Genomic DNA, 539814 nt, shown 5'->3' on the forward strand with positions numbered 1-539814 from the left:
TACAGTGAGCCTCACCGGCCCCCTGCAGCCGCCATCCAACCTGCCTGCCCCACCTCTGCGGGAGGGCGTTGCTCCTGCCTCTGCCCCAGGGAGGACTTGTCTGAGGTCTATTCCAGGACCCTGTGTGGCTGGGTGACGTCACAGACACCTGCCTACCTGTCTTTTTATCCCAGCTACAATAGGAGCTCGCTGGGGCCAAAAGCACATCCCTGAGGACCAGCTCCCTGCCAGCGTCTTCTGAAAGACAGAGGGAAGACCCTCCGGAGAACCGGCAGCCTCAGATCTCCCATGAGCCGCTGTTCATGTCTGATTCTGCCTCCAGATTCACCCCTGCCCCTCCGCCTCTGGTCTGGCCGCTGCCCTGCTACTTTCCTCTCCCTGGTAACTTTATGAGACGGGGCCTCCCATCAAGCAGCCCAGGGGCCGAGGCCGCCCAAGTCACTGGAGAGTGGAGGGGAGGCTGAAGGTGGCCCCAGGCAGGTGGGCGAGGCTTGCTGTGGGACTTGGTCCTCCTCCAGGGGCGCTGGGGGACGCTGAGCTCTTTCAAACAATTATTAGAAATTTTCAAGGTGTAAACACCGCCTTGAGCTCGAAGACGCTGCAACCACTTGCCATGTTTTAGTGCTAGAGACCCTTCCTCACCCAGCGTCCGGGGTGCAGGGCCTGTCCTGCCACGTTCCGCAGACACAGAATGGCCAGGAGGGGAGACCACAGCTCCAAGATAGATATGTCTTCAAGGGAGAGAGGAGAGAGGAGAGAAGAGAAGATGCATAGATGATAGAAGATGGATGGATGGATAGATTGATAGATAAATGGATGGATGGATAGATTGATAGATAAATGGATGGATGGCTGGGTTGATAGATAAATGGATGGATGGATAGATTGATAGATAAATGGATGGATGGCTGGGTTGATAGATAAATGGATGGATGGATAGATTGATAGATAAATGGATGGATGGATGGATGGATGGATGGATGGATGGATGGATTGATAAAAGGAAGGATGGATGGATGGATGGATACATAGATCATAGATAGCAGATAGGGGATAGATAATAGATGATAGATGGATGGCAGACACTGACAGACAGATGGTAGACAGATGATAGGTGTAAAGACAGGTACATAGGGAGATGTTGCTAGAGAGACAGAAATAGGTAGGTGGGTGATAGACGAGACAGCTGGACAGATCCACAGACAGGTAGACAACTGGTTAATAGACAGGTAGGTCACAGCAGTGGAGAACCGGAGAGTCCTTGTGGCAGCTGATTTGCCACCTGCAAAGCTGGGCTCATGTCCGCTGTGCTGACGTCCATGATGAGACCCCCAACAGGAGCCTGGACACCGCAGTCCTTCTCACAGTCTGGAGCCTGCGAGGGCAGGCCAACTGGCAGGACTGTCTCCTGGCTGTGGACACACCTTCTGTGACCTCACGTGGGGCACAGGGGTCACCTCTCTGGTGATTCTCCGTGGAATGGCCCGATCCCTTCAGGGCCCCACCCTCCTGGCCTCGTCCAACCCTGCTCCCCTCTCCAGGGCCACCTCCAAATCCACCACCTGGGGGCTCAGGGTTCCTGAGTGTGAAAATCCAGCTCTCCCTGCTGCCCACGTGGCGCTGGTGCCCAGCCGCTCTGCTCAGGGACGGAGAATCCCTCAGGCCTCCTGTGCCCAGATGGGAGAACCCAGTGTCGTTACCTACCACCTCGTCCTGGGGTGACGCGAGGCTTTCAACGGGTACAACGGCGGCTCCCAAAAGACTCGCCCAAGCCCTGATCTCTGGAACCTGGGCTTGATGTTCTGATTTGGAAAACACGACCTTGAGAGCAGATGTGATTCGGTCAAGGTCTGGAGGTGAGACTGTCCCGGTCATCTGAGTGGTCCTACACCCAGGGACAGGGCCTCTACAGGAGCCCAAACAGCACACGGTGAGAAGATGGCAGGGGCCAGCCGCTGCAGAGCCACAGGGACCTTGAAGAGGCACAGGGCTCTCCCAGCGCCTGAGGGGCACGGCCCTGGCCCCCTTGCTGAGGGGCTCTGCCTCAGTGAGAGCGACTGCCGCTGTCCTCAGTCCAGGGGCAGCTCCCATGGCGCCCAGCAAACCCACACAGGGTCAGGCACTGAGCCACGGAGGCCCAGGTGAGGCTCAGACTCGCCCCTGCTGCCTCTGGGCCAGAGAGCGTGGCTTGCACCGTGGTGGGCGCTAAATAGAGAAACCATGACAGAAGAATCAGAGTTGATTTTGTAAGGAAATCTTGTTTTTGGAGAGTTTAATTTTTCGTTGTTGTTCCTTTGGGGTAAAAAATAAGAAAACAGATTTCCCCATTCCCAGGCAGCATCATTAAGTCAGTGTGGATAGCAGAGGCTTAATTTGTCCCAGCCCTGTACAATTTCATCATTCTAGACTATTAAAATTTTTAATCAAAGGTTTCAGTTATTAAACTGCCCGAGGTTGGCAAAGATTTGCTGTTATCTTACATTAAAATCCATCAGGATCCAAATAAAATGAAATTAATTTGAGATACTGAAAGGAACTCAGGCCAGAGGAGCACTGGTGTTTCCGGGGCTGAGCCAGGCATGGCAGGTGCTGGAGGGCCCACCACGCAGCCCCCAGCACCAGGAGGGCACTGAGCCCCCGGGAGACCTGGAGCCCGAGCTGGGGAGGGGAGGATCCTGGAGACCGGGCGCAGCCGATGGCTGTGTCAATGTGCAGGCGCCCACCCAAGGCCCCACCCCTCCTCGCTTCTCCGTCTGTCCTGAGCAAGCCTCTCCACTCCCTCCTTGGTCTCTCAGCAACTCACAGGTCAGATTCCCCTCTGTGTCCTCCCAGCAAGGTCCCCGGCACCCTTGTCCCCAGCGCCAGCCCCAAGCCAGCCTTCCAGGGAGCTGCCCAGGCCGAAGGAGGGTGCCTTCAAGCACAACTGCCCGAATGCCATTAGCATGAAGCTAGGCTTGTCCCCGTGGGGGGAGCAAGTGTGGCCATCGCAGCTCAAAGCAGAGTATCCGCCTCAAGACCAGCAGAGGCAGCACTGGAAAGGAGCCTGTGAGCTGGCGACTCTGAGCCTGGGCACTGCCCCGCTCCCTGCTGAACGCAGCCTTGGCCTGTGGACCGAGGGCTGATCACATCATCCCAGCCCTGCCCCGGGGTGCAGAAGAGACCAGTGCCCTGCGCTTCCATTCAAGAAACCGAGACCCCCAGCGGCCCAGGCCTGAGGGGCCGCCTGTGTGTGCCATTAGATTCCAGCACCTCTTCACCACACCACACCCACCTTGTCCCTGTCCCCGAGAGCTGCCCTCCGAGAACCACAGAGATGGCTCTCGGGACCACCCTCAGCCACCTCTGTCTGTCCAAAGGGAGCCCCAGGATCCTCCCACACTTTTGTTATCTGTGGCCTGTGCTTCTGTGGTGGTCAGTTCTGTGTCCACCTGGCCGAGCCACGACCCAGGCCAACAGTTAAAGGCTAGAGTGGCTGTGGCTGTGAAGGTCTGGGGAAACAGAGGGCCCTCCAGAATGTGGAGAAAGAAAGGAGGGAAGGAAAAAGAAAGACGGTAGACAGACAGACAGCTCTCCCGCTGCCCTGCATCCCTGGAGCCCTGGGCTAGCACAGCCTCCACCTCAGGCACAACAGCAGGAGGAGACACTTCCAGGGAATCCGGGAGCTGTCCAGCACCTCGTGGGCTGGCCTGTCGGGCCATCCTGGGTCCAGTCACTTCCCCTCACAAGGGAGGTGTATCTGCCGCAACTGCACCACCCACAGGGCAGGCGGGGTGCTGGGCATGGATGGACCAGGGTCATCGCCAGCATCATGGGTGGCAGTGCCCACTCCTCAGCAGATCCAACCTGTCGGGGTCCTGGAGGGCCGGGTGCTCCCCCACATGCTCCACCCGCAAGCCCCTGAGCAGCCCCCTGCCACACGGTCCACCTCACGTGGGCTCGGAGCTCTCTGGCCAGCTTCAGCACTGCCAGAGCCGGCCTGAGCCTCACCGGAGTGCTTCCTCCGTGGGTCCTTCTGACCCCAGGACAGGCCTCCCTGCCCCCTCCACCCTGCGCTGGGTACCACCGCTCCAGACCGGAGCTGCAGGCTGGAGACCACGTCCACACCCAGCGTGGCAGCCCCAGCTCCCTGAAGCTGCAGTCTGCCCAAGGCCTGGAGAGTGTCTGCCATCTTGGGGCTCCTCTGATATGCCGAGGTGACCCCCTGAGCCCCCGTGCCCAGCTCCCTGTCCCCAGCAGTCAGCAGAGGAACATCCTTGGCAGCCACCCAGGGAGGCCACGGCCCAGGTGACAGAGTGACTACCCTCCAGGGGCTCAGCCCTGGTGGAATCCTGCTCCACAAGGACCCAGCAGGCACCTGAACCCACAGTCCACCCTGCCTAGGCCAGCATCCTGCGCAGGACAGAGAGGCTCCCTGGTCACCTGCCCCACCTCCTCTGTGGGTCAACCACGTGCCTCCTGGAGGAGGCTGGTTCTGACCCGTCCATTAAGCTGGGCCCGTGCGTCGCGTGTGACTTGCCATGGCTGAGTCCCTGCCTCCGCGGAGGCTTCTCGCCTCAAAGGGGGCTTCCCGCCAAGCCAGAGTCAGCAATTATCCTCTAGACAGAGAAGGGAGACCCAGGGGCGTCCCGACAGAGAGCCACGGGAGCCATGAGAAGGGGGCCGGGGAGGGGAGACCCTGAAGTACGGAGTGAGGGAGCCTCCTGGGGAGGCTCAGCGGAGCCTGGGTGTGGGAGAGCCGCGGACGTGCACGGGCAGGGAAGGAGCCCAAACAGCTCGGAGGTGGGAGCTCAGGGAGGCCAGGACAAAGGCCTGGGCACAGAGGCGGGAAGAAGGGCACAGCCCCGGGACTCGCAGGCCGGATGAGCAGTTGGGGTGTCCTGGTGAAGCCCTAAGCAGAGCTTCCTGCAGACCACACCTGCAGGTGACCACTGTGGCCCCGGGTGCGAGGAGCCGTGAGGGAGGCCTGGGAGGGGACAGTATAGGAGGCCCCACAGGGAGGGGGCTGGGAGGTAGGTGGCCGGCCAAGAGGTTAGACCCTCTGTCCCTGGTCCAGATGTCAAGGTGAGGTCACCAGCCACAGGGACAGGGCAGGGAACGAGCAGACGGCTCCCCTAGAATTAAGCCGGAGACCCCAGATGTAGCTTGAGGGCTGTAGAGAGAGGATCTGACTCCGGGCAGGGGAGGGTCTGGTGTCCTAGAGCTCTGTCCACCTGAGCTGCGAGGAGACCTGGCCCTCAGCTGCGATGCGGCAGAACAGACGGAAGGGACCAGAGGAAGGCCGAGCCTCCTTGAGGGGACGGGCACCTCCTGACGGGGACCTGGCTGTCCAGGGGGAGGCCTCTGGGCAGGTGATCCACCGGCCAGTGGCGGCAGAGACAGGCAGAGGTGGGAGGTCAGGCTGGACTTTCTCAGGGACAGAAAGCAAGGCCAGAACCGGGGGCCTCCGACTCACGGTGGGGGTTACACACAGGGTGGAGGGGCTTCAGGCTGTGGCATCTCGGAGTGTCCAGGAAAGGTGGCAGCACACGGGGAGGGAGGGTGCTTCTGCAAGGCCCAGAGAGGTCTGCAGGGCGGCCAGGGCAGGATCTAGCAGGATGGGGGTGCTTGGAGACAAGGGCACTCTCAATGATATAAGGGTCCATTGACCCCCAAGACCAGCACCTGGACCTGGGCCACCACCTGGCTCCACACTTGACCCCACTGTCCACACAGGGACGCCAGGCACTTCCCTCCTCTGGGTTTCTCCTCAGGTCAGAGCAGCAGGGACCGGCCAGTCGCCTGCTTCAGAAATCCGCACGTGTGGGGAGGCCTTTGATAACGAGCACATGTTGGCCAGCCTGGGGCCCCCAGACCCGCCACCTTGGCAGGAGGCCGAGAGGAGAGGCCCTGCTACAGGCGCGGCGACAACGGGCAGCCTTTTAAAGAACAAGAAGAGCCGCGGCCCCTTGTGTTAGTTTCTGCAGATCGCTGCGTCAGAGGCACCAAGCAACAGAGCGTCACCTTGGGCTTGGTTGTACTTGATCAGAGACACAAAATCTAATAAAAGAGTTTGTCAGGGCGACCTCATCTTATTACAGAAAAATCAGCATCCCTGGACCCCACGCCCACCCTGAGAAGGGGTGTGCTTGCCGTGTGTGTGTGTGTGTGTGTGTGTGTGTGTGTGTGTGTACATGGTGGCTGCCACTGTCACTAGCTGGGGGCCCCTCCTCACTGCCTGTCCTTGCAGACCCCCCTTTCTGTGCTGTCCTGACTGTAGGATGAGGAAAACAAGCAGAGCGTGGGCCTCACAGGCTCAGGACGAGACCCACCCTCTGCATGGGGTTCAGCAGACACCTCAGCTCAGCCCACGCCCAACCCATGCAGACGGCTGGCTGTCCCCTCCTGTTTCCATGGCCCTGGCCACATCAGGAACACCCATGACAAGGTGCCATTGAGGGGGCTGGGACACCTGGATGGCTCCTGCGATAGCAAGGAGCCCTACTGCGTCCTGGCCACCGTCCTCCCACCTAGGGTCTCAGAACCAGCAGGCTCAGAGCCCAAGTTAAGGCCCCAGCCCATGAGGACACAGACCTCCAAAAGGTCTCCAAAATTAACCCTCTGACACTGTCCCCAAGCCCTTAGGAGCAGAGCTAAGGAAGACGTAGCCCTTACCCCCCCTCAGACACAGCTCAGAATCGGTCATTTTAAATAAACCCTATCATGGATCGTAATTAACCATGGAAACGTGGAGTGTGAAATGGAAACTATCTTTTTGCCAAGCACACGCTGGTTGGAGGTCTGTTTACTCTCCATTCTCTGGGTGACATGCGAGGTGTCTCAGGCTTGTTTTCTCTGCTGTCTGCTGATGGGTGCTGAGGCCCAGGAGTGGGGTAACCGCGCAGCCCTGTCTTGCAGGACACCAGGTGCCCGCGCACTGGGCTTTGCCGGGGCATCTCCTGGCCTCGCTGGCTCGCTGCCAGAAGCTCCAGCTCCCATCCTCCGGGCTGCTCTGGCTCTGACCTCCGCATCATGTTACCGCCACTCTGCGGGTTTGTGACTTCCAGAGTGTTCATAAGAACTTTAGTGTTCACTGGGCACAGTGGCACACGACTGCAATCCCAGCGCTCAGGAGGATCAAGGTCAAGGTCAAGGCCACCTCAGCCACTTAGTCAGGCCCTAAGCAATTTAGTGAGACCCTGTCTTGAAATTTTAAAAAAGGGGGTGTGGGGCTGGGGATGTGGCTCAGCGGTTGGGCACCCCAGGGTTCAATCTCTGGCACAAAAATCAAAAAGTTAGTATTCCCAAAATTACGATTTTGTAAAAACTATCCTTGTGTCCATTTGAATCTTTATTTTTTTGTGGTTGGAGAGTGTAGTTATTTATTGACTCTTAGAAATGTGTGGATGCGTTATGGCCCCAAGTGTGACGCGTTCTGCTCCTTTGTGTGTGCATGCCCTCTGTGTGTCAGGGAGGCTCTGTGTCCGCCCAGGAGGCTACACCTCTGGGACTCGGACTTGTCCCCACGGGTCTCCGTACTTGGCCTCTCTCTCTGCCCTTTTAGAAGCTATGCCTCTGGGTGAGTAGGTGATGGACAGAGCTGTGGATACAGTTGCATCCTATGCTCTTCTCTTGTTTCTGAACCTTGAGTCTGGGTCTTGCCTATGTTTTGTGGACTTCACAATGATGGTGATGTCCCCCCGTGAGGCAGCCTGAGGGGGACATGTGGGCATGACGCATGAACACCCAGGTTCGAATACAGCAGCCTGTTAATGTCAACTTGTAGCTCTTCCAGTTTTAGTTCCCACAAGTCTCCAGCCTCAAGTGCCATGGCACCTCGGACAGTCTCCCAGAGGTCCTGCCTGGGTCTCTGCCAGCACCAGGGGACCTCTCTCTGCTGCACAGAAGGTGCACAAGGGGCTGGAGAAGAGACAGAAAGTCTGGGCTCCATGACAACCCCCCTCTGGTGGAAGTCAGAAGACAAATGTCCCTCCAGAGCCCAAGAAGGAGCACAGGTCAACCAGAGAAGCTCTGCAGATGCAGACGCAGCCTAGGAAGACCCGGCAGGCACCCCATGGTCCCCGTGACTGACAGCTGCAGCAGGAGCCTGAGGGTGAGTGGGGAAAGAGCAGCCAGCTTCCCCGACAGCTTTCCAGAAGGACGGCCCTGCCTCATCCATAGGCAGAGGAGACCGGCAGGGAGGCCCAGCTCCAGGGAGGCCCAGCTCCAGGGAGGCCCAGCTCCAGGGAGGCCCAGCTCCCCTTGGAGGGGACCCCACCCACAACCAACCTTTAGCTCCACGGCTCTGTGCGAGGGAGCCTTCAGGGTCCTGAGTTCATGGGGCAAAGGGGGCCTGTGAGGCCATCTGCTTAAGCTGCAAGGACTTGTCACCAGGACCTGCCTCCCCTGGTGTCTTGTGAACAGCTGTTGGGGGCTATTGGCTTGGGAAGAGCTAGCTCATGTAGATTGACCACAAGGCACCAGATTTTACAGCCAGCGCGCCATCGCGGGAGGCCCCAGGACCTCCCTGTGCACCTGAGACTCAGAGGACCAGCGGTTACCTGTGTGAGAATCCACTGCCGACTTCCTCCCCGTGCAACCCGTCTCCACGGCTGAGGAGCATCGTGTTGCTATAGCATGAAACAATCGCTACAGTATCAAACAGGTTTATGTATGGAGGGCTTCCATCTGTCCTTCCATCCAGACGACACCCTTCACAGTTCCTCCAAAACTAGAGCCTAGGAGAGCGATCATTCTGGTCTCCTACCCTCCTTCCTGAGTGTCCCCAGAGCTCCATGCTGACATCTGAGTCCAGCCCTGGTCCCCGCAGCCTGCCCTGGAAGCATTGCTCGGAGCCTAGAGCACTGCCGTCCTCTCTCTCTGGCTCTGGGGCATCGCCTGAGCTATCCCTGCAACTTGCAAGGGTCTAAGCTGACAGTCCACCCCACCCAGCTCCTGCAGCCTCAGGCACTGACTTTCCCAGGAAGCCACAGCCAGCTGGTGACCATCCTGGGTCTGGACACTCAGAGCCCAGACTCACCAGGCCAGCACAGAGAGCCCCCAGGAGGACAGCTGGATGCTGGGCAGGGCCACACCAGTTGCCCTGTGTCCTGGTCTGCAGGACCCAGGAGTCCTAGGAGGCCTCCTCTCCTACCTGAGGAGTGAGCACCCGGTGGCTGCTCTAACAGATGGCCACCCATAGGTGGCTTAAGGGAGCGGATGCTTGTTCTCTTAGAACAGGAGGCCAGAAGCCAGAGCTCACGTATGGCGGGGGCGGGGGGCTGTGCCTCATGAGCCTCCTGCAGCTCCTGGTGCATCGACAGTCCTGGGCTACTCCAAACCACCTTATCTCTGCCTCCCTCTTCCCTGGGCCTGGGTCCCTGTCCTCTCTCTACAGGACACCACTCAGGGGGCCCTGGGTCCCATCTCCTCTTCTCACAGGACATTGTTCAAGGTGTTCACAGCCCATCCTGATCTGGAATTACTTCATCTAAAAACTGCATGTACAAAGTCCCTGTTTCCAAAGGCTACCGGCTGGGTCCAGGTGGCCAGAATTGAGGGACACCCTAGAACCCACTGCAGGAGTTAAGAACAGGGGAGAGTTGAATCTGGGCTCGGGTCTGGAGACCACTCCTGCACTTTGTACCCACGGGTCTCTTGCTGGTGACCCCACTCCTCAGCCTCGCTGAGCCTTCCTTCTGTCACCCTGAAAAATTAAGGCTTAACTTGTTTTATGGAGCTGAGAGGATTGAGTGTGTGGGCGTGGTGTTTAGGAAAGCAGAGGAGAGGGTGGATGAGGGCGAAGAGTGAGTGAGTGAGAGTGAGTGGGTGAGTGAGTGAGTGAACAACTGAATGAGTGAATGAATGGGTGAGTGGGTGAATGAATCAGTGAGTGAGTGAGTGAGTGAATGGGTGAGTGAATGAGTGAGTGGGTGAATGAGTGAATGGGTGAGAGAGTGAGTGGATGGGTGAGTAAATTAGTGAGTGGATGGGTGAGTGAGTGAGTGAGTGAGTGGGTGAGTGAGTGAGTGAATGGGTGAGTGAGTGAGTGAATGGGTGAGTGAGTGAGTGAGTGGATGGGTGAGTGAGTGAATGTGAGTGAGTGAGTGAGTGAGTGAGTGAGTGAGTGAATGGGTGAGTGAGTGAGTGAGTGGATGGGTGAGTGAGTGAATGGGTGAGTGAGTGAGTGAGTGGGTGAGAGAGTGAGTGAGTGAATGGGTGAGTGAGTGAGTGAGTGAGTGGGTGAGTGAGTGAGTAGGTGACACGAGTAGAGGACTGCAGCGAGGTCCCGTGATCGTCCCCAGGTGGTCCTGGAGTCAGGATCACCTCTGCCCCAGGTAACCGCTCCCAGCCTACGATCCGTGTCTTGAAGAAAGAAGCCGCTGCACACCATATGCCTTTTCGAATGCTCGGTTTATTCACGCCAGGTTCATTACATCACACGAGGCACAGGAACTGGCGGGGTTCAGTTCGCTCGATGTTGACCCACGGACATCGTGGATCTGAACTGACCAAAGAGCTCAGCCTTCTTGGCCCTTAAATACTATAGTTGTTTGCAACACTTCAAACCAAAAACATGTTTACATCGTGGCTTCTATCTCTTATCCTATCTTAACAGATTGTGTCTATATTGCATCACAACTCGCTTATCCTAAACTATCACACTTGTTTGTGCTAAAATACACCAAAACATGTTTACCTTATATCCTTATCTAACTCACACATATTTCTAACTTATGCACCTTTCTTCATCAAAATATGTTTACTTCAAACTCTCCTGTCATTTGTTTACTTCAAACTCTCCTGTTAGTGGGTGAGTGAGTGAGTGAGTGAATGGGTGAGTGAGTGAGTGAGTGAATGGGTGAGAGAGTGAGTGAGTGGGTGAGTGAGTGAGTGAGTGAATGGGTGAGTGAGTGAGTGAGTGGATGGGTGAGTGAGTGAATGGGTGAGTGAGTGAGTGAGTGGATGGGTGAGTGAGTGAATGGGTGGGTGAGTGAGTGAGTGAGTGAGTGAGTGAGTGAGTGAGTGAGTAAATGGGTGAGTGAGTGAGTGAGTGAGTGAGTGAGTGAATGGGTGAGTGAGTGAGTGAGTGGATGGGTGAGTGAGTGAGTGAGTGAGTGAATGGGTGGGTGAGTGAGTGAGTGAGTGGATGGGTGAGTGAGTGAGTGGATGGGTGAGTGAGTGAATGGGTGGGTGAGTGAGTGAGTGAGTGAGTGAATGGGTGAGTGAGTGAGTGAGTGGATGGGTGAGTGAGTGAGTGAGTGAGTGAATGGGTGAGTGAGTGAGTGAGTGAGTGGATGGGAGAGTGAGTGAGTGGATGGGTGAGTGAGTGAATGGGTGGGTGAGTGAGTGAGTGAGTGAGTGAGTGAATGGGTGAGTGAGTGAGTGAGTGGATGGGTGAGTGAGTGAGTGAGTGAGTGAGTGGGTGAGTGAGTGAGTGAGTGAGTGGATGGGTGAGTGAGTGAATGGGTGAGTGAGTGAGTGAGTGAGTGAGTGGATGGGTGAGTGAGTGAGTGAGTGAGTGAATGGGTGAGTGAGTGAGTGGGTGAGTGGGTGAGTGAGTGAGTGAGTGAGTGGGTGAGTGAGTGAGTGGGTGAGTGAGTGAATGAGTGAGTGGGTGAGTGAGTGAGTGAGTGAGTGGGTGAGTGAGTGAGTGAGTGGATGGGTGAGTGAGTGAGTGAGTGAGTGGGTGAGTGAGTGAGTGAGTGAATGGGTGAGTGAGTGAGTGAGTGAGTGGATGGGTGAGTGAGTGAATGGGTGGGTGAGTGAGTGAGAGTGAATGGGTGAGACAGTGAGTAAGTGAGTGGGTGAGTGAGAGACTGAAGGAGCCTCCCATGTGCATGGCGCAGGTGGGGGCTTCTGGAACTGATGGCACCACCTGTCCTAGCGCAGCCCCTGGCTTAGGCATTCAGGGTCCCTGCTGTCCCTGGGGAGGTGGCAGAGGCTCGTCCCTGGACCTGGTGAGCAGTGTGATCTTCAAAGTGGGGTGATGTCTGGGCAAACTCCACCACTGTCCCCTTCGTCCCCGCTGTGCTGCAGATGGCTCGGAGTGGGCGGGGAGAAGGGCTTCTATTTTCCTGGCCAATAGGGTTTATTTTTGCTCTAGTGAATGACACATGAGCGTCTGAACAAACTGCAGTGTCTCCTCCGGGAAGCACTTTGCCCCTCGCCCTGCCCTTCCTGGCTGGCTGGGGCGGCACCCTCCTCCCCGCACCCTCTGCCATTCATCCTGCGGAGGTGGGTGGAGTACAAACGGGGGCCTGGGGGGCCTGTGAGCTCGAGAGCACGTAGCGTTAGGAACTGGCTTTGCAGCCATAAATCGCATGAGAGCTTGGGACCACCCAAGCTGCTCTGTAAATAAAAACACTAAGTGGTTTTCCAAGTGTTTGATTTTTCAGCTGAGTTCTATTCCCCTACTAAATTTTCGTAAAGGCCCATTTATTCATCTTTGGAGGAAAATATATTTAGCAGTGTCCACTTGGTAGCGAGGGCTTGAGCCTGAACCAGGGAGAGCCGCACAGCTGACCCACAGCAGGCCATGCTCCCAGCCTCGAGGCCGGTTTCCCCACCCAAAGAACAGGAGCAGAATGGCCGCCTTCCGCAGGACTCCTTTCCCCATGGAAACACGGACACGGGGCCAGCAGGACACACATCGGCACCCGGGACGTGATGCTGACTTCTATGAGAAGTCGACTGGGCAGTAACGTGGACGCATCCTGGACCACAGCCAGAGGAGCCCCAGGACTGGGCTTAGCAGCAGCGCAGTGACCAGGGCTGCGTGCTGACCCAGGGCAAGGTGGCCATTCTGAAAGACAAAGGAGCTCCTTCACACCCAGACAGGGCACCTGGCCAGGAACACCTTGTGTGGTACTGGGTCTTGGTGGTCCTGTCCCATCCCACTCCGCTGACCACACACCTGCCGAGGGACTGCAGGCCCCTCCTCCGGCCGAACCACACCTGAGTGGCTCCCTCCCTGACTTGCTGTAGCCAGCCCCCGTGGCCACCCCACAGTGGACACCCAAGCCCAGTCCATGCGGGGCTCTGACACACACAAGCTCGCACTCTCTCTGCCTCTTCCCTTGTCGGAGAAGAGACTGAGACAGAGCCTGGCCCTGGGGTCCCCTCAAGACTCAGCAGCGCCCTCGGGGACTACCATTGCCCCCATCAGGGACACACAACTCCCTCCAGCTCAGGGTCCTGTGTTCTGGAAATTCCTGGGTCACAGAAATGGAGCCCGCACCTCCTGCCCCAGGGTTTCTCTTCTGGTTCTGGAACCCAGTGAGTCAAGAGCCGGAGTGGGAACCCCAGAGTCACTCTGTGTTCAGGACGTGGTGCTGGGGGTCAGACCCAGGCCTGCGTGCTGGGCAATGCTCTGCGCTGAGCTACCGTAGCCCCGGGGCTGGTTCTTCAACCAACATGTCATCTGTATTTTCTTCCAGTACTGCTCTGTTGTTCCATGGCAGACTGGGACCTCGTTGATCTGCTCCTGGGGCTCCGTTTGTCCTTTGACGAGGCCGGTGAGGTGCAGTGGGATTGTTTGGCCTTGCCTGACCTGGCCACACACGATTGGTCACCATGTCACCGTCTTTGACAGGGACCTTGGGTGAGAGATCTGGGCTGCTGGGATGGCTTTAGAACGTCAGCGCTATGATCCACGTTTGAGCTCCGAGCCCCTCGGCCACACTTCGTTGTTATTATTATTATCAAATTATTTTAACCACGATTAGTTATAAGTTCTCCCAAGCAGAAAGGCCACCTGGAGTATTCAGCAAAGGCAGAGAGGACAGAGGCCGTCCCTGCCTCACCTTCCCCACTCGACGCCCTGGGAAGGCAGGAGAGCTCCCTGTGGACACGCCAGGCAAGCTAGCTGGGGTCCGAAGGACCTTCCCTGGGGACAGAGCTCAGCTCTCAAGGCCAGCACGACTCCCTGCCTGCTCAGCTCACCCTCCCGGAGGGCCCCGTGGAGCCAGGAGGATGCTGGGCATCGTACACAGGCTCAGGGCCAGCCCAGAGCCCAGGGCCGCCTCCCTCCAGCCCCGCACAGGCCAAGTTTGGATCCAGGTGTGATGCTGCCCGCCGGTGGCACTGCCCCTTTTCCTCCTGAAGACAGCACTAAAGCTCCTCCTCAGCATCAGAACTTACTGGGCTGTAGCCATGACCCCTGCCAGGCTGGGCCACGTCTCCCAGATGACTCTTTAGCAAGACAGCCTGCCTGTTCCCCTTCTATTAACACCCCTCGGGCCACCCTGCTGGGTGACAACAGCGCTGTCCTTCAAAGCATCCAGCTGCCTGCCAAGGCCGCCACACAGCAAACTCCCCTGCTACAGGGAGGGAGAGCCATCCCCCACCACAGGACCAGGTGCCCCAGGGCCTTCCCCCTGCTGCCCCTCCCATGCCATCCACTCCCCCCAGCCATGCCCTCCCCCGATATCCCCTCCTTTTGCCCTCCCCCATGATGCCCTGCCCTCCCCCCAGGCCCTCCTCCACCATCCCCCACCCAAGCCACACCCTCCCCCTTGGTAGCCCCTCCCTGAGGGAGCCTAGCCTGACATGGCCTCTCCAGAAGTGACCCTGGGAGCCGTATTTGGAGCCCCCATGCACTGTCCTTGGGCCCCTCTTGGCTCCTCGACCGCCATCCCTCGGGACCCTAGTCTTGTGATGAGACCCCTGTGGCTCAGAGGAAGTCCACGGAGGACCAGGTGGCAGGCTGAGTACAGAGGCCACACCCCCCGCGGCTGCAGTGGAGCTGCTGAGCTGGGCCAAGGGGCCCCGGGGAGACCAGAGGGCACAGTGTCCAAGGCCGGGCAGCTGGCGTGCCTCCGCCAAATTCAATTTATGAAAGAATACGCTCTCCCTGCACTGGGGGCTTCTGTGGCCCACTCTACAGGTGCACAGCCTCTGGCTGTCACTGGGAATGAGCTGTCAGAAGTATTTAAGTGAGATCTCCCAGCCTGGCGGAGGAGGCCCAAGGCCACTGTACAAACCACAGGTGTCCTCCAGCACGGACAGCCCTGTCCCCCACCCAGGGCTCACGCATCATGACCAGAGGCAGAGACCCACAGCCAAAGACCCTCTGCCGCCTACCAGGCCATCCTGTCCCTGCCTCCTGCCCCGGACCCTGGGTGCCTTCCGCTGTGCTGTCCCCGCACCTCCCTGCCCTGGCCCTGACATGCCACCTCACCTCCAGACCGACTCAAGCCCAGCCTCACCAGGAGCCTTCTCCACCCCTCCCCTGTCACCTCCTGTCCCCCTCGGAGTCCTTGCCCCAGCACCACCCTTGCTAGGGTGTCCCCTACAGAGCTGGGATGCAGACACAGGGCAGGGTTGGCCTAAGGGCCGATTCCTTGGGGGTGAGGTTGAGGGAGCAGAGGCCAGGCCAGCAGGAGCCCACTGTGGTCAGGTGGCATGGGAGGCAAACCCAAGGGCCTGGGCAGCACCCACCCCAGGCCCAGCCCCTTCCCTGACCTTGACCCCCAGGGGCCTCTGGGAGGGAGAGTGGGTCAGAATGCTGAGATGGGCACCAGGGCCCTCGGGTGTGTGGGAGCTGTGGGGAGGGACTCCTGGTGCTCCTCCACCTCAGGGGGAAGAGGGGACGCGTGGAGGGAGAGTGTCCCAGGGGCCGAGGCTAATCAGGAACCCCGCCTCCCCAAGGGACCGCCGCTGGCCTGAGGAAGCAGACATCTGCGCGTGCGCCACCACGGAGGCCCCGGCAGGAGCGCCCACCCGAGAGCTGAGCGCAGCCCAGGCAGCAGCCAGCTGTAGACAGGACCCCTGTCCAGGCTGGGCCACGTCTGGGCCAGCAGAGCGGGACACTAGCCTGCCGCCATGGCCTTCTGCTTCTCCAGCCCGGCTGCCAGCCCTGGGAGACACCAGCAGAGGACCTCCTGACCTGTGGGGAAAGAATCCCCAAACCCACCACCGCTGGTCTCCTCAGCAGTGTTTATTCCTCCCTCCTCATCTGGGAGGTGCCACAGGTTTCTGGGAAGTGACCCTAAGCAACAGACCAGTTCCCCCACCCGAGACCCTTGCCATAATAAAGCTTCTCTTCTTGTCAGAAGGATTTTCCGAAGGGTGTCCACAGGAGAGCAGAAGCTTCCTGCAGAGGGCTTTGTGGATGGTAGCTCTCTCTCTTGTAAGCGCCAGGTCTGCAGACAAGACGTGTGAAAGCTCTGTGTGGCCCAAGACTACAGGACAGAGAGCAACCGCTCCCACCCACTGCCACAAAACCACCCCCTGAGGATGAGTCGAAAGCAATTTCCAGGCTCAAGGTCCAGAGGTGTCTGGGCGTGAGCCCCTCTGCACCGCGGCAGTCTAAGTAAACCCGCGTCCTGCGACTTCCTCCGGTGTCTAGCCTCATGTGTCCTGCGTCACAAGGACATCACAAGGTCATCACGGGCAGCGCCTCCTCCTGTGCCACACAGGCTTCAATGCAGTCTGTAGGATTCCTGTGGCTTGGCCGGCTTCGAAGCTCAGAGTTGAAGGCCCCACATCCTGCCTCCTGGCCATGCAGCCTGGTGACGATGGCGTCTGCCCAGCCCCTTCAGAGAGTGTCACAGGGTTGGCTGGTTTTGAGTCCCTGTCCTGCGGGACTATTTGGGTGGCCTTGGAGGTGTCTTCTGAGGTCAAACTGTGCAGGCCCGGGAGACAAGGAGGGTGAAGATGTGGGTCCAGGAGCTGCTTGGGGGTGTAGGGGACAGGCAGCCTGGGGACCTGCCCCGGGGCCCTCCTGTCCAGGACCAGTGTCAAGCCTGTGTGTGCCTCCTGCCAGCAGGTCATTTCGTGGTTTTATACACTGCTGCTGGTTTTGGCTTCTGTAATAAGAAAGCTCAGGGGGCGGTTCCCGGGGCTCTTGCCAGGCCCTCAGCAGCTCAGCTCTTGGCTGCTGTGGTCCAAGTACGTGGGGTTGAAGGGCGGCTGGGCCTCCATGCAGAACGCTGAGCACGGCCCCAGGATGACACGGAACGCTGGCCTCATGGCAGAAGCGGGGAGAGCACCGGCAGGGCCAAGTCCAGGTCAGCACATATCCTCCTCTCCATGTCCCTCCTAGAACTGAGACTCCGAGCAGAGGTGGGCCTCTGATCCCCAGGCGCCCATGACATGTCACTCCTGGTGCTTCCCCAGCACTGCATCGTGACTGTTGGCGACTCCCCAGCAGCTCAAAAACATCCCCAAATGCACCTGGAGAAAGTCCATGGGTCCAATCAAAGGCCAGGGCTCAGCTGTGTCGCTCAGGCCACCTGGGAAGTAGGGCTGGGTGCCCCTTTGTACAGGCAGCTCCCCTGAGACCCATTTCCAAACCAGAAAGCAGGGCTCACTCCCTAACAGAGGGAGAGAGGAATGCCCCCCTCCAGTTTTGCTGAGCAGCTATTTGGTCCCCTTCCAAAGCCGTGCTCTAGCCAGAAAAATAGAACAAGAGCCACTGTGGGGGGAGGCACCGGCCTGCCCACGCTGCCCAGACCACTTGATTGTAATCCTCCTTTAAACCTCCAAGAAAGCCCGACTGTTTCCCTCGTTTCACAGACAAAGCAACAAGCCCGAGATGGAGGAGTGGCCCGTCAGACCCCACTGGAGTGACTAAGGACTGGGCTGCTGGTGCCAAAGGTCCAGCCGTGGCCGCCATCTTTCCGATAAAGAAGCAGTTTTTTTTTTTTAAATTTCATCCTATTTACTAAAATCACACTTTAGATCATTTTTAAAACAGAGAAGTGAAGAAACCTAAATCCAGACCCACGCCCCCTCCCCCGGCCTCACCAGCCCTGAGGATGCAACTGGGGGAGTAGCACCCCCCCTCTGCTCCCGCGACCTTCCCCCTGCTCCCGCCACCTTCCCTCTGCTCCTGCGACCTTACCCCTGCTCCCGCCACCTTCCCTCCAGTTGCTTCCCCCTCTGGGGGCTCCGGGGGGCTCTTCTTCCTCCCCACAGCACACTGGGCTAGGACACAAGCTAAAAACCTCACGTTACTTGAGGACCCCTCAAAAGACCCTGTCTCCACACTCAGTCACATTCGGGGCCTGAGAGAAGATGTCTTGTTGCCCTGAGTTGCTCTCGTTTCTTGACCATACCTCTCCGTCCTGCGTGCCTAATCCTAGACCTTTGAGACAGATGTCCAGAGGAGGGTGGTGCAGGGTGGGGACATGAACTTGCTCTCTTTCCCTGTGCCCTCCGTAGCAGGTGGCTTTCATCTTCAAGGTTGCAAGATGGCTGCATAGTCCCAGGCATGGCGTGCACATCCCAGCAGGAGGAAGGCAGAGAGGCGAAAGCCACCTCTAGTTGACGATTTCCTTTTGCTTTTGAAGGGACGTCTTCTGTAGGGACTTCTGCCTACACCTGTTTGGCCAGGATGAGAGCCCCGCTCCTTCCTGGCTAGCTGCAGAGAGGGCTGGGTGGTACCTGTTTCCAGGGTGCTTCCCTGATCACAGAGGACAGCGGGAGGCCTCTGAGACGCGCCCTGGGTCCCCGCATCTGGGAGTGTTTCTGGGGGACACAATCACGTGATACGATATTAAAGGAGAGCATCCCCTTGGGCCGCCCTCAGCTGCGGGTGGCTGGGACGGAGTCCATGCCAGTGCGTCCTCTCCTCTCCATCATGCTCTGAGCCTCATCTATTGAGTGAAAACCCCCTTCTGCAGGGGTGGGCTTGTCCCTTGGCCACTGCCCCTCCTGTTTTATAGGTCCCCACACTCTTCCTGGGTACTTGGCTTCCTTCTGTTGAAGGGGGCTTGCTGTGGTGAGCTGGGCTCCTGGCAGGGGGCGTGGTCTCCGTGTGGCCCCTCCCCTCCCCTCCGACACCCGCCCTGCCCTGTGTCTGGACCTCATCTCCCAAGCCCACACAGGGTGCCTGAGGCATCTGCTGCTGTTCTCCCTCTTTGAGGTCCTTTCCCCCAAGCCTCACAGGAAGAGGCGGGAAGACTGAGCAGAAGGGACTCCTTGGCTGGAGGAACAAGGACCTTGGGGCTCACAGAGTGGACGCCTTCTTCCTTCTAAACAGGGACTGACCCGCTGCTGAGGCACTTGCTTGGAGGAGCCCTGCCTGCCCACCACGGCTAAGAGCCCACCGTCAGCTCCCAGTGACCTGGGCACCCGTCCTGAATGGAAGGCCAGGTGATGGGTGGAAACAGGGGAGGGAGGGAAGATGGACAGACAGATGATGGACGGATGGAGAGATGGATGGGTGGATGGATGGTGGATAGATGGACAGGCGAACAAACAGAGAGATGATGGATGGATAATGGATGGGTGGATGGGTGGATGGAAGGACAGATGGAAGCCCTCCATACATAAACCTGTTTGATACTGTAGCGATTGTTTCATGCTATAGCAACACGATGCTCCTCAGCTGTGGAGACGGGTTGCACGGGGAGGAAGTCGGCAGTGGATTCTCACACAGGTAACCGCTGGTCCTCTGAGTCTCAGGTGCACAGGGAGGTCCTGGGGCCTCCCGCGATGGCACACTGGCTGTAAAATCTGATGCCTCGTGGTCAGTCTACACGAGCTAGCTCTTCCCAAGCCAACGGCTGTTCACAAGGCACCAGGGAAGGCAGGTCCTGGTGACAAGTCCTTGCAGCTTAAGCACATAGCCTCACAAGCCCCCTTTGCCCATGAACTCGGGACCCTGAAGGCTCCCTCGCACAGAGCCATGGAGCTGAAGGTTGGCTTGGGGTGGGACCCCTCCAGGGGCCCAGGGATGGAGGCTCAGCGTCCAGGTGCAGGAAGCCCAGCGATGCAGGACGAGGCTCCTGGCCGAGGCCCCCATGGCCTGCAGGGCAGAGGTGGCTCTCGTCACCACCTGCACTTCCTCTGCCTTCCTGGAAGCTCCCGCCTGATGGCACCCGGGGGGAAAGACTTCATTACAGCAAATGAATCAGACGTGAATACCACTCGGACTTCCAACAGTAGCTGCTCCACATGCTAAGGAGCCTGCGAGGCAGCAGGTCTCCCACCTCCAAGCAGAGCACGTGAGGGCCGGCAGTGCCCAGCAGGCACGTCCACACCTCCTGCCCGCCGCTGTCCTCTCCAAGTAGCCCTCCACCCACAGGACAGACTGGCAAGACAGAGGACTCCATGTGTGACCCTGGTTTTCCTGTGGCCTGTGTTGCTCCAAACAACGCTGCATCTACACCGAGGAGATGCCCTCTGCCCGCTGGTGGGAAGGGCTGAGGGGACGGCTGCTCCTGGCTTGGCACGGAGCAGGGTTTCCTGTGGGAATGAGGACTGTATCCTGCCTGGGGCCTTGTCCCCAGAGGGACCTCAGGTTGTGTGCACTGAGCTGGACGGACAGCGTTGCCTGGGCCTGCCCCACACGCCTGTTTACAGTGGTCACCCCTGAAACACAGACTCCTGAATGGCCCACACCCTCATCACTGGTGGAGACCCATTCCTGCCCCTCTCTGACCCCATGGCCTCCTACCCTCTCCACGTGGACCTTTGGAGCCCACTGGATCTTGCCCTCTTGCTGTGGTTGGAGGCCTCGGGCCTCCACATGCCCAGGCCAGTGTGAGCCTGTGGGAAGATAAGAGGCCCCCTGCAGGAGAGGCAGGTAAGAGAGGCCGCGCTAGACCTCCCACCACTAGCCAACCTGCCTGGAGGCCACAGACACATCAGCTGGGCAGGGACCAGAGGGCCCTCCACGGCCAGCCACAGAACCAGGAGAGGTCACCAGGGTTGTGTGTGTAGTTTGGAGCTGCTGCATGTCTGGGTACCGTGTTGGGCAGCTGAAGTGAACCCATGTGGCCTGGACACCATGGTGGAGGTCAAGGGGGCCAGTGAGCCCAGCGCAGAGGCCAAGGCGGTGGGCAGGAAGGTGGCCCCTCTTGAGAGTTTGCACAGGTGGGTGTGGAGAGGCAGCCGCTTCTAATCCTCCCTCCCCTCCTGACGCACACAGGCCATCTCTTGGTGCTGAGAGGGGCCAGGGGACCCTGGGGGGCCCACCCCATAGCAGATCTAGAAAGCCCCCTCCTCTGGGGCAGTGCTGCCAGTGGCCCGACCTGCAGCACCCTGGATGCAGGAGCCTGGCTCAGCGCAGTCCTTGCCCCTCTGCCGAGAGCTCTCCTTCCAACTGATGGTGCCCTCCCTCACCAAACCACACAGGCCCTGCTGCCCAGTGCACATGCAGGAGAGCCAGGCCTCCCCTTGGAGAGAGCAACAGTGGGGGTTGGCAGCTTCTGACACAAACTCAGCTCACCGTCCTTCCTCCTTGTTTTAAGGTCAGAGAAAAATGGCTTCTCAGTTCTGCGTTGAACACACCACTGACCTTGGTGCAAAATTAGCAGGTATTTTCTTCCTTATTGGAGCTGTCACAATAGGGATTGGCCCCAGTTCCTCCTGGGCATTGCTCCATATCCCTGTCCCAAGTCCTCCAGGATGCCATAGGAGGTGCCATCTCTGGAAATGTGCTGGGATCCCAAATGCCCAGGCAGCTCCGTGCGCACACACCTGGGATGCGCTGGAGAGGGAAATGGGCTGACCCGAGGTGCGGTGGAGGACTCTCCTTTGCCTGAGTCCTTGGCCGTATGGCCAAGTGTTTAAACACATGAATTCCATCCAGAATCCTAGAGCCCAAATCCCAGATCAACAACTTACTCTATAGGATCTTAGGCAAATCCCTGCCCTCCCTGAGTCTCAGCTTCCTGACTGTAAAACAGGATGACGGTCCCAGTCACCAGCCCTCCAGATCCCGGCGAGAGCTAATGAGTGGTACATATGGTGCCCTGTATGCTTAGCACATGACAGCAATTGCCCCTGGCAGTTCAGAGGCACAGGAAGGGGCGGGCGAGGAGCTGGAGCCGTGCAGGTGACCACGTCTCCCCGCTAGTTTCAAGTCCCGGGTCTGGTACTCCTCGTCCTCAGGAGTCCTTCACTAGCACTCTCAGCCCAAGCTCTACAGACGAACAGCAGCAGGAGAGGGGCACAGAGGCCCGGCACTGACTCCTTTTGGTCTTTATTTAAAGGAGGATTTGGAAATCCGCAGAACCGAACAGCCTAAAGTGAGGCTACTGAGGGGATAGGATTTTTTAAGTAGAGATCAAAGAGGGAGGCGGCTCGCGGTGCCTCCACATCTGTGGCGGCTCTGAGCCACTCTCCAGACTGCCTGGAGTTGCCGTGCGGACGCGTGGCCCATCAGTCCAGCCCACGTGCTTGCTGGGCCATGCAGAAACCGAGCACAGGGCAGCCCACGGGGAGAAGGAAGAGGAGCCCACTGCATTGAGGGCCATGTCCTGAAGGGGCCCGACCCTGGTGTCACCACACCAACCCCGTGACCAGCTGAGGAGGGCAAGAGCTGTGCCCTCTGCACATAGGAAGCTGGGGCTCAGAAGGACGTGGTGACCCGTTCAAGCTGCACCTTGGACAAGTGCACAGCCCCGACACGAGCTTTTGTGCCCTGACCCTGAGAAGATGGCCTGGGCTCCCAGGAAAGGCACAGACAATTGGGGAACTTTTCACATCCCCAAACCCGGGGTCCCTCATTTTCCCTCTGGCAGAGCGGTGACTGCTGACTGGCCCTGTGCATGGGGAGGACTCAGGAGGCCCTGGCCTGGGGCCACCTGCTTGCCACCAGCTCCTCTGCCTTCACGTCCTCACGTCCCGCTCGGTCCCATCTGTGATGAGGCCTCTGCGTGAGCAAGGTCAGGCTCAGCACCTCTCCAGAGAGCCACGGCAGCCCCTGGCCAGCGCTCCTGGGCCCCTCCTTTGTGAAGGGGGAGCGCTGTGTCCTTTCTCCGGTTGGGGAAGCTCAAGAGCGGCAGGCAGGAGAGAAACTAGGGCAGGCTTCTCAGAAACGCAGGAGAGGAAATGCCCTCCCAGGTGATGTGCTTAAGCCATCCCACGGGGAGCACTTTGTTTTTGATGGGCCAGCTGACGTTTCCTTCCAGGAGCCCAAACTGAGAAAACTGGGGCAGGCGCTATTTATCCCAGCCAGAGACTATAGCATCCTGTCCCGCCCTACCCAGCCTCCAGCAGACTACTCGACCGAAATGCAAAAACAGGAGTCGGTGCGAGGCTCCTCCCACGCCGGGCAACAGCGGGCAGGCCGCCTTCCCCTGTGCCAACAGGAGCTGACAAACAGGTCACCAACAGGGCCCAGCTGGTCTGCTTCCCTCCGCTCTCCAGGTACAGGTGCGGTCCCCCCACCAAGAACGCAAGTCCCTGGGGAGTCAGGAGCTGTGTTGAAAGGCCGGGCAGAGGTCGAGGAAATCAGCACTGTTCAACAAAAGCATGAAGCACAGCAGGAAGACTTCAGGCTGTTGAGAAGGTGTTCAAGTATTTCAAATCCATTCTGGATACAAATCTGCACCCTAGTGGGCACAGGGGGCCTGGTGGTACTCCAGGCTGTAGCCCCGCAGCCCACCTAACTTCAGTACCACTGAGGTGGACAGTTTCCCGGGGCTGCTTGGGTGCACTGTGTGGCTCTGCTTTGGGGTGCCAGGTCAGGGCTTGCTGGGAAGCAATGGAGGCCCCTTCACCTCAATATCATGGTTTGGATCCAGAGTGTCCCGGCTATTGAAGGCTTGGTCCTGCTGTAGCAATGTCAAGAGTCGGGGCTGTCGGGAAGTGACGGAATCATGAGAGCTCTGTCTGTATCAGTGGCTGATCCACTGGTCGCTGAATGGACTACTGGGTTGGTGGAGGCCGTAGGGGGGCCTGGTGGGTGGAAGCGGGTCACTGGAGCTCTGCAGTCGGGAGCTATGTCTGCCCCTGTCCCCTTCCTGGGATTGACCTCCCTTTAAAATATCTGCACCCAAGACCTTGTCCGAGGCTCTGCTCCAAAACCAACTTAGAGAGTGAATCTCAGGTGGCTTCTGGAACTGGATTGTCCACCTGATGGAGCCCTAGGTGACACTGCTCCCTAAGCCACCCTGCTAAAGTTGGCATGTCAGGGGGCGGCAGGGGGTGGTGACCCTCTGAGCAGCATCAGGGCTCCAAGTCTCCCACCGAGAGTGTGTGTGGCAAGGTGCTGGCAGGCAGTGGACACAAGCCTCAGCCTAGGCAGTGACTGGCACTAGAGCAGGCAGCATGGTGACCGCAGGGCCAGGAGAGCGGCTGCCCTTGAACAGCCTCAGACTCCACAGAGAGAATGGAAGCCGGGCCCACAGATTCAAGTTCCAGGTAGCTGTCAAAGTCCGGACACCTCCGCGGCACCATTTAAAGTGACCCCTGTGTCTCGCAGCCAGAGGACAGATGGTGCTGAAATCAGGCCCATAATTAAATCGAAGAGTGAAGAAAACATAAAAGAGACTGAATGAATGGCTCAGGGGTTGGGGGGCACTGAGGAAGGAGCAGGTCCCGTGTCCAGGCCTGGAGGCGAATGTGGCTCAGAATCCTAGGCTGTGCAGCGCCAGCTGTGAGAAGTGCCGTATTCCCTTCCCAGAGGAAAGAGCCCCGGGAGGGGCTGAAAGGCAAGGCTTCGGCGGATGGCATCCTTCTCCTTGGGGTCCCCTGTCCTCCCATTACCTCCAGGCCCATAGCGAGTGTCGGCTATCAGCACAGCCCGGTCAGGCGGTGAGCGACACAGGGGAGCCGGAGGGCAGGGCTGCCGAGCTGTGGCTGTGTGGGGCAGCTGCAGATCCCAGCCGAGGTGGACTGTGGCAGATGCTCTGGCCTGCCCAACTTCAGCACCACCCTCGTGGACAGTTCCCGGACCATGGAAGGGATCCACTTCAAACCATAACTCCCGCGTTCCCCACCAGGGCTTTCTCCAAAGCTGCGGAACGTGCCCCCACCGGGCGCCCCTCAAGCAGTGAGGATGGGGGTGGGGGGTAAGCGGGGGCCCGGGCAGGCTAGAGACAGGAATGTAAATGATCAGATTCCACTTTTGAATCGCCGACTTCAATGGTCAGAGATTGAGGAGACGTTGATCATGAGGATGGTCGACGTCCTCCTTTTCTGGGGATAATATTTCAGCTGACCTCAGTGACCTTGGCTCACATGACTGTGGCTGTCCCCGCCTCTGTGACCCCCGTCTCCTCCTCAGTCCCCTCGGGCCCTCCACGTCCAGTCACGGAGAGCGGCACAGGTCCTTGGCTGCCTCACGCTCTCCCGCCTCCCAGCTCAGGCCCCAGGACTCGGCCCCTGGAGGAACTCCCTGCCCACCTGTGACCGCCCTGGGCTATTCTAGCCTGACCACCCTCCCAGGGCGCTGGCATCCCTCTGCCCGAGGAACACCAGGTGCTCCTAGGACTCTCTCCTTGGGTCACCTGCTGTCATTATGGAAACCTCGTGACACTGTCTATGGACTTGGGCGCAGGGACCCTGGACAGGAAGCTTCATGAGAACAAGGACTGGGTCCCTCCTGCTCCTGTAGCCCCAGAACCTAGTGCAGCTCAGGGTGCAGAGCAGGGGCACAGTGACGTCTGCTCAGAAACAGGGTGGGTGTGACGCCGTCACATCTGAAAGTTCGAGAGCCGTCCACTCGGGAGCGTTTGGTCTCCCAGGGATGCCATGGCTACACCCCATGGGTCCAGCGCTTCAGCCAAGAGAACCATGAGCTCCCCCGGTTGGAGGTCTATAACCCAGGTCTCAGCAGGCCACGCGGCTGGTGTGTGGCGGAACCTGCTGCCTCCCTGGCTGCTGGTGCCCCTCGGCTGGCGGCCCTGTCGTCTCACGCCTTTCCCCCTTCGTCCTCACTCGACATTTCCCTCTGGTAAGAAGGGCCCTGGTCACGTTGCAGCCAGGGCTGCCCCAATGGCCTCACCTTAACCGCATTTCCACAAAGACCCTTTCTCCCAACAGGGTCCCTTCACGGGTCCTAGGAGTCAGGGCTTGGGCCTTCAGCGTGGGAGACATGGTTCCACTCTGAGCATTGCCTGCGTGGGGACGGAGACTGTTATGTCTTCACGGTGGCCAGCAGACTGTCAAGACCCCCGGCATCGGCCCAGGGTTCAGCAAATGTGGTGGGCTCAAAGCCAGGCAGGAAGGGAGGGCCCGGGTCAGCGGGCCATGCGTTCTGCCCTGGACTCAGGGCGCTCACCCAGCACACTGCACCGACAGTCCTGTCCCCTCAGAGTCCCCCTGCAGCTGCCCTGCTCCCTCGCATGTAGGGTAGCAGGTCATTTGGCCAACAGAACATGGGGGGCTTCGAGTTTGTCCTTCTAGGCCAAAGCCATTAAAAGCAGGGTGCCCCCCATTCCCTCCCAGTGATGGTGAGGCCTGGGACGCGGCTCTCGGCCCGAGGGCTGTGAACCTGGATGAGATGAATCGCCTGCTGATGTTTACGAGGCTCCTCTGACACAGCCCCTCCTTCAGCTGAGAAATGGGCCACAAACCACAGAGGCTCCTTGATGGTACCCAGGGCTCAGTCACAGCCCGAGATCACAGGCATATTCGTGTCACAACAGTGACTGTAGACACATGACACTCCTCACTCCCTCAGATTCCTGGAGCTTAATTAGACCTTCATCTGGTGTTGGACACATCCATCAAAAAGCCCTGCGTGACTCCTCAAATACGTGTGTAGATATTCTCACAAGGACCTTCGGCGTTTCCTTTGTAATCATGTATTTTTACTTCATTAATTTTGAAATCTTATTTTTCAAGGGATCCACAGACTCCCCCTGGCTGCTTCATGTATCCATGGCACCAAAACAGGGTCAAACAGAATGCCTGACCTAGGAAGAGAAGGCAGAGGTGGGGGGAGTCAGGACCCGCATCCTGTCTGGGAGGGCGGGAGCAGGACCTGCATCGTGTGTGCAGAGCCACTGTGGACCAGCACACCTGCAAAGGATGGTTATGAGGGGGGAAACAGAAGCCAACTTGGCAAAGCCACTGTCAGGACACATTTGTTACAGCAGCTAGATCCTCCTCAGCCTGACTGGTAAGTTGCCGGACCCACTGACCACACAGTTGTATCCACAGGCTAAGCTACCATGTGTCTTCTCATGGAGAGGAGTCCACTGCCCTGAAGGATGGCCAGGAGCAAGCTCCACTCCCCCAGGAGCCCAGGACCCACCCAGGGGCCTCCCAGATGCCACACCTCTCCTGTTGTGAGCTGGCGCCAGGTAATCACGGCCAGCTCCACTCTTGATCCTGGCATGAAACCAGCAGATGTCAGTGGCCAAGGAGCTGACGCTTAGGAGGAGGGAAACGTACCCCAAGACTCCGACCTTGCCCAGTGATACTGTCTGTGGGTCTCTGGCGTGCGCGGCCTGTCCCACAGAGTGGCCTGACTGGAGAGTTCTCTTCGTGCCTAAACCAGGTTTTCATCACTGTGACCAAACATCCCAACAAGAACAACTTAGAGGAGGAGAAGTTTATTTTGGTTCCCAGATTCAGAGGCACAGTCCGTGGCCAGCTGACTCCCTTGCTCTGGGTGCGAGGTGAGGCAGAACTCTGTGGGAGAAGGGTGTGTGGAGGACATCTGCCCAGTTCATGATCGCCAGGAAACAGGGACTTCCGATTGCCAGCCTAAAACAGAAACCCAAAGCACACCCCAGGGACCTAACTCCTCAGCCAACCCTTACTGGCCTACAGCTTCCATCCATTCATTCAAACTATTAATCTGTCAAGTGGATCGATCCATGGATTAGGTGATGGATTCTTGTGACCTGATTACCTCCCCTCCGAACATTCCTGATGTCGCACACGTGAGTTTCAGGAGACACCTCCTATCTAAGCCATAACAGTCCCCCCCTGGCACCCCGGAGCTCATGTCCATCTCCCAAAGCCAAACACGCTTAGTCCCTTTCCAGGAGTCCCCATGGTCTTGTTCCAGCATTGCCCAAAAGGCCAAGTCCAAAATGCCACCTGAGACTCAAGGCGACCTCTGCTTGTGAGCCCCTGTAAGGATCAGAGTGAGTCACATAATATAGAATGGCACAAATGAACATTCCACTACAAGAGGGAGCAGTGTGGTTGTAGAAAGAAGGCATGGGTGCAGGACAAGGCTGAATTCAGCTGGGCACACGTCCTGCAGCTCCACGTCCAGCACCTGGGCACACGACCTCGTGATGAGCTCTGTGTCTGTGGCCTTGCTGTACAGCCCACGCAGCCTCTCTGGTGGCCTGTTTCTGCTCCGTGTCTGCTGGTCCTCTAGCAGATGTCCACTTTACTGGCTTCTAGACCCTGGGGGTCTCCATGGTCACTGCTCCTTCCTTCTCACATCTCATCCCCACCTCGAGGGCTGCCTGCTGGGACTCCCACCCTCTCCCTTGCTGGCCTCCCAGGCCTTTCTTTGAAACTCTGGGGGATGCCCCCAAGACCTTCTAACTCTAGCACCCTGCACTCCTGCAGAGCCGGACCCTCGTGGACGGTTGTCCAAGATCTGCCACCATCTGGAATAGTAGCCAGGCTCCCTGGGACCACGGCTGCAGTGACCTCTCAGTGCCTGAGTGGCTCCACATAGTGGAACATCTTCCAAGGTCCCCTGTGCCAGCAGGATGTCCCCATGGTCTTTTCTCAAAGGTATTTCTCCTTTTATTCCCTTGAAACGCCCTGAGCCATCTTTTTTATGGTCTCTGCACAAAGCCCTTAGTGTCTCTTTAGGAGACGGAGTCTCTTTAACAACCTCCCTTTCCTTGGCCTTCATTGTAAACACACTTTTCTGGTCAAATCGCAAGTTTTAAAGACCCTTCCTCTCTACTTTCTGCTCCTGTTCTCGCAGTGAACCTGCTACACCCACACCCCGACGAAGTGCCGGGCTGCCTGGAAATTTCTTCCACTAGATTGATGCGTCCATCGCTTTCAAATGCACCCTCCCATAAGGTCTCAGAACCTGGGCCAAGTGTAGGAGCTTCTTTGCTGGAAGGTAAAGTGAGTAGCCTGAAGTCTTACACCCAGTCCTGTCCTCCTTCCCTCTGTGACCTCCTGATCCCAGCCATGACTGTCACAGTCTATTGTCATTCTGCTCGTCTAAGCTCTCACCAGAGTCCCTGCAAGCTCTGTTTACAGTGGCCTAAGTCATCTCCATCCCGCATCTCCAGACTTTTCCAAGCTCCTCCCACAAACCATCTCAAAGACTTCTGAACCACGTGGTCAGATGGTCTACAGCACCAAGCCCACGTCTCGGGGCACATTGACATCACTGTGGCCAACACGTCTAACAGAAAAGAAACTTGGAGGAGGAAAAGTTCACTTTGGCTCCCAGTTCAGACGTTCCATCCATGGTCAGCTGACCCCACAGCTCTGGGTGCGAGGTGAGGCAGAACAGCACGGCACAAGGATGGCAGAAGCTCGGGGGAGCAGCCCAGTTCGTGAGAGCAGGAAGAAGAGCGAGCTCTGCTTGCCAGAGACAAGAGGTAAACCCAAAGCCCTGCCCCAGGGACCTAATTCCTCTATCCACCCCCTAACTGCCTACAGTCACCATTCATTAGTCCATTCAAATTATTAATCCTTCAAGTGAATTGATCCACTGATTGATTAGGCTATAGCTCTCCTAATCTAAAGATGTCACCTCTGAATACTCCTGCGTTGTCTCACATGAGCTTTCTGGGGATGCCTCATATCCAAACCACAGCACCCAGCCGGACAGCTGTGACTCTCTCGTCCCAGCCAGGCCTGAGCGAGGAGGCCACGCAGCCTCAGAACACAGAGCATCCTCTGAAGCCCAGGCTGCTGCTGGTCAGTCCCCTTCACCGGTGCCTCCACACAGGTTCCCACTGTGGCCTCTAGCCCTGCCTCCCCTGTGGGAAGGAATGCAAATCCCCATAAAGGGGACCAGCACAAGCCACCCTTTATATGCCATTGGAGCATAAGGACTATTTTGAGCTGAAAGCAACTAAAAAATCGCAAAACAGGGAGACCTCTCTGCCCTCCCCTTTTGGGCTAAAAGCAGAGAATAAACTTCCCTTTTACAAGGGAAATTTACATTTGCAAAGGTGTCTTCCTGCCCCCAATTCATCACCTGATGCAACTTGAGTTTACATAACAGATCTTATTAGACAACTGTGTGAGTCAGCTCTCAGTCACTGTAACAAAACACCTAAGACAATCAACTTAAAAAGAGGAAAGATTTACAGATTTACGTTGACTCCGGAGGGAGTTTCACAGGTTTCATTCCATCCATGGTCACCCTGCCAATGGCTCTGAGTCTGTGGTGAGGCCGAACATCATGGCAGAGACTTCAGTCAGAATTTTTGTTGCTGAACCAAATGATTTGACAAGAACAATCAGAGGAGGAAAAGTTTATTGGGGATCACAGATCCAGAGGTCTCATCCACAGATGGCTAAGCCCATTGCTCAGGGCCGCAGGTGTGGCAGGACATCAGAGTGGAAGGGCGGGGCAGAGAAAAACAGCTTAGGACATGGCAAACAGGGAGCAGAGCGGGCTCCACTCACCAGGGACAAAATATACCTCTCATGCCCCCAGGGACGTACTGCTCCTGTCCCGCCCCCAGGGTTACCACCCATTGGTCCATCAGGGGATTGATGCACTGATGAGGTCACACCTCTCATAATCTTATGATCTCATCTCTAAACCCCCTTGAACCATCTCACACATGAGATTTGGGGGGACACCTCCAAAGCTGATCACATCATGGTGGCATGGAGGCAAAGACAGAGGAAGAGGCCGAGGTCCAAGTGCCTCTTCAGGTTACACCTCCAACAACTAAGCAGCTGAGTTTTTAAACATATCAGAAATAATACATAACTGTCCCTGGTCCCTCCTAAAGCTTCCACACCTCCCGGGGCCACCACAGGCTGGGACCAAGCAGGATAGGACTCCGAGGCAATGCCCAGCTGGGAGCCCCAGGCCCCAGGCTGCTCCCCTCCTTGCCTCACAGAGCGGGCTCAGGGGCCTCCTGCCGAGCCGGGTCCAGCCTGCTTGGGGGATCTGACCTGAGCTTGTGTTGACGTCTTGAAACAGAAGCACCTTCCTCCTAGTGGCTCACATTGCACCACCACACCCTCCAGCCCCATTGCTACCACACGAGCCTCAGCACCTGCTGCTGCCCTCCGCCTGCAGGGCCTGGGAGCTGTCCCGGTTTTCCCCATTGGGTCACTGCCCTGGCACGAAAACAGGAAGACACCAAGCCTGGGCCAAGAAGGAGCTGCACCCCTCACCCTCACCCCTCACCCCCACCCCCACCCTCACCCCTCACCCCCAGCCCCACCCTCACCCCTCACCCTCACCCTCACCCTCACTCTGACCCTCACCCTCACCCCTCACCCCTCACCCTCACCCCTCACCCTTCACCCTCACCCTCACCACTCACCCTCACCCTCACCCTCACCCCTCACCCTCATCCCTCCCCCTCCCCCTCACAACTCACCCTCACCCTCACCTCTCACCCCTCACCCCTCACCCCTCACCCTCACCCTCACCCTAACCCTCACCCCTCACCCCTCACCCTCACCCTCACCCCTCACCCTCACCTCTCACCCTCACCCCTCACCCCACCCCGCACCCTCACCCTCACTCTAACCCTAACCCTTCACCCTCACCCTCACCCTCACCCTTGCCCTCACTCTCAGCCTCACCCCTCACCCTCACCCTCACTTCTTACCCTCACCCTCATCCTTACCCTCACCCTCAGCCCTCAACCTCAGCCCTCACCCTCACCCTCACCCTCACCTCTCACCCTCATCTTCACCCTCACCCCTCACCCTCACCCTCACTCTAACCCTCACCCTCACCTCTCACCCCTCACCCTCACCCTCACCCCTCACCCCCACCCTCATCCTGAGCCTCACCCTCGCCCTCGCCCTTACTCTCAGCCTCACCCTCAGCCCTCAGCCCCTTACCCTCACCCCTCACCCTCATCCTCACTCTCACCCTCACCTCTCACCCCTCACCCTCACCCTCACCCTCACCGCTCACCTCTCACCCTTCACCCTCACCCTCACCCTCATTCTCACCCTCACTCTCACCCTCACCCTCACCCTCACCCTCATCCTCACCCCCACCCCCACCCTCACCCCTCACCCTCACCCTCACCCTCACTCTGACCCTCAACCTCACCCCTCACCCTCACCCCTCACCCTTCACCCTCACCCTCACCACTCACCCTCACCCTCACCCTCACCCCTCACCCTCACCCCTCACCCTTCACCCTCACCCTCACCACTCACCCTCACCCTCACCCTCACCCCTCACCCTCACCCTCACCTCTCACGCCTCACCCCTCACCCTCACCCTCACCCATCACCCTCTCCCTCACATTCACCCTCACCCCTCACCCCTCACCCTCACCCTCACCCCTCACCCTCACATTCACCCTCACCCCTCACCCCCACCCCGCACCCTCACCCTCACTCTAACCCTCACCCTTCACCCTAACCCTCGGCCTCACCCTCGCCCTCACTCTCAGCCTCACCCCTCACCCTCACCCTCACCTCTCACCCTCACCCTCATCCTTACCCTTACCGTCATCCCTCACCCTCACCCCTCACCCTCACCCTCACTCTCACCTCTCACCCGCACCCCTCACCCTCACCCTCACTCTAACCCTCACCCTCACCCTCACCTCTCACCCCTCACCCTCACGCTAACCCTTACCCTCACCCTCACCCCTCACTCTCAGCCTCACCCTCAGCCCTCAGCCCCTTACCCTCACCCCTCACCCTCATCCTCACTCTCACCCTCACCTCTCACGCCTCACCCTCACCCTCACCCTCACCCCTCACCTCTCACCCCTCACTCTCACCCTCACCCTCATGCTCACCCTCATCCTCACCCTCACCCTCGCCCTCGCCCTCACTCTCACCCTCACCCTCACCCTCACACTTGCCCTCACTCTCAGCCTCACCCTCAACCCTCAATCCTCACCTTCACCCTCAGCCTTCAGCCCCTTACCCTCACACTCACCCCCACCCCTCACCCTCACCCTCAGCCCTCATCCTCAACCCTCAGCCCCTTACCCTCAGCCCTCACCCAGAGCCCTCACCCTCACTCCCACCCCTCACCCCTCACCCCTCACCCTCACCCTCAACCCCACCCCTCACCCTCACCCTCACCCTCACCCTCAGTCCTCAGCCCCTTACCCTCACCCCTCACCCTCACCCTCACCCTCACTCTCACCCCTCACCCTCACCCTCACCTCTCACCCTCACCCTCATCCTTAACCTCACCCTCATTCCTCACCCTCACCCCTCACACTCACCCTCACCCTCACCTCTCACCCTCACTCTCACCCCTCACTCTCACCCCTCACCCTCACCCTCACTCACACCCTCACCCTTCACCCTCACCCTCACCCTCACCCTCACTCTCACCCTCACCCTCACCCTCACCCTCGCCCTCACCCTCGCCCTCACTCTCAGCCTCACCCTTCACCCTCACCCTCACCCCTCACCCTCACCCTTACCCTCACTCTCTCCCTTACCCTCACCCTCACTCTCACCCCTCACCCTCACCCTCACCTCTCACCCTCACCCTCACCCTCACCCTCACCTCTCACCCTCACCCCTCACCCTCACCCCTCACCCTCACCCTCACTCTCACCCTCACTCTCACCCTCACCCTCACCCTCACTGTCACCCCTCACACTCACCCTCACCTCTCACCCTCACCGTCATCCTTACCCTCACCCTCAACCCTCACCCTCACCCCTCACCCTCATTCTCACCCCTCACCCTCACCCTCACCTCTCACCCTCACTCTCACGCCTCACACTCACCCTCACCCCTCACCCTCACCCTCACTCTCACCCTCACCCTCATCCTCACTCTCACCCTCACCCTCATCCTTACCCTCACCCTTACCCCTCACCCTCACCCCTCACCTTCAACCTCACCTCTCACCCACACTCTCACACCTCACCCTCACCCTCACCCCTCACCCTCACCCTCACTCTCACCCTCACCCTCACTCTCACCCTCACCCTTCACCCTCACCCTCACCCTCACCCTCACCTCACCCTCACCCTCATCCTCACCCTTCACCCTTCACCCTCACTCTCACCCTCACCCTCACCCCTCACCCTCACCCTCACCCTCACCTCTCACCCTCACCCTCACCCTCACCCTCAGCCCTCAGCCCCTTACCCTCATCCCTCACCCCTCACCCTCACCTTCACCCCCACTCCTCACCCTCACCCTCACTCTCACCCTCACTCTCACCTTCACCCTCACTCTCACTCTCACCCTCACCCTTCACCCTCACCCTCACCCTCACCCTCGCCCTCGTCCTCACTCTCAGCCTCACCCTCACCCCTCACCCTCAACCTCACCTTAACCCTCACCCTCGCCCTCACTCTCAGCCTCACCCTCAACCCTCAACCCTCACCCTCCCCCCTCACCCTCACCCTCAGCCCTCAGCCCCTTACCCTCACCCTCACCCCCACCCCTCACCCTCACTCTCACCGTCACTCTCACCCTCATCCTCACCCTCACCTTTCACCCTTCACCCTCACCCTCACCCTCACCCTCACCCCTCAGCCCCTTATCTTCACCTTTCACCCCGAGCCCTCACCCTCACCCCTCACCCTCACCCTCAGCCCTCACCCTCAACCCTCAGCCCCTTACCCTCACCCCTCACCCCTCACCCTCACCCTCACCCTCAACCTCACGCTCAGTCCTCAGCCCTTTACCCTCACCCCTCACCCCTCACGATCACCCCCACCCCTCACCCCCACCCTGACTCTCACCCTCACCCTCACCCTCACTCTCACCCCTCACCCTCACTCCTCACCCTCACCCTCACCCCTCACCCTCACCCTTAATCTCACCCTCACCCTCACTCTAACCCTCACCCTCCCCCTCACCTCTCACCCCTCACCTCACCCTCACCCTCACCTTCACCCCTCACCTCTCACCCCTCACCCTCACCCTCACCCTAACCCTCACCCTCACCCTCATCCTCACCCTTCACCCTTCACCCTTCACCCTCACCCTCATCCTCACTCTAACCCTCACCCTCACCCTCAGTCTAAGCCCTCAGCCCCTTACCCTCACCCCTTACCCCTCACCCTCAACCTCACCCCCACCCCGCACCCTCACCCTCACCCTCACCCTCACTCTCACCCTCACCCTCACCTCTCACCCTCACCCTCATCCTCACCCTCACCCCTCACCCTTACCCTCACCCTCACCTCTCACCCTCACCCTCACCCTCACCCTCACCCCTCACCCTCACCCTCACCCTCACTCTCACCCTCACCCTCACTCTCACCCTCACCCTCACCCTCATCCTCACCCCCACCCCTCACCCTCACCTTCACCCTCACCCTCACCCTCACCCTCACTCTCACCCCTCACCCTCACCCTCACCTCTCACCCTCACCCTCACCCCCACCCCTCACCCTCACCCTCACCTCTCACCCTCTCCCTCACCCTCACCTCTCACCCTCACCCTCATCCTCACCCTCACCCTCACCCTCACCTCTCACCCTCACCCTCATCCTCACCCTCACCCTCACCCTCACCTCTCACCCTCACCCTCATCCTCACCCTCACCCTTACCCCTCACCCTCACCCTCACCCTAACCTCTCACCATCACCCTCACCCTCACCCCTCACCCTCACTCTCACCCTCACCCCTCACCTCTCACCCCTCACCCCTCACCCTCACCCTCAACTCTCACCCTCACCCTCATCCTCACTCCTCACCCTCATCCTCACCCTCACCCTCACCCTCACCCCTCACTCCCCCTCTTGTCTGCACAGGAGGAGAAGGACAGCTATTATGCACGCCCTGCAGGGCAGTAGGCTGCCCGCCCTCAAACTAGGCTGGCTGAACACAAGGCATGGCCATTTCTTGGAGGGAGAGCCCCAGTCCCATGTGTGCCCAGTATGCAAGGGGGGGCTTAGAGGAACTGGCCCCTGAGTCCCCCCACAAGTCTTCACAGTAGGGACTACTGCCTGCTGCCTTCCAGATGAGGAAACAGGCCGAGAAGTTAAACACCAGACCCAGGCCACCTTCCAGTGGAAGGAGGGGCAGGCGTCCCCTACAGGCACAGGCGCACCCTGGAGGAAACGGTGCAGCCACGCCTCGGGCACGCTGGCCCCCTGCCCTGGACTCCTGCACACTCCGAAAGCTTCTGGAGCCTCTCCTTGCTCCCCTTCCACATTTGCCAGGTCAACTCAGGGCCCGTCTGGGGCCTCTGTTGAGCTTGGCCCTGGGAGGCTCTGGGCTTCTTCTGCTGTTTGAAAACCACCCTCCAGCTCAGCAGATGGGTCTGCCTGGCCACAGACTCAAAGCAACAAGGTGAAGTGACCATGGACTGAAATGTCTGAAACCATGAACCCAAATAACCATGTTCTCCTTAGGATGTCCCCCTTATCTATCTCAGGCATTTGTCTATCACAGTAATGGAAAGCTGACTAACACAGAAAATCGGGACCAGGAAGCAGGGTTGTTTCTGTGACTGTATCTGAGGATGTGATTCAGAGACCTTTGGAACTGCCTTACAGTGGGAATTGGGGAAAGTCTGGAGGAGAAGGTTAGAGAAAGCCCAGATTGCTATCAGCAGATCTTGATGTGCAATTCTCGTGAGGACCCAGAAGACCAGAATGCTGACAGGTATGCAGACAGTAAAGGTCAGGTTGATGAGGTTTCCGAAAGAATGAGGACTCCATTGGGATTTGGACTAGAGGTCATTCATGTTCCATTCTGGAAAAGAACTTGCCTGTGTTTTGTCCATGCCCTGAGACTTTGTGTGAGGCCAAATTTAAAGGTGATGAACTAATTTATGTAGGAAATTTCAAGGCAGCACAGTATTTGGACAGTGGGATGGGTGTTGTTGCTTTTATCCATATTTACAGTGAAAATTGGGAGCAAGATACAAAGCCGAAAGATTTGAAAAACTTGCTGTATATCCAGAAAAGGAGTACTAAAAGTTGTATCCAAGGAGGTTGTGGTTGCTAAAGAAATTAACACTATTAAAATCAAGCCGAGCACTGTGGACTGGGTAACAGGAAGAAAACTGTGAGGGCATCTCTTGAATCAGCAAGACCCCATCTTTGCAGGTCCAGAGATTTGCCTGAGAAGAGAGACCCAGGGAGGGCAGCATACTCACACAGAGCTGTCCAGGGATGATTTTCCCAGGATCTTTTCCCTGTGTTTGGCTATCCAAGCCCTCAGGAGCTCCTGCAGTGGTGGTCCATGCAGGCTGGCTGATGTTCAGGCCAGTGGCAGACCTGGTGTGCAGATGTGCAGAATGCCAGGGGTCCTGCAGGCTTCTGGGATTTCCAAGGGAGGCCATGCAGGGTGTGGCAGGGTCAGGATCCCTGCAAGCAACCTCTGCCGGGGGGGGGGGGTACACAAAACTGAAAGAGAAAGGAACCCAGCAGTGTGGACCCCAGGAAGTCAGAGATGCCAGCACCCCGGAGCTTGCTGAGAGCAGCCGCAGGTAATGTGGAGGGCCAGCCCAAGAAAGAGGCCATGGGCTGCAGCCAGGCCACAGGGGGACGCTGCCCAGACACTTTGGAGGTCACGTTCTGCCACTGTGTGCTCCGGGTGCCACACGTGGAGCTACAGGATTTCATGTTTCCCAGCTGGATTTGATCTTTCCTTTGTTCAATCTTTCTTCTCTACTCCCTTACACCTCCCTTTCGGAGTAGGAATGCCTACCCTGCGCCCCTGTATCTTGGAATCATATAACTTGTTCTTTTGATTTTCATAGCTGGGAGTTGCCTTGAGTCTCAGAGACTTGGGACTCGGCTTTTGGCAAATTCTGGCACTGTTTAGACTTTAGGGAGCCCCAGAGATTGATGCTCTGCATTTTGCATATGAGATGGACATGGGGGCAGGCAGGACCAAAATGTCATGGTTTGGATCGTCAGTTTCCTCCAAAGACTGTGTGTTTAGGGCTTGGTCACGGTCCTGAGGCACTACTGGGAGATATGGAAACCTGTAGATGTGAGGCCCAGTGGGAGGAGGTCTGGTCCCTGGAGGAGTGCCCTCCAAGGTAGTGCTGGGGGCCTGGGGCCCTTGTCTCTCTCCTTGCCTTCCAGCCACCATGAGGTGAGCAGCTATGCGGCTCCATGCTTCTTCCATGACGTATCACCTTGCCACAGTCCACAGAAACCAGGCACTGAAACCATGAGCAAAATAAGCCTTTCTTCCTTTTAAGTTGTTTGTCTTGGGCATTTTGTCACAGCAATGGACTCTGAGTAAGACATCAGGGTCAGATGATGTCATGGGGGGTCCCACCTTGGCACTGGTGGCCTTGTAAGAGGAGCAACATGCTCACTGTGTCTCAGCATGTGACAACCCAGCAGGAAGGCCCTCACCAGATACCTGTGCCACGCCCTTGACCTTCCCACCCTCCACAACCAGGAGCCAATAAGCCTCTGTTCTTTGTGTATTATGTGGTGTGGAGTATTCAGTTTTAGCAACAGAAAATCAACTGTGATGGTCAGTTTAGCCGCAACCCCTCCAGCCCTGACGTTCACTCTTTGCCATCGACCCTCTTCCCCTGAGTTTCTGCCTCTGGCCAGAACCTTTGCCTCGTCCTTTCTGTACAAACGTCCTGTCTAACGGGGGCGTGAGCCTTCTGCTCCGGCTCCTCTGTGGGTCTTGGTTTTCTTGGGAAGACTCCTGTGCACGTGGACGATTCTAATATAAATGTGTGTCCTTCTCCTGTTAATCTGTCCCGTGTCGATGTAATTCTTAGCCTCAGCCAGAGATGTCAGAGGGTAGGGAAATTCCTCCCCACACACCCTCACAACCAGTAGGAAGTGACCGGATGGCTGGGAGACCCTGTCCCTTCCCCTGGGCTGCCACCATAACCTGGTGGACACCCAGCCCCGCCTCCCCACTGACACCAGGATCTGGGGACAGGACCACAGTGGGATGTGCCCACATCTCCTGCCCTCCCACCCACCAGGTCTGTGCGAGGAGATAATGATCCATTTGTATTCATAATCCTATTGTTCAGAGGATTAATTAAAAGGCAAGAGTATTTTTAATCATCTGTACTAATTTAGGGGAAGAATTTAGGAATATAATTGTGTTATCTATAACTGAGGAATTCACACAGATCCCTCTTGGAATCAGAATATTAATATCTCTCCATGAGACTCTGTGACTTGAGCAAATCATCGCAGTCGTTCCTTCTAAATTAGCCAAATTAAATGAGGATAATTTAAAATGTTTGCCTGGGCAGACAGCAGCCATGTACCAGCAAAAAGACGGGCTTTCTCCCCAAGTTTAGGAAACCCACGTCTCGGACAGGCGGGCAAAGGAGTTCCAGCCCCACCCAGGACCTGAGCTGGGGCTCAAGCCACAGGGCAGAGGACAGCTGTGTCCCTGCAGATAATGCAGCAGGGAAGTCAGGTCACAAATGGGCTTGGGAGGAGGGATTCCCCCCTGGGTTTCCACCTGAGCAGCTCCTTGAACCTTGGAGTGGGTGACCCACAACCTCTGTCCCCTAAGGCCAGCAGGAAGAACCAGCCCCCTGTGCAGCCAACAGACACAGACAACAAGCAGCCTTATGGGGAGGCGGCTCAGCTGGCCAGCACAGAGGACCTCAGACTGTGCCTGGGTTGGTGCCAGCAGAGCAGCCAGCCTAAGGACACCACCTACCTTCTGGGGGGAGTGAATGAGACCAGGTCAGAGACCCCGCAGCAGTTCCAGCCACCAAAGGGCCGGGGACAGGACCTTACGCATACCAGGCCATGGGGAGAAAAGGAACTCAAAACTCCGGGGCTCAGCTCTCTGCCACAGTCCTCCTCCTGGAAGGACTCCCCACACAGTCCTCCCCGCACAGTCCTCCCATGGCCTCGGGACTCGTGACTCGGAGCTTCTTGTCCTTATTGGTGCACACAGGTCCGTGGCTCAGCCAGGGATAGAGGGTAGTGTGATTTAAACACTTAACTGCATACACACACATGCACACCCACTCCGGCCATCATACATGTTAATGCACACACTCACCGGCTCACGCCAATCCTGCTGCTGGTGTGTACCTGCCAGGGACTTTGGGCCTCTGACCCTTTCTGTGAGGTGAGAGTGATATGGCTGGTCCAGTCTGGGGTGCAGCTGGGTCCACACAGCTGAACCAGTTAAAGCTCAGCACCATTGGCAGGCAGGACACTGACCCAGTGGCCCTTACCTTCTCCTGCACCCCTCCACTGCCCTCCACTGCAGGGACTGTATGCCCTCTGCCACCCGGCACTGTCAGGGTGGCCCTGTGTCCCACCCAAGAAGAAGGGATGTTTGTTATGTGTCTAAGTGTTGAGTTGTGGCCAAAGGACTAAGGAGGGGAGGAGCTCAGGGACAATAGAGCAGCAGGGACTGTCACCAGGGCAGGTGTCCTCTCTCCTGACTCTGTGAAGGGAGGCATTCCCCGGCACCACCCAGGTCATGTGACCAGGGAGGAAATGAGGAGACACCACGGCTGAGAGCTCTCGAGGACACTGTACCTGCAACGAGAGGGCCCTGTGTGCACCAAGGACCAACAGCTCCAAAGCACCTGTGTCCTCCTGGGCCCCCACTTCACAGGGGCCCACGGACTCCTCCCCAGGCAGCTCCTTCTGGCCTGAGGCAGAACCCACGTGTTGATCAAGCGGAATCAGCACTCATGAACACACAGCCCTGACCTGGGCAGCTGGGGAAGGCCCGCTCTCCGCCCAGCCCTGAGCTCCGGGGATGAGAGGCCAAGGGGAGACGTCAGCCAAGTTGTGATCAGAGAGAGGACACCCGGGCCACCAGGATGGAGCCAGAGTCAAGTCAGCGTGCGTGCCGGGGCCCAGCCCCCTGGGGCCCCTGCTCATTGTCGTGGAACAGAGCGAACCACTCTCCAATGCAAAACCATGGCTCCCAGGTGAGCAGAGACCAGGGCAGAGCTCAAGTTCAAGGTCACATCCTGAGCCCCTCTGCTTTTGAGTTCTTCAAGCTGTCTAGGGGAAAGGGGGTCCCTGGTGCACCACACCTGGCTGACCCGGAACAGGAAGCGCTTCCTCTGCCTGCTGAGACCCATGCAGGGCGTTCTCAGGAGCTCTCTGCAGGCCAGCATGGAGCCCGGGCACACAGCCTGGTGTGGGGGTCTGCCCTGAGAGCCCCCCGCCATGTCTGCACTAGCCTGTGCTCACCCAGCCTGTCCTGCCCACCACACACCCAGAGCTCCACTGCCCACGGACACTCAGTGAGAGCCGCCCTGGGCCAGCCTTCAGGATGGGAACGGAGAGGCCACCCTGGCCTGGTCCATGCCACCCTGGCCTTGTCCATGCCACCCTGGCCTTGTCCACACCACCCTGGCCTGGTCCACGCCACCCTGCAAAAGGAAACCTGGCTTTGCCTAATTCTTGAGAAGCTCACAAAGCTATGGCCACAGCATTGATCCCCTCTGTGATGGCCCCTGGTCTGGCGGTGATCCTCCCCCCCACAACTCAGCACCCAGTGGCCACAGTCTCCCTGGGGAGAGAGTATGTCACAACAGCACAGCGGAGATCTGAGAGATCCTTCTGGGCAGAGCAGCAGGGCGGGGGGAGGGTGCTGGGTGTGAACAGGCACAAGTGCAAGGGAGGGCGACAGGAGGCAGGAGCCAGGGATCCAGGGAGGCCTTGCGCACCAGGTGGGGATTCAAGGGGCTCCACTAGCCCAAGCACCACCCAGGTTGGAGGAGGAACCCTGTCTGTTGCAACAATCAAGTGCAGGTGGAGGTATGGACCAGGGAGTGACAGTGGCCATGGAGAGAAACCCTCAGAAATTACTGTAGAGATAGGAGGGGAAGGGGGGAAGGGGGGAAGGAGGGGAAGGGGGAGCAGGAGGAGCAAACAGGGATGGCATTTTAAATGACAAACCAAAAACATGGCAGTCACCTGCCACCTGCCACACAGAGCCAAGGTGTGCAAAGTCACGCAGCTCTAACAAAAAACAGCGAGCACAGACAGCTTAAGTCCAGCTGCTGAGGCCGTGGTCCTGGAGAGCCACAGGCATTGCTCGACACCAGGCAAGAGAGGTGCCCACTGCCAACCAGGTACAGCTCCAGGCTGGGCCAACATCAAGGTGCCTGAAGGAGAGAGAGGCGGAGTGTGCACCTAGGGAGGGCGACAGACAGCAATCAGCAAGAGGCCAAGCACTGGTGGTTGCAGGCTGAGGGAAGGGCTAGGCAGGGGAGGCTGGGGTAGGCCGGCAGCCAGGGAGGCTCACCGGAGGGTGTTTGGACTGAGGCCCCTGCAGGAGGCAGGAGGCGCCAGGGGAGCAAGCCCTGGAGGAGCCACAGGCCTGCTGCTCTGGTCTGTGGTCCCCTGACCTGGTACCTGGAGAAGCTGCACTTGGAGTGAGTGGGGAAGCACTTTCCCCTCCTCTCCTGCCCGGGAGAATTTTGAAGATCTGACGTTAGTTCCTTTAGTCCACAGTGAAGGACAAAGGCTGGGAGGGCACGGGGGACACGTCCAGGAAGAACCATCAGGAGGTCATAACTGGGGCAGAGGTGGGCTGAGGTCCCAGGCAGCGGCCTCATCAGGGCCCTTAGCTGAGATAGGAGCTGGAGGACATGATGCGGAGACAGGTGCCAGGACCCCCCTGTGCTGTGAAGGGGCCTGGGGCACAGAGGCCCCAGGACAGGTGCTATTGTGAGGCCACTCTTAACACATTACCTGTCAGGGTGCGCTCGGAAACGGGTCCCCTGGTGGAGTCCAGGATGGTCCAGGGTCAGGCCTGGAACCAGTCCAAGGTCAAGCTGGAGAAAGGCTCCAAGCAGGGGACTCCTCCCGCCCACCTGGCTTCTTCTGCCCAGCAGCTGGCCCAGGAAGTGGCCGGCCCTCCAGGACTCCAGAGCCGCTGTGTGTCTTGTGCCATATGGAAAAGGAGCCATGCTCACTGTGAACCGACAGCCTCTTCAAGCCGTCAGAGCCGCTGCACGTGGAGTGAAAGGGGGGGAAGACAATTTACAATTGCAGATTGGAGCTCCTCTCCAGAGCCAGCGATGATCTCGCTCCGGAGACAGATGGCGAGGAGTGTTCCAGGAACGCATTTCAACACATGGCGGAACAGCAGAGAGGTGGGGCCAGTGAGGCCCGCTGCCTGTCACTCCAACTTGAGGGGACGCAGGGCTCCCTGCCCACCTGCTTCAGAAGCCCACCATCCCCCTCCACTCTCACTGCAGAGGGGGCCAGAACCGCAGAGCCCCAGGGCCCGAAGCCCACAGGCGCAGACCCCAAACTCATGTGCCACAGCTGTTGGCAGAACAGGTGGGGACAAACCAGACCGACTCTCTCTGTGGCTTTTAAGTGAAGGACAAGGAGGACAGACGGTCCAGGCTGCGTGCCAGAGCTCAGGCCCATGTCTGTCACACAGGAGCCCCACTTGGAGAGGGGACATGGAAGGGAAGGGGAGGAGCCCACAGCCCCTGGGCCTCAGGCAAAGAGAAGGGGTGCCCATCCTGGGCGCAGGGCCACCCTTGCTCCCAGTGCTGCCTCTCTGCAGCCGGCATCGCTGCGAATGGGTGGTTAGCAGGACTGGGCTGTCCCTCCCAGAGCCCCCTCACTATGCAGCTGCCCGAGGCCCGCCACATGCAGCAAGAGTGGCTCCTGCAGAGAGAGTCCTGGACAGGTGGAGGGAGGCCACCCGTCAGGGTCCAGGCTCCGAGGAGAGGAAACTTTGGGAGCCTGATGCCAGCCCAATGCCACAATGCAGGTCCAGCTTAGGGGCCTGGGGTGGCCAGGTGAGTGAGGACAAGGACACAGCCCCACAGGATCCCAAAGCCTGGGTCAGGCTGGTCAGGGGAGAGGGAGTGGGAGGAGGATGTTCCCTGCGATCAGAACTCCCTGCTCGGAGGCTGGGAGGGGCAGCTGCAGTGCGGCCAGGCTGAAGGGTCAGCCAGCTAGAATCTTCCATGAGACGATAACAGAAAACGTCAGGGAGATGCAACAGACACACAGTGGTGCAAAGGGCCTGGTGCCCACTGGACAGAAGAAAGGGGAGAGAGGGAGGGGACGGGCCTCCTGACCCAGCCCCTCAGCCACTGCGAGGTGGAGAGAAAGGAAGCCCTGAGGACCTGGAAGGACCCCAGGATGCAGCAGCCTCTGTGGAGGGTGGACACGGTCAGCACCAATCCAGCAGATTGCACGGGTTTGGGGTGTTCGTTTTTAATGCACCCCCTGCTTCTCCCTAAGGGGTAAAAGGTAATGAATAATGCCTTAGCATCACTTTTGAAGAGAGACATTGTAAAATCCCAAAAAGACCTTCTGAAAGGCACAAGAAGAGCCAGGGTGTGCCAGGGTGCGCCAGGCCACACTTCCGCACGGATCTGGCTGGCGCTGCCCTTCTCAGGGAAGACCCTGGGCAGGGAAGGTGAGGCCCGGCTGCCTGGCCACCACGGCTCTGGGTGGTGTGTGCCCGACTCTGCACCAGGCTCTGCCCTCATGCCCCAGGCCGTCTGGGCCCGCAGGCCCCATCGTTCCCGGAGGCTGGGCCAGGAGGCTCTGGCAGAATGGTCCCATGGTGCTGCCCTGGGAACCTGTGCCATGTCAGGGCCCTTGAGGAGGTCACAAGGCCCAGGGACTTGGGCCATTGTGGTCACCAAACACGCAGGCTGCCGCTGGGATAGCGTCTTGTTTGAGACACTGTCCCGAGCAAGTGAGACCGGCCGATGTGCTCAGTCGTTCGTTTATTCTTTCGTGAATTGGGAAATTAATCCTGCAAATATTTACAGAGAGCTTTGCAGAGTTCTTTGAAGGGGAAATGAAGTTGCTGGCGGAGCTCCCTCCCTCGCCCGCCTCCCGCCACACGCTGGCTCCATGGGAGGTTTCAGGCCACTTACAAAACCTGCTCCTTGCTCCTCCAGCCGGACCCTGAGGCTGGACGCTGAGGCCAGGAGGTCAGAGCCCCCCCGCTGTGGTTGAACCTGGAGAAGAGCCTTGGTCGGCTCCTTGGGGCTGACGGAGCAGCCCTGTGGCTGGCGGCTTCCACAACAGGGTGCGCGTCCCCACGGTTCCGAAGGCTGAAGCCCAGGATCAGGGGTCCCCGGTCAGTGCCTCCTGGGGCCCCTCTGCTTGGCTGGTAGCTGCTGTCTTCTCCTGGGACCTCACATCATGTGCCCAATCTGTGTGTCTGTGTCTCAATGTCCCCTCCCTATAAGGACATCCATCAGGTTGGATTAGGGCCATTGTAATGACCTCATTTTACTTTAATCATCTTTGGAAGATCCCGTCTCCACACGAGGTCACAGGTCAGGTACCACAGGTGAGAACCTCAGACCTGGGGCTGAGTCACCAGGGTCACAATTCAGCCCAGAACCATCCCTGAGCCTCACCCGGAAAGTCGGCATGATGGCTTCGGCCACACGGTCCCCAGGCAGACCTCCTAGGTGGGGCAAGGGCAGCACTGTGAGCTTTAAAGGGCCGTGCCTAGGGTCACCCTTTCCTCTCCAGGGACAAGGAGCAAGACAGACAGGGCTCCGATCTCCCTGCAATCCTCTGGACACTAGGTCTCGAGGATGGGAGGGGACACTAGCATGTCCACCAGCAGAGAAAACCCTTTAAGAAAGGCCAAGTTTCCTTGAGAAGACGTGACCATAAGGTCAGCGCTGTCTCCCCAGACAACCGCTTCCCCGGCTAATTATGCGGCCTGCCTGGCTGATGGCACTGGATGCTAACAAGATGAGCTCTTCAGAGGTAATAAAAAAAAAACGGAAGTAAAAAAGGCGTCCCTGGGTGGGAGGGCTTTGGCGTTCCATCTGAATTCCATAATGAATAATTTATATAAAAGCTTTATTGGAGCCCCGCGCGCGCCACAGTAAATGTTCCACGAGAACATACGCAAATATTTCAACACCGATGTGTCTCTGGTGGCTTCAGCTGACGGCCCGAACCAGATTTGAGCTGCTGCATTGCTTATTTACAAAAAATATCATAATCTTGCTTTTATTTGCATTTTCCCGGCTTGCAAGGGGTGACGGATTCTCTAGGCAGGGCAGCCGATGCAGCTGCTGGGTGGGCTCAGGAGGGAAGGCGGGCGGGATGGGGGCAGGAGGTGAGGAGAGGGCCTCAGCACCCTTCACCCACACAGCAGCACCTAGCAGAGGGACAGAGGGAAGGAGCCCGTGCTTTCCAGAACGTGGAAAGTGCTGGGCCACACATCCTGAGGGGTTTGGGGGTTTGAGGAGACCCAGTCGCTCAGCTTTGAAAGAGGAGCCCAGAGAGGAGGGTTGGGAGCAGGAGGCCTGGCAAACCCTTCTCCCAGGTGGTCACGTTCCCAGGTTCAGCACAGGGATGGAGAACCAGAGCCCAGTAGACCCCAGAGTGGATGGGTCAGAGCTGAGAGTCCAGGGAGACCAGGCCAGCTAGAGTCTGGAGGACAGGTCAGAGAGGAGGCAACTGACTTCTGGAGGTGTGCAGAGGGTCCCCTTCAAGGGTCAAGCAGAGCCACAGATAGTGCGTGAAGGTGAGGAAACCACCCAGGGCTGGGAAAGGAGCAGCCAAAGGATTAGAGGAAATGGTGCCCCTTGATCATGGGGGGGGACGGACTGTCACTGTTCCTACCAGTCAGACTGAAAAAGCTCAGCTCCAGGGCAGCTCTGGGTAGAGATCAGAAGGAAGTGCCTCAGTCCCAGGAATAATTAACCGTGGATCATACACTGATCTATCTCATCTATCAAGTCTTAAACATAAGATCTGCAAGGATCAACGTGTTCCCACATAAGTCAACTGCATCTCGGGTAAGCTCAAAAAGAGTTTGGAAAGACAAAAGCAAATTCAGCACCAAAAATGTAAAACTTCAGTGTCTGACACCTGATCAAAAACTTTAGTCAGGCAAAGAAGCATCACTATTATCACCATTATAACTCATCGTAAGCTCATAAGTGGCATGAACATTAGAATTAGCAGGCAAAAACATTCAAGAAACTATTATAAGTATATTCCACATGCTTAGTTAGAAGCATGAAAAATATAAAAAGGCCCAAATCAAATTTCTAGGCATGAAAAATACACTGAATATCATTTAATAGCAGATTAGACACTGAAGAAGGAAAGATCAACAAACTTAAAGAATAGTAATGAAAGTCTCCAAAACAAAACTCAAAGAGAAAAATAATTTTTAAAAATTGATGTAGCCAATGATGAATCAACTGGAAGAGAAATTAGGAAAACTCTCTCACCACAATAGCTTCAATAAAATAAAATAAAATGCTTGGTAATCAATCTAACAAAAGAGATTAAAGACCTCTATAAAGATAACTATAGAACACTAAGGAAAGAAATTGAAGAAAACCTTAGAAAATGAAAAGATCTCCCATGTTCTAAGATGGGCAGAATTAATATTGACAATATGGCCAGACTACCAAAGGCACATACAGATTTAGTGCAATTCCTATTAAAATCTCAACAACATTCTTCATAAATAGAAAAGGCAGTAAAAAAAATATTTGAAAAATAAGAGACCCAGAATAGCCAAAGCAATCCTTGGCAAGAAGAGTGAAGGAAGAGGCATCACAATACCAGGCCTTAATTATACTACAGAGCTATAGTAACAAAAGTGGAATGGCATTGGCGCCAAAACAGACATGAAGACCCATGGAAGAGAACAGAAGACACAGAGACACATCCACATAAATCCAGTTTTCTTATTCTAGTCAAAGGCGCCATAAACATACATTGGAGAAAAGATAGCCTCTTCAATAAATGATGCTGAGAAAACTGGAAATCCATTTGTAGCAAAATGAAATTTAACCCCTATCTCTCACTTTGCACAAAACTCAACTCAAAATGGATCAAGGACCTAGGCTCTAGACCACAGACCCTGCACCTACTAGAAGAAAAGGTAGGCCCAAATTTACATCATGTTGGCTTAGGAACCAAATTCCTCAACCAGACTCCTAAAGCAAAGAAGTAAACTCAAGAATCAATAAATGAGATAGTATCAAACTAAAAAGAGAAGATAGAACCATCAAGAATGTGAAAAGAGAGCCTATGGAATGGGAGAAAATCTTTGCCACCTTCACCTCAGAGAGAGCATTAATTTCCAGGATATATAAAGAATTCAAAAAACTTAACACCAAATAAGCAAATAACTCAATAAATAAATGGGCAAAGGAACTGAACAGACCCTTCACAGAAGAAGAAATTCAAACAGTCAACAAATATATGAAAAAAATGTTCAACATCTCTAGCAATTAGAGAAATTCAAATTTAAACTACACTGACGGCTGTGGTTGTGTCTCAGTGGTAGCGCACTTGCTTAGCACGTGTGAGGCACTGGGTTTGATCCTCAGCACCATATGAAAATAAGTAAATGATATAAAGCTAAAAAAAATTACATTGTGATTTCATCTCTCCAGTCAGAATGGCAATTATCAAGAATACAAGTAACAATAAATCATACATGGCAAATAGGACTGGGAATTGGTGCAACCACTCTGGAAAGCAGTATGGAAATTCATCTGAAAACTTAGAATGGAACCAAAATTTGACCCAGTTATCCCACTCCTTAGTATATACCCAAAGGACTTAAAATCAGCATACTACAGTGATGCAACCACATCAGTGCTTACAGAAGCTCAATTTATAATAGCTAAGCTATCGAAACAACTTAGGTGCCTTTCACCAAATGAATGGATAGAGAAAACATGGTATACATACACAATGGAATATTACTCAGCCATAAAGAACAATGAGATTATGGCATTTGCCAGTAAATGGATGGACCTAGAGACAATCGTGCCAAGTGAAATAAGCCAATTCCTAAAAACGAAAGCCCAAACGTTCTCTCTGATATGTGAATGTTAACACACAATAAGGTGGGAGGGGAGAATAGAAGTTCATTGGATGAGACAAAGGGAAATGAAGGGAAGGGAGGGAGAATGAGAAAAGAGAGGAGAATGAACCAGACATCACTTTCCTGTGTTCATATATGAAGACATGACCAATGAAACTGCACATCACGTACAACCACAAGAACGGGATCCTAATTACACTCCATGTATGTATAATATGTCAAAATACACTCCACTGTCATGTATGTCTAAAAAGAACAAATCAAAAAAATGAGTATAGAAAATTTATGTAGGATTAGTGAGCTTGGGAATAACTCCAAGCTGTCTGATGTCAATGTAATTAGAATCTCAGAAAGAGAAAAGGAGGATAGAAAATCTATTTGAAGAAATAATGGCTAAAAACACCCCAGGCTTGATGAAAACCACATATTTACTATTCCAGAGGCTCAATGTACCACAAGCACAAAAAAACATAAAGGCACATCATAATCAAATCCCAAAAGAGAGTTACCTTCAAAGTAGCCGGAGGAACACTATCACCTACAGAGAAACCTAGTTTAAAACGACAGCAGATTTCTTACTGAAACAATGTGAGCGAGAAGACACTGGGTCAACAATTCCACAGTAATTAGTTGAAAACTATCAACTAGAATTTCATACGTTGAAATGTCCTTAAAAATAAAGGCAATGATTCAATCTTCAGATAAGATGGCGTAATGATGCCCCATCTGGTTTCCTCCTTGGGATACAACTACAAGACCTGAGCAGATGTGTGGCACACAAGGGGGTTAAGTGCTTGGCCTTGAGCAGCAGGCTATGTGTTCAGCCTTGAGCAGGGTGGGGAAGCGCTTAGCCTTGAGCCCGGGCTTGGGCGTTTGGGCTTGAAGCAAACAGGTGATAAAGAATCAGACAGAGGATTTGAGCGGCCAGGTCATCCTGCAGCTAACTTTGTTTGGCATGCCCTGCAGACAGCTTACTCAGCCTGTCCTGCACCTAACATATATGATTGATTGATTGATTATTTATTTAGTTATTTATTTTTAGTAGACGTAAAGAAAGCCCCAAAGAAGAAGTCTTGCTTTCTTTTTTTCCTTCCTCAGATGAGCATTTCTCAACTTCACTTCTCCTTTTGGTCCTGGGCTGATTACAGATTTTGAAAAATACTTTACGCTCCAAGGTTTCCCGTGTGAACCCCTGCCTTGAGTTAAGGGTGGATGACCAGGGTTGGGGTCCCACATTCCCTGGCAAGCTCTCCTTCTGCCAAGAATTCCACTCCGAGATTTCCTCACTGGTTTTGATGAGAGGGAGCAGAAATATGCCAAAGCAGAATTCTTATAAAAATTATTTCTGCCTGTGGATCTGGTTGTCTTAGAAATAATTCCAATTCAATAATAACTTTTCTATTCAGAAATTAATAAGTAAAAATTAGTAAAAGTTGTAAGAGAGAAAAATCTTACTGCTTCCATAGCTGATTTGTTTTTGTAGCTCTTATGTGAGACTGCATCTCATATCTGCATTAATTATACTACTGATGTTACTGGAGTCGGAGGCCAGAGGACCAACTCTGGGAAGTCCCATCAAATCCAATCTGGTCACTTAACCCTAAAAATTAAATGGAAAGAGGAACCATGAAAAGCAGAAAAGGAATGCCAACCTGCATAACTATACTGGACAAAGAGGATCAGGGTTTCCCTGTCTTGGGGGGTACTGACATGAGCTTCCAGATTAAATACACAGGGCAGCAGAAGGGTGCATAGTTAAGCAGTCTTGGCCAAACTGTGGTGTGGTTGATCATCATCTCAGGATTGGTCAGGTGGGGACTTCTGGGAGGCAATAAGAAAATTTTCTGGGGGCGGTTTTGATTCTTAACAACATATTTATCAATCAGACCTGTTGTTCCTGCAACTCAAGGTGAGAATTAGAGCAAATAGTCTTGGAATTATAGCCAAAGAGACAACTGTAAAATGGGAAAATTTTTTTACATTTGCTGGCCCAAGTGAAGAGTCAACATTCTTTAGCAGCAGCAGCCTCAAGGTCCTTGTTGAAGTGCTACTCACCCACATTCTAATTTACAGAGATGCTTTCACCAACCCTGCTAGGTGGACAACATCATGATTTTCTCTTAAACATGATTTTCCAAGGGTAAAATTGTTTGTACAGTAATTTGACTACTGGGGGTCTCTCACTGGATCTCAGTTTCCGAATCTACAAATGGAGGGACTGGCCTTATCATCATTTCCGAGGTCCTTCCCACAGTGGGCATCCTCAGGTCCCTTGTGGAATTGCGTGGATGCATCTAGGTGTGACGTTTGGCCCTTGGGTCTTTGAGGGGTGATTCTTGTTGTTAGTCTGAGATCTGAGAAAGTTTGGTCATTTCTGCCAAGTGGCCTTCTCCTGCATTCTTCATTCTCACTTCTTTCCTTGACAACTTCGTTCCTACCTGGCAAAGTCAAGCATTACCTAACAGAAGTCTAAGTAAGGAACTGGACTTAGGAAGAAATGGCTCCGCCTTGGGTCCTGTTGCAGTGCTGGATTTCTCTGGTGCTCAGGAACATCTCTCATCGACATTTAATCCAGGATTTTATAAGTATTTTCTTTCTGTTATAAACAATTTCTCCTGCTGGTAGTAATTTGTAATCCAGTCTTAAGAACACACTGAGGTTCTTTTGAAATAATAATAAGAAAAAGAACATAAAGTCTGCTCGTTATTATAGGGGAAACTCATCTTGAATTACATCCATCTCTATAATCTGATAATTGGGTGGTTTCCCAGGAAAGGCCCCATGTTTGGGTGAGAAATGGGAGCATGAATCAACAGTTATGGCTTTCAGAGGTCACTCTTAGCCTTTAATACAAGGCCTCTACAGAGAAGTAGCAAGTCATTTCTTCTTGTGATTTTGTAATTCTGACCCACTCAAGTGGAGGTCACACTTTGAAAGGTGAGATTTCCATGGGGCACAGCAGCCTCCTGGGGCAGGATGTGATCTCTGTGGCCTGGACTTGGTTTGCTGTTCACTGTCTGGTTGCTTTTATCAAACACATTTAGGTCTTCTTCTCTAAAAGGGATGTGACCCAAAAGGCACTGAGTTTATTTTATTCTTCAATACATATTTGTTGAACTTGCTCAGACTTTATGATAGGTCATGAGGATTAAATGACAATGTTTGTGGAAGGGATTTTACTCTAATTCTTCGTGATATAAGCAATGTTATTTTTTCATGGTAGATTGACCTGTTGATGACTGTTAATCCACTTTGAATCTTCTCTCATTTGTAAGGACATGAAATTGAAAATATCTAGAAGGTTCTATGATCAGGAACTATTCTCCTCAATTTTATGTGTTTTTTTTTCCTTTTTTGGATATTCTAATTTAATTGGATACTTGTAACTTTAACGAGTTTTCAGCAACTTGTGATGTGATTTGCTACTTGATTTCAAATCAGTAGTTTTACTGATTAAAACGAATTTCCTTGAGATTGGTTGCAAACAGGTGCACAGTCCTGATTTCCAAGGTCATAAGAATCTTTTCCCTTGTTTACTAGTACATCACATTTATTTCTATGCATGACATTTGCAAAGTTAAGTAAAATGTAGCAATGTTCTCATTTTCTAGTCAGAATTAAAGTCTGCATTTTCCCATGATGTTAGAATGGTCTGTGATGGACTTGCAGGGAGGTTTGGGTTATATATTCATGGGAGAGCAGCTGGCCCCAGTGAGTGGCAACTTCAGAGAGGAGACCCCAGAGTCAGTGATTTTAAGAGGTTTCCAGGTGGTCACTCACTCTGAATATCACAGCAGGAAGACATTTCCAGGAGCCCTATTTTTAAAGGGGAAAGAAAATCCTTTCGAAAACATTTGCTGTTATATATTTAACTATTCCCTTAGAATTGCACTTCATATAATTTCTTTTTCTTTCACTGATGCCACTCCTCCTTCAAGACGCCCTGGACTCTCACTCCCCGCTCCCTCGCCCCTGCTGGGGCTGGACGTCGGCATTTGCTCATCTTTACTTTTTTGGAAATATATATATATATATTTTTTTTTTGGTACTGGGGATTGAACTCAGGGCACTTGGCTACTGAGCTACATCCTAGCTTTATTTTGTATTTTATTTAGAGACAGGGTCTTACTGAGTTGCTTAGCACTTCACCATTGCTGAGGCTGGTTTTGAATTTGAGCTCCTCCTGCCTCAGCCTCTCAAACTGCTGGGATTATCGATGTGTGCCACCACGCTCTGCTAAAAATAAATTTTAAAACATTGTACATCTCCTATTTTTCAGGAATAACATGGCTCTACACGAAATTAAAATAAAAACAAGTATACTGGGGGAAATACTTCTTACAAAATGATTAAAAGTTACTATTTAAAACATAAATCATGCACAAAAACGAAGAAGACAGTAAACACCTTTAATAGAAAAACAGATAAAAGTGTTAAATATTCAGTGCACTGAAGCCCTTGCCCTCTGAATCCCAGATTCACATAAAAAGGGCTCTTTGGCTCCTCTTCCTAAGTGTGATTGCAACCAGAGTGTGTACTTCCCCTAACCATGAGGAGAAGCCACCACTCACTGGCTACTCCTACCAGTATCCTGCAAATCTTCCTTGAATGTCTCTCTGTAATGTCCCCTTGTTATAGTCAGGTGGGGGGAGGTGCAAAAACATGGAAGTGACTGTCTGTGTTGTGTATAATCTCTAGGAATTAAGGGTGTCCCTCAGGGACAGAAGTCCTCAAGATGTCAAAGCATCAGATATTGAGAAAACAAAAGGCAAGTCTAATACAATTCAAACAATTCATAACAGGTCTTCAGTCCACATCCCAAATGGTTCTTGAAACTGTCTGCTCCTCTCTTTCTCCAAAACCACCTTTTTTAATTGGTAATTTTCCACCCTCGTACTCCTGAAATGTTTATCCTGCAGCCAGAGGGCTCTTCGAATTTCCAATTCCACTTGTTCATTCCTTGCACATAGGAATACGATTAGTGTTTTATCATTGCATTTTACAACCTTGTTATAATGTCTTTTTAGTTCCAATTTATTTTTTTTATTTTTCAGTTCTTTTGGATTTTCTACATTGACAATTATGTCATCTGAGAAAAATGACGGTGTTATTTCTTCTTCCTCAATTGGTTTACCTTTTATTTCCTTTTCTTGGCTCATTGCTTTAGCCAGGACTTTGGTACAGTGTTGAAAGGAGTGGTGAGAGAACAGTGCCTTGCTCCTGATCTTTGTGGGAAAGCCTTCAGGTTCTTACCAGCAAGTGTGATGACAGCTGGAAGTTTTTCTTTCTTTCTTTCTTCTTCTTCTTCTTCTTTTTTTAATAGCTGTTCTTTGTTAAGTTGAGGAAGTTTCCTTCTACCCATCTCTCTCTCTCTTAAAAAAATGCTTATTTTTTAGTTGTAGTTGAACACAATATCTTTAATTAATTAATTTATTTTTATGTGGTGCTGAGGATTGAACCCAGGGCCTTGCCGGCGCTAGAGAGGCACTCTTGCGCAGAGCCACAACCCCAGCCCCACATATTCTCTTTATTTAAAAGTTTTTCCAGGTTTCAAACTGTAGCTGATCACAGGAAGGTGAATGGCTTGGCCTTTTTAAAAGAAATGCAGGACCTGGCCGAGGACATTTGTGAAACGGTGGACAAAGCAAAAAACTTACAGAAACTGGAAAGAAAGATCAAAGACACCAGGCAAGTAAACCTCTTGAAAGGGATACTGCCTACCTGGGCACTGCTTAGGAAGAGAGGGGTGAAATCCTTACTGAGCGGGCACTGCCTGTGGGTCTTGGGGAAAGGTGCGCCCTCTGGTGGCCAGCGTCGGCCCCGCGGCTAGTTGTGGAGGGACGGGAAGATCCTTCCTCCTTGCGGGAAGGAGGCACATTGCACAGAGCTGAAGCTACCTTACCTCCCCAGGGGCAGTCTCCCATCAGCCTAGGCTCAACAGGTACCCGCTCTCTACTCCCTTCTCACGTTTCTTCTGTTGTCTTCTTTTTTTTCCGCTTCCTCATCCTATCTTTAAAATCTGTCTGCACCCTCTCCCAACATGCAAACAGATCCCTCTGATTGCTTTCCTCCCCGCTGTCGCCAGGATCAGGTTTAGTTCTGGCCTTGGGTGATTAGCTTTGTCAATCTTTTGAATTATTAGGGTAGATTATTTTGTAAATGAGAATAATATCTTTTCATTGTGAAAAATATCCACATGATAAGAGACTTCGACTCTTATTTATAAACCTCTGATGGAATTAGAATGGGTATAGATCTTAGAGAGCTCTCACAAATGAAGTGTGCACCTCTAAGAGGGCAGCCCAAGGCCTGTCTTCACACGCCCTAGTCATCAGGGGCTGCAAGCTTTATGGAAGGAGGTTACGCAGTGATCAACTCTGCCCGCCCCACGACCCCCACTTTAATCCTACGAACCCCATGTCTGCCAGACACCATATAGGACAGAGAATCAAAATTTAATTTTGACTAATAGATAGTTTTAAAAATATTTTTGTGTCCCAAATGCTATATATACATATCATGAAACAACCATTCATTTTAAAAAGTCTGAACTTCAAATTGAATACTGTATGTGTTTTTATTTGGTAAATTTGGCAACCTTAGGTACCCATCTCAAAATTATTCTTTGTTTATTTTTCTTTCTGTGTTGCTAGAGATTAAGCCCAGGGCTACATCTCTGTCCTCATTACATATATAATATATATGCTCATATAGGCACATATATATGTTCTTCTTCATGGAGTGCATACAAATAAATGGAGTCAAGAGTTTTGCAGAAAAATGAAGAATGAGCTCTTCAGAGAATGTAGCATTCATTATTATTTCTAAGAAAATGTCACCTTTGGGGCCTGGGGTTGTGGCTCAGAGGATGAGCACTTGCCTAGCATGCATGAGGCACTGGGTTCGATCCTTAGCACTGGTAAAAATAAAATATTAAGAAAAAAGAAAAAAAAAAGAAAGAAAGAAAATGTCACCTTTGTCCTGGGTGGAATAGGGTAAGGTGGGCCATGGCCTCCCAAAGCTGATTTCATGATGAACCCAAAGTGCTCCACAAAAGACTTCTGACGCTGAATGAAGGAGTTTCTTATAATAGGCTCCATTATAAGATTGTTCTGCTTTTATAGAATTTGTTTCTTTAAAAATATTTTTAGTTGTATAAGGACACAATACTTTTATTTCATTTATTTTTTATGTGGTACAGAGGATTGAACCCAGTGCCTCACACATGGTAGGCAAGCCCTGTACCCCTGAGCTATAATCCTAGCCCCTAGAATTTGTTTCCTAAATGAAATTTTTCACACGTTCTTGAAGAAAGAACTGATTTTTTATTTTTGAGGTGAAGTCTGTTTTCAACTAGCTAGCATTTGAGCCATTTCCTGTGGTTCATGTAATTAAAAACTTATCTGAAAAATCATAATTTCACGTTTTGTTCTCCTTTTATCTTTTTCCTTTCTTTGTTTTTCTCTGTTTTCCCTTCATGGTCCTTGTCCTGTCTTGAATGTTCGCAATGCCCACTGGAATTAGAAACCTTTTGAAATTTTTTCAAAATTTGGTTTACCAGTTAAAAAAATTTTCCCCTAAGAAATTACTTAATATCTATGGGATTTGGAGATCATCAGTGATGACTTTCTTCAGTTTTATTCTTCTATCTGGGTGTCGCCATTTGGGAGCCAGGGCTCTGATACTTCCTTTGACTTGAAAACTGGAGTGGTAACGTGGCAAATGGTTTTTGGGTTTATGACTGAACTGAAATCTCTAAAATTTGCTCTATTGTAGGTCCTTCTTATGGATCCAGTTTTTTAACAGTAAGTATCTTAACAAAAAGTTTAAAATTGAGTGTCTCAAGATGTATGGTTGGCAATGGTTTTTAAATTTAATTTGTATATTAGACACTATTTTTTAAAAAGGATTTGATTTTCAGTTACAATTGTGTAGGTGCTGGATTTTGAGAAAGCTAAAGTCACTCCAAGAATGGATTGAAAGATGAGATTTAATTTTAATTTAATTTTCTAAAATAAGGTCAGTGAGAAGCAGTTGCTGAGTTGAGGCCAGCAGGTGATGGAGGTCCACAGATTGCTTAGTAAGATGGATCAGAGCCCATCCAAAGTCAAACTTAGGCCATGGTTTGTGTGCCTGCCATGCAACCTTTGACTCTAAGCACCAGGGCCTTCACTTACAACATAAGTTTTCAATGGGGGTGACTTACAAGTAACCGAAGAACTTAAAAATAGAATAAAGCACCATTGCAATGATTAAATTAGCATTTAAAGGAAATTTTGATATTCAGTGCTTGTGATATTATAGGCCATTGATAGGAATCATGTATGCCTTGTGATGGAAAAAAAAATTGACACAATGACTTTTGAAAAAGTTACTTGATGTCCTTTGTCTCAGTAGTTGTTCTGACAATTTGTCGTATAATGCAAAAGAAATAAAAATAAAGTCTCATTTCTAATGACGGATAATTTTAATTATCCCTAAGTAGGGCAAGTAAATGTTGATAGCCTCCTTAGCAGAGTCACTTAATAATTAATATGGTGCCTGTCATGTCAGGTGTGAAAAGCAGAGAACGGCATCATAGTTGTAGCACAATTGTGATGTGCAGACTCTCAGGCCCTGTCTACAACGAGCTGAGGAAGAGTGGCCACAGGAAAGCAGTTCTGTTTGTTAAAGGGAGACAATTCTAGGTAACTTTTCTGTTGCAGAATTCTGGTATGATATTTAGTTTCTGATTGTGATATATAGTTTCATTTGGAGTGAAATGGTCATTCAAATACTCTGAGCCGGAGGAATGATGATACATAAATTATGTTTCCAGAGAATCTTTTTGGCCATTCAATTGAGCATAGAACGAAGGTGACCAGAGTGTAATCAAGAGGCCAGTTAGGAAATAGATGAATTCATGGCTACAGTAGGTGATAGAGGCTTAGCACCGTCATGTGGTTACTGACAGAGGGGGTGGCATGTGGTGGGATTCTTGATACAATTTGAAGGTTGAACCAGTAGACTCCTCTGATGAATATAAGTTATCACAGAAGAGTCAAGAGTGACTCTTATTGGAAATATGGAGTGGCCATTGATCGAAATAGGGAAGGATTGGAACAGTTTTTCCTGGTGGTGACGTGGGGAGAAGAAGGAGATGGGGAAATCAGGAGACTTAATTTGGGCAAGTTAATGAGACACCCAAGTGACACTGTCAAGGAGGCTGTGGGTGATGTGATACCAGTTTGGAGCAGAGGTGAAGAGTCTGGTTGGATACATGAATCTGGAAGATTTTGGTGCAAAGGTGACTTTTAAATTCTGAGCAGGCAGAAGGTACAGAGGGAGAAGAAGAGGACTTGCATCCGAGATGGGGTTTCAGGCCAGCAGGGGAGGATGAGGTGGATGTCCTGGAAGCCAGGAAAACCCTTTTCAGGGAGGTGGAAATGATCGGCCTCAACTCTGCTGTTGATCAGAGTAGGAAACGGATGGAGAAGTGACCCCTGGAAGTAGCAGCATGGAGACTGTTGGTGACGCTGACAAGAAACACTCTGGTGAAGTGACCAGAAAGAAAACATGACTGGAGTTGTTTTGGAGGGCGGGGGAGGAGGCCAGGCAGCACACGGCAGGGGGCAGCAGCGAGGCCTGGGTGGAAACTGAGGGTGTCCTTCCACGACCCACTGAGGGCCTCATTTGTCCTCAGCTAAAGTAGACAGTTCAGGAGGTTCCAACTGCTGGTCTCACGTCCCATCACAAGCACATGTTGAGTGTTGGCTTTCTGTATCTCTGAAGCAAGGTTGGGACAGGGGTGCAGATACCCCAGAGAGACCCACCTCCGGACGTCCCCCACTCAGGTCACTTGGGACAGAGCCCTTCTTCTCCCCCCACTTGCCATCTTGTCCACCTCCCTCTTTTTTTATTATTATTATTGGTTGTTCAAAACATTACAAAGCTGTTGACATATCATGTTTCATACATTTGATTCAAGTGGGTTACGAACTCCCACCTCCCTCTTCCCTTCTTTGCTGTTTTTCTTCTTCCTCCTTCCATCCATCCATCCTTCCTTTACTTTCTCTTTTTCATCCTTCCCTGATTCATTTTCTCCTTTTTTTTTCTCTTTTGAGAGTTTGCAGTTATTTTAAATTGTAGATTTTTCTGATTTTATATTTTTGACTGGATTTCAAACTTGTGTGTCCATACTTAAAAAAACACCCAACCAGAATGACTAACATCCATCCAAGACAGACCCACATGAACACATCATCCCACACCAGACAAAGGCGCCATGAACATACGTGGGAGTAAAAGATAGCCTCTTCAACAATGGTGCTGGGAGGACTGGAAATCCATATGCAGCAAAATGTGATTAAACCCGTCTCTCACCTGCCCCAAACTCATCTCAAAGTGCATCCAGGACACAGGCATTAGACCAGAGACCTTGAGCCTATGAAAGAAAAAGTAGGCTCTACTCTGCATCATGTCGGCTTAGGAACTGAGTTCCTCAACAAGACACCTAAAGCACAAGAAGTAAAATCAAGAAGGACTAAATGGGATGGTATCAAACTAAAGGCTTCTTCATAGCAAAGGAAACAATCAAGAACACGAAGAGAGGACCTACAGAATGGGAGAAAATCTTTGCCAGCTGCACCTCAGATAGAGCCTTAATCTCCGGGATATATAAAGAACTCAAAAAACTTAACACCAAAAGACAATAACCCTATCGATAAATGGGCAAAAGGAGTGAATAGACACTTCACAGAAGAGAAAGTACGACAGACAGGTCAACAAATATATGAAAAAATGTTCCACATCATTAGCAATTAGAGAAATGCAAATGAAAACTACACTGAGAGTTCATCTCACTCAAGTCGGAATGATAATTATCAAGAGGATAAGTAACAATAAATGTTGGGAGGGTGTAGGGGAAAAGTACAGTCATACAGTGCTGATGGGACTGCAAATAGGTACAACCACTCTGGAAAGCAGTATGGAGATTCTTCAGAAAACTTGGAATGGAACAACCATTTGACCCAGTAATTCCACTCCTTGGTATATACCCAAAGGACTTAAAATCAGCATATTATAGTGACACAGCCACATTAATGTTTATAGCAGCTCAATTTACAAGAGCCAAACTATGAAACCAACCTAAGTGTCCTTCAACAGGTAAACGAATGAAGAAAATGTGATACATATACACAATGGAATATTACTCAGTCACGGAGAAGAAATGAAATTATGGCATTTGCTGGTAAATGGATGGAACTGGAGACTATCATGCTAAGCGAAATAAGCCGAACCCCCAAAACCAAAGGCCAAATGTTCTCTCTGATATGCAGATGTTAATGAACAATTTGGTAGGGAGGGAATAGAAGTTTATTAGGTTAGACAATGGGTTTGGAGGGAAAGGAGGGGGGGATTCGGGAATAGGGAAAAAGTGGAATGAATCATGCATAACTTTTCTATGTTCATATATGAATTTACAACAGTGTAATTTCTCATCGTGTATAACCACAAGAATGGGAAGTTATGCTCCATGTATGTATAATATGTGAAAATACATGTATATATACATCTAAAAGGAACAAACAAAAAACAAACTTTTGCTCAACAGGGTGACATATTAAGCCTGTAGGAGTCTCTTCCTACAGATGTCCTACCTACATTTCTTGCACTTTCTCTCTTGTTCAGCTGATAAATAAAACTAAAAAGGAAAATTTCCGGTATTTCTTCCTATCAGATGGACCTCAATAAAACAGAGGAGGTGATTTCAAAATTGGAAAGCCTCCACCAGCAGCCTCACCTCTGGGATTTTTTACTTTCATTGCCAAGACTACGTGAAAACCATGTTCATGTGGAAGACATCCTCCCTGTCATGGTCCACTTTCTCCAGGCCGTTTTGAATTAGGTAAAAAAAATAAAAGTATAAGTGTTGGTTTTTCCTCCTCATTATTTTTAACTTTAAGTAATTCTATTTTAAAATTTTAATTGTTCTTTTTAGATATGCACAATAGTAGAGAGTATCTCCCTCATTTTTAATGGGTAAATAAATATACAATAATTGAGAAACTGTTTGAAAAAGAAAAATGTTCATGGTAATGGTGCTCTGAAACACCTGGAGCTCCTACACGTCTACCTCTGTCCCCTTCTGTCTGTAAACATAGCTTGCACTACTGCAGTGATGTTGTTCACATGCCCCCCCAATTTAGAAAGCTTCATATTACCTTAGGAGCATTTCCATGGAGTCCTGTAGTCCTAAAATAAATATTTTTAATGACTGCATAATATTCTCTTTGCTGAGGTATTCTATACCACAGATAATAATGTTAGCATTAGACTTTAGGTTGTTTTCCACATTTTTACCATTAGACAAGCAACATAAACATAATAATTTTAACTGATAAATTATACTATAGTTGTCAATAATATCCTGAAGACCTGATAAATTCAGTTCCTTCTCTTTAGAATCCACTGAGTTGGGCATTAGTCTTCTGCAATGGACCTGACCCCATGTTACCCACAGTGGTGCCTTTAGGAAAACCTCTTCCTAGAGTGGGGTTTCCCAGTTTTTAATCATCGTGGTTTTTAAAATTAAATTATTTTGCCAAATTGTATGAACATGGCGTTTTATTAGGAAAAGTTCATGTTATTTTTTTTTCAAGTTTTAACTTTTATCTCTTTCATTTGCAGTTGGTGGGAACAACTCACATTGCCTTAGATCAGAGTACAAGGGGAGCCCTGTCTTGGGACCTGTGGTTTGGGGACTGTGTCCAAAAATCTCACTCCTCCCAAAACCCTTTCATCCTGGAATTCTGTACTCCAGAGACCAGAGCCTGGGCGGGCCTCTTCCCTGGTGCCTCCTTCTGAGGGCAGGTTTTATCAGTGTGGTTACATCCTTAGGCTCAGGGTGAACCAGGACAGCTGCAGCCATTGGCAGGAGTGTCGGGGGCTGGGGGTGGGGTGGGGTGTGGCTGGTCTGGGCTCTGCAGGCTGTAATATCCACAGTCCTGCACTGAGGTCCCTTAAGGTACAGAATGAGCTGAGGCCCCAGATAGGTGTTCCCCAAACCCCACATTCTGGAGCACAACTCTCAGAATCAGAAAATTGTGAATTTGAACATGACTTTTTAGGTTTTTATGAAGGCATATTTGTCATTGTAGGAAAAGGAAACACATTTATTTTGACAGTTTGTTAGCTTAAATATTTTAACATAGTTGGTATCCCTACCTTTTTATTCTCGCTAGCCTTGAATATATTATCAGTGGATGATGAAAACCACCAGGTTGTTTTGAAAGAGGAAAAAGGTTGAAATGAGAAGATATTAATGACAGTTGTTGAACCATATCAGCTTCGGCATAAATTTAATTTCTATACTTCAGTGGCACAAAATCAAGAATGTCTGCATTCATACTGCATTCATAGAACAGTACCGGTTTTCAGTGATGTATTTTATAGCCTTGGGATTCTCTTCAACACACAAGGAGGCCATGAGAGAGTCTCCTTAATGAGAAACTACAGGAAGTTTACCTGTTTGGAACCACAATGAATGGTTGCGTTGGTCTTCAGTTGTTGAAATGTAAATGCATTCCTACTTCAGCGGAGTGTATTTTCTGACCTACAGATTTCATTATTTATAAAATAAAATATTGATATCTCAAAACAATTGAAACCCATATACACATGAACTCCCTCTCTCCCCAAAGTTCCTCATTCTGCAAAATAGTTTGAAAACCACTGATGGACTGAACACACTCAGATCCATGGGCTAAAGCAGAGTGGAGGGTTGGGGTATGTGTCCTTCCAATTTGGCTGCTTTCTAAGTGTTAGACTGATGATCTGAACCTGAAGCAGCCTAGATGAAGGTTCATTTGCTCCTCTGAGATAATAGCACTAGTGCCCTGTGTGGCTTGGTCAGCTGTCCTAGTCGGGCAAGAAGACCCAAGGCTAAATGTAAGACAGCACCCATGGGAGAGCCACACGAAACCCAAGGTCTATCAAAGGCCAAAATTCTTAAGTATTCAGGAGATGGATTTACCTCTCAGGCTAAGTCTTTAGCCTGAGGAATTAGGATCACGTTAAAGCTGTGAGGAATGCTGACATATAAATAGTCCAGACAACATAGTGCAACAGGGTGAGGGTGCAGTTGGTGGAATGTAAGTAAATCTGGGATGGATTCTGCTTGTTTGACTCACCAATGGCTCAGACTGCTGTGGCTTTGTTCTAGTTCTAGTTCCTTAACATCTCTGGAAGATTTAGACTGGCTACCACTCAACCAGACTTTCTCCCAGGTTTCTGAACTTGTACTGAATGTGACCATCTCGACACTGACATTTCTGCAGCAAAATGGAGTATCATTCACTGGTATGGGCACCTTAGGGCTATTGCTGTCTTTTAAAATGTCTCATTACTGATTGACAATCAACATAGAGTTAAAATGCTGTTTGGAGAAATGTTTTAATTTTAAGTTTTAATTTAATTAAATGTTTCAATTAAATGAAGAAAAGAATCGTTTGCTTTAATAAAAGATAGAAGTAGAATGAAAACTTGGAACTCAACTGATTTGACTTTTAACTTCTGCTGAAATTCTGTAGTCATTCATAATGAAAATATTTATAATTAAAAATAATTCAATTTAAAATTCTTTGACCTAATATCTTGGAAGATTATACCAATCACTGGTTCTGGGATTTCAACTGTTCCTCTTTCTAAACTCCTATTGGGAATAAACATTTGGAAAACAGTAACCCTAGTAAGAAAAACCAGTTGATGTGGACTTAAAGAGTCCACTAATTAAATAAGGAGAGCTTCCACAGGGAAGGGAATGGAATTGTCTAGCTCCTTCCTCCCTCCCTCCCTTCTTCCCCCGCCTTTTGTTTGTTTTTCAGTTCTGTAGATGAAACCAAGGGCTTTGCACATGCCAGCAGGTGTCACCACTAAATTATACATGACTAGCTTTTCTCTTGACCTAGGATATTATTTTTCAAATTGTTAACTGCTATTCTCTTTGCAAATTTTTCTAGGGAAAATACATGCAATGAGAGAACAGTGAAGTTGGATGTCATCCATTCATCCATTTGTTTATTGGTCTCTCCCTCTTCCCACACATCCATCCAATCACTCACCCATCTGTCTATCTGCTCACCTATGCATAAGTGCACTCACCTACCACTCCACCCATTTACTCACCAGTCCACCAACACATCTGTCCATCCATCCACTGTCTGTTCATCTATCTGTCATTCATCTATCCATTCACTTATTTATTTATTTTAAGAGAGAGAGAGAGAGAGAGAGAGAGAGAGAGAGAGAGAGAGAGAGAGAATTTTTTAATATCTATTTTTTAGTTATCGGCAGATGCAACATCTTTTGTTTGTATGTGGTGCTGAGGATCGAACCTGTGCCATGCGAATGCCAGGCGAGTGCGCTACCGCTTGAGCCACATCCCCAGCCCTCACTTATTTATTAATTCTCTTATTCAGTAGACACTTACCAAAGACTTTCTATGGACCAAACACTACCTCAAAGAGTGGGAATAAAAAGCTGTAAAAGAAAATAGTTCTTGCTCTGGGGAAGTCATGTTTGGTGAAGGACAGAGATACATCAATAAAGGAAAAATAATGACTACAGAATAGAAGTCTGGTAACTTTTTCAGGTAAAGCTTCAAGGAGGAGATTTGAAGGATGAGTTAGAGTCCATCAATGAAACCAGGGAGCATTTCTAGTCAAAGAGACCAAGCAGAGCGTGATATGCAGGGCCCTGCCAAGAGTGCTCCTGCCGAGGTGCTTCTGGGGTTATAGTGGACAGCAACAGAAAGTGGTCCTGAAAGAGAGCCCAGACCAGCTTTAAAAAATGGCCAAAAGAATGAGGTCTGAGTTATAGAAAGATACTCCTTGGGCAGGTGTGAGGGTTGATTAAAGGCAAGCAAGCCATGTTGCAGGGTGTGGGGATCAGGTGCCCAGGATCAAGTTTTCTACTGGCCTCTTTCTTTCAAAAACTCTTACTCCTGAGCTGCATGATGTGATGATTACACAGACATGTCTACAGACCCAGCCAGATTTCTCCTGCTGCATGGAATAATGGAACATGACCCCTTCCATCACTTCAGATTTCACCTGCTCTTGTGACCCAGCACAGCGAGTCCCCCATAGAGTGGAAGGGTTTCTTTCAGTGCTCTGTAGAAGGGAAAGTATGATATTATCAATTAACTGGATTTCAAGTTTAATTTAGTTGCAGCAGGAAGTACTATTTCTTATGTTCAGAACAGCACCCAGAGCCGGGGTGGGAAATGTGTAAAACACCTCCTTGAAATCTCAGTGACCTCAATTTTAACAAACTCATTTGGAGGCTCAGGTTTTTGTATATCCTTCAAATTATAACAATCAATTTACCCTACAATTGGAAATGTAATCACTGCTAAGAATGTAATTAAAATAAGCAATTTTCTATCCATTTGCCAGTGAGTCAAAGCTAAGAAATTACTATTGCAAAGGCATACTTCTAGAAGCCACTAAAAAATTGTTTTCATTTTTCTTGTCTCCCCCCAAAAATCCTTTCTGTCTGATGAACAGATTATGATGTGCGAAGGAATAAGGATGGGTCATGGCAGTAGCTTTGGGCTCTTGGTCCAAACACGTCATTCACTGAAACTTTTAATTCACGAACATGTCATTCATTGAAATTTTTTAATTCGCGTATTTTGAGCACCCTGCTGTTTAGTCACACAATTTGGTATCAAGATTGTCTTTCACTTTGTTAGGAAGTTTGTTTTTATAGCTAATCAGAGTCTGATGCCACAATTCTTTTCTCTCCTTTTTGGAACCCCATGAACAATTCTAATAAACTCTGAGAGCAGTAGAGATAATAATTACAATTTTAGCTCGGGAACCAGCTTGGGTGTGAATTCTGGCTTAATTTAAAGGTGTGACTGAAGTGACTGTCTGTTTCCTTCCCTCTTGGAGGAAGTATCCGTGTTCGTGCTGTTGGTTGGCAACTCAGACCTGGCATGGGAAATGCTTAGCCTAGGGCTTGGCATCTCTTCAACATGCAATGGTTGCTAGTTTTAATCTCAGAAACCAATCTTTTTTTCCACCCGGATGATGTCATGGGAAGACAATCAGATCGAAAGCCAGGGGTCTTGGATTTCTGGGATCCACCCTGTTTTCAAAACCTCCCTGAAGTCCCCTTTAACTTTAACTCCACTACCCCCTTTTTAAATGTCATGACCATGTCTGATCATACATGTGAACATGGTTTTACCATGGCTGTCACATGGAGTGCTCAGTGGAAGGACGTGGGATCATGATCCGAAATGACCTAGTTACTAGGTTTTCAGTTGAAGGTTCATCTGAAAGAACGCAGGAGGATGTGTGTAGGTCATGTGCAAGGTTCACCTGAAAGATACACTTGCCCCTGGAGTATCTTTCTATAACTCAGATCTCATTCTTTTGGACATTTTTAAAATCTGGCCTGAGCTCTCTTTCAGGACCACCTTCTGTTGCTGTCCACTATAACCCCTAGAAGTGCCTAATGTTGAGCACTCTTGGCAGGGAACTGCACATCACGAACTGCTCTCTTTGTCTAGAAATGCCCCCTGGTCTCATTGATGGACTCTAACTCATCCTTCAAATCTCCTCCTTGAAGCTTTACCTGAAAAAGATACCAGACTTCTACTCTGCGGTCATTATTTTCCTTTATTATGCATCTCTGTCCTTCACCAAACAATTTTGTGTTTATAATTGCTGGGATAAGTTCCTTTGAGATCTCATCAAACCTTGGGAGTTTTGGACTTAGATTTTAGGTGTTGCTGGGTTGAGTAGCTTTTGTGTTTTATACCTTGGTTACCTTAGTTAAAGGAACTTAATCCCATGAATTTAAATAACTTTTAGAAATATAGTTTTAAGATTTCCATTGTGTTTTATATTAGAACTGTACTGTAAATTATTCTTTTCCCTGATGCTAGATGCTTAATTGATTTTTAATATTTAATTTATCCAGAAAACCAACACAATAATGCTGTTGAACATTAATTTTTGTTCAGTTATCTGATTAGATTTCTTGAGATAGAATTTTAGAAGTGAAATCGTTGGGTTGAAAGATTGAATTTTATCAAGTTTTGAAATATGTTTTCAAATTACTTCAGAAATTTTGTAACCATTTATGTCAGAGTGTGTGAAATCTCACCGCACTCACTATAGCATCAAGTACAATAGTCTTCCCATATCTATGATTTCATTTTCTGTACTTTCAGTTATCCATGATCAACTTCAGTCCAAAAAATGTTAAATAGAAAGTTCTAGAAATAAATAATTTGTAAGTTTTAAATTATATAACATTCTCAGTAATGAGATGAAATCTCATACCATGAGATTTTTTTTCTGGATGTGAATTGTTACTTTGTCCAGTGTATCCATACTGTATATATTGCCTGACCATCAGTTGTTTAGTTTAGCGGTCTTAGTTAGCGGAATGACTGTTATGGTATCACAGTGCTTGAGTTCAAGTAGCCCCCATCATAGTTAATAATGGCCTCAAAGCACAAGAGTGGTGATGCTGGCAATTTTATTACAGCATGTTGTTATTGTTCTACTTTATTATTATTATTTATGATCTCTTACTGTGTCTGATTCATAAGTTAAACTTTATTATGTATGAGTATGAAAAAAACCAGTATATGCAGGATTCATTATTATGTATGGTTTTAGGTATCCACTGGGAATCTTGGAACCTATCTCCTTTGTATAAGGAGAACGACTCTTTTAGCTTTTGTGCATTGTTCCTGTTTGACCCCCAAATGGTATTCTGTCTTCATAAAATGACATTATTTTCTGAATTACTTTAGACACATCAAAATATTAAAATTACTGACAGTATAACTTGTTGATTGTTTTGTAGAGTCAGTTTATCAACTGTCCCTGCAGAATATGGTGTGGGATCCACAGAAAGTCCAGTCTGATCTCAAATCCAAGTTTGGTTTTGATGATCTTCAAATGGAACAAATCCTGAATTATTCAGCTGAGCTAAAGGAGGTATGCGCAGTTGACTGCTTGTCACACTGCTGGGTCTCTCCTTGGGAGTGTGTCTAGAATACGGACAGCCCTCTGTATCCATGGGTCTGCACCCTGCATTCAACCATCATATTGAAAATGTTAGAAAAACAAATGGAGTCTGTACTGAACATGTGCAAGCTTTTCTTCCCCCTTGTTGTTATTCCCTAAATAATACGATGTAGCAACAATTTACACAGCATTTTCATCTAGAAATTGTTCAGATGTCATCTAGAAATCGCTCATCTCATCTGCTCTCAGAGACCCAGAGCATCTGGGCAGGGATGGGTCTTATTTTTCTAACATGGTATGTGGTGCCACAGTACTTGTTTTCTTTCTCTCTCTTTTTTTTTTTTTTTTGGTGGTACTAGGGATTGAACCCAGGGCCTTTCACATGCTAGACAAGTGCTCTACCACTGAGTTATATCCCCAGCCCATTTTTCAATTTTATTTTGAGAAAGAGTCTCACTAACTTGTCACGACTGGCCTCAATCTTGCCATCCTTCTGCCTCAGCCTCCCACATAGCTGCAATTGCAGATATGTGCCACCACACTTGCCTTATTTTCGATCAAAGGGAAGAAAAAGCAGAAAACATGAGACATCTTGTGGCTTTGATAATCATGAGTGAACATTTTCTTTTTAAAATATGGGTTTTAAAGGAGAAGTATAAGACGAAAAAATAGGACTTTAATGCTTTCTGATTGTTGCCATTGTGTTATTCTGTTTGTATGGTTAAAACAAATTCCCCTAGCCTTAGTGGCTTATACAAAAGGAATTTATTTCTCATAGTTCTGGAGGCGGGAAGTCCAAGGTCAAGTCTCCAGTGCCCCTGATGTCAGGGAAGGTTCACTTTCTAGCTCCTAGACAGCATCTTCTCACTGTGTCTTCACATGGTGCAAAGAATGCAGGAGCTCCCTTGTTGGTCTTTTGTATGGGCACTAATCCCATTGCAAAGGCTGCACCCTTGTGATGTAAGCACTTCCTGAAGGTCCCACCTCCTCATTTCATCACCCTGAGAGTTAGTTAGGATTTCAGTATATGAATTTGGGGGGGGCAGAAATGTTTAGATAATAGCAATAATCAATAAAATTCCTGAAACATAGCACCACTATAGGGGAATGTAACTCATTCTATGACAGACTTAAGTATTTAGAGAGCAGTTTTAGAGAAGTTTGTGTATAAAATAAATATTTGATGTAAAAATGTTAAACAGTTTCTATACCAGGCCCTCAATTTGAATCTTCCCAATTAAGCAGGTTTTGATAATTAGAAAAGAAAATTTTTCTCAGAAAAAGCAATTTTGTTAGTGCAAAGTATCAATTGAACTAGGCTGGCCTCTGTTTGCTTTGGTGGGAGAGTGAAGATGAACCATGTTTGTGTCATCCTCATGTCTTCTGCTGGAATAAACAGCTGTTTCTGTTGCTTATGGCCAGTTCTGAAAAATAGAATCAGTTTTCTTCCTTAACTACAAAAGTGTACCCTCAGGATAAATCACACAGACACTACAAGCAACACTTTGTCACCTGGTTACTTCTTTAATCAGGCAAATGTAAGAGCTTCACTTTGAAAAGATTGCGGTATTATTTTTAGAAAAGAAATGTTCTAGGAAAAAACAAAGGTTTTACTTTTAAGCATTTCTTTCATATTGTTGCCAGATTCCCACAGACAGCTCCTTAGAGAGGATGGTGTGTTCAGTCTTGTCCAGCATATCCAAGGACGAAGCGGAGAGAGATGGCCATGGTGGAGACTGTCCTCCCGAGTGGTCAGATGCCAAGAACTATCTCATCCACTCGGTCAGCTGGCTTCGACTGTATGGGCAGGTACAGTCCTGCATCTGGACACTGTGACTTGGAGCTACTGGTTTGCAGTATCTAAACTCATTTTTTTCAACACCATGTTCTTCACCTTTTGATTTCATGATTCTGGGGAAAGGCCTGAGGACTCCCACATCCTGGCCACTGTGTATACCTTCTTCCATGGGTGTCCACCAGCCTCAGGTCAAAAGGCCTTCAACACAAGTTGCCAAAAGTTCATCTGTGTTTTAAACACACACCTGACAACTAAGAGGTTCCTACATCCATACTGCTATTGGGTTGTGAGATTTCTGACCACAGGCTGCTTTGATCAGGTCCTTGGATATTTGTGCACACACATTCCACTTGCTTTGTGCCTTCTGTCTGGTTTTGCTCAGAAGTATTATATAAAAATGGTGACTGGGGTCAGGTTCAGTGGCACACATCTGTAATCCCAGTGGCTTGGAAGGCTGAGACAGGAGGATCCTAAGTTCAAAGCCAGCCTCAGCAATGGTGAAGTGCTAAGCAACTCAGTGAGACCTTGTCTCTAAATAAAATACAAAATAGTCATAGGACTGGGGATGTGATTCAGTGGTCAAGTGCCCCCATGTTCAATCCCTGGTACCAAAAAAAAAAAAAAAAGAGAGAAGAAAAGAAAAGTTGGATTTAAAGCCAAACAAAGAGAATGGAGGCTTTGATCTGTTTTCAGAAATGCTGATATGAAGTAGCACACTTCCAGTCATTATACCTGTCTGATGGCCTTGGAAGCCTGAAGAGGCCCTGGCCAGCTCATAGCTTTGTGTTTCTTGGGCATTTTTGGAGGCTAAAGGAGGGATTCTTTAGCACACCCATCACCTCCCAATCTTAGATGTTACTTTCCCATCTTGTGATTTTTTTCCTTCAAGAACACAGCCCTTTAAAACTTTCATCTCCCCTAATACGTTTAGCTGATATAGGTTGAATATTCAAATATTCTTACAGCATCCTTCAAAAATATAAGAGTGATTCACTTGCTGGCAGTAACTTTATCAAGCACTAAAGTTATCAAGGGATGGCATTGAGATGACCAACATCAATGTGCACTTTTGCTTTGTGCATTATCTGAGTTACTTGAATACATGGTTAATTCAGGATCGATTGGCTCACATACCTTTGCATCATGCAGGTCCCATGCTCATTTGAGTATGGAAGATCTATTTTGCTTTATTTTGATGGATGATAAACTATAATACTGATGATTTTTTTTGGAGGGGTACTGGGAATTGAACCCAGGGCTACATAATCACTGACCCACATCCTCAGCTCTTTTTATATTTTTTATATAGAAACAAGGTTTCACTGAGTTGCTTAAGACCTTCCTAAGTTGCTGAGGCTGGCTTTGGTCCTTTCTTTAGTATCATAACTACCAGCCCCATGTCATAAAGTGGTATTTAATGACTATGTATCAATGATGACATATATTTTAAAATACCTAAAGCACATTTAAATTATCCTAAACAGCTTAGTTTCATATTCAAATAATATTTAATTTAAAACAATGTATGCTATTGCCCTTTTCTTCTTTCTCTCTTTTGTTTCTCTTTTGTGGGGGAGAGAAAGAACTAAGGTGCTAGCAGTATCAATTATTACAATTTGTCAACTTTAATTTATGAGTGAATATGAGGTCAAAATGCAGTTATTAATAGACACTTTAATTTTTCAACAAAATAAAATGTTATCTGTCATTTAAATTGGTCTGTTAATATTTTTTTTTACTAAATATGTTATTTGTAATGCTATTATTAATAATCATATTTTTGTTTCTGAGTTTGTAGGTGTTTCACCAGTGGCAACAGGGTGGCCTGCTTCAGAAGATACTCACAGGTGCTGGCCATAGTCTGGGGGCCCTCAGGAACCAGCTCGAAGAAGGGGATGAGCCATGGAAAGTGGTGGAAGCCTTGCACACTGGACTGCTCATCCTGAGTGACAGCTTGGCATCCAAGGGGCCTGAAGACAGTCTTCACTCTTCACAGATGTAAAGCACATTTCTCTCTTTTGTTACTAACAAGGATAGACAATGCTGAATTTTCAAGAATGCCTGAGGATACTGTCAGAAACAATTTTTTTGAAACTGCAGCTAAACTAATTCCTAGTTAATGTCAGGAGCTTCTCTGGAAATACATGCCCTTAAGTCCTGAGCAAGAGATACCAAGCAATTATTGTGCCCCACCATAACTTGGGCTTTACCTCTACTAGAATAATGAGTTGTGGCTCCAGGAGTAGGTGTCACCCAGTGGGGATGAGTTACACTCACCTGATCCTTTATAATTCTGCCCCTTTGCCCTTTTAGGGATAGAATGTTCCATGGAACCTCCCCTTGTGTGTCCCCTATATAAGAATAAAGAATTCCAGAGGCTTTCCTCTCTTTTACCATAGACCCCTAAGGTCAGAGAGGTCTCCTGGATTTTGAGAAGCTACTTCTGTATGTTTGCATGCTTTCTTCACTGTTTTCTTAAGTTATTGGGATAGTCAAATTTGGAAACCCAGCATACGTTGCTAGCTAGAATAGATGGTTGATAAGTTAACAAAAGGAAAATCCCAGACTTTCATATTGGACCACAATTAGGACAGAACATTTTGAAAAATTCTGAACACCAGTTCAGATGTGGAAGGCAATCTAAAGGGGGAATGACATTTGAGAAGATACCAGATTCCTGGCTTTTAAGTTTTATGTCTTGGTATTTTAAAATGAAGAGTACCTCTAAAATACATGTCAGAAGTACTGTTACACAAGAAACTGCCTGTTTTCATATTATAAAGTTGCAAATATTTGAAATGTTTACATTAAGTCTAGAAATATTTTAGAAGTGGGAAAAGTGGAACTGGTATTGTTGTTTTTAATTTGTAGGGAAATCAAATTAATTCATCAAAATGGTCAGTTCTGTAAGATTGGGTCTCTTTTCTCAGTAAGTGTCATAATCTGAAGTAAAATGAATTTTATTATATGCCTACAGTTAAAATCTTTGTTGGAAGAAAACAATTAGATTTCTCAATATAATCTCAAAAAGGTTTATTTCACATCATGAGCCACATGAGCTCTGGCTCTTTAATTCCATGAACATGGAATTATGATGTCAGAATTGTATGGGAATATATTGGTTTTTTTTTGTAATTATACCACAAATAGCAACTCCCAACATTTCCTAGTCTCTCACATTTTCTGGAAGGAGTTAGGAAATAGGATCTTGCTATGAAGGTCTTGTTTCCTATCTTTTACTAAGAGTTGCCCAGGGGCAGAGGTATTGAAGCTGCAGGCAGCAATGAAATTTCTATCAAGGCTATAAAAGCAACAGAAAGTGGCTCTGTGGTAGAGCGCTTGCCTAGCATGTGCAAGGCCCTGGGTTCAATCCTCAGCACCACATAAAAATAAATAAAAAAATAAAGGTATCGAGTCCAGAGAGAGAGAGAGAGAGAGAGAGAGAGAGAGAGAGAGAGAGAGAGAGAGCACGCAACAGAAAGGAGAAAGGTGAATATCAGTAAGAGCAGGTACACCTTGAAACAATGAGCTGAACAAAGGACAGTTACACAACATGCTGTCATCAATTAACTTCAGATGCAGAATATTGCGATGTAAGACTTTGCATTGGCTTATTGAAAGCTTCTCTGCTGGGTGGTTTGGGAAGCTTAACAAGTATGTAAGCACTACTCATTCATAGACCCAGCATATTTAGTCACCTTAATTACCTTATAAACCTCAACTGCCCCTGGCACATTAGCCTGGGTTGCAGCCTGCTCTCTGACTTAGGGAATGAAGCCCCTGGAACCTGTACTTGGCTCTTCACTCATATGAAGATTAAGGAAGCTTAAGATTACCCCAAGTACCAGTTGAGGACAACTGAGCTCGCCTGGCCCACACACATAATTTCTATACACACTCAGGGTCAGAAAGATGAGGACCCTAGCACAGGCTTTGCCATCCACCTGTTATGTGCACTTGTTAGCACAAAATAGACCAGGATGAAAGCAAACTTCACAAATCAGCTCAGATCTTTTATTCAAGAATGAAGTTTCACACGGGAACAGGGGATACAGGGACAAAATGACACCATGGGACCCACTTTCCTGGTGGAAAACGAGCCCCAAAGAAAGAAAGGGACTGGGCTTACCTAGGTCATCCTGAGAAGTGATTTAATTATTGCCAGAGTGTGTCTAATGGAGGGTCTGGGTTAGCAGTCAGTGGGTCAGATGAAAGGTCTAGGGACAGTGGTCAATATTCACCTCTGGGGTCTCATTGTACTGTCACTGAGAAAGGACTCATCTGGGGAAGGTTTAATACATTGGTTCTTCCTAGAGACTGTCAGTCTAGGCTTGGATGGATAATTTCCTCCCCAGGGCTGGTCTTGTCACTGGGAAAGGATTTTCTGGGAAAGGATCAATGCTGTCAATGTATGGTTTTTCTCTTTCACTCCCTTTCCCCAGGCATCCCTATTCTGGGGTTTGTCATTTTTCCATATCTAATAGCACTGAATAAGCAATTGGCCTCTGAATCGCTTATGTAAGCAATTGGCCTCTATGTCTCTATTTAGATGCCACTTTTGCCTTGGGTAATAAAAAACTGCAGCCCCATGGTCTGTCTAGGTGACAAGAAAGTCTACTGCCTGTGCATCTGATGTCCTCCTTGGGCTTTGGCCTCCCCATCTGGTAATGACATTACTAGACGATCTCTCAGTCTCTTTCTAGGTATCAACCCTCTGGTCTTTTGGAGACTTTGTACAGGACTGCCCAGGAGCTCTGTGTCTTCACCTATCAAAAAGGAATAATCTGCACACATCTCTAGGCTGATATGAGGCTTGACAGAGATGCCTGTGTGGAGGATGTCCCCCCACCCCACCCTTGAGCAGATACTCTTAAACCTTGGCCCTTCTCACCTCTGCCACTGACAGAGGTGATCTCCTAAACTCTCTCCTCCTTCTTTGCATTCTCATTTTTTTTTTCAGATTCACTGGTTTTGATCCCTAGATGTCAAATGTCTCCTCAAAGGAACTATCAAGACTTTGTAATCTCTTTTATTAACTTTACTATTTTTGGAGTAGATTTTTTTTCTTTTGTTTTTGTATGGAGTCATGGTCCTATTCCAGTAGGAGTGTGTGTGGTTGATGTTCCTATCACTTTCCCTCTCGGCTGCACACTTTAACCCTGTACACTGTCCTCCTTGTTTAGTCTCCTGAGCATTGTTGCTGCTTCCTTTCCCACCTTAGTATTTTTTGGTGGTTGATTTTGTTGCACCTGTTGATGTCTCTGTTGCCTCTCTTTCAAGGTTTTGTCCTTGTGTCTCCAGTTTGAACATTCTGATGAAATCAATCAGCCACTCGCCTCCAGGCTTCTGCAAATGTTTGTATAATTCCTGTTCATGTGTGGCAGGAAACTATCACAAGTCTTGGTCCAGGAAATCTCTCTCCTTCTTTCCATCCTGTCTCCAAACCCAATTGTTCATTTCTCTTCCTCCATCACAAATTCCAACCAAAAGAAATGAGAACATCATCAGGCTCTCCGTTTCCTTCTGAGCACCTTACAGACCCTCTTCCCTGCTGAGGTTTTGTCTGAGGTTTTGTCTGCTCCTGTCCAGTCACATCGGTCAGGTGACTGGGCAGTGAGAGCTCTTCGTCTGTGTTCCTGGTAAGCCGAGGACTCAGAGAGAGGCTCCAGTAAGGCCTGGCTCTGCAACATATACGTGGCTATGAAGTGTCTGCTCACAGAGGTGGCCATGTGATGTCCTTGCTGGCCAGAGCGTGAACAAATTCGACAGCCCAGATCTAAGTTTCAGGTCGCACAGTTCATCTTTTTTTTTTTTCCCCTGGAGAGAGTAAAATAAAGTACAGTTGCCTCTTGTTCATAAACTCCAGGTCTTTCCATAAGCCCCAGGCTTCCTCCTCAGCGTAATCCAAAGTGTCAGAGAGTGAGTACTCTAGCCCTTCCTCATCCTGTGGAGGCTCAGACCAAGAAGCTGTCTCTGACTTCAGGCTAGAGACAGGCATATGTCCATGGTGATGGATGTGGGGATGGTTTTCCTCCTGCTGATCTCTTGTAGGAGAATTGTCATCAGAACCCTCCTCCATCTCTCTATACCCTCTGCAGTGCTCAGATCCATCAGCTTACAAACTATAGGACAGCAGCAACTAGTTATCAAACTTGCCTTTAACCCAGGCCTACTGAGATTCTGTGAAGACCAAGCGTTGAAAAGTCCAAATGCAGGCTAGAAGCTGAAAGCCGTGGCATGGCCAGAGCTCTGCCATTGGAGCATTTTGCTTGGCATTTTTAGAAACCATATCTTTCTACGCTTCTCTCCTTTGTGCCTGCCATCTTTGTCATGGCTGAGAATGCCCTGTGCTTGCAAGAAGACTCAGCCTGGACTTTCCTGCTCTGGGCAGTGGCCTCCCCACAGCATGACCTCCCACTTGGCTCTTCAGTCTTCCACATTCACTTCCATTTCTATTTCCTCTCATTCTCAGACTCACTTTCTTTCCAGCTTCTCTGCTGAGTTAATTCCTGCATTTGTTTGAGGAATATATTACCTTGTTTAAAAGACTGGAGTCTAGAGATGGAGAATCCTTTGTCTCTTCTGCCATCCCTAGTGAGATGCTCTGGTAGGAAGGCAGATGCATCTCTAATGGAGTAGTACTTGAAATATTTCCCCTGGTGACTTTTCTGCTTGGCTTTGAAGGTGAACATCTCAAAAGTATAGTCTTTGCAGCTGGCCTCAATTTCATTACTCCATCTCCATCGTCAACATGTCTTCCATCTAAAACTCCAGGTACTGCAGGTGTCAGGCAGCCTGACTATCCCCCTTTGACTTCAGAGACTCTTACAGGTGTTGTTAATTTGCCCTAGTTGGGACCACTTGGATAGATCCTGTATATCATCACCATACAGCTTTTCAATATTTTGAAACTTTTCTCAAATTGTTCCTACATCTCATAACCAAAGGTGATGAATTCCACCTGGAACTTTATGCCAATCCTCACTTCTTTTCCATACTGTTAGGAGTATACTTTCTTGTTCTGGGATAAAAGAGAATGTCTAGTTCATATTCAGTACCTAAAAGAATCTACAAATCAGCTGATTCAAATAATGCAATTTGTCATGAACCTGGTTAGATGGTGAAATGAGACTTTCAGTCCATGAACACAGTTTTCAAAGTAGTGAGATGTTTTCATTTGCATGGGAGTTTTATTTCCCTAGCTGGTGCCTTAAAAGACTTTCATTTCATTTCACTCATTTCTTTTTGCTCTTAGATCACAGAGTCTGCAGAAATTGCAGAGTGTGCTGCAAAGCCTGCCCCAGTGGCCAGACCTAAAGAGATTGCTGCAGCTGGGTGGTGCTCTCAGGAATGCAATAGCCCAGGATTTGCATTTCATCCAAGGTAAAACAACTCTAGTGTTATTTGTCACTGAAACTCACTAAGAGCAAACATGACATTTATTGGAAAACGAACTTGCAACTGCCTGACAATGTTGTAAAGTTTGGAGCTAAGTTATGCTGCTGTTGTATGTATATTTATGCTTTGTTATGAAGCCTTCTGGGGTATTTCACATACAGCATGCCATGACTGAATACACAAAACTGTCACAGTCACAGGTGTATCCTACTGTCCAATATATGCCTACAGTGTGAGCTAGATAGGCAGTTTCCTAGGACTGAAGTCGGACTTTTACAATCACATCAGCACAAATAGTTCTCAGGCTAGAGAGGGACCAGGGTGCATTGTGAGTAAGTGAATCATTATGTTTTATATCCCTCCCCTCTGCTTCTCAGTATCTGATAGAGATCTTATTTCTCCTGGGTATACAGCATGTCCTTGGAACTTCTGTTGACTATGGTGGATGCTTTTCTTTCTGCACTCTTCTGAGGAAGTCAAGTTTTCATTTTTGCCTGAGTGGACTGTCTTTTCGTCATCTGATGGAGGAGGGAGAAGAAATGAGGAGGGGATGTTGCTTTAAAGGAGCAAAACTCTCCTCTAACAAGGAACCCATATTCATGTGTCTTCAAAAAGGATAAGACAGGATTATAATGTCTTTCCCCGTTTTTCCTTTCTAAGGAAGATAATGAAATACCTCAGGTCAAGTTTACTGAAATATGTGTTCTTAGAATTTAATTTATTGATTCACACTGTACATAGAAATCAAGCTTGAATAAGCCTAACTTGGGTGAGGAATAAATTGAATTGTTGATCTTGCAGCAATCCTCATTCACCTGGAGACTTCAGCGAACAATTCTATGCAGGGCAGACCTGATCGATGGAAACTAGAAAAGAATGTGTTCTTTGAAGGGTTAAAGCAGGTAAATCACAGCCAAGGATTATACATAAACCATTTTCATAAAACATTGAAGAAGCTCATGCAATATTAAGCTTTGCCTATTGTGGATTGTGCTAGCAAAAATAAAGAGAATAGACACATTTTGAAGAACTTTAGGTTGCATTTTAACATTTTGATTGTTTGTTTCTATTTGTAGTTCTTGAGCTCATGGTGAGCATGACTATACTCTTTAAATGTTACCCTTTTCCATCTTCATTAATCTTTTAGATGTTGACGAAGAATGCTACTGCTCCCTGCCTAAATGAACGCTTGTCTGAGAAGGAGGTCCCTCTGCCCCCTGGGATCTGGAGGGACTCCTGGGGACTGTTATGCAACCATACCTCCTTCAACGAGACCAGTATTTTCAACAGGTTACTTGGTACAGTAAAGGATGTTGTAAGTACTACACTATCTGATCTCTTTCATGGGCACCAAATGGGCTCATATCTAAGGTTAATTTCTTAAATTAATTGAAATTAATTTTGGTTAATTTCAGTTAATTTAACTGAAGATGCTAATATTGAATTAATTGTTCATACACCTAAAGGAAACTGACTATCTGAATTGTGTTCCTCAATTCCATCCCTTCTGTCTGACAGCTTGGGAGTGGGTATGCCCTCGAGTCTACCAAAACCAACTTGACCTTTCCCAAGACAATCTCAAACTTTCTAACCAGGCACTTCTGCTTCTCTGGTTTCCTGGCCTTTTATACTGTTCCATTTCTAGCTGCATATGGGGAGAAAAGTGGAGGGATAACTCTGGTGATCAGTCAACTTATAGCAGAGCTTTGGCTTTCAGGGTCACAGACTTTGAAAAATCATGTGTTTGTCATGTCACAGCCCAGAACACTTCTGTGAGCGCTCACCTTTGTAGAGCACTCAACTTGGGACTATTCAACAATTTTTTGGGAAAGATTATTATGTCAAGTCTAGTTTCTATTTTTCTTTCTGAGTACTAAACATTATAGTAATATGTTTTTTCTTCATTTTTTTCCTTCCAGAATTACCTATTTCTTTTTTAACTTCTTCCTTACATGCCATGAGATAAAACCAGTGAAAGAATGTCATAGGAAAATGAACATGGAATGGTCATGTGTACATAGTTCAGCCATCAATGCTTTCTCAGTGTCTGCTTGGCAAGGTGGCATGTGGAAGAGAGTACAAACATGAACACAGTCTCTTGGCTGAGCAGGGCAGATGGCATGAGTGCACAGGGGCTCACCATCTGTAAATCTCTGCTAAGATGTTGATGAGACTTACTAAAATGAGACATAAGATTTGGAAGCAGTGAGAAGTCAGAGAGAATGCTAGGCAGATGGAAAAGTGTGTTTGAAGTCATGCAAGCACATGAAAAGACTCTACCTACTTGCACATTTTTTTCCCCTGCTAGTAGGTATAAATTCTTTTCTGGCAGAAAGCCCATTTCAAATTTCCCTGTGTCTATATAGCCTAACTCATAGTCTCACATGGAGCTGGGATCCAGCGGGATCTGCTGCAGTGATGAGTGTTTTTCTAGGTCACATATATGTGAGATAGCCTTTCTAAGGGTGCTCAGATATGTCAGTAGCAAACCATTCCATAAATTAGTGGTTGAAAACAAAAAAATACATCTGTTATCTCTTGTGACTCTGTGGGTTAATTAGGCTTATCTAGGGGGTTCTTCTGATGATCTTTCTGGGTGCTTCTCCTGTAGTTATAGTCAGAGGGCCATGGGGGGGGGCGTGGAATCTAGATGCTCAGCTGGGATGTGGAGGACTGGAATCTCTCATTTTCCACTGAAGTCACAGGCTTCTCTTCTCTGGGGAGCCTCCTCATATAGTTTCTCAGGAGGATAGATAGACTTCTCACATGGTATCCAGGCATCCAAAAAATAGGCCAGAAGGAAGGCTTTTAAAGCATGTAAGGACAGCTTAGAAAAGGTAGGACTGGAATTAGCATAAGTCACCTGTGCTTCACTTTGTGGATTAATATGAGTCAGAGCCAGGCCTAGATGAATTGTGGGAGGCATTACTGAGAGTTCAATTTTCAGAAGACTTGGTTTATTGGGAACCTATGGGGATACAAGCTACCACAGCTGACTATAATACTTAGGTCCCTGCTTATTGGGTTCCTAATAAAGTGGGTTATAAGTTACCTGACTCTATTGCTGTATAAGGTTTTATTTTGGGGTCTATAATTTTGGAAATGAGTAAAGATTTGAGTCTAGCACTATGACTTAGTAGTCATGATCCTATAGTTCATGGTCTTTGATGCCCAATTCAAGTGGAACCCTGGATACACAAGACTAGGTAGATTACATTTCAAATACCCACATTTGAATGATTTTATTTATTACAAGTGATGTTTTATTCTCTTATTAAGGACCGTATTTTGCAAGAGGTCATTACTGGGCACATAGACATGCCAGTTTCAGTACCGGAAGAGTATTTGGGCTGGCAGGAACTGGAGACACAGCTGTCAGAAGTGAGCCTTTCCTGTTCTCGGCTCTTCCAGTTGAAGGCTGCTGTTGCCTCACCTGGGACCCGTGTCTCCTCTGGTGGATGTGAGCACCAGCTTGTCTCCACCCTGTGAGTATGCATTGGATGGAAAGCTTCCCAATCCTTGGACATCAAAATGAGGTCAAATGCTTCTCATTCAAATGATAGATCAATATTTAGATTCTTTTGCTAATGAATGAATAGAAAGATGTTTATTTTGAATCTAACTTTTGGTATAGCAGAAAGCATCTAAAAACTATAACATATTAAACAGTTCCCTTATATTTAACTATTGGTTGAATCTTTCATAAGAAATGCAGGAACTAATTGAGTCTAAGGAATGCATATGTTTGAGATTCTTGTTAGAGCTATACTCATAATTATCACATTAACTACTAATGGGAGTCTTGCCTTGGGAGTCCTGCTTCTCCAGAAAATTTGCCTTGTTTTTATTTTATGACTCTGAAAATTATATGTGTGATCAATTTCTACTTTCCTCAGCTGCTAGGAAATTCACACTCAAATACATCAAGTAGGGAATGTATTCTTGGCCTCAAAGTTCATTTTATTTTATGTTCTTTATTTTTCCTCTTTCTTTTCTCTTGATTTACTCTTTCTTGTATTTTATGTGGTCCCATAAATGGTTTTCCCTCACTTTGTAAATCAGGGTGGAGGAACTCCATAAACAAACAAATAAATATTAAGTGAACCATTTCGAAGAATCTAATTCTTTCATATGAGGACTGCCAGACATTTGCCTATGTCTCTGTTTAGATGGATTTATAATGATCTGCCATCTGGAGCATCATTATCATCTCTGGCTTCTTTTTGACTGCAGGATGTTTCATATGCTTGAAAAAGTACAACGTCCCTGGAACAAATATCCTATGGGAAGGCCTTCCTAGGGCTTCTCAGGAAGGCTTGTGAAGTGGCTCGATGTGTGAACATGCAAGGAAGTTTCCAGAACAGTCTTCTGGGTAAGGCTAGAGACAAGAATGTGGGGTATTTTCTTCAGTTAGTGAGGTAAGATGATCTCATAAAAGTCCATCCTACTTCATGAAGGGCAGATTAAAATGGAAGGTTCTCCAAGAACAATTCACTCTTATGATTACTATAGTCAGGCTTTTTCCCTTCCATTATGACAAGACCCCACCCTCTCTGGGTCCTTGCAGAACTTTCTCTTATGACTCATTTTCCTCTTGGGATTGTTCTGGTTTAGATAAATGCACATGCAGACTAATCATGATCCTCCTCATGACAGTCCTGATGGACTTCCTATGTGGCCTATTCATTTGATTTAGCACTAAGTCTATCCCTCATACTGAAGAAAACGTCTCATGCTGATCATGCTCAGTGTGATCCTGAAATCTCCGTCCTTTTCCCTGAAGCTGCTCCAATAGTGAGGACAAGGTTTTGAGCAATAGGAAAAAGAAATTTTATTGCTTTGCTATGGGCCTCCTGTCTAAGAGGCTGTGATTTCTCATTGTCAAGGGGCATTGTGGGCTTTTAAAGAGAGGTTACAAAGGCTAACTTCCAGGTGAGACCTCACAGGAGTCATAATTCCTATCCAAGAAGTAGCTTTGAGAGAGAGCCACTGGTTTAGATCCACTGGTGCCAGTCATGAAGTCTGAATTCTTTTATTTCTGAGGTCTCTGAGCCAAAGAACAGATAACTTGGTCTCGGATGAAAAGAAGGTTAATCTTGCTTCTGCCATGGTTTGGGAATGGAAAACGGAAAAGAAGAAGGGGGGAAAAAAAACAACAAAATCCACTTCCAGTGGTGGTGTAGCAAGGTTTATCTTCAAAGCATGAAGTGGACCTGTTATAAGTGCAGAGAAAACAACAACAACAACAAACCCCCAAAACAACAATTAAAAAAAACTGAAGTTTTCTCTATACTCAGCTTTTCTGATTTCTGTGCCCAAATGTGTGGGTTTTTTCCATACGAAGCAATTTTCCAATTCTCTTTGGAGACCAGTTGGTGACCTATAATTCAATTCAGTTCCAACACTGTCTACCTGGAGATAGCGTCAGATGTCACAGGTTAAGTTCTCAGTCTCACACAGTCTGTCCTTACTTTAGATGACAACTCCAAGTTTGGGCCTCCCTTTTGACTTCTGACGATAGGCTACAAATTAGGATTCCTGTGACCCCTTCCTCAAGTTCTACAATTTGCTAGAACAGCTCCCAGAACTCAGGGAAACAGTTTTCAGACAAGACTACTGCTTATTCTAAAGGACATAACTGAGGAACCATAAGAGGGAAGAGATACATAGGACAAAGTATGGAGGAGGCAGGTCAGGGGTGCAGAACCTCCATGCCTTCTCTGGGTGCACCACCCTCCCAGAACCTCCAGGAGTGCACAACCTGCAAGCTCTTCGAGCCCCTACTCTTTGGGGTTTTCATGGAGGTTTTGTTAGGCAATCAAGATTAATCATAGGCCATTAGCCATTAATAAAATCTTGAGCTTTTCTCCTCACCTTAGTGATTGGGGGAAAGTAAAGGAGAGGGTACAAGGTAGGGTGAAACTTGGAACCCATTAATTACATGGTTGGTTCTTCTGACAATCAGCTTCTATCCTGAGGCTGTCTAGGAACCACTCCCCCCAAGCAATGTTTTTTTAAATAGAATTTTTAAAATTGGTGAATTAATAGTTACACTCAGGTGTGGAATTCATTGTGATACGGTTTGGTTAACTTCATTCTGCTGTTTCTCTCCTTTCCCATCCCCACTTTCTTCCCTTCACTCACCTTCTTCTACCCCACTGTTCCTCCTATTTTCATGAGACCCCCTCCTTTTTAAAATTTCTTATTTCTCTCTATCTTCCATATATAAGAGAAAACATTGGATTTTCTGCTTTCTGAGTCTAGCTTATTTCACTTAGCACGATGTTCTCCACTTCCATGCATTTGCCAGCAAATGTCATAATTTCATTCTTTTTTCATGGTTGAGTAAAACTCCATATATATATAATTTTCTTTATTCGGTTGTCTATTGAAGGACAGTGAGGCTGATTTCATAAGTTGGATACGGTGAATTATGTGGCTACAAATATTGGTGTGCATGTATTGGTATAGAATGCTGATTTTAGTTCTTTTTGAATAAATACCAAAAGAGTAGGATAGCTGGGTTATAGGTTGGGCCCATTCCTCATCTTTTGAGGAATCTCCATACTGCTTTCCATAGTGGTTGTGCTAATTTTCAGTCCCACAAGCAATGTATAAGTGCATATTTTCCCCCACATCCTCATCAGTATTTATTATTATTTGTGTTTTTGATTATTATCATTCTAATTGGAGTGAGATGAAATCTCAGTGTAATTTTGATTTGCATTTCCCTGATTGCTAGGGATGTTGAACATTTTTTCTTATGTTTGTTGGCCATTTGCACTTCTTTTCAAAAGTGTCTGTTTAGTTCAATTGCCCATTTATTGATTTAATTGTTTTTTAATGTTAATTTATATGTATATAATTTTTAATGTTAATTTTTAAACATTTTAAAATGTTAATTTATATATATATTTGAGTGATATATATATATATATATATATATATATATATATATATATATTTCTGGTTATTACTCTAATTGACAAAGATTTTCTCTCATTCTGTAGGTCCTCTCTTTATACTCTTAATTGTTTCCTTTTGCTGTGCAGAAGCTTTTTAATTTTAGTTTTTGAAACTCTAGCCAGAGCAATCAGGCAAGAGAAGGAAATTAAAGCGATACAAATAGGAAAAGAAGAAGTCAAATTATCTCTGCTGATGACACAATTCTATACTTAGAAGACCCAAAATACTCCAGTAAAAGACTTCTAGAGCCAATAAACAAATTCAGCAAAGTAACAGGATGTAAGATCAACATACAAAAATCAATAGCTTTTCTATACTCCATTAACAAATCTGCTGATAAAAATGTCAGGAAAACAATTCCATTATAATAGCCTAAAAAAAATCTGTAGGAATAAATCTAATAAAGGAGGTGAAAGTTCTCTACAATAAAAACAATAGAACACTGAAGAAAGAAACTGAAGACCTCAGAAGAGGCAAAGACCTTCAATATTCATGGATAGGCAGAATTAATATTGTTAAGATGGTCATATGCACTATATGGATTCAGTGCAATCCCCAATGAATCCCCATTGAAATGCCAATGATATTCTTCACTAGAAACTAGAAAAAATAATACTAAAATTCATATGGAGGAATAAAAGACCCAGAATAGCCAAATCAATGCTGAGCAACAAGAATGCTGTTGGTGGCATCCAATACCTGGTCTCAAATTATACTTCAGGAGTATAAAACAAAATCAAAATCAAAATGGTATTGGCATAAAAACAGACATGAAAACCAATGAAATAGAACAGAAGACAGAGAAAAATGCACATAAATATAGTGTCTGACCCTTGACAAATATATCCAAATATATATATATATATATAAAACTGGATCCCTATCTCTCATCCTGTGCAAAATCAACTCAAAGTGGATCAAAGATGTAGGAGTTAGACTAGAAACATGTCAACTACTAGAAGAAAATATAGGGTCAACACTCCAACATACTGGCTCAGGCACAAGACCCCCAGCTATCTTATTAGTATTTAAAAGACACTTATCTCTTTGAGGATTTTGGAACTCTGTGCCAAGGAAACAAAAGCAGTGACCAAATATATGTATTTCTTATTGTATCATAGCTTTCTTCTCCTTGCCAGTATCATAAAGTAAAAAATTCCCTAAAATTTATAAACTCCACTGCATGACTCACAAGATCTTCCCACCTCCTGCCACATATGCTTTTTTGAACCCAAGTGAAATGTGTACTTCTGACTCTTTCTGCTCTAGGGCTGGTTGTCTGTTTCCACATCTCCCACTTTCCTGGTATGTCCTGACCCTGCTTCATCTCGTTGGGGTTGTTAGTTCCTCCTTGGAATGCCTGCATATGCAATGTGGAGGGCTTGGAACTAGCAATGGGTATTTACCTTTTCTGCTCTTGTGGCATGGCCACCTTGTGTTCTTTCCTTCATTCCTCTTCAAATTGCTGCTCTTAGAGGCTTCTGGAATTAAATGGTCATATGCACTATATGGATTCAATGCAATATCAAATCTGCATGCCAGAGGATGGGTCCTTTTGTTTGCCACTTTAAGAAGCTCAATACTTTTGTTCACAGTGCTTTGTTGGCCACAAGTTCTGGGTGGGGAATCATCCTCTTGTAGGATGATTCACTTTCTCTCTTACCCTTGTCTTCCTTTTATATCACTTATTTTTGCTGGTGGTAACTTATTCTTGATGTTCTCTAACTTATTGATTCTTGGTTTTATTTCTTGAGCTTAAAGGTCTTTTTTAGTCCGTGTCCACACCAATATGAGAGAGTGTTGGCCCTATTTTCTTATAGCAGTTGCAAGGCTTCTAGTCTATAATCCCTGAGCCTTTGATTCACTTTGATTTGACTATTGTGCAGGGTGAGACATAGGGATCTAGTCTCTTCTTCCACATAGGGATATTCAGTTTTCCCAGCATCATTTGTTAAAAAGGCTCTCTCTTCTCCAACATACAGAGTATGCATTTTAAGAAAATGCCCAGATGACTTATAAGCATATGAAAGTTTAAGAAGCACTAAATAACTACAAAACAACATGAATAACAGCAGAACAATCCTGTTCTTATGCATTCATCTTTCCTGTATCGATTTTTTTTCCTTTAAAAAGAAAACAAACAACAGTGCATCCTAAGAATGTGGTATGATAGAGATGAATTAAATGTTCTAATGTAGGTATTTAAATTTTCTGAGTGTAGTTTTATCATGCAGCTAAAACATGGTCTCAGTTTGGTATTTTGGCATGGATTTTGAAAGCAGGTGGACTTGAGATCAAACGTTGCATCTGATGGGTTTTATTTGAGTGGGCCCTCATTTACCATTTTTATTCTTGGTAAAATACAAATTATATAACCAACTTTACTTGGTTTTTATGAAGGCTAAACATGATAGTGTATGTAAAAATGCCCAGCATAGTACTGTAGTCATGTATGATGGACGTAGCTCCCTTTCCTTCCCCAGTGTAATGAATGTCAAAATTATGATGAATTGCAAGTAACAGAAAATTTGCTATGAGGATTTTCTTTTCTTCTTTTGTTTAAAAAATTTTTTGAATACTGTTTTTTTTCTTTTTCTAGTACTCATCCTTATCAGATGTTACTCACGTACCTATTGTGCTAATTTTCTAAATTATTTTCATCTCCCCCCACCCCCGCTATAAATGCTTACAAAATTTCTGACACATAGCCTTTCTGTTTCCATGGAAAATTAGTGAGGTACAATGGGTGCAAGTTTTATGCAATTTTACTTGTGAAATAAAGACTACAGAGGTTAAATTATTTGCCTCAAATTAGAAGGATTTTTGTCTTAAAAATTTTATTGAAATAGGCGTATGCCTGTAATCCCAGTAGCTCAGGAGGCTAGGCAGGAGGATCTCAAGTTCAAAGCCAGCCTCAGCAAAAGCCAGACACTAAGTAACTCAGTGAGACCCTGTCTCTAAATAAAATGCAAAAAAGGGCTGGGGATGTGGCTCAGTAGTCGAATGCCGCTGAGAACAATCCCCAGTACCTCCCAACAAAAAAAGTTTTATTGAAATATAGTAGACATTCAATAAAACATACATATTTAAAGTATACAAGCTGGTAAGTATTTAAATATGAATATATCAATGAGACTCATCACTACCCAAAGCTACCTCCCATTCTTTGTGTTCCCCTCTGTCAATTCAAGCCCCTCCTCTGTTCCCAGGCAATCACTGCTCTGCTTTCTGTCACCATAGTTTTAATTTTCTAGAAAATTTTGCAAATGGAATTATGCAATATGTACTTTTTCTGTCCTGTTTCATGTAGCATAATTGATGAGCATTGATGATTTGAGATTCATCCATGCCTAGTGTGGTCATTCACTGATTACTTTTCAGATGAAAGGATGTATCATAGTTTGTCCATGCCAGTAATTCATAATTGGATTATGTAGCATTTCTGGCTATTTCAAATTAAGTTGCTTTGAACATTTGTGTATGTTTGACTGAAAATATGATATATTGTCTTTAGCAATAAAATAACTGGATTACATGGAAGGTGTATGTTTAACTTTAAAAAAAAAATTAAAACCCCAACAAGCTATTTTTTCAAAGTTGTTTTATAATTTTACATTACTGTCAGCAGTATATGAGCATTCTCATACTACACATTTCTCCAACACTTGTTATGTGCAGTCTTTTTAATTTTAGTCATTTTATTAAATGCATATCATGGATTATGGATTTAAGTTGCATTTATGATTTATGATTTTAAACATTTATCTTTGATGTGCTTATATGCATCTGCATGTCTATCTTTATGAATTGTGTGTTCCAATCTTTTCCCTACTTTTAAAATCAAGTTATTTGGAACTGGGGTTGTGGCTCAGTGGTAGAGCATGTGTGAGGCACTGGGTTTGATTCTCAGCACCACATATAAATAAATGAATAAAATAAAGGTCCATCAACATCTAAAAAAATTTTTTAAATCAAGTTGTTTGTTTCTATATTTACTGAGTTTGAAAGTTCGTCATGTATTTAAGTTACAAACCCTTTGTCAGACATATTGATTTCTAATTTAATTTCATTTTGGTAAGGGAACCCTCTTGGTATGTTTAATTCTGTTGAATATATTGAGGCTTATTTTATGGTTTAGAATATAATCTACTTTGGTAAATGCTCCATGTGCACTTGAGAAGAATATGTAGAATGTTCTATATATATAAAGTAGATCAAATTGTGATAGTATTGTACAAATTTTCTATATACTTACTAATGTTTTATTTTGTGGGGTACCGAAATCTCTGAATATAATGTATATTAGCCTATTTTCCCTTGTATTTCTATTAGTTTTTATTTCATTCCGAAATTCTGTTGTAATGTGCATATGTGTTTAGAATTACTCTTCTTTTTTATTTAATTGATTTTATTTTTTTAAATACAAAACAGTGGAATGCATTACAATTCTTATTACACATATAGAGCACAATTTTTCATATCTTTGCATATAAAGTATGTTCATGTCAATTCATGTCTTTATACATGTACTTGTTTATTTTTTGCATTACAATTCTTATTACACATATATACCACAATTTTTCATATCTCTGTTTGTATATAAAGTATGTTGACACCCAATTTGTATCTTCATACATGTACTTTGGATAATGATATCTATCACATTCCACCATCCTTGCTAATCCTCTCCCCCTGCCTTTCCCTCCCACCCCTCTTCCCTGTCTAGAAATCTTCTGTTCTTCCCATGATCCCCCTCCCTACCTACCCCACTATGAGTCAGTCTCCCTATATTAGAATTGCTCTATCTTCTTGAACAGTGGATGTCTTTATCATCATGAAGTGATATTATCATCTAATCTACTTTGATAACTTTTTGCTTAGTGTTAGGGTGGTATAACTTTTCCATCCTTTTCATTTATGACTTCATGTCTCAAGCACATTTCTTATGTATAGCATGAAGGCAGGTCTGATTTTATCTGAACTGACAAGTTTTTCCTTTTCACTGAGCTGAGTAAATTATATAGCACACATTAAATAACATTAATCATTTAACGTGATTAATGTTCCTTGCTACTTCCACCATCTGTCAGTTTGATTAATTTTTTCCCCCTAAGTATGGGTCATAATTCCCTTCTTCTTTGCATGCCTGGTAATTATTGATCGGATGCCCAAATTGCAAGTTTTTAACCTTATTTTGTGCTGTGTTTTTCCATTTGTATAAACATTTTTGAGACAAATTACTGAAAACAGTTTAGTCCTTTAGGGTTTTTCTGTTTTTCCCAGTACTGGGGATTGAATTCAGTGCATGTGAGGCAAGAGCTCTTCCATTGAAATACACTCGGAGCCCTAGAGTCTTACTTTTAAGATTTCTTAGGCAGGACTGGCAATGTACTCAAGTCTGGTTGGGAATATTATCCACTACTGATGCAAAACCCTTATATATACTCTGCTCACTGACTAACGAATTGTAAATTGTTCCAGTTGGCTAATGGAAATAGAGTATATTGCTTGTCTTGTGTGATGACCAAAGACTGCTATCTTTAATCATTTGGGGATTAAACTACCTGGTCTCCAGTAGTTCTCTCACATGTATGGATTAATTTGTTTTCAGCTGAATACTGGAGGGAAGCATGTGGTGATATTCTTGCTTTGTACAGCCCTCACTTGTTCTCTGTGTTGTGTACTTTACCTGTATTCAGATGCTAAGCTTCATATTGTAAGCTCAGCATGTCCACTGAGGTCCATCTCACTTCTCCCTTCTTGTTCCAGGAATTGGACCCTCTCCTAAGCCAACCAGCTAGGTTTCACCTTGTTTTCTGTCTTTTATGAGTCAGTGTTCTACATTATCAGTGGCTTGTGATAATTCACCTTGGATGAAAGCAGAAATCAAATCACAAATTTCCAATCCATCTTTTTCCCATTTTAATAATATTAGGTGAACTACTAAAACATTTCACGTGCCTAGATTTGTCTATGACATTTTATATCATTTTTTAGCTTTCTCTGAGAAATCTCCCTGTTACGCAGAAAACATGGATTGGAAAATCATCAGTGATAATTATTTTGTATTTTTGAATGACTTATTGACTTCTCCAAAAACTTCCATATCCAGGTAAGTTATTGGAATTCAACTCCCAGGTCTTAATTTAACTATCATCTGAAGATAAACAAGACCTAATTATAGGACATGCATTCTTTAATGTTTATGAGCTTGATATCGACACAGTATTTATTAGGTGCTTAATAAATATTTATCTATAGACCAAATGACTCAAGTTTTCATGGTATTTTAGTCAGCTATCTTGCTGCTGTGACCAAAAGACCTCACAAAAACAATTTTAGAGAAGGAAAAATTCTATTTGGCACTCATGATTTCAGAGGTATCAATCCATAGATGGTTTGCTCTATCCTCAGAGCCATCATGGTGGAAGAGTGAGACTGAGGAAAGTGACATAGGACATGGCCCTAGGAAGCACAGAGAGAGGGAGGGAGGGAGGGAGAAAGGGAGAGAGATAGAGATAGATAGATAGATAGATAGATAGATAGATAGATAGATAGAGACTCCCTTTATCACAGACAAAATATAAAACCCAAAGGCATGCACTCAGTAACCACCTCCTCCAACCATACCATACCTTTCTACAGTTACATCCAAATAATCTTTATCAGGGAATCAATGCATGTGTTAGGTTAAGACTCTCATAACCCAATCATTGCACCTTTGAACTTTCTTGCATTTTCTCACACATGAGCTTTGGGGGATACCCTATATCTACATTGTAACATGTATTTTGAAAGGAAATACAGATTAAACCAATTCAATTTTCATTAATGGTTATGTGATTCATAACAGATACCTCAAGTATTTCTTTGAAAAAATTATCTCATTTTTTAGAGTTTAGATTAGAGTTTAGACATGGGATCAATGATTTAGGTGCTGATAGTTCTGGAGACTCTAGGGAGTGGAAGTGATCTTTGGAAAGAAATATAACAGATTATTTGCTGCTTTGTTATTTCAACATATATTTTGAGATAGGGATTTTTTTCTATATAATTACAGATGTTGTGTCCAGTTTAAAATCATGGTTTTATTGTTTGTGGGGCTGCGTTGGAACTTAATGGGAAAGAAACTCTTGAGAGTGGTTTTCGAACTTACCTGTGAAGCTTGCTAAGAATACAAGTGTTGTACCTTGTACCTAAATCTTGCCCTGTGTGTAGGGTGCAGGCTTCTGCATCTTTATCAAATTCCACAGATGATTTTGATATATACCAAAATTGGAGGACAATTTGGTTATACCTTTATAGACCTGAGGTTCACCACCATGGTGAGACTTTCTAAGCCCAGTTATCAGCACCCACAAAAAAGGGGGGGACGGGGACAATGTAATGGACTCTGAAAAGTCAGCCCTGATGCTGATGTCAAATTCATAATTCCCCATTTTACTGAAAGTCTCAAATATTTCAAAGCAGTAGAAAGCCATTATGGTTTGATGTGTGGTGTCCCCCAAAAGCTCACTTGTGAGACAATGTAAGAAGGTTCAGAGGAGAAATGATTCAGTTGTAAGAGTCTTAGCCTAATTAGTGAATTAATCCAGGATGGGATTAATTGGTGACTGGAGGCAGGTGGGATATGGCTGGAGGAATGGTTAACTGAGGAAGTGGCTATGGGGTATATATTTTGTATATGGAAAGGCTGCTTCCCTCTGCCATACACTCCACTGTGATGTTCAGCCTCGTCTCAAGCCCCAAGAAATGGAGCCAGCCTTCTATGGACTAAGATCTCTGAAACCGTGAACTGTCAAATAAAATGTTCTGTTTGGATCCTTAGTCACAGTAGCAAAAAAGATGACTAAAACAAAAGAGGACAATAAAAGTAGTCTAGATGTGTTCCGATGATATTCATTTTTATACCCATTACAATCAGTGCAGTGTCTTTTGTGAAAGAGGCTAGATAATTAGACATTGATCTAATAACCAACAACAAAAAAAACACATTGGAAATTAAGTGCAATTAATGTAGAAAGTTAAATTCAAGGGTATGTGTGTGGGTGTGGCTCAGTGGTAGAGTGCTTGCCTAGCATATAAAACTGAATTCAAAATCTGAAAACTTGGGCCATGTCCTGTTCATGCTATGTACTAACAGTATGATTAAATTAAAAAGTTTTTGAAATATTTCTTTTTCTATGAAATAGAAATAATGATGTGTACTTCAAAAGGCTGTTGTAGGAAAGAAATAAGATTATCCTTGTGAAAGTGCTTCATTAACTGTAAAGTGATATGAACAAATGTGGTAATGTTATTACTGGTACTGATGGGGAATTTTTTTTTCAAACTAGCCACTCTATTTTACAAACAACAATTGACACCACAATTAGGCATATATACATATGTGTATGTATATGTGTGTTGTATATGTGTATACACACCTGTATATATGTTAAACATGTGCACACATGTGTACATGTATGTATGTATACATACATATATGCACATATATAATGCACTAGATATATAGTGCTCTGATATTAGAGAGGTCAATAACATTACTGTATTTGATCTTCTCTATATTACCCTATGCCAGAGCATGGAGTGTTAAAGAAGTTAGAGAGGAATTTACCTATCTAGGCATTAATATCCAAAAAAGTCTGCAATTCTTTATCCATAATTCTGAACTCATTTGAAGTCTGGCAATAAAAGCTGTTCTTATGGCTGGCATCATAGAACACACAGCAGGGATACCACCTGAACCATGTGCAATTGTTTCAGTTCTGGTGACCCAACATGGTGATATCTTTCACAGGTGTCACTGCAGAGGTATCAATATGTTGGTGTCAGGGCTGCCTGAGCCAATGCAGTGTAGACACTTATCAAATACTCATATCACATAACCTTTCTAAAGTCTTAATGATCTGACTTTAGATCATTCAGATCTAAAGTCAGATCATTCATGGATTTCCAAAGTGGCTGTGACTTCTGAGTTTTATGTTAGTTCTGCAAGAGTGCACATCTCACAAACTCTGATTTGCTTTTCTGAGAACTCTTTGTATTTTAAAAATAAAAACCTGGAGAGGAAGTACCCCATCTAACATAAAAGAGAATTGGAATTGCCTCCTGGCACAAGGAATCCCAGAAGTTTTCCTTAAATCATACAGGCACCATTTCTGATGCATCTCAGTATTTAAACTACCTTAATAGCCCAAGACATTTTGAGATGAAATGAGAAAATGAATCCTAAGATTCTTTTAAAATAAACAGCAATCTTTTCTTTAACAATGAATATCCTTTACCTATGAATTCACAGAAGAAAAATTTTAGCACACATTCTTTTTGATTGTAGGAAACATTTAAATCTAAAGATATGCAACTGTGTTGTGGAATTCTAAAACATTTTCAAATGATCACATTGTTTTTTATGTCTACTGGAAAATGTATTGTCTAGTAAATATTTCACTTAGGTTTACTGTGACTAGTACCTTAGAAATTTGATACAATGAATAATTTTTTCTTTCTGATACTGAAACAATTCTATTAATATTGTAGGGCCTTAAACTGCACAAAGCACCTTCTGGTGATGGAAAAGAAGTTTCATGCCTCTGAGGGTGAACAGATGAACTTTCTTTTATCATTTGTGGAATTTTGGGAGAAATTATTACTACCTAATCCTTTCAACTCCTTCAGGGTTCCCAAATTCCACAACTCATCTCTCAACAAGAAAGTTCTAAATAGAAGTGTTTTGTGGAACCTAGAGACAGACCCACCTGCTTTTGAAGCTCAGGAGCTTTTAGAATTTGGGAAAGAGGTGATTGAAAAACTGCAAACTGGTGGAAGTCACTGGATGAAGAACCAACCTGAAAATATTTTGAGATTCATGGAATTAATACTGCTTGAAATTAACCCCAAACTTCTAGAATTATGGCTGCGTGACATTTCTAAAGGAGAAAAGGCTAAACTGGAAAATTTTTCTTCACTTTTAAATTCTTCTGTTCCAGAAAATGAGAAAATTTTTAGTAAAAGCATAAACTTTTCCCATTTATCCCATTCAAATTGGTCAGAATCACCAGCAGTAAACATAGATTTTGTACATTTAAGTGAAACTGTGATGAGTAGTCTCTATGAGTTTGGATTACTTAGGCAGGAACAAGTCTCAGAAGCTCTGGACACAGTCTATGTTGTAAAGAATGCATCTGATATTTTCTCAGCCCTCTCTGAACCTCAAAAGCAAGAAGTTGATAACATTTTGACACGCATGTACCTAAATGTCTTCAAAGACAAGGATTCAGCTTTACTTCTGCAAATTTATTCTTCCTTTTACCAATATATTTATAAATTCTTGAGCCTACGGAGTAGAGATTCTCTGCTAATGTACCTTACCCAAATCTCAAGACATATTTTGAACATCATAAAGCAATTTAATTTCCAAAACATCAGCAAAGTGTTTGAATTTTTATCTGAGACTGCAGAGATTCTTGGGGGAATTTCTGAAGTATCTTATTGTCAGCAGTTGTTTTCAGTTTTTAACTTTTTGGAGCTTCAAGCTCAATCCTTGATGTCTACAGAGGGCCAAGAATTGGAAGTGATCCATGCTACCTTGACAGGCCTCAAACAGCTGCTCATAGCAGATGAAGATTTTCGCATGTCTTTATTTCAATATGTCAGTCAGCTCTTCAATGGTTCAGTAGAAGCCCTGTTGGGTGATGAATGTTTTGTTTTGGATAATGAAACCATTTCCTCTAAGAATTATTTAAGAGATAAGGAATCTTCATTTAGTCTTCCATGGTCACAAATTTTTTCAGACATCTCTGCAAATGTCAGTGTGTTGAATGAGTTTCTGGCCGTTCACTGTACCATTTCATGGCTTCAAATGTGGACTGAAATCTGGGGAAGCATATCTCAAATACTTAAGTTTGACCTGAATATCTTCACTTCTCTTCATGTAGGGCTCACTCAGCTTTTGGATGAATTGGAATATGATATGAAAATTTCTGAAAGCTGCCAGGGAGTCTTTCCCACCCACCATGCAGCTAGACTCATAATAAATTTGTTTAAAAGTGTGACTCAAGCTGATAATTTTCAGGATTGGCATGACTTGCTGGATCTCAGGGATCTCTGGGTAGCATTAGGTGATACATTAGTTGCAGTAAAATCACTTACCTTGGGCCAAGTAGAGAAAACCCTTTTCACCATGGAAACCACCCTGCACCAGCTAGAGACACTTCCATTGAACACAAACACAAGCAGAGAGTTTTTATATTCTCTGCTGGAGGTTTTCATTGAGTTAAGCCAGACCTCAGAATATGTGGGTAGTAATGTAGACCTGATAAATCATTTTCTTTTAAATAATCTCACAGATCACGGAAATAACAAATTTCAAAGTGTCATCACTGAGCTAAGAGAAACAATATTATTTCTTAGAAATGTGTCCCATGATCAAGATTTATTGTCCTGTGCTGATGTTTTCCAAAATGTAACTGAGTTGATTTTAGAAGAAGGCTTATTTCATGTAAATAGCTCTCGGCGGATGGTACGTATTCTGGACATGTTAAATTGCACATTCTCCTCTGAGAACACGGTTAGCAAACTGAGAGGATGCATGGCATGGATAGATGCCATCAACCGTTTGTATGTAATGTATAATTCAAGTTTTTCACAAGGCTATCTTCACAATATTTTGGGGAGTTTCAAAGATATGGACAAAACAATGAACTCTACATTGAAAATGGTAACTTGGCTGATACATATAAAGAAACCGCTTTGTTCCTTGGGTGAGTCCAACATAAGTTGTGTAAATATTTACTTGAAAGACATAACTGACTTTCTAAATATTGTACTTAATACAGTCTTTGAAAATGGGAAGGTACCAAAATTTGAGATTTTATTAGCTCTTTTGAATGATTCCACAAACCAAGTAAGGATGATTATAAACAACTTAACAAGAGACTTTGATTTTGTTTCCCAATCCAACTGGAAGTATTTTAATGAATTAGTTTTAAGACCCATATAAATGTCACAGGAAATTCCTAACCAGTTTCAAAATCTTTGGCTGCACTTGATAGCACTGGGGAAGGAAATTCAGAAACTTGTAAAAGATATTTTCTCTAATATCCTGGAAAATAATTCCTCTTCTGAAACTGAAAAATATTTTAACATATTTGCTACCAGTCCAAAGGAAAATGATATAAAGAGTTTAGGCAATTCAATTTATCATTTAGCTAGTTACCTTGCCTTCTTCAACTTATCTCATGATCTTCAAAACCCACCAGAAACAATTTCACATGAACTAATGAGAGCTGTGGATCTTGTTATTCAGTTGATGAAGAATGTGTTCAATTCCTTAGTGCCCACTGTTTCTCACAATATCCCACAAAATTCAGGTCATGCTCAAGTTTTAAAGAAGGTGGCTTCTCTCATGCGTACTCTCAAGAAGGCAGACATAGACCTTTTAGTAGATCAACTTGAACACATTAGTGAAAGCCTTGGGGATTTCTTCAAGAATCTCAGTAGATTAGATACCAGCAATTCAGGAGTCAACTTGCTTTTTGGCTTGATGGAGAAATTTGCAGACAGCTCCCATGCTTGGAATGTCAATCATCTGCTCAAGCTCTCTCGCCTGTTTCCCAAGGATGATGTGAACACAGTGGTGGACCTGTATTATGCTCTTCCTCATGTTGTGAGTCTCCTGCAGAGAGTGGCTGACAAAAACATCACAGAGGCCCTCAAGGATGTCTATAACTTCACACTCCTTCACGGCATAAGCATTTCAAACATCACCAAAAAGGACTTTGCTGGTGCGATAAAAGCTCTTCTGCATACAATTACATTAATATCAGACCAACCAGCCATTGTCTCAGAGGCTTTAAACTGTCTTCCTGTGGTTTGGTGCTGGAATCATACAACTTCTAGATTTCAGCAGAATCCCAAATTGGAAGCCTGTGAAGTCCATGGGCTTATGTCTTCTTCTTCCTTTTATCACCAAGTGGCCACAATACTTGACCATCTCCACCTGTCTCCCCCACGTGAAGATTCAAAATGTTCAAATGAAAGTTCACGAATGGAAACGAGTAGGAAAATGATTTGTGTGATTCATGAATTAGCAGACTGGAATTCCATCCTTCTAGCACTGTCTGAAGTCTTTCATGCTAAAACCTCTCTGATGAAAACTGTGCAAGAATTTTGGCAGAAGGTGTTACCCTTTGTCTCACTTTCTGGAAATCAAAGTCATGACAGCATTGCCGGACATTGTCCTGGTGGTCCCATAAAGCAAGTTGCTTTGCAAATCATAGAAAAGCTAAAACGTGTCAATTTTACAAAAGCTGCTTCTGGGGAAAACATTCTTAACAAACTGGCTGGTGTAAATAAGATTTTTAACACGACTGACGGAACAGAGGCATTTGTCCGAAATAATATTTCCTTAAATTTGGAAAGGATGATCAAGTTGATTTCTGGGGATTGGAGTCTAGAAGATAACAGGCCTTATTCACTCCTTCCACTGACAATTCTTCTGAATGCAAGTCTCATGGGTAGTGGTTTAGAAGCATTAACAAGTTTTATTAAAAATAGTGAAGCTATTTACAACCTTGAAGAACTATGGCTTGACTTTAAACAAACCATGAAAGACCTAACCCATGACTTTGGTATTAGGCACCTGTTCTCTATAATTAAAAAGGAAATCCAAAGTATCAACTCCGTGGCCCTTCAAAGCTTAGTTTTACAACTTTCCCACTTTCTGGAAAGCCTGGATTCCTCATCATTGGGGATATTAGAAATTATTGAAAATTTTCTGTTGGACACAAAAAACTGGCTTCATGAAATTGAAAATAAAGATTACTCCAAATTGACACAAACATTATTTGTGACCATCGAGAGTTCAACTGATGATATAACTAAAGATATGACTAGCTATTTGCATTATCTGAAAAACATTTCTGGAGAAGGTGATTTGGATGTTGACTTTCTTACTCATCTGCTAAATCAAGAGCAGCTAACCAATTTCTCGGTTGTTCAGTTGCTTCTTGAAAGCATTCTGATTAATTCCGTCAGTAAATTAGCTGGGAGGTCTCAAGAAGCATCCCCAAATTTAAATGACGCTGACCTTCAAATAATGAATTTAATTAACCTCACCTTGAACCACAGGCCATCGGACAGTAGTGGGAAAACCATTCTCCCTTCAAGGAGCACAGTGGATTTCATAGAACAGTTTTTGAGAACATTCTTTTCCCCTTTACTGAAGGGAAATTCTGAGAACAAAATATCCCTTTTGCTAAAAGACTTCCACCCAGATGCTATTGCAGAGATGAGGTGAATGGTTTGGTTTGTATTTTTTGCTTTGTACATAGTTCATTCAATTGCAGTACATCTCAAACCGCTTTCTTTTCTGGAGTACAGAAATGCTAATAAACAGCAATTGTACACTAAAAATTTTGAATAATGTTTAAAGTGAATGTGCCTTTATAATAATTTTATCAAAATTTCAAAGTAAAATAATTTTGGTTATTGCTACTTAAATAGTAAGCATTTAGGCCTATCCTGTGATAAGTAGTCATATATATTTTTTTCTATTTTTTAGATGATAAAAACAATTATTGAATACAATTTAATTAATTAATTTATTTTTGAGGTACTGTGGATTGAATTCAGGGGCACTTGACCACTGAGCTACACCCCTAACCTTATTTTGTATTTTATTAGAGATAGGGTCTGTTTGAGTTGCATAGAGTGCCTCCCTAAATTGCTGAGGCTGACTTTGAACTCATGATCCTCCTGCCACCGCCCCCTGAGCTGCTAGGATTATAGGCGTGAGCCACCCCATGTGGCCTGAAATTCCATTTTATATGGAACTGAAAAATTAATTTTTATGGATGAATATTCACATATAGGAGGGTCATAATCTGAATTGCTGTATTAACTGTATTAACCCGTCACACATAAAGGGTTTATATATTTTTATCCCAGTTCATCTAGTGTGTTGTTTACATTTGGAAGCACTAAAATCAATAGTCACATTACTTTTTCCATGTATTTTAAAAAAATCTCTTTGAAGGTTATTAGTAAAATGTTGGAGGGAAATTACAGTTTATTCCATTTTGTTACAGTCCTGACTGTAACCATGGAACCAGCAAAGACTGAATTGAAAGAATGGGTTTATATAAATTTGGGCACTGGATAAGCAAGTTCAAAATCACTAGGGAAGGCTGTCAGGGGGGAAATGTCATAGCTAGCTGGAACACTAGAGTCATGAAATCAAGCTTGTGGCCCCAAGTGGTGGTCAAGAGGAAGACTCAGGGGCAGGAGAGACCAAGTGCCTACCCAGCTGCGGTCGGAGTCTTTAGGTAAGGCAAGACCCACACTCTTTTACAACCAACCTTCTAGCTGATTATATGAGGCCCACCTAGGATAATGACTCTTCTGGCTACTTTGAAATTAACTGAGTAGGGATTTAAATCACATCTGCCAAATCTGTTTTCTAACACTAGATTAGTGTTGGATTGAATAGCTGGTAGGAGGCATATTTGTGCTACAAAATGGCCTCTGACTCCTGTATATCCTTCAATACAGGAGGGACTCTTTCTTGGGGGCCATTAAGCTCAGAGACATACAAAAAAGGGCATTCTGGGCCTATTGTCTAGCCAAGTCTGGTTGATGGATTGCAAAATCATCAGTGTTCAAGTGACCTGCTATTATTTTTTTAAAATTCAGAAAAATATAAATAGGCTTTCTACTTCTTCAGGACCACTTTGTAATCATTTTGCCTCTTTTCTAAATACAAAAATAAGTGGCTTTTTAAATTGTTAGGTTCGAGGAATTGTAATAGAATTCTTCATGAAATCCCTTCACTCTTCATTATTTGACAACAAAAATATTAATTGTGATATGGAGTTATTTTCACATCATCTTTCATTCAATGGTATAATTTCATGACTTTATTTTATTATAAAACAAATAAAATAATAGTCACTATATATTTAAGTCATTTTATTGCTAATGTATTAAATATGAAATTAAAATATATATGTATATATATATTTATAGTTTTTTTCCAAAAGATAAAATTCTAGAAGTTCTGAAATTGGATCAATATCTTACCTTGAAGAATGAAGACAAATTGATGGATTTTTTCTCAAGTTTAAAGGAGACTATACATCACTTAATCAGAAGCTCATTTATATTAGACAATGGAGAACTTTATTTTGATAACCATCAAGGACTGAAATTCATAGAAGATTTATTGCATGCCTTTGCAAGGGAAACCTCAATGAAAAATAAGTCTGAAGATGATTTCCTTACAGTGGTGAGTCAGTTGCTTTTCCATATAAATAGTACTGAGGAGCTCTTCAAACTTAACCAAAATCTCAGGTCAGTTCTTCATCTCATGAGAGAAAGTTCCACAGAGATAGCCAATCTTATGGATACTCTTTTAAACTCTCTAAATAAGGACTTCCATACCTTATGTCCTACTCTCCAAGAAGTTATACTTTCTAACTTAACTGATTTGCTTTCCTTTATACATAACTCAAATCTTCTAAGAAACAGAGAAACCTTAGAAATTACTAAGAGATTACTTGGTATTATTTCTAGAGCTTCTGAAAATAGTCATGTCCTAGAACCTCTCTTAGAAATGTCTAGAACTCTGACCATGCTTTTGAGTGACAGTGCTGAGCTGAGAGATATTGCCATATCAATGAACTCCACTGTGAAACTTCTCAAACTAGCTAAGAAAGTTTCAGGGCAGATGGCCATGATTTTTGACACTCATTTCATCTCTAGTACCAAGGACACCATGAAATTCTTTGACGCTCTCTATTCCTTCATGCACCAAAGTGTTCAACATCTTGTGAAGAAAATAACTACTTTGAAAAAAGTAGATCATTTTATATTTGAAAAGATAAATGATTCATTACTGCCATTTCTTGACTTGGCCTTTGGGATGATTGGGGTCAAACCTAATATTTCACAAGACTCTGATATTTTCAGTATGTCATCTATCATACTGTCCTATGTGAACCAATCCAAGGACCTTTCTGGTATTTTGGAAGAAATGGCTGAATTTTTAACTTCTACAAAAATTGATTTGGGGGTTTTGGAGCATCTTATGGTGGCATTTAGAAATGTGTCTCAAGTATTTTCTAGGGATTCTGTCAATTTATGGGAAGAAATTCTAGATTGATTAGTTCCTATAAATAACATTACCAGTCAAATGGACTTTTTACAGCTTAATCCAAATTCTAGCCCTCAAGATACTGAGCAGGAAAGGATTCATGAAGTGATTCTTTTCTTGGATAAAATGTTAACAGAAAGCAGCACAGAAATAGGAATTTACTGGAAAATGGCGGTTAATTTTACTTTAGAAACTCTTTGGAATAGCTTGAAGAAGGATAACTGGAATGTTTTTAAGCTGTTGCCGACATTTGCTCAGCATCCAGATAACCTTTTGAAAACCATAGAAAGAGTTGTACAGGCCTCCAGGGGAATTGAAAGTGAATATGGAGATTATTTAAGTAAAGGTTTATCTTTCAATATGTCTTTGATTGAGAATATAACCCATCATCAACTTGAGAAAGCAACCCAGTTTGTGCTAAGTAGAATAGCTCTCTCCAGGAAAGGGCTCCTCTCCAACAACTCCCAGTGGGCAAATTCCATTAGAACTGTGTTTCATCCAGTCTTGGAGATTTTTCTTCAGGAAGCCATTGGAAAGAATGGCATGTCGGCCCAAGAAGACTGGCCCCAACAAGATATGATGGATTTTCCTTATGGCTTCAAACCATTATCATGTTTCAAGAAATACCTGAGGAGATTATTTGTGTTGATTGAATACTGGCAAAAAGTCTCACTGACAGATGAAAGGTAATCAAATACCTAACCCCATTTCCCCCCCCCCCTCACTTCAGTAGCTTTTTAGGAGTAAGAGTGAATCAGGGTAAGTGACCTTTGACTTTCATCACGCTCTGAAGTTGGCTTCTACCATGGAGTGATTTGAGTCCATCCAGTCTTTTCTTTTCATTATTTGGCATTCAGATGATTTGGTTTCCCTCAAAAAGTTTTCAGAAGTAAATTATTTTCAAAAGCAAAATCATTGTATTCTATTTACTTGGCACATCAACAATTTTTTTTTTCTGTGCACATACTCTATCAAACAAGGGTCCTACTATTGGATATTTAGCCCAAGAATATGTCAACCACATCACACAGAATATTGCAGTTGTAGTTTTAACCAACCACAGGAATGCTCCAGGCAGCTGTTGGCTTCTGCTTTCTTTAGGTTCAATCTAACTCTAAATGATTGATCACCTCTAAGCCCTTCCACTCCTAAATGTTGGGTCAAAGAAAACCTGTTCTTAAAGAGTTCCAGTCCTATTAGCTGCTGTACTCTGGAAACAATCTGCTGCCTTAGGTGGGACAACTTGCTTCTCTTGGTGTGCAGAGCCCCAGAGGTGCTGCATTTTCTGTATCTGCCCTTCCTGAATGTGAGGAGGCTTTTCAGAGAGTCCATTGTCCCATCCTGTCTCTGCCTTTCTCTCAGCCCCACATGGAGATTAGAGATACAGTATGAACCCTTGTTCATTTCTCACCAGACATACTGAGCTATTTTCTTTGAGTTCTGTTGCTGTGAAACTGTCTCTCAAATCCAATAATTTTTTATAGCTTGGAAGGATGTCCTTAGCTCATGAAACAGGTATCCCTTGGGCAAAAGAACTGTCAGTACCTCAAAACCTGAATGCTGGCTTCCAGATATCCCTGGCTCATCTCCTCTTTGCTTCTGATCCAAAACTATACTGTGTGTGACTTCAGTGTTTGCTTGGAATTTTCTTTTGAGCTGGAGGTGGTCTTGACAACCCTGTTCTCCTTCATCTCAGCTTTGTCTCAAGTTTTTTTTTTTTTCAGTTTTCCAGAGAGGGAATTTAAACCATAGCTCTATATACTATCATGTTTTTAAGACTTAGTATTTTACTTTTTGATTGATGTATATTAGTTGTACATACTTAGGCTGTACATGTGATATTTTAATATTTGTATGTATTTTATAACAATCAAATCAGAATAATTAGCATATGTACCTCTTCAAACACTTACCATTTCTTTGTGGTAAGAACATTCAAAATTCTCTCTTCTAGCTATTTGGATATAAACAATGGACTATTGTTATCTGAAGTTGTCCTGCTTTGCCATAGAAAACCAGAACTTCGTACTCTTACTACCCATGGAACATCCTCCCCACATCCCTGACTGGTCTCTTTCCAGCCTCCGGAAACTATTCTGCTCTGAACTTCTATGGGGACAACTTTTTTTATACTCTACATATGAATGATAACATGGAATATCTGTCTTTCTGTCCCTGACTTTCCTCACTTAACATAACCCTCTTCCAGATGTATCCAAGTGGTCACAGAGGCTGCCATTGTGTCTTGAGACCCTTTAATCACTTACCTTTTCATTTTAAGAGAACCATACAAGTAGAAAACGGTTTTCTGGAGGTATAGACTGTGTTATCTGAGCTTTCCTTGTGTTCTTATACAGTATCTGTGATTCGGTATAGGGGACGATTTGTATGTGTGTACTGCCCAGCCTACTACTACACAGTAACAATGCTCATGTGTTGCAGATTTTTATCCTTAAATGCCATTATCTTTTTTTTTCCTTAAGAATTGTTGAGATGTGTCGAGTTTTGCAGCAGCTGGAGAAGCCCTCTGAAGCCATTGAGATGCTGCAGAAAGTGAAGATGGTGGTTTTGCGTGTGCTCATTATCTTTGCAGGTGGGCTGATTATGTAAGATGTGCCTGATAATGCCGCTGTGCCAGTTTTGAGAGCTGGGCTGTCAGAGAGATACACAGATTTCCCATGAATTTCTTTTAGGACAAAGAATAACCTTCTTAGCCTGACTTTGAGACTCAAGACCTGGAGGGGTCTGGTCCAGCCTCTCCAACCTGTGTGCTCCAGTAAAATTGGACAATGTCTTCATAATACTGTGTGGGCTTTCTGGTCTCTGTGTCCTTGCTCATGGAGTATGCTTCCCTGTCTCTTCCACCTAAACTCAAGCTGTGCTCTGTGTCCTAGAGCTGGGGGCATCTTGTTCAGTAGGACCGCCCCTTCCTCCTTTGCTGGCCAGATATTTAAGGAGACATTTATCAAAGGCAACTCTTCATGCTCTTATTTCTTACATCTACCCACTGTTCTAGAGTCACCTTTCCTGCAGGCCGCAATTGTGTCATAACATTTGTGTGTCTGCAGTGCCTGACATGGACTATACAGTCCCCTAGTGTAAGCTGAAGGGTCCATGTAGTGACCTGAATTTCCTCTAGCCTTGGCACTTATTGCCTACAATTTCATTTCTGAAACCTCCTTTTCTGCAGGACTCTGTAGCTTCACTGACAGCGGGACTAGTTTCTTTTTAAATCCTGCATCTCCATGATATTCAACATAGTACCCAGCAATCATGAATAGTTATGTTGTTATTAAATTAATTCATCTAGTAAGGTCATACTTGATGCATTCTTAGCTACACATTTCCTTTAAATGCTACTCTTGATGGAGAGTAAGTACTGTGAGCTGCATTATAGGGTAATTATTTTAGGGCTTTCTCTAATGTGTAGGCATTAAGTTGTGAGTCGTGGAATGGACCACCAATGTTCACACTAATTCTACTTGAACACACATGCTGCTGCCTTCCTATGTCCTAGTCTCCCAGACTGGGGTAAGGGACTCTAAGTTAACTCTGAGTTAACAAGGACCTTGAGAGACTAGGTAAGAGAGATGAAGAGGAGGGTCAGGGAAGAGAAATGGCTGAGCAGAGGGTGGGTCTGATCAGACCAGAGAAGAGTGAAAGGAGGACTGAGCAGGCCTTAATCTACTGCTGCATGGAGTTCCACCATGGCTCACCTTACACCTTTAGCTCCCTGCTTCACCTCAGTTCATTTGATTCCATACTCTCACTCTCTTACATTTTCTGTTTTATTATTAGATTATTGCTTTTATTTAGATTACTATTTGAATCTATTGTACTACTATTTTTAGATTATTATGTCCTCTGGAAAGCTCCTCTGGACCCACCCCATCAGGTGTTAGGTGGCCCTACCTGGATTCCAATCTCAGGGCTTGATTTCCCAGTTACGGCCATGACCCTATGTGCTATTCTGAATTCATCTCTTCTCTGATCATAAGGGTTGTGCCTGATGGTAATAAACTTGGCCTATGGGAAATAGAGCATAAGATGCTGATATTTGATGCTTGTTAAATGAATGAGTGAGTGAATAAATGCCAGGGGCCCTTATGGGCTCATCTCTTGGTTCCTAAGCATTCCCAAGTGAGCAGTCTGTTCATATAGGAATGTTCAGCTATTAGAGAGAGTAGATGGGCTGTCTGTGTGCTCTGGGACCATTTTGTACAATTGAGTAAACTGTGGGGCTGGGAGGACATCATAGAGAAAAGGGTCTGGCTTACCCAGGGAGGGCAAAATCCTCCATCAGATGAGAAGAGCCCCTGGCCTCAGGGTGGATTCACTGTTGGGTGTGGGTGGCTGAAGCTAGGGGCCAGGTCTGTAGAATAGCATGCACCTGAGAATAGAAAGGAGGAAAAGCGAGTCTCAGGCAGGAACCTACATGCCAAATTCTATTTTAAAAACATACTAGGAAGAAGCTCAAATATGGTGATGGGGGTGGGAGTGAGGGCGGGTGGAGAGGATGAGCCCTTGGACGACTCATCCCTGGAATGCGGAGCATGTCAGGTGAAACCTGAGTACTAGGGAGGTGTGCCTGCATGGCCACCATTGTGTCTCTCCAGGGTCTAGAAAAAATGCTGACATAGATACAGTAGACACCAGAGTGATGTGTTTAGAGGACTGGGTAGGTGAGTGAGTGAGTGCCACCTTATGCCAGGCACCACGGTCCACAGGGTGGAGGCCTGTGTGTGGGCCCCTGGCCTACAAGTCTGCTGCATCAGACAGCAAGGGACTGCTGATCACGATGCAGCATTATGTCTGGCAAGGCTTCCTTCATTGTCCCCAGGTGGCCCCAGGCACAGAATCACACTGACCCTTGTAGTAAGTGATGCCAGGGGAAGCGTACAATGAAGGAGCAGGTGCTCTGAGAACTGCCAGGCTGAGTTCAGCATCTCCTGCTAGCTGAGCAACTCAGGACAGGCTGCCAAGTCTGTTTCAGCCTTGAACAAAATGGGCTTCAAAGAGTATTGAGAGGATTTAATGAAACATGACAGTGAACACAGGTGACCCCCATGGGCCCTTGCTCAGGGCAGGTGCCTCACGCATGACAGTCCTCCTCCTCTGGTTCAGTGCAGGCTGAGGTTGGGTCTCCTGCATGCCATTGGGAGACCACTTCCCAATGTACAAAGAACTGGTTCTCAAGTGCAAATTGGTAGTTTAGGGACAGGATTAGTTTTTATGGCTCACTCATCTCTTTTTAAAAATTAATACAAACATTTCACTGAATCAAAGGAGGGGTTAATATTCTGAGACAAAAAAAAAAAAGAGAAGAATGGAAGGAGAAAGTGGGACATGATTGAAGTACAGGAAACCCCAGTGGACTGACAGCTGGGGACTTTGTGTAGCCTTTTAAAAAAGGAAGTCCTAATTTCTAATTTGGAATATATTACGAACAGTGAAAATACCATCAAAGACAAAGCATTACCTATCTAAGTGCACACTAGGATGGCCATAAATGATTTCAGCATGGGGGACCATGCGTGGGTAAAATTTGAATCAAACTTCTTTCTGATTCTTGAATGCTTCTCTGGCATATTGAATTCAGCCCGTGTTTGAAGACATAATTATTTTTGACATTTCACAGTCAGATAAATTAATGGATTTTAAATGAATTAAACATTCCTTGGTACCTGAATTTGTATTTCTTTTGCCATTCTGTGTTACAGCTGCTAATGTACTTAAAATGATGTTAGAAACAGAAAGTTAATTTTTAGTTAATTTTTACAATTTTATTTCAAGGAAACCCAAGCATGACTGTCATTTAAACTGCCACCTCACCTTCCCTATTAGACTGCCATTCCATTCTGTAGCATTGGAAGGCAGTGACAAATTTAAAGAAGGTAGAAGGGCCAACCAATGAAGAAGATGTAGAGCTTAATGGACCAAAATAGGCAGATGGCTCTTGTTTCACACAAAAGGATTAGCAGTCAGATCTGTTACCATCATTGTTAAAGCCATTTTTTTTTTGCCATGTTCAGAATTGATTCAGTGTCTCCACAAAGGAAGTTGTCATTTTCCTCCTCCTTGTGGCCTTAAGTCTGTCAATAATGATTGCATGAGCGCCTGCTAAGCTCATGGAAATAGAAGAAATCTCAGTGGGCATCTCTGTAATCTTCTAGTTTCTCAAACTAGCTAATTGTGGCTCATAGATTGTGAGTTAGTTGTCCAGGGTTTTGCAATGAAGAAGAGCCTTTTCCAGCTGAGGATAATCACAGGGCTTCATAAGGCTCGGGGGAGCTGCATGAAGGGTGTGTAAGAGAGCCTGCAGATCAGAGAAGCCAGAGAAGGTGTCTGAATGTGTCCTCAAGGCAAGAAGAGGCACCAGAGCAGCTAGAATGGACTGGAGCTGGGGCTTTGAAGAAGCACAACTGGGAGGAGGAAGAGGGCATTCTGGGAAGTGGGGGGACCCAGGCTGGGCTGAGCTCTTGCAGGTGTCAAGACTTGTCACGTGTTCTTGCAATGATTCCTGTATGACATTGTGGAATCCAGGGTCAGAAGGGGACTAGACGCCTAGGCAACCTGGCCTGCTTTCCTATAACCACATCACTCCTGAGCTAATATTGCAGAAATGCCAGGTTGGTCTGCATTGGACTCTCACCTGGAGAAAGCAAAGGTCCACAGAGCTTGTCTAATGCCATATGTATGAGCTTTCTCATGGTGCATTCTCCTGCTTTTGGGTTTGAATGGCATCATTTCTACACACTTCATGTTTTTTCCTAAAGTAGAGGGCCCATTTATACTCAAAGATAAATTCTGGCATGTTTGACAATTTTACTTTCTCACTCCACATTTTAATAAGAAATTACTTAAGAGACACATTTAACATTTTCTACAATAAAGAGAACTGTCTTAAGAATTGTGAAATATATATTTAATGGGAAAAGATAAACAAGGCATCAGGGTTGGATGTTTCTAGAAAGCATGAACATTCTGTATTGCATATGTTCAAAACTGTTTTTTAATTAATGAATTTTATTTTTTGGGCAGTTTTATGTTTGTAAGAAAATTGAGCAGGGAGTACAGAAAAATCCAGTATACTCCCTACACAAGGAGCACAGTACCCTCCCCCACTGTCAACAGCCTTTATCAGAGTGGCATGTTTGTTACAATTGATGAACCTACAATGACACATGACTATCACCCAGAGTCCAATACAGTTTACTCCAAGTGTTGACGTTCCTTGGATTTTAATAAATCTACGTGACATATATCCCCCACCTTCGTATAATACAGAATCATTTAACTGTCCCCTCAAAATCCTCTGTGCTCCACCTACTCATCCTTTCTTTCCTCCTAACTTCTGGTAACCACTGATCTTTTCACTGTTTCCATAATTTTGCCTCTTCCAGAATGTCATAGGGTTGAAATCTCATAGTGCACAGCCTGCTCAGATTGGCTTCTTTTATGCTCAAATTGTTTTTAAAAATGACTTCTGAGAAATAATGTAATCATTTGTCAAAACTAAGTTTTCACTATTTGTTGGTCATAAGGATGAATTTTATTTTCTGTAATGTCCAAGCATCTAGGAGGTGCAGAGCCACGTGCTGTGTGCTGGCCACACATGACAGTAGAGGTGAGAGTCCTGCAGTGGACCCTTATGCAGAGCTGAGCTGACATGGATCTGCACAGACAGGAAATGGGAGGGCTGTGGTCAGGGTGGGTAGGAGGACTGTGTTCCTGAGGCTGAGCTGTGAAAGGAAGGTAGGTTTGGGAGAGAAAGCCCCAGTAGAAGGTGCAGACAGACTAAGCAGAAGGGAGAGACCCTCTAGGAAGTGAAGGCAGCCAGTGGCTGTGAAAAAATTTTGAATGCAATCTTGAGCCTTTGGGCAGATTTCCCTTTCTGACCATTTCTTTTATTGAAGAAGAGTCCTGTGGCTCAGAGCAGAAGGCAGATTACAGAGGTGAGATATGGGTGGGAGCTGCTAGGAGTTTGGCATGTTACCTGGGGGTGCTGGATGAAGGCACAGAATCTAGAGAAACTGGGAGGTAGAGTGAAACAGATGGAGAGATTGGTTGTATGGAAAGACCTTGGGGAAGTTTTATGTTTGTAAGAAAATTGAGCATGTGGGGCACTTGAGAGAAAGAAAGAGGTTACTGTTTACTTCAAGACAGAAGGTAAAAACCAAGACTGTCCTGGCCAATCTGGGGGCAAATAGGTATTGTTTTATTCAACTTTGCATCTCTGTGACCCAAAGACAAAAATAATTTAGAGAAAGAAAAGTTTGTTTGGCTTGCTGTTTCAGAGGTTCAGTCCATGGTTGGTTGACTCCAAAACTCTGGGCTTGAGTTTATGAGTTTATGCAGAACATCATGATAGAAGGGCATGGCAGAGGAAAGCATCTCAAGAGAAGGAAACCAGGTAGGATAGGATAGGGAGAGAGAGAGAGAGAGAGAGAGAGAGAGAGAGAGAGAGAGAGAGAGAGAAACACTATGCTTATAAGAGATGAAATATAAACCCCCAAGTCACACTCCAAGTGACTTACTTTCTCCTGTTACATCCTACCTGATTCATCCACTGATTAGGTTACACCTTTCATAATCTAATCGTTTCACTTCTGAAAATTCTTGCCTTGTTTCACACATTAACTTTTGGGAGATACCTCATATCTGAATCATAACAGTACCCCACTTATAGGAAATACAGGAAGAAGGGCCAGTTTGTGGCAGGTAGAGGTTGGAAATGGATTTCTATAGAATAAATTCAGCTTGGGAAAAACTCTTTAATTCCATCTGTACCTTAAAAGACACAACTTTAATGGATGAAGGAAATATGGTGTGTATAAACAATGAAATATTACTCAGTTGTTAAAAAGAATAAAATTATCATTTGCAGAAATATAAATGGAACTGGAAGACTTTATTTTAAACAAAATAATCAGGCACTAAAAGATAAATATTTATTATTTAACTTATCCATAGAAGCTAAAATATTGATCTCATAGAGGTAGAGAGTTGAATAATGTTTACCAGAGACTGGGGAATATGTTGAAACAGGATGTTTCATGAACACAGAGCTGCAGTTGGATAGGGGGAGTAACTTGTGGGGTTCTATAGTACAATAGACACAATTAGTTCAATGTTGCAATATGACTAGTAGAGAGGGTTTTGAACATTCCCAATATAAGGAAATGATTAATATTTGAGATGATATATTGCCAGCTATCCTGATCTGATGGTTAACCCTCATAAATGTACTAAAAAGCTGCCTGGTATCCTATGCACACGTACAATTACTTTGTGTCAATTAAAAAAATTAAAGACATAGCTTTTTCCTTATCATCTGAAAGTTCATCTTGATTTAAGAAATTTTTAGGAATTTGTTTTGAATCTTGAAGAAATGATTCTGTGGGGCTGGAGAGTTCTAGAAAGGACTGCTTACTAATTACTTTTCTCTGTTTCCTCTGGCAGAAAACCCTTCCTTGACTAAGGACATTTTGTGTGCTACTCTGAGTTGCAAGCAAGGTGGGATAAGGCATCTCATTTTATCTGCTATCCAAGGGGTCACTTTGGTGCACAACTACTATCAGGTTTGTCATCTTCTATTTTTCAGAGAATGTCATATTCATTCCTGAGGGCCCCTGCGAGGTAGTCAAGGTATTGCAAGCTTGCAGTGTGGTCCTTATAACCAGAGCAATTGTGTCACATATAGTCATGGTGAAAGTTAGGCTTGCAAAATGAGCCTTCACCCTTTCTGTCATTCAGATTCTTTCAGTCTGTGCAGAAGTTGACTGGCATTGAGTTGTGGGAGCTGCTTTTTCAAATACCAGGAATTTTGTGAGCTGGTTGTTTAGCACCAACATCATTAACAATCAAATTATGTAAATATATGATTATATAAATTGGGTTAAAAATAAAGTTAATAAATACTCATTAACTCCAAACTATTTTAGTATATTTTACTGGTATCTGTTTTCCTGATATCATTTGCTTCTGTGGTATCTACCTCATGGAAACACTATATGGTCACATTTAGCGATGTCATGTTGACAGTGTGAACTAGGCAATGTGGGAGTGCTTACACCCTGGGAAGTGGCAAGTACTACAAATCAGATCTTTTATTTATTGATTTTTTTTTGAGACCTAGTTTTTAAACATTTGCCAGTCCATCACCAGCTCTCACTAATCACGAACACTGCCATGTTCAAGAACAATAGCTGAGGGGAAACCAGTATAGCACTTTGCTTCTTATTAATTTGGACAAGTGCCCAAGATCCCCAGGGAGGGACTCCAAATAACATTGAATCTTAGAATATGACTTTCATCTGGGGCCCACTCTTTTGCTTGGAATTAAGGACCACTGGGCCCACACATAGGCTCAATGGAGTTTTTTCCACACAGCCTGCCTTTCTTCTAAGACCAGCTCTGAACTTTTTTTTTAAATTGTTTTTACACTGACTGTACCCAATGATATGTCCAGTGAGTGTGGCATTATCCCAGAGTGAAAAGAGGGACGATACCAAAGTAGCTCAGTGGTGTTTGTGCCAATCTCCTGGGACGTGTGAGGGCACCAAAGACTGGGCTTCTGCAGTAGGTAAGGAGAGGATGAGAGCTGTTGATCCTTATATTCTCCAGCTTTTGGAGGAGTAGCATATGTGAGCTGATATCCTTATGAATCCTGAGAGATAATTGCTAGTGCAGCCCCTGTAGTTTGTCAGATTTTCATTGATTTACTTAGGCCATCAAATTATTATTATTATTATTATTATTATTATTATTATTATTATTATTATTATTATTATTACTGGGGATTGAACCCAGAGCCTTGTGCATATGAGGCAAGCACTCTACCAACTGAGCTATATCCCCAGCCCATTAGACCGGTCAAATTTTTAATTTCAGATTCTGCAGATCTTTGTTAGGTATGGGTTGAGCATGCTTAATCCAAAAATCCTAAATCCAAAATTCTCCAAAATCTAAAACTTTGAGCACCAACATAACAGACACCACAGATAGAAAATACCACACCTGACCTCATAGGAGGTCAGGTGTGGTATTTTCAGTCAGAACAAGGACACTCGAAAGTGACTTCCAGGCTATGTGTACAAATTGTGTGCAAAGCATAAATGAATTTCATGTGTAGACTTGGATCCCATTCCTAAGAAATGTATGTGCATTGTGTATGTGCAAATATTCCCAAATCCAATAAAATCCTCAAAACTTTAGGTCTCAAGCATTTTGAATAAGCATACTCAGCCTGTATTAAATGTGAATAAAGAAAAAATACTTGCAGCTTTTGAATGCTGAGAGAAGTTTGTGATAATAAAACAGGCAAGACACTTCAACTTTTGAAACAACTAACTCAAAGATCATATTTTTATTTCAAATTATTATATGGTTGTCAAGAATTCTGACTGGTAATAGGTTAGCTTTGATGAAGAGCGGAAGTTCCTTCCTCTGATGACAAAGAATGTTGCTATCTCAGGATGCAAAACCGTTAGAATGTGCCCATTAAACCATCAAATGGAGACTTTTAGAAATGTAGTTCTTTTCCAGGATATGGGATGTAAAATCTCCTGTGCCTGATAAAGGCAGACAAAGGGCACAGTGCCATCTTTAGTGTTTCAATATCTAAATAGTTTAACACACAGTTTTCCCAGTTCCTTTTGGAATGAAAGTCCCCACCGGCTGAATTGATAAGCTCAAGGTTCAGTGTCTCAGCTCCTTACTCTGCTGTTTTGCTTTCCTGATGGCAGAAAGTAGCCATCAGGAGCTAAATGGGGTTCAAAAATGACCCCAGGACCCAACCTGTCTTTATACTTCTGAGATAAGCTAAAATGGAGAATGTGCCCAGATTCCAGGTCAAACTGCAAATTTCTGACCACTTCTCTAAATCAAGACTTTTGGACCCATCTGTGTCCACTTACTTGAACAGTCCCTAGATGATACAGGCTTGTTCTAGCCACGGAATGAAGTACGATGTGTGCTGCTTTTTCCATGGGGTGGTATTATGTTATCCCAAAGGTTTAACTTAATGGATGCCAGTCTCAACTGTTCTAGATACTACTTTCCTGGACCCTAGTAAACCTGTGCTGAGAAAATTGGAACTTTTCTCCCATTAGTTATTGCTGCTGAGGAGAGAGGTTATGCACGTTCCTTCTTTATAAGCCCCTCTGTGATTATCATTTTGTTAAATTTAAGAATAATATCCATAGTGGGAATGCTATAAATGTATTGGATTTAATTTAATTTGCATATAATTACAAGTTATAAACTAGAGGTTCTTTTCTATGAGCCAATGTTCCCTGGGCAGAGCTCCCCATGAGATAGGTTTAATTCAACCTATATTCTTAAAGTGAGTTGGCTCTAAGGAGCCACTTGTTTGTACCTATATGACTGGTTGTCTCTGGGCACTGGCATGCTACAAGGCGGGGACATCTATCCAGGAAGGAGAATATTGGACCTGTGAAATATTTTAGTGAGTGCACTGGGGAGAGTTTAGAGAGCTCCACATTTGGAAATAAGAATAGAAGATGAAAGTGGAAGGGAATACTTTGCATGTCACTAGAAATGAGCACACAGACTGAAGCCTTGGGACCAAACCTGGGCATCTTCCTGCTTTTCAGATGCATGCCTATGATTGCTACTGTTCTTTTCCTTTCTGCTTGACTGTGGTTACACTTTGGCCTTGAATGGGTTCTGTGCACAGGTCTTCAGGGTCATGAGTGTTGGGGAGGCTGGAGGGGATTTGTCTTTAAGGATAGTATAGACGCTGGGGATCTAAGTAAAGAAAACAGAGAGGTCTGTGGGCCCTGAGTCCTGCCTTGAGAAAGACAATGAAGAAACTGGCCTGAGGCAGCCACTCCCTCTCGAACCCCTGCAGGTAGCAGGCAGCACTGCTTAAAGGCTGGCTGCTTCTACCAATGCCCCATGAAGTCTTCATGGCTGGATACTCACTGGTCACCTTACATCTAAATGAGGCTTTTTTCTCTTCTTTTTTTCTTCTGTGACTCTTAGTGTTTCTTCTAGGTTTATCCATGTCATTGCAGTTGGCATGACTTCCACAGACCTTTTTATTTATTCATCTTTTAAACTTTGAGACAGGGTCTCATTAAATTGCTGAGGCTGGCCTTGAACTTGCCATCCTCCTGCCTCAGCCTCCCCAATCTTTGGGATTACAGGTGTGCACCATTGCACCTGAGAAAACTTGTAAGTATCTCTTGTTGTTTTGATGACAGTCATCTTAATATGTATGAAGCGACATCTCTCTGTGACTTTTATTTGCATTATCCTGCTGATTGATGATGTTAAGCACCATTTCATGTACCTATTTATCATTTGTGTGTTTTCTTTAGAGACATGTCTATCTAACACTTTGACCAATTTTTATAATTAGGTTGTTTACTTTTGCTACCGAGTAGCCCAAGTTCCTGAGAACCATATTGTAGTAATCTAAATGCAGGTTGGTCACTCGGGAGGATGTTTTTTATTCTCTGCCATGTATTGAAGAACATACCATCTTCTTGCGTCTAGGAAGAGCCAGGAATAAAACCTGGGCTCCCCTACTTTGTAGCTGAAAGCTCATTCTACTGCTCTGCAGTGACAGAGGCAATGGCCATGACTTTCCATTTCTGTTTCCTGAGTCTACCGAGAATAAGTAAAAACCTGACAATACATGTAACTGTGATGGCAAAGGTTAATTTTTAAGTGTGTGTTTCTGACCTATATCACTGCTGTGTTTTCTAGGAAATTGAAAAGTTATGGTCCTCACCTAATCAGATAAATTGTGAAAGTCTTAGCAGAAATCTTTCTAGCACCTTGGAAAGCTTCAGAAGTAACTTGGAAAATGCCACTGACCAGGACTGCACATGCCAGCCCCCACTAGAGACAGTTCAGCAGCACATGAGCACGTAGGTACCAGCGGGATCTCACGTCTTCTCCTGCTTCATAAAGAAGTCGGGCATTCCTTAAAGATGCATTCCAGCCAGATAAGGGTCTTCACTAAATGTTATTAATATGCATATGAATACGTATACATTTTCTAACCATCATAGTTTTCCATAACTAAGTTTTTAAATAGCAAAATGTAAGAGCAGCATTCACCATAAGGCTCACTTCACTGGTGATCAAGGAATTAGAATAAAATGTCATGATCCAATATCACAATATGGTATTAAATATGAGTGGATGAACAGTATAAAGTATTTTTGATTGCTTCATATTTAATTAATTTATCTCAGAGTTCTAGAAATATAAGCCCTCAGATGAGGATGTCGGGGACTTTGTATTCTACAAATGACATTCGCAGAGAGATGTTCATCTGACTCTAGATATCCTAATTTCTCAAACATCTCCTGATAGATTCTGCCTGTTCCTTTCACATTTGTGTAAAGCTACTTATTATGCATCTTTATTTCCTGATTTTTCTTGCTTGGCAGGGTCTCTGAGAAGGAAATATTGCAGTGTTGGTATTAATGGATATTCACATACAGATGGTGTGGGGAGAGATTGTGTGTCTAATTATCAGAGGAATTTTATGGAAATGTGATCTTGTTATCCGTCTCATCTCCTGGGCACTAAGGCAGGATTATTCACACCAAAATTGTTTCTGGTATTTTATCTTGCCTAATTTAGTTTTAATTTCTTGCCATCTTAGGTTTGCCAAAAGTTTTGAGAAGACTTGGTTGTCTGGGAATTCCATTATGACTTTTCTTAGCAATTTTACAGTTACCGAGAGTAAGTATGTGGCTTTCCAATTTTTCTTGATTAAAAATTAAATTCACTTTTTTTCACTCAAATGTTATTAAAATAAAACATACAAAGGAAACCTTAGAGTATATGTGAAAATGACAATAGAACTTGGCTGGTCTGATGTTTGAGGGCTTTATAGAGAAAATTCTCAAATCCTGGGGTACCAAAAAATCAAGCAGAGAAGGAAGAGAAGTGTCTGTGGTCTGGATTTTGCTCTAGTTCTGTCTCCTTGGACGAATGTCGCCTATTAGTTTCTGCTTCTCTGTCTTCTCTGTATATACAACTCACAAAGCTGCTTGCAGAATCAATATGCTAAATCTGAAGAATTCTGGAAAATCCTTAACTGACCCTCCTCTTGCTACAAAATGAGATAAACAGATACAGGTGGAGAAGTGAGTTTCTTATGAGACTTGATCGTTGTTCCCTAAGATAAAGCTCTTTTTCAAGTCAATCTTAAAATACAGAGGTCTTCGAACGAGTAAACAATTGACCAGATAATACTATATATTCTGGGGTCTTGATTTACTTCTAGTATAAATGATCTCAGTTGCCCTAAGAGGACTAAGATGGAACTTTATTCAGTGTCTTCTCTAAGTTGGTCATCGTGGAGGAAACCATCCTTGTCAGATTTTAATATCAAATTTTGTTACCACAAAAATATTCAGAAATAATTGGAACTTTTTTAAAAAATAAAATTTTATTCCTTTTGCTCATTTTTTAGATGTAAAAGTAAAAGATTTGATGAAGAATGTCACCCAGCTCACAAAAGATCTTCGCTCTTCTATCCACATCTCAGATGAGACCATCCACAGTATCTTAGAAGCAAATATTTCCCATTCCAAGGTACAGGCTGCTGCTTCTGTGCTTGCCCACCTACGGGGCCCTCAGCCTGAAGCTGTTGGTGTTGTGTTATTCTCTCTCCTCTTCCTTCTGTCCTCCCCCATGGCTAGGGGAGCGGGTTGCTGCACAAATGATATAACCGAAAGCAGAAAGGGAATGAGAAAACGAGCAAGGAACCAAAGGATATCACTGTCTCATGACAAAACCCTGGGAGTCTTTAATTTCATAATATTGTCTTCATTTGGGATTAGAAAGGATAAAACTGGTGATGATTTTTTTTTTTCCTTGTAATCTCTAACTCTGATGCAGGACATGCCAGGGTGCCTCTGCTTGTTTCCATAGCTGTTATCAAACTGAAAAAAATATCCCAAAGCAAAACAGCTGAAAATATTTTTAAAATGGACTCCAATATCCTTTAAGTGGAGAGTGACAGTGCACAATCTGACAGTGTGCTGTGGTAGTGACTTGTGAAGGCAGATGAGTAATGACGGGCCATGTCATCTCCAAGGTGATTGAGACGCTCTGGTGAAGGCAGCTGAAAAAGTGATGAAACTATTAAAAAGCCATTGCAAAAAACCCAAGGATGAGTAACACATATTGGGTTGCATTGAGGCGTGGTTTATCTCAGAAGAGGGGAGCAGGGAAATTATGCGTGGGCCACAGCAGATATCCCTGGGGTCCTTTGCAGTTGCTTTTCCAGACGCCTTTTCAGCATTCCCAGTTGGAGTCTTACTCTATTCAATAGAGAATTATTAAATTGGCTTACAAAAAAATGCATTGATTATTAGTTGGGACCCAATACACACTATTTTTATGTCAGTTATGGTTAATTAGGGGGGGGTCGCTAATGCACCTTGAGTACCTTAAGAGTTAGTCTAAATTAAGAAAGAAGTAGATTTGTATCTAAAATTCAAATTGTAGTATTACCAAGTTAGTAAGTAAGACACATAATACCTACTTTTCCTAGTATCTATTCAACTCAGTAAATACTACATATGCATGAAGATGTTGGGAGTGATAGTGGAGGTGAGGAGAGTGATGAAATTTCAGGGAGTAGTGGTGAAATTTCTTCACTCAGCTCATGAGTAACCTTAGATAGAAATAGTGAATAGCTTTCCTTTGAAATCTTAAGAGTTACTGGAACTTGTAACAGGTAAATGGACTAGTGACTAAATTAATTTGAGTAGCTTCCTAGGATGGCTTTAAAAGGAACATCAGATCACCTAATTTCTGGGGTCCTTTCAGATCCAAAGTCTTATGATACATCTTAGGTTTGGACATAGGTGTTTTTGATGCTTGCTGCCTGCTTAAGCAAGCAGCCACCAGGTGTCACTGAAGTTCTATCATGAGTGGGCTATGTCCTTAGGAGGCTTGAATTAAATGGTGATATGCCCTATGGAAAGGTTTTGCAGTGATTTTTTTTTTGGTAGTTTGTGTATCTTCCTCTGCATTTTTGGCAGTATAATTCATTGTGGTCACCTAAATGGGTGGACCGTCAAGTAAAGGGGAGGGACATAAAAAGTTGCTTTTATGCTTTTCAAATACATAATGAAGTTATTTGCTTTTATATGTAAGTCTATCCATGAACCCGCATGTATGCACAGATCATAGGCAAGGGATTTTATGTCAGGTTAGGAGGTAGCACTTTGGGAACGAGTTTTTTATAGGTTGTTAGGTGGGCAGCAGCATCATATAATTTGTGGTACCCTTTCTTTATTTTTCTTCCTGGGCTTCTCTACTGTAGTTGTACTAGTCAGTTTGCAAACTGACCACATTGTATCCATCATCCAAGTTGTTGGTGGCCTGCAGGGAGTACCTGAAGTGAGGTTAGCCTAAGTGGTGGTAAGGTTCTGGAAAAATTGCAGAAAACTTTCTTTAATTAATTAATTCATTCATTTAATCATTCATTTAAGAGCTTCCTGCACTTCAGGCATGATTTCAAAAGCTGGGGCTTAATTTGCTACTCTAGGGAAGTTAACCTTCTGTAACAACTCAGTAAATATGTAACAAATCATGACAGTGTAAGTGAAGAATCTGGAAATTTCTAGGATGTGCATTTATCACAGGGATGGGAATAGGTGGTTCTAGGAAGCCTCCCTGAGCATGTGACATCTAGGCCAGACTGGAATGATCTGAGAGTCACAGGGCTTGGGACATTGCATCAAAGGACCAGGAGCAGGAATGAGCAGAAGGAGGCCAAGGCAGGTTGACACCTTGATACCAAGTCGTTTTCTTTTCCACCCTTGCTTGGCTGCAGAGAACCAGCTGTGGGTATCTATGAGAAGCTCCTCTCTTGCAGAGCTTCATTCTTTAACATCAGCACCACCCAATTAAAATCCCAGTCGCAGACTCTGGAGCCCAGCTAGCCCTGCCACCTATCCTGGGCTGCTATCCCTTCTACCCTGTCCTGGTAGCACCTCTTCATTTTATGCTGGATTCCTGTGTCTTAAGCTTTCATCCACATCAACGGTGGTGTGCTTCTTTGTGTTAAGCCAATTTTTTATTCTTTTAAAATCAACAGTGAGGTCAAACAAAGAATCAGGACGCAAACAGAGAGTGATCAAGGGGTCTGTTTACTGCCCCTTTGTTTTCTATGCTAAACATCTGAGCAGCATTGGGAGGAAAATTCCACAATTTTCATAAATTTGTTCCACCTCCACCCCTGCCATAGTTCTTAAGGAGGAAGGGAGAGGGGGACACCCACAGAGTTTTGATCTCTTTCTGGAGATCCCTTCAAAGGAAAGGTATTCCGAGTCTCGTCGTTATTTCTTGTGAGTAGAAGTGATGGAGTTTGGCGAGTCTGGTCACCTTGATAGGGCTGGTTATGTGGATGTCAGCTGTTGGCTAGCCCACAATCAGAATTGTTCCAGGGCTGATATTATCACCCGTCAGTAATTTCCAAAGTCTATTTCAAACAAGAAAACCTAGGTTGTTTTCATTTTCTCCATAACTTCTTAAAACAACTATAGATAGAACCATGACCCTTCCTGAAGACAGGAAAGAAGAGAGGGGTCTGGACTTGGAGGCAGAGGGATCTGGGTAGGGAGGGTTGCCAGATGGTGGCTGTGGCTGCTATCGAGAACTGCAGCCGGCCAAGTTCTTGTCTCAGTGGGCTACCCTACCCTAGAGGCCACCTGCCAGGGTGCAGTGCAAGGCTGGGCACAGCATTTGATGGTAGCCCACAGACCCCAGATGAGTGTTATACATTCCAGTGCAGAAATGGTTCTCCTTAGCAATACTGGAACAAAGATGGAATTAATCAGCTGTACCTCCTCTCTCTTTTCTAAAATACAATTATCTTTCTCAATCAGTGGCTCTATCTAATTCTTATTCATCTTTTTCTTGCAATATGCTGTAAGCCAAAGCTGTATTTTTTTCTGGTAGTTGCTTAAGAGCATATCAGTAAGAACGGTGGTTGCTGACCACTTAGAAGTACTCTTCTCTGTCCCGAGAGCTTTGTATCTCATTTAATTATCCCAACAATCCTTTGGCATCTTGTTGTCACCCCAGTTGTTAGTCATGTAGCTGAGACTTGCAGATATTTGGCAACTTTGATGTCAGCATCAGATGGAGTCAATCCAGCTAATACTGGCCTTTCTGTTTCTCCTCCAAATTCATTACCACAGGCTCTCCACCCAGTGGCTTCAGTCCTTCTGCAGCCTCAGAGCTGTCCCTTCCTTTCTTGCACCTGTCTCTTTATCATGTCAGCAGATTTGAGCTCAGTTGTAATGCAGAATAGAGGGCCACACTACTTCTCTTTGAAATGTGAAGAACTGTTTCTCCTATTTGACCCGATTTTGTTTTCTTGGCTCACAAAGCTTAAATTGATAGAGCAGCTCTTCCTGATAGTCCTAGATCTTGGGCATCACTGTGAGTGTTTCCTCCATCCTCACGATGATGCTGAGAGCTGCCATCCTGTTCAGATTTTCTCTGTACCTCTGAGTCTAAAATCACTAGGTGGACAACACCAAGACCATCTCCCATGTTCTGCTCTGAACAGGACTAGACTGTCAGCAGACATCTGTTAAACAAGCTCCTGCTAAAAACTGCAAATGCCTCCCCTGGGGATGATCTTCATTTATAAATCAAATATCTTAAAGCTGCTGAGTAGGTGTGCATGGCTCATGGAGGTGGGGTGATGTCTTCTCTGGGACCCTGGTCTTCTTGCAGCTGTCTAAGCCAAACATGGACCCATAGGAAAAGTATCAGGAACTCAGCATCCATGTTCCTGGTAATTTACAAAAATCAGCCTGAGCACAGCTTAAGTTGAAAGATGCCTGTTGAGCTTCAATCAGAAATCACACATTTTGCTTCCAACCAAGAAAAACAGTGTTATCGTAGGTTTATTTTTACTCATCCTGTTCCCACTTGCTTCAGGTGCTTTTCAAACAGGAAAAATGGTCACAGGATTTTAAAAAGACAGATGATAAAATTTGAAAAACCATAGAAAAGCAGTAGAAGCAAGTATGTAGCTAAAACTGTTGCTCTTGTGAATCCCCTGGAAGGTGTGGGGCACTCCCTGCTTGGTAAAAAAGATGTAAAATATTTCAAGACAAATATTTGTGCCGTGGCACTAAATTCCAAGCCCTTGCCTTGGAATCATGGCATGGTGAACTGGCCAAGGACCAAGACAAAGGCTCTATGGCAAACAGAAGGACTTTCACTGGGCCAGTTTGGGTTGATGCTCACAAAAGCTGGGAACCACTCCTGTGGGGTCAAGTCTTTGGATTTGGATGAGTCCCATTTCCCAGGAAAATTTCATACCTTAGCTCATTTTGTAGTACTGACAAAAGAGGGACCGCTTTAATTAAAGCCAGGGGTAGATGCTCATATTCTACTCCTAGCAGAATACCCCCAGAACCACCCTTCCCTTCAGAGGCATTAAGAAAAACTTTGCCAACTTGTGTTTGCAACATGCACAACCCATATATAAAAAGGATTATTGATTATTTAAGTATGAAAGCAAATATTATTCCAAATGTCCCCGTGAAGGTTATTTTTTTTAGGTGAACATTTTAGGTTAATATTTAAATCAGCAGACTTTGAGTAAAGCAGACAACACTCCCAAATGTGATGGGCCTCATTCAATCAGTTGAAGACCTTACCAAAAAAAAAAAAAAAAAAAAAAAAACCAAGTTCCCTCAAAGAATAAGAATTTCTGTTTTTAGGTGGTGTGTTAGTCCGATTTTCATTGCTGTAACCAAAAATAACCGACAAGAACAACTTAGAGGAGGAAAAGCTTATTTTGGTTCAAGCTTCCAGAGGTTTAGCCCATTGCTCTGGGCCCAAGGTGGGGGGCAGCACATCACAGAGGAAGGGTGTGGAGGAGAAGAAGCATTGCTCCATTCACGGAAGCCAGGAAGCAGAGGAGAGAAGGTGGGAAGGACCACAGGGAAGATGCATCCTTCTAGGGTATGCCCTAGTGACCCACTTCTTGGAGCCCTGCCCCACCTGCCTATGGGTACCACCTAATTAGTCCATTTAAACTAGGGTGGACTGATCCGGTTATAGCTCTCACAATCCAACATCTTACCTCTGGGCATTCCTGCATTAACAGAGGAGCTTTTGGAGGACACCATATCCAAACCACAATAGGTAGACTTTGGACTTGAGCAGCAACATCAGTTCCTCCTGGGCTTCCCGGTCTGCTGGCCCCCCCACGCAGATTTTTGGCTGGGCAGCCCCTGTAAATGAATGAGCCAATTACTTAAAATAAATTTCTCTGTGTGTTCTCCTTACTTTGTAGATGAAGTACACACACACACACACACACACACACACACACACACACACACACACACTTGACCTATTCTTTTTGACATTTTGTGGCACATGAAGGCATTTTAATTTTATAAGCCCCACCTGATTGCATGGCTCCTATAAAGCGAGAAGTAGCTCTTGTCAAAAGTTTTATGCGTTTAGACCTCACTTGGTCTGCAAGCTTCACAGCAATATTATCCAATGGGAGTGTAAACACACAAAAAGAATTGCAGGTTTTGTTTTATTTTATTTTATTTTTTTTAAGTGGAGGTCTTACAAAGTCATTAAATGAAAGGCATGCTGAAATGAAGACGCACCTCAGGGCCTTTGACAGTGATATGTAATTTTAATCAGGTGTGGATACAGGCTGTCCTCAGTTCTTCCTTCCAAGTTTATTTGCTCTATTTTTTTAAAATTATGGTTTTATTAGTGTACTATAATTAGAAATAGTAGTGGGATTCGTTGTGATATATTCACAATGCACTCAACATTATTTACTACATTTCATTCCCTAGTAATTCCCTTTTCACTCCCCTCTTCTCTCTCCAGTCCCCTCCTCTACTGAGCTCCCTCTCTCCCCCCCCCACACACACCCTATTTTATTTGTTCTAATTTGTTATACATGACAGTAGAATGCATTTTGATACACTGTACACAAATGGAGCACAACTTCTCTTTCTTCTGGCTGAATATGGTTTAGATTTATACCAGTAGTGTAATCATAGGTGTATATAGGGCAATAATGTCTGTCTCATTCCACCGTCCTTGCCCTCCCCACGCCTCCTCCCCTCCCCTCACTCCCCTCTGCACACCAAAGTTTCTTCATTCTTCCTTGCCTCTCATTATGGATTAGCATCCCATTATCAGAGAAACACATTTGGCTTTTTTTTTTGGGGGGGGGGTTAGCTTATTTCACTTGGCATGATGTTCTCTAGCTCCATCCATTTACCTGCAAATGCTATAATTTCATTCTTATTTAAGGCTGAATAATATTCCACGGTGTATATTTTCTTCATTCATTCATCTGTTGAAGGGCACCTAGATTGATTCCATAGTTGAGCTATTGTGACTTGCACTGCTGTAAACATTGATTTGGCTGTGTCACTGTATGCTGATTTTGAGTCCTTTGGGTATAAACAGAGGATTGGTATAGCTGGGTCAAATGGTGGTTCCTTTCCAAGTTTTCTGAGGACTTTCCATACTGCTTTGCAGAGTGGTTGCACCAATTTGCAGTCTCATTAGCAATGTATCACACACAGTATTTTTAATTAGCACATTATGATGATGCCTAAAGTGGGATTTATTATGATGTATTCATACCTACCTATTGAATAATTTGGTGGATTGTATTCACCAGTTTTTTCCCTTTTCCTTCCCTCTTCCCTCCCCTATGATCCCCTGTCTATTCTGTGGAGTTCCCTTAGGTTTCCATGATATTTCTCTTGTTTTTAATTCATTTTTTTCTTTCTAGCTTCTGCATATGAAAGAGAACATTAGACTCTTGACTTTCTGAGTCTAAATTATTTTACTTAGCATTGTGGTCTCCAGTTCCATCCCTTTAAGAGCAAATGACATAATTTCACTCTTCTTTATGACTGAGTAGAACTCCATTGTGTATATACATCACATTTTCTTCAGCCATTCATCTGCTGATGAATACTAACTAGGCTGGTTCCATAACTGGCTCTTGTGGATTGGGTTGCTATTCCACTCCTTGATATTTACCTAAGCACCAAAGTCAGTGTATCATAGTGATAATGCATTCCAATTTTTATAGCAACAAAATTCACAATTGCTCTTACTTTTAAAAAATTAAGACAAGCCTGGGAATACTGTTTTCAATCCAAAAGTGGAAGAGGCAAAAAAAATGATTATATATCAGTTTACATCACTAACAGTGAAAAGACCCAAAGGTAGGTGTAATGGCATTACCAGGAGGTGAGCCCTGCAGAGAGATGAGGTTTGTAACGAGCTCCCCATCCCCCAAATAAGAGTAAGCTATAAAGAAGTCACAGGGTGATGTACAATTTCAGAAACATTTCCATTTCAAATGTTTAAAACACAGTGGAGGGTTGAGCTCTGCCATACTTTGGATCTTGAATATCCCTCAGACTTGAGCTTAGTCTGCAGCCTGTGGCGCTGTCGGGAGGTGGAGGAACCTTTAAGAGGTGGAACTTAGTGGAAGGAAGTGACCTCATGGGAGTGTGGCCCTGAAGGGGATATTAGGAGCCTGCTGCTTCCTCTCTCTCTCTGTTTTCCTGCTGCCATGATTGGGCAGCTATGGTCCCCCACCTGCTCCCTGCATGAGGTTCTGGTTAACACAGGCCCAAAGGCAACACAGCCAACTGACCATGGACTGAAACTTCAAATCATGAACCTAAATCAGTCTGAGACATTTTGTCACAGTGATAGGAAGCCAACTAACAGGCAGGCGAGTCTTCAGCACCCTGGGGTTCTGTTCCCTGGCAGATCATGCTTGAGAAAGCTGAGACTGCTGGACCCCAGGTATAAGGTACTGAGTGTAGTCACTTCTGACCCTCCTGCTTTGAAACAGGTTCTCTCCAGTGCCCTCACCATGGCTCTGTCTGGAAAGTGTGATCAAGAGAGTCTCCTGCTGACATTTCCTGAAGACGAAACATCTTTGTTTGCAATGAAGGAACTCTGTGGCCTTCCCGGGTCGAAAGTGTATCCTCTGATTGTGGTGATGAGTCAGAACCTGAACCTGCGGACTTTCATTTATAAAGTAAGGAGAATTTGCTGGGATGTGTTAAGCTTCAGAGGAGGTGATTCCATGGATGGGCAGATGAGACTGTAGTTTATGCAGTCATCCTCATCCTTGGTATCCTATCCTGTTGGGCCCCAGGTATAAGGGGGAATTTACTTCAAGACTTGCTGGAGGTACTAAAACCTGAGGATGATCAATTCCCTTATATCAAATGGTGTGGTATTTGCATATAACCTACACAACCTCCTGAATATTATTTATTTATTTGCAGTGCTGAGGATGAAACCCAGGGCCTCCCACAAAGTGCTTTAACTGAGTTGCACCTCCAGCTCTATGTACTTTAAATAATCTCTAGACTACTTATCATAACTATTGTGACATGTTAGGTAAATAGTTGTGGTACAATATTGTTTAGACAATAATGCCAAAAAAATCCGTATCTGTTCAGTATACACACATTTTTTTTAATGTTGTTTGTCTTTGGGTTGGTTAAATCTATATATGTCCACACCCGACTGTACCAGCTACTATAAGACTTGTTGGTCTCTATGTGACTCTGTGGCAGCCTTGGCTACCTGTAGTGTCGTCTATTTGCTGGTTCTGGGGCTCAATGAAACTTTTTTATAATAAAGGGGTGTTTAGGAGACCCTGCAGGGTGACCTTGGAGACAGGGTATGGGGACTTCTGTCTCTTGGATAGTGTTGGTGGTAGGTTATGGAATCAATAAGAAAGGAACAACAAAACCACCATGACCCTAGCACCAGGTTTCCCTCTTTACCAAAGGCCACCTTTCTGGAGTGTTTGGCAAAGGTGGTCCACTCCTGAGCCTCCCAATCAGGTGCTGCCCTCTTTCACCATGGCTCATGCTTCTCTACTCCTATGACAGCTGAGGCTGAGGTCTCTATTAAGCCCCAGCCCAAGATGTCCTAGGGAGAGATGGAGGATGGGCAATGCCAAGTCTCTGTGTGGCCAGTTCTTCACCTAACCCCATGACACCCTGGCACACAGTGGCAGGGTAGGGAAGCATCTGAGATGGTAATGTCTGCCAGATAGAACTGAGAAGGGGAAAGGCCAATAGAGTTAAGGCAAACCCTAGTTCTACAGGTCCTAGGCAGCCCACTGGGACCAGCCTGGGTCTCCTGCTCTTGGGTTCCTCCTTCCCAAAGTCCCAACTTTCCTGGCCTCCACAGTTTGAATCTTTACTCACATTTGCAGAAACCTCAGCCTTCATTCTTGGGGCATGATCTTGGTTCAAGGTCCATCATTTTCCCTTTAGGGATATATTTTATATTTTACAATGTCTGAGTTGCAGTATAGCAAGGTTACTGTGGATATTTCAAGTCACAGAGAAGAGTTTTGGGGTCAGCAATGGGTAGAGACACTGTTCCATCCATTCATGGTCTCCTTCCCTTATAACATCCAAAAAATTCAATGGATAATTGGATAGTGTGCAGGTGTGTACACATGCCAAGAACAAATATTAATTTTCAGAATGAGTGCATTTTAAAGCCTTGAGGAGGATGAATATTTCTTAAATGTCTTCATAATTTGTAAGCCCACATCTTTCTTGGTGGAATGAATATTTAGTTTCTTCATTCTCTCACCACAGCCCTCTCTGCCAACTTTACAGTATGCCTTTGGGGAAGCAGATATAGGGTCATCAGTACACCGGCATTTCACTGGCCACTCTATTATGTGCAGGAAGTCTCTGATTTGAAATTAGTGCTTCAGAGCACCTAAGTAATTATTTTGACAAAGGCCATCATCCATGCCAAGATTTCTTCAGAGGATAAGATAGTAGATTTGATTCAGTCTTCCAGACACAGTGAAGATGTTATCACCGTTAATAACAATGCTCTTATCTGTCAGGAACCTTTCATGTACACAGCTTTCTGAAAGTTGATTTGATACTGCTCAGAGCTGGGAGGGAAGACCAAATTCCAGTGCCATGCATTGGCACGAGGGTTCCAGTGTAACTCCAGTGCACCCAAGCCCATACACTATCTGTTTCACTTGGCTGACAATGAATTCTTGAAGGCTTTTTCTAAGAAATGCTTTGCTGGATTGCTTGTGCACATTCATCCATCGGTGCCCTGACTAAATCCCAGTCACTTCCTACCCCAAGTCAGGGGTGCTGTTGCCACTTCTAGCTGTAGCTGTAATTAAAAAGTCAAATATAAAACCTGACAAGAGCTAATGCTGTTTCTCCTGCCTAAGTCAACTTTATTGTCTTAATGGACAGGACCTCATTGTTATTAGTAGAATGTTAGTGAAGGAAGGTACTGTGATTTTACGTCCCCAAAATTTAGCCACAGAACTTACAGCTAAGTGGCAGGAGCAGAACTCTAATGAGCAGAAATATAAAATAGTGACCTTGGGATTATTTGCTTCAGTCTGCAAAGAACCCTGTTTTCAGTATGCAAATGACATGTGGAAGAAGGAGATTCCCTCAGACGGACTTTTCCCACCTATAGAAAGAGGTGGTGTTTGCTAATTTAACCATTCATTCAATACATATTTATTGTGAAACTAATATTGTCACATGCTTTTCTATCTCTGTTAGCTACATATGTGATCAACACAGGGAAAGTAAAGTCAAGCTTCCAGGGAATTGGCATTCTAGAATGGAGAATATGCAAATAATACGTAGGATGCATACCATGGCACAGAGTGATAGCACAAGTAGATTTTTAAAAAAATTTATTGATTCTATTTAGTTAGGCATAACATTAGGATTCATTTTGACATAATTGTAAAAGCATGGAATATAATTTGCTCTAATTCAGTCTCTTCTTCCTGCCCCTTGCTCCCTTCCCTCTGCTTTACTGATCTTTTAAACTGTTTAACTTTTTTTTCCTTTTTTTATGATTAGTGTCTTGTAGATGTATGTGATGGTAAGATTCACTGTGGTATATTCATAGAGGTACATAGGAGAGTTAGGTCAGATTCATTCTGCTATTCTTGAAGAGCACTTATGTTTTTAAAGAACCTAGGTTAAATTCCCAGCTCTAAACCATGCTGAGACTTAAGGAAACGTTTCCTGTCTTTGAGTCTCAGTTTTCTAATCCACAAAATGAGCATTACCATGCACAGTCCCCAAAGTGTTAGAAGGCTTGAGATGATGAGTGCATGTAGTACATACAGTGGAGCAGTAGATAAATGTAAATTGCTTCACACAAAAGCATTGTGTTCTTTTCAGCCTCTTCTCAAATTTCCACCTCAGGCACCCCAAAGATACAAAAATAAATGTTTTAAAATGATTTGAGTTTTAACCATAGATCACATTTGTTCCTGGTTTACATTTTAACAATACTGGTGCCACTTAATGAGCTCAAAAAAAAAAAACCAGCTTTATCTACTCTAATAAAGAGGATTTTTTATAGAGTACAGCAAAGATGTCTGTGAAGTTGAAGAGAGAATAAAATCAAATAGCAAAGTTTTCAGTGCTGAAAAGATGCTTGTGAGAGTAAAAATACAATGTTGGTTATTTCATGATTTTTTTTTGTCCTGGAAGACTCTTATACCTTCTGAAGCAAATGGCTTGCTCAACTCCCTGTTGGATGTCATTTCCAGCCTCAGTGCCCTACTTGTCAGAGCCCAGCATGTCTTCAAATACCTTCCTGAATTTCTTCACACATTTAAAATTACTGCCTTGCTAGATATGCCGGACTTTGGACAGGTATATGTTTGATCTTTGCTCCTGGGGAAATGTTCAAATTTTCTCTTTCTTTGAATTTGTTCCATTTTCCCTTTATTTCTCTTCCAATATCTAAAATTCACATTGGAAAACAAAATATAGGGATGAGAGTGTCTCTTGATGTCTCTGGAGGCAACAACATAATGGAGTGAGGGATGCCATCTCCCTAAAAGCCAGATGACAGAGTTGCTGTTGATCCACATCCCACCATTATGGAGGTTGGGAGAGCTCATGCATTGTCTATGAAGTACAAAATTACTAACTCAATTATTAGCACAAATGAGATTTCAAGGGCCTGTTTAACTTAATTCAGAGAGCAAATTGCTTTCAAGAACCTTAAAACATTTATTTACATATAAATAATTGGCTAACAAATTACAGATCATTTTCTGAAAATGCAAACACAAGCTTGAATTAGATTAGCAGTTTGATATTGGTTTTTGCCTGAAGTCTCTTTGCCTGGGATGGAATGACCAGAGATGAGCAAAGAGTGAGTGGTTGTGTAGAGTCGAAGGTGTAGAATGAGGAGCTCTATCACAATGTCCTTTAAGATTCCTGGGAGGCATGTATCTTCATTAGCTGATGCATAATGTGGATAGTTATCAAGTATCGGGGTAATTTGGCAGTGTAAATACACATTAAGGCTGTCACTGAGTTAGTGATATCTTATGGATTAATAATTTATTACTGGACACACAATAAGAACTCACTGGTGGATGAAATTTTCCTCTTTTACCAGGTACATTGGCCAGACAAATCATTGCAATGATTTGAATGTATCCCAAGGACAGAAAAGACTCAAAGTAGAGATTCTGTTCTTTTAACTCATTGAAGAACTTAAAGGTTTAGCTAGAGAAGGGACTACTTTTTCAGAAGTGTTTCAGAGAATTGTTTCAAGTCAATGTATAATTGCAATTTCTTTTTGTTAAATTTTCAGGTTTCCCAAAATGACCAGGCTAGAAGTTCAGCCTTTGGTTCTTTGCAGAATGTGATGAAACTGGTTTGCAAGGACCAGGCATCATTCCCTAGCAATTCTAACATGTTCCTTAATTTGCCCAGAGTTAACGAGCTCTTGGAAGATGACAAGGAAAAATTCAACATTCCTGAGGATTCAAGTAAGACAGTAGAAATCAATATTTATTTAGGTAAAATTGTATATTAATAATTAGCCCTGTATCATACTGAATATTCTGTCTGTGCAAAACACTAGTGGTACATAACAGTGGTAGAATTTCCTCTTTCAGTTTTAGTGCAGTCACCAAGTGCTGGCATAGCAGGGGGCTTTGGAATGTCCCAGTACTGTTGAGCATAACTGAGACTCTCACCTGTGTCATCAGTAGGTTTGGTGAGCGTCCCACTGGCGAAGACTTTGAACATTTTGGCCTCTGCAAAATGGCAGCCTTATACAAAGAGAACTTTTGTGTGGCCTCCTGCAGATCTTGTCTACAAAGTTTCATTTCAAATGGAAGCAGATTGATTAGTGACTTCCTTAGTCCCACATTAGGGGCATGCATGTTATTTTTTGTTTAATTTTTTTGCAGTGCTAGAAATTGAGCCCAGGGCCTCTTTCATGCTAGGCAAATGCTCTCCTGCTGAACTACACACCCAGCCCAGTGAATACATTTATTACAAAGGCAGAGTAAACATGCTGGGGAGGGTGTTGGCTTAAACTGTTCAACTTCCCCCACCAGTTACACCGTTGTGCATCTTTGGTCACATTGTTTTCTACCCCTGAACCATGTTATTCTCTTCTACAACATGGAAACAATAGACCTACCTCACAAAATTGTTGTAAGGTGCAATGGAGATGATGTGTTTCAGCTACTTAGCACAATAGTATAAAAATGCATCTTTGTGGTTTAAGACTGCAAACATTCATCATCTCATAGTTTCTGTAGGTCAGCACCCAGCCACTGGTTGGCTAGTCCTCCACTCAGGCTCTCACCCAGTTGTAATGAAGGAGTTGGTTTGTCTGGGTTGGGCGCTCACATGAGGCTCATAGGTAGTTGTTGGTAGAATTATTTTCCTTGCAGCTATAGAACTTGGGGAGGCAATGTCAAGGCCAGCAGGTGTATCTCTTTGGCTCTGAGGCTTCCAGTCTCTTTTAAAGAGTTTATTGGATTGCTCAGACAGGATACCTGATTGCTTAGACTTTAGATAAACTCCAACTCAGCAATTTAAGGGATCTTATTTACGTCTTCAATATTCCTTCTCTTTGGCTATGAAATCTCATTCTGAGTGGGGCACCTGTCACATTCATAGGTTCTGTCTTCATGGGAAAACAGGAGAATATATAAGGCAGCCATCCAAGGGATTGTGTAAGAGTTGTCCTATACATCCACAATATGTCTTTATGTATTTTCTAACCTAGACTGTAACTAAAGACAGAGTACTGGTAGAACTGGAAACATGGGATTATGTAAGTTTGCAGATAGAGGAAGAAGAGTCAAGTATATTGTCCTCAGAGGCAGAGGCTAGTATGTTCCTTAGCTGATGGATAATTTGGACAGCTGTCAAATTACCAGGGTAATTAATTAGTATGGGCACACATTAGGGTTATTCATTTTAATAATTTTTGTTGTCTTCACTAATACTCATTTTTTCATCTGTTTTGTGCTTGGGATATTGAGGGTGATTGTCCCTCTAATTCAACTGTCTTTCTGCCCATCCATCCATCCATCCATCCATCCATCCATCCACCCATCCATCCATCATCCATCCATCCATCCAGCCAGCCAGCCATCTAGTCATTAGCTAACAACATTGAGGATCATTCTGTGTTGGTCCTTTTATACTTTATTTGAGATAATTGTCACAGGAACTGTTGGATAACACCAGTACTCTCATTCTTCAGAAGACATGCTGGAAAATCTAAAAACATTAAATGACTTGCTTCAATTCACTTAGCTCACAGATGGCAGATGGCAGGTTTCCTGGTTTCAAAATCCTTGTTCTGCACATAAAAAGATTATGTCTATTCTTGTTCTACACATAAAACGATCATGTCTTTTCTAACATATAAATTGCTACCACATATTTTTGCTTGCAATGCAAAAGAGTAAGTTGATAAAATATAGAGCAACCTCCATAGTTAATGCTTTAAAAGGGGTATGTAGTCATGCTCTTAATTTATATTTTAGGATATTATTTTATTAATGTTATTGTATTTGGAATAAAAATAATTTTTTTCTGTTCAAGTGAAGTTGGAAAGGTGAAATTAACACTGAATAGGATCTTACAGCAGTACTCTTTAAACCTTGATATTATGAATCATAATATTAAAGCTAAGATAAATTTCAATTTTAAGTGTTCTATTTGTGGGTAAAAGAACTAGTTATTAATTTACTTATTGTTAGTTTAAAACCTTATAATATTTGATTACTAATTGTTGTGATGAATTACCTATTGATTTAGACAATTAATTTAAGTGAACTTTTAATTGCAGTCATCCAGCCTCACAAAAATAATGAGAACCACCATGAGGAATTAAGTATTTGAGTGAAAATAAAATGATTTAATGTATCAAAAGCGCCAAGTTTGATAGGTCTGCATAGATGCATGAAAGAAAATCCAGGAGCAACTTGTAAAGCTGACTCCATAAGAAAAAGTGAATTTAGGTCTCAATATTGTGACTATTGAAATGAGAATTTTCTTTATTAAAAACTCATTTAAAAAAATAATTGCCATTTCCATTTTCAAGTGTCTGTACCATCACTCTATGGATCACTTAGTTTGAAAAGGTGAGAGTTAAAAAATATTCCTGGTTTACTTCCCAAGCTGTCACATTCATAGGTTCTGTCTTCATGGGAAAACAGGAGAATACATAAGGCAGCCATCCAACGGCTTGTGTAAGAATTGTCCTACACATCCACAATTTGTCTTTATGTATCTTATGCCTAGATTGTAACTAAAGACAGAGTACTGGTAGAACTGGGAATATGGGAATATGTAAGTTTGCAGACAGAGGAAGAGGAGTCAAATGTACTGTTCTCAGAGGCAGTAGGTTAGTATATTCCTTAGCTGATGGATAATTTAGACAGCTGTCAAATTACTAGGGTAATTAATTAGTATGGGCACACATTAGGGCTATTCATTTTAATAATTTTTGTTGTCTTCACTAATCCTCATTTTCAGAGTTGTTCTCAAGCTCAGAGTTGTTTCATTCGTTGAAAAGAAGGTATTGTGGAATTGTAAATATGTTTCCCTTAACCTGGCCATCTGTGTTATGTAACATTTTAATTTTTTCTCTTAATTGTGACAGCACCATTTTGCTTGAGCCTTTACCAACAAATTCTCCAGTCTCCAAATGGTGCATTGGTGTGGTCTTTCCTAAAGCCTATATTACATGGAAAAATACTGTATACACCCAATACTTCAGAGATTAATAAGGTCATTCAAAAGGTAAGTTAAAATGAATGGGAATCTCATTTACCATACATCGGTCCTACCAGGAAGAAATCTTTAAATATGTCAAACATAATTATTACATAATTATTACACTGGATTATATACAATTTTCTTATGTTGATTACTATTTATTTTGGCATGAGGTTTTTTTGTTTGTTTGTTTCTGTTACTCTGGTTGTGAGATGTGGATTATTGAGTCCATCTTTTAGAGGATACTTTGGAGGCAGGGAATATTATTTAGAATCATGAATGTACTGAACTCATAGAACTTTAATATTAAAAGTCAAGGACAGCTGGGCACGGTGGCACACATCTGTAATTCCAGTAGTGCCGGAGGCTGAGACAAGAGGATTGTGAGTTCAAAGCAGCCTCAGCAACTTATGGATCCCTAAGCAATTTAGCAAGACCCTGTCTCCAAATGAAATAAAAGAGGCTGGGGATGGGGCTCTGTGGTTAAACTCTCCAGAGTTTAATCCCAGGTACCAAAACCAAACCAAAACAAAACGCAAAACAAGCAACAACAACAAAACAAGTCAAGCAAGATGAGAAAGGAGGGCAGTTTCAGGTTAGGCAGAGGGGAACAGTTCTAGGAACATGCAGAGAACAAAAGCTAATCTGTTTGGGTCCATGCATTTGGTACTTGAGAAAGGCAGACATAGCACATACAAACTGGTGTATTCGTTAACATTTGTAAGTGATGTTTTCCAACTCAGCATGAGGCTATATATGACCCTGTGGAGAATAAGATGAGATGAAGTGGCCAAAAGAGTTTCCCCATCAGGAGTTTCTGTTTGGGAGGTTCTGCTTGCTTTCCCTCCTTTATATTTTTAACTTCTTGAATCTGTTTATCACAGAATATATTATTATCAATATTTGCAATTTCTTCTTCAACAATTGTGTCTGGGTTTTTTTCCTTGTCTGGTTTCTTTTCTAATGATCTTTTCCTAGGGTCTTTTCTTGTCTCATGTGGCTTGTGAGCCTGTAGGTACCTCAAAAGGGGACATTTTACCAAGGACTTGGGAATGACTTGATCTTACTGTCACACACAGAAAAGGAGATACCAGTTCTGTCAATTTCTATGCTTCAAATAGCATTAACAATTTAAATACTTAAAAGTGCCATGTGATCATATGATCATAAGTCATTTTTGATCAAATTCACTTTTACAAGTTTCCTGTTTCTGTCCTACAAGTCACTAGAAATTATAGTGTCTGTAGTTTTCATAGCGCTATATGAGGTTACAGTTAAGTTACTTGGAAGCTTTCTGTCCTTACTACTTACCCCAGGAACTACATTTATCTTTGCATATGCTGAATGTTATTTACAACTTTTTTTTAATCTTGGAAATATGGTTTTGAAAGAGTATTTTGAAAGAGTATTTGCAAACGTCTAGACTCTCATAATGGAATGGCAATTATTTAGATAATAGGTTATGAACATGAGTTATCCCTGCTGTCAAGAGAACTCTGCCCCCAACCGTTATTCCATGTCTGTGCTAGGGAGAGATGCTCAGGCCAGGGATGGAGCCAATTTTATGTAATTCTTTTAGTATATTAAATTTATCAGGGTCCTAGATAGTTTAGGAATTTCAGAGAATGACTCTATATCAACTATATCAAATTTTAAAAAGCCTATGAATTTCTTTTATTTTCCCTTTTCAGTGCTTTATTCACACAAATCACTCAATACAATTTCACTCTATAGGTTCTTAATCAAGAAAATGGGAATCCTTAACGCTAGGTACTGCAATAGACATACTCAATCTAAAGCAAACAATTCTAAGTTAACTCTAACCCCTGGAAACACACTTAACATGATGGGCTCATGACAGACATACCCAAAACAAGCAACTACAAAAAAGTTAAGCTAAAGTGCCAGATCTAAAGTCTCAAATCTTAGGCCTTAAGTCCAGCAGATGCATACCTACTCAGACCACGGTAATCAGGCCAGGAATTGATGGAGGCTTCTCCTGGGGTGAAGCTGATGGCTGGTTGAGGAGAGGGTCTAAAGAGAAATCGCCGTTTTCCCCAGGGTCAAGATGTGGAAAATGGTACAATTCTCTTATTCTTAGATTAATTGTCAATAAAATTAGCACAGCATACTTGTCCCAAGGTCCTTGGGATTATGAAATAAGATCTGGGAATGGAAGCACCATTTGGCCCAGCTATCTCTCTCCTCGGACTATATCCAAAGGACTTAAAATCAGCATACTACAGGGACTCAGCCATATCAATGTTTATAGCAGCACAATTCACAATAGCTAAACTATGGAGCCAACCTAGATGCCTTTCAGTGGATGAATGGATAAAAAAAAATGTGGCATATATACACAATGAAATTTTACTCAGCAATGAAAGAGAACAAAATCATGGCATTTACAGGTAAATGGATGGCATTAGAGAAAATAATGCTAAGTGAAGTTAGCCAATCCCAAAAAAACAAATGCCAAATGTTTTCTCTGATATAAGGAGGCTAACTCATAGTAGGGTAGGGAGGGGGAGTATGGGAGGAATGGATGAATTCTAGATAGGGCAGAGGAGTGGGAGGGAAAGGGAGCGGCAGGGGACTAGCAAGGATGGTGAAATGTGATAGATAGACATCATTATCCAAAGTACATATATGAAGCTACGAATTGGTGTCAACATACTTTATGTACAACCAGAGATATGAAAAATTGTGCTGTATACGTATAATAAGAATTGTAATGCATTCTTCTGTCATTTATTTTTTTTTAAAAATCAATAAAAAACCATGCAAAGGTTTGGAGAGCCCAGAAAATGGTAATTATGTAAGTAAACCTAAGTGAACATTGTCTGTAAAAAAAATTAATTATGATGATGTTTAATTTGTGGAGATTTTAAAAAGGAACACAAAATATTGGGCAATACTATGTAAGTATAGAGAGTATTTTTCAGGAAGGGGGTTAAAATATTCAATTTAGATTTTTTAAGCTCAAGTATTTAGAGAATATTTTTAGGGCAATCACTAAAACAGTAGATATAGAGGACATGATATCCACACCAAAAAAAAAAAAAAAAAAAAGAAAAAAAGGAAAAATGCACTGAAAAAAATTTAAAAAGAAGGAAACATCAACAAATCCTAAAAACAGGTGGGAAAAAAGTCTTAAGAATAGAATAGAATATAAAAAATAACAGAAACATCCCAATTTATCCATATCACAATACACTGAATGAGCTATAGTTACCATTTAAAAAACAGAGATTGCTGAGTGTGGTGGTGCACACCTGTAATCTCAGCAACTCTGGAGGCTAAGGCAGGAAGATGGAAAGTTCAAAGCCAGCTTCAACCACTTAGCAAGGCTCTAAGCAACTTAGCCAGATCCTGTCTCAAAATAAAAAAAATAAAAAGGGCTGGGGATGTGGTTCAGTGGAAGAGCCCATGAATTTCTTCTTTATGATTACATAATATACTATTCCATGTTAACATCATTATAATAGCAATATATTTCTACAATGTCACATACTGTGCTATATTTTTTCCATACAACAAAGCATGATGTGTCTGCTTTGGAAGGTCTTGTCTTGCAATGGGAAATAGAAGGAAATAGCTGAAGAAACAATTCAACAAGAGATACCGTCAATGTAGTAGAAGTATGGAGTGACTCTTCTCAGCAAGTGGGGCCTAGGAAGAGTTGTGGTGAGAAGATGTACTTTCCTTGTGTGTTCTGAGGATAATGAGAATTTTGAAAGAATAAGCAAAGATTTCACTGGTTCTTGCTTAATAATTTGTTGGATTTTACAGGTAGGGATAAAAGTGTAGACCTTTTTACTTATTCTATATGGTTGCAGATCATGGGGCAACTGAGCAGACAGCATTGTACCCAGGATGAATTAGTTTTATGAAAATTCATTCTAGTTTACATGGTCTCAAGTCCCACAGAGCAGGCAGAGAGTTGCTGCTTTGTCACTTGTGTCATATGATCTATACTGTTGGAGTGATGGGTAATATTAAATGCCATCATGCACCACATCTGAACATTTCAGTCAATGATGGGTCACATTTATGGTGGTCTATTATAGTGGAGCTGAACAGTTCCTATGGGTCTCATGATGACATAGCAGTCATAAAGTCACAGTGTGACCTGTTATTTATTATTTATATGTTTGTGGTGATGCTGGTACGAAAAAACCTATTGTGTTGCTAATTTTATAAAAATACAGAACAAACAACTGTGCATTACATCATACTTGATAATAATAATAAATGACATTGATTTATGTATTTAGTATGCTAGAGCTTTAATTGTTATTTTAGAGTGTACTCTTTTCCCTTGTGGGGAAAAAGAAGTATACTGTAAAACAGCCTGCCGTGCTACATCTGCAGCAGCTTCACCCATCTTGTGTTGACCATGCCTTGACAGGCCTCCCTCAGCTAGGTTTCAGTCAGAACACTCTGTGTTTTTTGCACAACATGACAGTCTGATGATGAAAGTTCTCAGAATGGGTCCTGTTAGTTATGTGATGCATGTCTGTGTTTGTTACTTAGTCTTAATTAATGTAATTTTCTCCATTACAAAGTCGTCATTTTTGCAGGAAATCTGTAAGATCATGGGCAGCACTAGGAAGCATGATGTCACGATTAGAAATGTGTCTGTTGGGAAAGCTAGATTTTGGTCCTACCATTCCTAACTCTGGTATGTGACCTCAGGCTTATTGCTTCTCTAAGGAGGACTCGTCCATCTGTAAAAGGAAATCCTAGATTTGAATCCCTTGAACTCACCAGAGTTGTGTCCAGTCTCATCCACTTGTATCACCTGCAGAGCCAGCACAGTGCAGTGGTGCAAATGGTTGTAATGAAGATCTTGTTAAATGGCATTGAAGTATGAAGGTTTTTGTCTCCTTCCCTATTAGAGCAGAAATGGTTGCTCAAGTTGCTCTCTTAATTAAAATGTTTCCCTAGAAATAGAGCTAAGTGTTACTTCCTTTTCCTTTTGGTCACTAGAGAACTACTGTGTCAGAAAACCAAGAATGACTTTTTTATTCTGACAATAGTTTGCTCTGAAGTTACTGATGCAGACATTTGACATACCTGTCCCTGTGGGGTCTACTAATTTGTGCCTGAGCAGATTTCTGCAGCCTAACAATGGCTTGCAGCTGGTAGCAAGGAAGCTGGTCAATGATGTTTGATTTCTAGCTCTTCCTGTAGTCTATTACTTTCTGCAAATTGAACTTTGTACTGGATACATGAGTCAAAGGGTGAGAACCATGTGGCCCCCTGTCCTCTGCCCCACCGCAGGATTGTAGCCAACCTATGACTCTTGTGCAGAGCTTTACCTTTCAGAGGGCATCAAGACATCAACCTTCCCAGGATTAACTCCTGTGGCTTCCCACTTCTGTTACTTTTTTCTTTTATAAAATGCCTGTGTTTAAAACTTTATTTTTTGATACTTTAAGTGATCTTGACGTAGTTAAGATTTTTTTTAACCTTTTCTTCTTAAGTTATTTCATGGCGTCTGCATTTTTGATGTTTTCTGAGCACAGTGTCCATTTTGTTATTATCCAGTGTATCACTCAGGATCTAAGCAGAAAAAGAGAAAACAGGCCAAGTTTATTATAAATGATTATTACTATAAAAAGATAATGGAGTAATGAGATTGTTATAATAATAAAGAGGATGCCAAGGAATGCAGTAATCGCAGATAAAGGGAGAGCTCTCATCCCAGGATGAACCCAGAACACTCAAGGAAGGATCACAATTGGAAATGGCTTCTCCATTCTGGATTGAGATCCATACTTCACTGGAGATAGTACAATGATGGCCCTCTGGATGGTGGGATAAGTCACTGAAGCACCTGAGAATTTTCAATCCGAAGTGACAGAATATTGTGACAGATATCTAGACTTTCCAACTCTGGAAGGTTCACAATGACGTGCCTGGGGAAGTCATTCATGGGAACATGCTGCACTAGCCACATTCCCTAAGATGTTATTGCTGTAGTCTGGCTGGGCAAAGTAACTGGGAGGTGACAAGCAACTTGAAGGTTGAAATGGGAACTGCTTTATTACGGAACAGCAGAGGTATATATTCCTAACTGATTACACACAGCTTGACTCAGTTAGCATCATCCAGATAGGGCAATCAGCCAATAAGGAATCTCCACCATCTTAATGGCTTGGTGTCAGTTGCCTCACAAACCACTCCTCCTGGCAAACTGCCAGGCGCCATCTTGACTTGATTTGCGGCCCTCAACATGTTATCTGTTGTGTCTGAAGATGTTATCTGTTGCTGGCTGTGCCCACAGCAGGTACCCAGAAGCAGAAAAAAATGGATGCCAGGGACTTGCCCAGTAAGGAGCCTGTCAGAAGTAGCACACTCAAATCAAGAAGAGAAAATCCTTCCTCCATTATCCCTCCAGTGTCATATACTGGCAAAGCTTAATGTTGTGCTATCTGCCCAAGGAGAAAGATGAAAGGGTGCAGCTCCATTATTGTAGAATGGGCAAGAAAGGGTATGTTGCAAATTGCAAGAAGATAAATTGACAAGTGGCACAGCCAGTAATAAGTCATAACTTTATTTTTTAAGAAATGAGACTATTGACTAGTAAGCCCATCAATTCTTAAATGTAATTTTTAACTTATTAAAATATATTCAGTAGATACAGAAGGAGAGATATTGGGGGAAAATTATCTAATACATGGTTAAGAGCCCACACTCACTAGAAACCTCATGTGTGCCTTCAATTTACTATGGGGATTAGCAGTTGTCACCCTCATTTTTAAAAATTTATATATGACAGCAGAATGCATTATAATTCATTACACATATAGAGCACAATTTTTCATACCTCTGGTTGTATACATAGTGTATTCATACCAATTCGTGTCTTCATACTTGTACTTTGGATAATGATCATCACATTCCACAATCATTAGTTATCTCATGCCCCCTCCCTTCTCCTCCTACCCCTCTGCCCTATCTAGAGTTTGTCTATTCATTTGCAGGGAGAAAACTGAGTTTTAGGTTAAATAACCTTGTCAAGTTCTCCCAGTAGGTGGCAGAAATGGCACCTGAGTCCAGTTCTTTTTGATGTCATAGTCAGTGGTTTATGTTCGGCTATACATCAGTTTTTTTCCTCTAAGTGGGGATTCACCTGTGGATAAAATTCACTTTCTACTCTAAGAGTAACTGATTTGGGTGGGAAGGAGATAGCATCTGCATGACAGTGCAGGTGAGGAAGACCATTTCTCATGGAAGAAGTTCCTTTCAAGCTTTGGGATTGGGATGTCAGGTTGTAATGGGGGAAAGGTTGACTTTCAGTTTCATCTCTTTGTTGTGGTGTATTTTGTTTGAATCTAGAATGAGAGAAGGGGGAAAATGGGAGATACATTTGCTTGTGGTTCTGGGGCTCTAATATTAACAATTTTATTGCCTCAAACATAGATAGAATCACTGTTTACTTCTGCACGGTTTGAGGAACCATAGTGGACACTGTTCTGAATGACATCTCATTTATTTCTCATAAGAACCAGGTTGGATAGTCATTCTTGGACTGATTTTACAGATTAGAAAAATAGGATTGTGGAGGTTTGCTTTTCCAAGTTTATTAGTTAGTAAATGAAAGTGCATGGTTCAAATCGCAGTTTGGTAGATTCTGTGCCCAGGGTTCTTTTTATTGGCCACATTTATGATGTTAGTTGTCAAGCAATAAGGACCTTATACAGTAAAGCTGCTTTTACCATCATCAGTCTGGGATACTGGTTAGCTAATTAAAGGCACTGACAACCTTTTTTTAAAATTCATTTGCGTAGCAATGTGTGACATTTCACCCATCCTTAGACCTCTAACTGTCTTCAGAGCTACCTCTCTGGGAGGATGAGAGCAAAGTCACAAAGATTAAAGATTGATACAAGGCTTTTTCTATTTTTATCACTAAATGGACATAAAGCCTGGTGATTAAGTAACTTGAATAGAAATGAAAGTGCTTGTCTTGGACACTTATCAAAGATGAAAAATGTTAGCCAAGCAGAAGCTGTCCGGGACTGCAGTCTATAAATAGAGCCAGCCTAAGGTTGGAGGTGCACAGGTTCTGCACTGGGGATTCTTTACCTGTACAGAGAGGGGTGTGAAGGAGACTTGTGAGACCACCAGTCTTCCAGGCAGGTTAAGGTCATCCCCAGGGAGCCCTGCTAAGGGAAAGGAATTCATAGCAATCTGCTTTCTGACTTCAGGCATCAAATCAGTGGTCTCAAAGCAAGTTTTCAGTGGTTCAGTCTGGAGTGAGGCTCTCAAGTGAAAGAAAATGTTCAACACGGATGATTTTATTGAAATTCAGGAATGTTGCCAGAGTAGATGTAATTACATTTTATTAATAGAGTTGTTTGAAATGATAACCCTGTGAAACAGCTGTTCTCTGAGAAACCAGTATGGGGAGTCCTGTGGATGTACTTGTTCTGTGAGAAAACACAGCATCTGGTTCTTGAGGCGGACAAGACATGGCTCTTTTATAGACCTTGCACCTCTGTGAACTTCCACATTTCTGGCCTCCAGATCCAGTTCCAGCAATTAATGTTCACGGCCATGAGCTGGAGGCCACCAAGCAAACCAGCAGCCCTGTGTACCACTGGGAGAGACAGGCACTGCTGCCATATCCACTTCACAAATAAGGCACTTGAAGTCTGGATCGCTGAGACCCTTTGTCAAGGTCTTGTGACCAGTCCGTGGCTGAGTCTGGACTCAAACATGCCTTGGGCTCTGACCCTTCTTGGAGTTTTCTGGGTCATTTGTTCTCTACTGAAGGAGAAAACAGGAAGGTTATTGTTAGTGATTTTTCCAACTCTTAATTTTTTCAACTCTCTGTGTACAAAGAGAGGGAAATTAAGACATAGTCATAGGAGAGGAGGTGGTTGGAGGGGTTTGGTGGCTCAGGTTTGCATTGTCTTCTCCAAGACTCTCTAGGTGGGTTACTAGGCTTCTTATGCTTTTGTCTTCTCCTCTGAGCTGCTTGGCCATAGATTATGTACACTTGGGAATAGGGTTTTATTTTACAATATTTAAATCAATGAAATAGTATACTTGAAAACGAGCAAAGAATATAAACGTATGGTTCAAACAAAGAAAACACTCCAAGATGACTTTCAAACAAATGAAAAGTTTGATCAATCTTACTACAGAAAGATAAAAGTGAATCTTAAAAATGAGCTACACTCAAATAGGATGTCATATCAAAGTGGGAAAGGCCTCAGGTTGGACATATTTTGTTGGTTGATGGTATTTGGCTGGTGGAAGTATATTGGTTTGATGTCTTTGAGACCATTTGGGGATTATTTATATCAGTATTACAAAGACATGTAAGGCTAATAAATTAATTAGTTAATTAATATAATTCACACATAAAAGTAAGAATATATAGTGTCATAATTTGTAAGCTCTAGGGATGGGAACTACAGTAGGGAATTGGTTAAATTTTGCTACATACATAAAGTAAAAACTAAGCAACTTGTTAAAAAATGAGTTAGGCTGGGCTCAATGCTACACACCTCTAATCTCAGTGACCCAGGAGGCTGAGGCAGGAGAATTGCAAGTTCAATGACAATCTTGGCAATTTATCAAGACTCTAAGCAACTTAATGAGACATTGTCTCAAAATAAAAAAAAAAAATAGAAAAGAACTAGGATTATAGCTCAGTGGTAAAGCACCCCTGGGTTAAAACCCCAGTACCTCCCTAAAATGAATTAGATATAGATTAATCAACAAAACTTACTGCTAAATGAATTTTGGGCAAGATGCATAAGAATGTGGGTAGTCTGAATGAAGAAAAACAATACAGTGTCTGCACTTATTTTTAATATGTGTGCATAACCTCAGGGAGACACCTGAGGAGCCAACAGCAGTGTTTCCTCTGTGTTTGGAACTAAGTTCCTGGGGAAAAGAGTAGGAAGGGAGACAGCATCCTCACTAACCCCTTTAAATGCTTGGAATTTAGTACAGGGTATGGAAAAGGTGTACATGATAAGATCCCAGAACGTCTCTACCTTATTATCTCCTGTTGTTTTGCATTTGTGTCTTGGATTGAGGACAGAATTGAGCACTGGCATCCTGGTGTGCTGGCCATGTTTCCTCTAGGTGTTCCACCCAGCCATATTTTCTGTGTGCAATAGTCAAGGTACAGGCTGCTTTGTTTCTGGAACCACGGAGCAGCCTGTTTCTTTTCCTCCTACTCATCCACTCACCCATCCATCCATGCATCCAAGATAGTAAAGAAGTGCGCTTTTCTAGTCTGAAGGGGGTTGAGTGGTAATAAGAGATGCTTCTTCCCTGGGTTTTGCTCTTACTGATTCTGGAAAAGTAAGAAGGAAACTTTTTCGTTTCTTTTTTTTTTTTACTTTGAATAGCTTTTTCCAAATCCTAAAATTCTTCTGCCCAATTTCCCTTTGAACAATAAGCAAAAGGTCTGAGAGGGAAGTGGGTGAGATAATAAGAAAATAATGGCTGCAACAGAAAAAATAAAAGCAAAACTGATATCTCATGTTTTGACTCAGTAATGTTTTAAAATTTTTCCCTCTATATTTTAAACAATTATAACAACAAAATAACTGCAAGTAAGAGGGAAAACAGCCATTTTCTCAAATTAGCAGTCAGGAAGTGGTGTATAGATGAGAAGAGAGTTCAAGTCATTGGATCTCCTAGTGAGATGAAAAGAAGTATAAGACTTTAATCATGCGATATCTGAGAATCATGAACCATTTTCAAGTGGGACTTAGAACTCTGATCTTTATCGGTTTTCAGTCATCTTGTGAAGGTAATCAATTAAAAATAATGTTAATTCAAACATTTATATTTGATGATTTTCAGTTTTTATTTATCTTTATCTTTGATGCTCAAATTATCCCATCTGTGGTCAGTGGGCACCTCTTCAGTTAGGCTTATATATCCTTTAGGAAATTGACTTTTTATCTTGAGGTTATTGAGGTTACATGTACTTGTAAGAAATACCCCAAGTGCCCTTCATTGAATTTCATCATAATGGTAACATCTCACAAAACTATAGTGCAGTATCACAACAAGGGTTCTGACATTGGTAAACTCACTGATCCCAGAGTCCCCTAGTTTCACTTGTGTGTGTGTGTGTGTGTGTGTGTGTGTGTATGTATATATGTGTGTGTATGCCTATGAGCATTGAGTTTTACTGAAATCTCATCACTCATGTAGGTTTGTGTATCCACCACCAGAACTCAGGCAGAACAGCTATCATCACAGGGCCTCTCATGTCATCTTTTTATGGCTGTGCCTCCTTTGTCCCTATAGCACTCTTCTTCTGGTTCCTGGACCCTGGAAACCACTAGTCTGTTCTGTATTTCATCATTTCTAGATTGTCATATAGATGGAATGAAATGATATGTAACTGTTAGGAGTTGATTTTTTTCACTTAGCAGAATTTTCTAGAGATGTATATTGTACAGATATTAGTGATTCATTTATTTTTCATAATATTCCATAATAATATTTGGGCCACAATTTAACAGTTTTTTTTTTTGGTACCAAGGATTGAATCCAAGGTGCTTAACCATTGAGCTACCTCCCCAAGCTCTTTTTTATATTTTATTTAGAGACAGCATCTCACCGAGTTGCTTAGAGCCTTGCTAAATTGCTGAGGCTGTCTTTGAACTCAGGAGCCTCCTGCTTCAGCTTCCTTAGCTGCTGTGATTACAGGCATGCACCATTGTGCTTGGCTACAGTTTAACCATTTGCACATTATATGGCATCTGAGTTGCTCCAGATTTTGGCCATTGTGTCCTCTATTTCTCTGTCCATGCCCTTTCTGTGGATTATTTGAATCTTTCCTGGGATTCCCAATTCCACAAAATGGTTTATTTATAGTGGTTTTTAGGTGCATCTCTTTGCAGTACATTCGTAGAGGAGGTTCTGCATATTGCAGTACAGGTGTGACTTTTCACAGTCTATTGGTATTGACATTTTACCACTATGACTCAAGTGTGAGAACCTTATTTCCACTAGGACACCTTACTTTTTTCATATTTCAGTACACAGAAGCTCCCTGACTTACGATGGGGTGATGCTCCAATAAAGCCCCCTTTGTAAATTAGAAATATTCTCAATTGGAAATGCAGGAAATATACCTAACCTAGTGAACATCACAGCTTAGCAAATTAGGACACTGTAGGGAATTAGTTGTTTGTCCTTGTAACTGGGAGCTGTGGTTCACTACTGGGCTCAGCATCATGGGAGAGGATCCTATGTTGCTCACCTGGGAAGAGATCAAAATTCAAAGTTTGAACTATAGTTTCTCCAAAAGTGTGTCACTTTTACCTCATCCTAAAGTAAAAAAAAAAAAATTGTGTCAAATTCTGGCAATTTGGGGACCATCTTTAATTGTCCACTCTCAAAAGTGTCATGATTTTTCAACCATTCAAAAGAATTTTTAAAACTTATGAGGAATAGAATACTAATACTTACCCAAATTTCTATTTTTTCAGTTATTTTTCCTTTGGTCTAAAATTATGTTCCACATTTCCTTTTTGTTTGAGAAAACATTTCAATATTTATTAGTTTTCCTTCATCTGAGAATGTTTTTATTTCCCCTTCATTGCAGAAAAATATCTATACTAAACACAGAATTTGTAATTAAAAATTATTTTCTTACAGCATGAAAAAATACCAGCTCATTTCCTTTGGCCTCCTTGATGTCAGATGACTTACCTGCTAACCATCACATTAAGTTCCCTATAGGTAGCATGCCATTTTTCTCTGTTGGCTTTAAGGATTTTTTTTTTGTCTTCAGTGTTTAGAAGTTTAATTGTGGTGTGGCATGGTGTAGATTTCTCTCAGTTCATTCTATAGTCATAGGGGTTTATATCCCACAAACTCTAGGAAGTTTTTCACTCATTGTTTCCTCTAATACTCTTTCTTAGCCCATTCTGTTTTTCTTTTGCTCCTGAGACTCCAGTGATACCAACATTGAATCTTGTTATTGTCCTACAGGTCCCTGAAACTCACATTTTTTATCAATCCGTTTTCTCCCTATTGCTCAGGTTGGGTGAAGTATGTTGATTATTCCTCAAGTTCATTGATTCTATCTTGTCATCTCCTCTCTTGTTATGAGACAATGCTATTAGTTTTTATTACTGTTGCATTTTTTTCTAGGCCTTTAGTATCCATGTAGTTCTTTTATGACTTCTTTTTCTTTAGTGAGATTTTTCTACTATTTCATTTTTTTAAAGTGATTTGTAATTGTCAAAACATTTTTACTATGGCTATTTTATAATAATACTAGCTAGATCATTACAGTGTCTGATTTATTTTAATAATGGTGTAAATTGATTGCATATATATATATATATATATATATATATATATATATATATATATATAGTCTAATTTTTTGAATGCTGGGTGATTGTTAATTATGACCTGGGCATTTTTAAAATTTTTTATTTTTATTTTTTTAGTTGTAGATTGACACAATATCTTTATTTTATTTATTTATTTTTGTGTGGTGTTGAGTATCAAACCCAGTGCCTCACACATGCTAGACAAGTGCTCTACCACTGAGCTATAACTGCAGCCCCATGACCTGGGCATTTTGGCTATTATATTAGAATACTTTGTGCCTTATGAAATAACCTTTTATATTTGCAGTTATCATACTTAGTTTAATACACAGGTCTTAGCCTACTTGTAGACTGTTGCTCTAATAATGGTTTAATTTTCGTAGTTTCCATGGTGCTGTTTGGTCTATTTGATTTATGTGTTACTTCGGGAGCTCCCATTACTCCCTGAGGGACAGATAGGTTTTCTCAAGCCCTGACTCTATATGCCTCCACATGGAGGACTGGAGTGTTGGGAGGTCAGAGAAGGAGAGGACTTAGCAGGCCAGGTCTTTGTGCTGTGAGGAGTCCTCCTGCAGTAGGGGCAGGGAATGATTCTAGGCTCTGCCATTTATGGCACAATAACCTTTGCTGATGCCTCAGGCTGCTCAGTGTTGGGGGCTGGGACTTGTTGTGTCAGGAGCTCTGTACTGGTCCACCTTAGCATTCCCTTCCCCTCCCTGGGGGAAATAGAATCATTTCCTGGCTACCTGTCATTAGTGGATGTCCCCACTCACCCTTTCATTGATCTTATGGGGCTGACCTCCTGTTTTTTGTAAGACTCCAATCCAGTCAGGGAAGAATGAGCCTGGTTGGCCTGCCCTCTGTTGCTGGGTTGTTGGTTGGGAAATGCAGGGTCTGGGGCAAATTCTCTTGGATGGAGCTCATGACTCCCTCTCGCTATGTTGCTTCTCCCATCCTGAGGTCAGTGAGTGGGATGCTGTCCTCTTTCTTCTTTAGAGCGCTGTGGAGGTCTCTTCCATTGCTTCCAAGGTGTATGGAGTACTTAGAGATGAGAGCAGGAAGGAGTTCACTGTATCTTGTCTGGCAAGACCTCTTCCTAGATTTCCTAACATGACTTGAATGGTCTTTTATGGCCGTCTTGCTGTCTGGTACAACCCCAAGCTCTTGTTGATCTGGAATTGGCCATATCCCAACAGGTTCTAATTTCTTCTGAAGGCACAGGCATTTGAAAGTCACATTCTTGTGGGTACAGAGACTCACCAGATGGGTCATTGTTTCCAGACCTGTTCAGTTGACACCATCACCATATATTGTTTGTGTATGAGGAGGATTTTCTATAGCTTATTAGTAATTTGTCATTTTAATCTTAAAACACATTTCACTGAGATTTAAAAAATATGATTATCAATCTGTATGTTTTAAGTCTTTTCTCACATCTGTTATCTTTGTTTTCTAACATTAACTGTTAATTATTTAAATTTTAATGCTTTAAAATATTTTGAAAAATTAATATTAATAGCTCATTAATCAATATTATTTTATGTTGAATGATTTAGATGTATCCTAAGATTTCAGCAAATACTAAATAATTGAAAATTCAACTTTCCTGAGATATTATGTTATTTATTGAGAGAAATATCTCATGCACTTAATGTTTATCTTTTTCTTAAAGTAATTTATTTTTTAAATTTATCTTGACTAATTGCTTCTTTCTTCTTTTCTTACATTTCCTGTACTATTATTTTATTGATATTTTAAATTAATGCTTTTTTGATTACCTTTCACTTTTTTAATAAACATAAACTTTTAATTTTAGAGACTTTTTTCTTTTCCTTGATTTTTTTTATTTAATTGATTTTATTTTTTAAAATACATGGCTGTGGAATGCATTACAATTCTTATTACACAAATAGACCACAGTTTTTCATATCTTTATATATAAAGTATGTTCATGCCAATTCATGTCTTTATACATGTACTTTTTTTCCATTACAATTCTTATTACACATATATACCACAGTTTTTCATATCTCTGTTTATATATAAAGAATGTTGACACATAATTTGTGTCTTTGTAAATGTACTTTGGATAATGATGTCCATCACATTCCACCATCCTTGCTAATCCCCTGTCCCCTCCCTTTCCCCCCCACCTCTCTGCCCCATCTAGAATTCATCCATTCCTCCCATACTCCCCTTCCCTACCCCACTATGAGTCAGCCTCTTTATATCAGAGAAAACATTGGGCATTTGTTTTTTTGAGATTGGCTAACTTCACTTAGTATTATCTTCTCCAATGCCATCCATTTACCTGCAAATGCCATGATTTTATTCTCTTTTATTACTGAGTAAAATTCCATTGTGTATATATGCCACATTTTTTTTTATCCTTTATCCACTGAAGGGTATCTAGGTTGGCTCCATAGTTTGGCTATTGTGAATTGTGCTGCTATAAACATGAATGTGACTGTGTCCCTATAGTATGCTTTTTAAAAGTCCTTTGGGTGTAGACTGAGGAGAGGGATAGCTGAGTCAAATGGTGGTTCCATTCCCAGATTTCCAAGGAATCTCCCTACTGCTTTCCATATTGGCTGCACCCATTTGCAATCCCAGCAATGTATAAGTGTACCTTTTTCCCCACATCCTCACCAACACTTATTGTTGTTTGTTTTCATAATGGCTGCCATTCTGACTGGAGTAAGATGATATCTTAGAGTAGTTTTGATTTGCATTTCTCTGATTGCTAGAGATGATGAGCATTTTTTCATATGTTTGTTGACTGATTTTATATCCTCTTCTGAGAAGTGTCTGTTCAGGTCCTTGGCCCATTTACTGATTGGGTTATTTGTTTTATTGGTGCTAGCTTCTTGAGTTCTTTATATACCCTAGAGATTAGTGCTCTATCTGATGTGTGAGGGGTAAAGATTTGCTCCCAGGATGTAGGCTCTCTGTTCACTTTACAGATTGTTTCTTTTGCTGAGAATAAACTTTTTAGTTTGAATCCATCCCATTTATTGATTCTTGGTTTTAATTCTTGCACTATAGGAGTCTACCTTTCACTTTTCAATTTTAACAAACATAAGTGAATCAGAATTTTGGTTATATTCAATATATTTTGATAGCCAATATCATTATTTTGTATATATTTTTCCTAAATAACTTCTTGAAATTCATTATTTATAGTGTTTTAAAATTTCAATTTGTTAATTTCAAAATTGTATGCATTTCAATAATTTTAATTTCATGATATATGCTTAAATAATTTACATGTTTGACATTTAAATAATTTATTTAAATATTTTACATGTTTGACATGTTAGAGATTTATTTGTTACCTATTATATTAATTATATATTTATATATTATTTATATATTTATATATTATTACCTATCATATTATTTGTTTTAGTGAAATTTTCTTGTGCATTAGAAAAGTAAGGGTGTGTGTTTGGGGGGGTGTATATATTTATATGATAAATTTGGATATTTCAAATTATTTAAGTTGTAATAACTTGGTATATATGTATAGATATTCATACATATGTGTTGGAGCACATGTCTGTGTATTCCCTGTTTTTAGATTATTTGTAAATCTTGTAAGTTGGTTGCATTAATAACAATATTCAACCCCTGTGTGCCTGCATGTGTTTTGACTAGCATAGCTGAAGTTTACTGAGCATTTGTTATGTATGTGCCAAATGAAAATGAAATGCTAATTAATCTTAATATTTACAACAGTTCTCACTTCTATTTTTCTAGAAGGCTAAAGTTGACTTAAAGTTTTCCTCTGTTTGTTATAGTGGCTGCTCTTCAGCTCTTAGCCACCGGAAGATTCTCCTAATGACCTTCAGGAGATAGTGGTGGACTCTCAAACCCTCCTCTATGAGTGTGTGTTTGGCATTGACACTATTTTCAGACTATTATTAAATATAATAATATTACAGTTGACATTTTCCTAGTTATAATTTTATATTGTATTCAAATTATTTTGTTAGGATATAATATTTTTATCTTGAGAGAAAAAGACGTGAATTCTTTTATGGATCTGTGACTGTGCATGTTTTTATGATGCCAACTTATTTTACAAACGTCTTACACCAATGTGCTCAACCAATAACAATAAAGCAATATGTGCACTAGTTTTACTCTATCTTCCTCAGTGTCAGATACCATAAAACAAATAAGTTGATCTTAGTTGAGAACATATTTTGCAGGAGGAAATGTGGACAACCGTTGTTTTATTTGGTCAGTATGTACTGGGGCTGTATGCTGTACCTAAAAGATGGTCTACTACTAGAGACAGAATGCTGAACAGGCAGGAAGTAAGAGATGGGAAGAGCCAAGGAGAGGTGGTATAAAATGCCTGTTGAGTATAAATGCCACATTTTTTTTTATCCATTCATCTATTGAAGGGCATCTAGGTTGGTTCCACAATCTTGTTATCGTGAATTGTGCTGCTATGAACATCGATGTAGCAGTGTCCCTGTAGCATGCTCTTATTGGGTCTTTGGGGAATAGACTGAGAAGGGGAATAGCTGTGTCAAATGGTGGTTCCATTCCCAGCTTTCCAAGAAATCTCCATACTGCTTTCCAAATTGGCTTCACCAATTTGCAGTCCCACCAGCAATGAACAAGAGTACCCTTTTCCCCGCATCCTCTCCAGCACTTATTGTTGTTTGACTTCCTAATGGCTGCCAATCTTACTGGAGTGAGATGGTATCTTAGGGTAGTTTTGATTTGCATTTCTCTGACTGCTAGAGATGGTGAGCATTTTTTCATGTACTTGTTGATTGATTGTATGTCCTCCTCTGAGAAGTGTCTGTTCAGATCCTTGGCTCATTTATTGATTGGGTTATTTGTTATCTTATTGTCTAATTTTTTGAGTTCTTTGTATATTCTGGTTATTAGGGCTCTATCTGAAGTGTGTGGATTAAAGATTTGTTCCCAGGATGTAGGCTGCCTGTTTATCTCTCTTATTGTTTCTTTTGCTGAGAAAAAACTTTTTAGTTTGAGGAAGTCCCATTTGTTGATTCTAGTTGTTAACTCTTTCACTATGGGTGTCTGTTGAGGAATTTGGGGCCTGATCCCACAGTATGTAGATCATAACCAACTTTAAAAAATGATAAAATTATAGAATTTGGAGGGAAATGGATGGCATTAGAGCAGATTATGCTAAGTGAAGCTAGTCAATCGTTAAAAACAAATACCAAATGACCCCTTTGATATAAGGGGAGTAAACAAGGACAGGGTAGGGACGAAGAGCTTGAGAAGAAGATTTACATTAAACAGGGATGAGAGGTGGGAGGGAAAGGGAGTGAGAAGGGAAATCGCATTGAAATGGAAGGCGATCCTCAGGGTTATACAAAATGATATATAAGAGGAAAGGAGGGGTAAGGCAAGATAATACAAATGGAAGAAATGATTTACAGTAGAAGGGGTAGAGAGAGAAAAGGGGAGGGGAGGGGAGGGGAGGGGAGGGGAGGGGGGGATAGTAGAGAATAAGACAGACAGCAGAATACATCAGACACTAGAAAGGCAATATGTCAATCAATGGAAGGGTAACTGATGTGATACAGCAATCTGTATACGGGGTAAAGTTGGGAGTTCATAACCCACTTGAATCAAACTGTGAAATATGATGTATTAAGAACTGTGTAATGTTTTGAACGACCAACAATAAAAAAAAAAGAAAATGCCTGTTGACCTTGTAGTTGCTACAGGACTGAAGATTCATAGTAATATAGCAATTAATTAAGAGACATATTTGAATGTGCTTCATTTTACAGGCTAATTACACTTTTTATTTTGTGGACAATCTAAAAATTTTATCAGAAACACTACTGAAGCTATCAAGTCTTTTCCAGGGAAGTGGAAATGGCCAAATGTTCAGCCAACTGCAGGTGAGTAGTGAGTGCCTTAGCCACTGAGGCTGGGAGAGCTGCCTGCTAGAGTCTGTCTGAGACATTGGAGCAGCCCTCTAAAAGATTCTACAAAGTCCTCTCAGGCATGGTTTTCCCAGATGAATAGTAGAATTGACATAAGATTGGATTCATGTAAGAACTTCTTGTGTCTTTCCAGAGTCTACTCATGCGAAACAGTGCTATTATGTGAATAAAGAATAATTTAATAATATTTACCAATTCCATATTAAATTTATTTTAAAGAGTTTGCATTCTTTTCAATTACAAATTTATTTTTTGTTATCATTTTCTAAGATTCTGAATTGACAACCTAATGTTGACAAAATGAGTGGGTTACGGTTTTAAATGGCTTCTTCAGAGTGCGACCATCATTAACAGCTAAACAGATAGTTTACCTAGTAACATTTTAGGGAATTTTTGAAATCCTAGCTCATGTTAGATCTGACCAGAAAAAATAGGTCTGCATTTTGGTTCATGTTTGGTTTATTTTTTACCTAGCAGACAAGTAGTCCAGGTTGTGGAATGCAGAGCCAGATCATTTGGTTTGAGTACAAAATTCCTCTGCATTCCACCACCTGTGTGATCTTGTACTGGTTGCTGAACCTCTCTGGGCTGTGGGCCTCATACTTGTGTAATGAGGAAATAATAGTAGCTATGAGGTCTAAGTGAGATGGGATATGTAAGGCACTTGGAAATAAGGTGTGACACAGAGGAAATACTGCAGTGTGATTCCAGGTCCTCCAAGAAGCAGATGCCAAGGTGAGATTCTATGCAAGAATTTTATTATGATAAATGGCTCTTTAAAAAAGAGGGAGCTGGAAAAGTTTTTTGGCAAGGTCATCTCCAACAGGGATGCAAATCAAACCTGGAGAGAAGGTGGGAGGTATTCTGGTCAGCCCTGCAATTGAATGAACAGTGGGCAAGGCTGTGAAGGAGCTGTGGAGATAAGGCTGGTTATCAACAGAGGAGTCCTGGGTCCCAAGTCCCAGTGGCTCCTAGGAGTGGGTTTACCATGATGGTCATTGTCCAGGAGCAGTCTGTGGAGGTGCAGAGTCTGGGCAAACTGGTGCATGCAGAATGCAACAGTGGGAACTTGGTTCCTTCTGTTCCTTGAAGTTGGAGGTCTGCAATGCTCATTTTTTAAAGTGGCCTCAGGCATATTCCTTAGCTATTATTGTATGGTTATTCTTCTTTAATTTGTTTGCTCATGGATTAAGTTGTAAATAAATAGATCAGCAAACTTTTTTTCTGCAATGGTCCAGGTAGTAAATAGTTTAGATTTTGATAAGGACTCTGCTGCCACTACAAATAGTGACTTACAATATTATGTGAAGTGCTAAGCTGACAGAATGCAAAGTACATTCAAAATTACAAAAAGATGTACCTAACCCTGCCTCAAACACTGGGCAGCTCCTTTGGAAGTCTGTAGTTCAGCTGAGTGCCGTTTACTCCATAGCCATGTCAGAAATTAAAGTCACATATCCAATCACCTGAAGAACTTTTTAATCTTACAACGAATCTCCTAAGTTTTATCCTATTTTTTAGCATTGGCATCGTGTTCAGGGAGAGCTACCAGTGTCTGTAGTGAAGTCCAAACTTGGTTCTGCCACTAGATGGAGGTGTTGGTGTCTTTAGGAGATGCCCATAATTCAGTCCTGTTTTCCCCATCAGTAAAAGGCAACAGTAATTTCCGCATGGAGTGTCCCTGAGATTAAATGACATAATGTATAACAAAGTACCCTGTATGTTATCTGGCAAATAACTAATATCCAAAGAAAGAAGATAGGATTGTTTAAAAAAAAGTACAAGCACTCAGATTTCATAATAAAGTCTTGTCATCCTCAGATGTAATTAGGTAGAACCATCCTGTGAAGCGAAGCAAGTATGAGGAATGCAGAAAGTTCATGCTATTTGAGAATTCCAACATGAAATTCTCAAGTATGAGCTTATGTGGGGCAACAAAGCGTGCATAACATATAAATATTCTCCAGAGAACTAGTAAATTCCAACATTAATCTCACTTTTTCATTCTGGTATTCAGCCTCAGTGTATCAGTATTTTTTTTTTTTTGTCAGATGTTGGATGTAGAAGTACAATGAAAGTAAACGCATGCTAATTTCAAAATCAAGATGCAAAATTTCATTAACGTGATGACAATCATTTTGGAGAAATCTCCATAGTAAAACCTTTGACAAATGGGAGAGTGTTAGAGCCACTGATAATGGGAGGACAGTGGTACAGATGATGCAATGAAAGGTTCTTCCAAAGATGAAGATTTGCACATTATAGGCTTAAAAGAAGGCTGAGGAAAAGTCAGAGTCCCTTCTTCAGGGTTTTGGATGATCACTTCTTTACAACCAGCCTGTGGAAAGGTCATGTGAAGGAAGAGATCATATATAAAATAAAGGAGCTCCATATAGCTCCATTAGAAAAGTTTGCCCCAAAAGTCACTGATTAATTTATTTCTCATTTTCAGTATTAGCATATCATTACAATAATACCCTAAAATTTCATAATCATTACTTTGATTTTTCAAGGTAAAGACTTAATTAAATGTTAGCTCCTTGTTTATTGTGATGTTTTAGAACTTCTCTTAAGTGGATTTGGTTTGCCTTTTTCCAATAAGATGAAACGTTGAATAAGTCTAGTAAGTTATTCAATAAGGAGATATGATACAATTATTTTTTTAAAGCTCTACCATTTTCCTTTAGGAAGCGCTGAAAAACAAATTTATAAGAAACTTTGTAGAAAGCCAATTGCACATTGATGTGGACAAACTCACTGAAAACCTCCAGACATATGGTGAGTGAGCTGATGCACAGGTCAGGGTTCATCCGTTCAGTGGTTCTGCCCTGTAGGTCTTCCCCTTTGGTCATGGAGTTTCTGGGTGATATTTCCAGGTTACTTGTCCTTTTGGTTTCTATGTTCTTATCTGTAACCTGAAACGCTTGAACTAAATACACTCCAAAGTTTGTGCATACCTGTAGTTTTCTGATTTGATAATTCAGGGTTTGACTTGTAAAGAACTTAGTTAAAAAGAAAGGCTTCTGATTGGAATTCAAAAACTCTGAGTTACAAAGCGAGTGTATGAAAAAGTTAATATTGAGTTAATAGTATATTGAAAGCAGTTGCATTGACTTGAAAATGTGGAAATCAGATTTAAAAAAAATCTACCGATTAGCAAACATTTATTATACTTTTACTACAGTCCATGAATACATGTAGGTGTTTCACAAATAGAAGATACAAAGACATGGATCCCTAGTCCATGCAGGGATCTCTAGAGGAGTATGAACTATTTTGGTCACACTGCAGAAGATGGGATGCCCATGCTTAGAAGCAGTGAGACAGAATCAAGACTCTGTCAGGGATATGACAAGGGGCATGTCAAGGGCATGCTAAGGTCAGTAGCCTAACCCCACTGGGGGACCTGGAGACAAGAAAAAGATACATGTCAGTTTTCTGGTTCTGGTACACTGGCATTCTGCTTTGTGCAAGGGACAAGGCTCAGATATGCTTGAAGCAAATGGCTTAGAAGAAGGCAAGGTTTTCTATTAGGCATAGTACTTCCCTTCTATGAAAAAGTATTTGGTAAATGTACCACTTAATTAACGTTAATAATACAGGTTGAGTCGCTGGGGATGTGGCTCAAGCAGTAGCGCGCTCGCCTCGTATGCGTGCAGCCCGGGTTGGATCCTCAGCACCACATACAAACAAAGATGTTGTGTCTGCCAAAAACTAAAAAATAAATATTAAAAAAATTCTCTCTCTCTCTCTCTCTCTCTCTCTCTCTCTCTCTCTCTCTCTCTCTCTCTCTCTCTCTCTCTAAAAAAGAAAAAATACAGGTTGAGTATCCCTTGCCTGAAATACTTGGAACTATTTGAGATTTGGGATGTTTTTAGATTTTTTTGGAGTATTGGAATATGCATCATGTATTAGCTTGGGGATAGGACCCAAGTCTAAACACAAAATTCCTTATGTATATCTTATATACAGTTAAAAGGTACATGATAATTTTAATGATGCTTGTAAAACTACAGTTTTACAGTATGGAATTTTCCACCTATGGCTTCATTTCAGCACTCTGAAAGTTTAAGATTTTGAAGTATTTCAGATAGTTTTAGGTTTTATGATTTTAGGATGCTTAATCTGTATTGAAAAATAAATATCACTGCCTAAATAATATTTTCAATTAAAACATTTTTGTAAAACATGTCTTAATTGAAAAGCTTATTATAACAAGGCTCCCATCTTGTGTTGTTGCAACCAAGGATTGACAGAAGTCCAAGAGACTTTTGGTCCAGAACACCCATGGTCTCATCCCTTTGCATATGCAGTGGTGTGGATGTTGATTTGGTTGTCTTACAGTGTGCAATGTACTTGGATACCATTTGTTCAAAATGCTGCTGCTGAGAACCAACTGTTGAAACAGATATTTTGCTAAAGGACCCAACCACAAAAATTGTAGAGGAGGAAGAGTTTATTTGGATGCTTATGGTTTCAGAGGTCTCAATCCATAGACAGCCGCTCCATTACTTTTGGGGCTTGAGGTGAGGCAGAAAATCATGATGGCAGAGTGTGGCAGAGGGAAACAGCTCACATGGTAATCTGAAAGCAGAGAAATAGAAAAACTCCACTCTTCAGATACAAATATATACTCCAAAGCCACATTCCCAAGTCCTACCTCCTCCAGCCTCACCCCACCTGCTTCCAGTTACCACTCAGTGAGCCCCATCAGGATTAATTCACTGATTGAGTTAAAACTCTTAGGACCCAATCATTTCTCTTCAGAACCTTCCTGCAGTGCCTAACACATGAGCTTTTGGGGGATACCTCATATCCAAACCATAACAACAACATTGCTTTTGAATAGTTTTTTTTCTATATATAAACTTATGTTATAAAATTAAGGGGAACTCAGAAATTCAGACATTTCTCTACAAGTGTGTGGGATCCCAAAATGTGGGATTCACATGGAAGTTTCAGATTATGAAGGGAATTCCTTCCCCTGTCCCAAATTTGGAGACTGAAGATCCTCTTATCAGCTAGGAGGGAACACGTTATTTTCCAAGTGTCTCTGCACAGCCCTTCATGAACAAGCACAGTGTGAAGACAGGTACCTTGCAAGGCTCTGGTTGTGGAGGATTGATCACAGAGGAGAAGCAAATCTCTATTCAGTTTTTTATTTTTGTGATGCTGAGGACCTTATGCATGCTAGGCAAGTGCTCTAACTCTGAGCTGGACCCTGCACATCCCATTTATATCTCCTTAGCTAAAGAATTCACTCACCTTTCTGCATACATCCTTTTAAAATTTAGACCTTCATCATACATATATTTATTCATCCTGTAACCAGTATCTGGAGACTGCCCTAAAATGACTATTTGAAATTATATTGATGCAATCCCTGGGAATGTTTTCCTACCCACTGTGTCGATTTTATACATTATATAATTTTATTTTATTTTTTTGCTTATCATACAAGCAATATATATCTGTCATAGAACCATTACAAGATACAAATAAACCAGAAGAAAAAGCCACCCTTCATTTCATCAAAGATAGCTATTGTAAAAGCCTTGGAGTTCTTTTTCAGACAGATTTATATGTACTTACATGAGTGCAGGTATGTGCATTTTGACAAAAAATGATCATATTATCCTTATCATTTTTAAAATGGTTTGTAAAAAACTGTATTGAAAAGGTTCTTCATATTCAAAACTATTGACTTTGTTACTAAGAGTGTTCTGAGCCCCTTCCCTTCCATTTTTACTCCCAAGTATGAATTGCTTTAAACTTATTTAGTGATTTCTTCTGGATTGGTTATTATAGCCTTAAATGATATGCCTATAGTAGTCTTTCTTGATTTATTCATTGTAGGAATTATCAATTGATTTCCTGTTCTGAAGGATGCAGATTGAGTTCTGCATCACACCATTTCCCCGCCTGGTTGCTCCCACTCTGGTTATATGACCATTCTAGTTGTAATAAAACATAATGACTAGATAAATATTGTCCTACGAAGAACTAGGCTATGCATGATAATGAAATTTCCTTTTTTACCATGTTCTCCCTTTCCTGAAGATTCTCGTTTTCTTGCTTTTACATGCAACATTTGCTCTTCCTTACCCTGCCCCCACTGTGTCAATCTCTTCTTTATGTTTAGTCCTTCTGTCTATGCAGACAGCTGGCAGAGCCCCTTCCTCCCTCACACCCTTGAAAAGGCAATTGATCCTTCTGACTATCACTGGGCTGCCCTTTCCTGGGAATTCTTTGCTGTCTGGGCATGGGCTACCAAAATTCCTGGGTTCCACATCTTCATTTTAATTTTATTTCCATGTTGTGTTAGCTCACATTCAAAAATGTCATCTGAAAGATGGGTGCACAAAGGAAAAAAAAATCTGAGTAATTTTACCTAGCAGTCTCATCAAATCTGAAGATTTGGTGGAAATATTTTATTCTTGATTTTTTTAATAACAATGATTTGTATACTCTCTCTTCTATCTCCCTTTCCCTACCCCTTTTTTTATCAGTCTTGTTAGAAAATATCAATATTTATTAATATTTTCACAAAAATATTTGATTTATTGCATTATTTCTTTATGTTTATTTTCTATTTCATTAATTTTGAGTCTTTTCTGATCATAAAATGATGATTGGCCTCATCATTTTATGTTCTTTGGTGGTTATTTTGTTGTTGTTGTCATTTACCAAGGATTGAATCCAGAGATGTTCAACCACTTAGCCACATCCCCAGCTCTTTTTATTTTTTGAGACAGGGTCTTGATAAGTTGCTTAAGGCTTTGCTAAGTTGCTGAGACTGGCTTTGACCTTGCCATCCTTCTGCATCAGCCTTCTAAGCCACTGGGATTAGAGGTGTGTGCCACTGTATCTGGTTTTTCTTTCCTTTTTCCAAATAACTCCTTGAGTTGGATACTTATATCATCAATTTCCATCCTTTTAATTTTTTCTATATTAATACATATCATGTTATATATGTGTGTGTGTGTGTGTGTGTGTGTGTGTGTGTATAAGCATTTCCCTTTGAACATTGCCTTAAATACATCTCACAAGTTTTGATATGTTCCACTTACGTTATCAATTAAAACTATTTTTTCATATCTAGTATAATTTTTTTGTGTTGGGTAATTTAAAAGACTATAGTTTCTATATATTTGGATTTTCTATTATCTTTATATCTCTGTTTCACAGTGGTCAGGGAATGTCCTCTGTCAAAATGATGACATTTGTTTCAAATCTCTTGAGACTCGCTTACTGTCTATACACATGTTTAACGTTGGTTTCTGCATACAGTGGTTCTGCTACTGTTGAGTACAATCCTGTGTATCCTGTGCTTGTTCTATCAGTTATTAATTTACCATTATGATTGTAGATCTGTTTCTCCTGTAAGTTCTGTTAATTTTGGTCTTATATATTTTGATACTGTATTTTATTTTCCTCTGAGAACATATATGAGATATTTATATTTCCCCATTAGTATTTCAATTCTTCCTTTCTTCCCTTAATTTCTTTCTCTCTTCTTCTCTCTTCCTTTTCCCTCTCCCTCCTTGTTTCCTCTCCCCACTCTTTTTTTCCCCATTTATTCCTTTTCTTTTTCAGAAGTTTTAGTATGACTTGCTTTGATTTTTTTTTTTTAGGAGAAAAACTGCACGGTTTTGTAGCACTTCTTGAATCAGTGGCTTGATAGCTTACATTTTGGAAAAGTCGTGGCCATTATGTGATAGAATATTTCTTCTGACCATTTCTCTCTGTCCTTTTCTGCAACTCTAATTAAACATGACTAAAATTTTTCATACTATCCCTATTGTTCTTATATTCTTTTCAATGTTTTCCAACTTTTTATTTTCTCTGTCTGCTTCAGTTTGTGAATTTTCTTGCCAGTTTTGTAGTCTATTAATTCTCTCTTTAGTTGAGTCTAATCTGATATTAGACATTCCCATAGAACTTTTTTATTTCATTATTGTATTTTCCATTCATATTTACAATTTTTCTTTTTTTAAATAGTTTTTAGTTCTCTACTAAAGGTTCCTCTAGTTCAACCTAATTTTTAGAAATATAATCATATTTAGAAGTCTATGTTGTGAACTATAATAATTCATTCTTTTTGTGAATTGTTTTTAAAGTCTATTTTTCCTCTTGTTTTTTTGATAATTTAGGTTTATCTTCAGGAACATTAGATATTTTTTCATTAGATTTTTTTCTTTAAATACCAGCCATTATCTATAAAAAAAATTATCTATCTAGGTCTCCAGATAGTGTTAACTTTCTTCAGATAATGTCATTTTGCACTTTCTGGCAGAGAGCTATGGTAGGCCCACTCTCTCTTCTTTAAACAGAACTGATTTATAGTTTGCTTTTGTCCCTGAGTAGCTTCCTTAAGATACTACAACAAAAGTTTGTATTTACCAGGGTCCACATGCTGTGTTGTCCCTGGAGTTAAAGCTGTATTGGGATTGCTGGAGATGGATCCTCCCAGTCCTTGGTGGTATCAAATAGCAGACATTTTCCTTTTCTCACCAAAGATCTTGGACCTTCAAGTCTTTGGTACCTTGGTAGCTTTTTAAAGACTTTATAAAGATTTTGAAAATGTCTTTTGTATTTTCTAGTTTTTCTTGGTAGAAAAATTTGTCAGGGATAAGTTGTTCTCTGTTACACTAAGCAGAAAGTTCTTCAATAATATTAAGTTCTTTTAATGTAAAGACTATCAACCTTTAATTAGGGGAAGTTTTCTTGTCATTATTTCTGTGATATTTTTACCTCCACTTAAAAGATAAAGTCATTTTTATCTTTAGGGTTATTGTTGTTGTTACCAATTTTTTTTGTTGTTGTTGTTGACTTATTTTGAGTTCTTTCTTTGAAGAATTTTCTTACTCATTGATGTTAAAATCTGACTGGACTTTTTTTGTAAGTGGAAATTATTGTGACTCGGTCTAGATCAATGATTCTCAGCTGGCATTCTCCAAGGTCAACTGGCAATGTATGGAGGTTGTTTGGGTTGTCACAGCTGGTGAGATGTTACTGGTATCTGATAGGAAGAGGCTTGGGTACTACCAAATGTTCTACAATGTGTAGGACAACTTATCACAATGCATTGTAGGCTCAAGGTGTCTGCCATGCATGGATTAAGAATCATCCCCTTAGAGCAATAGGTTGGAGTCACTTGTTGAAAATGATTAGGTTCTTAAATTCTCCAGTCTGCTTTTGCTAATTCCTGCTATGCCAAGGATCCTTAGTTATAATCATTGGATGGAAAAACGATGGCCATCTTTTATTGTTATCTGGAATTTGAAACCAAATTATAGCAGAATTTTATACTATGTTAACCTATGTGTGAACTATAGGATTCTTGTCTTGTTCTGTAGGACTGAGTGGGCCTGTGCATCTTTCTCATGACTCCTCTTGTTCCAAAGGCCCTGTGTGTTCTACCTTGTCCCATATCTTAGTACATACCATAGGAGATGGAGTGATCCAAGAAGACAAGGCCTCAGTTACAGGCTCCTGGGGGTTCATCCCCAGAATCCTGTCCTCTGCATTCCACCCTTTTCCCTCAGCAGTGTCCTTTAATCCTGCAGGTTGGAGAGAACACAGGAAGTCTCCACAGTGATAGCACATGCAATTAATACCTGACTGCATTTTAACAATCAATACATGGTACAGGAACTGTTACTCAACAAGGATATTGCTGCTTTCTTCTCAGAGGAAGGAGATCAGCATAGTATTCCAAGACCCAGTGAGATTCATGATCAGCTTTTGCTTTCATTCCTAATTATATATATGTGAGTGTGTGTGTGTGTGTGTGTGTGTGTGAACCTTTATTCTTGATTTCTATAAACAATTGCTTCTAAGACACTCTACAGATACCAAATTCACAGTTGCTCAGTCGCTTATATATAATGGTGTAGTATTTTAACCTATGCCCATCTCCCTTTGGATTACTTATAATAACAAATAAAATGTAAATGCTATGAAAATCCTCGTACTATATTGTCTAAGGAATAATTATAAGATAAATATCTGTACATGTTCCGTGAAGACACAGTTTTTTTTGACTACTTTGAATCTGAAGTCAGCTGAATCCATGGAGGCAGAACCAAAGACATGGAACTATGGGCACAGAGGACTGAAAACACACACACACACACACACACACATACACATGATTCAGCTTCTTAAGGCCTTGTTTAAAAAGCAGTTAGCTTGGGGGCTGGAACATGGCTGCCAGCGAAGAGGCAGCACATACAATGCCTCCGTGGTAAGGGGATCAGAGAGACTCATTAATACACCCACATGCGTCCTGCTGGGAAACTTCAAGCAAATTTCCTCTGAAAGGAGACCTTCCTGGAACTAGTAAGTTTAATAGGAGGTGTTAGATTGTCACAAACTACTGAATCTCGGCAACCCAGAGCAGGGGCACAGTCCCGCCGGGGGCCGCCAAATGGCCGCTGCCTACACATTGCAGTGAGCATAGGAGCGGACACTAACCGCCTGGACCCTTGCGAGCGGGCTCTGTGAACCCAAGCCGAACGCCGCCCACGAGCGGCAGCGAGTTTAGGAGCAGGCGCGACCTGCCCGGGTCCCGCGAGCTGGCTCTCTGAATCGCAGCTGGCGCAGGCCACACGCTGCACTGTTTTGGGGAACCATTGCTGCCTGCCTGGATCCCCGCAGGCAGGCCCTGTGAACCCAAGCCGACCGCCGCCCACAAGCGGCAGTGAGTTTAGGATCAGGAGCGACCTGCCCAGGTCCCGCGAGCTGGCTCTGTGAATCGCAGCTGGCGCAGGCCACACGCTGCACTGTTTTTGGGAACCATTGCTGCCTGCCTGGATCCCCGCAGGCGGGCCCCGTGAACCCAAGCCGACCGCCGCCCACAAGCGGCAGCGAGTTTAGGATCAGGAGCAACCTACCCAGGTCCCGCGAGCTGGCTCTCTGAATCGCAGCTGGTGCAGGCCACACACTGCACTGTTTTTGGGAACCATTGCTGCCTGCCTGGATCCCCGCAGGCGGGCCCCGTGAACCCAAGCCGACTGCCGCCCACAAGCGGCAGTGAGTTTAGGATCAGGAGCGACCTGCCCAGGTCCCGCGAGCTGGCTCTCTGAATCGCAGCTGGCGCAGGCCACACGCTGCACTGTTTTTGGGAACCATTGCTGCCTGCCTGGATCCCCGCGGGCGGGCCCTGTGAACCCAAGCCGACCGCCGCCCACAAGCGGCAGCGAGTTTAGGATCAGGAGCGACCTGCCTGGGTCCTGTGAGGTGGCTCTCTGAATCGCAGCTGGCGCAGGCCACACGCTGCATTGTTCTTGGGAACCATTGCTGCCTGCCTGGACCCCCGCGGGTGGGCCCTGTGAACCCCAAGCCGACCGCCGCCCACACGCTGCAGCGAGTTTAGGAGCAGGAGCGGCCTGCCTGGGTCCCCGCAGCCCGGCTTTGTGAACCGCCCACACGTAACATCGAACTTGGGAGCAGTTTCTGGCTGTCTGCCTGTCCCCCCTCCCTCCCCCAGGCTGGCTTGGTGAACCTCAACCAGCCGCTGCTCACATGGTGCAGTGAACTTGGGAGCTGGCGCTGCCTGCTTGGCTGCTTGGGCTCCCCGCAGACCAGCTCTGTGAACCGCCGATGGCTACCGCCAAGCGGCCGCTGCCTACACCCTTGCAGTGAGTGGGGGAGCAGACACTGCCTGCCCGGCCCCGAGGGCCCGACTCTGTGAACCTCCTCTGGCGGTTTGGAGCTGCAGACGACCACCCTCCACCTGCCAACCCAGTGCTGCAAACGACCCCTGACCAGCTCTGCAAAAGGCCCCGCCCACACAGCGAACAGCAGGAAGGGAGACCCGCCCAATCCTGGAGGAAGTACCAGTGCACAGTGATTGACTCCCGCCTACTGAGAGGAGAAACTTGGCCCGGTGGGCATAGCTCCACCCACTGGAAGAGCAGTTAATCGAACTCTAGGACTGCATTTATAAAATTTTTTTTTTTACTGTCTTTTTAAATGTTCTTTAATCCATCTTATTTTATTTTATTCTATTTTTTAAATCTCATTTTCCATTTCTACTATTATTATTTCTCTTTAAATCCCTTTTAATCTTCTATTCTTTTCTATCCTTCTTTTCTCCTGTCTTTACATCTCTTTTTAATTTTCTTATTCCCCCTTCCTTGAATTCTACCTGCTTACTCTTATTCTCTTTAGTGACTTCTACCCATCCCTTCTAATACCTTTCCTCCCAAGCTTCAAATATATTTATAGGAGTAAACAGTAACTCAGCAGTCAAACAGAACAGGAAACAATATGAACAGCATGAAAAAGCAAGGAAGAAAAGGAGTGCAAACAATGCAGGGCAGCCTAAATATTCAGGAGGATATAGAACCACCAGAAAAATGGTCATATAAAGAACTCATGGAACACCTGAGACAGATGGAACGGAACCTTAAAGAGGATACAAGACAGCAAATTCAAGCAGCGAAAGAACACATTGAGAATGTATTACACAAACAGATAAAGGAAGAAGTTAAGCATCTTTATCAGGAGATAGAGACTATAAAAAAGAATCAAACCATAATCTTAGAAATGAAGGAAACTATAAACCAAATTAAAAACTCAAATGAGAGTATCATTAATAGAGTGGAGCAAGTAGAAGCTAGAACATCAGATAATGAAGACAAAATATATCATCTGGAAAAGAGGCTAGCCATCTCAGATAGGCTGGTTAAAAATCATGAGAGAAGCATACAAGAGATATGTGATAATATAAAAAAACCAAATTTAAGAGTCATTGGGATAGAGGAAGGGATAGAGATTCAAACAAGGGGAATGAGTAATCTACTAGATGAAATAATCACAGAAAACTTTCCAGAATTAAAAAAGGAAACAGATATTCAAATTGTAGATGCATACAGGACACCGAACATACAAAATCACAGTAGACCAACGCCAAGACACATTGTTATGAAGATATCCAATATACAGAACAAAGAGAAAATATTAAAAGCTACAAGAGAAAAGAGAAAGATTACATTCAGGGGTAAACCAATAAGGTTAACAACGGACTTCTCAACTCAGATGCTGAAAGCGAGAAGATCCTGGAATAACGTATTTCAAACACTGAAAGACAATGGATGCCAACCAAGAATTCTGTACCCAGCAAAATTAAGCTTCAGATACGACAATGAAATAAAAATCTTTCACGATAAACAAAAACTAAAAGAATTTGCAGCCAGAAAACCAGCGTTGCTAAGCATCTTGAGCAAAACACTTCACGAGGAAGAAACGGAAAACAATAACCAAAGCCAACAGTGGGAAGTACCTCAGTAAAGACAGACGGAGGGGGGAAAACTAATCATGGTGAAACAAACGCAATTAAAAAAAAAAAAAAAACGAGATAAATAATCAAATATGGCTGGAAGTACAAACCATATATCAATAGTAACTCTAAACATTAATGGTTTAAACACTCCAATAAAGCGACATAGGCTGGTAACATGGATCAAAAAAACAAATCCAACAATATGCTGTCTCCAGGAGACTCACCTGACTGGAAAAGACATACACAGGCTAAAGGTGAAAGGTTGGGAAAAAATATACCACGCACACGCTCCTCGCAAGCAAGCAGGGGTGGCCATCCTCATATCGAATAAAATCGACTTCAAGACTAAGTTAATCCAAAGGGATAAGGAAGGACATTATATACTGTTAAAAGGAACCATTAAACAACAAGACATAACAATTATCAATATTTATGCACCAAATAATGGCGCTTCGAAGTTTATAAAACAAATTCTCCTCAAGTTCAAGAATCAAATAGACCACAACACAATAATTATGGGTGACTTCAACACACCTCTCTCACCATTGGACAGATCCTCCAAGCAAAAGTTGAATAAAGAAACTATAGACCTCAATACCACAATCAATAACCTAGACTTAACTGACATATATAGAATATACCAACCATCATCGAATGGATATACTTTTTTCTCAGCAGCACATGGATCCTTCTCAAAAATAGACCATATATTATGCCATAGGGCAACCCTCAATAAATATAAAGGGGTAGAGATTATACCATGCATTTTATCTGATCATAATGGATTGAAACTGGAAATTAATGATAAAAGAAGGAAGGGAAAATCCAATATCACATGGAAAATGAACAATATGTTACTGAATGATCAAAGGGTTACAGAAGACATAAAGGAGGAAATCAAAAAATTCTTAGAGATAAATGAAAATGCAGACACAACCTATCGGAATCTATGGGACACAATGAAAGCAGTTTTAAGAGGGAAATTCATCGCCTGGAGGTCATTCCTCAAAAAAAGGAAAAACCAACAAGTAAATGAGCTCACACTTCATCTCAAAGCCCTAGAAAAGGAAGAGCAAAACAATAGCAAATGCAGCAGAAAGCAAGAAATAATTAAAATCAGAGCGGAAATCAATGAAATTGAAACAAAAGAAACTATCGAAAAAATTAACAAAACTAAAAGTTGGTTCTTTGAAAAAATAAACAAGATTGACAAACCTTTAGCCATGCTAATGAAGAGAAGAAGAGAGAGAACTCAAATTACTAACATAAGGGATGAAAAAGGCAATATCACAACAGACGCCACAGAAATACAGAAGACAATTAGAAACTATTTTGAAAACCTATATTCCAATAAAATAGAAGATAGTGAAGACATCGATAAATTTCTTAGGACATATGATTTGCCCAGACTGAGTCAGGAGGACACACACGATTTGAACAGACCAATATCAATGGATGAAATTGAAGAAGTAATCAAAAGACTACCAACCAAGAAAAGCCCAGGACCGGATGGGTATACAGCGGAGTTTTACAAAACCTTTAAAGAAGAATTAATACCAATACTTTTCAAGTTATTCCAGGAAATAGAAAAAGAGGGAGTTCTTCCAAATTCATTCTATGAGGCCAACATCACATTGATTCCGAAACCAGACAAAGACACAGCAAAGAAAGAAAACTACAGACCAATATCTCTGATGAACCTAGATGCAAAAATCCTCAATAAAATTCTGGCGAATCGGATACAAAGACACATCAAAAAAATTGTGCACCATGATCAAGTAGGATTCATCCCTGGGATGCAGGGATGGTTCAATATACGGAAATCAATAAATGTAATTCACCATATCAATAGACTTAAAGATAAGAACCATATGATCATCTCGATAGACGCAGAAAAAGCATTCGACAAAGTACAGCATCCCTTTATGTTCAAAACATTAGAAAAACTAGGGATAACAGGAACTTACCTTGATATTGTAAAAGCTATTTACGCTAAGCCCCAGGCTAGCATCATTCTGAATGGAGAAAAATTGAAGGCATTCCCCTTAAAATCAGGAACAAGACAGGGATGCCCTCTATCACCACTTCTATTCAATATAGTTCTCGAAACACTGGCCAGAGCAATTAGACAAACGAAAGAAATTAAAGGCATAAAAATTGGAAAGGAAGAACTTAAATTATCACTATTTGCAGATGACATGATTCTATACCTAGAAGACCCAAAATGGTCTACAAAAAAACTACTAGAACTAATAAATGAATTCAGCAAAGTGGCAGGATATAAAATCAACACGCACAAATCAAAGGCATTTCTGTATATCAGCAACAAAACCTCTGAAATGGAAATAAGGAAAACCACTCCATTCACAATATCCTCAAAAAAAATAAAATACTTGGGAATCAACCTAACAAAAGAGGTGAAAGATTTATACAATGAAAACTACAGATCCCTAAAAAGTGAAGTAGAAGAAGATCTTAGAAGATGGAAAGATATACCCTGTTCATGGATAGGCAGAACTAACATCATAAAAATGGCGGTATTACCAAAAGTCCTCTATAGGTTTAATGCAATGCCAATCAAAATTCCAATGGCATTGCTTGTAGAAATAGATAAAGCAATCATGAAATTCATATGGAAAAATAAAAGACCCAGAATAGCAAAAGCAATTCTAAGCAGGAAGTGTGAATCAGGTGGTATAGCAATACCAGATTTCAAACTATACTACAGAGCAATAGTAACAAAAACAGCATGGTACTGGTACCAAAACAGGCGGGTAGACCAATGGTACAGAATAGAGGATACAGAGACTAATCCACAAAGTTACAACTATCTTATATTCGATAAAGGGGCTAAAAGCATGCAATGGAGGAAGGATAGCATTTTCAACAAATGGTGTTGGGAAAACTGGAAATCCATATGCAACAAAATGAAACTGAATCCCCTCCTCTCACCATGCACAAAAATTAGCTCAAAATGGATCAAGGACCTTGATATCAAATCAGAGACTCTGCGCCTGATAGAAGAAAAAGTTGGCTACAATCTACATATTGTGGGATCAGGCTCCAAATTCCTTAACAGGACACCCATAGCACAAGAGTTAATAGCAAGAATCAACAAATGGGACTTACTTAAACTAAAAAGTTTTTTCACAGCAAGAGAAACAATAAGAGAAGTAAATCGGGAGCCTACATCATGGGAACAAATTTTTACCCCCCACACTTCAGATAGAGCCTTAATATCCAGAGTTTACAAAGAACTCAAAAAATTGGACAATAAGACAACAAATAACCCAATCAACAAATGGGCCAAGGACCTGAACAGACACTTCTCAGAGGAGGACATACAATCAATCAACAGATACATGAAAAAATGCTCACCATCTCTAGCAGTCAGAGAAATGCAAATCAAAACTACCCTAAGATACCATCTCACTCCAGTAAGATTGGCAGCCATTATGAAGTCAAATAATAACAAGTGCTGGCGAGGATGTGGGGAAAAGGGTACTCTTATACATTGCTGGTGGGACTGCAAATTGGTTCGGCCAATTTGGAAAGCAGTATGGAGATTCCTGGGAAAGCTAGGAATGGAACCACCATGTGACCCAGTTATTGCCCTTCTTGGTCTATTCCCTGAAGACCTTAAAAGAGCGTACTACAGGGATACTGCCACATCAATGTTCATAGCAGCACAATTCACAATAGCTAGACTGTGGAACCAACCCAGATGCCCTTCAATGGATGAATGGATTAAAAAAATGTGGCATTTATACACTATGGAGTATTACACAGCACTAAAAAATGACAAAATCATGGAATTTGCAGGGAAATGGATGGCATTAGAGCAGATTATGCTCAGTGAAGCTAGCCAATCCCTAAAAAACAAATACCAAATGTCTTCTTTGATATAATGAGAGCAACTAAGAATAGAGTAGGGAGGAAGAGCAGGAAGAAAAGATTGACATTAAACAGAGGCACGAGATGGGAGGGAAAGAGAGAGAAAAGTGGAATTGCATGGAAATGGAAAGAGACCCTCAGTGTTATAAAAACTACATAAAAGAGGTTGTGAGGGGAATTGGAAGGAAAATAAGGAGAGAAATGAATTACAGTAGATGGGATAGAAAGAAAAGATGGGGGGGAGGGGGATAGTAGAGGATAGGAAAGGTAGCAGAATACATCAGTCACTAGTATGGCATTATGTAAAAATGTGAATGTGTAACCTATGTGATTCTTCAATCTGTATTTGGGGTAAAAATGGGAGTTCATAACTCACTTGAAACTATTGTTCGAAGTATGATATGTCAAGAGCTTTGTAATGTTGTGAACAACCAATAAAAAAAAAAAAAAAAAAAAAAAAAAAAAAAAAAAAAGCAGTTAGCTTTGATTCCTGCCCTGGAAGATAATTAAAGCTATACTATATATACTCAGGTCAAGCCACTTTTTATTGCATTTAACATCTAGATCTACATGCAGTTAAATTTTCTAACTAAACTTACAGGGAAACATATTTCATAACAAATGGTCAGCATATAACAATGCAATATAAAGATACACTCCGTTTGAACCATCCTATAAAATTTTAAAAACTCTCCAACTCTTCCTTAAAAACTCAATTCCCCAACAATGGATAATATATTCTTTGGTCTTTTCTTTTTTAAAAAAAATATTTATTTTTTAGTTTTTTAGATGGACACAATATCTTTTATTTTTATGTAGTGCTGAGAATCGAACCCAGGGCCTCACGCATGCTAGGCAAGCACACTACCACTTGAGCCACATCCCCAGCCCTGGTCTTTTCTTTTTTAAATGTTCTGCTTAGTTTCATGCAGAGGAATCAAAAATAGGTAATTTATACATATATAACACACATACGTACATATATGCATAAAACTTTAAGTTTCACAATAATCTCATGGGGATAGTTTTGCTTTACTCATGCTATAAATAAGGAAACTAAAACTTTGAACGACTGAATAACTTTTTGATGTCAGACATGGAATAAATAGAAGAACTACTACTGGAGTGGAGCTGTGTCTTGTCAATTTTGCAGCACTCAGGTGTCTTATGTTTTGATGGCTCCCCACACTGTCATTGCACATAAGAATATCCAATTTTAGCTCTATACTCCTACTATTTAGAAGACAACAGAATCTCCAAGGGAATTTTCATCACAGCCACTGCATAACCCATAAATACCACACCTTTAAGTAGCATTTCACAGCAAAAAAAAAAAAAAATGACATCTCTAGACCCTGATATGTGGAGACTGTAGCAGGTGCCAGGAAGGGTACCAGACCTCATGGAGAGTCATGGAGAGAATATGATGAATTGTGTACAGGCATCACTTTATTTCAACATTTGGGGGAAATTAGATAAATAATTTTATACTAAATTAATGGGGAGTAGACTCATGCAATATATTTTTTCTCATATGCACCAATGTCATTTCACAAAAATTTACCTTGTAAAGACTTGTCTAGGATCTCTGTTGTCTCCTTGCATTCTCCACCCCTATCCTCTCCTTTTTCACTAGTGTCTGCAGTGGAAATTAGAGAGGTCAACACTGCATGCTGGGGTCATCAGCCAAGGGCAGTTTCAGACACATGGTACCATCTTGGAGAGGGACATAGAGGAACTACTAGTGTCAGTTTTATTCCTGCATCAGCCAAGCCAGGCCACCGTGCAGCCATCTATCTCTCCAGGACAGATGAATGGGAACACTGAACTTTCCATCTTGGGTGAGGTGGGTGGGGGTGGGTGGAAGCCTGGAAATCCACCTGCTACCCAGAACATTGCTTAAATCATGCCATGTTACCTGAGCTAATATCTGAGACTTAGAGCAAGTTAAAGGCAGTGCATTTTTTTTTCTGTGCCTCTATTAGAAATCAATTTTATATATTAATAACTGTGATACTGTGGAATTTTGATTGCATGCTCACTCTGTACCAGACACAGTGAAGACAAGATGTGTTACTTTATTTAATTTTACCTTAAGATGATAATTACAGGATTATGATCATTCCCATTTCATAAACAGGATGAGGATTAAACATCCATAGCTGCCCACTGGGGAGTGGTGAGCAAGTACTCAACTCTGTTTGATACTTAGACTAGAAGACCCAGACAGCAAGGACCTGTTTCCATATCCAGGCCCAGGGAGCTCCATAAATAGAAACTGTTGAAACCAGCACCCTTTGCCCTTCTGTTCAGTGAGCAGGGTCTGGCACCTGGCAGGGTAGGGTGTATGGAGGCCAGAATAGACCATAGCCATCCTTTTTAGCATTCTATGTCAATGCCAACCCCATGCCATTAACTCTGAGGCTCAGAACCTCTCTGAGGGCTCCCAAGATGTTCTGTGGTAGGCTCCCTCCCATTCCCCAAAGTAGAAAATACCTTCCTAGTTGTGGGGGCTTCAGGACACAGAGAGGTAGAGGACCCCTGACTTGGGATCCCTCTAGTTCCTCTCTGGTTGCATCATCCAAACAGGCAAATATTCTTTCTAGCCCTAAACTGTAGAAATTGTTGACTGTGAAACTGTTGAGAAATGAACACTCTCAGTCAATCGAATGTCTCCATGCTTGATGCTGCTGGACTGTGGCCTGAGCTACTGTTCTCTGATGGGAACACATTGTAACCTCGCTTTTTATAGTGCTTTTGGGGGGGCTGTTCCAGAAGCTGATGTCCATCAACTGCTTGAGACTAGAATATGCAGGTCCCCATAGCCAATGCAGTGGTCATGGGCAACTAATAGCTATTCCACACAGTGATTTTATTTATGTAGTTTTATAATTGGCTATGTCTTTTTTGGCATATTTTCATGTATGTTCAGTTCTTTCCAATTCTCTTCTTTATAAAATCCTGAGTGAGGAAAGAGACTCTCTCTGGATGTCATTAAGGAGAGGGTGGGTGGAGCCCCTTCTGCCGTGAACATCATACCAACTAGGTGAGCATTTTTCCAGAACAGTGGGGAGAAGGCGGCTTTCTCTCAGACATGCTTTAAGAGTGGGAGGCACACATGTCCTCTGTATAGTGGCCTATGACTTGGGGCTATGATGCATCATCTGCTAGCAGGGCCTCAGACACAGCAAACTGAGAAGCTCTGTTCCTACCCAGCCACTCATGTGTTCTCATGTGTTCTATGATCTCTCAGGATGCTTTCCCTCCCCAGGTGTGTTCTGTGTATCCATTCTATACTCTTTTTTGGGGGATGGAGTATACTAGGCATTGAACTCAAGACACTTGACCATTGAACTACATCCCCAGCCCTATTTTGTATTTTATTTAGAGACAGGGTATCACTGAGTTGCTTAGTGGCTTGCTTTTCAGAGGCTGGCTTTGAACTCGCAATCCTCCTACCTCAGACTCCCTAGCCGCTGGGGTTACAGGTGTGCGCCACTGCACCTGTCTCTTTCTATACTGTTTCTATTCTATATTCTTTCTTTAGGTTCCTTTTTTTCCAAATACTTTCTGAAACCGAGTGAAAACACACACACAAAAGCAAAAAATCCATCCTTCCCCCCAAAAAACAAAAAAATAAAAAAAACAAGACACCTCAGCATTTTTCCCTGAAAATGTTTAATGTTCAGCTTCTAGAGCCAAGATGTTGCTAATGCAAATCTCTTGGTGTATTTCATTTCCAATGTACAATCTAAGACAGAGGGTGTAGGAGGACTGTGTTTCCTCAGTGCCAATACTCATTGATATTTTTTTTCTGTAAAATTAATACCATAAAGTGACTTTCACAAAATACCTGCTGCTTCAGAGGAGTCATACTTTTTAGAGTTACTTGATCCAAGTTGGAACATCAACTTTTTTTTTTTTTTTTTTTTTTTTTTTTTTTGCTGAGTTTTCTGAAAGATTTTCACCCTACTCTTCATAGACCTTTCCATCTTTGTTTATTTTGTCTGGTTCTCACTTTCACAAATTTCCTTGGGATGTAATCTTACCCTTTGTTCATCAACTTTTTTTTTCCTTTATATTTAGATGCATTAGCATTATAGATAACTTATATAAAAAGTAGAATTTACAATTGGCAAACAAGTAGCAAATTTTGCATATGAACAAAATTTCACTCTTTTGATAAATTTTGAATGAAGGAATTCATATTCATTTTCAACTTTGTGTTTTGCAATCCCCTTTATATGAACAGTAAGGACTGATGTGAAACAGAAGTTGATGTGTGGTAATCTGTTTATTTTCCTCAGGAGGGATGCTAGACAAGATGTTTAACCATGCAGGGGCTGGACGCTTCCGTTTCTTGGGCCAAATCTTGGTGAATCTCTCTTCTTGCGTGGTATTGGATCGCTTCCAGGCTGTGGAGTCAGCTGACATCCTGGAAACTAAAGCCCATGAACTCATGAAGAAAAACAACTTCTTGGCCAGTAAGTAAGGAGCAAATATGTTCACACGGGCACTGCCTCTCCAAGGTGGTCATTTTGCATAATTTTCCTTAATGTTACCTTATGTTGGCTCTAAAAGAAAAGGGATCATTTCCAGATAAAACATAAATAAGCAGAAAAATATATACATCGAGTTAATGGAAAGCTGGGCTTCATGCCATAATAACCAATGACATTTTCAGCATCCTGAAGAGAATGCAACTTGATGTATCTGTTTTCACTATTTTTTTTTTGGACATTATTTTGTGGTCACATTTTTCCTGACTGAAGTTATGCTTTAATTTCCTCTATAGTCTTTATTTTTAACATAGTATCTTGATATCCTGGCTGGGGGAGAAAAAAGATAGTGGTCAGTTAGATTCCATTATTATATGTGTACCTATTCAAGTTAAGTATAATATATCCTTTTTTATTCTTTTTGAACAAAAAGTTATTATTATTTTTATTAATTTTGGTGCTGGGGGTTTGATCCCAGGGCTTTGTACAAGCTAAGTTCACACTGAACCACTGAGCTACATCTCCGGCCTCCAATTATGTATTTATTTTCTTGAGGTTTTATATTTTTTGCTGGAACCACCATGGTAAAGTATTATAGCTTGGGTGAAATAAGCAATAAAAATTTGTTCTGGAAGCTGGAAATCTAAGGTCAAGACAACCAGAGAATGGAAATGTTGCACTCCGTTTGTGTACAATGAATTGAAATGCATTCTGCTGTCTTGCATAACTAAGTAGGATAAATAAAAAATAATAAATTAAAATTTTTTTTCAAAAAGACATTCATTAGTTCCTTTTGAAGATAGTGAGGGACAGATCTTCTGTAAATGTCTTTCATTGGCTTGTAGATGGCTATCTTCTTCTATAGCTTTATATAATCTTCCCTCTATATTGTCTCTGTAAAGACAATGTTATATTGAACTCGGGCCCACCCTATAGGTCTCATTTTATCTTGATAATTCCTCTCAAGATGCTGTCTCCAAATGTGGTCACATTCTGGAGTCCTGGGGGTTAGGACTTCAACATAAATTTTGGGAGAACAAAATTTATCTCATAATAGGGTTTTGCATAAAATGTAAAGAACCCATGTGACATAAGACAGATTCCATATACTTGAGTTATGAATGCTGCATAACCTCAGAGGTGGATTCTGTGCCTTCAGATGCATCTGCCACTTGAAGAAAGGAAGGACTGATTACTTGAGAAGGCTCACACAATTTTTCAAATCCTCCCTCAAATAAAATACTATCTTATGTCACCATAGCATGGTTTTATTAATAAAGATAAAAAGGTATGTTGGACTGGGAATCAGGTCTTGGATCAAGTTTACCACACATTGCTTGTGGAAATGAGCCTTGATTTTGCCTTCCTGGGGCTGGAGTCTCTTCCTGTAGGTGTAGGAGGGTGTGCTGAAGCCCACAATCCACCAGTCTTTCAGTCTGAGCAGTGTGACATGTGCATGCCCCTACCTAAGTTGTGATGATGCTTTATTTTTCCTTTTCTGCCACTAGGTGTCATATTCAACAGTTCCTTAGTCCGCAGGAGAATCAGATCAACATCTCTCAAATTGCCACCCCATGTCACATATACAATTCGGACCAGCGTCTTACACAGCATGAGAACAGATATGATAAAAAACCCTTCTTGGAAGTTCCATCCTCAGAGTTTACCAGCTGATGGGTTCAAATATAACTACATCTTTGTCCCACTGCAAGACATGATTGAAAGAGCCATCATTGAAGTACAGACTGGCCAGGAAGCCCTGGAGCCGACCACTCAGACGCAGGCAGCCCCCTACCCATGCCACACCAGTGACCTGTAAGTAGCTATAGTCAAGCCAAACTTTCCTCCAGTGTCTACCTGCAGGGAGAGGAATTTTGCATTTGGAAAACAAAATAGAGAAAAAGATCCTTAAGCTTTTCTATAGTCATCTCAAAGAGTTTTCTTTTTAAAATCCACTTTTCCTATTACTTTCTTAAGGCTGTTTTTTAAATATACTTGAGCTATTTATGTAGAAATATGATGTGTAAGATAGTTAGCCCTTTGCAGCCACAGATTCAACCAACTGCAGACTGAAAATCTTTGAATAGAAAATTCCAGAAAGTTCCAAAAAGCAAAATTTTAATTAGGCATGCACTGTACTATATGCTGAATTCTTGTGAATGAAGTGACATATAGTCATCATATTTGGTAAGACAAGTAGAGATGATTTAAAGTACATGGAAGATTGTGTAAGTTTTATGCAATACTGCACTATTTTATAGTGCGGACCTGAGCATCTGTGGATTCTGGAATCTGCCAGGTATCCTAGAATCAATTCCCTGAGGATTCCAAGGGACAACTTGATGTGATCAAGTGGAATTTTAATTTGATATCAGGCACCTATAGTTTTAAATGCCCATAGAATATATTTAATGAACAATATTTATGAGAGCTGTGCATGTCTGGCTCCAGGTGCTGCTTGTCTTCATTTGGGGAAACAGAGGAAGATTTCTTTGTTGAGACAAATCTTTAAAAAATAGGCCAGTGAGGATTCCAGAGGTCAGTGGCTTAGGAATACAGGAAGTAATTATTTAAATTTAGATAGTGTGTTTTGACTGGAGCTGTCCATAGGAAGAGAGAAAACAGGAAATCTAGTCTAAAGCCTGGAACAGCTGGACCATCTAGAGGACTAGAAAGACGAATTGGCTGTCAAAAAAGCAGGTAGTAGGAAGGACAGGACAGGCAGGGTGTGTTTTCACCATGAAATGGAGGCTGTCGTCATCTAGGGCTCACTGAACTTGAGGGTAGACATAGGAATGGGGTTAGACCATGAAAGAACTGTCATGAAAAGGTGTTGAAGGGGGGAGTCATAGTGCTGCAGGCTGTGGGCTCAGCCTGGATTTCTTCCTCTCTGCATGATGAATGATGTTCTCATAAGCATCCTGCTCCCACACATGGACCTGAATAACACAGGCTTCGAGTCCTTTGCAATCCCTGGCTGGCTCTGATGATACCATGTTCTGCTGAGGTTGTCACCTCCAGGAGGTGACTTTGATGATTCCACCTTCTGAGCTTTCTCGAAGGCTCAGTAGAAAGTGAGTGGCTGAATTCAAGATTATTAAAGGGACAGGCTTGAGTGTGATGTTAGTTATGAGAACAGGGACAGACACTTGTCTTCCAGTGAGGCTCTATAGGTAACAGCTCACCTGCATCCCACCCCTGATGGGGACAGAGCCTTGGGTTGCCATGCAGAAGTTGACTCCCTGTCTAGATGGTGGTGGTCCTGTTTTTTTAAGGACAGGTGACTTGATGTCTTACTCTCTCCTTTCTGTCTAACACAACACACCATACACAATAGCTTGTCAATATAATTTTTTGATTGTATATTCTCTTTTTTGAGGGGGAGGTGCACGAGGGATTGAACTCAGAGGCACTTGACCACTGAGCCATATCCCCAACTGTATTTTGTATTTTATTTAAAGACAGGGTCTCACTGAGTTGCTTAGTGTCTTGCTTTTGCTGAGGCTGGCTTTGAACTTGTGATCCTCTTGCCTCAGCCTCCCAAATTGCTGGGATTATAGGTGCCTACTACTATGCCTGGCCTGCCTTTTTTTTTTTAATTAAAGCATTGGCCTGGGGCTGTGGCTCAGTGGTACAGAGCTTGCCTAGCATGTGTGAGGCGCTGGCTTGGAGTTTCAGCACCACATAAAAATAAATAAATAAAATAAAGGTCCATCAACAACTGAAAAAAATTTTAAAAAATTAAAGCATTATACTTATATATAGTATTTAGGCTCATCCCAACAAAATCATACATGCATGGAGTTCAATTTTAGTTCATGATCCCCCTGCTTTTCCTTCCTGTCCTTCCTCCCCTCATTTATACATTTTTGGAGAACACTTAGTGTTACAGGAAGAACCATCTCTTGGAGGTAAGATTAAAACCTGCTTGAGGGTGCTTATCCTAGTGTGGTGGAGAGAATACTGGGTTGGAAGAAAGAAACCAAGCTGTCATTTTCCCTCAGGGACTTCCTCATTCGACAAATCATTGATAAGCCTCTTAATCTCCTTCTTTGTGAAACAAAAACTTTTCTTTTTTATCAAAGCAATGATAGTTTTAAGCATTTTTAACTTTGCAAAGTATGCTCTTATAGTATTTTTCTGGGAGGTGACAACCTCAGCAGAAACCAGTATACTCCTGTTTTTGCACAGATGCTTCCTAACAACTCAAATATCTAAGAAATCTGAGAGATAGTGGCCTTTATTAGATGCTTGGATAAATCAATGCTTTATAATGCAATTTTTAAAACGGCAACTTTTAGAAAAGTGAAAAGCCCATCAGACAGTCTCCTTCCATCTCCAAAGGATTGCCACCCAGGGAAGAGGGGACATTATGCTTATGTGGATGGGAAGATGCAAATCCTCTCCAGTCTGGTCCACAGGAAGTGGCTGGGGATTGGCTTTGTCCTCCCTGACACATGGTGTGTACCCTGGGAAGAGTGACATACACTCCAGTAAAGATGTGGATGGAATCCCTGAGGTAGACTGAATAATCCTACCTACCATTCATGGTACTAGTTCTCAAGTACAGCAAGTGGGTTGGGAGGGAGGCTTTGATGAGATAGATAAAGACAAGATATGCTTTTTTCCCCTCACCCTTTGAAGACAAATTATTATATATGAGAAACTTCCATGCTTGAAAGCTGGAGTTTGTGAAATGTCTAGGTATGACTCTGATGTCATGCAATTAATTCTCTTAGTCTGCTCACTGGGATAACACAACATAACTCCTCAGAAGTATTTGTTTTACTTGTTTGAAAAAGGCAAACAAGCATTTTACTTCTCTGAACGATTTAAAGCCTTGAGGCCTTTTCTTCCTGTATGTCTGGTCTCAGAACATCTGCGTTTCTGGAGGCTTAGTGTGCCTGCCACGATTGAGATGCAATCTGAGATGGGTCTGGAACTCAGCCACCTGAGTAAAAAGTCTAAAACACATTTTGGAGCATATACCACACTTGTTGAAATATTTGACTGGATTTTCTGTTAATTATTGAACTAGATACATATTCTTTAATTTTAAAATGTATAACACTTAATGTGCTATTTGTCAGTGTCTAGCCTTAGGGTGAATCAGTGCAAGGAACAGGTGAAAATTCATGCTCTATTGTCACTTACAGTTCAGGGAAGCATTTGTAGAGTGTCTACTCTACAAATACAATAAGGAAGAAAACTGTATTGGATGTTAAGGGCAATAAATACCATCATGTTAGGGAGGAGTAGAATGGGGGGGGGCTCAGATTAATAAGGAAGCAGAGCTGGAGTTATGCTTGGGGTAGACTCTGGCTGGAGGGAAATATTTAAGTAGACTTGAAGGAGTACAGAAACACAGGGGAAAGTGTGTTCTATGGCAGAGAAACAGCAGTGTAAAGGCTCTGGGGCAGGGGTGGTCTGGTGTATGTAGATTCGTGAAAGAGTGCATGAGGGCAAGAAAGGAAAGTCAAAGAGCTGATCACAGATTGTGTGGATGCAGGTGATCTGAGTGCAATGGATCATGGAAGGGTTTTGAACATGAGTGATGTTTTCAAATCCAAAAAAAAAAAAAAAAGCTTGTTCAGGCTATTGTATGGAGATGCTGTGTAGCTGTGAGAGCACAGAAATTACATGGGAGGCTGATGTAATGACCCAGGTGAAAGCTGACTGTGGCCTGGTTCAGAGTTGTGGCAGACAAAGTTGTGCAATTCAGTGATCAATTCTGGTTGCATTCTGGAAGCAGAACCAACAGATCTGCCAAAAGATTTGATGATAGGTGTCAAGGAAGAATCCCCTATTTTGGTTCAAGTAACTGGATCATTGGAATTATCTTTAACTTTGGAAGTAAACAACTGTGGGTAGAGAAGGCTTAGAGTAAAAGAATACAGGCTCAATTATACACACTTAATTGGTTTTAGAAACATAAAGAAATGTTAAAAAGAGATTTCTTTGTTAAAAAATATTTACTTTTTAGTTGTAGTTGGACACAATATCTTTATTTATTTATTTTATGTGGTGCTGAGGATTGAGCCCAGAGCCACACACATACCACTGAGTCACAAACCCAGCCCTAAAAAAGAGATTTCTTTAGGAGGCTGGCTAGATCCAGTTGGAGGTATTGGTTTAGAGTCTTTACCATTTCAAACGTACATAAAATTCAGATTAGATGGCCTTACCATCAGAGGGGAGCATAGCCAGAGAAACAAAGAGGGCCAAGACCAATGGCGTCCCCCACTGCCATTACAAAAAAGGTCAGGGAGGAAAGGAGACTGAGGTAGGAGGAAAGCTTATGGAGTCCTGGAGGCCGACCAGAGGAGTGACTCCAGCAAGGGGGAGAGTTCAAGAATGTGACTCCTGGGTAAAAAAGATGAAGGGGGGCAATTGGCGGGTAGCTTCAGAGGTAGGTATGTGCACCACTGGGTACTTCACTGAGAACAGCTTCACTGACAACCAGACTGAAGTCCACATAAGAGACTTGGAGAAGTAGAATGGGAGCCTGCATCCAGATAGCTCTCAGGAGTTTTCTGTAACAGGCAGAGGATGGAGGGCAGTTTGAACAGAAGATGTGCTCTTTAGAGAAATATGTAGGATGCTAATGGTTTAGAGTCTTTACCATTTCAAAGGTATTTAAAATGCAGATAGTTCAGTGAGAGGGAAAACTGAAAGTAATAAAAGAGGTGGGGAAATTGTGTTCTTGAATAGTTGAGAGGAGACTTTCACAAGTGCAGGAACTGGCTCACAGACAGAAACCTAGCAGTTTATCCATGATTACAAAGTCCATCTATTTAAAAATTCCCCAGCTTCCTTGAACCCAGAGCTTACAGAGCTTTCTCTCTCTTCATGCAATATCTATCATTAACCCAAAGACCCACAGTTTTGAGAGGCCAGCATTGATAATTATTAGGTTGATACTGTAGAGTTGAATAGGGAGCAGAACTTTGTGAAATTTAATGTTCTCATCAGTCCCATGATCCATGGGTGGTTATTATAAGGACAGTTTTTTTTTTAATTCACCCACAATAATCGATAAGGACAATTTCTGATTGGAACTATATCATACTTCATGAATATAAAGGATTTCAAATGTTAATCTATTGCCTCAAAGAGCAAGTCCACTAAGAAGGTTTTCAGAAAACAAAATCCACAGCAATACTCTAGAATTCTTTTCTACGAAAAAAGAATATTTCTTTCAAAATGTGCCTATTATTTCTACCGCAGCTTTTTTATTCCTTCAACTTACAGCATTCTGTATTTGGGTCTAAGAGAAGGAGAAATTGAACTTTTGGGTTCTGAGTGAACGATAGCTCCCAGAGAGTCCCTGCATCTGGACTTGGAAATGTCTTGGGGGGAGTGGAGAATAAAGGGTCTACCAAGAGTCATGCTCATAATGTTGGATTCCTGCTTAATAAAAAAATCAGTTTGCTCCACAGAAGACAGGAGAGGACCTTTTGTTATATCCATTTTATTTCTTAACCTTGTGCTTTACTTCAAGAAACCTTAGTAAATACCTCTTTTCTATTTGTCCATAGCCATCATTCCTAGAAGTTCACATTCTTGGTACCCCCCAAGAGATATTAGAAACCCCCCTTCCCTACTCAGACTCTGTCGTGTTCCACTGAGTGGGACCTAAACACCAGGTAATTGATGGGAAGTAGAAGAAATATGCTCTTTAACGTCGTAGCCCTTCACTCCCTGAAGTTCCTCACGAACTTGTCTTCTTGCTACAGAGGGAGGAAGTGGAGGAGGACATGTCTTGTTAAAGACTCAGGGAATCCTTTATTCAGTTTCTTTGTGTTCTTTGCCCCATAGCAGCAACAGTAACCCCTCCCTTAAAATAGTATCACATTTCCAAATACTGGCATCTCATCTTTCCTGTTAGAAATTTATGAGCACAGCTGAAGCAATTGAGTCTCATGTAGGTTATCTGTCCCCAGGTCTCATGGCATCTACCTGGCTTTCATTCCAATTTTCTGATGCGCTATTAAGGCCCTTTCATTTAAAGCATTTTGTGAAGGACTCTGAATCAAGAGGCAGAAGCGGCTGCCATTTCCACTCTATTGGAAAGTCTGGCACATTTTCTTGTTTCCCTATCAGAGCTCAGATTCAGCAGCACTTCTTAACCTGAGGTGTGGACATTTGTTGCAGTATCTATGGTCATAACAGGGCAACGTACGTTTAGTGCCTGAGGACCAGAGATGCTAATTGTACAGTTCTCTATGGGATGAAGAATAATCCTCACCAAATCCCTAAACACCCTTATTTAGAATCACCACACGCTCTGCCTCTGATATATTATTTCAGTGCCTTCATTCATTTGTATACTTATTCCTCCATTCATTTGTTCAAAAGACATTTTTTTCTCCCTTATATTCACTGTAGACATGCATTTTTCAAGGGGCTGGAGGGATGCAGAAATGAGTAATACACAATTCTTGAGCTTAGGAAACTCATTGCTTAACACAGTAGGTAACATGGGTTCATAACTCTAAAAGAGACAAGAAAGGGAGAAAAACTGTTTGCATAGGTCCTGGGAGTGGCAAGAGTGGGTTAATCCTGATTGGTTCCAGGCCTTCACCCAGCAAACAAAACATAGAACTCCTTGACAAGGAGTCTGAATTACAGTTCTTAAATCTACCTCTTTACAAATGTTGGACCCTGGGAGTGAGTGTTGCTTTTTAAGGTTGTATAATCTTTTTTGAGCTTTTGGAGTCCCTTTAGAATATCAGACTTGGAATGATGAGAGAACCAGGGGTCCCCCCCCACCGCCAAAAAAAAAGCCTTTAGTTTCCAGCTTTGTACTTGCTGGTTGCAGGATCTTGGGCCAGTGATTTGACAGTTTTGAATTTCCATCTCCTCCTCTTGAATGGGATGTTGATTGCTGATTTGCAACCTGTTTAGCTTGTAGTACACAGCAAATCATCTTGCTTGAGAGAAGCCCAGACTTGTGAAAGGACCACTGGAGGTGCTTTGAGCAGACTGGATGCTCCCAGTGGCAGCCTGTTCTGTTTTGGGCAGCTCTGTCAGAAAGTTCTTCCAACTTCTGATGCAGAAAGTCAGGATTGATTTGATGGTTTTGGATGGTTTTATATTTAGAGGTCTGGATGCATGTGGGCATCCTTCCCTCTCCCTGACTCTCCCGAGTGTGTTACAAAAAGTAGGAACATTAGAGAAAGAGCATCCAGGTTCCCCTTTGCTTATTGCTGGGGGAGTGCACATACTTCCATACATAGCTGCATGCTGCCTAAAATAAGCGCCAATGCTCCTTGCTCTCCTTTCTCCCAACCTCCCCTTCCCATCCAAGTCACAAATCACAACAAACAGCGGCTGTATTGAGGAAGGCCATGGAGGACGGAACTGACAAGCAGTGGGAAGAGTAGAAATCTGCTCTCTCAGTTTTTCTGAAGGAGATGAAAAGGGGAAAGGTAGCGCTTAAGGAAGCAAGAGGCCAGGCACAGAAGTCTGATCTGTCTCTAGCCATCCTGCAGCCCCATTCTGGGCTCCCCCAGGATTGATGGTGATGGGGTGAAGGGAGAGAGGCAGGAGGAGAGGAATGAGCAGAGATGAGGTGGGAAGTGGGGAATGAAATTTGTCACCACCTCACATTTAAATCAAAGTCTGGCATCCTGACTGACAAGAACAAGAGCCAGTGTCTCTGTGGGTTCTTCCTGTTGTACAGTTTTGATTCAACATGCTCATCACTTTTGTGTCTTTGAACTTGCTGGATGGTACTAATAGAAGCAAGCAACAGATGAAACAGGAGTAGCAAGGGTTATTTAAGTGTAAATCAAGGAGGTGCCAGCTGCACAAAAAGAAGTGGTGACAATTAAATGATTATGGAGATCAGAGTATCCTTTTAAAAAGCTTAAATACATAGGAGAGTTTAATTTTTCTAATCAGTGGAGTATTGCTGTTATATAAGTTTCAGAAGAAATACAAAGAAAATTCTGGAACATATTAGTTTGGTTCATGCTCCCCTGATAATAGGATAATCTTTTTTCTGAGGCCACTTAGACATCCCTGACTTTAATATGTTCTTTTTTAAAAAATATACTTTTTGATATTTTAGTTGTAGTTGGACACAATACCTTTACTTTATTTATTTATTTTTATGTGGTGCTGAGGATCGAACCCAGGTCCTTGCATGTGCTAGGCGAGTACTCTACCGCTGAGCCACAACCCCATCCCTAATATGTTCTTTTTATTGTTAGTTTTATAAATAAATTATTATCTAGCATGGAAAAATAGAAAAAAAAATACTTAATATTGTATTAGTCCATTTTCTGTTGTTCTAAAAATACCTGGGGCTGGGGATGTAAAAGAGGTGTCCTTAGCTCACAGTTTTGGAGGCTGAAAGCCCAAGATCTGTGGACCAGATAGGTTGGGCCTCTGGTGATAGCCCTGGCCCCCTGGCCCATGGCAGCATTACAACATGCTAGGGACTCTCACAGGGCAAGCATCAAAGGGCCTCCTCAGAACCTCTGCCCAGGGCAGAAGTGGGTGGAGCTAATCAGGTTGCTTTAAACATGAACCCCTTGCAATTATTGAAATTCCAGAGAGGGAATGAAGTAAAAAGTGAAATTCTTTCCCATTCCCAATTATCCCACCTTCTCTGACTTCCTTCCCTCTTTTCCTGTGGTTGCTTGGCTTTTACATATTCTTCTTTCATTTTTAAAATTCATTATGTACATAAATTATTTTACTCTTATTTTATTTTTATTTTTCTTAAAGAGCATTGTTGGATTTTCTTGATTCTTTTTTCTTTTCATTGTTTCCTTCATGTTTATCTTTTATTTTATATTCTTTCGATATATTATGTTGTTTATAACTTGAGACTAATTGTTAATGAATAATTTTAGTGCTTTTCCCTTAAATTTATGTGGTTATCTAAGAAGATGACTTTTCTTTTGATTAGTGATTTGACTGTGACCCATACTAACAGGCAGTTAAAAGTTTACTATTTTCTAGATATTTGTAGTATGAGTTTCTATTTTCTCTTTGATTCAATCTTCTTTTCACTTCCAAATGTAAATTCTCATGAACTTTCAAACATATGTAAAATGAGTCAGTTTCCTGATGGTAAGTAATATTAAAATTAAACTATTCCATGAGAGCATATTTTTTTTACCTATCAGATTAACAGAATCAAAATAGTTGCATCATGTTAAATTGTGAAATTCAGTTGCTAAATCCTCAGTCTTACATTGCAGTTAAAAACATTATCTTTATTATTTCCACTTTGTATTATGGCATTTTTTTTGTTCAACTCATATATAATCTACTTTTGTGATTGATTCATAGGCACTGACAAGAATTTATAATTTGCTATTTTTAAGGTTGGAAATTTAATTTGTGATAATTGTGCTTTCTTAGAATCTATCTTTAATTTATGCCGTATTGATCTGTGTTAGTGTTATGGCCCCTATTACTTGGATGTCGCTGTCTCTTTCCCATGGAGTTTGATTCTTGAACTTCAGTGCTCTGTGCCTTTGTGCATCACTATGTAGAACCGTGTTTTGGGTGTTATTTAATGCTTGAGGGTAGAATTCTAATTTTGATGATTTTAAAATGATGAACTCTGCATTTTTATTCATTTTTAACTTCTTTTTCTCCCTTCCTCTCTGTACTTTCTTTCTTTACTAGTTTACTTTTATTTATTTGGTATTTCCATTTGCTTGCTATGCCTTATGCCTTAATTATCCTTTCATTCAAAACCTTTCTAGAGTACTTTCTTTTAGCGCTCTCTCTCTCTCTCTCTCTCTCTCTTTCTCTCTCTCTGTTACCCCCTTCTCTTTCTCTCCTTCCTTCACTCTCCTGTCTCCCTACACCCTATCCAACATACACATCTTATAGTCTTCTGTCTTGTTTCTCATATACTTATTATTTGCTTTTAAACTAATATTTAGGTTTTGTTCCAATGGTTACCTTTATAGTTATAACTTTATATAAAGAATATCAACACTTTATTTGAGGAATAAAAAGAAGTATTTTATTTCATCATATACTTTCTTTTTTCCGCTCTATAATATTAGTTGATATTATTGTTTTACTTAATGTCATCTTCCCTATTGTTAAAGACATTTATCTATATTCTGCATTTGCCAATATTTAAAAAAAAACAGCCTTTGGTTTTTGTCTTGAATGGACTAACTTTTCCTCTCTGATTCATTTCCCCTAGTCCTTCCATTTGTTTCTCATATTATTCTTACATTTAGGGAATATGACATATCTAATCTATTTTGACACTTTAATTTACATTTTTGTTTTATTTTTTCTTTTACTGGAAAACATATTCACTGCTTATCATCAGCCCTTTCACTGTAATTTGCTAGTCCTAATGGGGTAAGCTGAAGTTGTCTTCTAGCACTTTCCTTAAGATGATCTAATAAGATAGTATAGTGTTCTCTTATATGATTAAAACTCTTTAGAAGACATCTTGGCTGGATATGAATTTCCTCACACTTTCCTTAATGTCTTGGCCTTTAATGTTACTGTGGAGAATACTGAAGCCACCTTGATATTCTATCTCATATCTGATTTGTAATTCGGACTAGGTGCCAGTAACTTGAAAAGTAAATAAAGTTACTAGAATGTATTTCATCATTGACCATTCTGGAATGGTTTTCTGTGATATAGATGAATCTTAATGCACAGTTTATATTTTCTTTTATGGAACCCCTTATTGTATTTTAGCTTTACCAACTTGCTGTTTTACAATATTTTGTTTTTAAAATGATGTTATTACTACATTGTAATTATATATAACATTGCAATTCATTTTGACATAATCATACATGCACAGAATATAAATAGACCCACTTCAGTCCTCAGTACTTCCTCTTACCCTTCACTGCTTTCTTCTCCTGTTTTCCTTCTGATACTCTACTGGTCTTCCTTCCATTTACTTATAGAATTTTTAATTGTAGCTTTATAGGTACACATAAAGGGTTTATCAATTTAGATTATCATTTTAAAGAATCAATTCTTTATTGCATTTATCCATTGTATTGTCTTTTTATTCTCAATTTCACTAATTTTGGCTCCAATCTTAATTATTTTCTGCTTTCTACTAATTTTGGAATTAGCTTGTTCTTCTTTTTTTCTGAGGGCCTTTAGGAGCAACATTATATATATAATCTTTCTATTTTTTTTTTAATGTAGGTGCTTAATCGTATAAACTTTCCTCTTAGAACTGCCTTCATATGATCGCAGAGATTTTGATATGTTGTATCTCTGTTCTCATTTATTTCTAAGAAATTTTTATTTCTTCTGAATTTTTCTATGACCCTCATTCAGAAGTGCATTATTTAATCTCCATGTGTTAAAGTGATTTCTGTTTTTTATCTTGTTTATTTCTAAGTTCATTCCATTACAATCTAATAGGATGCAAGAAATTATCTCTTTTTTGGGTATTTTTTAAAACTTGCTTTTTGTCCTAAAATATGGTCAGTTTTAGAGAAAGTTCTATGTGCCACTGAGAAGAAAGTGAATTTGGTTGTTGATGAATAAAATATTCTCTATACATATCTGTTAAATGTATTTCATTAATAGTACTTTTTAATTCTGAAGAGTTCTTACTGAGTTTTATGTCTGGATGACCTATCAATTGGTAAAAGAGGTATGTTGAAGTTATCCATTATTACTGTACTATACTCTAATTTATCCTTTATGTGAGTACTATTTATTTTATGTACATAGGTGGGGTATAAATATTTACAATCATATCTTGTTATAGAATTATTTCCTTATATTGTGTGAAGTGAGCTTGTTTGTCTCTTCTGATTAATTTTGGATTGAAGTTTACTTTGTCTAATAGGAGAACAGCCATCCCTATTTGCTTTATTTCTCCATTTGCATTGTATTGCTTTTTCAGTCTTTTCATTTTTAGCCTATGGTGTCTTGTCTCTAAGGTTAGTCTCATGTAAACAACTTTTTTTTTTTTGGTGCTTGGGGATTTGAACTCAGGGCCTCATACATGCCAGGCAAGCATTTCACCATTGAGCCACATCTTAGCCCATTAATGATTGTGTCTGTTTTTTTTTAATATTCTACTAATCTATGACTTGATTGGAAAAATGAGAGCATTACATTCAGTGCTATTATAGAGAGGATTTTTTTTTTTTTTTGGTGGTGGTGCTGGGGATTGAACTCAGGGCTTTGTGCATGCTAGGCAAGCACTCTACCAACTAAGCTATTTCCCCAGCTCCCAAGAGATGATTTTATTGCTCTTCAATTCCCAACACTAGGAGAATACCAGATATTGGTGCACCCATTCAATTGTATCCTCTCTAGTTTCCAGTATCAGCACCACTTTGAGAGATGATCCTGAATTCTACTAACTACAATCACTTCAGAGTAAAGCCATGTGCAAAAATCATGTGAAGTGTTTTCCACAGTTCCTGCAACCCAAGTAGAAAATCTTAGCAATGTTCTGGAATAGGTGGAGAAATTAGTCTTTAAAGATAGCAAAGCCACTTGGGGCTGAGAAGGGGAAAGAGAGAAAGATGGGGCAAAGAATAAAAACAAGGAAAAAAGAAATATAAAAAATAATAATATAAATCAAGGTAAAAAGAAGAAAAAGATGGGTGTGGAAATATTTGAGGCAGGAGCAGGTAACCCAAGAGGGGAAAGAAGAACTAAGAAGAACAAATGCAAACCTGAGCTAGAAAAGAACAGAATGATTCCAGTTAATGCTTTAAAACATTAGAGGAAATGAAGTCAAATGTGTTGAGGGGATACTATTGAATAATAGGGGAACATTTATCAATTCAATATGAAAAGTATTATCTGTGAGATGAAAATTTACATTAGATTGGTTTATGATAATCCATGCCAACAAGAAGAAATTTCTTTTTTTCTTTATTTCATAATTCTTTTAAACTCTTTGTTTCCTTTAGTTGTATATCCCATAGCTATTTTCCACGTAGTTTGTCATATTGTTTTATGCAGTATCTATTTGCTCTGTGTCTCTTCCAGTTTTATCACTGTTTATCTGATCCAGTTTACATTTCACATCATTTTGGTACCTTACCCTCTCATCACTAAATTCTAGTAATTCTATTATATTAGATTCTCTCTCTCTCTCTCTCTCTCTCTCTCTCTCTCTCTCTCTCTCTCTCTCTCTCTCTCTCTCTTATTGACAAGAAACACAGGGAACAGAAGTTCATGTAACATAAACCCTTGAAGAAGAGAAACAAAACAGAAGGGAAGGAAGATGGTGGAGTGGGTCTAGGCCGAGGAACTTTCTTATTTGAATATTTAAAAGTTGATGACCCAAAATACTTTCAATATTTTTATCTGCTCCATGCCACCATCTTTTTTGCATGCATTTGTTAATAATTCTACAATTCTCAACCCCTTTTTATTGTGGTGGAGATAGCGTGCTAGATTTTTTGTTGCTGTGATTGTTGCTTATCTGGAAGGAATTGGAAATTCCTGACCTGGTGTCTGCAAGAAGTTCCTATTGATGTTGAGGACCAGGTGACATTAGTGGCTATGCAGCTTAAAGACTCTTTTTTTTTTTTTTTAGAATTTTTTTTTTAAAGAGAGAGAGACAGAGAGAGAGAGAGAGAAAGAGAAAGAGAGAGAGAGAATTTTTTAATATTTATTTTTCAGTTTTCGGTGGACACAACATCTTTATTTTATTTTTATGTGGTGCTGAGGATCGAACCCAGTGCCCCACGCATGCCAGGCAAGCACGCCACAGCTTAAGCCACATACCCAGCACCCCCGCCTTTTTCTTTTTTAAAGAATCTTCTGTTCTATTCTTCTGAAAAGAGGGTCCAGGGGTGGGTGGCTTCTCACACTTTCCACTTAATGTGCTTCTTGACACCCACGTACCACCTGCTGCTGTGCCCATTTCCCCTTGGGGTGAACCACTTTTGAGAAGTGTATTTTTGATAGCAGAGGTGGTTTGCTTCTGAAATCTCTGTAATTTACGTTTCTGTGTGGTTCCAAATATTTGGGGGTCTCTTTCAAACATGTAACAAAACTACAATATATTTTTTCCCCATCCTCCTGTTGATTTTTGGACTAGTTCACACAAGTAGATAAAAAGGCTGCATTGTAATATCTCATGTCTTATCATCTCTCATCTCCAGTTTTTCATAATATCCTCTTTCTACCGAATGTCCTCCATCAGGTATGTGTGTGCAGAGTGTTTGATCTTGCTTTGGAACCTGAGGCAGTTGTTGCAGAATTCTCAGGTTCTGGTTGGTCCAATTCCAAGCCTCTGGTATCTTTTTTCTTGACACAGTGTCAAGGGTCCACAGGGTCCACAACATGGAATTCTAACCAAAATGACTGTAGTATCTTAGGTAAGATTTGGACAAGATACCCATTGATTCTTTCAAAAGATTTGAGGTAATGAAAGAATAGAGTTCAATAGCTCTACCTCTACTGGCCATTAAGTAAAAAAGAGGAAGTTCATGAACAAACTTTTTCAACCCCTAAGTAAACTCAGTATTAGTTATTTTCAAATTTACAGGTTCTCTGAGTTTCTTCTTTGTGGTAAATTGTGTTACTGTGCTAGAATAGATGTCATTTGTTGAATGTGTAAGTGGATATATTCATGGTGCTTCCTGTCATGGATCTCCACCTGCTCTGAACAGTACAAAAGTGATTATTAGACAATTCCAGAAAAACCACAAAACAGAAAATCTGAAACACTGTATCATCTATACACAGTCACTGTATAATGTACAAGTTATCCACGTAAAAATGTGATTCTCTATGCCAGATTTAGGCCCAGGCCTTGGCCTGGACCACCATCGCCCACCTGTGTGGGAGCCCAGGCCCAGCTTAGGCCCAGGTCTACCTTCCGACTGGCAGACCTATGCTGGAGCTCAGAACCCTGCCTGCCAACTGGCAGACCTACTCTGTATCCCAGGCCCAGGCCATCACCATAGCCCTCCCCATGTAATAGCCTCCACTTTGTGACAACAGAGGCCTAGAAGCAGCTGCATCTTGAAAGAGACATCCCAAGGCCAGTGTAAGGCCCACCCTTTCAGCCCCATCTCTGAAAGGGGTTGCATTCATCTTGGGGCACCTCCATTGCTGCTCGAGTTACCTCTGCTATTGCTGCCACCATCTTAAGTTGCAGTCCCTGGGGGACACAGGCAGGGTCAGGAAGCCCAACACCAAAGTGAGGTACAGATAATCTGCATAGACACTACAAAATTCTAGGGTAGAAACTGTAATATCTCAGATCTGCACTGGAAGAAAGGAAGACACATAGACAACATGAAAAAACAAAAGAAGAAAGTGCCCCAAACAAACCAGGATACTACAATAATAGAATCCATAGACAGCAAGGTTGATGAAATGTCAGAGAAGGAGGTCAGAATATACATAATTGAAATGATCTGTGAATTAAAGAATGACCAAATGAACAAATACAGGTAAAAATTGATCACTCCAACAAGGAGATAAGAGAGCAAATACAGGCAACCATTGATCATACCAATAAAGAGATAAGGAAGCAAATACAGGTAGCAAAAAATTACTTTAAGAAAGAGATAGAGATTCTGGGGGAAAAACAATCATAAATCCTTGAAATGAATAAAACAATAAACCAAATAAAAAACTCAATAGAAAGTATTACCAACAGACTAGATCACCTGGAAGACAGAACATCAGATAATTAAGACAGAGTATACAACCTGGAAAATAAAGTTGATCACACAGTGAAGATGGTGAGAAACTATTAACAGAGCATCCAAGAATTATGGGATAGCATAAAAAGACCAAATCCAAGATTTTTGGGGATAGAGGAAGACACAGAGATTCAAACCAAAGGAATGCACAATCTCTATGAGATATCAGAAAATTTCCCAAGCATGAAGAATGAATTGGAAAATTGAATACAAGATACTTACCGGACACCAAAAGTACAAAATTACAACAGATCTACACCAAAGCACATTATAATGAAAATGCCTAGTATACAGAATAAGGATAGAATTTTAAAGGCCGCAAGAGAGAGGAATCAGATCACATATAGGGGGAGACCAATTGGTAACTCAGTAGATTTTTTTCAATCAAGACCCTCAAAGCCAGGAGATCATGGGATAACAAATACAAAGCTCTGAAAGAAAATGGATGCCAGCCAAGAATTTTATATCCAGCAATATTAAGCTTCATATTTGATGATGAAATAAAAACCTTTCATGATAAAAAAAAAAGTTAAAAGAATTTATAGTGAGAAAGCCTGCACTACAGAGCATCTTCAGCAAAATATTCCAGGAGGAGGAAATGAAAAACAACAATGAAAATCAGCAAGGGGAAGAATTCACTGAAGGAAAAGCCAATCAAAGGAGAAACCAAGTCCAGTTAAAAACCAATATATATATATATATATATATCTGGGAATACCAATCATATTTCAATAATAACCTTGAATGTGAGTGGCCTAAACTCATCAAACTGACAGATTGGATTGAAAAAAGACCCAACAATATGGTGCCTTCAAGAGACTCATCTCACAGGAAAAGACAGCCACAGACTGAATGTGAAAGGGTGGGAAAAAACATACCACTCACATGGACTATATAAACAAGCAAGAGTTTCCATCCTCATATCAGATAAAGTAGACTTTAAATCAAAGCTAGTGAAAAGGGATAAAGAAGTACATTTCATACTGCTTAAGGGATTCATTCAAAAAGATATAACAATTATAAATTTTCTATCTCCCAAACAATGGGGCATCTATGTATGTCAAACAAACCCTTCTCAAATACAAGAACCAAATAGACCACAACACAATAATACTGGGTGACTTTAATATACCTCTCTCACCACTGGATATATCTTCTAAACAAAGAAACTATAGAACTGAATAATACACTCAATAATTTGGACTTAACAGACATATATAGAATACTTCATCCATCAATGAGAGAATACACTTTCTTCTTAGCAGCACATGGATCCTTCTCCAAAATAGACCATATGTTATGCCACAAAGCAAGACTTAGCAAACACACAAAAAAATTAGAGATACTACCCTGAATTATATTTGATCACAATGGAGTGAAATTAGAAATCAATGATAAAATTAAAAAGAGAAGCTACTACAACACCTGGAGACTAAACAATATGCTATTGAGTGATGCATAGCTGGCAGAAGACATTAGGGAGGAGACAAAAAAATTCGTAGAGGTAAATGAGAACTCTGCTACAACTTACCAAAATCTCTGGGACACTATGAAGGCAGTGCTAAGAGGAAAGTTCAATACATTAAGCTCATTCATTAAAAGAAGAAAAAGTCAACAAATACCTGACATTACATTTCAAAGCTCTAGAAAAAGAAGAACAAACCAACACCCAACATAGTAGAAGACAGGAAATAATTACAGTCAGCTGAGAGGGAATTCAATGAAATTGAAACAAAAGGAATAATTCAAAAAATTGACACAACCAAAAGCTGGTTCTTTGAAAAAATAAATAAAATTAACAAACACTTAGCCACCCTAATGAAAAGAAGGAAGGAGAAAACTCAAATTATTAAATTTTTTGATGGAAAAGGAAATATCATGACAGACACTATTGAAATACAGAAGACAATTAGAAACTATTTGAAAATTTATACTCCAGTAAAATAGAAAGCCTTGAAGACACCGATAACTTTTTAGAGCCATATGATCAACCCAGACTTAGTCAAGAGGACATACACAATTTAAACAGATCAATTTCAAGTAAGGAAATAGAAGACACAATCAAAAGTCTACCAACCAAGAAAAGCCCAGGACCAGAGGAATTCACAGCTAAGTTCTACAAGATCTACAAAGAAGAATTAATACCAATACTCCTCAAAGTATAGGAAAGGAAGGAACCCTTAAAAAACTTATTCTATGAAGCTAGTATCATCCTGATACCAAAACCAGGCAGAGATATATCAAAGACAGAAAATTTCAGACTAATACCCTTGATCAATATTGATGCAAAAATTCTCAATAAAATTCTGGCAAATTGAATACAAAATATATTTTAAAATAGTGCACCATGATCTAGTGGGGTTTATTACAGAGATGTGTGAGATTGGTTCAAAATATGGAAATCAATAAATATAATTCATCAAATCAATAGATTTAAAAATAATAATCATATGATTATGTCAATTGATGCAGAGAAAGCATTTGACACTGTACAGCACCTTTCATGTTCAAAACATTAGATAAATTAGGGATATTAGAAACATACCTCAACATTGTAAAAGCAATCTATGCTAAACTCAAGGCCAACATCATTCTAAATGGAGAAAAATTGGAAGAATTCCCTCTAAAAACTGAAATAAGACAAGGATGCCCTCCTTTACCAGTTCTATTCAACATAGTCCTTGAAACTCTAGCCAGAGCAATTAGACAAAATAAAAAGATTCAAATAGGAAAAGAAGAACTCAAACTATCATTATTTGTTGACACCTTGATTCTAAATTTAGAAGATCCAAAAAAACTCCACCAGAAAACTTCTAGAATTAATTAATGCATTCAGCAAAGTAGCAGGATATAAAATCAATACACATAAATCGAATGCATTTCTATATATCAGTGATGAATCCTCTGAAAGAGAAATTAGGAAAACTTTTTTGCATGGTGAGAGAAAGGAGTTCAATTTCATTTTGTTGCATATGGATTTCCAGTTTTCCTAGCATATTTGTGGAAGATGCTGTCTTTTCTCCAGTGAATGTTTTTGGCACGTTTGTCTACTATAATTGTAATTTTGTGGGTTAGTCTATATGTCCTCTATTCTGTACCATTGGTCTACTGGCCTATAAAACTTAACTCAAAATAGATCAAGGACCTAGGAATTAAACCAGAAGAAATAGAAGAAAAAGTAGGCCCTAATCTTCATCATGTAGGATCAGGCCCCAATTTCCTTAATAAGACTCCTATAGCACAAGAATTAAAAACAAGAATCAATAAATGGGATGGATTCAAACTAAAAAGTTTTTTCTCAGCAAGGAAACAATCTGTGAGGTGAACAGAGAGCCTACATCTGGGAGCAAATTTTTTCCCCTCACACATCAGATAGAGCACTAATCTCTAGGGTATATAAAGAACTCAAGAAGCTAAGCATACACACACACAAACACACACACACACACACACACACACAAAATAACAAAAAAACAAATAACCCAATCAATAAATGGGCCAAGGACCTGAAGAGAGACTTCTCAGAAGAGGATATAAAATCCATCAACAGATATATGAAAAAATGCTCATCATTTCTAGCAATCAGAGTAATGCAAATCAAAACTATTCTAAGATATCATCTCACTCCAGTCAGAATGGCAACTATTATGAAGACAAACAACAAGTGTTGACGAGGATGTGAGGAAAAAGGTACACTCATACATTGCTGGTGGGACTGCAAATTGGTGCAGCCAATTTGGAAAGCAGTATGGAACTTGAAAATCTAGGAATGGAACCACCATTTGACCCAGCTATTCCTCTTCTTGGACTGTACCCAAAGGACTTAAAAACACCAAACTACCAGGGACACAGCCACATCAATATTTATAGCAGCACAATTCACAATAGCTAAACTGTGGAGCCAACCTAGATGTCCTTCAGTGGATGAATGGATAAAAAAAAATGTGGCATTTATACACAATGGGAATATTACTCAGCATTAAAAAAGAACAAAATCATGGCATTTGCAGGTAAATGGATGGCATTGGAGAAGATAATGCTAAGTGAAGTCAGCCAATCCCCAAAAAACAAATGCTAAATGTTTTCTCTGAAATAAGGAGGGTGACTCATAGTAGGGTAGGGAGGGAAAGCATGGGAGGATTAGATGAATTCTAGATAGGGAAGAGGGGTAGGAGGGAAAGGGAGGGGGAAGGGGATTAGTAAGGATGGTGGAATGTCTTGGTCATCATTATACAAAGTACATGTATGAAAACTTGATTTGAATGTCAACATACCTTATATACAAACAGAGATAAGAAAAATTGTGGTATATATGTGTGTTAAGAATTGTGATGCAAAAAAATACATGTATAATGGCATAAATTGACATGAACATACTTTATATACAGAGATATGAAAAATTGTGCTCTATATGTGTAATAAGGATTGTAATGCATTCCACTGTTGTGTATTTACAAAAATAATAAAATAAAAAAGAAATTAGGAAAACTACCCCATTCACAATATCCTCAAACAACAACAACAACAACAACAACAACAAAATCTTGGGAATCAACAAAAGAAGTGAAAGACCTCTACAGTAAAAACTATAGAACACTAAATAAAGAAATTGAAGAAGACCTTAGAAGATGGAAAGATCTTCCAAGCTCTTGAATAGGCAAAATTAAAATTGTCAAAATGGCCATACTACCCAAAGCAGTAGACAGATTTAATGTGATTCAAATTAAAATCCCATCGTCATTCTTAATAGAAATAGAAAAAGCAATCATGAAATTCATTTGGAAAAATAAGAGACCCAGAATTGCCAAAGCAATCCTTATCAAGAAGAGTGAAGCAAGGAGGCATCACAATGCCAGACCTTAAACTATACTACAGAACAATAGTAACAAAACCAGCAAGGTATTGGCACCAAAATAGACACATAGACCAATGGTACAGAATAGGGGACACAGAAACAAACCCACATAAATACAGTTATCTCATACTAAACAAAGGCGCCAAAAACATACACTGAAGAAAACATAGCCTCTTCAACAAATGGTACTGGGAAAACTGAAAAGTTATATGCAACAAAATGAAACTAAACCCCTATCTCTCACTATGCACAAAACCCAACTCAGAGTTCACCAAGGACCTAGGAATTGGTCCAGAGACCCTGTGAATAATAGAGGAAAAAGTAGGTCTAAATCTTCATTATGTAGGATTAGGCACTGACTTCTTTAACAAGACTCCTAAAGCACAATAAATAAAGTCAAGAATTAATAAATGAGATGGATTCAAGCTACAAAGCTTCTTAGCAAAAAGAAACAATCAGGTGAAAAGACAGCCTACATTTGGCGAGCAAATTTTTGCCCCATGTATGTCAGATAGGGCACTAATCTCCAAGATATATAAAGAACTCAAAAAACTTAACACCAAAAAAAAAAAAAAACCCAAACAACCCAACGAATAATGAGATAAGGAGCTGAACAGACACTCTCAGAATAACATATAATTTCAATCAACAAATATATGAAAAATTGTTCAACATCTCTAGTAATTAGAGAAATGCAAATCAAAACTAAGATTTTATCTCATGCCAGTCAGAATGGCAGTTATCAAGAATAGAGACAATAGTAGATGTTGGTGAGGATGTGGGGGAAACGGCACACTCAAACATTGCTGGTGGGAATTCAAATTGGTGCAACCAATCTAGAAAGCATTATGGAAATTCCTTAGAAAATTGGAATGAAACCACCATTTGACCCAGCTATCCCACTCTTTGGTCTATACCCAAAGACTTAAAATCAGCATACTGTAGTCATGCAGCCACATCAAGGTTTATAGCAGATCAATTTACAATAGTTAAGATGTGGAAGCACTCCTAGATGCCCTTCAATAGATGAATGGATAAAGAAACTGTGGTATATATACACAATGGAATATTACTCCGCATTAAGAGAGAATAAAATTATGGCATTTTCAGGTAAATGGATAGAGTTGGAGAACATCATGCTAAGCGGAGTAAGCCAATCCCCCAAAACCAGAAGCTTAATGTTCTCTTTGATAAATGGATGCTGATTCATAATAGGGGGAGGGGGATGGGAAAAATGGAGGAACTTTGGGCAAAAGAGAGGGTGGGGAGGGGAAGGAACATGGGGGGGGGCAAGAAAGATGGTGGAATGAGATGAACATCACTACCCTAGGTACATGTATGACAACACATATGGTATGACGCTACATTGTGTACAATCCAAGAAATGAAAAGTTGTGCTGCAATGTGTAAAATTAACCAAAAAAGAGAAGAAAAAAAAAGCTTTTTTAGTATATGGTGCCATAGTTATAGAATCCATAAAAGTCAGTGTCAAATGTACATTGTAAAATTTTTACTTGAACACTTGACACAAACAAGTGAACTTCTAGAACTCAAGTAGGTGTTAGAGTCTTCATTGAACTCCTCCACTGAAAGTTTCCATCTGCCTCTGACCCAGAATATTTACCAGGATGGAAGTGGGAACTCTCTGTGAGGCTGTGAGCTGTGCCCTGGCCAGTTACCCTTCCCCCTTCCCCCAGCCTTTCCCCATGTTTTCCTGCTGTCTTTATCTTCATATACTTCATTCCTTTTGAAAAAAAAACCTTTTTTTGTTTAAGGTTTACAGTGACTGCTGATTATAAATGTTACATAATTCATGTGTGTTATATATTTTTATATCTATATAGATAAAGAGAAAAGTCCAAATAAAGAAATCAAAGTTAAATAAGATTCCAGAATTTAGAAAAAAATTACTATCTTAATTGGATGGTTTAACACTGTTCTAGAATACTCCTGGGCATATGCACAATTATGCAAATATAGGTAGCTAGATATTTACCATTTTACATGGTCTGGTGTCCTGGTATTTCATGCAATAACGTTGTAGGCTTCTTTCCACATCAATAAAACTAACTCTGCCTTATTAAAAAGAAAGTGTGGTTCTCCAACAGCCCAGAACAATTGTCGTAAGCAGAAAAGTGAGTAAAAACAAAAGTTAATTCCCTTTTTCATTTGTTCATTAATAAAGTTTGGCTCAGTGGGAAACTGTCCCCTATCACCTGAGCCTGTAGCATGGGAGGCTGGCACAGGTTGAGAGAGCAGCTTCCATGTTGTAGTGAATGCCTTGAAGGAGAAGTCTGATGGGACCTTGGAGACCATCACTGCAGGGACCCATTGGAACTTTTCCTTTTCTAGGGTCATCATCTGTAATGGCTCCCTTGTCTCCTGTTCAGATGGTCATTCCTGCTATAATGTCCCCACTCCTCTCTCCAGAGGGTTCCCTGACCTCCGGAATTAATTGTTTAACAGTTAAACAGTCCATTGTTTGTGTTAAATTTAGTGTTTCCTTCTTAAAAACCATACTCCTAATTTTATCACCTCACTGTTTCCCCCTCTCCTTTTCTTTGAATCCATTCTTGGTATCCCCCTTGTTAATCTGCTAAAATCTAGAACTTACCTTGACATGGGGAAGTCCCTGCATTATCTGGCCCCAGCTGGTGCTCAAATTCCATAGCCTGCTAATTCAGGATGGTTTGTCTGCACCTGGTTGGGTTGTGTCTGCTCCGACCTCTGTCCCTGGCACTTTCCTCTCGTCACCAGAAGCCACCTCCCTATGGATACCCATGTGACTCATTTCTTCAATTTATCTGCGCTTTGCTTAAATATTTCTTCCATGGTGACCTTGCCTAATGCCCCTGTCTAAAAATTCATCCCTTTTATTGTTTGTAACAACTGCTGCTTTCCTCCTCATAGCATTGATCACTTCCTGACTCCATTTGACAAATCTCTTCGTTTATTGGTTGATTTTATGTCCCCTGCCATATGTTAGAATGAGGGAGTCTTTAATGGTAGGGCCTCTTTCTGTATGGTTCATGTATATATCGTAGGCCCATTAATATGGTTTGCACCTTTGGTTGGTTTCAGTGATGGATAGTTAATGTGTGAATCTAGAGCTCACTTTGGCATGGGAAGACAGAGAACCCAGCAGTTACCCCAGGATTGGGGTTAAAATGTCCACATTTAAAGGATAGGTACAGGAGAAGTTGTTAGTGGGGAGACTGAGAAGCTGCCTAGCAGTGGTGGAAAGCCAAGTGTTGTTCTGAAAGCTAAGAGGGGTGAGGGAAGGAAGGAACGGGCCGTGTGGCCAGTGTTATCAAACACAGCTGGGCAGGCAGGAAGGAAAGGTGTTGAAAACTTCTTACTGGATTTAGGGACATGACCTAAATGGTGTCCTTGTCGTGTATTAGAAATGGAGCCCCGTTAGAATATTTTGAAAAGTGAATGTTGGAGAAATAGGGAGATGTTTATTTACCAGTTTTTGCATATTTTATAAACAATTACCTATAATCAATTGCTGTCATTGATTGAGGAGAGAAAATGGTTGGTCCCAATTAAAGTGGAAGAAATTGAAGTCATAGAACAATGACCTCTTTCCTTCCTCTGAGTTGTGCTGTCTATAGCAGGTGTCAGAAGATTGGGTTGGGCTGTGGCTACTTGAGGGACCTCAAATTAGTTGTGTCTTGGATTCCACCTCTTGGGTTCCCCTCTTCCTCCAGGAGAAGTTCTTTTCTGCTGTCCTTTAATAAACTTCTGTTTTCCACTCTGAAAAAAAAAATTAGTTGTGTCTCCTGCATGGGTCTCCTTCATGCATTTGTATACCTTCAAAGCAGAAACACTAGTCACAGCAGCCCTACCTAAATCCTAGGCCTGTTGAGACCTTGCTCTTGGAGGCGCATGATTTGTAAGATGACTTTAAAAAGCTCAGATGGGTGCAGTACTCATGAATAATTTCTCTTGCCCTCAATTGCTGACTGAATATGCCCTTACAGATTCTTGAACAACGTCAGTTTCTTTTTCCCTCTGATAATGATGTTGACTTGGATGGTATCCGTGGCCAGCATGGTCCGAAAACTGGTTTATGAGCGGGAGATCCAGATAGAAGAGGTAAATGGCCTTAACCTTGCTTGTGAGACTTTGGAAATGAATCCTGGGCTGTGACTTGCTCAGGCCTTTCTGTTTTGCCTCTCTCTTCTCAGCTGGGCCTCCTAGGTATGGTCCCACTGCATCCCTATTGTAGGAACATCAGGTTATGTTGAAGTCTGAAGTGCTGCCAGATTTTAACAGATATTTCTTATTGAGATGGAAGAAAACCAAAGAAGAACCATATGACACTGAAAGATCAAATCCAGCATTGCTCACTTAGCAACTTTCATAAAAATTAGAAAGACTTAACAGCAGACTTTCCTCCTTAATCTGTCATTAGAACTCTGTGCGAAGGCCTTGAATTTTTGTCCTGATATTGCTGCAACTTGAAACCATCAGACTTAAAGAATGAAAGATGATAAAAGTATCTGGTGAAGACGTGACTGTCTGTTGATTTCTGAAGAGCAGTGAGAACAGTCATGAGAGGTGCACGTCATTGACTTATTGAGTATTTATTAATTTGCAGAAATAATGTGTTGAAGTTAAATGTACTGTTCTTCAAATTTGACAAATGATGCAGAGCACTTGCATCCCTGTTTAGCATTTTCCCATTTACTATCTATCTACTCATGAGTGTTTCTCCTCCACCACTGAGTATCCACTTGCTGGGCTCCCTGCTGCCACCAGCCAGCTGGCCAGCCAGAGTGTGTCTGAGAGGCACGTGTACTCCTTCCACACTCATCAGCACCATGCCCAAAGATAACACAATACAATTGGTGAGAAAAGAGTAGTTTCATGGAAGAATTGCTTTATCTGTATTACTTCAACCAGGGGTATTTTGAAAAACATATTTTCTAAAACAGGCAACAGGCAGTGATCCTCCAAATTAAGGTGCGTAAGCACCAGTGTTTCTTTCCTTTCTCTTTGTCCTTATTAAAAGAGAGAGAGAGAGAGAGAGAGAGAGAGAGAGAGAGAGAGAGAGAGAGAGAGAGAGAGAACAAACTAACACAAATGAAATGCAAAATGAACAAAAGTGAAAACAAAGATAATAAACCCTCAGTAAACAAAAAAACATAATGGGACTGTAGTTCACCAAACTTGAGGTCTAAGCCACCTGCCCCTACCCATTGAAGCTCTGTTCTCACTGGTGAGATTGTTTTAATGTCTGAGTTTCAGTTCTCCCCTGAAGCAGTAAAGACCTACTTTGTAAGGTGCTCATGAAAATCACATGCTGAGCTCTGGATCAAAGTGCCCTTTCTAGGGCTGAATTTGCAAGTCATGCCAGTTTACCTTCCATTGGTACTCCTTCTCTGTCCCACAAGCTGCCCTGTTCTTTCTGTGGTACATCCTGCTATGACAACTCTGGGTTTTCCCTCTGTTGACAGTACCTGCGGATGATGGGAGTGCATCCAACAACTCACTTCCTGGCCTGGTTCCTGGAGAATGCAGCCGTGCTGACCTTGAGCAGTGCTGCTCTGGCCATCATTCTGAAAGCAAGTGGCATCTTCACCTACAGCAATGCAATCATCATCTTCCTCTTCCTCCTGGATTTTGGGGTGTCAGTTGTTATGCTGAGTTACTTCTTGAGTGCATTTTTCAGCCAAGCTAATACAGCAGCCCTGTGTACCAGCCTGGCATACATGATCAGCTTTCTGCCCTACATAGTTCTGTTGGTTCTGCACAACCAACTAAGTTTTGTTATTCAGACATTTCTGGTAAGTGAGTTGTTCTGAAAAGGTGCAAAATAAAATAAAACAGGGATCTACGCAACAACACCAAACCACCACCCTTAACTTGCCAGTTTATCATGTTCTGACCTAAACAGGATTTCTGATATTTACTTTCTTTATTCTACCCACAGATGAAAAACTTACAGTAGTAGTTCATTGAAATTGTGGCGGTTTTGCTGGATGGCAGCCCACTAAGAATCGTCATTTTTCATGTAATGGAGGCTCTGAGAAATCAGTGGCATCCTTAAAAATGCATATCACTTTAGTTTCTTTTTTTTATGCGTCGAAAGAAATAGACTTCTAAAGCTATTTTAGAAGTAAAAAATAAGCATTTTTCTTGATGCATCATGAATTACATCACATAAGTGGAAAGATCTCTCTGTTAGCAATGTCAGAATCGCTCATCCATTAAAATGTACCTTATGAAAAAGAATGAGAATGCTTTCAGGTCTGCAATATAAGATACATAGAAGATAGAAACTTATTCTTTTATGACTATTGTCCGGCAAGCCCAGTGCCTGATGTAGCAGGAACCCAATTAATGTGGGAGGGGTAAACAAATCACTATTAAATCAGTCTTTCATTAAATCAGTGTCATACCTATACCCATTTGCATTATGCTTGAGTCTTTATGTTCTCCAATAGGTCAGATGATTTTCTTATATTGCAGTCTATTTGGATGTGTATATGGAGCCACTTTGAGGAGGTACCAGGGAGATTTGGTTGGAATCTGAGGGGTATTTAAAGTCTTTTGAAAGTCCTTGGCAGCCCCAGTGAGTGTATCAATTACTTTTATACTCATTTATATAAAATAATATAAATGAGTATAAAAGAGTGAAATATATCTGTGAAAGCCCAATTATTTTTCTTCAACTCCAATAAACCACTGAATGCTATGGTTTTTTTAGTCATGTACACAAAGCATTGATATGCATACACAGTAAAAAATGGTTCCATTCAATTAATGTTTGGTCCGTTGATTTGTGTTTATTGATTTGAATAGCTTAATTCACCATCTGTGATAACAAATAATTTGGTGCTAATATGAATTAGGTGTTTTTAGAATAATTAACACAAGTGGGACCATTTAGTGTCCCTCCCATAGAACTGGGTAGAAAGAGCCATTGATGAGCTGAGCTAAATTTCTAATGCTGTCAATTTTATTTTTACTTCAGTCTTTATATTTAAGGTTTATATATATTCAATACTTGATTTCCTTTTTACATATTCAAATGTTTTCTAACAATTGGAAAAAAATCTAACTCTGGTACATTATATTTGTAAATGTAAGATGCTTTTTCAATAGGCTTTCTATTTTTTTGTTTTCTGACATAGGTCCTCCCCACTGAAGATAAAATAACATTTTCCTTCAGTACACTCTCTTTCTAGTGTAGAATAATGTCCATATTCCATCAGTCTGTTTGCAGTGTGCTCCAGGGCATTCACTTAATAATAAAAAAAAACAGTAAATTGCTCCATTCCATTTTCTACTGTTTCTTGTTACACATTTCTGTATACAGTGCATTGGATTTATGACACTTCAAGCATTGCAGAAAAGAGAAGTAATTCCTTTTAACATTAAAAACTAGCTTGTTAGCACACTGTTCAGAGAGGGTTGACAGTCTGCTAAGACTTTCAGGCTCAGATATTTAAATTACTGCCTGAAGCAATGGTTTGGCATCCTCGGAATCAGAAAGTGTCATGGTGTCTCTCTTTGAATTTGGTATTGTGGATTTTCTGTGGTCCCAATCAAACACTAATGTACTGTTTTTCTCCTTACTCCACCAATCTGTGGGCAGTGCCTCCTCTCAACAACTGCCTTTGGACAAGGAGTATTTTTCATTACATTCCTGGAAGGACAAGAGGCAGGTAAGAGGACACATTTTTGGAAAATGACTCTCAGTGACTCAGGTTTTTGGAAACTTATAGGTATTCTGCAAGTGATATAGTAGAAAGGCTACATTACCAAGTGAAGCATTTGGAAGGAGATTCTGATATTTGATTTCATTGATTAAAATACTTCCCACCATCAATTTGTCTCCATTTTGAGAACAATCAAGAATAACCCTGGTGTTTGATTGATGACATCTTCCTGTAGATGTCATCAATCAAACACCCAGATAGTGCTTGGACCTTTCTTTGGACATCCTTGATACATGCTCAACACAGGGACCTTCCAGAATCTTCTAGATGTGCCCTTATATTCCACCTTGCTAGAGTATTATTGAATTAGGATCCATCTCTTGGGTTCCTCTGCTCCTTCTTTCTACTTTCCTATAGTTCCCTCTTACAAATGACAACGACTAAGGAATTTATCAGCTCCTATCTTTACTATTTTCTGGGTTGCAGCATAACCAGTATAGAACAGAACACAGCTATTTCCTCCAGTTTAAACATATTTCATTCCCATTAATACAGCTTAAAATCAGTTTTTTAAAAAATTGTTGACAGAATTTTTTACTTGACATTTTGACAACTGAACTTCTAAACAAGCATAGATAATTTCTTAGATATTTTTATGATTTCTGTAAAGATAGGTAAAATATATGCTATAAAACTCTAGCTCTTGTTACATCAGCCACTTAATTTGTAGTTCTTAGGTTTCCCTGACATTTTCAATAAAACATGTTGTTATTAAATAGACGAGTAATTCTGAATGTTTCCTCCTGTATTCCTCAAACTAATCTTTAAACTAAAGCAAATTAGAAATTCAGAAGAAAAATGGTCTCTATTAGACTATTTGAATAGTTTGGTTCCAATTCCAACAAGTGGATAAAGACTAAAACATGTATTATTATTGAGTTATAGGTTAGTATTATAGGAAACATTTGAAAAATGAATGTCTTTTTAAACTTATATTTTAATCTGTAAATAAATTTCAGAAGCACTGTAAGAAAACAAATTCTTTCCCACCCTGTATTTCCCATGTAAATAGGATTCAAAAGATATTTTTGTGTCTATTTATGTGTTTTCCAAGAGCAGAGAGAATTAAAAATTTAGAATTTGTGTTCTCAGGAGTCTTCTTTTTACTTACCAAAAAAGAAATGCTTATTTTCCCATAATGTGAATGGCTTTTAGTTGAGTAAATAATACTGAAGGTAAGTAAGGTGACCTTTACAATTTTTTTAAATGGTAGAAATTAAAATGATACCAAGGTTTCCTCTACCTGACACACTGAAATAGATGTATACGCAGAAAGCCAACATTTCCTTTAAAGAATTCAGTCAATAGTATTGACTTTCCTTTTGTTTTGCCTTTATTCAGCTCTACTTGAGCCTCCAGAATTTATTAACTCGTCTCACCAAAATCTACAGTCAAAGAGGGAGTGCAATTCTAACTCTGACCTTTTCTACCAGGGATCCAGTGGAATAATATGTACCAGGCTCCAGAACCAGGGGGCATGACATTTGGCTGGGTTTGCTGGATGATTCTGTTTGATTCAAGCCTTTATTTTTTATGTGGATGGTACTTCAGCAACTTGATTCCTGGTAAGAAATCTGCACTTTATAATAAAGTCAACTTAAAAAATAGTTTAAACCTACCTATATGAATTTTAGTATAATTATTTGTTCTTATAGAAGATATCTGAAAGGGAACTCATAGGACATATTTTAAAAGGAGCAGTGACTTTTTGAGGTGCTTGCATTCCAGGTGAAAAGTCAAAGGTCAGGTGAGGGGTTAAACCAAACAAATACAGGGTGAAAGTCCACCAAGCCCACTTAGCAAATTCCAATGGGTAGGCTCTGTCAATCATATTCAGAAAGGCTCCTAATTTTTCCAGTGGAGTATCTGAGGGAGATGGGCATGAGGGGAGTTGGGGAAAGAGAATCTGAGGCCCATGATGATGATGGCTCCCAGACAGTAGGCTACGGATCAGGGTACCCTGGACAAGGAGCTTAACCAAGGGAAGTGGAGGAACCATGTCCTCAACCGGCAGCTGGTTGGTGGGAAAATATGGAAGGTGGCCAGGCTGAACAGGAGGGCTTGGAATTGGATTGGCTGAGGGTCAGGAGCCATCTCCACACTCAAGGCCATCAGTAGGGCTTCTCCAAGTGTGGTTCACTTTTTTTCAGTGTGTAGAACACTCCCTGGGGGTTGGAAGATGAGCACACCCATCACAGGGAGAATCACCAAGGGTGGATTGTCTCTGCTTGGTTAGGAGGGAAAGAAGTGTGCCTTTACTTTTATGATTCATGCCCCCAAAAGCATAAATCACACTTAATTTTTTAAAAGTTAGAAACAATGTTTTGATGGTATTGAATTTTCTTGCTGAATATAAATATGACTTTGACTACATATTTCCAAAAGAACTGGAATCTATCCTTTAAAATTAAGAGTGATAAATGGAAATTCCAATTACATGCAAGTGAAAATGGAGAGTTAGAAGGGGGGAACAAAAAGCCTAGTTAATTCTGTCTGTGAAAACACATTCCAGACTTGGAGAGATCATGCATTCTTTAAGGACAGATACATGTAGAAACAATGTGGGTCATTGAAAAACTTATTTTACAGAAAAGGAGGAAAATATGACATTAAATAGTAGAGAGAGGGCATTATTTTGGTAAAACTTAGAATGTATCATCTTGATACTTGGAATAAAATTTAAGAAAAGATGGACTGTAGGAAATAAGAGATTATGAAAAAAGAATTGCAAAGGCCTTAGCAAACTATATGAGAAAAAGTTGGATATTGAAAAGAAAGAAATGTTACAAGATAGGCATGTGATGTCAATATAAATGGTAAAGAAGCAGTAATGAGCATAAAAAAATCAAAACTGGTTGTCACCAGCTGGCCGAGCTGGCAAGATGTGCTAGGGTCAGAGGAGCTGGCTGCATCAATAAACTGAGAAAAAGGTGAAGAAACTACACAAAACACAAATGTGAGTTTCTAAGGTCGAGGACAGCACTGCTCGGTGACCCCAAGTGTCAGCTCCATGCTGGGCATCACTGGAAAAAGCAAGAGAGAGAGCACACCTGGAACCCCCCTGTTTATTGGGCAAAAGACATTTGATAGAATATTTCACCCAAATAAGGCAAGGGGTAGAGTTTTGAAGGGTGGAGTTTTGCTTGGTGATGTCCTGACCCATCTCAGGTGCTGTGTGGCATCACAGGCAGAGTGAGAGGAAAGGCACCGTTGCCTTGCATAGCCCCATCAGCACCCAATGCCAGACCAGTCCCCTCATATGCTCAAATGCCCATAGCTCACACACAAAGAGCCAATGGATGGTTCACGGCACCTGGTCTGGATAGATGAAGATGCAGTCCTGGAGGACGAGGAGGAAGTCACTAAGAATAAGGGTAAAGTGGCTATCACTCCTGAGAGGGGTACGCATCTTTGGAATAAAGGGCACAGGAAATGGTCATTTGTCAAAGGACGAGGAAACCTAGATTTGCCGAGGAAGTGATCATCACAGCATAGAAAATTAATATGAAGGAAACTTATCTGAATAGAAAGTAGCTGATGACTTGAAAGAGAAGCATCCTACAAAGATTAGCAAAAACGAGATACCTACAGCAATGATGAGATGAGGTGAAATGTGTTTGGGGGCCAATAGTGATCTGATTTCCTTTGTACCATCAGGACATGAGGCATGAGGATCCTGGGGGCAATATTTTCATATATTATAGTAAAGTAAAGGAACTCAATTAGATTTCCCTCCAAATCCCACATCAACCTTTTTCTATTAGATTGAAGTCCTATGCGAACAAACTGTTTTCCCAGACTAGAAGGTAGATGAGTCAAGCCAGGCCAGGGCATAGCCAACTTCTCAGGCCCTCTGGGCATTTGCAGTGAAAGAGCCCCCTGGTAGAACAAGTTTCAGGAAAGAGAAAAAGGGAGAGAGGGTGAGGGGAGAGAGAGATAGAGAGATATCAGAGAAAGCAGTCCTGGCTGCCTTCCAATTCTGCATCCTTCTGCAGCATAACTGAGCTGAATTTGAACAAAAGGGAGCCATAGCTGTAGCTGGTAGATGTAGTTAGGCTTTTGGATATGATGATGATGATGATGATGATGATGATAATAATAATAATTTGAGATGGATAGCATTCCTCCACTGCCTGTGTCTTGGTGAGGATGATCTAATCTCCCGGGAGGCACTGATGTTGTAGGAGTAAGAATGGAAAAGGTGAGAGGAGAAGGGGTGAAAATGCACATAGAGGGACATTCATCAGGTTCACAGAAGTCTCCTGCCTAACAGATGCTGGCCAAGGGGCTGCGGGCCATGAAGACTGGGGAAGGTCTGGGAATTCTCTGTGTTCTCAGTGCAGTAGGGAGGGTGCAGAGGGAATGAGAGGACTCAGGGTGAGGAGCAGCTGACTATCTTCTAGCTCAGGGCACCCCTGTAGCTCTCAGTGTCCCCTGTAGGTGTTTATGATAAACAAGAAACTAAATGCTAAGTGAAAGCTTTAGCTACTGCCAGAAGAGACAAAACAGAAATATCAAAAAATGAGGTAAACCCATTATTATTTCTAGTTTGTATAAATTCAACTGAAAAATGGTACAATGATTGATCATAGATACACAAAAATTTTAAGCATTACTGTATATCAGCAATAAATACACAGTATAAATGGCAAGAAATTTCATTCTTAAAAGCAATAAAATGGTCTCTCATCATGAATCAATGTAAAAGAGAATATGTATCAAAAAATTAAAATGGCAAAGAATATAATTTATAGTTGAATGAATAAAAAGAGATGCTTTATCAGTGAACAGGGATATTCATCATTATGAGTGTGTTGATTTTCTCCAATTAATGTACAAATTTCTATGGTTTTAAATAATGTAACATCTAATATGCAGCATTTCGTTAATGTAATATAATGGAACTTACATAAGTCATTGAAATAAAAGTGCCAAAGAGAGGAATATGTTTTTAGTTGATAAAATGTTTCTGAAGGATAGCTAGAAATATAAATCTGTAATAATGACCCCAAATTATTAAAAATGATGAGGAAGAATGGAGATGGCTGATGATTTACATAAGATTCTCACTATAAATTGACAAGGATTTAAACAATGGCATGCTCATGGAACACAGAGCAATGGAATAGATTAGAAAATTCATAACTGATCCAAGGGTCTATCATTTACTGTGATAAAATTGACATTTTTAATTAATGGGAAAGGATATGATATTCTTTAATTTTTAAAAAGGTAAAACTCTTATTCATAAATTCTTTGGAAATAAATATCATTGAAATTAATGAAGAGGGCTGGGTATGTGGCTTAGTGATGGAGTACTTACCTAGCATAGTTAAGGCCCTGGTTTTAATCCCTTGCACTATTATGTCCGCCCCCTGCCAAATAACACTAAAATAATGAAAAATAGAAACAGGAAAAAGTGATTTTCAGATGAGGGAAGGACTTTCTAAATATAAAAGACATAAATCATAAAAGTTCACAAGTTCCTTTGATAAGAATTTGTTAATATTTCAAAATATTCAAATAATTAAAATGATAGGACAATTTATAAGCTTATAAAACTTTAAATACTCATTGAAAGAAAAGTTAAAATTCTCAAATCAAGTTTAAAAATAACATGTTGTTTGGTGTGGTGGCCCATACCAGCAATTCAAAAGGCTGAGGCAGGAGGATCACAAGTTCAAGGCCAGCCTCAGCAACTTAGTGAGGCCCTAATTAACTTAATGAGACCCTGTCTCAAAATAAAAATAAGGGCTAGGTATGTAGGTCAGTAGTTAATCACCCCTGGGTTCAATCCTCAGTAGACAGAAAGAGAGAAATATAGAGATAGAGATAGAGATAGAGATAGAGATAGAGATAGAGATAGAGATAGAGATAGAGATAGAGATGGAGGAGGAGGAGGGGAAAGGATGGGGGAGGAGGGGAGGAAGATGAGGAGGAGGAAGAGGAGGAGGGAGAGAGAAAGAAAGAAAGAACATAATGCGTGTCAATAGAAACTCTTGCAGATAACTTGAACAAATCTTTCATTAAAAAAAGAAAAGTTTATATCTAATAAACTTAAGACTTCATGTCACACAGGAGCATAAAATTACAAAGACATAGAGGATAGCATTTTTCTTCTCTGACTAGAAAATATGACAAAAATGATTATGATCAGTGGAGAAATATGTAGAGGGAAAGGAAAAAAAATTGCTGGTGATCTTAATCTGACTGCTATCATCAAATATTGAATTTATAATATGTATAAAATCATTAAAGTGTTTATTCTCTTTGATACAAATATGTAAAAAGTCCAAAAGATATTAATATTTTTATCACAGATTCTTCATAAAATAAAAAAAACGGGCAAACCTACATTTCTGAGAATAGCAGATTTATTAGGTGATTTCTGTTACATATGTAAGTTTGTATTACTATGAAAGAGTATTCAATTCTTGAATTCTCTTTTATAAAAACATATATTGATGTGGAATAGGTAGGTCATATGCTGCTGTGGTATAAAGCTGTCTTATGAGACAAAGCATATAACATAAGAACAATCAGGTTTTTTTTAAAAAAAGAAACAACACAATTTGGGCTGATGTGCCCTGAAGTTCATGTGGAATTGTGGATGTTCTGCTTTCAATGTCTTTGCATTGAACATGCATTTATTTTTTTAATTTAAATAAATGGCACAAGTTAACAATATATTATTTTTTTTCAAAATGCCAAATGATTTAATAAAAAGAGGAAAAAAACAAATTATAAGGAAGGGGCACATACACATACATAGTGGAGCGATAGATACAGTTTAGATCAAACGAGTGTGATATTGGCTGAAAGAATTTAACTTAGCAGTTTTGGTGATGAATACCCTTTTAGTCCTCCTCTTCCTTAAGGGGGATTCAGAGATTTAGGTGTGTTCTTTTTAGGAAGAACTGAATGTGGATGTGTCCTGAGCAGATAGAAGTAGCTTTCCTTTCTCTTCTCCCTTTTCCTCCTCTCTTTCTTGACGGCTTAACATAAGAATTATCATGTTAACAATTTTTGCTTGTTTGTTCATGGTGCTGGGGTTTGAACCCAGGACCTCATGCATATTAGGCAAGCAGTATACCACTGAGCCACATCCCCACCCCCTATCTTAACAAAATTTTAAGTGTACAGTAAATATTGTTAACTATAGGCACAATATTGTAAAGCAAATCTCTAGGAGTAATTCATTTTGTATAACTGAAACTTTGTATCTTTTGGTTAATACCTTCTCATTTCCCTCTCCCATTAGCCTCTAGTAACCATTATTGCACTCTGCTTTTGAGTCTGTTTTAGATTGCTCAATCAATGGTATCACATAGTATTTCTGTATCTGATTTCACTTAACACAATGTCCTCCAGGTCTATTCCTGTTGTCACAAATGGCAAGATCTCCTTTTTAAAGGCTGAATAGCATATATAATAGAATAATAAATATCTGTGTGTACGTGTGTATATATATGTATCCTCTGTGTGTGTGTGTATGTGTACACATGTGTGTGTACATTTTAGTCAGCTTGCAGTTCATGGCTTCAGAGATCAAAGGCTATAGACAGTCAACTCCATTCTGTGCCTTAGGTGAGACAGAATATCATGGCAGGAGTGTGGTGGAGGAAAGTGTCTCAGAATGTGGTCACTAGGAAGCAGAGAATGAGACTGCACTCACAAAGGGCAAAATATATACCTCAAAGACACCCTAATGACCTACCTTTATCATCATACTCTTTTGCTATGGTAGTCTGTCTCACCTCTGCCCCAGAGCAATGGAGCTGGGCATCCAAGAACTTACACCGCTGAAACCGTGAGCCAGAAAATAAAGTTTTCCTCCTCTAAAATTGTTCTCATCAGATTTTTTTTGGTAACAGAGGTAAAAAACCTGACTAAAACTGTGAGTGTATCACAGTTTCTTTATGCATTCATCTGTCATCACAGAACATTTTTGTTTTTACATCCTGACTCTTATGAATAGTGTTGCAATGAACATAAGAGTGCTGATATCTCTACAACATACTGATTTAATTTCTTTGGATATATACTCAAAAATGGAGATATAAGATCATATAATAGTTCTATTTTTTTTTGAGGAATCCACAGCTGTTTTCATGGTGGCACCACTTTACATTTCCAACATTAGTATTCAAAGTTTTTCTTTTATCTGCTTCCTAACACTTCCTCCTACTTTTTTTTTTGTATATATAGTTACCTTCTGAACAAGTATGAGGTGAAAGAACACTGTTGTTTTAATTTGATGATTAGTCATATTAAGCATCTTTTCATGAACCTATTTGCCTTTCTTAAGTCTTCTCTTAAGTAATGTTTGGGTCCTTTGCCCTTTTAAAATTTAGGTTGTTTTCTGACTTTTGAATTTTAGGAGTTTCTTAAATATTTTGGACATTGTCCTTGTATCAGATACGTGGTTTGCTAATATTTTTCTCCCATTCTGTGTGTTGCCTCTGCATTTTTTTTTAATTTATGGTGTAGAAGTTTTCAGTTTGTTTTAATCCCAAGGAGACAGTGTCTTTCAAAAGATAATGATATATGTTGTAGGTAAGATGGATTATAGGTGAGGGGACAGGTAAGGAGATCCATTGGCAGTAGCGCTCCATTCCTACTGTAGGGTTTGAAGTCACTTCCTCTGATGTCTGCAACATCCACTCAGTTCCTAATCTGGGAAGGAACACGAGTGTCAGGCTTCTGACATTCTCTGGTGTTCTTTCTCTCTCTCCTCCTGCCTTTGGTCTGTGCCCATTCTTAATCTCTCAGGTTGCTGCTTGCTGGCTCTGTATCCCATTTCTGATGATGAGTTTGCAGCTTGAACTTGTAGATGTATATGGATTCTCTTGTTTGGACCCTTGAATAGAATGAGATTTTCATTTATTTTCTCATTTTTTTCCCTGCTTCTGGCAGCTCTGGACATCAGTGATTAATCTCCTGGACATATGATGTACAAAAACTTACAAAAGCATTTCTCTGGGGAAAGAGATTATGAATGAGGAGGGGAATATAGAGGTGAGCACATCACGGGCTTTCTAGAGGACTTTGATAAATGAGATCTGAATGCATTGGAGAGGCTGGAATGAAGAAAGGAAATAGAGAAATGAGTCTATCAGAAAAGACTCCTTGCGAGAGCAAGAAATACTGAAAAGACTGAGCCTCCAAAAGAGTTGTAAGCAAGGTTTAAATGAGATATTTGTACACCCATATTTATAGAAGCATTATTCACAAGAACCAAAAGGTGGAAGCAGCCCAAATATCTGTCAATGAATGATATATTCATACAATGCATCTTACTTACCTTTAGAAAGAAAGGAATTTCTGACACCTTCTGTAAAACAGATGAACCTTGAGGAGATTGCACCCACTTCTTCAGTCCCACTCTGTCTCCTGGTTAGCATCTCCTGACCCTCTAAACAGGAGCTTTGAGTTGCCCAGTAACAAAAGGACACTTTTATATGAGGCTCTTAAAACAGGCAAACTCATAGAGACAGACAGAAGAATGGGAGTTTCCAGGAACTCTGGGGAGGAAGCAGTGAAGGATTGTAATTTAATGGGGACAGTTTTATTTTGAGAAGGTGAAGCATTTCCGGAAATGAGCGAGGGTGATGCTGGTACTACCATGTTGGTGCGCATACACACAACTGAACTACACATTTGAAAATGATTCAGGTTTTAAATTTTGCTATGGATTTTTACTGCAATTTAGAAAAGATGGAGCCTTGAGATAGGGGTCTGCTGTGCAAAAGTGACCACTCCCAAGGTCATCTTTGAGAGAAGAAAGTTGAGTTGAAGCAGGAAGGCAATTTGGCTCAGAGCAGCTGAGTGCTGGTGGAAAAGGCCCCACCCAGAGACCACTGAGTCACTCCTCATCCCAAGAGTCAAGGGAGTATCGGCTAAGCTGGTGACTTTGCAGAAGAGCTTTGTTATTCCCCCCACCACCACCACCACCAAAACTAAATGAGCTCAAAGAAAAAAAGAAATGTTATCTAGAGGACTCGCAGATTAAAGTACCAAAATTGACTGTCTTTTGGATCTACCCTGGCCTATGGGACCAAGCTGTGTGAATTTTCTGAATTTGAAACTTACTGTCATTCTTTTAGGGAAAACCAGCATCTCTTGCTCCTCTCCACATCTCTTCTTCTTCCATTGTTTCAGGCTCCACATTCCCTGCCTTCCCATTAGGTGACAGTTGCAATGTCAGCCCATATCTTCATGCTCCCACTCCTGCAATCTCTCGTGGTTAGCTTCTCCCAATACACTAATTTGAGGAGCCTCTAGCTCCCTCAAAATTGGTTCTCACCCTACCACACTCAAACTGAGACAAAGATCTGCTAATTTTACTTTCTAAGTCTCTCTTAAATCCACCTGGATGCACCTTTCTTTGCCAGGGGACATCTTCACCCTTTCTTTTATCAGGCCAATGTGTTTTATGACCTCAAATAAGTTAAGATTCCCAGCTAGACTGGATTCCACATCTTGTAAAGGGAAGTAAAGGGGAAAGGACCTTCAGCCACCTTTAAATTATGAACTCCCGTCTCTACATTGTGTTTAGAGAAAGAAAGTGGTGGATTTTTAATAGTTTCTTTTTTTGTGATTACATTAACAATTTTAGCCATAGGCTAGATAGGAAGGAAGATCAGAGTCTATTCCAGAATAAAACATCAAAGCAACAAAGTCTTTAAAACACAAATTTAAAAATAAAAGACATAGATATAGCCAAAGATGGCAATGAATATTTTTCCTTTATTATCATGAAATTGCTGATTCTTCCCATTTCAAAAGTTAAAGTTCTAGTGCTGGCAATTTGCACGTCCTTTAATTCTATAAAGCATTCATTTTCAACTTTGACAAAGTCAGCCAATAACAACAAACAATAAAAATGATAGAAAATGTTGAAGAGGCTTTCACATCTACAAGTTGTACGGCAGTTTCTAGAAGTTCTCTTTGAAATGATATTTGTAGGTAATAAAACCTATATCCATGTATAATTCAAGAAGAATAATGTAATGTTTTAATTGCAACATGAAAGAGAAATAGGAAGCAATTTGTAATAAAACAATAAGTTCTCATTGCTCAGGTCTGACTTCATCAGCACACAGAGGGAGGTATTCAGATGCTTGCCCTTATGAGGAGTAAGTCTGGATTGAAAATGATCCAAAGCCATTAGTGGAACTAAAAGTAAAGGAAATGCATAAATGTAGACACTAGAATAAAACTTCATATGAAAGTGAGTAATGACAGGTCAGACTTAAATATATGTAATACAAAGATGGAGAAAGCTTATATTCAAGTAGAAAAGTATAGGCAGAAAAATTAGACATGATTGAAATGGATGAAAGAACTTTCCTTATTCTAAGTGATCTGAGTCTTATTTAAAATCAACCTACCAAGTAATTTCCTGTGTCATCACACGGGCCAGGGAATGAGGACACATGGCAAAAGATTTGCCTCTTATTTTATAATTCCATTCCGTGTCAGTGCCTCCAGTCAATCCCCATGTTTTTAAGAACTTTAGAGATTTATTCTTTAGTAGGTGATAGAAAATAGAAGATGAATTGACCAAAGAAACAGTGATATAGAGATGCCAAGAGGGTAGATATTTGGAAATAGCATCAGAATAAGATTGAAAAGTAATTGAAAGCTTTCATGTTAGTCATTTCAATGTATAATTTTTACACAACTAATTTCATATTGAAATATATATATATATATATAAATTTCATATTGAAATATATATATATATATATTTCATATTGAAATATATATATATATATAAATTTCATATTGAAATATATATATATATTTCATATTGAAATATATATATATATATATATAAAATGGCAGTAATATAAATTACTTCGCCTTTTGATAATGATGTTTAGTGCATTTCATTAACCTCTGCTAAGTTAAAAATCTTAGTGTTAAATGCAGTACAATTCTTCTGTCATATATTTGCATGTCATGGGCCAAATGAAGGCTGTGTGGCACTGCAAATTCAAAAGCACTAAGTGGCATCACTATGGATAGTGTGGTGCTATGAAATGATGACCAGCGTTAGCATCACTTGATAGTCTTCTGCTTAGTTATACAGGGTTGCATTCCTGCAGAATTCAATGTGCTATACATGGAAACTGCACAGAAACTTTGGGTTTATGTGTCTAAGCTGGGATAACTAAAGGGACTTCTCACTTGCAGGAATGTTTGATGGGTCAAGTTAAGGACTGTTCTTCGTCGGGCTAGGCTGTCCTACACTTCATAGGACACCTGCTATCCCACAGCTTTGCACACTGAAGACTACTGCATCATCCCCTTCATTTATTTATTTTTTTCAACATTTTCTATTGGTGCATTATAGGTGTACCTAACAATTCTTGTTACATACTCACACATGCACCTAATATAACAGTATAATTTGGTTAGTATCACTCCCTAGCATCTCCCCTTCCTCTTCTCACCCACATTTTTGTTCCCTTTCTTCTACTAATTTCCCTGAGATACTTGCCTTCCTCCTTATACTTTCTTTTAAACTCTTTTAAAGTTATTATTTGCTTGTTTTGTTTTGTTTTTGGATATTGGGGATTGAACCCAGGGCCTCTCACATACTAGGCATTGCTCTGCCACTAAGTTACATCCCCAGCCTGTACCACCCCCTTTATATTAATCATGCCTTTTTACTTTCTGTAATCTGATGATTAACATCTTGGGGCCTTAATGGCTCTGGAGGGACTGCCCCTCCCAGGCTAGACACTTCCCAGAGATAATAAGTGTCTGGCCTGTGAGCGTGCACTTGTTGTGCAAACCCTCCAGGCTAGAGCCCCCACTCCCATCACCTCCTTTATGGGGCTCTCATACTCTGGGGTATTATCTCCTGCCTCAGTGATTACCCAAGGCCAGGTTTGAGATAACTAGAGGAATCCATTATGCCCCATAATCTAATGACATTTTATTAAAAAAAATCAATTTTAAACCTACTTAATCCAACTCACCTGTTCCTTCTCTTAGAAACCATTGTATAGGCTCATGTTCACATTTCCTCTTCCCTCTGTTTGGTGCTACCCTATGTTTGTTCCTACTGAGAACTATGAGTAATAAATTTTCTTCTCAATGGCAGCTCTCATCTTCTGATCTACTGGCTCCTCTGTCTAATAATTATAAAAACTTACATTTAAAACCACCCATTTGAGGTGCCCACCAAAAGTGCTCCTTCCCACATTTCTAAAACACCTGTGAAAGTATCATCAAATCAAGGATCTCTGAAAGTCTGTTAAGTATGAGGGTCTATCCCAGATGGGAGAGTGAGAACCGACTCTCCTCTCTCCCCGCACCATAAACACACACACCAAACTCCACTCAAATGCTTTCTCTCCATTGTCTTCTTTCTTTCTTCCTTATAAAGCAGTTGCACAGGCCTGACCCTGAAGTTTCTCAATTCCATATAGATGGGGCACCATCTAATTTCCCAGGCTGCAGGACTCAGTGTCAATGGCAGGTCTCCTTGCTCTGTTCGAGCTCATGAGCCAACAGCTGGTCCTCTCTGAGAGTTTTCGTTTCATAAACTCTTCTTTATGTGCTTCCAATTAAATCTGATTCGGCTCGATCTGTCTAATCTCATTGACTTCCCTTTTTATCACTGTCAGGTTTTTTTTTTTCTGGTGGGGGGAGGATGCTAATTAGTTTCCTGGTCTCCACAAGCCAGCAGGCAGTTCCCCTTGAGGAGAAAAGCTCAGTATGCACTGAGGGCCCATGTACATATTAATGTGCCCGATTACATTTGGTAATGTGAGCAGGGGGCCTGTGCGTCTGGAGTTGCACATAAAACAAATTTGGATTTATAAGCAAAAGCAAAAGGCAGGCAAGAGCTGAGGAACCTCCACACTCACATGGATTTGGCACCTTCTTGCTTCAGTTAGATTAATGGATTAATTGAGAGGAGTTTAAAAGTCCGGATATATTAGTACTGAAATGGCTTAATTAAGCAAGTCAACCTTTAATATTTAATTTATCTTTAATTTCTTTTTATCTAACTCTGAAATGCCTCTTATATTTTGCCCCTCCTTTCTATCCTTGAAGCCATCACCCTAGTTCAGGCCTCTTTGCCCTTGCTCTAGACCAGTTTTTACCTTTACAACTCCTTCCCATATCTCTAGGTCCCACCCATTGTTCACAGTCTACCCTCCATGTGGACATGAAGTCACAGTTTTTAAATATTGACTGTGTGGATCCAACCCTCCCCTGTCTTGATAAACTTCCCTAACTCCAAAATGCCTACAGAATAAAGGTTTGTGTGCTTTGTGGCTCCTAGTATATTCTTACCTCTCCTGGTGTTCATTCATGCTTCTCTTTCTGTTCCAATCACACTGATGGGGGCGCGGGGGCAATGTGTCTGGTATCACCACACAGGATGACCAAAGAAAACAAGACACTCCATTAAATTTAAATTTCAGAAAAACTACAAAAAATTTTGGGGACATACTTATAGTTAGATGTTATTTGATTTTTGTCTGAAATTCAAACTCAATCAGGTATCTTGTATTTAATAAATCTAGCAATATTTCCCTATTCCTCTCTGCCTCCTCCTCTTCTTTTCTTTTTTTTTTTTATTGTTGTTTGGTACCATGGATCGAACTCAGGGGCACTCGACCACTGAGCCACATCCCCAGCCTATTTTATATTTTATTTGGAGACAGGGTCTCACTGAGTTGCTTAGTGCCTCACTTTGGCTGAGTCTGGCTTTGAACTCGAGTTCCCCCTGCCTCAGCTTCCCAAGCTACTGGGATTATAGGTGTGCATCACCACACTGCCTCTCTGCCTCTTCTTTCTCAAGTCTTGTCCTCCACTCAAGGAGCCTGCTTCAATGGAAGCAGGCTAGTGTTGATGGAAACTCTGCAATTGAAATACTTGTCACCTGGGTTTCTTCTCAATAGCTTTGCTTGGTCATCTTCACTAGAGTGAAGGTTATAGGAAGGTGAGATCTGTGCCTGATTCATTAGCGTGACCCTTATACCACCAGAGAAAGATTAACTGATTCTGCATAATAGCTGACATCTCTCTGGAACAGAAAGATGCAAACTGGAGGACAGCAAGACAAGGCGTCAGATGTTCCAAATTCAGGTGACCTCCTGAGGTTCATTGCCATGGTACGGCAGTCTTAGGAGCCCTGTTCATTCTCGGGCTGGAACTGTGGGTGTTGGGAGAAAAACCAGCTCCTCTCTTTCTGCCATCACTCAGAGTACTCATTATCTACTGTCAGCAAAGCATCCCCCACCATGAGTGGGGCTGGAGAGTGGTGGGATTTCCCAGAACTCAAATGAGTAAATGAGTTCATGATCAATAAAAAACAGCATTTTTGTTCCATTAAAGGAGAGTCATGAGTCCTGAAATTGTTGTACTTGTTTATCTACACTTATGTTCATGTGTGTACGTATCAATGTGCATTTGTGTGCCCACATACTGTATGGTGATCATCTCTTTCAGTAATGGCCCAAAGATTGAGAAACATAAAATGTCTTTGCATAACTTCCACTTAAAGTAAAGCAGAGCTGAGGTCTTGTTTTTGTGGCAAAACAAACGTGAAGATATTCGATTGCTTCCTTTGGAAAGGCAAATTGCACCTAGTTTCCCCTCTAGAATCTTCATAGAGATACAAAGCAAAGCAGTTGCCAGAGGTACTGTTCTTTTCCTGTTGATTCTAAAAACTTTCATTGTAATATTTCAGATGGATCTATGCTTATTATGAAATGTTTTAAAAGTACTTGCATTTATGAATAAGCAGAAAAAAAATTCAATTATCTCCAATCTCACTGAACAGAGCTAATAATATCTTTTCTGTTCTTTTTCAGATACTTTTCTGCACATAGCTGGGTTCATATTGTATATATATTTCTCTCTTTTTAAAAAGATAGTATCATCAGAAGCATTTATCCACATCTTTAAAAATATTGTTAAAGGCTGTTCAATATGTCATCAAATGAAAGAAATAATTTCGTGCACCTTCCTCTTTGCAAGTTTAAATAATTTTTGCCTTTTGCCCATTATAAATGAAACTACAGTTATCTTGTTTGCACTCAGATGTAGGTACCCATTTTTTTTATCATTTAGTCTTCTAGATTCAGAGGATTTTGATTGCTAACTCAATTCTAAAGTGTTTGATTCTTATTATGGATTTGCTATAGTGAAGGTGATGCCCACCCACACTGTCCATGTCAGTGACTGCACACTCACCTAGGATACCCCTTCACAGGAAAGGGGCTGCTTCATGAACATTTGCACAAAAATTTTCCTGATGTACTTGTTTGTTTATTTATTATCTCCTTTTACTTCCACATGTGAATTGTTCACATGTGTGTGAACAAGGGCTTATTCTGCAATTGGCAGTCAAAGCAACTGGGGTCCTAGGGCTGGGGTGAATCACTTTGCTTGTTGTAGGCAAGGGCAACTTGTTTGAAGGAACTTGTCAATATCTGCTTGCCTTGTACCTGTGTGCTCAGATAGGCATGAAAAGGGAGACCAGCCACTGTGTGGCTTCTAAGAGCACCAACTCTGTGTCTTTGGACAAGCCTTGCTGTCCCTTCCTTTCTGATAGGAAGACAGAAGTGGTAATGTTATATCTGTGGTTGCAGCACCATGTAAATTAATCCAGATAAAGACTCTGGACAGCACTTAAAGCAGAGAGAGCCAGGGGAATGCTATATGATGTGAACTACTTACCCAGATGGACTCATCCTCTTTCTACCTAGGGATGATGCTTAGTTTGTTAGGCTCTTTGAGAACCCTGCCTGCAATAGTCTGCTCAGTCAGCTGTAACAAAATACCTCAGACTGAGTACCTTAAATAACAACCATTTATCATCTCATAGCTCTGGAGACTGGAAGACAAATGTGTTAGCAGGGTTGATTTCTCTCTCCTTGGCTTGTAGATGGCTGTCTTCTTCCTGTGTCCTTCATCTCCAATTTCCTCTTCTCATAAAGCACCAGTCTCGTTGGATTAGGACTCACCTTTTGCCTTCATTACTTCTTTAAAGATCATCTTTCCAAATGCAGTCACATTCTGAACTCCTGAGGGTTAGCGCTTCAATGGTGGATTTTGGGGGACACAAGTCAGCCCACAGTGAATGGTCATACTAGACCCAATAACAAGACTACACACTCCCTTCCTTTTCCAAAGATGATAGGTCCATCGTTCCCCTTGGAGTATATGACCATCTTTTTGAATAATCTGATTAGACTATGTAAACCCTTGCATATTTCTCTTTTGCTTGGTGGTCAAAGTGCAAAACTAGTCTTCGAATAAACCTTTTGTATTCCAATCACTTGTAGAATTTAGGCCTTTAGGTTAGTTGCACTCATCACACTTAAGCTAGAATAGATGCATTAAAGAAAATTGAAAAGTGTTAATAATTAAATCCCCTTTCATTTCAACTTCTAATGAGGGCAAAGTGGCTGTTAAATGGACTGAAATGAATTTGAAGAATACGTTTGAAGAATGTTGATACATTTCATATGAAAATGTTAGCATTATAAATTATTCCTCTTTGTGAGAGTTTTAATTGATTTATTCTTTCAGTTACTTACTTTATGCTCCTCCTCTTATCCAGGAATCCATGCAAACATCAAAGATCGGCATGAGATGAGCAATAAGGAAATAAAGTGGGGCAGGGATGAGACTTTACTCTGGGGAAGAATCAACAATTATTCAAAAAAAGGTTTATTGAGCACTTCTCAAAGTCTCCTAGTGGGACTGGATGTGAGTGGGTCCTAGCAGATGGCCCTGACTTGGACCTTAGGAGATTTAGGGCTTCCTTCAAAGCTAATACACTGATTCAGGATATCATTGGTTTATGCATGGGATGCATATTGAAAATATGCAAACGTATTCTATTATGGAGTCTTCATTTACATAGAAAATAATTATATTCATGTTAATTCAATTTTTAGGAACTTTTGGTTTAAGGAAACCATGGTATTTCCCCTTCACTGCATCATATTGGAAGAGTATATGTGGCTTGGTAGAGAAACAGCGACGCTCTCTAAGTTCTAGTTTGTTCTTCTTCAATGGGAACTTTGATAATCAAGGTATGTAAGGAGTAGCACCATTAGATGCATTTGTATTCTGGTCAGTTTGATTTTTGATTTTCACTTTTGAGTGAGCCTTTAGAACTTAGAACTGATTGTTAGAAACTGACTTTCAGACTGTCTTGGGTTCAGAAACAGCTGCAGGACTAAAGTGCAAGGCACTGTCCCCTGGTCATATCTTGTTCACATGAGCCCAGGAACCCCAGAATATTCACATTACTTATTATTCCGAGCAGTCCCACTCTCTGTATTCTATGTATCATTTATATTTGTGCATCTCTAATAATTTGGTAAAACTGAAGCATTTGTCCAAAAATGAAGGACATTGAAAAATAAAATAAAAGCAAAGCAGTTGCCAGGTGTGGTGCACTTAAACATGTCAAAGTGATTTCACACATGCTAGCTTGTTCCATGTTTCTGTGAGAGAATATCAATGCCACTTACCAATGGATAATGCTCTTAGGATAAACTGCTTGCTCTAAGGAGATGAGGGCAGGACTGTTCTCATATGGCTGTATTCTAGTCACAGCCATTCCTGTGGCCAGACACATGGATACTTCTACAAAAGGACCACTCAGATGGGTGCACCACCCATGGAGTTGTAAGTTCCCATCATGCCGGGTTTCTGTTCTCACGACCAAAAGGCTCAGAGGTCACTCCAGGTAAACTGGGCTGACTGGGCCGCACAAAATAACCACACAAGAGACACAAATACCTTTTTCATTGGGGTTGCTATGATGGCTCCTCTGACCTTAAAGGTCTGCAGGAAGAGAGAGAGAGAGCATGCGCTGACCCCTTTTATTGAGGAGAAGCTATTCAAATGAGGCAAGGGGTCAGGTTTCAGGGGGCTGAGTCTATCTTCATGATGTCCACTGTCAGCAGGTTGACTGACATCTAGGTAGGCCACACACAAGGGCACAGTAAGAGAAGGAGACATATACAAGGCACTTCCATGGAAGACTCTATCCTAAACAGGGCAAGGGGTAATATTACAAAGGAACAGGTGAGCATAGCTACACCCATGGGGCTGCAGCAAGACACACCCATGCACCAGACACCATTCCCCTCAAACCCAAGAAGGGTGGGGACAGCTCTGCCACATTTCTGTGACTGAGTGCTCAGCACCCAGCCGGGGAGTGTGATTCAGTCACATGCAAGGTTGGTCTCCCACACCATCATGGTGTTTGTATGCTATGAGTTAATATTGGGAATAATTTTTTTTCTGATTAAACTAGTAAAACATGAATCTTTTAGAAAATTTGGAATAGATTAACCAATACCTATCAACTCTCATCAAGAAGAATATTTCTTATGGTCCTTTTGGTGTGTAACTCACCTGCCTTGTTCTTTTCTCTCCATCAAGAAATACATGCGTGTGTCTTTATTTTTGTATTTTCTACAAATTATTTCTCATAAGGGTTCAAAACTGTCATCTGTGATTTCACTTAATTTCTGCCATTAAGTAACTTTCTTTTTGCTTTGAATACGGATTTTTGAACTGCTTTGCATGTCACAGAATTAGAATTCAGTTCTAAAGAAAACAATGCAACAATAAGTGTAAATGTTTTTTGGGGGGCTTTTGAAATCATATCAGAAAGAATTTTCATCTTTCTCACAGGGTCATTACCGCAAAGCAGAGGAGCGCTTGAAGGAGACTCTCCAGGAGTCACCCTGCTGTCTGTGACTAAGGAGCATGAGGGTCACAAGGTGGCTGTCCAAGACCTCACCCTCACCTTTCACAGAGGCCAAATCACCGCACTGCTGGGGACCAACGGTGCAGGGAAAACCACCATCATGTGCGTCCCAATTTGCTTTCCTTTGTTCTTACAAACACTAGTTTACCCATGACACCGAAGGTCTGATTTCTTTTACTCTTTTTCTTTTTTTTTTCTTTGTATTTTTTTAGTCCAGTTCAGAGTTCAGTGACACAGGAGAGAGTCAGAGCCTTCTCCCCAGAGTGGATCTATGTCACACAATTACCCAATTACATTTTAGATCTAGAGTAGCTTCTGAGGAAGGATGGGATGCATGGAGGGTTTTTTTTGTTTGTTTGTTTTTGTTTTTTAACCAAGTCAATCTGTTAATGTTTTTATCAGATCATTATAATTATGTTCGAATTCTTTTTGACAAAATTATATGCACAAAGAATTTGATTTTGATCCCCATTTCGTCTCCTCTTTCCTTTCCTTTTCCCTCCCCTTTTTCTCCTTCCTCTACTGATCTTCCTTTCACTCCTTTATTTATTTTTGACTGGTACTTTACATATGTACACAAAGGTGAATATATATATATATATATATATATATATATATATATATATAAACACAAGTCTGTCAGATTCATTTTCATATTTCTTTCCCTTCCTTCTTCCCTCCTTCTAGTTCTCCTTCTACTTCACTGATCTTCCTGATAATCTCTGTGCTTTCTGACCCCCTCCCCAGCTTCCTTCTTTTCATTATTTTGTTCTGGCTTTCACCTGTGAGAGAAAACGTTCAACCCTTGATAGTCTACATCTGGTTTATTTCACTCAGTAAAATTTTCTCCATTTCCGGTGGATGAATTTTTTTAAAAAATATTTCTTCTTGTATTTCCTACAAATAATTTATTATATTTTACTTTAGTTTTGGAAAATCCTTTGATACTTTCTTTTTCTAGAGGGCAAGATAATTTTGCTTTTTTGAATAGCAGAACTATATTTGCAAATTTTTAAATCATTTTAATTATTTTTTTTCATATTCTGCTTCTTGTTTGCTTTTTTATTGAGATTTGGTTATTGGGTCCAGGGGTCTAGATTTGATTAAATAATCCAATTATGTGACCCTGGAAAAACAATAAATTCAAATAGTCATAGTTCTGAGCTGGCGGTAGAACAGGTGGTATGCTAAAGATTATCCCACTGAAATTATCGGGTTTCTCTTAAAAACAAATCATATCCCTTTTGTCACTAAATATATAGGACTAAAGTATGAAGATAATACAAAGGATTTTGCCTCAAGCTTATTATGAAAGACAGAAAATTAATATATACAAGGCTTCAGAATCTATATATGGGCTGGTCACTGCCTACAATCCCAGGAACTCAGGAGGCCAAGGCAGGAGGACCGAAAGTTCAAAAGCAGCCTCAGCAACTTATTGAGGCCCTAAACAACTTAGTGAGACCCTTTCTCAAAATAAAAAATAAAAAGGGCCATGAATGTGGCTTAATGGTTTAGTGACTAAGCAACCTTGGGTTCAATCCATGTTGACAGGGGGGAGAAGAAATCTCAGAAAAAAATTGGAATAGAACCAAAAAACTCTCTGAGACTTCTTTTAGTGCTTGCAAATTGGGAAGCACAAGTTACATAGATAATTCCCAAAGCTAGCATTCTACATTTTGCTTTTACTAATGTACAGTTCTGCCCAGGAAAGCTTGGTGTGCTTGTTTAACAGAATGATGAGAATTAAATTTGGAGTTCCCTGAAGATTTAAAGCTTGCTGACTAGGCTGCAGCTAGTGAACCTGGGAAGTGCATCTTCAGTCCTGTGCAGTGCTCCTGTCTTTACAGCAGGGCTTAATGAGAATCCAAGAGGCCCACTAACAAGCTCAGTCTTCACCATTAAAAACAAACCTCTTGGAGACTCCTACAGAATATGTATAGTTGGTTCCCCATGTCCATGGGCTCCTCACCCTCAGATTCAACCAATAGCAGGTCAAAATTATTTGAGAGGGTGGGGGTTATGGCTCAGTGGTAGAGTGCTTGCCTAGTATGCGTGAGGCACTGGGACCAATCCCCGACAACACATAAAAATAAAAACAAATAAAGGTATGGTGTCCATCTACAACTAAAAAAATTTTTTTAAAAATTGAGAAAAAAAATGCCTCAGTACTGAATAGGTACAGACTTTTTGTTATTATTTCCTAAACAATATAATATGGTAAATATTTATACACCATATACATTGTATAAGTATTAAAGTCATCTAGAGATGATTTAAATGATATGGGAGGGTTGCATAGGTTATTTGAAAACACTACATTGTGTGTTTTTTGGGGGGGAGTGGAGTGGGGGGTTAACTAGGGATTTAACCCAGAGGTGCTTAAACACTGAGCCACATCCCCAGTCCTTTTTATTTTATGTTGAGACAGGTTTTTGTTAAATTACTTTGGGCCTCACTAAGTTACCAAGGCTGGATTTGAACTTATGATCCTCCTACCTCAGACTCCATTTTATATAAGGCATTTGAGCATCTGAGGGTTTTAATATTCATGAGGAGTTGTGGAACCAACTTCTAAGGATACTGACTTCTCCTCTGTAAGAGTAAAGTTGGATTTCCATCTGCAAGAATGGTCTGTGTTCACAGTGTATTACATGGGAACACAGACATTATCTTATGTCCCCATAAATTATTCTAGAATCTGTTACACATGGAATTGTGCCTGGTTTTTTTTTTTTCTTAGCCCATTCACGCCTGGTTGCAGTCTATCAGCAGCTTGGTCTTATGATTGATGGGTGGTATTCCATTGTATGGAGACTCCACAGTTTGGTCATGTTTTCATCTGTTGATGACAATTGAGTCTGTTCCCAGTTTTTAGTGGTTGCGAACAAAGCTGCTATGAATATTCATGTAAATACCTTCATATAACCATGTTTTAATTTCTCTTGCATAAATACTTAGGAGTATATTTCATAGTCCTAATATAGGTGAATTCTTAACATTTTATAAATAAGGAAACAATTGAAACAAGGAAGCAGAACTAGGCAATCCTCAGCTTGGTGAAGTCAGATAAGTGAGTATTGGGTAATGGATCACTCAACTCTTATGGATTTGATAGGGACAAATAGTCTGGTGAGAGCAGGAGGAGGACTGGCCACAGGTTGGAAATCTAGGTTGACATTTCTGTTTGCTTATGCTCAGTTACGAGGAAAATATGTTATTTCTTTAGCTTGGCTCCTTTATTATACAAATAAAGTTGGATTTTCCATCTGAAAGTCTGATACAACTTTAGTGCTCTATGATCACAGTGATCCATATGGGGGTATAGACATGATCATATGCTCACATTTCCAAGATTAATCAACCAATGTCCCCTGAACCTCCTCAGAACTTTTAGCTGCAGATGTAGAAACTGTTGGTTCTTCATCAAATGTGCATTTCACCTGGGAGTTGATTGGATCATCAATGTTCAGAGTCTCAGCATCACTTTGATCCATGCTAATTTGTTTTCTCTGGCAGATCCATGTTGACAGGGCTCTACCCTCCCACTTCTGGGGCCATCATCATCAATGGCAAGAATCTGCAGACAGACTTGTCCAGGGTCAGGATGGAGCTAGGGGTGTGTCCACAGCAGGACGTACTATTTGCCAATCTCACCGTCCGGGAACATCTCCTACTCTTTGCTTCCATAAAGGCACCAGGGTGGACCCAGAAGGAGCTACAGCAGCAAGTCAACAAGTTAGTAAACAGTAGTCTCTTCACTCCTCCTGTCTTTGCCTAGTTCTGTAAGTGAAGAGTGTAGAAAGAGACACGTTAAAAAATCAGCTACGCCTGTGTTTATGGGAGGAAGACATTTAGCAAATGGTTCTCAACCATAGAATTAAGATACCCACGGATACTGGGAATATCAGGGAAGGCTTTCCAGGGAAGGCACTGCATTTGATCTGTTATGTCTTTGAAGTGGGGAAGAGCTGAGCAAATGTGGGAAAGTGTGGGTAAGCTGCTGGAGGAATTTTATGTGTCTGGAGCTAAGGGTTCCCAGGGGTGTCCTAAAATAAAAATAACACAGAAGCAAGCAGGAGAACTGGTTGTAAAGAACCGTGTTAGTCACAGCAAGGAGTTAGAACTGTATAGTGCACTTACAGGTGTTAAAGAGCAGGGGATTGTGCTTGGCTTCAGATCTGGAAGGTAGGTCTTGCTACACTATAGCAGATGCCACAGTACAGATGGAAGGAGCACTGACAGTACATCTGAGACCAGGCGCAAGAATGTAAATCGCACTGTCAGACTGAGGAGAATAACCTGGGTTGGAACAAAGAGGATTGTGAGGCATGGACTAAAAGATAGGGTTCTTAGGCAGCTATGACAGAGATCCAGGGAAGAGAAGGTGGTGGATTGAGTTGGTGGGAGAACATATGCTTTGCAGAAGTGAGCAGAAGAAATTTGAGGAAGGGGAAGGCTGGTGGGATCCCTTAGCATGTCTCTGGAAGGAAGTGCTAAAGTGACCTGTGCTGAGAGTGACCACATGTGTGGTCTCATAGTAGTGTTTCTTCCCTGCGAGGCAGGGAGGGCTGTCTTCAGTTTATACATGAGGAAACTGAAGCTCAGGGCGATCGGGCCATGCAGTTCATACAGGCAATGTGGGTATGACCAAGACTCTCGGATGCCAGGTGCATTCTGCTGCCTTTCCTTTGGGATGGTTTCTTGGCTGTAGCATGAAAGATGGGAGCCTCTTGAGAAGTGCCAGGTAAGGGAAAGGGTATTCTCCAGCACATCTCTGGTGGTGTTCCCTTGACTCAAAATGGATATTTCTTAGTAAGTTCCAGTGGTTTGGGAAATAAAGATGATTTGTTAGTGATTATAGAATAACACTGGAAGGTGGCAAACTGCTTCTCCAGAAATACTTTGCTGTACTAGTTTTAACTTAACCACTTATCCAGTGCTTAACCACCGAGCCACATCCCTAGCCCTAGCCCTTTTTATGTTTTTAAATTTTGAGATAGAGTCTTGCTAAATTGCTTAGGGCTTTTCCTCCTGCCTCAGCCTCCTGAGCCACTGGGATTACAGGTGTGTGCCACCATGTCTGACCCTTTTCCCCTCTTAAAATTCACCTTGTTGGCACATGAGGAAGGCATTCTCTACTGTACAGTGGGATTGTTCATACCTATGATGTCTTCAGAAAGTGAGTACGAATAGTTATAGTGTAAATGGCAATGCACTCTTGAATGTACAGGAAAAAATGTTCACTTTTTACTATGTAAGCCTGTCTTAAATTTGAGTATATACTTAATAAGAAATGACTAGACATTGTATGGTCTACATATTACAAAATAACAAATTAGTTACGTACAACCAAATTTCTTATATTAAAAGTCACAGGTCACTTATTTTAATTTAAAATATTGTGCCTACCCTGGGCTATAGTCAACTCTACAGTGATCGTGATTGGCGGTTTAAATCATGCACCTAACAATGCTACATTGGCTTCATCTTATTTGGGTACCAGGCAACCTTAATGGTTATCAATGCACAGCATGTTACCTGGCAACAAAGCCAATTTTGCAAATGCAATCAGAATGAGATCATGTTCTAGGACAGTAGTTCTCAATTAGAGGGAGGGAAAACTGAAAACATTGGATTTAGAGCCAACATGCTCCTTATTAGTGTCCTGTAGCACCCCTTGTTTTCCATAATGTCTAGCTTAATTAAAATGTGAGCTCAAGAGAGTGGCATCCCTCGAAGAAGCTTTAGAGTGAATGTTTGTCAAGAGACATGTTGTTAAATTTTTTGGCCTTTATTTTGGCCTGGAGAAGATAAATAGTCAAGAGAGGAACATGTCAGGGTTTTGAATCAATGAGATGTTATATGGTTAATGTTACCCTTTAGAGTTCTGGCCTACACCATGGAACTCAGGTTGGAGGTAGTAACAAGATCAATGAGGGCATATGTGCAAGTAGAGCAAAGAGAGGACACAGTGTCATTGTGTCCAGAGCAGAGCCTGGACACACTGACACAGTCATGGACAGATGAGGAGGAACAAGTTAAAAAGGCAAGAGAAACCAAGAAAGAAGGAGGAAGACAAAAGAGTGGACTAGGCCCATTGAGGAGGAGGAAGATCAGTGTACCAGTGCTGTTGCAGGCCAATTACGAGGAAGACTGAGAAGTGACCTTTGGGCTAGCATGCAGACGTCTTTGGTAACCTCCAGAAAAGCGATGTCAGTAATGTGCTAGGGGTGAAAGTCTTACTCAAGTCAATTAAAGAGAAAAGAGAAGGAGAAAATTGGGGAGAAAGTTGGTAGCAATAAAAAGTTGGTAAAAATTTTCCCAGGAATTTTTTGGCAAAAGGGAGAAAATAAATAGGATGATACCAGAATGGAAAATTGAAGTCAAAAAAAGGATGCTTCAAAGACACAACTCACAGTAACATATCTGTACATTGCTGAGAGTGGTTCAACAGAGAATGGGTGATTTGGATGCACTAGAGGCTTGGTGGAACACTGCCTATAGAGGACAGGGAAAGGGTCCTAGAAGAAGAGCTGGCAGTTGGCTCTCCTGCAAGCACAGTTGGTTCAGGTAAGTTAGCAGGAGGTAAAGGGAGCCTGTGTTTAGCTTCAACATTTTTCAGGGTTAAGGGTGCATGCAAAGAAGTTATTATATTGATGGCCATGGACTTAGAAACTTGGAATTGAGGGGAGGAAGGACTTTAAATGAAGAGGAAAAATGAAAAATTGATTTTTGGTGGAGTAAGTCATTGCTGAGTAGAGAGAGGGGTTTTAAATATACATGTGATCAGAAAAGAATTCACAGAATTGAGACACTGGAGGAACTATGGTAGCTGGAAAGACAAGGTCTAGGGTCTACCTTGGTCGTGAGTCATTGGGACTGGTGAAGGTGAATGGAGAATGCTCTTCACTAGATTGAAAGTTCCCACAATGTGTGGGGCTTTACTATTACCTTTCTCATATTTTACTATACTTTCTTATATTTCTTCACATATATTTTTTAAAACTATAAATAAGATTCAATTCGTTTCTCTAGCCAAGTAGATGGCAGGCACCACACATTGTGGGGGTTTAGTAAACGTTTGCTGAATAAATGAATGGATGCCTGAAGTGAAACCTCTGAAACAGGGTCTCTAGTAGATAATATGAGAGAAAGTCCTTTCCTTATTTTCCTACTGTTTAGCAATATTCTCAATTAGAGAGTTTTCATGTTGTTTTGAGAAGAAATTTGAAATTTCAATTAGCAAAATAAGGGAAAGAAGGCAATGGGGGAGGGGATCAGATATCATTAAGATAAAGGGAAAATCAGTGGAATTCATGTAAGAGAATGAGAGGGCGGAAGGAAGGGAAAGGAGAGGATAAATGGAATGAATTTAATAAAATCACATTATATTAATATAAATAAATAAATAAATAAATAAATTTGCAGGAAGTATTTGCTTCTTTTTGGTATGTGTCTGATCAATAATTTAAAAAAAATACTAGCCACTCTATGACCTTGGATTTTTTAAGAAAAATTATCAAGTAAAAATATGACCAATGTTTGCAGATTGTTTTCTGCTTGTGTTAATCAGCTTTTCATTGCTGTAGCTAAAGTATCTGACAAGAACAACTTAAAAGAGAAAATATTTATTCTGGCTTATAATTTCAGAGGCCTCAGTACATGGTAGAGCCACTGAATGGTTCTGGGCCCAGAACCATGCAGTTGGTCAACCAATTGTGAAGCAGAACATCATGGCGGAAGGGCATGGCAGTGGGAAAGGAGGAAAAAACAGAGAAAGGAAACAGGGAAAGATATACTTCCCAAGGCAATGCTACTAGTGACCTACCTCCTTCAGCCACACCCTACTTGCCTTTAGTTACCCCCCTGTTAATCCATTCAAATCATTAATCCACAAGATGATTAATCCAATGAGATTACAACCCTTACTATCCAGTCATGTCCTAACTCCCCCCACCCCCTTGAACCTTGCTGTTTTGGGGACCATGCTTTCAACACATGAACTTTCTTGAGGACATTGCAGATCCAAACCATAATATTTCTCTAATCTTTAAATTTGATCAAAGTAGCTGAACCACAATCAGAAACCAATGAAATGGAAATGGCTCCTGAGGCAATGTTTTAGTCTCTCCAGACAATACCTTGTGACTTAAAGTCCTAGGAATGTATCCTTTCCTGGAGAACAAGTCAAGTCCTAGACCTCCGTTGATATTAATGGATATACCATGGGTACAAATTAAGTCATCAGGCTCCATACTTTGTTCTGGGAAAATAAGCATAATATCTTTGGGAAAGTACTATAGTCCATTTCAAGAGTGGGATCATTAACAGCTATGTCTGATGGGTGTCACAGTGACCCAGTGGATGCCAGTAGGCTATAATGGCTCAGTCTGGCTTTAGATTGCTAGGTTTAAATCCAGCTCTGACATTTGCTTAGAAATCTTTTTGCAATATATACACTCTCTACCTTTGGTTTCCCAAATATTATATGGTTTCAACAATAAAACCTTTGGAAAGTTCTGTAGAATATATTTATTTATATGCACAAAGCAGTTAAAACAAAACCTGGCATAGAATGCATGTGTAATAAATGTTAATTATGATTAACCAGGATAAGTGCTAAAAGTTTTTTAACATTTAAAAAGTTATAATTTTATAAATTGAATAAATGACATTCTTCAAACCCATGATTAAATTCTACTACACTTTGATGTGAATAGAAACTTGTACTTCAAGCTGGACTTCTCAAGACCAATAACTCACAGTCTCTTGTGGGTTACCCATAGCACTGTGTTTATTCTCCTTGTGTTCTAGTTGGGTATGTATATATGATGTCTTCATAGGATGCTGATCTCGTAGAGAAGGAATTATGCTTTGTTGCTGCCCCTATTCTCAAATGTACATCATAAACACCCAGCACCTATAGATAGCATTGAGCAGTCTTGAAAGAATTTATAAAATGCACACAAATAAAATAGACTCATACTTATTCTCTCTACCTCATTGTTACTGTCTATTACTCTTGGTTTTACCAACTAAGAAAAAAATGATGAGTAATTTTGACCATAAAATATTTTAATATGTTAAAGTTCAAAATGTATTGGAAAAGCAGATTTCCATCAAAAACAAGCAAATTCACAGAGTAAAACAGACTGATGCTAGCCAGTTGCCTAAGGGATAAGAGAAAGCAAACCTCAGCCTGTTTGGATGCATTCCATTACAGAAGCACAGTGCCATCACTTAACACCTTGCCTGGCACCTGTACAGGGAATGTGCTGTGACAGACCCACAGGTAGAGGTTAGAGTGTCTCAGAGTCAAAACCACTTCTGAATCACAAGGCCAAGAATAATGAGAAGGTGGGATTTTGGCCTCTTTGGGGTGTAAAGTGAGGCAGCACTGCAGGTCTGCCTATACAAAAAGGTAGTATAGACATTCTGAGCTGTGTCAATAAAAAAAAGAGGGGTGGTTTAATGTAGAAATATAATCAGAACATGCGTGTTCAAGAGTATTTGATAATTTATTGATATATATTTCTTGTCTGTCTTCTCTACTGACTGATCTCTGATTACTGGGTCCAGACTGAGCTTGGGAGAGTCACATCCACTGCTGTATTGGAATCACCCAGATGGGAACATGTTGGTAGACTATAGGGTCCAGCAGTTTCCTGCTAAAACTGAATCATTCATCTTCCTGTTTCTAACTTGGATGTTGTCAACAGTGGGTAACACAGAAAGCAGGTGCATATGTTACTTCCAAAAGTTTAGGTTGAGATTTAACCAGCAGAAAGTACACTCTGAACTTGAACTAAATATAAATGCATAGACTGAAAACTAGACACTAAGAAGCTGGCTACAGCTCTTTCAATGTTAGGATAGAAAATATATAAATAATAAAGCAGACATGAAAAATTTACTTAGTCATCAGGCAAGCAAGTTCTTGGGACTCACTCAGTGCTTTGCTTAGTATTCTGGAAGGTTTCCAAACCCGACTCTTGCTGAATCTCAAGATTATGTGGAACCTCTGTGATTCTACAGCGCCTGTGTAGTCTGACAGTCTTCCTGAGTTCAGAGAGGCCCTTCAGTTGTTGGCTATCAGAAAGTGATAAGAAACTCTGAAGCTTAGGGTATCAGACCCACTTGGTTTGAATGTCCAGGGGAAGGTTTCAGGGAGGCATGATTTAAGCTGGGTCTTGAACAAGGAGTGAGACTTCAAACAGGTGATGAGGTAGGAGTAGGTCTCTTCCTGTGGACTTAACAGAGTATAATGATGGTAAGTATAATGATGGCAGTTATTTGTGAGAAAAGATGGTGGAGCCATAGACATGGAGGGTAAAGCTTCACACAGGGAAGTCTTTGGTCTAGGTATCTGAAATTTTCTGGAACTCTTAAGAATGAAAAATCCCTGAGAGAATAAGAGGCTTATTTCTATATTAATGGAAATTGAGGATTTATATTTTGTAAGTGGCTTGTCCTTGGACTTCCTAATTATTTAGGAAATCAGGGAGATACAATTTGAGTACCTAGTGGTCCAGAGAGTTAAAGGCCTTGTCAAGTGAGCTCTGGAGCTCTTCTTCTTCTGACCACACTGATGCTTCAACCATTCGACCATATTGAGGGAATGTTGGTCTTCCCTTGGCAGGATGTCTCAATGAAATGGAGAGGCTTCTCCAGGGAGGAGATAAAGTATTTTATAGTCACCTTACTTGGCAGACACTGTTGACCAGCATCACAGATAACAAAGGGGTGTGCTGTCATCCGCCCACGTGGAAGGACAATGCTACTCTGTAAAGACTCCTATGCACATGTATCATCCAAGCCTTTTTGATGTACCTGTGTTTTATAAATATCTCAGTCACCATAGTCCTCATAGGTGGAGTGGAATTCAGAGCAAAGCTTTCAAGTGTTGGAGAGAAGAGTGAAGCCTTTCTTCTTGTTTCAGAACTCTCAAGGATGTGGGGCTAATTCAGCATCAGCACAAACAAACCCAAACTCTCTCTGGAGGCCTGAAGAGGAAGCTCTCGATTGGCATTGCTTTCATGGGCACATCGAGGACAGTGGTTCTGGATGAGCCTACAAGTGGGGTGGATCCTTGCTCCCGACGCAGCCTCTGGGACATTCTGCTCAAGTATCGGGAAGGTAGGACCTGAGCCTTGTTCCACTTTGTCTCCCCACAATGTTGTGGCACAGGGAAAGAATAGCTATTATATGTGAGAATCAAGTCACTTCACAATAACAATATATCTTTTTGCGGGGGGAGGTACTGAGGATTGAACCCAGGAGTACTGAATCACTGAGCCACATCCCCAGCCCTTTTAAAATATTTTATTTAGAGACAGGGTCTTGCCCGAGTTGCTTAGGGCCTTGCTAAGTTGCTGAGGCTGGCTTTGAACTTGCAATCCTATTGCCTCAGCCTCTGGAGCTGCTGAGATTACAGGTGTGCACTACCATGCCCAGCCACAATAAGGACGTCTTATTCTTTCTGGAACAAATAAAATCTTCAGGTGATTTTAAGATATGTTTGATCATAGCTCTGTAGTACTCAGAATGCTTACTTTGTAATTTGTCCTCTCAGTATTAGCAATGCAACTTGCAATGAGCGTTATCATACATGATTTCAGTTGAAATTGTCTTTATCCATATTGTGTTTCACTGTGGATGCATGGGTGATTAAAGAAGACATTAAAGATCATCTAGGATCAACTGTCCTGTGTGGGTCTTCTGAGGCTGTGGAAAATACCTGAGATGATCTATACAAGGGGCAAAGATTTATCTGGCCTTATGGTTTCAGAGGTTTCTGTCCATGGTTGGTTGGCTCTATTTCTTTGGGCCTATTGTAGTACAGTTCCTCATGGTGGGAGCATGTAGTGAAGCAAGATGTTTTACCATGTGGCTAAAAAGCAATGAGGGAGACATGAAGGGACCAGGGTCCTGGCATCCCCTTCAGGAGAATGTTCCCAGGGACCCAACTTCCTTCCACCAGGTGCTATCTCCCACAGATTTTACCACCTCCCAATAATGGCACAGACTGGGGACCAAGACTTTAACACATGAGCCTTTGGGGGACATTTAAGATACAAACCTTAGCACTTGCTTTTCTTTCTTTTTTAAAAAAATGTTATTAGTTATTCATAGACCTTCATTTATTTATTTGTTTATATGTGGTGCCAAGAATCGAACCCAGTGCCTCACACATGCCAGGCAAGTGCTCTACCACTGAGCCACAACTCCAGCCCCACACCTTCTTTCCTCAGATGAGGAAACTGAGGTATGGAGAGTTGGGCATGTGAAGGGCTCACAAATAGGGAGAAAATTCACTGCATGAAAGGGGAAACTCATGTTACTGACTTAGAGGGTCCATGTTTCTCATCTCCATTATTTCTTATTTTCAGTGGAGAGCTTTGGATGGGTAGTTACTAATGTCCAACTTCTGGTTCTTTGTGTAGCCCTGACATCTCGGAAGCATTGCTACAGTATTTTGTATAGAAACATTCTTGTTTGGAAAGAAACATGGGCAATAGTGAAACATATCTTGGTGCTGGTGAATAAGTTTAGAAGCTTCAGAAGCAAGATTAATACATGATCTTACACACTGTCTTTTTAAATTTTTGCTTTTGTTTTTATGAGCACAATGTCTTTCTCAGTCTTGGCCTGAATCCTGGGGGATTGGTTACTGAAGGAAAATAAAAGCAATGATAAGAAAGGACCTTTCTTTTTTTTTTTTCCTTTTTTCTTGTTTTTTTAACCATCCAGAACCAAAGAGGCTCAGAATATTGAATTCTGTCTTAGAATAGAGGCTCCAGTCTATCACTTAAGGCCTGCCATAGGGTGAGATGAGAAGGGAGAAGGGTAATTCAAATGGGGCATAAAGGAATTATCCTGTTCCTGTCCCACAATTTTAGGGGAAATTTAGAAAGAGAGGACAGAGAAGGGATCAGGGATAACAAGCAAACAAATGTGCCCCCCCCCACGATTCTAGGCTTGGGCTTGGGCTTGGGCTTGGGCTGGACAATTCATGAAAAAGTGTGCTCCACGTGGCTCCTCAATCTGGGTGAAGCCACATCAAAGTTCATGAGACTGAATGGAATGCTGGGACCCAGGGGGTAGTCTCACACCCATGGGCTTCCATACTGAGGAGAGCTTGCTAAAGATGCTTCCATGGAAGAGTGGTGTAGGGGGTGGACTTGAAGCTGGCTGGCTGGAAGTCTGGGTTAGATTTAGGGATGTGAAGCCAGTAGGATCTAGTCAAGGTGGAAAGAGTCCGGGAGCACTCTGTACTTTGAGACCCGACCCTTTTGGGTTGCTGCTCAACCCACAGACACTAAGACAGGGAGGGGGACAGCAACAGGTGGTCTCCCAGAGACCAGAGGAGGCTGACCACATTGCATGCAAAGATCCCAATCCTTTGCAAAGGCTTCTTATTCCATTTGCCCTAATGGGCTTTGGGGATAAATGTAAAGGGCAGAAATGAAGAAATGTGAACTTTTTGTGCAAGTCACAGAATGTCACTTAGAGAAACTGATTACATTTTGAGATGACTCTAATTTAGATTGGTAATAACAATTTCCCTTTCACTGTAAGTGTGGACTGATACATAAGAAGGATGAGAGATAGACAAGAAGATTACACTGCCTCTGCACTGTAACTTGTTGTGTGAATGAAATACCAAAAGCCCACTACTCTTGTTTATTTTAAAAATCAGAGATGGATGCTTAAAGGTCTAGCTGACAGAACATTTTAGTAGTGAACAGAAAGGTTACTTTAGACAGAAAACCAGATACAGTGTAAGTCTAAAAGACAGATTTCTTCAAATTCTTTTGTTATAAATTAGATATTATTTTCTCACTTTTTTTTTCTTTTGTCTTTGGAAGACTTCTTTGGAATTGTCCTTGTATTGATTGAAGTGCAAAACCAATAGGGTCTAAGATTAGTTAGTTAGGTTGATTAGTTAGGCAGTTACTGATAGAAAAATACATTTTCAAAAATCAAAATGTATAACCATTTCTAGAAACAGCCCCAAACCTTCAGGTAACTGATAAGAGCTCTGTGAGATTGATCCAACACTGCACAAAAATGAATGGTACCTGCTGAGTAGGAAGAGATTCTTCCATCAGAACACCAGTACACTGGGAGCTCAATCTATGGGGAATTTCACGTGTGTATTTCCTACTTAGTCGAGAACAATGTGAACTCCTGATCAGCCCTGGTGCCATTGCTTTTGTGCTTCTCATATAAAGATCCATTAAGAAGCAAAGGATACCAGAACAGATTGGCATATCACAACTAAATCCTTGTACTGGATTTGATACTTGGTTTTTATATGCTATATGATCCTGGAAAAAATGGTCAGATTCCTCTGAGCTTCAGTTATCTAATTTGCAAATTGAGACAATTATATCATCACATAGGATTTTGCAAGAGGTAAATGTGCAATATGTAAAAGTGCATAACTCAGTACCTACTATGTGGGTACTGGATCCATGACAGGCTGTCATTGTTATTATTAAAATAGATGATAGAAAGTAAATGTGGGAATTACAGATTTTGGAAGAAAAGAGGTAGAGTATGTCATCTAAATTAGGGAGAGAAACAATGAAAGAGTCTCTTGGGGGAAAAACAGAGTATTAATATTGTCCTTTGAGATTTAGGGTTTTTCTCAACTTGCCCTAACAGCAGTAAGGGACCATCATGGCTCAAACATCTGTGACTGTTTTAAGTTTATTGAAAATTTATCTGTTATTTATTTACAATCCCAGCTTTACTAAGGTATATATGACAATGCAGATTGTATGTTTTTGTTGTATACAGCATAATGTTTTCATAAATGCATATATCATGAAGTAATTATGTCAAGCTAATTAACAGGTCTGTTGCCTCATAAACTTTAGTGTGTGTGTGTGTGTGTGTGTGTGTGTGTGTGTGTTGAGAACATTTAAGTTCTAATTTCATGTATACAATGCATTATTATTAACCATAGTCATCATGCTGTGCAATAGATCTCCAGAATTCATTCATCTTGCATAATTGAAACTTTATACCTTTAGCCAAATCTTCCTGTTCCTCTTTCCATCTCTTCAGCCCCTAGCAACCACCATTCTACTTTCTCTTTCTCATTTGGAAATTTAGATTCCAGTGGACTTCTATTTTTAGACTACCTCATTGTATGGGGATATATCTGAACTGCATGATACCTATAATCAAAGAAACTAACCTGCCTCTGATCCCAGGCCAGGAGTCGAGCACATTTTCTTAGCATCAAAGGACTTAGGGGCAATGAAATGGTCCCTGGTCTTTAGAACACATCTATAGCAAGAGCTAGTCCCCATGGGCCCTCCTCCCTGCTGTTCTTGGGTCTATATTTCGTGCTTTCTTTAAAGATGGATTTTATAAAATGAATTAGAGGCATAGTCTTTTAATCCTTCCTCTCTATTGAAAAATATAAAATCAAATAGGGTTAAAAACATCTTCAGCCTTATCTCTTTGAAAGTTTGCTTTTGCAATCAGAATCAATCAATACATTTGTTCTACTTGATAGAACAGTTCGATGGGGCTCAATGTAAGCCAATGAGGGAAGTAGAAACTAAAAGTCAGAACAGCTTCTCTTTATGTTACTGAAATAAACTTTACCTTTAGCTTCCCTGGTCTCTGCTCTTCTGAGGAAAGCTGGTGCCTTTTTCTCCCAAGGAAAGGTAGTAAAATTTTACAAGATGCTAGAACTCATGGAGGATACACGTGAGCTAAGCATTGAAACAGTGTTCCCTGTCTGGGCTGTCAGGATGGTTTCACCTTCTGAAAAGGCCCAGATGAATGAGTCCACATGGTTCTGTCATCCCTGATCCCTAAAGGTACCCATATATGCCAGGACAATTTAGACATAGTCATTTTTAAAGATTATTCTATGATTTAACCTAGAGCTTGTGGTTTTCTTACACAGTAGCCCTTCCGTCGGCTATAGCCCACAGAAGATCAGATCAGAGAAGAGAAAGATGCTCATCCAGCTTTTTAAACATTTCTGTGTCTTCTTTACATTCATGTGGCTATCTGCCTGTAAGTCTTAAGGAATGATGTTTTGGCAAAGGGACTTTGCGTTTTGTACCTCAGTTTCACCATTAGGACCAGGCAGAGTGGCTGGCTCCCCCAACTGCATCCAGAAGGGGTTGGAGGATTTATAAAAACAGCAGTCATGACCTTTGGGGAAACTGTAGAATACATAGTTAAAGAGTTTTTAATTTACAAAGGGCCCTTGGCTAGGTCTTTTCCACACTATGCATTTCAATTTTTTTCTGCTTAAAATTGGTGGCTGCCTTTCAATTGTGTCAAGGACCTACCATTCTCTGAGGAAGAAGAGATGGTCTTCCTCAGAGCCTTTGTCACGTTGATTCTGATGTGCCTGTGCTTGGACCTAGGTCGCACGATCATCTTCACAACCCACCACCTGGATGAAGCTGAGATGCTCAGTGACCATGTGGCCGTCCTGCAGCAGGGGCGGCTCAAGTGCTGCGGTCCTCCTTTCTGCCTGATAGAGTCCTACGGCCAGGGACTCAGCCTGACGCTCACAAAGCAAGTAAGGAGTACTGCTCTTTTGGTGTCATTGGAGAAGTTCCCTTCCTGTCTGTGGCATAAGGAACAAATTGTGACAGCCACTCGACAATAATACCCAAGTGGAGGCCTTTTGTGCACAATAGTCAGTTGCCAAAATATGTCCCTCCAGGGCTGAGCAGCAGGAGCTAGGGTCTGTGAACCCAAAGGTGCATTTTATCTGCTAGAAGGGAATGCACAAGGGCTCAGAACTACCTGACGGGTACTAGGAGCTGCTGCCGAGTATTCTAGAAACATTTTTCTGACAGGGATACTCTAGGAGTCTAAACTTGGCCTCAAGTCAGAAGCAGAGTAGTAAGGAGCTATAGCAAATGTGGTGGGACTCAGAAGCATCATTGCCTAATATCAACGGGGCAGGCCGTGGTGGTCGTGGAGTTGATCCAGGAGGTGTGGGAAGTCACTGTCAGTTCTCAATGACCTTGTCTGATCCTTGGTGACCTGCAGGAAGTCTGTCCTTGACCTCTGTTCTGTGGTTCCCATTTGCTATCCTCTCTAGCTTAGAGTACCTTGCCATCCTTGAGATGGCTTGTTTTCTTTTTTTTTTCATTTCACTTCTTTTTTTTTTCTTTTTTTTTTATTGTTGGCCGTTCAAAACATTACATAGTTCTTAATACATCATATTTCACAGTTTGATTCAAGCGGGTTATGAACTCCCAACTTTACCCCGTATACAGATTGCTGTATCACATCAGTTACCCTTCCATTGATTGACATATTGCCTTTCTAGTGTCTGATGTATTCTGCTGTCAGTCCTATTCTCTACTATCCCCCCTCCCCTCCTCTCCCCTCCCCTTTTCTCTCTCTACCCCTTCTACTGTAAATCATTTCTTCCATTTATATTATCTTGTCTTACCCCTCCTTTCCTCTTATATATCATTTTGTATAACCCTGAGGATCGCCTTCCATTTCCATGCGATTTCCCTTCTCACTCCCTTTCCCTCCCACCTCTCATCCCTGTTTAATGTAAACCTTCTTCTCAAGCTCTTCGTCCCTACCCTGTCCTTGTTTACTCCCCTTATATCAAAGGGGTCGTTTGGTATTTGTTTTTTAAAGATTGACTAGCTTCACTTAGCATAATCTGCTCTAATGCCATCCATTTCCCTCCAAATTCTATGATTTTGTCATTTTTTAATGCAGAGTAATACTCCATTGTGTATAAATGCCACATTTTTTTTTATCCATTCATCTATTGAAGGACATCTAGGCTGATTCCATAATCTTGCTATAGTGAATTGTGCTGCTATTAAGTTGGGAATCCTTGTCTCCCTTTTAAGAAGACTCAACCTTGTTTATTGCAATCCAATTGCTAGAACTTGAGTCTCCTTTGTGATTGTTCCATGGGATGGAGGGTGTCTCATGAACACAGACCCCTATAAATAGGTTGCAGTGCATGTAAGCAAGTTGGGCATGTGGGTCTGACCTTGCCAGGTTTATCACTGAGGATTTATATTATTATTATTACTACTACAACTACTACTGCTACTACTTGTGGTAATGGGGATTGATTTAACCTTGGACCTTGCACATACTAGGCAAGCACTCTATCACTGAGCTACAGCCCCAGCCTATTGATTTATATTTTTAACAAAGAAGAAACAAAGAAAAATATTCTGTATTATTGAATGCCTACCACTTAAATACAGTATCCCATTCAAGTTTTGAAGTGGAATGTGTATAATTTGCTTATGAGTTTACGGGTAATTGACTGGTATGTGTTTGGATTGACGTTTCTTACTGATTTCTCATTCTGTTTTCTTTTTGATAGCCCTCTGTTCCTCAGGTCCATGATCCCAAGGACATAGCTTGTGTTACATCCATGATACAGCTCTATGTACCACAAGCATTTCTCAAAGACAGCAGTGAGAGTGAGCTGACCTTTGCCATCCCAAAGGACGCAGGCAAGGCCTGCCTCGGGGAGCTCTTCCAGACCCTGGATCAGAACTTAGAGCAATTGCACCTGATGGGATATGGAATCTCAGACACCACATTGGAGGAGGTACTAAGATATGCGGAAGCTTTTGTGGCCAGTCTGCATGCAATGAAAAGACCTGAGCAGAGGGAGGGGATGGAGAACATGGTGCATTTTTATTGGTGTCAAGCACAGTGGAAGCCTGAAACTGAATGTAGTCATCTGACAGGTGACTGTTATTGTAGGGATGTAGTATTCCTGTGTGTGAGAACTTTTGTATCTTTAATCAAGGGTCATTAAATATTTATTCACTATCTTCAATAGTGAATGGTTGGCTGATTATAATTCATCACCTACAAGTTCCTGCTTCCATACCGTGGATTTCTGTCTAGGAGCTGTGGCCTTAAACTGGGCGGACGGATCAATGCAGGAGAATCTAGTATGCAAACACTGCAGCGTCCTGGCCAGTTCCCCACCTGCAAGCATCCCTCCCTCTGTGCTGGGGTTGGGACCAACCATTGGATGTAGTTTCTTTATAGCATAAAGAAGACAGACTCTTGACCAACAAGAGTCAGATAGTGAGATTTCCTCCAGGAGGAAGTTGGTGTGTTGTGCAGTCCAAACAAAAATAAGCCTTGTGTACGGTCCTTGAGGTTGGGTCTGTATGTGAGCCAAATTTGAGTTTGCATTTGACATTTCTATCAACTCTAGAAAGTGCTGCAGATGATTAAAAAAAAAAAGTACTACAAACTACAATAAAAATTAATCTAAACAAAATTTTGTACCAGTTGCTCTACTTTATCAGATTCAGGAATAATAGTAGTATAGTAGTACCTGATAAGGTTTGTTTTTTTAAAAAAACATTTATTTATTTATTATAATTAGGTATATACAACATAATAATGCATTTTGATTCATTGTATACAATTGCAGCACAATTTTTCATTTCTCTGGTTGTAAATCATATAGTGTCACACTATATTACAGTCATATATAACTAGGGTAATGGTGTCCATGTTATTCCATCATCTTTCCGGCCCTCATGTCCCCAATCCCTCCCCACCCTCCCTTTTACCAAAAGTTCTTCCATTTTTTCCATGTTTCCCCCCAACCTCTGTTATGGATCAGCATCCACTTATCAGGGAGAACATTCAGTCTTTGTTTACCTGCAAATGCCATAATTTTATTCTCTTTTAATGCTGAGCAATAGTCCATTGTGTGTGTGTGTGTATGTGTATATATATATATACATATATATCACAGTTTCTTTATCCATTCATATATTGAATGGCATCTAGGTTGCTTCCACAGTTGAGCTATCATGAATTGAGCTACCATAAACATTGATGTGGCTGTGTTACTATAGTATGCTGATTTTAAGTCCTTTAGGTATAGACCAAGGATTGAGATAGCTGGATCAAATTGTGGTTCCATTCCAAGTTTTCTAAGGAATCTCCATACCGTTTTCCAGAGTAGTTGCACCAATTTGAAGTCCCACCAGCAATATATAAATGTGCCATTTCCCCCACATCCTTGCCAACACTTATTGTTGTTTGTATTCTTGATAACTGTTATTCTGAATGGAGTGAGATGAAAGCTTAGAGTAGTTTTGATTTGCATTTCTGTAATTATTAGAGATATTGAACATTTTTAAAATATATCTGTTGATCCAATGTATATTTTCTTCAGAGAAGTGTCTGTTCAGTTCCTTGGCCTATTTATTGATTGGGTTGTTTGTTTTGTTGGTGTTAAGTTTTTTGAGTTTTTTTATATGTCCTGGAGATTAGTGCTCTACTTGATGTGTGTGTGTGTGGCAGAAATTTATTCCCAAATGGAGGATCTTTCTTCACCTTATTGATTGTTTCTTTTGCAAAGAAGAAGCTTTGTAGTTTGAATCCATCCCATTTATTAATTCTTGGTTTTATTTCTTGTGTTTTAGGAGTCTCGTTAAGGAAGTCGGTGCCTAATTCAACATGATAAACTTTTGGGCCTACTTTTTTTTCTCTATTATGCACAGGGTCTCTGTACTAATTCCTAGGTCATTGGTGAATTTTGAGTTGAGTTTTGTGCATGGTGGGTGATAGGGTTTTAGTTTCATTTTGTTTCATATGACTTTTTAATTTTCCCAGCACCATTTGTTGAAGAGGCTATCTTTTCTTCAGTGTATGTTTTTGATACCTTTGTTCTAGTATGAGATAACTGTATTTATGTGGGTTTGTCTCTGTGTCCCCTATTCTGTACCATTGGTCTACATGTCTATTTTGGTGCCAATATCATGTTATTTTTGTTCCTATAGCTTTGTAGTATAGTATAAGTTCTGGTATTGTGATGCCTCCTGCTTCATTCTTCTTGCTAAGGATTGCTTTGTCTATTCTGAGTCTCTTATTTTTCCAAATGAATTTCATGATTACCTTTTCTATTTATACAAGGAATGATGATGGGATTTTAATTGAAATTGCATTGAATCTTTATAGTGCTTTGGGTAGTATGGCCATTTTGATAATATTAATTTTGCCTATTCAAGAGCTTGGGAGACCTTTCCATCTTCTAGGGTCTTCTTCAATTTCTTTCTTTAATGTTCTGTAGTTTTCATTGTAGAGGTCTTTAACCTCTTTGTTAATTCCCATGTATCTTATTTATTTATTTATTTATTGAGGATATTGTGAATGGGGTAGTTTTCCTAATTTCTCTTTCAGAGGATTCATCACTGATGTATAGAAATGCATTTAATTTATGGGTATTGATTTTACTAATAAGGTTTTTGATTAGTAATTAACACTGAGATGCTAAACCAGTATCAGAAATTTTAAATAATTATGAGAATTAAAACAGTTCAATTTTCAGGATGTTAAAAGCTGAACATCATTTGTGTTTTATATGGATTTAGAGGATTACAGGCACATCACTAGGTTTGTGAATGAGGAGACAAGGCAGCCCTTTATGTGATCAAGGAGTGTACAACAGGCACCCTTGTCTGTGAATTTGCTTTCCCAGGTTACAGTTACACATAATCAGCTGTGACCCAAAGAGAATATAGAAAAATAGAATATTTTGACAGGGAGAAAAATAGAACACATAACATATTGTAGTATGTAGTTATAACTGTTCTATTTTTATCATTGCTGTTAATCTTTTATTGTAAGATTTCTAAGTTGACCTGTGTCATAAGCATGTAGGTATATATTGGAAAAAAAAAAACAGTGCATATAAGATTCCATATAATCCCTGGAGGTGGGCATCCACTGGGGACCTAGAAACATCCCTCATAAATGGGGGAAACCTATTGTAGTCCCAAGTAGAAAGCAGCCATCACACCTTTTGTGTAGAATACTCTAGTTATAGAAGACTATAAAACATAAAAGTATATATAATATTATAATACACTTTTATACTTAGATATATTTTATTCCCTCAAACTTGTAGCTGCTTATTTTTCCTCTTTTTAAGGTTGCAGAAATTGAGGCTCAAACAGGCTAATTTTTCTTAACCCCAAGTCACACTGTTCTAAGTGGTGGAGCTGCACTTGAACCTAGGCTTTCTACTAATGAGTTAAATTTTCTGAACATTCCTAGCTTTTGTGGGTGATGCTCTCTACTCTAAGGATCCTCAAAGTTGAACACTCATTCCCACTGCTTCCATTATGCTTTTTTAGATAGAGCAAGTTGTGGCACACAGAGACAAATAAAAAGCAGCCTAATACACACACATGATATACCAAAGCTTGCAGAGCCATTATGTCATTTGGGTCATTGATGCTATGTCCTACTTTTGTTCCTCAAGTCTTGACACAAATGCTACCTCCACAAAATGCTGAAAGGCTGGACTCCCCAGCCTTAGCTGGATCCTATCCCCTCCTTCTCCTGCTATAGGCCTGGTATGTTCTCTTGCCATCTCTGACTCTCCCATGGAAGTTGAGCTCTGGCTGTGCTCACTCTCACACTTGTGGTACCCAATGCAGTTCTTAGCACTTGTGGTTGCTTAACAAATAGTTACTGAGGAATGATGTGCAGGGCATTTCCAAAGACACATCCAGCTTCTGAGAGTAGTTATTGTCCCAAAAGCATAAGCTTTGCCCTAGACACTCCTAAATCCAGATCTTTCTACCTCCTAGCTCTAGGGCCTTGGATGAATCACTCAGGTCTTGTGAGTGTTTGGTTTTTTTATTTTTAAAATGGAAAAAAAAATCAAAACAGTTTAAATTGTTGTTCCAAAGATGAATAAAGACTTATGCCTGGATGGTCAAAATGGTCAAAAATGTTAATGGTTCTTACCTATAATGGAGTGGCATGTGAAATTGTTGCCGTTAACTTTGGAGGGACAATGGAATTAAATCATACCTATTCTACAAAATACACCTTTATCTTCATGGGTTGTTGACAGATAGCAGTCTTCCCTGTGCCAAAGTAGAAGACCCAAGAATTTCCCAAGTCCCCTTTTCTCTGAACACTTGGATCAGAATAGGTGTGAAGTCTCCTGTGGATATAAGTTTTCAGACCTGCAGCTCATTAAATGCTATACTTGCACATGAGTGTTAGAAGTTATCACTGCCTCTGAAGCATGCACAAAGTGGTAGCTTTCCCTTGCTGAGACCAATATAACTGACATGAGCAAATTAAAAGAAGACAGATTGGTTTTGGCTCATGTTTTTAGTCTGTGGTTGGCCAGCTCCATTGCTTTGATTCTGAGAGGAAGCAGAACATCAAAAAAATAAAGGGTGTAGTAGAGGAAAACTTCTAGGCACATAGTGATCAGGAAAGTGTGCATGAGAGACAAAGAGGAGAGGGTGGAGACAGGTACACCTGGGACAAGATCCAGTCTCAAAGGGCACATCTCCAGTAAGCCATTTCCTCCAACTGTGCCCCACCTGCTTACAGTTTCCACCTCCTCTAGGCCGTCCATTCAGCTATCAATGAACTAATAATTCTTTGACAGTTTCAGACCCTCATGATCCAATCATTTCCCCAAAAGCTGTGTTACAGACCAGATCCAAACCATAACATAAAAAGACCAAATATTAGACCAGAAAGCTAGTAACTTAGTTGTGAATGTTAAACCAGCATGAGTCAGTTTCCCTGAGCCATAAAGAAATGCCATCTTTGAGAGTTGTTGCACCATCCTGAGTTATTTCTCCATTTCCTTGAAAAGGAAAATTAAAATAATTTATTTTGGATTATAAGGAGACTCAGTTATTGTTGAAAAAGCTCAGACTTGTTCGTGTCCATCTTTGTAGCCACTGGGCTAATCAGGAGGCTTCCTGGTTGTATGGTGTTGTCTTATGTGTGGATTGCTCTTATTTCCTGCTTTCATAGACACTCAGTGCAGAGCACAACTTGTGGGAATATGGGTCAAGGTTTTGTTTTTTTTTTTTTTTGCGGGGGGGGGGTGAAGCACACTTATTAATGAAATAATGCATCCACCTTCAATAGAGTTATATTTACTTATTTATAGTTATACTTGTGTGTTAGGAAGAACGAGTGTTCCCTTTAAGTGACATTTTATCTGTTGTTAAAAAAATAAAAAACCCCAGGAAATCCTTTTAATATTTATCATTAAGAAGACTGAAATTTTGTGGAATGCTTGGCTTGAATATTTATGAATTTTAACTTTACAGAAAAGACAAAACAAAACCAACCTACAAAGAAGGTCTGTTTCTTCTGGGTGGATGCTTTGTTCTTAAATGTTTTGTTAATTTTTGTGGTTACATGACCAACAATGCTATCTCAAAGAGAAGCCTCAGAAATATTTCTAATATAAGTGAGAGGCTTATTCCCAACATTAGTATATATAAATGAGACAGTTCAATGTTCTTTTCCACACCTGCTTCTCTCTTTTTCTTTTTAATTATTAGTTCTGGTTGGGTTTTACATCTGAGATGAAAGTAAAGAGCGGCAGGAATAAGAAAAGTCAGTCCTGCTGTTTCCACGTTAGCTTTGCTTGTGTATATCATATAGTCTGCAAAAACCTTGCTAATCCTTCATTAGCATTATTTTAGTAAAAACTAGATAAATCAGTTGAAAAAAAATCGACTTGACCAGGCTACAGAAGGCTGCTCCCTGTTGGAACTGGAAGCTGAAGAGGATGCCAGTGGTCAACCATGTCTGCATGTTAAGAATTATATGCTTATAAATTCTACTTATAAATTAGAACTGAGGTTTCCATGTTTTCCTTGTATATCCCGCTAGGGCAATGCAGACCCCTTCCAAGAGCCCAGTCTGGACACATTCTGAGGGATAATACCCATCAATGCTCTCTGTGTTGGCATTGAGGTTGGGGGCTCCCAGTACTGGCCCAGAACTCAGAACATTGAGACTGGAGTTCTAATCCACACTATCAATTATGCATGGTCTCTCTATGGAACAACCTTGCCAGATATAGTGCCCTTGATTGTAAACTGGGAATCATTAAGAGAGCCACAAATGGGGTTGATGGAAGTCTTAGCATGGTGCATGGCACGCAGGCAGATGTTATTCCTTCAATTCACAGGGCATCATAATAAGTTTTCCATTGTTGTAACAAAATACCTGAGGCTGAGTATCATAAGAGGAAAGAGGTTTATAAAGCTTAAATTAATGAAAGTCCAAGATTGGGTAGAATCACCTTGTTGAGTCTCATGAAAGACCTATTGACTATATCATAATATTGGCAGATGGAATTGTGATAGGAGAGGGTAGGGAGAAGCTGGGTTCACTCTTATAACAATCTATTTTCTCAGGAACCAATCTCTGAGACCCAACCCAGTCTTTTCATCCATTATCAATTTCATTGTGAAGGTGCTTGTGACCAATCATATCTGATAGACCTCACCTCTTAAAGGTTCCACTACCTCTCAATACTACCACACTGGGGACTAGGACTCCCACACATGAACCTTAGAGAGACACATTCAAACCATATGCAAATCCTTGCACAGAAAATCAAGGAAGATGTCTCAGGAGTAGCCACTAAACTGAGACAGTCCCCAAGGCCTGGTCTGCCCTGCACAGCACCTCTACAATGGAGGAGAATCCTGCTCAGGGGCTCTCACACAGGAGTGCAAAATCTTAGGAGCTGGAACCTTGCTCTGTTTTCTGGGCTGTTCCCTGTTTCCATCCCCTGGCTTCTGCTTTGCTTTTTTATTCACCAGATTTCATGCCCACCTTCTCCTGGTACAACGACAACTTCTCCTGACGTCTGTTCTCTTCCTCATTCTCCTCCCTGAATAGCTGTGGCCTATTAAAAACTTGTTGTACTGTCAGTCCTGCCATGCCCAGAGATTTAAACCAGATTTGAAATCTCTGTGTATATATCATTTTTGACAGAAGTTACCCAATCAACAATATTTCTCTTAAGCAGTTTCCATTTTCCTGGCAACATTTTCTACTATAAAGGACTCGGTTCTACAGTTACTCACTTTCCTGTTGTGGGGGATACTTAGGTTGTTTCCTATTTTCTGATTTTTCCCAATAAGATGATGCAAAAATTATGAACAGGGTCCACCACCATCTCTGTGGATCAATTCCCAGAAATTACTGGGTCCATAGATATAAACCTAAAGTCCTGTGATGGTGTCAAATAACTGATTTCAAAAACTATCATACACATTTGTGCCCCTGTATGCTTTTGACCATCTGTCACAATCTTTTCATCATTTCAAAACAAAACCAATGCCTCCCACTCACATTTGGGATTTTCTAACTGACCCCTTTCCTAGTCTCTTCATGTGCAGTGGAGGGGGGCTGGGAATCAGGGTGAGGATATTGACTGTAGTGATATGATGAACTTGGGTAACCTAGGCTGGAGTTTCATTATTTTTTAAATTTATTTTTTAAAGCATTTTTAGGATTATAGCAAAATTGAGCGGAAAGTACAAAAAGGTTCCCATTTAACTATCCCTCACTAACCCTCACCCAGCTTCTCCCACTATCAATCTTCCCCACAAAATGATACATTTGATACAATTGATGAACCCACATTGACACATCACCATCAGCCAGAGCCTGTAATTTACCTTAGTAACCTAAGGTAAATTCACATTCTGTGGCTTTGGACATGTGTATAATGACATCTGTTTTATATTATAGCATTATACGGAGAGTTTCACTGTCCTAAAACTCTTTGTGTTTTGATTTTTCATTCCTCTCTCCCACCAAACCTCTTGCTAGCCCTGATCTTTTTAATGTCTCCATACTTTCACCTTTTCCAGGGTGTCAGAGTTGGGAAGCAGGCAGTATGTAGCCTTTTCAGATTGGTTTCTTTCACTTAATAACATGCATGTCACTTTCCTTTTCATGGTCTGATAGCTCATTTCTTTTAAGTGCTGAACGGTATTCCATATTCTGGATGAACCACAGATTATCCACTCACCGACTGAAGAACAAAACACCTTGTTTGCTTCACAAGTTTTGACAATGATGAATAAAGCTGCTTTATTCTTAGTTTCCATCTGTACATCTGTGCGCAGGGTTTTGTGTAGACATAAAATTTTAACTCATTTGGATAAATACCCAGGACTCAATTACTGAGGCATGTAGTAGAAGTATGATAGTGTTGTAAGAAACAACCAGATTGTCCTCCAAAGTGTCTTTAGCATTTTGCGTTCCCACCACAAATGAAGGAGAGTGCCGGTTTCTCCCCATTCTCTCTCTCCAGCATTCAGTGTTGTCTTCTGATTCTAGCTGTTCTGATGGTCAAGTGGTGGGATCACACTGTTGTTTTAATTTGCATTTTCATGATGACATATGATGTGGAGTATCTTTTTATATGCTTAGTTTCCATCTGTACATCTTCTTTAGTGAGGTGTCTGTTATGGTCTTTGGCCAAATATTTAATGGTGCTATTTGTTTTGATATTGTCGACACTTAAGAGTTCTTTGTTTCTTGTTTGTTTTTTTGTGTATTTTTGAGGTAGGGGTGGTACCGGGGATTGAACTCAGGGGCACTTGGCCACTGGACCACATCTCCAGCCCTATTTTTATTTAGAGACAAGGTCTCACTGAGTTGCTTAGTGCCTCATTTTTGCTGAGGCTGGCTTTGAACTCACAATGCTTCTGCCTCAGCCTCCCTAGCCACTGGGATTCCAGGGGTGTGCCACCACACTTGGCAAGTTCTTTGTTAACTTAATTTTTCTTGCCTCTAAAACAGAAATATCTTCCCTAACTTCTACATACATGTTTTGCTTGTGTCAAATAATCTAATAATTATTTGCTTGTGTCAAATAATCATAACAATGATTTCAGACTATACATTGCAAGGTAGTACACAAAGATGAGAACATATCAATATTTCACCACTATTTGGATCTGTCATGCATGTGCAGTGATCTATTCTGTGGTCAAACCTTGCTGTATTTTAATCTCTCTGTATTTCTAATGTCGCATCAGGTTTTCCATTAGAACATAACTTCTAAAGAATTCATTTTATCCTATATTTCTTACAAATTTCTATTTCTGTTTAGTATTCATTTTCTTCTCCAACATTATCACTATTTATACTTTATTCATCCATGTTCCTTTTGAAAAAAATTTTTAATTCTCCTCCTCTTTGTGCTCTGTTTCTTAAAAATAAATATTTATTTAATTCCACACAGTAAAATCTATTCTATGAGTCTGACAAATGCATAAAGTATGAAACAATCCCCACAATTAAAATACAGATCGGTTTAATTCCCACGACCATTTCTACTTCTTAAAAGAATTCATGCAACTTGCCTCTGCAGGTGGATTTTTCTTTGACCAGGATGCACACTCTTGATGTGTCACCCCAATAACAAATCCAACTAGCAGGAATAGAATGAGTTGCTCAATTTCTTTGGAGGTATAATACGTGTTTCTCAGTTTCTTTTAGAAATTTCCACCTTCTACATTTAGTACGTGCTTTGTACATAATAAGTCCTAAATAAATATTGATTTATGAGATCCTGTATATTTCTCTTTTTCTCCCTTTCCACACACAGATGTTAAGAAAAAGAAGAAGGTACTTGTCTTCAGTGCAACAACAGGCAAAGGATTTGGACTACATAAAATATATATGAGATATAACAAATTGTGATATTATAGTATATTTGGATCTGCTTGAGAAACATATCTCAAATTGGAAAAAGATTAAGTGCCTTTCAAGAATTTTCTTTTGTTTGGTATAACTTATAAAATTTCTATCTCAACCAATTTCATCTCTTCACACTTGATGATCACTGATTTTGCCTGTTCATGTCTGCCATCAATCCACAGTTGGTGTGGCTGGTCCAGAACCCTTCCTGTTTTTCCTTTGTTCATCTGCATTTTGTCTGATGACTTCCCTGGAGTGGGGAGGACCTGCCAAGTAACTCTCCTGACTCTCTCTCTCTCTATGCAGTTAGAACACAGATTTCATTTTTAAAGTGTTGGGGACCACAAATCAAGTCAAGATGGCGCCTGGCAGTTTGCCAGGAGGAGTGGTTTGTGAGGCAACGCCACTGGAGCCATTAAGTTGGTGGAGATTCCTTATTGGCTAACTGCTGTACCTAGATGATGTTAATTGAGTCAAGCTGTGTGTAATCAGTAAGGTATATATACCTCTGCTGTTTTGTAATAAAGCGGCTCCTGCTACCTTGGGTGCCTGCTACCTTGAGTTCCTGCTCAATTCCCGCTGAGTTTCCCTGCAATAAAGCAGTGTCCGCTTCAACCTGCAAGTTGCTTGTTACCTCCTAGTTATATTGCCCAGCTGGACTGCAGCATTAAAATACAACAAATTTCATATCATGGTCTCTAAATATACCCACAAGCTATGAAAGTTGAGATTTGATATTGGAGTGTGCCTCAATGTTATAAAGACATTAGTACTTTCTACTCTAGTGCTTGGAGCTAAGGAGAATGCTGGCAAGGAATGAGGTTCAATCTGTGTGGGACTGGGGACCACGGAGAGCTGGAGAGTGTGGCTATGCATATAGAGTCCTTTTCAGAAATCTCCAAAGACAAGGTTTTTTATTTATTTTTTTATTGTTTGCATCATGTAAATATAGCAAATTTAAGAAGTATATGTTAATTAATTTTGAAGTTTGAGTAATACGATAGATGGTCAGATTGCCTGTGAGAGATGGGCAGTTTCTTCCCATCCAGGTTGCTTGGTGAGTGGGTTCTCTTTACAGCATTGTCAAGAGGGCTGTAGATGTTCCTTGGGTGTGTGACTCAGTGGTCCCCATTGCACATAGCATTTAGAGATGGACTTTGGATGAAAACCAGGTTCAGAGTAGAGTTTGATCTGTTTTTAAATTTTTTTCCTTACTTTTGGGGTACAAAAAGAACAAAGTTTTTCTACTCAGTTCACCTATTCAAATGTCATTTGTGTCATGCCTTTAGGAGCAAAGCTGAGATCCAGGATCATGATCTGTGCCTGGTTGTATCCTCCTGAGTCACTGTGAGTCTGCAAAACTTCTGATTACTTGACTTTTGTTACCTCAGTATTTTTCAATACTGCAGAGCCATGATTTTTGCACAGTGAACTTCAATTTAGGTTTGCCTTATTTCCTTGGGTCAGGCTGTGAATTTTTGCCAGGAATATTGTAGGAGTGAGGTGTGTCTCCTTGTTCCCCATGGCTTGGCCTATGGTGCTGGTGAGGAGACCCATGATCACCCAGGTGAGGCAATGTCTGCAGGCTTCACTTGAAGTTTAATTTCCTTTCTTCTTTATTATTTTTTGAAGAAACATTTAAGATTCTCTAAATTCTACTTTTTTTCACCCAACAGTTTTCACATCCATTGATATTCCTTGCCCAAATTAATTATTATTATGCCATTTGCCACATGGTGATTTTTGTAATTCTATCATTCATTCCACATGTTTCATTCAGTTGGCATTATTTGGAGGATGAACTGACTCTTTACTGAATTACTTATTTATATCAGTAGCAACTCACAGCTTTTTATTTTATTCAATGATCTACGTACGGTTCATTATGATAATTATTTATTTCAATGATCATATCCCAGCAGGTTTAGGAATGGGAACTCCTTAACTTTGGCTTCTATGCCTTATAATACATTCCCTATTTCTTCTTTGAAAATTTTCTTACTTTCTGATGGAACAAGATGCTCTAGGATCACTCTGAGCCTTCTAGCCCTGGTGCCAGAATCAGCCATTTCTCCAAGAACTCCTAGCTGCTCTGTATACACATGGCAATCGGGGATTGCTAGTGGGTTCTCACTTGGATTAAGTAAGAGAGTCATGTCTTTATTTGCTTCTTTGTGGAAAACCGCAAGCTCAATTTCAACCCAGTAGCACAGCATCCATTCAGCATTTCCTCTTTCCTTATTTGTTATAAACATTTTCAGTGTTCCTGAACCTGCTCTATTCTCCTATATGCAGCCAATCTGCCAAACTCTCTACAGTGCTGTGCTACCTGTGGCCCTCCTGTGGGAACCTGCTCCACTACCATCCCACTTTATGCTGGTCCCATTTACTAATCTTGTGCTTCTGTCACCAGGTAGGGAGGGGGAGAAAGAAGGGAGGAAGGAAAGAGAGATGGAGAAAAGAAGAAAAGGAAGCATATCCTTGCTTTATGGAGAAACTGTTTTCTACTTCTCTCGGTGATATATCACTTTTGCTTGTTTTAAAAAAATTATATTTAATATTTTGAGGATGCTTCATTTGGGGACTTAGGATTTCTTAATTTAAAATAGCCTCAAAGTTCAATATTTTTGACAGCCTGGTGTCTTCTAAACACCGAGCTATCCATCCTTCAGGCTGGAAAGCTGGGGCCCATCCTTGCGTTTTCCATTTATAAACATGCATTGTGGAATGTTGTAGGGCCCAAGTCTGACCTAGAGTTGACTTTTTTACATCTTATCTGATTTGTTCCCCACACTTGTGCAGACTGAATCCAAGATGGTAATGAGTTGCCTAAGATCAGAAACTAGAATTTAATTGGGTTGGACTCCCCAATTTTCCACTCTACCTACTGTGTCAGTAGCATGAACCTTGAAATGAGAAGATACTCCTGAGTTATCTGGGTTGCCTGATGTGATAAAATGATTTTACTTATAAGTAAGAGGAATGTGGGATGCTCAGATAGGCAAAAGATGATGTCATCACGGAGCGGTTTCTGAGCTTATAAGATGAGGGTGGCCACAAGTCGAAGAATACAGGTGGCCACTAGAAGCTGGAAAAGGGAGGAGGGAGTATCCTCCCTTAATTTTAATTCAGGAAGGCCCATTTATATTTATATTGTCATAAGTCAGCATGTTGTGCTGATGTGTTATGGCCACAATAGGAAACTCATACGCATTGCTATATAGTAATACAATCTTATAATTGCACCATTGCATTGTGCAGCATAACAAGAAACAATCTGCTAAGAGTCCTGTATTTGGAGACTGGAGGTACCTTTCATGTTTATCATCTAAGTTCTTTACATGGTGCCATCGTTTTCTTTTGAAAAACAAAAGCAGAAACAAGCAAGAAAACCTATCACTTTGGGTAAACTAAAAGAATACAGTCTTTGTTACATTCTGGCTAAAGTTTGGAAATTCTTCTGTTAATGCCATCACTCAATTGGACTCTGTAATTTCTAGTCTGTCATTTTCTTACAGAAGTTTTGTCAACTTCATCAACTTCTCTGGCATCTAAGCCAAAAGGCACCTTGTGCTGACCATCTCCAGGATATAGTCCATCATACTGACACTTTAAATGTGGATCACATCTAGGGTCTAACACTATTTGACAATGCCCTTTAAACAGAGAATATAGAAGGATGAACCACTGCATTCCAGTCTGAGGGATTGATAGCACATCAGGGTTGAGATGACACTGGGCCATCATAGATACTTAGACCCTAAAGCTCTTTTAAATTAAGAAGACAAAGTTCCCAGATGAAGAATCCCCAGAGTGTTGAATTTATTGTCCCCTGAGGCGAAAGAGCAGAAATCTCATAGGCACTGAATTTAAAGCTATATTTTAGATAAGATCGAAAACAACTTTCTTGTCCTTTTTATAAAAGAGGCAGGCATAGTTTTTATTTGGTCCATGTGAGTTGGTCTAAGGCCTCCATTCAATTCAATGTGAGAAAAATGCATACAAGGAGGAGGAAGATGTGTATATGCATAATATCAATTTATATCAAGCACACAAATACAAGTTCTTCTTAAACTGTGGGAAATGTGGCTGAGATGTTATACTTTTACCTTGCTTTCAAATAGCTTCCTATGGATTTGCCAAAGCTATCTTTTTGGAAGAAAGGTTTGTGTTGGAAGGCCTTTCTCATTCTTAATTGGAGTTTTTTTTTTTTTTTTGTCTTTTTTTTTTTTTTGCAAAAAAAATTTACACCTCTTTATAATTGTACAAATGAAAGAAAACATGTTATCCTGCTTTGACTGTCTAAACAAACAGTCTTTTGAGAAGATTTGGCCTTTAAATATGATAAAGTTTTTACTAGAAGATATTTATCAGATAGTAAAGAAAATATTAATGTTATAATGTGAACCTTCCATTTTCCAAACTCAGTGGAATGTTCAGAATCTTTTTAAACATCATCCATTACATCCCTGGTAATGTTCTATTCTGGGTGTTAGGGTTCCATGAGACATTTACCAGTAGCAGTTTCACAGTATCTGTCTGAGTGCTTTCATTTAGCATGAGAATTACAGCTAAAAGAATACATACTATCTGCTAGGAGGAGCTCATATTTTTGACCACAGCGATCAGTATCATATTGTTTTTTGATAAATGTGACCTTTATCAACTCTGTTTGTTGGACTTCTTTTGATGGTTTCTTTCATTTCTTGGAGACATCCGGTTAATGTGCCTGTAGTTAAGGTGATTGAACACTAGATGGCACTCATCACATTCTTATTTTCTTAGATATGCCCTTCACCTTTCACATGCCAAATTGAAGAAATTCTGACACAAGGTACCTTGATTCTTAGTGTTGTCTTGTATTAGGCTCACATCCTCCACTGATCTGTGAAATTATTGAGAACAAGAACTCTGCTCTTTGTTTTTTCTTTCGACACACACATATATGCACCTGTGACACACATTTCAGACACATTCACTCATGGATGGCACAGAGCCTTTTTCATGAGAACAGGAAGAGATGGAAAATTCAAAAAAAAGATTGGTAAAGATTTTTCTAAATGCATCTTTTATTGTCTAAAAATGCTTATAATATTCACTGGTACATGTTACCATTAAATAAAAATTCCATTTAGAATGAAATAAGAAGGAAAATTCTTCCTCAGTGGACAATTCTTGACTCAGGCTACTTCTGTTGTTTATAATTTCAGTTCTTTATAAATGCACTAGGTGAACACTCATTGCACTAAACTTTAGTGCCATCATCTTATTAAGTGGTGATAACAATAGTTGTCTCACTGGATTGATTTCATGATGAAGTATGCATATATCATGAACATTCTCTGGATACCCTTAGAACCAGACATTGCCCATTTCTTGTATGCCAGGAGTGGTTCTTACCACTCTCCCTGTGAATGCATTTTTTACTGTTTACAATAATCTTGTAATGTGTATCATCTTATTATCACTTACCATGCTGGGAAACTAAGTCACAAAGTGGTAAAATAATTTGTTCAAGGCTACATGGCTGGCACACACTCAGAATGTTGTTATGAATCATCATCGTCCTTATTATTTGCAGTGGTTGTGAGGTTTGCAGTCTTTCCTGGAGGTGTTATGGGGAAAAGGAAAAGAGTGTTATCTTTCAGATGAAGGTAACTGCATCTGATCTAATGAAATCTCCTGACCTTCACCATTGTTGTGGATGCAGGTTTTGCTCAGTAGGATTCCATCCAAACTAATTAACCACATGCAGAGAGGTTGTATGCCTCTCTCTACAGGCTTGCTTGCTCTCTGCTGCTTCTCTCTGGGGCCCTTCCTTTGTTATCCCCTGTGGACTGGGGGGTTCTCAGCAATAAACAGAGACAGTCATGCCTTTTGGCTTATTTAATGGAATCAGAATGATGATGATATTTACAGAAATCAGAAATTCAGGCAGGGTATGGACACATTGAGTGTGAGGTACCTGCTGATGGTCAATGGAACTGTACCCCTTGAAGTGGGTCCAGGGTCATGAGCTCAGATATTTTGGATGTATACACAATTAGGAGGGATGGAAGCACATGCACAGATGACCCCAAAGGAGACATGCCTCACTTGGTGTATGACCCATAGAAGATGTTCCTTAAATCTTGGCTAAAGACATGAATGATAGGATAGCTACTACCTGATTCCAGAGTCTGTAACCAAGTCCTTTACAATCAGCTTCTACTGAACTTGCACTACTGTTGTCATTAGGCTTTTTTACAGACAAGACAGTCCACAATGTTAGTTGGTGAGGTGGTGCAAATGTTGCCAACATTGGAGCCTCAGCCCTTGACCACAGGGCTGCACTGCTGCAGGGCTGAGGCTCTTTAGACTTCTATGCATGGACCAAAGTGCCCTCTCTTGCACTCTGCCCAATATGTGTGTTAGGGATTCTCTCTTCATCTTTTCATAAATCCCTGCCAGGTCTCTTGGTGCAGTTCAAAAGCCTCAGTGTCCCCAGCCCATCACATCCCCCTTTGTTTTAGCTACACTCTTGCTTCTTCATCATGCTCTGTTGCTTTGGATCTGAACACACAGATCCCAACACACAGTTGGGCTTCTGCTTCCACTGCTAACTACTCACTGACTTCAAACAAGTTACTTAAATTAACTGCTGTAGTGAAATGGCACATGGAGAGCATACTTTCAGTGGGGATTTTTTTTTTTTTGCCATTTACTCTAAATAAATTGTGAATGATTTAAATTGTGACTTCACATTTATCCTCTGATTCACCTGTGAGTTTCTAAGATGCTGGCACAGTGAGTCACAAATTTGATTTGAACTGGATATATCCTATTACTGATTTCCCTCCATCCCTCTCTCCCCCTGCCTTCTGCTGTTTGTGATTTGACCAGCTTCTGCCAGCATGTGTGGGTCCTGAGGTTCAAGGTCAAGTTACATTCATCTTTGCATATTATGAGCAGTCTATTGACCAACCTGCTGAGAACCAGGCGGCCTTAGATTTATACCAATTAAATGAAATATAGAGTATGTTTGATGGATGCTGTTGTTATGACCTCATTGGGTGGTTGAGGCAAAAGAAATGTAATGTGGGGAGAATCATAAAACATGCATCTTTTTTTTCTTTTCTTTTTTTTTTTCAAAAAGGTGTTTTTGATGCTTTTGCAAGACTCCAGTAAGAAATCTCATATTGCTCCAGGGACCCACTTACAGCCTCAGAACCAGAGACCCAGTGGACCTTCTTCTGCATATTGTAAGTGAAGAGTGGTGTTTTGTTTTGGCTTGTTTGTTTATTTAGTTATTTATTTTATTTTATATTTCAGTTAGAAGAACAATGTCTTTGACCTTACATACCATCCTTTGTTTGAAAATTGGAGTAACCAGAGCCTATGGGATTAGATAGCGAGGGGGACTTAAGTGCATAGAGGTCAAACATTAAAAGCTTACAGTTTTGTCTGATTTGAAACTGACAACTGTGTGTTTATGAGGCAATTTGATCTTTTCTGCAGAACTTATATCAGAGATTTCTCAGTATATACGGTTAGAATAAGGAACACTGTTCATCTTGCTTTACCTTCATGACAAATTGACCAGTGCCGTCTGTATTTGTGGCAGGCCTATGTGTGCAGGAACTTTGTGGGTAATGGGTTTAAGAAACTACAGATGTGTGCTTTGTGTTCATGGAGAGTGTCCACTTCAGATAAAAATGGTTCTCACTTTTGTTTGCAGACTTCCTTACATCTAGGTCTTAAGGATGACTGGACAGAATCAAGATTTGGTTTCTAAGCGTGAGACTGTAGTTCTGATTCAATCCAATTCCAAGCATACTTATTAGCAACAAGTTACCAAAGAGGACAGGGCTCTAGGAACTGGAGAGTTAAATGACTTGGAGCCTCTCTTTAAAGATATCAGACATGGGTTACAGATCCATGAATAAATCACTGGAATAAGTATGTTAAAATGTTTTTATCCTGGTGCATTGCACATGCCTATAATCCCAGCAGCTGGAGAAGCTGAGGCAGGTAGATGCAAGTTCAAAGCCAGCCTCATCAATTTAGCAAGGCCCTAAGCAACTTAGCAAGACCTTCTTTCAAAATAAAAAATAAATGTGTTCTCTCCATTACTGTATGAGTGAAATAATTGCTATTTTCCTTTGTAGCTCTCGTTATTGTCACATTTTAAAAACTATGTATTTTAATAATTAAAATAGGTGCTTAATAGTTTTCATTATGGTTTTAGTTTGCATTTTCGCAATGATTATTATGACAAGCATATCTTTTTTCCTTTATAACAGTTTTCTTGAGATATACTTCACATGTTCCACGGTTCAATCATTTCAAGTGTGCAATTTAGTCGCCTTCACAGTTTTGCATCCATAACCACAGTCTACCTTAGACCATTTTCATTACTGTAAAAAGAACCCCCATGTCACTTGGGCATCGCTGTACAATATGCCTGTCCCCTGCAGCCTTAGAAAACCTCATCCTTCATATTCCTATAAGCTTACCTACTCTGGACACTTTATATAAATGTAATTATATGTGTTCTTTAGGACTTGCTTCTTTCATTCAGCATATTTTTTTTCAAAGTTTACTTACATTGTAGCACATATCACTCAGTACTTCACTTCTTTTGATTGCCAGATATTGTTCTATTATACCACATTTTGTTGGTCTATTCAGGAGTTGATGAGTACTTGGTTTGTTTCCAATTTTTTACTATTGAAGATATGTTGCTGTGAACATTTGTGTACAAAATTTTTGTGGACCTGTGTTTTCTCTGATGTGGACATATAGGAGTGCAATTGCAATTGCTTGGTCATATTTAAACCATTTGGGGAACTGACAGGTTGTTATCTAGAGTGTCTACACCTAATATTTCCAGCAGAAGTATAAGGATTCTGATTTTTCTATGTGCTCACTAAAATTAATAATTAATAATGTTGAATCTCTTTTCTTGTGTTTGTTGGTATTAATAAACCTTTGAAGAAATGTCTAATTGAATTCTTTGTTCATTTTTGAATGAGGTCATAGTTTTTGCTTGTTTTTATTGTTTAGTCATAGGAGTTATTTATTTGTTCAGGATATCAATCCCAGTGTATTCAGTTGTTTGAAGAGGAGCAACTTATTTTCATCTGTTATTTATGCTTCTTCTAAATGCTGTTTAATTCTCTGTGTCTTTCTTGGTGTTCTGTTGGGTTGTTCCCTCTACATTGGAGGTGGGCATTGAAGCTTCCTATTATTATGTAGAACTGTCTATGTTTATCTCCATTTCTTTCAATGTTGCTTACTATGTCTGGGAGCTCTTGTATTTGGCTCCTATGTGTTTATAATTGTTATATCCTCTTGGTGAATTGATTCTTCTTATGACAGGCTCACCTTAACATTCTTCTTTGTCTCTTGCTATTGCTTTCTACTTATCCTATTTGGTATGATTTAGTATGGTGATGCTGGCTCTGTTTTGGTTACTATTTGCATAAAGACAGTAATATAGTTTAATCTTTTTTATATAATCAATGCTGCCAATCTATACCTTTGATTAGAGAGTTTTATCTATATAAAGCAATTCTGGATAGGTAGCCCTTATTTTGCATTTTGCCATTTGTTTTCAGTGTGCATTATAGCATGTCATTCCTCTTTCCTTACATTGCTTTCCTGTATTTCTTTGTTTTCATAATGACATGTTTTGGTTCTGTTCTCATTTGCTTTTATGTGTATTTTATAAATATTTTATTTGTGGTTAGCAAGGGGATTAGATACAATATCCTAAAGTTATAAGAATCTAACTTAATGGTAACTTAACTTCAGTTGCGTACAAAAACTTTAGCACTTTGCATCTCTACTCCACCCACATAAATTGCTGGTGTCAGAAGTATGCATGGTATATGTAAATTATATATATTATGTAAATTATTATTTATATGTTATGTGTTTATTAACATAGACATAGTTTTTTATGATTTGGGCTTTTAAATCCTGTAGAAAATAAAAAGCAGAATACAAAGCAAAATTATGGTAATCATGATTCTTATGGTTGTTCACGCATTTGTGTTTCTCATGGAACTTTCCATCTGATGTGTCTGGGAGTTATTGTCTATCATTCTATTATTTCAGCTTAAAGGCTCCCTTTAGCATTATTTATGGAGAACCTCCATTAATAATGTACTTCCTTAGCTTTTGTGAATGTCTAATTTCTCCTTCATTTTTGAAGAATATTTATGTCAGATATAAAAAAAAATTAGTTTGACTTTTTTATGTCACTAATTAATTCGCTGTCTTCTGACATGCAAGTTTTCTCCTAAGATAACTCCTGATAGTCACTCTTTGTACAGGACCAGTCTCTCTTCTCCTGGTATTTTCAAGATTGTCTCTTTTTCTTTGACTTTGATAGTCTGTTTATAATGCCATTTGATGTAGGTCTTTGGGTTTCTAGTGCTTAGAGTTCACTGAGCTCCATGTATTAGAATATCTCTGTGTCCTCAAATTTGGAAAAACTTCTGCCTTTGTTTCTCTCTCTTCTATCTCTACAAATTTCAAAATGCATGTATTGGTCCACTTGATATTGTTCCACATGTGCCTTGGGCTCTGTCCACTCTTCTCCATTTTTTTTTTCATTCTGTTCTTCAGACCCAATTATTTCTAGAGACATCCTCATGTTCTTTGATTCTTCTGCCCATCCAAATCTACTTGAATTTCTCTAGTGATTTTTTTTCTCAATTTAGTTATTATATCTTTCATTTCCAGAATTTTCTTTAGTCTTTTTATATATGTTAAAATAGCTTCATCCCTTTACTTAGTTTGTACATTGTTTTATTGATTTCCTTTAGTTCTTCATCCATATTTTTCTTTAACTTACTGCAAGTATTTAGGAGTTGTTTTAAAATCTTTAGCATGTGTTTCTCCAGAGATTGCTTCTGCACAATATATATTTTTTTATTTGGGCTTTTAAATCCTTTAGAAAATATATATATATTTTAAAATTTTCTCATTAGCATTGGTCAGATTCCCCTATTATTTTTATTTTTGTTTTTTGTTTTGTTTTTTGTTGTGATGATATGAGTTAATGTGTGTGTGTGTGTGTGTGTGTGTGTGTGTGTGTGTGTAATCATTTGATAAGAAAGTGGGCATTTAGTGTTTTCCTGAGTCTTGAGATTTCCCTGGGTAAAGGCTTATAGTATTCTTAGTTCTTTTCTGCACATGAATGCTCTTTGGATCTCTGCAGATATGTGCTTTTTTTCTCCTTCTGATTTCCTTGACCAGTTTTAAATGTTTTAGATTCTCAAAGAGTCTTAACCTTAGCTTCATTTCAGGGTCAAATATGTTCTAATATATCTCTTATCTATAATTTCTCTCTTCAGACTTTCATGTATCTATATACTTTCTTTAGTTTTCCTGTCCTGTGGTGTCCACCAATGCCTTCTGTGGATCAAGTCTCTTATCCTAACAATTCTGCTATTCCAGTGTGAATTGTGTGTCATGTTGCCCTCCCTGTGTGAATGTGAGCCCTGCTGCCATTCCTGTATAAGTGTGAATCCTGCTGCCCTTCCTGTGAGAACTGTGAGCCTAGTGACCATTTCTGTGGGCACTGTGAGCCCTGCTGCTCTTCCTGTGTGAACTGTGAGCTCTACTGCCATTCCTGTGTGGATTCTGAGTTTTGCTGCTCTTCCTGTGTGAACTGTGAGCCTTGCTGCCATTCCTGTGTGGATTCTGAGTTTTGCTGCCCTTTCTGTGTGAACTCTGAGTCACACTGCCATGCCTCTGTGAACTGTGGATACTGCTTCCTTTACTGTGTGAACTCTGAGTCCTGTTGCCATTCTCCTGTGAACTCTAAGCAATGCTGTTTTCCTGTATGAACTCTGAATCCAGCAAGACAGATGCCATCCCTGACGTAGTCCCTAATTAGGCCAGAATTTTGAAAGCAACCTCTATTCTGCTCTTCTGCCCCAAAGGAGGGATTCAGGAATTGGGCAGTCACCTCACAATGCCACCAAAACGGAGAAGAGTTATGGCAGAGTCAAATAAAAACACTGAAATATTTCCTACCATTTGAATATGGTTTTCTTTTCTGTTTTAGGGGGTAAGATGGGATAGAAGTTTGCTTGCTTGCTATAAATTTTTGCTTGATTTCTAGAGCTCCTATAAAATCATTTTAGTCAGTTTGTAGTTGTTTATTGGTAACTTTATTGTGAAATTAGAACTTAGAGCTCCTAATCTGCTGTTTTTCTGACATCCCTCTAATCTCTGAATTGTTTTTAAAGAAAGTGTTCTTTTGACTAAATACTCGGATCTCTTGAACTTTTGGAAATCGTAGCAAAAGGTCACGCAGTTGGCCTTTGTTCTCTGCCATGCTATTTGTGTTAGTGAGCTTTCCATCCCTATAACAAACTATCTCAGATGAATAAGAGAAAAGTTTATATTAATGCCCAATTCTGGAAGTTCCCGTGTGTTTGATTGGTCTCATTGCTTTGGGCTTGTGGTGAAGCAGCACATCATATCAGGAGCATGTGGCAGAATAAATTCACTCACATCACTAGCTAGGAAGCAAAAGAGGAAGAATAATGGCTGTGGGTCCCCCAGTTCCTTTTGGTGTCACACTTCCAATGATCTAATGACCTCCCACTAAGTTACACCTCCTAAAAGTTCTACTACCTCCCAGTAGCACCATACTGAAGACCAAGCCTTTAACACATGGGCCTACGGGGCACATTCAACATTCAAAGTATAGCACTCTCAATAGCTCTTTTTGACTTTTACAACTTTCCTAATTTGTTGAGGCTGAGAATTTTCAAAATTTTTTTTACTTTCTTCTTTTAGTTTTGCTTTTATTCATTTTACTATAAGCATCAAGAAACCAGACAGCTCCTTCAATTCTTGATTTGGAAATTTCCTTAGCTAAATTGTAATTTTGTTGCTTACAAATCCTGCTTTCCACACAACTGCAAAGGACAGTTGTGCTAAATTCTTCTAAACTACAGATGAGGATATCCTTCCTCCAGTTTCAGATAACATGTTCCTATTTCCTTCTGAGCTTTCTGGTCAGCATCTTTAAAGTTTGTTTTTCTACTAATAGTATTTCCTGAGGAATTTAGACTTTCTTTATCATGCTCTTGGAAATTCTCCCATCCACTGCCCACTCCTTATTTTAAACCACATGTACATTTTTAAGTATTTTTTAATGGCAATTATCTATTTCCACTTAGCAAAATCTATAGTACTTTTCTTTTCCTATTAACAAACTATCATCAACTTAACAAATTAAAACCATACTCATTTATTGCTTTGTGGTTTCTTTCAACCAGAGGTCTGGTCTGAGCACACACAACGGGGTTCTCTGCTGGGGACCTCACAGGGTTGAAATAAAGATGCTCTCAGATGGTGCTCTCCAGAGCTCAAGTTTCCCAAGCTCATTTTGGTTACTAGAAGAATTTGTCTCCTTGGGGTTACAGAACTGAGGTCCTCATTTTTTTTTTTTTTTGGTTTGATGCCACTTAAGGCTGCTCTCAGTCCCTAGAAAAAACACTTAGGTCTTAACCACACATCCCTCTAAAAACTGGCAATTTCTTCTTCAAAATGAGCAAGAGAGTCTCTGTTTTGATTATTTTAATAGCAGCTGATTAGGGACCTTAATTATACCTGCACATTCACATCACCTTTGCTATGTGATGTCCAGTCATGGGAGTAACAGCCATCATATATCCAAGGTCTTACTCTCAAAGGAAGGGGACTGTACAGGGACCTCAGTCACGGCATGTCACTTTGAACTTGAAGCTACCCAAACCTTGTTATAACAAGCTAATCTGAATTTCTTTAACTGAATTCCTCTGCATATTTATTAGCCATTTGAATTTCCTATTTTGTAATGTTCCTCACTCACTTTTCCCCATGAACTGTATCTTTGTTAATATTAATGTTTAAAATTTATTTTTTTCTAACATAAACTGCAAACATCTTACAGTAAATGACCTAGATCTTAATTATATGACTAGATGACACACAACTATGTCACTCAGATTGAGGAAGGACAATTCCAGCACCTCAGCAGATCCCGTATGTTCCTTCTAAGTCAAACCCCTCCTGTGAGGGACATTCTATCACTTGAGAGTTATTGAGCTTTGTGCAAAAGGAATCATACAATATTTACAGGATTTTTATTTCTTTATATCTTGTCTCTAAAATCCATCCATGTTTATTTCTTATGCAATTTTGAGGTAATGATATTCCAATTTATATACTTTGTCTCTATGTTCTATATTTTATATGAAAATTTTACTTTAATTGGACATAAATGTTATTTTGTCTTTCAATTCTTAGTATTTTGCCTAAATGTGTAGATTCTGAGAATTTCTTTTAAGATACATTAGTTAATGATTTTCATATGTCAGAATAAATGTAAAGGATGAGAGTTTCTTACCAACATTTTGTCATCATGAAAATGTAGGATAATTTACATTGAAAACTTATCGTCTAATATCCTCTTCATTGTGGCTATACATGTTTTTAAAAATGATAATTTCGTGTTCTGAATTTGAGCAACATTAGGAAAATCCATGTAAATATATTAGAAGTAAACATGTGCAAGTAGTTTGTTAAGATTTGGATATGAGGTGTCCTCCAAAAGTTCATGTGTGAGACAATGCAAGAAGGTTTAGAGGAGAAATGATTGGTTCATATCCTTAACCCAATCATCAAATTAATCCCTGATGCGATTAACTGAGTGGTAACTAGAGGCAGGTGGAGTGTGGTGGGAGGCAGTGGTTCTTTGTGGGCGTGACTATAGGGTATATATTTTGTATCTGGCAAGTGGAGTCTCTCTGCTTCCCAATCATCATGTGAGCCGCTTCCCTTTGCCACACTCTTCCGCCATGATGTTCAGCTTCACCTGGATCCCCTGGCAAATGGAGCTGGCTGTATATGGACCGACCTCTGAAACTGTGAGCCCATAAATAAACCTTTTCCCCTCTATAATTTTTCTGGTTGGGTCTTTCAGTTGCAGCAGCAAAAAAGCTGACTAAAACATAGTTTTTACTAATGCTATGCGGAAAGAATGGTGTTTTGAATTTAAGAAAGAATCCCTGGAAAAGAGAAATTGCAACATTTTCCATTATCATTGTAAAATATGATTAAAATGTTGTTTTATTTATACTCCAGATTACACATTTCAGAACTGAAATATCATTTTAGAAAATAAATATTTTATTACTGAATAAGGAGTGAGTGCATGAAAACAAATTTGGTGTGAGATCAGCTGCATTTGCTAATTTTACTACATTCTGCAAAATGCTCATGTAACACTCAACACGAGGCCTATACCTGAGTTCAATATAAGTTCCTTAGTAGGTATGACTTTATCAAAATGTTAGACCAGAATACTGGTGAGGTTGTGTATTAATGTCTTAAAAATGAAGTGATTTAGGTTCTTTTTCTTCCCCCATATGATTTACACTAGAGAAATCCAATTTTTAGAATAACCATTAAGAAAAGGCTCCCTGCTCCTGTTGGTGCCCCTGAAGATTACTCTTTTGATATTGATTCCTACTCCTGGCACACCTGCCTGTGGGTACCCCTTCCCTCTACACAGGCCATATGTCTTCCAAGGACTAGCTCTCAAATAACTCAGTGCTTGCTTCTCTGAGAGATTGATGAAGGCTAAATAAAATATAAAATATATACTTTTTAATCATAGGGACCCTAGTAGCTCCATAGAAATGAGTTATGAAGCTTGATGCCTGGGACTGCACATTTGTCCTTGTATCTGTGCTCAGGGTGTGCGAGTCATTTCTTCCTAGAGAGAGACACTATTTATTAGCCCCTAAGTGTATTGGACTCCATGGTGGGTGTCTTACATGTTTTCCATTTTCTCACTTCATCCTCACAGCTAGTTTAGAAATAAGCGTTCCTCTCTGCTTTCTGAATAAGAAGACTGAGGTTTAGAGTTGTTATCTAACTTGTCCAAATCCTCAGCGTTTCCAATATGAAATTCCATACGAGTTCGGGCAATCAAAACTGCCATGGCAGTCTCAGGAGAGCTTTTATCCTTTTTTTAAAAGGCTTTCCTAATAAACTAATGTTTATTATGATATTTTAAATATGCAAAGATAATTGGATTAACTAGTTGGCTTCTAGGAAAATAATAGTTTCCCTCATGAGGATGATGACCTGGAGAGTTTGCTTAAATACATTACTGAGCTGCACTTTTCAATTATCTGACTCAGTAGGTCAGAGATGGGACATGAGAACTTGCATTTTTGACAAGCTCTTAGGTGATGCTGTTTATACATGTCCCACACCTTGAAATCTACTGGCTTTGTGTGAGAGAAGGATAATTTATTTAGTACAATAAATTATGTCTGTATTCTCTCTTTTTATAAAAATACTTTTTTTGTTGTTGTAGATGGACACAATACTTTTATTTTATTTGTTTATTTTTATGTGGTGCCGGGGATTGAACCCAGTGCCTCACCCATGCTAGGCAAGCACTCTACCACTGAGCCACAACCCTAGCCCTGTATTCTCTCTTTATACTGCTTTCTAAGAGGGTACTTGTGTTATGGACAGGGAGCACTGTGTTCCACCCAAATCCGTATGTTGAAGTTCTAACCTTCAGTACATCATCAGGAGATTACATTTTGAAAATATGACTTTTAAGAAGGTAATTAATATTAAATGAGGTCATTAAGGTGGGTTCTAGTCCAACAATTTATTTCCTCATAAGAGAGGAGGAAATTAAGTCATTAGCAAACGCAAAGGGATGCCCATCTGAAGATTCATGGAGAAGATGGCTTTTACAAGCCAAGAACAAGGGTCTGCTGACATCTTGATCTTGGATTTTCAACCTCCAAAATAGATGATAAATGTCCATTGTAAACTGTGCAGTCTTTAGGGCTTTATGATAGCAGGCTGTGCAGATTCACACACCTGGGCAAGTCCTTTCCTCATTGAACTTGCACTTGCACCATGAGGTTTGGCTGTAGCATCCTGCCATTCTACTTGAACTAGAGTAAAAGCTGTTCCATGAGAGCTGGTCCATTGCATAGCATTCTTCTGGCCTCTGATCAAAAGTTACCTCTTCTGGTCATCTTTCTTAACCTTCCTGGACAAAGTTATCTACCCTTTTCTTCTTGTTCTTCCCATACTTAACTTGTGCTTCTTCTATAGGAGTGACCTTGTGGGTTCTTCTTGTTTGTTTGTTTTGTTATTTATTGCATGGTTTTCATTCTCTTCTGGTAGACAGTGTTTTTTACCATCTAATATTTGCCGGCTGTTTAGTAGATTCTCAGTTACAAGAAACCCCATAGTGTCTCCCTTGTCAACTCCTCCGACCTGCCTGGTCAGTTTCATTTCTTCTCACACCCCTGGCCCTTCCTTCTTATGTTGCCATCGCAGGCCTTCCTTTCTTGCTTCATAGAGAAAATATCAGAAAGTGGTTGAAAACCTACACCAACCTCTTATCCCTCCCATCTGCATCCTCTTTTATTTCCTGTTTGAGGAGAGAATGGGTTTCTCTTCCCAGGGCAATTTCTCTGACATGATGATTTCCCTTCCCACCTGTTTGCTCTGTGTTTCAACTTTTTCTTATCTCCTGGATCTTTTCCATTGAGATTTAAAATATCCTTATGGCTCCTCCTTTCAGAAAAACAAAGTAGAAAAGAAACTAAATTTTCCCCCAGAGCCACTTACCTTTTGGAACTTCTTTTTTTAAAAAAAAAAAAAAATAATAATTTTGTAATTGTAGACGGACAGCGTGCCTTTATTTTATTTGTTTCATTTTTATGTGGTGCTACGGTTCTAACCCAGTGCCTCACAGCATGCTAGGCAATTGCTCTGCCACTGAGCTACAGCCCCAGCCCCCCTTTTGGTTTCATGACCTCCCCTTTCTCAAAAGAGCTCTTTTCTCAAAAGAGTTGTCAAGACATACTCTGACCCCATGTTCTCACATCCTGCAGGTCCAACAGGGTGTGTTTTCTTCCCACCATTGCATTCTGAAGGCCTGTTCTACTTTCTCTGGTGACTAAGATGACACTAACCCCAGAGAGTATCATCCTCACTCTCTGAGCAGTTTCCTCTTCTTCCTCCCAGGGGAAAGCTCTCCCTGAACCCTAAGATGCCTACTTCTGTACCTTGTATATCGTCACCTGCACACTGAGTTCCACAAGGCTCAGCCAGTCCTAGACATTCTTCTCTACTTACTCTGCAGACTTCCCATAGGCTGTTTTGTCCCAACCAAGGCTTCCTCATCCCTGGGCCCCTGCCACTGACATATTTAGAGTCAGCTTAGATGGCTTCTTCGGGCTGTGACTGCCTCTTAGCATCCCTAAATCAGTATGTTTAAGCCCAACTCATGCTTCTCACCCATACACCCCTTTTCTCCCTCATTGTTTTTAGTGTGAAAGAATATCCTCATTCTCTACCTAGTTTGCATGCAAGAATGCTAGGGTTGTTCATGAACCTTTTATTCTCCTCCTTCAAATACAGTCATCTGTAAATTCCATTAGTGTGTTCTCTATACTGCAATCAGAAACTTCTTCAAAATTAACTATTTGCTTACATTATTCTCTCAAAAAATGTTGGATATTCTGTCTTCCTGGATCCAAATCGGGAACTCTTAAGATAATAATATATGGCCAGGATCCCCCTCCCCACCCCTGCATCTCTTCCTACTCCTTGGACAGATGGAGCTCTGTCTTATCCCCAGAGTCTTCAAAACTGCGCCTCTCCTTTCCCCCAAAGGCTCTCTCCTTTTTCCCTTTTCTCCAAGATAATTCTTCCGTGCATGATTTAAATACATGTCCCTTTTGCAAAGAGTCTTCTTCAACTTACCGGATGGGGAAGATCACTCCTATAAGTGCCCAGGTTCAATCTTATCCTTCACAGCACCTGTGACAGGTTGCATTTAAGTAGTTAATTGTGCTTGCCCTTTAGAAGAGTGGAAGCCCAAGAGGATAGAACCTGGAGTTCTATTTATTGCTATACTTCTAGCACTGAATACAGTGCCTTTTCCTAATATGCAGGAAATGCTTGTTCCTCACCTAACTGAGGTGATGGTAGATGGCCATGCATGTGAAGGTGGGTAGTGATGATGAGGCCTTACCTGGGTTTCCCTTTTTTAGGGCTTCTAAAATGCATGGGTCAGGGCATGCATCTGGCCTTTGGAGGAGCTCACTACATGCTCCTTCCTTCCCACCTGTAGGATGAACAGCTTCACAGCGCCAGCCACATTGATGGACCATCTCTGAATACTATGTTCATGACACAGTTAAAAAAGAGAAGGGACCTTTTCAAAGAAGATTTTAAAAACACCTGGGTACTTATTAAAATAGTATGTTCTTAGACCTAACCTTCACTATTTTTGATTCTGAAGATGTGAGCATTTGTAGTTTTTAACAAGCACCTCAAATCCCTATAATTTAGATGGCCTGTGGTTACTACTATTAAAAAAAAAAACACCCTATTTGATTCCTTTTAAGCTTAAAGTTCAGGTGAAAGATCACGAATCCATGTAATATTGGGAATCTTGGAAACATAGTTATTTTCTTTATATGTCATAGCTGTGGTTTTTTTTTTTTAATGAAGCCTTATCTCCCCATGTGAGATCTGAGATTGCATTTAAATTTAAATTTTCAGCTCTATGGCTTGTCAGTACCACTTTACATAAAGTTCTTTTCTTCCCCCCCCCCCACAATTTAATCCTCTGTATTTCCTTCCTAATTACTACTACTTCTGATGGAAAGTAATTTTGGCAGTGATTAATTTGAGGGGTCTGCAACCTCTCCTTTGCTTTTTAAGACAATCCTGTTTGCACAGCCCATTCTACATGGGGCCGCCTTAATTTTCTGCCTCTTCAAAGAGCTATTCCAAATTCTATGTGTGTCTTCTAGGCTTCACTATCATGTTCAAACCAGAGTGCTGTCTTCTCTTCTTTGTCCACATTTCCTTGAACTTAAAAAAAAAAAAAAAAAAAAAAAACCAAAACCCCACTGTCCCTGCAAAGCAAGGTGGGGAGGAAACATGCTGCTGCCAATTACACATGCCAAAGAAGGTTTGTTTTCCACGTTAGCTAAAATCAGCAGAGAGCTAACGGCAGGGTGCTCTGTAGAAAAGAGTCTGCCAAAATAAAATGGAATTGAAATTGACTTGGGCAGGATAAATGCTGGTGGCAGGTGCCAGGAAGCAGCAACTTCTGTCAGGGGCAGTGGGAAGTCGAGAGAGTGTGTAAAGCTGTCATTCTTGCATCCACGCCGATCAGATTTGCCAAGGAAAACTTCTAAGGCTGGTGATGAATAGGTTCAGCTCTTATTTCCTGAATTGGAATATCATGTTTGTGTGACATATTTGACAAGGATGGGCTTCACTCATCGTAAGGGTAGTCATTGCCTCAAGAGTAAATGATGGGGCAACTGGGGGGAAATTCGGATGGGAGTAGTCCCAGGCAACCTTCACTGACATTTCTATGTCTGGACAGCGAAAATAACAGGGTCCTTGAGAGCTTCTTCAAGCCCTCCTCTACACTCTCTTTCTCACTGGAGTCAAGGAGAACCGAGCAGGGCATCCCCTACTGGCTACTGTTTGAGGATACCCTTGTTCAAAATACTTTGGACCCCAGTGTTTCAGGTTTCAGGTTTGGGTTATTTGCATAGACCTAATGAGACACCATGGGTATGGACCCAAGCCTCAACGTGAAGTTCATTTATGTTTCATATATACCTTATGTACATAGGCCAGAGGTGATTTTATAAAATATTTTCAATTATTTCATTCATGAAGCAAAGTTTCTTGATGTGGCCTTTTTCTATGGGTAGCATCATGTTGGTGCACAGAAGGTTTTGTATTTTGAACAAGTTCAGAATTTGGATTTTGAATTAGGGTTGCTCAACCTGTATCTTAATTCCATTCTTGTCCCTAGCTCCTTAAATATCATCTTCTAGTAAATAGAGATGCCTTGGAATAGTATGTGGAACAGCTGTATTTATTTCTCTGAAGACTATACTACTAATGTGTGACTTTGCTTTGTCAACTGCTTTAACTTTATTGTTTTCACACTGAAAATGATATTGAAATGGAGCTACTGTTGGTGAGTTGAAGACTTCTCTTCTCAATCACCTTCTTTAGTCTAACCTTCACATCGAATCCCCCAAGGCTCAGTCAATCTTATACTTTTCTTTTCTTCTGTATTCAAAATGCTAGTCCATAATATTTAAAGTGAAAAACTAAATCTACATATACCAACTTGAATAAATCTTGAAAATATGTTATATGAACAAAGGTTTTGATATGCTACTCATTGTATCCTACATATATGAGTTTTTGAATTTTTAATTTTTTTTTTAATCACAGTGTTACATATGCACTCAGTAGGTGGAATTGTCAAAGCTGAGGGTAGAATAAAGAGGTTAAAGGAACTGGAAGAAATGCATAGGAATTATTAAGTTTTGGGGAGAGGAGAAGAATGAACCTAGGAGAAATGAAAGCCTCAACTAAATCACGTGATAAAAAGAACTGAATCTAATACTTGGTCAATATCCATCCATTCACTCAATCATCAGACCCTACTGAACATCTTATTTGGGCTACTGGAGGATGTGCTTGAAGCTGAAAATAGAACGAACTAAGCTCCATCCTTCCCAGTTACAAGGACCTCCTCACCAGTGAAGATGGCAGATATAGTGAAGGTCATGAAAGTAGGAAGGGAGAGGAACATAGGTCTCAGGTCCAGGTGATTTTTCTTCTCTTTTAGCTACGTTTGTTGGCCCTCACTATGTTCCAGTTGCTACCTGAGAGGCTCTTACTTGCACAATCCTCATAAACTTTCCCGAAATGAATAGTTTGAACAAATTGTCAAAGAGACAGGGCGCCCTGGCTGAGATCGTAATTGGGGTACAGCCGACATACCCCTAACAACGCTTCCCTATCCGCCAATCAGAACTGTGAAGGGAGCTCAAGCTTGGAGATGTGAGCCATTTAGAGACTGTGGGAAGACCTGTGTTTGGTGCATTTCAGGAGGAAAAACCAAACTCAGCACTTTGGTGACTTGCTTAGGTGGTGGAAGTGCTTACTGACTCTGCTGGGGCTGCACCTGGTGCCCTGAGGGTCAAGTCACTGTTCAAGGCAGGCGTCCTCAAAGGAGTTTCAGCAACCTTTAAATTATTCAAAAGACGTGGCTGAGTGTAAGGGATGACCCCGTTCCAAAGTGAAATCCTAATTTGATGCCTTTAACATTTTGGCTATTATAATCGGAGTGCTTTTCAAAAGAATCACATCAATGATACATCAGCTGTATAGCAATTGGGAACTTCAGTGGCATAACATGTAGAGAATGGCTCTTTTATCTGTCTAGTTTTTTTCCCCCCCTTTCTTTTTAAAGAAAAATCACCTTTTGAAAATGCTGTTAAAAGCAAGGAATAGACCAAGTATTGTAAACGTTGAGTAAGATACAGTTGTAAGATTGTCAATGAAACAATTTAGATAAATATAGCCTTCACTTATTAGCTTCTCTAAAGAAGTAAACATAATTGAGTTAGCTTTTGAAAACTATATTTAATCAAGGTTATAGGGATGTAGCATGATTTTAAAATTTGTCTATGTCTGTCTGTATTACCATGCTTAATGTTTAATTCATGAGTATATTTTAAACTTTATGTTGTGTTAGTAAGCAAACAAGCGCCACAAAACAAACATTTTCCTTTTTTTTTCTTTTGTTTTCCTTTTTATTCTGTTTTCCATGTCCTATTTCCTCGATCCCCATCACTTCTTCCCTTATAAGTGGACATTTGATCTTGTTTTTTCCCCCCCTTGGGGAAATACAAATAGTATGAATAAGATAATTTATTTATGATTTGTATAAATATCATACAACTATAGATTTTACTGGGACAAAGACTGAAGACTAACACATCTAAGTTTTTTTTTTAAATAAATGGGGAAACTGATGAAAAATTACCTGCCCAAAATATCCAGTACATTCAGGGTAAGTAAGCCAGGGATGGAATGCAGGCATCCTGACTCCTAGTGATAGATTATGTGGCTTCTCCTGTGAGACATTAATAAAATCCTACCCATTTGAAAGAAATCTACTTATTTAGTTAAAATATATTTCCCACAAAAACTTACAGCATTATTAAAGTTTCTGTACAATCAAATGAGATCCTTTTGCACCAGGGCGGTAAGAAACAGATGGAATGATTTATGTCTTTTTATATCTAACAAATGATTTTTGAAGTCCAAGGTCATGACTGGAGTGCAGAAAAAAAAATGGACCTCATGTTATTCCTTAAGGAGCTTAGCATATTTCTGGCTCATAATCTGTGTCTTTGCATCCAATTCCCTCTATTCTAGGACCTCCTGCACATCCTAGTTATCTTCCCTACCTGTCAGCAAACACCTTTTGACTTTTGAATCCCTGGCTTTGACAGCCTCTGTGGAGGAGCTTTGTGTGACCTCCACAGCTTACATTCTGCCCACTGGTCAGGTCTAGCTGACAGGCTTTGGGGACCTAGTTGACTCCTATCCAAGACCAGGAGTCTCTCAAAACCTCTCTTCATGTAGCTAACCTGAGGGCCTGCTGAGATGCTGGATTTAGTAAATACTGTATTTCATTCCTGCAAATTTCTTATTATATAACTTCTCCTGTCTTGGATTTAAGTATAAATAAATAAGAGGCTTGAACTATATGATTTTAAATATCTGCTTTGGTTTTTAAATTCTGTAAACCCAGGGAACAGAGAATTATACAGTTTCCATCTCATAAGACTATGGTTCATTTCCTGAATAAGTATACAGTCTTTACAAGATAATTATTGATTACAAGATGAATAAATATTCATTGGTTGAAAAAAAAACCCAGAAAGTTGTGAAGAAGAAAATAAAAATAGCCATAATTTCATCAGACAAATAAATATGAATCTTCAACTAGGGTGAAAAATTTTCATAGAAACACAACTTTTTGAATTGAAATACCTTCTTTATCAAATAGTATACAGAATATGGAAATTAGTAAAAAAAATACTTTGCACTGAATATGTGTGCAACAAAATTTCATTTTTTTCTAGTTTAGTATTTGTCTTTTTTGTGAATAGCATTAATTTTATATTTTTTTCATCTGATATGAGTATTTTTTTGTAAGAATGTATTTAATATTTTAATCCTTCCTCCTTTCTTGGGTTAATGAATGTTGTTAATGATTTTGGTAACATAACTCTCCCCATTTTATTGGGGCATCTTCCATATGTATGAACACTTTTTCCAAAAAAATGATATAATCCCATTTGAAATTCCTTATTCACTTACCAAGTTTGCCATATATCCTTTATTCACTTACCAAACTTGCTAAATATTTAGTGATTCATATATTCCACAGTATGGTTGTACAGTCTGAGCATTTCTAATCTGAAATCCGTAATGCTCCAAAACATAATTTTAAAAAAATCAATAAATTTTTGCTTAAGGCGTTTCCCGTTGTGGTTCCTTTGTGTCCATCACAAGGATGCCCTTTTTTAAAGAACTGATGCTTCTCTAGTTGTCCCAACAACACACCATTCTTTTTCCATTTGAATTATGGAATTCTGATGATTTCACAATTCTCCACCTAGAATATTTGGGATTTAATTTCTTCAAGTAATTAACTTTAGGATCTCAATAGGAGAAAACAGGTAGCTAGAAGCAATGGAAATAAACCCTTATGCTTTGGGAGTAGATGGAACTGCCTGGTTCTTATGTGCTGACACTTTCTCTAAACATCAGTGAGTTCACATCATATTCTTCCTATTATCTCACACAGTAGTACAGATATGGGATATGTTAATAAAATAGTTAAACAAACACAGTAAGATATATCTTCAACCCAATGCCTCATTTTCTGAAGATAGCCTTTTCATTTATCAATTAGGTATAACATTCTTGCTTGTATGAATCAAAACTCATACTGAACAATGAGTTCTAGGTTCCAAAAGAGAATTTATTTTTTGCACTATTCTCTAAGTCCAAATATATAAAAAAGTTTGAGATTTAACATGATGCCATGGCATAAAATTCCATATCTGATCTCACGTAATGGTTACAGACAAAACATAAGTATGCTAAAAATATAGTATAAAATATCCTTTGGGCTACATGTAAAACATTCCTATAAATGATGTGTTTAGACTTGGTGTCCATTCTCATCATGTATAAATGAATACCCCAACATTTGAAAAAAAAACTGTAAATCTGAAATATTTTGTTCTCAATATTTTGGATCAGGGATCCTCAAACTATATGGTAACTTGTTTGATTAATTTCCATGGATTTGACTATTTTCTGTAAGATAAAACAAGTCACTTTGCTTTAAATATTTCATTCATTTATGTTTTTTTTTTAAATAATACAGGGGGCTGGGATTGTGGTTCAGTGGCAGAGTGCTCGCCTAGCATGTGTGAGGCACTGGGTTCGATTCTCAGCACCACATATAAATAAATAAAATAACGGCCCAGTGATAAATACAACTAAAATTGAAAAAAAAGTTACTATAACTGATGGCTTGAAATTAAGCAGATTAAAGGAGGTCCATATCTGTTTCCCATAAATGACTATAGAGATCTCTTTACCTGCCAGCAGTGTATAAGACCCACTTCCGTGAATCCTCAATAATATAATATTTACTATATGGATGAGTGAGAAAGCCCAGTTCTTTCCTTATTCTACAATGTTCACATGCTGGCTATTTTATAGATGTTTTATGAACTACATGTTTTGTGTTCTTTGTGTCTGTTTTTCTTTTGGAGTATTCATCTTATTTTTATCCACATGAAAACATTATGTTGGTAATGCTTCATTTTAAAATATTTAGGAACATTTTGGTGAACTTGATAATGTCTATATTGTATTCTGAGGTGCCTAGTAAGTCATGCGATGTTAAGATTTGAAAAACTGTGGCCACTTGACCAAAAAATAAAAACAAAAAGAAAAGGAAAGAAAGAAAGAAAAGTAAGTAGGTAGGTAGGTAGGTAGATAGGAAGGGGAAAAAAAAGATAAGAGAAGGAAATAAAAACACAACTTTGGACACATCCCTTAAGTAATTTGATGGTCGGAGTTAATGGGGATGCATAATTGTGGATGTAACTAGAGTCCTTGAATATAATTGTACTCATAAGTCAAATAAGACAATTCATAACAATTTGGTCCAGCATTTTAATTTTTGTCTGTTAAATTATTCATGCGAATACTTTTATAAGTTTAGCCATGAATATTTGATTGGTGGTGAATTTATAACCATAAACTATCTCAGTCTTTTATTTTTTTCTCATTTATACCCAATTAACATATATGAGAAGGTGGAGACAATTTATTCTTTTTAATATATGACATACCTTTCTCCACAGACTTATTGAGGCTGTCTGATGAACATTTACTATGACTGGAAGTCAATATTATGCCTGTTTTGATAGTTTAATAAATGTTCTAATAACAATCCTCACTATCCAGAGGGAAAATATTATAAGTCTCTTTTACAACTGAGGAGATGACATTCAAAGAGGTTAAGTAGTTTTCCAGAAGTCATACAGTATGTTGGAGACTAAGATTGGATTCACATCTAGGTCAATGTGGATAGAACTTCCTTTATCTGTTCATGATGAGTGAGGCCAGTGAAAACATGGACCATCATTCTCTGTCTCTGTCTCCATGCCCGTCCCATCATAAGGACAAATTTGCTGAGTAGATATCCAATAGTTTCTTTCCAATACATGAATAGATATTTACTACCTTTTGCTTGCTGGGCACACTCTCCTATGAGAAGGTGTATACTTCGGCAGACTGCTAGGTGGGCTGAGCTGTATTTGTTCACTTTTCATTCTAAGATCAAAATACCTGAAAAAAAAAAAACAGGAGGGAGAAAGTTTATTTGGCTCATGGTTTCAGAGATTCAGTCCATGGTCTGCTGACTCCATTGCTCTGAGACCATGTGAGGTAGGACCATGTGAGGTGGCAGAAGGGCATGGTGGAGAAACAGTTCTCCTCTCATGGTGACCAGAAGCAGAGAAAGAGAGGAAGTGGCTACTGAGAAGATGAACCCTTCTAGGACACACTTCACCCATCTCCTGCAGCCATGGTGCACCTGCCTATAGTCACCGCCCAGTTGGTCCATTCAAACTGGGATGGACTGATTAGGTTATGGCTCTCACAACCCAATCATTTGACCTCTGGATATTTCTGCATTAACACAGAAACTGTGGGAGAACATCTCATATCCCAACTATAACAGTGGTCAAGTGTGCGTAGTTAGAGGTCAAAATCAAGAGATGCTACATTAGAGCTAAGTTGTGGGTTGTGCCCTTGAACAGGTGATGATTTTTGTAGTAATGAGGTATCACAGGACTCACCAGGGACCTTCCAGTTCCTCTTGATTCTGAACAGAATAAGGCATTCTGCTAATAGGGGAAAACTTCTTAGTCAAAAGGCAGTGAAGACATCACACTGTTATCTCAATAATTACTTTAATAAATCCAGAAAATGGGCAACCCCAAAACACCTCAATTATTTTAACTTGAACCAGATAACTCTCATAATTATCCTAGTAAATCTGAATACATACCATGAATTGGTTCTTATCCAGCATCATAATCCCATAAAAATATCAAGAATGATATACATAAATGAAAGGTTCCCATTTAGCTTAATAATATACCTTTTCTAGCACTCAAATCTCTCTATAAACTGACTTAATAACTGCTTCATAAGAGCTTCATAAAAATCATCATTGATAATTCATTGAATCAGTGGTTCCACAGCCCAGCTGAGCATCAGAATCCCCTGGGAAATTACTAAAAAGCACATTCTTATCTCTAGTCTTTGGAGAATCAAATATTTTAGAAGTGGGGCCTAGAAATCAGCATGCTAAAAGAATTTCCAGTTGAATATGGTATGTAGCCTGATTTAAAAATCATTCGTTGTAGCTCTGACTTTTGTGGAGTGAAGTGAGAGTCTGTGTCTAATCAGGTGACTCCTGGGCTTGGGCCTCTTCAGCCAGGTGCAAGGGGCTGTAAAGGTTCTTCATGACTTGGACTCTGATGACCTTTCACCTTCATATCCTGACACCCCCCCATGCATCGGTGCCACATTCTGCTCCCTCTCAGTTACTCACAGAATACCCCATGCTTATTCACTTCTGTTTGATCTTGAAACGTACACATTTTCCTGACTTCCTGCAAACTCCTATGGGATTATAAGGATGATCTTACCTACCTGTTTTCAGGGCTGTGCTTGCTTTCTCCTTTTTGCTTTGAATCATGGAAACTTGCCTCCTGGTACCAACTTAAGTTTGCTCACTTGATTCCACTGTGTTGTTACATTTTTATATTAACTTCTCTGCTAGGCATTTTTGAGGACAGAAACCAAATAGTCCAAGGCCCATTATATAGTTTAGGCCAATGAAGGAATAGGTTCAGATGTGCATTTTTCATCCCCAACTGCTCTCTTGTAACATTGTTACAAATAATTTATGTTTCAAAATGGTGCAGTTTCTTTAAAAAAGAACTATTCAGATATTCTTGTATTAATTGCATTTCACTGTGATGTTTATGGGCAGTATAATCAGTAGGACATCTGTTCTTTCAGAAGACCACTTTTCTTGTGAAATACTCTGTATTAGATTTTCTGGAGTATCTTAGAGGAATCACTGGGGAAACCATTGACAGAGATGATGAGCCCATGAGATGTTGTTTTAAGGTCACAGTCCTGGGTCTGGCTCACATTTTGCTGCTGATTACTCATCTTCAACATTTTTTTTCCCGTGTGTGTGTGTGTGTGTGTGTGTTTTGCTTGGAATCTTTAGCCTCAATTGGAGCATGTTTATATGTGTATAGAATTTGTGTGTGTGTGTGTGTGTGTAATCTTCAAGTGGTCCATCTTGAGGGACCCATAGATCAATGGTGCATAACTCACTCTATCCTTTAGAATTTTACTTGTTGGCTTTTATGATCTCTGAAGACTTTTCAGAGTTGCTTGATTCCATACAGGAAAAAAGGGAGGAAGGGACAGGATTGCTGAGATCCAGTGGGCTCAGGGTGCTGCAGCTGGAGGAGAGGCCCTGCCTTGAGAGCTGATTAGCTCCTCTCTGAGTGGGAAGGAAGGACATGGTAGAACTGAGGGAAGTCAGTGATGTGGTTCTCCAAAATTTGACTAGCTCATTATCTATTACCCGGGACTTTCTCAAGAAAGACTTCATCAACAGCAGACGAATAGAATGGTAGAAGGAGGGGAGCTCTAATAAGGAGAGAGCCTCCCTGTACCCCCACTCCCCAGGAAACTCAATGTCTGGGAGTTCAAGAACCTCTTGCAATTCTTTTGATTCCTCAGAAACCCCCTAGACCCCAGGCTTTAGGTCAGGCCCTGTCTTCTCTTCCATTTGCATGTACTCCTTCACCTTCAGGAGCAAGAACAGAGTGAACCCACAGCAGCACTTCACCCTGTGTTTAAAGCTGAAAGAGCTGGTATGCTAACTTTCCAGGACATGGGTATGCGAAGGCCTCCTGTTGTCCTTTTGATATAGTAACCTGCTCTTATTTAGGCCCAAGGATAGGCCCAAGGATCACCTAGAGGACAAATGAAGAGAATCGTTAGAACCAGGCAGATCATGGGAACCATGTCCATCCGTGTCTGACTCACTGTTAACTTTGTGCTCTTGCAGGTGACTCTCCTGTGAGGACCCCACCTGCATGGACCCTGCATGCACCTATGAGAGGTCACTAGCTGCTTCTCGCACAGGTAGCTGCCCTCCTGAGGAAGAGGCTGCTCCACACACTGAGAGCCTGGAAAAGCACAGTCTCAGACCTGCTGCTGCCTGTCCTTTTTGTGGCCTTGGCCATGGGCCTGTTCATGGTGCAACCTCTGGCCACCGAATACCCTCCCCTCAAACTGACACCTGGCCACTATGAGAGTTTGGAAACTTACTTTTTCAGGTAAGAAACTTTTTTATTTCAAAATTATGAACACATTGTGAATAAAGACAGACTATGAATAGTGTCATAGACTGAATGTTTGTGTTTCTCCCTAATTTTTTTTTTTTGTGGAAATTCAACTTTCAACATGATAGTACTTAGAGATGGGTTCTTTGGATGGTGACTAGTTTAGGAGGATGAGCCATTATAAATAGGATTAGTGTCCTTGGAAGGAAACACTAGGAAGGTAGCTTGCATTCTTTCCTCCATATGAGGATACTGTTAAAGAATCCTTAAAACAATTAAATTTGGTAGGTTTTTGTTTGTTTGTTTTTTTTGTTTTGTTTTTTTAAGCAAAGCAAAGCAGAAGTGATTCATGAATAGGGCAGCTCCTGGAACCATAGCAGGTTCTGAGAACTTCAACTAACTACCATCACAAAGCATTTACAGAAAAATGGAAATGAGGCATAGAAAACAATGTACTTTGCTATAGTCTACTAGATCAATCAATTGGTTAAAGCTTGATCAATCAGTTGCAGTGCCTCCTGCAACCAACCAAAGTTCAATTCCTGCAATTGAATTTTATGTTAATTTGGTATGTTGGGCCCAGTGCAGATGCCCAGTCAAAATTCATGGTCACCCAAAATTTTGTTTGACAGTTCTCTGTCATATGAAGAAGATAGTCATCTCTAACTCAGAAAAGGGCCCTGGGGTGAACTCAGCCATGCTGGACCCCAGGATTTCTCCAGTTTCTAGAACTGTGAGAAATAAACTTTTGTTGTTTAGAAGCTACCCAGCTTATGGTACTTTGCTATATTAACCTGAGCTGACTAAGAAAAATAGCATTAGCTTTGATATTTTTAAGAATCTCAAATAAAAATATTTATATGAGGTGCAGTAGGAGTCATTTGGAGGCAGAAGTCTTGCTTAACATGTTCAAGTACCTGGCTTTGATCCCCAGCACCACACACACCCAAAATTCTAATGTGAATGCTTTTATTATTTCTGAGGTAGAGTTCACAGGGATAGCTGTTGAGAAGCCCCTGCTCTTTTTAGGGTTGTGTCAAAGCAGATACCTAGGACCTATGGGGCAGGACTGGCTCCCAACCTCCATATCAATGACTCCTCCCTATACAGACAAGCATCTTTGTAAAAAAAAAAAAAAAAAAAAAAAAAAAAAAAAAAAAAAAAGGACATTAGTCACTGACCCCTACTCCAAGCCCTTAGCAGTAAGTAGGAGGGCCAGATATGTTTCAGAATTTTTAGGATCTTAGAAAAAATATATAAATTGTACATTTCACAAAATCTTCCATAGTTACTTTAAGAAAAATGACCCATAACAGGACATACCTATCTGCAGGGAACTGTATGACTTACGCAAAATGAGGTCAAGGCCATAAATGAGGTTGGGAGTGGTGAAACATGCCTATAATCCCAGTGGCTGAGGAGGATGAGGCAAGAGGACTGTGAGTTTAAAGCCAGCTTCAAGCAACTCAGCAAGACATGAAGCATCTCAGTGAGACCCTGTCTCTAACTAAAAAAAAAAAAAAAAAAAAAAAGACCTGGGAATGTGGCTGGTGGCTCCGTGGTTTTTTCTGTACCATAGGTCAGGGTTTGCTGGCGATAAATTTAGAGGAGTCCAAGTTTTGCCATCCAGGTAATTTACACAAGATAGTCTTGGGGCTTTTGGGGTTATAGATTCATAAACTTGGGATTAGAAAACAAAAGGGGAACCCTGATCACTGATCACTTCTGCCTCTGTTCAGTTGGCTTCTCCCCAGATTCAGCTGCAGCTCTCTTGTCATAACCCATACTCTCAAGAACTAATCTAGTCCTAAAAGAACAGCAATAATACCTTCTGAGGATGGAGCCCCATGATTCAATTTTCTTCCAATAGGACCCACCTCCTGAAGCTCTCCCCACTGAAACACAGTCAAACCAGTGACCAAGCTCCCAGCATGTGAAACTTGGGGAACACACTCAATCCTCTGAGACAATAGCAGTATACAAGGCACAAATCATACCCTCAGAAAGTCAGCAATCAGTAGAGAGAATAATTTTACAAACATAGGGGAAAATCTTAGAAAAGTCATGAGATGGGTAGATATTTGGTTTGAGAGTTATATCTAAGTTGCAGGAAGAGGTTGTTTTTTGTTTTTTGTTTTTTGTTTTGTTTTCTTTTGTTTTTAAAGGTTTTTGCACCTGAACTCAATCTTCAAATATAAATATATGTTTCTTAGGCAAGTCAGAGAGAAAGTTTCTTTTCTCTTACTTGCTAGAGGAAGAAGTGTGAGTAAATGTGAAGAGTAATCCAGCAAGTCTTCATATTTCCTGCAGATGACAGAGGCATTCTAAGTAGAAGGTTCTTTGTTTTGTAAACAAAATGAAGGAAAGCATTAAGAACATTTTAAACTCTGGGAAATGATATAATTGGGATAATTCTTGTAGCTTTCAGGCATGGAATCTGACATGGAGCAGTCCATTTGATTTTCTTTTTCTTATAGGCAACTTTTCAGTCTGCAATAATTTGTTCTTTATTTTTAGAGTGGAGATTTTTTATTTTCCAATTTATTTCCTCAGCCAACTTGAAGATTTAGTATTTTTGAGTTCTGGATAATTTTCTTCTTTTATAATTTTAAACATTTCTTCACCCCTCTTTTTTTTTTTGAGTTCCTGTTAAATACAAATAGTAACACTGGAGAAATTCTACAAACAGATAGTCAAAAAGAAAAGGTAAAGAAATCTTGAAGCGGGGCACAGTGGCTCATGTTAAGATCTCATGTTAGGATCTTTCAGATCCATTTTTCAAGTTCTTTATCTTTCCTTAAAGTTTTTTCTTTTTTTCTTTTGTACCAGAAATTGAACCCGGGGAAACTTACCCACTGAGCCACATTTCCAGCCCTATTTATCTTTTTTTATTTTGAGATGGGCTTTCATTAAGTTGCTTAGGGCCCTCCTTGCTGCTGGGGTTACTGTCATATGCCACTGTGCCCTGCTTCAAGATTTCTTTACCTTTTCTTTTTGACTATCTGTTTGTGGTATTTCTCCAGTGTTACTATCTGTATCTAAACAAGGATCATCCTCTTAGTTAACTTCTTCAATAATATTTTCAGGAAGTCTTTCTTCCTGAGTTTAGAAACTCCTGTGTAGGCATGTGATCCTGTTACTGTTCTATTGCTTTTGGTTTGTCTGGTTGGTTGGTTGTATATCCCTTTAGTGACTCCTTTGTTAGTCTGCATTTTTTGAGTTTTCCTCTGACTCCTGGGATGTGTGATTGTCCTTGTTGTTTTATCAGATAAGGGTCTCATTTATTGACTAGAGTAGTTCCCAGAGAGATGGAGCCAAAGAACTTTCTACCTCTATGGAGCTGCAGATGACTATCAGTATATTCCTGCTTCCCCCAGGGCAGGTAGCAGAACTTTCTGCTGTTTGTGCTCTTGTTAATTCAGGAATAGAAAGTATTGACCCCCTCCAAATAATCAGAGAAGACAGAGGTCTGTTACCTAGGAATTTGCAGTCCCCAAGCCACCCTTCCCCCAAGGGTACTTGCTTATCCTTGCCCCTGGCCATTTTGCTCCTGGCTTCAACCTGTGTTCATAGGTTGCCTGGTCTACAGGGAAGAAGACTCTGAACCAGCTTTTTCTGGGGTAACTCCCACAGAGCCTAAGACCCCACTTGGAACCTGATGGTTACCAATATCAGAAGCTGCTGGGATCAGGAGAGAGAGAAAGGTTGGAGTTGAGAGTAGGGAGAGGAAAGGAGAAAGGGCATGGGTTACTATCTTCCTAGAAACCCTAGAACTTGCCAAGACAGTTTAATCCCATCTGCATCAGAATCATTAGCGCTTTCTTTAATCAGGAGGGCCCTTTGGGATGGTGCTCAGCAGTATGCATTTGCTCTGCTAAGCTCACTGGGTCACCAAGATGTACATCAAATGTTGAGAAATAACAATTTGGAGAGGGAAAGTGACCCCCTTATGACCTACCTCAGAAATCAATAAATTATGTCCCCATTTATGAACGACCTCAGGAAGGAGTAATTTTCAATCCCTAGAATCTGTTAAAGACAGATGTCCAGTGCTTCAAACACTGAGATTTACTTCAAGTTGGCAAGAGCTTGAAGGCAACCAAAGAGAGAGAGAATTTAGGAGCCCGTATTTGAATTTTATGGCAAATGAAATACTTTAAAGCCAATTTTTGTTATTTTCTTTAAATGGTGATCTCTAGACCTAAGCAAAGAGCAATAAAAAGTAAAGCATAACTTTTATACATGTTTTTTTTTTTTTTTTTTGTAATCATACAAAGGAACCAGTTTAGGGATCAAATATTTTTCTTTCAGAAAGACAGTTTTAACTTTTCTATTTGTTCTTGGATGATGGGTCATAGGAGAATAGTCCAGAGATGTCACAAATGACATTTCCTTTTATATGGGCTCCATTTCAGTGGAGAGTGTATCCCTGTCCTGTGGAAGTGTTTTCTCACGTGTTAGACAACTGAAGGATGTTTTTCCAGAGGGTGCACTGCTAACTTATGGGGCAAAGCTTTGTTGTTCATTTCAGGCTGCTTCATCATTGTTTATTTTGGACCACAGAAATAGGGAATCATATCAGGCCAGTTGTAAACCACCTAAATATTTTAAGACATTTACTGTATCTTATACAGCAGGGAACATGGTGGTTTCCTATAAATAATTATTGCCTTCTGGATTTAGGAGCTACAGAGGTGTTTTCATTCTGGGTTTATATATTGTTAATGTTCTGAAAATGACATTGTCCTCAGCAGAAATACCATTCTTACTTGGTCCAATGAGTTTTAGTTTCTCTTCCAGCGAATTTTGTTCCTGTTTAAATGGTAAGAGTTCAGGGAAAGCCAGATATAGGGAAATTAAATATTCAGACAGGATGACTAATTTGGTCAATAATTTCCGTATATTAATGATATGTCACAATGTGTTGAACAAACTGTCTCTGAGAACATACTGAGGTCCAGCTCCTGTCCTAAGCACCAAGCCCTTCTTTTCCAGGATTGTTTTGTTTCAGTAACAAGAGGGCTACCATTAAAGTCCAGTAAAGATGTGCATCAGGGCTACTGGGAAGGAGGGAGAGAGTGCAGGCAGGTCAGGGCTATTGGGAAGGAGGCAGGGATGAGGCTGGGAGTCACAGCGGGAACAGTGTTGGAGCTGAGGCTTCTAGGCTAGCAATGGTTTCTGGTCATGTAACCAGGAAGCTTAGAAGAGTGACTTGAAGGGATTGGAACTTAGAAAGCAAATCCACGTGATCAAAGTGGTTGCAATTGGGTGCTGCCTTCTAGGAGATAGGTTGCAGTTGGGTGCTGCCTTCTAGGAACAGGCCGGGGATATCCAAGCCTGAAGACTGTGGAGGGCAAACATCATGTGGAAGGGTTCAACACTGTTTCCAGGCTCACAAATGAAGAGGAGACATGGAGGGTTGTGGTTCTGTGATAAAGTGCTTGCCTAATACATGTGGGGCCCTGGGTTCAACCCCAGCACCACATAAATAAAATATAATAAAATAAAATTTAAAAAAGGAGATGTTGATAAATTTTATATATAAATTATTTTAGTTTTGATGACACGCATATCTATGAGATTAATGAAGTTCTATGTGGTATATTTTAACACATGGGTGCAGGGTATACTAAATAAATTGAGACTCCCTTTACCCATCATTCTCCCATACCCTTCATAACCTTTAGTAATCACTATTCTACTTTAATGTTGACTGTTTTAGTGTCCACATATGAGAGAATATATTCAGAACTTGTCTTTCTGTGTCTGGCTTATCTCATTAATAATGACCTCCAGATCCATCTGTTTTGCTACAAATGAGATGATGTTATTTTTCTTTAGGGCTAAATACTATTTGGCTGTGTATAGATACTACATTTCCTTTATCTGTTCATCTGTTATTGGCACCTAGGTTGATTCCATATTTTAGCTATTGTGAATGATGCTGCAAAAATATGGGCCTGCAGATATATCTTTGCTATGCTGACGTCATTTTCTTTAGATATATATGCACAAGTGGGATAGCTGGATCATATGATAAATTTTGAGCAGAGAGAATATCAAATTTGTACATTAGAGAAAGCAAGGAAGGAATTAGGGAAACTGGAAATCTAGAAAGTCCCCAAATCTATGTGAGTTCCCATGGCACAAATAGGGAAGTTTCTTCTCATTCTTGACTTGCACTGTGGGACACAGTGGTGCAACAAGTCTAATTAACTTAGATCTCCCTACATTTAATGCTTATAGCAATTCAGAAATATAATTAAGTGGCAATTATTAAAAAATTAGTATGTAATAATTATACATATTGTGACATATTCATGCATGAACTTCACATAATTTGGTCAATGTCAATAATCAGTGTCTCCCTTTGAAACCTCACCTCCTCCTACCCACTGATCCCCTTAGTCTGAAGAGTCCACTTTGCATTGTCCATGAACAAAATCAACAAATGACAAAAATTTGTGATTGAGCTCTCCTTTAAGTTTTGTCTTTCTTAAAAGAAATCAATATTATAGATTTTTTGGAAGAAACCACTATATACTCATATACATTTTTTAATTTATACACTAATTCTTTCCCAAGTGATTTGGGGCACTGTTTATATATGCTATCAATAGTGTTAATTATACATCATTCTTCTTTCTTTTGGGGATGAGTGCTCCTAAAAATGTGCTCTCAAAAATAATTTGTAAGTTACGTAGTGTGAGTTCTAGAGAGTAATAAATCTATGTTCTTTCATAAATATTATAATTTAGAATTTTAATTGTTTGTAATGATTCCCATTCCCAATGAGTCAAATTTAAAGTTGTGTGAAACATCTTTTTCTCCACATTTCTTCTTCAAGAATTTTCTTAAAGTTGATGTATAAAGTTTAATATAGCATTTGTTTCTACATCTCCCCCAAAGCTACATGAATGTCTTTTTTGCTGATGGTCTTTTCAGTAAAGCAAGTCAAAGTTGGTGACCTTGGTTTTGGTAATGCTGCTTGAGCTCTTTATTGACTTTTGAGACTTACACCAGCAAAATAAATACCATAACTCAAAGTTTACTTAAAGCCGCATAGGATTCTGTGCTGAAGACCTCTTGCTAAGAAAATGCAGTTCACTATAGTTTACAGATAGAAACAAAAGGTTGAAACATAGAAGTGGTTTTATTGTGGGGCTTTGTAATAGGACAAATAATCAGCTCAAACCAGAGTGCCAACATTAAGAGAACAGTGTTATGCATTTTAATATATTAACATAATGTAATATTATACAGCCTTTAAAGTTTGTTTTTAAATCCATGCAAAGTGTGAAAAATGGCTACATTATAAAATTAAGCAAAAAATGAGAAAATAATACAGTGTGGATACAAGTATATAAAAATGCATGTCTGTGGTGGCAAGGATGTGCTTTGAAGAAATTTCTCAATTTTATTTTTGCTCGTTTGGGTCTTACCATAAAAACACTAGAAAAATAGTTTTATCTGAGGAACTAGGGCTCATTTGCTTGGATCAGCTTGACTAGGGTACATTTTGAGATCAGAATGTGATTCTTTGCTTTCTGTTGGGAGCCACTAACAATTCCATTTTATCTCCCCTGTCTTACCACAAATAGCAGTGGGAATGACAATATGGACCTCACCCATGTGCTCTTACGGAAGTTTAGAGATCAGGATCCTCTCTGTGCTGACTTAAACCTAGATCTGTAAGTATCATGTGCCCTCTGCAAAAGTAAAGTTTCCAGCCAGCAATACCATAACCTGGAAGGACCCTTTTCCTTCAAGTTTGGTATTTAATGTTAGAAATTTATATTACATTACATGAAAAGAATGTTAGCCTAATGAGTAGGTTACTGAAAATGCCATGACATAAGATTCCTAACTGCCTCTATCTCTACTTCATAGACACATGATTTGTATCATGTCAAAAATTAATAGCTTTCAGAGGCTGGGGTTGTGGCTCAATGGTAGAGCACTTGCCTGCCATGTGTGAGGCACTGGGTTGAATCCTGAATACCACATAAAAATAAATAAATAAAATAAATGTATTGTGTAAATCTACAACTAAAAAAAATAATAATAATAGCATTCAGTTCACTTAATAAAACCCAAAGATAAAAAAATAATGAAGTAGCAACTAAGTATGAATTACATGTTAACCATTATGTACTTTTAGGGAAAACTTTTACATATGAAAATTAATTACATATTTCTTTTTAAATAAGAGACTTACAAGGTCAGTACACATGTAAATGAGAATGTGTGGCAATTGTCTGTTTCTGCCTGACTTATTTCACTTCAATGCAATGTCCTCTATTTCCATAAAGGTTGCTGAATAATATTCCATAGGGTATACATACACCACATTTTATTTATCCATTAATCCACTGATTGAAACCTATGTAGATTCCATATCATAGAAGTAGAGAGTAGAATAAAGGTAACCAAGCCTAGGAAGGGTGGAGAGGAGGGAGGAAAGAGGATGGTCAATGTGTACAGGGTGAAGTTGGGAACAATAATTAACTGAATATTTCAAAATAGCCAATAGAGTATTTTGATTGTTCACAACACAAAGAAACAATAAATGTTTTAGATGATGGATATAATAATTGTCCTGATCTGATCATTATAATTGTATACACATACTAAATATGACACCATACATCATAAATATGTGCATTTATTAGGTGTCAATTAAAAATTTTAAAACATTTAAAACAAAAAGCTCAGTATATCAGTGCATGAGTTACTTTAAAGATAATTTTTATAGTATTTGAAAATAATATAGAGATTACTTTCATATAAAACCTTGATAAAGTATGCCTTTCTTCATAAATAGTTCTTTCACTCTTATTTTTTCTGAAATTTTAATTATTGAAGAATGGCTATAAATAAACTACTGCCACAAGAACTGAGATTAATAAAGAATATGGCCCTGGTCTCAAGGAATTTACAATTCTGGATAGAACAAATGAGGCAAGCGATAAAAACCATAATGGTACATTGAATGCTAGAAGTGTATTTTTAAAGTAATAAATACAGACATCTAGACAAGAATGCAGTATCTGCAATATGTTTTCTAATTTGTGATGACACATTTGGCCTATTAGTCATATTGGTAATTAGCTTGAGACTGAATAACTATTAATGGTCTCAGTATGGAAGAATTAATAGAAAATTAATTATGTTGCTTCACTTTAGTCTTCTCTTGAAAAACAAAGTAATTTATTTATCTAGGGCTTTAGTGGTGATGTTTTGATTTCTCTTTCCTTTAATGAAACACGCAGGATATAAAATACATCTGTGTTTTGGGAAATTGAAATAACCTGGGGTCTCACATGATCCAAACTTGGCCCAACGGGGCATCAAAGAAAGACCAGTTAGTAGAGAAAAGAAAAAGATGTTTATTTCATTTAATCTCCCAGGAGGAAATTAAAAGGTGGAATAAATGCTTCAAGGACAGCAGAACATATTCACAATTCTGTTTGGACATCGATTTAGCTTTCAGTTACTTTGCAAACATCGCAGTAGTCCTCTACACTCTTGGCCTGCCTCTCTGCCCCAGAGTGCTGTCCCTCAGCCCAGCCTGCACACCACCCTCACGCTGTATCCCCTGCCCTCTCTTCTGCCTTTTGGGGTTTATGTTACTTTCTGTCTTTTCTTTTTGAATTTCATGTATCTGTCCTTAACTCATTTCTACCTATAACCATTTCTACCCATTTCCCTGGTTAACATAGCAAAAGGCTCTGGCATTGGAGGATGCTTTGAATGCTTACAGTAATAATAATTTATGTCCATGTTACACAGACAGTGTTTGATTCACTGGGGTTCCAAATCAAAGCAGAAAGCTTTTTCTTCAGTAAATTTCTTTGTGTAAGAATAAAATATTATTGGATTCAGTGATATCTACATTTTTATGTTCCTAGCAGACTTTAGCAAGCACTTTATCATTAATCAGGGAAATATTCTGAAATAACAGATGGGACTCTGCTTACGGATTGCTTTTCTGTTGAGAGGCTCAGCACTGAGAATCATATGCAAAATTCTTAGGTTGAACAGTAACTTTCAATCTCCGCACTTCCCCCCGCCCCCCCGGCCCCCACCACAGAAGTTAGTAAAGAGTTCCAGAAAAACTAATTATGGTGTAAATCTGACCTAAAATACTTTTTTACTCATAATAATCAATGGCACATAATTTAAATTTTAAAATGTTTTTAAGTTGCCAATTTTTAGAAGTAGAATGCTAGATGTACATAACCTAATTCATTTTACAAGGCTCGTATCAGGTGGCACTCTGGGGATAAATTCCCCTACTATTTCTGAGGCAAAATGATCACTTTCCATACCCATTCTTGTTAGAGTTTTAATATGAAACAAATGTGCTAGTCAGCAATTGAGAAGATGTGTAAGATGTGTAAATTTATTATCATAAATTGAAGAAAGCCATTACCATGATTAGATTGCAGAAATGTGGCAGATTAACTCATTGGCCTGATATCTCCCATGCTCAGGACTATCTAGGAGGCTTGTTGGCCTGCAGACGCTTAGGAGAGATGGCATCCTTAGAGCCTGGCATGGATGCTGACAGGTCCCCTCTGAGGTGTTTGTAAAGTTGGGAAAGAAGGTCAAGGGTCAAAAGCATCAAGTGCATGTTAGGTATCAAAGGTTCGGGTGGAAAACACATAACTGGGACTGGGTTGGCCTCAAACAAATTCTCACCTCCACCACTTATTAGCCATGTGACCTGGGCATCTAACTGAACCTTTTATGTGCCTCTGTTGGCATCCATGTTCTTCTACCTCTATAGGAAGAACAGCACCCACCTCAAACACCTGGGTCACCTCTGTGGAGTGCTTCTTTGTGTTTTGTTTTTTGGTACCAGGGATTGAACCTGGGGTTGCTTAATCACTGAGCCACATTCTCAACTCATTTTATTTTTTTTGAAACAGGGTCTCACTAACTTGCTTAGGGCCTTGGTAGATTGCTAAGGCTGGCCTTAAACTTGTGATTCTCCTGTCTCAGCCTCCCAAGTTGCTGGGATTACAGGCATGTGTTTCTATGCCCCGCTGTAGAATGCTTTTGTGTTCTTTAGTCTCAGAACACTCCTATTGAGAGGATGTCCTTATAGCATCTGCCTCTCTATAGATATTTAAAATGCATTCTAGGCTGTTAAAAACTTTAGGCAGTCTTGTGTTAGAAAGAACTATTTAATCCAGCATTTCCAAACCTTAGGGACCAAGGCATTTATTATGGAATATCTTCACTGTAGGTGTGTTCTATAGAATGTGTTGGGCAAATGCTTTAAATATATTTTTAGATTCCTAAAATCAACAAGGAAATTTACATAGAAGCATCTAATTCCAATATATCATCCCTGCTGCCTGTCCCTCTTGTGGGGGCCACCCTGAACAGGAGCTGAGCACGCCCCCTTAGCCTAGTAATGGGGGTATGGAACTGGCGTCACACACAGTGAGAAGCAAGTGGGCCTTACCTTTGCTCAGCAAGGAAGTGCAGCTCTGGGAGTGGGTGTCACCTAATGGGACTGGGCTACACGCCCCCCACCCCATTTGTTGTAACACAATCCCTTGCCTTATTTGGGTGGAATATTCTACTGGATGTCTTTCCCCCAATAAATATAAGGGTTCAGGATGTGCTCTCCCTCTTGCTTCTTGCCTTCTTTGCTCCCCTTGCTCCCCAGTGTGGGAGCTCACACTTGAGGTCTCAGAGCCTTCCCTGACCCCTGCAAAAGGCATTTCTGTGTTTGTGTGGTCTTTTAGCTGCCAGCCCAATTCACAAGGAGTGACCCTGAATCTGTCTCCTGCGTGCCCTCTTATGAATTTTCACACAGCTTCCTAGTGAATCTTTGAACACATAAAAGTATTGGAGACTGAAAGATGCTCAAAAAACTAAAATCTGTTAAATGCTATGTTGGATCATCATGTAACTCTCATGGCAACACATTTTACTCTATTAAAGGGAGCTAGGGGAAGAATACTGTAAGAATTGGTAAAGAAGAAGAGGGCTGACCACTTGAAGCAATTCATTAAATTATGCACATTTGCTCTATTAGTCTGTTTTCTGTTGCTATCATTAAACACCCAAGCCTGCATACTTTATAAAGAAAAGAGGTTTATTTAGCTCACATTTCTAGAGCTTCAAAAGTATACTGCTAGCATCTGTTGGCTCTGGTGAGAGCTTCTGGCAATGGCATCACAATGGAAGGAGTGCCTATAGAAGAGATCATGTGACAAAAGAGGAAACAAGGAGATTTGGGGATCCAGTTTGATCTTTTTATAACAATCTGCCCTTTTAGGATCTAACTGGAGTTCCTTCAGAACCACATCAATCCATTCCAAGGTTGGTGTCCCCAGTGATCACATTATATCCTACCAGTCCTCACTTTTAAAAGTTCCACTACCTCCCAATACCATCATGCTGGGGACCTAACTTCCAATCCATAGTATTTACTACCCATCATCTGAGTTGTGTATCTGAAGCAAAAAGGGCCAGCTGGGTTTAAGAAATAGAAACAGAATTATTTTTTAAAAAACAATTATCATAAAAAGAAGTGTGATTAAATACACAACTCCCTTAGGTATTATTTGTAAATTCACTTTTAATCCTAATAAATGAAGTCCCCATAAACTAATCAGTCAAGGAAGTAGTAGTAGAGAAGTCTTCAAATTAATTTTAATATTTCAAAAGTTACCTAGAAATTGTACTTTACTAACCTAGCTATCAGAAATGTCAACTTTCCTTTCATGGCCTGTACTTTTTCCAACTTGTCATTTTCATACTGAGTTTCTCTTGTGATAGCAACTCATCTGGACAGAAAGCCTGAGCTTGGTGCTCAGCCGGCCAGTCCTTCTGCTATGTATGTGATCTTGGGTCAGCTGCTTAACCTTTCAGGAGTCCACTTATTCTTCTAAAAAGTGGGGCTAAGAAAAATTTGGTAAAGATATCTAGCCAGTGCCCATAATTCAGTTGCCCAATTTTTGAGTAATAAGAAAAAAATTATTACTAAAGTAAATTTTGATTTGCAAATCTTAGAAAAAATTTTTCAAGTCTGGAACCCTCAAAGGTAACAAGTTAAAGGAAACTGGATTACCAAAGAAAATGTCTGAACCACTGTTGTTTTTATAACTGCTTCTGTTGCACACTCTTTCTCCAAAGTAAAATTTGTAAAATCTGCTTTTCTGTAAATGATGATTGAATTACTGAGTCATTCTAAAGAAAGGGATTAGAAGTTTACTGTGTTTATGAATTGCTTTGAGGTACCTGGGATGAGTCAGGGAGCCTCTGGATTTGCCACAAGCCCAGAGCCCCTATGAAAGCCCCAGGAGTCCTGACAGTGTATACGGTACAGGGAGCCGAGTGAGCATCATGTCATATAGTGAAAATACTGGCACTGCAATAAAACATTGTCATCAGATTAGCAGCTCACACTGGGAAAACAAATTTCAGAGCTCTGCCTTCACGGCAGCAGGAGGTGATTATCTTGTGAACTGTGTTCTACTGTGACGGGACTCTCTTTTATGGAAATAAAACAGCTTTGTAATCCAAAAGATCATTCCAATTCTCTCCTTTGTTCTTTAGAAAGAATTCTTCCTGCTGGTCTAGGGATACCTTCCCTCACCTGAAGTTTCAGGATTCATGTGGCTGCCTGGTAGGTTTCTGCATTTTTTGATCTTTTTAAAATAAAAACCTCAAGTGAAAAAAAAATGAGCTTACTCCATCTGTAAAATCTTCATTTTCCTTATTCAAGTTCCTGTGACTTTTTGGTTCACACGATTGGCTGTTCATCTGACACTTAAATAGAACCAACCCTTTCCTCTTACTCACTGCCCACTGCTCTTGGTCCTGAACATCCCCACAGGCATTCATTAAGCAAGCAAATCTTCTTTAGTTATTAATGAAACCCAGAGTAGCCCCTTGTGGGGTTATTTCCCCACATTTCAAGGCTCGAGGACATCAAGGCTGTCATCATATTTTTATCTGATTTTTGAGAGCTAGATATTAAAAATGAAGATACCACTTAGCATTTCTAATATGGTTGATTTACACAAAAACAAGTGGAATTAGATGTTCCACTATTGGTGTGAAGGCCATAGCTCCCTAGTCTGAAGAAGAACAAATTGAAATTTATTTGGAAAATGAATTGGGACTCATCTCAAAGGAGACCTCAAAATCTGATTAATAAAAGGCATAGACCTGTTTTCCACAGTTAACAAGAGAATGTGGCAATCCTGATTTACCTGAAAAAAAAAAGGAAAAGAAAAAAAAAATCTTCATTGAGTGGAGAACCTGGTTTCAGGCTTTTCTATGTAATGGCCCACAGATGAATTCTTCTTAACAGTTTGGTGACTTAAAAAAGTTTGCCTTTAGAGGGCTTGTTCAGCTTTCTTCTCTTAAACAAACCAAGAGAAGAGCAGTGACTCAGTTCCCATAATGGATACTCTAAGTGTTGGTGGACCTGAGTGGGCTAATAGACTTCTCCATGGTTCCTTTTGGTTTTATGGTCAAAAAGGTCAGCTATGTTTGGTGTCCCTTTGTAGTAACCAGCTAGCCCAGCTATTTTTTGCTCACATTTTTTTTCATAATTATTTGCCTTTCTCTGTTGTCTCTTTCATGCACTCATAATACTTCTAATGTTTCACACCATGCACTTATTCTCTTGATTTAATCATTCTATTGTATCAGTAGTTCTTTTTTTTTTTTAACCAGCTTACCCAAAGTTTATTGGAATTGGATTGGGTGTTAATGGTTAAAGGATAAAGAATAAATATTAGGGGCTTATTTGTATAAGCCTCAAAATATAAATTCATTCCCATTCACATGAACTGCAAGATTTTAGCAAAATGTATGTAAGAATGAGAGGTTTTATCTGAAAAAGTTTCATAGCCAAATAAGGTTTGGAAGTGCTAGTTAAATCAATATTAAGGTTTTGGAAGTTCTGGTTAAGGCAGATCTGTTTGCTATAGCTCGTCAATAAGCTGTAGCAATGTGGGTTTGAATTGGCAATAGGAAAAATAAACACAGTATAGTCTGCAAAGTATTTAATTTTTTTTGTGTGTGTATGCCAGTCGTTTTTTTGTTTGTTTGTTTTGTTCATATTTTTTGAGTCACACTTTGAGAAACACTGGTCAATTGATTAGAAATCACAGTACCTCAACAGAAAAGGAGTTCAGGTGAGAATAATAAAGGCCCCAAGGAAAGGGTGTTGCTCCTTGGGTTGGTTCCAAAGAAATACTCATGAAAGTACATGGAAGGTGGTCCACACCCAAGGCCTATTCTCAGATCCTTAGTGATCATGTTAAACCAAGTTAACTTTTTTTGGTAGAGGGCAAAATAATTCTCTCCCCTTAAATTTATGTGTGCCATCCAAAAGTCCTGGGTCCACAAGGATGTGCCTGTTTCCTCACATTTCAATGTATTATGGCTCTTCTAAACCCACAAAAATGTGCCATGGGTACATGTTGTTCTCATTGTTTGGAAAAGACACCATTAGGAAGACTACCAGTGAATGGGAACTGAGCAAGCTCTGAAGAATATTCAGAAAGTTTTAGGACTCTCACTCTTATGAATAACAGCAACCATATGAACAGCTACATACAGTCAAGAATGTATATGGCCTTATACTGGGGGCAGGGGGCATTTGTTACCTGTGGCTACTGTAACAAATGTTAAATCCACAAGGTTACTGAAACCCGCACGTGCGCGCATGTGTGCTCACACACACACACACACATACACACACACACACACACACACACACACACAGATTTATTCTCACACAGTTCTGGAGACCAGAAGTCTGAGATCAGTACCAGTATTATTTCAGTCTGAAGTCTGAAGTCAAGGTGCTCCCTCGAAAGGCTGGAAAGGAGAATGTGTTCCTTCACTCTTTCAGTTCCTATGGGATTCTGTCATTCATTGTTTTGTGGCCACATGATGCCAATCTGTCTCGTGGTCACTTTAAAGATTATCACGTCAATCTGTGAGTTAGGTAATCGAGTTTGGCTGAATTATGTAGCTCTACATTCTAGTTTAATTGGCAGGTAGAGGTTGTGTGTGTTTGTGGTGTAGAACATGATGTTTTGATATATGTATACATTGTGGAATGGCTAAGTTGAGCTATTCTTGAAAGAATGCATAATTAAATAGATTGACTTAGCCATTCCACAGTGTATCTTTTTTTTTTTTTTTTTTAGGTGAGAACAATTAAAATCTATTCTCCAACAGTTTTCAAGTATGCAGTCTATTGTTCTCAGCTGTAGTCCCCATATTGTACACTAGGTCTCTTAAACACATTCCTCTTGTTTAAGTTTTGTGTGCTTTGACCAACATCCCTTCATTTCCCACTCGTTCCCCCCTCCAGTCTCTGGAAACCACCATTCTACCCCCTATCTATTTAACTTCAACCTTTTTAGATTTAACATATGAGTGAGAATTTGGCTGGACTACAACTTACAATAATTCTTCTTCTTAGTGTCTTTCCTCAAGCCTTGTCATCAAGAACTTAAGAGAAATATCTTGAGCATATACAACCCTTTCTTACTTATTTTTTTCATAGTTCTTTTGTGCATATCTGAATGTAATGACAAACCCATGCACAGGTAGGGCTGATTTTATTTCCATTTTGCAAATAAGAAAACAAGTTTCCAAATCTGGAATGAAAGGCTTAGAATCGGTCATTTCCTATTTCCATTATATTATTATCTCCCAAATTAGAAGCAAAGTCCATATCCATATAGTCTGAACTTGTCTGAGGTCAGGTGCGTAGCTGTGACCATTGACTCCCACCTCGTTTGGTGGTCATTTCTTGATTCAGACGTGGTTCTAGCACTCTAGTCAGCTGCCAGGAAAGAGCTGTTTGAATTCTACTTTAGACACTTATGAAAGAAGCACATGCCTTTGAATTCTCCTGCTTATCTCCCTCCCACTAGTTACCTCTGACTCTCTTTCAGGTTCATCAAACACAAGATCACCCCAGTGAAAACATTTCTCTCTTTTTAGTTCTTACAAATCTGCTCAAACTTACATACAGAAAAGGATTTGAAGTTCTCAGATATAATTGACTGCATAGGTTGCAGTGGAATTCTGGCACAATTCTCAAATATAGGAGACTCTTAAAGAGATTTTAGAAGTCAGAATGTATAAAAGTTGAAGATAATTGATTAAAAACCAAAAGACAAAAAAAAATCACATTTCGTTTAAAGCAATGATGGTAAATTGGTTTGTGGGTTATGGAAACATTTCTATTTTATCCTTTGAAAACTATTACAGAAGTGTCCAAATGGAAGTGCTGGGGCTCCTTACCTGACCAACTGCCTGGGCCACACCCTGCTCAATCTCTCAGGCTTCAATGTGGAGCAGTACTTGCTGATGCCATCTGAGAATCCAAGGTGTGTTACAACTGTCCCTTTATCTTATCTATTGTCTTTGAATTATAGTCCTGCTCCTTACATATTGGGAATTGATTCCTGCAGCCCCAAGGAATGCTAAAACTTGCAGAAGCTCAAGTCCCCTATATAAAATGGCATAGTACCTGTATATGACCTGCACATGTCCTTTTTAATACTTTAAATCTGGATTACTTAGAACTGATACCATGTGAATGCTGCCTAAATAGTTGTTATACTGTGCTGTTTAGGGAATAATGACAAGAAATAGAAGTCCGCACATGTTTAGTACATAGCAATTTTTTTCCTGTGTGTTTTCTATCTTGGTTGGTTAAACCCATGTTTGTAGGACCCAAGGTTATAGAGTGCCAACTGTGCTTTGGAGAACCTGTTGTTTCAAATGTTAATGTTCACGAACTCTCAGAAGTCTAATACTCACCTTGGTGTTCATAAAAATTCCAAAGATATGCTGTGGGCCTTAATCAGATTCCTCACTGCTGGCTTTCAGTCTTTGAAGCATTGGGGAAAATCATTTCAATTGAGATTCCATCAGTGGTAGAGGCTGGGGAGCCAGAAGCAGTTTTACTGCTTTAGGGAATTCAAGCAGATGAGTTAACAGCATAATGAAATAATGGCCTCTTTTTAGAATTCCCTATACTTTGCCACATCTAGTATGGGCACCTAGGTACAAATGGTATCTTAAAATTCCTTTGGGTGATTTTGAGTAAAGCTTTTGCTTTGTGCTGATTTTCCTTGAGCCCGAGGAGGTGAATTCAGAGAAAGGGATGGAGGACAGAAATGAATAAGAAGTTTTGTTTTAAAATCTCAGAAGCATTCACCTCACTGTCAAATTTCCTGAGCCTGCCAAATATAATGCATTGTTTCATTTAGATAGGCCTCCTATAGATGGTCCATGTTGCCTGAGATACCTAAGGCCCTCTGTCTCCTCTTTGCCCTTGTCAGACCAGCATATCCTCATCCTTCCTGAACATTAACCTTTTCTACTCCGATGTATTTTAACGGTGTCTCTCGTGCTTCCTCACTTTCTAGCATCCATAAAAATGTCCTATAACCTCCAGCTTCCTTTTTTAACCCTGATGGTTAAGTTTTTAATGGTAGGATCTTTTGTGCCCAGAACTTAGAATAGTATCTGGCACCTCAAAGGTGCTCAGTGAGTATCTGTTGAATGAATGAGTGAATTTAACTGAGCCAGGTAGGAGTGCATTCCTATTCCTTTGCCTCAATTTTTGTAGCAAGTAGAGTTACCATGTATAGGACTGTTCTCCAATCTCCTTCTATCTAGAGAGTGAGGGACAGCATTTAATACATGCCTTTATTTCTAATGTCAATTATGTTCGAAAGTTTAATAAATGCCAGATACCATGCATCCCATGGAGATAACAGAAACTAAATCTATAATTTCTACCTAGGAAAAGCTCACAGAGCTACATGAAAGATAAGCTAGTAAGTAGAAGATTAAAAACAAGGGTGGTAATTGTTACAATATATGGGAATGTAGGGTACTGGGAGAATTCAAGGAGGAACATCTCACTCAACTCTTGTATTAAGATGCCTTCTTGACCCAGGTGAGATATGAGTGGTGAATGAGAGGAGCAGAGTAGGGTGGTCAAACCAGGGTGGCTGCACTATCATGATGGTCCAGATAATCTTAAATAGTGTGCTTTTTGAGGAAATGACCTTGATTAAAATAAATTGCTTATGATCATACCATGTACTTGCATGGCATTTCCTAGCAAGGTGGTAAGTTCTGAGTTATATTATATTATATTAGTTATGTTATATTAGTTATACTTGCTAATCTAGTTCTACTCCATAAGCAGTGGCCTCCTTGGATGCTGGAATTGGGTAGTCACTTCTGCAAGCATGTGCTGTGTGGTTGGTCATTCTGCAGATCAGAGATGTTCGGCTGGTCATAGTCCTAAGATGCTATACCTGTGTGGTTAGTAACTAAATACCCTCTGGGTAGAAGTCCTAGTGCCCACTGATTGGAGCACTAACACCATGTTTACTATTAACAGACTTGGAGGCTGGTCTTTTGGAGTGCAAGACCCCAGTGAAATTCAAGATGTGAATGCAAACAAGTCAAAACCAAGAACTCTGGCAAAGGTAATTTTTTTTCTATTCCAACTTTAGAAAGTATTTAGGAAAATTAAAAATCCAAATAGATTTTTGAGAATAAAGTAGTAGAAGCTGGATCAAATCCTAATGCTTTGTATGAGTAAGAATAATTGTATGTAAACATTTCCTTGAAAGAGGAAATGAAATTTTGTGCTTTAGATTGTGTGAAAATAGAGCAAATAGGTTCCTGCTTTTGTTAAGTCAGGACTTCATCCAATAAGACCAAAACAAGTGGAAAGATAATCTATTTTTAAAGTTATCATAGTTGTGATAAGTACAAATGTCACTACTGTCCCCAGTGGCCAAAGAAAAATTCTTTATGCATTCACTTTAATTCCTTATCTTCCAAAAGGCTGATGGACACAGAGGTGACATTGAGAAATCAGAAAATACACAGGAAAGCTCATAGGACCCCCAGATTTTCAAGCCCTGGCAGGAGTATTCTATTAATTAGGTATAGGTTTTTTTGTAATTACAGAAAAAAGGTGGCAAGATTTGTCAGGTGTGAGAAACTGGTATATAGAGGAACATGCTTTTATCTACCAATAGCAATGCAGAATTAATTAATACTACAGATTTTTCCAAGGGAAAAAAATCAACACAATCTTGAACTGGGGAAAGCTGAAAGAATTCCTTTTGGCCTCCACGACGGGGGAAATAGTTTGGTGTTGTACTGAGAGAGAAATTGGAATAAAAAGTAGATTGTGGGAGGAAAGTATGTAAGAGAATGCTTGTCAGTCCTATTAGGACATCAGTGTAGAAATGACCAAAAGTCGTTCACTTCTATCATGTGGGTATCTCATCTGCACTTCACCTTAACGTAGGATTAATGAAACTGATGATCTTCCCAGAAGATACCCTCCAAGTATCTTTCCATGCACAGGTCCTAATATGGATTAACCTGGAAATATGGAACCTGGAAAAGTTAATCCATATTAGGACCTGTGCATGGGAAAGTTCCCTCAGGAGAATAAAGACTCCTCACTTGTACTTCACAGTGTCATTCCTGATGAAAATGTTAACAGTCAACACTTTAAATATAATCCCTGAAGAAAATTCCACGTCCTAGTGTGGACAGTCCAAAAATCTCTTCTTCAGCAAGGTTTGTCAGATCTTTCCCCCTCCCCAGCCTTTTTTAAAGTCAACATACGTGAGATTTATAGCTTGGTGTGAAAATATCATTCATAGCTTGATAGACACCCTGAAATACATTTGCTGGCATAGATTGGAACATGTGTAGCCAGTATTAAAACGTGCCTGATTTGTAGAAGGAATCTGTTTCTTTCCTCTAAGAATATTTTTGCTTTTTATTCTCTCCAAATCCAGACCTTCTTTATTTATAGTGGGTGATTGTGTCTTTACATTTAGGTGCTCAGGGGCCACTCACCCATGTGTTTCCCTGACACCTGTTCTGTCTCACATTGTTTTGATTGTTTTTCCTGCACTGGGCATGCTTGAATGGTGACTTCTGGAGTTTTCATTGTTTGACATGTTTGTTTTTTTTTTTTTTTTTTTTTTTTTTTTTTTTTTTTTTTTTTGCCAGGCACAAGCATACAAGTGAATTGTATCTGTCTCTTTGGGGAATGAGTTTCTTTCCAGGAGGGCAAGGAACTGATATTGCAGGGAGGTGTGAAGGGTAGTCTGTTATCTGAAAAACTCACTGGATGCTGGTGGTGGCTGATGACCTATCAAATGATTACATTAACCTTTCAGTAATTAATGACCAGCCAGCCTTTTCCTCCAGACTCTCGGCTATATTAGTAAGACATAGTTGATATGATTTTCACAGTCCTTCTGAAGGAAAAATGGAAAATTTGCATATGAATATTCTTAATGTATGATTCATTACACTGTAGAATGTCTCTCATACAAACTTTCCATGAGTTATGAGTCCTTTCACTCACATTCTGAATGTTTAGTTTATTCAATTTAAACACTCTTTAGAACATATACACTTCTCATACAATGACCAGATACTTTGCCTCTCTTGTTCCCCCCCCCCCCATACATTCTGTTCTGCTTGGAATTTTGCATGTGAATATCTTCTGAGTGATTTTCTTATTTCTGCTTAGTTACTTTTCTGAGGAGCTATTGCTCAGGACTCCTACAATGAAAGTCTACTTTGAGGTGGCATAATATGTTCCTAAAAGCAGATTAACTTCCTATTTCACTCATTAGACATTATCACTACCTGATGTAGGGACCAGCAGGGAAGGAAATCCAACAACTTATTTTCAGAACACAGTCCAATTTTAGAAAACTGTTCTTTAGAGGAAAAAAGAAAAAAAGCAAGAAAAGCTCTTTCATTGAATGAGGCCAAATCCTACATGCTAATTTTAAGTTCACCAGACAGTATGCATTGCTTAAAGAATTTAGAAAAGCACTCTCAAGTAAAGTCAGTATAGAGAAGAACTGATACAGGGTCTCAAGAACGTGTTAAGCCTGTTTCTTTGAAACTCTGTCAATCAATCATTTATTGCCAAAATGATGCTGTAAACAGCCACACACCATCAGCAGCATACTTGTGCTTATTGGGTTGGGCTGCTGTGAGCTTTCTTGGCAGGGCCTTGGAGTCCCAGCTGTGAGATGATCCTTAGCTGGTCTCCGGTTCTGCTTCCTGACACTCTTCTTCAGTCTGTCACTGTCACCCTAACCTCTACTTCCAGCCAAATGCTTTCTCTCCATCTCCCTCCAGGACTACATGTGAAGAGGATATTTGTAACTACGCCTTTGAGCAAGGTTTCAACTTGCCTGTAGGAAGCTGGACTCTAGGGCCTGTTTGCCTTTTACTTTGAGTCTAGCCTGATGGTATTTCTCTGTTGGGTCAGGGGTATTACACCCTGCAGAGCACTCTAGGCCTCTTATATTTATTTAATTCAGGTCCACAAGCCACTTCCTTGATTCTTGTTGAAACAGGCTGCTCTTTCTAAAATGAAATTGGGCAATAGCAGGGTACTAGGGAGCAATGCCTCCTAAGTTCCAGGCCCTTTTGGCCCCCTGAGACGATCCTTAAGCACCATTATTCTTTTATGGTCTTAAACAAGGTCCTCACAGCCATACCCTTAATCTTTATTCTGAAGCCATATATTTCAACATTTTGCCTAGAAATTTCCAATCCAGTTTTTTGGGGGCATAATTTCTATCTCCTATTTTCAAAGTTTTCATAGGTGACAATTTAACCAAATGCTTTGATACTATATAATAGGGACCACTGTAGGCTTTTGCTGTCATTTATTTGAAAAAGTTTTCTTGCCACTTGTTTTCCAATCATTCCTATAGGTTTTCTCATCTATTTCCAAACTCCTTTAAGTGTTTTTATTTTTTAGTTTTTTAAAAAATTTTTTGGTCCTGGCAATTGAACCTAGGAGCACTTTACCATTGAGCTACTCCAGCAGTTCTTTTTTGATTTTTATTTTGAATCAGGGTCTCACTCAGTTACCTGGATTGACCTCAGTTACCTGGATTGACCTGGATTTGTGATCCTCCTGCCTCATTCTCTTGAGTCACTGGCATTACAATTTGCTGGGATTATAGATGTAGGCCACCTGTCCTGGCCTCTATGTATCTTTTTGTCACTTTATGTTATAACAATATCCCTCCCAGTGCTAATTATTCTATCAGTTATCTTTTCTCACAATAATGCTGTATAACAATAATTACCAACTTCATAGACCTTGACAATAGACATTTATTAGCCGATGGGTCTGGGAGATTCTTCTCCTTTAGGCCAGGTTGGGCTGTTTCTGTCTAGGAATGAGCATATGTGTGTGTGGTTGGCTGGCTGTTGGCTTGAGCTGCAATGATGGTTGGTGTTGTAATTTAAAATCTTTAAGATGGAGAGCATCCCTTTCATAATTAGAGGAGACATAGGATGAAAAACAGGTATTTTATTATTTGTAGGCCCAGAGGACACATGCATAGAGATGAGGGAGTGAAGAGGTTAGGGCAGGGGCCTGGGCCAGTGCCTTTGTTGGGTCTGGAATATTACCCAAACAGGTTTCCTACAGGGGGATATAACTGGTGGGTTCAAAGCAAGCAGGCACAAGATCTAGGAGGTCACCCTGAAAACTGGTCACTGTGGCATATTTGCACCATTCGTAGGGGGATATGCGAACCAGGGGCTCAGTTAGGTATGCTTATCTCCTTGATTTGTTTTGTTCCATGGGGAAATAGTCACCAGGAGGAAGTTGTTTAAGGTAGACTTCTGAATCACCTGTGTTGAGAGAGTGAGAGGAGGTACAGAACAGGAATCAGTGTTGAAATTGACTGAACCTTCCTACTGGCCTGAAAATGAGGCTACATAAAATTATAGAAATGAACTAGAGAGTGTGTGGGGTGCTCAGCCATGCCTCTGTGTCTTACCTCCAGTGGGCCAGCCAGCCATGCTCTGTAGCAGAGGCACAGAAAAGGTTACAGGAACAGACCTGTGCTTTCAGAGCTCGGCCAGTATCTGTGGATCAAAGCCCATTGTGGGGCTGAGCACAGAGTTAAGAATGGGAAATTATGAAAGTCACATGGAAGAGGGCAGATTAATGAATGGTAAGGAACTGGGGCCATTAAACCATCAACACAAGCCTCAGATCCCAGAGAGGGTGAGGCAAGAAAAGCCGAGAAGGCAGGTTCTGGTCTCCCCAGTTCTACTCCACCAAAGAATACTTTAGATACTCTAGATACTACACTTTAGATACTATACCATTGTATTGTGTGTTTTTTAAGTGTAAACAAGTTACTCTGATTTTAAAATAAAGATTAAAACAAACAAATGAAACAAAATTTGAAAGCCCATGATCCAAGGCAAAAAGACTACCATTGTCTCTGCTATTTCTATCTCCAATTAATCAACTAAGGGACCAAGACTTGCATGGTGGAAGGTCATGGGCAGGGTAAGTGGGAGATTTCAGATCCAAAAGCAATGGGTTTTAGCTGTCCCTTGTCTCTGACCAAAGTCTAATTTCTGTTGATTTGTATCCTTTCCAGAAATATGGGATCTGTTCAGGTGTATCTTAGGGGATGTGATGTAATGGTGAGACCCCAAGGGATGATGGTACAGAGTTGTGTGGAAGACTCTCCCCATGTTGAGTGAAAGAGGTGGACGTACTTCTGACGTGTGGTGTATACTCTCAGTTCAGTGTTAACTAAAGGACTCACATTTTTCCTCTCCATTGCAGAATTGTAGGTTTAAATTGCTTTAGGAATTTTGGGGGGATCTCATACAATCCCACACTCTTTAGTCTAGCCTTGAAATCTTAGAGTGTTCTGAGTTCTATGATTAGTAGTTCTCAAGCTGTAGTCCTTCTCCTTGGAGTTTAAAAGATGATGGGCAAGGATTACTCTATGAACCTGTGAAAATATTTGAATAAGGAAATTAGCAATGTGAAAGAGACGAGCGGGGGGTCTGTTTCATGAATTGTTTATGAAGTGGAATGAGAAAGAGTTAGGGAGTATTGTCTTGTGTAGCAGGATTTTTTTTTTAATAATAAGAGCAATATTTAAATTACTCAGCTCTTCCTATCAACACAATAGCTATCACTCAGGATCCCACTTTAAAAATATTTGGGTTGGCAGGCAAGTGACTCGAGGACTGGTTCTTAATTTTGGAGAGACTTCTGTGGAAAACTTAGTTTTTCTGTGAGTTAACTCTCTGTGGGGTAGCTTTAATTCTTCAAAATGGTTTGTTACAAAAGACAGGATTGGCTAGAGAAATGAGCTCTTCATTCACTTAAATTAAGACCCACATGCGCTGGTTGATTCTTTATATTTCTTGAAGTTACCATGCTTTCCGGACCAAGCATATATTTTTCATTAAAATATTGATATCTTGAAATATAGGTACTGATAGTTTGATCAGTATTTTTTATGATACTTATGCCAATTTTAATAACAGCATCTTTCTCTTTTTTGTCTCCTATCAAACAGGCACTTTCTCCTATCCAAAAGGCACATGGCTGTATTCTCCATGCTCAGCAAATGTTCAATTCGATTTATTTTGAGAAATAATGTTCCACATTCAGTTATTAATTTGAAAGTAATCATTTTTTCTGATCATCTTCCACGCTTTTAATTTGCAGGTCAAATTTCATTAGCTTACCAACTGAGAAAGAAAAAAAAATGATGGGCTTCAGTTCCTTTTTCCCCTGTGACTATAATTATAGAGCAACATTCAAATTTGTTCTGGGGAAAATTAATCTATTTTTAGCTGTAAATTATATGCTTGAGATAAATATAAAATTAGCAGACTAGAATTGACTGCTCACTGTCAGCCACGCCACGACGTTACTTTGAGTCCTGCATTCAGGTGCTGTTGAAGCTAATTGACACATGCATTCCTGGGTCCCAGAATAGACTTAAAGAATAATTTCATGAGAGTTATTAAATAATTTCTCTTTTAGGTATGGTATAATCAGAAGGGTTTTCACTCTCTACCCTCCTACTTAAATCATCTAAGCAACATTATTTTGTGGCGACACTTACCCCCTGCTGTGGACTGGAGACAATACGGTAATGTTATTTTCATGTATTATTAGACTGTTTTCCTGAGAACAATATTTTTTAAAAATGAAAGAAATAGAAAAGGTTTTGAATAGGAAAGTGAAGAGTGGGAAGGTCTGTAGCAATAGTCAACCGATGTGTAAAGATATACAAATTGCAGGCTCTCTCTGATTCTGTGTGTATGTCATGAAACGTTGAACCTTCTTGAAACTGTGACCTCATCTGCAAGATGAGGTGAGCCAAAGGTGACTTGAGAGTTCTCTCTTCAAATGATTTTGTGGCTTTCACATCTTAGAGAAGCAAGGATGAATTCTCTTTTTAAAGACTATTGTATGGAATTCTGCAGTGTAGAATACTATCCACCCCTCTGTGTAATCATCAGGAAGGTGATTTATTATGGGTCCTCAACTCATCAATTAGCTATGTTGATCACTGACTGATTACTTATGCTTTCTTATTTTGGTAAATGACACAGATCCATTTCTGGAATCTGGAATTAATTTATTGGTTTAAGAGTATATTGGTTTTACTTGAATAGATAAAACTGTAATTTATCAAGTTAATTCAGTTTCTTAGGAAAAAAACAGGAAGGAGAGAAACAGGAAGTATAAGCAAAGATGGGCCTTATCCATTACAATTTATTCACAAAATGCATTTGTTGAAGCATTAATTCACATAGAAATCAATGATGAAAAATTACTCTGATAGGCTTTTACTTGACTCCAACCTTACCTTATGTTTCCACATTTGCTTTCCTTGCCTGCCAATTTTTTTTTTTTTGTGTGTGTGTGTATGAGTATGTGTATCAGGAATTGAATTTAGGACCTGGCACAGGACCTAGCACTGTACAAGTGCTCTTCCACTGAGCTATGCCCCCAGTCTGTTACCAGTTTTTTTTTAAAGAGAGAGTGAGAGAGGAGAGAGAGAGAGAGAGAGAATTTTTAATATTTATTTTTTGGTTCTCGGCGGACACAACATCTTTGTTTGTATGTGGTGCTGAGGATCGAACCCAGGCCGCACACATGCCAGGCGAGCACGATACCGCTTGATCCACATCCCCAGCCCTGTTACCAGTTTTTAAAAATAAAATAAATTTATTTTGCAGCACAGTAATCATTTCATAATCATAGGAGGTAATAAAAAACATCACAAATGAATATGACTAAGAGAAGCATAAAAGAAGTATAAAGTCATACAGAATAGGGACAGTAGAATGTCATTTTTAAGGAACAGAAATATACTAAAAATTCCATGAGATATTTGAATATCCAAGGTCTCAATTAAATTTTTATGTCAATTTAGAACATAGGCAATATTTGCTTCCTTTACTGATTAGAAAACTGATGTTCAGAAAAATCACCTATCAGCTGTGACTCTGAAAATGTTTGATTCTAAGTCCTTGATTGGATTCTATGTCTAGCTTATAGTGAGCCTTTGCTTTTCTATTCCATAAAGAGGGAGGTTACTTCTGCTGGTCATCTTCATGAAAGGGAGCAATTTACATCGGATCTTAAAGGACAGAAGGTTGAGGTCAGCAAACCATTCTGGGTCTAAGCAAGAGAAATCATAGTGTGCATTCAGCTTACCTGAAAGAGTCAGTTTGACCTCATTTTAAAGTTGAATAGAGAGAGAGATAATTGTTGATCCCTCTGGAAAGATCATTTGAGGTCAAGTTCTGCCTGACCTTGACCGCCAGGGTAAAGAGTATGAACTTTGAAAGCATTAGACAGTCTTTCCCATTATTTGAGGATAAGAATGGCATGATCAAGGTAATATGTTATGAACAGTGATTTGAAAGCCATAAATTAAATGGGAGAGTTGATAGCAATCATGTGACCTGTTGGAAGGATGCTTCTTACCATTTAGAGGAATCTACACAAGGCCAGGGTAAATCTGGAGAAAAAAAATATATATGATAAAGTTCAAACAGATGGGAGAAAAGGTTGGACACAAAGGACTTAAGAATCTAAAATATAAATCTGAGCTTTTTAAATTGAATGACTTACTGCTCAGTACTGATGGCACTGTAAGAAATGTCAGGAGGAAGAAACATTTTCAAGGAAGGGGCAAAATGATTTGCACGGGGTCAGAGGTGTTGGTTGATTCACACATATAGACAGAAATGTTCAATAGGATTCAGAAAACTAGAGAGAAAAGTTCAGCAGAGAAGTCTTCAGTAACCCTAGCCCCAACCTTAATAATAATTATAATAAAAGATAATGGTGGTCAATAAATGAGCTCCCACCCAGGTCAAAGATACAGAGAGAAAAGAGCCAGAGGCAGAACATAATTGGTAGAACACAGAGGCTGTAGCCCTAGAGGTAGACAGATCTTGGCCCAGAGGCCAGGGAAGTGCAGAGTTTCAAGAAGTGTAGGAAAAGGGTTGAGCTATTCCAGAGTCATCAGGGTGAATGAGAGTATCAAGATTTGGCTGCTCATCTGCATAGGACAAACCAAGTGAGTTATAGAAATGAAAATGATGGTAGAGGGAACACAGCAGAGAAAATAAAGGCTGTAGGAGACCAAACAGATAAACTCTGCTTTATTTGACTGTGGAAAGAATAAGAAGAGAAATTGTGTGTGTGTGTGTGTGTGTGTGTGTGTGTGTGTGTGTGTGTGTGTATGTATGTGTGCTTGCACACGTATGTGAGATAAGGAGTGATAGAAGGTTTCGGTAGGCTGATGAGATGAAGAAATATGTTTTGAACATTCAGGAATGAAAAGGAAGATTGATGGATTAAGATTTACAACCAGGCAGAGAAAGAACCTAAGTAAAGGGGTTTATCTTGAAAAGGTGGGCATATCTTCATGTGATACAGAGGGAGTGAAAAGAAGCCCATGGTGGAAACTTGGGAAATGAGAAAAATCGTGGAAATTTATGCCAACTGGTTTTGATCTCTATGAAAAGGAGGTAACACTAAAGTGACAGTGATGGAACTTGATAATTGTAAAACTCTGTAAAACTTTGACAGGGAGAATGTATGAGAGAGCAGATATTTATGAAATTATGTCTGAGAATCAAAGAAATGCTTATTTAAGCATACTATTCTTATTTATTTATTTATTTATTTATTTATTTATTTATTTATTTATTTATTTATTTATTGGTATAGAGTATTAACTTTCTGCAGCATTGGTTGTTGGCCAGCTCCCTCCTGTTCTTCCTTCCCTTGGGTGTTCAGGGGAGGGAACAGAGTAGCTACTATTATCCTGGTCTCATTTAAGGTGAACAGGTGGAAATGAACTTTGCTATCAGAGTTTTTCTGCCACTAGATTAGAGATTCACAGCATTCACAGAGATGCAGATGCATTTTACAGATGAAGTAAGGAAGACTCATACATCATCAAGATATCAGGGTAGGAAGCATCAGGCCTTCACTTCCCCCATGGAAACATTAAATAAAAACACCTAGAAACTGACTCAATTAACTTTGTATGAGCTCTTTCAATCAAAAGTTCTACAATAAGCAATCATCCAATAAAGAAAAAGCAGAAAATTTCAGGGTATTTTTTTTTAATTTGTTCTTGTGTCTCCCTCCCTGGTGTAATCTGGTATGACTTGGGGGAAGTGGTGGCCAAATGCCCAGTTTCTTTCTTTGAGCTATGGTGTGTTCTGTGAAAATCATGGAATTGCAGACCAGCAGATGCTGGGGCAGGAGACTAATGATTAAGGAATGTAAAGAACTACTAAGGCCCAAGAAGAAGCAGGACCAAAACTCTTAAGAGAAATTAAGGTATTTAAAGATAGCCATGTGCATGGAGGAATTAGTAAAAACAAATCCACAGGCCTATGGAAAACATATGTGTAGGAAAGGCCTGAGGAGACTATGAACCTTTACTCCAGGTTGTTTAGGTAAGGTCTTCCCCTGCCCAGAGCCAATGTGTAACACTGGGGGAGGTGGTTATTTTGTTAGACACACAATTTTCAACAAAAATTTAATAAGGTTTCTCAAAATTTGGGGTTTTGTTATCGAACAGGTATAGTGAGGCCATCAGATCAGGAAACAATTGCCTTTGAAAAGATGGTTTATCATACTCACAGATACAATAAAGGGTCATGTCACACCAATCTGGGCCACAGGGGGAAGACCAGGGTTCATCAGGAGAGAGGGAATAGAAGAAAGATTTATGAGCAAGAGCATTTTTTATGTTTTTTTTTTTTTTTTTTCGGGAGTGAATGAGGCATATCAGGGTATGTAGATCTGGGATTGGATGGTTGTGTTAATTTCAGCAGGCTCTAGAGTGTAGGGGCTGTCCCTGTTGCTAGTATCTGGTCCTGGGGTGATTAGAAAGGGGAATAGTTACTCCAAATGTAAGAGGTCAGTGAAGGTTGTGGGGTGTAAAGTGTGGGTTCTGAATTGTATAGCCTGCATATGAAAAGACTCTGGAAGGTGAGTTGTGTGCTATCTCTAGGAATTAACTTGCCTAGGAAAGGGGCAGTCCCTCCAGGGTCAGCAAGGCCCTAAGATGTCAATAAATCAAAAATAAAGAATCAAAGCTGATTAGTACAAACAAAAAAGGAAAAATCCATCCAATAAAACAAAATAAATATTCAGATATCATTCCTGAAGTAACATGGGTACTGGATTTGCTTGAAAAAAATAGTTTTCATAAAACCATCTTAAATATGCTCAGGGAGCTAAGGAAAAATACAGTGAGCCAACAGATATCAGAAAAATAATATATGAATAAAATGAGAGTTTCGGTAAAAAGAGAGGAATTGTAAAAACAACAGAAAATCTTGAGCAGAAATACATAACTGAATTGAAAAGGGGTTTAATGACAGACTCAGAGAGGCAGGGGAAAAAAAAATGGACTTTGAAGTTGGGTCATTTGATACTGAGTCTGAGGAGCAAAAAGAAAAGGGGGAAAAAAGAGTCAAAAGTAAATACGACCAAAGAAACTTATAGGACAACCTCCAATAGACCAACACAATTCTATCAAGGAAATTTTTATAGCAAAAACAAAAGAAGAGGGAAGTTAATTTAAAAAACAAGATTCAAAAAGTTTTCAAATTTGAGGAAAGACATGAATATACAGATACTACAAGCTTCATGACCTGAACTCCAAGCAGGACAGAACCAAAAGACACACACCAAGACATTACAATCAAGCTGCTAGAAGACAAGGAGAGTATCCTGGAAGGAGCAAAATTAACTAATCATATATCAGGAATCTTCATCACTGTTATTAGTACATTTCTCAACAGAAACATTGCAGATCAGGCATTGGGATGATACATTTTCAGTACTGACATGTCAAGGAAATTAAACAAGAACTCAGTGTCTGGCAAAACTGTTTTAAAAATGAGAAGAAAATTTATACATTTCCAGATAAATAAAAGTTGAGGAAGTTCATTACTACCATGCCTTCCTACAAGAAATGCTAAATTGGAGTCCTTTAAGTTAAAATAAAGGGGAACGGTAGATAGTAATCCAGTCATATGAAAGTGTGAAGTTTCCCAGTAAAGCTCAACACATGTAGAAATATAAAAACCAGAATTGTAAATTTGACTTATAACTCCACTTTTTATTCTACAAGATTTAAAGTCAATAGCATAAAATATAAGTCTGTGCTACACAACATATTAAGATGTAAATTGTACATGAGGAATATAAAATATATGTGTGGGTGAGTGGAGCTATAAAGGAATAGATTTTTTTATATGTGATTGAAATTAAGTCAGAATAATTTTCAAATTGCTACAACTTTATGATGTGATATATAATTCCCATGGTAACCACAAAGGAAATATCTGTACTATATACACAAAAGGCAATGAAAAGAGAACAAAAACTTGTCACCATAAAACAATCAACTATTCAAAAAGGAAGGCATTAAAGGTACAAAGAGGCACAAAATCTCTGTACCACATATAGGTAACGAATAGGAAAATGGCAACAGAAAGTACTTGCCTCATAGTAATTACTTTAAATTTAAATACATTAAACTTGCTTGTCAAAAGACATAGATTGACAGAATTGATAAAAGTAAAGATGATCCAGCTTCATCCTGTCTACCAGAAACTCAGTTTTGATCTAAGGACATTTATAGATTTACTGTAAGGATGAGGAAAAAATATTACATACAAATAGTAACCAAAAAGAGTAGCAACAGATATACAAATATCAGATAAGATGAATTATAAATTAAAAATATAGTTTCAGAGATAAAGAAAGGCATTGTGTAATGGTAAGAAGGTCAATGTACCAAGATGATGTAACAGTGATAAATAAATTCCAAATACCAGAGGTCCTAGATATAGAAAGCAGACATGCACAGAATTCAAGGAAGAAACAGACAGCTCAACAATAATATCAGGAGACATTAATACCATACTTTCAAAAATAGACAGAATTACCAGGCAGAAGATCAGTAAGGAAATAGAGGACTTGGATCACTGGGGCCAATTTGACCTATCAGACATTTACAGAACACTGTGCCCAACAATAGCAAAGTACACATTTTTGTCCAGTGCTTATGGAACATTCTCCAGGGCCAACCATATTTTAGTTCACAAAATAAGTTTTAATAAATGCAGGAGGATTGAAATAAGTCAAAGTATCTTTTTTGATTACAGTGGAATGAAACTAGCAATACTAGCAGAAGAAAAAGTAGAAAAATTGCATAACATTCAGGAATCAATCAATAAATACACTCTTATACAACCAGTGAATTAACGAACATATCCCAAGGGAGATTATAAAATCCCTCAAGACAAATGAGAACATAATAGATAAGAACCTATGGGATGAAACAAAAGCAGAACAATGGGGGAAAATTTATAGCTGCACATTATTATTTTAAAAAGGAGTAAGGTCTCAAGCTGGCATGGTAGCATGGCTGCAATTCCAGCAACTCAGAAGGCCGAGGCAGGAGAATTGCAAGTTCAAGGTCAGCCTCAGCAATTTAGCCAGGCCCTAAGCAACTTAGCTAGACCCTATTTCAAAAAATTAATTCATTTAATTTTTAAAAGGGGTTGGGATGTGACTTAGTGATTAAGTGCCCCTAGATTCAATCACTGGTACCAATAGCAAAGAAAGAAGGAAGGAGAGACCAAGAGGTGGGGTGGGGGAAGGGGAGGAAAGGGGGGTAGGGGAAGGGATAGGGAGAGACCACAGAGAAACTACATCTTAAAGAAATAAAGGTCTCACCTAACTTTAAATTTATCACCTAACTTTACATCTTCAGAAACTATAAACAATGTAGGAATTAAGCCTAACACACTTAAATTGCAAGGTAATAATAAAGCTTAGAGCAGAGATAAACAAAATAGAGAAAAGAAAAATGACAGAAAATCATCAAAATCAAGAGTTGGTGCACTGAAAGAAAAAAAAGACAGATTGGCTAAGGAAGAAAAATGATTTAAAATAACTAAATCAGAAATAAAAGGAAGAAAATTACTACTTATTATTTTACAGAAATCAAGAGGATTTCACAAGCGTTATCAACAATTGTACACCAACTAAGTAGATAACCTAGATGAAATGGATAGATTGCCAGAAAAGCACACCCTACATAAGTGAAGCATGAAGTATTTCAAAGTATAAATAGACTCAACAGTTACAGTGTAATGGTATAATAATGATGTAATTTTCTGCACAGAGTGACATGAGAACTCAGGTGACTGCCACTGTCTAGTCTGGGGTAAGCAGAGTCCTTGTGGAGAACAGGATCTTTCATTCATGTCTTAAAGGATTAGTGGGATTCAGGCAATTTGCTTAGAAAGAAGGAGTGGGGATAGGAGGAGACTAAGTGGGAGGTAGATGCTGTAGAAGGGCATTCCAGGCAGGGTAAACACATCTGAGAAGCCTTCGGATTGGGGCATAAGATATGCCGCCATCAGCATCTGCAGGTGGTCCAGGCAGGGAAGTGACAGGAGAGCCAGGACTGTGGGCTGAAGCTCCTCTTCAGCCATGGAGATGAAGACTTTATCACAAGAGCAGAGAAGGGTTCTGTTGTATCAGCATAAGTAGGTTTATATTTTGAGGAGAAGGATGAAGAAGATTCAGTAATGCATGACCTTTGTTTTATGAAATGCAAACCACTGGTTACAGTAATTGGAATTCCCCCTCCCAAATGATAGAATGGTGCTACCACCAATATATATTTTAATTCATAGGAGCTTCCATTAAACAAATAAGACTAAAGTTTGACTCTGGGTATAAGCCATGATCCTAAGCCTTGCACTTGCTTGAATCCCTGTCTGGGAACACCTGAGCAATGTTGATTTAGGTGCTGACCTCACTAGGTTGGATCCCATCTGCAATGCTTCCCAAGTTACCAGACGATGCTCATCTCAGAAGCATCTACTGAAACAAGTGGGGTTGTCATTTGTTGAAAGTTGCTTTGACTTAAAAAATACATTTATTTTCAGTTAATAGAAATTTCTTTAAAGGTATTTTACTTGATTTTGTCAAAATTTCAATTCTAATTCGACTTACTTATGCAGTCAGCATGGGAAAGGAAGGTTTGTGCAATGAATTGGGAACATAGGAGACAAAGCACCATAGGAGGGTTTTTTGTGAGTTATTAGTCAAAACATTTATTAAGAACTCCTAGTAGTAGGGCTCTGAACAGAAATATTTCATCACATTCTTTGATGTTTGCCTGTGCATATGAGAAATGGACAGAGCTGTAAGTCAGCCTAATAACTATAATGAAACCAAAGTTTACCCTGATAAGGAACTTGAAAACACAAGCTGTATCTTCCTTGTGGTTTTGGCCCCAGCAGCTCTAGAGCATCGGACTATGGAGGCATCCCAGCAATCAGAGCTGAATGCATGGGTGGGTGTGTTACACAGATAACACATGACACTTATCTTCTGATGGCCCTGTGATGGAATCTCAGCAGATGAAGACATTCCTTTTTGGAGATGAAGGAACTTTCTGAATCCAAATGCTGGCCACTTAAAAAAAAAAAAAAAGAAAAAAAGACAGATTCATGAGAACCCAGGCTGGTCTCTCTTCTTATCTAAGTGATCTTGCTACTTGGGCCCCCAATTTTAAGCATGAAACTCAATGAAAAACGTACATATTATAGATCATGCCAATGTAGTTGATTGCTGTAATCTTGGAAAGCTGGTAATGGCCAAGGCTAAGAAGATGCAAATTGCAAAGTGAATTAATCCTCCAAGGTGGGCTATTTCTTCTTGCAGAAGTATGAGTGCAGTTGGAATGTTCTGCTCTGGCTACAACAGATGCCAAAATTTTTTTGGGTGATGGGAGAAGAACTTTGCAAAAATACCACCTGGAACTTAAGGGAAAGACAAGATTTGAGAGTGCACAATCAGATAAAGGAATACATTTCCATATCAGAGGTTTTATCCCCTCTTTTATGCTCATGTCAAAATTTAATCATACTTGCTATAATAATTTATGTCAGAATCCCAAGGGAACTTAAAAGTCAGCTGCTGAGGTCAAACTCCTAATCTTAACTTTGCTTTTTCTTGTATATACCATAATAAATCAGCAAATCTTCTCCCTTCTGCCCTTGAAATTCTGTAGGTACATGTTTTCAATACTTTTACTACAAATCTTACCTTGTCCTAAGTGCTGTCTGCTTTTACCTGAATGCTCGCACCAGCTTATATTGGGGCTCTCTGTAGCTGCCCATGCCCTGCTATCATTGTCTCATCTCTCCTTAAGTGTCCATGTCACCCAGGGAATGTGCCCATCAGATCATGGCATCCCTCTGGATGTGTTTGTTAAAATAAAACAAAATTCTTCCCTGTAATTTACAGCCCCTTTCTGTTCTGCCTCAGCACTCTATCCCCATGTATCTCAAACCCCTTCTCTGCATCTCTGAAAAAGGTTCAGCTTGAACAACACTGGACTCTTTGCTATCGCCCATCTGTGAATCTCAAATCACAGTTCCCTTTATCAAGAATTTTCTGTCCTCCATATTTATAGGGCTTGCTCATTCATACTCTTTTAGGTTCTCCCAGTGATGTTCAATTCTTTATCTTCCTCTCAAATAATGAAAAAAAAAACAGAAACAAAAAAATAAATCTAACACTGCATGCCTATCACAAGTCACCTCACTTAACCCTTCAATCATACACCATCTGTCCAAGTTCTTTCTTCTTCTGGTTCCTCTCTTCTGAAAGCATTTTTTTTTGGTTGAAATTCCACTTATTTTGATTCAGCAATAAAATATAATCAAGATGTTGACATTTTGCTGGCAAAGTGTTTCTAAAATGTTAAAATTGTCCTTCTTGCCCAACACTCAGGACTTTTAGTGCCTCACATATACATTCTTGATAAAACCTCTGCTTTCTAAATGGGCATGCACTGCCTCCTGCCAACCTATCATTTCAGCCTCATCTCTTTTTATGCTCTCATTGCTGTTACCCTGGTGTGGCCAGGCCTTTACCTCAAATGGACTGCCATCCCTGGGAGCCTGAGAATCTGCAGAGTCCCTGTCAAGACTGCCTCTCTCTTGCCATGCTCAGTGGTGCATGCCTATAATCCCAGGCTCCAGAGGCAGAGACAGGAGGATCACCAGTTCAAAGCCAACCTCAGCAACTTAGCAAGACCCCCAGCAACTTAGTGAGACTCTTTCTCAAAAAAAAAATTGTGGATATGGCTTAGTGGTCAAGTGCCCCTGGGTTCAATCCCCAGTACCAAAACCAAAACAAAACCCACACAAAAATCCAACCAACCAACCAATCAACCAAACAAAATACGACTTTAAGCAACTTAAGCATTTCTGCTAAACTTTAAAAAGAAAGTTTAACTAAGGTATCACCTAAATTCACTGAGATTCTTCCTTACCCAATGAGTGGCTTCATTTATATTTTTCCATAGATATTAGCTTCTAAAGTTCATGCATATAACCATTTTTATCAAGCATTTGTACATCATGAAAAATATTTTCAAGACAGTAGGGCATTGGAGCAGCTAGTATTTTGCATTAGCATTATTTGTTTGCATTGCTATATTTTGTAATAAGAATGTAAATACCTCACAGAAGATGTTATGCCTTTGATGTTCAGAGTTTCTAAAGTCTTTATCCATAGAGGATTTTAATAAATATTTTATTCAAATAAATGAGCCTTGGCACAATTATTATTCAATTACTATAGTATATTCCATTACTATAATTAGATTCTATAATAAAGATAAATATACAGTAAAATAAATAGTTGCTACTTTATTATTATGACTTTTTAAGTTGGCATAAACATATTTAATTGAAATTAAATAGATATAGAATAATGAACATAAGAGGAAATCTATTTTAATAAGATAGAAGTCAAAACAAAAGATTAATCATCATTCCTAAGTGGATAAGAGGGATCTTATTCCATAAAGAGAAAACAAGAAGAAAAGAGACAGGGTATTTTTTGCCTTACCTTGGGCCCAGAGCAATGGAGTCAGTCACCTATGGACTGGGATCTCTGAAACTATGAGGAGCAAATAAACTTTCTTCTACTAAAATTGTTCTTGTCAGGTCTTTTGGTTACAGAGATGAAAAAAAACTACAAAAATAAAAGAGATACTCAACAGCTATTGGATATTAGGAGCTAGTCAGCCTTTATGATCTTTACTCTTATCAAAGACAGTTGGGTTGGATGTTCAGCACACCCCACTGGGCCCTGCTGACTCAGTGGCTGAGGGTGGTTGAAGAACCAGAGTGTGGGCTAACCCTGCCTCCCACTGCCATGTTCAGTCTAGTTGCTACCAGTTGGATGTGGAGGCTCTTATTCACATTTATCCCTGCAGATTCAGGCAAGGGTCTGAGGTAAAGAGAAGTGGTGATTGGCTTCAGTTAACTCTGCCTCATTAAGACTCATCACTCCTTCCTTGGTGGGATGGAGGCTCAAATTACCTCTGCATCTCAGTGGAACCATCATTGTGCCAACTATCTCTGTTGGGCAGTGTATGGAATATCGGCTTCCTCATGGTACCTTCTGAAAGAGCAGAGGATGGGAACAGTTTTCTCAGTCATTGGCTGGAGTAGGGAAGGTGTTGCTAAAAAGGTATTCTTCTACTAGGTCACTTTTTCCCCGTTTCTTTGACTTTCTTGGAACTTTTCTTTTTCTGTGCCTATTAACAGTTCGAATCTGGAAGTTTCTGCTCTGCCTTGTCTGGGATATCTGGGAAGCAATAAAGCAACTCAGGAAATTCACCACTGTGTCCTTCAAGTCTCATGGTCACAGGCCATCAGCTTTGCACCTGTGAGAAACTTTCCGTATATGTTTGTGTGTTGTGTCCCCAGGGGTTTTGAGCTGTAAGAGTGAAGAACAGAGATTATTCCATCTTGGAGGGACTGGATTGTGGTTTCTGCTTCTTACCCACAACCTTGAAAGCTTGTGGGTCATAGAATACCACTTATGGAGTATGAAAGGAAAAAATAATGTACCCCCAATTCTTTACCGAGTGAAGATATTGTCCATAAAGTAAGTAGGACATAGAGATATCTTTATTATAGAACATGGCTCAAAAGATTTAACAATAAGTCTATTGTTAGCAGAGAAGACCCCTCAAAAGACAGCCTTTTGTGGTTTTAACCCAAAGGAAGATCATAAAACTATTGAATCCATAGAATAAAGAAAGAACCTGGATGAAGATTTGTTCTAGTGAAGCATATTGATAATGTATATGTTTCATATGTGGTAAAAAAATAATGGAAAGTCAACATGATCCACAAAATAGAAGATGCATAACATAGCATATAGTTTATGTGGAGACATAAAGAAAATTGTGGGAAGAAATAATTAGCATCAAAATGAAAACAGAGTTTACTTCAGATGGGTTTTGAATTGGATTATAATTTATTTTAATTTTATTCTTTACCCTATTTTAAAATTTAAGACATCTTTACAGTTGGTTTCTGTTATTCAATGATAGTAATAATTAATATTGATAAAAAAATCAATGTTTCCAGAAGAGATTAAAAAGGGGAAGAGAGGGAGAAGTCATCAAAATGCCATTCAGTAAGAAGAGTTCACATATTTCTCTAAATACTGTCTGATTGGGTTAACTTTTTAACTCATATATCTGATGATTTCATGGCGAATTAATTGAAAGACCACAAACTTTTCCACACAATTGATGCCAAGGCAAGTCTTTTCTTTTGCTATAGATGTTTTATAGACATCTGGGCACTAATACTTCCAAAGATATACATTTTGTAAGAGTAATGAACCCGAAAGTGACTACTTGAATTGGAGACATGTTAAATGTCTTGCTATCATAAAAGACATTGAACAAAAGCACAGATGTGCATTTTTACAAATGACAAATATACAGAGTCTAGAAACCATAGCAGATGTAGCCATAATGAGAGTGCTAAATGAGAAAAAAACTAATTTTACACATTTATACATTACCGTGGGCCAATTCTTAGAAAGAGAAGGCAGAAAATAAAAGAATATTCAAACAAAGAAAAATGATTCAAATGTACTCAAAATGTACATTCTGAAACATCATTTCTGAAAACCTTTGAAGGGATTCTAGAGAGACGAGGCACCTTCCACTCTTTTGTGGAGCTGAATCTGTGGCCCTTTCTTTGCTTTAAACTCCTCGGTTATTTTACCAACCTCATCAGCCCCAAGATTCTCTCACAGAACAATTGTTGTCTAAATAAAGTATCAAGTGCACGTGATACAATGAAAATAATAACCCAATTATGGAGATTGTTTATTCCAATAATGTGGTTTCTATAGTGAGAATATCAAAGACTGCAGATGATTTTCCTAGTCTCAGAGAAAATGGATTAAACGGAGATCCAGAAAATTGAGGTTATACCTTTCATTCCAGTATCAAGTATGCTTCATCTCAAATCAGTCACTAACATTTCCCTGTATCTCAGTTTCTTTCCCAACACCACATCCTTGAGTTCCCTGGACTGCACTTTTCCTATGGCATGCCCTATCCCAGAAATAATCATATCTTACCGGATTTATGATATGTGAGATAGGTCACAAACCTTCTCTCTCTCTTTGCATCTAAGGAAGGAGTTCTGATTTCTAAAGTTTTGCTATTTTTTTAAAAAAAGAAGGGACTATAGCAGGAAGGTGTGTGAGAATGGGCCCTTGCAGTGTGATTTCTCCTACCTGCTGCTGATTACTCAGGACCCTAAGGGAACCGCAAGACTTACAGTAAAAGTAAGCTTCCTTGGTGTGTCTTCTTTGTTCTTTTCCATTTGTTACTCTTGGTTTTTTTAATTATTTATTTATTCCAATTTGTTATATATGACAGCAGAATGCATTTCAATTCACAGTACTTATACAGAGCACAATTTTTCATGTCTCTTGTTGTACACAAAGTGGAGTCACACATTCCTGTCTTTATACATGTACTTGGGGTAATGAAATGATGTCCATTTCATTCTACCATCTTACCTACCCCCTGCCACCTTTGCCCTATCTAAAGTTTGTCCTTTACTCCCATCTTTTCCCTCCACCCCCATTATGAATCAGCATCCTCATATCGGAGAGAAGATTTGGTCTTTGGGTTTGGGATTGGCTTGCTTCACTTAGCGGTATATTCTCCAACTCCATCTATTTACCTGAAAAAAATGCCATGATTTTATTCTCTTTTAATATTTCATTGTGTATATATACCACATTTTCTTTATCCATTCATCTACTGAAGGGTATCTAGGTTGGTTCCACAATTTAGCTATTGTTAATTGTGCTGGTATTAACATTGAAATGGCTGCTTCACTGAAGTATACTGTTTTTAAGTCCTTCAGATATAGACCGAGGAGTGGAATAGCTAGGTCAAATGATAGTTCCATTCCCAGTTTTCCAAGGAATCTCCATACTGCTTTCCATACTGGTTGTACCAATTTGCAGTCCCACTAACAATGTGTGAGTGTGCCTTTTCCCCCACATCCTTGCCAACACTTACTGTTATTTGTCTTCTTGATACTGCCATTCTAACTGGCGTGAGATAAAATCTTAGTTTAGATTTGCATTTCTCTAATTGCTGGAGATGTAGAACTTTTTTTTTATATATTTGTTGATTGATTGTATATCATCTTCGGAGAAGTGTCTGTTCAATTCCTTGGCTCACTTATTGATAAGGTTTTTTTATTTTTTATTTTGGTGTTAAGATTTTTGAGTTCTTTATATATCCTAGAGATTAGTGCTCTATCTGATGTGCTTATGATAAAGATTTGCTCCCATTCTCTAGGCTCTCTATTTACCTCACTGATTATTTCTTTTGCCAAGAAGAAGCTTTTTACATTGAATCCATATCATTTATTGATTCTTGATTTTATTTATTGTATTATAGGAGTCTTATTAAGGAAGTCGGGGCCTAATCCAACATGATGAAGATTTGGGTCTACTTTTTCTTCTATTAGGCACAGCGTCTCTGGACTGATTCCTAGGTCCTTGATCCACTTTTGAGTTGAGTTTTGTACATGGTGAAAGATAGGGGTTTTAGTTTCATTATGCTGCATATCTTTCCCATTTTCCCAGCACCGTTTGTTGAAGAGGTTATCCTTTCCCCAATGTATGTTTTTGGCGCCTTTGTCTGAGAAAAATGCAAATGCGTAACATTTGTGTATATAACTCCAAGGTTATTTCACTTTTTGCAAAACACATATATAAAATCCTCTTAGTACCAATGTTGTTATGTTGCGGGCATCTACAAATAGGCAACAATTAATTTTACTATTATGTATACTATGATATACCTATAAAAAAGGAGAAGGTATTAGCTTGATTTTCAAGTATGTTTGAGCCTGAAAAGCTGCCATTAAAAAATAACTAGTGTTCCATAAACATCTAATGTAGTGGTAAACCAAATAGCAATATAAAAATGAATGACTCAGTATTTATGAACCAAAAGTTCATGGACATTTCAGCTTTATGTTCGTATCCCTCGTCCCCATCTGTCTTGCTTCTGCAGCTCACATCCCAGCCTATGAATTGTGCTTTCATTGCATATGTGAGGGTTCACATGCATCTTTAGACTTGACCCTTCCTTAAGAAGTGGTTGGACTCCCTTTCCACCCTGTTTCATGGAACCACCCCCCACCCTTGGTGAACTTACAGCTTATCAAATAACTTCCCTCGCTACCTTATAGAGTCCTTTAACCATATTTACAGTTCCATAAATGGGCTGTCACCCTTGGTGGGTGTTGAGCTCCAGGGAAGGCCTGCTTGTCTGCCTCATCAGTGCACTCTGGTATTGTGGCCCTGACAGATGCTTGTTAAATGAATTTTCAGTCCTATTAAAGAATAAGTATCAAATCTTTATCTGATCACTGATAAAATTTAATTAGATAATGTCTGATGTCCAAATTTCCACCTAAGTTAGAATATCAGAATGTTTTCCTATATCTGTTCTGACATGAACGTTGTGCACAGAACAGGAAGACTGTTCCAAGACCACTAGAATTCCCTGTAGGGCCATGTATAGCATCTGTGCTTTTTTAATAAATTAAGTATTTACTCTGTGTAAAATATGTAAAATTATAGTACTCTACAGCCAGCATCAGATGAAAAACTGAAGCTCCTATGAGATGTTTCTGAGTGAGACTCCAGGAAGGAAGAAGCTGTTGTAGCAATTTGCAGAGTTCTGGAGTTTATACCAGCAGCTTCCTACTTTTAAGACCCAGGTGGAGGCAGAGCCCCTGGAGCCTTATATCCATGTGCACAAAACAGAAAAGGAGGGCAGGATGGCTACCATTGGTGGGAACTCACCTGAAGCTCAATTCATGAACTATATCAGTGTCTCTCTCTGCCATAGCTCAGGTTTCCTGTTGTTTGCCTTGCATGTTGTTGTCACCAGTGTGGATGCTCCATACTCAGGGCCCTTTGCATTGCTGGTTGAATTGATGAGAGAGGTAGAGACCAGGTCTTTGCAGATGCTGGATCAGTTTTGTGCTCCTGGAAAAAATGCCACATTCAGTTTTCTGTTGCTCTTCTAGTATCCCTAGGCTAGACCATTCCATGGAGTTCCTTTTTCCTGTAAAACTCTACCATTTACCTTTCTAGAATGCTCTAAACTGACTTATAAAGGAATGCATGTGTATTACACTTTCTTTTAAACATAGAATTTTATTATCAGGTTACTAAATAAGAAAAAATGTATTATGAAAACATCCAGATTAGGGTCTGGCATGTTGGGGAATTACTGTCCACAGGAACAGTCAATCATTCTACCTGAGAGATGGGAAACCAAATGTACTCTCGCCTTCTAGATTAAATCTCCAAAAAATGACAAACACAGGAAATGTGCTATACTGAAGAATAATAAATTCATAACAGAGGAATGAGGGCATAGAAAGCAAATATTAGAGCCCCATTTTCAGTGTTTTAGCAATGAATCTAATGGTTCAAGGTAAGAAAAGTATTTATGCAACCTGATCAAATAAAGATTCAACCTTTGTAGTTTAAAATTCTATTGTTGAACTCTCCACAAAAATATTTGTAGCTTTTCAGTGCAGAATGAGCTGCAGAAGTGTTTGACATCCAACCTGTTTTCTTGCCACTGTATGGATCTGTCCTTTGGAAAATCATGAGTATGTGTTGAAGAGCGGTCCATGACATGTTGGTAGAAATATGGGTTGTGGTGTCTGCAGCCCCAGGTTTGAATCCCAGCCTGTCATAGCTCTCAGATTCTGGAAAGCTCTTGTATACCTTCACTTCGGGTGCCTCTTGTGAAAAGGGTGTAATAATACTGGTATGATAGAGTTGCTCTATAAGAATTTGTACAAACAGCCCAGGGTCCTAAATAGCATACAATGCATGACCACAGGCTAATTTTTGTAGCCATTCCTCAGCATCTGTGGTTCCAGTCTCCACTATGAGTACCAAACTCTGCAGATGTTCAAGTTCTTTATATAAAATGACAATGGTGTGGCGTGTACATATAACTGAGTCCCATCATCCCATGCCTGAATCATATCTCAAGGTTACTTATAATAGCTAATGCAATGTAAATGTTATATGAGTAGTTTTTATACCATACTATTTAGGGAATAATGACAAGAAGAAAAAGTCTACACATGTACAGTTCAGATACATCTTTCCCAAATATTTTTTGATTCATGGTTAGTTGAAGCTGCAGATATGGAACCCATGAATAAGGAGAGCTGACTGTATACTTTTAGATATCAGCTCTTTCTCTCTGCTCATAAGTAAGTCAGGGCTTAGACAGTGTTTGAGAACCACCGTTCCCTTACTTCTATTCCCGTCTCTGTACTCCAGCCAATTTTATTCATCTTTCCTGTGTGTATGGGCTATGGTGAGAAGACGAAGATCTACTGTCCTTGGATGTCAAGTAATCAATACAGTGTTATTGACTGTAGTCACTGTGGTGTTTGTTAGATCCACAGAACTTATTCGCCTTATCCATGAAATTGTACCCTTTGACCAACATCTCTTAGTGTCCTCTACAATGGTCACTGATAATGTCCTTTTACTCTCTGTTTTTATGAGTTTAAAACTTTTGAAAATCCCACACATGACTGGGGTCATGCAGTATTTGTCTTTCTGTTTCTGCCTTGTTTCACTGAGCACATGTCCTCATTTTATCCATATTGTCACAAAAGACACACTTCATTTTAAAAAAACATTGAATAATAATGTGTATGTATATTTGTATATGTCAATATATGTGTATACACATGTACAAATCTATTTTTACATATACCACATTTTCTCTACCCATATATTCCACATTATCTGTATCCATTCATCTCTCAGTAGACACTTGGGTGACCTGTACATATTGTCCATTGTGGATAATGCTACAATGAACATGGTAGTATAGAAATTATTTTATTTCCTTTGGATATAACTTTATCAATCCTTTGGTGAGATTGATGGGTCATATGGTAGTTCTATTTTTAATTTCAGGGAGCAACTCTGTATTGTTTTACACAATAGCTGTACTGATACACATTCCCACCAGCAGTGTGTAAAAGGCAGTGGATATGGTAATAGCTTGACTATGATAATCATTTCACAATGTTTACATATATTAAAACATCACATTGTGCACTTTAAACATAGATGCTCCTTGACTCAGTAATGACGTTGCATTCTTATAAGCCCACTGTAAATTGAAAATGTTGTAAGTAGGAAATGCATTTAATACAACTAGCCTACTAAATATTATAACTTTGCAATATAATACACTGTAGCAGATTGGTTGTTTCCCTTGTGATGTCGTGGTTGACTGAGTTGTGGTTCTCTGCCACTGTCCAGCTTCATGAAAGAGGATTATGCTGCACCTCATTATCCCAGGAAAGTTTGAGATTTAAAATTTAAAGTGTGATTTCTACTGAAGTATGAAGTAGGCAAATCACTTTTGCACTGTTTAAAGTTAAAGAATCAAAGTTAAACCACTGGAACTTGAGGTCAGTCTTTAAATACTTTTTATTTGTTAGTAGTACCTCAATAAAGACAGAAAGAAAGGCTGGGTCATAGCTCAGTGGTAGAGCACTTGCCTAGGATGTGTGAGGCCCTGGATTCAATACTCAGCACCACAAAAAGTACAAATAAATAAAAATATATTGTATCCACCTAAAAATATTTTTAAAAGATGGAAAGAAAGCATAACAAAGCAATCATGATTTAAAAAAGGAAGTTTAATATAGCATACATGAGATTGGAGATGGATGTCACTGGTGTAGAGAGTATAAGAAAATTTAAGGAAAAGGTAAAACATGCCTACAGTTAGTGAATTACCAACGTGGCAGCAATCCAGCTTTACTGATGGGATCAGTGGGAGAATAATAATACGAGAGCTTTGGATCTAATTGTAAGGGACATCTGTGTTGAAAGAATGTTTATTTCTACAACTTCTTGGAAATTCTCTAGGGCTGCTGGGAGGGGAGTGGATGATGAAACTGGGGAGAGGCTAGCTGAAAGATGATGTGAATTAGGGCTGTCCAGGAGGGGTGCTTGCTGTGCAATGGAGTTGAGGAGCAAGTGACAGAACTGGAAACCTCCAGGACATGTGGTGTGAAGAAGAGTGGGCAGATGAGGAGTCTTCAAATTTAAGCCTGGGTGACTGAGGGCAGGAGATGATGGTGTGGTTCATGGTGGTGAGAAGGAGGCAAATATCCCTAGGCTGATGCAGGTTGCTTTGGACTTCACATGCCCGCAGGGTGTGTGGGGAGAAGTGTAGAATATAGTCATGGTACTCAAGGCAGGCTTGAGAAGACCCAAGGGGAGTGTGAAGGGGTGGGATGCAGAGAGCACAGGAGACTTCTGTCCGGCCAGGCCCACATTTCTGCTGTGTGAGGAGAAACATCAGCTATGGAGGGTGTTCTGTTCAGTACGAAGCTGGGTACACTGCAGTTCAGTTCTGCCACTGAACATGTGGAATTAGCACAGACCTCTCAAGTCAAGGTCTATGATGTTTTGGAGAGATCCAAGGAGGCAGGTTCAAAAATATAAGAAGCATATGATGAGAGGGTGGGGATGCTGGGTTAGTCCAACTCCTGGGAAAGAGAGAGGACTGGATCTTGAATTCAGTCCTATCGCTAGTGGTTTACTCAGTTATGCCTATTTAAACCCAGAGGGCATGGTGCCCAACAAGACTGCTGTTTTTTTCAGATGCCAACTATACTTCAAAGGTTCTGAGGCCATCTGCACTTCTGACTGACTGGCTAGAAATGTGGAGTGCCCGTGACCCCATCAGGTTTGATTATTTGCTAGAATAATTCATAGAATTTAGGAAAGCACTACACTTAAAACAGTTTTATTTTAAGGATACAAATCAAGAGGAGCAGCCACAATGGAGAGATGCATGAGGCAAAAGTTCTGGAAAAGTTGCAGAGCTTCTATGCTCTCAACTCAAGGAATCTGGGCATGTCCCCCTCTGAGGACATCCAGTTGTTCACTAACCTGACCTCCACTGAGCCTTCATTTGCAGAATTTTGACTGGGGTTTTATTATGATTAAGAAAGCTATTGCCTACATAACTAAACTCAATATGCAGTCCTCTCTCTTCCCTAGAATTTGAGCTTCCCATTCTCTGATCTTATCTTTCATTAATTATATTTTTTGAACCTTCCCCCTTGGACCAACTTCTCCCTCCAAAACATTATAGACCCAATCTGTTTCCTGTGAGCCATGATGATGCTTTAGCTAGCTGAAGACATTTCCAAGCTTCCTCTTGCCCCAGATATGTGTGTGTGTGTGTGTGTGTGTGTGTGTGTGTGTGTGTGTGTTTGTATTTTCTAGTTGAATAATTCCAGTATTCTCTTATGTTTCTAAAATGACATGATTTCCAGATCTTCATGGGCTAACCACACTTTTCTGAGTTTGCTTTTATCAAGAATACTCTCATTCGTACACAGACTCTGGAATACCATACAACATTGCAACTATACTCCCCCTCTCTGCAGCACCCAAAGGGACACCTGCCACACTTGGCAGAATCTCCCCTCGTGTAAGCACTTCTAAGGTCTGCTGGCTTTTATATGACCACCTGGTAGACCTGGTCGCTATCAGACTCCTCATCAAATGAAAGGCTTGCCGCCTATGGGTCAGACCTTTTGCTGGAAAGCATGGTAACTGGAAAATACTATAAAGAGTAAGGACAGAAGTCACATTCAGCAACAGACAGACAAGGGAGAGAAAGAGTAGGGAATGTTAGTGGTCCAGACAGACACGGAGTCCTCTCCAAGCAGCTGTTTGTAATGCTCTGGGAACCCACACAACAGACATGGGACCCCCGCCCCATCCCTGCCCCAGGAGCCAGGACAGCATATCTTTACAATATTAATTTATAATCAGAGAACTTATTCTGGAAACTGTACAAGAGACTAGCTGGGTCATTAGCTCCCACTGTTCTGTCTGCCATGATTCAGAGCTTTCTTTAGTGCATGATTGAGTCCACAATGGAGGAAATAAAAAGGCTGGTCAAGTTGAAGAGAACAGGTGGTAAACAGACAGAAGTCAAGGTGTCTGGCAGCAAAACTGTTGGGATTTTGGAGCACTTTGGTCTGTTTTAACACTGTACCTTTTAATTTATTTATGTTTATTTATACTCCATGATTGTTTTAGTAAGAATTTGATGTTCCCCCCCATAGGGGAATGCAAAATATAAACAACAGGATTAATTGAAAGTGAGTTCAAAGGAGAAGGAAAATACAGGAGTGACTACATAAAATAAAGCAAAGATTTTGTGTTTTCTGAATTGGCCTCCATGTTCAAGCCACAATTTATCTACAAACATTTAAAACAACCAATTAGAAAAAGGAAGCTCATTTACTCTCATAGTTCACAGTGTCTTTAAGATGAAACACAAACCATTTGCCTGAAGTTATGGAGTTCTTGATATAGTATTGACTGGGATTTGCTAGAGAAGAGATACCATGCTGTGTGATATTATGAACAACTTTTTAAATGAAATCCTTTTACTTGAAACTTGATGGCAATTTCTCTACATTGGCTGCTGGCATTGCACTAATGTACAAGCCTGAGAAAGCAAACAAAGCCAAGGACAACTCCAAAATAAAAATTGTTCTAAGGAAAAAAGAAATTTTTGAGTTTTCTATCTGTCTAGATCTGGCTTGATCTAGATGTGAACTGAATATTGACCTGGTTTCTATCAGATGACCTCCTCTGCATATTGTTATGTAGCCTGAGTCTGTTTCTTCACCATAAAATATGAATGGTATATTCCTTCAGTACTGAGATACTCACAACACTTAATGATAACATATAACATGAGCATAGTACCTGACATATAATGCGTTTATACTACATCCTAGTTATGTTTAACCAGGGCAGCAATGCAAAAATCCCAGTACACATTAGCTGAATTACATGACAGAATTTGCCATTTGTTGCTACTAAAGGACTGAGGCCTGGGTAAAGCACCCGGGAGATGTTTTATGGGCAAGGAGACTCTATGTGGGTTGAAGGTGGGCTGTGTGTCACCATGCAGCAGAAGGCTTACTTTTCAAAATGTTGTTCGCAGGAATTACACTCTATAGCCACCCATATGGAGGATCCTTGCTGAATGAAGACAAGATGTGAGTTGAAGGAATGCTGGAAGGGCCCCAAGTATGGAAGAATATCTTTGAATCTCTTAGTGGTGATTTTGATCCCTTTTTGACATATGTTGGGAGAGAAGTTGGCATATATAGTTAGCGGCACAGGGCCTGGGCATCTCTTTGAAAAGCAGGAGGAAAGTGATTATTAAAAGGGTCAGTGCTTTGACTGAGCTTAAAATGGATGAGAATATCACGCAGCTCTGTTTTTAAGCAGAAATCATCCTAAGGGTATGTGTTTCCCACAGCTTATGGGACTGCACATCTTCTGGGCCACTTTTTCAATTTAACATCATAAATGTGGAATTCAGATAGGTGAATATAGTAGTGTCCTCCCTGGGTATTTCTCGTGTGAGATTTTCCTCACAGTCCCAATGGGGCTTGGAGCCATTGGGCAGGTGTTAAAGCCAGCTCTTTTAGGTAAGAATGTCAGTTTCCTTTGTCTTATTACAAGATATAGTTCTGTCCAACTTCTCTTTTTTTCTTCCATCTCCCTTTCCATATCATGTTTGACAAACTTTTAGTTAAAATTCAATAATAAATATAAATACTATTTATTCACTTGCTATGACCTACCAAGGTGAGAATAAAATATGCTTAATTGGCATTCTCTCCTCAAATCATTACCATCACAGAAAGGATGGGTTGCAGTTTGTCCTCTCATTCACATAGTGATTTTCAAGATAATATCTTTAACAGTCTCTGACACCTGCCTAGAGTTCCAGGAGTGGGCTAGTTGACATCTTTTATAGAACAAGACATGTTGGAAAAGAAAGCATGGCCCAGCGGATGTTTGGTGGTGAAATGTTTCATCATGTTGGACACCTGAAAGATCATTTGTGCACTGCTGTTCCCAGAGGTGGAACAGAGGAGAGCAGGCAGCACATGATTGGACAAAAGAACAAGAGTAGTATTCTAGTTTTAAAAAGTGCCCAAGAGAGTGTGCAATGTGTATGATTAGACCTTGACCATTTGTAAAATTATTTTGGTATTTTAAGTAACTAAATTTGGAGATGGGCCTGTAAGGTATGCAAATGCCCCTTATTGGCAGGGGCTGCTGTAGAACAAAGAAATTCCAATGTAGGCAAAGTCCACACTGTATTTTGAATGTCACCCTGGGCATGTCTTTCATTTGAAATTGCTCTTCAACTTTATAATTCTCAGTTATGTCTTTTAGCTTCTGAACAATAATCCATGTCTCCAAAGTTGGTCACAGGGATTTAATGAAAGAATTCTTATATTCAGCTAGTTTGCCTAAATGATTATCTTCCCTGATTTTAATAGAAAGAAGACCCCCGTTCTTCCTCTAAATCTAACAAGCTATTCTGTTTTGCCTACAGCCTGGAGAGCATCCGCCAGTGTGGTGTTGCCCTCTGCATTGTGCTGGGATTCTCTATCCTGTCTGCATCAATTGGTAGCTCTGTGGTGAGGGACAGAGTGACTGGAGCCAAGAGATTGCAGCACATAAGTGGCCTTGGCTACAGGACTTACTGGTTCACTCACTTCCTGTATGACATGGTAGGATTTGGGATGAGATCCCAGTAACCTCTATGCTAGTGATCCCTTCAATGTATGTGTGTGTGGGGGGGGAGGGTGAGGAAGAGGAGACCTGGGCGTGTGGGGACTATCCACAAAAGAAGGGATCATTTATTATTGAGAGCATTTCAGGTTAAGTCACCTTTACTGGTCATTATCTGTCATTTAGGAATGCTTCATATGGCAAAGACTCAGGAATCTCAGGCTGGGAAATGAAGAGCCTGACCAGAAATGCAAAGTTTCTTATTAGGGAAATGAATAAATAATCACCTTTAATATGCACTTTTGAAGGGGTGGGTGATGAGGTGATTAATAAATAATTAGAAAAGATCTGTCATCTGCATGCTTAAAAGCACCCCCACTGAGGCTTGAGCTCCATTCTCTAGTTTATACAGCAGTTATTAATATTTCTTGCAGGAATTCAGTTTCCCAGCAGAAACTCTCCTGATCATTATCTGCGGTCCCGAAGAAGACAGTAACAGATGCATTGTTGAGCTGTTCCCTAGAGTTGAGGACATTTATCTTGCTTTACAAAGTGCATCTTCTTTGAGAGAAGTGCTCTTTGATGGTCAGTAGTCACTTTCATTGTTACAGAGTGGCATTGCCCTTTTTGTAGGACTGTGATATTTTTGTCCTTGCGCCTTCATAAATGACTCATCCTATGATTTGAGAAATTTTATGTCTGTGGGAGTAGGGCAGGCTTAACGTTTGCAGAGTACTTGCCATTAACTAGGTTCTATAACAGCTGTGTTATTTTGTGCAGAATCTGATGCATTAACATGTTGCTCTTATGTAGTATTTATTCCTTTGAGCTGGCTTAGAATTTAGCAGATTTGCTTCTTTTTGATCATGTAACCTAGATTTTTTTTAAAAAAAGTACAGTTTATGCAGGTCACACCTGAGTTCATCTCAATCAGGGTTTTCCCTAAGCCTGCTTAGTGGTAGTAACCATCTAGACACTTCCCTAGATTCCTGAGGGCCCACCTGCAAGATTGTGTTCTATGGGTGTGGATAGGTCTTTGAGGTCTTACTTTCATTAGAAACCCAAGGTAATTTATGAATCTCAAACAAGACTGAATAATGCTGGTCCTTGGATGCCCTCATCTTTACCAAGGGGTTCTTGAAGTCTGGAGAAAGGAAATGGTTCATCCAGGATCATAATTCTGGTTGGTATGGCACAGGCTCAGCGCCTGCTTTTACCTCCTGTTCAATTTGGTGCAGTACCACATGTGGCCAAGAGTCACTCTTCTGTTCCACGTCTCCCATTCATGGTGTCTAATGGACTCACCATCCCCAGAGAAAGGGAAGATGAACCAAGTCATAGGACCAGGATACCAAAGAGCATCCAAAGTTTTCCCAAACCCTAGGGTTTTTCTTTTGCTACCTCCGTAATTGACAATCTCTTTATTCCTCACACTCAATGTGAGGCTCTTATTTACCTATAATATTCATCTTTGGAGTTTCAGGATAGGGAGGATTTATTAGCTTCTTGATTTATTGTTTCTTCTATCTTTATGCATCCATTCCCTGATCATTCTATTTGATGACTCATTAGATGAATAGAATAAATGAATAAAATATTTTATTCATTTGACCTTCTATGTGTCAAAGTATGTCTGGATGTTAATTTCCACCCAAAATCCAACTTTCAAACCCAATAGTCAATGTAATGGTATTAGGAGGTGGGACCTTGAGAGGAAATTAGTCATGTAGGTGGAACCCTCTGGAATGGGTTGGTGCCTTTATTTAAGGACCTTAGAGAGATCTCTTTCCATTTCCATCATGTGAAAACACAGCGAAAATGTACCATTTATGAAGAAAAAGGTGGGCGGCCCCTCACCAGAAAACAAATCTACTGATGCCATAAATTTGAGCTTCCCAGCTAGCAAAACTGTGAACAATACATTTCTGTTATTTATCAGCCGCTCAGGCTATGGTATGCTATTTTAGTTACTCAAATGGACATAATTGTTGATCCTAAAGTCATGAAAAAGTGAGAGAATATCTCTCCTGTCATAGAGCTTATAATCTAATGGGAAGCAGTAGAAAACCACTAAATAAATGTACCAGGTAGAAGGGGCTCAGAGCTAGATGTATTGAGAAAATAAAAAGGGGCAATAGGGAGGAGGATAATTTCAAATTGGGAGGTTAAAGAGGGAAATGAAATTTAAGCTGAGATCTGAAAAGTCAGCATGAATTAGCCACCTGGGTGACACTGAGAAGAGCTCTACAGCCAGAGGCTCCCCAAAGAATAATCTTTGAGTATGGAGAGCCCCAAGAAGCGCCCTGGCTGTTGTCCTGTGGGAGTATCTCAAAGGAAGGCTATGTAGGAGGGCAGGACAAGGAGCCTGCCCTTCATTCTACATGTGGGCAGAGCCTTGTTCTTGGGGAGTGGCTGGATTCCTTGACCTTTCTGAAAGAAGATGGGTAGAACTGACCCTGTCAGGCTGCTAGGGCTGTCATACCCTAAAATACCACAGACTGGGCACTTAGCAGAAACTTATCTTCTCACAGTCCTGGAGGCTGCAAGTCTGAAACTGAGGTACAAGCAGGGTTGGTTTCTCTGAGGATTCTATCCTTGGCTTGTAGATGGTGCTTCTTGTGTCTTTGTGGTTTCATCCCTCTGTGTATCTGTGTGCTGATTTCCTCTTCTTATCAGGGCACAATCACATAGGACCAGGCTTCACGTGTGAACTTAATCACTTCTTTGAAGCCCTGTCTCCAAATACAGTCATGTTCAGAAGTCCTAGGTGTTCAACTGTTGAATTCTGGGGCGGGGGGGGGGGACATGACTCAGCCCATAACAGTGACTGTCCTGATTGTCTAGGACAAATTATACTACCAGTCTTGCAACATGTGAAGTAGAAGCTATGTTTAAGCAGAAGTTAACGGGAACATTTGAGATAAGTAGCTAATGATACATATAACATGACCAACTGATGCAACACGTTCTCCCTTTTTTTCTTCTTATTTTCTCAGCTCTTTTACTTGGTTTCCGTCTGCCTGTGTGTCGCCATTATTATGGCCTTCCAGTTAACAGCTTTCACTTTCCGTGAGAACTTGGCGGCCACAGCCCTCCTGCTGGCACTTTTCGGGTATGTGATGAGAAACACTGCTGCAAAATTATGGTTTGTTTTCTGAAAGAGAAAACCCTCAGGATGGCTTTGAACCTGCTGTTGGCTTCATGATTTTCTCTCCTCCTGAGCAATTATGTTGCTTCTACAAGGGACGCTGAACAAACAAGCTTGAGCAAGATGATAAATGCTCCCGTGGAGGGAGAAAGGGTGACAGGGTCATAATGAAGATGGCATTGGCCCTGTCTCAGAAAGGCCCTCAAGCTGTTTGACAAACTTGTGCAGTGGGAAATGGATTCTCTGTTATTCTCACTTTGACATTAATCATGGGCTCAAATACATAATCCAGTTAGCTCTGAAATTGCATTTGAGGAGATTCTCTTGTGAAGCGCTGTCTGGCATATATTTCCCTCTCCTATAACGTTAGTAGTTGGAAAATGTTTTGCCTGACTTTGATTACTTTTTTTCTCAGAGAAAAAAATCACATAAAGAGAAAAATCACTGTACAAATTTCTCATATGTACACTAATCAGGATCATTACAAGTGAACCCTAAATAATGCCCTATCTGATATCAGAAATATGTGTCTTATGTGGCCAGCGTATGTGTTTGCTTATAGACACTTTCTTATAGGGAAATAATTACTGTACTGACTTTATCGTAATTCAAGGCTGTTTTGAAATAAAACATTCATCTTTAATTTAAGCCTAAGATTACAACTAAAATGATTTTTACATACTTCTTATATCAGTGATTCAGGATTTTTTAGAACATCTAATTAGGTGATGAAAAATTATTTGAAGAAGTATTCATCATTATCAGATGAATGGATCAATAAATTAATTGATAGACGAATAGGTAGAAGGATATGTAGGAGGACAGAGAAAGGGCAACAGGAATATTGATATTGCTACTCTCTAATACTGTGGCCTTGGAAATATAAATTCTTCTGTCTAAGCCTCAGTATTTCCCTGTAAAACTCAAATTCTGTTTCTGGAAAGATTAAATTGGATAGTTCCTGCAAACAGCTTGTCTAATGAGTGGTACAGAGTCCAATTAAATTAAGTTTAGCTATTATTGTTACTCTTGGAATTATTTTACTCTTTTGGAGATATGATGCTCTCTGCTATAAAACATGCTATAGTAGACATGTTTTTTTAAATATTCAGTTTGAAATTAAGCTCTTATATAAAGAACTATATATGTATATGGCCTGATTTTTAGTTTGTTGATCCCATTGAGTACATAAGTTATATATCTTATAGAGTTAGAAAATGGACTTTACTAACAAAAAGTAAATGATTTTTTTAATTTTAGGGGAACAGATTTCAAAAATTAAGAAATATAAGGTCAATGTTTAGAAATTCTTATAAGCATATTTTTTTGAGAGAGAGAGAAAATTTTTTTAAATATTTATTATTAGTAGACACAGCATCTTTATTTTATTTGTATGTGGTGCTGAGGATCGAACCCAGCGCCCCATGCATGCCAGGCAAGTATGTTACCGCTTGAGCCACATCCCCAGCCCCCTTATAAGCATATTTTAAGGAAATTTTATTAACCATAAATTTGATTATGAGCTCCTTTAGGAATTTGCACCAAGTTAAGAATTCTCCCTATGTATAGAACTACATTTTTTAAAAAGAGGTTTAAAGACTCACAGATCTGTTGATAAACAATTTCTATTACAAACTTCCTGTTCAGAATTCTTAGGTTAGCAGGAATAAGAAGATATAAAAGATAAGTCAGACTGTGTTTGCTATCTGGACTAATTTCCAATAAAGTAGAGCCCAAAAGAGTTCATGGGGTAACATCTAGTCGTAGACTAACCCAGATTTAAAAGGTCATTATTTCCTCACTGGAGCACAGCCACCCCACTGTGAAACTCTGAAACCAGTGACCCACTACTATGGGTGACAGAGCAGAGAGAGCCTCAGTCTGGGGAGCTGCATCTCCTGCATACCCAGCCATCTATGGGTGAGGATGCAGAGGTGACTCACTCTTGTCCCCACCAGGACCTGTAGGTACCAGAAGCCCAAGAACAATCTCCAGGAAGGCTGAGTCCCAGAACAAGCTGGAACCTCAGAACACATCCATGATTGAGGGAGGGACATGCAATGAGTTGGACTCTAAGAAAATAAGAGCTGAGATAAATGAATAGATGCTCTCTAGAAGATAACAAAACACAAATGCCTAGTCACAGTGTTTATCTTTTTCTTTCAAGTAAAAATTGATGGAAGGGGATTATTAAAAAGAGGAAAATAATACTTAAAATTTTTTGAAAGAAAAAATAGTCTAGCTCGTATATAAAAAAAATTAAACTCTAGAATATATTTGGGGCATGTTTAGTGCTGAATGATTATGAGGATGAAGTCACAGAATCCTCTCTGGTGTCTTGGGAAATTCACACAGAGTAGGGAAAGGGTCAGTTTTTGAAGGGGGGATGTGATAACAATACCCTGCCATAAATTCCAGGAAACTACTCAGCAGTACACCAATGTCCAGAAAATTCTAAAATCCTTAAAATGATACATTATATTTTAGTAAAATATCACTATCACGGAATAGAAAAAGCTAAAGTAGGGTTCACCCCCTCAATAAATTATGTTCTACAAGTCGATTCAATTTTTTTCTTAAAAAATGCAAAAGATAAGGGGATTTGAGCTGCTAATATATTCATTTCAACCAAGTATTCAAAAGGTAACTAATGAAAATGTAGTTAAAAAAAAGTGATGTGGTGGAATCATCACTGGCTGAAAGCCACTCTCAAAGGCTGCTCATTAATGTAGCAATAGGAGCTCCCTGGTGGCATCATTTAGACTATGTCTTTGTCTCTGATTCACTTTTCTTAGACAATGCTTTGATCTACTTGTCAAATATTTAAATGAAAAAACCCAGTATGGAAACCTTATGTAACAATAACAAAGTGCAGATTCTGAGCCATCTTCAGTGGAGCAGGGCCTAGCTTCCAGGTGAGGATTAGTCCCTCCAATAGATTGGAGGAAGGCATTCTTAAATTTCATCCTCCAATGCAGAGATGCTGATCAAAGGGGGTGGTGATCCTGCTGTGCTTTGCGCAATGCTGACCACATCAGATGCCCAGTGCAGAGCCTCTTTCCCCAATTCCTCTAAACCCCACATTGCCAAATTTAATAGAGAGAGCTGGCTGGATATCATGTTTTACAAGGAACAAAGAGTGATCTGGTCTTTTGTAGTGGAGGCATATGCGGACCAAAATGGTTATTTTAGGCTATTATGAAGTCTGTCATGTGGAAAAGAAAAGCAATCTGTTACATGTTGTTCTATAATATAGAGTTTGAACCAGTAGTTTTAAGTTAAGACAATTTTTTGTTCACTCCCAGAACAAATTTTATGGCAATTAAAGCTACCCCCAAATTTGACTCACATGCTGCTATTGCTTATATGTCAGTTGCAAAAATACTTTCAATACTGTGATTTTATTTGCTTCTCAACAAAGTTAGATAACAGAAGGTAGCACTTGATTGTTGCCCCAGAAGAGACAACAAAGGAGAAAATATAGATAAGTGGTGTATATGAGTGGGGGCAGGGGTTGATTCTTCTGTGTAGTAATTTATTTCAGACAGATATTGACAGTTTGAAGAAATGAGAAGTCACAGTTTCTCTCTTGGTAATTATTTTGGTTTAACTTAATTCTTTTATACAGCAAGTATTTTAGAATAATTGTTTTATGGCTCTCATCTCTAGCATGTGCTCAAATAATTTTCATCAAGTCCAAATTAGGGTGTAGACTGCTATTGAGGAAAGTTTCTGAGATACTATATGATTTTATATATAATATTCCAAATATTTTCCAAAATAAGAGAATGTAGTTTTTAGCCCAGGAATACATTCCAGTATCACAGATTTCTTCTGAAAAGGAAAGTTTAACTAAGATAGTAACCATCCTGAGGCCCTGACATCTCACATCATTTCAGTCTCACTAGTTAACATATTAAGAAAAGCTTAGTCATTTAAAGGTACTCTGAAGTATTTCAGGTTTAACAGTCACTATAAAGAAAACAGTGATGTGTTTACCTTCAGTGTACAGAGAACACACAAGGACTCTGGATGTATGAAGCTTATGGGAAAGGCTATGATTTAAAGTAAGTAGCTTCTCTGCTGATATTTGGAACTATCATTCGAAGTGCCAGTTTCCTTTAATATGGTGTGCAATACAATGTGCAATACATTTTGCTGCAACAGAAGGAAGTAGAAGGAAGTTGGCCATGAATGAAACTCAGTTTTAAGACTGTGGGAGATAAAACGAAGAAAATAAAAGGTTTCATTTTAGGGACAGGGTGGATTTTTAGATGTAGATGTCATCAGAAACTCACAGGGACTGCTTCCAGGGCTCAGTATTTAGCAATACTCCTTCTTACTCAGTCTTGGTATGTTCAGAAATTAATCCCGTGCCAGACTCATGTATGGTCAGCTCTGAAAGTTTGAAAAAGTTGTCGACTCTTGGTTGCTCTACCTGGAAGAGAAGGATCAGAGTTCCACCTTTCACATTGTTGGGGTGTGTGTGGAGGAGTAGAGGACACTGTGGAAGTGACAGCATAGTGCCTACTATGAATATGCATTCTGTACATGAAACTTTCAGATTTTATCTTTATGCCTTATTTTTATGTAGAGCACTGGTGGCTTTTCATATTCTCATTATTTTTCAATTCTCACTGTAACAAATAAGCATTATTTCTTTTTTAAAAATAATTTTTTAGTTATAGGTGGACACAATATCTTTATTTTATTTATTTATTTTTATGTGGTGCTAAGGATCAAACCCAGTGCCTCACACATGCTAGGAAAGCACTCCACCACTGAGCCACAACCCCAGCCCCAAGCATTATTTCTTCATGATGAGACACAGAACAGAGGAGTGTCCCATTGCAGGAAGAGGTGGTGAGGGAATGTCAGCTGATTTGCCCCAGGTCCCAAAGCTGGACGGTCAGGCTCCTAACCAACGTACACAGTGCTCTTTCCATTATGTTTAGGGTCATTGGAAGTCGCAGGAAGAACGCTTTGTCTATTGGAGACCATGAGATATATTACATGAAGTGTATTTTTGTTAACTATGTACACAAAAACATTACCAGGCCAGTAAAATTGCATCTGTAATTCAGTCATTATAAAAATAAACATAGGAGAATAAATATAAATTTCCACCCTGTTTTTCAGATATGCAACACTTCCATGGATGTATCTGATGTCCAGAATTTTCTCCAGTTCAGATGTGGCTTTCATCTCCTACATCTCATTGAACTTTATCTTTGGTCTGTGCACCATGCTAATGACCACCATGCCCCGGATCCTGGCCATCATCTCCAAAGCTCAGGTCAGTCAGTGGCAATGTGCCATTTCTGAAGGCATGAACAAGAGGAGAACAGGGATGCATGTGTCTTTTGTTGATTTTTCCTACTGCAATTCAATGGAAATGTGCTAGTATCCACTGCCTTCAAATTCCAGAAAAAGAAATGCATTCTAATTTAAAAACCCATCTGTAGCATTATAAGAGCCATGTCCTGGCTTGGTGATAATTGAACAAAGGATGCACAGTTGCAACTGTTCCAAAAGCCAAGGCAGATCTATGAAGATGGTCATTGCTGCATACCTGGTGCCTTTCTCAGAGATGGTTCGATGGTGAAATACTGATTAATGATGGATGAGTTAATGCAATTGTTATAGTTAAAGCTTTGTCCCTGGGTTTCATAAACTGACTTCCAGACCACTCATGGATAATCAAATCAAGCCTTTATTGAAGCGCACCGGTGGCGGCTGACCAGAACATAAGGCTGTTCCCCTGATCAGCCCCAAACAATTGCAAGGGCACTCCTTATAAGCCTGAAAACCGCAAAAAGGATGTTCGGGGGTCTAGCCAATGCAAGCAAGCCAGGTTACAGAAGTGGGACAGTGCAGTCAAGCAGAGGGAAGTCTAACCAATCACAGTTAGCCCAGGCACCCCAGTTACAGAAACAGAGTCCCGTTACCCTAGTTACAGAAACAATACCCCATTAGGTAGTTCTGTGTTCTTAAAGGTTTCTATAGCAAAAGGAAAAGAACACCTTGCCCCAGTCATGACTCTTCTACTTGGCATGGTTGTTTACAGGATGAAGTCATAAAACAAAATGGAGTCACATTTGCTCCTACTACCACACAATGATAAGTGCCTTGTCACAATGTCACCATGGCAGTGGCCGGACACTACAGTGTAAGATGGGCCACAGCAACTGACCCTACTTTCAGATCATAACACATCTATATGGATTCTGCCTTCTCTCCTATATCGCCTAGTACTAATTTAGTTTTTACTAAAGGAATAAAAACCAGTAAATTCTGCTAAGAAATAGAGAAATGCTTCTCTTCATTAGGCCATTCCCATTAGCAAGGACCTTTTAGGGTACTTTCCAAACGTCCAAATAGGTGTCTAGGTCAAGCTGAATGCTTTCTGTAGACACATTCCAATTGTTCCTTGCCATTCCCCTTCTCTTCTGTCTCTCCTCACTCTTGGCCTGTGCTTCAAGCCATCTGACAGCCCATGTGTGACCAATGGGTATAGACTTCAGACCTTATGCTCTATTTTGAGTCTATATTTTAACCCTTTTTGTTTCTGCACTCTTTTCTCACCTCTGATCACACTGTTCCCTTCTGGCTTCCTGCTGTTCACATGAGCTTTGATTTCTCATTTGTTCCCAGGGTTTGACTGATGCTTAGTTTGAGGAAATCACCTGAGAAAGGTACAGAGCTCCCTGTTGAAGGATGTGCTGCTGGTGTCATTCCCAATGACTCAAGAACTGATGTCTACCTGATCAGGCAGCTTTACTCCTCAAGACTGGATCAGACTTAGCTGTCTCTTGAATGATGGCCAATATTATTTTTTATTATTGTGCCTCATGTTTGTGCAGAAGCAGTGAAGTATGTAAATATCCATTACACATTCAATGAGGGGAATGATCTATTTCAGTGATTTTTTTTTTTTTACAGATCTGGTTTGACAGTAATCTGTGTTAATATGTCTAGCCTTTAAATAGAAAGCTTTCAGAACAATTAATTGGCATTAGCTTGAGAAGAATATTGAAATCAGCAGAAGCAGAATATAATTTTCCTCCCCCTCTATCAGTTTGTAATATGACATGTGCCATCAGGAATACATAGGAACTATGGTGAAAAATAAATCAGACCCCAAATAAACAATCCCAAAGGTGAGAAACTCAGAATTCAGGTCAATTCTAGGGGACAAGATAACAGAGGAAACTAGCCAGGAACATTTTCATCCATTAAAGTCTAAAAGCATGGCAGGTAGAAACACATTGTTACTTCCAATTATAAACATCATTGCCTCCCTAAAGAAAATGCTAGCTAATAGGTACTATTTTTGCAAAAATAAAATTGGTCTAAATCAATTGGTAATAAGTAATAAGAGCAGTTTTATTACATTTTCCTATGTCTTTCTTTTCCTTTGTTCTTTATTTTGATATTCTCTGTCTTAAAAACTCACAATTATTCAAATATTCATTTCTAAGAAAAGTATTCATTTGTAAGTCATGGAACAATATGATCTTACAGATTTAATGAAAGAAACCAAAAAAAAAAAAATAGCATCTGACTTCTCAGATCAGTCATAACATCTAATATAACCCATATGTATTAGTCAGCTTTTTGTTGCTTTGACCAAAATACCTAACAAGAAGAACTGAGAGGAGGAAAAGTTTATTTTGAGGTCATGGTTTTCAGAGATTTATTCCATGGGCAGGTAACTCCATTGCTCTGGGGCCAAGGTAAAGCAGAATATTATGGCAGATTGGCTTGGTGGAAGGGCAATATCTGTTCTTGGCATCCAGGAAGCGGAGATAGAAAGGGGAAAGGCCAGCAGGGAAGATGAACCCTTCCACGGCAGAATCCATCCTCAGTGGGTACTAAGATGGTACCAGTTCCCACCTCCTCCAGCCATGCCCTACAGTTAACATCCACTTAGCCCATCCAAACTAGAATGGGCTGGTTAGGTGTAGCTCTCAGAACCCAGGCATTTCACCTTCCAACATTGCTGTATTAACCCAGGAGCTTTTGAGGGGCACCGCATATCAAAATCATAATGTCATATTAACCATCATGCATATAAACTATAGTGTTGATGTGATATTTTTTCATTGCTATCAAATCACAGTTGATAAAATTATGCTTTTAGTTTCTAGTGCAAGGAAGTTTAGAATCTCTCTCTCCTACTGGTAAGGATTCCAGTTGGGGCCAGGAGGATGTTGGTGGAGTTAAAAAGAATGGTGCTTGTTTCTGGATAGACTGGTCATGTGATCAGTCTCTACATATCCTAAATGAAACACTGTGGATCCTTTTTCCATGAATGCAGCTACAACCCCTCAAATGCGTGGACTCTTTATTAACTCAGTGTTCATATGTCTTTGTTCACACTTGTATGGAGATGATTGAGAATTCCTTAAAATGAGATACGAAGTCATCACCATTAGTATGTCATTTCCTTAATTACCTACCAATTCCTGAGTTAAAAGCTACACTCTTCTGCTGTTCCTATACCAACACTAATAATATAAAATCTTTTCATGAGGTACATTAATTGATCCAGGGATATAGTTTTATGAAAAGTGGAATTAATAAGCTCCTTTAAGACTGATCAAAATTTATAACTAGTAGCAGTCAAGAAAAAAATAAGAAAGAATTAAATGAAGCTTTTGTACTTTCTTCATGTCTACATGCAAAAGACAATAAATCATATTTTGATAGTAAATGCCTTAAAAAATTGTTATTAAATTTGCTGTAGCCCAAAAACACATTATTTAAGGCTATACTTAGCTTAGTTAAGTGTTTAGTTTGAATTATAAGGGAAAAACTGTATATTATCTAGTGAGAAATATGCATTGACAATTATGTAAGTTTATTTTTAATATATATTATATGATATATATATAGTACATCATATGAACATATTGTGATGATTTTTCCTAACTTATAAAATAAACTTGATCATTTTTAGATAGAGTAGAGAAAGACTGTAAAATATAAGTCTAATTCTTCATTATATTTGCAGGGCTTTGGTAGTTCCAGTTAATGTGTTCTTTCTGGGTTAAATACTTTCAGGTAGCTGTACTGAGTCTAAAGGTCAACTGAACAGACCAGCATTTTGGTGAATTTTCTCCAAAGGCTATGCTCCTTAGTGGAAAGACCTTGTTCTTTGGATTAGAAAGGTCAGGATCAATTCCTGGCCCTAATGAGTGTGGCTTGCATATATTAATCACCATTTGAGACTGTTTCTTCATTGGTAACTGAAGAAATCTTCTATATTTATTGAGAGAATGAAATATGATAAAGTCTAATGAAGCTGAAAGCATATGACAATTTGCCAAAAGCATTTAGTGGACAATTGATTTAACAGTATAATAAGTTTAATCTCATTTAAAAGTAAAATTAGCATTTACCAGATAGTAACGATAAGAACAGGATGTATGAGAGATTTAAAATTTTTAGATATATTCTGTTTTAAAATTGTGTTCAGACATACAGTCTATCTTATTTGATTTGTTTCCTCTGGGATCTTTTTGACCTCTTATACATGTTTTTGTGGCACCACTCAATTTTGTGTTTAATAATGATGATGCATATATTTAATGTTTATTGTGTGTTAAGAATTAACTAGACATTTGGTATATTATTTAAGTGTTCACAGTCACAAGTTCCTGATATTTCCTACTCATTGAAACATTCATGTCATCTTTTGACTACTAATATTACCCATGTGTCTTAGTTTGCTCCTACTGCTGTAACAAAAACCACAGCTTAAACAGTAGACACATATTTCCAATAGCTCTAGATACTGAGAAATCCAAGATCAAGGGGACTTTAGATTTGGTTCTTCATTGAACCCTGTGATTGACTTGCAGATGGCTACATTCTCATTGTGTCCTGAAAGGATAGAGAGAGAGAGAGAGAGAGAGAGAGAGAGAGAGAGAGAGAGAGAGCATTGTTGTCCCTTGATGTTCTCATAGTATATTGATTCCATTTTGAAAGCTCCATCCTCATGACTTCATCTATACCTAACCACCTCTCAAAGGCCCCATGTCTAACAGTGACACATTGACAGTGTTGGCAATGTTCAAAGTATGAATTTGAGAGTAGCACAAATATTCATTCCATAACATTCTGCTCTTAGGCCCCCAAAGTTCAAATCTTTGTCCCATGCAAAATATACTCATTCCATCTCACCAACCCTAAAGTCTTAACTCATTGCAGCATCCACTCTAAAATCTAAGGTCCAAAGGTCTCATTTATAAATACCACCTGAATCAGGTATGGGTGAGACTGAAAAAGTTATATTTCATCCTGAGGCAATTTTGTTTCGAACCGTGATCCCTTGAAACCAAATAAGTTATGTGCTTCCAAAATATAATGGTGAGATGGACATATATATGATAGGCATTCCTATTCTAAAGGAGAGAAAAGGAATAAAGGTGTCATGGGTTGCAAGCAGGTAAAGCCAAGCAAGGCAAATACCACTGTATCCAAAATCTGAAGAGTAAACTTCTTTAGTTTGATAGCTGTGTGAGGATGCTCCTGAGTAGTTGGGATAGGGAAACCTGGGACACAGCCCCAACAAAGGAGGAAAATAAGTTATGGGTGTGTTATAAAAAGAGAAATAGTTTTTAATTTTATTGTTTGTTTCTCTCTCTGTGCAGAATTTACAGAATATCTATGATGTCCTCAAGTGGGTCTTCACTATTTTCCCTCAATTCTGCTTGGGTCAAGGACTGATAGAACTCTGTTATAACCAGATCAAATATGACCTGACCTACAACTTCGGCATTGATTCCTATGTGAGTCCCTTTGAGATGGACTTCCTGGGATGGATCTTTGTGGTATTGGCCTCTCAGGGCACAATTCTTCTCCTCTTGAGGATCCTACTGCACTGGAACCTTCTGCAGTGGTCAAGGTGTGTTCTGAAGGGCTTTGCCTCTCATTGCAGTGACTTTTGAATAAAGAGAGGGAGAAAAAAAAGTCCAGCCTGGAGGTTGCAAGATAAGAAAAGTGTCTGATCAGTATTATGCATGGTTATAATAAGTTAAGATATTATGTTTCTTTTTTTATTTTGATTCATGTTGAGTCACCAACACCAGGAAAAGGGAATTTCAAAAGATAAAGTGCCAACTGGTGAGATGATCGTTCCAATTATTTAGTTGTCTCCATGTATTTTCCACTTTGAAATTGCTCAATTTCCTTGTTACTTTGTAGTTCCTCAGGTGAATTTGGTTGATACCATAAAGTAATTTATTTTATGACTAAATGCCATTAACTCTTGGAAGCAGGAAAGTATGAAAATTCAGTAGAGATAACTGCATGGCCTTCACCCAATCTAGTTCCTTCTATTGCTGTGTTCTTATCTTTGTTAAGTTAGAATACAAGTCAGTGCCATGCACAGTTTAGATAGATGCATAGACATGTATTATAATCTATATACATGCACAGAGACAAACACACATACGCATACACCCACTTTGCAAAGAAGTCTAGATTATTGTCAGATAATACATTTGAGATACATAGGGAAGAAATGTACTTTCTTGTGCAGGTCCTCAATGATGCATCTCCTCCTGCATGACCTGAATCCATTGACCTGCTCTTTCCCAGTGCTATTTCCCTCTGACTTCTGCCTAAGGGGGAGATTCATTTTGGAGAAATTGTTAAGACCCTGTTACTGGAGAACCTATTAAAATTATAAAGGCTAACTAACATTATTAATATTTTATGGTGATTTTCATATACGTATGTTTTCCTTTTCAGTCATTTCATGATGCATTTTCTCACATAGCCCATGTAAGCTGCTAACGTAGAGAACCATTTTGAATACAAGTTCCAAAGCTCTTTTGAATTTGGCCATAATCACTCTGGAATCTGCAGATTTATAAAAACTGACTCAATTTGAAGTAGAAATCTGAGAGCTGTACAAATACAGTTTGTGCTGTGATATCCTTTCACAGTACAGTCTTTTTTAAAACCTGTAATGTAGACCCCCCTTTGGCAGAATTTCAGCTGCTTCATCCTCCTATATTATCAAAAGATTTTTTTTTTAAAGAAAAGACATTCTGGGTTGGGGATACGGCCAGTGGTAGAGCACTTGCTTCACATGGTATGAGGCTCTGGGTTACACACACATACACACACACACACACACACACACACACACAAAACCCCTCTGGATTATGTTTATTTTGTAAAGTGTAAGTATTAGTTGAACCTTATTTTAGAATTTTGTCTTTAATTGGATCCAGTGACACACACCTGTAATCCCAGCAACTCGGGAGGCTGAGGCAAGTTCAAATCTAGCCTCAGCAACTGAGTGAGGCCTTAAGCAATGTAGTGAGACCCTGTGTCAAAATTTAAAAAAAAAGAATTTTGTATTTAATATTCACAATAGATAGTGAATTTTGTTGTTTTATGTCTGCATAAAGGTCACAGAGCAAAGAAATTTAATCTAATTTAGATACCAGTTGCTTGATGCTCCTTATAGATATCTGTCAAAATAGTTTAATGACTGTGACATGCTGTCATTTTTGTCATTTAAATCCAGATCCAATGGGGTCACTAATTATTATTTAAAAGGTACAGTCCAAGGTTCTTAACAAGCACCTCTAACTCTGGTGCTCATGCCTGGTAAAGCTATCTGTGATCCTTTGCCATCACCACACGAGATGTTTGCCTCATATTACCTGCACCTGTCTGATTTCACATCCAACACCTCTTCCTGTCTCTGCTAAGCTCCCAAAATACTTTGACCCATCTCAACATGTCTATAACATCCTTTTTTTTTAAATCTATGGGGCACCTCTGTAGTATTTATATGTCAATTATCTCTGCTTAATTACAAGCATATAGGAAAATTATACATGCCATAGTTGAATCTTGGAAGAGAATAGGACCATGCGCTCTGAATAGGAACAGAATAGACTTGGCTTTCCTTATTCTGAGCAGTGCATCTGTCACTAGAACCTTGGTGCTAGATGTTGAGTGTGGAGCCCGCCTCACTGCTGTCATTGTCTAATACACCCTGGCTCCATTCCGAAACCCCTGGTTGTCTGCTAAGAATTCAGATCTCAGTTAGCATTCAGCTGTAGCCCAACATCATCTAGGTTGGGTGAGTTTGGGGATTTCTTTCCTGCTTTCTCTTTTTTTCCCCCTGGAGCTGGGGTGTGCTCTCTGTGTCCTTTGTGCTGGCTGAGTCAGAATAGCCATGTGGTCCAGATACTAGGTATGCTGGAGCATCTGCAAATTTCTGCTATATCTAGTGTCCATCTGGATCTTTCTTCTTTGATAAAGATACCATTTATTGTGATTTTCAGTTGGAAGATGTCTGAGGGTCACATTGCTGAGTGCAGTTGAATGAATTAGGATTGTGGATTGTTGGAAGGGGGCCCAACAAGAAGTAATCTTCGTCACTTGTTCTCCAGCCACCAGAATTAGTTGTGAAGATTAAACAGTTGTGCACACCTGTGTCCCTTCCTAGTACCCTGAGATAAGTAACTCTGGGTTGAGACCCGGGAGGTATCTGTAAAGTACCACAGGTTGTGCGGAGATCATCTGGAGACAGGATGGCATAATGATGGCCTGATCCATTAGAGTAGGAAAAGGCCTTTGAAGGGCAAAGCCCAGGTGAAAGATCAAGAAACAGACCTTCATCTGGGACAAGGAAATGACATTCAAGCAGGAAAGTATAATTTTGTGGATTTTTAGAAATTGTACACACCCATGTAACCCCCTCTTAGATTAATTGAATATATTTAACACCTTTGATGCTCCTTCCTCATCAATAATTGCCTTCTGGGTAACTGATTTTCTTATTTTTATATGCATTGATTCATTTTTCATGCTTTGGAATGTTATATAAATGATATAATATACACTCCTGAATGTCTAGCTATCAATCATCAAAGATAAGTGTGAAATATATTATATTTTTGCCAAAAGGTGATTTCAGGTTTGGGAAAAAAATACAGAAAAAAAGAGTTAAGACGACTGAGTACTGGCCGTGGATATTTTCATTGAGTTTTAATAGCTTCTTATTTTAAAATAGTTTGAGAATTGCAAGGTTGCAAAATTAAGCTCCTATTACCTTTCACCCATTTTCCTCCATAACAACATGATAACATATTCCATAAAAAATATTGCACTGTGAAAAGCATGAAATTAATGTTAGTATAATATTGACTCAGTGGTCTGTACCTATTTAATTATTAAAATATAGGCATATTACAGTTTACAGGGGAAATTGAAATTTACTTGAAAGTTAAAATGCATCAGATTGAAAACCATAAAGAAAAGAGAGCAGCTTAGATTTAGAGAGAAATGGTTAGAATTGATAATTAAATTTGTATTCATCTGGAAAATACTTATTGAATACTTTTTGCAAGATGTTGTATGATGTGCTAGCAATACAATCCTTATATGCAATCCAACTTAAACTATAAACTTATAGTATTTGGATGTTTTAATAATTTATTTTATTAAATGAGATATTTCCTATAAAAGTTGATATAGTTTGATAGCATTTTTTTGAATTTAGTAAGGTCTGGATTTACTTTATTATTCATAAAATTAAAAACTATTTCTAGTTGAGTATCAATCTATTTCGGTATCTTTTAGTAGCATGTATATTTCCTTCAAATTAAGGAATGAAATTAACTCTTGCTGAGAATCAGTAAGCAGGATGTCAAGATTAAGGTGTTTTGGTTGAAGGTGATATAGATATATGAAGGTGTTTTCTCTTGTTTTCATAATCTCTCTTATAGAATATCCCAGTATAATTTCCTAAGTGTGAATTGACTCTGACTTTATCTTTCCAGGGGTCATTCTTCTCTCCAAGGCACAGTCAAGTCTTCCAAGGATATAGATGTTGAAAAGGAGCAAATGAGGGTGCTTGAAGGAAGGACCAGTGGAGACATCCTTGTGTTAAACAGCCTCAGTAAATGTTATGGAAGCTTTTTTAAGAAGACTATGGCTGTGCAAGATATTAGTTTAGGCATATCAAGAGGAGAGGTAGCAAAGCTTCTCTTTTTTTATCCTTTTCTGTTGTGAACCTGTATAATTCAAACTGCTGACCTGTTTGTGATGTTCTCAGAATAGCTGAAATCATGGCTATATTCAACCTTTACATTTCAAGAATTTTCACAGTCATAGGAGAAAAACCAAAAAGAGGATCCATTGGCTCTTTCCATAGTGAAATCACTGTTGATTGATAACATTTGTTTTATTTCATAATTTTTTAAATTTTATGTTACTCAGTAGTTTTCAGTATGGTTTGGACTATGGTATGTCTTTTTTAAAAATTAGTTGTAGATAGACACAGTACCTTTAATTTATTTATCATTATGTGGTACTGAGAATCGAACCCAGTGCCTCACACATTTAAGCAAGCCCTGTACCACTGAGCTCCACCCCCAGCTCTGGGATATCATTTTATTAAGTGAAAGTATATTATAGTTAATAAAGGAAACTGCTTTTTTACTCTCATTTTGACTTCAATACTTTTTAAGTGTACAGTTAAGCCCAACTAATAAAATGCTACTCTAGAAAACCAAAGAATATTTTTCATACACCATTGCAAGAGCTGGGAATTTTTTTCATGGCTATGGCATTAATTCTAGGAGAAATCTTTAATCAGAACTGACAGAAGCCATATAAATTGTCCCTGATTTGTACTTAATGCATAAAGGGAAATCAATTCTGGAAATGATTACCTTTAATTAACTGTTAAAAATAAAAGAGCACCTTGCATGCATATTGTTCCAAGCTCCTGAGAATTTCAAAGTAGGCTATATTGTTATCTGATTGGCACCCATTCCCTGCCTTTGAGAGGAGAATAGACATTTCAGATATGAGTATTCTGAGGGGTAAAAAGGCAAAGAGAACAGCCTAAAGCATTCTGGGAGTATCCTTATACCAAAGACTATGATTTCTGGTAGAAAAATGGTAAGGATGTGTTTACTTATAGCTGTTCTTTCTACTGCTTTAAGACTGGCTCTGCAGTCTAACCTATTTTATTTGAACATTTTTCACCCTTGTTTTGAAATTAATTAAAATCAATATTAATTTGCTGCTACGGCTCTATGGTAGGTTTAAGCTAAGGAGTAAGTGAAAAACTTGAAAATATTCATAAGAATGATGACTTATGTATCTGATATGAGATGCCATATAAATTTTACTTTTGTGTTAGTCAACTTTTTGGTACTGCAATAAAACAGGGGAGATAATAAACTTATAAGAGAGGGGATGTTTATTTGGGCTCACAGTTCCATAGATTTCAGTGTGTGACTCATTGGCTCCTAACTTTGGGCTTGTGTTGGCTTATTACATCATGGCAGGAGCTCATAGAGAAGAAAGATCATTCAACTCATGGCCAGGTGCAAAAGAAGGAGGAATAGAAGGGAACAGGGTCCAAATATCCTCTTCAAGGGCACACCTTCAATGACCTGACACTATCCACTAGGCCCTACCTCCTAACAGACTGCACCTCTTCCCAGTAGCACCAAGGACTAGAGACCAAACCTTCAACATGTAGGCTTTTGGAGACATTCAAGTTGCGAATTGTTATAAGTTTTATATGCTAAGCTTTTATGAGCATCACAGTTTAGTCACTCAGATGGGAAGTAATTTGTAAAAGCCTTCAGAAAATAGAAATGACTGAGGTATGAACCTGTCCCTTTAGGAATAACCAACTGGATAGGAAACCAAAGATCATAAACACAGTATTACACAACAGCATAAGCTTTGTCCCAAGGCAGGATAGGATTAGAAGATGTATGAGTGGTACTGTCTATAGTGCTTTACATCTTAAAGAATGTACAAGGAAAGTAGAAGGACAATTGCAGGGGGAGAGCTTTATTTCAAAGGTAGCTTTATGGCTAAGCCTTAAAACAGAGATACCATCTGGTTGGCCTGGTGGTGGTATGCCTTGGAGCACCCAGCTATGGCCTGACTGACATCAATGACATGGGACAGGCCTGGACTGAGATAAAACCATATTTCTGATATGGGTAATTGGGAGAAATGTGGTTATTAAAGCAAGTGGCAATTCAGACAGTGGCATTCAGAGGCCTGATGTAGAGTACTGTGATAGCTAGGTGTGGCATGCTGACAGAAATCCATAAGTAGTCACTTTCTAAGATCCCAGAAGCCAGGAAGCCAGTATATGAAAATAGATAGAATCACCTACTCATTCAAAAACTGTCTGGGAAGGAGATGGGCAAGAATCATATTCTCAGGCGCCATGTTGAATTCTCAAGCAGAGTATATACCTGGAAGCACAAGACTACATCTAGAAAAAAGAACCAGGAGGCCAATTTTTACATGGAATATATGATAGGATTGGACCAAGAAATAAGTTGATGAGTGTTAAGAGCATAAAACTAAGGGTCATCTTCTGAGTGTCAGGATTTGCTTTGAGCTAGGAACGAATTTGTAACCTCTTCAGTACTCTTCAAGGAAGGTATACAGCTACAAGCAATGTACATATGGAGAGTGAAAAATGAAATTTTTTTTAAAAAAAAAGCATTTTGGAATATACAGAAATGAATATCAAGAGCATAATTATTTCTACAAAGATATGACTTTCAAAGACTGTCATCTCTGCATAATTTGGGATAGTTAGCATTTACTTCTCATTCTTTTAAGTTTTCCATATATGAATTTACTTGTCTATAAGTGAATGCTATAGTTTTTATACTATTTAAATGCTGTGATGATCTTGAAAGTATTGTGTAAACCATAAAATGCTTTACAATGTGTGATTCTTTAAAATGTACAAATATCACATATCAATAATGTCAATTCAAAGTTGACTCAGAGAAAATGTATAATGTCATTATCATTATTTTTAACCTATTTTATTTAACTTCATTTTTCCCTTAGTGCTTTGGACTCTTAGGAGTGAATGGAGCTGGGAAGAGCACTACATTCAAAGTTTTGAATGGTGAAATTCCTCCAAGTTCAGGACATGCTGTTGTTAGGACTCCCATGGGGTAAGATCAAGATTTAATTATTTTGCTGTGCTGCCTAAGCAGGAAATAATCAAGCCCAGAGAAACCCCACATTCTTTCTGCCCTGTGGAATAAAGTTTGAAAGCACAATTTTCCTCCAAATTTATCTTCAAATCACCACTTCTCCAAAAGGATAAGGGTGTCCATAATGTGAATGGAGCTCAACCTGATAGCCAGAGCAAAGGATCAGGAAGGTATTGTCACAAAGAAGCTGAGGGCAGACATCTCTGAGAGGCACCAGATTGCAGTTGAGATGTCTGTATGTAACTCAGGTGAGCAGAAAATAGCCAAGGGTTGATTCTTCTTGCTTCTATGGATAAATCTTTCAATGTCTCCACCACCTCATTCTGTAATTCCTTATGAAATCTGTGCTCAATTTGGAGCTTTTCCTCTGAGACCTGAGGACTTTGCTCCTCTTTCTGCCTATATGTGGTGGCAGCATGTCCTCCTCTTTCCTGAGCTATAATCAGGACTAACATTTGTGGTTTTCTCTCTTCTACAAAGGGAGATTACTTGCTCCCCACTTTTCTGAGGCTGGATTTGCTACTTGATTCCTGTTATAAATTTGACTTAATAGGAAACTTGGTTCAATACCAGACTAAACTCTTAATACTTTTAGCTTCACAGCTGTTTTCTAGTTGTTCCTTCTCCACAAGCAACCCATGTGCACCCCCTGTGCATGTCCCCATATCCTAGTCTGTTTTCAATACTGTGTTGCAAGGCCCCGGGCATAGATCTTTTTATTTTCCTACTATAGCAAACTCTCTGTAATTTAATGATACATTTCAATTTCTATGAAATTATGAAATGAAAGACCTGTTTTCTGTGCATTCTCTGAAGGTCATTATATGACTATCCACCAAGTTATCATGAAGTTATTTGATTTCATAGGGTGTGCTGGGGATCAGAGAATCATTTCTACATAGATTTGAGAAAATGTGCTTTAGATTTTTAACTTTTTTATGGCTTCAGATGTAGTAATTGAATAAAAAAAGGTTCAGAAATATAATCACCCATCAATTAGCTACTTCTTCAAATCAACAAATATTCATTGTCTGCCTGTGTTGTGTCAGGAGAATGAAAATTTTTTCCTAAAATCCATTACTGATATTTGCGTATCTCCTGTCAGTTTAATTTAAAGAACCATACAACTAATTTTATATGTTTTCTCTGTGTCTGTTTATGTGTGTATAAGTGTGGTTGTTTATGTAGAAAGACATATACATGCTTCCAATTCAGATAAAATTTAAAAGATTGTTTCATTTCACTTATACATTTTATAGTCTTCTTCTATGATTATAAGTTTAAGTTTTTCAAATTGATGGGCATGAAATCTCCCTTTTATTTGCACTTCATTGATTCTGTCTGAACTCGAGTACCTTTCTTGTATATATTTGTTACATACCTTTCCTTTCTATCATTTGCAATTATATCCCTCAACCTTTTGTGTGTATTGTAACTTTTTTGTTACTTATAAATATAGGAATTTGTTATATACTCTGCTGAAATATAATCTTTTGTATGTTTTCCCTGATTTTTTCTTCTTTCTTTTTCTTTCTTCCTTTCTTTCTTTCTTTCTTTCTTTCTTTCTTTCTTTCTTTCTTTCTTTCTTTCTTTCTTTCTTTCTTTCTTTTTCCTTTCTTTCTTTTTTCTTTTTTCTTCTCTTCTCTTCTCTTCTCTTCTCTTCTCTTCTCTTCTCTTCTCTTCTCTTCTCTTCTCTTCTCTTCTCTTCTCTTCTTTTCTTTTCTTTTCTTTTCTTTTCTTTTCTTTTCTTTTCTTACCAGGGATTGAACTCAGGGTCACTTAACCACTGAGCACATCTCCAGAACATTTTATGTTTTTTATTTTGAGACAGAGTTTCACTAAGTTGCTTAGGGCCTAACTAAGTTGCTGAGGCTGGCTTTGAACTCAAATTCCTTCTGCCTCAGCCTCCCAAGCTGCTGGAATTACAGGTGTGCCTTACCATGCCTGATACGTTTTGCATGTTTTAAATATTCCTTTATAGTGGTATCTTGTGTTCTAATTTTTGCTTAAAAGGTACATATATAAATTCTCTGTTTCAGTTTAGTCCATTTGTTTTCTTTTCTGTGTTATTTATTGCTCTTGAATATTAAGAAATTCTTCTCTTTTTGAGGTCATAAGACTTTTCTCCATATTTTATTTTCCAAAGATATTTTTCTTATACTCATGTGTTTATAGTATAGTTGAAATATGTATTTCTAATATAGTAGAAATATAATTTGATTTTTCCCTATATAATTGGTATCTAAAATGTTTTCTCAAAAACATATCCTTGTCCACCAATTGGAAGCAGTTCTATTGTGTACCAAAATCTGATATTTAATATTTGGCTTCAAGTTCTTTCGTTTTATGAAGCATCCTACTGTAGGGGAGGAACAGATCTCTGCTCTTTTCTTCCTTAGTTCTTACATGGGTTCTTTGAGTACAGGAACCATATCAATACAAGGAAGATCAACAAGAGAAAAGAAGACAAGTTTTATTAATTTTGTGTGTTCATAGGGATCTTCAGAAAAGTGAGAAGTCTAAAGAAATGGCCAAGAAAATGCCTTTGTGCATTTTAGACAAAGAATGATAAATTTGTGAATGAATGACAGGACAAAAAGGATCTCTGGCTGAGAGTAGTTAAATTCTAGGGATTCACTAAGAGGCCCTTGGGATTGTAAAACCTAGTGGAAGATTAGAGTTGCAGCCGTAAGTTTATTTATTCAGGCTTGTTACAATCCCAATGTCCAGTCTTTGATTATACAAGCTACTTTCTTGCCCTGGTGCAGGAAAGACATCTTTATAGCTTGTTGCAAGTAGGAAAAGACAGGCCACAGGGCCCTTTCTGCAGTTACAATTCCTCAGGTGATTTCAGCTTGAAATTACCAATATACCAATTCAGCATATTTTGGGATGATGTATTCTGAGCTCCTCTAGTACATTGAATTACTTCGTCCTTTTCCTAGTTCATTTTTAGAATTGCTTGGAATATTTGGGGTACTTTTTTATTGCATACTATTTTAAGAATATAATAGTCTGCATAAAAAGTCACAATATTTGATTGCTAATCAATATTTTGGATACAATTACATCAAGTTTATGCTATAATTTGAGGAGATACAACTTCATTATGATATTTTGTCCATCTTATCTTTGATGGTGATTTGTATAAATACTTGAACCATCTTAAGAACATCATTTAATTATGTTTTGAAATTTGCCTCATAAAATCCTTGAATATCTGCTTTTAATTATTCATCCCAATAAATTTTGCTTCATCAGGAGGAAATTCATCTCTTATTTCTTTTCTTTTCCTTTAAGCTTTTTGTTTCTGGTTAGCTTTTTTTCTGGCTTGGGAGTTTTCTAGCTAACATTGCTAGTGAGTTTATGGGGTTTTGCTTTTGCCCCTTTTCTACCCTTTTGGATACCGCCTCCAGTCTGGCATTTATTCCATGGACCTTTAGGATAGAAACAGTCCTTCTATTGACAACTTAGGTCTTCATCTCATGGTTACATACGAAAAAGAGCTGGTTCCCATTCACTGGTATCTTGTTCTAATTCTGCCCTGCTGATCCAGCCTGGAAGGTGAGCAACTTACTACTGACCTCTGACACCTTTGCTCAGCCATTTTCAATATGATGTTGGGCTCTCTTACCAACTCAGGTAATCACATAATGAACCTGATTTTTGTCCCCTTACAATGCATGTCAATTATGAAGGACTTTTGGTCCCCATTACCTTGTAGGGGACAAATTTGTAGCTACTTCATGAAATTCAAACCTCATACTCAACCATTAGTGGTTTTTAGATCCTTCTTCTAGCTTTCTGTTTTGTTTTGCATCCACAAAGATGTGTATTTTTTATCGTGGCTATTTATTTTAGGTACAAGTTATGTAGAAATGAAGAAAATAAAAGTCCTTTACTCATAGTTTCTGTGTGTAGTGGAAGAAATTTAGAATATTGTGTCTGTAATTCTATAATAGAATTTTAATTGACTTTATGTTACATTTATGGATCAATTTGGAATGAACTAACATTTTGACAATGCTATGTTTTTCTCTTCCATAAAACATGTATATCTTACTAAAGTAAATAATTTATTTTTAAAAATAAATTTAAAAGTCATTCCTTGTATTCTATCTAGAATACAATGGCCTTGTCAGTAATTAATGAAATATTTGTCTCCTTTATCTCTACAGTAGTACTTCCAATTTCAGTTCTAGAATTATCAAAGTGATGTTAAATGACAATGCATTTTCTCATTTAATAGTTATATTTCTATTTACTAAATATAATGATTTGAGAATTATGTACATACTGTTCATCAACTAAAATAATCATTATTTTTCAATTTTATTAACATTCTTATAAGGAATATTCTAAATTTACATCTTAGCATTTATACACATGAATAATTTTATGGCTCTTTTTTGATATGTTTGTTATAAAGACAGTATTCATGATTATTTATGTCCTTACCTTTCTAAAATAAATTTTATTTATTAAAAGTTTTATTTACTTATTAGAAACTTGTATTTCTTTTCTCTTTTTATATCTGCATATTTGTATTTCTATAAAATAATCTTAAAGTCTTCTTCTGACATTTTTACTTTGAAAAGTCTGATATGATGAATTTCTTAGCAATTTAATTTTTTACTATTTATTTTTTAAACTATTAAAAGTCATCCTTCAAATTTGTTTTTCAACTTTTTTCTTCTTTGTATAGCTTTATCTTGATCATAAAACCATAATATATGATATCATTGCTATTATTCTATAATGACATATGACTTTTAATTTTGGGTTTTTCTCAAAATTTAGAATATTTTTAAATACTCAATAATTTTTTGCTATCATATTTTTGAAAATATTTTTTAAAAACTATTTTTGAGGTATCATTTGCATATTGAAAAGAACATCTCAATAAATTTTATACAATGAATAAACTTATATAATAATCAGTACTACCCTCAAGAAACAGAAGACAACTGTTACTTCATGAATGCCTTCCCATCACTTCTCATCAGGGCAATCCGATTTTGATGTATTTATTTACATTTATTTATTTATTTTAACCCTCTTATTATTATAATTATTATTATATACGAAAATGCTCTAGAAGAGCCCATGAGGCCACCTCAGCCAACACCAGATAATGGCTGCGGTCCCAAAGGAGGTAAAAGGTTTCAACAATATCCCATCCCCTTTTTAAAATTCCTTTTTTTATAGCTCTTGCATATAAGAGAAAACACTGGACTCTTGAGTTTCTGAATGTGGCTTATTTCAATTAAGAGTATATTACTTGGGCTGGGGATGTGGCTCAAGTGGTAGCATGCTGGCCTGGCATGTGTGCGGCCCGGGCTCGATCCTCAGCACCACATACAAACAAAGCTGTTGTGTCCGCCAAAAACTAAAAAATGAATATTAAAAAAATTCTCTCTCTCTCTCTCTCTCTCTCTCTCTCTCTCTCTCTCCTCTCTTTTTTTTAAAAAAAAGAGTATATTACCTTTTCCATCCATTATTAGCAAGTGACATAATTTCATGTTTTATGGTTGAATTAAAATTCACTGTACATATATATCACATTTATTTTATCTGTTCATCTGTCAATGGACACCTAGGCTGGTTCCATAACTTGGCCATTGTGAACTTCACAGGTGTAAACACTGGAATGAAGATATCACTATATTATCCTGACTTTAGTTGTTTTTTTTTTTTTTTCATATGAAAATTCTGTGTTTATTTTTTTTTTTTTTTTATTGGTTGTTCACAACATTACTGTTTTTGATAAATATCTGGGTTATGTGGATCCATTCCTAATCTTGAGCCCTTGTCATATAGCTCCAAAAAGTGGTTGTACTGAATTGCAATTATATGGGCCAACATTATAGTTTATAATCTGGCAGATACACACCACACACACACGCACACACACACACACACACACACATACACACATTATATACATATATATGGTAAAGAGGCCCCATTCTATAGGCTCTTTTTCCGTGCTCGTAATTGTTTCTTTTGCTGTGCAGAAACTTTTTAAATTTGATGTTATCCCTTTACTGGTTCTAGGTTTATTTCTTGAGGTATAAGAATTTTATCAAGGAAGTTGCTGCCAGCACCTATATGTTGTATTGTTGCTCCCAGGTTTTCTTTTTGCAGTTGCAAAGTTTCTGGTCTAATTCCTAGGTCTCTGATTGATTTTGAGTTGACTTTTGTGCAAGATGAGAGATAGGGATCTATTTTCATTTATTATTAATCAAATGGACCTAACATCTGTGGAATATTTAATCCACCAATGACTGAATTGACTTTCTTTTCAGTGGCACATGGAACCTTCTTTAAAGCAGACCATATTTGAAGACACAAAGCAAATCTTAGCAAATACAAAAAAAAAAAAGTCCCTAGACAAATCTTAGTACCTTATCAGATCATAATACAATGAAGTTATCATAAAAGAATGAAGTTAGAAATAAATAACAAGATAAAAATCAGAAACCATTTTAACAGATGGATATTGAATAGTGCACTTTTGAACAGTGAATGGATCATAGAAGGAATCAGTGGAGAAAAAAAAATCTCTGAGAAACAACAGAAATATCATATATCAGAATCTCTAGGACACTTTGAAAGTAGTCCTAAGAGGAAAGTTTATAACATTCAGCCTGCATAAAATAATGAAAACAGAAACAGATCCAAAATAAACAATCTGTCATATCTCAAGGCACTAGGAAAGCAAGAACAAACTAATTCCCAAAGAGTAGAAGACAGGAAGTAATTAAGATCAGAACTGAAATTAATGAAATTAAGAAGTAAAAAAAAAAAAAAAGTCATCCAGGTGAGGTGGCACATACCTATAGTCCTGGCCACTTGGGAGGCTAGGACAAGTTTGCATGGTGAGTTCAAAGTCAACCTCACCAAAAGTGAGGCACTAAGCAATTCAGTGAGACCCTGTCTCTAAATAAAATACAAAATAGAAATGAGGATGTGGCTCAGTGGTTGAGTGCTCCTGAGTTCAATCCCTGATATCCCCACCCCCATGCATAAAACAAAACAAAACAAAAAAACAACAATGCCACATTATAAAACATCAATAAAACAGAGAATTAGTTTTTTGAAAATAAAAACAAGATTGATATACATTATTTTGATATTTTAAAATGTGACAGTATATTATATTAAGGCAAATGTTCTTGCAACTAAAATTCAGGAAAAAAAAAGTAGAACTTTGACAGTATTGACTTGGAAACCATTCTGTATGTCCCAGTTTGGGCCACACTCTTCCCATTCAAATGACTATGGTTCTGTCACCCAATAATGAATCAATTGCAAGATATCACCATTAGCTTATTTATAAAAAGAATTTGATATGATCTCTAATTCTCCCTCTCAAACTTCACATTCCCCCCACCTGCCATCCTTTATTTTTCCATATGATCTAACTATTGAAGAACCTGGGCCATTGGACTTGGAGAGTTGCCCAAGTGCATAGTCATGATGAAGTTTAGCATGTTTCTCCATCCTCTCTATTTCTTGAAAGTTCAGTTGGATCCAGAGATTTATTCTGGCTCAGTTTCAAACCTTTGACATGTCTAAATAGGACAGATGATCTCGTCCATCAAGAAACACATAGTATATGTTTCTTGTTGTTCTTATTGTTTGTTTGATGCTTTGGTGAATTAATTGCCAAATGGTGATATTTTAATTCTTGTTTTTATTTACTAGCTAGAAGAATTTTATGAGAAGATACTTGAATTGTATTTTATTTGGTCACCTAGAGGAAAGAGACAAGATATGTTTGGAAAGATATTTTTTTATTGTTTTTTGTTTTCTATTTTTTTTGTGTGTGTGTGTGTGATAATCAATTGATTTCTAGTCATTCCCTGAAAGTACATAATTCTGGATGTGTTCTGATAGAATTAGAAAATATCACAAACGTTATCTTATGATTTCTTATCTGTTTTGTCTTTAGGATAGCTCTGGTCCTTCCTCTCCCCATCTTCCTCTGGTTGTTTCCTCATTCATATTCTAGAAATAATAATAATTTATATATTTAAATGAAGGCTCAATGATATCCTAGTTTGTCCAGCAATAGGTATGTAATTGTCATGTAAGAAATATCTCTTTTCCTAACTTACATGAAAAAAGTTGCATATCTGAAAACAAATCTATTTTACTCCAAATGCTAGTTTATAGCTATTTACTGCTGTCTGTGGTCTGTGAGTAGAGAATGCAGTTATACTTTTGTAGTCTATGTCAATATATGAAAACAACTTTAAGAACTAGGTATTGTCTAGAGCAAAAACAGAATTTATTTGTTGAGTGAGTATTTGAGATTTATATGTATAAAGCCAGCATGCTGCTTAATATTCTAAAAGAGAAGCACACTGTATGGAATAGAATTTCTCTTTGGTGTTATGTTGTGGATTTTTCCTTGTTGTCATAGAGATAAGAAGTAAGAGGTTTTTTTTTTTAATTGATTGAGGAAGCATTTTATTTTTATTTTTCTAACTCCCTTATGTACAAATACATATGGACAGAAAAGTCTAAACTTTAAAAAGAATTTTTTAAAAAACAGGTTTATTTTTCCGTATCTGGAAGACTGACTCTCTCCTTTATTATTCCATTCCATCATTTGTAAAATAATTGGAAAATGAAATTCAAATAACTGCTCTTGAAAGGAAGAATAAATTTGCATCCACATAATGGTCCAAGAGTCCCTTATTATGCTACATATCTGTGTAATTAGTTTAATTATAACTAAATCACACTTGCATTAATTATATTTTTAACCTTGATTATTTGTAATGTTAATTGCACATTGGTATTCAAGGAATTAAATAGGTAATTAGAAGCACAATGGAATTTTTAACTGCTTTGAGAGCTGGAATATACCTTCCTGCCCATGAAGCTCATAACTGATTGCTACTTAATTGAAACACATCAACTCAGTCGTTTATTATATTAAGGTTTATTTTGTCTCTTCTCTGAGGTTATATTATATAAAAGTGTTCTTTTTGCTTTCTTGTTTAGTTTACTAATTTCTGTGAATGCATATTCTCAGACTTGAGAAAATGAATATGTACAATGAAAAGAACTTATTGCAAAAGATCTGATTTTGTTTAGAGTATTTCATAAGTTCCTGATATGATAGTGTTCACAAATTGACAAGACTTCTGTCCCCAAATCCCATGCATTTTTATTTTGTCATAATAGTGTTAATATTTTGGATTAGGATTGCCATAGATCAAGACGTATACTGCCCAGTTGGTCAGTTTCCACTCCTCTTTATTGATTCCTTTACTGGAGCTCTGAGATGTTCAGGTTAACTGATGGATCTGGAAATCATTGGAATCTGCAGCCCCTGGATCAAATAAATGCTAATCGCAAGGGTCATGATTTACTATGACTCTATATTATTTACCAAAGCATTAATTAGGGGCTCTACGTATTTGATCTTATTTCATAATCCTAATGACCTTGGAACAAGGATGCCAACCTAAGTTTATTGACGATTTACCTAAGAATAGGAGAATTGTACCATTTGCCAAAGTCAAACTTCTAAAGACTGGTGGAGGGTTTGAGTCCAATTTATTTTTTTTTTCAACTCTAAACCACATGTTCTTCCCAACTTTTCCCCCCTCCCTTATTCCCCAAATAGCCACTTTGTATAAGAGAGAGAACATAAAATGTGTGAAAAGGAACAGAAAAATATATTATAATGCAAGTTGTCACATACCAAAACAACATGTATCTTTATAATAAATGTTGTGATTATCTTTGCTTAAAAATTCAAACACTCATAAACTGGGTTAAAAATGACTTTTAAATTACAATACTTATAGTGGCATTTGGATAAAACAGTGGCAGTCTGTCAAATAAAAACAAAACAAAAATACATAAATACATTAATATTCTTTTAAATAGAAGTTAATATGAAGGTATATTTAAGGCAATAACTTTGCATTTGAATGGAACCACCATTTGACTCAGCTATCCCACTCTTTAGTCTATACCCAAAAGGACTTAAAATCAGCATTCTATAGTAACACAAACATACTAATGTTTATAGCAGCTCAATTCACAATAGCTGAGCTGTGGAAGCAACCTAGATGCCCTTCAATAGATAAGTGGATAAACTGTGATATGTATACGCAATAGAGTATTACTCAACATTAAAAGATAATAAAATTATGGTATTTGCAGGTAAATGGGTGGAGTTGGAGAATATCATGCTAAGCAAATAAGCCAATTCTAAAAAACCAAAGGCCAAATGTTCTCTTTGATAAGTGGATACTGATCCATTATTGGCGGGGGTGGGTGGGGGGATAGGAAAAATGGAGGAACTTTGGGTAAAGTGATAAGAGAGGAGGGAAGGGGTCATTAGGGCAGGAAAGATGGTGGAATGAAATGGACATTGTTACTCTAGGTACATGTATGACTGCAAATATGGTGTGATGCTACATTGTGTACAACCAGAGAAATGAAAAATTGTGCTGCAATTGTGGACAATGAATCAAAATGCATTCTGCTGTCATATATACCTCAAATTCTATATGTGAAATACATAGCATGAAAATGTTCACGATAAACTCTCAGAAAATTAGAAAGTGAATGAGAGGAAATAAGTGAAAGACCTTAGCTATTTACTCTTATTATCCAACAATTAACGAAATAGAATATATATGAAGAATGTGATTAATATTATCAACAAATAAATAAGTTTGAACACGATACAGAAATCTTATATAAAAGTCTATTTGTGAAGTTCTAGAATAATTTTCATTAAAACAAGCAACACGAAATATACTGTCAACATTATTTATATTTTTTTTCCTAGAGTTTAAATTCCTGTTTATAAAAAAACAGTTAAGAAACAGTATGAATATTTATAGTATTATTTTTGCCATATGATAGACTTCAAATGCTGAGGAAAATCAATTAAGAAGTAATTTTAACTAAGGTGGCTGGATCCTCTCAAATAAATAAATATACTCAAACCAAGAGCTCTCTACGTGCCATCAATATCAAGAGATATAATGGAAAGACAGTTACAACAGCATATTTGCACACACATGAAGTTCCTATGAATAATGTTAGATAGAAATATGGTCTTCCTCTGTGCTATAATCTAGATAACATTTTTAGAATAATAGGTATAATTGATTAAATAGTGGTGTATATACATAGTGCTGAATGGAAAAATTAATAGTCTTTTATTCTCCACCAAATTTTATAAAGTAATGTAATTGCTATTGAAGAAGGTCGGAGGAGATTTAACACAGAAATTCTGAATAAATAGGTGTGTCTGCCTAATCATGACATTTGGAAAACCAACAGATAGCTAATTGCCCTAAGATATATTTCAATGCACTGTATTGATTTTGTAATAAAATAGTGACTTTCTGATTAGATAACTTAATCAATGGGATAGGAGGGAGATAGAGAAAATAAAAACAAGGTGATTTATTAATTTCACATTAGTTCAAAAGGAAAAGGAGAAAAATAAGTTGCTAAATTTTTCTAAAACAAGTATTTACTGTGACCCCCCCCAAAAAAAATTAGAAACCATGTTAATAAACATTGTTTATTCAATGAGGACATTTAAAACATTCAATTATTATGAAACTCATAACATAGAATATGGGTATATTTAAATGTGCAGTTCAAATATATATTTAAATGTGCAGTTTAAGATTTTCCATAAGTCAAGACATTAAAATTTAAAAATAATAACAAAATTAAATAAGATGGTGTTGATAGACAACATGTAAAATAGTTTATAAAGTGATAATGAACAGGCAATAACAATAAAAAGTGGACATAAGACACAAGAATTGAACACAATATGAAAAAAAATGAACAATCAAATGCCAAAAATATTTGTCATTATTAATATAAAAATGTGAACCAAACAATAGAGGTATGTATTTCATGAAGAATAGCAAAATAGACACTGCTCTATGAGTCTCTTTGGAACATGAATAATTAAAACTTGACTGGAGTTCAGCTTGACAACATGTATAATAAGTGTTTGAACTATTAATATTCCTTATAGAAATTTATGACTAGAAAAATAATTGAAACTTGAGTAAAAGTGTGAATGAAAATATATTAATTCTAATCTTATTTATAATATCAAAATATTGGAAGATATCATGCTTCTACTATGTATTTGACAAGCACATTGATTACAAAACTTTTCCATGAAGTTACTTGATATTTAATGTATTTGGGTGGAAGGCCACAATAACTGAAAATGTGCCTATTAACAGATAAAAATTAAGCAAAATTACTTTATAAATGCTTCTCACTTCTCTGGTGCCACAAGAAAGAAGGGGGAATTCCTATGTGTTGTGAAATAGGAAGATGATGAAGAAGCAGAGCAACTTCTTGGGCTCATGTGGTGTTTGCTAAGAAAGAGGCAGATCAGATGTGGGTTTGTGTGATTGAGATTGAGCTCTAATGTCCCAGAGTGTGGAGGACCTACTGGAGGGTTATACTAATCTGAACCCTGTATAAAACTAGGATCATTGAAGATCTGCATTTGTATTGAAATATCTTTACATGGACATAAATGATGCAGAGAAAACTTGTTAGTTTCAGTTGAGTTTCAGAGTTTAAAAGAAAAGGTCTCCCCTGGAATCTTGAAACTTTATTCTTAAAACTGTCTATGGGTTGAGAGTTTAAATTTAACTACGTGGGGTCAAGGAGCTGTACCTTCCCCTACCCAAGCATATAATAAAGATGGGCTTGAGGTCATTCCACAACGTATACATATTTCTAAATATGTGTTACATGATAAATATATATACTTTTTATTTGTAAATTAAATGAGTGAATTTTACATAAATTGGATTCAGACCCCATTGGAACCTATGAGAAGTAAGTACAAATCTTCTTTGAAAGGATGCTCTTACAGTCCTTATAGAGGACTTTCAATTAAATGAACAAAGATGCTCACTAAAATAAATGGCTGTCCTCTATGGATATAAGTTAATATTTACAACAAAAGGGAGTATTTTCACACTAAGATTGCAATGTAAGAGAACTATAGTTACAAGGTTGTACAAAGCACGTTATGTGATTGAAAATTTGAAGAACGCATGCTTTCTAAGACTGAAAAAGATGGTCATTGAAATTAAAAAGAAAACCATAATGATTATGTCAAAAAGAAATGATACACTTCTATGGAAAAGATAATGCAAGTGAGATTATTTGAAATATGGCAGATCGAAAAAGTCCAACGTTAATAACTAATTAGATTTCTCAACAAGAGAATGGAAACAATGAGAAGGAGCTGAGAATATCCCAGCGTTAGTGAAATAGATGATTCCTTAGAATAAAAACATTATATTTCTCTAGCATAAAGAGTAAGATGATAGTCATACCTAATTGTAAAACTGAAAATTCCAATGACAATCTCTCTCTCTCTCTCTCTCTCTCTCTCTCTCTCTCTCTCTCTCTCTCTCTCTCTCTCTCCCTCTCCCTCTCTCTCTTTCTTTGGCATCTGGGATTGAACTCAGGGGCACTTGACCACTGAGCCACATCCTCAACCCTATTTTGTATTTTATTTAGAGACAGAGTCTCACTGAGTTACTTAGTGCCTTGCTGTTGCAAAGGCTGGTTTTGAACTCCTGAACCTCCTGCCTCAGCCTCCTGAGCCATTGGGATTACAGGTATAAAGACAATCTTTTTAAAATAAAGATGGAAGAAAAGTCATCACAGCAAGGGAGTAAAAATTATATTTATGCATGTTCAGAGCATCAGCTACTAGCCATTTCTGGTATTTAAAATTACATTTGAATACATTAAAAATAAATAAAATTATCAATTTAGTTTTTCAGCAGCACTAGATACAGTTCAGGAGCTCACTACCTGTTTGACAGTGCAGATCAGACCACATCCACTGTTACAGAAGGTTCAATGCAAGAGCACTGAACTTCTTAGCACCAAGAGTATAAACAGAATCCAATGGAATAATATCATATATAAAAATGCATTGCTATGTCATCAGTGTTATATCTTTTTTAAAAAATTAATTTGTTTTAATTAGTTATTCTATGACAGTAGAATGCATTTATGCACTTTGATATATCATACATAGATGGGATATTTCTCATTTTTCTGAGTGTACTTGTTGCAGAATCATATTGGTCATATAATCACATATGTACAAACAGTAATGATATCTGTTTCATTCTACATCTTTCTTATCCCCACATTTCTTCTTCTCCCCTCCCATCACTTCCCTCTACCTAATCTAAGGTAATGCTATTCTTCCCTTGTGCCCCCCGCCCCGCCTTATTATGAATTAGCATCAGCATATTAGAGAAAATATTCTGCCTTTGGTTTTGTGGGATTGGATTATTTTGCTTAGAGTGATATTCTCTAACACCATCCTTTTACTGGCGAATTCCATAATTTCACTTTAAAGCTGAGTAATATTCCATTGAGTATATATGCCAGTGTTATATCTTGGTGGAAAATTATAGGTAACTTTTATTTGTCCCTTACTCCTGGCTATATTTTCCAGATCTTTTACCAGGATTTTATATTAGAATTTGAGACAATTAAATAGTGCATAGTACAAAAACTGTTCTAAGTCATAAACTTTTGTCATTGTATTTTCAGGATAGCCTTTTTGGAGCTTACTCTGTTTTAAAGTACACAACTGGGAAAGATTTTAGCTTTGTATCTTCCTTTCTTAAGTGACCACCATTACAGAATTCATGTAAGCGATAACTATTAACTGCTTTAACACCACCAAAATGCTAAGTATTATGGCCATAATACTTAGGTATTTATTAATTACTTTATATAAACCAATGAGCACAAATATAAAAAATACATAGAACACATTTATTGCCTATCCTCTTTAGACTAACATGGATCACAAATTAGATTTAAGTCATAACCTCACTAACTAGGGGCTACTTGACAATTTGTTTTTCATTTTAAATTAAATGACATTTTAACAACACTAATATAGAGTTAGGAAAATAATGAAGGAAAATCTTCTGTAATTTTAATTAAAAGTGATTTTCATTCTTATAGTCCTCAGTTTTGAAAAATTCTAGCTATGTATGTATGTATACGTGTATATATGCATGCATCATAATTTATCTGCACATATGTGTGTGTATACTTAGTTGCATACACAAACACTCATATGTTTGAAGTAATAGTATAGTTTCTCATACATTTCACCCAACTTTCAATTTACATAACATTATATGTTTTCAGTATTTCTGTGCAGTCTTCATATTAATGCCTACCTTATGTACTGTGTCATTTCTTTCTCCCACATTCTCATGTGATTTTTTCTTTCTTGGAACACAGTACCACCTAGTTGAAAAACTGTTGTTCTATCAATGACATTGGTGTCTATTCTATGACATGACTAAAATATAGCACAGGATATAAACCAAGAGAAGGCATCTGTGTTTGACTCTAAGCATTAACTTCAGTGGGCACAATGCAGAACATCCCTGTACATTATGTTCATTACTGATGCTGTCCCAGACTTTCAGAGGAAGCTTCCAGAATGTGGCATGTAAAGAGGTGTTCTCAAGTTGAGACTGGATATTCTCATTTTTGCATATATGCTACTTGCCCATGTTTGCTTCATGTCTGCAAACATATTGCCTGAGGCATGGTATCTGTCATCCAGGATATTCTCCATATCTCTTAAAGACTGACATGGTTAATGTACAAGTTGGATTGTGGTTTCTTTTTAATGGAAAATATTTTATGTGTATAGCAACCTGCTCACTTCTCATAGCTAGTGTGTAGTCTAATTTCCTCTCATTGGAACTTCATCCTATACCAATAAATATCTTCCTGTGTTCCTATTACTGATGTGCCAGTATAATTAAACCATTTTGGGTAATCAATTTCATTACAAAGTGATATTAGAAAAATTCTGAAGGTCCCCTGGCAAAGAAATATCCCTAAGCATTTTGATAATTAAAGGATAATGTTCACTGAAGAGGGATGTTGGAACCAATTCCTTCCCTTCCCAGACATTGAAATACAAAAGCCAAGTTGAGATATTGGCTTATTGTAGACCAAGAATCTGTATATTTATAATACTCTTCCAATCTTTAATGACTAGAAAAGGCTACTGGGAATGGAGAATGATAGGAAACACCAACATGAGACATTTTAACTTGGGACAAAGATTTTTAAATGTCAAAAGCAATCTCAAAGTTATAGCTAATACATTTTGCTGTCTGAGAGTTCAGGTGTCAACTTCTAATCTTAAAATTAGCATTAGCATGTTGTCTAAGCTCCAGAGCACTTCATGAAAAGTCTTCTTTGTGAGACCTTATCTTTATTTCAGATGTTCCCATCACATAGTAACTAAGCTGTCCCCCCCAACCAATGTGCAAGTCCTCTAATATGATGAGGTTTCTGAATACCCTTGTTGACATAGTTTCTATAGTCCCCATTTCCTAGAATGGAACTCTTCATCAATGCCAAGTATGCATGAGTCTACTGATATTCAAAAAGGTATAATTTCATCACTTTGTCTTGGTATTGAAACTTAGCCGCACCTCTATCAAAATATCAAGTTGTATTTCATGTTTTCACTGATGACTTTGTTGTACTGTAAACTCTCTATAGATGTATACCGTGTCGTCCTTTTGTATCCATGAGGGATAGTATCCAGGATGCCCCAAGATATAAGAATTTGTTGACACGCAATTTTTTTACAATCTGCCTTTCGTATCCATGAGTTCAGCATCTGTAGATTTAGCCAATGGAGGGTTACATGCTATGTAGTTAGATCTATGATCCCCATTTGGTTGAAAACATGGAGGTAAAACTCACAGATACAGAGGAGTCAACTATTGTAGTTTATCAATAAACAATTCACACATTTATTTTGTAGGTAGAGACTGTGACCAGAGAGGTAAAAAGCCTAGATTTGGTCATATAGTTTGAAATGAGTAGCAACTAAATCTTCTCATTGCCATCACTCTTTCATCTCTGTTTTTAACCTTTAACATTTATGAAGTAAGTAAAAGATCAACATCTGGTATGGCCAGGCTGATGATCACTCTCAAGCCCCAGCTTCATTTTCAGTGATGAAGACTAGTTAGGAGACTGGCTGTTTGCCTAGTGTAACTATACTATGACTAAATGATTCTAATATATTTCAGAGTCATTATTTATCTCATGCTAATTCTAAAGACTTTGGCTCCCTATATGAAATATATATACACATGTCATGTCAAGGGCAACAGTTTGGTGTTAAATGTCCCCACAGTGCCCTCATATGAAAGGTGGTACTTTTCTAAGATGGTAGCATCTTTAAATGGTATGACCTAGTGGGTGTTCCCTAGGTCATCAAGGGTGTTCCCTTGAAGGGGATTGTGGGGGAAATGCATTCTGAAAGAAAACAAATAACTCTGACTGCTTTCAAAAAACTACAAAAAAAAAAAACACCCTACAAAAAACAAAAACAAAAACACCAGCGAATGAACAAAACACCACTTTGTTGTTTAACATCTCATAGGAACAATTAATATTATTGAAAATCCAATTTCCAAGATGTCTTTTGATGATTGGAGGTGAGATGACTTTCAGTGAGATTTTCATTTTCAGTTATTCAAATGTTTTTGTGACTACCTTGTATGATTTATTTATAACTGTACTGAAATGCTTAGGAATGCCTTCCTCAAATCAATAGGGGTATTTATCCAAGGTAAAAATTTACCCAAGGTAAAAATTGTTTTTTGTTTATGAATCAATCCTTGGTAGAATTTTATCATGTTTGGAAATAAAGAGTGAGAGAATTTCAAAAGCAACTCAGTGAGATCTGTCTCTAAATAAAATACTAAATAGGGCTGGAGATGTGGCTCAGTGGTCAAGTGCCCCTGAGTTCAATCCCTAGTACCCACCCCCTGAAAAAGAGAGTAAGAGAATTTAAGTATGTATTCAAAAAATCCATTTATCCCAATATTATTTATGTAATAGTCTATTTCTTCTTTACTTAAAATGACTCCATTTACCACATAAGGTATTAGTGATGTTTATATATACTCAAATGTGTGCTTTTAATTTTGAATTTGCTTACATTTTCTGACAGTAGGGCTACCACATTTTTAAAAACCATACAGTGATTTTATAGAAAGACAAGTGCCTTCATCATGAGTTATCACAATTTTCCTACATCAAAACAAAGATCAATATAAAGGAGTTTAAGAACATTGAAAAATTTGCAAGATTGAACTTCTCTTTCCCGAGTGTTGCCGGACTTTCCACTTACTACATTTTTCTCTTGTTGACTTGACTAAATTTTAACATATTGTTTTAGTCAGCTTTTTCACTGCTGTGGCTAAAAGACCCAACCAGCACAATTATAGAGGGGGAAAATTTTATTTGGAGACTCATGATTTCAAAAGTTTCAGTTCATGAACAGCAGGTTTCATTCCTTGGGGCTTGAGGTGAGGCAGGATATGGCAGAAGAGTATGGCAGAGGGAAGCAGCTCACATGAAGACCAGAAAGCAGAGACTCTACCCTCCAGATACAAAATATATACCCGTAAGCCATGCCATGCCCCCCAGTGAACCATTTCCTCCAGCCACACCCCACCTGTCTTGGGTTACTACTCAGTTAATCCCAGCAGGGATCAATTTACTGATTAGGTTAAGGCTATAATCCAATAATTTCTCCTCCAAACCTCCTTGCATTGTCTCACATGTGAGCTTTTGGTGGACACTATATCTAAAACATGACACATCCTACACATTTCTTATTATGTTTAACCTTTCACATTTTATATCATTTTTGATACTTCTAGTCTGGTCTTGTTCCTCTATTGTATAGTTAATTGGTCTTTGTTCATCTATATATGAAAGCTATTTAATATTGTTTTTTAAACTTGTTAAATGTTTTTATTTGATTAATTCTTTCTTATCTTAATAACTGTACTTTCAAGACAAACATAAAAGATGTTATTACTTCCTAATTTCATGTATGAAATATATATCCATATCTATATGGAATTATGGTTTATATAAATAATATCCACACTTTAACCCTGATTAATATATGTATGCATATATATATATATATACATACATATATATGTATGTGTGTGTATGTGTATATATGAATGATATGGTGAGGCCCTGGGTTCATTATCCAATACTGAAAAATAATATATATTATATAATATTATATATATGTGTATATATATATATATATATATATATATATATATATATATATATATATTTGTTTTTGTTGCTTTTGGTTTTTGTTTTGTTTTTTAAGTTGAGGACCAAACTCAGGGCCTGTGCATGCTAACCAATACTCTGCCACTGAGCTAAATACCCAATCCCTATTTATATGCATTTTAAAATGATCTTACTTGATTAACTTTACTAGAATTTGCAGAATTATGATTATAAACTAAAGTTGGAATTAATATTTTTTACCAAGTTCTGTCTTTTTCAGAATTTATACTTAATGAATTAATGCTGATAATGCTGGTAATCCAAATTGTGAATTTTTATTTTTCAGTATTGGATAATGTACCCAGGGCCTCACCAAATCCTAGACAAGCACTCTACCATTGAATAATATCCCTAGCCCTTTTTATTTTATTTTGAAACAGGTCCTCTCTAAGTTGCCCAGAGTTGCCTCAAACTTGTAATCCTCCTGCCTCAGCCTCCCCCAAAACTGGAATTATAGGTGTGCACCACTGCACCCAGCTAAATTATGAATGTTAATTAATAATTCTGTTCATCATTTGAACTAATTTAAAAGGAATACATATGGAATTCATTTTTAAAAACAATGAATGTATAAACTAGGAATATACACACACCTGAGTTAACTCAGAATTTAATATATATAGGATTATGGTTTCTGTAAATAACATCCTTAGTTGAGCCCTGAAGTGCTATGACCTTTTATTTCTTGCTTAGATTTTTGCAGTTCATTGTCTTTGTTCATTTGCTCTATTTCCTGTGGATTAACTCTCCTTTACAATCCATTTAAGCACACCATTTAATCTATCAACTTGATTCTCTTGAAGAGATCATGAGTGTCTGCAGTCTTTGCTCCAGACTGTCTCTCTTCAAGTCAGCTGTGCAGTTGCAATTCATGTGACCTTCAGTTGTCACTCTGGGAGTCCTCTTGTTCTCTCTTAATTAATTTTATATTTCCGGATTCAGTGTTTTCTCTCTTGATTTACCTTGTACTGTAATTTTAATTTTTTTAAGAACAAGCACTATGGGCTGGGGTGGTGGCTCAGTGGTAGAGGGCTTGCGTAGCACACGAGAGGCACTTGGTTGGATTCTCAGCATCGCCTAAAAAATAAATAAATACATAGAATAAAGGTATTTTTAAAAAGTGAAAAAAACAAGTCCCCAAACCTTCATAAACAAATAGGAAGTAAGTTTCTTGAAAACAGTATTCGGAAACTATGTTTCTCTCTCCATATCTGTTGGGTAGTTTGGATAGAAAATTTTAGTTGAGAATTCATATTCCTTAAGATCTTTAAATGCATTTTTTCATTATGAATTTCGGATTGCCTTTGAGAGATTGGGTACCATTATAACTTGATTAGTTTTTATCTGGAAGCATTTAGGATCTTTGTCTCTGAGTCTTTTAAAAATAATTTTATTAGTACATTATAGTTATACATCACATCAGATTCATTGTGACATAATCATAAGTGCATGCAATATAATTTGCTCCACTTTGGTCCCCAGTACTTCCTCTCTTCCTCCCTTACTCCCTCCTCTGATCCCTTCCTCTACTTTATTTTTTTTTCCTTCTATTTTAAATTAAGGCTTTTTACATGTACATAAAAGTGAAATTCACTGTGGTATATTCATATCTGTACACAGAACAATTTGATCCTTTCCTTAAATCTCATGACTGTGTGCCTTGGCAGCTGTTTTCAGCTCTTCTCCTTCCTCCTTTCAATATATTATGCTTGGCTTTCTATGGGTCCAAGTTTACTTCCTTTGGTTTTTAAGAGATGTTTTGGCTATTTTATAATTTTCTCACATTGTGTTCTCTAATCTGATTTTCTTCATTCATCTTCTATAATTCTGTTATTGTATCCCTTAGAACTAAAAAAAAAAAAAAAGAAGTCAAGTCTCTTCACTTTTCAACCTCTTTATCTTTGGGCGTCTTACTTTCTGGAAGATATTCTCAAATTTACCTTTCAACTCTTTATTGAGCATATAATTTTAATCATTTTAAAAATATTTCAAAAGTTCTTTTTTATATCTTTGATTATCTATTTTTTAAACATTGGTATTCTATATTTTTGTAAATGCAATATTACTTCATTCTCCTTTAAATATTATATTATCTTTTAAAGTAATCTCTTTGCTTTACTTCTGCTACCTCCAAGTTTGTGGGTTTTTAAAATGGTGCTCCTGCCATATATCTCCTATAATTAACTAATACTCCATGATTATTCACTTCTACTTAATATCTGAACATTAAAACTTTAATGACAATTGAGTATATGGCTAGGGCTTATTGACTGGTTTTACTTTGGGGCAAGACATCATTTTGATATAATTTGGTGAAGTAATATACATGTTTGATCTCCTTCAATTAGATATTTAAATTTACTAATTAAAAAATACCTTTGCAATTCCTGTGATTCAGGAGTCTGAGATAGGAAGATTGCAAGTTCAAGGCCATTCTTAGCAATGTAGTGAGGCACTAAGAGACATAGTGACCCTTTCTCAACATTTAAACAAACAAACAAATAAATAAATAAAGGGCTGGAGATGTATCTCAGTGTTTAGGTTCCCCTGGGTTCAATCCCCAGTACCAAAACAAAACAAACAAACAAACAAACAAAACAAACAGATAAAATAAAACTCTTTGCATTCCCCTTGTGGCCCAGTTGATTATGTTGTATCCCTTTGCACTTTCCAAAAGTTTGAACTTCCAAAAACAATAGTGAAACTTTTTTTAAAAAACTAGCTCCAAACAATTGAGTCTAAGAATTACAAGGTTTATCCTTTTGCTCTTCAGTGTTAATAATAGGTTTTTGGATTTTAGATGTATATCATTACTAAGTTATTATATTCGCTTTATTCACGCTTTTCAAGGAGATACATGTATTGTATATGCATGATTTATTTAAATTTATGTCTGTTTAAATTTGTTTCTGTACTGACCATCAGCTTTCTCATTCAAGTTGATAATGTTTAATTCACAACTGTAAAATTAATCTTGCTTTAGTATTTTTTTCTTTTTTCTTTTAAATGCAGAGTAACTGAGGTAGGGAGATATATGCTCTGATTCTCAGAATATCAGACGACAAGTTTGGATTGCCTTCCAATATGAAAGATAGAATTGTTTCGGCATATTAGCTCACAACATTCATCTCAAAAGCCTCTGGCCCTTGCTCCACTGTCTCCTAACAGTCAGCAGGCAAGTGAGGCTTTAGAGCTAGCCTCCCTGTGCTTCCCCAAGTGTATGTGTTGTATGTTCTTTTGTCCAAAGTAAACCAACAATGAGCCAGAAAACAGAACCCATTAAAATATTTGTAAGAAGCATCAAGGCTTAGTAGTATTTTCATTTTTTTTTCTTTCCAATCTAGTGACCCTTTCTCAACATTTAATCATAAGTCTGTTTTTTTTTCCCCCTTAAATTTAAGAAAATAAGTTTGGATTCTTTCAATGCTTCCTTATTTTAACCTATTGCTTATTGTTCTCATCCCTGGAGACCTCTTGCTCTATCATGTTAAGTTCTATCCCTGTCATTTCTCCTCTTGGATTTTGTGTTTCTATTTCATTTGAGGTCTATTCATTTTGCATTCTGCTGGAAGTACCTACCTATTTTCTGAATATTCAAATCTATGTTGTTATTGGATCTTTAGATTTTGTTCCCTTCCTGCTATTCAAAATTATTTGGGGGACTGTTATCAATAGAAAAAAAATGTGCCCTTTCATTAAGAAGCTCTTTGTCAGCAGCAGTGGTGGGAAGTGTTTCCTCTGCCCATTGTTGGTAGTTGCACACTGAATTCAGAACTACAGCATTTTGTCTAGTGGACACGCCCAGTTGCTCCTTCAGTCTTGGCCTCTAGCAGGCTTTTTGTGTAGTACCTGCTGTGTTTGAGGGTAGCATTGTTTCTTGCCTATGCTACTATTTCCTAGCACTCTCTAGACATGTGTAGAAATGAAGACAGATTGTGCCTCATCTGCAGCACTCCATGTCTGAAGAGCAAGTCTTCTGGTGGCATACTTCCTCTCTCTCTGACAGGGCTTGGACAACATTTGTCTGGGTCTGTGTGAAGGCAAGATGGTGGCAGGTGTGAGTACAAGGTGTATTGACCCCCACCCACCATGTTCTCTTTTCTGATTTGAATCCTTACAGTATTACAGTGATCTGAACTAAAGCTGTGAAACTTCTACCCCCACCCCCATTTTTATGCTTTTTCTGTCATTTAATACCTTCCAAGCTTACTATGTTGCTTTTTTGTGTGGTGAGTTTTAGTTGGCATTTTAGAGAGACACTAGAGATGTAGGCAGGGGATGGCAGAGACTTAAAACCAAAAAGAATCACAGAGGAGGTAGACATGAAATACAACAGCGTAGTCTGGGTTCCATGTATCTTAAACAGGGACAGTAAATAGTAGAATGAGAGATGATTTTGAGATTGAGAAGTTTGACTCAAGGTATTTTAAAGCATAAAGTTTCAATTGGTAATACACAATGTGAAAAAGGAAACACCGGAGAAGAAGATGATATCTTTTCTTTCAAATATCATCTTATTTTTATTAAATATTCAATATCAATTTTCCTTGAAATATTTTTCTCTTAAAAGAACACATATGTCATAATTCATGCTATTTTCTTTTTCATTCTTAGATGTAATGCAAAAGATCAATATGTAGTCTGAGACTGACAGGCATAAAGTTATGGTTTTCATATAACTTGTTAACTGAAAACAGTAGGTGATTACAAAAATTATTTAGCATACATAGCAAATATTTGGTATCATCATCTGAAATGACACTAGTGTATTGCGGATTTCTGAAAGGAATAATGGGGTTTCATAGCTTGAAATTATTTTATATGTAGTCATGCATCACATAATATTTCACTACACATGCATAATGGTCTCATAAAATTACATCACCCAATGATTCCTTAGCCATTTTAGTTTGTATATATACAATCTATGACATTAACACAATGATGAAATTGCCTAATGATGCATTTTTCAAACATATCATTCTCTCTTTCTCTCTAAATGGTATGTATGTATTTGTATTTTAAAGGCTATAGGCTCTGTATGAATGCTACCTTGGTCTAAAAATATTAGTTTTTTCTTAACATTAAATTTTTTTTAAATTTTTTTTAGTTGTCAATGGATCTTTTATTGATTGATTGATTGATTTTTGCCTTTTGATTCAATTAAGATTCTTTTTATCTTTAATAATTGAACTTACTCATTTGTATTTATTGCTAGACAAGTTATTTTATCCTTAGTCTTGTCATCTCATTTTATTTTAGGCTTTCAACTTTTAATGTTGTCAGGAGAGAGAGCTGAGCTTTCAGGTGTCAGGATAAACTCTTAAAGCAACAGGCAAATAATGAAGGGATTAAGCTGTTAATCATGTGTTGTAGTGGGATATGCAAAAATCTAAACTAGAGATAGCATCAACACCCCCTGTCTCCATTCTCCCCCAGGGAGTGATGCTTTGGTTGATGGTCAGGTAGGTCTGCACACACATGGGGGTCACCTCATTGTTGAATATCCCTGAGCAGGATTCATGTAATTTTATGGACCCTGGAACCAGCAAGAAGGAGAGAGAAGAGAAGGACCCGGAGTGGAAAAGCACTAGGTCACTGTGGGGAAAGGTGTCTTTAAAGGTTTATCCATCCCACCCCCATAAGATAATCTCAGCAGAAGTGATGAAGGAAGGCCTAGGAAAATTTGTATATCCCTAATTCTACATATTATCCCCATTTTCTTTTTAAAATAGATCTCTCTCTTTTTTTTTCCAACACTAAATCTCCCCCACCCCCACCCAGGAAATACAATGGCATGAAACAGAGCTTCTGGGGTCTTAAGTCTCAGACCTTTACCAGCATACTGAGGTAGAACAAGTTAATGTAGGAACTTGAATTTCATCGTTCTTGAACTTCTAGGATAACATAAACTTGAATTCAAATTATTCTAGGCTTTAAAAAAATACATTGGAATCCCTAAAAGATTCTAAAAAGGTTAAAGAATGCTATAAAAGTGATATGAAACGAGGCTATAAAAGTGATATGAAACGAACCCTAACCCTAACCCTAACCCTAACCCTAACCCTAACCCTTATGGTTACTTTTCATCAATAGCTTATTAGTGGTCATTTTATTTTCTACTTATTTTTCAATAATGATTTTTAGTAAATTTTGATATACAATATCTTAAAATAACCCATATGCTATACTTTGGATCTTAAATGTCCCCCAAAGGCCTCTGTGGTGAAGGCTTGGTCTCTGTTTGGTACTATTGGGAAGTGGTGCTGTGGAAATTTTAAGATGTGGGGCTAGTGGGAGGTCTTCTGGTAACTGGGGGCACGTGCCCTTAAAGGGGATATAGTAGCACCCCAGTCCCTCCTTTACTGTCTTCCTTTGTCTGGCCATGAAGTTAGTGTGTTTGCTCTACCACCATCGGCCAGGAAGTGTTGCTACAGGTACAACCAATGGGCTCATTGATCATGCAGTGAAACCCCCGGAAATATGAGCAAAATAAACATTCCTTCTTTATAAATTATTTCAAATATTTTTTTTTCAGTAAAAGAAAGCTAATTAACATATGATGTTTCTCATGTAGGACTTTTAAAAGTTCCACTTTAATAAGATAAGAATTCTGGTGAATATTTTTTGTCCTTTATTAAATATTAAAAATGTTAAGTAGGTAGTGAATAATTTTAGTGACATTATCAACCTGTAGATTTCTTATAAATGGCATGGTTAAAGTATTTCTTTATATGAACATTCCTTATGTAATTTAAAAGAAGCTAAATATTTTCAACACTTGAGTTGTTTGAATTGTTAAAGGTTTTTTTTAAATCTTAAATTTATTTTAATTAGATACACATGACAGTACAATGATCTTGACATATTATACATTTGAATCAGATGGGGTATAAGTTTAAAAACCCTTCCTGACAATATGAAATTAATAAGTCATTTAAAATAATTTGAATCAATACATATCTAGAAAAATATGTAAATACATGCAAGATATATTACAGAAAATTATATGAATTATGGACACTCATATTCATTATCCAAATTCTGTAAAATATATTGATGACTTTGCTTATCTTTTAACACCGACCTAGAACAATTGCATTTGGTTAAGGGGTGCTGACAAACTGGAAATGAACTAATGTTTAATGTTTTGTTGTAGTTTCTAAATGTAGACACCTGTATATCATACATAATGACATCACAAGTGAAAGAAAAATCAGATGACAAGTCTGACATTGTAACAAGTGATGTGCATAAGCCACCATTTGTTCTTTGAAAACATGTCTTTGATATATTAATATAGTTCCTTCCTTGAATAAATTATTAGATGGGAAGTTGGTGACTCTAATGAAAAAGTATATATGTAATTTAATGAGCCGTTTTGTTGCCAGAAATTCATAACATTTTCTTGGTGGACAAGAAGAGAAAAAATCTTGGCAGTTTGAAAATATAATTATGTGTTATTTTACTGTTTTAAAAAAGGGCATGACTTTAGTAGATTTGTAGCTTCTCAATCATGTACATAGGAGTTAAATGAACAAAAATGTATTTTTTGGTATTCTCCAAAAGAATCACTCTGCTCTGTTATGTTACACATATACTTAGTTTAATTATCTCTTTGAAGGGCTTGAGAGAATTCCATTTGTACTATGTGGTGAAGCAGGTGGTTATGTGGATACAGTGTGTTTGTAAAATTACAGGCTTAAATCTAGGGTGTGAACTTATTCTAGCTTTCCTTGAGGAAAATGAAAATATGTTCTTAGTCTGTATTTAATAAACCAAGCACCATGGATGCCCCTTATTCTTTTTAAAAATATCACTAAGCCAGGCTTTGGGGTTCCTGTTATTTTATCTTGATCATGAGCTTAAGGACTACCTCGGACACTTGGCTGACATCCAGGAGCCAATGGGACCAGGTGTAAGAGGCTGTGGCACACTTAAATAACTAATGGTAACCAGATGGTTGAACCTATGGTGAAATGGGGGTTAAACCTGCAGGAAAGCGCAGACGGTGGAGGGACAAAGTAGGAAGTTTTAAAAGCAAACGGGGCTAAAAACTGCCTGGAAAACAAACCAGACTTGGTTCACTGAGCAGTTTTTTGGCTCTTATTTGCCTACTTTGGCAGTTTACAGACTGCTGATAATATAAAGGAAATTAAATGCCTGAACTGAGAAGGCTCTTGGTTTGGCAAACTCCCCTGAGTGCTCCAAGATTTATATCTAATTTCCAGGGTTTCTTGGTCTGTTGTGTCATTAATTAAAGAGGAAAATACAGTCAGCATGCATCATGATAAAAGCCACTTGAAGATCATTTTTGTGTCAGACTTACAACTGAAAAATATCTTGTCTTTCCAAGTGGTGCTGAAGCATGAAGCATACAGAATGCTATGACCTTCTTTATTAGGTCAAGATAACCAAAATGCAAGTATGTGGAAACTATGAAATGGATGTGAGCATTTTCTAATAGCATAAATGTGATAGACAGTGATTTTGATTTAGCAGGTGTGTGGTTAGCATCACTCAGAGTTAGATGGGAAGATTTATGTCAATGATGTAATTTAAAAGAAGCTGTTCCTCTGGGTCACTTAAAATGGACTCTGGTTTAGATATTCAGTTTTCCCTTACTCTAGGGCTTCATTATCATATGGCCTTCTTTTGTCTGCCTATCTATATTGGATATGCCCATGCTAAGAGCCATAGCCAAGTAGTATGATGCATGGCATTTTTGGTTGAAAGGTGATGCCAGCAAGCCATTGAGATGATATGATTATGTTAAGATCTGAATTCATATGGATATTAGACCCCTGCTGTCCATCTGGGCCTGCTACAGGACTCCTGGGGAGTTCCCATTGGTTGGGGAAGTGTGGTAGGAGGGAATTCCGGAGGAGGGACTTCCTGTTGGAGTGTCCAGGAGAACGCTGCTCGCATCTGTCATCATTTTTTTCCCTGGGAGCCTATGGAGGCATTGGCGGGGAGTTTCAAAAATAAAGTTTGTTCCTGCTTGAGTGGCTCCTGATTTTGTGCCCAGCCAGACTACAACATGCCCACCCAGTGTCACCATCTGGATTATGATATCATTGAATATGGGTTGTGTTCACCCAAATTTCCAGTTGTAATGTTAATCTTCCTAAACTTTTATTGTCCTCAAAATTCAGATGAAACATATTGAGCTATTTACAGAGCCTCTGGTATTTAATAAAATACAACAAGGGAAAAATGCAATGTGGTTTGATTTGATATGCTTTTAAAGGTATTTGAATGCCTGCTTGTGCTGTGGTTCAGTACACCATGGGTCCTCTCTACAAAACATTCTTTCTAACTTCCTTCAAAGGTATATGTCAATTCATAATAAAAACTCTTCAGTTTGAGTCTGGGGGTGTAGCTCAGTGGTAGAGCATTTGCCTGTTAGAGGCCCTGGGTTTGATTCCCAATATCAAAATGAACCAGCAAACAAATGAACAATGTGCAACTGATACTTGTGTTGAAGATTTGTGCAAGGGAGTTATTTCTACTAGCTACCAAGGAAAAGCAGGCATTTATCTGTACATCTGAAGAAAAATGCATTGCTCTTGAAAGTGTTTCATTTCACTCCATTGTAAAACCATGACCTTTTAAAAATTATAACTCCTTACAACTAGAAATTGGGCAGCCATCACTGCACTAGATAATGGGTGTTAGGACAGGAAGACATCATACCCCTGCTGTGGTTGAATTCCTGTGTCCCTAGACTGCCATTGTCCACCTGTTCTGAGCTATGCCCATGTTCTTATGATAATAATGTTCTAATGACATCTGATGATACTAGTTAGAAATAATAAGTATGACCACGAACAATGCAGAGTTAGGAAATGTCTAAGGTCATGGGACAATGAAAATATTTAATATGTGTATTCCCTATCTTCAAATGGGTTAGAGAATTTAAATAAAATGTTATATCTTTAAATCATCAACAGACTGCTTGAGATTGAGAGGAGCTGGAAGGAGATCATTCCAGCAGAAGCTAATTAAAATCATTTTAAACATTAAAATTTTTGTAAATAATTTATAAAGTAAGGTGGAGTTTGGCAACAATTTTTAAAACATAAATTTTAAAATTGAAATGAATAATTATTGCTAATAACAAGTATATGGGTTGATGGGTTTTTATAATGAGAGCACATAAAACTAGGAAATAGACTTTTGATGGGACCTCAGAAATCCTCTTCATGCTCCCCTACAAACAAACATAAATATTCTTCTGATTTTAATGACCAGATTTCAGGTTGCTTGTTTGTGAATTTTATGTAAGTGGAATCATAAAGTTTGTACTGTTTTGTGAGTGAATTCTTTCCCACAATAGCATGTTTGTGAGGTGCATGCATATTGTTGTAAGTTGCAATGGCTTTTTTTTTCATTCGTATTGACAATTCCTCTGAACATTTAATGATGCACCTATGAAACCATTTATGTTGTACATAGATGAGCACTGCATAGAGCATGAGTATGTCCAGCTTTAACTGACTGTGTTTTGATTAACAGAGATACAATTCACATACCAGAGAATTTATAATTTTAAATGGAATAATGCAGGGATTTTTAATATATTCATAAAGTTTCATAATAATTTCAGCTACTTAATTAAACTACATTTCCATCACCTGAAGAGAAACTCTGTACCTATTAGTAGTCTTTCTCCATTGTTGCTTCCTCCCTCAGTCTTTTGTAACCATTAATCTGCTCTCTCAATGGATTTGTCTATTCATATAAATGGGATCATATAAATGAAAAATTTCATATAAATGGGATCATAAAATAAAATCCCTTTTATCTCTCATTTAACCATGGTTTTATCAAGAAAGGCACTTGAATTTTGTCAAATGCTTTTTCACTTCATTACAAGGTATTGGGTAGTTTTTGTCCTTATTTCTATAAATATGATGTATGATGATTAACATTGATATATTAAACCAACCGTGTATTCCTGGGATTTGTCCTACTTGATCATGGTATCTAATTCACCTTATATGCTGTTGCTTTCAATCTGCTTGTGCAGATGGCCCCTGGTTTACAATGGTTCCATACACAATATTTCAACTTTATGAAGATATGAAAGAGATAAATGTTCAATAGAAACTGGGTTTTGAGGGCTGGGGCTATAGCTCAGTGGTAGAGTGCTTGCCTAGCATGTGTAAGGACTAGGTTTGATTCTCAGTACCACATATAAATAAATAAAATAAAAGTCCATTGACAAAAAATATTTATAAAGGAAAAAAAAACCCTGGGCTTTGAATTTTGAACCATCTTTTCCCAAGATAAGGACATATGGTAGAATATTCTTTGGCTATGCCCAACCCTAGCCTAATGTAAGTTCTAAGGGTGTATGAAGTAGGCTAGACTAAACTATGACATTCAGTAGTTTAGGTATATTAAGCTCATTTTTGAAATAATATTTTCAACTTATGATGGGTTTATAGTATATAACTGCACTATGAGGAGCATTTGTATTTCTTTACATCCATATTCAAAACAAATACATAGTCTTCTTTCTCTTTTGTGTATTTGATTTTGTTATTAGGGCATTACTGATATCGGAGTTAATTGAGAATGATTCTTTCCTCTTTTGTTTTTTGAAATAGGCTGTGAAGGATTGATTTAATTAATCTTTAAACATGTAGTAGAACTCACCAGTGAAATGACATGCTCCTCGGCTTTTAATCATGGAAACTTTTTTTTATTATTACCAAGTCAACCTTTTTTATTGTTATACATCTGTTTAGATTCTTTCTTTTTCACAGTATCACACTCAGTAGTTTGTGTCTTTTTAGAAGTTTTGCCCATCTCATCTAAGTTATCCAATTTGTTGGTCTATGAATATGCATATAGCACCCTTGTAAATCTGTTTCTTTAAGGTCTGCAGAAATATTTCATTTCCAATTTTAGTAATTTGCATCTTTCCTTTTTCTTGGTTATTAGCTAAAGATTTGTAGATTTTGTTTTCAAAGAAATGTTTTAATTAGCTGATTTCCTCTATTGTTTATTGTTTTTCTATTTCCTATTTTACTTATTTCTTCTCTAGTCATTTTTTCTTATCTCTACTTGATTTATGTGTAGTTTGCTTTACCATTTTCTAATTTCATAAATAGGTTATTGTTTGGTATCTATTTTCTTTTTTTCTTAAGGACTCTTCCCACACTCTGTTGGCTTATAGATGGTCTTCTCCTCCTGTGCTTATATGGTCTTTTCACTATGTGTGTCTCTGTGACCCATTTTTTCCTTGTATAAGGACACTAGTCACTTGGATTAGGATCCCCCCTAATGACTTCATTTTAACTTAAGTTTTTTTTTTTTCTGTAACACTCTGTCTCCAAATAGAGTCACATTCCTAAATCCTAGGACTGAGGACTTTGGCTTTTATTTATTTATTTTGCCTTTTTGTGGGTCATAATCCAACCCACAACATCTGAAAAAGTTTGATTGATTGAAAATATTTAGAACCTCTGGATGATTCTGTTTTCTTTCAGAGAGAATCCTTTTAGATTTAACGTATAATTAGAACAGGCAAATCACTTTAATACACTCACAAATTTAGATGCTTCTATTAAATAAGGACTTGTCCGTATATTTCTCTGTGTATCACCTTTCATTGGTCCTGAATGAAAGTCATGGTTATTTGCAAGAGTTATAACACCTGTCTTTTTTCTTTTTTTTTTTCTTCTTCTTCTTCATTTCTCTTTTGGTACTAGACATTGGCTTACAGGCCTAGGTCTTTTTATTTATTTTATTTTATTTTGAGACAGGTTCTTTCTAAGTTATCCAAACTGACCTCGAAAATGCAATCCTCCTGCCTCATTCTCGGAGTTGCTGGGGTGACAGGCATGTACCACCACACCTAGACCAACATCTATCTTCTTAATTCCAGTTTTTATTGAGGTGGTTTATTTTCTCAAGGTTATCATAAAATTTATTGTTCCGTGAATTTGGGAGTACATATATACTCAGTTCACCTTATGGAAGAATTTTAAGTAGGCACTTAAAATTGCTAAGTGAAAGAAGCCAGTATGAGATGTTCTATATTGTGTTAATCCAATTCTGTGGCTTTCTAGAAAAGCACAATTACAAAGAAAGTAAAGTTAAAAAAAAAGTGATTTTCAAGGTTTGTGGGCAAGAGAGAAGGGATGAATAGGAGGAGCTCATGGAATTTTTAAGGCAATGAAACTATTATTTATGCTGTTGTAATGGTGGATGTTATGCATTTGTCAAAACCCATAAAACTGTATAGTGCAGTGTGAATGCTAATATGAATTATGGACTTTAGTTGATATATCAATATTAGTTCTTCAGTGCTAAACATTTACCACACCAATACAAGCTGCTAAAAATAGGAAACACCCTGAGTGCAAGTATATGGAAACTGTGTGTACTTTCTTTTCAATTTTCTATAAACCTAAAACTGTTCTAAAAACTAAATCCTACTATTTTTAAAAAATGCATCCTATCTTTTTTATGTAGTCCTTTTAATTTTATGCACAAATGTCATAAAATGAAAAATGGTGGACCAGCCAGTGTAGGGTAGAAGTGTTAGAATTAGTCTTTGCAAATATTTCAGGGCAGCTGCATCATGTGGATGTTAGTTTTATCATCTGCAAGATGAAAGCAGTGGAGTACTTTGTTAATTGCTGTGTGCAATTTTACTATTAAAAGAGAACACAATGAAATATTAATACCTGCTTTGCTGCAGATTGACCTTGAAAACATAATATCTAAATGAGAACAGCCAGATGCAAAAAGGAGTTATATGATATGTAGTCTCATATCTATCATACAAAGAATATGCAGAACAGTTAAATCCATAGAGATGAAATGAAGATGAATAATGTCAGGGGCAGCAGGAGAAGGAAATGAAGAGTGACTGATTCATGAGTACAGGATTTTGTTTGGGGATGAAAAGAAATGTTTTAGAACTAGAGAGTGATCACATTGACAAAGCATATAGTCTAATACTTATAAATTTTATACTTTACAAAGATTAAAATGGTAAAGTTTGTATTGTATTATTGCAACAAAAAAAGAAAGTAGGAAAAAATTCCACAAATTATTGAGTTGAGACTTTTCAGGAGCAGTGGTTGAAAACAAAGCCTTTTATTGTATATTAAAATAATTTGTAAAATTTTAATATTTCAGGTAATTGTGAATATACATGTGACTATATCGTATATACATTTGTGTGTGTATATATTTTTGTAGGCTATATTTTACCAAAATTCTTAAGTACACTGATAAAGAAAATGTTTTGAGTTTGACTAAAGAAAACGTATTTCCTACAGTGTAGAAAGGAGATAAACTTTGACTATCCTAAATTTGGGGAAAAAAATAACAATGTTTGGGATATAACTGTTAACAGGATTTAGAAAGGAAAAAAAAGATAAAATTGAGACCAAACTTAAAATTTTACACAGATATGTTTTTTCCTTGTTTATTTCCATGAGCATATATATATATATATATATATATATATATATATATATATATGGTTTTGACATGAATAAAAATATTAATAATTTTTCACTCTGCTTTAAGGAATGCTAATAATTACCTCTTTTAGAAGTCATGCTTTCTCAGCAAGTCTTTTTTTAAAAAACATTATTTTTAATTTAGGAATAAGATTTTTTTCTTCCTGAAGTAGTCTTAAGAATCTTCATGGTCAACATAATTTTATGTATTTAAAAAATGCATAATAGATGGCTAACATAGTTATTATTTTTCCTGCCAAAACAAGATAATGAGAAAACAATCAAAATATCAAATTTTGTTGCATTTGAGTGATTTGGTCATCAATATGTATTGATGTTAAATCCGAAGTAAAACAAGAGTTTTTTTTTCTTTCTTTAATTATATGTGATTCTGTATAATTCTTAACCTACGCATATAGTATGGCCTTAAATACACACACACACACACACACACACACACACACACACACTTTTTTTTTTCTCTTCTTTTTAACACTCCAAATAATCAAGGAATTACTTCAGTTAACACCCAGGCCTCTCTCACTCTGGAGTCAACTTTAAGAATCTTCATGACCAACATAATTTGGGTGAAACTCCTGTGGGTAAGCACAAAGGGGTTTCTAATGGGTTCCCGGATCAAGGAACCAAAAAATGTAAGCACCAAAAAAATATAAGTAGTCAAGCCTCTTCTACAAGGCTCCTGGGGTTGCTGTGGGGGTGGTGGAAGAGTTTTCCCTCTACCTTCTTAGGAATTCTGCTAGGGCCCTAGAAACCAAACTGACAAAAGGCCTATTAGTGAGAAAATACATAGACACAGTGAAAGATATGGAAAATAGACCCAGGACATTTTTCCTGGCTACAGCTGTTTCCTTATCAGCCTTGTCCAGTAGTAAATCGTAGCTGTTGTTATTTAAGGGCCCAGGCTTCAGCCAGAGTAGGGCAGGAAGGGAAAAGGTCAAAGAACTCTCACCCAGTAGCACTTAACTCCCTGCCATAATGGATCAGCTGATTCTAATGCAGTGAACTCTAGGAACTTCCCTACCTACCCTTCTGTCCTATCCGAACGCACCAGCTGATCCTAATAAACCCTAGGAATTACCTTTCTGCCCCACCCTAAGTGAGGCCTATAAAACTCAGACCCTTTGGTAGGCCCAGTTCGGTTTTTCTGTCCCAGCATGAGCCTCTTGGATGTTTGACTGACTCCTCCGCTGAATACGGAAGAGCTTGCTGATCCCAGGTTGGCTCCCTGCCCCCATTCTTTGTGCTTACATTTTTTGGGTTCCTGACCTGGAACCCACTTGAAACCCCTTTGTGCTTACATACAGCACACACACCAAAAATTGAAAAATCTAAGCATTGGTCGGAAGAATGAGGCTTGAGCACCATCTTAAGCTGAGCAAAGGTGTAGTGGTTTTGGGTTCTGGTTGGTGGGCTCCTTGTGGGCAGGGAGGGGAGAAAGTGTCTGGTTAGGAACAGCCATCTCTATTTGGAAGGCAGAGTCTCTCAGCTCATCAGAGTGGTCTCTGCAAGGAGCTATCTTCCTAGTTCAGAGAAATCTTTACACGTGGAAATTTTCTTAATAAAAGGGAAATTTAAAGCTAGGCATGGTAGTGCATATCTGTAGTCTCAGGGGCTTGGGAGGCTGAGGCCAGAGGATCCCAAGGTCAAAGCTAGCCTCAACAACTTAGTGAGACCTGTCTCAAAAAATCAAAGAGCTGGGGATGTGGCTCGGTGGTTATGTGTTCCTGGGTTCAATTCCTGGTACCAATAAACAAGTGGGGGATTTATATTCTTGTTACACAGAGGAAAATGAAACAGCTTTCCCTACCTCTGCTGTTGCTTAGTTGCCATTAGCTCAAAATAGTCCACGTGTCAGAGATGCATGCTTTGAGGCTGCATATTCTGGTATCCTTCACTTTTTCTTAGTTGAACCTATTTATGCAAAGTGAGTTAATTATAGTAAATTAATTTCAGTGGACTTACTGATGAGCTAAATTTAGAAAATGGGTTGATGTTTGCCAGAGAAGACTGTTCTCAACCTGTTTCCTTTTTGTCTATGCAGGGAGGAGGTGGATCTGTCTTCTGCGGGCAAGTCGGGTGTTCTCATTGGCTACTGTCCTCAGCAGGACGCCCTAGATGAGCTCCTGACCGGTTGGGAACATCTCCATTATTACTGCAGCCTACGGGGGATTACAAAGCAGTGCATCCCTGAGGTAAGCAGCCCTAGAGTTTTTCCAAAAAGAAGGACCCATTGAGGAATGCTTAGTTAGCACCTCTGGCCCCAATGTCTTTCTTACTTTATAAGAAAAAGGAGCCATAACATCAAGTAAGCTTATCAGAAAGGCTTTTTCCATTATGATTGTACAAAAGGAGACATTAAAATATGGTTGTATTATTGATATTATTTATTTAAAATGTGTATAAGACATGAGAAAGAAGTTAAATAAAAAATAACACCATTTCTGACTTTGTGTCTTCCTTCTTTTCTCTAAATAGCTTTTATAATTACTGTACTATTAATTTATATTCAAGAGCACATATAGACTGGGTATGTCCAGAGCTTACAGGGGAGAGATCACAGAATGTATATGAAATTTTGGAATGGATAATTTCCTGGTGAGCAGGCCCACAGATTACTGCAAGGAGTCTCATTCTGAGTGGCCTCAGGAGACGGAAGGAAGAGTAAGATCTGCAGGACCCCCAGACCTCCGCATATCATGGAGAGAAGAAGGAGAGTCTAGTGTAATTGAGGCAAGAAACTGCTGCCACTTCTCTTGATGGGAGCAGTGGTCAGGGAAACAGTGGGGAGAGCCTTGATGGACAGATCAGAAGATGTTCCAAGTAGAGAGTACTGGAATAGCAGTTGCTGCATGCACAATTTTACCTTTTCTGCACCTCATTTCTGGATTCTGCACTAGGAGTAGGAAAAAAAATTAGCTTATGTGATATTCTATTAGAGTCCATGGGAACACTGTAGGACTCACAAGAGACAAAACTAATAGTCATCGCCTTCACCAGTCCATGAAAATTCATTCACTGTGCTGTTTTTGTAATGCTTCAGCCTTCATTTCTTATTCATGCTCTGTGACTTCAAGTGAAGCCAGAACAGACCCTCTACCTCATTGTGGAGACCCTGGACCCTTTATGCACCTCCCATCTTAATAAAGCAAAGAAAACTAACCACTCTGCAGAAGACCTGCTCACTGCAGTTAAACAGATCTTAGAATCCAGCACTAATTGTTGGCTCCATCTTTAATAGGCATTTTCTCTGTCAGCTCCCCCTTGTTAGTTTTTGATTAAAGAGGCAGATGCTTGGCAAATGCTGTAAGCTGGCCCCTTTGCTGTCTGGGGGGAAAGTGCCTGTGAAAAGTCTCTTAATATAGAAAGGCTTGGTGCTTCCTGTCATCCAGGGCAATTGCCTCCTGATTCTCAGCTGTCTTACAGCCTTGTTTTCTGAACTCCTCCACGGAGAAGTTATTTTAATGTCCACCAATTAAGAACTGGCTTTATTTCTTTCTTGAGACTGCAACTGATTTTGCAGACAGTATTGCTACTTGCTCGCTCAGAGGTTTCTAATAGATCAGCACACTTTTCCATCTGCTCCCAAAGGCAATAGCGCCTTTCCTAGCAAATACCCCTCTCCTGTAAATGGTGGGAATATATAGAAATGTAGACCAGTTTGTTAGCTTTTTGTTGCTATCTGACAGAAACCACTTAGAGGAGGAAAAGTTACCTTTGGTTCATACTTCTAGAGGTTCAGTCCATGGTCAACTGACTCCATTGCTCTGAGACTAAGTTGAGGCAGAACATTATGGTCTAAGAAAGAAAGTTGCTTAGCTCATGACAGCCAGAAAGCAAGAGGGTGGGGGGAGAGGAAGAGGAAGAGAGAGAAGGAGCCCAGATCAGATTTAGTACAAGGCCATAACCCCAGTGAGCCACCTCCTCCAGCCATGCTCCACCTGTCTATAGTCACCACCCAGTAGTCCATTCAAGTTAATAACCCATCAAATGCATCAATCCACTGATAGCCCTCATAATCCAATCTTTTCACCTCTGAATATCACTGCATTGCTTAACATGTGAACTTAGGGGTGGGAGGACATTCCTACATAGAAATCATAAAAAAAAAATTGGGTACATGTGCTCTGAAATACTTGCCACAAGATGACCAGAGGGAATTATTATAAAATAACAGAAAATAACCATTGTAGCTAATGCAGTCATGCACTGTTTATATATAATAACTTTATTATTAAAGTTCTAGTCAACCACAGACCATGTATGTGATGGTAGTCCCCTAATATAATGGAACTGAAAAATTCCTATCACTTAGTGACATCACAGCCATAATATGGTAACACAACGCATCACATATGTTTGTGGTGGTGGTGGTGGTGGTATACATACCTGCACTGTCAGCCACATAAAATTTTTTTTGTAACACAAGGATACAAAAAAAAACAGTTGATAATAAATGGCTGTTACTGGTTTATATACTTACTACATGATGTTTTTATGATTAGAGTATACTCCCATTTACAAAAAAACAGTTTACTATAAGGCAACATGCCACGTAACACCAGCAAAAGCCTCAAACATCTTGTGATTACTGAGTCTTGATTGCATTAAGAGGCCCTATCAAGTGATTGAGCTATAATATCTAGGTTTGTGTAAATAAACTCTAAAGAGTTCATCGGATGATGAAATTTTCTAACAATTCACTTCTTAGAAACTGTCTTGTTGATAAGCAATGCACAACTGTATTTCAGTATTTATTCTTTTTCTAGGTCATGTTTTTATAGTATTTTACAGTCAACATGTAAAGTAGATAACAGGATTACTCTTCATTTTGTAAATAGAGAAACTGAGGCACAGAGCACTTATACAAGTAATCTGGATAGCTTGTGGCAGAGTTTTGTTTTGAAATTATGTAAACCAGCTCCAGAGTACATGTTCTTCATTAAAACACTACCCTGATCCTTAGTGCATTCTGGTTGCTAGTGATATAAAATGAAATTACTTGTGCCACCAACAGCTCAGTCTTACATTTTATTCATTGGAATGGTCAAGGGAGTGGAAATCACATGGGTTTACTGTGTGGCTCCTCTAACCCTGAGCTTTGCATATTTGATTTATCTTCCACTGGCTCAGGTTGGGACACCATGTGCACCCCCACCTCCAAGCTTTCAGGACACAGACATAAACATGAGATTTTTTTTTTAAATTCTTTTTAGCTCATCTGCAGTGCATGTTGTTTATTTTCTCTAGGCTCCATCTATTTTCATGGCAACATGGACAGCCACCTTGGGTCTTTTTTGATTCAAGGAGATCATCCTATGATTGCTGAAAGTCCCCCAGATCAGCCTCACACCCCAACTTCTTCCCTACAACCCTCAGAGTCCAAGCCCTGTGCTAAACTTGATCCATGTTTCAGGGGCCCCAGCCCACCTATACTCCAGCTAGCTGGTCATTTTTGTTAGTCACATCCCTCACTCCTAAAAACCTTCACAAGTCCAGGAAGGCAAGTAAAAGGTAACTCTTCCTTCAGCTTGAATTCAGGTTCCACGGGTTGAAGTAATGATTTCCAATTTTCGCTCTTTCATTATGCACATTTTGTAAGGTATACATATTTGAGCCTGAATTTAATTATCCTGGTAAAGAATTTTATATTAAATTACAATCGAATGATTCAGGAGACAAGGACTACAATGTCTGGGATGCTAGAGAAAGAAAGCATGTGAGAGGAGTTAATGGGTGTGGGTAATTTCAGAGCTAATATCAAAGCCAAGCAATTGAGCAACACTTTGAATTAGGATGAGGTGTAGCAGATTTCCATTTTAGTTTTCCCTGGGATTGAATATGTAGAGTCTTTACCGATTTCATTTTTTGTGAATACGCACAAATTATTTCCAGGAAAAACACATACCGTGTGTGGCTTCTCAACATCCTCTATAGCCATACATTTGTCTTGAGTTTTTTTTCCATTCATAGTTTTACAAGAATGAGCTAGAAGTCACAAGGGGGGGGGATGAAAGAGTAAAGGTCATCTGCAAAGGGAGGGTGAGAAAATAATAATTTCTATCTAAAAGTTTCTTACTTATTTTAATCTTACATGAAATTTTAAAGTGATCCTCATATTTGCTAGTGGATTACTTCTAGCCTTGGAATTCAACAATTATTTAATATTTTCTGGGCAATCTATTTTGGCTCCAATGATAAAAGCCCTACCATGTGGCAAGTGTGATGGAGACATGGGGAATATAAAGACAAATAAACCCTGATCTTTTGCCTTAAGTCAGATACTATTTCTAGAATTTTCTGGGAGAAAAATAACAGACTGTATAACTTATGACATTTTGTTTTTTAGGGGAGAATAACAGATTCTGTAACCTGTGACATTTTGGGCCATAGGTAGTATTTTGCCAGCCTTGATTGCTAGGACATTATGTTTGCCATTATTTTGATAGCAGTGCAGAGTGCAGAAAGATGGCAAATACTTCTTATTAGGCCATTTTCAGTTATTTTCTGAAAATGTAACATTTAGAGAGCATTAGATCAAACTGATACATTTGTTCCTGTCTCTTCTGGAATCTTTGCTGTGGTTAACTGATTGAGGATTTAGAGACTGCAGCATTTAAGATTTTGTGATATTGGAAAAAAAAATGCCATACTTTCCCTGGTTTCATAAAAAATAAGCCATAATATCTTGATGAATTTATTCAGCATTTCTCTAATTAGTCTGAGGTACATTTATACAAAACCATATTATTATATTTTACTTCATTTGTCTGTTCATTAGCTTTCATTTATTGCTGTTCTTTATAATGTATGAGAGTAAAATAAAAACTAATTATATACATAATACTTTTCATTATTTTATTGACTTTTATGGTTTGAAAAAAAAAATTACCCCAAACTTATTTTTCCCCATGTGTTGTTGCTGCTAGCCTTAGAGCTGTTAGAATTTGCTTTTTTCCCAAAAGACAAACTTTTGAAACAATTTCTGCAATGCTCCTAGGCCGCCTTGTGCGGACAAAAGCTTCCTTGGTGGGGATCCTTCTGGGTTCCCTTCAATCATCATTACCCCTTTCTGGGACAATTTTGGGTGAATCCATTAGCACCACTGTCATTGCTCTAGTTTCTGCAGTGTCAGCCATGTGTCTCTTTATTCATATGACACTTCATTAATGTTTGTGTTTGATTATTTTAAGTAAAATGTTCTATTTGAATTTTTTATTCTTTTAAATTTTATTCAGTTTATGTTAATTGATCAAGTGGGCTGAATGATGCCAGGAAAAAGACAGTTTGTTTATATAAAACAACCTGGGGACAACAAGTTGACTGTTTTCCTAAGAACAAGCAATTGGCCTTGAGTCTACTTTCTTAGGCAGATAGCTGAAGATATGAGATTGCTTTTTCATGAATCCTTTGGGCCTGGAAGTCTGTTTTCTCGACTTATGCTATTTGAACACAAGATCAGTTCTGGAGCTTTATAGTTCATTTTCTAAATTATTCAGAGATTAAATAAATAAAAAGAAGAGCAAATTTGTGTGAAGGTTTTTATTGGGAAGTATTTACAGCACTGTTATATTTTAAAGCCTCTTAATACTATCATCATCTTATCCATTTACCATCATTTTCTAAATTTATCAATAAATATATATTCATTAGAGGAAAGCTAAATTTTATTAGGTATTTAGAATACACAATTATTAACTTTATCTTCATATTCCTATGGAAGTTTTCCTCTTTTCCTAAATTTGAGTTAAAGTATGATATTGGAAGACTATACTTTCAGAGAAGTTTTTCTGATCATGTTGAGCCCTGGAAACCATGAGGAGGAGCTGAGTGAGGGAAAAAAAAAAAAAAGAAAAGAAAAGATATGATACTGGCCAGTTTGGTTGTGTAATGTGCCATGACATGTGACTGAATCAGTAAGGGTCACTGCAAGTGAATTGGGCTGGCTACTAAATAACCACACAGAGACAGAAAATACCTTTTTGGGGGCTTTAGTGACAACTCCTCAACCTCAGCTCCCACAAAGGAGGCAAGAGAGGCAGGCAAAAGAGAGAGAGTGAGCATGCCTGAAACCCTCCTATTTATTAGGGAGAAGCCATTCAAGAATAGTCTACCCAAACAAGGCAAGGGATTGTCTTCCAGCAAATGGGGGTGAGGGGTATAGCCTAGTCCCATTGGGTGATGCCCACTCCCAGAGCTGCACTCACTTGCAAGCAAAAGTGAGGTCTGCCTGCTGCTTTGGTGCTGGGATCAGAAGCCAGGTTCACACCTTCATTATCAAGGCTAAGGGCACATTCTCAGCTCCTGTTCAAGGCGGCCCCCTGACAGTAATGTCTAAAACTGAATCTATATTAATATTTTAATTAATATCATTATGGTCACCAGAGTCAAATAAAACTGCAACATTTTAAATTATGCAGAACTGGGGGAAAAAAAAGAAATTGCCCAATTTGACTCCCAGTACAGGAGATGATGGAATTGGAAACAACATAGACTATGGTGCCAATTACTGTTGGAAGTACTGACATAAGTGCTGTGAGATGCATGTGATACCTGCAATAGGGGATCAGTATTTATGCAGAGGAAAGACAAGAAGATGAGTTGAATTTTCAAGGGTGTGTGAAATGAGGGCAGGTTGAAAGAGAGGAGAAGTAGAGAAGTTGTATGCATGGGGTCCTGGGAGAGTCGGAATTCACCTGTAGCCAAGGGTGGAGCTTTGGTGAATGAAGTGACCATCCTCCTTACTTGATAAAATGGTTCCCAGAAGTTAGGAACAAAGCATTCCCCATTCTTTCCCCATCTCTAGATACTGAACTCTGAGTGTGCAAACTCTTACCAATGGTTTCTTAATGTACAGTGGATATTGCTTTGTGCTAATATTGAAAAGTCCCCTCAGTTCTTTCCTCTCATGAGGTTTTGACAGCTCACCGTCTTGGTTTCATTCCTGTTCAATTCCATCTCAGTGTTCATTTTGCTTTACCTTCTTTCTGCTCGCCTTAATGTGGACATTAGTCTGGACTCAGAACTAAGTCTGTTTCTTGCCTACTATTATCCTAGCTCCAAACCCAGGGATTTTGGGGATCAGTCGGATGTCTGCAGGCACAGAACTTACCCCTCTTTTCTTTCTCAGTTTCTCCCTATATCATGAAGGAGAGTGGTCCAGGGAATGTACTTGACCATCCATGTGAGGGGTGGATAGGGGTTGATGGGAAGAAGGAGCAGGAGTCAGGGCTGAGACCTAGTGTCTGGTGGCATGGTGAGGGGTGGCATGCTCACCAACGGCTCCTCTCTTCCAGGTGGCTGGAGACCTTGTGAGGCGCCTGCACCTGGAAGCCCATGTGGAGAAACCTGTGGCCACATACAGTGGGGGAACCAAGCGGAAGCTCTCCACAGCCCTGGCCCTGGTGGGGAAACCTGACATTCTTTTATTGGTGAGTAGTGGAAATATCAGTAATATGTCATTGTCTTGAAATAAGGTGCCCACTGCACGTGTACTTGTAAACTTAGTTTAACTAAATAGAATTCTTGTAGGAAATAACTTCAGAATTCACAACACTGATTCTACAAACTAATGAACTGTTCTGCCCTAACTCAACGTTTCCCAAACAAAATGTAAAACACTACTAGACTGATACAGAAATAAGACATGTATCTTTTGGTAGATGCACTTACCCTTGTCAAATTCAATAAAAAATTTTTTAAATGTTTTTTTTTTTTTACTTGTAGATGGACACATACCTTTATTATTTATTTTTATGTGGTGTTGAGGCTCAAACCCAGTGCCTCACACGTGCAAGACAAGCACTCTGCCACTGATTCCCAAACACAGTCGACCATAAAATTATAACATTAAAATTGTATTAAAAAATTAGAATTCACTTCTAATCTGAAAAAAAATCAATAGGTATTTTTCCTCTAGCACAATGCTTTTAAGTCTTTTTCTACCAGCCGATATATGTTCATCATAACTGTAATGACACATATCTATGGTAAATCATGAGGATGGATGTGAGGGATTGCTATAATTTAGATGCAGATTCCCCCAAAGCCCATGTGTTAAAGCTTTGGCCCCACCCCATGCTGTGATTGGTAGTTGGTAGAACCTTTAGGAGGTGGGGCCTAGTGAGAAGTCTTTAGGTCATCCAGGGCTGCCCTCAGAGAGCTGGTAAGACCTTGGACCCTTCTTCTTTATTGCTTCCTCACCATGAGGTGAGCAGTTTTGCTTCACCAAATGTTCCTCCCAAGACACATTGCCTAGTTGCAGCCCCAGAAGCAGCAGTGTCAACCAGTTATTATCTAGAACCTTCAAAATTGTGAAACAGAATAAATGCTTTCTCTTCGTAAGTTGTTTACCTCAAGTAGTTGTTATAATGATGAAAAACTGGCTAACACATAGATGCCTAGTGGACATGGAAGGGAGGGAAGAGAGTTCCAGAAAAGGTAGAGCATGAGCTATGGCCTTGAGACAAAGCATTCTGTAATCCATCTGGGAACTGCAATCAATTCTAAATTGATTCAAAGCATTAGTTGGAGGTGATACGGCCCCTAAATAGAGCCAATTGCCTTACATTTCAAAAACAGCTCTGGCTATACATAATGCCATTCAAACGATAAGTAGAATATTGTTCTTATGGTATAGATTAGATTCTAATAGCTAATGTTCACCCCAGGGCTGCACTTTGGCAGACTGTCTGATGGGTGTCAAAGAATATAGGAAATAAAGCAGATTCTCTTTTCTGTTCTTATTTGCCAGATGAAAACGGCCTTTCAGTGGGAAAGTTAGTGGGGATTCAGAAAGTCCATGCTGAACAATGTGGTCCTGTCATTTATTGTCCTTTGGAAACTCACCCGAAAGTTGTTTTAATTCATCTAAGTTTGCTATTGAAAAGTCCAAAATCGAGGACTAATGCATAATTTTATATTCTGAAACCAAATAATACAAGTTAATTTTTCATCATTCTGCAGTTCCCAAATGGCATTACCCTCTCAAGGTGAGACAGTCTGAGCCTTAGCTCCTCCTGGAGGATGTCTCTGTGCTCAGCCTGGAGCAAGGCATCTCCTCAGTCAGATGAAGGGGATCTGCTGTATGGTTGTGCTCTTGACTTATGACAGATCCTCAGCTTTCTCCTTTTATTATCTTCCTTGCTCTCATTTCCATTGAATGTCCAGGACTCTGGCACAGTGGCCAGGTGAGGACCCTGGAGTCCTAGTGAACAGATGTGGATTTTGCTTTTGCAATTCTATAACATATGACTTTGCATGTTCTAAGCCTGTTTCCTCCTTGTCTGATATAATCCACATGAAGTGTGCAGCCAAATGCCTTGTGCTTAATAAATCTACATTAAGTGTTTAGTAACTGTGATGATGGTGACTGTTCAGAGAATCAGTTTCAAACGATGGTTTTGAAGTTCTCCCCTGAGAGACAAGGAAGGGCTCTTGGAACTCATGCCACAGTGACAATCCGGAAAATTAAAAATTACTCACCCAACCCTTTCACTGAACGATGTAGGACTATATTATTTACTTACTATTGTAAGTAGTACACACATGACACTTTATTTGTAGAAAAAGCCAGGTGTTTATTTTCCTGTTCAGTGACTTTTCTCCAACACTTCCCTTATGTTTTTTTCCCCCATTTCAGAGGAAGTTGATGACCCAAAGCTCTAAAGAAAAATGTGTTCAGTGCTCCCGGACTACAGAAAACCCAGAAATGCATTATATAGCTAGGCAAGATTTCTCTCCAAAGTGGTTCAGATAGCAAGTGTTTTGGAGTTTATTGAAGGAGAAAGCTTCAGGTTCCAAGAAATTCCAATTTATTTGATGTTACTAAATAAATGAAGCCTTTTTCTACTATCATATCTCTTTCCAGGAGATATCGCTCTAAAAGTTTATGGAGGTGGAGGATTTATTTTAGAGACATCAAGGTTGGCTTATCTAAGCAGATTGTGAAGGGAATCTGGCTAATGTGAAAACATATCCCAAACCCCTATTTTTAAGGAGCCACAATTGACAAGTAAAAATTGTTTATATGTAAAGTGTACAGTATAATGTTTTGATACACACACACTGTGAAATGGTTACCACAATCAAACTAATTTATATATCAAGCCCCTCACATGGTGACCTTTTTTTTTTTCAGTTAGTGGTAAGAAAACATAAGATGAACTGTTTTAGCAAAATTCAAATGAACAATACAGCACTGTCAACTACAGTCTCTATTAGTCCATTTGTGCTACTGTAACAACATATCACAGACTGGGTAACCTTATAAAGAAAAGAAATATATTTTTTTCCTGAAGGCTAGAAGTACAGGGCCAAGGCACCATCAGATTTGGGGGTCAATGAAGGTCCTGTCTCTGCCTCCAAGATGGCACCTTGAACTAAGTATCCTCCAGAAATGGAGTGTAAGCCCTCCACGAGGGCACCTTGTACTAATCATGAATGGGAAGACTTCCTAACTCAATCACCTCTCAAAAGCCATGCTTCCCAATACTGTTGTATTGGGGATCAAGGAGACAAAAAAATTCAAATCATAGAACCCTTATGCTGCGTATTATATCTCCAGAATTTATTAATTCCATATGTGTTCGTGTTTGGTCACTGTGACAAAGACCCGAGAAAAACGGCTTAGAGGAAGAAAGGTTTATTTTGCTCATGGTTTTAGAAGTTTCTGTTAGTGGTCAGTGGGCCCCATTGCTCTGGGCATGAGATGAGGCGGAACATCACGGCAGAAGTACTTAGCAGAGGAAGGCTTTTCATCTTCTGGCAGCCAAGAACAGAGAATAAAAGGGCTTGGGACAATATGGAGTTCCCAAGAGCATACTCTCGGTGACCTACCTTCTCCAACCATGCCCCACCTGCCTACATTCCCATCGTGCTCAGTCTTGGCGAGTACCATTGTAATCTGTTTATACGCTTTTGACTTTTCTAGATGGCACTTGTGTGATCATAAAGTGGTCACCCTTTCATGTCGTGCTCAGTCTTGGCGAGTACCATTGTAATCTGTTTATACGCTTTTGACTTTTCTAGATGGCACTTGTGTGATCATAAAGTGGTCACCCTTTCATGTCCACCTTGTTTCACTTAGTAAAACATCCTCCAACACTATACATATGTTGCTGGAAACTGAAGAGTTGCCTTCTTTTTAAGAAGGAATAATGTTTATTATATATATACATGCGCACACACGCGCACACACTCGCACATACACACTCATGACAGCGTGTGCTTTTTTCTCTTTTTGTGCCTTGCTTATTTCACTTAACCTAGCATCCCCTAGCTTCTTCCATGTTGTCACAAGTGATAGAATTCCATTCTTTTACATTTCTGAATAATGTACTATTGTGCGTACTTGCCATGTTTTTATCTGCTTATCTATTGATGGATACTTCTATTGATCCCATATATTGGTTAATGTGTATAGTACTGAAATAAACATGGGAGTGCATGGTTTTTACTCCTTGATATACTGATTTCCTGTTTTTTCCTTTTCATGTATTTAAAGTAATGGAATTTTGGGATCATATAGTAGTTCTATTTTCAATTTTGAGGAAGCCCCATACTGGCTTACCAATTTACATTCCCACCAACAGTATATAAGGGCTACATTTTCTCCATAAATGCCATGATACAAATATTCACAGGGGTTTTGTATAAAATCCTGTCAGTTTTCTTCATTCCTTTTCAATTTTTTTTTCCTCCTCTGACTGAACAACTTTACACAACCTGTGTTCACATTTCCTGAGTCTTCCATTTACTTGATCAAATCTGCGGTTGACACTCTTACATTTTCATTTTATTCATCACGATTTTCTGCTCCAGGATTTCTACTTGGTTCTTTTCACATGACGTCTCTTTTTGAACTTGTTCATGTGTTGTTTTTTTCTGATTTTATTGTATTCTCTATTTATATTCCCTTTTTAACTCACTGAATTTCTTCAAGGTGATTATTTTCAGTTTTGTGTCTGGAGATTCTTAGATCTGCAGTTCAATGAGATCAGCTATTGGAATCCATCATAAGAACACAGAAACATTGTGTTATTCAGTGGTGTCCTGATTCTTTCTCCTCTATGCCCTCTTGATCATCCTCCTCTTCCTCCTCCTCCTCCTCCTCTTCCTCTGTGTAGTTTAAAGTCTTGCATTTCTTCTGTTTTCACAGTCTTTAATGGCTCTCTTTGGGAGAGAAACACTTTCCCCTGTCAGTTAGGGGGTGCATTCTGAGACTCTCTTAGACCTTTTTTATAGATATGCACACTGCACACTCCTTGATCACTCATGATGGGGGAGGGGAATTCTTAGGATTATATGCCTTTGTCCCTCCCACAGTGGAATCTCATGCCAGCTGCTGAGAGCTTCCCATTTGCCCTCTAGGGCAATGCCCTGAAATGCTTGAGCTTGTGTGCTTTCTCCTAACCCTTTAAAAAACTGTGCCGGTCGCTTATGTGAGATGCCAATTCCTGCCCTATTGGGGGTCCTTTCAGGGGGCCACTAGGAAAGGCAAAGTGAGGCATTCAGAGTGCTTGTGTACCTGGGTACCGGTGTGAAGGAGCCTATAGAGAGACCTCCAAGTGGCATAGGAGCAGGCTTTCTGGTGGAATTCCCAGAGTGGTTACAGTGGCCCATGGCCTCTCTTCCCTACTTCTAGTCTCTTCCAATATCTCAGCTGTGTCAATCACCTCAGTAATTTAGGGAAGATGAAAAAGAAGCGGGCCTCTTGAGTAGCATCCTGCATGAGTGCATGGGGAGCTAGGCACTCCACTCCTTTCCCCATTATCTTGGCTTTGTTGAGCAGAATGCAGACGAGCTGATGGAGAGGTACCTGCGACCATCAGAGACGGGATTTCTTTCCTTGTAACCAGCATCTGGCCTCATGTGATAGTGTACCTCCTTACATGTATTCGTCAAATTAATAGCATTGTGTGTTGTCTTTCCTCTAGGATGAGCCCAGCTCTGGGATGGATCCTTGCTCGAAAAGATACCTGTGGCAAACGATAATGGAAGAGGCCCAGGAAGGCTGTGCTGTGGTGCTGACCTCCCACAGGTGAGTGGGGCCCCCTCCTGCGGCTATTTCCTGAGCAAATATGAGTAACAAACCATATTTAGGGGAAAATCTCCACCTCCGGCCAGCACCACACACAGAAGTTCCTTTGTGTTTACACTGTGAACTGGATATACTTGATGGTCCCTGTTATGCAGCGTAAGAGATTGAACCAGAAGGAGATCGTGTCACATAACCAAGGCCACGGGAGCCCGTGGGAGAGCTGGAGTTTGAGCCTGAAGTTTGATAGTCGCACCCTGGCGTGGTCCATTACTGCTGGCTGGGGATGGGATGAGTGATGGACGCCCTCAGTTAGTTCTTCCCAAGGGCTCCCAGCTCCTTTCTCTCTAAGGCCTCCTATTCCACCAGGTAGAATTATCTGAAATGAAAACTGGTCATGTGACTGAATCTGGTCTAATATTTTACTCACTATGGATTTAATTGTGTTACTCAATTCTCAACCATGACCTCTTTTTAATTTGATGAGACATCGTTCTAGGCCTCATGGAAATACAAACCTAGAGTTCAGAAAACCAGTCCCTGGGGAGTGAGTAATCTGAGGTGGCTAAAAATATCCCGAAGATACAATGGAGGTTGGGCTTTAAGGCTTATTCTTGCCCCCTCTCCCTGCCCAAGCTTAAATAAAATACGCTGTGAATCAAGTATCAAAAACAGTTAAGGAGATGAGGGTTTTTTTTTTCTTTCTTTTTGGGGGGAGGTACGAGGGATTGAACTCGGGGGCACTCGGCCACTGAGCCATATCCTCAGTCCTATTTTGTATTGAACACAGGGTCTCACTGAGTTGCTTAAGGCCTTGCTTTTGCCGAGGCTGGCTTTGAACTCGAGATCCTCCTGCCTCAGGCTTCCAAGCCCCTGGGATTACAGGCCTGTGCCACCACACCTGGCCTTCTTTCTCTCTCTCTTTTTTAATGTGTTCTTTTTAGATACACATTATAGTATATTGTATTTCGACACATTACACATACATAGAATATAACTTATTCTAATTAGGATCCCATTCTTGCAGTTGTACATGATGTGGAGTTATACTTGTCATATATTCATATATGAACACAGGAAAGTTACCCAATTCATTCTACTGTTTTTCCTATTCCCATCCCCCCTCCTTCCCTTTATTCGCCTTTGTGTAATCCAGTGAACTTCTAATCCCCCCACACACACACACACTGACTCCCATTGTATTTTAGCATCCACATATCAGAAAGAATATTCAGCCTTTGTTTTCTTGGGACAGACTTATTTCATTTGTCATGATAGTCTCCAGTTCCATTCATTTATTAGCAGATGCCATATTTCTTCTTTCTGGCTGAGTAATACTCCATGTGTATATACACCACATTTTCTTTATCCATTCATCTGCTCAAGGGCACCTAGGTTGGCTGCATAGCTTTGGTATTGTGAACTGAGTTTCTATAAAAATTGATGTGGCCATGTCACTATAGTATGCTGATTTTAAGTCCTTTGGGTATATACCAACAAGTGGGATAACTGGGTCAAATGATGGTTCCATTCTGGGTTTTCTGAGGAATCTTCATACTGCTTTCCAGAATGGTTGCACAATTTGCAATCCCATCAACAATGTATAAGTGAACTTTTCTTCACATTCTCAAGATTTTACTACATTTTTCTTCATTCAAAATCCCAAACCTAGGAAATCATTGATCTGCTTTCTCTATAATTTGCCTTTTCTAGAATTTCATATTAGTGGAATTGTATGATGTGTAGGCTTTTGTATCTGCCTTCCTTCACTTACTATAATGTTTTTAAAGCTTATGCATGTTGCAGCATATATCAATAATTCACTCCTTTTCATTGCTAAATAGCATTCCATAGTATAATTAGACCACTTTCATGTATTCACCCACAAGTTGATGAATATTTGAATTGTTTCCAGTTATGATTATTATGAATAAAATTCTTTATATAGTCTGGTAAATGTCTTTGAATATATAGGTAAATGTTTTTATTTTCTTGGATAGTCTGAAAAGTTGAATAGCAGAGTCAAATGGTAAATTGTGTTTATTACTTTAAGAAACAAACTAATGGGATTAAGGATCTTTGAATGTGCTTATTGATTGTTTGTGTTCATTCTTTGGTAAAATATCTATTAAAAATTTCCCCCATTAAAAAAAAATAGAGCCAGGAATGGTGAAGCATGCCTGTAATCCCAGCAGCTCAGGATGATGAGACAGGAGGATCACGAGTTCAAAGCCAGCCTCAACAATGGTGAGGCAGTAAGCAACTCAGACTGTCTCTAAATAAAAAATACAAAATAGGGCTGGGGATGTGGCTCAGAGGTTGAATGCCCCCTGAGTTCAATTCCCAGTACCAAAAAAAAAAAAATAGAAATTAGAATAGGTTTAGGTTCATAGCAAAATTGAGAGGATGGTACAAAGATTTCCTTTATGACCTTCTCCCATTTATCAGTATGCTCCCTGACACTGGTATGTTTGTTACAATTAATGCGTACCTACATCAATGTATCATTATCATCCAAAATCCATAGCTGACTTTATCCTTGGTGTTGGACATTTTGTGGATTTAGAAAAATATATAATAATAATGTTTCCACTATTACAACACCATAGAGAATAGTTTCACTGCCCAAAAAATTAACTGTGCTTTACCTATTCATCTCTCCTTTCTGTCAACCAATAACTTTTTTTTTCACCATTTCCATAGTTTTATTTTCTTTCCCTGTTTGACATATAGTTGGAATCATGCAGGATGTAATCTTTTTAGACTGGCTTCTTTTGTTTCCCCCACGTCTTTTCATGGTTTGACAGCTCATTTCCTTTAAGCGCTGAATAAAGTTCTGTAGTCTGGATGTACCAGTTTATTTCTGCATTCACTCACTGAAGGATACTACAATAACTTCTTCCAAGATTTGGCAATTATATGTGAACTGTTGTAAACATCCATGTGCAGATTTTTGTATGTAAACTTTTTCATCTTTTGGGGGGTAATACCAAGAAGAGTGATTGCCTCATATAGTAAGAGTACATTTAGTTTTGTAAGAATCTGCCACTTATAATTATGTTTTCTGTCTGTATTTTTTACTTGTAAGAGGTTTTACCTCTATCAATCTACCTAACTACCTACCTATTTACTACCTGCATACCTATTGGACATTATATTCTGAATATAAATCCCTTGCTGTATATATGATTGCTAATGTTTTTTCTCATTGGAAATGTAAACATTATAAACATTTTTTATTAAATCTAATTTTTCATTTTTGTGTGGCTTGCACTTTGGGTGATACATCTAAGAACTCTTTGTTCTCAAGTCATGTTCCTCCTATCTTTTCTACTAAGAATATTAAGGGTTTTAGCTTTAAAGAGTCTTTGATATATTTTAAGCTATTTTTTTTGCATATAATAAGAGGAAATGAGTCCAAATTTACTTTTATGCACGTAGATATCTAATTATTTCAGCTCTATTTTTGTAAAGACTATCCTTTGTCCATTGAATTATCATGGTACATTTATTGAAAATTAGTTGACCATAATTATATAGATTTATTTCTGGATTCAATTATTATCCATTGACATATATGCCTATCCTCTCACCAGTATAATCCTTTTTTTTTTTTTTTTTTTTTTTTTTTGGTACTGGGGATTGAACCCAGGGAAGCTTCACCACTGAGCAACATCCAGATTCCTATATATATTAATATTGAGGGAGGTTCTTGCTAACTTGCCTAGGGCCTCACTAAGTTGCTGAGGCTGTGAATTTTTGATCCTCTTACCTCAGCTTCTCAAGTTGCTAGAACTATAGGTATGTGCCAGTGAGCCCACCTCTAATTCTGTCTTGAGTATAGTGCCTTTTATAAGGTCGTGAAACATGCAGGAGAAGCCCTTCAGCTGTTTCTGTTACAAAGTTTTTCATTCACTTGAAAATTCTTTCTGTGGCTCATTTTAAATTTAATTCTGTTGTGATCAGAGGAAATACTTCTTTTTTGTAATTTCCATTCTTTTAAATGGGTAAGGAGTTTTTAAAGGCCCACCATAGAGGCTATAATTTGTTTTGTCTGTGAAGCAACAGATAATACATTCTTTTTTGTTTTGCAAATCATATAGTCTACTGCAAATAAAGCTCTGCTGTTGTAGTATGAAAGCCGCTGCAGACATTAGGTAAGTAAATGTGATTGTATTCCAGTAAAACCTAAATGAATAAGGCGGCAGGCTGGATCTGGCCACACAGCTGTAATTTCTGCACATGGCCTAGCCTGCGGCCTGTCCTAGGGAATGAAATGGTCCCTAGTGGGAAGGAATGTGTATTCTGTGATTGGGACCAGTTAGGGTTAGTGTTGAGAATTCTGTCTTATTGTGGGTGTTTTGCCTTGGTGTTCTAATAGTATTGAGGGTGAAATACTGAAATCTTAATGTATTACTGGCTTTTCCTCCTTTACAGTCTGTCAATTTTTTCTTTGTATATTTTGAAGCTGTGATTAGATGAATAAGCACTCTTAATTGTTATCTTCCAAATATTTTTACCCTCTTATCATTAAGAAATGTCCCTTTTTATCCCTTATTGCATTTTTTTATTGTCTTAAAGTCTGTTTTATCCAATGATTTCACTGCTGCTACTGTCTTTTGTTTACTGTGTGTATGACATATCTATGTATATTAAAACCTTTTACTTTCAAATGATTGTGTTTTTTTAATAGAAAGGATGTTTTCTGCAAATGGTACAGTTGATCTTGCTATTTTTCCAATCTGACAGTCTCTGCCTTTGAGTGAGATGTTTAGATGATTTAACATTTAATATAATTATAGATATGGTGGAAGTTACATTAACCATTTTGCTATTTATTATTTACATATCTTCTTTGCTTTTTTAATCTTTGTTCCTATTTGACATTTATATACTAAATAATTTCCAGTATAGTATCTTTGATAATTTAACTAGTTATTTTTGAGCTATTTTATTAGTGAGTATTCTAGGAATTAGAGTTTCTACCTTAATTTTATCATATTAATACTAAATTACCTCCAGTAAAACAACCTTGCCATAACCTGGCTGCACTCCCTCTCTTTGAGCTATTATCATATATATTGCATTTCATGTGCTCTATATCCAATAAAAAACTGTTATAATTATCACTTTGTGTTAACCTTAAATCTTTTAAATTAGGTAAAAAAAATATGAGAAAAAGAGATCTATAGATTCTTGTATGGTAACCAATATCATTGCCATTCTTATGCACTTTTTTCATAGAGAAAACATGAAAAATTTTTGGTCATGTTTTACTCAAAAATTTTTTTTCCAGCTCTTTCTATCTCTTCTCTCCTTTGGCTTTTTCATTACATGTGTGTTGGGATTCTGTTATCACAGATCTGTGAGTTTCTTGCTCATTTCCTTTCCATCCTGTTTTGTCCTTTTCTCAGATGAGATCACTTTTGCTGCTCAGTAAGTTCACAGAGTCTTTGCCATCTTGAATCTGGTGTTATTCTCTTTAGCAAATTTTTCATTGTATTTACTGAACTTTTCACCTTAAATGTTTCTTTTTGGTTCTTTTGATAACTTTCATTTTCTTTAGAATCTCTATTTGCCGACATTTATTGTCATATGTCCTTTAATTCTTTAAATAGCATTTCCTTTAGTTCTTCGAACATATATATTTCCTCTGCATTGGATAATTTTCCTCCTAACTCTAACATTGAGGAAGAGTTCAAGAAATTTATATTGACTGCTTTTTTTTTTACACCCCTGAATATGGATCACTTCCTGTTCCTTTGTGTATCTACATTTTTATTGAAAACTAGACATTTTAGATAATGTAGCTGCTCTGACTTGTTAACTACTCCCAAAGTTGCTCTATTGTCAGCTTTCATTTTTTAAATACTTGTTAGATTTCTTTGCCTGGGATAAGTCTGTGAAAAAAATCTTACTCCTGCAGTGAGTAGTAGCTGATTTCTCTGCTCAGATTTCGTGTTTAAAATTACTTTTACTTTTTCAAGACTGGCTGTATAACAGTCACCTCTGTTTTTGCCTAGGTTCCTTGATATCCTGTGAGTGAGCAAAGGTAGTTCACACCTCAGGTTGACACAACACAGACGTTCTGTCCTCTGCCAAATGTTCTCTGTGTTGATAGCCAGGAAAATTATAAGTTTGTGCCAACTTGAACATGTCACAGTTTCTTTGGGTCCTTCTGTGCCTCTCCTATATGTATGCAATAGCCTCTGGGTTGAGAGGCAGTATGTGGAAAGCCAGGGCCATCTCCAGTATCTACTGCACACACTAGGGTCTCAATTGGTTGTAAGCATGTCACAGACACACAAATTCTAGTACCTGGGAGATGGTCTGGCCAGTCCTGTTTGCTTGGATCCAATATAGTCATGTAAACCAGCTATGTTACTGGGCATGGATGTTGCACTCAATACTCCAAACTGAGTCCCTGCCTTCAGCCATGGCAGAAGCTGCTGATACTCATGGCCCACCCTTTCCTGCTTCATGTTTTTTAAGCTGGGGAGGGAACTCAGTAGCCCATGGTTTTTCTCCCACAAATTCTTCTTATTCTGAGTTTAGCAATTTGTTAGACATAACTGCTTCTCATATTGCTGCATGCCTTCGGTCAATTCCCAGTGTTCTGAAAGGGTTGTTTTGAAGTTTTGTTTAGTATTATAGTTGCTTTTCATGGAATGGATTTGACAGTTTCTTCACTTGTGCACAGTCAGAATTACTACTTCTTTTTTTGTTTTTGTTCTATTCAGAAAAAATTTATATTAAAATGAATTAAACTTGATAAATCTACTTTTTTAAAAAATGTATATATTCTTGCTTAAAATGACCATTTGCTCTGCTAATTCTGAGCTCCACTTTGCTATATTAGTTTGCTGGCATGAGGCTGAGTCTTGATGTTCAAGCACAGGTTCTAAGAATTTTATCTTTCTAATAAAAAGAAAATTATTTTTATTTCTCATGTAACACATAATTATTGCAGACTGTTCTCAAAACAGATATGCATTACTGTAGTTTCTCTTTTATATCCCCCTATTTACTTGCTTTCACATTAATGACATACATATGCATATACACAAATTTATTTCTATAAATTTGTTGCTATTCATACAATACAAAGATCTAAATTACTCACTGAAAGTGAAGAACAGAGAAGCCTATGGTTGATTCTGTGATTCTAAAATGACAGCTTTAGTTGAAAAGAAGTATCTCAGTGGGAAAGCTTTCCTCTTAACTTTGAGTTCACCTCTTATTGCCTCTTGTTCCTTACTCCTGAGCCTCTTGGGAAGCATGGGATAAGAAACTTCGGGAAAGAAACTGGGAGCCATGTCACTTACTAAAAGGAATGGAAATCAGTCCAACCAGGAACAACCACTTTGGTTTTTCCTCACATGTCAAACAAACACTGATAAATGAAGGAACACAAGTCTCTGCATCACCTAGACATATTTCAGTACTAATCAACCAAACCATTTATTAAGGAAAACAATTTGATGGATTATTTTTGTTTGTTTGTTTTTTGAGTAAATGACCAGTAATTGCTTTCATTGATGAACAGTTTTGTGTATTCTTCTTACTGTAGAAGATCATCAAAATCTCTTTGTGCTCTATGCTTAGATGTTATGATATCTAACATGTTTAGAGGATATTTGTTATTCAATAATAATTCAGTTGAAACTGTTAGTCATTTAATATCATGAGGATTTACTTTTAAAATATTTTTAGTTGTAGATGGACACAATACCTTTATTTATTTATTTTTATATGGTGCTGAGGATGGAGCCTAGTTCCTCACACATGCCAGGCAAGCTCTGTACCACTAAGCTATGACCCAAGTCCTATTACAAGAATTTAATTCATATTTGGTATTATTTGGACTCCCACATGTCCAAATTATGTTTAAGGAAGTAATACAAAAGTGACTTCATAGTCAACCTGCAACATAGTCATAAAAATGATAAAATGTTTTAAATTAAAATTCATTAAAGAAACAGAGAAAGCAATAATTGACCAGAAAAAAAATTGTAAAGCATATTTGGAATGTTTATTGTACATAATCTTTAGATTTTATGTCAAGGTATTATAACAAAGAAACTTCAAATTATAGTGGCCCAGGCAAGACACATTTCCCCCTCACCTTGTTAAGTTGCTGGTGAGCTGTGCTTTATAAGGCCAACCAAGAAATCATGACCTTTCTGCCATGCCATTTAGCCATCTTCCAGTTGTCCTCATCCTCATGGTTGTCATTGACTTACAGCACTGTGTCTACATCCCAACTTAAGGGATGTGGAAAAAGACAATACCCAGGTCAAGTGGCTTGTGTTATTTCAAGATGACCCAGAAATACACATTCCATTGACCTGAATTTTCTGTGTGCCCACATGTAGCTGTAAGAGAACTATGAAATAGTCTTGATCTGAACATCCACGGACCCTATCAGAGATTCCTTTATAGTTGCTGCCTAACAATGGAAATAACACATGCTTCCTGTAGAGAATTTGGATAATACCAAATTGGAAAGAAAGAAGAAATAAAGATGATCTGCCATTAACTTTTCACTTCTCAGATAGTAATATCCATACATTTTTGTATGAATATTACAATTTTTTTCTTTCTAGAAAGAAAAACTCTTTCACATACATGTGCAATTCTCCTCATATGCATTGTAATTTTTGCCATTAAAGTATTAATATCTTTACTCATGAAATTCATTGACTTTAGAGAACTTCCTTTTAATGTCTAACACACGGAATGATCTTTCGTTAACATGAAATAAATAAATCTCACTATAGAGCATGTATTTTTTTTCTAGATTTTTACTACTATAAATAAATTGTCATATGTTCATATTTTGTGTTTCCTGGGGCAAGTTCATAGAAAAGGACTTATTTCCATATGGATTTTCAAAAAGTTATGCCTATTTTTACTTCCAACCTCAGCATTTGAGGTGACCTATTTAGAATTACTGAGAATATCTTTAACTAGGATTCTGCTAATCCGAGAAGTCATTGTTTTTATTTGAAATGCAATGGAGAACAAAAGCACTTTCATCCTTAAACATAGAAAAGCATGCATGATGAATGCCTTTCTAGCTAGAAAGCAGTTTTAAGAACATTTGATTTAATGGTTAAGTTTATGATTTGTTGCTACATTATTGGCCATGAATAGTTTTGATAATCATTTCCACATGATATTTTTCTTTTTATACATTGGATTTTTTTAACATATATGACTTTTTATTTTAAGTTTATCAACCCTTTCCTGATTTGTTTGTGGCAGTTTTTCTTTTAATTTTTTTTTTTTTTTGGTAGTGCTTGAAACCTGGACTTCATGCATGCTAGGCAAATCTTCTACCACTAAGCTGCACCCCAGCTCCTGTTTGTTTCTGTTCTTAAAACAGTTTGCTGTCTTCTGACATCTTAGTAAAAGATTGGGATTTTGTATTGCCACATCCATCAAAGGCCCCTCAGTTTCCACCATTGCTGTAATGCTCACACAGTTGTTTCCATCCTCAAATCGTGTGCATTTCCTGCTTTAGTGGCTCATTTTGGCTCTCTTTGGTTTTAATGCCATTGGCCTTATAATTTTTGAGTGTATTACCTTATTTAATTTATTTTGGCAGTGTAACAAATATTAATGTTTTCTGGAACACTTTTCCTCATAATTCTTTCAATATTTTTATTTTGGAGAAACACTTTATAATTATTTTCAGTTTTTCTAAGGAGAGTGATAAAATTTTGATTGACATTATAATGCATCCATATCACAGCTTGTAACTTACGTAATTATAAAAATATGATTTTAAATCTTCATAACTTATTCATGATAAAATAATATTCAATTTTTACTAAAACCTAATTGTATATTAAATATTATTACAGCATTATATTTTATGTTATACACTTATATTTATACTTAAATATAATGAGTTTACTTTCATACTATATTAGTATTATATTTTATATTTACACTAATATTATGCTAGTATTGTTTTACATTTTACTGATTTTTATATTGTAAGGTTCCTTCATTTTTAAAATAGCCAATCGTTTTCATTGAGTTAAGGTTTTATTTATGTCTGTTAGTAAAACTTTATTTTTTCTCTTCATAGAACATATTTTTTGTTAAGATTGTTTTTATTTTGTAATTTTGTACTATTGGTAAATGGTTCTCTCCTATTTATTTTATTACTATTTTTCCTGGTACATGAAAATGCTAGTAATTTTTTAAAATTATATTATTGGCTACCTAAATAAATCTTATGATACTTAAAATTATTTTGTTTGGTTTTCATGAGGTGTCTATATTTTAAGAATTACATAATTTGCAGTAATAGTGTTTTTGTCCACTTTTTACTTTTAAAGTTTGAATCAAGCCTTTTTTCTTTCAAGTGTGGCTCACCTTTACTTTTCTTTTCCTTTTTTTTCCCAGCATGGAAGAGTGTGAAGCTCTTTGCACCAGACTGGCCATCATGGTTAACGGTAGCTTCCAGTGTCTCGGCTCCCCTCAGCACATTAGGAATAGGTATGTGGAGCTTCTCTATTGTTTGATTCCTATCAATCAACAGCATGATGCAGTGTTATAACTGGAGATGCTTTAGAGATAGCTTGATCCAATTAATTACATCATGACATACAGGAAGAGGTGAAGGCATTGAGACATTTAAGGGTATGTTTAAAAAACACGATTAGTAAGTCAAAGGGATGTCAATTCCCAGATTCTTTCCCTAAGATAGTTTGCTTCCTTCTTGAGAAGGACTGTACCCTGATTGTGGTGGCATTGGTAGGGAAAGAGTATGGCTGGCAGGCCCAGATCAAGACAGGACAAGAAATGGCCTCCTAGTGTATGAAGTGCCTTATCCAGAGGTTGTGCTAATAATATAATTTTCCCAGCAGCAGTAAATCAGAGTCCTGATTTACCAAACACTATACTTTAAGAAAGAGTTTGTCAGCGTGAGAGGGTAAAAGACAGTTGCTGTGTTTTACTTTCATTTCGGATAATAAAAGACTAAAGATTTTTTTTTCCTATGCTCATGAATCCCTTAGATTTCTTCCTGGTTAATTATCTCTTCATGTCTTTTTTTTTTCCATTTACTTTTTGGGAGTTTAATGATTTTGTTATAAGTTTCTATGACCATTTTTATTTCCTTGTATCTTTCTTTTTTTTTCCCCCAGAGTTTTCTGAATGATTTTCTAATTTCCTTCAGTTTGTTGTTTAACCTTAATTTTTCATACAGAGTAATTTGGTCATTTATGTTGATAAATCTCTCTTTTCATGTTCATTTAGTCAATGTTTTTAATGTTAGAACTCTTAAGTAGAGATCTGGTAAATAGCTGAAATTTAAATATTTTTATTTTATGGAGAAAATAGCAAATGCTTGGATAGAGGTGGTGTATTAGGAGGTAAACAGCACGTTTCTAGTGGCTTGGTGTTGGTCACTACTGGGTCAGTAAACCTCACTGATGCTTAGTGCTGTTTAGTGTTAAATGCTTGCCAGATGAATCTGCTAGAAACTATTCTCTGCTCACTTTAATAAGTATTATCAAAAGAAAAATAATACTTCACACTGTCTAACCTTTATGAATGTCTACATAAAGTTTTATAGTCCGTTCCTGATTATTGGGTGATTTATATTTGACTCTAGCTTCTTGCTTTCCATTAGGCATGGTAAAGTTGGCTACAGAAGCCTGCGGGATTAGATCATGGGAAGAGGATAATTCCCAGTGCTGATCTACAGGCTGGACAGTCTCTGTCCACTTCTGAGTTTTGATTCTGATAATGTGATCTGTAGGTTGAGGATGAATTATTATTGGGTATGAACTATATCTATATAAAGCAAGAACTCACATGGTGTTATTCACCGAAATACCAAACAAGATAGCTTTTAAAATGTCTTCTATTTTTTTTATTTTCCTACAACAAATAAGCCTGTCATAAATAAATATATGACTACATATGTTTCCATAATATTGAAATAAAAAGTAAGGGATGATTCCAGGGCATCTATATTTGGAATCATCCATGTTGTCCCCATTTCTCCTCTTCTAACATGAGGCATTCACATAGATAAGAGGAATCCCTCCCAACTCCCCTGCATTCCTTACTTCCATGAAAATTCACTGGGTTCCCATAGACCTTGAGGACCCTGTGTGAGACCTACTGCAGCTGTCAAGAGATAGATGCTTCCCTCCGATGTTGTCCCCAACTCTGCAAGGAGAAAACGGTCACCTTGGTGGTCTTGTACAAGTGGAGAAAGTTGATGACTTCCAGAATGTCCTGATGATGTCATTATTGAATGTGACCTTGAATAGTGATACTAGAAGTTCAGTGTAGATGGATATAGCGGGGATACTGGGTGCTGCGTGCTGAGGTAGCATGGGGATCCTACTGAAGGGACAAGGGCCTGAGTGTCCATCATATGACCCCATGGCTCCTTCTCCTCAACGGTAATATGGGTTGCCATGAGGACTAAGTGTGATTGGAAACACTGAGGATAGGGCAGGGGATGATTTAATATTATTGCATGTGATTTGAGTGAAAACAGCTCATCATCCCCATGGCCATTCCCAGGCACTTTCAGGGGGCAGAGGAAGTGGGGAGAGAGGCTGCTGATCAGTATGGAGGTTTGGGGAATAGTCCTTGTGAGAGAGAGTGAGAGCCAGCATCAAACCTATGGAAATACTCGTGAATAAGCAATGAATTTGCCCAGAGGGTCTGTGGAGATAAAGAAAGCCAGTGTTTGAGCAGGACAGTCCTAAGTTAGGATCGGGACTCGAGTGTTGAGCTTTTCCTCTGGAGAAAGGGGTGGTGGGCAGGGTCCTGGGCTGGACTGGGAGACAGTGCCTAAAGATTAGCTGTGGAAATCCAAGATGCAGGACTCAAAGGGTCAAGCAGAGGATAGTACTGGCCCTCAGGGGCCACATGCTCCCTATAAAGGGTAGGCGCAAAAAAAAAAAAATCCTAAATGAGAGTCAAGTGGAATAAAAGCAGGAGAGAATGAGGGTTTAGCTTCCATATATACAGCTTTTCAACCACAAGCTGAGCTAGGCTTCATGGACAATGAGAACATATACTTGTATATGATTCTCAGCAAACCTGAGTGTGGCAACATCCCAGAGCCCTAGTAGCATCATGAGGCTCAACCTGATGCTATAGTTTACCTGTCCATAGGTTAGGAGAGGGAATGGGAAAGACTGTAGGGATGAGAAAACTGCAGTCTCTTAGAAATACAAAGTAAAGGAAAGAACATGGGTAGTTTTTAGGAACAGATACATAAAGAAAAAAAGAAAGGGGAATGGAGGTCAATGAAACTGCTCAAAGCAAAGAACTTGCCCTCCTCCTCTGGAACCTGAGTCTGTCCCTCCTCCCTGAATCTGGGGGCATAGGCAAGACCCATGTACCGCAGCATCCCTCTCCCTCAGTTTGAGGGGTGACACTGCCTTTCTTTCCCATGCTCAGTTGATGGTTTTGGTTGACCTCCTACACACAGTGTCCCCAAATTGTCCTAATTACTTCTCCTACTATGCTCATGTGATCTCTCAACCTGGGCCCTAACCACAACTCGACATGTACCACCATCAGAGGCATGGATGTTGTAGGGATACTGGGTTCCGTGAAGGACAGACACAAGCCCCAATCTCCTGCTCTTATCCGAACAACAAAACTCGGCCTGCTTGATGTCTGCATCTGCCTCCTCCCTACCCCTTCTGTTTTTATTTTTTTTTATTTTATTTTATTTTTTTATTGATTGTTCAAAACATTACAGAGCTCAAGACATATCATCTTTCATACATTCGACTCAATTGGGTTTTGAACTCCCCAAATACATAATACAGACTCACTTCTGTTACATACTCACATTTTTACATAATGGCATATTAGTGACTGTTGTATTCTGCTACCTTTCCTATCCCCTACTATCCCCCCTCCCCTCCCCTCCCCTCCCATCTTCCCTCTCTACCTCCTCTGCTGTTGTTCAATTCTCTCCCCTTTTTTCCCCCCACCCCCTTGCCCCTCATAACCTCTTATAATTTTGTGTATCACTGAAGGTCTCCTACCATTTCCATATGTTTTCCCTTCTCTCTTCCTTTCTCTCCCCCCATTCGTCTTAGTTTACTGTTAGTCTTTTCCTCATGCTCTTCCTTCCTGTTCTATTCTTAGTGGCTCTCTTTATATCAAAGAAGACATTTGGTATTTGTTTTTTTAGGGCTTGGCTAGCTTCACTTAGCATAATCTGCTCTAATGCCATCCATTTCCCTGCAAATTCTATGATTTTGTCGTTTCTTAGTGCTGCATAATACTCCATTGTGTATAGCTGCCACAATTTTTTTATCCACTCATCTATTGAAGGGCATCTAGGTTGGTTCCACAGTCTAGCTATTGTGAATTGTGCTGCTATAATCATTGATGTGGCCGTATCCATATAGTGTGCTCTTTTAAGGTCCTCAGGGAATAGTCCAAGAAGGGCAATAGCTGGGTCAAATGGTGGATCCATTCCCAGCTTTCCCAGGAATCTCCATACTGCTTTCCAAATTCGCCTCACCATTTTGCAGTCCCACCAGCAGTGAACAAGTGTGCCTTTTTCCCCACATCCTCGCCAACACTTATTGTTGTTTGACTTCATAATGGCTGCCAATCTTACAGGAGTGAAATGGTATCTTAGGGTGGTTTTGATTTGCATTTCTCTGATTGCTAGAGGTGGTGAGCATTTTCTCATGTGCTTGTGGATTGATTGTATGTCCTCCTCTGAGAAGTGTCTATTCAGGTCCTTGGCCCATTTGTTGATTGGATTATTTGTTATCTTATTGTTTAATTTTTTGAGTTCTTTGTACATTCTGGATATTAGGGCTCTATCTGAGGTGTGAGGGGTAAAAATTTGTTCCCAGGATGTAGGCTCTCTATTTACCTCTTTTACTGTTTCTCTTGCTGAGAAAAAACTTTTTAGTTTAAGTAGGTCCCATTTGTTTATTCTTGTCATTAACTCTTGGGCTACGGGCGTTCTATTAAGGAATTTGGAGCCCGACCCCACAATATGTAGATCGTAGCCAACTTTTCCTTCTATCAGACGCAGTGTCTCTGTTTTTATATCTAGCTCCTTGATCCATTTTGAGTTAACTTTTGTGGCTGGCGAGAGAAAGGGATTCAATTTCATTTTGTTGCATATGGATTTCCAATTTTCCCAGCACAATTTGTTGAAGATGCTATCCTTCCTCCATTGCATGTTTTTAGCCCCTTTATCAAATATAAGATAGTTGTAACTTTGTGGATTAGTCTCTGTGTCCTCTATTCTGTACCATTGGTCCACCTGCCTGTTTTGGTACCAGTACCATGTTGTTTTTGTTACTATTGCTTTGTAGTACAGTTTGAGCTCTGGTATCGCTATACCTCCAGATTCACACTTCCTGCTTAGAATTGCTTTTGCTATTCTGGGTCTTTTGTTTTTCCATATGAATTTCATGATTGCTTTATCTATTTCCACAAGAAATGTCTTTGGGATTCTGATTGGCATCGCATTAAACCTGTAGAGAACTTTGGGTAATATCGCCATTTTGATGATGTTAGTTCTGCCTATCCATGAACAGGGTACATTTTTCCATCTTCTGAGATCTTCTTCTATCTCTCTCTTTAAGGTTCTGTAGTTTTCATTGTATAAATCTTTCACCTCTTTTGTTAGGTTGATTCCCAAGTATCTTATTTTCTTTGAGGATATTGTGAATGGAGTGGTTTTCCTTATTTCCATTTCAGAGGTTTTGTTGCTGATATACAGGAATGCCTTTGATTTGTGCGTGTTGATTTTATATCCTGCCACTTTGCTGAATTCATTTATTAACTCTAGCAGCTTCTTTGTAGATCCTTTTGGGTCTGTTAAGTAAATTATCATGTCATCTGCAAATAGCGATAATTTAATTTCTTCTTTTCCTATTTTTATGCCTTTAATTTCTTTTGTCTGTCTAATTGCTCTGGCTAGTACTTCGAGAACTAAATTGAATAGAAGTGGTGATAGAGGACATCCCTGTCTTGTTCCAGATTTTAGAGGGAATGCCTTCAGTTTTTCTCCGTTTAGGATGATGCTAGCCTGAGGTTTAGCATATATAGCTTTTACAATGTTGAGGTAAGTTCCTGATATCCCTAGTTTTTCTAATGTTTTGAACATAAAGGGATGTTGTATTTTGTCAAATGCTTTTTCTGCATCTATCGAGATGATCATATGGTTCTTGTCTTTGAGCCTATTGATGTGATGAATAGCATGTATTGATTTCCGTATATTGAACCAGCCTTGCATCCCAGGGATGAATCCTACTTGATCATGGTGCACAAGTTTTCTGATATGTTTTTGTATTCGATTTGCCAGAATTTTATTGAGAATTTTTCCATCCAAGTTCATTAGAGATATTGGTCTGTAGTTTTCTTTCTTTTAAGTGTCTTTGTCTGGTTTTGGGATCAGGGTGATGTTGGCCTCATAGAATGAATTTGGAAGAGCTCCTTCTTTTTCTATTTCTTGAAATAGTTTGAAAAGTATTGGTATTAGTTCTTCTTTGAAGGTTTTGTAGAACTCCGCTGTATACCCATCAGGTCCAGGGCTTTTCTTGGTTGGTAGTCTTTTGATGGCTTCTTCTATTTCTTCCTTTGTTATTGGTCTGTTTAAATTGTGTGTGTCTTCCTGTCTCAATCTGGGCAAATCATATGCCTTAAGAAATTTATCGATATCCTCGCTATCTTCTATTTTATTAGAATATAGGGTTTCAAAATACTTTCTAATTATCTTCTGTATTTCTGTAGTGTCTGTTGTGATATTGCCTTTTTCATCCCGTATATTAGTAATTTGAGTTCTCTCTCTTCTTCTTTTTGTTAGCATAGCTAAGGGCTTGTCTATCTTATTTATTTTTTCAAAGAACCAACTTTTAGTTTTATCAATTTTTTCAATGGTTTTTTTTGTTTCAATTTCGTTTATTTCTGCTCTAATTTTAATTATTTCTTGTCTTTTACTACAATTGCTGTTGTTTTGTTCTTCCTTTTCTAGGTTTTTGAGGTGTAGTGTGAGTTCATTTATTTGTTGGTTTTTTCTTTTTTTGATGAAAGAACTCCAGGATATGAATTTCCCTCTTAAAACTGCTTTCATTGTGTCCCATAGATTCCGGTATGTTGTGTCTGTATTATCATTTGACTCTAAGAATTTTTTTATCTCTTCCTTTATGTCTTCTGTAACCCATTGATCATTCAATAACATATTGTTCATTTTCCATGTGGTGTAGGATTTTTCCTTCCTTTTTTTATCATTGATTTCCAATTTCATTCCATTATGGTCAGATATGGTGCATGGTATTATCTCCACACTTTTATATTTACTAAGATTTGCCTTATGGCATAATATATGGTCTATTTTTGAGTAGGATCCATGTGCTGCTGAGAAGAACGTGTATCCACTTGATGATGGTTGGTATATTCTATATATGTCAGTTAGGTCTAGGTTATTGATTGTGCTGTTGAGTTCTATAGTTTCTTTATTCAGTTTTTGTCTAGAGGATCTGTCTAATGGCGAAAGCGGTGTGTTGAAGTCACCCGTAATTATTGTGTTATGGTCTATTTGACTCTTGAACTTGAGGAGAGTTTGTTTTATGTAGATTGCAGCTCCATTGTTTGGTGCATACAAATTGATAATTGTTATGTCTTGTTGGTGGATGGTCCCTTTTAACAGTATATAGTGTCCTTCTTTATCCTTCTTAATTAACTTAGGTTTGAAGTTGATTTTATTTGATATGAGTATGGCCACTCCTGCTTGCTTCCGAGGGCCATGTGAGTGGTATGATTTATCCCAACCTTTTACCTTCAGCCTGTGTATGTCTTTTCCTATCATATGAGTCTCCTGAAGGCAGCATATTGTTGGATTTGATTTTTTGATCCAGGTTGCTAGCCTATGTCTCTTGATTGGTGAGTTTAGGCCATTAACATTTAAAGTTACAATTGAGATATGATTTGTACTTCCAGTCATGCTTCTTTATTTATTTATTTTAGTTTGGCTAGTTTACTTTTTTGGTTATTTTCCTCCTCCTTTACTGAGATACCTCTTGTTGTTAGTTTTGGGCACTATTTTTCAATTCCTCTTCTTGTAGTATATTGCTCAGAATGCTTTGCAGTGCTGGTTTTCTTGCTGCAAATTCTTTTAGCTTTTGTTTATCGTGAAAGATTTTAATTTCGTTGTCAAATCTGAAGCTCAATTTTGCTGGATACAGTATTCTTGGTTGAAATCCATTATTTTTCAGCGTTTGAAATACATTGTTCCAGGATCTTCTCGCTTTCAAAGTCTGTGCTGAGAAATCAGTCGTTAACCTAATTGGTTTACCCCTGAATGTAATCTGTCTCTTTTCTCTGGTAGCTTTTAATATTCTCTCCTTGTCCTGTATGTTGGCTATCTTCATAATTATGTGTCTTGGAGTTGGTCTATTATAGTTTTGAATGTTTGGGGTCCTGTAGGCTTCCAGGATTTGGCAATCCATTCCATCTTTCATCTCTGGGAAGTTTTCTACAATTATTTCATTTAATATGCTGTCCATTCCTTTGGTTTGAATCTCTGTGCCTTCTTCTATCCCGATGACTCTCAAATTTGGTTTTTTAATGACATCCCATATCTCTTGAATAGATTTCTCATGGGATTTAAGCATCTTTTCTGTGTTGACTATACTCTTTTCAAGTTGATAAACCTTGTCTTCATTATCTGATGTTCTGACTTCTACTTGATCAAGTCTATTTGTAATATTCTCGTTTGAGTTTTTAATTTGGTTTATAGTTTCCTGCAATTCTAGGATTATAGTTTGATTCCTTTTTAAGATCTCTATCTCCTGGTAGAGCTCGTTCTTTGCCATTTGAATTTGTTTGTTTAATTCATTTTCAAAATATATTTTTATTGCTTGGACTTGCTGTCTCATGTCTTCTCTAATATTCCTTTCCATTTGAGTTAGGTATGCCTTGAGTTCTTTCCCTATCCCTGCTTCTGATGTTTCTATGTCCTCTTGTAGAATTAAGTTGTCTTGCATTGTTTGTACTCCTTTTTTCCCTTGTTTTCTCATGTTGTCCCCGTTGCTTTCCAGCTCTATTTGATTGTCGTGTTTCTACTCTCTTCTATAGATTTGTTTTGGTTCTGTATTACTCTGATGCCTCTCCTTAGTGTTGTTAAACTATGCCTGCTGACGTGGGTTCCACTGTGAAGGAAGATCCGACGTCCGAGCTCCAGTGACGACACTACTTTGCTATGACCGGCCCCAGTTCCTTGCCTGGGTGTCCTGATGAGGTGGTGTGACTGGACTGTCTCTGTTTGATTTCAGCTCCCAGTCGCGGCAGGCAGGCGGTCTCTAGCCGCCCAGTATCACAGGCCGCGGGCGGGTGATTGGTCACCTGCGGCCGGGTGTTCTCCTACCGCCCAATTATGCGGGCAGTGGGTGAAATGTCGCCAGCGGGCCTGCAATTTCCAGCTGCCCAGTCTCGAGGGCCTTGCCTCTAGCCTCCTGGTTTCTCCTGCTAGCCTTCTGTAGCCGCAGGGCAGGCTGCCCGAATCAGTGGGCCTGGATCTCCGGGGTCCCACAGTTGGCAATTGGGATCCCAGGCACTCTGTCCTTTGGTTTTTCCTGCTTGCCCCACCCCCAGCGCTAGCTAGACAGGTTTCCTTTTGGCTGCAGATGGGTAGGGGGGGTTGCAGGTCAGGTGCCTCTAGTTCCCCCCTAGTCTTTATGCAGGCTCACTCTGATTCTCCCTCCCCCAGCAAGCCTAGGAGAGATTTTATGCGAGTTCCCGATGTATGGGGGATGGGCTGAGTGCCACACACCTGATTTGTTGTTGAGATCTGTCAGAGAATGGCGGTGGATAGTTCAGCTGTTCAAGATGCTGACTGCTGATTCCCTTGGTGGAGTGTCCGCTGTGGGGGATGGGACTGTACCGCTTCCTTCCCCGTCTAAACTCCCGTACTCAGCCCGGGGGTCAGTGCGGGCTTGGCTGGTGGGATTCCACCTGATCGCAGCCAAGCCTCTCCCTGCTTGCTAATTAATGGCTTCCCTGGGGCGCCACACCTTCTGTAGCTGCAGGGCAGGCCACACGAATCAGTGGGCCTGGATCTCCGGGGTCCCACAGTTGGCAATTGGGATCCCAGGCACTCTGTCCTTTGGATTTTTCCTGCTTGCCCCTCCCCAGCGCTAGCTAGACAGGTTTCGTTTTGGCTGTTTTGTTGTTGAGATCTGTCGGAGAATGGCGGTGGATAATTCAGCTGTTCAAGATGCTGACTGCTGATTCCCTTGGTGGAGTGTCCGCTGTGGGGGATGGGACTGTACCGCTTCCTTCCCCGTCTAAACTCCCGTACTCAGCCCGGGGGTCAGTGCGGGCTTGGCTGGTGGGATTCCACCTGATCGCAGCCGAGCCTCTCCCTGCTTGCTAATTAATGGCTTCCCTGGGGTGCCACGCCTTCTGTAGCCGCAGGGCAGGCCGCACGAATCAGTGGGCCTGGATCTCCGGGGTCCCACAGTTGGCAATTGGGATCCCAGGCACTCTGTCCTTTACCCCTTCTGTTTTTAAATACAGTGTATTGATGGAAAATAAAATATAGAATAAAGGCTCACAGACCAGGAGACACCACCATTACGAAGACGGTTTGTTACTCACAGTTGTCAACACAAGGGATGTGCTACACAGGGCCACATGGGGGAGCATAGGAGTTAGTCCATGGGCAGAGGGAGTAGGAAGAAAACGCGGACCAGAGTTTTCATTGTGCTTCTACAGCAAACAGATGAGACAACACAACCAGGCCTAGGTTTGCCTAGTTTGACTAACGTTGGCAGGACCCGAGGCATAGGGGCTATATGTAGTCATGTGGCAGCTGGCCCTAAAGTGAATAAGATGGATAATGGCCCAGGTGGATAAGTGAATAAGGTGGATAATGGACCAGAGTGTGAGCCACCAGGAGAGAAGGTGGTGGTATGGTGTGGGTTTTAAATCTGCTGATCTATATTTGAAAAATGTGGTTTTGGTGGACTTTTATTCCAACTGTAGAAATTGATTCTTCCACCAATCCCTTCCCTGGAAGGGAAGTCACTCCAGAATCAGTAAAGCCCTGCAGATCAGAGCATCAGAAAATATGGCTAACATGTCCACTGAGCAGACTCAGCCAGGCTGAACTGAGGTGTGGATATGGGACCATCACATTCTCCTGGCCCATTTTACAGAGGAAAGTAGGGAGTTCAGACTTTACTGCAGGTCCTAGAGCCTCCCTTCTTCTTCTTTGGTATAGTTTTTTGTTCTTTCTGATAACATTTTCAATAGCTTACTTTAGTTCTATTATCCGTATCATAAGGTTTTAAGCATTTTTGAGATTGTGGAGTCATATTAAAAAAGTCTCTGGACTCCAATCTATACACCTAAGGTTCCATGTGACCAGTTTTAACTCAATGATTCATGGCAAAGGGTCTCAGAGAAATGATTGCAGTAGAGAACTACCTCGGTCGAGCATCTCTGTTAAGGTCGAGTTGTTACTTTCACTCTGAAGTTTCTTGACCAAATTGTAACTTAGAAAAAGTGATGAACATGAGGTGTTAAGTGGAATTGAGGCTGTTTGCTTCTGATATCTAATCATTTCTTTTTTTTTTTAAAGAGAGAGAGATGAAATGTGAGAGAAAGAGACAGAGAGAATTTTTAAATATTTATTTTGTAGTTTTCGGTGGACACAACATTTTTGTTTGTATATGGTGCTGAGGATCAAACCTGGGCCACACGCATGCCAAGCCAGCGCGCTACCACTTGAGCCACATCCCTAGCCCATCATTTCTTTAACAAACATGTATTGAGAGCCAAAAAAGGGGTCTAGAGATAGGCCTGCTATATATAATTTGTATCCACTCGGTTCTCACACTTCATGGAGTAAGACCTGCACATACTGGTGACATCACAAGAGTGAATAGGGTAGGCATCATAAAAAAAGGATTTCTGAAGAGGAGACCACCTTTTTCTAACTTTGAGGAAATAGGGATGTCTCGTAGACCTTGAAGTACAGATAAAATTTGTTTAAAAGGAGATTAAATCCTAGGTGAGTACCAAATCATAATGAGATCAAGCAAGGACAAACATATGAGTCAAAGCAGAATTTAGATATCAACATTGAAATTGAAGGAAATCTTCAGGCCACGTAAAATAAGGATGGCTATATTAAATATTTCTTGAGCTGCACTAGGCTTTGTGGTCTTAACATGGGTTTCTCAAACTTGGCATTATTTTTACTGTGAGTCAGATAATTCTTGGTTGTGGGAAGCTGCTCTGTGCATGTAGCATGTATATAGCAGCATCCCTGGCCTGTGTAGTAGTACCCACCTCCCCAGTTGTGACAAGTAAAAATGTCTCCAGACATTGGCAAGTGTCTTTTGGAGAGCAGATTGTCCAGGTACTTTTTTCCATGCCCTTGGGGAGTTTACAGGTTGGTGGACATTCCAGGATAAGGACTTAGATTCTCAAAGGTAGAGCTGGCGATGGTTCCTGACCTTTCTGGGACTGGATCTTCTGAAAGTTAGGAAAACAGGGTCATGGATAGTCAGAAGGCAATGCACACTGGGCTTTTTCTTCCTGTCAGTTGATCTGCTGGGCTCTGGGACAACTGCATTTTGCAGAGACCGCAGGGTCCATATGAAAGGGTGCCCTCCTCTCTCAGCCTCAGTGTGGTCCTTTTTTTACAATCTAAGGAGTTATACCTGAGAACCAAAGGACATGACAGGGGCTAGAAACTCTCCAGGTGAGGGTCCTTTGGAGGTTCTTCCTAGGCTCCTCTAGACACAGCTTCTTCTCTCCACCTTGGGTCTGTTCTCCTTTGCACTTTGTGTTGACAGCCTCATCACCAACGGCTGCTCAACATTCCCACACAGATACCCAGTACTCGATAGATATTCCTACCCCAGAGTCCCATAATGATCCTCACTTCCTCCTTGAGACTTCTTTGGCCTTTCCTAGGATTCAACATTTTCTTCCCTTTGCTTGTGTTAATCTCCTTTCTTCATTGGTGTGTGACTGCACTCTGCCTTCCAGACTATGTTTGTAGAATTTTAATTTCCACGGATCTGCCTTGTTCCAATTTAATGTTAAGCTCCTGAAGAGAATAGGCTTTGTCTTCTGTATGTCCCACTATTTCCTTGTGCTTGTACAGCTGGATGATTTCAGACACAATTAGCAGGCAGGGACAGCCAGTGCTGGAGGAATCCCCAAGAGAACCACACCAAAGAGAAGCTCTATGGTTCCCAAATGTTGACATTTTGGTTCACCAGCAGGTTTAATACCATAGACTCTAAATTTCCTCACTGCCTCATTAATTAAATTGGTGGTGTACTTTATTCTCAAGTTCTAGGCCTTCTTACTATAATTATTAAGGCATCTTATGTGATACTTCTACATACATAAAAATGTTTACCTTTAGAGTTACCTTCAAAAAGATCTTTTTAAAATGTTGTTTGGGCTTACGAGCAGAGACCCAAGTTCAAGGTGCAGAGCCACGTCTACACCTTATTAATTCAATGAAAGGAGACGACAGTAGATTTCTGCTGGTGGTATTTACTTCAAAGGGTTGTCCTGACTGTACTTTGGGACCTTTTCCTGTGTTCCTAGCTTTCATCAGCACCAGCTGTCCCCAATACTGAGTTTAGTGCAGATGGTAGGATGTGTCCAAAAAGGTAATGCTTTTCAAGAAAGACAGACATGGTGCGGAATTTCAGAGGCGAGTCCTCATAGAGGGAAGTGGCATTTACTCCCTGCCTCTTGGCCTCCTGCTGCTGCCTCCTATCTCCCACACCTGTGACCTTCTGGCCTCTGCCAAACCTGGAGAGGTTGTGAGTCCCTCCCTGGCCCTAGTCCAGCTGCATACCTCTGGCCACTCTTGTGAGGTCTTCACAGAGCACTCTTCAGAGGTGCTCTCCAGCCTCCCCTCTTCTTTCCGTGCCCAAACACACCCCACAAGCTTTTCCGCTCTTTTCTTTACCGCTCCTGATCCATCCTCTGCTTCCCACTCCTAGCTTTAGATTTCCTAGCTCCATCTCGCCTCCTGAGCTAGACATGTGCCCTGTTTTCATCTTGGAACAGATGTTAGAATGCCACAAGACAGCCTTCCTTCAGACTCGAGAAACCCTGGGGGAAATTTCTTTCTCCCCCTTTGGCCTTTTCTTCTTGGTGACTCACAGAGAAAAAGTTACATCTTGTGAAATCCATAGAGATCATCCCTGAGCCTTGACCAGGGCCCTTCTCTTGTGCCACTTTTTTTTTCTTTCTTTCTTCTTGCTTCCCTAACCTAGAAAATGTCTCCCTTTCCCAGTTGTCTTGGACCTCATGGAATATCTGGCTGTCACTTAAGAACTATCGACTCTCTTCCATAATGCACTAAGCACAATGTACCCTATGACTTAGCATGCTGGTAAAAAATACCATTAACTAACACTGGACAGTACTTGCCATCTGCCAGCTCTAAGTGCTTTATACGTATCAATGAATTGATTCCTTGTGTGATCCTATGAAGTAACTATTATTGACTCTCGGTTTGTAGATGTCGAGAATGAGTCACAGAAAGGTTGGGCGTCTTTCCCGGAGTCATCAGCTACCAAGCGCAGGCTCTGGAATTTGAAGACCAGCACTAGTACTCTGGCTCAGTTTTCTCTCATAATTATCCTCATCCTGAAAGATCTGAGTTTCAGTGACTCCAGAGCCCATAGGCCCAGCCTCATCCTGCCTCCGTGCCAGGGGAGCCATGTCGGGATGGCCTCACATAAACTCTGTTTGCTGTGCCTTCAGTTACAGCCACACCGACCTCTTCCTCTTATTGACCTTCTCTTTGAAAGGGTTTCTGCACCTTCTCCACTTCTTATCAAGACTATCCCTTTATTCATTTAATACATAGTTTCTAATTTCCTGGGCAGAGAGAAGCTCTGGATAAGCTAGCTCCTTGATATGATCTCAAAAATTTTCTAGTTATTACCATCCTTTTCTTCCTTTTTTCTTCTCTCTGAGAAAGAAATTTGACTGTATATCATCATGTGTATTCCTTTACCTGTTTGAGAGACCTTCCATTCTGAGACCTAGAAAGCAGTGGTTTTCTTCTTTCTCTTCTTTATCTGTGAACATTTATTCTAAGTCCTGAGCTATATTTACCTACCAATGAAAGAGCGTCAGTTATACTTATTTAAGTGTATTCACTGACTGAACCATGTTCATATTTTATGTGTAAAGGAATCGAGAGGCAACTGATTATTAGTGTTGGCTCAGTGACTCTAGTTTCTACAATTAGAAACTGCTGCTGTTGATCCACCCCTCATGTCTATGTTTAGGCAACAAACACAGAGCAGAGAAAAGCCAAAGTATCCAAATAAGTGTCCTCTCTTAAATTAACATTTATTTGGTCATGTTCTACACAGCAATTTGGACTTATATTTCATTGGTCCCATGGCTATTTGGAAGTCAAAGAAAGCTAGCCTCAATCTGGGCTCTTTGCAATTTAAACATTAAGATTAGGTTTCTGTTATTTAGAAAGATGGGGAATGGATGTGGAATGGGCCTCCTGCAGTGTGGCTCATTCTTTTGACGACTTCCATTTTAGATGAGTGATTTTTTTTTTTTTTGATTAGGGACTTAAACTCACTTTACTGATGATGGGCAATTTGATTGGGCAGTCTAAGCTCCAGAGACTCTAACGCTTCCATTTGAAGAAAGTCGTATGATATGGAATAGCCCTCTGTGTAACAGATTCGTAGTGTATGCTCAAGCACATGATTGTGTGTGTGTGTGTGTGTGTGTGTGTGTGTGTGTGTGTGTTCGTGTGGAGAGATTTATTGAAAGAGAGGTGGAGTGAACCACCAGCTACCTATAACCAACCAATCTCTTTTGGATACTGTTATTTTGTCCCAGGTAACTAGGGTATGTTCCCAAATCCTTTGCTATTGTACCTCAAGGGTGTCCTGGGATCCCTGGGAGCCTCCTTCTGGCTGTGGTACCTTCAGTCAACCTCGAGGGAGCCAATAACAGCTGTGCTGCACTATTAGCTTCCTGGCTCTTGGCACTGAGGTAAGGAAGAGGTGTACATCTGAAGTCAAAACAGTCCTCACAGGGAGGGAACATAAGCATGTTCCAGAAGCACATACCTTACAACTTGAAGGAGACCAGGCCAATTTCTGATTGGGGAGAAAGAATGAGAGCTGTTTCTTTATAAGCAAATGGAAGCTTTTGATGTTTTAAAGAAAATCGTTAAGAGTGTTTTCATTTTACTGAGTTGTCAAACATGAAAAGTATAAGTTAAATTAGGAATAAAAATGGAATAAATTTCAAAAGGTACCATCATAGATATGTTATTTGGCCACTTAACTTAAAATATAGAATCACCTGGAAGGAGTTTTGATGAATTTTCTTCTAAAAAAAAAATGGAAGCATAATGATGTTTGAGCTTACCAGTCACAATTGTCTGAGTAGTTGCAAATTAATATGTCACCTTATGTGACACCTTATGTGTCACCATATGCTTCATTGTGGTGACTTTAATTTAATACTTCTATAAAACATCATTATAGACATAAAAGCTTAGATTAAGGTTACATCACCGAATAATAAACTGGCTCATTTAAAAAGGGAACAGATAATTTGATATGTTTACGTCATTTTCACAAATGGGGGAGGAAGCTTGAACATGGGCACATGTAATGATTTCTGCCATGATTTGGAACTAGGGAATGATGTGCTACCACATTATATGAGTGATATTTTTCTGCATTTTACTTTGTTTTAAAGCATCATATAATTCAATTGCTACCACTAACCCTGAATTAATTCTCTTTACTACAAGTAGTTTTATTGAGAGGCAGAGACGTTAGCTCAGCTCCATATCCCCGGCAAGTTTTCACTCTGACTGATGTGCGTAATACATCATCTGATTTGTTTTCACAACATCACGTTGCATGAACAAAATTAATGTTGTTCTAACATAATTACCTGGGAAGAGATCTTGGTTCTCTTGCTCTTCTCATGCTGGGTATTTCAGTTGGATGCTTCCAGTCTTGGAAATTCAGATCACGAGCAAAGTGATCCAGAGCTGTCACTGTACCAAAGGGAAGCACTCTGCTTTCGTTACTAGTATTTTCCATTAACAATAAGCAGACTGCTTCTCACCCACAATGATGATGGGGAAAAAAAAGTGGTGGAGACCACTTCCATTATAAATGAATGAATTTTTTTTATTAGGTACTTAAACTCACAATGGCTCCTGTGCATTCACACATGTTTATTAGAGTCCCTTCTTAGAGATGACAAAGATGTGATTCCTGATCTCAAAATAGTTCATAGTGCAGTGCCATACTGACACACATCCATGAATAAAGGCAGTATGGTGATAATTGTTCTAAGATGCTAGTGATCTTAACGCTGTGTGATGTGCCTCGATTTAAATCAGCAAATTCTACTGAATGCACAGTGACAGTGCTGAATGCAAAATGGTGAATAAGACAACTGCTCTATTACATAAGAAAAAGCAGAACTGCTATTTGAGAAGGCTTTAAATATATGAGGTAAGAAATAGAAAAGGAAAAAATGCATACTCAGCATTCTAGGGGAAGGTTTGGCATGGGTGGCTTCATGGTCAATGAGTCATTTAAACCAAGAATGCACGTACGTCCACTGTGGATGTATTTGTATTGGGGTTCTCTAGAGCAACAGAACTAACAATGTGTGTGCGTGTGTGTATTGTTATAGTTTATTTATGAGATTGGCTCACATGACCAAAAGCTGGATAGTTCCCCATTAGCCATCTGCAGGCTGGAGAACTGGAGGAACCAGTAGCTACTCAGTCCCAAGAAGCTGGAGCCTCAGAACCAGAGGTACCAGTGATATGGCCCCAGTATAGAATCAAAGGCTGGGAAATTCTGTAGAGAGCTGTTGGTCAGAGTCCACTTTGGAAGAGTGGAGGAGCTGGAGTCTGATGTCCTCAGGTGATGACAGCAACAATTGAAACACCTACTCCAGAGCAATCAAGCATGCTTCTACATCACCTTCTGTGTTTTTCTGCCTTTGTGTTCCATATAGACCCCCACCTATTGGACCATGCTACCTACATTTAGGATGGGTCTCTCCTGCAGTTTGCTGTGCCACATGCCAGTCATTCCTAGAAACATCCATATGATAAATCCAAGAACCTCTAATGTTAGACATCTCTTAATTCAACCAAGCTACAGTTCATATCAACCATTATAGCATTAGAGAGAGAATACGGGGAAAAAAAAGTGTAAGTTACGTTAGGAATGGCTTGACTGCAAATGGAACAGAGGTCAAATATGGAGGCATTCATTTCAGGATAATTTTTGGATCAACTCACCAAAATGGGAGATTGTAATTCTAGGATACAAAACTGCTGCAGTCCGGCTGCAACAAAATAACCGGGGGGTGATGAGGAACTTGTGTACATTGATACAGCAGGAGTGGGAGCCGTTTATTGTAGGACAGGAGGAATATATATACATTCCACACAGCTTATCTTAATTAACATAAACTAGGTATAGCAGTCAACCAATAAGGAGTCTCCACACTTAATGGCTCCTGGCGTTACTTCACAAACCACTCCCTCTGGCAAAATGCCAAGCGCCATCCTGACTTGTTTATAGACTCTAACACAAAACTGAGAGAATAAGAGGAAGCAAGAAGAGAAAGGGTAGCCTTTTTAACTACTATTTTTACTTTAGAGCTCTAGCTGAAAGTTAAATAAGATAAAGTCACCTGCTGACAGGTCACACGGAGAAGCAGGCATTGGTATAAGGGGCATTGCAGAAAAAAAATAAGAGGACTTTACAACTGATTGTTCTGGGGCTAGGAAAGAAGCAGCCTTTGGTTTGGGAGGCAGGAGAGAAAACCCAAAGGTGGGGTCATTGTTGCCTCTTGTTGACACAGGGATGGAGTAGCTACAGCCATCACAGCTTTGAACTAATGTTTAGCAATGCTGAAATCAGGTGAATGGAACTCAGATCCATGCCACTGCATTTATTTTAATCATACTTAGACCATTCACCAAATGCCTTAAATGCAGTATCACATTCAGTCCTCATAACATAACTCTCATTTTATCCACTCTCCCATGGAGAAACCAAGACCTAACAAAGTTAGGCAGTTGGTCCCCAAATACAGAGTTATTGAAAGAAGCAGTTTAAAACTTGATTTCTTAGTCTTTGCATACCACTGTTGCAGTCTCAAATGGCTTTACCTCTGCTGATTGAAGAGCAGAGCTTCTGGTGATGGATCCTTATATGATGAAAGTCACAAGGTTTTCATGCTGAATTTGCTTCCTGTTGTGTTTACTGAAAAGAACAGGTCATCATCTTTCAAATACAGGCAGACTCCTCTTTGAAAGTCAGTACGATTTGATGAACTAAAAGAGACTAAAAGTCAGAACCTCACTCACTACCTGTATGACTTTGAAAAAGTTAACATCTCTGAGGGTGAGTTTGTTTTTTTCTTCAATGGGAACAATAGCACAATGTTTCATAGTATTTTGAAGAGAAAGGGAGAATATACCAGTCTTGTTCCCAAACTGACAGGGCTGGGCTTTTTCTTTCCTTTTCTGTAAGTTCTTTCCTAAGAGAAATGCTGTCTCATTCCCTCAGCTCTGTGCTAAACTCTCACCCTTCCAGAAGTCTCCAGCATCCATTCTTCCCTTTTCTAGAAGCAAAAGAACCAGATGTTAGCTGGAAACTTGCGTGCCTGGAAATCATGCTGCATTTCCCAGCCTTCCTCACAGCTTCCTGGGGCCAAAGAGATAATAAGAAGGAGAGCTGTCTGCTCCTGGAAGGACATGAATTTAAAGGGAGGATCACACTTTTTTTTTTCCTGCCCTTCCTTCTTCCTTCTCACTTGAATGCACATGTGTAGATTATAGAGCTGAGGCAGTCTGACTCTGACTCTGGATGTTAAATTTACTAACAAGCCTGCTATTTTGGCTTCTCTGTCACTCATTCATGAATCTAAACCCACTGAGCTCTCTCTCACATGCTAAATATGAAGTTCATTTGTTAACCTGTTATTCTCTTCCCAAAGGGATTCAATAGACTAGAAAGTGGTTGAAGGTGGGCTTATGTTTTTTTTTTTTTACTTCTGTGTCACTAACATTTAGGGAAGTACCTGGTATATCACACATACTCCAAGTACTTGTTGAGTGACTGCTTAACATGAATGATGACTGTCACATTCCTAGCACATGACAGGCATTTGCTTGGTGACAATTCCTGCCAGGTTGCTATGGCTAGAGTGTAAAAGAGCAATAGGACTTGGCTACAGGGAGTATTTGGGATCTGTCCAGCTTGGTAAACATCTACTTCTACTAGCCATAATTGACCCCTTCAGTAAGGACTTCTATTCATTTATCTCTAGACAGGATGGAGACTGCTTTCTCTCCAAATAGTCTGCATTATTCACTGTTATTTGCTGCTTTTAGAAGCAGGGCTCTCTGTCTTTCTATATGCAGCATCTCCATTAACAGAAACTATCAGGTGTGTGATTCAGGCCTAATTGCTGCCATGGCCTTGGCAATATTTTGCTGCCACCTTCTCTGTTGGGAAAGCCAGATTCTGCATGGATGCACCCTGGCCTGCCAGGAATTAATGTGCAACACAGACAGCAAAATGTGCAGTCTGACACTCAACTGTACCCTACAGGATTATGATTTCTGATAAAATCTAAGCACAGAAAAACTCAACAGAATAAATGGATTCCTATTAGGTCACACATGCATTTCAGGTTTAAAATGAATCAGAGTTGGGATCTGGGAGATGTTACTTTGGATACAGACAATCAAGGCTATAATTTATATGTGTGAAAATGCATGGGTCCTCGACATTTCTTTGTTTCTTAGTTTAAAAACATTTCACCAGTTTTTTGTTTCATTTTAATGAAGTCATAAAAAATATCCAACCTGTGCATCCTCTAGAATTTGTTACAAAAATGTTGCAAAGTTCATAATTTACCCTCAAGCACAGCAGGTTTTCTGAAGATTAGCTGGCCCAGGCTAGGCATGGCTGGACTGTGGCTCTGCAGCCTTCTCTTATTCTCCTTCTGGGATCAGGGTCTGCAAGACTGAGGCACAAGAATTAACAGGCTAAGGGGCATAAGTGTGGTTCATGCGGCTAGTGACATCGTACCTGCTCATATCCCTTCAGCCATATCATGTCATGGCTAGCCCTCCCAAGAAGAGTAGGTAGGGGGGCATATCCAAGTGGAAAAGCCCCCCATGGTTACATGTGAAGGGCATGGGTGTCAGAAGCAGTAAAGACTTAGGACCATATTTACAACCTACCAATCTCCAAAAATTTTATAATCTATTTTTAAAAATCTTGGACGTGTTCTTTGTTTTTAATAGCTTTATTGTGATGTATTTCATAGGTTGTGTAATTCGTCTATGTAAAGTATATACTTTTGTGGTTTTTAATATATTGACAAATATGTACATCTGCCCCTAAAGTCAATTTTATAACATTTTCACTACGTTAAAAGCAAATGCTGTCTCTTTGGCTCTGATTCTTCTGTTTTCCCATTTCCTTCAGCTCCAAGCTAATGCAAATCTGTTTTCTGACATTAGAGATTTGTCTCTTGTTGACATTTCATATAAAAGGAATCATATGTATGTGATATTATGAGAATGACTGCTTTCATTAAACATGGTATTTTAAGGTGCATCTGTATTTTAATATGGATCAGTATTTTGTCTTTTTCATGGATGTTTAATACCTGTTTTATTTATCCTTGAGTGGACATCTGACTATTGTGAATATTTCTGCTATTAACATTCTCGTACAACTTTTTGTGTGGATGTAGATTTTTCATTTTCTTGAGTGTATAGCTGGAGTGAGCTTGCTGGGTCCTGTGGGGAGTCTATGAAGAGCTGCTAGAACATTCTTCAAATCAGCTGCATCATTCTTACATTTCCATCATCTGTGATTGAGTGCTTTAGCTTCTCTACATCCTTGCTATCACTTGTTTTTAATCTAAATTTTTAATTTAGCTATCCTAGTGGGTGTGACGTGGGATTATAATGTGGTTTTGATTTGCATTTTTCTGACAACTAATGTTGAACATCTTTTTATGTGCATGTGTATTACCATGTGTATAGTCTTTGATGAAATGATTATTCAGATACTTCATCATTTTTATATTGTGTTATTTATCTTTTTATTATTGAGTTGAATGACAATATAAATATAATACAATTTAAAGGCTACATAAATAAGGCTAATAAGAATATAAATATACTTAAAGTATAACTGTAAATACATTGTTAGTTTATATTTTTATTTATATAAGTATAACTTTGTTTATATTTATTTTAAATATAGTATCCCTTATCAGTTACGTTTCCATTCTGTGAGTTTTCTTTTCACATTTTAGATAGTGTGTTTTAAAGCACAAATATTTTTAATTTTGATGAAACCTAGTTAATTTATATTTTTCTTTCCTTTACATTTTTGATGTTATATTTGATAATCCTATGCCAAATCCAAGGTCATGAAGATTTTCCCTTACATTTTCTTCTGAAAGTTTTATAGTTTTATCACTTCCCTTAGGTCTTTGATTAATTTTGAGTTATTTATTTATTTTTTGTTGATTGCATGTAAAGTTCAGGCCAAACTTCATTCTTTTACACATAACTATTTAGTCTTCCCAGAAACATCTATTGAAAAACTTAATTTTTCCCCATTGAATGGTCTTGGCACCCTTGCAAAATCCAATTGATCATAGACCCTAGGGTTTAATTCTGGACTTTTAGTTCTAACTTCTTGACCTACATGTGGCTCCTGTTTCCTGTACTACTCTGTCTTGAGCACTGTTGATTTGTAGTAAGATTTGAAATCAGGAGAATTCTCCAACTTTATTATTTTACAAATTGTTTTGGCCATTCTGGGTCCCTTGATGTTCCATATGAATTTTAAAATCAGCTTGTCAATTCCTATAACAAAGTCAACAGGGATTCTGATAAGAACTGTATCTGTGGGTCAATTTGGAGAGCATGCCATCTCAATAATATTAAGTCTTCCAATTCATGAACCTGGGATGTTTGTTTGCTTAGATGATCTTTAATTTCTTTTGAAAAGTCTTTTTATTAATTTAGAGTATAAGTTGTATGCATTTCTTATTAAATTTAATCCAAAATATTTTGTTTAATTTATGTTGCTAGAAAAAGAATATTTTTCTCAATTTCATTTTTTGGATTGTTCATTGCAAGTACATAAAAATATAGTTCATTTTTGAGTTTTAATTGTGTATATTACAACCTTGCTGAATTTGCTATTAGTTTTGAAGTTTTTTAGTGTATTCTTTGGGATTTTCTATGTAGGCAATCATGTTATTGGTGAGTAGAGGCAGTTTTATTTCCATTTTTGAGTCTGAATGACTTTTATTTATTTGTCTTTTTGTTGTTGTTGTTGTTTTCTGGCATAATTGCCCCAGTTAGAACATCTAGAACAAGGCTGAACAGAAGTTCTAAGAGTAGACATCCTACCAGAAGGTAGAGTCATCCACCCTTAGCTGTGTGTGGTGGGGGCATATTTCAAGATACCCAGGGAGTGTATGAAATCACAGAACTGAAAACTATTGTAGTATGTTTTCTATACACATATACACCTATGATCATGCTTAATTCATGTCAGGCACAGTAAGAGATTAACAACAATAACAGTGATATCAATAGCTCTAAGTTTATAGTATAATGCAAGTTATTTAAAACTTGCAAATTGTCTATTTCTGACACCTTTCATTTAACTTTTTCCAGAGCACAGGAAGTGAAAACACAGCTTGGGGCAACAGTGGCGATAGCTGCATCCAGGTTTCCACCATGAAGTATTATGTGTCCTGTGGGGTTTTGTAGATGCCCTAATGAGGCTAAGGGATTATCTGTTTTATATCTGGTTTCTCTTTCAAGGCAAAATATCCAAACCACATCTCTGGGAGAAGGAAGGGGGACAATGCCATGTTTCTTTAGGACATCCCCATACTGGGAGCTGAGTATGTATGTATTGGAGAGGGGAGGTGTGCAGCTTCAGATTTTCTCAGCTTGCTTTTTCCAGTATTCTCAGCATTCCTTATCTAATTTAAGACTGTAGCTCATGAAGTGAAGCTGGGTGGACAAAGGGAAGTATCATTACCCATGCTCCTCTGGGAAGACAGCCCACTGGGTGGGAGGAAGGGAAGAGGGATTCCTGTGTTCTTGGATACACCAGTGTGGAGAGGAGTTTCTATTTCTCTAAGCTGGGAGGTTGGAGGGAGGTTGAAGGTCTTGTTTCAGATGCCACAGCCTATTGCCATCTACTCAGTTTTAGTGGATTTTTTAAAAACAAAACAAAACAAAACAAAACATTTCTTTCTCTTGCTGTGTGGAAATGCTATGTAGATGTGGAATATGCCACAGTGAATTCCCCCTTATGTACAGCTCTAAAGCACCAATTAAAAAAAAAACTATAAAGGAATATAAGGAAGACCAATACAGTAGAGGAAGTGAGCCAGGGGAGGGAAGGGGGTGGGCAAAAAGAACCACTAGGGACTGAAGTGGAGCAAATTATGTTCCATGCATGTATGATTATGTCAAAATGAACCGAAATTATAGTATAACTACAATGCACTAACGTGCATGATAGTAGTTACAATGTAATATATAATATATAGTATAACTATATAATATTGTAGTTATAGTTTATAATACACTGATAAAAACATTTAAAAAGATTATTTTTAACAGATTTTTAAATGCTCACTATTTTATAATGTTTACCAGTCTCCTGGGGGAATTGATCTGCAGAGTTCCTCACAAAGTTCTGCTTGAAGTCTGGCTATATCTGTTGAAAACATCTATTTATACTCATTTCATGCTAGTTTTATACCTGCACCCAAAGAGACTGTGCTCAGGTCCATTGCTTCTGATACCACTTTAAATGTCTAGTTTCTAATGGCTCCTGCTTTTTTCTCATTATTATAAGCATTTATAGTTTATTACCTACCAAGGTACATTTGAAAGATTAAATGACATTGTTTAAGAAAAAGGACCAATCTTTTGACCATACTTTGTCCAAGAAATCACTCCTACACAATTGTTTGTAAGGAGTTAGTTGCTTTTAGTTTACACATTCACACACCATAGTGTAGAAAAGCTGATTTTTTCCCTGTTATAGTTGCTCTAAATTTTAATTACTATTTGGAGGGATCCAGAATAATGATCCACTTTAATGATTTATTTTTCTACCTCAGATATCACAAGGGTCTTTCCTGCACATGGTAGATTTAGGAAAATGTGCCTGATTTCATGCCAGTAAAAGTCCAGGACTTGGCTCAAGGGCTCTGAGTTCCTGGTGTGCTGGTCTGTGTGTCTTGCTCTCTTTCTTACCTGCATGGTTCCACCTGAATGTGTACTGCCTGGCCCGGGGAGCCCTGCCAGTCAAGTTATGCATCTGCACATGCATTTTTCTAAATAATTCTGTGAATTTAGTAATTTTCTGGTGGCTTTGAATGTGGGTTGAAAGAAGGAAGAAATTGGCAAGCTCTGTATTTTCCATTCACCTGACCCCACCCTGATTCTTTGCTGCTTTCCTTTCAGCTTTCCTGGCTGCCCATATATAATTCTTGACCTGAGAGCCAGCTCAAATGTTCCTACCCCATTTAAGCCCAGAGCCTTTTAACCAGAGTGTAGCTTATCAAAATCTCTCCTCAACAACAGGAGTAAGGCTACTCCTTAAAGCCATTCTTTTCTGCCTAAACAAGTATGTATTTTTATTATTGCATTATTTTTTAAAAGGGGTTTAAAATATAAATCATATTACATGGAATCTGACTTGAATCCATAGATTTTTGTGAAACCTCTGAAAGCCAAGTTAAAAAGTTTTAATACAATCTTCCAGAAAGACCATGTCCTTACAAAAGCTTTAAATGACTATGAAACAGAATAAAGTCTTTGCTTATTATGTGCATGTAACAGAACATGCCCCTCCCTCATGGAAATACCTTGCAGAGCTTCCATCTCTGCACAGATGGCGGCTGAGCAGGTGTGCTGGCTTGGAAGGTTCCTCATTTCCATGATGGTGTTTTCCTTCTCCGCTCTCACTCATAAAGTACTTTGAGCTTCTCCACGGGCAGCACTCATCAAGCTAGAAAGTGGATTGCCATGGTTTCTTCCATGGGGTGAATTCATAATGACATTCATGGGTTCAGAGAAGAAATCAGGACGAGATTGACTACTTTAGATCCCATTGCCTCTCCAGAGTTACTGCAGTGTGAGAACAATAGTTTAGTGGCTGCTGTTCACATCTGATTTGAAAGGACTTGAGGTAGCTAACAAGAAACACTTCCTATTCGTAAATCCTCTTGTCCTCTTGTATGTGTGTCATCCAGAATGGGAGCACACTCGGATCCCGGAAATGCCGTTGCCTTTGATGATCAGGCATTTGACCTGTTTACTTTAAGAAATTGTGCTCTTTTGTAGCATATTCACTGTGGGGCCTGTGTTCTCTTACTAAGCTTCCGTGGGGATTGTGCATGGATTCCTAAAGAATAAGACCACTGGAGCTCCTTTTGTTTGTTCTCAGATGGCTTAAGAGGCTTCCTACAAAAGTGAACCAGCTCGAGTCTTGAAATCATTTTTTAGTATATTACGAACTCCCACTTTTATGCAAAAGGAGTGGTACAAATGCATGAGGCTCTGTTTTGCTATTGTTAACAGAAAATCACATGATCTATTTCAACAGTAAGGAAACTTGAGGAAATTCTCCACGTTCTGAGCAAGTTTTGTCTGTTGTTAGTCAGGAGGGATATCATAGTGTCAGGATTTCAACTTCATGGATAATCATTATAGTTATATGCCAACTTTGTCTTTAAAAGTGAAAGCAAGAAAAACAGAAGAAATGCCTAGTTGTCAAGATGGGAAAATATAGAAAATCACCCTCGTAATATTGTCAGCTTTAAAAGGTATCTTTTGTCTATCTCGATTCTAGGGTATTTCTAAAATGAAGGAAAATGTTTAAAGACCACATACATACACAAAATATAAGAGACCAAGTGAATCTTACAGCTGTTGTGTGAAGACACAATGCTCTACTTGCTTGTGTGGTGGGTGGAAATGGAATGATGCTAGAGATGAGTACCCTTTGTTTCCTGTCCAGCTGATTTGACTGTTGCCCCATGATTTCAAATGGTCCCTTTTGATTATTCTTAAAAAAAAAAAAAAAGGAAAGAAAAAAAAAGAGTATACATTTTGCTGCTCTTAAGAAAAAAAATATTATTCCCATTATACCAAACTCTGAACACAGAATTAAATCCACCCATTACTTTATCACATATGAATTGGACACCCATAGGGGTGTCGGGGTCAGTGGTAGAAAAATCTCTGGGTCTCATCATTCAGGATGATCAGGCATTTGACTTGTTTACTTTAAGAAATTGTGCTGTTTTGTAGCATATTCATTGTGGGGCCTGTGTTCTCTTACTAAGCCATAGCAGCTGGTGACTCGGAGGAGGCTGCACTCGCCTGGCTACACAGGCAACCACAACTCCAAGGAAGAGGCCTCCTTCAGGGCCTTTCCCAACTGAGCACTGAACAAATGATCTGGATGGATGAGGAATGGAAGTCTGGTGTGGGTGGCATAAAGAATGATCTTGGATGTGAAGTCAGAGGGGAAGGTAGCAGTTAGGTCCTCATCAGCTTGTGGGTGGAGCTGAGGGGTTGAACTTTTGAGTCAAAGGCTTTCAGTCTTAAAGCTGGCATGACCTCCTGAGTTTGGAGAAGGTCTTTTGACCTTTCCTGGTGACAGTGATTAAAACCCAAATTCTTAATTCTTACCTGTGGCTGGGGATATCATTTAAGGATGTGACACTTCTGGCTACAAAGAAAAACCTTCATGAAGAGATGTTTGTCATCATGGCTCAAGCTTTCTTTCTTTCTTTTTTTTTTTTTTTTTTTTTTTTTGGTACAGTGTAGCACGTCCATCCATATGATCTTGTCTGTGATTTCAGAAGCTTATTGAAGTTCTTTTCGAAGATGATTTCTTCCCCAAGAGGAATGCTGGTGCCAGCTGCCAAACACTTTTGTTTTGTTTTCATTATTATTTGTTATTTGTCAGAGGCTTTTTATGTTAATACCTTGGATCTATAATCCTCCCAGTCACTCTTATTTACATATACTATGATTAGAAACTTTACCAAATTAAACTTATACAATAAGTTGAAATTATAAAGGCAGCATTGATGAAAAGAAGTCTTAAGGAGTGAGCATCAGTCATTCCCAACTCTGCCAGGTAATAAGCTGAGTGACAGTGAAAACCTTACCAACCTCTTTGGGTCCCAGAATTTTACGTATCATAAAGAGGAGCTGACATCTGCTGTGAGAAGCACACAGGTTGTTGCAAAGCATAAGATGAACTCACTGATGAAATCATGGATGGTAATATAAAGAGGGCCTGAGCATGAACCTTCAGATGAGAAATGCCACAGGCTGTAGCTTCGAGTTCAGCTCATTAGCATTGGAATTGAGCCTCTCTCCATTACCTTTGAGTTGCACGAACTGAGTAAGTTCTCGGACCTCATGAGATTCCATTTCGTGTCTGAAAATAGAAATATAGATAGTGACATCAAAATCCTGGAGGATTACATGGGATAATCTGGGCTTGATGTCTCACTCTCAGCAGATGCATGGCAGAGCTCTTGTCCTCAGCTATCTCTCCTGGGTCTTTCATCTATCTATACCAGCGCAGTCCTCTCGGAGAACTATACATTATGTATAATGTATGATATAATATTAATATATAATACATATTATGTATATATCACATTTTCTTTATCCATTCATCTATTGAAGGACACCTAGGTTGGTTCCATAGTTTAGCTATTGTGAATTCAGCTGCTATGAACATTAACATCACTGTTCCACTGTAGTATGCTAGTTGTATGTGTTCCTTATTTTAGAATTCAGAAGAGGGTAAAGAGATAATCAGCAGTCATACTGACATTCCTCTTTTCTAGATAGCATCCTAGAATTTCATTTGAGTCTGAATTTTTAGGCATACATTTATATACCTGGAATGATACTGAGTCAGTAATTTTCTGTTTTGAACTTTATACTTAATATAACATGATAGGCATTTTTGTCATCACCACAAATTCTTTGTAGAGATATTTTTAATGGTTGAGGCTGACATAAACATATTTATCAGTAATCTTTGACTTCTGATTTTGGGGGGAAGTATATTAGTAACTAGAGTTTTAAGCCAAGGAATATAAAGCTTCACCGATTCCTGATATAACTAGACAATTGATTTTTCAAGAATGTCATTTCAGCTGCATTATCAGCTCCTCTCACTGTGCTTTTGAAGTGTCTGGCTTTTAAAATACGTGTGTGTGTGTGTGTGTCTGATATTATGCTTCTATGTTTCTCAGGCTTCTATTTCAGCCTTTATTATATATAGTACAAGTAATGCTTGTGATATCAAAACATTGTATCATGAAAATTTGTAGATTTTTCTCCTTAAGCATCTTCATCTGCATTTATTGCTATTTATTTACCTTTATCTAAGCACTGACTGTACAACTAATGTAGACACATTGAAACATTAGATCAATGAGTGAATACATCAACAAATGACTCATTGTGTACTTTGAGAGCTTTTACTCTCTGAAAATTGAATTGAATTCGTCAAAGAATTTAGATCATTGACATGAATATGTAGATTGTAGGCAGAAAGAAAACTTATATAAATTAGGTACTTGAATCATAAATTAATTTAATAATCTACACAGATTAATGGTTGAATATGCCGTGATTTTATGATTTGATGTCCAAAAGTTCTGTTAACTGTTCTGAAGAAATCCTGAGAAATTTGCAACCTATTTCAGGAATATTTTCTCTTGATTTCTTTTTTTTTTTTCTTAAGAACGTCTTATTTTTGTGTAATTTGGATTCTCGATAGTAAAGACTGAAGTGTTTTAGTTCACATGAAACAGTTTTGAAGGAATTTTAAATATTATGCATATATGATTATAGAGAATGTTAGAGAATTATTGGGATTTTGCATTAATTTTTCAAAATACATTAAAAAATACACTCATAGGGCCACAACAACTACTAGTACTACTACTTCTTCCTCTCTCTCTCTTCTCTACCTCTCTACCTGCCTCTCTCTCTCTCTCTCTCCCTCAGTTCTGGGGCTTGAACCCAGGGCCTTTCACATGCTAGGTGGGAGCTCTACCACCGATCTACATCCCCAATCCCTACAATTTCTATTAATGGTGAAAAAGAATATGAGTGACTCACACTGTTGTATTACATGTGGAGCTTCCAACTCATATTCTATCATTTCCTCTGCTTTCATCAAAGTCTCCCAAATGCATCGTGTGCTTCCTCACACCAAATAGAATGTGCTTCTATTTTGGCAATTTCCAGCCCAGAAACTAAATATTAAAACTTATTTATTTACCTATTAATGCAGTGCCAAATGTCCTTCCAAATGATTCACAAGGATTAATTCGTTCTGTCTTCTAACAACCTTGTCAGGTAGCTATTATTACTAGCTTCATTTTCTATCTGAGGTTACTGAGGTTAGAAAGTTTCCCTGACTTTCTAGGGTCACAAATTTTGCATGTGGTGGAGCTGGATTTAAACCCAGGCTCCTGTGACCCAGCATCCACAGTGCAGATTCTACATTACATCTCATTATCAAGATATGAAGAATCACAAGATCAGAAACACATCCCCAGCCACAAACACTCCACCCAGGAGTCCATGTTGTACCCAGACACACCATAGTGCCCTCCAAGGAGGAGTTGCAAAGCTCCAGCCACTCGGCATTTCATCTCGGGAAGCCCCTTCCTTATATGAAGCACTGAACCCACTGTAGAGGCTTTGGAGAAGACAAACAGGATGATCCGTGTTAATTAGCAGCACAGCCTCTGACACTATAGAGCAAAAGAGGAACGGCCACTGAGCACACATCTCATGTACTTGACACAGTGTATTGGCCCCTAAACATTCCTGGAGATAGATAAATAGATGTGTTAGGCAGAGGCATGTATATTTATCAAGGTTCTCAAAAATCTCTCGGCCATTTGTAGACTACAAATCATGATTTTAAAGGTTGGAGATTGTTAAGGCCATGTACAGACCTCAGGGGATGATGACTGACAACATGAAATCCAGATAGAAAATAGGAAAATAGAACCCAGGTAAGGAGCTCTGAGGGTGCCCTTAAGGGTGATCCATTCTCAGTTCCAAACACTGTCTGGGGAATTTGATTTCACTTTACATAGACTTTAAAAAAAATGATAAAACTATAATAAGTGCATGTGGTCAACCTTACTTAGGGAAACTTCATGTAAATGCAATACATTTCCCCAGAAAATGTTTGGTAAGTAAATGGTTATTGTAAGATTTGGGGCAGGCCATTTTTTTTTCATTCATTCATTCACTAAATTAATATCTATCAGTGCTAGGTATTGTGCTAGGTAGTAAGTGCTAGTACTGTGTCTGATACTTGAAATTAATGTATCAGTGAACAAAACAGAAAAGTCATAATAGTTCTTTCAAGTACTTGTTTATTGAAGGAATCTTTATTCTGATGCTCTAATGTGCCCAACATGGTTCTAGGAATCTGGGATGAGGTAGTAGAATAACACAAAAGATTTTGAAAGCCCCTTACATTCTTAGAGACCACTATTTGAGATCACTCCAGGTATGACTACAACCTTGGGTTATTACTCAGGCACCAGTGGAAATACCATCCTTAGCTCTGCAATGTTAGAATCAGTGCCTGGGTTGAAATTCTATTGGGAGAATTCTTTTACATAACAGACAAAAAAAGTGCCTGGATAAATTACTTATGCATTCCCTTTCATCTTCTCTCAGACACATTCTAATCTTTACAGACCTTGAAGCAATAAGGCCAGCAATAATGCTTCTCAGGGCTAGTTCCCAGCCCAGCCTCTGATATCCTCTAACTCAGCACTTTGCTTTCATGGTTTGCATTTTCACCTTCCCTCATTATTGAGTAGGGGTTGATTCCAGGACTTACTGATTTTTTTTTAAGTTAAATCAGTGTCTGTGTCAATATAAATGGATGACAGTAAATGTGTAACTGGCTTACAATTCATTTATCTATATTAAATTTTTGAGAATCCAAAATATCTCAACCATTTGGAAGAGTGGCTTTTTTTTCTAACTCTATGAAAATGGACTTTGAATTTCCCCATCCTATGTCAATGTAGAATATATATATGTCTAATAATAACCATATTTTAATTTTATTCAACTCTCAGGTTTGGCGATGGTTACACTGTCAAAGTTTGGCTGTGTGAGGAAGCAAATCAACCAAGCACTATTTCTGATTGCTTAAAGCTCCATTTTCCAGGAATTCAGTTTAAGGTAGGACTAATATTCTGCATTGTCTTTGTTTTTATCTGAAAATACCTTTGAAATGCATTTGTATTTTTTTTCCGTTTTTATTCTACACTGTCATGATAAACTTACTCCCTGTTATCTTGGCCTCATGTGAATATTGTCCATGCTTTACTACCCAAAGTAGCATGGATAGCTTATACTACCTGGCCACTCTGAGGAGTGAAACCTGCTTGGTCTCTTGTTGGATTTCACAGAGAAGATTTAAATTATATATTCACCCCTCTAACCAGTGGGCACAACTCTATTGCATAGTTTATATTGTTCAGTTTGAAGGTAGCAAAAATTAATTTCTTCCCTATATTTGTAGTAGATTTATATCTGTTGTGATTTCAGTATTATTTCATAAGAAGAACCCCATGGTTGAGATCATAATCCTCTTTTAACTTGATATAATTAAGTGTGGTCCCCTGGACCATCAGCATTTTCAATACCTGGGAACTATTTAGGTATGCAGAATCTCAGGTTCCAACCTACTGAACCTGAATCTGCATTTTAAACATATGACCAGATGATTTTTATGCACATTAAATTTTTAGAAATACTGTCTACAATTCTTTTGGAAATCTGTAATCCTAAGTTATCATCACTTCTAACATGTCCATAAAATATAGGTCTTACCTACTTACTCCAACAACAAGCATTTGGTGGAAGGAAGAAGCCTGCTGTGTAAAACATTACCATTCATGCTCTAGTACCACTCTGAACAGCCCTATAATATAGCTGTCACAGGCTTCCTTGGTATACATGAAAACAGGATCAGAGCAGTTAGATATCAAGCCAAGAGTTGCTCAGCTAGTGGAGAGGGCCTCTGAGAGCTAATAAGCACATGTCCTGAAGTGAAGTTCAGGGCACTTCCAGATACCTCTATTATGCCACATTAACTTCTTACTTCTGTAATATCTGTAGGCAACTTCTGACTCTTTAAAGAGGTCCTTCCTGTGCTTATGGCAAAGTGGGGGTCAAAGCAGGGGCAGAACAGCAATTCAACCCAAGTGAATGACATTTATCAAATATGCCTCCTGGTAAATTGTCATCAATAAATATTCATTAGAGGCTCACAAAGTGAAGCTAACTAGCTCATTCGTACTGATGTGTGTCACTTGATTTAAAAAAAAAACATATCTGAGTGTAGTTGGAGATTCAATGCAATGTGATCAATTTTGTTTAATGATTGCCTGTCATATGACACTTTCTAATTTTGGGATCTTAGGGACAGTGCCTTAATTTATTGGAGTATCATGTGCCAAAAAGATGGGGATGCTTGGCTGATTTGTTCAAAGTTCTAGAGGACAAGAAGGCCTTCTTGAACATCAAGCATTATTCTATTAATCAGACCACTCTGGACCAGGTATAGTACCTTGAATGAGTCAGCAAGTTGCATTTTGATATGCTCATCAGGCATACCACATCTAGGAAATTTAAAAATTTTGTCAGATTACTTCTCCAGCTCAACATTTCTTTTAATTAACCTTGTTCACTCTTACAAAATTCTAATAAGGATGGTGAGCATTAGAAGCTTTGTTTTCCATGTGCCCCCCACTCAAGGTGTACATTCCTAGGACTTCAATCTGTTTATAATTACAATGGACATGCAGTAAGTCAAATCATAAACTATTAACCGTCCCTTCCCCACTTTACCCAGTCTCTAAAAGATTAATTGGACCCTACTACAACTGAATGATAACTAACAAAAGGGAAACAAAAAGTGCTTGGTTGACTAAGAGTGCTAGAAATGTAAAATTATATCACAACTTCTTTCTGAAACCACACTTAAGGTATTGAGAATTTCCAGGTAATTCATTAAGCACCCAGAAATATTTGTCATTCCCAGAGTTGAATCCTGAATGGATTTGTATGTTTAGGGTGATGAAGGAGAGGATGGCATGGCTATCTGATTGAGAGATTTGGGGGCTGTTTTGGCAGTGTTCTGAGACATTCTCTCCCCTTCTGATAGTTGAAATCCAGAGACAGACTGTACTTACAAATGAGCAATTATTTTCATTATTTCTTTCAGGTATTTATTAATTTTGCTACTGAACAGCAACGGACTCCACCCTCTACTCTTGATCTATCCACTGACTGTCACCACCCCTATCATCTCTCTATTTAACCAAAAAAGGAATAATCCCTTGACTTTCAATATAACTAATATTCAAGGATCAAACACACATGCACAGCTGAGGGCTGAAAGACATGCTCCAGGCAGTCAAGTTATTCTCTCTGTCACTGTCTGTTTGGAAACTCTCTGTTTATTCATAATCGGCAAACTGAAAGGTCACTTTTTCCATGGACTTTTGGGTTGGTTCCTCCAACACATTGACTCTTTTTCCACATCGGGTGGTCACCAGCTTCTTTGTGACAAAGGCGGGAATGAATTAACAGAGTCCAAGCTGAGACACTCCAGGGCTGAAAGGCTGTCCCTGACTGTCCATGCCAAATGTCTCATTTTTCTCTTAAGGAAACTGTGACTTTTCCCCCAAGAACCATTGGGGGGGGAAAATTTCCTAACTTATTTATATAGGAAATAGTATCAAGGACTGTCTTTTGATTGATGTGGTTACATATTTTAAAATCAAAACTCAATGATTTAAATGCAAACTTTTCCTAAAACTGTATGGTATATGGCATAAGATGATAAAAGTGCCCATTATTTTTATATAAAATATACTTTAGAAATAGGAGTTGCAAAGCATTTTTTGGTGAACCCATAAGCAAAATTAAAGAAATTAAATTAGTTGTTCTGTGTCATTTATAACAGTTTTACCAGATTGTAATTATAATAGGGATATAACAAGAAATAGAATGTGGATTTTTTTACATAATTTGGAAGAATTATTTCTTTGTTATTCTAAGCCAATGATGTTTTCAAAGGGTGGTAGTTCCCATATTAGGTGCATTGGCTTACTCTGGGAGCATTGTAATTCTCAGGCCCAATTTCAGAGCTGATGAACCTCAAACCCTGGGCCTGGAGCCCAGCAATCTGAGTTTGAACAAAGATATCCCACTTTGAGAACAAAGGAGATATCTAGTTTCTTCCTAATTATAAAGGTAAAGTCAATACAGGATGTAGTAATTCAATATTGGTTTTAAAATATATTTTAAATATTTTTTAAAAGATATGTCATTCTCAGAATTTTTATCCTCAAGATGTGGCTTTCAAAACCTCTATTAATATGACAATTTATATCTTATACTTAATAAAGTATACAAAATCAATATATCTGCTACTGAAAATGTTTCCAAGTGAAATATTTTTGAACATTTCTCTAACAGCATTTTTCTAAAACCTCAGTGAAAGACCACATTAACTTTATTATAAAATTTGACCCTATCCGGCACTATCATTGAGTACTAGTAGCTTGTGATAGAAGAAAAAGACATTGTGACATTTGTTTACTATGGCGAGATTTAATTAAGTTTGTCTTTCCTGAATATCATTTTGTACTAGACATAATTTTGAATGGTAAAGACTAAGCCAATCATGTGTAGCTTTAATGTAACTGATTTTGATTCTCATGTATCACATGAATTATGCTCTCTTAAAAGAATTACAGTTAAGATTTTATGATTTTTTTCCCTCAAATTCTAACATAGTCTCATTGTCAAAATGGAAGATGTAATCTCTTTTTGTTGTTGAATCAATAAATACCAATTTGTGAAACACGGATATATTTATACTGCAGTGAATAAATGAGATGTGCTGTAATTTAGCCTGGTTCTTGGAATGTAATTGTGTTTTTGCCAATATATTTCCTTGCATCTTTATTTGTGTCTTTAGGGATCCAATTTAATTCAGGTAAGAAGAAAATGGAACTACTCCAGATCTTTTAAAGTTTGAAAGGTTAAAATTTAATTGAGTTTTGCTCTGCTATGTTCTGCTCTTAGGGGTTCTTTTCTGGTCTTTGAATTGCTGTATTCTTGCAGTTTATGCTTCAAGGTATGCTTTTGAACAATAAACAGGAAGAAAAAGAAACCCAACATGCTAAAACTCCACATCCCAGAAGACTGGACACAAAGGTCAAATCTTATGCTAATGTTGAAAATGTCATTGCATTCATAAGTCATACAGATATTTTATGCCTTTGGAGTTAAACATTTGTCTTAAGACCTTTGGGCTGAAGGTCATACAACTGAGACTTTTTTTTAAACAAACTATTTTCTACTGAAATCATTCTGAGTATTTTATAAGTCAGAGATAAGAATGCTTATTTCATTTCTATAATCTGGCATTTATTATATAGTTCATCTTACCCAATTATTTAAACAGTTAATGTATTAAAGTTGTCATATAAAATCAAGATTGTGAAAAGCAAGTAAGGAACATATTTTTAGAATAGTAAAGACTAGGTAGCTTAAGGTTATAGTTTGCTTTTAAAAAATGGGTATTAAATTTAAAAAATAACTTAACAAGACCATTTCAAATCATCATACAAAACACACATACACACTACACACACACATACACACCACATGCACACTATAGTGTTCATGGAAATGACATGAAGACTAGCTTAATCACAAATTGTCCTACTCAAATCAGAAGATGAGATTTTAAATATTCAAACTGATTTGAACATGTTTCTTCTTTGGATGTTGCTTTGATCTTTTGCAGTATTTCTGCTCAGTGAACTTTTGCTTATGGAGAATTAAAACTTAGTTTTACCCACTTAAATAATTTAAGGCCTTTTTATACATATACACAAACACACAAAGCAATCATGCATTCATTCCTTTAAGTAATATTTATTGAACCCAATCTATATATGTAAGTAAATGGTAGGCACTACAAAAATGTGGCAATGGAATCATAGATTTTAAAACCTTAATTGTTGGGCTTGAGAAGCACACAAGCAAGTGGGAATTCTGAGGTGATGTTATAAGCAATGAGCACATTCTGCTATGGGACCACAGAGGGATCCATCTAACCAGGGGTCTGGAAACAGACTTGGTAGGCTAAAAACTTGACTAAACATTTTCAGAGCAAGAATGGAGAAAATAGTATTTGAGGCTAAAAGAATATCAGAGAAAATCAACAACATATAATGAGCAATGGATTTTTACCTATTATTTTGGAGAAAGTTTATAAAATGATTATGGACGTTCCCCATCTCTCATTGTTAGAACTCCCATTATATTTTCAAGTTACTGCTAAATCAGAGGGTGGGGATAACCTATATATATACTTAAGCTTGTATTATATCATCCAGAATTATTCACATGGTCATAACTAACTGGAAGAACGTTTGCACAATGAAGTTTTTAGCCAGGCTTCTGACCAACCTAAAATGAAATAAACTAATTCTGTGCAAGAAAAGCCAAATAGATAATGGTGCCTTCTATGACAGGAATACAAACAGAGGTTTTTGTGGTCCTTCTGCCACAAAAGAATGAATTCAATTTGAAAATGTTGATCATTACTTTTCAAACTAAGTAATGTCAAGTGACATGGCTATCTTTTTGGCAATCCAGGTTCTAAGAATATTACTATTCAGGATTAAATCGTATGTTAAGATCTACAGAGCAGATGCCATTTATATTTATAAGCATTATTGTCAAATTGAATGCAGTAGATAAGGAAAAGAAAAATTTATGGACATTTTTTATTTGGGCTAAATAAATAGCAATGTCATTTTCTCACAGTGAGAATTCCTATTGAGATGCTTAATGGATAAATATCTCTTGCTAGAAAAGGATTTTAAAAGACTGAAAGACATCAGAAGCATTTTTTCTTAATTATTTGCCATCGCAAAAGCTACGTTTCACCCTCATGAATGAATCCATAAATTTTGCTCTTTACATTAAAATGTTGAATGTTTTTTTTTAAGAGAGGAGAGGAGAGAGAGAGAATTTTTAAAATATTTATTTTTAGTTATTGGTGGACACAACATCTTTATTTGTACGTGGTGCTGTGGATCAAACCCGGGCCGCACGCATGCCAGGCGAGCGCACTACCGCTTGAGCCACATCCCCAGCCCAAAATGTTAAATGTTTTAAGGGAAAATAGGATCTACTAGTTAAATATGCTTTTTTTTTTTTAAACTGGAAATTGAACTCAGGGTGCTCTAGCACTGAACTACATTCCCAGTCTTTTTTTCCTTTTTATTTTGACACAACGTAGTTTCTGTGTTGCCCAGATGATCTCAAACTTGCTATCTTCCTGCCTCAGTCTCCCATGTTGCTGGGATTACAGAAGTACACCAATATTCCCAGATTAAATGTATATATTTCCCCCCTCTATTTGCTTTTTTTTTCTTTCCGTATTTTTATTAGTGCGTTATAATTGTACATAATGACGAGATTTGTTATATGTTAAAGTGCTTTTGGTCAAATTAAATGTACATCTTAAACCTGGAAAAAATATACAGGCTAAAAATATATCAGAAATTTTATGAGCATGTCCTTTTAAATAGAAAGTAGTATTATAAACACCATACTTGTCCCTGCGTGGATATTGCTTTGCTGATGAATTGTGTCCACTGCACAATTGTGGTAGTGTATTTGGTTTGTAACTCTCTTCACCAAGTACACAGATGAACATGTCTTCAGTTAAACTCTCCGTGGGGTACCATGATGTTGATGAGGCATGGGCTCCTAGTTAGTCACATGTGCATTCAGTGTCAGGCTGGAGCTCATCCTGCCCAAACATCATTTGAAAATGTTGTACCCCAACAAAAAAAAAGGGGGGGATTGAAGTTATAAGCTACGGCAAGACAGGAAGCCCATGACAAAATTCACAGGCTGGGCATCAGGGGAGTGAAAATATCAGTAAATGAAATTGAGTGTATAAATAATGTCTCACAATCCAATATGATTTATATAGAGAATGCAATGGGGGTTCCGACTCAGAAGCAATTCATATAATACATTTCATTCAAAGGTAAGAATACAAATTATTTCAAATACAGAAAAAAATGTAGATGATATTCTGCATTAGAGTTTTAGGATTACAAGTCAATTTTTATAATCTCATATGTTTGTAATATTACAATGGAATTTTCAAAGCTGAATCGTGTAATTATTTTAGTCAGCTTTTATACTGCTGTGACAAAAAGACCTAACAATTTTAATGAGGAAAAGTTTATTTGGGGCTCAGCTTCAAAGGTCTCTGTCCATAGATGGCTGACTCCATTCCTTGGCACCCGATGTAAGGCAAAACAACATAGCAGAAGTGTGTGGCACAGACAGAGGAAAAGAGCTGGGGACATGGCAGTAGGAAGCAGGAAGAGAGATTTCTCCCCTCACCGTGGACAAAACATAAACTCCAAGGTCATGTCCCCAGTGGTCCACCTCTTTCCGTCACATTCTACCTGCCTACATTTACCAACCAGTTAATTCCCACAAGTACATCAGTGCACTGATGAGATTAAGACTCTCACAGCCCAATATTTTTACCTCTGAACTTTCTTGCATTGTCTCTCACAGGAGCTTTTGGGGGACACCTCATGTCTAAACCACAATGGTTATTTTGTCTGAATAAAACACTGTTCTCAGGAACCTTTCTTTAGTGATCATATCTTTTCTCTCATATAATTTTTACGTCCCTTATAGCTGGGTTATTTCTAGCAAACTTTAAGTGATTTAGTCCTTTTCATTTTATAAAATTCTCTGTCAATGCCACATCAATATATACTCATCCATGTCCACTCCATGTTCTTCTTTCTCTGAAAACCAGAGTCTCAGAGGATTTTTCTCACTGTCTCAAGCTCCTCACCTCCTGCCTCTTCCACTCTAGACACTGCTCTGTTTATGCCTCCAAAAAGTCTCCCGCTGAAATCAACAAGGGTTCATCTTTCTACGTTCAACAGACCCTTTGACATCCACAGCTAGTCACCTCTCTGTAGAAATGTTTGTATTCCTTGATTGTACCATTTATGCTTTTGTGATTTTCTTTTCTCTCCATGGGAAGAAACAAATGCTCCTTTGCATGAAAACGAACTGCTGATATTTTATAAAAGTCTAGTTCTTGGCTCTCTGTTTCTGTTTTTCCTGATATCCATGATCTGGCCAATCATTTCCTCACCAACAATTACTAATAGACTAGCTATTTGTCTTCCCCTGTCTGCTGAACTCCAAATGAGGCTCAGGGCTTGTGGGCCTCTTCACTCATGCCTCACAGGTGGGTCGACCCAGGGGACATTGCCACCCACCTTCTAGTTATAGAAGGCAATATTCTTACCATTAATACACAATGACCTAAAGATCTCCCACTAGGTCCAACCTCTTAAAAGTTCTACCACTTCCCAGGGGTACCTCACGAGGGTCCAGATTTTGTATCACTAGGGCTGTGTTTTGAAAAATGTTTATCTCCTCCATTCAATCCCAGGCTCATTCAGGCCAACAACAATGCTGTGTGTGAGAGTTTTCCTTTCTCCATTCTATTCCCAGTGCCTGTGCTTGGAGGTTTGTCCTCAATACCTGATGCTCTCCCATGACCCAGAATCAACCTTTCATGGAGTCCTGTGACCTTCTCCAGAGCCTCTTGCTGATCTGTTTTCTACCTCTCCTTTCATTTTCCCTTGAAAGTTTCTATTATTTCTTTCTTGGACACAGATTTACTGTAGCACTTTTCCTTTATCTTAGTTTGCCTCTATGGTCTCTCATCAGTGTTCCTGATGGGGTGATTTGTCCTTTTTCAATTGCACAGTCAAGAACACTACTCTTTTGATTAATTCTCAGTGCCTCCCAGTGCTCTAAGAATAATGAAAACATTTTCAACAATACCTTGAACTCTCTGACAAGTCCCCTGCATACTCATCCCCTTCAGCTCTTTGAGCTGCATTAGCCTGTATTCTTCAAGTAAGTCCCCATCCCTTCTTTATATAGAGAATAAAATCCATGTAATTCCTCTGCTATATTCTCTCACCTCTCCCTTTCATTTACTGGGATAGCTTTGGGCTATAGCTGGAATGTCCAGTCCCCAAAGGTCCATGTGGTAAAAGCTTGGGTCCCAGGGAGGTATTCTTGGGAGGTGGTGGAACCTTTAAAAAGTGGGAATTAGTGGGAGATCTTCCGGTCATTGGGGTGTGCCCTGTAACAGGACAGTGGGAAACCAGCCCTTTATGCTTTTTCTCCTTTACTCCCCATCCAGGAGGTGAGCAGTTTTATTTCACCATACACTGTTGCCATGATGCCTGCCATTGTCTCAGAGCAATGCATCTGGAGATCGTGGACCCAAACCCTCTAAACTGTGAACCTTGAAAAATAAACATTTTTTAAATAATTCAATCACCTCAGATATTTAATATATTGATGGGATGCTAGACTATGACACTTTTCTTGATACTTGATGTTACAGTCTCCCAAAAACTCATGTGTAAGATAATGCAAGAAGGTTCAGAGGAGAAATGATTGCGTTATGAAAGCCTTAACATAATCAGTGAATTAATCTCCCAGTGGGATTAACTGAGTGATAACTGAAGGCAGGTAGGGTATGGCTGGAGAAGGTGGGCCAGTGGGGACATGGCTTTGGGATATATATATATATATGGCAAGTGGGGATCTCTCTGCTCTCTGATCATCATGTGAGCTTCTTCTCTCCACCATACTCTTCCGCCTTGTTGTTCTGCCTCACCTTGAGTCCCAAGGAACGAAGCCTGCTATCAGTGGACTGAGACCTCTGAAACCATGAATCTCCAAATAAAATTTTCCTCCTCTACAATTGTTCTTGTCAGGTATTTTAGTCTCAGCAGTGAAAAAGCTGACTAAAACACTTGATATGTCAATACAAGCATCTCTTTTCCTGGGAACTTTCCTGAACACTGCCCAGGGGGCTTCTCTTTACTAATTCCTCCCATTTTGCCCTGTGCAACTTCTTCACAGCAAGTATCATGATTATAATTTTACTACGTGTGATTATTTGAAAAGTCTTTATCTCCTCCATTCAGTCACAAGATCCGTTAGACCCACCACAATGCTGTGTGTGTGTATTTTTCTTTCTCTATTCTATTCCCCACGCCTGGAATTGAATAGGTGATCAATAAACAACGTGTTAAAAATGAATCAGTGAACAAGTGACTGACTATTGATTCTCCTCAGAATAATCCAAGCTTTTCTGAGCTTCCATGGTCTTATCTGTCTGGGTGGCCAAAGTCAGAAGGAGAAGGTACCATTAAGCACTCAGAAAATCAAGGAAAGCTCAACAGAAAATGCAACAATTGAGCTGATGTGGGGACTGATTATATCAAATAGCCACATTCTGAAAAGAAGATTTAGTCCTGAAAGTGCACAGATGGGTGAAAGTACTTAATGTTTAAGGACCTGTGGACAATTCTCTCTGGTTTAAGGTTATTTTGCAATTTTGTTTTATTGTGTAAAACAGGGGCATACCCCAATTGGGTCTGTAATCTAGGAAGAAAGCCTGCCATGTCGTGACCTCTTCTTATTCATGTGCTTGCTGGGTAGACGTAGCCCTCCCTCTAGACTCCTCAGCAACTGGCTTGCCCACCCTTCTGCAGCCCTCCATGTAGTCAAACTGGCTTCCCCAGAATCATTTACAATCCTTTACTGTCCTCCCTGCATCTCCCTTTCCTCTTTCCAGTGTAGGCCTGCTCCACGGCTCCCTCACCACCTCCAATAAAGTCACAGAGCCATGCTCTTGTGCATCTCTGCAGCATCTGCTGTTTGCTCTGCCTGTGGGTACTCTTATCTTCCAAGAACTGCTTTTCAGGACATATTACTATTTCCTCTCTTAATTCTTCTCCAAATCTTCCCTTGGCTCAGAGTGATGTCCTCCTCTGGGTGTCTTAATTCCTAGATAGGCCTTTATTGTTTAAAAGGGCTGCTTTTTTTTTGTATTGATTTCACTGTATATCGTGGAATCTAAAATAATATTTCATAATCAGATGCATCACTGTATTCCCAGAATATGGTACCAAAGTCAGTATGGATGTTCCTATACATGTTTGCTGAGAGAACAAACAAGAACAATTTGGAAGATGGAAGCAGGAACTTGTGCAACCTTAAACATCACATAACCTCTTGTGCAAAATATAAATTATTATAATTTAATCAAAGTTATTGTTAGGTTGGGCCAGTTCTCAACACAGTTCTCTGCACATCACTTTCAATGAATTCTCACTGATGGAGAGTCGGTGTGCATTGCTCCAAACCCCAGACTATAGGAAAGTACCCTGACTGTAAATATGTCAGCTCGAAGCTGATGCTCTTCTGTATTAATGGAGCCCCCCCACCCCACCCCGTCCTTCAGAGATACCAAAGCTACCTGACTTATTCTGAGCTTTCCTTAAAAACTCTATAACCACTTGCTCTTTTCTAGGGAAACATTTGTACATTTTTAGATTCGTGAAAGGTGCATACATTTCTCTTTAGTTTATTTAAAGTGAGAAATGTGGAGCTCTCTCCACGTAACCACAATGCCCACAAGGAGAAGGAAATGCCCGCACTCTAGGTCCCACAAGGCCAGGGGTGGTTAATGGAGTCATTAGGACACATTCTCCACACATCAACTTAATTTCATTTCCCTCAAGCAAGTTAGTAACAAGATCTTAATGGGAACTTGGCACCTCAGGGGAAGGGAGAGCTTGCTCCATCAGGTGTAAGCAGAAAATACCATTATGACTGATATGATTATATGTCCTCTGTGTGACTGCAGGGGGAAGAGGAACACTCATTTATTTTATAGATGATTTTCAAAAAGATATTCAGGTCTTGAATGAAACCAGGACTGAAAACAGGATGAGTTTTGTGAGAAATTTCCTTCCAGGAGAGAGTGTGGGTACTGAAATTTGTGCCTGTGAGGGGAGGTGAGCATAGGAGAGAGATGAGGGAGGCAAAGGCATCCAGCATGGAGCAGGAGCAGGAGCAGGTCTGTCAAGGGCATCTCTCCACCCTGCCATTGCCCACTGGCTGCTGGTTCATATCAGGAGTGAAGGGCACATAAGTCTGGGTCCTAAAGGAAACTACCTGAGCATGAGATTAAGACAATGGAAGGAGACACAGGTAGAAACTTGAGAGGTCTTTCTAGGATGAAATTCATTTCTGGATCTTTCTTAAATCTCTACTTTTATTTTTCTACATTCTTCTATTGTGATCCAGATTCTTATAGATCCCTCTTTGAATTTTCCAACTGACCCCTTATCTTCTCCCTTTAATAGTTAACCCAGAAAGTAAAAATGGCAACTATTTCTCAGTTCACATCTTATTCTTCCCCCTTAACTCTGAAACACAGTGACCTAAAATAATAAGATAATCTTTAGTTTGATCTGGCAGTCAGAATCTAGCTTCCTTTTGGTTTTCTCAGTGGTCTTTGGTCATTGGACAGGTCTCTACTGAAAACAAAATTCTTTTACCTGGTCTGAAAGTTTGCATTCACCCAGGAAATGTATATGTTACAATTTTAACCTCACAGGTGATGGTTTTAGGAAGTGGGGCCCTTGTGAGGTGATTGGGTCATGAGGCTTGATGTTTCACTAATGGGACTGGTTCTCTTTAAAAGTGGCCCCAGGCAGAATCCCTTGCCCTTGCCACAACAAGAGGACACAGCAAGATGAAGTTGCCTTTGAAGATACATACCTGGTCTGCTGGCATTGTGATCTTGAACTTCTGGTCCCAGTCCCCAAAATTCTGAGAAATAAATTTATGTGTTTTACAAGCCACCCAGTTTTGGTACTTTGTTAGAGAAACCTGAATGGATTGAGACAGTACCCATACACACTAATTTACTGCGTAAATAACCAATAGGTATCTTGTTTGAAAGTGGAATGGTAGAATAAAAATTGAACTTTTGAAGTTCAATTAGGCTTTATATCTTGGTTTGGGAGCTGCCACAACAAAGTATCCTGGACTGAATGGCTTGAAAAAACAGACAGTTATTCTTTCTCAATTCTATAGTCCAGAAGGCTTAACTCAATGTGTTGTGGCAGGGCTGCACTTCTTCTGAGACCTGGGTAGAATCGTCCCGCATCTATTCTTGCCGTTGATGTTAGCCATCAACCCTTTGCGTTTGTCAACCCAAGAACAGATGCATCACTCCAATCTCTACCTCTTCGGTGTTTTCTGTATATGCATCTGTCTTCATATTCTGTGTCCTTTGCTTGTAGAGACACCAGTCATTTTGGATTACAGCACACCCTAATGATTTCATTTAACTTAATAATATCTGCAAAGATTGTTTCCAAATAAGGTCACGTTCACAGGTCTTGGAGGTTAGGACTTCAACATATCTTTTTTTTTGGGGGGGTACACAAACTTCCATAAACACACTCCAGTTATCATTTTTTTGGGGGGTGTACCAGGGATTGAACTGAGGGGCACTCAACCAAGGAACCACATCCCCAGCCTCACCCACCCCACCTTTTTGTATTTTATTTAGAGACAGCCTGTCACTGAGTTGGTTAGCACCTTGCCATTGCTGAGGCTGGCTTCGAACTCACTCACAATCCTCCTGCCTCAGCCTCTTGAGCCACAGAAATTACAGGCGTGTGCCACTGCGCTCAGCTCCATCATCATTTAAACACTCTGAATTTCCTTTTTACTACATTCAGGTTAATAACACTGACTTCATAGTATTACTGTGGAATAAAATGGGATAGCAAATGGAAGCTATGGTGACTGACTAATAGTAAAAAAATACTTTTTAAAAAAATATACATCTGGGACTTGCCCATTTCCTCCCCATTCTCCACCTTGTATGATGCTTATGTTAACTTCCCATTGATGTAATAAAATATCTGAGATAATCAAATAGAAAGGAGGAATGATTTGTTCCAATATGCATTCCTATATGCATTATTGTAGAAGTTTGGCCCATCACTTTAGGTTGTTGGTGAGGCAGAACTTCGTGGTGGAGAACAGGTATTATTGCATAGCTGCTCACCTCATGCCTCCTGGGAAGCAGAGAGACAGGGGAAGGGGCCAAGGTCCCACCATCTTGGTCAAGGGCACACCCTAGTGACCAAAATTCCTTTGCTTAGGTTCCACTTACTAAAAGCTCCACCACTTTATAGAGGCACAAGCTAGTGAGGAAGCCTTGGGCCTATGGACTTTGAGGGAGATTGAAAATGTACCCTGAAATACTGTAAATTTATCAGTGATGTCAATTTAATAACCTATATTTTAGATTTATGTCATGTTCAAATTTCTTTTTGGTTCTAGATCTTCTTATCTAAATATCCACTTTGAATTTCCCTTAGAATGACTTCAAGGCTTTTATACTCAATATAACCAAAATCTAATTCATTAACTTTCTCGCCACACCTTGATCCCTTAACAAATGGAACTATCATGCTATCAGGACTCATTGTAATTCAAGGATGTGATGAGAGTTACCTTTGACACTTCATTCCTCTTATTCCTCATACACAGCCCATTATGAACTCCTATCTACTTTGCTTTCTTAATATCTCTCATACCTTCCCTTTTATGTCTGTCTGCACTGAACACATTCTGGTCCAAGCAACCTCATTTCTCACCTGGCTGATGCTTATCATTACGTGTTTGCCTGTGGTAGGTGCAATAAAGACTCCTCCTAATCCTTGGGACATGGGAATACATCACTTCACATGGCAAAAGGGACATTGCAGGTGTGAATGAGTTAGAGATGGGGAGATATCCTGAATTGTCTAGGTGGGAACAGAGTAATGGCTGTAGTATTTGGGAAAGAGGAAAGTGGTGGAGACGGACAGGAGCTGTGAAGATGAGAATGGAGGTTGGATGATGTGCCTTGGAGATGGAAGACAGAGGCAGGCACCTAAGAATGCTGGTGCCTTTAGATGTTGTAAGGGACAGGAAGCCTGTTCTCCTCTGTAGCCTCTAGAAGGGGTGTGACCTTGCCAATATCTTGAGTCAAGCTAAGGTGCTATGGTTTGGATATGAGGTATCCTCCAAAAACCCATGTGTGAGACAATGCAACAAGGTTTAGAGGTGAAATGATTGGGTTATGAGAGGCTTAACCCAGACAGTGAATTAATACCCTGAAGGCATTAACTGAGTGGTGACTGTAGGCAGGTAAGGTATGGTTGGAGGCAGTGGGTCCTGGGGATGTGCCTTTGGGGTTTATATTTTGTGCTTGTTGATTCTCTCTCTCTCTCCCTCTCCCCTTCCTGGAATGATGTCCTGAGCCACTTTCCTCCATCACACATTTCTGTCATGATGTTCTTTTTTACCTTGGGCCCTGAGGAATGGAGTTGGCTGTTTATGGACTGAGTCCCTAAAACTGTGAGCCTTCAAATACACTTTTCCTCCTCTAAAATTGTTCTTCTCAGGTCTTTTAGTCACAGCATTGAAAAAGATGACTAAAACACCAGGGAAACTCAACTGCAGATTTCTGTGTTTTTAAATCTACCAGGTTTGTATTAATTTGTTACAGTACGAATAGGAGGCTAAGTGCTATTAGTTTCCCCTCTTCCTAAACATTCTTGACACAGACAAAATAATGCCATTTCTGAGAGTCAAATCTGATTATCTTTCTACATTCATGAAGACCGGGCTTCCTTCTCCCTTCCAAAGACTCCAAGTTCCTTGGAACATCATGACATCACTAGTGATTTCTAATTCTTCCTGTGACTAGGATTTAGGCAACACTCCCTGTCAGGCTCTTATAGAGCCTAACACACCCACACCTGTCTCACAGCCTGTCTAGCCCCTTTCCCTCCTCACCACCACACTCTCAGCACTGTGATCTTCCAGCTCCTCATTTCTCTGCATTCCTTCCTGATACAGGATAATTACCCTGTGCCAGAACATCTGTCCTTCTCCCACTATCATTGTTGTACTACTCTTAGCATTATGTGTTATCTTTTATCCCGTGTCATCATCACCTTGGTTATTTTATAGATTCTATTCCTTAATTTATGCCTGTTTTTTTTTCAATCCCCACCTGACTTTGAGTTTCTTCCTCCTTGAAATCAGAGACAGTGCCTTTCTCTTCCTCCATTTACCACCTCCCAACTTGGAGCACGGTGCATATGTCACAGTGGTACTGAACCTATGAGCTCAGTCAATAGATGCAGGGAGGAGCCCAGCAATCCCCGTGCTGAGCCTGTTTGTGTTGCTGCCTATGCTGTGGATAGCATCTGCCACCCTTTGACTTATCTGACTCTTTGAAAATCATTCTACATTGACAGTGTTTCTACCCATCCAGAATGAAATGGGTGACTTGCATCATCACCACTTCATATGTTCGGGAAAGGTACTTATCACTATCTGCATGTCAGGACATGAGGAGGAGTCAAAGTCACTGGCAGTTCAACACAAGATGATAACGCTATTATTTCATTTTATACATCTGTAACAGTCCATTCGTAATATTGTAGCATTAAAGTGTTACATATGTGTGCAACTGCTGAATTAGACAGGTCAGAGCCCGTAGACCATGAACACTCTCTTTGTACAAGATATCGTTCATTTTAGTAATAATATGAAAGCAAGAAAAAAAAAAGAGAAGAAATACACCACCAGATCTGGAGATACATCAACAACCGAAGACATGTAGTTAGGGATTCCTACACTTGATCTTAGCCAAAAGGCCGAGAAGCGATAGTAGTTAGGGATTCCTGGGGCAGCCTTTCAGCATTTCAGGGTCCGGACTGAGAAGTCCCCAGCAGAGTGTCTTCTTCACAGGAAGACTCCAAAGTCTTATTCCCAGTGAAGCTCCTTAAATACAAGTTAGAACAAAGAAAGCTCCGTTCCAACAAACTGTGTGGCCTACTGATCCCCTCAAGGATACTTAATCCTCCCAAGGACTGGCCAGGTCCCTAAAGGGAGGGAGTGATAGCCTTGAGATAAGCGCATGACTCTAAATTCTCCTGAGTGAGCAAAGAGAAGTCAGCCTTGGATGATCCATCAAGGGTGTGTGAAGGTCACGGCAGACAGGTGGATAGGGAAGATCTTTCACATTTTCCTCAGCCCATTAAACATAGTGTTCCAAACCTTTCTATCTCAGAAATACCAATTAATGCAGGAAAAGCAAGAAATATCAAAGAGACTAAAATGAACTTCCAATCAAGGTGAGAATAAGAGCATAATCTTTAACTCTCCTTTACCACATTCAGATTGGTGACCAGCAGAATATCAGTTATCCAGAAAGATCAAAGAAAAGGTTCAAAGCACATTTTTTGGCTTTGAAAATAGGTGATTTTAAATGTTTGTGGCATATTGTATTCCTCTTGAGTCAGCAGTGTGTTATGTGAGCCAACTTTCCCACCTAAGAATAAATATGGTTCAGGCTATCTTGTGCAGCGTTTCTTGATTGGAGAACAAATGTTCATTGAAGCTTACTGCTCAAATTTTCTCTCCAAGGGGAAGATGGAGGTCTCCTGAGAGGCTGGGGCACTTCTCAGGTTGTGCTTTCTAGAAAAGGGTTTCCTCCCAGAGGATGGCTTCACTGGACATCTGCTGTGCATGAATAAAATAAGTTACAAAATGATGTGCTTAACCCAAGATCTCTGTAGAGTTTAATCCAAAGTCTTCAAATTAGAGGAAATCAAAGGGAAAAGCCATCATGATGGTGAAGAAGACACTGAGAGGAGGGACTTTCAGGGCAAAGTGGGATGGAAGCTGGGATTGCTTGGGCAGGATCAGGCCATGGCTGGGTTTCTGCGGCTTCCTGACCTTGACTCTGTGCAAAGAGCACTTGCTTCACTCAGCTCTTCAGCCAGCCTGTTGTCCCACATGTACCTGCAAAGTGTCTTAACTTACCAAGTCATGATGGTGATAAAGGGGTCAGTGGGAAAGACCACCTAGTAGGATAAAGGGAGATGTCACCTGCTTCAGCCATCTTTTTGACACTATGACCTAAAGACCTGTAAAAGAGCAATTAGAGGAGGACACATTTATTTTGGCTCATGGTTTCAAAGATCTCCATCCACAGATGGCCAATTCCGTAGCTCTGGAACTAAGGTCAGGAAGAACATCATGGCAGAAGGGCATGGTGGAGTAAGCTAGCTCAGGACACAGCCACCAGGAAGAACACAGGGAGAGAGAGCTCTTCTCAGCAGGGAAAAATCTATACTCTAAAGGCAAGCCCCCAGTGACCTACCTCCTAAAGCCATATCCTACATTCCTATAGTTACAACCCAGTTAATTCATATCAGTAGATTAATTCCCTGCTTAGGTTACAATGCTCAATCTAATCATTTCACCTCTGGACATTCTAACACATTAGCTTCTGGGGGACACCTCACCTCTAAACGACAACACCACCTGAACAGCATCTATTCTCAGTGCTCAAGCACCACTCAAAGCAAAAGGTGTGCTGCTTCACAGATGCCCCCAGAGTCCAAGGATCTTGAACTGGGGACCCACTCGGGCATGAAAGAAGTGGGTAAAAGCCTTTAATTAACATTGAGTTTAATGCAGTGAGACTTTTTCCCTCCCCCCCCCAATGGAGCTTGTAAGGATCAAACAATTTGCTTGTTTCAGGCTGAATTCCTTTGAGATCCAGCAGAATATTGTCAGCCTGTTGAGGCTTGTTCTCTGAGAGATTAACTCGGCTCAGTTTGCAATCACCGTACCTTTCCTTGTTCAATATTTCTTCCCTTTCTAGACAATCTGTTTTTATTTTATTACACGTAAGTTATGATGGAAACAATTCATTACTAAACTAAAATACCAGCTGTTATAAAACATGGGATTGTAGCTCATGACAAACAAATGATTGAACCAACTTTCCTAGACCTTAGGCTCTGAGTGGATCTCTGTTGATACCTTCTGTGTTTATACCTTATGTGTTTCTGTGGAAGAATCACAGATTCATAGAGCTCCTTCTACAAGATTGACTGATTCTAAAACACATTTATTCTTCTACTCCATGTATGTAAGTAAAAATTAAGTTTAATTAAGAGAAATTAATAACATTGAAATGTAGTTGTGAAGATATATTTTTCTTATTTATCAACAAAACATGAAAAATAACCTCAATGTCCAACAACAATGAATTAATTACAATTAAACTGAGAGTGTACTCATAAATGGCTGTTTCAAACAAAATGAAAGGTATGAAATATTAACAGCAGTTAAAAATTGATGACATAGTTGTATTGATGACATAGTTTATCAATATGAAATACTGCTCATAAAGTGAATAAAATAAGTTACAAAATGATGTTTACAAAATAATTTTATTTTGGTAAAAACAGGAAATCAAATTACAATGAAAAATACCTAGAATATCTCATGTATGTCTGTGCATCAGGAATTGTTCCAAAGAGTTAATTTTTTTTTTTTTTTTTTTTTGTGGGGAGGCTCTTGGAATCATTCATTTCCACAACTTCCAAGAAACAGTGTGGTAGTTGGCCAATCTGGGAGCTTCGTGAAGAAAGGGAAATCTTCTATTTTATTATTCTACTTATTAGTACAAAGCTGATTCATTTGAATGCACCATGAGGCTTAGGCTTCTCAACAAAATGGAAAGTAGACTTTGGGAAAAATTAACAGATTAAGTCTCTTCAGCAGCTGACGTTGGGGCCACCTTTAGAAGTAGCTTCCCACTGTATGCATAGATGTGCTTCTCTACATACTGTATAGCCCTTTTAGTCACCCAGTGAAACAGAGGTACCATTAAAATTTCAACTTAGATAAGTAAATGACTATGTTAGAATTGGAGCCCAAGAACACACCTACACATACCCATACATATATGTCACATTTATATGGTTAATAACTGGTGCCTCAATGTTGGTACACATTTCAGGCTATTAGGATCAATTCTAAGTAGATTTTTAGAAACTTTCTGTTTCTTTCACATATTGCCAAATGACCACCCAGAAAAAACTACACTTATCCATCCCTCTCCTCACCACTTGTTGTCCTGATTTGATGGGATCCCATGACAGATAGTGGGGTGCTCTCTCACTGAGGTTTATAGCCTGGAGCCCTGATTGTGATCTGACTGAGGAGGCACCAGACGCAGCAGGTTTATACTCTAGTCTGGTCTTTAGGTGGCATTTCTGTCCTTCTCACATAGAATGATGGTGAATTTGTCATCAAGCAGAAAAGTCAATGTTTAGACTGGTACTTTGACAAATCGTGCAGCAAGAAGGAGAGGGGATGCTTCCTCTCAGCATCCTAGGGATATGAGAGCAGGGGCTAGGACAGAGGAGGAAGGAGGTGACGTCTACCATGGCTGATGTTTTCAGTTGACCCAGACTTCCCAAGCTACTAAGAGCAACAATTCTTAGTTAAAACAACCAAACAACAACAACAAAAAAACCTATCCAACAAGTTTTAGACATTTGCTCTTATCACAACAGAGGTTACAAAAATGCAGTATGAACTGTAAGCTTTCACAGATGCACACCACCCTCTTTTTATGAAATATTTCTATTTCATATTCCTTAGCAATTGAACTGAAACTTTTCTCTGCTATTCTTTCATTCATTCATTTATTCGCCCAACAATGTTCATTTACTTTCAATCATGTAAAAGTACTGTGATTCATAGATATAAAAGACCACTGAGAGTCTATCTTCTACTAGAAAAGACAAAGATGAAATTTAAATAGTAACTGCAGGTGTGATCACAGAAAGGCAGAAAGAACCAATTAGTGAAGAGGGACAATTTTTCTCCAGTAAATTAGTGACAGTTTCAAAGAGAAGAAATCTTTATTCCAACCCTTGGGAAGATTAGAGTTTTCCAGTTGGCCCAGGATGACACATCAGGGAGCAGGAAGGGTGTGGGAAGATGGAGACAACACCTGCCAGGCAAACCCCGAGAATACCAGTACAGTGTGAGAACTGCTGGAACATGGCTGAGCCAGGGCGTGCTGAGGTTTATAGCCGAACAAGAAGGCAGGGCATGGCCATGAAGGTCCTCCAGGACCATGCTTCAGAGTTTAGACTTCACACCAGCAGTGAATTAGATGGAGATTCTCTCCCAGGAGGTTTTCTTCAATATTTCCCGAGCAAGTACAGTTTGTATGATCTCCCTTCAGAACATTCTAGGGTGCAACAAAGTTTCAAGTCTCCCATGATTAACAGGGAACAACTGAGAGAAGAGTTATCAATGACATTAAGAAAATGTATTTAAAAAATATAGCTCTGGGGTCTCCCAAGGTTCAGTTGGAAATGGAAGATCCTAAACCCCAATATTAGCTAGTTGCCATAGTCTGAGTGACAATACTGGTGGCCTTGGCTAGCATTGGGGGAATGGGGGTAATGGCGAGGATAATTAAGAAGCCAAATTGAAAGTGGCCCAATGGAGGACTGAATATGTACCTTGGTCATTAGCAGGGAGAAAATATTTGGCAAATAGAGATGGCTATGATATCCAAATTATGAAGAGGTTGGCATCAATTAAAGAGAAAGTATGGAGATTGAAGAAAACAGATAAAAATGCTGAGGAGATCAACATCTAGAATAATAAAAAAAAAATAGGAAGGCCTTTTTGAGAAGTGAGGACTAAGGAGAGGAGGAGGAAATTAGGGAAGAATGAATAATTAGAAGAAATGGGTTCACAAAGAATGGTGATGGAACTATGCTGCTGTGACCAGATGCCAAAGCAAGCCCCGCTTCCAGGCCCAAGTTCTCCTCCCAGCTTCTTCCACCCCAGAGCCCTGGGTGGAGAGAGTTAAAGATGTGGATTTTTTCCCATTAGAATTGCTTCTTCCTGGACTTTTCACCCCAGTCCATGGTGATACCTCCTCCTCTAAGTCTTTATTTTGATTGGACATCTCTGTTTCACTTTCCATATGTAGTCAGAATTCTTTCTCTACCCCACCCCCATATTTTTCAGTCTATATATACCTGGGGTGAATAAATCCCTCTCTCAATGAGTCTTGTCTCAGTCATTTACTCTAAAAATACATTTTGAAGCGGGGAAATGCAGGCACACCGCATGTTATGGACCCCACTAAATGCCCAACAGACTATTCAGGGGCAGATTATCAGGGACCAATAGGGCTCTCTCTACTCCCTGTTCTAGAACATTGAATCCAGATCCAGAAATACCCAGATTTCATGGTACAGATCCAAGAGAACATGAACATCATGTGACTGAAGTTTTCAAGGTGTCTACAAAGGTTGCTTCTCATGTTCCTTCCTACCAGCAGTAGAGTATGGGTGGTTACACCTTAATGGGTTCTATCTCCTCTTAAAGTGATACAGGAATCCTGAGGGTGACACACACAGGAGTTTTCTCACTTTTTTAGAAAATAGGAACAACTGACTCAGTTCAACAGTAAGAGTAGAACAAATTGGCTTTAGATCTTGATTCAAAAAAGAGTCGGACAGTCTGTCCCAAATCTGTCACCCTCATAAGATCACATCCTTTGTCAATCTGCTACATTTTCTGTTCTAGCAATGTTCTCTTTGAATGTGAGACACATGGACATCTCATGTTCGTGCTGCCAGCATTTGGTCCGGGTGTCAGCCATGGAGCAGGGACAATGCCTAAGGAAAATTAGTTCCACATTGTGAGAATGGCAAGGGGCAGAAAAATATTTTAACTTCACATATATCCTAGCTATGCTATGGAATAATCTCCAAATGTGTGAGATGCGAGGACAAGAAGATGTTTCTCTTAGGATGTCAGTCTATCTTCCCAGATAGCACCAAACATCTGTCACTCGTGATTGCTATATCTAGATGTCATGTGGGAAGGAAAGGCACAGTCTTTGAGTTTAAAGTAATACTTTATTTTTAATAATACTTTCAGGATATTCAGTGTGAAGAATAAAGTGGAATTGTAGTCCTAGATTTCAAGTGACTGATGGAGTTTATGAAAAGTCAGATTTTATATTAATTGCAATCTAATATGTTAGCCTGTTATTGCTTCATGAATGATACCAGAAAACATGATACTCCTATATCAGAAAAAGAGGACTTTATTACTCAACACGAAGCAAACACATGAATTTTATGTTGACTTGTACTGACTTCTTATTTTTTCAAGTTTCACAGGTCAACACACAAGTAGAAGGACAGGTCTAGAAGATACCTGCCCTTGAATGGGGTTGTGAGCCATAAGATACTGAGCCTGAGAAATCTATTTAATTTATATGGAGCAATTAGCAAGCCCACTCTTCATGGAGAAGGGTAAGTTTGTATCATTAACTCATCCCTCCTCATTGCTCACTATAATACTAATAAAAGGGCCATGATTCTTGGTATAAATAGCAAGAACAAGCAGGGATCCTCAGGGACCATGGTGGATAGCCTTCTCCAACAATAGTTATTTGAAAAGGATGTTGATACAATATTTTGAAAGAGATCATGTTATTTACTGAATTAAATGTTTAGGATATATAATGATGTCAGGCTGGGGATATAGCTAATTTAGTAGAGTGATTGCCTCACATGCACAGGGCCCTTGGTTCAATCTATAGCAAAAGAAAGAAAGAAAGAAAGAAAGAAAGAAAGAAAGAAAGAAAGAAAGAAAGAAAGAAAGAAAGAAAGAAAGAAAGAAAGAAAGAAAGAAAGAAAGAAAGAAAGAAAGAAAGAAAGAAAGAAAGAAGGATGGAAGGAAGGAAAGAAGGAAGGAAAAGGAAAGAACATATAATGATGTCATACATTTTTAGGGTAGTAAATCACAAAATATATATTTAGTTGAGATTTTTAACATATTTGTGTATGAGAATGTACAATTCTGTTAATTGTAGAGGCCATGATTTTATCTTGAAGATTCTAATGCCTACACAAAATTCTGAATGTGGTATTGGAGAATTTCCCGTGGCCCTATAAGTGACATGTGTTTTTCCAATATTGGAGTTGCAACATCTGCTCTTAAAAGTAGACTAATATCCCTGCTTCCATTCTTCAGTTGCTCATGAAATTTAACCAAGTGTACCTTCATCAGTGACCTTGCGCATAGTACCACCTGGATAATGAAAGATATTTTCACAAAGGTGGTATAGTTCTGTAGCACTCAGACATAATTAATAGCTTGGGTATTTTATCTGTAGGTGTATATAACTGAATATACCTGCCACTGCATGTATGATGAATTTAGGGTACCATCTGTCTATTGACTCTTAGTATTGGAACTGGTCTTACAATTGGACTAACTTCCTTTATCATTGCAGAATTTGCCTATAAAAATTTATCATGCTTATTCACATAAAAGGCATTGTTCCATTGTAACCAGGGCCTCCTCAGTACTGGATCCCTAAATCACTGGTCGTCTCCACCTCTGGATCCTGGAAATAGTAGGAAGAGTGACAGACTTCCCAAGAGCATTGGTAATATATCTTTGACTATGTAAGTAAGCTGAGCTAGCTTTTAATGGCCCAAATCTGGCTCTAGTAATGCTCAGGGCCTCTCATTTTTGAGGATATAATAATCATAAATGACCAAAGAAATTAGAATGACCACATTCTATCCCCTACCATATGAATGCTCTTGAATGCTCCAGAATTATGTTTCAGAACTGTGTTGTAGTAGATGAAACACAGAAGTCTCCAAGTGGGATTTTACTGGGTTCTATTGACCTTACTATGGTCTACAGCTAGCTGGTTTATACAGCCACACAGTCCTTAGCTAACAATGCAGTAAAACAAACAAGCCATGGGCTCAACAAGAGGCAACATTAAGGATCTCTCCTCTCCTTTGCCCCTTTCTCTTCCAATGCCCTTCACTTTTTAGTTATTCTCATGCTCTGGTTTCTAGATCGCTGACGTTTTTATTCTCTTTTCCTCAAGTTTTGGTATTTACTTCACTTTCCATCTTAGATCTGTCTGCTCACTGGATTCCATGTGGGATTGTCTTTTTAGTGGCTGTCAACTTCACTTTCATCCCTCACCTGGTCAGCTGGTCCTTCTATATTTAGGTGTGGAAGGGTGGCCAGGTGGGAAAGAAAGTTTGGTAATCAGAGAAGTAGATAATAGTGTCCTCTGGGATTCAGAAGTAGGAGAATTTATTTTTTTTTTAGTTAGAGGTCAAAGGAAAACTTGTAGAGGAGAAAGCACCTGGATAGATCCCTGAAATAGTTTGCATTTTGGAATAGAAAGACATTGGGACAGTTTGTGCCCACCACAGTGGAAAGTCTCATTAGCAGTTCTCTGACAGGCACCATGAGAAAGGGTAAGAAGTTCAGTTTTAAAGGAACAAACCACCCGTATGTGCTCTGGGCACTGAATTCTCAGATGTTGCTTTTCTAAAAATGTGCATATAATTTCTCACTTTTGAAATATTTCTCTCTTTCCCCAACAATAATGCTGGCTAAACACTTTGAAAGCTCAAGTGTGTTACATGGAGGGACACATGCATTATACCATCATCACCCCTGACTCTTCCATAATAAACTCATCTTTATGGTGCCTCCAGTAAATTTGTCTAGACGGCAGGATATTATTTTCCACTTCTTCTGTATCATTTTGAAATTTTCTAAAAGTGACTTCTTCAAAGTTCACTATTTCCTTCTCTTGCTGTTTGCACAAATCCTTAGAAACATCACAGAATTAATAATTTTGAGATCACTGGACCACAGACACTCACCCCTTGTATATTTGTTTTCATCATCCTTTGTTTCTTAGGAAGAAAGCCAGTAAATAAATCAAGATATCAGAGTTCTCTGGAGGTTCACTGGCTTAACACTCTTTAAAGAATATATCCTGCTGTTTACTTGTTCGGAATGTACTTGATGATTCTCTGGGAATTCACTGTCCATTACCATGTTGGAACATTGCACCACTGAAAAATCCATCACTTAGGGACATAAACTCATCTGGGAGAATTTCTTCAGCTGTTTTTTTCTCATTAGTCTTGAACTTGCCAGCAGCTGCCTCAGAGAAAGCTTTAAATGCTGTCTATTTAACAGCAGTGATCTTTTCATTTAGTCAAAAAACTTCCAATGGCTTCTGACAGGATTAACTCTGCAATAAAAAGTAGGGTAAAGAGCTAGATTAGAAAAAACACAAGACTTTGGAATTCAGTGAATATATTTAAACATAATGAATGACATAAATGAAGATTGAGCCGTAAAGTTGACAATTCTTATGCTGCATAACAGCTTTACTTTCCAAGCATGAGCTAGGTCATGCAATAAATTTTCATTGAAAATTCTTTGATTAAATATTTAACAAATATTAACTGTCTACGGTATGGTGTGTACCTAGGACACAACATAAATGATCAGACAGTGGTTCAGAGGGTCTCTCTGATTATAAAAGAATGGCAAGATTTAGGCATATGTGCCAAATAAAGATATGTGTGCAGATGTTTCCACCAGCTGTGGGGCTCTCCATGCCTATGTGCATGCTAAGATTGGCATGCCCACCGAGAAAGGGTCAATTACTGGAGGTGGCTAAACACAGGCAAGGTCAATGTAATCAGGATCAATGCAATGAGGATGAGGGGCCAACCAAATTGAAGAGAATGTGAGATAACATTAAAATGGTACAAAATGCAAGCTGATGCAGTCAGATGTATAGCATCTGAACATACATATGACATTTTATGTTGTACAACATTCTTAAGCTGTATAACATTATTCTCATTGCTCTGCAATCTTCTATTTACAGATGTTGGGGCAGTTAGAGGAGCAATTATAAAACAGAGTTGGTTAATTTATGTGAGAAAATGAGCGAAGAATAAAAAAACTCATCCAAGTTTGACAAGAGAAATCAACATGCAATGAATTCTTGAAAGATGAGTCATAGTCTATTATAGTTTAGATGTGAGGTGTCCCCAAAAAGCTCATGTGTGATACAATGCAAGACGGTTTAGAGGAGAAATGATTGCATTATGAAAGCCTTAACCCAATCAGTGAATGAATAACCTGATGGAAAAAAAATATTTAATTCAGAGAAGAAACCTGTATGAAGACAAGGAGATAGGGAAATGCAGAGTGCTTCAGTGGACTGGAAATGATGATGTAAGAAAAAGCTTACAGTGTTCAGGGGAAGATTTTGGGAGAACAAAGCCCCTGTGCACCAAATTGAGGTGATGTATGTGTATTTTGCAGTAATGGGAACCACTAAGGGACTTAATGTGCATATACACAGTGGAAGTGGGGATGACATCAGCTAATTACGGTTTACATTTTAAAGTGAGTTGCAAATTTTTCCAAATTTTATGTTAGATGCAAAATGTCTAAAGAAATAAAATGATAGAAACATCCCCACAATTACTCAGGAACAGCACCATTGTTAACGCTGTGTGATTTCCTGGAAACATAATGAAGGAATTAAAAAAAAAATGTGTGCGTCTATGGAGCACTGATAAATGTCTGAGCTTTGGTGTCAAGGCTAATTTGTTAACTTATTTAATTTTCTTAAATCTTAGTCCCCTCCTAAAAGATCTTTTTATTTAGCCTATGGAGATCTTGGGAGCGCTAAATTAGATATTATATGTAAAGTACTTAGAAACAGTGAACTTTTCAGATTACGAAATCATCCATCAATGTGAATTATTATCATTGAGGCCTATATACTATAGTTACAAGAATGTAGTTATAATCATTGTAATTGCTTTAGGAATCTTTTTCCATGCATCCATAGTTGATAATGAACAAAAACCTTTTGTTAAATGTACAGGAACTACAGTATTCACTGGCATATACCTCAGAGAATATCTTCAAATTGAAAATGAGACTCTGAACAAAGTTGGGTTAATGGGACCACTCAAAGTTACCTTAGATTCTGTCTCAGGAAATGGAAATTTAATCTGACAGTTTGTGAATGACTTTAATGTCATCATCTCTACAGCATATCTTGAGAAGCATTTGAATAATTCAAAAATGATTTATTGAACACTACTATAGGTTGTGCCTGTGATATATGTTATAAAATTTGATTTCACCCTTCAACAGATGGATCTAAATGTTAAGAATTAAAATAGGACATTGAAAAAGACACATAGAATCTCTATTCTCATAAGATTTACAATCCAAAAAGAGCCACCAATAACTTAATAGTTTTGAGCATATGACTTTTTGAAGGACAACTGACAGGTACTATGTGTGGGTGGGTTTATTATATATCAGTTACCAATTGTAAGGGAGGACTCCTGATGTACAGAGGATAGTAAAGATCATCCCAATGCCAACCACCAAGAATAGGCATCCAAATATTTCCACCCACTGCATCGCAGGCTGCAATTTCTACAACTTGGCGGAGTCTGGCGAGATGGAACATTCATATAGTAAGTGAGGCAACTTTACTGCTTAGAGATAGAGGGCAAGGGGAAAGACAGGCCCTGAGTTTTGTGGTGAGCCAGTCTACCAAGGCTCAGGTCTATTGTCCAGGGCAGGCAGAATCTCATCTGCCTGCACCCCACATCTCATCATGGTGGAGGGACCCCAAACACATGTCTACTGAAGTTTATATCCAGGGGAAACTGGGTGCATTGGGCTCATGCATTTGGCTGTAGGAGGAATGGGGACAGCCCCCAGGCTGCTATGGCCATTACCTCCTTGTCTAGGGATGTTGCATTCTCAGCATGTTCTGAGAGCAAGTGCAAAAAAGGAAAGAGTTGCACTGGCCAAGGTTATCCACGCATTTGTCCTGCACTGTGAGAGAAGTGGGACTTCTGTGCTAGATGGTGAGGCAAGGCTGCCTGCAGGGAAAGGAATAAAAGCTGGGACTGAAGGACTCAGCCATGTCAGAGTGATGAAGTGGGCCCATCAGCAGAGAGGAGCATAGTTTGAATAAGGGAACAGTGAGACAAATGGGCTTCCCTAAGAAACTTTGGTAAGATCATTTTGTTGAAAAGCAATCACTGCAGGAGAAAAGGCTGGGGAACACTAGGCAGGATCTGATTTTGGATATAGTCTGAGACATATTGAACCTGGAGAGGCTCTTTGCAATACCAGATGGGGCTACAAAAATCAAATCTGCATTTAACTCATAATGCTTTAGAGATATCCAGTAACTAGAAGCTGGGAGAGGACATTGCTCTTACTTTGTTGAGGCTGTTTCTAAGGTACTTATCTGGCTATCAATGTGAAATGCTATATAGTTAGCTCTTGGTAGCCATGGGGCTTTGGTTCCAGGACCCCAGAAGATACCAAAACCTGTGAATGTTCAAGTCCCTTAAAGAAAATTGTATAGTATTTACACAAAACCTGGAGGGCAGTATGGAGATTCCTTGGAAAGCTGGGAATGGAACTACCATTTGACCCAGCTATTCCCCCTTCTTGGACTATACCCAAAAGACCTAAAAAGAGCATACTACAGGGGCACAGCTACATCAATGCTCATAGCAGCACAATTCACAATAGCTATACTGTGGAACCAACCCAGATGCCCTTCAATAGATGAATGGATAAAAAAATGTGGCATTTATACACAATGGAATATTACTCAGCACTAAAAAATAACAAAACCATGGCATTTGTAGGGAAATGGATGGCACTAGAGCAGATTATGCTAAGCAAAGTCAGCCAATCCCTAAAAAACAAATGCTGAATGTCTTCTCTAATATAAGGGAGGTGACTCAAACAGAGTAGGAAGGAAGAGCATGAGAATAAGATTACCATGAAATAAGGAAAAGAGGTGAGAGGGAAAGGGAGGGAGAAGGGGAATTGCATGGAAGACTGAAGGAGACCCTCATGGGTTCACGAAATACATATACAATGGTGTGAGGGGGAAGGGAAGAAGAGAGAGAGAGAGAGAGAGAGAGAGAGAGAGAGAGAGAGAGAGAAGTGTCACAGTAGAATGGGTAGAGAATATTGATGGGATGGGAGAGGAGGGGAGGGAGGGATATGGAGGGCAGCAGAATACAAATGACACTAGGATTGCTGTATGTATACACATGGATGTATAACTAATGTGATCCTGCAATCTGTACATTTGGAAAAATGAGAATTCATACCCTATTTGAATCAAATGTATGATATGTCAAGATCATTGTATTGTCTTGAGCAACTAAATAAATAAATAAACCTACATACAACTTCCTGTGTACTTTCAATCATCTTTGGATTACTTATATAATACCTAATAAGATATAAATCTTAAGTTAATATTTGCTATACCACATTGCTTAGAAATGGTTTAAAATTTTAATACTTATTAGAGATGCATTTTTTTCTAATAGTTTTGATCCATAGTTGATTGAATCTGTGGATGTGGTTCCATAGGATGTGTAGAGCTCACTGCACCCTCAAAGCTAACGCATACCACTTTTCTCTTCACTTGGATTTGAAACTGCTGGTGGAGTCAGCAAAGGATGTGCCCATCAAGCCCTAACCCCACCAAGGCCAGTGAAATATTTGCCCCTTACTTAGGTGACTAGTCTGGTCCTTTCATTCAGTTTCCTTTATTTGTTAACAAGTATTTATTGGATTCTTGCGATGTGCCAGCCCTTGAGCTCAGAACTGGGATGTTAAAGCCATAGATCTCAAGAGAACCCTACTCTATTGGGAAAACAGAAAAGATTACACATCAATGATAATACCATGGTTCCTTCACACAAAGAAAGTGGGACATGCTAACAAAGAGGAAGCTGTTTGAGGAGACAATACATTTACTTGAGCCAGTTTTCCTTCATGTTTAGGGATCACAGATGGATGTCTGCTATGAAGTGAATAATAAATGATTATGAGCTCTCTGAGCACATGAAAATCTCTAGCTGGCATGTTACAGGGGTCTCATTCAGAAATGCAGTCTGAATTGAGCTAGTCATGGAATATCCCACCTGCTCAAGTCTGGGATACTGCTACAGTTTCATTTTTGTCTTTCAAAGATGGATCCCTTAGTTGAAATAAATCAGTGGAAACCAAAATACGCTCTGCTTGTAGCTTAAGAAATATTTGAGACTACAACAGTTGCAGCTTTGTGGGTACATTTGTAGACTGGTAATTTCCAATTACAATTTAGTTTTCCTTTTCTTCCCATTTTTTCCAACAACTCAGACCAAACTTCATTAGGTGGGTTCAAACTGGCTTCTGCAGGATAGATGTGGTGTAGAGGCCCAGGTTACGATGTCAGAAACCTACCAGAGTAAAGAGACTACACTGGGAGTGGGAGGTGCAGTGGAGGTGGCATCTGTACATGGGCTATTGAACCTCTACTGGGATAAGTGGGATGTCTGAGGGGAGTAGGTGTGTGTAGTGATGACAGGAAATTAGTTATTTACTGGAGGGTCCATCAAATAGGTAATTAAATAAAAATATTGTAAGACAGAATTTTCAGTGTCTCCTGGAGGGGGAAATTAGAATAAACTCTACTATGTTTGATTTAAGTTATAGATACCTATATATAGTAATTTTAAATATATAGAGATATACAATTATATAGATCTCAATGTGCATCCCTAGTATAGTCCACTGAGAGAGATTGTGGAAGAATGGCATGCATATCTTGTGGTTTAAAAGTCATTTGATGTCTGTAAAAGGAGACAAGATTTCTCTTTTTTATTAAAAAAAAGTGTTCATTTTTACATGACAGTAGTGTTTTCTGACATATTATACAAACATACATGAGGTATAATTTACTCTAATTAGGATCCCATTATTGTGGTTGTACATGATGTGAAGTTACACTGGTCGTGTATTAGTATATGAACATAGGAAAGTTATGTCCAATTCATTCTAAGTGTCTTTCTGATTCCCATACCCCTCTCTTGCCTTCATTCCTCTTTGTCATAGACCTCTAAACTTCTGTTCTTCCCCTCATACGCAGATAAGGAAGAGAACGTTTGACCTTTGGTTTTCTGGGATTGGCTTATTTCACTGACATTATAGTCTCCAGATCCCATTTACTGGCAAAATACAAAAAGTCATTCTTTTTCATAGCTGAGTATATTCCATTGTGTGTATCTGCGTGTGTGCATCTGTGTGTACATATGAGTGTGTGTGGTGTGTGTGTGTGTCCCATTTTCTTTATCCATTTTTTCTATTTGTTGGGAGTCTCCCAGCTCCAAAGACTAACCTCCCCATACCCTGAGAAGAGCGGTCCAATGGTGAGTCCTGCTGATTCACATGATCTTTACCCACCAATCAGAAAGCACCCCATGCGGGCTGCCAAAACCGTTAAACTGTTAAACTGTTTCAACCGTCAGACCATCCCTGGCTCTATAAATATGTAGAGCTGCCTCAATAAACCGGCATTTTCTCTGACAGCCAGCCTTGTTCATTCTTTCACTATTGAAGGGCACATAGATTGGTTCCATAGCTTAGCTATTGTGAGTGGAGTTGCCATAAACATTGATGACAGGATTTCTTAAAGAAAAGACTGATTCCATATCAGGAGCAGAGGAAACATAAGATAAGCCTAAAACTTCTTTCATTGTATTAACTAAAATGTAAGAAAGAGTACAAAGAAAAATGATGATCATTAAAGGGGCTCCCTCTGGTCAAATATGAAGTAATTTGAGCATCATTATAATGCTAGTGGTGGATTATAACTCACAGAATAAATACCCTACAATTCCATTGTGCAGAAGTTAAAAAAAATGAATGAATAAGTCTAAAGTTTGATGGAGAAGTTATTTATGTAATTTCAAATACCTTGTTAATATAATAATTATTATTTGCAAAGGGAAAATGGTAACTTAATTGTGGAGAAGACTAACATTGCTCCTTATCAAGTAATAAAAGCAAATGTCATTTATAAAAGAGTAAATCAGCACCTAATGCTACTTGATAAAATACCATAGAAAGAACTTGGCACTGATTTTGTGGCAACACTTGCAAATTCAGAATCTCAACGTTAAGAAACATCAGAGAAAAAGGAAGAACAAATCCACACCCAAAAAGTTAGAAGACAGTAAATAATTAATATTAGAGCTGAAATAACTGAAAACAAAACAAACAACCCCTCAAATGGACAAAAAGTTGGTTCTTTGAAGAAATCAATAAAATTGACAAACCCTTAGCCAATCTAACAAAAAGAGAGAGAAAACTCAAATTACCAAAATTAATGATGAAAAAGAAAATATCACATCAGACACTCAGAAATACCGATGATAATGAGAATCTGTTGAACATTTATACTCCAATAAAATTGAAAAATCTTGAAGATATCAACAAATTTCTGGAGATATATGACCTACCCAAGTTGAATCAGGAGAACATAGAAAATTTAAGCAGATCAATTTCAAGGAAAACCTTACCAAGAAAGAAAAGCCCAGGACCAGATGGATTCTCAAACTGAGTTCTACAAGACCTTCAAAGAAGAACTAACACCAATTCTCCTCAAATTATTCCATGAAATAGAAAAGGAGGGGACCCTTTCAAACTCATTCTAAGAAGCTTGTATCACTGTAATACCAAAACCAGACAAAGGCACATCAAGGAAATAAAACTTAATATCCCTGATGAACACTAATGCAAGAATTCTTAATAAAATACTGGAAAGTCACATCGAAAAATATTAAGAAGATAATACACCATGATCAAATAGGTTTCATCCCAGGGATGCAAGGTTGCTTCAACATACTAAAATCAATAAATGTAATTCATCACATCAATAGAGTTAAAGACAAGTTCACATGATTATCTCAACAGATGCAGAAAAAAACAGTTCACAAAATAGAGCATCACTTTATGTTAAAAACACACACACACACAATAGGGAGAGCAGAAACATACCTCAACATTGTAAAAGCTGTGTATTCAAAATACAAGGCCATTTTCTAAATGAAGAAAAATTGAAAGCATTTCCTCTAAAAACTGAAACCAGACAGGAACACTCTCTTTTACCACTTCTATTCAACATTGTCCTTGAAACTGTAGCCAGAGCAATTAGACAGAAGAAAAAAATTAAATGGATACAAATAGGAAAAGAAGAACTCAAAATTATCCCTATTTGCTGATGACATGATTCTATATTTAGAAGACTCAAAACACTCCACTAGAAAACTCCTAGAATTCACAAATAAATTCAGCAAAGTAACAGAATATAAAATTAACACCCATAAATCACTTGTGTTCCTATACATGAGTGATAAATTAACTGAGAGAAATTAGAGAAATTGTCCCATTCATAATAACCTCACAGAAAATAAACTATTTAGGAATCAATCTAACAAAAGAGCTGAAAGACCTCTACAAAGAAAACTACAGAATGCTAAATAAAGAAATAAATTATAGAAGACCTTAAAAGATGAACAGATCTCCATGTTCTTGGATAGGCAGAATTAATATTGTCAAAATAGGAATACTACCAAATGCACTATACAGATTTAATTTAGTTACTATTAAGGTTATGATGATATTATTCACAGAAATAGAAAAAAACGATTATGAAATTAATTTGGAAAAATAAGAGGCCCAGAATAGCCAAATTAATCCTTAGCAAAAAAAGTGAAGCAGGAGGCACCAATCACCATGCTAGACCTTAAATTATACTACATTGTGATAGTAATAAAAACAGCACAATATTGGCACCAAAACAAACATGATGACAAATTTTACAGAATGGAAGACAGAGAGACAAACCCACATAAATAAAGTTAGCTCATATTAGACAAAGGTGCCATAAACATACATTGGAGAAAAGAGACTCTTCAACAAATGGTGTTGGAAAAACTGGAAATCCATATGTAGCAAAATGAAATTAAACTCCTATCTTTCATGCTGCACAAAACTCAAATCAAAGTCAATCAAGGACCTAATCATTAACTAGAGACACTGTACCTAGTGGAAGGAAAAGTAGGTCCAAATCTCCATCATGTAGGCTTAGAAACCAAATTCTTCAACAAGCCTCCTAAAATTCAAGAAGTGAAATCAAGAATAAATAAATGGGATGGTATTAAACTAAAAAGCTTCTTCACAGTAAAGAAAACCATTAAAAGCATAAAGAGAGGGTCTACAGAATGGGAGAAAATCTTTGCCATCTGCACCTCAGATAGAGAATTAATCTCCAGGATATATAAAGAACTCAAAAAATTTAAACACCAAACAAAACCCCAAATAACTCAATCAATAAATGGGCCAAGGAACTGAACAGACACATCACAGAAAAAGAAATATGAATGGTCAACAAATATATAAAAACATGTTCAACATCACTAGCAATTAGAGAAATGCAAATTAAAACTATACTGAGATTTCATCTTACTCTAGACAGAATGGCAATTGTTGAGAATACAAGTAACAATAAATGTTAATGAGGATTTTTGGGAAAAGCTACACTCATGCATTGCTGGTGGTATAGCATATTGGTACAACCATTCTGGAAAACAATATGTAGATTCCTCTGAAAACTTGGAATGGAACTAGCATTTGACCCAGTTATTCCACTGCTCAATATATACCCAAAGGACTTAAAATCAGCATACTCTAGTGATATGGCCACATCACTGTTCATAGCAGCTCAATTCACAATAGCTAAGCTGTGGAACCAATCTAAGAGCCCCTCAATAGATGAATGGACAAAGAGAATGTGATACATATACATAATGAAATATCACTCAGCCATAAAGAAGAATGAAATTATGGCATGTACCAGTAAATGGATGAAACTGGAAGCTATTGTGCTAAGTGAAATAAACCAGTCCCCCAAAACAAAAAGGCCAAGTATCTTCTCTGATATGTGGATGCTGACTCACAATAGGTGGTGAGGAGGCAGGATTAGAGAATTAATTGGAGGGGAATAGGAGAAAAAGAGAAGGCATGGGAATGGGAAAGACTCTAGAATGAACCAGACATAATTTTTCTACATTCATATATGAATGCAAGACCAGTGTAACTTTACATCATGTCTAACTACAAGAATGGAAATTTATACTCCATATATGTATGATATGTCAAAATACATTCTAGTGTCATGTATAACTAAAAAGAAGAAATTTTTTAAAATTTTTAAAAAGAAATTTCATGCAAACACAAATTGAATTGCAGTCCACAATGTAATTGACCTTTGTTCTTCAAAAGTGTCAAAGGAATGAAAAATACGAGACATCAAGAAACAGTAGTTAAATGAAATGGCTAAAGATGTGTTTCCAACAGATCCTTCTGATTGTCATGTATTGGGAAAATGGGTGAAATTTGGATGTGACCTCGTAGATGGTAGTGATGCCTCACTGTAATTTCCTGATTTTGATATCCATAACTGTGGTTATATAGAAAAATGTTTTATATCACATATACACTAATACATTTGGGAATTACTCTCAAATGGCTCAGGAAAAAAAATTATATTTATTGTTCCTAAAACTTATTTTTTGTGATGAATTTCAGAACATTTCAAACTATGTTTTTTGAAAATTTAAAAATTTATTTTAGGACTCTGAATAAATTATTATACATTCTGAACATTTTCCTGTGTTCAGAGAGAAGGAAATGCCATTGACCTTTATTACACAATAGGTTAGAAGCGTAATAATAAACAGGTCTTTAAGAAATCTAACAAAATTAGGAAATCTCCAATAACCATTAGAAATATACAATATTATAAATAGGAGCATGTTTACAGATTAAAGTTATAAGAGAATATGAAAAACTTGATACCAATTTGAAAACAATTAGATATTTATAGTAAGCAATTAATGAGCAAGGCTGCCTCAAGGAAACAATAGCCAGTCTAGAAAATAAATCAATAGTGTAGCATTTTGACACAAAGATGGTTTCTACTACTCTTGACTTCACAAAGTTGCGAGAAAAGACAAGTGCTGTTATGCGTCTTGGGATTTGAAAGGGTAGAAAGGACATGCAATCCTCATATTGTTCCAAGAGGACAGGAGAGTCTGGAAACAGGCATGTGGACTAGAGAGACCAATATTCTACCCAGTAAGTTTTCCAGTGAACCTATCTTTCTTTTGAGGGTGGGGTACCAAGAATTGAACTCAGGGGCACTTGGCTACTGAGCCACATCCCCAGCCCTATTTTGTATTTTATTTAGAAACAGGGCCTCACTGAGTTGCTTAGTGCCTCCATTTTGCTGAGGCCGGCTTTGAACTCACGATGCTCCTGTCCCAGCCTCCCAAGCCACTGGGATTACAGACGTGCCTCACCACACCCAGCTGAATCCATCTTCCAATGGACAAAATTATTGGGAAACATGTTACATGGTCCTGTATGACACTGAACAAGGAGAATCAGTTCTTCAAACATCTGTATTTTATTTCTAACCTTGGTGGGGGAAAAAAAATCATGGAAGAGAGATCAAACATGACTATGAAGGAGGAGAGTTACTTAGGAGACACACTGAATATTTATAGAGGCAGACATGCAAATTGCGGTTTTTACAACTGACCTGAGTTGTTCTCTAGGCACAAGTCAAGAAGAGATAACCTGTCCCTTTTCATACTGAGTCTCACTGTTGAGACTGAGAGAGTTTGTATCACAGTGAGTGGACACTGACTAGTGGAGGCTCTTGGGTTGACAGGAGTCACAGATGCTGTGTCAGTCTTAAGAAAAGACAGAAACTGTGGTTTGTGAAAATATATAAAATGAATCCAGAAAACAGAGATCTATGAGACTGAGAACCAATCGTGTCACCCAGATTCCTTTCCTTTAATGATATATATAGAAAGCTAGTGGGCCATGGTTGCTTTTCATACTGTAAATTCCTGGACTTTAAGAGGACTTAACTGTGGGTTATGCATGTGGACATAGGACAGAGAAAGGGTGAAATGTGAACTGCTTGTGAGAAATAGAAAATACGGTGATCTGTGTTCAAAATACAGTATTTATCCTTAATTGGGGTTTAAGATCCAATTGTAGCCATTTTAACCCTACCCTTTCCCTTCGCCAGTCCCAATTTTAAAATTGGGCAATCATCTAGATTGTAAACCCATACTCCTCCTATCAGCGTAAGGGGCAGTACTGTGTGAGGGGTAAAAGCAGGACCCAGGTGCAATTGCTAGTCAGGAATGGAGTCAGCCATCTATGGACTGAGACCTCTGAAACTGTGAGCCCCCAAATAAACTTTTCCTCTTCTAATTGTTCTTATCAGGTGTTTGGGTCAGAGCAGTGGAAAAGAAGATGCTGACTAAAACAGATGAGCTGGTCCACTTTGGAGAGTGTCTTTAAACTCTCTGTGATTTTGTTTCCTTACCTAGACTATCAGGATGTTATATGGTAACATGGGAGTTAATGAGATAATGCACATAAAACTAGCATGTGGTAAATAATAAATGACTGGTATTATTATTATTATTTTTACTAGTTGCATTAGGCTGTCATAGACTTGTGGCTTAAAAAAATATAAATTTATTTTACACTTCTGGAGGCTGGGAAGTTCAAGTTAAAGGCGCTGATAAGGTAGGTTTCATCTCAAGACCTCTTATTCTGACTTATGGGCTGTATGCTCACATGACTTCTTCTTTATGGATACCAAGGAGAGAGAGAGAGTCTTCTGGTGCCTCTTCTGATAAGGCACTAATTCCACTCAACTAGGGCCCTACTATATGATCCCTTTTAACCTTAATTTCTCTATGAATCCCTGCTTCCCAGTGTAGTCACATTGGGGTCAGCATTGCTGTATATGAATTTTGGAGGGAAACAAGTATTCAATCAATAACTCCATTACTATTGCTTTTATTATTCCTTAAGAGTCAAGATAAATATCTCATTTGTAAGCCTTTCTTGTTTTCTCAGAAATGCTTTTCTCCTTGTATTTGCAAGAGATATTATATTAATTACATATACATGTATTCTCTAAAAACAAAATTTGAATCATTTGCTTAATAAAATTTCTGACCTCAATCAAAGTGCCTGTCTCATGGAAACTTCAATAGAACTTCGCAAATATATTGGAAAAACAAATTCACATGAATTGAAATAAGCTTTTTTGTTTTGTTTTGTTTTGTTTTGGGTACTGGGGATTCAACCCAGGTGTGTTTAACCCCTGAGCCACACCCCAGTTCACTTTTTATTTTTTATATTGAGACAGGGTCTTGGTAAGTTGCTGAGGCTGGCTTTGAACTTGCAATCCTCTTGCCTCAGCCTCATGAGTCTCTGGGATTACAGGCTTGCATCAACGCACTCAATGGAAAACCAGACTTATTTTACATGATTTTAAACAGCAACAGTTTACAGGGGAATGAAATTATGTGAATTCTAGGTTAATATTGGATAAAAAAAAAACTTTCTTCCAATTAACATTACCTGAAATTGGAGTGTTTGCCTTTTGCAGTAACATTGGAAGTTTATTCAGCTCTTAGTTCTAAATAGAATTGCTCAAATGATGTCTTCCTGGCTGAAAACTACCTCAGCTACCTGAGGCAACGCGCCTCTTCTTCCTGGGCCTCTTGAGGGAAATGAGTGAGTGGGCAGATGAGTTTTCTAAGTTTTTTTATACTTTCTTCATTTCTGTGGGAGAAAATTTTTGCTTAGTGTTCATGTTCTAAGAAATCAATCAAATCACGTACCAAGAAATAAGCACTTACATTAAGTAATCTCCATGTTATGTGTTTCTATCTTATTTTATTCAAAACACACTTAGTTAAAAGAGCAGAAATTCAGACCAGCTAGCCAAGTTAAGAAAAGTTTATTCTAAGAGCATAGCAGGTAATCTCATAAGTATTTAATAATGAGAAATAAGACAACTGAGCCTGAAAAGTCACACTCCAAGGCTCTGTCTGGTCCCTCCCAAGACAGGGTCTAATATTTTTTCTATTTCTCTCTCCTGGTTTGTTCCACAGTCTTTCTGATCAATCACTAGCAGTCTCTGCTTCTTTATGAATGTATCTTAACCAATAGTGATCTGGCATCCTGATGGAAATGATCATTTAATTCAAAAACAATAACAAAACAAACAACAACCTAAACTCATAATACAAACAAAACCAGATTATAGACCCCAAACTCCCTAGTTGAGTTGCCTGAGAGGGGAAACCTGATTTTCCAGAGACCAGCCTTGAATAGTAGCCCTTGGGTGGGTGGGGTCTGCCTCTATTCCAAGTAGCTGTGGTTGGCAGCCCATGTGACTGGGTTCACAGCTTCCAGGGAGGAAATGTAAAACAAATAAATGTACTAGCAGAGGATCCCCAGTGTTATGATTTGGATGTGAGGTATCTCCCAAAAGCTCACATGTAAGACAATGCAAGAAGGTTCAGAGGAGAAATGGTGGGGTTGTAAAAGTCTTAACCTAATCAGTGATTTAATCCCCTGATAGGAATTACCTGAGTGGTAACTGAAGTGGTAGGATGTGGCTGAAGGAGGTGAGAATTGGGGTATATATATTTGTATCTAGCAAGTGGAGTCTCTCTGTCTCTAGATCACCACAATGTAAGCTGCTTCCTTCCCTCTGCCATGCTCTTTCACCATGTTCAGCCTCACCTCCAGCCCTGAGAAATGGAGCCAGCCTTCTATGGACTAAGACTTCTGAAACTGTGAGCCTTCAAATGAACTTTTCCTCCTCCACAGTTGTTTTAATCTGATCTTTTAGTCACAGCAGCAAAAAAAAAGCTATCTAAAACTCCCAGAGATGGTCTATAAATGTGCAAAGAGTAATATAATGATGCATGGTTGAATTTCAAAGAAACTCAGAGAATGAATTTTTCAGGAAGAACATCTATAGATGCCAGCCTGGTGGTAGAATGGCTCCTCTGTGTGAAGTCACATGGTTTTTGCCAGGATGACTTGGAGTTTGGGAACTGACAGCAAGGCTGACATTGAAGTCAGGTAGGAAGATATAGGTAGGAGTGAAAATGAAGGTAAGCCATTTGGCAAGTCTGAATCAGGAAATGGGTCTCCAGTGTGAGAGGTGATGAATGAGAGAGAAGAAGCTTCTCTCAGGGAAGTCTTATGTAAAGTGGGTTGAGACATCCTGCAGGTGATAGAGGACCCTGTTAAAAGCTCATGGCCACGTGCCCCTGTACTTGCTCAACAGGCAGGTCTTGGCATATGCAGCATCTGTGACTCTGAGTACAAAGCAGATTTCAATCTGTTCTCTTCTCCAAAATGGCTAAAGAAAGACATTGATATCTTAGTGTTCTTCTGTAGAAATTCTCTTTCCCTTTACTTATTGTGGTTTACATATAGTGCAATCTAACCTTCTCAATGTGTAGTTTTGCAAGTTTAGACAAAAGCGTAAAATTGTGTACCCACTAGTGCAGTTAAGGTATAGAACAGGCTGAGGATATAGCTCAGCAGTAGCATACTTTCCTAGCATGCACAAGGCTTTGAGTTTGATGCTTAGCAATGCAAGAGAAAAAGAAGAAGGAGGAGGAGGAGAAGGAGGAGGGTGGTGAGAGGGGGGAAAGGGAGGAGGAGGTGGGGAGGAGGAGGAGGACAAGAGAAGAAAAGAAAATATAGTGCACAACAGTTTGGTTACTCAAATTCCAAAACCCATGTGCCCTTTTGTAATCAGTCTCTCTCTTCCCCAATCCTGGTGATCACTGATCTGTTTTCTGGCTCTATGTTCTGTCTCTTCCAGGATTTACATACATAAAGTCAACTTTATGCAACTGCTTGAATCTGGTTTCTTTTACTGAGCATAATGCATTTGAGAATCATCCATCTTGTAGGAATCAATAGTTTATTCCCTTCGCTGCTGAGTTGTCTTACATTGTACACAGACACCACAGTTTGTTTATCTATTTGCTTGGTTAAGAACATTTGGATTGTGGCCATTTTTTATCTGTTATTAACATTGTGCATAGGTTTTTGTGTGAATAAAGGTTTCCATTTAACATGAGAAAATACCTAGAAATGAGATTTCTGGAACATATGGTATTGCATTTACTATATAATAAATTGCTAGTGTTTTTGCAAAATGGTGACACCATTTTACACTCCACAAACAATATGTGGGAACTCCAATTGCTTTTCATCCTTTCCTTGACATTTTCAGTAATTTTTATTTTAGCAATTATAATAGACTTATAGCCCTATCTCACTTGTGGTTTTAATTTGCATTTCTCTAATGACTGATAATGGTAAACATCTTTTTGTGTGTTCATTTGCCATCTGTATGTTTTATGCTGTCTTTTAAAATATATTTCACACACAGAGACACATACACATGCTTTTTCAGGCACATCATTTACAAATATTTCCTCCTTGTGTAAAGCTTGTAGTTTTTCTCTTCGAGATTAATTCAGTATTGATTTTAGATTTGCAGAAATGTTTGAGAATCATAACAAAGAATTTTCTATGATCCCTCACTCTACTTTTTCTAATGTTGCCATCTGATATGTACCCTTAACAGTATCTTTTGAAGAGAAGTTCTTCATTTTGATCAAATTTAACTTCCATTTTTTTTCCTTTCCAGAGCATGCTTTTGTGCCATATCTAGCAAAACTTTTCCCCCAGTCAAAGTCATAGAATTTTCCTATGTTATTCTTCTAAAATGTTTAAAATTTTATTTAGGATATGCATTTAGGTATATCATTTTGATGGCTATGTAATAAATTTACTAATTTATTTCTCTCTGTGTTTAACTTATTGTTACTCTTATCTGATAGTTTTTCACCTAAGTCATTATTATTTTCATTTCTAGAAACTAACTTTGTATTTTGTGTCTTCTGGTTTAATGGTCATTCTGTTCTCAACTTTCTTGAATATATAAAATAAATTCTAGTAAGTATATAAAAACCTTGTATATTCTTTCTGTTGTATCCATTCCTGAGTCAATTTTGGTTGATTGGTTTTTCTCCTCATTCTTCTGCTCAGTTCTGCAAGTTTTTCATTAGATCCTTAATATTGTGATTTTTGCCTTATTTGGGTCTGCATCTCCTTTCATTTTGAAATATTTTTTATTTTCATTTAATTCAATTTCTTTGAAATTGGTTGATATTTTTGAGAATTCTCAAAAAGAACATTAAATATTTGTTGGACTGAACCAAATCATCATTTAATGCATGATTTATTTTCTCTACATTTTGAAGCAAAGTCTGTAGGTTTACTCTTTTTATTTCTTAATTTAAGTTTACTCTTTGTATATTCAAATAAAGTATTTTTTTTTCACTTTGTACCATGGAAAGAAACTATTCTTGGCCTTATGTTTGTCCTGAAGATTATTCCACCTGCTCTCTTTAAGTGGTTCTCTTCTGAGCTTCAGCTATTTTCTCCTGTGCATGCACCCATCAGCACTGTATTAGTACCTAAAACACACCTGCAAACTCTGATGCTCACTCCCAGGCAGCTGCTGGCTCTATAGTGCTCTGCTCTGCAGTTTCTATTTTGTTTTTCCATGCAATCATGAGCTCTGTCTCCATTATTCCTCTCTGTGCCATGAACCATACTCTCTCCAGGCAGTAAGCCAAAGCAATTGTCACACTCTGACCATTTGCTTTTCCAACCCCGAGGATTCCGGTGTCTGAAAACACTCTTTCATATATATTTTCCATTCCTTTTAGTTGTTTAATGTGGAAAGCAAAATGGAGTCTTGTTAGTCCATCTTGTCAAAATGAAAGTCTATTCTTACATATGAGTTTGGTTGGGGACAATGAAAAACCAGGTATGAACAAAAGGACTTTTCTAAGCAATATAATATGATGAACTTCATAATACCAATGGGTAAACAGACTAAACAAGATCGTGTAATAAGAATATGCAACTATTTTTAATTATGTATAAATTAACACCAAAAGATATTTTCAAATGTCCAACAGAGTTTGACTCAGACTAAGGATTCTAATATTGGGGGTGGGGAATGGTAATGTTGTGAAATCCTGTTCATTTCTTTTCTTTGAATTCTGCTTGTGTTTCTGGACTAATAGTGGTCTGGAGCTATTAATCACACAGTTAGAGTGTGCTTACAAGTGACATTACAACTTAGAGTCGATTGTGGTTCATAGAGCTTTTGATAGAATTTATTTTGAACACTGTTGACCATTTTACTTTGTCTATGGGAAGTCTTCTTAAGACGGGAATTCTGTTAAGTAGACTGTGGACATAATAACTCCAGTTCAAGTTTTAAAAATCTGAAATCAGTCTCCAAACAGGTTATTTTTCATGTCTAGATAGCTCCAAAGTATATTTCCAGGATCAAAAGAGTTAAACTTCATTTTGTAGAAAATTTTTAGAACATTCCTCAAGTAAATTCCCACCACATCCTCATTTTTACACTGCTTTTAAATAATGAAGCAATGCAAATTGTTTTTCATGCATATGGATTAGAACATTCAATTAGATTTCAATTATGTACCCGACTGCTTTTAAGAAACTCCCAATTTGTGCTGTGATAACATCGGTGCTTTCTTCTTTTCTTTTTAACCTTAAGCAATTTTAAGATATCATCCAAGTGATACTACAGCATCTCGTGAACTGAGGAAGGGTTCATGAGCCTTCAAAATAAAAGAAGTCTAGCAGAGCTCAAACATTATAGCTCAGGCTCCCTGTCTTGTCTACTGGATTAAATTCCATCGATGGTTGAGGAATATAAAGAGTACCTCAAAGTATTCACAATCTGATGAATAAAAGGGACAACTCATCAGAATGGTAAGGGGAAGCTGACAGAGGAGCATGGGGCCAGGGCATCATCTTTAGAATACAATATGCTCAGAAAAGAAAGAAAATGAATGAAATAGAACAGGAGAAAATTTAACATATCGACTGCCCTCAGCTTCTCTCTGTATACAGTGCACCCCATGTGACCTCACTCCATGTGTCCATTCCAGACACAGCCTTACAACACTCACCTCTCCAACTGAGGTCCAACAGGACCTCTGCTCACTTATTCACCTGGTCGCCAGCTTACCCTGTCAGACTGGCCTCTTTGATTACTCCAGGTACGTTCTCATTTAAGGATCTTTGCTGTTGTCCTGTCTTGGAATCAGATTCCCCAGATATCTCCACAAGTCTTTGGGTATCTGCCACAATTTTCATGTCGATGCCATCTCCTCTGAGAACTCTGACCACGTTACAAAATTGTAGCTGTCTCTCCTCAGCATGCGTTGCCCATCCTGCCTGCATTTTCCCATTCTATTTATCTGCTCTTAATATGTTCTGTGTAAACGCCTTCCTTCTTTATTCTGCCTTTGAATAAATTCTGTGAGGGCAAGAGTTTTGTTTCTTGGTGTGACCTCAGTATTTTAAATGGTGCACAGAGCTCAGTAGTAGATATCACTTGTTTCCTAAGTCTTTTTTCCATCTCTGTGTTTGTGTCTTCTTCTCTCTTTTCTTCCTATAATGTATCATTTATTTGGTTTAGAGCCCACACTAATCAAGGATTTCCTCATCTTAAGGAATTATGTCTATAATGACCGTATTTCAAAAAAAAAAAATAAAGGTACATTATGAGGTTCCAGGTGGACATAAATCTTGGGGAACATTTATTCAAACCACTGCAGTTGTTATGGAGTAGATACTTGTTGCATGAAAAAAATCTCATGATTGCTCTGTAATTTACATATTCTGGACTTTTTATTCAAAGGCATCATAACCCGTAGAACTTTCTGACTATGAACAATTTGTTGAAGAAATGATTCAATTTGTTCATGCTGCACGGTATCCATCCCTTTAAATCTTGGCTGGACCACATAGCTTGCTAGAGAGAGTTAGCAAACAGGATGCAGAGACATGGCAGTAGTTGTGCATTAAGAATTGTTTGCTGTCTTAGGAAGCCTGAACTCTCCATGTGAACATACCTTGTGGAGGAAGAGGGCCACAGGGAGAGGTTCCTAAACTGATCTCTCTGAAGCCATCCAAAAATAGTCAGTTCTAGAGAACTAACCACAGGACCACAGAAACATCATCTACCTTAGGTGAGTGCATCAGTGCCTTATAGTAAGTAAGGCAACACCTAGCTGACCTCCATAAATGACCTGGTGGCTGGATCAGGAACTGAATGTATGTTCAGCCGATGTTTTAACCTGTTGAATTTAGGGATGCTGATAGGCAGAAGTTATGACCTGATACCTTGATTTTAAATGCTTACTTATTCTGTTTTACTAAGAGTATACACAGACACCTATCTTTATCAACTATATTTATATCTGTATACCACTGATTCAGAAATTAACTTTCTTTTAATTTTATTGAAGCCTTCCAAGTTTAGATATCTAATTAAGGCTTATGTCCCATCTACATTTTAATTATCTTAATTCTTAGATCCTTCTCACAAAATTTCTAAGGTGGTTTATTGGACTTCCATTTTGAAATCCCTTTGAGTAATTTTTGCAAAAACTTACTTTATTGCCAAAAGGACTGTCACATACAAAAGAAAATTGACAACACTGTTGTTAAATCACATGTGATTCCGTGTGTATACGTATGCATTTTTTTCAGTTTTGTAAGAAAAGGCCCTGTGATTCAACTCCAATAATCTTAAATATAATTACTTTTTAATAAAGTGGCATTTTACAGTGAATAGAAAATATACTCCAAGTTTCTTCACATGCAACTTTCAATTTAGCCTTGAGGTTATAAAATTTCTCAAAGGGACAATAAAATCGTAACAGATAAAAATTGTCTGCAAAAGTCAAAAATAATTGTAACATTAGCAAATATATCAGGATAATGAGGTATTTTTAGCTAGTTCAATTTTGGGTAAAATATATTTTCAGAGGTTTTGTCCTTTCTCTGGGAAGGTTTTAGAGCAAAGTCAAAATGCCTCATTGCAAACTTGTATTCTGCCTAGTTCTCAATCGATTCTTTTTTCCTTAATGTAACAATGGATTAGCTCTATCAAATTGATAGAATGAAACATTGTCAGAGAAAACTCACATTAATTTCACATAAAATTTTTCTCAGACAGAAAAGTTGACCTATGGACTCAGAAAAGGAGTGTAGACTTCATGAGTGGATTGAACTTCAAAACGACCTGTGCCCTCTCTAGGAAGCTCCCCTGGCACCCTGTTCCTAGGTAGGTTTTAGGCCAGGAAAATTTTCACAGAAGCTCAGCTTGAATAGAAGACCTTCAAGATCAGCTCTTAGTGAATAAGAAATACTGTAGCAGATCTTTAATATATTTTACCTCTTATTGAAACTAATAAGTTGTCTGTGTTTACACATGTAGGACTCTGCCTAAGAAAGTTTTTTTTTAACTGTTTTTACTGGAACATGATAATTTCTGCATAATAAGATCCACTTAAAGGTATTGTTATCTCAATCTTGTTCACTCTTTTATGTGAAGGAGGCAGGAAAGAACATGTTGGCATTTCCTCTCTCTCTCTCTCTCTCTTTCTCTCCCCCACCCCCTTTTTCTTTTTTTTGTCTTTTTATGCTGTGTTTTGATTAGCTTAGTTCTGCCTGAATGTTTGATGTTGTAAATGCTTATAGGCACCTGTAGGGGGCACCATTGTCAGACTGGAATGTGGACATTTTCTGATTTAAATAATACCATCTGTTTGTAAAGATAAATTTTTTTTGGGGGGGGGGGTGTTGGCTGGGAGTGAATTGAGGCCCAAATCTTAATGCTACATTGTGCCTCTTCCTAAATTCCAAAGTAGCTCTCCCTGGAGTGAGGCCTCTTTGCATGGGCTCTATGCTCTAAGGCCTTGGTGCTTGGGAGTCAATCCGGCTGCCATGAGGAAGGGGAACTGCAAGCTTGCCAACAATAGGTTTAGGACCAGCAACTGAGCAAGAGTCAAATAGAACAGTGCTTGAGAGAGGCAGCATCAAAACCCAAGAGGGATTCAGCCCTTACTCATTTTATAATTATTTTAAACACAACATGTATTAAAGTCAGTGTGCAAAGTTGATACAAGGATGTCTGAATTATAAAGGATTCTCTGAATTCAGAATGATTACAAAGTATCATAAAACAGAATTTTATAATAATTACAATTGTACTTTTTATTTTACAATATTTTTAATTGATATGCAAAATTCTACCTATTTATGGGATGCCATGTGATGGTTTTTTTGTTTGTCTTATTTTTGATAGCAAGGATTGAACTCAGGGGCATTCAACCATTAAGCCACATCCCCAGCCCTATTTTATACATTTTTTTAGAGACAGGAACTCACTGACTTGCTTAGTGCCTCACCTTTGCTGAGGCTGGCTTTGAACTCTCAATCCTCCTGCCTCAACCTCTAGAGACTCTGGGATTACAGGTGTGGGACACTGGGCCAGGCCCATGTGATGTTTTGATACATGTATATATTGTATAATCTTCATATTGTAAAAAAACATATCTATCTTCTACAACATTTCTTATTTCCTCATGGGAAAAACATTTAAATTCCTTTCTTATAGCTTTTTGAAATATATAGTTCCTTATTGTTATCCGTAGTCCCCTACTGTGCAATAGAACACTAGAATTTCTATCTAGTACTTCTCGATAATGCTTTCCTGTACCTCTTTCTTCCTACTATCCCTAGCCTCTGGCAATCACCACTGGACTCTCAACTTCTGTGAGATCAATGCTTTTAGATTACAAGCAAGATTGAGATCATGTGAGGCTAATCTTTCTATGCCTGGCTTGGTTCACATCACATAATGGCTCCCAGTTCCTTCTGTGTAATTCAAATGAGAGTATTTCATCCTTTTTATGGGTAAATAGTATTCTATTGTGTATGTCCACCATATTTTCCTATCCACTCAGCAGTTGATAAATAGACTATTTTCATTTCTTGGCTATTACAGTAAACCAATTACAGTGGTTTAGTGAACACTGGCTATAAGCCAGATCTCACATTACATGTATTATTTTATTCTTGCTTTACAGAAATCCTGCTGAATCAACATGAATACACCCATTTTACTGTTGAGAAAGGCAAGAGAGGAAGAGTCCCATGCATACTTAAATTTAAAAGTGTCATTTTGTCTCCTAATTTCCTTTGTTAACCACTATGTTATTTTGCTTTTTCATTTTAGAGATACATGTTGGTGTCTGTTTTATGTTGTATCTTTAACATTTTAAATTTTTTCATTAATGATTCAATGTAATAATAGAAGACAGTAAACTGTAGTAGTAAGACTCAGTAAGCTTCAGAGAGGTTTGTAAATAGCTGAATACCATGCAGGTAGTTGGAAAGGTGGTTGACCCGAATTCTCTCTGGATACAAACCTTGTGTAACACATTGTGATTAATTGCATTAAAACTGAATTTTGTTGCTCATGTTTTAAGTCTACTGGATGCACTCTAAATGAAAGTTATTTGTGACACCCACCTAGTTTTGTTTTGATTTTCTAGCAAAACCTTTCAATAAAGGAAGTGTTAGGTAGATGATAGGAAAAGAGGTGAACAATGGGATGTAGTTAAGTTTTGACATTTTTGAACAGTGATTTTGCCTTACTCAGGGATTTTAAGTTAGTTAATTGAGCTCTAACTTCTTAGGTGACCACACTACACTCCCAACTTCTTTTAGAATAAGAGCAGTGTCCAATACTTCAATAGCAAGTGGCCTTTAAGAAATTTAACAATCCTTGATAAGATCTGTTGCTTGAGAAAGTCAAAGTTACATAAAATATAAATCAAAGAAAATCTTTATCAGTGATTATTCTGCAATCTGGTAAAATGGAGAAAAAAGAAAAATACATTTTTATATTAAAACATTTTTAAGATAAAATAAAATCTATAACATCCACATATCATATATAATCATCAGTCTGCTTATTGGCCTGATGTTTACTCATATTTCTTTCCTATCTCAAGAACAGCTACAAAAAGTATGATCAATTCATTGAAGAAAGGTCTAATTGAGACAAAGAAGAGCAGATCACATTTTACTGACAAAAAAAAAAGGATAATGTATTTTTTCTTATTCTCAAAATACAATGGCTTTTGATGAATTTCAGCATGTACTATCGAAAAAGATTGTGACTAGCATTATGGAAAGACTCCTTTTGTGTTTTGTCTCATCTTTGAAATCGCAAAAGGAGATGCATATTTGGAAGCAAACATCACCATCAATTGCTGCCTCTGTGCCCTAGTGTTTACTGAGTGTCATGCAGCAACACAAAGATACTTGCTCCAAATTCAGATTTTGAAAGGTTACCTATTAAATTTAATGGGAAGGTGTTGTAGAATGAGCACATTTTGTTGAGGTCTACAAAATATCACTACACACATGTTATAACAATTACATTTTAATCATTTATTTAATGGTCCACCTAGAATACATTCAGCTCATAAAAAAGAATACAAATTTGTACAATGTCTCTAAAAATTACCCAGGGGCTTGAAGTACAGCTCAGTGGTAGAGTATTTGCTTAGCATGCATAAAGCCTTGGGCTCTATCCTCAGCACCACAAAATAAATAAAATATAATATAATTGCCCAGAAATAAAAATCAATTCAAAGCACCTAACTTTGAGCAGTTTTAAAAATTTATAACTAGTTATGTTGTAATAAAACTGACTGCATTTAACACATTTTCAGACTGGTTGTGCACTGATCTCAGATATACATAGATGGACTGAATGTCTTAATCAGATACAGAATTTTTACTAGGAAAATTTTCTTTTTGTATAAGTATAAAACATTCACTTAATAAAATAATATACTGAACTCTTACAAAATTCTGGTCTGAGAAGTGACGAAGGCAAATAGGGAGGCTGCAATAAGGGGCCTTTGAGAAGAAGAATGGACATTGAGCAACTAACTCATAGAGGGAAGCCCAGTTTGCCGGGCACACATGAATCTAGAACCAACCTTAAATTGCAATGTACCATCCCTGCAGTACTCTGTCTACTTGGCCACAGCACAAACACCCCTACTTCTTCTTTTTTTGAGTGGGAGGTGTTATTGGGGATTGAACTCAGGGGCACTTAACCACTGAGGCACATCCCCAGCCCTATTTTGTATTTTATTTAGAGACAGGGTCTCACTGAGGTGCTCAGAGCCTTGCCTTTGCTGAGGCTTGTTTTGAACTCAGGATCCTCTTGTCTCAGCTTCCTGAGCCTCTGGGATTACAGGCGAGCACCACTGCATCTGGCCATGCCCCTGCTTCTTAGTTGTCTGTTATATGTTTGTAAATAGTGATGAAAAGTTAGGCATTCCATTCATCTGGTTTCTCATAGTGTCTGAAATATGATAAGTGGTCATTATATTGACCAACTTGAGCTAAAGTTAACAATGGACTTCTGTACAGTCTACAACAGACTTGAAAATTAATTGTCTCATGAGTGGGCTAAACTATAATAATCGATTTATTTTAAATTTTCTTCTGCCTTTTTCCAGAATATTTTTAATCTCAATTGTAGCATTTTTTCTTTTATTATGTATAGAAAACTACGACCATACACTAGTTCACGTGTCAATAATCACAGATTTAAAAATCTTATTCTAGACAAATAGAAATCAGTTTTGGGATGTCTGCTTCCAACTCACCAGAACAACGGACATTTTTGTCATATTTGGACAATTAGAAAGTAAGAAAATTACTTATAAGACTAGAATCCTTTTTCTTTTTAGCAATTTCTAAATAGAGGAATCACCAAAGTCAGTTTGGATATGTAAAATTTCTCAGGGAAACTGAGGCATCTTTTCAACCACATGTTGATCAAATATATTGTTTAAAGAAAAAAGAGATCCAGGCCGGGCAAGGTGGCACATGCCTGTAATCCCAGTGGCTCAAGAAGAGGAGGCAGGAGGATTGTGAGTTTAAAGCCAGCCTTAGCAATTTATCGAGATGTTAAGCAACTCAGTGAGACCCTGTCTCTAATAAAATACAAAATAGGGTAGGGATGTGGCACATTGGTTGAGACCCTTAGTTCAATCCCTGGTATCTACTCCCTCCCCCCAACAAAAAAAAAAAAAAGAAAGAAAGAAAAAAGAGATCCAACAAAAGAGGCTTTGCTCCCAAGCACCTAGTATCTCACAGGCTGTCTTGGTATGGGACTATCAAAAGTAGATGCTGCAAAAAGCCTTGCCCAAACATGGATTTGGATGAAAGCAACTTGAGCATCCGTGATCCTAGGAAGAAGTATGAGGTGTGGGGAAGAGACCAGGGAGGGAAGGAAGCCAATAAGATGTGCACAAAGGAGCAGGCTGCCTCTGTGAGATCCTGAGGCTTTGTCCCACTGTGGACTCTCTAGGGAACTGCATAGCACTGTCTCACAGAGGGCACGGGGCTGGCGCTTTTGCATTCGCTCTCATCCTCTGTTAGTTGAAATTGATTCTGGGGTGTTTACTACAACCTGTCACTTTGTGCTGAGCTCAGCCCTTGGGAGAGAGGGCATCCTGGGATAGGTAGATGCTGGACATCTTTGGCTGGGGACTGTCTAAGGTAACCTCTGGGTGTGTTAAGAAGACATGGACCAGTAACTTGAGCTACATATGCCTTATCTCAATTAATTCTTTTAATGATCTTATGAGTTTGGCCATATTGCTCAATTATCATAATTGAGAGAAAGTTGCGGAGGTTAATAAATTGTCCAGATTCATCAATGTAATGAATGATAAAGCAAAGATCCACACCAAACTATGAAGATAGATGGGACTTTTAACTCTCTATTTTACTATATATAATATAGAGATATTAAATAAAGGAAATATTATATTACCTTAACAAAGCACACTTAACCAACATCTAAAACAGAGAAAAATGTTATATTCTACTATTATAAGTATATTGATAATGTGTAAATCCAGTAACAATTGTCTTTATAGGATAGCTGGTAGTAATTTCACTTATGTATTTGTGAGAAAAGGAATTTGATTTAGATAATATTAGAAAGGAAAACAAATGAGGAAACATTGATTACAAAAATTTGAATTTGTGCACAAAGTGATTTTTAAAATGCATGTTTAACCATCATATCTATTGAAAGGATATTCGTTATTCCTTGCTTATTTTTGAAAAAATTCACTACTCTTTAAAAGCGGCATGCTCTATGATCATTTCCAAATAATTATGTGAAATTGAATGGCAGCAGGGAAGGGACCTTTACCTTCCTTTGAATCTCCATTACATCTCCTTATCTCTACGGTAATCCATCAGAAGAACTGCAATTTTTAAGTTATGTATTTTTTTTTCTTATCACATTATTGCATTTCCTGCAAAAATCAACGTGGAGACATTAACAGTGTCCAAGGCTCAGCTATTGAGCAATATCGATGCCCAGAAGCCAGGCAGGCGTGATAGAGTGATAGGATTTACCTTAATAAATGGCCACTTTGTCTTTTCCTAGCAGTTGTCATAAAAACATACCTTACAGCGGTAATTTCTCTCTCCAACAGAACTTTTTATTGCTTGTAATTTAAAGCCACAGTAATTGAGATGTTGAGTGGGGAATTGTTGACAGAAAGGTGAGAGCTTAGGGAAAGGAAGTTCTCACCCTGCGTACTAACAGCGTGATCACAGCTTGAGGAGCTGGTAGATCCTGTTATTAATGGCAGAAAAGAAGAGATTTGTCTTTTTTAGAGACTAAGATAGCAGCCATAGGTACTGAAGGGGCAAGACTGGGAATTAAAATGCAGACACTGGGGACTGTATGTGCTGAGAAAATTGCACTGAACCTTGGTAACAATAAAATCCACGCACTTGGCTTATTCTGGTGCCGGTACATTGTGAATGCTGTTTGAGATCATCTCCCTTCCTTCGATTGCTAAGTGCATGCCTGTATCTGTGTTCCCAAATTAGAAAATACATAAAATTTCATGGTATACATTTTATGACTAATTTTTCATTTGAATGAATTTCCTTGTAATTTTCCCCTTGTGTTTCTACATCTTTTTAATTTTGTTTGATATCTTGTACTTCAATTACAAATCCTTCATGGAGATATCAAAGAAATAAACTAATCTCTCAATTATATTTTAATAAAAATAGACTGGTAAAGTGAACTGGACTATGAGCCATATGATAGAAACACTGTTATTTTAAACTCTTTTTATTTATAACAAGGATTAGATATCAAGGGAGATGGGGTCTTTTCTTTTTTAATAAATTAATCTTTAGTTACCTTTGTTGTATTTATTTATTAAGAAATAAAGAGAGAGAGAGAGATTGTTTTTTGTGTCTAGTTCAGAGCATATCTGGTTTTGGACTAACACCTTGTTCTTCACTCAAACTGTCAAGTAAGAGCTTGTGTAAATTTTTCATTTTAGCTGTAGGGGATTGAACCCAGGGCCTGGTACATGCTGAGCAAGCTCTCTAGCACTGAGTGGCCACCCTCACCTTGAGTGAATTTTTTACTTCTCCATTACTAATTTGGACTGTGCTAGTGGAGTGCCAAGTTTCAGCACAGATGAAGCCCCAGCTACAGAAGGACTTCTGACCCATTTCAGACACGTGTAAAGGGATGTGCATGTGCATTCTGTAGAGGAGGCACGTGCTGGAGGCTTGCTAGGTCTGAATGATACAGTCTCTCCCAGGGTCAGGCCATAATGACAATAGCGTTTCTTCTTGTGTTTCTTGTCCATCCTGAGTCTGAGAGCAGGGATAGATTGTTTTATCAGTCTGTCTGTTCTTAGGCCTTACAGAGAGCAGAACCTTCAGCAACGGTAGAAAAATGAGTGTGAGTTCCACCCCTTTGCCATCAGCTTCTTTTCTCCTACTTATGTAGAAAATTCTTCCCACATTCTTCCATTTTTCCAGGACAGATATCTTTTATTTTCACTGACTCCTGTTCTAGTCAGTTTTTCGTTACTGTGACAAAATGCCTGAGATAAAACCCATAAAAAGGAAAGGTATAATTGGCTCCTGGTTTCACAAGTTTCAGTTAGCAGTAAGTCAGCTATATTGTTCTATACTTGAGGCAAGGCAGACCATCATGGTGGGAGCACGTGGTAGAAGAGACTTGTCTACCTCTTGGTGGCTAGGAAACAAAGAAAGAGATAGGAAGGGACGAAAATCCCAATATCCTCTTCAGGGGCATAGCCCCAATAACCTAACTTCCTTCCAATAGGCCCCATATCCTAAGGTTTCCTCTACTCCCGATAGTGGTAGAGGCTGAGGACCAAGTCTTTGAACACGTAGGCCTAGGGGGACACAGTTATTCAAACTATAGAAACTCCTTATTTAATTTGGAGAAAGAAACACTGTGAAAGCTCCTGGTTTTTCTTTAGAAATGTATTTGATGGCAAGTATCTGCAGATTATCCCATTTAACATTATCTTTATCTGTGGCCTTATCATGTCGGGAGCTATATACTAACATATCTTTGGGACTATCTTAGCTGTTTAATTCTTTATGCCATTGGGACTCATCTAAACTATTTCTTCTGTTATGTCTTCTCCCTGATGAATAATTTCTACCATTTAATACCTAGTACGTCTTGTTTGATATTCAGCTATCTCTACTATCTGGCTCTGCGTATCACCCACATTTACTTTTTAACAAGGCTCCCTGTTTTGGCCTTCAGAAGTTAGTGTAGTGCAGATTCAGGTTTTAGAACTTTATTTACATGGTTCAGTTCCCCCTTTGCAATTTCACTGACACCCAGTGTTCCATGTCAATATATTCTCTACCTTGTGCTTAAAATTTTGCAGTACTCTGATCCATTTTAGTTTTTTTTATCTCCACAGCGGAGACTCCAAAATCCATAGTTAAGAGGAGACAGAAAAAAACAAAAAACAAAAAACAAAAAAACAGGGAAACCATTTTATTTTACATATGAAATAAAATAAGGATAAGCCAGATTCAAAATTCAAGATTAGAATGGTAATACTCAGCTCAAAATCTAGATTCTTTTCTCTCCATTATACCATGACTCAGAGGAATACTGGAGTTTACCAGTGTTCTGTTTTCACATGGACATTCTTCTTTCTCCAGGTTGCAGCCCTTATTCCTTAATTTCAGGTGTCACTGATATCCCAGTGATCCCCAGAGCTTGCTGGCTGCCGCAGTCTTGGCTGGGCACAAGATCACGAGCCACTCACAGCTTGTAGATTCAAACAGCAATTCTTTATTCCCGAACTCACACCGGCCTCGTACAAACACATTCTGGGCAAATCCAAGTTCTGCCGCCCAATTCACATCCCAAAAACTTTCTCAATTCCACGAGAGCTCAAGGGGAACTCAGGCAGCAGGAACGCCCTATTCCCAGCAGGAATAACCTTCAACCTGGAACTTCCCTAAAACCCAGATTGTCTTAAACCTGGAATGCCTTAAACCCAAATTATCCTAAACCGGGATACTTCCTAAAACCTGCAGGATACACCCTAAACCTGAATCCACCCTGGTCCTTGAGCAGGGTCACCTTTCTCAAACACACATGCAATGTCACAGCAAATTTCCAAGGCAAGTCCATTTAACATGGGGTACACTGGCAAGGAAATTTCGATGTGTCATTCCTACTTGGCAATGGCCCTCAGCAGCTGGCTTTGACTTTCAATATTTCTGCTGGCATTTCATCCCAACTCTATATGAAACTCAAAATGTTTTAATTCATTTCAGTTTTTACAGAAGGTTTCTTCTCCCAAATTTCTCTCAGATGTGCACTTTACCATCAGCTTCCCACACAGGGATTTATGGAAAAGAAGATAAGGAATAGAGCTGAGAGATAATGAAAAAATTTTGTACAGAAACTCACAAAATATTACCAAAAACAGAAAGCAAGGAGGGGGAGGAGGTTAAAGTTAATGATCTAAGCAATCACATCATAAAATAATAAAAAGTACAGCAGACTAACCTCAAAGAAACCAGAAGGGAGGAATTACTAATCAAGGTTATAGTAGAAATTAACAAAATAGAAAACCGTGTTACAGAAAGGACCAGGAGAACTAACTGTTAATAAGAAAGCAGAACTAGTGAAACTGATAAGTATCTGGGAGGATTGATAAAGCACAAAGGAAAATGATTATAAATAAACAATATAGGAGCATCACTATATATATGGAAGTTACTAAGGTCATTTAAAAACTTATTTGAAATAATGGAGTTACTTTCTATCGAATAATTAATTTTCCCTCAATTCACAGACTAGTTTTGGGCACAGTTTTGTCTACATAATTAAAGAAAACACTGCCATTTAGAATGAATGATAAGAAAATTGACAACATCTTATAGGACTCCAGTGCAATAACCAACAACACCATTGACATGGATATCATAATATTAGCCAGATTTCAGAGTTTCATTGGTTCTATTTTTACATACATTCATGTGTGTATTGTGGTGTGTGCTGCAGTTCTACAGAATGAAATCTCTTTTTTTGTTTTGTTTTGTTTTGTTTTGAAGGGTGAGGGAAACATTTTTTATTTGTTCTTTTTGTTCTCCATGACTGTTGAGTGTATTTTGAGATAGCATACATCATGGAGTATAATTTCCCATTTTTGTGGTTGTACATGATGTGGTCGTGTATTCATATATGAACATAGGAAAGTTATGTCTGATTCATTCTACTGTCTTTCCCATTCCCATCTCCCCTCTTGCCTACTTGCCTCTGTCCAATCCTGTGAACCTCCCCTCCCCTCATCCCCTTGTCAATTAGTATCCACATATCAGAGAGAACAGTTGGCCTTTGGCTTTTAGAATTTCACTGAACATGATGGTGTTCAGTTCCATCCATTTACCAGAAAATGTCATAATTGAATGGAATCATTCTTATGAAATTCAAAATTAAGTGAAATTGGGCTACTCATATATCATAAAATATATATTGATAAAATGAGAGATGATCGATGATGGTATGGGGAAGGTACACAGTTAACAAGGAAGTGATATTTGTGTCTTCGTTCTTAGATGGGTAGTGGATTCTCAAGTTTTTATTTCTGTTTCTAACTTACACATGTGAAATATAAACTGTTCTGCCTCCCTCAGTTATTGCATAATGATATATTTCTTGAATGCAGACATTCAGAGGCCACTGTTGATCTCTAGGGGACCATTGCAGAAGATTTCTATCAATGCATGCCTGGGAAGTGATGTAGCAACCATTGCTCTGTGGAACAGATGAGAGAGAATGGAAGAGTACACAGGCTTGAATGGAGTACACAAATAAAGTGGCCTTTGAACATGTTTGTTAGGTTCAGAAAGCAGTCCTTTCAGGGAGAGATGTGATCATTTGGTAGATCACCATCAAAATTTTTTTAAAAAGTTTGACCTCCAAATCTCAGTTGGAAGACATTGCATTTGTTAGGGAGGGAGGAGAAAAGACCTGAAGGCATTCAGTTTTAGATGACCTTTTTCTTCTCTCTAATGCTCTCCAAAAATGTCTAAGGTTTAGAGAGAGGCAGAGGCTAGCTAGAGTTTGGGAAAGAGATGGATGTGTGAAATAACATTAGGGGGGGAGAATGAAAGCTGGAATTTGACTATACCAGGGTGTACAGGAGTGTTTGTTTTATGTTTTAGGGCAAATCAGACAAAGATTGGAGATTAAGTAGCCAATGATCCACAACAAATGATATATATTTTCTTAGGCTACAGAAATTTGGGGTCTGCATTGATTATTAGGAACCAGCATTATTTTGAGTGGTTCATTTGGTGGCGGACTTTACCTCCCATGGCACATTCGAATTAGGATAATGAGAACACACCAAGATAAAGATATTGAAATGTAAATGTTTTCATTGAGATGGGAGGATTTAGGGGTGGTGGGTGTACTTATCTTCCCTCCTAATTGCTGCCATGCTATAAACATGGCCTTTAAGTTCAGCCAAAAAGAAAAGCAGAGGTGGACTCATCTGAGTGACCAAGGAGAGAAGAGACACCTGCATTCCCATTTGTTGGGTATACCCTCCCCCTACCTGCCCCACAAACTGAGAAAGGCAGGGATCAGGTTTGCTGAGCTTCACACTGAGAAGATGAAGAAGAGAAAGGCCAGTTGCTTCTGGACACCAAGTAGTAATTAAATTAAAAATGACAACCTGGGAAGTACAAAGAGAGGGACTTTGTTGTATTCCTTAGAACCTCTGATTAAATGTCCTTTTAAAGTAAAGATATGTTCTGTGCAGGGTACAGCTATATTTGTATTTGTATCTGTATATCTGTATCTAGATATGGCTACTGTTCATTTTTTATCTCTATATTTATCTACCTATCATATATCTTTATGTATCTATTCTATCTGTCTATCTATATTTTAAAATAAATGCTGGTGTGATGCACAATTTTAGGTCCTGATGGATGGGGAGCAAATTAGACTCAGAGAATATCCTGGATTTTATTTTATTTTATTTTACATTTTTATTGTTGCTTGTTCAAAACATTACATAGTTCTTGACATATCATATTTCACACTTTGATTCAAGTGGGTTATGAACTCCCATTTTTACCCTGTATACAGATTGCAGAATCACATCGGTTACACTTCCATTGATTTACATATTGACATACTCATGTCTGTTGTATTCTGCTGCCTTTCCTATCCTCTACTATCCCCCTCCCCTCCTCTCCCCTCCCATCTTCTCTCTCTACCCCATCTACTGTAATTCATTTCTCCCCCTTGTTTTTTTTCCCTTTCCCCTCACTTCCTCTTGTATGTAATTTTGTATAACCCTGAGGGTCTCCTTCCATTTCCATGCAATTTCCCTTCTCTCTTCCTTTCCCTCCCACCTCTCGTCCCTGTTCAATGTTAATCTTCTTCTCATGCTCTTCCTCTCTACTCTGTTCTTAGTTACTCTCCTTATATCAAAGAAGACATTTGGCATTTGTTTTTTAGGGATTGGCTAGCTTCACTTAGCATATTCTGCTCTAATGCCATCCATTTTAAAAGGTGCTCTCAGACCAGTGGGGGACACAGGATTAGGAACAGCCAAAGGGGGTCCATAAAGAAGGAAGTGTTGTTTGGTATGAGTTTTGAACAAATGTGAAAACAACAACAATCACATCAAGTACTATTTCTGAGTACCTGACTTAAACTGGGTGTTTTACAATATCCTTTTGACAATGGTGTCCTTATCTTATTTTGTTGAAAGCTGCAAAATCTTTAAGGGAAGAAATCAGGTCTGTTCTGTTCATCAACCTATGGACCAGGACCTATTCTAGTGCCTAACTAACTATAAAATAAATACGTAGGGAATAACAATGAACAAGGGAACTCAATCTGTGCCCCACATGGTGTTGCTGGGCTGGTGGGGAAAACCATGTCATTCTTTAGCAGCTATCTTGTCCTGGTATGGCTGAGTCAAGAAGACTGTATTAAGTACTGTCCCACAAGTTCTGTCCCATTGCTTATCTCCTTTAGTTGGATGTTTGAGTGTCCCATGCATAGTATTCATCCAAGTAGGCAAATATTTAGAAGCCAGCTTTCTGATCAGCACTAGGCCTTTAAATCCAGCCAAAGAGAAAAGCACAGGTGGACTCATTTGAGTGACCAAGGAGAGAAGAAACACCTGCATTCCCATTTGTTGGGTATACACCCCCACCTTTGAAAGCAAACATGGTGATTTGTGCATTTTAAGGTATATAATGTGCTAGGATGCTTTGCAGCAAAGGGAGCAACTTGGAAGAGCAAATAAATGACAAATGTGTAGAATCATTTTAAAGGAAATGCATAAATAACAGATTTTGAAAAATTCAATAAATAGCTCTTTCCCCTTCTAATTTTAAGAGTTGGGCTATTCATTTCCCCCAAGACTTTCATTAGCCTTAGCAAAAGCATGCTGTTCAAGCCTCAATTCTTGTCATAAGTGCTATTCAGAGAACATCTGCGTGTAGCAGTTCTTTCTCCGTTTTCAAACGGAGCTGCTACACTTGCTGAAAGGGAGCTGCCAAGCGGTGGGTCCTTCTCTGGGCCCAATCAAGCTGCCTCTTTCAGATGTTGAAATCGCATGTTTTCTGTATACAGCAGATGCTTCCATCATATAAGACTAAATTATTCCAAGAGGTTGAGGGAAGGAGTCTTAGGATGAGCCAAAACAGGAAGCTTTGCTGTAGGTTTTAAATGCTGCTAAAATTCTGTATTTGTTTATGTTGAAAAGAATACAATGAAAGAATGGGATAGATAAATGGCACTAAATTCCAACCAAAGCTGAAAAAAAAAATTAACTCATAGCTAGGTTTTCTGCTGAGTGGCACTGTGACTGAGTTAGCAAAGAGAGTCCCTGTGATGAAGTACTGGTGTGTGCTCCAAAGTGTCCTCAAAGACTCCTCTTCCAAGATGAAGCTGCTTGCAGAGAATGCCCGGAGACATTCCTTGCCAGGTACACACTCTCTATGTCTTAAACTTTAGTCTATGTGACTTCTTCTGCTAATAGGTGTACTTTAGTAAAGTAAAGGGGCCTGGAATTAAGCTATCTGTGGTTAGAGGAAGTGACCTAGTCACGGGGCTGTACTTTGATGCCTGGTGAAGCTTCCTGTTTGGGCTCCCTCTGTCCTGATGATACTGTTAAATGGCACATCATGGTCTCAGTGATCCATGCATCCAGATCAGTGGGAGAGTTGCCCAACAGTTTTCTGACATTGAGATTCTCCTAAATCTCAGGAATGCTATTATTGTTGACCTTTTATATGTGAGGGTCTATCAGTTGTAAAGAAAAACTTCAGCCAGTTATTGTGGGTACAGAAGTCATGCTCTGCCTCCATGGAGATAAGACAACTGGCCAGACACCCACAACATGTGCAGGGGGGCATACTTAGGGTACACAATGTTGTAAACAAGATGCAGCAAAGGAAAAAAAGGAGACATTATGGGTACACTATGACCAAATCTTAGACTACCTAATTGAATCCCTGAAACCCTGTGAAAAGTAATTATTATTATTATGCTATATTATAATGGAAAAAAAAACACAGAAGCTCATTGTAGTAAATTGATTTGTGCAGTTATGTGAAGAAAATTCTAGTACATAGACTGACAACATCTTTTATTTATGCTATATCATATTGCAGAACTGAGGTGGGGTTGTGGGGTAAGTTTTCACTATCAAAGGATCTTCATGACAGCAATCTGAACATCATGGATACAGCAGTACTTAAGACCATCTGAAACTTGTTCGGCCCATGGGCTGCAATACTCTTGGCAGCCGGTAGGAGGAACTAGATCACTTTTTAAAGGCACTTGAGCCTTTAAGCAAAAACTCAACCCTCAGCCATCTGGGAGAGCAGGCTGATCAGACTGGTTCTGTGTCACTGGCAGAGCTGATGTAGCCATGCTTTTGTTTCCCCCCATGTGATCCATGGCCTCAATGATAACCCAGAATTCTATCCAGAACCTTCACTACAGCACTTTGAATTCAGTCTGACTATCTAAGGTATACATCACTCTCCTCTCAAATTATCCTTGGGTGACAACCACCAGCATTTGGCAGACAGATTCATTAGCAACTTTCCAAATTCAGGAACCAGTTTCTAAATGAATCTTGTGGCTTTTTCCTGGCAGAGCAAGGAGTTCTGATTTGTTGGCCTTCTCAAGAGGAGATAAAAAAATTTGGAATGAGGAGACCATCCAGGCAGGAAGGCACCTGTGTTGCAGAGCTGCTGTATTCCTGCATGTTGCTCATTCAGTTTAATGTACAGTTACAAGCAAGGAGATAAATCTATTCTCATGGAGGCTGGTCAGGACATCCTTGAGGTACCCATGGAGGTGCTGGGAGTACATGTAAAGAAAACACCAGCATATGATTATCTGCCTGCAAACACTGATTCCTCTGTCATCCACATGAGGGAATTGGTTAGGGAATGGAAGTCCTTGGGAGAACTCTGGAAGGTTGATAAAAGCAGGGGCAGACATCTCAAGTTGAAGGTCCTCAGGAAGATTGGGAATTGTTCTTTCAGAAATGCCTCAGGGAGAAGCCATCCTACAAAACTTTCCCAAAGATACAAAATTGGGCCTCTATAGTGATCTATTAGAAGGTATGAGTCATGGGAGAATTGTTAGATTCTAATGATGCCTTAGATTCTTAGAAGCAAGAAAAGATTTAGGCAGACATAGCCAGAATTTCTTCCCTAAATATTCAAAAGAAAAACTACTCATCAGTTTAGATTATGCTGATTTGAATTAATTAAAAAATAACTTCATTTAAATAAATTTATTGAAAATATGTAGTAGATGTTCAAAAAATTTTTTTTTTCTGAAAGACTATATTAAATCAGCAGGGGACAGAAAACTGCTGACAAGGGCAATAACTAAAGGAGATGCTGCTTTCTCTTGCTCTTTCTTGCTTTTGAAACCAGGATGTTGAATGTAGTAGTCACAGATTTTTCTACTCAGACTTGGTTTAAATGTCCATGATAAGTTTATTAAATGTGGACATTTAAAAATGAAAAGTCAAAAGTTTAGATGAAAATGCCTGAATACATGTGCTGCAATGAGAGTGGTGTTTTTCAGTAGCATAAGTTTGTGTGCACTTATTTATAGCAGACTCGATGCCATGCACTGAGTTTTGACATGACTTTTGCCTCTTGTGCACCAATTTTGGGGCACAAGTGACATCAGGGCAGTGGAGCCAATCATGGCTTATCCTAATCCAGCAGTTCTCAATTGAGGAAATTTGCCTCTTTCTTCCAAGGGACTATTTGTTGTTGCTGTTCTCACAACTATGGGGCCAGGATGCTACTGGCATCTGGAAGATAGAGGGTAAGGATGTTGATAAACATCCTATAATGCACAGAACAACCCCCACAGCAAATGCTAATAGTGCCAATGTGAAGGAACTCTGTCATAGTGTTTCCATGTTTAACAAGTAAAACATAGGACTTCTAGTCAAAGAAGGTAATAATAAATAGTCAATAAATACATTTTTAGCATATGTATATCTAGTTTCAGAATAATTTTTCATTAATATAATTGGTTTATATATCACAAATATTTCATAGGGAATAATTATTCTATATTTTTAAGTAGTTTACCTGAAAGATGAGGGAGAGATGCGAAGGTACATGCCGGGGGTAAAAACGACAGAGCGGAGTGAAGAATTGAGAAAATAAAACCATCTATCACCGTGAGCATTCTGGGCGTTGGCACTGAAGATCAGAACAAAGACAAGAGAAAGCAATGCTCACAGACAATCTGTGTCAAAATGACAACTTTGTGATAGTGACTGGGATAAGAATGTTTGAATTTAATAGAAAATTCAAGGAATGAACTAGGAGTATGGAGATACATGCATGTGAAGATGGAGATAATTGTAGTTGTGATAAGTGGTACCATTTTTTGAATTATATACGATTAGAGAGGCATGGCATGAGAGACTGAACCAAGGAGAAGATAATGCTTGGTTTTTCATACAGGTGCTAGATTTTAGGAGTGAGATTAACAAAATGAGAAGAAAGAACAATTTTGGAGAGAATGATGAACTCAGGGATCTAACACAATTGTATTTCTATCAATTTCTAATGCCTGTCGAAGCAAATTTCCATGGCAAACTTTTCCCAGGCTATTCTTTGCACACCTGAAATGTTGGACTAACCCCATTCTCCTATGTTATGGTCATTCACCAAGTCTCAAATTTAGCACTACTTCTGGATGCTATACATTGACACACACACACACACACACACAGACACATATGTATATATGTAATATATATATATATATATATATATATATATATATATATATATATATATATATATAGTAATATTCTAGTTTCATCCAGCCCCACTCCTTTCTTTGGTTGGTAATGACTTTTTCTTTTCATGGCTGTTTTCCCCAAAGATGGCTGGTCCATCTGTCTGGCTCACATGTATTCCACATACTGAGCTCAGCATCTGTCCCATTGCTGGCTCCAATTGAATACATTTTGAATGAATAAATAAATTCCCTAAAAATGAATATGTTTTTATCATAGTCTGGTTGACCCACCATTCTGAATTTATTCTTTCCCGAGATGATTTCATTGATTTTATCCTTATTCACTAGGGAGTATTTTTCATAGTCTAGTTTCCTAGTGCTACATTTATAGTAGTATTAATACTAGTGATAGTTTCCTCTTCTTGTTTGATTATGCAATACATCTAGAGGTGATTCCTGAATGTTTAATTTCTTCATAGGTCATAGAGAAACATCATGTTGCAAAATACCTAAAAATCTGAGGGAGCCCATTCTGTTTCTCCATGTTAAACGTGGTTGGTCAATGACAGTCCTCTTTCCACTGGAACAGAGAATGTTTATTTTAAAAATTTCCTTAAGCTAACAGGTATCAACTGATTAAATGATCATCAAACCATAAAAATGAGAAAGAATGAGGAAATCCCTAACTCTTCATGGAATTACAGTTTTCCAGAGAAATAGAACCAATAGAAGGATATATCTATAGAAAGATAGATGGATAGATATATAGATACATACATACAACACCCATACATAGACATAGGAGAGAAGAGATTTAATAGAGGAAGTGGCTCAAATTACTGTGCAGGTTGAGACATCTCACAATAGGCCACCTGCAAGCTGGAGAGCCTGGGGTGCTGGAACTAGTTCAAGAGGTAAAGCCTCAGAACCAGGGAATCTGATGGTGTAATTCTCAATCTGAGGTGAAAGTCTGAGAAGCCAGGCGCCTATCGGTGCAAGTCCTGGAATCCAAAGGCCAGAGATTGTGGAACTGTATTGTCCAAGTATAGAAGAAGGCTGTCCCAACTCCAGAAGGGAGAGAATTCACCTTCCTTCTGCATTTTTATTCTCTCTAGGACTCCAACCATTTTGTGGTACTTGCCCACATTCAGTGAGGGTGGCTCTTTCTAAATCCACTGATTCAAATGCCACTCTCCTCTAGAAACATGTATAAAGACACTCAGAAATAATTATTTAACCAGCTGTCTGGGTATCCTTTCATTAAGAATGTTTACACCTAAAATTAACCATAATAAAGAGTGATCTCTGGAATCAATTACTTGCTTAATTTAAAAAATTATAAAAGCTCAATGGATAAAGTAAAATCTAAAATAAATGGCTACTTAGCAGGCAGGGAGAACTGAATAGAGAACACAGAGATGAAAGCCAGATTTTATTGAGTATATCTTTTTTATATAATTTGGACTTTGTAAACATTTAACACATTCAAAAAAGTAAAATTTGATTAGAAAGCACACCCTGGAATTGAAAACAAACAGAAACAAATGAATCAATATTTTAATATAACCTCAGAAATGCAACAGTAATTTTAAGTAATAAATTTAAATATAGTAACTTGCCTATATACCCTTCTGTTGGTTATATTGCATTAAAAAATACTGCAAAGAAATTCTAAATTCACTTCAGTTTCATTATTGCAAGTAGTAATATTAATGCTCTAATTTAAAAACTTTTGATGAAGAAAAGTTTCTATTTTGCAGAATAATTCTAGCTCATATATGTAAATTAAAGATAGAAAAATCACCATTTCCAAATACTCATGAAATGTTCAATTAAGGTAGAGATTATCAGTGGGTGCTAAATCATTAAGGTTGCTAGTGAATGGAATTATTAGAGTGCAGAAAGCAAACAGGCCATATATGCACAAGTAGCTCAGTTACTGCAACGGAGAAAGGCTCTCTTTCAATGGAGACATGAATATTACTAGCAATGCTGACTTCTCATAGCCTGTGCCTTCTCAGGTTATGTAAGAGGAAGAACAAAGCCTATCTGAAAATTACTACTGCCATAAACTTTTAAATCAGATTTAATAAAATTTGTATACTTGCTTCCACATAGGAGGTATAGGGATTAGAATAGTATTTCTCAGCCTTTGCTGCACATTGGGATCAACATATAGGTCTAGAAAATACTGATGCCTGAGTTCTGGAGAAATTGGAATGAGGACTTATTATTGGACAATTATTCTATAATTAGCTGTGATAATTATTCTGTGATTTCATAGAAGTGGTAAGTCTGTACGAAAGATCAAAGACATTGAGATTAATTACAGCTATTAAATCCATATTTGATATAAATTTGAAATCATCATTTTAAACATTGTTTTAAAACACCAGGTTTAATTAGCAAATAATTAAAGCCTTCTCTTTCCTCCCCAAAGTCATTAGTTTCCTTCTCACTTATCACCATGTACAGTTCATTTTCTTGTTTATACGTCTAGTGACTCTCACTTGTCTCTACCTGCAAAACTAGTAAACAAAAACCAATACTACATCTTTGGAGGGATTGCAGAGATTGATATCATTTTCAAGGCACTAAAAGATGCAGGAATGGTGATTCTCACCACATCCTACTCAATGAACAGATCTTGGGAAATGACTATATCAGGGGGTGACTCTATAGCAGCTGCTACTACAGATGTAGTTTTATTATGTCAGAAAATTCCTATAGGCTGTGGTACCCGGCATACTGCTGTTGATCTTGTGAATAATTTTTCCTCCTATACTTGTTAATAAAGATTACCTGAAGCAATTGGATTTTCAGTTGGCTATGACAGCATATCCCTCACTCTTCTACCTGAGGAATACACCAACTCTTCTGCATTATTTCATAATTTAGTTGGTTTTCCTTCTCTAGGATGATATGCTACTGCATATTTGGTAGTAAAGGAAAAAATACTTCCACAGGGAGCATAATAATGATTCATTCCATCAACTGGCAGTTAAGACTGACACCTGGCCCTGTAGGAGCCTCCTGCCTCAGAATCAACAAAGAAGTAGGTACTGTGCTTTCTGGGGTGATTGATACTGCCTATCAAGAAAAAATGTGGTTCCCACTACATGCTGGGGTTACAAAAGATTATGTTTGAAATAAGAACATCCCACAAGCTACCTCTTAGTATTCCCACATCCTGTGATTAACATCTTAGAAAAAATAGAACATCACTCAAGCAGAGTGTCTAATTGCCCAGACCCCTCAAAAAATAAAGAATTGGATAAACCCGTCAGGGAAGAAACTATGACCAGCTGTGATGCTTGCTATGGGCAAAGAAAGTATAGAATGAGTAGTTCAAGGAGATATTATAAATATGAGCACTGACCTCATATCTAAGTGCAGAAATTAGAACTATAATAGGAACATTTCTTCCTTATCTCAATTTGAATATATTAATCATAATATAAAAAAAGCATATTAAATCTGGAATCTTGAGATAAGACCTGTATCGACAAACTGAACCATATTAAATATTTCATTCTCTGTCTACTGCCCCAGGGTTACTTCCAACTTAGGCTCTCTAGGCTCTGGCCCATCTTATTATTCTTTGTACTTTTCTCTTTGAAGCATCCTGGTGTCTAATTCTCATCATGAGTTGGAGGCTATGAGACATGGTGAGGTTAAATATGGAGAATAATTGTGACTCTCTTGTGAGGCAATTTCCATGGGCGATGTTACTTGACAATTTTAAGCAAAAGAAAGATACTTTCTAGACAGAGGGAGAGGCTGCTTCCCTTGGTAAGGTTGCCCAGGATTATTGGGATTCAAGATTCTCCAACTCATCCAATTCTATTTGAAGTTACTATTTCTCAAGTTACCAGTTCTTCTGAATCAATGCCTCAGTCTGTTAAGAGACTGAAAAAATTAAGACTCTTGTAAAGTCTTCAGTGAGCTCTTTGATTTCTGATTGTGATTAAAGCTGAGAATTTAAAATCCTGAGATTTTCAAAATATTTTTTTTTCTATAACATCATCATTGTAGTTAAAAGCAAACTACTCAGGACCCTTATGGTGTTATTATGGTCACCTTATTATAGTAAAAAAAAAAAATAGCTGTCTGATGCCGTAACTCCTTGTCCTCAATGGTCACTTTAACTTAAGCCTGCATGGTTAATAATCTGAAAAATTCTGATGCTTTGGAAAGCTACTGATTTTTAGTATCTCATTTTCCAACAACAGTGAATTACTCTATAGTTTAAATCAAACTGCTGTATCACCATCTACCTGAATCTTATCTCAAAGGTCTTTTCCCTGAGCTTACACTTAGGACCTAAATCCTTGTCAACTCAGGTAAGCAAAGGGAACAAAATCTATGCTTGAATCCAAAAGATTAAGTTCAATACAAGGAACTGCTAACAGAGTTGTTGGAAGTGATGAAAATGAGAGATTGAGGTAGATGGCACAGGATAACAGTGACATTCACAATTTACAATAGCACAAGATTTCCATCAGCACTTGGGATGGAGGCTTAAGTGGAGGAAGTGGTTTCATTAGATCCTGGGAGCTGGAGCTTCCTGGTAGGGAGGGAAGTGGTGAGTATCAAACCCTCATGAGAGCTGGGCATGTGAAGAAGGCTGCATGGGGGAAAGGAAGATGTAAAGAAAGACATCCAGGTAGGAGATAAAACCACAAGGGAAACACAAGGGGAATGCCAGCCAAGGCAGAGGGAGTGGGCATGAGTAGCTTAGATGCTGTCATCCTCATTCCCTCCAGTCTCCCAGTCTAGTCTCCATTACTCAAACTTGCCTAAAAATCAATGGGAAATGGAGCCTAGGAAATGTAATTTTTTAGGGAATGTCCCATAAAATTACAGAGAACAGCACGAGACATGGAGGGAATAGCAATAGCAATAGAAATGGACTTGATAGAAAACAAGCAAATGACCATCATGTTGTTTTTGTACTTATTTTTTTTTCCTAAAAACCACAACAGCATAAAGAAAGAATTAAAATTGACTGTGACATTTTTCTCCTCCAGGTCACTGTCATCTCCCGGAAGGCACCTTCATGCCTATTGTATTCATTCTCTATTGCTATAGTAAAGAAAGGGGAAGGGGCTTGAAACAAGGTGCACTCACCATCTTCCGGTATTGGTGGGATGAGAATCTGAGCCAGGCTTAGCTGGATCACTGTTCAGCACTCATCAAGGTGTCTGTTGCCCAGGGCTGCATTCTCATCATCTGTTGCACCCAGAAAAGGTCTCCTGCCAAGAGCTTCTTCATGTTGTTTCAGAATTAGTTTCCTTGCAGCTGTAGGACTCACAGTAGCCTGTGTCTCAAGGCCAGAGGAAGGTAGAGTCTCTCTTTTGGAAGGCCCAAGTTCTTCTTTTAGGATTTTCACCTGATTATCAAACCTCACCAAGATGATCTCCCACTCAAAAATTAAAATTCAATTTGTTTTGAGATTTTAATTACATCTGAAAAAAAATGTTTACTTTTGCTGTGTAAGATAACCTAAATCCAAGAAAGAATTCTATCATATTTGTGGGTCTTGCTCATACTCAAAGGGTGTGTATATGTCAGAGGACATTAATCCTGGGAGTCATCTTAGAATCTTGCCTATTGCAGGTACTCCTTGTATAAAGTTTATTTTCCCATGTACTTCAACAATCCTTCAGAAGTGCTGCCACTGAGTTCCTTCCCATTTCTATCGGCAGGGACTGATGCCATTTTGAAAAGGCAGAATCCCAGCCTGCAGTGTCAGAGGTAGCTGTGGAGCAGGAACTTTGGCCCAAGGCGTGCATACCTTCTAATTTTATTCTAAGTTCCTTGGCAACAGAAGAAATTGTCAGAACACAAGAAACAAATCTTCATGGTGTATTATTGATTATTCAGTAACTGGGAGGAAATAAGTAATTTAATGAATATTTCCAATGATTGGTGAGAGTAGTCATCAAATCCAGAGGTCAGTAGGAAGCAAGGAAGGAGCATGGGACAAAACATTTAACTTAATTAATGGTATTGAGAAGTTTTTCTTTCCTGAAGACAGTCGAATCTCCAGAGATCTGTCACTTTATAACAGAAGCACTGCTATGTATAGTGAAGGTCAAGTTTTTTTTAATTTGTTTTAGTTGTAGGTGGACACAATAACTTTTATTTTTATGTGGCTGAGGATAGAACCCAGTGCTTCACGCATGCTAGGTGAGTACTCTGCCACTGAGCCACAACCTCAGCCCAAGGTCAAGGTTTTTATGAAGTTGATGGATGCACAGAAGCTCACCATTTTAATAATCTATATGCAAGTCTGGAGGAAGAGGTGTGGGGATTCTCTATGGAGAATCTGTGGTATACCGTTAAAAGTCTAATTTGGGGCTTTGGGTCTATCTCATAATTGCGTGAATTTGAGCAACTTTTGTGATTTCTTTTCACAGCCTGGGCTGTGATCAAGTTCTCCATCAATGAATTGCTAATTCCAAGACCTGAAGCTTAACATTCCATAGATCTTAAAATTATCATAGAGTTGCTATTTAGGTGATTTAGAATTCAGAATTCTACATTTTTAATTTTTTCAAAGGGGGTTTCAGATTTACCTTATGTATATCTAATATGCACTAATTTAAAAAAAACTGTAAATAAATAAAAGAAAGGTTGGTAGACTAGAGGAAAGGGCACAAGGGAAGAAAGGAGGAGTGGAAAAGATGAAGCACTGGGGACTGAGTTGGAGCAAATTACAGCCTATGCTTACATAATTATGTTAAAATGAACCCGAATATTGTGTGTAACTGTAATGCATAATAAAGACTTTTACAAAAAGGGAGATTTCAAGGGCTTCTTGTATTGTCAGCTGGAATAAGGAAAAAAATACAGAAACCCCAAACCTAAGCCTTCCACTAACTGATTTGTAACACCAGTCGTCCTTTCCACTTCCATGTGATGAAGTTCAGGCTTCTTAGGATGGCCCTGAACCTGTTCTTGCCTTCTTGCCAAGAAGCAGGAACCCCTGCCTTATTTTACAATTTTCAGGCAGTTTCATGCTTGCCTTATGAGTTTGCTTGCCTTGTGATCAAAAACAATGTTTTCTGTACTTTATAAGGAGTCTGTGCAGCAAAATTATTTTAATGATTTAAGTAATGCATTTTTTTTAAAATTTTACAATTGAATGCCCAATTGAGAGCAGATGCTTTTAAATCAATTAGATGATTCTGGTTTTGAAGTTCAGAAATATTTCAAATTAGAAGAGAACACTAAAGAAAACCCTTGGGATTAACTCCCATAAGGCAGGTTCTTTCCAGTTTTTCTTCGGTGAAATAATCCTTAAATTCGATAGCAGTAATGGGTAGAACAAAGCTCAAAAGATCTTTTGAGACAACATGACACAGACTGGGCCTTTACTTCTGGAGAGCTTTTTCTTCAATAGTTCTAATAAAATAGGAAGTCTTTCTGTTACCTGGCCTATTCTTGTAGTGCCTAGGTGACCTAAATGAATTTCTACCCTTCCCTAATGTTGCTTATCTTTGAGGACAGGATAACTAAAGGCCAGAAGGTCCTCTTGAGGTAGGCTGGCTGAGACTGGTTGGATCTCAGATGACTGCCAGAATGACCATCAGACAACCTCTGGCTTCAGTATAATCCCATCCACATACTAAATAATACCAGCCCCCAGTGGCCTGTTGGTTAATAGCCCTGAGTGACAAGGAAAAAAAAAAAAAAAAAAAAAAAACCTTGGAAGAAGAAAAAAATCACTGGTGCCTGAATACATGGACAATTTCTCCCCATTCCCAGAAACACAAAAATATTTCTTCCCTTTATTAACCTATCTCTTGCCCTCATTTCTCTTACTTCATATCTGTAACCTCTTGATCATCAAGAAATGGGAATTTGATTTTTAGAGTTTAACTCCCATTTCTGTTCTTGGCCAAGAATAAAATTCTCTTTCACTGGTCAATCAGTGTTTAGTCTTTTTATTGATTCCAAGAGTGAAAATGAACCGAGATTTTGGGCTGAAAAATTTACAACATTCCCACAATCCTGCTTTGAATGAATTATTGTTAACTTAAAACATAATCTCTGATAGAGGACAGAAACTTAATGTTTCCAATATTTTCTTCTGTTTGTTTTAATGTAAGGACATTGTTCCAGAAACCTCTTCCAAGATAGACTTTGCAAGCTAGACACATTCATATACACATATCCACTTTGAAAATCCAATTGTGCTAGTGGTCATCACAGTGGTGTTGTCTGAAATCAGCCAAGGCCCACTTCTCTTTTGACCCAGAACTAGAAGATTCAACACTACTAGAAAAGTACAATTAAGAAAGTAACCACTCTGTAAAAAACTAAAAAATAGATAAGCAATAAATATCTCATAAAAGTGATTGGTATTGGTCCCAGGAAGGATTGAATATCACCCACAGTTCACATCTCTATAGAAACTTTTTCTTGTTATGGGAGTTATGCAATAATGGCTTCATTCAACAAGTAAATATGCAATCTGACTTTAACAACAACAACAAAAAAAAAAAACCAAGACCAGAGAAATCAAATAGCTTCCTTAATGTCATGCAACTGTGGGATAGCAGAGAAAAACATTGAATCCAGGTATTCTAATTTTATCTATGATATTTTTTCCTATTCATTTTGGTTAATTATTTTTTTGTTGTGTGGGTATTCATTTTGGTTTTTCAAGAAATGTATAATGTTACTATTAGTGGGATGTAAATCAATTTGGTTAACACATTTGCCTAGAAAATTTCTGGCATTTATTCAGTGTAAAAATAGTCTTGACTAGTAAGGAAGTTTATGTTATTATTATTTTTTATTTTGGTTCACCTAACCTACTCCTTTCCTTAAAAATACATGATTGCAAGAATATGTGTAAGGGCATTCCACAGCAGAAAGATCTGTGGGATAAAAAAGTATACAGACTAAATATGAATATGTGTTTTGAAACTGATGTGCTTATTAAGAAATTTCAATAAGAATGAACATGTGTCATTTACAGCACCTATGAAATTGTCATGATTTTTTTCCTTTGCCTATTGATTTATTATAAAATATTAGCAGATTTCATAATTCAAATGTACTATTAAATTCCTTAGTTATGTCTTAAATAATGAAAAGGCAATACACATCTAAAGCATGTTTCAGATCCTCCTTGCTCTATGCAGACTACAGGATCCGATCTGCGTGTTCTATTCACAGCTGCCCCATCCTCTCACTCCCTACCCTGTTGTTACATACTTTTGCTTTTGAACAGCCCCCACCTTGGACTTTTTGAGAATCTGCTCTTAGGTTACTTAGACCTACTGCAATGACTTTGCAGACCCACAGAAGGCAGAAGTGCCTCTGATTTTATTATGTTCATGTGAGCAGCCCATAGACAGTGCCTAGCTGCTTAAGAAGCATGGAAATTCAGCTCTTATCTTGGACAGCAGGCTAAGAACCTCTCTGGAATCTTTCTGAATCTCCCTGTGTGTCTTTCTTCTTCCTGTTTTTCTTTTTTCTTTCTTCCTGAGAGAACTCCCTAAATAACTAACTCTCCTGTCTAAGAATCTTTTTGGACTCTTTGCTTGTAAACAAGCACATTTGTGAGAACAAGTGCATGGAATACTGCATACATGGCATACGTTAAAGGCACCTGAGTAGCAGGCCACTCCCCTCGTGCTAAGTGTGAGAGCAGCAGATCAGTCACCCATAGGTACACTGCTCACCCAGTAGGCACAGCCCTGGGTTTAGGACTATGTGTTGCAGTCACAGGGATTGCTCCACGGCCTGCTCCTCGATTGGTTGTCCCACGGACAGTTGGCAAAGAATTGTATTGGTGGCTGCCTATAATCTGCTTACCTACTGCCTGAGAATATATACATGGTAACTACTCAATAAAATCAGACCTACTTCATCTTGGACTCCAGAGGTCTTGAAATGCGACCCTGAAGCCACACTGTCCTACTCTCCTACTCTCCTTGGACCTCCTCGCTGGATGAGAGAGAGCCCAAGCACAAATTGGTTGACAATTTAGGTTTGCTAATGTTAGATTTTCATTTTACTCCCATATTTATGTCCTATTATTGCTGAAACAAATTATCCCAAACTGAGCGATTTAAAGCCACACAAAGTTATCCTGTAATAGTTCTAGAAGTCAGAATTCTAAATTGGTTCACTTCAGCTTTGTCCTTTCTGAAGGGTCTGGAAGAAAATCTGTTTTCTCGGCTTCCCTGTGTAAGGATGACCTTAGGTCTTAGCCTAAGCAACTCCATTTTAAAAACTCCATTTTGAAACCTGCCGTCAGAAAATCAGCGTGGGGACCAACAGACCAGATGCTTTAACCCTAGAGCAAATGATGTCGCTGAAGAATCCGTTTGTAGATGTTAGGGATTGAAAGGGTGGTCAGAAACCCCCAAATTTAGTATAAAGGATGGAGCAAATAAACAGACACTGATGCCCTCATGCTAGAGAGACTGATGAGGACCTGGACTGACACCCCAACTCTTCTCATCCTTTGCCTTATCCTCTACATCTTCTTCACCACTCTCAAACTCTGCAGCCATATCTTGACCCTGGTAAGAGCCATGACTTCTCCTTATGACTCTCTCCTCAACCAGCCACCAGCTCCACTCCAGGAGAAGCCTGCCTTGGCTCCTGACCTGATCGCTGATGGACTTACAGCCTAAGCCTTGAGACTCTTGACGTGACACTTGAGCTTAGCCTGCAGAGGGAATGTCTGTCATGAGTCTGTCATGATTAAGTGTGTTTGCAATGCTTGGAACTAATCTAAAATTGTTTGCCGTGAGTTGATTATGTCTATTGCAGTGCCTAGCATTAAGGATTGTTATTTTCTCGATTAAGAACCTATAGAGTAAAATTGTATTGAGAGATTTTGAGTGAATAAAGCATTGAAAAAGGCAGAAGTGCGTGGACATTCTTTATTTCTCCTCCTCGTAAGTCGAATCTTTTGCCCATCTCGACACCCTATTCTATATCTTGTTGGAGTCCCTTCCCCCCATCTTCAGAATGAATCACTCCAACTCTGCTTCCACCATGGTTTCTCTGCTCCCTCTTTGCTTTAAAGGGGCCCTTGGAATTACACTGGGATCATGCAGAGAATCCAGGCCAATCTTTTCTTTTCAAAGTCCCCCTTAATTAAACCACAGAGTGATTTTGTGCACATGCTTTGTCTAATATGGCTATTCTAATAATAGCATTTATTGAGAAAAGTGTTTTTATTCTTTGGTGTAAAACTTTTTATAGTGTAAAAATAAATAATTTCTAGACAATGTAAAAAAATATTGCCTAAGAAACCAAAGTGAGAGGTTTCTTAGGTAGCAGGTAAAGGGGCACACAAAAGAATAACTAGTCATGTCCCTGATTAAAAACATGATCAACACAACAAAAGCCTCAGGGGCCATTGGTCTCTACAATCAAGTGTTATTTGACAGGATTGTTTACATCTCTGGCAGACAGGCATAAACCCTGTTCCAGGAGGGGCAGAAACTAAAGCAGCTCTTATGAACATGGGTGAAAAACTGAATGCCACAGGCTGTGATTTCACTAATGTGGAAAAAGCAACTGTTTTTCTGGCTGCCGTAAATGACTTTGAAACTGTCAATGAAATCTACAAACAGTGTTTCAAAAGTAATTTTCCTACTAGAGCTACTTACCAGGCTGCTGCTTTACCCAAAGGAGTGCACACTGAGGTTGAAGCAGTATCTATCCAAAGACCTCACAGCAGTGCAAATATAAGTAGGCACAGTGTTGTTCTCATCATGTCTTTAAATAACATCTTGTTTTACAACTGATGTTGGAAAAGTATACCTGTAACTAAAATATCTGAAGTTATCATGGAAATACCATATCATAGAGATATTTGACATGAATGACTACTAAATAATGTTACTGATACTATGAATTATAGTTATGTACTGAATGTGAGAGAAGAGGCACTCATTATATAGTTGCTCAAATAAATTTAAAAAAGAGGGATAATAACACATGGGGAAAATGAGATATTATTCCCGAAAAACAAAATAAAGATCAAACCTAATTCTATTAATCCTATTAATTTAAAGATGTGAAATATTTAGTTCTAATATTAGATATGTGGTTATGCATTTAATTGGATAAAATAAATATTCAATTTTGAATGATAGAAGTAAAAGAGAAGAACATGGATTAACATGTTATATAGATAATATTTTTCTAATGGAAATAAAAAAACATATAGTTTTCAAAACCAAACAAAAGAAAGAAAGAAAACCAAAATGAGTAAGAAACTCTCAAAAACTGCTTCTGAAAATTATATAAGTATATAAATGAAATAAAGTTTTCACAAAAATTTTGTTTTCTTTTTCTATAAAAGTTTTTCTTTCTCCATGTGTTAATTCTAGATAAATATTTTACATATCATTTACATGATGATTTTTAAAATAACATAACATTGCACAGATTATCATATTTTTTTCTTTTTAAAGATCTACTTCATGCCCATTTTTCTGGATTTTATGTCCTTTTCTTCCTGAGTATATTTTATATGAAAAATGTATTTGTTGGTATACCTTTAAAAGTACTAGCTCTTAGACTTCTACTTCTCTTTTTTTATTTATATTTTTTTCTCTCTTAAATATCTTTAATACAATGTGTTTAGGCTGTTTATTTTGTTTTTTAGAATTGAATATTTAGCTAATAGTTTCTGTTAAAGGACAAAGACTTCATTATCTAAAACCAGATCATTAATTTCACAAGGTTCTTTAATATTTCTTTACATTTAACAACATTTAACATAGTCTACATTATTTGTAATAGCTGCAAAATTTTATAGATATGTTATAATGAAACCAATTCCTTACTGTTGGACATTAAGATATTATCCAAGTTTCCTGTATCGGAAAAATACTGTGATAAACAAACCTATTGTTATCTATTGATCCATTCATCTCTATAATTTTATTTAAATTTCCTTAGAGAAACTTGGCTAAAGTCTAGAGTGAGAAATTCCCCAGGTGTCAGGGACAGACCCCTTTTCTTTTCTAAGCCCAAAGAGGATACCAAAGATTTCATTTCCCTTTGAATGAGCTTCTGATGAGCTCCCTACTTCCAGTCCAGCCACAGAACTCAACAAATATTCCTTGGGGAACACTAATATTTGAAGCCCCTCAGATTTCCAAAGTCCTACACCAACCTCATGTGATGTCCATTTTCAATTTCCCAGCAGGGTTAAAGTGTTACCCTTTTCTCTGAAGAATTAGCAGATGCCCCAGGGAAGACCTGGTGAGCAACTACCATCTCTTCTCAGAAAGATACCTCCCCCCTCAAATTTTAGTTCATCTCTTTCTTGTTACTTATTCTTTCAAATAACATTCAAGGAACATCTGTGTGCCAGAGCCTCAGCAGGATCTATGAATATGGAATATAGTTTCTTCCTCTTAAAACACTCAAAGACAAGGACTTAATTCACTACCCTATCACATCATATACGGAGAGATCCAGATGTGGGTTCAACAGACTTGGACTAAGCACAAATAAGAAATTTGCAGATGTAAGTATTCACATTTGCATCTACACTGTTTCTGTAAAAGCCTATAAATAATTGAGACAGAAGTGTCTGGGGGCTTGATTAACTAGGTGTTTTTCCTCCACTCACTTCTTGTCCTTGTGGATCTCCATGGCTCAAAGAAGAATGGAAAGCCTACTGATGAGGATGCTGTAAAAAAAGAATAAAAAATAAATTTCAAGGCAAACACTGAAGTCCTGTTTCCAGAGCTTCCAACAGTACTCTAAAGAGAAGGTCTATTTTCAAAATCTCAGATGAACTCTATGTCAACAAATATCTCAGAACTAATGTTTGGTACTTACTTTTCCTTCAGCTTTGAGGACAGTGGGTGTGCCTGGGTGTGAAGATTTGCATGGGAGATTCTGGAAGCTTCTCTGTGGCAGGACTTGCCATATGAGTGCAGCGTGGGCTTGGAATCAGAACACCTGGGCAGCCCCTCTGACATCTAATAATGATGTGAACTCTGACAAGTGACACAGGAAATCCAGTTCTCCAGTCCTTCATTCCTTTTCATTTCTTGGTATTAGAAATAATAGCCGTTGCCTGGCCTCATAGGTCATCTTGTAGTTCAGATGAAATAATGCCTTTGAAAGTGGTGTTTGCTCCAAAAAACTTAAACCTTTCACTGGGTTCCATTTTCAGGACAGTGGCCCCTCTCTGGCCAAGCCATGGTGGCCATGACCTTTAATTGACCATCATGGTTGGGTTCATGCAGATTAGTTCTCCCTTCTTAACCACACTTAATTATCACAATAAATGATAACCACATGATTGATGGTCAAAATAACTACCACAGTAGTTCTCATAGCCACCAGCTCAACCATGTGTCATTGCATCTCCCTGGTTCCATGAGCACTCTGGTGTCTACTTTTTGACACGCCAGGGTTGCAGCAGGCTGACAAGGTTCCAACAAATCAACTGAACTGTAATGCACAGATGAGAGGGTTAACTCCGCTCCCCAGTTTAAGAACTAATTCTGGAGGTGAGATCAACTGGTAGAGGAGGTAAAGCAAGAGCAACACAATGACACTAATTAGATCACGCTGATCCATTGAGAAATGAGGGGGAATAATGGAGCTTCAGCCGGTCCACCTGCTTTAGGACATGGACTGAGATTCACAAAAGCATAATTGTCCCATTTTGGTTTCATTTTTATATTGTCTTAAAGCTTTTTGACTACCGCTGTCCCATTAAAGGCACTATTTCTTTATTGTTCCTTACTTCTTGAGTAAGATGAGTTTTCATGAAAGAAACTCAATACCAAATGTCTCAGAAGTTTTTAGTACTCATTAGATTCACACTTTGCAAAGAATGAGCTGTTCACTTCCACATTTCACCAATCTTATAGATTTCAGCTGGTTTAATTAACTGACCAAGACATTTGAAATTTTAAACTCTCCTTATAGTTTTAGTATTTTTTGGTCTGTTTTGGAGAGTTTTATTTTTTTTCTATTATTTTTGAGGAAGGGTCTCATTATATTGCCCATAATCACACCTCAACTCCTTCCTTGAGTGATCCTCCTGTCTCAGCCTCCAAAGTAGCTGGGACCATTGTTGCTTGCTGACCCACCTCAGAAGTCATTTTTAATTGGTTTTGCCTTCTCCCTTATGATATACAAGATTTTTTTATGTTTATATATTTTTTATATTTCCTATCCCTAAATGTTTTATGTGTATCAACTCATGTAATCCTTAAAACAACCACTGGGAGGGAGCTAGTCTTATTGTTCCCCAGTTTTCTGATGAGACATGAAAATTAAGAAGCTTCCCTAAATTCCTTCCAGCAGGTTCTACAATGGCCAGGTTTCTCACTATTCTTCAACACTTGCCTAGGGTATGTTCATTATTCTGCTTATTTGTATCACATCATATATGGAGAGATCCAAATGAGGGTCAACAGACTTGGACTAAGCACAAATATGAAATTTGCAGATGTAAGTATTCACATTTGCATCTACACTGTTTCTGTAAAAGCCTATAAATAATTGAGGCAGAAGTGTCTGGGGGCTTGATTAACTAGGTGTTTTTCCTCCACTCAGTTCTTGTCCTTGTGGATCTCCATGGCTCAAAGGATAAAGTATGGTTCTGATAAAGTATGCATTGATCCGCATACCAATTCAGAAAAACTTGATATTTTTATAATATCATTCTTTAATTCATGAGTATGGTTTAATCTCTTTAGTTATCTATGTTGTTTTAAAAAAATCTTCCACTAGTTTCTTTATGACTTAAATATAGAGGCCTTAGAATTAATTTTATATTTAATTTTTGGATAATATTGAAATTTAATTTAGTTTTAAGCATTTTCATAGGTATTTAGTAATACCTTTCTTTTTATATTGAGTTTTCATCTGGTAAACTTGCTCAATACTCAGTAATTCTGATATTTTTTCCCTGTAGAATATTTGCATGCCAATCCAATATTTGTAAATAATATTTTTCCCTTTCAAACATTTTGACATTTCCCTATTTTTTCCTGCTTTACTTATGAGGAACTCATAAGTACAATACCCATTAGAATTGGTAATGGGGGCTTTCTTGTCTTGCTGCAGATTTCAAAGGCAAAGAAAGCTTTCAGTGTTTCACAATAAACTACCTTAAAATGTAGAAGAAAAATGCATTTACAGAATTGTTCAGGGGATACCACATTTGCACACTGGTTTACCACAGTGTTTCTTACCAGCTGCAGCAGTTTAAAAGCCTTGAACTTGGAGTGGTTCCAGTGAGCCAAACACTTACTGGGCCTACTGTTGACTGCATAAAAGAAATCCTCTAAACCAGTGGTATATAAATGCATGCACTTACTCTGTCCTCTCCAGAGTGTTAGTTTTCAAGGTGTAATTGGAACACCATCATAACACGTCTTCCTCCTGTCAATGTGTAACAGCAATGAAATTTTCAGACTTTCTGTCCTCTCCCTGCCTAGGAACATTCTTCACTTTACCTTGTATTCCTTTGCTTGGCAAATTACTAAACTCAGCTCTTTATTAGTAGTATTTTTTTTTAACTTCAGAAGGAAGAAGTTTTCTATTTCAATTGGTTAAGAATTTTTTATCATGAATAGAAATTGAATTTTATTGAAATACAAGTTGTTCTTTATGTGATTTTCTTTTCTGATTGGGGTTTAGTTTGCTAATATTTTGTTTAGGTTATGTGCATCTTTACTTTTGAATGTGATGGATTTATAATGTGAATTTCGTTGGAGAATTTTTTTTATATATCCTGGGATTGAACCCAGGGACATTTAACCACTGAGTCACAACCTCAGCTCTTTTTATTTATTTTTTTTTAGTTTGAGTCAGGATCTCACTAGATTGCTTAGGGCTTTGTAAAGTTGCTGAGGCTGGCCTCTAACTTGCAATCCTCCTGCCTCAGCCTCCCAAATTGCTGAGATTACACGTGTGCACTACCATGTCTGGTATAAAATTCTGAATGAATTTGTCTATAATGCAATATTTTTCACTTGAATATGTGGTATATTTGCCAAAGGGACTATCTGGTGCTGGAGTTTGTGAAATATTTTTACTGGGGGACTCTGGAAATTAATTGCAGCAGACAGAGTAGGAAAGAAAATCAGACTTCGGGGTCTCACCAACCAGCAGTGAGAGTGCAAGTTTCCGCCTGTGTGGCTTGGCCTGAGCGCAGGGCAGCTTCAAACCCAAAATGGGCCTCAGCTCACACAGAGAGGGCCCTCAAATTCCAGCTCAAGGGCTGGGAAGGTGTCTCCTGACGCTGCAGACCCCCACATCCTTGCTCTTCTGTTATCTCCGACCCCAGCCCCCAGGCAATCCTGTGGCATTTGGGGCAGAAACCACAACAGGAACCACAAGAACTGAAGCCCTGAGGGATGAAACTTCTCCAGTTAGTGGATATGAGACTCCAGGAGGGTAGCAACCCCACTGCACCTCATCCTCTTCTGTTCCCCACCATTTGGCACCAGTGAAGGCACAGTCCCAGAAGTGCAGACAGGAGAGGGCAACGGACAGCCCTGGGCTTGGGGACAAAGGACCAAAATGGCTAAAAGGATTGCAGAGGTGGGAAAGTTCTGGAAAGTGGAGGAGCCTGGAAGTAGCGCCCACTGCAGGGCTGTGGTTCCAGGGTGGTGGGTCCCAGATGGAGGGTCCGAATCCCGGGGTCCATGACAGGAGAAGGTGAGCTGCCGGGAGTGGCCCGGGTCTAGGCGCCCACACAAGGGGGGACCTGGGAGGACTCTGCCGCCGCCCTGGAGCCTCGGTCCCCGGCTGCCTGTCCCCTGGAGCCGCCGGGGCGGTCCCCACAGCGCCCACTGCAGACTGCGTGCTCCCGGTTCTCACCTGAGGGCCCTCCTCGGCGGAGCTGCTGGTCACAGCGGGTGGAGTTTGATCTGCAGGGTCCTGTTCAGGACGCGGTGGCCTCAGCCGTGTGGCCTGCGCCGTGGACCTCAGAGGAGAAGAGGTGGCCTGACCCGCAGGCTCCTGGAGAGGGAAGGGGAGCCCAGGTGACCTGGGGGCAGGAGGCGGTTTAGAAGGGAGACCCGCCCAAGTGTCAGGTGTCACTGACTCTGTGTCCTTTTGTTTTCCTGTGGCACCTGTGGATTCTGGGGTTTAAGTCCTCGCTTTAAAAACCCTCTCCTGTTTCCTTCTGTGTACCTGACCCATCATTTTAAACCATGTTCCAAGGTCACTTTTTGGTGTATGTGGTTCTGGGGATTGAACCCAGGGCCCTGAGCCTGTGAGGCAAGCGACCTGCCTGAGCTCCACCCTCAGAGACCCCTGTAAACTTCTTCCTTTCTGCCACGGGGTCAAGTTGCCAGGGCTGACCTCGAAGGTTCATCTTGCCTCAGCCTCCCTGGTGGCTGGCATGACAGGCATGCACCTGGGACTGTCACGAGCCTGTGATGGGAACTCATGTGCCTCTGTCCAGGGCTGAGCATGGTTCTGCAGAGCTGTGCTCCAGGCTCCCTGCAGGGCTGTGGAGGCTTCTGCTGCCCATCAGCCCTGGTGCCATGTCCAGGGCTCCTCCCAGCCGAGGGCAGGCAGCTGCCCATTGCTGTAGGCTGACCTTATTTTCTTCTTATGGCACTCATACGTTCTCTGGAGTATGTTGGATTGTTTGTCCATTAGGAGTCTAACAGGTCCTCTAGAACCTTCAAACAATTAGTAAAATTCCTAAACAGTAAGTGAGCATGCGCAGAATTTGGGCTAATGTTTTGGGAAGAACAATGTTGGATGATATTTTCATGGCTTAAATATATCATCCAACATGAAGTTACATTTTATTACTTACAAAATAATAAAATAATGAAGCAATACCATGGGCTGAGCCAAAATAAATCCTCAGGATCTTAGGCATTCTATAATAAATCTGCATCACTTGAAATATAGAGTTGATCATCTCTGGGTAATGAAATGGAAGTAAAGGTATCAAAGCAAATGATCATCTGTTTCCAGTTTTCTGTGATTTGGTTCAAGTGGTAAAGTGGTGATATTTATTAATAATAGATAAAATAGATTCATAATTCTTTTAGACTACAATTAGATGCCTTCAAACTTTAGGCTACATGGGCACATTTGAGAATGGTTATAGCCATTCTCTCATCCTTTGAGTCATTCCCCTCCTATGTCCTGTGAGACATTTTCTATGTGAGGCTTTAAGAAGAGAATATTCTGTAAAGAAAACCTTATGATCTGTACATTATAAAATTGAATGGGTTCATTCAGAAATCAAAAGTTCTATTGAAAGATATTTGCATTAGCCAAATAAAACCAATTTCTGGGCATCCTGGTGAAGACAAGATTTTATCTTTATATGTCTCATTGTCTCTGCCTCACGACCAGTGCGAACTTCATGAAAGAAGGTTAGGTTCATAAGAAATTGCGAGTGAGTTTTACATTAAAGAGAAAAGATTCTCATTACCTTTCACACAGCTCTGAAACGGCTTCTCCTAGCTCCCGCTTCTGGCCACCTAATGTGGTGGTGAGGTTTACACAAGAAACTAGGGAGAGAAGAAACGGCAACATGGCGGCGGGCACGAAGAGATCAAGTCTCTGACCTCTTCAGCTGTGTGGGCATAGGGAGTCGTAATCTGTCTAAATGGTGTTTGCTCAGGATCACTAGGCAATGCTGAGCTGACGTGGAACTGGGGCGAGCAGTGTGGGCCTCTCAGAACACACACCGAGCCCAGATCGGCTGAATTCAAGCTCCCTCCTGTTCGCCTGCTTCTCTCAGACAAACTGCTGTGACTCAGCACTAATGATCCCGCGGAAACAACTGGTGGGCCCTCATGAACTTACGGAGGTAAATGCCAACTGAGCCTTCATAGGCAGTTGCCACAGGATTGAATTGGGGCTTGGGAGAGACAGTCAGGACCTACCCATTGCAGTGGTCACCAGGCAGAGGGAACGAAATGTCACCATTTGCATGGGATACCACCATGGCAGAGAACTGACTTCACCAGAACGTGGTGGAGGAGATAACTTCATTGAAACCTGTGGCTACAGGTGTGTAATCCCCTAGCCATCTCCACGCAGCAGAGAAACCTTAAGGGCCCCTCCCAACTCTCCCATGAACGCAATAGCCAGACTCGAGGCATGGAACTCCCAGCTACTGCTCCCACCAGTGCTGACAACTGAGGTCTCCTGCACCAGCTACCAGGGGTGTGGCTACCGGAGGGCAAGCAAATTCGCTGGGGATTCTCCACCCCAAACTCCACAAACTTAGGGTCTGAGGGAATGGCAAACAGGGAGAGTGTGCCCAGGCATTCATGAAAATAGGCTCCAAGGAGCAGCAGACCTGGCGTGTAGCCAGTATTGTGGTGAACGTCACTTGTGAGCGGGTCCTGGCTTGAGAAAAAGTGGGGAAGTGACTACACACAAGAGAAGGCCCTAGACACTCAGGATTGGAGACCCGCCCAGTCTGGGAGGAAGAGCTGCTGCACAGTGATTGGTTCCCACCTATTGAGAGGAGAAGCTTGACCCAGTGGGCACAGCTCCACCTACTGGAAGAGAAGTTAATCAAACTCTAAGACTGCATTTATTAATTTTTTTAAATTTTTAAAAAATTTTTAAAAAAATTTTTTAATTTAATTTAATTTTTTTTATTTTAATTTTAATTTTTTATTACTATTATTATTTAAAAATTTTTTTCTTCTTTATTTTCTATTTTTTCTTTTGTCTTTTCATTTCTTTTCAATTTTCTTATTCCCCCTTCCTTGAATTCTACCTGCTTACTCTCATTCTCTTTAGTGACTTCTTCCCTTCCCTTCTAATACCTTTTCTCCCAAGCATCAAATAAATTTATAGGAGTAAACAGTAACTCAGCAGTCAAACAGAACAAGAAGTAACATGTACAGCATGAAAAAGCAAGGAAGAAAAAGAGTACAAACAATGCAGGACAGCCTAAATTTTCAGGAGGACCTAGAGTCATCTGAAAAATGGTCATATAAAGAACTCAAGGAATACCTTAGACAGATGGAATGGAACCTTAAAGAGGATACGAGACAGCAAATTCAAACAGTGAAAGAGCACATTGAAAATGAATTACATAAACAGATAAAAGAAGAAGTTAAGCATCTTTATCAGGCTATAGAGATTATAAAAAAATCAAACATTAATTCTAGAAATGAAGGAAATTATAAACCAAATTAAAAACTCAAATGAGAGTATCAACAACAGATTGGAGCAAGTAGAAGCCAGAACGTCAGATAACGAAGACAAAATATATCATCTTGAAAAGAGTCTAGCCAACTCAGAAAGGCTGGTAAAAAAATCACGAGTAAAACATCAAGAGATATGGGATAACATAAAAAAAAAACAAATTTAAGAGTCATCGGGATAGAGGAAGGTATAGAGATTCAAACCAAGGGAATGAGTAACCTACTGAATGAAATAATTACAGAAAACTTTCCAGAAATAAAAAAGAAAATGGATATACAAATTGTAGATGCATACAGGACACCGAGCATACAAAATCACAGTAGACCAACGCCAAGACACATTGTTATGAAGATATCCAATATACAGAACAAAGAGAAAATATTAAAAGCTACAAGAGAAAGGAAGCATATTACATTCAGGGGTAAACCAATAGGGTTAACAACGGATTTTTCATCATAGACACTGAAAGCGAGAAGATCCTGGAACAACGTATTTCAAACACGGAAAGAGAATGGATGCCAATGAAGAATTCTATATCCAGCAAAATTAAGCTTCAGGTATGACAACGAAATAAAAATCTTTCATGATAAACAAAAGCTAAAAGAATTTGCAGCCAGAAAACCAGCATTGCAAAGCATCTTGAGCAAAACACTACACGAGGAAGAAATGAAAAACAATAACCAAAACCATCAGTGGGAAGTCCCTCTGTAAAGACAGAGGGTGGGGGGGAAAGCTAATCATGGAGAAACAAACTAAAATTAAAAAAAAGATAAATAATCAAACATGGCTGCAAGTACAAACCATATATCAATAGTAACTATAAACGTTAATGGCTTAAACTCTCCAATAAAGCGACATAGGCTGGTAACATGGATTAAAAAAACAAATCCAACAATATGCTGCCTCCAGGAGAGACATCTGATTGGAAAAGACACACACAGGGTGAAGGTGAAAGGTTGGGAAAAAATATATCAAGCACACGGTCCTTGTAAGCAAGCAGGGGTGGCCATCCTCATATCGAATAAAATCAACTTCAAGACTAAGTTAATCAAAAGGGATGAGGAAGGACATTATATACTGTTAAAAGAAACCATTCACCAACAAGACATAACAATTATCAAGATTTATGCAACAAATAATGGTGCTTCGACAGTCATAAAACAAATTCTCCTCAAGTTCAAGAATTAAATAGACCACAACACAATAATTATGGGTGACTTCACACACCTCTCTCACCATTGGACAGATCCTCCAAACAAAAGTTGAATAAAGAAAGTATAGAACTCAATATCACAATCAATAACCTAGACTTAATTGACATATATAGAATATATCAACCATCATCAAGTGGATATACTTTTTTCTCAGCAGCACATGGATCCTTCTCAAAAATAGACCATATATTATGTCATAAGGCAACCCTCAGTAAATATAAAGGGGTGGAGATAATATTGTGGTGAGCCGTTCCTGCGGACTGTGGTTGCCATTACATGATGGCGCTGGCTCCGCTGTGGTCTGTGAAGGACAACTCCGTATCAGAGAGAGTTGGCGTGTTGTCAACTCCTTATCAGAGAGAGTTGGCGTGTTGTTTTCTAGCACCCTGTGAGAAGGGTCCACGTGGCAGCTTCGCATTGGGGTTCGCGGTGCTTTCTTAAGGCTGGGAGGGGCATCCGAGAATTATTAGGAGAATTATTAGAAAAATATCAAGGGCCTGAATAAACTGCTGAAAGAAGATTCCTGAGTCACGTCTTCCTTGCGGGCAAGGGGGTCGTGACATAATATCATACATTTTATCTGATCATAATGGAATGAAACTGGAAATCAATGATAAAAGAAGGAAGGAAAAATCCTACATCACATGGAAAATGAACAATATGTTACTGAATGATCAATGGGTTACAGAAGACATAAAGGAGGAAATCAAAAAATTCTTAGAGTTAAATGAAAATACAGACACAACATATCGGAATCTATGGGACACAATGAAAGCAGTTTTAAGAGGGAAATTCATTGCCTGGAGGTCATTCCTCAAAAAAAGGAAAAACCAACAAATAAATGAGCTCACACTTCATCTCAAAGCCCTAGAAATGGAAGAGCAAAACAACAGCAAATGTAGCAGAAGGCAAGAAATAATTAAAATCAGAGTGGAAATCAACGAAATTGAAAAATGAAACTATTGAAAAAATTAACAAAACTAAAAGTTGGTTCTTTGAAAAAATGAATAAGATCGACAGACCCTTAGCCATGCTAACAAAGACAAGAAGAGAGAGAACTCAAATTACTAACATACAGGATGAAAAAGGCAATATCACAACAGATGCTTCAGAAATACAGAAGTCTATTAGAAATTATTTTGAAAACCTATATTCCAATAAAATAGAAGATAGTGAAGACGTCGATAAATTTCTTAAGTCATATGATTTGCCCAGACTGAGTCAGGAGGATACACACAATTTGAACAGACCAATATCAATCGATGAAATAGAAGAAGCAATCAAAAGACTACCAACCAAGAAAATCTCAGGACCGGATGGGTATACAGTGGAGTTTTACAAAACCTTTAAAGAAGAATTAATACCAACACTTTTCAAGTTATTTCAGGATATAGAAAAAGAGGGAGCTCTTCCAAATTCATTCTATGAGGCCAACATCACCCTGATTCCGAAACCAGACAAAGACACCTCAAAGAAAGAAAACTACAGACCAATATCTCTGATGAACCTAGATACAAAAATTCTCAATAAAATTCTGGTGAATCAGAAACAAAGGCACATCAAAAAAATTGTGCACCATGATCAAGTAGGATTCATCCCTGGGATGCAAGGATGGTTCAATATACGGAAATCAATAAATGCTATTCACCACATCAATAGACTTAAAGATAAGAACCATATGATTATCTCGATAGACGCAGAAAAAGCATTCAACAAAGTACAGCATCCATTTATGTTCAAAACATTACAAAAACTAGGAATAACAGAAATTTACCTCGACATTGTAAAAGCTATCTATGCTAAACCTCAGGCTAGCATCATTCTGAATGGAGAAAAATTGAAGGCATTCCCTCTAAAATCTGGAACAAGACAGAGATGCCCTGTATCACCACTTCTATTCAATATAGTTCTCGAAACACTGGCCAGAGCAATTAGACAGACGGAAGAAATTAAAGGCATAAAAATAGGAAAAGAAGAACTTAAATTATCACTATTTGCAGATGACATGATTCTATACCTAGAAGACCCAAAAGGGTCTACAAAAAAACTACTAGAACTAATAAATGAATTCAGCAAAGTGGCAGGATATAAAATCAACACGCATAAATCAAAGGCATTTCTGTATATCAGTGAAAAAACTTCTGAAACAGAAATGAGGAAAAACACTCCATTCACAATATCCCCAAAGAAAATAAAATACTTGGGAATCAACCTAACAAAAGAGGTGAAAGATTTATACAATGAAAACTACAGAACCCTAAAGAGAGAAGTAGAAGAAGATCTTAGAAGATGGAAAAATATACCCTGTTCATGGATAGGAGAACTAACATCATCAAAATGGCGATATTACCAAAAGTTCTCTATAGGTTTAATGCAATGCCAATCAAAATCCCAATGGCATTTCTTGTAGAAATAGATAAAGCAATCAAGAAATTCATATAGAAAAATAAAAGACCCAGAATAGCAAAAGCAATTCTAAGCAGGAAGTGTGAATCAGGTGGTATAGCGATACCAGATTTCAAACTGTACTACAGAGCAATAGTAACAAAAACAGCATGGTACTGGTACCAAAACAGGCGGGTGGACCAATGGTACAGAATAGAGGACACAGAGACCAATCGACAAAATTACAACCATCTTATATTTGATAAAGGGGCTAAAAGCATGCAATGGAGGAAGGATAGCATCTTCAATAACTGGTATTGGGAAAACTGGAAATCCATATGCAACAAAATGAAACTGAATCCCCTCCTCTCGCCATGCACAAAAGTTAACTCAAAATGGATCAAGGAGCTTGATATCAAATCAGAGACTTTGTGTCTGATAGAAGAAAAAGTTGGCTCCAATCTACATATTGTGGGGTCGGGCTCCAAATTCCTTAATAGGACACCCGTAGCACAAGAGTTAATAACAAGAATCAACAAATGGGACTTACTCAAACTAAAAAGTTTTTTCTCAGCAAGAGAAACAATAAGAGAGGTAAATAGGGAGCCTACATCCTGGGAACAAAACTTTCTTCCTCACACTTCAGATAGAGCCCTAATATCCAGAGTATACAAAGAACTCAAAAAGTTAAGCAATAAGAAAACAAATAACCCAATCAACAAATGGGCCAAGGACCTGAATAGACACTTCCCAGAGGAGGACATACAATCAATCAACAAGTACATGAAAAAATGCTCACCATCGCTACCAGTCAGAGAAATGCAAATCAAAACCACCCTAAGATATCATCTCACTCCAGTAAGATTGGCAGCCATTATGAAGTCAAACAACAACAAGTGCTGGCGAGGATGTGGGGAAAAATGTACTCTTGTACATTGCTGGTGGGACTGCAAATTGGTGCGGCCAATTTGGAAAGCAGTACAGAGATTCCTGGGAAAGCTAGGAATAAAACCACCATTTGACCCAGCTAATGCCCTTCTCAGACTATGCCCTGAAGACCTTAAAAGAGTGTACTACAGGGATACTGCCACATAGATGTTCATAGCAGCACAATTCACAATAGCTAGACTGTGGAACCAACTTAGATGCCCTTCAATAGATGAATGGATTTAAAAAATGTGGCATTTTTACACCATGGAGTATTACTCAGCACTAAAAAATGACAAAATCATGGAATTTGCAGGGAAACGGATGGCACTAGAGCAGATTATGCTTAGTGAAGCTAGCCAATCCCTAAGAAACAAATACCAAATGTCTTCTTTGATATAATGAGAGCAACTAAGAACAGAGCAGGGAGGAAGAGAAGGAAGAAAAGATTAACATTAAACAGAGACATGAGGTGGGAGGGAAAGGGAGAGAAAAGGGAAATTGCATGGAAATGGAGGGAGACCCTCATTGTTATACAAAATTACATGTAAGATGTTGTGAGGGGAATGGGAAAATAAACAAGGAAAGAAATGAATTACAGTAAATGGGGTAGAGAGAGAAGATGGGAGGGGAGGGGAGGGGGGATAGTGGAGGATAGGAAAGGTAGCAGAATACAACAGTTACTAATAGGGCATTATGTAAAAATGTGGATGTGTAACCGATGTGATTCTGCAATCTGTATATGGGGTAAAAATGGGAGTTCATAACCCACTTGAATCTAATGTATGAAATATGATATGTCAAGAGCTTTGTAAGGTTTTGAACAACCAATAAAAAAAAAAAAACTAGGGAGAGAGGGAGAGCATGCCAGGGAGTGAGCTTTTATTGGTGAATAAACAATTCAAGGGAAAATCCCATCCAGTGAAGGTTAAGGGGGAGCAGAATCCCAAGGTCAAGGACAATGATTGGGTCTTCAGGTCAGTGGCCAGGAGGCATCTGCAGGGACAAGCCCTGGGACCTTGGAAAGGGTGGGGAATGGCTCTGACACATCTGTGTTTGAGCGTCTCTCACCCTGCCAGGGAGGTAAGTCAAATCACGTAGGAGGATGGCCTCTCACAATTGTCAGTGTTTTTTCTTTTTTTTGTTGTTGTTGTTAGAATGAAATTCATAAGTTGGCATTCCATTTTTTTCAGATGTGTAACTAGATGCCATTTAAATTACCCACTCTTAAATGGTAGACATTTTGTACATGAGCACTGACTGTCTGCACCTTTTTGAACAGCCAGTCTGGGCTCAGGAGCCCAAATACCAATGGTTAGCTGGAACATGTTCTTTATTTGGCCTATCCGTCAGTATCCCCTGAGGTCATCTGTTCAATGAGCTTCGTTACTCCTGCTCCCTCACTGGCTTTCATAGAAACCACATACTGTCTATGAATCAGGGACACCAATCCCACAACATTGTGTTCTTTGAGTATCCAAAGTCCCACTTTTCACTTCACCATGCCTGACATAGGCAGTAATATTTATCAGCAAATGTGAGGTTTTCAAAGATCCAATTCTGTGTGCTCCTTTCTCAAGGAGCATTAGGCAAGGATATAGCATACATAAATATTAAAAGGCTGTAGTTTTTAAAATGTCATCCATTGAATAGTTGATACATGTCTGAGATACTTTTTATTTTGGAGGAGGTATTATTTAATTATCCAACAGTTACATAATAGTGAAATGAGACACAAAGAATAAAATGCATCCATTTTATTCTTTGTGCCTGATGAATTTTATGAGTAAGGATAAGATACTTCCTTGTTCCAATGAAGATGTTGCCCACTTCTGTGAATGGATGTGGGGTGTCACCTGCTACTTGCATGTCTGCATGTTGTGCTTGACACTAATATCATACTTGGCAGGTGGCAGAAAGTCAATACTGAAGTTAAGCTCTGGTGTTCTAGCAGGTGTGCTGCAGATCCTTGGTGTGCCACCTTCTGCAATCCATGCTGCTCTGTTCATGTTCCTATTGACTTCCTGGTGGTGAGTATCATGGTCTCCTGGTCTTGAGAATGGCCAAGCATTGCTCTGTGAATGTGGAAGATGGGCATGTGGAAGGCTCCAGGGAGGAGGGATGATCATGTACTCTAATCCATGTGCCTGTTTAATGACCTGTTTTTCTTCTTTGGTTTTAAGGGAGACAAGGCCCTCAGACACTTCTGTGCAGCTGGGAATGCAGGCTTCTGCTTCACCCTGAAGGAAGCGAAAATGCTCTCTAAGTGTACATCATGCTTAATTTTATGGAAGAATTCTATATCTAGCCAAACCACACGAGATTTCAAAAGCCAGCCCAATAACATTTAGAAGATTCATTCTCCAAAGCAGAGTCCTCCCTGTTGAGAGACTTCAATGTGGAGAAAGGAGAGCCCCTCTCTCCTCAGACTCCCTGCTTTGACAACAAGTGCACTGGAGAAGTTTGAATCAAGTGGGAGGCACATGGGCAGGCTTCCTGGATGAGGCCCTATTTAAGGGAGGATGGGATCTGAGGAGTGGACCAGAGAGAGGAAAGATGGGAAAGGGAGGGAAGCTGGCGAGGGCAGGGTGGCAGCATCACTGGAAAAGAGGCCCCAGGAGGAAATGCTACAGACTCTCAGCTGAAGACACCCGTGAGGGCTTGAGATGTTTTCAAGCACAGCCTTCCTTGCCAATATGTGAGCTTCGTGTTCTGCTGGACTTGGATGAGTTTAGTGATAAATGACATGCAGGGACCCACATGCAACAAACACATTTACTGATGACACAAGGGCTTCAAAGTGAAACTGTGTCTGCCAGTTATTACACATCATTCTGTGGCACTCTAGTTCAAACAGGGACAGCCACAAATTGCTCACTGGGAACCCTCTTTGCTGCCGCAAGTGGACGCTGCTTGCATGAACCGCTTCACTTCTGAACTTCTAAAGTTCTCCTGAGCAAGCACATTCAGAACCCACTTCAGGCCCAATAGGAAAAGTGTACCTAGAAGAGAGCCCTTGTAGCTCTCATCACCAACTTTAAAGAGGAAAGCTGCCCTCTGAAGAAAATCCATTTGCCAATGTTTCACTGAAAGCAATGGTTCCTCCTTACTCAGAAAACAAAATAGAAACGCAGGAGCCTTCATGAGGGGAACCTGCATTTCTAATGGAACAGATACTTCAGAGAGAAAGTGAGAGTGCCGGCTCTGAGAAGCAGTTCTGCTTCATGCAGCTTCAACCAGAAACAAAACCCAATGTGCTTACAGAGAACAAGACCGTTCCTTCAATTGGAAGCTGCCTGCACAAAATGCTTCCATTCTGCACTTCCAAGCTTTTCTCAGCCAGCACGTTCAGTCAACACTTTACACCCAAAGTGCAAATTGTGCTACCCAGAGAGCCCTTGGACCTAACATCATCACCAGTATTCACATGGAAAGTTGGACGGTTGACAAGATCAATGGCCCAGAGTTTCATTGAAATCTTTTTCTCAATTTTTTTTGAAAACTCACTGGAAATGAAAGGCCCACAAGCAACAAACTCTGCTTTATACAAGACACAGAAACTTCTAAGTAAAGCCCGGGACTGCTGGCTCTAAGAAGGGGTTCCAAATCCTACTAGTTCAACCAAGCCCAAATCCCAATGTGCTCTCTAGGAACACTTTTACATCTTGCAATTGAAGCTGTTTGCATACCCTGCTTCTCTTCTGCACTTCACACTCTAGAGCTGTTTGCACACCCTGGTTCTCTTCTGCACTTCACACTCTTCTCACTGAGCACATTCAGAGAACAGTGCAGGCTCAATATCCAAAGTGCACTAGCTGGAGAGCCCTTGTACCTTGGAGCAGTTGCTCAGATAGGTCTGATGGGTGGTTCAATTCCTCCATGATTCTTTGGAATCCATTCCTCAAACGGATTCTAAAAACTATCTTGAAATTGCATGAGCCTGACTACAATGACCTCTGCTTTATTGAGTGCATAGATGGTTCCAAGTGAAATGGTACCATCATCTCTGACAAGAGGTTCTGCTTCCTGCATGTTCAACCAGGGAAAAATCGCCACGTGTTCACTGAGAACAAAGCTACTTGTGCACAAAATTTTTCTGTTTGCCCCCTACATATGCATCTCAGGATGCACATTCAGAACACATTTCCTGCAAAAAACATGAGAAAATATCCTTGCAAAAGTCCACTCTGGTCTAGCATCACCAACATTGATTAGGAAATGAATTGCACAGGTTTCATTGTATTCCCTTGGTCTCCTTTTTCTAAAAACTCATTGAAACTGCAGGTGCCTGACAGCAACCAACTTACCATTGACCAAGAGCACAGTTGTTTCCAATGAAAACTGTGCCTGTTAGCTCTCAGAAGCCATTGGATTTAAGGCTACTTCAGCCAGGATCAAAGCTCAATGGGCACGATGAGAAAAATGTCATTTCCTAATGTGGAAGCTGCTTGTCAAAATTCTTCTGTGCTGCACTTCCAAGATATTTTCAGGAAGCACACTCAGAGCACAGTTTCAGCCCATATGCAAAGAGTGCTAGCAAGAGTGCCCTTGGACCTAGGTCAGCAACTTGGAGAACTGTGGGCCCACTGGGAAGAGCAATTCCCCAAGGTGGATTGAAATCCATTGCTCAATTGTTTGTCACAGAATTCACTTGAAATCCAAGTGCCTGCCTGCATTGAACTCGCACTGACCAATTGTACAAACACTTCAAAGGGAAACTGCCACCTCTGAGAAGCGGTGGTTCTTCATGCTAGTTTAAGTAGTGACAAACCCCAATGTGCTCACTGAGAATAAAATGAGCTCCTGAATGTTGAAGCTGCTGAGAGACTG

The 539814-nt window shown here is 39.7% G+C and overlaps 2 long non-coding RNA genes, 1 other non-coding gene and 2 pseudogenes across 3 annotated transcripts; 4 read left to right on the plus strand and 1 right to left on the minus strand.

The window, feature by feature from the left end:
- The first annotated feature begins 16823 nt into the window (after window positions 1-16823).
- Window positions 16824-27051, plus strand: LOC144369572 (uncharacterized). Its single transcript, XR_013429357.1, has 3 exons — window positions 16824-16988; window positions 18965-19077; window positions 26824-27051. It is a non-coding gene; the product is annotated as an uncharacterized LOC144369572 (long non-coding RNA).
- A 1057-nt stretch (window positions 27052-28108) lies between these two features.
- On the plus strand, window positions 28109-29902 carry LOC144369573 (uncharacterized). Its single transcript, XR_013429358.1, has 3 exons — window positions 28109-28368; window positions 28568-28711; window positions 28887-29902. It is a non-coding gene; the product is annotated as an uncharacterized LOC144369573 (long non-coding RNA).
- A 14015-nt stretch (window positions 29903-43917) lies between these two features.
- LOC144368937 (ATP-binding cassette sub-family A member 13-like) lies at window positions 43918-449038 on the plus strand (annotated as a pseudogene).
- On the minus strand, window positions 277382-277509 carry LOC144369632 (small nucleolar RNA SNORA40). The gene has a single exon (XR_013429424.1). It is a non-coding gene; the product is annotated as a small nucleolar RNA SNORA40 (small nucleolar RNA).
- Window positions 449039-520633: 71595 nt separating the features above from the next.
- On the plus strand, window positions 520634-521073 carry LOC144368938 (2-iminobutanoate/2-iminopropanoate deaminase pseudogene; annotated as a pseudogene).
- Window positions 521074-539814: the final 18741 nt, after the last annotated feature.

The sequence above is a fragment of the Ictidomys tridecemlineatus genome, chromosome 12 (genome assembly GCF_052094955.1).
Source record: "Ictidomys tridecemlineatus isolate mIctTri1 chromosome 12, mIctTri1.hap1, whole genome shotgun sequence".
Lineage (NCBI taxonomy): Eukaryota > Metazoa > Chordata > Mammalia > Rodentia > Sciuridae > Ictidomys > Ictidomys tridecemlineatus.